Source organism: Emydura macquarii, unplaced genomic scaffold (genome assembly GCF_026122565.2).
Source record: "Emydura macquarii macquarii isolate MOO-44397 ecotype Brisbane River unplaced genomic scaffold, CSIRO-AGI_Emac_v2 contig_2768, whole genome shotgun sequence".
Classification (NCBI taxonomy): Eukaryota; Metazoa; Chordata; order Testudines; family Chelidae; genus Emydura; species Emydura macquarii.
In genome coordinates this window covers 1,308,974-1,885,689 of record NW_027132905.1, presented here as the reverse complement: position 1 = coordinate 1,885,689, position 576,716 = coordinate 1,308,974, and the positions used below count along the sequence as shown (strand labels likewise).

General features: G+C 42.8%; 1 protein-coding gene across 3 annotated transcripts; it reads left to right on the top strand.

The window, feature by feature from the left end:
* Window positions 1-146,527: 146,527 nt before the first annotated feature.
* On the top strand, window positions 146,528-572,000 carry SGCD (sarcoglycan delta). Of its 3 annotated transcripts, none has more exons than XM_067566452.1 (9): window positions 146,528-146,553; window positions 314,482-314,650; window positions 405,147-405,332; window positions 474,183-474,284; window positions 505,093-505,180; window positions 507,934-508,053; window positions 526,692-526,764; window positions 568,084-568,207; window positions 570,215-572,000. In XM_067566452.1, the coding sequence occupies exons 3-9, from the start codon at window positions 405,147-405,149 to the stop codon at window positions 570,386-570,388; spliced, it is 867 nt and encodes a 288-aa protein (XP_067422553.1). In that variant the 5' UTR covers window positions 146,528-146,553; window positions 314,482-314,650; the 3' UTR covers window positions 570,389-572,000. The 3 variants fall into 3 exon arrangements, with proteins under 3 accessions (XP_067422553.1, XP_067422551.1, XP_067422552.1); XM_067566450.1 differs by lacking the exon at window positions 146,528-146,553 and adding an exon at window positions 154,529-155,028; XM_067566451.1 differs by lacking the exon at window positions 146,528-146,553 and adding an exon at window positions 156,341-156,592.
* The last annotated feature ends 4,716 nt before the right edge of the window (window positions 572,001-576,716 follow it).

Genomic DNA, 576,716 nt, shown 5'->3' with positions numbered 1-576,716 from the left:
GATGCTTTCCTGCAGCTTGAATGATAAAGTAGCTGTGTCTGTAGCTGAGAGAGATGCTGGTTTGGGTCTCGGTTGGTGTGTTAGTCCTTCTGTTTTTCTAAGCAGTTATGCCACAGCAAATCCAGCGTGGTCGATGGAGAACTTCACTAGCCAGTTCACTCAAGTACACGTATCAATCACGGCCTAGCAAATGCAGCAAGGACAAGTTAGCCGTTAGTAACCTAGAGTTAATACTGGTGCAGCTCTATTCCCAAAACGAATGTCATTATTCATTCTCCCAATACTATTGCACACACAGAAGTGGGGAGTGTTTGCCAGTGTCATCCCGCAAGAAGCCGCTAGCCACGCACAGCCATAAGAATGATTTTTGATGCATTTCCTAATTTAAAAGGATGATTCCAAGACTTAAAAAATATGAAACCAAAAATATTTGCAAATCATTCTTTTAATTCAGTTTTTGATTTTAAATCATCGCTTGGAAGAGAGGATCTGCACGTCAATGTGGCACCGTGGAAAAGGCAGAAGTATGATTTGTAATTTGGATGCTGCATCGCTGGAGGGATATTGAAGAATAGAACAGCCCCTTCCTCTGCCCCAAGTGGTTGATAAAGATGATAAAGGCTAAGAAGTTACAGCTTTCTGGAAAAGTTAGAAAAATTAAGCTGCTTTAATTAGAACAGAGGAGATGCAGAGAGGCCTGAAATGCTCCGGGAAATTAGGTGTCACTCAAACTACCTCACAGAGCAACAGGCTCAAAAGCAATGAAGGAAGTGTACACTGTAGCTAAGAAAGCACTGGGCATGAAGGGAGTTTAAGACAAATATCTCTGCACAAACAGTATGGGATGTGTGGAGCAAACTCCCAAGGGCAAAGACCAAAAGTGATTGATTGCTGGCGTCTCTCTGTTGGCTACACAAGGATTGCAAGACAGCCCCCAGAAAGAGGGGGATCACGGGACTAGAAGCAGTAAGAAAATGTAATCCACCATTGTCACGCTGTCTGGAGTGGCTCACAACTGAGTGTGCCAACCTCAGGGCCGACTGTCAAGAAGCAGGGCAGGGACCCCAAACTGGCTGTATGTTCTGTCATTAGATTTCACCAACCCCGTAACAAGTGGTGAACTCTGAAAGCACTGTAACAGTTTTACCATGAAGTCACAGACAGTCCCCTTGGACATTCCAGTCTATCTTGCCACCCAGGCAAGCTGGACTGAGTGATGGATGGTTGCTATACACCAAAGATCACAAATATTCAGGTTACTCTCAGTCCCTAAAGGACCAGTCATTTATCCCAGGTCAACTTATACCTTCGATCTCACACCACAGACAATGCTTGTAGCCAGTCCTATCGTAAACTATCTAAGGATTTATTAGCTAAGAAAAGAAATGAGAGGTATTATAAGGTCATAGCAGGCAAGCATATATACAGAAATGAGTTACAGTCTATGGTTTTAAAAGATGAAAGAGTTTTAGCAATCTGTCAGCTCTGAATGTCTTTTAGGGCTAACCCAGGCTGAAATTGGGAATCTCTGCTTCTGTTTCATAACACCTGCCCTCTGAGAGTCCAAACAGCAAAAGAGATGACAAATTTTCTTGTCAGTTGTTTTTATTTCCATCTTCCAGAACTGATGGGACGATCCCTTTTGCACGGAGCCTGTGCAAGCGGGAATGGGGGCAATTAACAGTCTTTGTATTATGATGTCCCACAATGGCCCTTTTAGTTTTGACAGGCCGCCTTGATGGGACGATTGTCCCTCCTGTCTGGGTTCACAGTTTCAGAACAAAAATTTTTTAGTTACAAAGCAAAAACTTAAATATTACTTTATAGCTGGTGATAAAGAAATTACACGTGAGATTAATGCCGGCAACAATTTACAAGCATTTCGTAAAGTCTAAACACTCACCATGTTGTTCTAAGTCCAATACCCATCTTAGCCATACTAACAGACCGGTGAAACAGACTGGTTTCCAGCAATGAATTTGTCAGGGCTCAGCTAAGGCCTAAAGTTTTTGCAAGAGCTGGCACCTGGTCTGCCAGCGTCACGACCATCACCTCCACTAGCCCTGTAGCTAAAAGTTGGATGTACGAGATGGCGTCTCATGGCCTCCTTCCTTCCCAAACGTTAGTAACATCTACTGGGGAATCCATAATTGTATTCTGGCTAATATCTGGGGTTGAATCCTGAGATCCTTATTCAGAATTCCCATTGAAGTTGATGAGAGTTTTGCCTGAATAAGGACTGATTTAAAAACTCAGGACCTCAGGATTTGGCCCATAGCCTTCCTTCACCTAATTATGATCGAGCAATAAAGATGTACTAATCGAGAGGAATGAAAGGTCTGGCAAGATGGTCATGGTCTCTGTGACCAAAAGAGGATGAGAGAAAAAGTGAAGCCAAGGGACTCTTGGTTATAGATTCAAATGAGTGACACCCACTAGTGACAGCAAGACTAATACCAATGTACTGTGGCGTGGCTGCATTTTCACACTGCTGTTTTGCTTTTCCCTCATCCCAAAGGTCTCATAAAAGTCCCTGGTAAAATACAGCTACCTGTAAAACGCTGGTCAGTGGAGGCTGTTCTGTGTGTCCAGTATTAAGGTAATGAGCACCCAGTATTAAGATAGCCTTTGGCTTTTCACAGAGGGGAAATTTTCACAGAATTTCACAGAGCATATGTTTTTTGCTCCTTTCCAGTTCAGATTCCTTCAGAATCCATCTGCACAGTGACCTGGCTTGGAAACATGGAAATAAGTCTGCACCTTTCCCTGGTTTTTTGATATAGCTAGGAATGATAGCTTTCATTCTCAAATTCCCTTAGTTTTGTTGTGAGTTACTTGAGAGATCGATACAATTAGTTAGCAAAATACCTCTTAGATTTTTGCCCTCTCTTATTTATGCTCTAGGCATTATGCTCCAGGCAGTCACTAAAATAAGATCTAAAGCATTAAAAGTCCAGAGGCCCTGCCTGAGCAGTCTATTTTATGTTATAGAGGAAAGGTTGATGTATCAACACTTTATACTGATGCCTGCTCTGCAGGGATGATATGCTGATAATACTTGTGCTAGACCCCAAACCTCTTCCTTATCTAGAAAGAAAGCATGAGGATTAGAGCCCAATTTAAACTGAAAGAGTGATTTCCCAGAATACATAACAGATTGTACCTGGAGACTTTACAGGGCTTGATTTTCGAAAATTTCAAAAGCCCAGACTCATGGATAAAAAAATCTCTGTGTGCGCCTAATTTGTATGCACAGTTTTGGTGGCTTGCATGTGTGTGCATTGTGTATGTAGTCTTGGGCTTAGGCTACTTGTGCATACAAATTAAAATGGTAAAAAATGTAACCATTTCGTAGGACAAACTAACCTTCCTGCTTTTCAATGGCACATTGTCACTCTCCCTGATGCTACTATTTTAAACACAGACTCCTCCTTTTTACTTGTTTGCCTTGGCTGGCTTTACCGTCATGTGATTCAGGGTATACTCTTCCCATGCAGTCCAATTTGCATCACAGCTATTTTTTTTTATATCAGTCTGTTTCCAGCTATGCCCACTCACTACACTAGACTGTAAGACATCAGCAATGAGATCCTCACAAAGATTGCTTTTCTGGACATTAACTAGAAATAAAATGTTGCCAGTAAAATCTTTTGCTTCTCTGTCCTCACGCAATGGTGGGCCAGAATCTGCCACATGCTCATGGTGAGTAGTGCTTTCTGAGTACTCCGACTTGCAACTCTCGAAGTACTGCTCAACATTCCCATCGACAGCAAAATCTGAATTCCAGCATGTAACAGCCTTGTTACATTTCACTGTGGTAATAAATGGTTGTTACACTTGTTCTTTTCAATCAGCAGCAGCCACCTTCATTTGGAAGCGTGGTAGCAGAGAGCCTTAACTGCGAGGAAGTGTTTGAAAAATAATAAACGTCCTGGTTATATAATCAAACCTGCGACTCATCGATAGCCAGAGCATTGCAGTCTCATGTCTCCAGTGTGTGGGGCACTTCCAGTGCTGCTGTGCATACTAGATATTTGACCTTGGAAGGGTCATCTTGTGAATTGGACATCCACCAGAAGCATTGGAGGAATTAATTGTACAGGAAATAGACAGAGATAGTGTATGAGAGACATTATCCAATAAAAATAAATCCCATATGAATGTGAATAATTGGACACCTTGCCTTTTAATGGAGAACAGCTGCAATTAGATATAATACCAGCTAAATATTTACTGTACCCTAGCGTTTGTGTTGGATGCGGCAGTTAAAATCCTTCCCCTCATACAGTATCTTTCTCGAGCAAATTTCTTTGAGGCTGAGGTTTTTCCATGTTTAGACTAGCTAAAAGGTGATTCTCCTCTCTCAACAGCACAATCAAAGTTGGTTCAATTGTTTTGGGGAAATAATATTTTATTATTTCTATAACAGCGTAATTGAACGCAGCAGTCCATTAAGTGCTTAGAAAGACAAAGTCCGTGCATTGAAGACAAATATGAAGGGTAGGACAGAAACATTTAAAGATACAAGAAAACAAGGAGATTGGTTAGGATTTAGCCTTTGATTTCTAATTGTATTCCTTTTATAATATTTAAGACATAATCGTTTAGTGATTTACTCTGTTCTGTAATTAGATGGAGCAATTAGAATATCTTTTACACTACAATGCAGTTTTCCTTTAAGAAATTCAAAGATCAAATGTACGTCAGACTGGCTGCTGCTAGAGACATTTAAGTAATTACACCTTTAATGCTATTATTAATAATCCTATCACTGCTGCAGCCGAGCCCTCCTGAAGGCCTGGCATGGGCATTCAGCTGCATTGCTGTTAAGTTGATTTCCTTATCAGATATAATTTGGGGAGGGCTTCACTGTGCATGCTGAATCTGAATAAATGTCAACCCCGCTAATAGTTCCTATTGTACCACACAAGTAGACACAGTAGCATGAGACTAATCCTTTTGGGTCTGATCCAAAGCTCTCTGAAGTCAAGTGCAAGACTCCCATTGACTTTAATGGGCTTTAAAGACAGAAAAAGCTAGGAGAGTGCACTGTTGTTACTGGGCCATATCCTGAGGTCACTGTATCACATTCTAGATCCTGGAGTGCTGCACTGATGTAGGCACCATCATTTAGCTGAAGCACTAAAGACCTTCCATCTCTTATGGGTGCGCAAGTAGGATTTGAAGAGTAAGAGAGAGCATTCTGGCTCTCTCTAACACGTTCTTATATCTAAGGCTACGTAATGGCTGGTGCATTTATCTACACAGTGAACTTCCAGGATCTAAATCATGACTCTACAAAGCTTTGTTTTAGCTATCTCTGACTTGAGCATGAAACCAAAATCCATGGGACTCTAATACCTGTCTTACTAATCAACTCACTTCTAGCTGTTGTTTGTCAACTTCTAGCTGGAGGAAGTTTTCCGTAGTGCTCTAGATCTCTTTCTCATATCAAGTGGCTGACGTCTTTGAGTAAATAATGTATCAATGCGGTATGAGCATTCTCTGATGGTTGCTTTATGTCCTTAAAATAGTCCTCTTCCATCACAGCTTTCCTGCCACTCAACACATGGAAACCATCTCATTAACCACTTCAGAAATTCTACGCCTATTTGGCCTGAAGCATATCGTCAATGGAGCAAGGGAGTGAGAGTCAAGATTCCTCTCTTCTATTCCTAGCTCTGCCATTGGCTTGTCACTTAGGTCTACATTTCAGACGTGGTTGTCTAAATTTAGACTCTTTATATTCATAATTAGGCATCTTAGTCTTAGTGGCCTGATTGTCAGAAGCCATTCCATAGTTGTCCACTTAGGGGTTTCTTATACCTTCCTTGGACAATCTGGAGTTGGCCACTGTCAGAGACAAGGTACTAGCTTAAACGGCCCATTGTGACAATACCTATGTTCCTATATTGTGACATGAGGCATTGTAGTGAAGGTTCATTTTGCCTTTTTAAGTGGCAGCAGACTTGGTGGGGAGTTCTGTCAAGCTGTGAGTTCCTCATCCCCTTCCTCCTGGAGTCCCATACCAGAAAGTCTGGATCAGCTTCTAACTGGAATAATGCCAAGTAGGATCCCATAACAGTTTTGTCCTGTAGCAGGTGGATGCCAAGGCATCAGAAACGATACAGCCTAATATAATTAAAGGCAAAGTTGTTGTTTGTAACTCATCAACAATTAGCGCAGGTGCATTCACATAAAGGATGAGGTATCTAATTCTAAATGACTTTATTGAACCTATTCAAGTCATTGACAGTGAAATATGCGACCCTGAAAATCAGTGCTTGGCTACTAACAGGTTCCAACTCTCTGGCAATCTGAATACTGTGAAATTATTGATAACGTAAATGGGCACATCTCTAGAGTATGTTCTACAATGGCAAACACTGGGGACAATGGCCTCTAAAACCTAAGGCGAATTCTTGAAGCTTTGTGTTGTTATCATTTATAACAGGCAGAGTGCACAAGGCCCAGACTGGCCTCTAATGTAAATACTGTCCATAGTGTTTATCTATTTAGGGTATCCTTTTAGACCCTCAAATGATCACTTCTGCAGCTGCCACTACTTACCCATGTCATCACTTGCTCTCCCCACATGGTTCCTTTGTCATCTCCTCCTCTACATAAAAATGTCATAAAAGGAGCTGATTTTCCTTGTTTCCTGGGACTCCCCTACACTTCTAAGGGGCATTCCATTTCTATAGAAATTTTCCCATGTATGAATCCACTACTCAGAAGCCTCTGTTCAAGATGACCCCAGATTATCATAACATTGGGGTAAAGCTGTAGGTCAGATATGAGACCTTAACTGCTAATCTAGGAAGAAATAGCTTTGTAGTAGAAGATATTATTTGGCCAGATTTTCAAAAGTTCTCCATACCCAGCAGCCCTCATAGAAGCGTAGGACTGAAAGGGACCTCAAGAGGGCTTCTAGTCCAGTCCCCTACACTCAAGGCAAGACCAAGTATTATCTAGACCATCCCTGACAGGTATCTGTCCAACTTGCTCTTAAAAATTTCCAATGATGGAGATTCCACAACCTCCCTAGGCAATTTATTCCAGTGATTAACCACCCTGACAGTTAGGAAGATTTTCCTAATGTCCAACCTAAACCACCGTTGCTGCAGTTTAAGCCTATTGCCTCTTGTCCTATCCTCAGAGGTTAACGAGAACAATTTTTCTCCCTCCTCCTTGTAACAACCTTTTATGTACTTGAAAACTGTTATCATGTCCCCCCTCAGTCTTCTCTTCTCCAGACTAAACAAACCCAATTTTTTTCCATCTTCCCTCAGAGGTCATTTTTTCTAGACTATTTTTGTTGTCATGGTGACATTTACTTTGGAGCCTCCTTGGGAACTGAACTCTTGAAAATCTGCACGTAGCTGTGGATGTTGTTTGTTTTGAAAATCCACAGGGCTCATCCTTCAGCCCATGACGATCTCGTTGCAATTCCCAGCTGATCTTTCATGCAGACGTTCAGAACCTCCAGCTCCTAGGGTCTCTTTGTAGATCACCTCTGTAGTGTGATAGCATTTATCCACCATAGGGATAATGCAGTTTGCTTGGGGTCTAGACCTTGGCCATATTCCTGTCTCCTTTGTGAGCATGTCTCTGTCTCACCTGTCTGGTGCTGCTGATGAAGTGTGGTCTCCTTAGCCTAATGATTGCTTTGTTTTCAAGCAGCTTCTCAGTGAGGTTGCCACAGGGGACCCTCTCCTTCACTTTATTAGCATTTTCCTCTACAGTGGAGACAGCAGCGTTGCTCCTCTTTTTGTTCTAAAGTGGAAATCCCAGACCAACAATGCTGATTTTCTTCTCAGCTGCTTGGCTGTAGAAGATTTGTCTCTGCATCTCCCTTCTGCCCCTTTTCCTCTAACACCACTCTCTGGTTGCAGAGAATTTGGATTAAGTTGGGGGGGGGCACTTCTTTTTTCTGTGTGTACCTTTTGATTCTGCTATCTTTGCACTGTGCCTTCAACTGAAAGGAGTTCCTAACCACTGCGCTACAGGACTGAGAGGAGATTCAAAATTTAGCCTAACTTCCCTTTGATCTCCTCCTCCCCTGATTCCATTTTTATCCATTGTCTTTTCTTGTGGTTTGTCTCCTTTCCTCCTCCCCATTGAAGCTTCCATGTGGTAAATAAATGGATGCCCAGGCCCTGATTCTGATCTTTCTTACACCAGTGTAATCTGGAGTATTCCCACTGAACCCAGTGCAATTATACCTGTGAAAAAACAGTTTGATATCGGAATCAGGGCCCCCGAATCTGGCTTCCTCTTCTATTCCCTCTAATATAAATGTACTAGTTGCTTTGATTGCAGCTGCTGTGTTTTCAATGTACTAATTCAGCTTCTCTTCCTTGTCATGTGGTTTAGCAGAAGGGTGCTTATGGGCTATGGCCTGGGGTAGCCACAGAGAAAAGACAACCTCCACGGGTCGAAAGAAAGACCAAAGAGACACACAGATGCTTGTGTTTCATTTTGGTTGGTTTGTGAATTTTGTCATGGCTGAACTGGTTGACTCTGTAGTCACTTCCACACTGTGTCCAATCCATTTTCCCGTACACTCAAATTCTCTGTCTTCTTCATTTGGTGTCAGAATCCAAGGCAGTCTTCAGGGGTTGAGAACAAGAAGCTATTGGTCTGATTTTAGGTGGAGCAAGCTGGAAGTTGGGGATGATATTTTTACTCTTGAGTCAGCAATAATACTTTACACATGCAAACTATGCTGGGTTGTTCTCACAACATCCGTCTCAGCAGATAGATAAGTTCTAGTATCCTCATTTTACAGATGAGGGGAAAGGACTTCTCCAAAGCCATCTAGTGAGTCAGTAGGATTAGAACTCAAGAGTTTTGGACCCCCCTACACTTTGCTTATTCATCTAGCCAGGGTTTTCAACCTGTGGTCCACGGACCCCTGGGTTCCGCAGAGGATGTCTAAGATTTCCAAAGGGATCCACACCTCCTTTTGAAATTTTTTAGGAGTCTGCAAATGAAAAAAAGTTGAAAACCATGGGCTAGACAGAGCTGCCTTCAGCACTGCTACCTAGTGAGGAATGTTTGCTTTCCAAAATCACCCATAAATGCATGCACTGTCCCTGCCACCAAGCAAAAGAGGAACGATAGAATAGAATGAGCTAGCATGTCAACCACAGGGAGACTGGCAAAGTTAGTAGGACAGAGTTCTACAACACCAGGGAATGTAACCCAAAATACTTGCAATTCTTTACATGGGTCTCTTCTTCAGGATAAATGCTTTCCTGGTCTTTTCACATTAAAAGGAAAATAAATGGCAGTTCCCAAAGTCTCCTTCTCAAACTAGATGGTGTGGATGGCCCTGCATTCTTGGGCAACCCTACAATATAACCAGTGGGGTGTTTGGAAAGGTGGAAAATCAGTTTCAGTAAGGAAATAGATTTCAATTTTAAGATTGCAAGAGATTATTATAAATAACCTTGAGAGAGAATTTATGTATTTTGTTAAACTCCTTTGAGTATGTGCTTTTAATACCCCAAATCCCTCTGGCTTTCCTAGAATTTCTTGCGCTTCAGTTCTGGAATGTGAAGTTCAAATTGTCATGAAATTTCTGTGACTGGTACAAGAAACTGCCCCTTTTCCTACCTTTTGGTAAGCAGCAGAAGTTCACGTCCCATGTCCAATACTGATTTACGCCAAAAGCCTAGAAACTTCTAGTGGTTTGAAAACTTCCCTTTCCCACGTGGCCCAAGGAGCTATCTGTGGCTTCACAGCTGGTTTTTAATCCTTTCCTGAGCGTCACAGTCGATGCATATTTTCTTATTATAATATAATCCCTGCCACCCTCTGCACCACAACTCAACTCCCTTCCGTCCCCCAAGAGACAGGCATTTGGTACTAACCCACTGCGTTGAATTCTCCGGTCCTGTGGCATTTTCACCCGTTGCTTTCTCGTTCCCAGACGCATGTCTCTGATTGACAGAATTACTAATCCATTATAATCATATTTTTATAATTAGTCCCGCCGAGCCTCAGACGCTTGCGCTCGTCCATAGGTAAACTGCAGCCTGCCACAATATGTTTTTGCTTACTGACAGCTCAATGTGAAGGAAGTGTCTGTCTAGCACCTGCAGCAGCTCTGAGTTGCCTTTCTTTTTTCTTTCACTCTTTCTTTTTGTTGTTCATGGCCACTGCAAACTCTTTGTTGATTAAAGTTGCCGTTATCAATTCTCGAGCCTCAAGAATACCAGGAAATGCCTATTTTTATACCACTGCCATCGGGGGGAGGGAGGGATCCGAAACATCAAAGACACATTTGAAGGAAGGAACACAAGGAAGAGTATCAATTATTCACCAGGTAATGCTTGAGCACACAGAAGTGCCAACGCCTGCTTCTGTCTGATGGAGGATAGCTTGCCAGAGCTTTTGGATTTGACTTTCTACATATTGCAGATCAGCTCCTTTCAGTGGTGCCCTATCTACCGGGAGCTCCTGCGTCACCTTCATCAACCTCTCTCTGGCTTGGATGATGTTGCGGCTGGATGGGAGTCCTGTGATGTCACAGTGACATGAACCGTGACATGGGAATCCAAGGGAGCTCATTAAAAACAGTGCTGCACTCCTCGCTTCAGGCTGCTTGCTGCCTTCTCTGGCCTTGAGAGCCATGAAGGCTGGGCTCTGTCGCCAGCGTCTCCAGGAAGAGGTCTGGCTGAGTCAGACAAAATTCCTCCCAGGTGCTCCCAGCCAGTGAACATTAACTCACCTGCTGTACCTACCGTAGTGCCCCTTCCATGCTCAGTGCAAAAAGGGGCAGGCCTGTGTGTCAGGAACCACGGCCAGCAGCAGAGGTGATCTCCAGGCTGCCTGATCAGCACAGCTGGCCTGCCGGAGGCCGCCTGATCGGCCACCTGGCCTGACTGGCTGCACGGGTCAGCAGGCCGGCTCTTAAGCCAGCAACAGCAGCAGCAGCTCCTTGGCTTCTCAACACCCAGGTCCACCACCGTGCCTTACCTTGCTCCTGCCTTGCACTCAGCTTTGACTCTGTTCTGCCCTTGCCTTGCACCCCTCCTCGCCCCACGTTCCTGACCTCCAGCTTGACCCGTGGCTCCGGCTTCTGACTGTTGACTTCAGCTCTGACCCTAGTCCTTGGCGCCCGATGCCCGCTCCGACCACTAGGCTAGACGGCCCTGGTCCTGGTCGGCTGACACTCTGACCTTGCTTCTCTGTGAACCCTTTCAGGGACCTAGCGTGAGGAAGGAGAAGGAGCAACGTTCCCATCAGGATCCTGGACAGTCCCTGGACAAGAGGCACAAGAGCTGGAGTCAGTCCCTTGTATGCCCTAGAATCTCGGTTTTTCCTCCATTCGCTGGAGTCAGTGAGAGATGTGGCTGAATAAGTAAGGGCCTCGGCACTAGGCCCAACATGTTTTGCTTAATTTTCTCCAGTGGCCTCTCTCCACTCAAATGCCACTAATCACTTTAATCCTAAAGTCAGGGGCTTCTGATAGGTAAGTCTGAGGTGGCAAAGCTAAGCAAAGCCTGTCAGTGGACAGAACGCTTCGCACGACCGGCGTGGTTTGCACTCGGGATGGAAGCGGCTAAACGTTTAAATGGTAAGCAGCAGAGGGGGAGGCGCCAAGCCCAGCACAGCTCCCCACCGAGGCAGAGCTGCCCAGCTGCAGCTCAGTAAGTGCACATCTGGCGGGGAGCCGCGCTGGGCTCGGCGCCTCCCCGCGAGTAAAAGCCACAGCTGGGCAGCTCTCGCTTGGCGGGGAGGCGCCGAGCCCAGTGCCCTCCCCCCCCCGCGTGTGCGGAGCTAAACCATTTAACCGTTTAAATGTTCTATTTTTAGACATTTAAAGGCATTGTTCATTAAATGAATTTTTACATCCCTAGTTTGCACCAGGCTCTTACGGAAGGCAGAGGATTATTGTAAATTACCTCCTGTGTCTGTCTGCCTGTGTATATTACCACTCATCTCCATAGCCTCTGATTATTAATATGCGCAGAACTGGCCTAATCCCTACCCAGTCATAGATTGGGGCAGACGGGTGTGACTCCTAGATGATTCTGGGGATTAAAGCTGTGAAGAGAGGAGGAAAGAATTGGGGTTTCTGGGACTGGACTTGGCATCTTGAGAGATCGCCTTTCCCGCACAACCAGGAGCTGGCTGTGGAGAGACAGCAGGATCTCTGGGCCTCTCCTAGGAGGCTGGTAACAAGAGTTTCCTGAGGTACCCAGGGGAGAGGCAGAGTTTAATGCAGTCCTGCAAGGAGGGGAGGTGGGCACAGTTTGGGAACAGGCCAGACAAGTTCTCTGTTGTTTCGGTCCCCAGGGCTGGAGCTCACAGAAGAAGGAGGATGTAAGTTTCCCTGTGTCTCTTAGGGATCCCTGAGAGCTGTTACTGTGAGAACCTGGAAGAAGGCAATGGCCTGACAGACCGCTGAGAGAGGGAAATGGCCCTGAGAGCTTAGTGAAGAATGGCAACTGGGTCTGTTGTTACCCTGACAGTTTTGGTTTTGGCCAGAAGGTTAAAACTACCCAGGGAGCAAGGGAAACCGAGGCAACTGATGCACTTGATAATGGAAAGGTAAGCTACAGGCACCATAATAAGCGAGCTGAGTATCAGAGATGCTGAGGACCTCCGTGGGAGCTGCAGGGACTCAGCGCCTGTGAAAATCAGCCGTCTTATTCAGGTACCTTCTACTGTGAGGCATCTGTGTGTCAGTTTTGCTCACACAGTGAATCGGTGGCACAGGAGGGAATGTTATCCAGGAAGCCTGACGGTTGATACTGTGTCCAGCGAGCAGACACATTGCCTCTTGGTTGCAGACACACAGAGTTTTCTGCAGCACCTTTAAAGTGAACACATGCTGCAACGGGGTGAAAAGCAGAGTAATAAGTGCAATCTTCTGTTGAACTGAGGAAATCGAAGCCGTGAGTGCATGAGGGGAATCCTTGTTGACTCTTAAACTCAGCTCCAGTAAGACGCAGGGGACTTCAAGTGAGACAAATCCCTTCGTAAAAGACACGTCTTCCGCAGAATCTTCCCATGCTAATCCCCCAACCAGAGAACTGTGTTTTGTTTTTGTTGTTTATTTAAATCACACTGCTTTGAAATTGGCCTTTTGTCTAGTCATCCAGTGTCCTCTGTATCTAATGGGGAATAGAAGCTTCTTTGAGCAGTGGCCAAGGCTGCCTCTGTGTCTTGTAAAGTGGCTAACACTGCCAGCATTTACTAAAAACAAGCCATAATACCACCTCCCGCTGCGCATCACGGCTGGGGAGAGGGATTGCGTCCCTAGGGCCGGGTCCATCCCATGTGCTTATGGCTCCGGCGCTGTCCTCATGTGCTATTTCTGGACTCTTGGTATGTTGGCTATTGCATTCCTCACCCGCCTCCCTGTGGAGAGATCAGATGCAGGTTATTATCCTGCCTCCTCCTTGTAGTGCACAGCTCACCTCCTACCTTCCCCGGCCCTCTGTCTTCTTCCTACCTTCCAACTTCCCTGCCCCTCCAGGGAATCCCTCAGTCGTAATCCTGCCCCAGCTCCTCAGTTCCCTCCTCCCTGCCACCCCCACACCTTACACCGCTTGGGCTGGGGCTCCTTGCTCAGCAGCTTTGGGCTGCCCGGCCGGTGGCTCCCTGTTGGCTGGGGAGCCAGAGAACAGATCTGAACGCCAGAGCCATCACACCCACGCCAGGGGAAAGGCTGCGACGGTGCAGGGGGCATAAAACAGAACCCCCAGGAACATGAAAGGGAATCTCAGCCCTTTTGAACTTGGAAATCCCCAGACTGAGAGCCTCGCTACCCCTTCATTTTAATGGGAGTCGCGTGGCTAAGTTCCCATGTTTGCTTTGAGGAGCCTCCTTCCTTTCCCTTCCCCTTGTCTCCATCCCTTCTTTGCTTCCATGAGCTCACTTACAGTCTCCTCTCTGCCTTAGCCTCCTTTTCCAAACTCCTTCCTCAATCTCTTTCCTCTCGTGGACTGGTTCTGCGCGTTCGGACTCCTGGGTTCTGTTCCTGAGACTGGAAGGGAGTGTGTACAAGTGATTAGAGGCGGTAGGATTGGGCATCAGCAGCCATGGGGTTCAGCTCCAGCTTTGGCAGGGGAGCGTTGGTGAGTGGTTGTAGCCAGGAGTCAGATCTGAGCTCCAGATCTGCAGAGATGTACCCATCTCTCCTTTCTGCAGTGTGCCGGGGGGCAAGATTTCTTCCAGCTCCAGCGGCTTTTCTTATTTTTCCACTGCTTATGCATCTTTCTGCGGAGCATTCAGGAAGTCTCTTGTCCAGTGGCCGCTTCGATTCCTCAATGGCAACTGAGAGTCTGTCTTGGCAATTTCACCGGAAGAGATAGGGACGCCTGCACTGTGATCTCACCTGCAGAGGGTCAGCACTGCTGCACTGGCCCCAGGGGCAGGGGCAGGGGCTCTGAGTGGGATGAACTAGATGGGTTCTAGTTGGTAGAGCATGGGAATGATTTTCCCATCCCATGAACATTTTCAGGATTTCAAAAGCCTTCCCGTTCCACATTGGGATGAAGCCCAGACCTTTTTGAGTCTTTTTTCACAGAAAACGAGAGCAAAAGAGATGAACGCATCTCAGAATGCCCAGGTGGGTACAGCCCTCATGTGACCCTGTCTCACAAAAAGTTGCTGTTTCAACAAATTGGTATCTTCCATTGAAAAACCGTTTAAAAAAATTCCCGACCAGCTCTACTAATGGGCTTTCCCAGCTCTACTTTCCAGGATTCTGCAACCTCGAGGCCCAGCAGCCTGTTCTCATAGACGCCGTCTTTCTCTTACTGTCTCACCTTGTGAGTATGCCCCTCCCCAGGGGCCTAGTGCGGCTCTGACCTTACAGTCAAGTATTCCCCTAAGCTTTGCTGAGTCCCAGGATTCATTGTCCCCAGTTATGGGACTTGCACCTGTTCTCATGGGGAGATGGGTCCGCAGCCTAATTGATCTCACCCATCATTGTTATGTAAGTACCACCAAAATGCAAGGCACTGTACTACCAGCCAGTCGTTGGTGCTCACATAGAAATACAGGAATTGCCAGGTTGGATCAGGCCTTTGGTCCACCTCGTCCAGTATCCTGTCTCTGACAGAGGTCAGCAGGAGGTGTTTCAGAGGAGAGTGCAAGAAGCCTTTTCATCCCTAGTAGTTAGAGCCCTGGAGTCTGAGGTTTGATATCTCTTCCAAAACTTGTTAACATTCGCTTTTATAACTCGGGGTATTCTTGAATATTGAGATGAGCTGAAATGTTTTAGCTGTTATGCATACCACTTAACGTACAATGAAGCATCCATCTCGAAGGGAGAAAAGCCAGACTCTCCTGAAAGTCTGCTAGGGACTTAGCTATTGTTGATGTAATTAATGTGGAAGATCTGTTTGGATGCTATGGCTGGGTGCAGTACAGCACTCTAAGATAGACAGGAAGAAAGACAGTTAAGGAATAACAAAGTAGCATTTTGACTTTTCTAGTGTAAGTCACAGGTGAGTGTTGGTTAATGAAGCCTGTGCTGGTGTTTGATAGAAAACTCAGCCCTTTAAATGTTTTATGAATAATTCATTAGCAAACCCTTCTAAAAAATCTCGTTCAATTTTCCTTCCCATTTCCCCCAAAGTGGACTGTAGCAGTATCCTCGGTTAGCACAAAGCCAGTTATAAGGAGTAGGGAGGGCAGATTCTTTTGGCCAGAATCCGTCATTTGCTCTGGCTGAGACTCCAGGCTGCAGATGCAGATAAGTCTGTGCTAAAGGATCGTTGCTTCCATATCCGAGGCCCAGGAGAGGAGCGGTCCTTCCTGCACTGATGCTTTTTCTTTCCAGCTCACTGGTTGTGCTCGCTGGTTCTACATGAAGGCACAAGGCAACATCAGGATTCAAGGCTTGACTTTATAGAAGTCCTGCTTGTGCTCCCCCGCTTTCCTCACCGAGTGCTCTAATGCTGACAGCATGTTAATGTGGGCAGACGCCAACGGAGGCAGAAGTTCATCTGAAAGACATTGTAACACTACGGTAGGATGTCTCTGGGGCCCAGGAGCAGGAATTGTCAGATACAATGGGCTAACTTACTTTGTGTCTATGCTTATGGTCAAACCTCCATTGTCTACATGTCCAGGCAGTGAAAAACTATTAAGGACCATTACAGCTTACAAAAAGTACTGTACAAGACAACAAATCAGTACACACTTTGGTACCTAACTCATTTCTGTGGATTTGTCTGTATATTTAGTGATACCCACTCCTTTGTCCTACCACAGCAGTAAATCTCCCCATCCACAGTAGAAAACCCCACTGGTGTACGGGGATGCTCTCATCTGCTGTGGAGATTTCACTTCCATCTGCATATATGCTAGATGCTCAGTGATGTACCTGGCAGTAACACTTCAGCCAAGGACACAACTATGACATTTACATGCATTGTGTCTCTTCTCGTCCCCCTCCCGTAGACCAGGAAGGCTGACAATCCCTCTAGTGTTTCAGATGGTTGGTCATTGCTGAAATGGTGCCATTTGGAAGTCACATCAAAATGCCCTCAGAGAAACAAATTGATACGGAATAACAAATGTGTGACCCCCTATCCCTGGCACCTGGCATGTGACATGAAGCAATGGAAGGAGGCACGTTTGGATAATGCAATGTGGCAGGATGCACACTGATGCTTCACAGGGTTTTGAAGAACACCTGTCTGTCAGTGCAGGTAAGGTTCTATATGAAATAAGTTTGGGTAACTGCAGATGTAATAGGGTCACAGATGGGGTTCCAAATATAACAGAGAAAATAGTTTCTATGACTAGTCAATTCACACTGTGGGGATGGGGTTAGGGTCCAAAAGTAGCTGACAGCCTTCTTTGGAGGAATTGAGGTGAAGAATTTTATTCTGAAGGTGGAAAACTCACCTAACAGAGGGAAAATAGCAATAGTTGAAATATAGAAACCCCCCTGGTTCCCTCACACATGCAATCAGTGCTCATTCAGTCCTAGGGATATTTCCTAGTACTTTGCCTCAGTTATTTAAATTGAGAATGTACAGTGAGATTTCTGTGAGCTCGGTGATGAGTCTTGCTCTTGATTAAATAAATTCAGAGACCTGGATGTTATAAAAAGGGCAATTTGTTGACCAAAGCCAAACAAAAATCTTCTAACAACATAATAGTCCATAGATGAACTTCAAGGAATGCAGAAAATTTTCACAAAATTACCATGGCATTGAGGAGAAGAAACCTCTGGTCCAGAGTCTGTGCTTAGACCAAGTGACTCACCTCAGGACATGACACGCTACTTGTAGTTAGGGTTACCTCACCTTTGTGATGCCGTCCATCTCTGCAGTCGGGCCGCCAGACTTCGCTTCCCCAACGTGGGGATAGATTTCCATCAGAAGAGGCACCATCCAAATACTTCACATGTAGTGAGGAGAAATGGAGAGGGGAGCTGCTACCCATGCAATTAAGGTAACTCCGTTCTCAAGGATCCTTAAATTTCAGCGCTAAGACACATTCCCAGCTGCCTGCCTCCAATTGACCTCTGGGAACTTTTCTTTTCTTTCTTTCCATAGTTGTTTCTTTCATTCATCCCTTCAGGAAGGTCTCCAGGTGGGAGTAAGTAGTCCCCCAGCACAGTTTCCACTGCTTTCTGCAGAAGACTATTTCACTGTCTATTAGATCTCAATCCTAGGCAGCTCTTCCTGAAATTTTCCATTCTCAAGTTCATGCTGTTACTCTTTGTACTTCCAGGCACCCACTCCCCTCTTCCCTTCTACAAGTTGCTAGTGCCTGAACTTCCTCCAGATGATTTGACAGAAGTCTTTGGTTTGCCTTGGTCACCATTGCAAACACCATGAAGTTCCACTGATTCCTGATAATGGATGGATTTCATCCACCCGCTCTTTACAGCCCTGAATGGGAATCAGTTCAGCAAATTAGCTACTCTGGCCCACTGTCGCTGGCCAAATTCAAAACTGGCTCTGTGTTTCAGAAAGGATCATGCGTGCTGGGAGATTCAGTGCAGCTGTTTGGCAAACTCTACCGGCGAATGCTTTACGGGGCAGCAAGGGAGTTTTCTCAGCTATTGCAGAGAGGAGAATAGCACCAGACTATTGAGTCGCGTAAAGGTGGTTTTTATCAAATGAACAGCAGTGTAAATAGGCCTCTGGACCCTAAAGAAACCAACCAAGCCACAAGCTTTAAACAGCTGTCAAGCCATCGCTCGCCCTCCATTTGCAGGAGGTATAATGGTAACAGCAAAAGACATCAAATTACTTGCTTCAATTCACCCAAATTATCCCTTGGGGGAATCTTTCTGATGTGTACCTCTCTGCATTGACATGGGGCTGCTGACGGAAAGGAGCAGCCCAGTAGTCAACCTGAGGCAACTCCCACAGCCTGAGACTTCCAGGGAGGGGAGTAAAAGGGGCCGAACATTTGTGTGGCAGAGAGACAGGTCCCCGTGTCATGGATTCCACGGGACTGTGACTGTCTTGTCTGCTCTGTAGAACACAGGTCCTAGGACCTTCCCAAAATCATTCCTAGGGCAGGTCTTTTAGAGAAACCTCCCATCTTGATTTAAAAATTGTCAGTGATGGAGAACCCGCCACGACCGACTTCTGGATGCCATCTTTTAATAGTATATCCAGGTTTTGAGACTGTACTTTTCTGAGCGGGGGAGCCTCTTTGGTGCAGGCTGGTTATTCTATTCCAGCTGTTGCATCCGGGACACACATTAAAGCGAGTGTCCGGAACTGCTGCTGCCTGCACCAAGGGCTATGCTGGGTCTGGGAAGTCCCAGGATAAGAGAGGCGCCTGGCCTTCCCTCTTGGTCCCTGTCTCAGGCTGTACAGTGGTGCAGGGATGAATTTGGGCTGTGCAGTACATAATATGGGCAGGACTGTGTGTCTTTGTCTCAGATAGCACCTTACCTCAAAGTGTCTCCGAGCAGGAACTGCCAGTCATGCAGAACAGTGGGCATTTGGGATGTGTACAAAGGGACTATGGGATGAGGGCGCCAAACTTGTTTTCACTTGTGCCTCAAACTTCAGAGGTGACAGAGGTGTAGATCACATACCTCCTTTGGGAAAACCCTTTCCTCCCTTCAGAAGACAGAGGTGCTCCCCCAGAGAAATGGGAAAAGATGCAGAGCACCAAGTTCTAACTGGACAACTCTTCAGAGTGGGGGAAATTACCCACAATAGGAATTTACAAAATTCTTCTGCCATCTGGAATTTTCCAAAACTCTTTTAGTTGATATGAAATTGCCACCAGACAAAGGCCTCCATATATAAACAGTGTGAATTTTCCGTTACCGGGTATATTTACAATGAACTTCTTCTGGGTAGCTTTTAATTGCTTGAATGTTGCATTAGCATCTCCTCTTTAAACATCTGCATTTTATGGCTTTACTCATCTAAAGGAGCAACAAAAATTATTCTGTAATTAAATGGATTTAATGGTGTTGGTTACGCAATGTATTATCTCATAGCAAAACAAAACTCAGAGGTCTTTCTGGCCCTGGTATGCATAATTTATTTCACCCGTTCTCCAGGGGTTGTGGGTGTTAACTCGTCACCCACTAAAAGCATGGAAAAATTGTAACTCAGAGGCACTTATGCTGTTTGAGTGACAGGGAGTCCAAAAGAAGAGGAGATTGCAATCAGGTGCAGGCAGGTTCGGGTCATGGATGGCTATGTGGGGCACCATTTCTGAAAGGGGTTAGAGCATGGGAATGAAAAGCTTGTCACTATCCAAACACAAGACTGCAACATGAGAAAGTGGAGTAAACTTATCTTTAAGTAACAGGCTGACCTTATTCAGAACTCTAATTTAAATGTAAGGCTAACCTTTGAAAATAGATCAAGTGGTATAAATTATTAGGGAACAGGCATTTGTCAGATCGATAGATGGTCTCTTTCAGTAATTTTATGCATGAATAGTTACCTTCCGAGATAGAGTAGTTGTCTGCAGAGAAATAAAATGAAGAACTAGGCAACACTTTGCGGACTTAAGTCTGTCTTTTAATCTGTATTTTGCCTATCAAATCAAATGTGGAGACTGAATTTGGGTCTGCTGTCTCTCTATCCGATGTGGTGCCATAGCTGAAATTCTTACATAGCACAGAATCGCTTGGGAAGCTTCTGCTTTTTTTTTTTGTCAATGTGCCTGAAAAAATGCTCCAGCCATTTCAGAGCTTGGCTAGTTGGCCGTTTATCTTGTAATGTCAGCTGCTGCTCTTTGTGTACATTACTGGAGAGAACACCAGGTAAAGAACAGCTGACACCTCCTGGGTAAACTTGGGCAAAGGTCCCTGGCTCAGGGAGAGAGTCATCTCTTTATTATGCAGGCTCACGGCTTTGGAGTTCTGTTAAGTTCTAGGCTGCCTCTGGCGGGCTGCATAGCAGCTGTGGAGGGGAGCAAATTTTTCCCCAGAAGGATGTGAAAACAACTGGTCAGAAAAATGTGAAATTCAGAACTTTGATGGACTTTTTTGGTCAAATTTTTGCATTTGGATGAAAAAGGTCAACATGTTTGTTTGTGAAAATGTTATCCTGTTTTTTAACCAGTTCTAGTTATCTCCTTTTGGATGCAAGCCCCACATCCAGACCTGTGTACCGCTGAGATCACACCATTGCAAGAAGCTCCACATCAGGGGACCCTTGGGAAGCCAATGTCTGCGTAGATTGCAGCTGCCTGCCCATTGGCTCTGACTGTCCATTCCTCTGTGCTTGGCACAGGAATTGGGAGGAAGCAGAAGTGGATGTAAGCTTTGTATTTACAGCCTGGTCGCTAGTGTTGGCTGGAACAGCTTTGGTCCTCTGCAGTGTTCATCTCTGACCATTTTAAGGTATCGTGCATTCCTAAGCATGGACGCTGCTTTGTGCGAGATGGACAGTGGAGGAGGATCCTGGAGCCCTTTCCCCTCCTGCACCCACTTGTAGCCTGTAATATGCATGGAGATGTTCCACGTACAATTTAAATACACTTGGACTGCTTTCCTTCACTGCTGGTGCTAAATCCAGTGTCTAATGTAAAGTTTCCCATTACCTACACAGTACCATCACTTTTCTTTCTTCACCGTGACTCTTAGTTATTTCCCACAAGACAGTGGGAGAAAAATGTGCATGGTATGTCTAGCATAGCACACAGTAGCTGATCTCTTCTGACACTTTTATTCACTCGAGAGTCAAGAGGGGAATAACCTACAACTTTTAGTCTCTGCAAATTCTCTGAAACCCCAGCAGACTGCATAACCAATCATATCAGAGTGTGCAAGGATTTTATCTAAGCAATTCCACAAGCGAGAGTTGGCTTAAAACGTTGCCTGTTTGCGTGTGTGGGCTCTCAACAAGAACTCTCAATTTCTCCCTCTCCAGATGTCATTCCAGCCACTCTCCTATCTCTGGACTAATAGAGTAAGCTTCCCTATGGAATTCCTAATTGATGGCTCTGTGGAGGAAGTGCCGGCCGAGAGAAGATGTTTATTCTCCTGTACATCTCTACTCCTTTGTTTCGTGAAGCAATTGTCAGTGCAGCAGTTGGAAATGCATGCCTTACTCCAGCGCCTAGGAATATTACAAACCTCTGTCATTCTCCTCTCTTCTCTTCTTCATTCTTCACCTGGTTGATTTCATGCTAGGACAGGATGCATGGCTTCTTGCTAGGGCCCTGGAAATCTGAGTTTAATTTCCAGCTCTGTCACAGACTCCCTGTCCTTTGGCAAGTTATTTAATCTCTTAGTGCCTTTGTTCCCCATTTTGTAAACTGTCTACGTAGGGCTTGTCCACATTGAAAAATGACACTACATCAGAACAAAGTAACTACACGATACAAAACAGCTAGGGCCTGATTTTCATTTATATTGAGGCCCTGTTACACTGCTTTACATTGACAAAATGGTGTAAAGTGGCCTTAGTTTAAATAGGAATCAGTCCCTGAAATGTTGTGTTTAGCATTGTGTCAGCTGGCCATTGTTTACCTGAGATCCACCCTAAAGTTAACACAACCAATTGACATAACGTTAACTGTGACCATCATTGCCAGCACTGAGTGCTGAATCATATTTACCATAACGAGAGTCCTGTGGCACCTTAAAAGACTAACAAATTTATTTGGGCATAAGCTTTCGTAGGCAGAAACCCACTTCGTCAGATGAATTTACCATAGTTGTTAATATGTTCTAACTTGATGTAATTTTCCTGTGTAGATAAACACTTAGATTATCTTCAAGGTGGGAACTGTCTCTTAATGTGCATATGTACAAAATGCCTACCACATGGGGCCCTCAACTCGGTTGATATCTTCAAATGTTGCTTAGATACAAAGAATAAGCAACCAAAGCTGCTTCATTCAAAGTCTGATCTGGAATGATAAGTTTCCTGCTGATTAGAATTAGATCAAGACTGGAACATTTTAGATAGCAGCTTCCCATTCTGCTAATCTTTGCTGGTTCAGATAAAATGAAAATTGACCTTGAACTATGCTTGGCTTTGGTTTAGCAAAATCCAAACCCTGGCCTCCTTGACTCATCTCTAATAATACCAGCGTAGCCCTCTCACAGCTCTGCTGGCCAGACTTCTACCTTGTTCTAAACTTTGGGTTCTCTTCTCCCTTTGATCTGTAAATACCCCTTCCTGCCACTCCCCCATCCCCATGGATCAGTGGGAGAACAGTCCATGTTTCACACACATGTCCTCCTATGGTCGGCTTCTCTTACACAAAGGAATTGACTTTGCAAATCTTACTCTGACATCAAACCCCTAATTTTCAAAGCATTTCCCAGAGTTTTAGATACTATAATCCAATTGAACTTAATTGTAGTCACACATCTTCATAGAAGCTTTCAAGATAGTCTTATGGCCTTGCTGCGTCCTCTTACTTAGTTACATTTGTTAAGATACTATGGGCCAAAAGTTTTAAAGGAACCGCAATCTGTCCTCCAGTTTCTATGGATGCATATTTGTGCCTGCAACTAATTGTGGACGCAGACATTAGCACTGAGACATCGAGCTACCTTATTTGCATGCACAATCTAGTTGGTAGACATCAAATGGGTAGCAGGTGTATGGTCAGCTGTGGCTGGAAAAACAGAGCCCATTTAACCAAAAAAATCCGGCCCTGCAGTTTTAGGTCCCTTCTTTTATTGTTTGCAGTCCCAGCATCTTACGTTTCCTATGCTGCAGGAAGAGGTGGCATTTGTTATTCACTTGTTCGTGTTTACAGGAATGCAATGTTATTCTGTGTACCACACGTCAACTGTAACGAAATTCAAGGCTCCAGGTCTGCTCCCATTCCAGGTTTGTTCCATCCTCTTGCACTTGCGATGTAAGCTCTTTGAGGCAAGGACCACCTTTTTGTTACGTGTTTGTACTGCATAATGGGGCTGTGGCCTCTAGGTGCTACTTCAATACAGCTTAATATAGCTATGCACGGTGCTTTGCAGACATATAAGAAGATGGGAGAGTCTTGTCCTCTCTGGCCATTCACCCAGAGGATTATGGTCTGTTTCTCTGACTCAAATTTGTATCCCTGAAAAGTATTTTAAAGCGCCTCAGCTTCTGAAATTGGCTTATGTGGGCAGAAGATAGGACTCATAGATTCTCTTCTTCCTTCTACTGACTGGCTGGGTGGCCTTTGTCAGATTAACCTCTCTTTGTCTGTTTCCCTATCAGTAAAGTGGGCATAATAAGATTAAAAGTGCTTGCCACGCTGGGGTAACTTCTGCAGCAAATGCTGAATTTTTAATGTCAATCACTGTAATTGTCTTGCAGGGAGTTGTTAGGCTTCATGTTTTTTAAATGCTTTGAGATTCTCCGCGTGTGTCTACACAGCAGTTAAACACCCACATCTGTCCCGTGTCAGCTGACTCAGGCTGCAGGACTGTAAAATTACAAGAAGACATTAGGTCTTGGGCAAGGTGCTAGAAAAAGGTACTCATAGGCTGTGACTTGTTGGTGTTAGGCATTGTCTTTTCTACAGTGCTCTGTGAAGTCTCCAGTATGGATAGACTTCAGAAATACTGCTCCATCCTTCAGTCTGAGAAGGAAGACTTGCCTGATCAGCAAGGTGCAGCTTTTGTATCTTCCTGCCTCTTTCATTTAATTTAGTAAATAATATAATTGTCAACAGCAATGCTTAAAATCTTCCCAGCTTTGCCTTAGTTAACTTTACCCCAATGTTTGCCGAATTTCCTCTCTACAATATTGGGAATACCCAGGGAACAATGCAAATTCTAACAAAATTATTTACCTATCTAAGGCAATTGACAAAATCTAAGCACATTTGCCGTGTCTATCTCTGGTTGCTTCTGATCTCACTCCTTGCCATCTGTTTAGACTGGCAATTGTTTTGCATAGATAAAGCTGCAGTGTTAATATCCTGCTCTGTTGATACTATTTTTAAGAAATATTAATAAACAGCTTCTGGGTGTGACGTCTTTAAAAACTTCCATCAGTTGTGTGGGTTTTTTTTTTTTTTAATGGTAAAAGAACACTGTTGAAGGGCCCCTCGGGTAAATACAGCTTAAAGTAGTTCATGCATTTTAATTAGCAAAGAAATCCACAGATAAGGATGAAACATTTGTCTTCCTCAGGCAAACCAGAGGAACATCAGGCCCACAGGTAACATCATTTCACTCCAGAGAGATTCCATTTATATCTCCCAGTCTAAATCTTTAAAATGCCTTCCAGACACAGACAGCGCATTTCAAGGCGATGTGCAAGCAACTCCTCTGCAGGAGCTTTCAGGTTCTTTCCTGCTGCCCAGCATTATGGTTTCTTACACAATAAAAAACAGTGGAAAATTGCGGTACAATCTGTGTGTATATTTATTTGTGTGTCTCTTTCTCTCTGTATATGGTGTGTATGTTTGTGTGTGTGCATAAATAGAATGTGGGTGATTTATTCTATTGATTGGCTTGCTCCTATTTACTGTAAGCTACATACCAGAAGATAGACCAAGTATATTTACATGTTTTAGTGCCTAAAAACCGGTCCAGTTCTATGCTGTTTCAAATCTAAGGTTCAGTGAATTTTTAAATGTTGAGCATTAGCAGGATCAGCTCCTACTGATTTCACTGGGACCTGCATCTCCTTATGCCAGGGCTGGCTTCGGTCCCTTAAGCCATATTCAAACCATTAAAAATGGGCAGTTTTTAGTACAGTTGTTCCCTGAAGGGGCCCTGGTTTCTCTTCCACTGAGGAGCCTCTCTTCCTCCCTCCCCCTCACACAAACTTTACCACCCAGGAGTGCCATTTAGGGAGAGGGGGGCTCCTGTCCCCCCAGTTTTGTACAAGAGGTCTGATCACAGCCCACTTCCTAGCCCCAGGCGAAGCTCTTACCTGAGTGTGGACTGTGAGTTCTGCAGAGGAGAGGGGCTGCTCCCAGCTTATGCCCCTGGGGCAGGGAGTCAGTATTTTGTTTACAAACAGAGGCCGGGCGATTAAGATCAGACAAGGCTGGTGATTAAATTAAGGATCTGGAAGTCTTTAGATGAGCCTGTAAAACAGGGTGTTGAAGAGAGAACACAGGGGACTCAGAAGAAACACAGCCCAGCCTTCTGAGCCACAGTTACATTCCGAAAAGCGGGAGAAGTAAGGGGCCAAAATCAAGGGAAGGGATAGCAGTGGTGTAAATTTCCACTCTACCTGTGGTACTTATGTGGCCCCATCACTGTATAGTATCTGAGCGCCTCAATGTCTAACCTATTTCTCCTCACAGCCCCTCGGTGAGGGAGAGCTGTGCTGTTAACCCCATTGTACAGATGGAGCACTGAGGCACAGAGAGACCAAGGGCCAGATTTTCAAAAGCGCTTGGAAGGTTCGGTGCTTTGCAAACCCAACTAGATGCCTCGTTGCATCTTTGAGTGCCTAAAAACCTTTGAAACGTTGTCCCGAAGGCCAGACAGGAAGTTCATGGGGGGAGGAGAACCCAGGTCTCTCAGGGCTAGCTCCCTGTCCACGGGCCCAGCCTCTCTCTCTACTGCATGATGCAAAAAAAGAGGACTCAGATAGACGGGAGCAAAACCAAGAAGGCCAGTTCTCTGAGACTCCAGCAAATGGTCCCAGGCGATTGGGAAGGACGTCATGGTTGACAGCATGAAAAGCAGCACAGAGGTCAAGAAGGGTGAAGAAAGAAAGAGAGAGAATGAGAGTCAGATGAGAGGAGATCTCTTGACCCCCACGGGGTGGCAGGCTCTGGCCCAGGCTGGGTTGTAGAGCAATGGCTGCTGTGAAATTTTGACTCTCTGTTGGTGTGAACTGCTCTGGAACTAGATGAAAGACAGCGTGGTACAAAATTCTGTTGTGCAATGCCATCCTCGGAAACACACCTCTCCCGAACACGTTTATGAAAGTTGGGGACTTTGGGGGGCATGCTGGTCACGGGAAAGAAGCTGGACTGAGAGCCCATGTTCTACCATTGAGAGATTACCGAAGTTCTGCTCTCAGTCCATAGGCTTGCATCTCTGAAAGCAAGGACACCCGCTATCAGCAAGTTCAGTCGTTGTGGGGGAGAGACTGAAAATCCCAAAGGGAGTGCCGTGGGGAGACGAGAAGGGAAGATAATTGATAAACCCAAGAAAGCTCATCTCAGCTGCTGCAGCAGCTCATTTTCAGAAGGTCTAGCCAGTCTTCTAGCTGGGCTGTTGGCTACGGCAGGAGGAAGTCTGGGTGACTTGTCCAAGATCACAGAGAGAGAGTAAGCCCTGACTGGAAGAACGGAGGATCCTCCTGGCTACCGGTGAGAAGAGTGCATCATGAAGATACCATTTACTCTCCCTTCTATCCTTAGAAAACTGCCATGGAGGCTGTGAGATGGCTTGGTAAGTGAATGATATCAGGGCGGGGGGGCACAAACTGCCTGGCTGGGACCACACTCAAAAACACTTTAACAGGTCTCATATTAGTGCACCTGGAGCGCATGAAATAAAATAACTGGATTACGCCTCACCACCTTCACGTTGTAGGGGGGGAGGCAGAAAGATGTCTGATCCTGTGCTTTGACAGACAGCCGCTCAACTCGAGAGTCCCTTGTGTCGTGCGCCAAGGGGGGACTGAACACAGCGCCAAACCTGGACAGGATCCAGAGTGACACAGGGCACTAGAGCAGCCTTCTGCAGATTTGCACGGTGTTATATAATGCAGTAAAGCAAAGCATTTTCGAATGGCGCCGCATCTAAATGCATGCAAGATTTATTTGATTTACAGGCATCCACCGGTTCCTTGAGTCTGGCTGAGCTGTGCTCAGCACAGGACCTGGGGAGGGAGGGAAAGGCAAAGCTGACGGTGTGCCACCTCTGTCCTCCTCCAGTTCCTGGGCCCCCTAGGAGCTGAGTTGGCGCTGCTTTAACGTACGCCAACTGGTAACCGCCCCCAGAGGTCTGTTACGTTGGTTGGGGATTGCAAGAGCGCAGCTGCCTTCTAGGGGCACGTCTCCCTTGGCTGTGCCTCCTGTGTCAGGGTATGGGGAGGATCTTTGCCAGCAATGACATCTGGGGATTCCCCACACTGGGAGAATCTGCACCTGCCTCCTCAGAGCAGCTTTCCAGCCCTGGTGCTCTGGGCGGGTGGATTGGAGCTGAGGATCTGCCTTGTTGCCTAAGGCTCTCAGGAGTAACGCATCTTCAGGCAGCATCACAACAACCAGCATGCAGGATGTGTACTATTGCAAGTGGGTGCAGTAGGAAATGGATCAGGGATATGGACCCTTCCACCTCTTGAGCTCTTACCTAGAAATCTTTGCCATGTGGAAGCTCTTCGGTGTGGTCCTATGTGAGGTGAGTTGGTGCTGACTCCAGTCCAATTCTTACTATAGGAGACAGTTTTTCACTTCACCAAAGCCCCCAGCTACTCTGCCAGCCCTGGAACGGCCCCTTCAGTTTAAGACTGAGGTTTATCGTTGGGATGGAGCAGAAGAACGTGCACTGATTTTGCGCTTTCTTTAAGACCAAGATTTTCAAAAAGAGAAGCGTTAAATTAAGCACCTATGTCTATCTTTAAACACTTGCCCGGTCTTCAGAAGTGCTGAACATTCAACTGTTTCCATTTGAAAAGCAGGCAGGTGCTTAAAGAGAGGAGTAGTAGCCAAGCGTTGGGGTTCTCTCTTTGCTGGAAGAGAGAAGTTACAGTTTCCACTGGCCTGAAACTGGAACCTTTCAATAGGACAAAAAGATCATTTTAAAATTCAATCATTCATAAAAGAAACAGCCCTCCCCCAAACTAATAGTTATTGCAGTGAGGGGATAATTTTGTCATCCATTAAAAGTCAGAAAGTCTTGTCTCTACTCACTGACTCCCTTCTGTTATAGACTTTACTCTCCACTCACAAATAATCAACTCCATTTTATATCTTTGTAGATCCAATAACTCACAGGAAACAGGTGTTATTTGGTACTGACAGTATAAAAGAATATTTAGCCTGTTATATGTGTACTCACACTAATTCAGTATGGGGAACTAAATTTCTTTAAAGCAAATGACTTATTTCTAGTTCACAGTGTTTCTTATGTAATTAGGAAGTTGGTTATATTACCTCAGTTGACAGAAGATATTACTGATATCAATTTCCACATGTGTATACCGGGCTTCATTAGTTTCTTGCTTGCTTATGAATCTCTCTGTCAACAGTAAAACTGTGGAACATACGTGTCATGGTAATTCGTTGTTTGCTTCGCTTATCAGTAAGTAACATACTTGTTGCAAATAAATAAGAGCGACAAGAGACCAGACAAATCTTAGGGGTTTCTTTTGCCGCTGTCGGCATTTTGTCATGTTGCTAAGTTACAGCAGATTCAGGCTTCTACTTTAGGGAGCAGACGTTATTTTAAAATGTATAATGAACAGATTACCAGGGGCTCTCAAAGCCGTTCTGCATGTGGCTATAATGGGAGGGGATAGCAAGTGGGTTCAGAAGGCCATCAATGCAAAATGCCAGTGTACTATAAGAACAGTCCCCATTGTTGCTTCTAATGACAAAGAAAAATAAATCACCAAGAAAAGAAAAGAAAAGAAAAAATCAAGTATTAAGTGTCTTAAATGTAACAAAAAGCAATAATTAACAATCAGATACAATGCTACCTTTCCGATAGCCTGATAGAGATTAAGCACTGAGAATGTGTTTGTATGCATGAGACTGCGGGAACTTTTAAGAATTATGGGATGTGATTAAAATTAATCCTTTTCAAATTAGCATCCCTGAAACAAAACATGCAGACTAGCGAAAGAACAAGAACAGACTATGTCACAAGTTTAAAAGACCATCTTTTCCCATTTCTTAAGGGGTTTAGAATCCTCTTTTGCACCTTCAGACCAGCACCGCAATCATGGTATCACAGCTTGCACTGACATACGCATTCCAGTGATGGAGATAATGAAACAGCAACAGGTATTTCTTAAAACTGTTGTGAATGTAAATTCTTTGAACTAACAACTAGCTAACCAGCACCTCACTAGCTGCAAAGTCAGTGGGGTTTTTTGAAATCAGTGGGAAGCATCTCTATATATGATCATAAGAATGGCCATAGCGGGTCAGACCAACGGTCCATCTAGTCCAGTATCCGGTCTTCTGACTGTGGCCAGTGGCAGATGCTTCAGAGGGACTGAACAGACAGGACAATTATTGAGTGATCCACCCCATTATCCAGTCCCAGTTTCTTGCATTCCTGGCCATCTTGGCTAATAGCCATGGCTGGACCAATTACTGCTTCCTTTTAGAGATTGCAAAAGAAACTGGGAGCCAGATTCTGCATTCATGCACCCCAGTAGCATCAGGAGGGCTATATTTGTGTAACAGAAAACAGAGCTAGCCTGAAGTGTGAGGTGAAAAATAGGAGAGCACAGAGCAATGATTTTTGTGTTTATTTTTAGTTTGTAACAGAAGAACATTAGTCTCTTGTTAGCCAGAAGAACATGCATAATACCATCTGTCACAGGGTGAGCTGGCCCTTTGAGCAAACGGGAGCTCATCTGCACCTGTGCTAGGCTTAACCCATCTCCCCAGGTGAAGGAAATGAGTCTAAGGGTCACATGATGGGAGTAGGTGTCTCAGACCCAGGTCTGCTGGGACCCATAAAAGGCAGTCTGAGTGACTCAAAAGAGCAAGAGGTGTGTTTTAGGCAGAGGGACTCTCTTTAGCATCCAAGCAGGGGAGTTGGTGATCAAGAGAGACCTGCAAGGGATTCTGAGTGAATCAGGGAAGAAATTCTCTGCAGAAGCCAGAAAGAAAGGCCTGGCTGGATTTACCTGCAATGAGGGGCTGGAGCAAAACCCTTAAGAGGGGTGTGATGGACCGGTGAGCCTGCAAATTTCAAGTTTTGAACTGAAGTGTTGTTCTAGATTAATAATCCCCTTTCCAGAAGGGGTGAATAATGCCAAAGCCATGGTGGTTGTTTGCGTTCTGTTTGGCTGCAGAAGTGGGGGAAATGAGGCAGCATCTGCTTCCGATTCAGCAGGCTATGAGATTCTACTGCACTCTCTCTGGCTTGCAATTTATTTTTAAGCTATTTTTCAACACCTCCCCCCCCCTTTTTTTTTCTCAATTATATGCCTTTTAAATGAGTGTATTGAACAGAAGTACTTGGGGTTGGCTGAGTTCTGTTGTTGAGTTGAATTGGAGGCATACCCCCTTTAAAGAACTCTTTGTAATGAAGGAGGGAATACTTTATTCCATGTTGGAGACAGTGTGTTGCCTTCACCTGGCGTTTGAGCTCCTCACCTGCTTGGGAGGAACTTTGTTACCTCCAGGTACATGTCCGTCACAGTCACACACTGGATCCTACTTGATTGCCTACTGTTGTTAGTGTGAGAAGTATAGGTTGTGGGGCTCACAAGTAGCTATGTGAACTGAGGCCAGCTTGAGAGGTCTAGGGAGTCTCCGTGTGGGCGGGCGGGCACATCAGACTGTCTCCTGTAGAGATTCAGAAACTCCTAGAAGCCTTCAGTGTTTTTCTGGGGGGGAAGGTCCTCAGTTCTCCCTCAAGGTTTGCACCATCAGGGATTCCTGAATGCCAAAGAAGCAGAAGTGTGAAGCCTAAGACATGGGGCCAGGGAGAAGTGAAGAGCTGGGAGTCATCACAAGTGGACAGGCCCATCAGCACTCTTCCTTAGACAGAGCGGATAAACCAATTGTAAGAATGACACTAACATTAAATGCCTTTTTAAAGACGGGCCAGGGGTTTGGCCTCAGTGTGATTTGGCCTAGCTGTGAAGAGCCATCTGTAGGCTCTGTTCCCTCCCCTGTCCTTTCATCCGTCAGAGCAAGTCAGTTGTTGCTGTGATTGATTTGCCTCCTGCAGATTGAGTCAGAATCAATGGGCATCTCTTCCAAAGGCTTTTGACAGAGGCATCGCTTTACAGTGCTGAGATAAATATGACTGCTTTCTCTAGAAGAGCTACCCTTCTGAAAATCTTAAGAACTTCGGCAGGGATTTTTCAAATGAATCTGAGAGGTGCCCAACTCCCAGTGGGATTTAGGGGCCCAACTTCCTTAGATCTCTCTGAAAAGTCCAACCTTCATAGGGATATGAAGATGGTAGGGGGTCTATGGAAATGAAATAGCTTTTTTTTAAAAACCCTGTCAAATGTAAGATTATATACCTTCAACTTTAAAATTGTCATTTTAGAATACAAAATTATCTCCCTGCTCTAGAATTTGTATAGGTAGGTTCTCCTTCTGTGAGTTTTGTAGGCCTCTGTCCCATAAAGGAGCAGTCAGAAATCTGATTATTGAGGGAATTAAATGGGATTTCCTTAACTTCACCTAGGTGTTTGCATGGATGTGCCATAGGAAGGATCTAGTGGATAAGGCACTGACTTGAGACTCAAGAAACTGGGGTTAAATTCCTGGCTCAGGCTACAGACCTTGGGCAAATCACTTAATCTACCCGCTACCTCCATTTTTGATTGATAAAATGGGGATGGTGCTTTATCCCCACCATGTTCCTGTGAGATAAGAAAATCCATTAATTATGAGGTGCTCAGATGTTATGGTGATAAGGGCCATAATAGGTACAGTAACAGGGTGGTTTGCTTTTTAAGGGAAGTGGAGAGCCTGGGTCCAGCCAGACCTGTTCTGAGATAGTCTCCCCCCAAAAGTACCAGTCATTAAAGGAGAACATATCACCAGACCCAGCAGGTGATAGGGGCCAGGTGACTGATCATGTGACCGTCTGCTGGGTGCATGAAGAAGTGCTCCTACCTCAAGGAGGGGTCCACAGGGAGGCTCTTCTGTGGGAGAGCCTGAGTGTTGGTGAGCCAGGTGAAACGTTTCTGCAAAAATGGGCAGCTTTGGCAATGCCAAAACATCTTGTGAATTTGTGTCGGTTTCCCCTGAGTTGCCCAGGTAAAGGGAGCAGCCAAACCCCACCACCTGAAGTCTGTTTTGTATTGATGGCTTTTGAACCAGAACACTTCAATAATTTTTGTTTCAAAAATGACTGTCTTGAAATTTTCTCTTATTTTTATTTAAAGAAAATAAAAGTTTCATTTAAATTGAGTATATTTTTAAATTTTTTAGGTTGAACATTTTAGGTTGAACAAAATACATTTCTCGGGTCCAGGGTGGAATTGAGAGGGAGGGTGACCTTGCGTCTGGATCTCCCACATGTCAGGTGAGTGCGCTAAGCGTTGGGCTACTGGCTGTTCTAGGGTGAGGGTCTCTCTTTGGCTCTTGCAAAAGGTTTTGAAAGGGCTTGATTTTGTCCTGATGCAAAACAAGTAAGTTCATTTAAAAACAAACAAACAAACAAAAAAAAAACCCACCTTTTCACGGGATGTCGTTTTTTTTGGTTTGTTTTCCTCCCCATCCAACTCTACCTCCTTAAGGTGTCCTATATTTGGGCCTCCAAACTCCGTAATCACACTGAAAACCTTAACCATTGCCAATAGCGGTCTAGAACTATTAGATAGGGCCCTATGGATGTTATTTTTAAAAGCTTACAAAATTGCATAAGAGGGTTCATGGCTAGAAAGACTAGCAAAGTTGTTTGTGTTCTGCAGGACTCTTCCCACAAGGGATAATAGAAGGCCACATTTCAGAGCCCTTGGTCACGCTGGTGTGCACCTAACACAATTGAAGTCAATGGAAGTGTCCGTAGGTGTCAGAGGAACTGCTTCTCCGTGTGAAGGTTCTGCAGTCTAGTCTGTAGTATCTGGGCTATGGACTTCAGCATTGAATAAATCCTAGCATGCACCTGTGGGATGTCCCCTGACATCTGCTGTCTATTACACTGCTGTCTCTCTCTGCAGTAAAACTTGAAGCCAGCGGGATACCCCAGCTCCATATCCGTGCCAGCAAGGGCGGGAGAGAGCTCCGTTGTCTCGTACTTGCTAACAACCCCACATGCTCACAGAAATAGGAGCTGTCTTAGGAAATTTAGATTTTTGGCATCTGTGCTGTTCAAACGGAGCACATTATCACTGTCCTAAAGTACTGGCCCCGGAATACAAAAGAACTGGGGAATGTAACGTTTCTGTAGTTGCCTTAATCACTGAGAGCAGAACATCTTCATTTAAATTCCTGATTATACAATGTTGGGAGTAGTCAAATCATGTGCCATTCTGATGTCATTAGCGGGCGTGGTAATGTATAATAGCTTACTACTTTTCCACATGCATGCGCCTTCATCTGACAAAGTGCGTTTCTGCCCACAAAAACATATGCCCAAATAAACCTTAGTCTTTAAGGTGCCATAGAACTCTTTGTTTACTTCTCCACAGTCAGTCGAGTTCATTGATAACTTATGTGAATGAACCTCTTCACCACTGGTAGCATCCAGGTGAATCATGAACACATCAGAGGGGCAGGTCTGATGCAAGGCAAGTAACACTCAAACTGATGGCAGGTTTTAAAGGGGGGCACCCAGATACCTATTGGCTTCTACTCAGCTAGTACAAAAAGGGAGACATCCTTGTGGCATAAGGGCTATCGCTTTTAAACTGCATAGAAGTTTTAGAGACATCTTGTGTGAGCCCAGTTCTGCAGCCCTTATGCATGGTGTTCCCTTTCCCAGTAATGGGAGCTTTTGGGCAACAACTGTAGAGTTGGGTCTCCATGTGTTGTCTTGACCAGATACACAAGTTTGGAAAGGAAGTGGAATATGTAGTGTACTACTTGCATGTCAGTACCCAGAATGCTTTTCCAGCTCAGAGCTGGTTCGTAGGTGAACAGGTGGTTGAGTTCTATTATTCCCATTTTGCAGATCTGCAAACTGAGGCAGAAATGATAAATGACTTGCCCAAGGCCACAGAAGTTGGAAGCAGGACTGCTAGCTGGAGACGTCTCATACTGATAAACACAACTCTCTCTGAAGCAAAGCGAAAGGTAGGGTTGTGTGCTTGTGGTGGATGTTCTGGGCCAACACCTGCTCCCACTTATGCTGGTGTAAATCTGGAATAATTCCATTGGCTGTGAAAGATATAATGGAGAGCAGTATTGGGCCCCCGACTCGGTAGTCTTTGCGAAAAGGAGAAAACAGAAGCTTATAGTAATCGTTTATTAGCGCCACAGCAGAGAGCAACATTCACAGTTCAAAAACAACGAGAGTTCTGTAGCACTTTAAAGACTAACAAATTTAATTTAGCAGGCATAAGCTTTTGTGGGACTGCTGAAATTAAATTTGTCTTTAAAGTGCTACAGAACTTGTTGTTTTTGCTGTATACAGACTAACGCGGCTACCCCTCGAACTATTCACAGTTCAGATGCAAAACCTGTCTGAGTTCAGGGTCAGATGGTATTCTCGAAGGCTGTCATTCAGACTTTTTTTTCCCCCTGAAATGAATCTGTCTAAACCGCTCTAATTTACCTAATCCAACTAGCCACTTCCCTGATGTTTGAGCATCACACACTCAAACCCTTGTTTATATGAGCATCATCTTAAATTTGTGTTCTAGTGATACAGGAAGTAGAGCTGGCAGGTAGGTTTTTTGTTTTGTGTGTTTTTTTTTGTTTTGTTTTGTTTCTTCCTACTACAGACCAGCCAGGGTACACTGAATAGCTACACTTTGCATAAATGGCTTAGCTGAACATTTGAAGCTGGCTTTCACTGCCCCTATTGTAAGGGACTGTAAAATCCAATACAGCCTACATTGTCTAAAGCCACACTGTCTCCATCTACTATATTTATCTAGGGCTAGATTCTTCCACAATTATTCATGTTGGGTGAAATTCACCCTTCTGCAGAGGACCAGCAGTGCAGGGGCTTCACGCTGAAGACCTCAAAATGAGAATTAAGGAGGACTTGTGCTAGCCTTCTGCAGGATGACAATTTTCACCCTTTGAGTTGTACTTGGCTCCTAACACAGTTCCCAGTGCAATGAATGAAGCTGCTTAGTGAGTAAGGTACTACTCGCCATGAGCAAGGGGTGGCAGAATCTGTCACTTAGTTTTTTGGTGCATGTATTGCTGCAGGCTGTGATAAGCAATGGCAAGAAAACAGTGACCAGTGCCACCTTTCAGCCATATCCCTCCTTCTAAGGAACTGCTGTTGAGATCAACTGGAGTTCCACATGTGATGTTCCTGCAGGATTAAACCCTTTGTTAGTAAAGCACTCCAATTTTCTTTGACCCTTTTGGTAGTGTGAGAGGAGGTAGAATTTTCTGTGCAAGAGAATCTGCTTGGGTGAAAGTAGGAAAACAGGGTCAGGTTGGGCAGAGAAGACATATAGGAGATGGTCTGTGGAAGCTCTACTGGTTTCAGATGAAGAATCCAGACTCCTGGTACTTATCCAAAATAAAGTTCTGAAACTTTTAAGCTTGCTCTTCACTAGCAGTATCCATTAATGTATCATCCTTGTTCCTTTTCAAATCTGGTACTACAATGCCTTTGACATGTTGCATCACATTCAGCAGCACCATGCTGGGTATTATGTCATGTTACATCTCCCCACTTACCAGTAACATGACATAACACAAGTGAGATCATGTACTTAAAGTAGCTGAGACTCTGCAGGCTATCACCTTCTTCAAGTCAAACAGCTAAAGAAAATGCTAAGGAAAAATGTGACTGTTCTGCTGCATTCTTAAAAAATAGTATTAAGTTCACAGTGGTACACAAGATTTAGGATAGAAAGTGTAGAGCTGGTTGAATTATTCATTGTGAATTTAACCATTTTTCCTGTTAGTGGGCTTATTACAAACAAACCTGATTGCCCTGGGTTTAGTTTTCCTAAGTATTTGGCTTTTTGCAAATGAATTTCAGCCTATGAATGGCTCATTTTTGATTACTTGCTATTTGTGATAATTAATTTACTTGTCTAACGTGGTGGTTTTTCTGCACCTTGATTGGATGATTGAATCATTAAAGCAGGAGAATGACAAATAGTAAATAACACTTTTAAATGTGAATACGTAGACAAATAATCATGCATGCTAAAATTAGTGAAATATTCAGGATTTGTTTCATGAAGCCTCACAATCAAAAAGAAGGAAAAAAAAAATACAACCCCACAAAGAGCAGCAAACTGAACTTGATTCAGCTATTATCAGATATCAGTAACAGCAGATATTTCTGGTATTACTGATACAAATCACTCTGCACTACTCCAGCGGCTCTAAAGCACAACTGCCCCTTGAAAAGAGTGGGTATTTTATTACATTTGCATTGCATGTGAAGGTCAAGTGAGTCTCCTGACTGCCCTCTCAGATAAGAGGGTTCTTCAGAAATATGTCGCCATTTATTAGCGAAGTTTCAAGTGCAGCCCTAGGCAGGATCTGTCACACAGGTGTGCTGCTCCTCACTGTCTTGCCCTTTGTCTGGTCACTTACACCTGAAGGAAGTGTAAAATGCTGCCAGTGCAGAACGGTAGTATTTTACTCCTACTCTGTACATGTGTAAACACCTCCACAAGGGGTCCTGTATGGGAAAATCCAACCCTTCTGAGCAGCTTGTCCTGGGAAGGCTGGATAGGAGATGGCAAAAACAAACCAGCCTTTTCTAAGCACAAAAGTTGTGAAGATTTAAAATCTGTCTTTAATGAAGCTAAAATGGCTAGTTATTTGCATTACCATAGCACCTAGGAGTCCAAATCCTTGACCAGGGCCATATTGCACTAGGTGCTGTACAGACAGAACTAGAAGAGCTTACAATCTACAAATAAGGCAAGAGACAACAGATGGATACAGACCGATGGGGGAGTACAAGGAAACCATGAGTCAATATGGTCAGTGTGATAGGCTCTGGTCACCTTTGTCACAAAAACATTAACAGTTAGAAGAGTTTTAAGGTGGATAGTGAGGTAGTTGTGCAGCTGTTCAGAGTGGCTGTATGGGGGGGGGCGGGGAACACAAAGGTGCTTGTTTGAAAATTGAACAAGTGGAGATAGAGGCTGACATTACAGACTGATCAGAGGGCAGGAGTTGACCTTTCAATACTGACTGAGAGATGATGGCTAGGGTAGGAATAGGTCATGAAGGGCCTTGAAAGTGAAAGTTCATGTGTCCACACAGGGATTTGCCCCAGCTTAACGAAATCGAATGGAAAAACTGGCTTGTTTAAACTAGGGCAACTTTTGTGTGTGAACAAGGACCATAATGTGTAAGAACTCGAATCCCCATGACCCCAAATCCCCACAGCCACAGAAATTAGTTGGAGACCTGGGCTATCCTAGCTGCACTGCATGCCCTGCACCCATCTCAAACCGTCATTGCTGTATGTTCAGTGTGCACCGGTGGGGAAATGGTTAACTCATGTAGGAGTTAATTTCTAATGGTTATTTCATGGCTGAAGTGTCAGTGACTAAGACACTATTTATGCATAGCCCCTCAGGGTGAAGCAGTGAGGTGTGAGCAGATGAGTTATCTTTGCAGTAACTGGGGAAAGGATCCATCTGTGGGATCGCTGAACTGACCCTGATTTGTTCTTGGGCAGCCTCGCTGGAATGCATCTCATTTATGCTTCGCTAGCCCTCGTAAAGGGGTTGGAACCCAACTAGGTCTCTCCCCTGAGGAGTAACCCTGATGTGAGGGAGATTCCTCAGGGGTTGCCAACCTTGTGTGTTAGTTTTTACTGACATGAAGATCTGAAGTTTTTGCTTTTTTTAACTGATGCGGTAAACTTTTTATTGACCTCAGTAAAAATACCATAAACAAGACAATAATATCACAAATGTGTACTCCCTCACGATACTCTGTCCCTTGGAATTATGCAATTGTTTTAGCTGCAGTTAATTGATCGCTCGGGCATGTGCAATAATAGAAAACAGGAAATTGAAGTCATGGTCAGTGTAGTTTTATGATACAAGAAGTGCTTCTGAACAACGACCATGTCAAAATACAATGTGTTGTTTCTACCCAATTTCATGGACATTTTCATTTATTTACAGGTTTAGACAGTTTTAAAACTGTACTTTTTTTACTTGCGATCTGTAAACTTACAGCTGGCTGGCAACCCTGTTCCTCAGTGGCAAAAGCTGTGCAGATCTGTCTTTTATTGCTCCACCCTACAGTCCCTAGCAGGGAAAGGGAGATGTTGGCTGGAGTTGCTGATTGAGGTTTATAGGCTTGAACAGTGGCCAAGATCCCACAGAAACATCAATTCAAGATTTGTAGGAGGCGAACCGTGTCCCCTGTTCTTATTTTATGTCCCTGTCCAAGGTCCAGGCAGTTGGAATTTGGGGGGGATTTCAACTTTAGGGCCTGATCCAAAGCCAATCAAGTTTGACTTCATTGGGCTTTGGATGTGGCGTTTAGAGAGTTCAGACATGGGGCCTGCCATGAACTCACAGGGAAACTGATGCTCGCGCAAAATCTCTTCACACTTTAGTGTTTTTTGTTTCTTTCCAATGCAGGATGAGAGAATCTGTCCTAGTCTTGGCTGAAGATTTTAAAATCTCCTTGTCCTCGTCTTCCCAATGACCCTGTGCTTCAGAGTTGAGCGGAAATGTGGTGGGGAGGCTAAAAGACTTTCCTTTCCTCAGTATTTCAGAGAGAGCGGTCTTTGATTTCTAGTACTAATCAAAGGCTCTTGTGGGAAGCGATAGGGAGGCTGTTTCACTGGGACTTTTGACCATTCTCATCCCTCATGACAATGGTCCATCAAAGCTGTAGTAGCCTCATTTTACTCCTGGCACAGGTATGCATGCCAACTCTGCTTGCCTGCCCCCCAGTCCAGCTGCGCGCATAAACACAGCAGCAGACAGAGGGCAAGGAAATATGAGGGAACATATGTTAGAAAATGTAAAGTCCTGTTGATTTATCACTTGCAGGTAATTTTGTTTTAACTGGGAAGAAATGCATGTGTCTGGACGTAGAACACTCAGCCAGATAAGTTGCATTGGAGCAGGTGCAGAAGCATCTGTGCTTTTCTTAGTGTTTCAGGCAGTGTGGAAAAATATGCCTGTCCTTATCAAAGTAAGTAAGGAAGAGGGACAGCATTCATATTTTAGGCTTTCATGGCTTATCTCCAGATAAGGACCAGAGCACTGAACATCATGTTATTGAGTGACAGCATCACCTGTAAATTTGCCATTCCGGTGGCCAGTTTCAGTCTGAGTGATCTGTTTTCTAGAACAACCCTCTGTTCCATTAGGTGCATCAATAACCTTGGGGGTGGATAAACCTGGCGGTGACCTGGTGAAACACAGTTCTTCTAGTACCCTCGTAGTCATGAGTGACACGTCTTATCCCACAAACAACAATAAGAGGAAAACAATTATCCACCACCACCAGCCCTCAAGAACCAAGAAAGTGCAGTAACTCCTGTGAAAGGGTTGGCATGCATGTTCTGCAGAAGGACTAGCATCTTATTGAAGGGGTTGTATAAGGGCCGCACCTTGCCCAGCTGCTCCACTGGTGCAGATGTAGTTGTCCTTATGTCCCGATAGAATAGCTGTGCTCACTGTAGTTCTTGCTCTTTCCTGAGCACAGAGACTGCTCGCTTTGTTCCCATGAGGCAGCGAGACCACAAAAGGGGGCACGGAGGCAGGCCTCTGCTCCTCAGCACAGCAGTCTGGGAGAAGTGTACTGCAGCCCCAAAAGGGGGCATGGCATAGTCCACATGCTCCACTTGTATGCTGAGGTGCTTGCCACCTCCCCAGGACAAGGCTGTCCCAAAACGGCGTGTTAGCCATAGACACGAGCACTGTCTCACCACCCCTACTCAAAATCACTCCACTGCTGCCTGATTCTTTACCACTCTCCCCTACTGGCTACAGGGGTGGAGACTGTCTAATTCTTGTCATCTTGCTATCAGCAAGATATTAGCCAGGCAGGGTAGAGGGATCAGAGAAGGGCAAAAATGGTTGTGGGGCCAGAAGGAGTGATTTGTGAAGACAGATTAAAACCTTTCTCTGTAGCACGTTGACAATTGGCCAAATTGTTGCAAGAAGGCCATTTCCATCTTGGATTTGCCATCATGCTGATCGGGGAGCACCTGGGTAAAAAATGGCTGAGAGGCAGAGGAGAAATACGTCTAAAAATCTGAGTATAAACATCAAGAAGTGAGGAATTATTTAAGGTAGAGGTGGGAATAAAGCTGGGAGTAATGTGATGAAACTAAAGGAAAATTCAATTTGACTATTCGGCCAAGCCGCCTGACAGTGTGATGTATTATGTTATGAAACGGGCTCCCCAAGGAAAGTGGCAGAAGCCCTGGTGTTTGGCGCACTTAAAATGAATCTGGACAAAATACTAATAAATGTACAATAGGGAACAATCCAACGTTGGCAGGCCCATCTCCCTACGGGCAGGTCTTCATTGCAGCTGGGTCCATGCTTCCCAGCCTGAGTAGATACCTGTGCCAGCTCTGCCTGAGTTAGCGTGCTAAAAATAGCAGTGTAGCATGGGTGGCAACTTCGGCTCCATACACTGCAGCTGGGAGCGTGCTTCCCAGTGTGGGTAGACCGACACATGATAGCTGTGGGGCTAGCCACTTGCGTACGTAGGTGCCTGGAGCCGCTGGGTACATACTTGAGTCACTGGCCTACGACTCCGTTCCCAGCTCCAGGTACCGTGATACGATTCTGCTACAGTGAGAGTTCTGTGGCACCTTAAAGACGAACAAAAGTATTTTGATACAAGGTTCATAAAAGGAAGAACTTTTTCAGTGTCTGAAATGCTAAAGGTTTGATTATGTGCTCTCTTCAGTGACTGTATCCTGGCTTGAGAGGGGGTGAGGGAGTGAGAATTCCAGTAAAGACTCTTAACATTTTTATTATAGCATAAAAAGAGAACAGTCAACATTTTGGTCAGTTTTCCTGCCTCCAAAAAAAAATAAGAAAGGGGGTAGATGGTGTTGGGGAGGGTGGATTACTTCATATCCCTGTTTGTCTTAGAACTGAAAAGCTTGGATAAGCTGGGAAGAAATTGTGAAACAGACAGCATTGTCTGATAACAGCCAGTGCCTTGAGATGTTTGAGCTGTATATAAAGCAGAATAGAATTTACATCTATAAAGCAGCAAAACAGAAAAAGGCCAGGCAGTAGCCGAGTCTGGATTTCCAACCAAACATCAAGCTGTCAAAGATGTGAAATCTTGCCTTTCCCTGGATTAGGCCCTGATTCAGCAAAAGACAGGTTGTACCTGCTGTGGAACTGTTCACCCACTGAAAGTGAAGCAGGCGCTTAAATGCTTTTCTGGATTATTGGTAAACTAGCCTCCGCATGGATTTTGGTCTGTTCTCTGAGAGTCCAACGTGCTCTCGCTAGGACCAAAATCCCCAATTTGCCTGCTCTGAGGAAACAGCTGGTCTCAGTGGGTGACTGACAGCGGATCAGAACACCTGCTGGCCGTGGTGGACAAGGTGCCTATAGGAATGAAATAAGATTCTTTGGCATCCCACGTGTTGGCCAGAGCTCTGCACTGTGGCTGCCTGTGTGATTTCCTCCCCCGCCTCCCCTGGAAAACCCTGCTAGATGCAGCATCTGATTTCCAGTACGGTCCTGCTCCTATACTAATTTTACAGCTGGGTGATACAGGAAGCAGTCACATGACTTGCCCAAGGTCAGACTGACTCTGTATCCTAGGGTCATCTTGGCTCTTAGCCCTAACTGTTAGATCAGAGTCTTCCTTTAAGCTGGAAGTCGATAGAAAAGGTCTTTAATACCTTCCCAATGACACAAACTAGGTGCTTTATGTACTGGGGGGGCTGAAGCTATTATGAGGTGTGAGCGTTCTGGCCAGGGTTACTGCAGAACTGCCATTTCCAACCGTATTACCACAGCTGCAGCACATTTCTGGCTAAGCACCATGCAGCGTCTCCTGAGAATTGAGTGCATAACAAATCACTACAGCCAGTTGCAGGCTGCAGCTGAGGGCACAGATTATAAATGAGGTCATTCCAGCTTCCCTTGACCCACGGGGCCCTCGTCTATCCCCTGATGACAGCCTTGACTCAGTTCTGCAGCTTGGCCTCTGGATATTTTTTGCTTCTTTCTTCATTGAGTGTGTTGCTACTGGTGGGGTCTCCTTTATCCTGCTTGCTCTCGTCTCTCTGACCTGATGGCTGTCCAGCTTCTCTCTGCTGGCTACCGTATTCCCACCACTCCAAAACGCCGTCTCTCCAATACCTACCTCTCTTTGCCAAAGCGCCTCTCTTACCCCAGCAATCCCTTCTTTCCCCTGGCTTCTATCCCAAGTGCCCTGCCCAAACCCCCCGCCCCTGTGTGTTCTAAGTAAATGCTATGTAACCCAGGTGAGCATCCGTTACGCATCCCCTTGGTGCCGACCCCAGGAGAGCAATTTGTTACATTTCCACCGCGGCAGGGCTGTGGCTGGGTAGTTCAAGCTGTAGTAGGTTATGCTATTAGCTCTGGAGATCCCTAGTGCAATCCCCAGAGTGTCAGCCAAGAGCACGGCCCTCACTATAACACCATTCCCCAGCCCAGCAACAATAACCCATCCTGCAGTGCTAAGAGGACCAGTGCCAATCACCACCTACCCTCCCTTGGCTTGTAGGTTGTCACCTTCTTTCTCACCCGTCGTCTTGTTTGTTCAGGCTGTTAGCTCTGCAGGGCCCGTTGTTCCTGTGTGTGTGTTTGTAGAGAGGCTAGCAGGTGGTGGCTACGTGAAGAGCACTAGTTTGCACTGTAGCGTGTGACCCGTGTGCAAACAGGAACGAGGCTTGGGAATATCCCCAGTATTTCAGCCATTTGCCAGTATTTATTCCCCATTCTGCAGGTTAGGTGCCTGAGGCAGGGAGGGTGGCCGCACTGCGGCTTTTCTGAAATTCAGACGCTAGCGGAGGTTCCCTGCTGTTCACACGAGTATAGGTCAGGAGCAGATGTTTTACCATCGCGGTGCGAGCTGCACTGGTGCTAGGCGATTGAGGGAAGAACTGGAAAATTCTCAGCGTAGGCAAGACCAAATGAGTCATGGCAGAGCTTAGATTAGAAAGCGGAAGCAGGAGGGTCCCAGCCCACTGCTACACCCACTAGGCCAGGCTGCCACTCTTAACAGCCACACCTAATACTTTCAGGAAAAAGCATCTCGATCAACTTAGCGTTTATTTCATTTAGTATAAATGCTCTGATTTAACCTTTGCCTGACCGCACAAAGCTGCCCGCTTGGCGGGGACCCAGGGGGTCACTAAAACTGACTGCGCTGGAGAATTCATTTGATAAATATAAACTGTGTGGACAGTTCGTTGGGAAACGGCTTAAATTATTTAGCAATAAAAAGGTACTTACAGCCTTCAAAGTGCTGCAAATGGCTAAGAGGACTTCAGCGAGGTCTGCTGCAATGACTTAACGAATTAGTCAAGAGTCACACCAATGGTCTGCTAAAATAGCATGTGGACGCAATAAGTAGAGCCCTGCGCGGATATAAAAATGTGGGTGTGTGGCCACGAGAATCCATTTATATCTGACCTGCCATCCGCAGTTTAGCTTCTCTGTGGCACCTGCACCCACACGGCACCTGCAGCCCTTGGCCCCCCAATAGCTGTTTGGAGACCAGCCCCCACTGTAGCTGCTGATCAGTTGTCTGGGGGACAGCCTCTCCAGGCAGTTGCTGATTGGCGGCCCATGGGGAGCCGGCCCACCCCGGCTCTCAAAGGTGGAGCAGCAACCTCAAAGGCTATGTGCTGCAGACAGCTGCTTCCCTGCCTCTGAGAGCTGCATGTGATCCACCATCTGCAAAAAAGGGCCCTTGGATATGAAGCACAGATTTGCCGGGCTCTAGCTAAAAGTGCTTCTCCGTGAGCTGTTCTGTTAAAGCCAATGTGACTTATGAGCAGCAATAGGAATGCCTGAGAGACACAGGCATAGCAACCTGACCAGGAATTCATGTTATGCCTAGTTGTATGGGGCTGGATTAATCACACTTAGTCACCCCATAGGAGACTCAACAGTCTCACTCCACCCCACCTCCCGTCTATCTAGCATGTGTGCAGGCTGTGGTTGATTAAAACAAAAGAACTCACTATGCACCTCCCAGCTTCCTGCAGGGTCAATTGCTCAGTGGTCAAATGAACAAGTTCACTATTCTAGTGAACTCTATCCAGGAGTCATTGTTCCTGCCAAGAAAACTGAATCATGTAATAGCTTCCTTAAGCAGAACCAAAATGGTAAAGCAAAGTATCCACCAGAATGCAGAGCGTAATCTACGGCCAGATTTCAAGTGCCACTGCATAGCCCTGTCAAATCACTTCCTCTCCTCTTCTACAGAGGACTTGGTCTGTTCGTAAATGAAGATGAGTGCAGCCTTTGTCTCAAAGTTTAGCTGCCTCTCATGCTTTTCTTTGCAGCTGACGTCACATAAGCAAGCTAAGGTGCTGTTGTAATAATTGGGCCTACACATTTACCCTCATTGTGAGTTCAACTGTAAGATGTGAGTGAAAGTTCATAAAACGTCCCAATGACCAACAACGATAAATGCTGATGGGTAAAGGTGCAAAAGGAAGACAGAATTAACTGAAACATAAAAGGCCGCCTGGTACACCTCAAGGACGGTGTTAAGATCATGCCTGATAAACCAGAAACTTGGAAGACCAGAAATCAGTGAGCCAAAATCGGTGCGTTGAAAATCAGACCTGACTGATGGACAAGCTAAAGAGGGGAAAGGATAGAATTCTGCCTAGCACTCCTGTTATAGCTCCTTTTTTTTTTTTTTTTTTTTTTTTTTTTTTTTAAAAAAAAAAAAAAAAAAAAAGACTTTAGGAGGAAAAATGGCTTCTGCCACACTGACTGATTAAAGAAGGGGAAGAAGAAAGCTTCACCATATGGCTGCCACCCCTACCATCTCCTGAGACCCTGTAACTTCTTCGTCCCAATCCTGAGTTGTCCTGGGCAGACCAGGCTACCGATTGGGAGCCAGATGAGACTGCCTCCTCCAGTGGCTTTGGCTGAATCCTCAACACATCATGGGATGTGAGACTTCACCCCCACTCCCTCCATGTATTCTTTTCCTTTTCTACCTTATTCTTTCTTATCACTCTCCTTTTTCCTTCTGTCTAATAAAAGTCTGTCTGAGCCCCAAGTTCGCACATGAAGTCGGTGGAAGAACTGGGAATAGAACCCAGGTGTCCTGATTACGATGGATGATATGCCATTTTAGTGACTGTATCTTGGCTTTGGTGGAGGGGGGCGGGGAGTGAGAATTCCGGTAAAGACCCTTAACATTTTTATTATAGCATTAAAAAAAGAACAGGCGACAGTTTGGTCAAAGTTTTCCTGCCTCCGGAAAAAAAAAGAAAGGAGGGTGGATGGTGTTGGGGGAGGGTAGATTACTTCATATCCCTGTTTTTCTTAGAACTGAAAAGCTTGGATAAGCTGGGAGGAAAAATTGCAAAACAAACTGCATTGTCTGATGGATAATCACAGCCAGAGCCTTGAGATGTTTGAGCTGTATATAAAGCGGAATAGAATTTACATTTATAAAGCAGCAAAAAGAAGAATGCCAGGCAGTAGCTGTGTCTGGATTTCCATCCAAATATCAAGCTTTCAAAAATGTGAGATCTTCCTTAAATTAAAACACGTGACCTCCACTCCCCCTCGCCTCCAAACGTTTATATTTTTCTCTTCCCATGAAAAGTAAATATAATTATTCTTCAAAGCACAAATTAACACACCTCAACTTGAACTAATCGCAAATAATGGATTTTTTGGTTTGTCGGTACTTGCGGAAAGGAAAATTGTTTGGGGTTGAACAAAATGTCTCATTTTCAACTATTTTTAAGCTGCTTTTATTCTTTCAAATAAAATTAAAGGAGATTTTGAAATATTCCATTTTTTTTGGTTCAAAATGACGGTTTCAAAAATGTCAAAACAAAATATTTCAATTTTTTTCTTTAGAAAGTTGACAAAAACAAGCGGGTGAAACCAACACGAATTCATAAAATCTTTTGATGTCTGCAAATTTGCCTTTTTCTTCCCCGCCCCCCCACTTTCCTCCTGGAAAAATAGTTTTGCCTGAACTTGGACCCAGCTCTACCCTCTCCGCTCCTGGTTTTCAAGGGACGTCGCTCAGTTTAGTCCCAAAGTTACCCGCATTCCGCACAAAGTTATTGTCCCTCATTTTTATTGTTTGAAAATGACTTGGAGCCAAACACAAGCTTACAGAAAGTTGCAGTAGAACCGCAAAGCTACGAACAGCTCGGGAATGGAGGCGGTTCGTAACTCTGAAATGTCTCAGCCAGCTCCATCCACTGAGGTTCAGGGGGGCTTTTGGTGAGGAAGCTGCAACCTCTCTTTGGATGCGGCCCTTGCTACTATTATGTAAACCCATTTTATCTCCAGATTAGTGGTGAGAAAAGAAGTGGGTAAACTAATGTTGTTGTTCCAGACGAGGCTGGAGAACGGTAGGCATTAGGAGGGTAAATGCCATATTCCCCAAATGAGAAGTGGGTAAACTCCATTTACCCTCAACTATACTATTGCTCCAGATTACGGTAATCCAATGTGCTCTGTTTGGGGTGGGAAAAGAGCCCATTTACTCAGTCAACTTCTTGCATGGAACCAAGCACCTGAGCTCTGGAGAGCACAGCATGTTCAAATACATTTTTGGGGGCAGTTGGTTTTACCCTCCGTGTCTGGGATTTTTATACCTCTCTTTACTTTCAAATTGGTAGTGAACTTTCTTCACCCGACCGTAGACCGTGGTGGTCACTTGGGATCCAATCTAGTGCCTATTGATGTTAATGGGAGGCTTTGCGCTGATTTCAATGGAAGATGGATTGGGCTTTACATGATTTAATTTTCTTGGATTTTTAGACATTCTTAAAAAGCTCGATGATTAACCTTTCTCTGTAATTAATTACCTGAATATCAGAGAATTTACCATTCTCACTGAAGTTAATCTGACTTACACCTCTGAATATCAAGCCAATTATATCTTTAATATTACCCCAGACTTTTTCTTTTCTTTTCTTTTCTTTTCTTCCATTTTAAGAGCATAGGTGAAGAGGTAACTTCCAGTGCTGAAAAGTATTGAAGTGCACAAAGGATTTAGATGTCAGCCAAACCAAGTGTGTCATCCAATTATTTTCGATTACAATTACGATCCTTCCTTTAACGTTTTCTTATGCTGTTACCCTTGTTGCTAATGTAGCCAACTCTGGCTTTATGATCCCTATTGTTGCAACGTGCTGTGCTTAATTGCTTTGTGTCTGTAACACACAGACGTTCTGAACAATTAGACAATAATATGAAAGCAAGATAGGAGAATAGCTTGAGATTCCTTCATTTTAATTATGCTGATAGTGCACCCTGGGGTTTTGAATCTATGCTGGAACTAAATTATTTTGATAGTATTCAATAACTTTTAACGAGATAAAATAAAATTGTATTTTTATTTAAAGTTTTGCAGGAAAACTCCCACTCTGCTTTTCTCTTTTAAACTCAAGATCTGTGATTCACTCTCTCTGGCCCCAGTTCCGAAGTCCATCCTGTTCAACAATTTGCTTATTGCGCTGAATAGGGATTGACTTGAAGCGCATGTTTAATTCTTTGCTGAACTGGGGCCTTTCTTTAGCAATATTTATTTTATACTTTAGGAATTTTTAAAGATGGCAAAAGTGGCCTTAGATCTTTTTGGTGCAAATTACAATATGCGGCACCTAATTTTCAATTAACAAAGAAATTGCCTTCAGAGCGGGGAAAGACTGATGGTCCCATAGAATGAAACCGGAGTTAAGAAAAAGCGGCACTCAGGCTGTTTCAGCCTTTCAAATTAAATGAACACAACGTTGGAAGAGCTATTAACTGAACTATCCTGACAGATAAGTCTACTGTACTGTGCAACACAGCCACAGATGCATACTTGGCTTCTAAAATCTTCTTGACAATTGTCACAATAATAGCATAAGGAGTGCTCTTAACAGTACGACATGTGAGACAAACATGGCATCCCCACTACAATCCCCCGCCCCCATTAATACAGTTGCATAGAATTACCAGAATGCTTTACAATTTTATTTTAAAACTATTACTTTTGTCAGTCTCCCTAATGTCAACAAACATCTATGGCACATGGAACCATACCTTCAATGAGCAGCTCACTGCAACCTAATACAAATAATTTAAGAAGTAATTTTAAACTCAAAAGATTTGCTGAAAAATCAGTTTCCTTCATTAAAAAAGATATACTGGTTGTTTAAGTGGCCCTCTGATTGTGCTTTGTTTTTATTCAATGCTTTACAGCTCATGCTGGCATCGTGTTGAGCTTGGGCATAGTTTACACAGCTCCCTCTCTCACTTTTCAGTGGAAGTCTTTGGCATGACGGAGTGGGCTCCATAAGTTGAATGAGGCTCCATGGACCATTGCTCTGGTCCAAAATCTGCTCTGTAGAAATCAGGAGTAAATCTGACTTCCACAAGTGTAACTGAGAGCAAAGTTCATCTTCAGGGTGCTTTTAGTTTTGATGAACTCTCCTGAGGGTATTGGATTTTGTAACATTTTGGTGCTGGCAGATAGAACTGGTTCCTGGAGCTCTGATTGGACTTGTATATTGCAATGTAGGGAAAAATGCCTTTACAAACACCAGCTGCCTGAAAGGGAAGTCACATCATGAGCCAAGGTAGTGACTCCTGAATGGCGTTCTGGCCAAGAACTTTGGCTAAACCCTGGTAGATTGGGCTACAGACACATGCATGATTTATATGAACAAAGCATAAATTCATTGATTTTAAAATTAGGTTTAGACAAATTACTTTACAAAAGCTTATTCTTTTTTTCTTAAAATGATTATGAATTAGGTCAAAACCCAACAAAGTAGACAACACAGCAAATAATGATAATAGGTAACTGGAGCAGAGGATGGAGAAGGGAAAATGCAAAGATGAGGGGAAGCAAATATTCTGGGGAAAATGTAATAGTATTGGCTTGAGCTGAGCAGTATAGACAGGACCTGTTCAAGCTTCCCATATTCAGCACTGCCAATTCAGTTTGAACATAATGTGACATCCCCAGCTATCCCAGTTGAGTCCCTTTTTAAAGCAGTTGGATGACAGGAATGAGAATTAGTCTGAGACTAATGTACTTATTTTTACTTGTGTCCTAAGCTGAGGTGTGAACCCAGATCTCCAGAAGTGACTGTAGCAATAACAATATTCACAGTGTATTTCATCGGTGCTTTTCAAATACTTATTAATTAAGCCTCCCCTTTGCTCCACCCACCAGACAGCTGGAAATAGAAACCAGGAGTAGGGTGAATACCTGTGTTGGGTGGAAATAAGGGAAAACCACATGAAAAAGAAGGGACAACACTTCAAGGGACATTTTTTAAGGAAACACCATTTTCATTAGCATGTATATTTCCTTTCAAGTGCACATTTCTACCACCCTCAAGTATACAATGCAATTATCATAAGTTTCAATGTAATGTTTAAAATGGTACATATGATCAGTTGTAATACATCTTAAAATAAAAGACAGGTGGTCACCCTAAGTAACAAATCAATGAAATACTGGATGGGACCTGGGAATAAGGGACAGGTGGTCACCCTCTCCAGGAGTCCCTGACTACCAGCTCTAACCCACAGACATACTTCCTCTCAATAACCCTTTCTGCCTCTATTCAAACCTAAACAGTGCAATGATTCTTACAGTTTTAGATAAAGTGCGGGGTATTGTATATAAGCTGCTAAAAGTAATCAACAAAAAGTTTCTACAATATCCCACAGCTGAATAGCTTCAGAACATATAATATTAAAGCCAAGCATGTTTGTGAGATTTATTGGAAACATATTAGCTTACATTTATTGAAAAATATTGATTTTTTTGACATTCATGGGTTAATGATGTTTGCTCCTTCATTCAGCAGTTCTCCTCTTGGGAGAATAATGAAATTGCCTGAAGTTATAAACCAGTCAATTAAAACAAACAGATGACTCAAATACCAGTTGATTTCTGATGTTTTTACCATTTTTATTTTATACATTCTAACTTTCAAGCTTTTTGGTGTTTTAAAATTTGAACTGACTTGCGGTACAAAGTCAGCAGTTATTCTTAAATTCCATTAAGTACAGAAGCTAGAAAGGTATACAACATATATCAAGACATATTGTTTTCAGTATATTTAAAGATGTTTGTGTCTCATTGATATATTCAGAAGAAGACAAAATTACATACAGTAGACTGACAGATCTGGATTGATTAGATATCCACACTAGAGAGAGATGATGAATACAGTAGAGGATAAAACAGACAGATAGGTGGTAGAGATGGGAACCATTTATTGCACTTAAAACCTTTTGTTTATTAATTGCTTTTCTAGTACAGTGGACACTGATAAGAATCTGCTTTCCATATCATCTGGTCTGACTGTGTATCTTATCTGATCAATTTGTGAATATGTGCAAAAAAAACTGATTTTTTTTTTTTTTAAATGACCAGCCCTGCCTTTCCATTTTGTGCTGGATTGACTCAGATTCGTAGGCCTAGTCTACACTTACCCGGAAATTCGGCAGCAGTCGAAGGGAGTTACGCAAGCTAATCAGAGTACTCCCGTACTCCCATCAACTTTATAACTTCCCTTTAGAAAGCCATCTCCACTGCGCTGACGGGAAATGCGTTCCCACCAATGCAGCGCTATGCCTTTTGAGGAAGTGGTTTAATTGAATTGACTTTCAGATCTTCACTTCCGCTCAATCGATCCGGATAGATCGATCTGACGGCGGCGAATTTGCTGCCATAGATTCAAAGGCCAGAAGGGACCACTGTGATCCTCCAGCCTGACAACTTCCCCAAAATAATTCCTAGAGCTGATTTTTAAGAAAAACGTCCATTCTTGATTTAAAAATTGAGAATGATGGAGACTCCACGGCAACCTTTGGTAAATTGTTCCAGTGGTTAATTACCCTCGCTGTTAAAAATATACACCTTGTTTCTAGTCTGAATTTGTCTAGTTTCAACTTCCAGCCATTGGATCGTGTTAGACCTTTCTCTGCTAGACTGAAGAGCCATTATTACATATTTATCCCCCATGTAAATACTTAGATTGTAATCAAGTTCTCTCTTAACCTTCTCTTTCTTTAGAATCATAGATTATTAGAGTTGGAAGGCACCTCAGGAGGTATCTAGTCCAACCCCCTACTCAAAGCAGGACTAACGTCAGCTAAATCATCCCAGCCAGGGCTTTGTCAAGCCTCAGCTCAAAAACCTCTAAAGATGGAGATTCCACCACCTTCCTAGGTAACCCATTCCAGTGCTTCACCACCTTCCTAGTGAAAAACTTTTTCCTAATATTCAACCTAGACCTCCCATACTGCAACTTAAGACATTGTTTCTTGTTCTCTCATCTACTACTATTGAACAGCCTAGCTCTATCCTCCCTGGAACCCCCTTTCAGGTAGTTAAAGGCTGTTATCAAATCCCCCCTCATTCTTCTCTTCTGCAGACTAAACAAGCCTAGTTCCCACAGCCTCTCCTCATAAGTCTTGTGCTCCAGCCCCGTAATCATTTTTGTTGCCCTCCGCTGGAGAAAAGCTGGACTCTCTCCAACTTGTCCACATCCTTTTTGTAGTGGGGGGCCCAAAACTGGACACAATACTCCAAATGCGGCCTCACCAGTGCCGAATAGAGGGGAATAATCACTTCCCTCGATCTACTGGCAATGCTCCTGCTAATGTAGCCCAATATGCTATTAGCCTTCTTGGCAACCGGGGCATACTGCTGACTCATATCCAGCTTCTTATCCACTGTAACTCCCAGGTCCTTTTCTGCAGAACTGTTGCCTAGCTCGTCGGTCCCCAGTCTGTAGTTGTGCATGGGATTCTTCCGTCCTAAGTGGAGGACTCTGCACTTGTCCTTGTTGAACCTCATTAGATTTCTTTTGGCCCAATTATCCAATTTGTCTAGGTCACTAAATAGATAGAGCTCCTTGAGTCTGTCGCTACAAGGAATGTTTTCTAACCCTTTAACCATTCCCGTGACTCTTCTCTGAACCCTCTCCAATGTATCACCATCCTTCTTGAATTGTAGACACCAGAACTGGACACACTATTCCAGCAGCGGTCACACCAGTGCCAAGTACAAAGGTAAAACAGCCTCGTTATTCCTACTCAAGATCCCCCTGTTCATGCATCCCAGGATTGCATTAGTTCTTGTGGCCACAGCATTGAACTGGGAGCTCTTGTTCCACGGATTATCCACCATGACCTCCAAATCTTTTTCAGAGCCACTGCTTCCCATGATAGTCCTGTAAGTATGACCTACGTTCTTTGTTCCTAGATGTCTACATTCACATTTAGCCATATTTAAATGCATATTGTTTGCTTGCACCCAGTTTACCAAGTGATCCAGATTGCTCTAAATCCGTGACCTCTGTCCACGTCATTATTTACCATTCACCCACCAGTTTTTGTGTCCTCTGCAAATTGTTTTTCTGAGCACTGGCTAAGTGTTGGTAATAATGCTAAGGGGGTTGGAACACTAATGCCATCCATCACATGGGAAATATCTTCCCATCTTCATTATTTCCCCTTCAGATCAGAAATGATAGAATGGGACTGTGACGACTGTCCTTTTCTCTGGACCTCTGGAGCTAAAAGCACGAGCTGCAGTAGTTTAGCTAAAGAGCCATGGCTCAGTAGCTGTGGGCCATAAACACTCATGGATACAGCGTGGATAGGTATGCATACCAGTGAATTAAAAAAACAAACAGACATCGCACTAAATCCTGCCCTGGTGATTCTGCGGGTCCAGCCAAGCTGTGCTTGGCAGAGGAGCCAACATTGTGAGAGGTTCTCCCCTGATCCTGCCCCTTGTAACTGAGAACAGCCCTTTATGCCAGCAGAAACAGCCCCCTACGGATTGCTCCGCTGGCCCAGGATTACTAGAGCACTGCCTGCTCCAGCCATACTGCCTCTTGCCACCAGCCATAGTCTGGCTAATCTCATGCACTGAGGGTGGGGGAGCAGGTGGTATTACATTACCCCAGGATTCCCAAAAGGTGGGGAATCTATAGCCGCCTCTTCAGAGCAGCTTTCTGGCCACTTTCCTCTGCCTGATCAGATGGAATGGGGCTGATAATCTGGCCCAAGAAGCCTGACAGCCAAGAAACAGTCCTTGGGAAACTTTTGGGAGCCAGATTGTGCATCGTGTTTAGCTGGTCCTCTGTTCTCAGTGATAAATGTCTGTTCAAAACACATGTGGGCATTTTGAATCAAATCCTCCTGAGTTGCACCGGTGTAAATATGGAACGACTCTACTGACTTTAGTGTAGCTACACCCGGTGCAAATATGGAGTAGCTGAGAGAAGACAGTGTAATCCCAGAGTGTTTCAATGTGGCCTCCCAGACCATTCACCATATAATTAGGAAAGAGAAATTTAGTTCATTAGCATAAATCTATACAGAAAATGGAGCTCCTCTCCTGAAGCAGAGAGGTATATAACCCAGGTGCGATACAAATTACCCTCTTGCCTATTCCTGTTGTATTAACAGACCAAGAGGATTCCAACCATCTGTCCCTAGTGCCTAGCTTGCACTTTCCTCGTGTAATGTCCAAAGGAGTTTGGCTGGAACTTTGTGTCCATCTATGATGGTTTCTGGTCCTCTATTAAGTACCAGAAGAATTCCACTAAGGCCCTGACCCTGCAGTGATTTTTGTGCAGACCTGGGGATCTGCCCACATGTAGTTTATTGTAGGATTGACTACAAATAGGACAAAACCATTGCTGCAATTATGTTGCCCATTGTTCTTAAAATGATCCATCCGTTTCAACATAGCTTCACGTTTTCTGTTGAAGGACAAAGCAAAAAGGGCATTTTGCCCCCAAGGTTATCCTTCTCTTTTCATCAGCATTTTGATTAAGGCTGTTTATAGGCTTCTTTACTTGAGTGGAACAGATTGATGTCTTTTCCGACTGGATCTGATTCCTAAAATGTGACCATTTTCTGCTGGATTTTCTTATTTATTTTTTGGCCCTTTCAAAGGGCCAAATGCAGTTTGTTGCCTAAATTATGCCTGATTTCAATTCTATCAAACCACTGCTCCACATAATTTGTTCTCCTTCCTGCTCACACAGCTGTAGTCTTTCAGAAAGAAATGGTTAGCTGAGAGGGTGAGAAGGTGGTCAGGAAGTTTAACCTTGATGTGCACAAGATGCTATCGGGCAATTTTTCATTGATGCACTAAAGAGCTTGGGACAGCCCTGGAACCAACTGCTAACCAATTCTGATTGTTGATTTACTTGGGTATTCACTAAAAACGTTAGTAATTGTCTGTCCCCGTGTAGCATTTTGTCTGTGAAACACAGAACATGCTTGTGAGTTAATTTATAAATCTAAATGCTTGTGACTTATGAACTTTTTTGAGAGCCCATGGGGCCATTTTAACTGGCTTGGGAATGCTTTGAAGAGATCATAGAAGATGGATTACCCTAAGTAGCTCGTTAAACCCTAGAAATAGTCTGAGGAGTGGGGGAATGACTGTGTGAAGAGGGAATGTGATGAGCATATAGAAATCCCCTGTGAAAAGGAACAGGTGCTGGTTTGGACTTCAAGTAACTTTTATTCTTCCATTTTTAGAGCAGGTAACAGCATGTGCCGTTATAATGGATCATTTTTGACCATGGCACTTGAAAGACCCAGACCACCTCTGTACACTCAGCCCTGCCTTGTGGAGACTTACCTGAAGTAGTGTGAGCATTCGGCACTATTGAAAATCTGTCCCCATTGTGAGCACTGAGGAACAATGCCACCCTTTCATTGTTCCCTTCTATAGATACTATTGCGCGTCCGCACACGCACTGAAAAGACTGTGTTCAGTGCTTAGCATAATGGGACTCAGATCCTGATTGGCTCTTTGGGCACTACTGCAATACAAATAATAATAATGAGTTTACCTGTCTTGGTCCTGGAGTACAATATGGACCAGGCCCAGCGCAGCATTCTATCTCATCTGTAAAGCAATGACATTTTGTACTGTAATAACTCACTGCAAACTCAGGGCTTGACTGGCAGGTGCACTCATCTATACCTGTCAAAATTCACAAAGCTGGGAGCTGTTCTAGAATCGGGGTGTGGGGCTGTTATAGATCTGTCTCTGACTTCCCCTTTTACTCTTCATCCTCCAGTCCACGTGCAGCAGAACACTCATGGTTTTGAGTGTTGAGTGAACGAGAAGCATAGAATCACTGAAGCATAGAGCTGGAAGGGATCTCTAGAGATCACATAGTCCATTCTCCCTGCACTGAGGCAGGACCAAATGAACCTAGACCATCCCTGACAGGTGCTGGCCGGCCATTCTTAAAAACTTCCAATGATGGGGATTCCACAACCTCCCATGGGAACCTATTCCAGAGCTTAATTATCCTTATAATTAGAAAGCTTTTCCTGATATCTAACTTCAATCTCCCTTGCTGCTAATTAAGCCCATTAGGTCTTGTCCTGCCTTCAGTGGACATGGAGAACAATTGATCACCATCCTCTTTACAACTGTCAACATATATGAAGACTGTTATGAGGTCCCCCCTTAGTTTTCTTTTTTCAAGACTAAACATGCCCAATTTTTTAACCTTTCGTCATAGGTCGGGTTTTCTAAACTTTTGATCATTTTTGTTGCTCTCTTCTGGACTTTCTCCACTTTACTAAAGTGTGGCATCCAGAACTGGACACAGGACTCCAGCTGAGGCCTTACAGGTGCTAAGTAGAGCAGAACAATTACCTCCTGTGTCTTGTATATGACTTTCTTGTTAAGACACCCCACAACATGAGCCTTTCTCACAACTGCATTACATTGTTGACTCATATTCAGTTTATGATCCACCGTAACCCCCAGATCCTTTCAGAAGTACTACCAACAAGACAGTTATTCCTCATTTTATGGTTGTACATTTGGCTTTTTCCTTCCCAAGTGAAGTACTTTGCACTTGTCTTTATTGACTTTCAACATGTTGATTTTTCAGACCAATTCTCCAATTTGTCAAGGTCATTTTTAACTCTAATCCTGTCCTCCAAAGTGCTTATAACCCCACCCAGCTTCATGCCATCCATGAATTTTATAAGCATACTCTCCACTCTATTATCCAAGTCATTCATGAAAATATTGAATAGTACTGGACCCAGACTGACCCTTCCAGGACCCCACTAGATATATCATCTCAGTTTGACAGTGAACGTTTGATACTACTGAGTATTTTTTTCAACCAGCTGTGCACCTTCCTTATACTAATTTCATCTACACCACATTTCCCTAGTTTGTTTCATATGGAACTGTATCAAAACCCTTACTAAAATCAAGAGATATCACATCTACTACTTTTCCTCCACCCCTCATCCACTAGCCTAGTAATCCTGTCAAAGAAGAAAACACGGCTAATTTGGCATAATTTGTTCTTGACAAATCTATATTGTCTATTACTTATAATCCTATTATCCTCTAGGTGCTTACGAATTGATTGTTTAATAATTTATTCCACTATCTTTCCAGGTATCCAAGTTTAGGCTATAATTCCCTGGATCCTCAGCATTCCCTTTTTAAAATATAGGTTCTATATTTGTCCTTCTCCAGTCCTCTAGGACCTCACCCAGCCTCTGTGAATTCTTGAAGATAATTGCTAACCATTTTGAGATTGCTTCAGCTGGTTCCTTAAGTATCCTAGGGTGAATTTCATCAGGCCCTGATGACTTGAATACATCGAACTTATCAATATATTCTTTAGTCAGTGCTATCCATATTCTGGCTTGTGTTCCTTCCCCTTGTTAATATTGATGGTGTTAAGTATCTGGTCACAATCAATCTTTGTAGTGAAGACTGAAGCAAAATAGACAATAATCACCTCAGCCTTCTTGATATCGTTGGTTGTCAGCTTTCCTTTCCTGCTAAGTAGAGAACCTACACTTTCCTTTCTCTTTCTCTTGACCCTAATATATTTATAGAACCTCTTCTTATTGCCTTTTAAATCCCTTGCTAGTTACAACTCATTTGTGTCTTAGCCTTTCTGACTTTGTCCCTTCATTCTTGCGTTACCTTTTTGTGCTCTGCTTTAGCAATTCGTCCATGTTTCCACTTTTTGTAGGATTCCTTTTTGATTTTCAGGTAAGTAAAGAGCTCCTGATGGAGGCACATTGCTCCCTTCCTACTCTTCCTATATTTCCTTCTCATCGGGATAGTTCACTGTTGTGCCTTCAATACTGTCTCTTTGAGAAATTTATTTTTCCCTTAGGTTTTTCTTCCCCACGAACCTTACCTACCAGTTTCCTGCATTAGTTAGTCAACGTCGTCGTCTTTTTTTTTTGAAGCCCATTTGCCTTATTCTGCTGCTCTCACTGCTTCCTTTCCTTAGAATCATTACATCTATCATTTCACAATCAGTCACACAAATTGCCTTCAAATTTGCAACCACTTCCTCTTAGTCAGGATCAAGTCTGAAATGGCAGCCGCCCTGGCAATTTTTTTTTCCAACTTCTGAAACAAAAGGTCGTTCCCAATACATTCCAAAAACTTATTGGACATTTTGGGTTTTGCTGTGTTACTGTTCCAAGAGAGGTCTGGGTAATTAAAGTCCCCCATTACTACAAAATCTTGTGTTTTGGATATTTCTGTTTGTTCTGGAAATGCCTCATCCACCTCCTCTTACTGATTTGGCGGTCTGTAGTAGACCCCAATTTCCCTCCCTTTTGTCTTCACCCAGAGACTTTCAACTGGTCTGCTTCTCACCTCCTTCTGGACCTCAGAACAAGTGTATGTGTATATTCTTGATGTATAATGCAATGCCTCCTGGTTTTTTCCTGCCTGTCTTGGTCAGGTGGACCCCATCTCTTCCCAACAGTCCTCCTCTCTAGAACAACATCCCATAGTCAAGGAACCCAAAGCCCCCCTGTGCAGCCATGCATTCACCATCTGCATGCACATCTCCCTGTCCTATCTCTGTCTCTGTTCATTTTGTGAACAAGCAGCAGCTAAAAAAGAGTAAATGGGTGGCTGCACACTGTGGATAAGCTGCGGTATGTGTGAATGTTTCTTCTTCAATGTGCCTGAGGGCTGCATGGGGTCCCAGGGCTGCATTTTCGATAGTTGTGTTCTGGAAAGAGAGCAAAGCTGGAGTCTCACCCTCTGGCCGCATGCCAGTCAGCTTTGCTTGAAGAAGACTTTTTTATTTTTACATTCACAATCCATACTTTTATCTTGGAAAGAACAAACCTTTGAAGTAACCAACCAAGTGGGAGGGGGAAAGAATTATTTAGTGGTTAAAGCAAAGGGTGGCACTCAGGATTCCTGGGTTTGTTCCCTCTGCTCCCATGTTTTCATTCTGAGATCATGGCCAAGTCATTTCACCTCCCTTTCTTTGTTTCCCTAACTCTAAAATGGGAGTGACTTTACATCAGCTGCCGGGATGGCTGGGAGGCAGGCTCCCTCCACTGATTAATGTTTCTGCAGCATTTTTGACCTTTTACTGAAAGGAGCTAGGAAATTGTCAAGTATCTGTAAGTCGTAGCACAAGGCTTTGCGTCGTTCCCAGAACAAGCTGTCGTCTTTACAAAAAGCTGATGGAACCAAAAAATGGCACCAGAGGTTTAAAGGCTGAGGACTGGTGCAATAAGAGCACAGGAACCTGGCAAACAGCCCATGAAGAAACTGTCTTTAAAACAGGTTGAATTGGGCTAACTGGCACTTTCCCTTTTGTTTTTGAGGGGCGGCTGACTGGGGCTCCACAACCTAAGCTTTCATTTAAAGACATCAAGTCTCTAGCCCTCACACGGTGAGGAAAACCTTTGCTTGTGAACTGAACTGAAATCAGTACAGTGCTCTCTGCCTGAGTCTGCAGAGAGCCTGAAACAATATTTCTTCATTCTACTCAATTGTGTCCTGACTTTGAATCCTAATGATCTCATTGCCTGCAAAGCCTACAAGAAAGAGAGATTCCTTATGAAGAACTGCAGAAACCACTGTGTGTGGCATCTCAGTAGCTGGAGACTGGTTTCTAAGCAAAGCTTGGGAGAATTCCCCTATTTCCCCTCTCCCATCCCACCTACTCAATTTCTACCCTAACAGACAGGGAATTTTTAATTAGGGGGATAGGGTTAAACTGGAAGGCAACGTCTGGGGCTTCAAAATTCCAATTTCAAAATGGCCTTTGAGACTTGTTCTTATGAACATTTCTTTACGTATCTTCCGCAAAACCTTCTGTGATTAAAAGATCTTTGATCCTTCACTCACAACAGAGAGAATCTCAGGTTTTTCCAACAGATCCATGTTTGTGCCTTAGAACTGACTCTTGGCCCTCATGCATATAGTTCCTACCAACTGCCCTTTATTTAAGAGTGAGAGCCCTTCTATTTTGAGCATAATGTTTACCATTTTCCCTGCAGCAATCTCTTAATCCAAGTTAAAAGAAGTGTCCTGCTGCTCACAGCACACATCCCCGTTGCTGTCTTTCAGATGTTAGCAAACCTATGCCATGTTGCTTTCAAAAGCATCGCTTTTTTGTTTCAGGGGCACAGAGTTGTCTAATTCAATACACAAAATTGAAAAGAAAATAAGACACCAAGCAAAAAGCACAACAATGACTTTCTCTAGAGTGAGCACATTAAATATATATATTGGAAAAGCATTGTGCGTGTGCTACAAAAAGCTTTCAAAAGCACGGTACCTTGGGGACAACTCGTGGTTTTCTGACTCACTTTCAGGTCAGAAGTGGATTGTTGCTAAAGCAAACATTTTTTCAAACTCACCATTTGTGTGTCAATTTAATGTTGTTCTTTTAGCTATTGATTTTTTTTTTTTTAAATTTAACTTAAAAGTGGAAAGAGAGTAAATAACATACCTGTCATATTATTTCACTGAATTCCAGCCAGTGCCTTTATCCACATAATACAAAATCGCCCCTCACTACTGCACATGAAAGCGCACCAGGTATAAAAGGAACTAATTGAAAGGCTCTAAGAGAATCAAGACCCACACTTTCCTGTTCTGGAATCAGTATGGATTTATTGCTGTGTAAACATACAACATAGGCCTGATTGCCTGAGATGTTGAACACATGCAGCTCCCACTGACTTTATCTGAAGTCATAGAGGCTCAGCACTTCTGAAAAAGCAACCCTAAAGTGATTAGTGATTTGGGGTGTTTCAGTGGGATGCCCAAATTTGAGGCAGCTGGTAAATCGCCTGACTTTAGAAAGTGCTGAGCACCTGCATTGTGAAAGTCAAAACCCTGTAAGTAGTGAGGAATCCGAAATCATTTGCCATTTTAAAAAAACGAGGCCCATTTGTCTAGAAAACCAATACCCAAATGAACCTATAGAGACATGAGGCTGAATTCATCCTTGATGGAACTTGGTGCAAGTCAGTGCAGATACACCGAAGATAAGACTTGCCCAGTGGTACTGCATCTGGACAACCTATTGCCTTTCCCTGCTCCTCCTCGTCTCTCTGAGGCCTGGCCCATGGCACACTCGCATCTCAGTTTTTTTGTGACCAAGTGAACCTTTATGGCACATTGCTTCACCCTCCAGTGAAGAGCCGCCAGTTCACCGCTGAAACATGGCAACGTCTTGCTCTATTGCGGTTTCAGCTGAACTACTTAACCGCATGATTCCTCCGTCTGCACATCATGCTCGGGCGTCACACGATGCAAATCTGCAAGGTGCTCCTTCTGTCAAATTAGACGTGATTGGGATGGTGAAGAAACAGCCAGTTGGTCAGATTGGCTCATTCAAAGAATGACCCTGATGTCTCTGTGCAGAGCTGCGTGGTCGGAGGCTGTGTTTTGCTTATTTTGGGTCATCCATCTACTGACTGTATTCACCAGCAAACTCTCATCTCTGTGGTCTGTGAGCTCAGAACGGCAAGGACATTTTCACTGTTTCCCTGCTGATCGTTTTAGTAAAACTATACCTGGATGCTGGCGGTAGGAGGAATGTGGGGTGGGGTTAGGGGCAGCCATTCCCCTGGAACCCTGCAATGCTATCCCTTCTCTGTCTGCCTCTGCCCATTCCCATGGACGGAGGAAAGTGAGAAAGAAGGGAAACAAGCTGCTACAGCGATTCGTTGCCTTGTTTCCACCACTCGCAGTAGCTGGGAAGTTGTGCTGTGGATCAAGAGTAGTGAAGTATATGGCCCTAACTGCATAGCCCTGGTGCACAGAACCTAATTAGGAAACTTAATGTGAGAGTTGCATTAACACATCTCGCAGACCCTCCAATTATAATTCGGCCTCCTGGACAGAATTTAAGATTTATTAAGGCGTGACCTGTAATTAATTGTCCTTCATCCGAAGTTCAAGACTGCTCCTGCAGTACAACTAATCATTCACTGGAGTCCTTGATAATATAATTATTACAGTAGCTCCTAGAAGTCCCAGGTGAGGTCACAGCTCCATTGTCCTAGGTACTGTATAAACAACTAAGAGACAGTCCAAGCCCCAAAGAACTTACAGTCTAAATGGCTGAAGGGGAAACTGAAGCATGGAAAAGTGAAGTCCTGTGCTCAAGGTTACTTCGCAGTTCATTCTCAGATTCTGAAAGAGAACCCAGCTCTCCTGAGTCCTCGTGCAGTGCCCTACCCACTAGACAGCCTTCTGTGGTGTAAAAGTAGAGTTCTTTTTTTCCCATCTATGCTCTTAATGCCAGTAACTGCCTCTCATTTTCATGAATAAGTAAAATCTTGTATTCAGCGATGGAAGGAAAAACCCCATTGCTGCTGTAACACTGTGACTGATTGCAAACAATGAAAGAAAAATACTCGCTCCTCAATGAAAAATTCACCCCTGGGCTGAGAGCCAGTGGGGGGGGGGGGGGGTCTTTGTACCACTTAATTCCCACTTAAACCCTTGTTTGAGGACTTAAGTGGTTCCAGGCCCCCTGCTGGTCCTCTGTACTGGTGAGAATTTCATCCCACATGAGTATATATCGTCAGATGTTTTTGCAGCTAAACCATGTGCAGCTGAACCAATCTTGACACCCATTATCAACAACTAGCAATTTTTCTATGGTAGTCCAGGCATTACACAACTAACTGATGCCACAAATCTCTGTTCCTCTCAATGCTGGTTTTTTGCCCTTCTTCCCACAATAGCCTACAAGAACATTAGTTCAACACTCGCACAGTTGGAAAATAATTGGTAGGCTTTGCTTAACCTGATAGATTTAATAAACCTTGCCAGGAAAAAAATTATATTTTTGATTTTCCTCATGTTCATCGTTTCAGCAACTCCCATTGCAACAGAGCCCTGGCTCGGTACAAAGATAGCATAACATCCTTCTGCTAATGAAAAGAGTTTCCAGATTACAGTTATCCTGCGTAAAGGATGGTCCAGAGATAAAAAACACGACCAGCATTCCATCCCTGGAAAGATGTCAGCTAAACATGGTTTGATTTGTATAGTGCTGATGTGCATGTTCACATGCAACCTCCCCTGCCCATTACTAGCAGTGAGAAAACTGCACTTAATTCCTCCCTTAGAAACATCAAAAACCTGGGATAAGTTCCTTTATATGTGTCTTTTCTTTCTTTCCTAGGGTGTCTGCAGCAGCCGGGCATTCTAGGAATATCAGCATTCATTCTCCCGTCTTCAGTAGTTACCCAGTGTGAATATTATGAATGCCATTTAATAATCATGGAGATTAACCAAATGAAATAGAAAGGTCAAATACTAAAAAAACAATTAAATGAGCATTTCCATCTACTGAAAAAAAAATCAATCAAGAATGAAATGTGGTTTTCCACTTCCAGTAACCCTGAACATATTCGAATTTATCTCTCCGATCGGCCAAAAAGATAAAGTTGGGGTGGGGGGTTGGTTGTTGTTTTTAAGACATCAAGAGGAATGAAGGAACCTATGGATTTTTTTTCCGAAGTTCTAAGCACTTCTCCCATTGACTCGAAAATGGAGTTCCTGACACCTGGGAATATCAGACAACGAGCAGTCCAACTTTTCATGTTGTATTTTTAAAGCATTTTATTTTACTCCTCTTACAGAATTTTATCATTGTTAATGATATACCAGCAGATCTATGCAATTCTGCCACTAAGCTTCACTTGTTGGAAAAGAACTATGGAACTGAATAGAAAATACAAACCTTTCTATAGGTTTCTTTGGCTCATCCTATAACAGTATAGCATGGTTCAAAGAACCATAGACGGGATAGCATTTTGATTCTTTAGACTACCATTCCTACTATATTTCTCTAGAATCTTGTCTGTTAAATTCCCATACAATTTAATAGAGATTTTCAGTATGGATCAGAAATAATCAAACAGTGCCTTCTCCCGAGCAAGAATATTTTCATGGTTGGTTGTTTTTGGGGACTGTTTTTTGGGGTTGTTTTATGCAGTGTGGAAAGAAGGTGGTACCACATAGATAAGGTGGTGAAGAAAGATGGCTGCACATAAAAGCATAGAGAAATGCATCTTTTTCCTGGTGAGGAAAAATAGCAAAAGGCGGGAACCCCAAAATTTTCTGCCTATAAAGTTCATTTTATTAGGGTTTTTTGTTGTTGTTTTTTGCATTGTGTTGCACAGATTTAGGGGCTGAATTTCCTCTCTCAAATCAATTGAACTTTTGCCTTTCATTTCAGTGGGAGCAGACACTCACGTTTGACTGGATTATCAAGCTTTTAATAACATCTGTCATCAGAATCACCGTGCTGAACTCTGACTTCTCTCAGTTGTGTAGAGGTGAGTACGTTCATCCTGGTTCCTTGAGGTTACATTTAAGAGAGCATATTCCACCAGTAATAGCGCAGATTCATTTCCTGACATTCAGCGCCCCAGAAGTAACTATTTCAATTTCAGATTGGTTCTGTGGGGAACTTCAGTTAATTCAGTCAGTTGCTGTTTGTCAGGTATCCTTTCTATTTGCATAATTCTGAGTGCTTGAATGCTTGGAGCTGAGCTTTTGGCTCGGCCCGGTATGGACCAGTTGTGGAATTCTGACAGAAGCTCACACTGAGTCCCTCGTCCCAGCTTTACAGGGTTTGGCTACGCAGTTTTGCTCTGCACCTGCCAGTCTGGCCTGGTACCACACTGCAGGGACTGCGGTCTGTTGCAAATGGACTTGATAGCTGTCTCCCACGTGCTTCTAAGCCCTGAAGGTCTGGGTAGTGTCTAGTCACTCTTTAGAGCTCTGTGTCTCCAGGGCATCCGCCCAGGCTCAGACCTCTTGTCTGGGCCATTCATCAGGACATGACACGCTTTAGTTCTGCCACTCTAGACCCCCAAAACAGTACCTCAGATCACCAGAGCTGTCCCACTGTTTATATGTGTTCCCCTGGAGAGACAGACAAATCCCACTCTACCACAGCATCCAGCTCTTGTACTGAATTTTGTAATGTACAAACACGTATTTTTCAGTCTTCTGCACTAAAAATGGCACTTCAGTACTACAAGCCTGTGCAACACTCTGATTCAAGCATTAAGTTCACAATTACTCAAACATTGGCATATCTTTGTTAACACACAGCATTAGTTGTTATGCAGATCTTCCTCCTGGTTTGTTCCAAACGACGCAGTGGATGTACAAAGATTTTTTTTACCCTCCTGGGGCCTATTAGTGTGGTGCAGCTAAAGTGTGAGCTGGAGAAAATACCAGCTTCTCAGAATAACAGATAATTAAGTTATGGTGACTATGCAATAGTTACTCAGCCATAATCTTCAACTAGCAAAGAATTACAGGGAGTGCTGTTGAAGTCAATGGGAGTTTTGACATTGATTTCAGTGGAACCAGGATGTCATGCTAGAAATTTAACATTGTAGCTAATTAGTTGTATGATCCAACATCGTCAGAGTTTGGTAGGCCAGGAATAAGTCCATGGTGCAGTCAGACATTAACCCTTTCAAAGCCTCGGAACTGGTATCAATTGTATGACTGCCTCTAAGGAAGCAAGTTTCAGGGCTTCTCTGATTACTGTAGGTAAATATGTTCTTCTGTGGAGATAACAGTTGCAGTACAGCATAACATATGGGCCTGACTCTGATCGTGTTTACACTGGTGTAACTCCAATGGCTTCAACATGGTTAGCCCCGATTTTATTTGTTGTGAGATCACACTCATTTTCTATACCCCCGCTATTAACAAAACTTTGTTATTCATGATGGCACGGTTCAGCAATGGAAACTAAAGCAGTTTAGCTCGCTCTTGAAGCATTATACCTAGAAATTTGCAAAACAATGCTCGTATACTTTGTAGTCTCACCTGCAGAGCTATTTCTCATCCTACTTCAGTTAGAACCATACAGTACAGTCTTAGCTAGAATATTCATTGTTCATGTTGCAACAGGAACTGTCTTCCAGTGAATCACTTGATTATATTTTTACACACATGCCAACCTAATTATATACCATTGGCTTTAAAATACGGATGTCAGTAGCATCCAACCCCCCCCCCCCCATTAGTTGGGGAGTTTGGTGCCATATCACTTTAAATGAAGGTGACACTCCTGGCATTAGCTGTGACAGCTGACCTTTCTTTAGATCATTGCATTCCTAATGGATCTCTTAACATAAGTAGCACTGACACATGACAAAAATCCTTATGCGTTAGAAAACTTTACACAAGTCAACATGATGTTACAGTCTACTGTCAGCTGCAATCAACTCCCACAACTGTTACTGGGAACTCTGAGTATTTCTGCAGGTGATGGCAAGAATATGTCATCCAGCCAGTTGCCTGCGTGGTGGTCAAAGCTAGCAACACTGACAAGTGCACTCAGCTAAAAAATCTGCCTTTCTGGATAGGAAGGGACAACTGAATAAAAATGCAGCCTAGGCAAAATGTGAGTTATTCTTATTCTTTTCCCTTGACCCTGGAGTTACAGATAACTCATACAGTTATATTGCATTATTCCTCTGGTAGCCCCTGTATGGTTGCTAGTCTGGAAGATCGTAATTTAAGGGTTCAACCGTTCTAGTTCAGTGGCACCTGCAGGTGTATAACATAACAGATGATGATGGGGAATGGGCTCTCAGAAACAAGGTGAATAAAGGGGAGGTAAGAGGACTGGTATGGAAGACAATACATACCGTTGTAACCCCGCAGAAACCCACACTGAAATTATCCGTGCTGCTGAAATAAGGTTACTTTTAATTGAAGAAGAGTTGTCTTTTTTTTACACCCCCCTCTGCTCTGACAGTGGTGCCAGTCTTGAATGCACATTTCTCTGCTTTCCCCACAAACCCTTCCATGTTTTCTTCCATGGGGCCCTTGTGCATAGTACACGTGTTTCAGTACCTTGCCGATTCAAGGTTACGGTGACCCTATTTAACCCTGTGATCTTGTAACTGTTCTCCCCCCATCCCATCCCACACCCCTCCTATTGTTTGTTACACTGACTTATTAGATCTTGATTCAATTAGATTGCAAGCACTTTGTGACGGAGGGCGTTTATGTTCTGTTGGACCTAACGAGATTGCACACCCACAGGATGTTTTCATGTAAGTGGTCTCGGTCCTATGCTTACAGCTTTCAGGTACTGTAGGAATAGCAGTGCCTCTTCCAAAGAGATCTTTCTGGGGATTAGCAAATGAGTGACTGTTACTCTGGGATTGGTAACAAGATACAGGCTCTTTCGGTTCTGAGTCACTGGCTGAAATACAGTCCATGATGATAGGGACCAAAAATCATTGACATCTTTTCACTGGTCAATGTGAAGTACCTTGCTGGTCTTGGTACAGTTTCTCTTTGGCGGCTGTCCACATAACAAAATTGTCACCCTTGTTTACAAGAGATGTTTGTGTCACCGTTACTGGTAACATATCTGTCAATATGGGTCCCTACTGGCACTGCCATATTATTTGTTAGAACAGGTATATTTTTACTACAACCTTTATCACGGCTCCATCACAAACACGGGCGGGATTGTGAATGCAGTTGAGAAGTTCCTTTTAATACAAGATATGAGGGTTTCTAGAATATGATTCAATGCTGCCATTGCCCAATTCTAATAGGTGGTTGTCAATCTATTTCCATGCAGTGTAGGGGTTGATGTATACAGAAGAAGGGACTCGGGCATTTAAATAACTTTACCGCAAGCAGCATCCCAAAACAGGAGAAGAGCCAGAGACTCCATGGAGTCCACCAGGGACCTTGCTATTGTCGATCTGTTTTAAATGGAAGGTGCTGTCTGAGCAAGCAGAGCCATGGCGTTGGAGAAGAGGGTGGGGGTCGGATGGCCAGTCTCAAGGAGCTGCCAGGCCTTGCTGAGAGATGGGGGAAGGGCAGTTGTCTGAAGGACAAACCAGGTGTCGTAGTCCAGGGCACAAGCAAAACTCAGCAGTGGGGAAACCAGTCCGTGGGAGATGGTCAGTATGGGTAGCGGGCAGATCCCGGGGCAGGCCTGGCAGGATGGGGCACAGTAGGTCAGAAGACTGGCTTGGATAGCATGAGTTTGGTGTCAAGGCAGCAACAGGCCTAAGAGACTAGTTGCTCAGACAAAGGGTAGTGCAGGAGCAGGAAGCTTTAGACCACGCTGTGTCCAATCAACAGTCTGCTGCTGCTCCTCTGATCCCACGGAGGCAGCGGGTACAGCCTCTGGTGGTGATCTTAGCTGCAGTTCCCATATATAGTCTTGCAGTACAGTAGCACAGCAGCGCTGCAGCCCTGGGTTTGAGATCTGTGGCACCTGTTCTGATACTATCGGGTAATGGGTGTGGGGACAAACCCTTAAAACAGATGAGGCTGTGCATGAACAGGAGACTGGGAATATACCCTCTTGTGTTTTGCAGTATCCATGTGTGAAGTGCTTTTGCCAAAGTCCTTAATATAAAAAGAGCAGAGCTGCACAAATGCCCCAATATAACGTTAGTGGAAGGTGAACAGCAGACACTTCCCAAAACAGTTGGGAAACAACACAGGCTCTTTTTTTGCTCTAATGAATCTAGATCAGGTGCTAAGTCCCCCCTCCCTCCTCAACCTGTCTGCTTCTTAGGAGTCTAATGGCATTAGGAAGCTTATCTAAATTAAATATCTTTACATCATACCATGTTACAAAGCATCATGTTGTAAAACAACATGACTGTGTGTCAGGATGTGACAACAGTTGATGCGATGCATAAGCAATGTAAATGAAAATGAGTTTGGATCATGTTCATGCTATCAACTGGAAGGGCAAGAGCTTGATCTGACATAAGTGGATACGTTAAGTATCAGAGAGGAGATGCATAATTTATTTCTAATCACCAACAGGCTGTCTACCAAGGTGGGCACTTTATCACTGGACACAATGCACTTAATTTATTTTAATGACTGGGTTGTTTAATAATACAATATACAATTTTGGAAGGGAGGTTGGCAATATATAACTAACATTAACTGCTTTTAAGATGGACTTTAGTAGCTTAAAAAAAGAGATGTTCACACAAAAAGAAATCACTGTGCAAGTGTTCTGAGCTTTCTTTTCTATTATTAAATGTATTTGTGTTTTCATATGGAATCTAACTCTGTCAAGCTTCCCTTACTACCTAATTTATTTTTGACATTCTACAGCTAAATTTTGCTCTTGGTTGTGCTGTGAAATTTTAGAGTAACTCTGGGTAATTCAATGGACTGTCTGCCCATTCATTTGGTAAAACTGAAAGTAGAATTTGGCCCATAATCTCCTGCATTTTAGAGACAGCCTTGAACTAATCTTATTATGGAAACTTGGGGCGATTCACTGTTAACCTTTTGCTGTGGTGAAAATACACAATTGTTCTCTATTTGCCTTTTGTTCCTTAGCAAATTTCTAATCCACAACAGAACTTCACTTCTCAGATTGCTTAATTTCTTGTGAAATACTTTATCAGGGGCTCCTTGAAAGTTCAAATAAGTGACGTCATCTGGTTCTTATCTTTGCACTATTTTGCCAACTCTGTCAGGGAATTCTAGTAAATTAGAGAGGCATGTTTTTCCTTTACAGAAGCCATGCTGGCGTCTCCTGATTATGTCATTTTCATTTAGATGTTTTTAAAATTCCATTTTTAATGATCGTTTGAATCAATTATCCCTGGGTTGTTTGGTTCAAAATCACTTTTTGGTGAAACTTTTCGATCATCAGTAGATGGCAACCAATTTACCATCTCTTGCAAGAGAGAAACCTTCTTAAATGGTTTTAAATATTTTTAATGTCACATGTCGGGGAGGAGGAGGAGAAGAAACACTGTAAGTGGAAGGTTTCAAAATAATGGGTCAGCTAGTAGACTTTGTATTTCATATGTAAGATTTCAGATACTAGAGAATTTATTTTTACATCCTACGTATCAGAACAACCCCAAGTTATACTATTTCTTTTTACACACAGCACTGGGGTATTTAACGTTTAATGGGTTGTATTCACATCAATGAAAAATAATTTTATTTATTCATAATTTTTTTTATTGATTGATTGATTGATTGATGGCATTTGGATCTTAGAGCCAGAGAGAGAGAAAGAGAGAGCTACATCTGATGTCTTATATCTCTAGAGCAAAGAGATGAAAACTGACCAAAAATTACTTGTAGATCAGATCCTTCTGTTTGGTAAGAAGAAAAAGGATCTCCTCACCCCCTCAATGCTTGTAACTTGTAAAACGTTACCGTTAAGTCCTAAGGATGGATTTGCAAAGGAGCTTAAGGGAGTTAAGCGTGCAATTCCCAGTGAAACAGGTGCCTACTCCTACGGGCTCCTTAAAAAAATCTCGGCCTATATACAAACCTCAACACCACTCCATGATCATTGGTTCCATGCAGCAAACAAAAGGACCAACTCTGGATCTTACGAAACCAGTCGGAGTTTTACCACTGACTTAAGCACGATCACAAACGGGGCCTGAAGCACCTCGGACAGTCTGCTAAGTACAGTAGAAGCAGCATGGCCCGATCATGCAAACTGTGGGCCCAGTCCTGCAGAGCTCACTGAAGAAAATCTCCCCTGGAAATCAATGGGAGCCTTGCCCAAGTCATACAACCTCAGTGGATCTCCTCATTAAGATTGATTGGGGGGCCACTAGTCAGAAATGTAGAGGTAGAAAACAACTCCCCAGGAGTGAGAAAGGCGCTTATCAAAGAAAAGCACAGAACTCTCAGCCCATACTGTTCTTGGAAAGCGTGCATAGCTGAGATTATATTGGTGTTTCAGGCTGTTCTCAGAAGAGCGGCTCCTTTTTTGCAGATTCAAGTTTCATCTGAATTTTTGCACCTGTAGTTGAATTGTGGGGGGCACATCCAGGTGCTTGTATTTCTAGTTTCCTGTTCACAAATGTGCTGAGTTCTCCAAGACATGACCTCAACCACCTTGTCTTTCTCGTATCCTGGGACTAACACAGCCTAACAACAACACTGCAAACAAACTAAGAAGATGCAGTCACTTAATTAGCAGGATAGTCATTTTATTCATAGATTCCAAGGCCACCAGGGACCGTTCTGATTATCTAGTCTGACCTCCTGTATAACACAGGTCATAGAACTTCCCCAGAATAATTGCAAGAACAGATCATTTAGAAAAACAGCCAATTAATGGTCAGTGATGGAAAATCCACCACGACCTTTGGTAAATTGTTCCAGTGGTTAATTACTCTCACTGTATGCCTTATTTCCAGTCTGAATTTGTCTATCTTCACCTTCCAGCCCTTGGTTCATGCTATGCCTTTCTCTACTAGATTTGAAAAGCCCATTATTAAATATTTGTTCCCTATGTATCATAGAATTATAGAAGATGAGGGTTGGAAGGGACCTCAGGAGGTCATCTAGTCCAACCCTCTACTCAAAGCAGGACCAACCCCAACTAAATCATCCCAGCCAGGGCTTTGTCAAGCCGCACCTTAAAAACCTCGAAGGATGGAGATCCCACCCCCTCCCTAGGTAACCCATTCCAGTGCTTCACCACCCTCCTAGGGAAAAAGTTTTTCCTAATATCCAACCTAGACCTCCCCCACTGCAACTTGAGACCATTGCTCCTAGTTCTGCCATCTGCTACCACTGAGAACAGCCTAGCCCCATCCTCCCTGGAACCCCCTTTCAGGTAGTTAAAGGCTGCTATCAAATCCCCCTCATTCTTCTACTCTGCAGACTAAACAAGCCTAGTTCCCTTAGCCTCTCCTCATAAGTCATGTTCTCCAGCCCCCTAATCATTTTGTTGCCTTCCACTGGACTCTTTCCAATTTGTCCACACCCTTTCTGTAGTTGGGCCCAAAACTGGACACAATACTCCAAATGTGGCCTCACCAGTGCCAAATAGAGGGGAATAATCACTTCCCTTGATCTGCTGGCAATGCTCCTACTAACGTAGCCCAATACGCCGTTAGCCTTCTTAGCAATAAGGGCACACTGCTGACTCATATCTAGCTTCTTGTCCACTGTAACCCCCAGGTTCTTTTTTGCCGAACTGCTGCCTAGCCAGTTGGTCCCCAGCCTGTAACAGTACATGGGGTTCTTCCGTCCTAAGTGCAGGACTTTGCACTTGTCCTTGTTGAACCTCATCAGATTTCTTTTGGCCCAATCCTCTAATTTGTCTAGGTCACTCTGTATCATATCCCTATATAGATACTTTTAAACTATAATCAAGTCATGCCTTAATCAATGATGGTCCTTTAGAGCTTTCCAAACACCCTAAAATTTCTGCTCTGATGGACAGATTTTTTACGTTCACTTTTAAAGATTTATTTTTATTTTGTAATAGATTAAATGAAATTTTAACAAGACTTATGGTGCGATTTCTCATCATTAAAATAAAAAATGGCTAGAAAGCAGCCTTCGGTCTCATAGAAATCTAATCATGTTAGTGGACCATAATCCAGCTCACAACTGATTGCTGAACAACTGTGAAACCTGTCATACTTTGCATTGCTATCGGTACCCACAGTACATCTTTCATGAAGTTTACTGAGTTGCTTATTAAAGGTGGTTAAGGCACTGAAGCTTCACAGGTTCCATTTGGATAGGCATCGAAAAGCTCATATACTTATCTGAAGGTTTTTCAGATTTTTTCAAATTTAATTGGTTCTCTCACTGGGTTTGGATACATCTTGGTAATATTTTCTTTCAGACTTGCAGGGTTTCTTAGTTCCAGCCTGACTGCTTATTGCTAGAGACTGCACTGTTTTGCTGCTAACTATGTTCAGAGAAGGTGCAGATTTGTGTAACCACCAAGGAGGATTAATTTTCATTTGGTTCACTTTTTAGGCAAATGTCTGGGTCGTTTCCTATTTCAGCCAATGCACATTGCCCACCCCTCTTTATGACACTATAAGGGAGGAATTTTCAAAGGATGCTTCGCTCACCATCATGTTCTGCTGCTTTCAACAGCATTGAGAGACTTTCTGAGAGAGAAGAAATATCAAATGTTTCGTTGAATAAGCAAGCCTGAGAGCTTCTGCGGAGGCATGTGCTTTTTGCCAAGACCCTTGTGTGCACGAAAAGATAGGCAAGCGTGGGGTTTGGTTCTTATTTTCAAACTGCTATTAGGCATTCTTACCCTGGCTCAGACTAAAGGGCCGGTTTACCCCTTGAAAAGTTCAGTTGTCAGCTTTACAAAAAAACACCAAACAAACCCCATCCACCTCGTCACCGACCATGGAACGCTCGCTCCACTTGGACACTTTATAAAGGAATCTTCGCTAAGGCTGTAATTCTGCACAGGCTACAGTGTTACCTGGTAGGGTAGGGACAAAAAAGCATATGGGACCTGCACTCTTCTAAACTGTGTGTTTTTTGCATCAGAGGGGTTGACACTGGCACACCTTTAGTTTTTGTTTTTATTATTATCCCCCCAAATGTTGCATTCTCTCCCAGCTACTCTTTCACCTCCTCCCTTTCCACCCCTTAAAACAAGTTCACAGTCCCCAACAGACATGCTTTTCCACCCAGTCCACTTTCCCTGGAATGCGTTCCTTGTTACATCATTCCATCAATGCAAAGTTGCCATAAAACTGGCCCATCGGACCACCAGGGTCTCCTGATATCCTGGCCAGAAAAAAATCCCTGTGTGGTGCAGCGGCTCTGCACCATCACCTCTTGCATTGTCAACAGACGGGGTTTGTCCCAGGGTGACACTGGCACTTTTAGAGGGAGCATGGGTAGCACCTGTGACTCATTAGATGGGCTTAACAGAGGGAAGCTGAGCCCTAGAGGAAAAAGAGATCCAGTGAGTCAGAGCTGCCTGGTTCAGTGAGGAAAGGGCAGGTAAGAGCTGCCTGGGTACCAGGAGACTGGAGGAGGGCTCTGGGGAAAAGCTGCAGAAGGCCCTGGGCAGGCCCTCCCTGGAAAGAGGAAGGTATTATCAGGAAGTCAGCAAAAGGGTCTAGCCTGCTGACCTCTCTGAGCCAGAAAGCTGTGGCTAGAGAAGGCAGAAGAGAGCTGAAGGCTGAGAGCAGCAGAGGGAGACACCTTCTCCTGGCTTTCAGAGCCAGAGAACTGAAGCTGGAGAGGTAGAGAGGCCTGAAGGCTGGGGACAAGGTGTGTTGAGAGACACCAGGGATGGACTGTTCGGACTTCTTTATGGTTTATGGGCATGGAACATTGACAAGAAATGACTCCTACAAGGGCTATGTTTATATTTGGGAAGGTGGTTTGGACTATTTTTGGACACGCTGAAGGAGGGAAATGGGCAGATGGGCCTGTTGTGACACAGCCTGCTGTAGGACGGTGCTCCAGGGAGGAAAGCCCTATGACCGGGCACAGGGAGTGAGACCGGAGGGAATGCACTTGGCAAAGTTACTGGTGCACACCAGTTATTTTGGTTGTCATAATGGCATGCCGTAGGCAGCTGAGCACACGTTAGAACACCGCTGAGGCTCTGCTAGCTTGCCCCAGGAGCAAATCAGTGGTGGAATGCAAGGCGTGCAAAGGCAACATAGATCCTACTTGAACTTACCCTGCCTCTTCCTGTGACCGGCTTAGCTCAGTGGGAAGGGAATGCTTGGAAAATGAAGTTTTGCTTTCCCCTCTTTCCTACTGCCCACGCCTCTCCAGCAGGCAGTCAGTTTATGTCTGTTCACTCGGCTTTTTCCATTTAGGCCTTAGCCTGTTTTACAGGCCTTAAGCTCTCACTTCTTACTACACATAGTTTTCTCTTGTAATTTCAGTTCTCTTGTTTTCTCATATATCTGATTAATTAACATATGTCTGTTCACTCTGACAAAAGCACTCTTAATGTGCAGTTAGAGTGTACACATGGGGAATTAATGTAGAGTAGCGAGTCGTACAGGTTGGTGCAGGCTTTTTTCCTGTGTAGACAAGCCCTAAATCTCCAAAACTGTCCCTTTCCTTCCTGTAATCCACAGTCATTCATACTGTCTTCAGGTATCCTGTTTGCATGGTGAAATGTTCTCAAAAGATACAGAGGGGTGAAATCCTGGCCCCATTTGACATCAAAGGGAGTTTTGCCACTGACTTCAATGGAACCAGAGTTTTACCCATAATATTTTAGCATGGTCTAATCTTTAATCCATCCTCCCACATGCATATTATTGGGAATTCCACAGCATCACCTGTACAGGAATTTCCAAGGTTACTTCTCATCTTTGGTTTTTTGTATCAACACATCCTAGATCTATACATGAAGCTTCAAGATCTCTTCATTTTCTGAGGCTCTTTCATTGGATCCTGGTTCTTCGAAGAATTACAAGGCATCTGGCCAGCTGGAGTGGCATAATCCTGGGGGAATGCCCCTGAATCTCTTCTGAATTTGGTTTTCTTGCATCAAAGGTTTTGGGTTAATAAAGTATCTTGGAGTGATGGCAGGAAGTTAAGGTGGAAGAACTCAATTTGGGGGAAACTTTGAATCTAATCAATCTAAAGGCATTTCAGATTCTCCATCAGAAATAAAGAAATTCTCAATCAGAGGTTCATCTTCTGTTATAAATGGTTTACCAGTAATCTTGGCGGTAGTGGAGGGAAAGAGGGCATTCAGCCTGAGTAACACAGTCCAATCAAATGAGCCAACTGGCCTGTAATTAGTAGAGGACAATCACCAATCACTGTAAGCAAAAGGTTCAGAGGGAAGAGGAAGTGATTGGCAAGCAGATGCAGCATCAGTGAAGTGAGGTGAGATCAGCAAGCATAAAACAATGGGGCATACAGGAGCATTAAGAATGGCCTAGAGATGAGGGGAAGGAATCTGGGAGTAATGCTGGAGGAAGTGTGAGGTAGTGGGGAAGAAAGGAAAAAACCAGAAGACGAGAGAGGGAGAAAAACAGCATTATTTAGGAATTCAACCCAGGGAAGTGTTTCCATTTAAATGGACTCGACTTTATATTTATTCTTTAGCTCCATGGTGTGACGTGCTGCACCCCCTATAGTGTAATGGTGTGTTGTCTAATGCAAACTATGTCATATAAAACGTTTTTGGAATGCTTATGACATGCTGAGCATTATTGTTATAGTAATATGTTTGTTGCAATTTCATGTGTATGGCTATGAGGCTTCGCTCTGTAATATTCCCAAAGATGTGTCCTCATGGCTTAAAACATACTCAGGCAAAACCCTCTAGGAGCGGAAGGGCACGTTCAAGGCTTGTATAGAACCAACCCAGCTCAGCTTTTCAGGAACAAAGGACTGGCCTACCCATCAACAAAGAATCTGTTGGACTCTCCAGTGAGTCACCTTCCTTCCCTTGGCCTGCTTGGAAGGAACCACAATGAGGTAATGCTCACTGACTCAGGACAAGGATGAAACCTTACAAGGACATTGTTTGTCACCTAACCCCGGTGGCCTGAAATCCAGAGGGGAGAAGGAACATCTTAAAAAGGGAAGACATTGCCTTGCTCTCTCTCTTCCACCTCCATCTGCAAAACCACCAAGCAACTGAAGTGCTGACCAAAAGGAGAGAGCCTGGCTGAAGAGAAACCATCCAGCCTGTGGTAAGAGTCACCTAAGTTTGTAAGATTGCTGAAAATGCTAAACTTAGTTTAGAATGCATTTTGCTTTTGTTTTCTCTTGACCAAATCTGACTTGTTATCCTTTGACTTATAATCACCAAAAATCCCTCTATTGCTAATAAATTTGTTTGTTTGTTTTACCTAAAACAGTGCATTTGGTTTGAAGTGTGCTGGAGACACTGCTTGGGGTAGCAAGGCTGGTGCATATCAATTTCTCTGTTAAGCTGACGAACTTATATGAGCTTTACACTGGTCAATGGGCATCACTGAATATTGTAAAATGGAGGTTCCTAGGGTTGCATCTGCGATTGGGGGGTAATGGTTGGGGTCATTCCATTATACAATCCAAAGGGTGGCTGGTTAGAAGCACTCACTCACTCAATTAGGTGTAGCTTGCTTGCTGGAGGCTGTGTGTGAACATCCCAGGAGTGGGGGGTTCTCACAGCAGAGCAAAGTAAAACAGGCTCCAAGAGTGGGGGATTGGAGTGATACAGCGATTCACCAGTCCAGATTGCATGAGGGGAACGTCACACATGGTAATTTGTGAAGATGGGCAAACACATTTTGATTGCATCCTGGATAATGGTCCTAGAAAAGCAAATGCTGTGGCGTTCTTTAAATTCCAAGCATAAGTATTGCAAGCTATCTAGTGAGTTCTATTTAAGATACTATAAATGTCTTATTAAATCTTCATTAAATTCATGCTTGAAAGCCTTTTACTGTTAAGTGTTACACTGGGCTTCTTTTTTCACTCTGACAATAGGAGATCTCCGGCTGGTCTCCACTGTACAAACGATTAATTTCTCTTTTGGGGCATCTCAGGCACCTGCTTGAGAGAGCCCCTTGCATAAGCAAGCTCCAAGGTCATTGGGCTGCATTTCTGGAACTGATTAAAACACATGACTAGCAGGAGATCCACCAAAATAATGTGTGTAAACAGATTTTAAAAAATGACAGGACTGTCTATAGTAATTATTCACTTCTGCAGGATCATCATTCAGTACCAGAAGTTCCCTTTGAATTTCTGCTCTCTGTGCCTTTTACTCGGTCGGCCCTCAGGCAATCCTTAAAAGAGAAGAGTTCCTTTCAATCCCTCCTTTTGCTTCTTTTCTTTCCTATCTGCTCCCTGAAAGTAAACTTAACTTTGTCATCTCTTCTCCCCCAAGACTTGAAATGCCAAGAAGGACACGGTCTGAGAGAACAGAGGGATTTTCATCTCTGTTTGTCTCATGGGAGGCTCTGTATGTAGTGCAGGGTTGGTCAGAGGAATTCCCTTGAAGAGACTTGCACTGCTCACACATACAGATTTGGAGTTCTCTGTAGAATTCCATTTCTTTCCATTTAAGGTTGAATTTAGCACTCTTATGTCAGCCTAATTACTCCCCCTTTGCGGGAGGCGGAAGCTATGTCAGCAGCAGAGCATCTCCCACAGACGTTAGCGCCAGTGTGGGCAGTGCTTAGATCACTGTAACTTGCGATGTGCAGAGAGGGGTGTCTTTTTCACATCCCTAAGTGACATAAGTTAGATCAATTTAATCAGTAGGGTAGAGCTGCCCTAAGATACATGATCAGTGTGCCTAAACCCTAATATAAAGGGACCACCAATTGGCGGGGGGGAAGGAAAAACGGTCTTTCGGTTTCTGTAAGAACCTGGGGTCCATGCTTTTGCATGATACATAGATTTCAGGAGGCGTTACCTCTGTCCTGTAGTGGGGGGAGGAGACGACTGAGCTCTAGGAATTCCTTATTCCCCTCCCTAGCACATACTCCATCCACTACCCCACACCTTAGTGTGTTGTGGTTCTTACATCTCACACAAATTGCCCCACCCATGTCAACACAGTGTCATGACAGGATATGTCAGAGCCAGTTATGAGACTGATTTAATTGATCTGAAGTGTTCGGTCATTTGGGAATGAGAGAGTGTGATCACCCTGTGCATTCAATGTGAATTCTGAGTAGAGGACAGCAGCTGTGTCCAGAAAGAAACGTGAAAGTTCATTATGCCCATACATAATGCCCCACTGCATGTGATCTGGGTTGTGTTAGTCGTCTGTGATACACAGGTCAGGCTAGATGGCCTGGTGTCCATTCTAGCCTTATGCTATCCGACTCTATGACCATGCAAAGGGAAGCCGATACTAAAAGCCAGCAACACAAGTAAATATTCTGCCAGCCATGTTCTAAAAGGGGAAAATGGAAGGATAAATGAATGGGAGGTGAAGGGTGGGAAGTAAGGGAGGGATTTGTGTTAAGCATGAACCAAAGTGGCAGGCATTGCCCATGATCACTGCAAGCCTCACAGATACAGCTGATCCTGCTAGACTTAAAATGAGTGCAGTTAAGTCCTTGGCAGAAACTCTGGCTGACCTGCTTTAGGGAAAACAAACCACTCACACCTCACAGGCCTCCCCAAACTGCTCTGAAAATGTGATGAGGTTGTCGTCATGTGATAGCAACAAAAGCAAGGGAGCTGGTAGAATCCTGACAGCTGCCCTGCCCTGTCTGTAATTACTGGCCGAGGGCTTGGCTGGTGGCATGAGGAGGAAGAAAAGAAGCACTAACTAGCCAATTAAGCAGAAGTGTTCTTAAATTTAGATACTGCGCATGATGTTGTTGTAGAAATTGCTTTGGGGGAAAAGGACCACCAGCAGCACTGGCTGTCACCATCCCCCCCTACTTTCCTATCTCAACCAGACACAATTTTCTTGAGCTCTTAAGAGCCAATTAATTAAGACTATTCTGTGAATCTGCAACCTTTAAGAAATCCACTCTGACACGTGTGCCATGAAAACACAAAGATGCCATGCTCTGCTTTAAGCTGTTGTCCCAGTTAACGCCTCTCTGTGCACAAATAATTGCAGAGTTGTTTTGCATGAGGTTGACACACCCTTACTTCACAAGTTGCCAATGGTCCAGAGACTCTCAAGACAGCTGCAAATGTGTGGCTGGCTGTTAGGATGTCCCCCCCCCCTCTCTCTCTCCAGCTCCTGGTACAATCACAGCCCACTTACCTCACTCTTTGACACCCGGATATGCCTGGCTGGGTTGGACAAAGGAAAAGATCAGTCAGGCTGGAATGTTGGTTTGGTCTCTAAATGTTTTAGTGAATATCTGTGCTTAGGAAAATGAGGGGCGGATTGTGAATTAATTTCCAAAAGGGGGCGGAGTTGGGTATTTAAACGTGCCTGTGACCTCAACTGTGCGTCTTTGCAGCGCAGAAAGGCAAGTGTGGTGAAGATCAGACCGAGAATAAGACACTATGAGTCAGCTGGTGTAAGCTGACATACTTTTGTTGACCCTGCCATACATCTTTTGGCTTCTTTATTCCCTAATGCAGTATCCTGTCATTCCAGGGGCCCTGGGTCCACCTCTTGACTAGCATGACAAATAGAGAGAGGATACATTTCTTCCTAGACCTCAGTAGTGTCACCGGGAATCCACCAAATGTGACTCGGTCACAGTTTGGCAAAACTGGCAGCATCTGGTTGAGAGTCACAGGCTTGCAGTGTTATGAGCTGCTGTCACTCAGGACAGAGGTAATGTGCCACACAACCCCTCACTCTTAACAACATGGAATTGCATAAAAATGTTTTAAGATGTAAAAACATCTGTAATATGGTCCAGCTGGTATTATAGGAGAGTCAACAGAGGCAGAGGGTTTCATGTGGCATTGTCTGTCACAGTTCTTCCACCGTCTGTTTAACACTGTCTAATGAGAGCCAAGGAAGGATTATGATAGTCGTGAGATAATTCATGAGGGGTCTTTGTGCTGTGGGGAGCTGTAAGAGCCTGCATTATAACATGGGGACATTCTGGAACCCAGTTACCTATCAGCTTCCAAGTCAGAGTAGTGAGGGCTTAGAGTATAGAGATTCTTAATGGAATTAGTGACGCAAGAACATCATTTCAAGCCTATTTTTGGAGGCTGCTGCTGTACTTTAGTGTGCCTGTTATTTATAGGCATCGAAATTAAGCATTCATTTATTCTGTGTTTGGGATAAATGGCATCAACAACTTGCCCTGTGGTAAAGAAGCTGCAGATGCAAACAGAAGCCTTCACAGCTTTCAAGGCTTATGTTTGTTTACGTCAATGAGTGTGGACTGTTAAAACAACCCTCACCGCTGATTATTTTCAATTAAAGCTTTAGGGATTTTAAGAGGAAACAGTCAAAATACTGTCATCTATGAAATTATAGCCCTTGAATGCAAATCAGTTACCAAATTTAAAAACAGATTTACAGGATCTGTTTCAGATTAATTACCAGCTTCCAGTTTAAGATATCTGGGCTCTAGTCATGTAACTGCGGGTGAAATTAACACTGCATTTCCTCCAGCTGGCGGGGCTGTAGACTGAGAAAATGGTGCACTCGTTTGAGATGTAATTGAATGGGACTCTTTTTCATTTGACTGTTTCTCATCAGGTCCTACCAATATTTTATCCTCTTCCATCTTCTCCTCCTTACTAGTATATAAAGAATCTCCATTAGTAGATCCTCCCCTAAGGGATGTCTCTGTCCAAACCACGTGCTCCTCCACACCTGTTGGCTTTCCCCCAGCCCTTAGTTTAAAAACTGCTCTATGATTTTTTAATTTTTATTGTTCATCCCCCGCACATTTAGAAGTACTTAAATTTACTTACAAGTTTTACAGAAAAAAAGAGCGAGAAAAAGAACTGAAGCATTTTGCTTGGCTATCAGTAATACTTCCTGGTTTTGTGTTTAAACTAATGTGAAGCCAGAAGAGAAAATATTTTTCATTCTCCTTTACTGTTAATTTTTTAAAATTCCCATAAATCTCTCTTAGATCCCTACCACAGAAACTGCAGATGTTAAATGGTTTGTGCATTTGTTTTTAAGGCAATAAGACAGAGTAATTTATTCCACAAATGGGCCCTTGTAATTTTCAGCGAATAGCATTTTTGTTCCTTATGCACATTATTTATTATAGTTACTTAGGAGAATCAAAGTCATTTGCCTAAATAATGTTATCTTTAGTGAAACTAAATAGAAGAAGCTTTCAAGAGCATTTCCCATGGCTCGGGTAGATATATTCTTTATTGCTGTTGTGGTTATTAAATGCAGACATGGAGTTGGTATGGGATTTTTTCTACCTTCCTTTCGCCCCAAGATAAAACATGTACAGAATGGATAATGTTTGCTGATGCACTCCAGTGCTTAAACTCAATGTTGTTTAATAATATCACCAGGGAGTAGTCCATGGTAAATATAGACTATTCATGTATCTTCTCAGTCATCAATATATGAAATGGTAGAGAAGGGGTGAATAGTGACTCACTACGTACATACACTGAGAGTAGAATAGAATTGGAGTCCTGTATAGCACTGTGTGTACCTCAGAGCACTTTACAAAGGAATGATTTAGAGATCAGCAGTGCAATGACTGCAGACAGCTGATGTAGGCACAAGCTCAGTGATGCAGTGCTGTGAATGGAAAGGAGTGAAGCTTCCAGCCGAGTAACTGTGGGGACCCACCTGTTCCACCTCCATCTCCAAGGTTTCACTGGGAGTTTTACAAGTTGACTCGTTGGCTCAGAAAACTTCACTGAGCAAAAACAAGACCAGTCTGGGCAGATTCTCCGAGGTGCTAAGCACCTGCACTTCCAACTACAATCCATCGGATTTGCAGGTGTTCAGCACCTCTGACAAACCAAGCCGAAAGTGTCTCAATCAGCTGCAGAGATGACTTGCTGCACGGAGGGAATCCACGAATGCCGCCTTGTGGACTGGGTGGAGTCATCGCAAGCCCTTTTTGAAAAACTTGTTACGCTCTTGGACTGTTTGCGGTACCCAACGTCTGCTCGGTGGCTCACTTGAATTGAGTTGGTCATTTTAGGATAACTTCGGTAGAGTTGTTCCCACTTATGCCAGGACTAAATCTGGCTCTGAATGGGCAGTGGACAGGGAATTCCACTGTGATCCCTACAGGCTGTTGCTGAGGCAAATCGGGAGGAGAGTTTGAGGATGGTGGTGCTGCTGTTGGCCATGCTCCCTTTGCTTTGCATAGACATATTCCTTTTTGGAGCTGTCTCTCAGGAACTGTTGCCTAGTTCTATTGGTACTTTTTAAAAGTGTGTTTTATTAAAATTGAACCATGAAGACTCACCTAATATCATAGTGGTGTGTCGATGGCAACATTAACTTTGTGATACAGCTGGAGTGTTAGTTGTGTAGGTAAATGCACAAGTGAGGTTTTGTATATATATAGAGAGAGACGAAGTGAAGAATAATAAGCATGGTGTATTGTCTATTGTGGAACGGGTCAAGAATGAAAGCTAGCATAAGGTGGTTACACTGGAGTAGTGCCTAATGTAGATTTCAGTGCGTCCACGCAAGGTTTCTTACATTGTGTGGAGTCCACATCTGTGCAAATTCTCTAAGGCCATCTCTACACTGACAAGCTTACAGTGGCACAGCTGTACCAAGCTGTGTAAGCGCACTCATGTAGCCACTTTATGCCGACAGGGGAGAGCTCTCCCATCGACATCATAAAATCAGCTCACCGGGGGGGGGGGTGTTTTTTCACACCCCTGAGCGACAAAAGTTTTGCCAACAGAAGTGCTAGTGTAGACAGGGCCTAAGTTAAGCCATTTGTATCGGCTAGTCCCCTTCCTAATCCTGCTGTTGAAGAGCAGTGAATGATGTGTTTATCTGAAAAGAAGTTTAAATATTTGCTTACTCATCTCCCTCTCTTCCCTGCGAACTGTTGAATTATATTTTTAGGCCATTTTTTGGAATATTATCATGCAAGCATGTGTGGACTTGAGCCAGACAATTGTATGCTTGGCTTAGAGTTCTCTTTGAGCCTATCCAAAGCCCACTGAAGCCAATAGGAGTCTCCCATTGACTTAAAAGGGCTTTGGTTTAGACCCTTTAGACTTAATTAATTCTTTCCTAAATAGGACCCCGGTTCAGGAAAACTGCCTCTATTGGGGAAAGCACTTAAGCACACCGTTCACACTGAAGTCCACTTAAGCACTTGCTTGATGGTAAGTGTGTGCATATGTAATTTCCTGAATTGAGTTCTAAAGCAGGCAGCAGGAGAGTTACGTGGTAAACATGACCCATCATTTCCATTTGGTCAAACTGTGCCTGGTTGTAATGTTTGGAAGACTTGAATCACAATTTAGCTCTGTGCAGTGATTCTGCGTTTCTAGGCTGCTTTAGCCAGTGACTGCAGAAGAAGGGGGATTTTAGCAGAATGGCACCCTTTATAATTATGAGTCATACAGTGCAAGCTGACCAGCGTTTGAAGGGGCTTGGCAATCTTTGCTTTGGATTATTGGCACACTGAAAATATGGAGTGATCACATGTGACCAGAGCTAGTCACGTTGCTTAACACATCGTTGGGCTGTGCTTGGCTAGCATGATGCTGGGTGTGGCCTAAAGGCACCTAAAAAGATAATGCATGCCCTTTTGCATTCCCTACTAGGCAATATTAACTAAAAAGCTAGTCCTGCTGGTCTGTTTGTTCTATGTGGCTCTTTCTTGGGACAAAAAGAGAATGATAAATGGGTTATGCACCAATACATTAAAAAAAAAAAAACAGCAAGGAATCTAAATGCTGACCATTTGCATTGTTCATGATGAACTAACTTCACAGCTACGCTATAGCTATTGGTTTTCCTTCAACAGAAACAGAAACAGATTAATTTCTCCAGCTGTGTCGATCGTAGAGCAATACCAGTAGTTTTATGTCCAAAGTTTAATGCAGTAATCAGTCTTTTAAAGGATGCTCAGAAATAAACAGCATGCAGTATTTGACAGAAGGACACCCTACCATGACTACTGTAGTAGAATAGCCATGATAGGTTGGCTGTAACATTGCTGAAATGCTTAATATTTAGTCTGAAAGTTAACAAAGGTTTTATCCCATCTAGGGATTAATATCCCCACTGAGACCAGCTACTTCCATCAGATGGAATTTATTCCTCCAGAGTTTTTTAAATTAAAAAAAATTGCTGCCGGGGAGGGGAACCTTTACAGGTTTTGCACAGGTATAAATGACTATGCAAGGCATTGGCCAGTCAGGCTTTACCTAGTGTTTGTTTTTTCATCTCGGGTATAACTATAAGAAGGTGGTTAATGTTTGGAACTCCATGAGGCTGTCCATATCCACGGGACTCTCTTATCCAGATGCATGGCTCATGGAAACTACAGTAACATTTCTAACACTACTGCAGAATGCGACGCTTGGCTGCTTGAAACCAGGTGGAGCACTGAAGGCTGCAACCTATAGTCTACGCAGGAAGTGCCTCTATTTAAGGTGACTGAGGATGTGGTCTGTTCTGCTATAATCTAATTAGATGAGGCTACTGGCTTCCTGGCAAGTTGTCTATGCAGCCCTGAATGAAGCATAGTTTGGACAGTGCTGATCTATAACAATCTTACTTTACATTAATTTTCTGTTTGACTTCCATAAGGTGAGAAGGAATTAGGTGGTTTAGTGAGTCAGCGCAGCAGCCTTTTTTACTCCTGGCCTCATCTTAGTTTTAACTGTAAAAGTTTATTAGACTTATTAGTCTGCCACTAAAATGCAGCAGCAGCTGGGGTGGAGTGTAACAGCCCATACCACTATACGGCAGCTTTTAGAAGGGGGAAGAATGATTTCTCCAGCTGAAGCAATAATGGGATTGTTAAGTAGGCTGAGTGTACTTACCCAAGTTGGAAGGTTTGGACATCAATAATAATGGCTCTGCTTTTGCAAATGGTGCTGGGATGAATCTTTACCTGGTCACTGGTGGTCAGGACTTGTATTTTCAACTGGCATTGTGTAAAAGGCAGCAACTCTTATCTGCACAGTGACCCCTGACACCACATTGGGGCTGCTGTACCATGTAAATCTCTCACAGCGCCATCTGGTAAACTCCAGGGGTACCTCTAACAATACCAAGGGCTTTGGTTCATTACTAGAGCTGAGCAAATAAGAGGAAAAGAAGTTCTGTTAACATTTGTTTGAATCCCACAGTGAATTTGATTCAACTATATTCATGATCTTTTTGCATTTCCTTATTGCACACATTTCCTTGTTCAAGCCTTATTAGCATAAGTACTTGCAAAAAGTGAATATTTGTCTAAAATATTTGCCAAATTCTAAGTCTGAAATGTTTATTCACTTGGGACATTTCCAACTTGCACTGTTGTGAATATTACAATAAAATATACACGTCATAAGTTAGAGTAAATCATGCATTGCTTATGTAAATTAAAGCATGTTTGATTCTGATTTATTGCAACATTCATAATTCAAATAATCTTTCAACCAAGAATTATTTGCTGATGAAATATGTGAATAATTCTGAACAATGAATACATCGGAGCCTTTCACCATCTCGCCATAAACAATTTACGTCAAGGAAAAAAAGGCAAAATGTGTTGAATAAACTATCTGGTGCAAAGTATTCTCTTTGCTGTATTCAGCAGTCACTCAGTGAAAATGGCACGTAGCATAGTGAATCAACACCACCAATTCCTAAAGCAAGTGGTTTTTCTTGATGGTCTTCCACCCAGTGCAAATCTGGATTATGCCCACGTCAATTTGCTGATCAAGTCCATTGAAATCACAAACCAAGGTTGTAAGGGTATTTAGAAAATACTATTCTTGATTGTTTCCTAGATTTTGAAGGTCAGAAGGGATGCAAATGAGCATGTAGTCTGGTATACATCTAGCCATCTATAACACAGGTCATAGAACTTCTCCCAGTAATGCTTGAATCAACGTCTTGAATCAAACGTCTATTTGTGATGGAGTAAACGGGGACTCTTGAATTATGGTCTGAAGGGGGTAAGGAGCAGAGCAATGCAGCTCTGCTTCTTTGTGGCATATGGAAAACACACAATGTTGAGTTTTAAATCCAGCTGTATGAAAAATGGCAGCTCCCTGCTAAGGATGAAAATTAATCAGGAATTTATGGTAACCCATGGAACCTCCTATTCAGCCTGGTGTGAATCTTGTTTTTAGAATATCTCACTGAAAGAATGTGTTTTCCTTTTGATGGTGAACACTGACAGAAACGATACAGCACAATTCTCCAAGCCAGAGCTGACAGTCCGAAAACAGGAGAAACATAGCGGGAAGCATGGAAGCGGATAGTGAGGACAAGCAGCAAACTATGCTTTACAAATGACTTCATCTTAACTCTTTTATCCATAGGGTTTGAATGTTTGAATATCTGAAAACCAGGCCTGAAAATTCTAACCATGTGGCAGACAAAATTATCTTCAGTCATAAGGATTTCTTGATGTATTTTCTTCTTAAGCAGGAGGCCCCAGTTAATTCTGATTCTTGAAGGCAATAAACAGCAGTTTCAGAGGTTTCTGTGGAATAGATTTAGGACAGGGATATTTGATGCTTTATACTCCGTGGCCATTTTCATTAGAACAGCCAGAAGTCTGGTACATTCACATTTAGCTACGAAAGTTATTGGTGTTGCCTGTTTATATGATGCTTGTGCCTAAGGACTTCAAACAAGGATCAGAGCCCAAATGACAAAAAGGACCACCTGCCCCAGAAAACGTATAGTCTGCTTTCTAATTTAGTTCAGTGTTCGGGGATAAAAGACAGACTAATGTTTAAAAGTGTTTCTTAATTAACCAATCCTGAGTGAATAATTCATAGTGAATAACTAACTGATCAATTTAGTCTTTTTTTCTTTCTGCTCACACAATGTCCCTGAACAGATTAGAGGTTTTTAAACTTATTTTGTGACTGGAATGTACTAATTTTTTTTTTGGTTGGTTAGTTTTATGGGTTGACTACAAAGAATGTGAGTAATTGATACTGAAAAATTCAAGCTATGCTGGTTGGTTGCAATTAGTTTGTTCCCTGATTGGATGAATGTAACATAATCAGAAAGAGGAACTGAAGAATGGGAGCAGCTAAAGTTTGGATGCCTCAAAGAGGGGCTGTTTAAGGACCTGTGGCAGATAAGTCGATTTAGACAATTTTAAAAATTGTTAAACCTTTATTTTCGGGGGCCACAGACTGCGTTAAGAATGCACACTGGTTTTGTTTGTTTTGACACATTGTATTGGTAAAAGCTCTTTGGATTTAATCTTTGGTTTAAAGTATTTAGTTGCTGTGTCAGCATGCGCATGTGCACCCATGGTAATGCTTGTATTTTACAATTAAGTAAAACACCTGCCTTCTACAATTGGAATTTCTTCATCTAGATCCTGGCAGGTCCCTTTCTATCTTCAGTCTAGTGATGCCAAGCCTGGGGCTAAACAAGCAGACCCTGCCCTCTGTTTTAGTTGTGATGGAATATATGAGCCCAAAGAGTCAAAGGTGTTAACAAGACCCTGTCTCTGTTCAACATTAAACAAGGTTTGGGATTCGGTATAGAGGGACCTCAGCCGACTTAGTACCATGGCAAACACACCATTACAAATCTGTTCAACTTTTTATTAAAGAGATGAAAACGTTAACACATTTGAAAGGTAGAGTATTAAATAAGGCGTTCATTTTAACAACATCCCTCGTTCCCTCACCCCTGCGCTGGAGAGTTCTTTGAAGGAAAAAACCCCTTATTTGACAGTGTTTTAGAAGATGATATGAAAGATGGTAATAACTGTCCTTGCTGGGGAAAGGAAAAGTTAGTTGAGATGGGCTGCAGTGTTGCTGCTGCGGTGGTTAAAGTCCAATCCCATTTCCTAGAAAACAAAACAAGACAAACGTGCACAGAAGGGGAGAGAAAAGAGCAGCAAAGAGAGGACATGCAGCTTCAGTCTCTGGTGTTAGCTTTTGCTTGCAACTTCATTGCTGGAAAAACACAGGCCCAATACACAGCTTTATGAGCCACTCCAAGACCTGGGAAACTTGTACCGGCATCGGGCAGTCTAGGGAATGGCATTTAGTTGCCATCTCTGGTCACAGGTTCAGAGCAGTGTTGCGAAATATGCGGTCTTGGCCAGCTAGGCCAGACTTTTATTAGATATAAGGAAAAAGGAGAGGGATAGGTAAGAGAAGAAAGAAGGTAAGGAAGGAAAAGGACACATGGGGCCGTAGGGGGGGAGACGGAATCTCACAACTGTGGCAGGTGGCTGGCTTCACCCTAGTGGGTCTCGCACTTTTGCCTCTGTAGTGGGACAGGGCATCACCAGTCATCCCGTTTCCCCAGGGAGGAGGGTAGGGACCCGGGCCCACCCACTCCTCCAGGTCCCAGCCCAGGGACCCTATGAGTAGCAGCTATGAGCTGCTGGCACCGTGCTCACAGATGCAGTCTTTTCCCCAGGGCTAATTTCCCCCCTCAGTCCTTCTGGCTTCTCAGGTGCTGCTTCCTTGCTGCCCGGACTGGGCCTCCTTACCCAGGCCCCTGTGCCTGGGGTGAGTATTTCAGTCCTGCCAGGGGCAGGTTTCCCCTCCTTGGCCCGGTACCTTTCTTAGCACTCCTCTCTGCTCCTTCGCACAGAACAGCACACCTACTCCTCCAGCTCAGGTGCTGTCTGTCTGGAGCGGAGGGTTTTTATCAAGCACCTGGCTGGGCCTTAATTGGCCTCAGCTGCTCCTAATTGCCCTCTAATGACTTCTAGCTAGTCTGCAGGGAACAGAGCCCTGAGCATTCATACCTGCCTTCAAGCAGTCTCCTACTGCCCTCGCTATATCACACACCCCAGGTGCCGGTGTTTGGGATTAAGCTGGAGTTGGTGGCAATGTCATCTGGTTCCCTCTCTCCGGTCAGGACATCTTTCAGGACTGGGACGAAGAAGGACCAGGGTCCCAGAAGACAGTGGAGGTGGCAGCCATGATGGTGAAGCTCGCTCCTTCCTTTCTCTCGTCATTCACTCAGCCAGCGACTCAGTCCATTAGCATTTTCCCCAAAATCTCTTTTTCTGAGGACCCCAAAAGGGAGGGATGGACAGAATAGCCCACCCTCTCCTTCTTTGGTCCACCATTAGGCCTAGTTTCCGACACACCAGTTTTGATTGATTTTCAGTTCCACTCTTTTCTTGTTTGCCCGGCATGATCTTGACACCGTCCTCGAGTTCTATCAGGAGGCCTTTTTATGTGGACTGATTCAGCCTTTGTCTCACTCTTGCGCCGTTTCCCATCAACTTTTATCGTTGCTGGTTATTGTGACATCTTTTGACCTGTCCTTCACTTTTCACAGTTGAGCCCACAACTAGGGTACATTTATTGGCCCAATTATCACACCGCCTCTCCTCCCTTCAGCCCTCCATTTTGAGGGGCTTTTACTAGTCAGTTCAAAACTCCCCCTGTGGAACAATGTTATCTTAGAGGTAGTTCGCAGAGGGGACAGCTGGCCAGTGCTCTGCTGACGCACTAAGTGACACATTTCCTTACAGGGAGAGCTTTGTTCCTTTTTAAGAGGGATAACACAGCTGAGTTTAAAAAACAAATACCCTTGTTGGGATTAGGTGTGTGCTACTGGCTGAACCCATCTGCCTTTGCTAGTGTCACCTGTAGCATCAACCAAATACAGAAGCGTCTCTTGCAGCCAGACAGATCTGCCGCCTTAATTATCAGAGTGCTTTGCATGCATTATTTTGGTGTATAATTACAAACTGGGCCAGCATCATAACGCCAGTGGGGTACATGTACGAAACTGCCCGTTTGCTACAACTTCCCTTGTGGGCAGGGCCAGGTATCCCTGGCGCAGAGTTACACCTGCTCCTACATCATGGGTGAAATCCTGGCCCCATTAAAGGCAATGTTTGCTGTTTTGTTTTGTTTTTTACTTCAGTGGAGCCAGTATTTCACTGGTGTGGTTATATGAGAGGGCAAGAGATGGGGCTGGGAGGTCGCAGCTTGAGCAAAGAGCATTTCATGAGCTATTGTGGTGACCTTCCCAGAACTAACTGTCTGGGGTGAGGGGTTTGTAGAAGCAGTGCTGAAATACCAGTGCTCGATATGTGGTCAGTGACCACCTGGACGTGACAGGTAACAGCTCCTTTGCGCTCTGCACTGCAGCTGCTAAAGGCATTCGCGTTACTTCCCCGTGAGAGACGTTTTCATGTTTTGCCACCAGGCTGCAGGCTGCTGCTCAGATGGTGACGTGTGCTCTGGGGCGCTGGCCCCTTCCCAGAAGGCTGAACTTTGACAGCTGCAGCCTAGGAGAAAAATGGGAAAAAGAAAGAAAGACAGAGAGAGAGAGAGAGAGAGAGAGAGAGAGAGAGAGAGAATACCCAAACCTTTATGTCCCTCATCGAATTAGCATAACACGAGGACATGAAAAACCGGGACATTGGCAGGTTCTTTGTACATTCTAACTGGGCCAGCGCATTTTCACATGCTGCTGTTGGAAAGATTATCTTTGTAGACTCCTGTAGCTACTAAGGGGGAAAGGCTCAACGAGCTCGGTTAACGAATCCTGTTCCTCACGTAGGAAAACCGACAGAGAGACGCGTGTGGACTCCATGACGAGTGCCTGCAGGGTGCTGGAATGCACTGACTTGATAGTTTTCCTTACAAACTACTTAGCCATAAAATTCTAATCTGGAAGAAAGGGGCTGTTATTTTAATGACATTATGGGAATTGCTGCATCAATACTAGGACCCTTGGAGATTTTTACGATGACCAGAATAAATGCTCTTATAGTCTAATGACCATAAACGACCTCCCTCCAGCCCCAGTATTGATGAAATATCTTAAATGTTTCAGCATCAATACTCTAAACAGTGCTGACCAGTGACATTAATCAGATATTGCATAGTATAAGGGGAAGCAGAGCCAAAAAAATATGCTGGGACCCATAAAAGGTATGCAGCTTTACATCCTGACAGCACTTTCCATGCTCCTCTCTTCCCCCAAATGAAAGCAGGGGCCGGGATATTGGGATGACACCATCATTTTACCTTTATATAGTAAGGCAGGAAATCACAGATGGCTTGGAACGTGCTCCCAATTTCTAATGGTAAAATGTAAATAGAGAAGGTTTAAAAAAAAAAAAAGTTGGAGTGCAACCATCTTGCATTTGCTTTTGTCAGATCACAGTCTATTTTCTTTTCTAACAAATATTTTTTATTACCTAGCATCCCTTTTAACATGCAGACAGAGGCATGGATTCTTGCAGCATAAAAACTGAGGCTGTCTGATTGATGATTTTAATCAGGTCACTCTTTGCTGATATGCAGTGAGAAATAATTAGCTAGCTGTTTGTACACAGAATTGCATTGTAACCAGTCTGGAGGAGACTGCTTTTCCCAGCACTTCAATTTCCCTGCTGAGTTAGCTTTCCTAGCCTCCTCCTGGTCTTGGGGTAGGAGCGTGCATTTGTTTTCCACCTCAAAGATCATTGCCATACATTCCTAACTAGCCCTCCGAAGAATTTTCATCACTGCTGCGTTCCTAGAGCGAAGGGTATTGCTTATTAAGCGATCAGCTAAAATATTGAAATGGTAGATTTACAAGAAGTTATAGTGGATGAAAGGTCATTTTCCAGGCAACTCAGGTGAAGTAACACAACGGCTGGGGCGGATTTCTTGCTAATGGGGATTCAGTTTGACTGCACGTTTCAGACCGTTCCAGTTCATTCAGAGTGCATCCCCTTTGCATGAGCACACAGGCACTTCTGCCTACACCAGTCCGGTGTGGATCAGAACGCTTGCAATGAGCGTTAGTCACACGACTTGGATGGGGGTCCAAACTTCGGTGAAGTTCCAGGGTATGGATTTGGGGCTCATCTTTAAAGGAAATGTGCTGCAATCACAGAGAGAAAGACCGACCTTTTTCACTCTGTCCCCATTATGTGTGCAAACAGCATAGGACCATGTGCCAGTATGTCTGTTCTGCAATTCAGGGTTAGGTCACATAAGGGAAGCTTGTGCTGCTGTGGAAATAGAATGTCTTCTGTCTGCAAGGTCATCAGTCCAGTACATTGTTTGTCTTGTCCTTATATTGCTCCCAATGCCCACCTTACATTGGCCTTTCATAGCCCTGGTTATTCTGACGCAGGTAGGTTACATCCATTACCCATGCCTTAATGTATAAATTAGGGGTGGCCAAACTGTGGTTCATGAGCCACATGTGGCAATTTTACAGTTATAGTGCAGCTCATGAAGCCCCCCTGCCCTCTCATTCTCCACCTGTCAGATGGGTGGGGAGCTCGGAGCCTCTGTCCTGCAGCAGGGTGGTGGGGCTAGAGGATTCTGCCCAGCGGGGAAACATGGGAGGCCAGTAAGTTTGGCCAGCCCTGGTATAAAGCATTGATTTACAATAGGAGTTACACACCCAACTACCCTTTGAACTGCTGAAAAGCTCACCCAGTGTGATTAACATTAGAGACGGACCAAAATCACATACTTTTCTAATGTTGTTTTTCCATGTAAGCAATTGATGTATTTGTCACAGGACAATTAGACAGACGACAGGATGGGTGAACATCACTGGATGACAAATCACAGCCCATTGTGGATAAACCGGCATGGGTGTATCTAGTCTAGAGATTTTCCTCCTGTTTTAACTTGATTTAATTGACTGCCAGTTCACTCAAGTCAGCTAACACATTTGTAAATGTTCGTCTACAAACTCCATGCTCAGCCTACAATAAAGAAGTGGCTTGTATCGTAGCGCACATATTGGTAGCGTGTCCAGACCAGCCTTTACAAAAGCTATTGACTGAAGTTAAGTGGCAATCAACTAATGCGTTAAAATGAGCAAAAACGCTAGTCTAGATATACGCAGAGAAAAGGGTAAATTTGTTGGATGAATTATTTGCAACAGCTGTGTCTGCCCTGCATTTCCCTTTGAACGTGCATTTTATATGACGAGAGATGCGCCTGAACCAAACCGGAACATCCCTGGCCTTTGAAAGAAATCAGATTTAGATTTTGCAGCTCAGGTTCAACCCTGCACATCATTTTCTGCCCCCTCGTAATCCTTAATTACTGGTAACTGGGAGATTTTCCCACTGGTAGCAGCTCTGAACAGTAGTTCTGTCCAGTCTTATAAAATACTCAGCTGTGAGAAGTTTTAAGTTAACCTTGGATTCTGGGAGTTAGAACCATATCCTGAACCCCCAACAAAGAGGAATCGTTTGGCACGTTGATTTGACAAGGCCATGTTAATCTGAGTGTGAATCTGGTCACACTGCAGTCAGTGTTGATGTGTCCGCGTTAATCCAGGGCTCAGTCCGTAGATCTTAATTCATCCTACGAGCAGTGCTAAGATCCTTTGTTAATCGTTTCCTCTCTCTCCCCATGAAGCTAAGTTCACGCTGTGAGCAATGTTGATGAAACGAGGTTAATAACTATTGATGTAGCCATGTTAATAACCATCTCGTTGCTCATGAAGCTGAGTCATCCTCCTTGCAGAAACTCTGGACATGGCTCACTTAATCATTGTTTCTCTCTGTCCATGGGTCTCAATTTACCGTGTGCACTTTTAATCACTCTGAATAGCTAATCACAATAATTTCTCACTGTCCGACGCTGTAAATTCACCCTCCGAACAGCTCCGGTGTCCTTGTTAATCATTGTAACCTCTTACTGCTCATGAACGGTGAAACGCGATCATGCCTGCGTTGATCATATTAATGCCTCTTTCTCTGGGGCCTCAGGGCTGGAATATCTCCCCGCACATCACAGCAAGGCATGCCGAGGAGCACCCACCATGATCTATTCTGTGCTCCTGAAAATCATTTCCCACAGCACCACCAATAGCTGTATTTCAGCTTCTCTGGCTGCTCCCTTACAGCCTGCTCCTCTTTCAGGCTCTTGTGGTTCCTCATGCTCTCTTTTTCTCTCTCTCTGTTATATGTATGACTGTGGCATGTTGCTTAACAGACTGCAAAACAGTCCCCATCAGTTGACTGCATGGTACTTCAGAAAAGGTGAACTCAGAACACAGATACCGGCATTCATTTGTTTAAACGTTTCAGTTCATTCTGCTGAAAAACACCATTGTACAGCCCTGGGTTGGATATTGCTGTAAAACTAGATGCGTGCGGACATGGTTGTGCTGCACGCTGTTCTCTTCTGTTGATTCCAGCGTGGGGCACCGTGCTTTTAATGAGCACTTCACCACTGTTCATGCCTCATTCGATAACATGCCAGATCATCCCAGGAACCTGCTGGACACTGAGAATGTAGCTCAACCAGAACTTTAGGGCTGTAAAAACTCTTCCTCCCCCGTCCCTTTTCCCTTCCAGCTCTGGAGAATATGGTTCCAGTTGAAGCTTTAGAAAGGGACATAAGGATATCAATTTAAACCAAATATCTCTTGGATATTCTGTCAACTCATGTCCCTGCTCTTAGATGCAAATACACAATTCTCATTGAAGCCAGCAGGAGCAGCACATCCGCATCTGAGAAAATAATCTGGCCTGGTGTACGTCTGATTGTAACAAATGCTGAGCACCTGCAGCTCCCAGCAGTATCTACTGAAATTGTAGATGCTCAGTGCCTCTGCAAATCAACCCCCAGGTATACCTTCTACTGCAAGTACAATTGCACAAAAGCTTGAGATAATTCAGAAGGATGATGAAACAACAGCGCTGCTTAAAAGGGACTGGTGAGACACAAGATAAGAAATAATACTCTGGCATGAGATCTAAGAGGAACAACCTTCATCTTTAAAGAGCTGCTGTTTGTGCTCAGAAAGCCGTTATATCAATGTACAAATACAATATCTGACCCCTTGTTGATCAAGGTTCCAGTCTAACCAGTCAGCAGAAATCTCCACTATTAAAAATCCTCACCAATAATATTTTGGAGGCAATGGGTAAAGGTCAGCTTCCCAGCTGAGGCCTGATTGATTTCCCAGAGACCTTTGATTTAGTGCCTTTGCAATTTTATTAGACAAGTCGGTAAACTTGTTGTTTGGGTTTCCCCATCTGCCACCACCCTTAAATTGGTATGGAAGGTTAGATTAATAAAGAAGGAAGCAGTTTGATTAAAAATGGCATATGTTCTGCTGTGATGAAGAGAAACTCAGGGGTAATCTATGCCTGCATTTTGATAATAAAATAAACCACTTTCACTCTCAGGCACAATGGTAAATAATTTTCCAGCTAAATACCAAAAGTACTTTCATGCAGATGATTTTGTGCTTTACAAAAGTCCAAGGGAAGAGAAGACTGGTGTAGTGGAAAATTAAAAAAAAAGGGAGGATGGAAAGAGACTTTCCTCTTTAGAAAAACAATTTAGCATAAAAGAAGCCCACTCTGAAAAAGAGGAACCACCTGGTGCAGAAGTGCCAAATTCCAAGGGCAGAGGTCAAAAGATGACGTTGGCTGAGCCTGCTATATTTTTAGAAAGGTAGGATTTATTTGTACTTCTCCCCTGGAATTTGATGTGTAGGGCGTGGCTACACAAGTAGAACTGGATGGAAAAGCAGATCATCTCAGACTGAGAAACCAGGAAGTAGTAAGTGTTCTTCACCTCATTCGTTTCGCCATACTTGCCATTCATTCAGATTACCCGGTGTTCTCAAACGTTCTTTTTGCTGGGATCCCCTTTGAAAATATTTCAGGTTGTGATGACCCCCTAACAAGTGATGACCCCACCATGCCATGCCGTCCTTACTGGCATGCAGGGGGACTGACAGTTCACGATCCCCCCATAATAACCTCACGACCCCCTGAGGGGTCACGACCCCCAGTTTGAGAACCCCTGGATTAGGCAGTTTGGTCTATTGATTAAGCGCTGGGCTGAGAGTCTCAACTCCCAGGTTTTGTTGACTTGCAATGAGACTTAATAATCTAAGTGCCTATCACTTTTGAAAATTTCATCCCATGGCTCTAGGTTGCTGATTGTATTGATGTTGTATGTACTGTAAATATAAGCAATTCAAACCAACAACTCTGGCATCTGGTATTAACCCCAAGAAAAACACAAGTTGGAGACCAAGCTGTGAGAACTGGTATTGAAAGTGAAAGCTACTGCAACCAATTTCTTGAGAGACAGAAGTTTGACTCTGTAAAATATAAGGTGTGAGGTTTCTATGCAGTTCTGCTAGGTTATTCTGTGATACATCCTCAGTCTCAGTAAGATGCACTCTGAGAACTGATGTAAACATTAAAGACATCAATGTCTACTTGAAGAAAAGAGGCTAAATGATCCTAATCCATTTAGGATGTACTGTGCAGAGGGCAGTGTAATTGTTCATTGTTAAATAGCGTATGTTCTTTATCATGCCTGTTTTAGGGTGTATTTACTTCATCTCCGGTGATATTGAGAGACGGAAATCATCCACCAAATATAGTGAAGGCCATGAATGTAGGGGATGAGTTTAAGGTAAAGGTTAGTTTAGTTTGGGGGAAGGGGAATTATTCAGTTGTAATAGGTTTTGTGTATGTGTGTACATAAACGCACAAACTCACCTCCATCAGCGTTCTCCTTGGTGTTCAGCTGGATGGTTGCTGATGGCTGGTGAAGTTGAGTTTGATTCTCATGCTACTTTCTGCAGTGATTCACTCCTGCCACTGTTCCTGTTGTGTTTATATTGATTACAGCAGTTCCTCGCGTTCCCATCTGAAATCAGTGCTAGGTTCTATACAGGCACTTGTCAAGACAAGCTGCCCCAGAGAGCTTGCAATCCAAACAGAGAGGACAGAAAAAGTGGAAACAGAGCCCCAAAGAAGCAAAGTGACTTGCTTGAGGTCACATAGAAAGTCATCGGTAGAGCCAGGAGTAGAACCCCAGTTTCCTGACTCTCCGTCGAGTCCCCTATCTACCAAACAATGCTCTTTCTCTGACAGAGAAGCAGTTTCACCTTGCTGCATTGGAATTATTTAGTTCAGCAGGTAATGTCACTCACCCAAAACCTGCATGCAAAACACATAGAAATCAGTGCTGGTGCAACCTATGAATGGTTACAGGGCCAATATGAGGGAAGTGCACACACAATTATCCTTGGACTTTGCACTGATGGGTCTGAATTTAGCTTTTTACCTCTGTGGGTCAAATCCAGAGAGGTGCTGACATTAGCTGGAGCTGCAGGAGCTCAGCAGCTTTCAAGAATTGATCCTAAAGCTACAGTGCCCAGGATACCCCTGTAAAAAGCGATGACTACATGGGGGGTAATCTGTGTGCTGTACCTTCAATTAAATGTTTGCAGGTTCCCATCATATGCAGTATGTAGCTAATGGAAGAATGAGCAGGTATTGACGCTCAGCATATGCCATTTGTCACCTTCTGGTTCTGTGATAGTTCACAGATAGACCTTCTGATACAATGCTTTTAAGATGGTAATGCATAATACCATTTTCTTCTCACCAGATGGGGGATTATTTCTCAGTCTGTTTGACCCATATGTTTCTGGTCCTTTTGCTGGATTCCTCACTCTCCTTCAGGACACCCCCACCCCCCTTTTTTTAATGTGAATGCTTACTTCTTGTCAGCAGCTTAAACTTTATCAGCAGTTTAATAGCAAGTAGTTCTAACAGGAAAATCTTGGTATGCTGAGCAATTAATGCCCAAGCTTTAAGTATATATAACAGACAAGCTGTACTTAATCCATTCCCTATCACCAACCCTAACTGAAACTTGGAACACGCTCAAAGTCAGGGGATAACATAGAACAGTGGATTTTCTGACTTAAGAGCTTGAAGAGATTTTCTCCCTGTAAATCCAACCATTTCTTGAGCCTGCCTCAGGATTTGACACCAAAATACTGTGTTCCAATCCCTGCTTAATACAGAGACTTTTCAGGTATCAAAATTCAGTATCTTAGTTCATCTTCCCTTTCCCCAGCCTTCCCACATAAGAACTCTGCAAGTAAGCTGTCATTAACATGTATGTGCCATTCTCCAATTCCCTTTAGTGAGTTTCCCATGCAAATTTTGTTTTGTGACCCACCCTGGTATTCAGTAAGCAGTCCAGGTTACAGTTCTCAGGCAGGCTCTTACTCCATTAAAAATGTATTTCTCTGAATTCTACAACCTCCTGTAAACTAGGCTGGCGACACAGGTGGGGAGTGTGTAGTTCTTTCGTTTCTAAGCCTAAGACATCTCTATAAAAACAAAAAGATGTACAAAATGAAATAAAGGAAAAATGGCCGTCAAATAGATTATACATTATCCCGTTAACCTCTCCACTGCTATTTGGTTAATGTTTCGCTAACATATCCAGTTCCTGTAAAGCTGTTACAAGAATTACCACACAGAGCAAAAATTCCCCCACCCTGGTGATATGTTTTACCTCCAACCTCCCAGTGCTGTTCTAGATTTAATACAGCAAATAAACAAATTAGCAGTATTTTGTTCTTGAGGGCAGGTATTATTTTCCTTTTGAACAGTGGAAACCATATATCCAACTGCGAAAGAGTGCATTACATTTTTAAGGTCTCAACTGCCTTCTATCCTATTTGCAGCTAGTCCTGCAGACTGCAGGAATATTTTATAGGCTTTAAGAAGATGGTTTACGAGGTGGGTCATTTTCTGGAATGGGTCAATTTAAGAAGATTATTATTATTTTTACAATCCCGTAAAGTCCATGGTCTCTTTCAGATTCTGGTTGTTTTTGTGTCAGCCAACCATAGAGGCATAACTGCATTTTACAATACTAATGATAGACTTTAACATTTTTACAGCGCTTTAACAAATCGTTTATTATCGGGTCACAATAGTGTACATCAAATATGCATCCTCCTTCGTTTACTTTAAAACTTTTACAAGCACAGGGTCTGGTATGCTGTTCTAGACTAATTAATTTGTATAAATATATGACTGTTTTAAATAGTTAATATTTTATATGGAGGACATAAAAACCCAGATTGACTATAACGTTGTCTATCAATCAGCTAGCCCTGCAGACCAGGACAAAATATCTCTGATAGTTTATGAACAGAAGTTGCATTATATAGCCGTTTCTGTAATACTGGCTTAGGGGACAGGAATTGCCATTTGCGATAATGAATTGAATCTTGACGAGTGAGTTGAATTTAACCATTTATAGAGCAGAGTTAACATTCCCTGATGCTGTCACGCAGGCAAGTAGCTCCCCAATGTGTACGGTTACCTTTAGCATCTGGGAGTGTTGTCACAAGCTGGTCCTGTAAGGTTATGTGTGCTACCAAGGAATAGAAAGTTTCCAGAGAGTGAATGCCTGACAAGGATGCTGGGGGAGGGGGGAAGAGATGGGGAGAGAGAGAGAGAGAGAGAGTAGGGGTACAAAGAGCAGAGGAAAAGATTTGCAGGGCATGGGCTATTGGGAAGCAAAATATTTAGGCACTATAGTGCTTTGGCTGAATCGCTTAATAAAAGTGCCCGAGAGATAATTAAAAGGTATTTTTAACAGCTTTAGTATGTTATGTTAAATGATTCATGATAAAAGGGAACTTGAAGTGAGAACTGACATCTTAGCTAATCAACAGCAGCTGCCTTTTTTTTTTTCTTTTAAAACAAACAAAAAAAAGGATATAGAGACTGGAATTTTTCAACAGCCTAACGGAGTTAGGCATCCACCAGCTCTGCAAATGCCAGCCGTATTTTACACACTTTAATCTGAGAGTAGCATTATCCTTTCAGGATGGTCCAGCCGCTCCAGTGACGTGGGCCGCATGTGGCGTTGTGTGACACCTCCACGGGGCAACGTACAGAAACCAAATGTCACCCTCCGTGCAGCGTGGCCTCGCCATACGGTGCTGGTAAAGTCACACTTTGTGAAGGGTGCCATTTTGCTTTCAGCGTGCTTGGTCATGCCACATGGAGGATGCCATTTTATAGAGCAAATGGCCACAGGGCCAGACACATTCAGGGGCCAGACAAAATGGTCCCAAGGGCTGGATCCACTCCACAGGCCACCAGGTGGAACCTGCCACTTCCACAAGGTGATCCAGCAGGTCTGTGGTAAACCTTAGATCAGGATTGTGGTGATCTGGATCCCAGACGTGTTCATTAGCCACAAACCCATCCATTCTTCTCTCAAACCCTGTAAGTTTAGTGCAAAGACTCAGGTGCCTAAGCTATCTTGCTTTACATTTTAAGAATGATCTTTAAACCGTTTCTTAGTTTCTAAGCTGGAAAAATCCTGCTCAAATTCAGAAAAATATATCAATGCTGTGCACTGTAGTGATAGGAGTTATTTGTGTCCCTTTTACCCCTATGTTCTAAATCAGGATATTTAAAGCAATCCGTACGTGGGATCAGATCCTCAGTTAGCATAAACGGGTGTATGGACGTCAATGAAGCTACAGTGATTTACAACAGCTGAATAGGGATCAAGGCCTCTAATTTTTGAAAGAAAAGTATTGTATCTTACTCTGCTCGGACAGCTGCAATCTACAACAAGGTTCACGGGTGAATTGGACACTGTCAGCATTAACAAGCTGCGTGGTGGAATATCACACAGCATGGGAGTAGCAAATTGTGGTGGATCATATAATCAGCACAGGAAGTGTTTTGTCCTTTCAAAACCGAGATGGGGATGTTGTTGAATAGGTTTCCTCCCTCTTCCTGCATGTCATCTGAAAGATAACACTGCTTAGCACTTTTCATCCAAAGATCTTACATCATTTCCCAGAGCGGGCAGCTAGTGGTTCCATTTTACAGATGGGGAAACTGAAGCACAAGTAGATTAAGTGACGTGCCCGAGGGAACAAAGTGAGTTAGTGGAAGAGCAGGGAATAGGATCAACTTCCAGAGCAGTACTGTGCTGTGCAGAGATCAACTGCAAACCACCTTGGTTTCTCTTGGATGGTGTATAGCAGGCATAGCCAAGATCATCCAAAGGCTCTGTCTGCACAGCAAATGGAAGGTGTAATGGCAGTGCAGGTAGCTGGGCCCTTGCTGCCTTTAATCTAGCTAACACGGGTAATAGTAGTAGTGAAGAGATGCTGACATGGATTTCAGCGCAAACTAGCAACGTGAGTACATATCCAGGGTTCCTGGCGAGCATGTACTGGGGGTGGCTAGCCCACGCAGAAGCTTATGACACAGCGTCTTCGCTGCTATTCTTACCTGTGCTAGTTAGATTACACTAGAGTGGGCATGCCTACCTGCATTACAATCATTTGTTGTATAGACAGACCCTAAGCACTCACTTGGCTGCTGTGAGGCCGGCATGGAACAAGAGCATGGCGTGTGGTTTGACAGGTGGCAGAGCCACTACTCTGAGCTGTCAGAGCTCGGTTGGCAGGAGCGTGGTGGTACTGTGCTGGAATGACAAATCGACTCGATCCGGTGGAGGTGGGTGGAGGTGTTTGCAAGATTTGCTTAGAATTGGTGCAAACATTGCAACAATCGGAATGCCTATGGAATATTACGGGCACTTTTGTGTGTGGACATGAAGTGTTTTACAAGCATTACAGGCACTTGAATCCATGTCAGCAATCACTCTTGTAGAGGGACCTATAACATCCTATTGTTAAATACCATACTAACAACCCTACTCCCATTTACAGCTGACTGGCCACCCCTGAGGTTATAAACCTCTGAAGGAATAATTTTGCTAATCCGATACACATTCCTGGCTGCACCCTTCTACTTTTTACTGGGATTGTAAGTGAAAAAGCCTGTTTGACTTGAGAGATGACACAAATTGCTACTAAATTGCAACACATTGAAAAAATGGCAGGAAAAGCTCTGAAACAATAATGATTTCTGGGCTTTCAAACCGAAAGAAGGGATTCACTGAAGTAATTTCAGTTCATTACACATTTTCTAAACCTGCCTCGCCTAAGTGGGTTTAATTTTTTTTTTACCTGCCACTTATCCTCTTTGAGAAACTTAATTGCATCATTCGTGCATAATTATCAGGTGATGGAATGTTTGAGGGAATTTTTCTTTGCAGATTTAAAAGAAAAAAAAATCAGTTTTAGGGGAAAGGAAAGTCTGTTTTTGAGTCAGGATCTGCCCCCTACACTCATACACACACTTAGGTTTTTCCCCTCTTTATTGTAATACCTATTATTTAAAAAGATATCTCCAGGGGAAGCAAAGATTTTCAAAAAAGGTGTCCACGGGCTGTAGGGATAGTAGTTCAAACCACTGAAAGAAGGACACCGCTGTGCACATCTAAGAAATTCACAGCTGGGGAAATAGAAAGAATATTCCAACATCTATCCTTATAAATTATCTTTTACCTTTCAGATCCTTTGGTTTTCTGTTGTCTTGAATAACTCTACTCAGAGGGGAGAGTTGTATTTGCATTTTTCTCCTTCTGTTAACAGTATGTAGGTCTAGCTACATAGACAAGCACAAAAATGTGGTGTCAATTCTTTAGTATCTTGCTGTGCTGGTGTTTTTCTTATTCTTCAAAGCCAAGGATCCTCCAGCAGAAGAACAAGGGAGTCCTAATGGCTGGTGCCTAAACCAATATAGAGTGAAAGACAGGGAAACACAAGCTATGCTTCTAAAAGAAGAGTTGTCACAAGTGTTAAATGTCTGAAAGCAGCATGGGGGCTATTTAAAAAACACCATAACGGAGCTCAGACTAAATGTGTACCCCAGGTCAGAAAAGACAATAAGAGAACCAAAAAAATCCGATGCTGCAGAAGAAGGTGAAAACCCCCCAAAGGTCGCTGTTCATCTGAGCTGGGGGAAAATGCTGACAAAATTGGACATTTTTCAAGAAAACTTTCATTTTATGAAAAATCTGGTTTGGGGCAGAAGAAAATTTCTGCCTGAAAGTTTATGACCGGCTCTAAGCTTTGTAGATATAAATACCTTACATTTGGCAAATAACTTATAACAATAAACAGTGTTTGGTTTCTTAAAGTAGCAGCTGGGACAAAACACTCCTAGAGGTGTAAAGCAATATTTGCTAACAAATGAAACTCCCTATAGATGTAATCATCTTACAAATACGACTGGGAAGTAAAAATGGAAATAGTTTGAGCTTGCTTTAGTCCAGGGTTTGAAGTTAATTATTAGACAGGCTAAAACAAAGGGAAGCGTAGTCATTACCGCAGCCAGAATAACAATATATGTCAAAACGTTCGCATTCAGTGGTGGGTTAAAATACCATTTATTCTTATAAAGCAAACATTTACTTTTCTTTCTTGTAATATTTTTCTAATAACTTCCCAAAGAAAAAGCACACACAGGCCACATTGTCTAATCTACTCTGTAAAATGAAGCCCACAATTTTGTATGGGAAACTTTTTTGTATGTTCAGACTTTATTTTTGCACACATTTGCTACCCAGTTTACACACACACATTCAATTTTTTTTTTTTGCACACACTACTTGTGAAAGATTGTTTATGCAAGCTTTGGCATATGCAGTTTTACAAGGTGGGTTTTAAACAATGCTCAAGTTTTGCAGGGAGGTTTCAGAGGCCAGGTTGAATCCTCTTTGAACACTTAATCCAATGTATTCTTGGGCAGTGAAAGAAAAAGGGCAGAAATGGTTTTGGACATATTGTAGATATGCCTCTTGATAAATTCTAGGAATCTGCTGTCTCAATGTACAGCAAGAGCAATCCAGACAAGTTTCTTTTTCATTTCTGATCTCAGCAGGATTAGCCTAATTAAAATTCAGCATGGCTCAGAGCTCACCACCACCAGATAACTGAAGAGTCTGAAATGATTATTGGGGGTGTAAATGCTGGTGTTATACGCTTGGTTGGTCCTCTAAGGTTAGGAATGCCCAGAAAAGCTTTGGGTAAATATTCTATTGGAGATGCCTAGAAAAATATCTATGTACAGGCCAAATCCTGCTCTCTACATAAATACACTGGTTTGGTCAGTGGGGGTGACAGGTGTGAGGAGAGAGTTTTGCCCAGTATTTCTCGGATATACGGTTAGGTCAAAAGCCTGCTCTCAGTTGCACTCAGGTGAATGGAGATGCACTTGTCTCTGAGAGCAGAGTTTGACTGTGTTAATTGTGATCTGGTGGGATTGCACTTCACCGTATACAAGGCTAACTACTGAGTTACCTTATTCAATATCAGGTGACATCATGAAATGTCACACACTATAATCACTCTGCTCACTGTAATTAGTGGATGACTTTTATATCATGATATTTTCTGCCATGTCATGAGCTCAGAGCTGTGGTGGTGTTATGCCCCTTCCTGTAAAAGACAAAAGAACGTGAAAGATATATTAGGCAACTGAATGTACAACGACTGAACCTTGAGACGCACACTTGATATGGCTATAGACTTTATGGACCTGAACCCACTTCCACTGATGCCCATAGCAGAAGGCCTGAGCCTTCTTATAACTTTCCATGCTCAGTCAATCCATCATTTCCAACTTGTCAGTCACGGTCAGGTCACAGTGAACTCTGCTTTGCCCTCTGCCCAGTTATTGGAGATCATTGATATTTCTCCAATTATTTTTCTCAACCTGTGAAACTCTGTCTTATATTCATTTTCCTTTCCTGCCATCTTTCCCCACTCTATTCTCTTCCCAGTACTTTCCTAGTACAGTCTATAAGTCTTCGGTTCCCATATGACTCCCACGAATTACAGACTTATCTTGCTGTTTAATGCTACCACCTCCTTTCTAGCCAGTTGCTGAAAAAGTCCATTAGCTAAAAATACATCAGCCTTTAGCTTTGAACTTGAAGTCCACTCGCTAAGCATTTTATACCATTTTAATAAATGAAGAGAGAGGGGAAAACACAGCAGAGGAATGAAAATGGTCTCCTGGGACCAGGGTTGTCAGAAAGTTATATCTACATTCTAATTCTGGTGGTTACTGATTGTTCCTACCCATAGCATCCCAATGTCAACTGACTCTTTGAAAAGGGCTACTTACATTTCAGCAAAGATGTATAAAGCTGTAGGGATTAAATAGCACAAATTATAAACTCTGGTCCTCACATCATTACCTGAGTTAAGGCTCCTTATGCAAATATTGACTGTTTTTCATTAACTTTTTAATGTATGTTGGTGACCAGGGAAGCCTATTCTTTCCCCTTCATGGTGTGAAATCCCAACCCCATTAAAGTCATTGGGCATTTTGCTGTTGACGTCAGTGGGGCCAGGACTTTGCCTACATATTCAAAGTGCTTTTCAGACATCAGCTACTGTAAGAGCATATTGCTGGGAGACCTGCCCAAAGCCACCCTAGTGACCCAGGGAATCTGGCCTTTAAATTTCATGTGCCCCGCCACCAGAGCACTCCCAAAAATCTGTATCTCGCCCTCTCCAATATGTATTTAAAATATTCACATCGGCACACTATGCAATTACTGAAGCTCATTACAGCGAGATGGAAAAGACACATTTTTTCAAAAGTGAGTTCTTTGCAGTACTAATCTTATTTTAGAATGCATGTTGAGTAATTGAATCCATAGTAACTAACAAGAAAACATACTGACGCATAAATAGGCTGATATAGTACTGCATTTTATTATATACACTTCCAATATGACAGCGGCTTTTTCTCCTATTCAAAATAGGAAGGCTTACATTTTGTTCTTATTTATTTTACAATGAGAAATAAGGAAGCGTTTCATAATAAAATCCAGCAGTTCATTTGTATCCTGCTGCACGTACCAATACCTCTTGATCAATGGTCAAACCAAAATCTAATGAGTATGTCACTGACTATTTACTCATTCGGAGCAACTTTACTGTTAAGAGCAGCATTTGGACCTTAGTTCACGATGCAAAGAACCAAGTTGCACATTTCACAGAGTAGCAGTGCAGCCAGCCTAGAGTGGGACTCCATGATTTCTGCGTAGACAAGCATAACATACAGTCAAGTGATACACACTTGTGGATAGCACTTTAACCACAATATTCTTAGAACCTATATTGGTGAAATATACATGAGCTGACATCACTTTATAGCCAGATAGTTACTCTACAGTCACCTACATGCAATACATAACAGCAAACAAACCGCAAAATTTTATACTCTGCCCACTTGTGAAAACAAGCCAAAGTGGAAGGAGTATCGCAGAGTTTACAGATGGCTGTAATGCTTTTTCTCCCCCCCAAGCAGACACAGTGCTGTAGTTGCAGGCTGAAGTTAGGTTGCTTTGAAGACTATAATTCAGAGGCATTGAAAGAAAAGAAAAACAAAACCCTCTGAGTGGGCCAATTCCTCCCATTTTGTCACTCCCTGTTATGCAAAAGCACTTATGAGTTTAACAACCAGCCTTCGAAGCAGAGATTTAAGGCCCAATAACATGATGTGAATGAATTAGTTTAGTAACAGTAACACTAGAAACTGTCTTGATAAAAGTAGAAGGCTCATGGCAGTAATTACTATTTTTTAGAAACAGCTTAGTGTGGGGAAGTAGATTATGCCGACTGAAAAACTGCTGTTTCTATCACAAAACCAGGTTTGTGTGGGATATGGCAGAAAAAGTATCAAAGAGTAAGACCCAGGTGTAGGCATGAAGGGCAAAAGGGAAATAAATACGAAGGTATTTTCTTTGTGTTGGGTTCTAACCAGCTAGACTTTGTCTATACCTTGTGGATTGCATCGTTCCAACATGGGGCATGAGTGACCTGACCCTGGGGGAATTCAAGTGCATCTCAGATGGAAATATAATGCATATTTCACTCCCCTCCTGTCATGTCTCTGTCATGAAATAATTCTTTATGGCATCTCTGTCCTTAATTCCCTCTGCGTATCATGAGCCCGTCACCTCATTGGAACGTGGAGGTAGAGCAGCTGAAGCCTCTGAAATTTAAACCACAACTGGTTCTGTCCTCTGCTTTATTAAAGGCAGGGAAAGTCAGGTAGATAAAAATAAAAGCCACTGATGCCGTTTTTCATCTTTGTCTTCAAAGAAAAGAAAACAATTGATCTGCAGATGTAAGTATCTTCTGCTTTGAGGTGTCCTGAGGACACACGAGCTGTATAAACCCTTTTACTCAACTTTAATCACTTGTAATTATGTCATGTAACTTATGAAGATACATACTTGATGTGGGGGAAATGTTGGCCTTTTACACAAAGCCTGAGTTAAAGGGCATTGCACCCTTCCCTGCACGACCCACATCCAGACACAGCCAGCAGGCAGGGCACAGATTTCTGCTTTATTACAACACCATGTGGGGTCTCTGGCCAGTGGATCTGCGCAGGTCATGGACCCAATTCACCATGCCCCCCACCACAGTCCTCCGTGCTCCCAGAGAATTCACTGGAGACGTCTGGTTCTTTGACAGCAGAAACACATGGATTCCATCCTTCCATAGGCACAGGGAACTGGGTGCTGTTTGTGTGAAGAAGTGAAGGACCGCTAGCGTTTCCGCTTGTCTGCATCACCCATTTCATTCCATAGCCTCACCCCTTCCTCCACAGCTCTCGTGCTCTGGTACTTCCAGACAAAAGAACTAATTCGAGCACCCTAAAGCAGACACATTTCTGCCACTCACGGATGTCTCCTGCTGGCATGGCGTTGCCAGCATAGCGGCTCCCTCTAAACTAGTGTCAGACTAACACTAATGCAGCTAGAGGGCCATTTTGTTATATGTTGGAGTGACAATGAGATGCAATAGTCGGGGGAAATCCTGACGTCCTTAGCCATCCTTAGCCTCAGTTGGGCAAAACTCCCATAACAAGTCAATGGGCTGTTTTCCCCCAAATAAGGGATGCAGGATTTGTAGCTGCAATTCATAACCACCCGCTGTGTTAGCGTAAAGCAAGACGTTAAAGTAGAAAGTTTTCACTTTTCCTAGTTGCCTCTGACTAAAATGCTGTATGTCTTGGGCTACCCAATCAATCTAATGGACGGATTTGTTTTAAATTCCCACTTTTCCTTCAGGGCAGCAACATCTGAATGTTGTGTGATGCCTTACTCTATCTTTCTGTGACGAGAATCCAATAGAGAGGCGTGATGCTGGTAAGCTAGGTGCCAGCTCATGCCAGAACCCCAGACTAACTCACTTATATATTCGTATAGATCAAAGTGATGGTTAAATGTATGAGAGTGTAGTTGGTGTTTAAACTTCCTGAAAACTAATGGGATGTAATCTGCATTGTTTTCACTTATGTAAACTTCTGTATCCTGTTATAATGTAGTAGCAAACATTTACACAGTGTATACCCCTGTAATGAAATAACCCGTCAAACGTGAAAGAAGCTTTGTGGAACGCAAATAAAGAACTTGAACAGAAAAGTGCTAATTTCAAAGCAAGTGCCCATTGTGTGTGATAATCAGAGGTCAAAGACTCTAAGTGCATTCCTCACTCTCCTTCGCCAAAGGAAAAGCCCACGTGGGTAGTGACACTGTCAGTTTGTTTTCTGTAAGAAGATACTATAGGTATAGATTCAAGGAAAGATCCTTCATCTCAGGACTGCTTGGACTCTTACAGGGAAGTGTACCAGATGCAAAGCAGAGATCCCCAGTGTGACAGGGTCAGACTAGATGGCTACTGGAGAGGGCCTGGATATTTGCCTGACAATACCAGGCGAGGCCTAACTCTTATGAAGAGTTCCAGAGAATCTACAACATACACACAAAGCAGGCAGGGTTTCAGGTGTATCTTGATCCAAAGCCCATTGAAGTTAATAGAGGTCTCTGTCTGTTTGTTCGCTCCAGTGAACTTTGGATCAGGCCCTTGCTCAGATCTCACGTGAAAGGCTCCCACACAAAACTCAACCGATCGATCTTGCGTCCACGCGGCTTGGCTAGGAACTTGTGGTTTCAGATGGTCTGTGTATTTCGATGACCACAAAGCTGCCCTGACCCTTCTGCGCTTAGATGAATGCAACATGGACTTTACAGGGAGGTACAATTGAGAGGGCTGAAGAGTGCTGCAGCCTTGTCAGGACGCTGGCTATTTTTCATCCTCGCTAGTGGGACTTTTCTGGGGTAGCCTCCCATTGAGAGAGACCTGTGAAACCAGAACATGTCTGGGAGGAAGGAACGAGGCTCTGTGCTCCTGTAACTCAGAGCGAGGAAGTTGTAGGATCAGCCAAGGTGCAGCAAAAAGCCCCTTGCCGTCCTTTCTGCCCACTGTGCCACCACTGCTCCACTTCAGTATAGTGTGGGGCGCACACATCCCAGCCTTCCAAACAGCCGCCTTTTTTCAGACCTGGCGCCCTACAACACACCATCCTCCCATCCCGGTCAAAGATGCTGGCACAAGTGGTATGTTTCTCAGTCTGTTAATTTCTGAAACAAACTGCAATGGGGAATCCAAAAATGCTGTGAAAGGGCTTGAGTTCCCAGAAGGATGGCTACCTCCATTTCCCTGGAATGAGAGAGACCTCTGTGTTCAGACAAGGAACCCTCTCATAAAAACAAGAAAATAAAACATAACCGAAAAAAATCTTTTTAAATCCAGGGGAGGAAAAATGAACTTTTAAATGAAAAGCACTGAATTATGCATGTTTTTAGCTCTGCGCGTAGAAGGCCCAAGCAAGCTAACTGTTTAATCCTGCAGTTGAAGCGTGGAGAAGACAGAAACACAATTTTGCTTCTGTGTTTTTCCTTAGGTTGGATGAGTAAGCACATGGTGACTTTGCCTCTGTGTCTGAATGCATCCAGTGCTGCCATTCTGAACTGAAGTAGTACCTCTTAAGTCCTCACTAGCCAGGTGCAGGCCTTCAGAGGACAACTGTATTTTGCAGTTTATCAAGTATGCAAAAAAAAAGGGGGGGGAAGGTCAACAGAGCGGTGGTGGGAAAAAAATGAAAAGCCGGCCACCTTGAGGTCTGTCTCAAAATGCATGAACTTGGAATCCAGAACCCATATGGGTATAACTCTCAAGCAGAAAGAGGTAAGCATGTCTCAGCCAGAGGAAACTTAGGAGCAAAGCAATGAGTGTTCAGCAGAAACAGATTTATTATTGGCAGTTAGAGCTTTCCAGTAATCAGACGCACCAAATTATGAAAGGCCTCTTCTACCCCCTCTCAGCAGCATGAAGGTGAAAACAAAGTATGAAAACTCAGCCCCTCTCCCCATCTGCCCAGATAGTCTACCTCAGGTTTTTGGTTTCTCCCTGGCTCTGTCCTCTTAGTTTGACCTGGAAAGGGTCTGTCAGGTCTCTCATGAAGATGAGGAGATTTGCTGTCAGGTGAGATCTACAATGTTACCCTGTAAAGCCTGCACTACTTGAGTGAAATAAAAAGGCATTTGTTTTCCAGCCATGCACGCTTGCTACATTGCCGTTTCAGTAAATTAAACAGAATGCTGACGAAAAATGGAATGGGGTAGTAATCTGGCTATCTGAACAGTCAGCAAAGTCCACAACGACCCTTGAATATCCTTGTATGGCACTAAAATATGGTCACATCTGTTACACTGTATGTTCTGCACGACATGTCGATGATTACAATAAAAATGAAATGACTCTCAAATAATCACAACAAAGGAATTATTTTTCTCATGTGGAAATCGCCGTGCAAGAAAATGCACCCAGGGTAACACACTCCTTTTTTTTTTTTTTTTAATTAAATGAAGGCCTATATATTGATCTCCCATTAGCTCGTGAGGTTGTGACAAAATGAGCGGCGAGTAAGCCTGCCAATGCAATGCAAATTACATGCTACATAATCACATCACTAATAGGAGAGCCACAGCTCTCTAGCTATCATGTGCTATTTTATAATTAGAAGAGCATTAGTAATATAGGCTGAGATTTTCAAAGGTGAGATTTAGATGTCCCATTCCCATTACATTTAATGGGAATTACACATCCAGATTCTACCCATAATACATTTTTACATGTCATCCTTCGCGCAGAAAGAGTCAGTTGTATGAAGGATTCTTCTTTGGAGGCTAGCTAGACTCTGTAAGTGGTGGCATGGAGGTGGACCAGAAATAGACCACTGGATCCAGACTTCCTCAAACTCTGGGGCAGTTTAGATCTGGATTCTCTCTCTGTAAAATGGTAATTCTTCCACCCTTTGTCTGTCTTATCTACTTAGATCGTAACTGCCGTGGTGGGGTGTGAAGGGAATTCCATGCAGCCTGCTGCTTTGTGGAGGCTCAGGCTGGGAGGGATGCTCAGGAAGGAACTGTTCAAAATGACAGGAAGAGGAAGCCGTGAGATTTCCCCCTTTGTCTTATTCAGTAGCAGAACCTGTTGCTTGTTTGTGAAAAGTTATTTCGTTCCCCGGCCATACAAGGAGAAGTGTGCATTACACGGACAGATGAACTAGTGAGCTGAACTCTGTCTGGACCCTGTGAAGGGGGAAGTGAAAGATGAAGTTGCTATCCTTTCTGATCACCTACAAACATTTAAGGTTGAAGGAGCACAGAACTGGAACACTCTACTTTGCAGAACCAGGGCTAACCTCAGCTGGTATTTCTCCATTGTGTCACTTCAGGAGAGAAACAATGGACTTGCACTGAATTTTGATGGCAGTTTTTGCTGGAGCATAAGATTGTGGCACATAAGATCAGGGATAGATTTAAGAATAAGAGACCAGTGGGGAAATGAACTAGATGAGAAGAGTACTCTAATAGAAAGGCCCTGGTCCAAGGAAAATGTGGTCTTTTCAGCTGAGACTTTAAAAAAGCAAGGATATGTTTAAGATTGCATCCACTCGGAGAGAGAGGTTAGAGTGATGCATTTGTCCTTTTTGAGTCATGGCGTTAGATTACCTACAATAGTTCATCCACACCATAAATGGGTGCTGTGCTCTTTTTAATATCGATGGTGGGGGAATTGCTTGCAGCAGTTGACAATTTATGGTCTTAATTATGTGCAGTTGTTTCTTCTGCAAAATGTTATTTGCCCAGAATGGAAGCGTATTGAAGACACTGCTACAACCTGGGGGTAGATTACAATCCCATTGGTAATACCGTTTAATAGACTGAAATGGACACTCAGTAGTAAAAAGCCTTTTAGGTGATGGCGAAGACAATGCTTTATTCAGAAACAATTTGCTCAGTTTAATTACAAATCCCCTCCACATAGGCACAGCCATTGCTTTTTCCCCATTTCTGATTGTTACCCCAACTTTAAAGTCTCAAGAGTGAACGTCACAAACCCCTGATGGAAAATACTGACTCTGTGTGTGAATTACTCAGAGGACTGATCTCAGTTGAAACAGCTGCATCATCATTTAAACGGCACTGCAGCTGGGGGAAAGGCAAAGGAAGAGGCAATGGTACTGATCTATTGATTATAAGATGTGTATAATGCGAGCTTCCCTCCTCCGCCACATCACTGTGCAATTGACAACAAGTGCGTTATTGGAGGAGTTTATTATTGCAATTGTTGTAGCAAAGGGGAAAGTGGGACACTGTTGAAAATGAAAATAGCAGAAATGTCACCTTAGCTCCGAAGGGTCACATGAATATGGCATGGTTTGTGTGGGGTAGAAGATAATTCAGGTGTGATGGGGTTAAAAGCACTGAGTAGAGTCAACAGTTGTTTCATGCATGGATCCCTTCAGAATGTTTCCAGCATGAGTTTGTAGCAAGGAAATCATAGAATGCAGTTGTTGCTATGGGAATAATCCTCTTTTAGTGAATGAGTTAGGATAACTCACAAGAGACAGACAGACACACACCCACGAATGATCACGGTACACATTAGATTCTGACACACTATGCTTACCATACATACTTGTGTAGATACATCCTGATTTGGGGATCTAATGGATCCAACTGGATTTTTGTGTTTCAGAGAATCTTGGCCAGGGACCAGGCCTTACTGCTGTTTTGTGACCGCCCAGTCCCTGTCCGGGAAATCACAGAAACAGAATTTTCCAAAGGGATTATCTGCACTGACAAATCAGACATCCTGCATTCAAGCCTTTCTTCCTGGAGTATCCGGGTGAAAGATCTGGAAGGGATACTCAGCCACACATTGACTCTTGTGATCAGATGTTAATTTTATCTTGTGGACAAGCTACTAGTCTACTTTTTTTTTATTTGGCTCCTTACGATCCATAATGCACTCTTCCTTGGAGGTCAGCGGGAAGGGAAGGCAGGCATCGGTGAATCTGAAATTTGTAGGATATAATTGCTTGAATTAAACCAAAGGTGTCATGGTATTAAGCATATAAAATATGTTAATTATATATTAATTGGAGACTAAAAGGTGCGCAGTGTGTTGCTGTAGAGACTGAAACAACCAGGGCTGTAAAAACAGTGAGCACCACCTTTCTCTCCATTCTGTTAGAAAAGATTCAATAAAATACCTCAGAACACTTCGTCTGGAAGAGAAACCTGAACATCCAAGAAAGCGATAACAGCATTGGTGCTGTCCATGGATCAGTCTTTTTCAGGTGTCACTTCTGTCGATTAGTTCATGTCCAGCTTTTGCCACAGTCTTCAGGGAATGAACATTTTGTTTTTAAATAAATAATCTGTGGGCTGCATTCAGCAGATCCATGGGGGAGGATTCTGTTCTCAGTTACAACGATTCAAGGGCCCAATCCTTGTAGCACTTGCTCTATTAGACTGCTGGCAAGAATAAAGATGAGGGGTATGATCCAAAGCTCACTAGAGTCAATGGGAGTCTTAGAGACGTATAGTATAGAAGTGCCAGTATCAATCCCTAAATCCAGTGTCATTCACTGAAGCCAAAGGAGCAATTCTGAATTTACACTGGTGCAAGTGAAAGAAGAATTTGGCCCATTCTCTTGATTACAGCATGAAGTTGAGATTAACCATTAGAGCAGCAGCGTTGCCTTTCTTCCCATCAGTTCTCTTGCTCTTGCTATTCACGCACATCTGCTAGGTCTGAATTCTTTCACATGACTCTTACAGGTAGTCTGATTTATAGCAATGATGTGCTAGTGGTTGTAAGAGAGACCGAACAAAAGAGAAAACGGTTGTAAAATTGCTACTTTTAATGTATTATCCTGGATGGCAATCTAACAGGCTCTCCATGATGTGCTGCAGTACTAATAAAGGAATTCTGCAGTATTATTATAGCGATGTTAAATGGATTCACTCAGTGAATGCTGCAGCGGCGCTACAGAAGTCAATTATAGATATTACTTTAAAAAAAAAAACAGGCCTGAGTTCTGAGTGTCTTTTCATCACCATGAAGATGGTGAAATAAAACTGCAGCCAGCAGAATGCACATTAGGAAACTGGAGTTGTTGTGGAGACAGAAGAATAACATGAAGGGTGAAGTTTCCGCTGCAAGATTGTCTTCAGGCTTCGGAGCAAAATACACATTCTTCATCCTGTTTTGCTTTTCCTGTCAATGCCCAAGTGTTCTCCTGGCAGAAACATCAGATCTAATCATCATTTTGCTTTGTAGAACAGGTATTGCTAAGGATCATGCCACCATTATAGCATCCGGGAGCCAAGTATAGACTTTGGGTGAATTAAAAGACACTGCCCGGGGTTAATCATGAGTTCAGCCTTTAGGGCCAACAGAAGCCAAAGCCTGACATATGTACAGCCCATCTCACCATTAGTTAGAGGTCTGTTCCTTTTTAACACTGTGTTCCATTCCCCAGGCCCTAGAGGACCACATAATTTCCAATTCTTTCTATCACAATGTCCTCTCACTAAAGCAAGACTGCTCCCTGATGTTCATTCCCCTGAAGAGTGTTAAGGTATTTCTGTTATTGGAGCTCAGATCTTCCTGGCGGCTAGAAATTGAATGGCTAGTTTTTTAGTCTCAAATAGTCTCACATTTTCTTCCTCCCTGGCATAGATGAAGGGCTGGCAGGATTTCTGCCACCCAACGTGGGGTGATTGTCTGGAGTCCCCAGAAGTGGTGAGTCTTCAATAACTGAAAGATTTCACTGCTGAAACAGACATTTTCAGTGATAAAAAAATAATAGTTTCAAACTTTATGGAATTATAGCAAAAAGCAGGCTATGCTGATAACAGGGCAGTACAAAACAGGATAAATGAAATTAAAAAATCAGGAAAACAAAGGTCTGATTTTTGCCTGAAGGCAAATATTGTCTTTTGTTTTTTCCTGATCAAAAAGGGTCTTTTTCTTTTTAGTAAAAACCTAATTTGTTAGTCATCAGAGCTACATTTGTAAATGATCAGCTTACCTATTAAAATATACAGGGCAGGGAGTCTGATCTTACAAGGCAAACACTCCTGTGCCAACACAACGATGCTGAACTGCCAGGCAGCTTTGGTATACCTTTGAGACTAGGTCTGGGTATAGGGACAGGGAGAAGGAATGAGAACCGGCTAGTGTTGTTTGAATCAAGCCGGACAGCAAGTCAGCATGTTCTGCTATCACAAGCATGTTGATAGATAACAGCTACGGTAAAAGGTACATTTCAGGTCAACTCCGGCACCATCTTTTAATTACTCCCATGTATTCACCTCTAGCTAACTTATCCTTTCCTATTATTCTCCAGGAGGGCTCCAAGGGTGATGAAATAGATACAAATGCAGAGTCAACAGGCAGCCATGTGGAGGGGAGGGGGAGAACGTAAAATATGATTGCCTTCTGCTCTGGACTCCCCCTAGAGAGAACCTCCTGTGTGCTGTCAGAGAGCACGTGGCAGTTCCTTGACAGTCTCCGTTCATGGAACTGGGCAGCTGGCTTACAGGTGGGCTACATTTTACGTAGGTGGTGGGAGAAGAAACTAGTTTTGCACCAGAACAAGTAAGATCTTTCTGTTTCTCCCAAGGAGAACGAACACTTGGTGGGTCCAGGGCAGGAGTGACCAAAGTGAGATCGGATACAGGAGATGTGAATTTTAAAAATCAACTGTGATTATTTCTGTTACAGGCTAAAGGAAATGTCCATTTATGGATAGGGAGTAGCCAGGATAAAAAACTGAAGGACCAGATCTTTAGGTGGTGTAAATCAGCATAGCTCCACTGACTCCATGAGCCTTGCTCTGCGGCATAAGTATGTTTGTGACCCCGTAAAACATGCCCTGTTGTATCTCACTGGGGTAGTATTTGCTGCTCAGCATCTCTAACTACCTTCCTCTGCTTTCAATACCTTGCTTGGTTTGTTGGTTGCAACAGGCAGATGGGAAAGAGGTGGAGGTTCTCGCTGACAGAACTGCTAGCTGGAATTTATTCTGATCTCTTTCCCCTCGCCAGCAGGGCCTATATTTATAGATTAAAGACAGTGCATACGCTTTACTTTTCTAAAACATTTTGACAGCAAACATAAAACAAGAGGTAATTGATTTATAAGCCCCTAGTCAACATAAGCATTATCCCAAATGTATAATTACATTGTAGGCAGCACATCCTTTACCTGGGATATGACACACTTGGATAAAAAAAACCTAAGTATGCACAACCGGGTGCCCTGTCTAAATCTGGCTGGGAAGAACTGAATGTAAAATTAGCATTCCATTAGAAATGAAGGAAATACAGGTTGTGCATGTAAAGCAAGGCAATATCACTGTAGAACTAGGAATGTGACATTTGTCTGGCTGCATAAACAGCCTGCTTTCTACAGCAGAGATCTCTGAAAAGAGCTGCTATGGGAGCAGAATGGCATAGGGCCCCCGGGGCGGGATAATGGCCTATTGATGTTTTGCAGTGTGGGAGATCCTTGCTTGATTTTCTGTTCCCGTCCTCTTCCTGGGTCAGCAGGGGCCTGGGACTGTTGCAGACTTTCTCTCTCTCCTTTACCTGGCGATTCTGTCTGAGAGCACGCGGCACAAAATCCTGCAAAGGACAATGTTCTCCTTGCTCCCCCCCCCTCCTCCTGACAATTTTTCTGCCCTGAGCCAGTGGTCCCGTACCTTGTCATTCCATGGCCTCTAGCTGATGTTCTGTAGCTCCTCTAAACATCTGTCCAAGGTATTAAGAATAATAATACTTTGTGCTTATATAGCTCTCTTCATCCATAGCTTGCAAAGTGATAACGTGGGCGGGTAAGAATCATGATTCCCATTTGACCCGTGAGGTTAATAGAATCATATAGAAGTAAAGTGATTTGCCCAGGGGTCATGTAGTAAGTCAGTGGCAGTCAGGGGTAGAACCCAGCTTTCCAGCTCCCAGTGTTGTGTTCAGTCGACCACACCACAGCTTTGACACTTGATCACCAGATACTCCTGTTGCTTCTCCAAGACAGTGCAGGGGTGAGTGGAAGCTGCAGTAGCTCAGGTTCTTCCGTTCACTGCGCCCAGAGAGTCATCACAGACCTTTGCTTTTATCTCTGCCTCCTATTCAGTGCTCCAGATGCTGCTTCCATTTCAGCCAGGGTATCAACCACTAACATGGAGGAACTGGAGGATCTCTGGGATAGCAAATGGCCACTCGGACCCTGAGGTGGACCCCTTATTGGGCAGGAATTTGCACGAGAGATGGCACCATCCTAGAAAGAAAGCATGATGGAGCTCCAAAAGAAGTCCATTGCATAGGCAGCTGGTGCCAAGAGTGTATCTGGGACACCTATCCTGAATGCCCTCCTAAAAGCATGATTCAGCAGAGTGCTAGGTGTGGACAAAAAACAATTGTGATGGCAGAAAAGTTGATGACATTGAACCTAGTACTTGGTTAAGCTGACTGTGCCTCTAGAGCATTGTTCAATATCATCGACTTTCCTGCCATCACAGTTGTTTTGAGGAGTGTATTCTGAGCTGGCATCCCATATGCTCTTGGAACCAGCTGCCCGTACTATGGACTTGTATAATTATTACCGACATTTCAAGAAGAAGGAGGCACATGCAGTTTAAAGTGTGCCCAAAGTACAGTGCTGGTGAAAGCTAAATTAATACTGTTTATTTCCGATCTGTGTCTGAACTCACCCTGCAGTTAAATTGGTCTTGGATCCAAATGGAATGACTTTGCTCTTAGTAAATAAAGCAGATCTTTATTGTGTCCCAAAGCCGTCAGGAAAAGTTTGCACCTGAACCAGCGAACTTGCAATATAGTTGACCTTAAAACTGAGCATTTATGTGCTGTTTCCCAAAATAAGCATCAATCAAGTTTGGGAGAATGCCTCAAGGGCTGTGTGAGCCAAATTGTAGCAGTCAGGAGGATGCTGTTTTTTAAATCCGCTTTACGGGCAAATCTTCCCATCTCTATTAATGTTTAACATATCCCTCTAAGCCTGGATGCTCTTTGAAGCAAGTTACCAGTTTAATTGGGACTCTTTAATAAAATTTAATACTATTTTTTTAAAATGAAAAAGATGAAATGTTGCCTAGAGGGGAATCTGAGCACAAGGTATTTAAAGAAATTATTCTTTGAGAATGCCGATCTGTATCTCAGCCGCCACAATTCATTTAATGAAACATTAGCATTTTAATATCACACTTGCTCTTTTTCTCCCTCTCTTCTTCACTCATCTATTTTTTCTCTCCTACAAGGAAAATATAGACCTTAAACAGCAACCTCACGCTGTTGAATGAAGATTAATATTCTCTTATTCTTGTAAATGAGAGCTGCAGCTCTTCCCAGACAATTAGGTAGATCTAGCTTTCCCTTACGTGTGTTCACACTGAACTCACATTTTAACAGGCTCTAGGCTTGAACAGTTACACAATTCATGCAAACTTGGGTGTCTCCAACTAAGCGCCACATATAAAGCAGCCTTATTGCTGATCTGCTTAGACTACACCCTAAAGCATAAGCTGATTTTATGTTCAGACAATAAATAACGAACTCTCCGCCGCTAGAATAAAGAATGGTTTGAGTGCTGTTGCGAGTGCCTGTGTTTGTCAATGAAAGCTGTTAGCACCCGCTCGCAGAGTGAATGAGAAAATCAAGCCTTTATTTTTCACTATGGTGTGATTAAAATACATGGCTCTCTGTAGCATGGTAAGTGACAGTCATTAGAGAGAGACTTCCATATTCAACTGCAACAAAAGGAGAAAGTTGATATTCAAATACATTTCCTTGGCCAGTTGTTTTCTGTTTCCTTTGCTGTTACTTGTATCTGAACAGGAATTTTCTTCCTCCCAGTTCAGTTTCTTCTTCAGTGAAGTCATAATCCTGGGTTTGTGATGCAACTGTTGACATGGAAATGAATGATGTCAGAAGGTTAGTAAACATCACTGAAGGAAGGAGCAGGAGGAAGCCCTGGATTAAACACACATCTTGGAAAATCAGCAGATGTGGCAACAAAAACATAATGAAACACAAGTGACAGCTAAATGGATTGTGTTTCTCTTTGCAGAAACAAGTTTGCTCCCACACAGAATCCCCATGCGTTAGCCATAGCTTTACTATTGAAGCCAACAATGTCTTTCCTCTGAATCTGTGTATAAATAATGAAGATTGATCAAAGGAATAGGACAATTTCAAGTTTACTTATTTGCAGTGACAAATCTATTTTTCTGTACATATGTAGCAGTATTTTGTCCCTTTTTAAAAACCTTTCCGTACTCTCTAGGGCGCATGGCTCTGTCGCACTTTTCTCGGTGTTTTCCCCCACATGACCTTGAGGTTCTATTGTTTCCTGTAACACCATCGTGCATTCTTTATGGTTCTTGGAGGATTCAAGGCACAGACTGCTGTGATGTTAGAATTCCTGGTGTGATTTTCTTGGCGCTTCATCTTACATACTATAGTTTTACAGATGAATTATTGTACTGAGCCGTGGAACAACTAATAAAAGGTAAAGGGGCAAAAATATAGGCTCTAATTCTCCCTCTTCTACAATACTAGTGTAAGTTCCCTGAAGTCAATGGGGGTTGCTCTTATCCTGCTGCAGGGAGGAGAACAGGTTGCAGCCTGCAATCTGATCTGGTCTCACCTGGCACCCATCTGGAGCCCTTTTGACTTCTATAGCTGATTGCAATATTGCGGCCATAATATGCATTGATTGTACGCACGATAACTGCCCCAACAGTGCCCGTCTCAGGGCTGCTTTTTGACAGATGTCATTTTGCACCCGCCAAGGACAAAGGTCTGCCCAGTCGCCCATCTGAGACATGACCACACATTTATTTGCTCACATCTAAAAAGCCAAACCTCTAGGTCCCCTGCCTTCAATGACAAAGAGTCCCTAGCTGCGGCCTTTCCGACCAGTCACTCAGCAAACACGCATTCCCACCGAGGGCCCCCCCCCATCAACGCAAAGGAAGTGATTCACACCATTCTTTGCAGGAACGGCTCCTGAAAATTCCCACCCTGCCCGTCTCCAAAAGAACTCCCGCAACCCAGCCTCTTCAGCCCTCCCCACACACCTGCTCAAAAAAGGCCGGTGCAAGTCACCAGGAAACCTGTCAATTATTTAAATGACAGAACAAGCACCGTTCATCAAAGCCACTGTTCTGCTTCCTAATGAAGGCTCATCAGCACAGTGCTGGATTTCCCCCCCCGTAAATTCATCGAAGTCCGGTTTAGTTGTCATGGACACCCCTCTTCTTCCTGCTCCTCCCCTCAAAAAAATTAAAACCCAAACAAAAAACCAAAACCAACAAAAATCCCTCCAATTCAAATAGACAGCAAATGCTGGGGGTTTAGCTGCTCCATAGTAATGACTCATGCTTCTGCAGTAGGGATAATAATGGCCTAACACCTTGATCATATTACATTTTACATAATTTTACATAATTGTTCACAGGGGCTACAGTTAGTGAGACTGTGAAGTACAAAAGTACAGGAGGAAAAAAAAATCCCCCCAAACTGATACATTTAGCTGATTTTTTCTATAGTAATTACCATTGGGAAAATAGATATTTTCACCTCGCGATGTGTTCCCGAGTTTAGATTTATGAGCACCGGTGCACTGCCAGAAATAAAAAAACCCCAGAGCCCTGCTTGAATCCACATGGCAATTCGGCTGGGCATCATTCTAAGGTGTGTCTGGCGGCCATGGTTCAAGGGATGAAGGTGGCCACGTTGTGCTTTCTGAAGTATGCTGATTGCACCCGTCTTGAAATGACAAGGGAAAAGTGGTGGTTGTCGGGACTGCTGGAGTGATTACAGCCGGGCTGCTGGGATCACGGATAGATAGACACACAGATGCAGATGATTTCACCTGAATGGGCGCCCCTGGGCACCTGGCCTGTTAGTGTTTCTGCTGCCTGCCAGATTAGCACCATTTTGCTCCGCTGTTGTGCTGAATGTGCTTTTCTTGCCTCTCATAACACAGGGGTTATTCTATTGCTTAGCAGTAGGCCAGCTCTAAGGCGCCGGGAGGTGAAAGTGGTTCTAAAAGGAACGCATTATTTTCCCTCTTTCGATGTGTGGTGTTGTATCTAGAAAGTGTTTCGCTTCGAGGCTTTCTGGGGTTATATCACTGACAAGTTCTATGGCCCTTGTTCATGAATGGCTTTGGTTATGTTAAGACCTATACTGAGCCATCAATCACAGGCCACTGAGCAAAGAGGGACAGGGCATGGCTTCCACTGTTTGCTCTGGCAGCCCAACGCAAACTTAAAGCTGGCCGGCTAAGGATTCCCTTTGCACAGGAGAATCCTCCATTGAAGCATCGCTGGCCCCACACCATCCTCCTTGCAGCCCCGGTGTGGCATGAAGAAGGAGTGTAGCAGGAGTGCCATAGCACTCCAACAGTCCCTGGCTTCTAGGTGGCCCCTCTGGGCTGGGCACAAGTTAGATTAGCGTTGATGCTGCTCTAAGTTATACCTGGGTTCAGGTTGGCTCCCAGCCAGCCCTAGAATCAGGGTTTACAGAAAGTTAGCATAATACCACTTTTGCATCCCCTCTTTCCTTCCCCCCTTTCAGGTCCTGTGCAGAGCAGAAGTCAGCCACAGCTGAGGGCTGAGCACAGTGTCCCCTCCAGAGAAGCAGAATCCTCCTCCCTCCTATTAAAATACAATAATAAAAAGAGGAGTGAGGGACGCAAGAGATGACAATGAGCCCTGAGCTCAGCATGTTTGAAATGTCATGCAGAATTCCTCCTGGTCTGGACTGAGCTTTCCCACAATACATTTTACACACGCACACATAATTCAGCAACCTAGTCACAACTCTCTCTCCTAAAGGGGGAGAGTTTGTTATTGTTACTTGGGAGGCACGCAGATATGGCAGTGATTCTTTTTTTTATCTTCTCACTGCCTCAGGTGCATTGCATCTGCCAGTTTCCATCCTCTATTTCACTCTTGTGCTGGACTGTTCAGGCTTCTGAGTGACATCTTGACGGAGCTGGCTTCTGTCTTTATTGTTCTACATAACGTTTCTCTAAGTCGCCCTCTTCTTCTCTTTCCAAGTGGTGTCCACATTATCACTTGACATGGAAGTTGCGTTGGTTTGATCCTTAAAGCATGTCCTAAATATGTCCAGCATCTTCATTTTACCAGATTTGATGCTTTAGATTGGTTTGCTCCACTTAGAATGTCTGATGTTGCAAGAAATTCTTTCCTATGGACTCTGAAGATCTTCCGCAGACATTTACTTTAGAATGAGTTGATCTTCATATCAATTTCTGTTCACAGACTCAGAGACTGTAAAGTCAAAAGGGACCATTATGATCATCTAGTCTGACCTCCTGCATAACGCAGGCCACAAAACCTCACCCACCCAACTCCGGTAATAGACCCCCAACCTAAGACCGAGTTACTGAAATCCTCAAATAATGATTTAAAGACTCAACATACAGAAAATCCACCAGCAAGTGACCCATGCCCCATGCTACAAAGGAAAGCGAAAAACCCACAGGATCTCTGCAATCTGTCCTGGGGGAAAATGCCTTCCCGAGCCCAAATATGGTGATCAGCTAAACCCTGAGCATGTGGGCAAGACTCACCAGCCAGACACCCAGAAAGAATTCTCTGTAGTAACTCAGAAGCCCCCACATCTAACATCCCTTCACAAGCCATTGGGCATATTTACCGCTAGGAGTCAAAGATCAGTCAATTGCCAAATTAGGCTGTCCCATCATCCCGTCCTCTCCATCAATTTATCAAGCTCAGTCTTGAAGCCAGCTAGGTTTCTTGCCCCGACTGCTCCACTTGTTCCAGAACTTCACTCCTCTAAAGGTTAGAAACCTTTGTCTGATTTCAAGTCTGTTGTAGATTCCCCCTGCCTCTGCTCTGTAAAGAAGAACAGACACGATGTTGGTGTTAAAATATAGTTGCAATGGAGGCATGAAGGTGGGCAGATAGTTAGACAGAGAGCCTTGGATAAGAGTAGTGATGCAGCTCTGTTTACAGAAGGCGGCCAGCAGCCATTTATTTCATCTCGAGGAGTGAGAGTCAGTCTGGTCATCTGTGAAACTAGACGAGAATTAAAGATAGTGAGAGGGAAAGTGTGTGTGTGAATGGGGAAGAAAAAAGAACAGGGGAGTGCAAAGGGACGAGTCAGAGGTACCTGGAAAAGAGCAGCAGATTAGGAAAGAGGAGAGTGATGGAGTTTGGAATTAGCTGATGTGATCTGGAGCCCCAAGACCTAGTCACACATCAGCACTGAAGATCGTCCAACTTGTTCTCTTCCTTGTCACGCAGAAACGTCTCTCTCAGAACAGCAATATCGATACAGGTTGCCATAGCAATAAACACTGAGGGTGAAAGCCACACCCGTGCAGATGGGCCAGCATGAGATTTAGGCACCCTTTAAGCCCTCAGAATTGTGCTGCACCCTATTTTGAGGCATCCGGGGGACTTGAGTGGGGGCACGGACCTCGTGTGGGCCCTTTGCATGGGGTGAATTTCACACTGAGGGGGAAATGAAGTGCATTAAGCAAAAAGTGATTGCTCTTTAAACACTTGGACCCCTTGAAGAGAACAGCACAAGCAGGGAGATAGAGATGTTCTTATCTAGGTAGGAGATGTTAGAAGTTGGGCCTCCAGCAAACCTAGGTGAATCACTTTCTTGCAAAGCACTGTCATGCCTGGTATTCAGAGCGACCTTCAGTGGGCAAAGCCTTTAGTTCAGATCTACCTCCTCTTCTGATACATTAAAAAAGAATCTCCCACCCTTCCCCTGCCCCGCATTCAATTCTTGTAGTGGAGCCGGTAATTCCTGCACTGAGCCCAGTAACATGGGGTTGAATTAGAGCGTCTCTTTTAGAAAGACATCATTCTTGGTTTTTAAAACTCCTTTACTGTTTTTGAAAACAAGATCTGCCCTGCCCTGTATTTTCAGGAATCTGAAAATCCTCAAAGCAAAGAAGATGGGGGCAGGTCTCTGAATAATCTATTTTGTCTTGAAACTAACCAATTTCCTTTTCTTGTTTTTCCTTCTCTGGAAGTCAAATATTTATGTCTCCCTCAGCAGAGCAGTTGCCGTTTTCAGACATGTCTGTTCTGGCGTCTGGATCAGAAATAGATTTTTGTGCTGAGTCTTGATCTCTGCAAATTGATCTACACAGGTTTAAACTGCCTTTATCGGAATTTTTTTTTTTAATTTTGACAACTTCTTCATCCCTAATTGCTGAAATGGTCAGTGCTGCTCCCTGCAACATGCAGCAAGTTTCAGGAACAGCTGGTAGGGGAAATAGGTTTGATTTGTAGGCCACCCTTGCTGATATGTAGTAAGACATACAAGCTTCTTCTCAATGGCTTCTGTAGGTTTTAATGGCCATAATGAGTGAATCTCAGAGGAGACCGAGAACGCCTCAGCAAAACAGATTATGATCCCTTGGGACATTGCATTTTGCCTCCTTTTGCAGTTTCATCTGAGGAAGTTGTTCTACAACTATTCCCTTACAAACTATTGCTAGCACACAATGGCTCCTTTTTCACTTTAATGATGGCAGTATTTATTCTGAATCTGAATTCTTCCCTCACCGTTCGACATCACTTAGGGCATGAACCAGGCTCTACTGTCCCTGCCTAACTTGGGCTGCTCCTTGCACGTCCTCTGTGTTGTAAAGTTCCATAAGTTTTCCTTCTCTGAGTAGTGTCCAAGAGATTCTTTCAGTCTGTATTTGTTGCTTATGTCAGTGGAGGATGAATTAGCCTTATTTATACGGGGCTAGATCCTGCGCTGTGGACAAGGACTATACACCATAACTTGGGGTGTGTGAAGTGTACAACTTTGAGGTGAAGCCACCTTTCTGCTTCTGGCTGAACTGTGCAACTGGATGATCCCCTGGTGTAACACAGAGCAGCTTTAGGATTGCTGTAATTTACACTGGTGAGCAACCGTAAATTGCTGTGGCACGGGGAATCCCTGGCTGAATACAAGAAAATGGAGGTGGCACAGGAGGTGATAAGCCACCGAAGGACCCTTCTTCTATGCTGGCAAGTTCTTCTCATGGTCAGTTGTGCTGACTGAGTGATGAGAAGCAGCTACAATGCAGGAGAGAATCTGGCCCACCGTCTGTAAAATGCTTTATTTAATGTAATGTATTTATCTGAGTTGGTAATCTGTTTATAATAGTGTTGTCATCCGTCCTGTGCTCTGGGCTCCTCTCCCAAAGGTGAAAACACACCAAAGAATACAAAGGCACTGCCCATCAGTTTCCCCTCCCCAGTCCGAAACATTGCAGATAGTCCAAGATTTTTAGTATCTGTCATCAGTATTGACTGGTAAGGTGCATACAAGATAGATTAGTATGAATGCTAGATGCAGCTGTAAATTGCCTTTCTATTAGCTGAATGCATATCTTGTAATAAAATGCTATGTCTTTTGGTTACACGTAAGTTCTACCTACGCAGAAAGACCGCAAATCTCTTGTTTTAAGATAATGTTCTTTATCATCCTCAGTTATTTCAAAATTGCTATTCATGGCAAACTATCATCAGTCATTATGGAGTCACATACAGTAGTGCTATTTTCATTGTGCTGGCTCCAAGCTGCATAGCCAAGGACATCACAGTCACAATGAAACATAATCACTGTGCTGTTGCCAATTTCTGGACATTGTAATTTAGCAAAAAGTTCTTGCTTTCAGAATCCTCCATAGTTTGAGTGGCTGGAGTGAATTGCTCAGCATTCATCCCATCAGGTTCATTGCAGGTGGCGTAGCTTTAGAATTAAGGCAACCACACATTCCTTAACTTGTTGCCATTATCCCTATGACTCATATAGCACATATGCTGCATGAAACCAAGTGTGACTCTCATAAGTTCCCTGAAATTACCCAGGGACAGCAAGGGAGTGCTATGGACAGAACAAAAGCCTTCACCTTGAATGACCTTGATCTTTCTGGTTTATTATAAGTCACACCTTTTCCATTACCTTCAGGTCTATGATAAAACAGCACTACTAATAAATTCTATCGCATGGAATTTTTAGGATGAAGCCTCATATGACATGAATAGGAGATACTTTCCTTGCCATAAAATCAATGAGAAATGATCCAGTGGATAGGACGCAGGAGTGGGGATCAGGAGACCTGGGCTCTATTCCCGTCTCTGCTGATAAATTGCTCTGTGACCATGGGCAACTTGCCACTGCATGCCTCAGTTTCCCCCTGTCCTTTGTAAAGTATTTGGAGATCTACAGAGAAAAAATGCTATATAAATATAGATGATGATGTTGATATTATTTTTTTTAGTTTATTACGATTGTGACAATTTTTATAAAATGAAAATCATTTAAAGTTAAGTTTTAATCTTAAATACTTTTAGTAGCTACTTGTATTTGGGGCTCAGGAAATGCCATGTACTGGGTATGGAAAAATTTAAAACAGTTTGTAAAATGAAAAAAACCATTATAAGCTTTGCATTCTGTTCAGTGGAGAAAGGGTGCTCGTTTTGGATTCAGTTGGTTCTCATAAGAGCAAGCGATTTCTGAAGTTTATGTTGGGTCTTTATTGTTTTCATTTACCTGTACTCTGACTTAATTTACCCCATCAGATGTTTGTAAGAATTTGGCCATGCATTTAATGCACATAACAGTTCACTTCAGGATCCTTTGAATACTTGAACATGAAGGGGAAATAAACATAAATGCAGACAGATTTATCACAGTCTAATTTAGTAAAAATGTCAAGAAGTAAATGCACAGCCAGTTAGAAATAGAAGCAGTTCCCTTTAATAAAAGGAGGCAGAAGCACCTATGTAAAACTGTAATAAAGTAGCTTTCTCCTATCAGAAGAAGAGTGACACAGGAGTCTGTCTAATCAGTATTGCCAACCTCATGCATTCAAAAGCCATCAGTCGCGTCCCCAAAACGATGAGAAGACTGGATAAGATTTTGTTTAGAGTTGCGTCTTTTTACTTGCCTTTTGCTATTTGAGTCTTTAGGGGGTCATCTTTTCAAACTTTTCTCTGCAGCCACAGGGGTCAGCAATAGAGCTAGTCAGGAATTTTCAAAGAAACATTTTTTTTTTTTTGGCTGGAAAATGCCAGTTTGTCAGAACCGAAACTTTTGACAGGGAAGTGTCGATTACAATTAATTCTTCATTTAAAACAATTTTGGAAAAAATTTCAAAATTGTTGAAATGTCCCATATCCACATTTTCTAAAATAAACCTTGTTTCTATTCTGAAAGACATTTTGCTTCCCAATTTAAACCAATTATAGTAAAAAAATAAAACTAAAAAATGGTCACATGGTCAATGACACACAATATTTCGACTGACCTGAACTGAATTTTTCTGGGGATTTTTGGGTTGTGAAAATTTTCCAAATTTCAAAACTTTCTCCCAGGTTTGGACTAGAATCTACTTTTAAGTCTTGAAAATGTTTGAGGGATGGGGAAACCCTTTCCCAGTCAGCTCTAGTCTAGGTTTGCTCCTTATAGAATGGCTGCCAGGGGGAAGTTAACGTACCGTGGTCGCTGAAATACCACAAAGCTGCCCTGTACATAGACTAGAAATCACCAGCAGGATGGTAGATACCACTGTGTGGGGACCTTAAGTAAATGACGCCATGTAACGATAACTAGTTTTTGGGGGATTTTTTAATTCTGTGGTGTTTCATTTTAATGGGCCACTCCTTACTCAGTTAAACCCCCGTTAAAATACGGGGTGTTTTGCCTAAGTAAAGAATACTGCATGACATGGGATGCACATGCACATTTGCGTTGTTTCCCTGCTATCGAATAGCCTGGTTTTCAATCCTGCAGTGACCCAGCCCAGGTAGATTCCCACTGACTCCAGTGGGGCTCTGCATGGATACATCACACTGCAGGAGTGGGCTCCACGACTGCAAACTCCCTTGAGCAGTCTTTTTACTAGGTTTGTTCGACACCCAGCATAGGTGTTGCTGCGATTGGCCACACAAAGTGAGGCCCCACACTCAACTCAATGGCATTTCTCTGTTTGCCTACCTGCTAATGTTTGTGGGCCAGAGAACTCCATCTGAGTCTCAACGGGACAAAGAGAGACCGTGAGTTGAGCCATAGGGGAGGGACTCCACTATTTGGGTAAAGTTCCCTCTAGCATCTGGCCACTAGCTGGCAGATGTGATGTATGTGAAAGGATCTAGAAAGGAAAGGGTGGGGGGGGGGGATATCCGAATAGATTATAATAAGTTTAGGCTTAATATAGGTTATCAGTTTCAAATTTAATGTTAAATAGGTTTATTTTAAAAAAAACCCTCTATATTTAATTTAAATACAAAAATCCAATTAAAATATTTTTTTAAAATTGTTTTTAAATCATGGATTTTTTTTTTTAATCCTCCTTGCACTTAAAACACATTGGCTTCAACAAGCCGGGACTCCGATTCCTTTTTATAGAGGGGTGACTAACCGATAGAGTGCTGGAGTGGGAGTCAGGAGATGCGGTTTTTATTTCCAGCTCTGCTGGGTGACTTTGGGCAAGTCATTTCCCTGCTCTGTGCCTCAGTTCCCCCATCTGCAAAATGGAGATAATGATACAAAAGTGCTTGTAGATCTGCTGACGAAAAGTGCTAAGACCTAGAGATGATGATTATTATTACTTTACTGATTCATTTGTTGTTATATTATGTTATTTATTTTATTAAAGCAATAACAATATTATTTAATTGTTATTTTTACCACCTTTGGGTCCCAGTCAGGGCACTGTTCACATATGCAGTAAAAAGACCCAGAGAATTTACTGTCTTGGATTACAAACAGAAGCAACACATAGATGAAACAAACAAACAAGATGAGATGAAGTAGCAGAGCATGTTTTTGCACAGTAGGCAGCCTGCCACCTATCTAGCCAAGATGACTTATGTTTCCAGTGCTCTCAAACGAACTCCTTTTACAAACATTAAATTCATGTAGAAACAACCTTTTATCAAATACTCTAGCCCTGACTAAGCCTCTGGTGCACTCAGCTTGGAGGGATTATTGAGAGGTTGCCTGGTAAAAGATGGGGGAAGTTATCTTTCAGCAGCAGTTTGCCATCTGGTGCAGTGTGCCTTTAGGTTTTGCTGGAGCAAATATAACTCCTGAGACTCTGCTTTCTGCTTAATCTAGACGAACTATCACCGCACTCATCTATTTGACTGTAACATACAAAACCAACAGTGTATCGATGTCAAAATATTTAATGTAGAGGCTGTTTTGTGGATATAAGAGACCCAGTGGTTCCCCCCGTCCCGTCCCCCCCCCCCCCGTACCGTCAATTAGATAATAATAATCCTTCCTGCCCCAGGTTTCATGAGTTGGAGAATACACAGTGGGCTGCTCCAGCTGTGATTTGAGAGGTTAATGGAGACCATGGATGTGAATGGCTTTTGATGAAGACTTCACTTTTTTAAGATATGTAAATTGCATTGGAGGGAAAAAAACCTCATGTATGAGGGCTAATTCATTTTATTTCTGTCACAAACATGATAATACTCAGTCCTGCGCAGAGATTTACTGTAAAGGAACTTTGCCTGAAAGCACAGCAGAGTGCCCCAGAAATGAAGACGTGCTCTGCTGACTACACAGTTACAAGGAACTTATGGGTCATGTGTCATAGAGGAAACAAGCAAATCCCCTAGGACCAGGAGGCTTAGCCAGTCAACAGATGCTTAGTCCATTTGAACCTGCAATGCTTTAGAAGCTGTACAAAGAAGCTAATCAACGGCCTGGTCCATACTAGGAAAACTATTCACAGAATTATTATTACTATTATGTATTATTATTTGTATTTCCGTAGCACCTCTAAGGCCATAGTCACAGACCAGGACCGCATTGTGCTAGGCATTGTACAAACATAGAAAAAAAAGACGGTCCCTGCCCCTTAGTAAACAGGCTTCAGGCCAAAAGTCTTACAAATGCTGGGTGATGAAAATGATTAGGTGCCTGGAAAGATTTGTATATGAGGAAAGGCTGAAAAGATTGGGACTGTTTAATTTAGAGGGGAGATGAAAAAGAAGGAGATGTTACAGAAGTAGATAAAATAGATGAGTGTTACACAGAAGGTAAATTGTCTGCTCCCGTTTATCCTTTTTCAACAGGACAATTGAGAAGGTCATTGAAACTGGCAGGCAGCAAATGTAAAGCTGATCAAAGGAAGTACATTTTTACCCAACATACAGTTAATCTGTGGAACTCACTGCTACGTGATATCACTGAGGTCAAGACCTTAGCAGGATTCAAAAAGGGTTAAACATTTATACCAATCATGAGAACACCACAGTTACAGGTACCTTAGGCCCTGATCCTACTGATGCACATGCACATATGTAACTTTACACACAAAGTAGTCTCATCGACTCACGCAGAGTGAAGTACCAGTATACGTGTATGCAAGATTGGGACTTTAGACAGCAGAAAAGAATGTTTTTAACAAGTGAGATGAACCTTCCCATTTCAGGGCATAACCCAACCATTAATTGATGGGGCTGAGCATGTAACTTCTCCTTCGGCCAGATTATTCCATGATTGTCCACTATGGAATATCTTGCACCTTCCTAAAGTATCTGGTACATTCCTTAGCTGATCAGATTATAGGCTCCGTCATCCTTTCTGACCCCTCACAGTGGGTCTCTCTCATACATGTTTAAAACTCATCGCTGTTATTGAGAAATCAATACACAAAACAACAGCTGCTCTTTCTGCATGGCCTATGATATCTTTATTCTGCTGTTGTACAGGGAACACTGTATTGGCGTCCTAACTTACAGCAACTGAACTTGGAAGAAAACAAGCCACAGGGGCTCCATGGTCTGTCTACCATAAACAGAAGATGGGTGAAATATTGTTGTTTTCCTCACGGAAAGGGGCAAAACTAGGCGGGTAAACAAAATCTTCTGAAGCTTCTAAGAGTGTTACAAAGAACAAAGTAGATGAAACTCAAACTCCAGATCTATATAAAGGATGTGAGAGCGGCTTTTTGAAAATGTGGGAGGGGATGCACAATGTCAGGACACAATTAACTCCTGTGTTGTTGTTGTTGTTGTTGTTGTTGTTATTTTTTATTAATTAGTTTGTGTGGTAGGTTCTATAAACTGCAACACAGCTTTAGGCCCCACTGTACAAGGTGCTGTACAGACAAGTAACAAAGACGATGTTCAGAGTCTAGGTGTTAAGCAGGATGCAACAGGATGAGAGTTTGAGGCTAACTCCGGTTCAGTCCCTGCTGGTGTCCATTTTTGGCAGAACAAAAAAGCTATCAGAAAATGAGTCCCGAGGAAAATGTCACCTCTAATTTTTTGATCTCTTTAACATGCTGGATCCCAACCCCAGTTCCGACCCCCAACTGCTCTTTGGGGTGTTAGAAGTCTGGATCGAAGAATTGCTGCTTGGCCCCATCTTTTGTAAAAGGAAGTAAAATATCAGAGGTAAAAAAATGAGCATTATTCATGCAGTCAATGATTCACAACATCTTGTACTGATGCCTCTTGCCACCCTGCCTTCCTCTGAATACCATTGGCTCTGGATTCTATTAGGGAAAAGAGACAGAAGGAGATTTGTTTTATAGAGATGTACCAAGAAATGGTGAAACCCGTTTCTTTAGGGTTCCACTCCCTTGTCATTTCTGAATACTCTAAATACCATTCTTTCCTAATGATATATGCTAAGACAGACAGCACTGCATCAACTACCAGCTTCCTCACAGCTGCGACCTGTCAGTGACTGTTCCTTGCTTATTATATGCACTCAGCTTGACTTCTGCAAAATAGCCGTAAGGGCAACCACTCTCCCTGCTGCTAAAGATTGCGCGTCCCTCCACAATTCCCCCCCTCCCCGCCCTCCAGGAGGCCAGGCCCGTGGGCTGGCCCCAGAGCTGATGTTGAAAATGGTGACTGTTTCAAGCACATTTGTTTGTAGTTGTCATCATCGCTGTCTTTTCATTGTTTGTCAACTTGAGAAGCAAAAAAGATGTAGCCTGTTGCTGTAGTTCTCCTTTTCCCCGTCTTGAGTTTTTTGTTGTTGTTTTTTTTTTTTTAAAATGAGCACAGCAAAATAAATAGGTCTGCTTAGTTTAATGGAGAGAGACCTACATAGCCAACCCGCTTTGTGCACTAGCCTAATTGATGATAGAACGGCTCTGGGAACAGCATTTTTTAATTAACTGCTGCTGCAGAGACTGCAAGCGGCACAATTGTATAGGGTCTAACTAAATTAAGCCTATTGTGGATTTTTTTTTTTTTTTTTTTTTTTTTTGGTTAATCCTTAGCACCAGAGATGTAGATTTAAAATAAAATAATGTAGCACGAAATTATGGAAGCAGCAAAGTAACTTGAATCTCAGTGCTGGTTTGCACCCTCACAACACCTCCCACTGCAGAGGTCCCATCAATCCTTACCTCTAGATTTCTGCTGCGGAGGAGGCAGATTTAACATCTGCCAGAGCTCCTGAAACCTCTCCTCTGCTGAAAGATGCTCGATCCTTTTAACAGGGTATAATTACTGCGGACAAAAGCCTCCTCTCCAAAGTGCATTGTAGCGCTGGAGTGTCTGTTTCTCAAAGATCTCAGTGCAGGGAGGGACACTAGAAAGTCTGTGACCTCTAGAATCACAAGGTCAAACCCTGGCAGTGCTGACTCAGCATTTCATCCTTGCAAGGTAAATCAGCTGAGTCACCCTGCAGTTTACTGGTTGAGTAGAGGAGGAGTTCTTTTGTTTGAGACCTTAAAACCAAGGTCCAGTATGCTCTGCCATTTTGTAACAATATGCGGTTTGCCTTCCCATACTTGGCCAAAATTTCTCTCTTTCTCCTGCCCCATCTTTAGTGTTATGCTGTGTTCCAGATTGCTGCCTTCTCGCACCCCAGAAGTGGGTGCATTTCACTGGAGATGCAAACATTTTGGAGACCAAAGTCGAGGAATGACAGTGGTTATTTGGGAAGTCAGTCACCCAGAACTGGCGCAGAATATCCGATAGAGAGATGCACCCCATGGAGCAAATGGGGAATTGTTCCCATATTTGGAGTAATCAAAGGACATTAAAAAAGGGAATGTTTAAGCTGAAAATTAGGGAAAAGTTTCTCACAGGCCGATCGTTTGGCTTTGGAACGGTCTTTTGGAGAAAGAGGTGGATTAGCACATTCAAGGAGGACACTGCACGATATCCTAGTGTTGCACTTCATAGGCTGGGAGATGCACAGAGTAACTGTGCCTAACGGGTACTTTCCATCTCTAATTTTTAGACTTCTGTTCACAGAATTCTGAGGTAGGTCAAATTTGGAGCACAAGAAGCCTTTCTGCAAGTTGCTTCTTTCCAGAAATATCTATTTTAGCTCCCCAGACAGAGCTGCTTGTCCATTATTTTGCAGGCTTCCGTTTAGTGCGGTGTTGATAAATACTCCTAGCCCCAGGGGAAGCTATTTTATATGGAGGGTGGGCAAAATTATGATATTTTCCAGTTAGATTTATTGCAATTTCTTCCTTTTAGAAGGGCTGCTCCTTGCTCCATCTGTGGGATGGCAAATTGTCCCCTAATGACAGCACTGAATTCACTAGACACACAATGAAACCTTGACAATTACTGGCTTTTGCTATTTTTTTAAGCCTTGAATCACATAACTGAGGAAAAGCATCTGACCATTTTGTATCAGTCTTAGAAAGATCCCGCCTAAGAAGCTGTCTGCCGTCAGGTAGAACCATAAATGCCTGAGAACCATGAAAAGTTCAGACTGTAAAGACTGGAAATAGAATAAGGGTTTCGGACCGTGCCTCACCAGAGGCCCCAATTCAACCAAGTGCTAAATTTAAGCTGCTGACTTCAGTGGGATTGTTCGTAACCCATTTCTCCACACTATCTCCCAGGTCACCCTTTGCAAGAAGGAAAAGTTTCCCACAACGCACACAGGAAGTTGCAACCTGAGCGCCTAGCCAGGTGGTGAATGGTGAGCATGGCTCATGCCTGGCTGAGAGCTGCACACAAATTATTATTTTTGTTACCCTCTCACCTGCTATCCTGGCCCACTTGTTTGTCTCATCCAGCTGGTATGTTGCTGTCCAGACTGGAAGCTCTTTGGGGCAGGGACTGTCATTCTGTTATGTTTGTACAACACTTAGCACAACAGGGACCAATCTGGTTGACTGCTAGGTGCTACCACCGTATAAAAGTTTTGTTATAAACACATGCTTAACATTAGGCACGAGCTTAAATACCTGGCTGAATTTGGGCCAGAGAGCCAAACTAGAATCCATTTACACTAGGTAGGGGATTACTAGTGCCGGTTAAAATTTCGAATTTTTAATTTTTTGGAAATTTTCCCCTTGTTTTTTGATCATCTCTAGAAACTACGGTTCAGAGTTTACTGGTAGCTTTCAGCAAATCTAAAAGGGTAGAACCATTTTAAGAAGGAGACCCTTTTCTTCTGTCTTTCCTCAGTACATATGCCTGAAACCAACAGCTATGTTATAATGGGGTGATGGCAAGATATTCTCTCCTCCCGCCCCATTTCCCCTCAGGCTTTAAAGCCCTGATACAGCTGAAAAGTACTCATTGAACTAGACCAGGAAGAGTGGGGGGGAAGAGAATCCTGGCCCGATACGGCAATGCTTCAGATTTGTTAGTGAACCCTATTCACCTGAGTTAATCAATGATATAGCCAAGACTGATGTTTCTTGCCCCTTGTCAATAGATTTTATCTGACCATTCCTGCAGCATTAGGAGGTGTTCAGAAAGCTCCAAAATAACCCCACTAGGCGGTCCACTTAATTTCTGACAGCCATTTTGCATTAGGATACGCTAGAGGGGAATGTGAGATGAAGCAGAGACTGCTGGATGTAATGCTGAATGGCAATATATCATAACTGAATAGGAAGTGAAATGTGGGTAATCCAGATATGGACTTTACATCTTAGAAGCAGATTCTAGCTATATAACATGTACACTTACCCTCATTTTCCACTAAGCCAAGAGTCCCCTCTTTCCTGTCAATTTTAGGTTCCTCTTACATGAACTCAATGTACAGGAGTCTACGAAAGGCCATCTACCTAATATATTTGCTTCCCATTTCCTGTGCTGAGGTGTCTTCACACCAAGCACTGAAACGAAACGCAAGAACTTGGTGGACTGAAGTACCTCAAACACAAAAAGATGGCAGACCTTGGTTTAAACCAGACTGAGGGTTAGTTGAGGTAACCCTAGGTTAGTTGTGGTACAGAAAACTTATTTTATATATCTTGTGAGAGAGTTTCAATATATGTAGTTTTAATGGGTGCTATATTTTGTATTATTCCACCTGTCAAAACTCTGTGTTTTAGTTACCATAAATCCAGCTTCACAGGTCTCAGAGGGACCCATAAAACCCTTTAAAATAACCTAAGATAACATTTCTATGCTTAAAAATAGCTATATAACAGTAGCTATCTGATGGTGACTACTTGGGTCACTACCATTACTGCCTCTGTACCTGTCATAGCCTTTCCCCTTAGTTACTGTCAGTGAGAGACACAAACACAAAAAACCTACCAAAACAACCCCCCACGAGCACCTCAACAATACCAGAACACCGCACACGTACACTCAAACACCCTTGTTTTCAGCTCTGTTTGCTGGCTCCTGTGCCACTGCAGCTGCTGATTGAATGGCTGCCTTTATAGGGCCCCTAATTAGGGAAGCCCCGCCCCCTAATTAAGGTCAGATGATCTCAGTACACCACCCAGTACCACCTCCTGCAAACTTGAAGGGGGAAAAAAAAAACATCAACTCCGAAATAATGTGTAAAGCACCTAGCAGGCTCCTGGGCACTCTCTAAATAATAATCATAATAATAATAATTAATAACACACTCATTGCTTCTCTGTTAGTTTTATGCTTGTAATCCAGAACAGCTAATCCTAGATTGGGAGTAAACTGTACTTCTCGGTCTGATTTCCTTCGGGGTTATGGATTTTTCACACTCCTGTAATCTCAAAAACAAACAGTTGAAGAACAGCAGTCACGACCCAGGTCAAACAAACAGCACCACTAATGCTTTAATGTTTCATCCATCAGTTGTTTAACTACGAAATAATTCCCTTGACTCCCAAGAAAATCCTGAATGCTCTCAAAGACCCAATGACACAGCTGACCCATGAACCAGAAGTTGCTGGCTGCAGAAATCAGACTTGAAGAATGGCTGTCAAATTGCTAGATAATATCCATGGCAGTTCTTAATGGGTAAAGATAGTATTTTCAATGGACCCTGAGCACCTAACTCACTTAGGAGCTTTTGAATATGTTATTCATAAGCTTTTGTAGGGCATATTCCACCGAATATTGGAAGGAAGGTTGGTCTTTCAGCCTTCCTTTCAGTATTACCAGCACTTTATGGATGCCAGTAACCGTGCTTGAATGCTTCCGACATAGTGAAGTCAGTCTGTGGAATTCATTAACAAAGGTGGTTATCTGCTCCAGCTGCATTCTAACAAGGGAAGGATGTTATGACCATTATTATTTGTAGCTTTGCATGGTAAGATAATGGTAATCAAAGCTTATGCTTCAAAGCATAAAATTAGCTCTGCAGGAGTCAGAAAGGAAAATGTCCTTTATATGCAGCATTGTACTGTCATGGCTGGAGGATTCTTTTCCTTCCTCCAAAACATCAGGTATTGGCTGCCGCTGGAAAAAGGCCGCTGGACATGACAGACTAGTGGTGTGATCCGCTACGGCAAATCCACTGTTCCTCCCAGCTCCTATGCTGACACCATGTTCCAGCACAGAGTGTATCCTTAGACGGTGTGGTGGATTAGGTGCCTGGAGTGTGACAGCAGATCTGAAGTATAGCTAGAGGGAGGGAGACTGGTGAGCGGGGACAGAGAGTGCCATCTAAGGATGCTAGAGTGCTAGTGGGCCTCAAATTGCCTCTTCATGAAATGCAGTGTCACATCGCTCGCCTGAACTATCACCACCAACCAGAATGGAGCAGTGTATTTACCACACACACACACGTGACGATTTAACACAATTTATCCGGACAGGATTGTTTTTTAAAAAAGCTGTTTGGCATCCAATCAATAATGCAATGAAATGTGTAAAAGCCAATGCTCTTTTAAAGGGTATAATTCAGTATCTCAAGGTCAGCACATGTGCTGTGAGTGGCTGGTAGCAAATACTCCCTTTAAACTGAAAATCAAGCAGACAGCTTAACAGCATACTATGTAAATGACTAAAGCCCAACGATCTGCCCTGGTGGAAGGCTTCATGTATGAACTGGATTTAGTGGATTTTTGAAAATGCTTTATTGTACGGCTTATTTCTTTCTATGTCGCTAACTACAGGCAAGCAGAGCCTGAAAAAATCGAGAGCAGATGACCCAAATTACAACATCTAGTTTGCATGTGTACATTAAATATTTGCAAATGCCAACTGGAAATTTGTTTCTTTTGTTGGTTAGTTTGCATCCAGAGGCAGCTGGTCTTGGAAGCACAGGAATATCTCTAAATTGGCACTGCAATGTAGAATTAAACTCTGATCCAGACTACCCCATTGGTTTAGCTGGGATTGCACTGCGCCTCACAATAAATTCAACACAGAGATTTCTGCAAATCTCTCTTTGCAGCTTTGGGAAGGTCTTTATGGTCTCTTGGCAAAAAAGGTTGCATAATGTGTGCTCTTTACTACCCCTAGTGGCTGGATCCAGGGAAAGCGTACACCGTGTGGGAGAAGGCTGTGACATTACAGCTCCTTTGGCCAGTCTGTTAGGGACTAGAATGCAGCTGTTGATACACAACAAGAAAACAAGGTCCCAGAAGAGAAAACAATTGACAGCAATGAAATTCATGTAGAACAAGACTCAGCCTCAGATTATTTGGCCTCTCCCTGTGCCCGGTTTGCCAGCAGCAACTTCTTTTCAGCTCTGTTTGGAGAAGGGAATTGGACCTCCTGCTGCCTGCAACCCTGTACTCAAAGCATTATCCCACTTGTCAGTGAGCCTCTACTCCAGGGGTGTCAAACATCCGGCCTACGGGATGGATACGGCCCACCAACCCAGCGCACGCTGCCGCCAGGGAGTACAATGCCGCGAGATCTCGGGGCATCGCGCGCTGCCACGAGATGTGTGTGCTCTGGCGGCAGTGCGTGGAGCGCTGTGTACACAAGACACAGCACTCCAAAAGGTGGGAGCGGGACAGTGTGGTCTTGGGGCATTGCGCAGTACTATAGTTCTTAATCCTTGATCGATTCTTTTAATCGTAAAATAGTAGTTGTAAAAGTGAGTTTACTGCAGTTTTTATATCGCTGATACTAGCAAATAATATATAATGCTACATAAAAATGGTTGTGCCTCGTATTTCGGTTATGATATGTATGGCCCACTTGAAGTATATTTAATTCAAATCTGGCCTGCCATAGCAAATGAGTTTGACACCCCTGCTCTATTCAGTTCAGTCCAGTTCTTCCTCTCTGAGGCTTCTGTCATCAACTGACTCAATAAGCTGTGTCTAAGAGCCAAGTCCAGTTGTCTTAGGTAAAAGCCTATTTTATTAGCAAATTAGAGAAATCAATGGGGAGCAGGGAGAGGAACAGAAACATCACCAAATAAACTGTAGTGACACCCAAATGTGGAGCAACATGGAGAGCAATTTTAGCATATGTGGGCAATAAAATGAAGTTACAGAATGTTGAAATTGTAATAATTCAGTGTCTCTTCACTGTCGTACAGTTCAGTGTAAGCGAATAGGTTAAGGGCTAATTTTCACAGGGGTCTCTGAGCGGTCTGCAAATACACGTCCCTGATTTGCGAAGCTTTGTGTTTGTGCACTTTTTTATTTTATTTTTGGCACTTAGATATTTCTGAACACCAAAAAAAGAGGGGAGAAAGTATTTGCCTGAGCAAACCAGATAGGGAGGTGCTCAGCTGCCGTGTTTGTGTCTACAAAAGCAGCCAGCACACCCACATCGGCTTTTGTGCATGTGAAGAAACAAAGATGACGAAACACAACTGAGGAAAGAAAACCTTAGGTGTCAAAGCAAGTGTGCATCAGCTTCGGTGCCATGGGAGGTGCCCAAAGTTGGAGACCACCTCTCAATAGCTTGGTCCTTCGACATAAGGGTCACATGAAAAACCTTTTGGGTTTCAACATTTTGCTGGATGCAATGAAGACTTCACCACTTGCACAAGCATGAGTATGATGTCCAGTGGAGAAGATTAGCAAATTAATAAACATACAGTAGTCGCTCTGTCATTTCCTTACTCCAATGTAGCTACAGTAGGACTTCAGTTCTACTAGCTCTAACTAGAGTTTCTCTTACGGTATAACCTCCCTCCAGTGATCATACGTCACCTCTTTACTTAACAAGCAATTGAAATGTACCATTTATTGGGCTAGATCCTTCTCTGCAGCTGAGATACCCTTAGTGAAGAGGTTGGGGCAAATGTGACTTTATGCAACTTTTGCTCCTCCTTGTGACTCACCAGAGACCTTCTCCAAATTATGCCCAGCTGTCTAAAGCTGAAGCCGAGGATCACTCTTACACCGGAGGAATACCTGGGGGGAATGGATACGGGAAGGAATGGACTGCTTTGCGCGACCAAAGAAGCATAAAGCAACTGCACTAGGGCCGCGTGTCTGGGCCTACTAGACTGCCTGAGCTAGACACAGCAAAAACGGGATTTGAATAAAGCACTTATTTTTCTATGCTCCTAACGTTGCAGAAGTAACTTGTAAGAGAAGGTTCTCTGGGCCTCAGTTATATTTGTGCGACCCAGAGATGTACGTGAGATCCAGGCATAACTGAGGGCAGAGTTTGTCTTGTGTAAAGCTTGACGATGACCTCACATACACAAGAGTGAGCAAGGGCAGACACGGGCCCTTTGTGCTGAGTAATTTTGACAGCCTGATGTTACTCTGCTTTCAATTACCTAAGCAACACAATTATGCATCATTGTTCCTCGGCACATCTCAGCTGTGCATTCTTCACTGCAGACGATGAATGACCTCAGACAGTGAAATACACAGATAGACCATGTGTAGGGCACTTTCTTTCTCATCATCACCCTTCCATTTCCCTTTGTGATATACCTTCTGCTCGGGGGGCTCGCTTTGATTCCAGGCCTGGTGCTCAGCGACACATACTCATACAGTTGACCGCGCTCCCATCGAATATCTTTGATCCCACTGTTTATCCTCTTTCTTCACCTTGAAATGTCCTTTAATTTTTTTTTTGTGTGTAAAAAGTGGATTAGGGAGAAAGCTTTTTGGAAGGCTTAAAAGCCTGTGTACGCTGAAGATGATTTCTGAAAACCGATATGGATTACCATTGTTATTCTGCGAATGTGGCAGCTTTCCAACTCCTCTGCCAGGAGTGATCTAAAAGCTATTCTTTCATTGAGTCTTGTGGGTGGGAGGCTGGCTTAAAAAGCCTTTAGAATTCTAATTCTTATCTCTGGTCTGTTGGCATTGAGAGTCCGGTGCCGCTTCATCTCTAAACATCTGATGTCACTGAAAACCTACAAACAATGGAGCTGGGATCTCCAATTGCGCATGTCCAACCACTTACTTAATTGAAAACATGGAGAGCTGTGGCTCACCACGTCCCTATCATCTCTGTGCTCTCTTGCTCTTCAGGCTGTTTCCAAGCATATTGTTTAGGGTTTACCCTTTTTAGTGGAAGTTTTGCATCTGCTTTGCCAGATATGGACTTAGTCAGAGCAGCAGAATGTAAAGGGCAGGCTCTTGAGTCTTGTTATCTTCTTGTGCATGGGAATATCACAGTCTGCATGCCTTTCATGATTTTTTCAAATAGTTTCCTGGTGTGTATTTTAGGATTCGTTTAAAAATACTTCAGTGAAGAGCACAGCAGGAAGTTGAAGGTGAAGCAAAATCTCTCTCTAAAAACAGACCGATAACAGTCTTCACCCACCTGCTGCTAAATATTTGGGAGTGTTTTTATCACTTAAAATAATTTTAAATAATCACTTCCAAAAAAGGAGCCCATGGGAATGTTAGATGGGTTTATTTCCTGATGCCAAAGTGACTTGGCTGAAGAAACAAAGTCCTAAGCTATCGTTGAATTAACGATGATCAGTGGTTAGTGTTAGACGAGACTTGACAGAGAAGATTATACATGGGAAATGTTGGCTCCACTTACATTGCTATTGCTGAGTTCAGATATGATTAAAAGCCTGAGCTACTTAAACCATATGAATGTCTTCCCTGGGAATTTATTTATTTATAGCTTTTCAGTAGTGCTCATCACTGTAGTATCAGAGCACCTCGCAACACGTCTCTGAAGCAGGGAAGCATGATTCCAATTTGATAGATGGGGAACCAAGAGTTCATTTTTCTTGTTCAACGTCTCCAGGCAGCCTGAGCAGAGGAAGGAGAAGAACCCAGCTCTCTTGGGTACCAGTTCCATGCTCTAATAACAAGACCATCCTTCCACCTCGCTTTACCCCCAGGAGATAACTACATCAAGAACTGCACAAATCCATCCTCTTCCTCTGTGCACAGAACTTCTTCAACTTCCATAGTGAATCTTAAGGATGTGGAAAAAGACACAGGGCGCCATGGGGAAGTCAAAGAACACAAAACCAGGCTACAATGCCCATATCACTAATTTGGGTATGGGAGCACTAGACAGCAAAAAAGCAACATGCTGCACGTCTCCACTGAGATCAATGGAGTAATCAGCACCTTATAGGATGGGTCCATTGTAGCTCTTTCTCTGCAAGTTTTCTGCTCTGATTCTTTCTGGCCCTGCACTGTACTGTTGCTAAGCTCCTTGTTCCTGTATTAAGCGCCCTGCAGCCCAGTTTTTACCTGGCATTTCTCAGGTTTCTCAGCAAAGAGGGCCCAGGTGTTTATCTTCACATCCACCAACCCCAGCAAATTAAAGAAATCAAAAAATCCCCGAATGTCAAAATCCATGAATAGCTAAATAAAACAAACAACAACTGCGACTGCCCACGAATATCCCAGATGCCTGGACCCCCATGACCGACACGATGAAAAATGAAGATACGGCTATCGTATTTAATTAAAATTAGGCCTGCTTTTCCCCATTCCGTTCTTTTCTTCTTCCTCCAGCACCAGGTCCTAATCCCTCTGGCAAGATTCCACAGCAGGACACTGTTTGTTTTATGAGATTTGACAAAGATCATTCAGGAATCAACAGTGCGTCAAAAGCTAAATCATAAATCCAGTAGGTTGCATATCATTTTTTTAAAATGTTTTCCCCCCTTATGGGGATTTTGAGGGCAGAGGAAATGAGATATGCCTAAGGGTGCACACAGGAATTTAAATTCCAGCATTTTTGGAGGGGTATGTTCTGTGCCCCCGCTGGGGCCTGGGGGCCGAAGGAGCTCTGTGCCCCCCACCGATTATTGGGGAGAGGGGCCATGCCCCTGCTTGCAGCCCCATTTTGCATGCCCTTATGCCTGGTAAAGTATGAGGACTTCAGTCATGCACCTTGCTTTGGTCACTGACTCAGCTTAATCATGCATGACTTCTTGAATAGCAGCAGCAGAGCTGCAAAGCCGTTGTGTCTCACGTGCAAAATCTGCAGCTCTTTTTGCTCACTCGCTGAGTGCCATGTCGTTTGGGTATATTTTTGACTCAGTGAATTACTGAGATAAGCAGCAGCAATTCTAACTAGAGGACAAGCAATCAGACTGGGAGTAGCCAGAGGAAGTAAAATGTCCATATTCCACTGGGAGTTGGGTACCTAACTCCCATAGGCTCCTTTGAAACAAAAGGCTCCTGAAAAAGAGAGAGAGAGAGAGAGAGAGAGATTCCACAACAAGGAAGCTCTCATCTATGGAGATGAGTGCTACACAGAACCGGGGTTTAGTATCCTTTGGGCAGCCAGATCCATTTGCAAAGACCATTTGCAAAGCCAGGAATAACTCTGGCAATTGCTTCATACTTCATAATCCAAGTGCAGAAATATTTGAGAGCCTGCCTCAAAAGGTAAAAGTCTGATACCCAAACACACAGCTGTCTGCTTGCATCGCCAGGTGCATGTGGCAGCACACTGACAAATCAGACAGTAACATGCACCCTTTTCTCAGTCCAGTTAGGCGTATAGTTGAAGTTATTCTTCAGCCTTTGCAATTGTAAAGAAAATTGTAAGCTCCCTCTCTCTCTCTCTTTTAACAGAAGAAACATTTGCTAGACAAGGTAAAAGGATCGTCAGGGGAAGGAGAACAACATTTAAAAAAGAACCAGAGAGAACAAAAGGTTACTGTGCCCTCTCTTAGAAAAACATAATTTTATAGTAAGTAAATTTGTCAACTGAAGTTGATATAATTCTTTATGAGATTGCACATTTGGTTGATGATGATAACTGTGTTGACTTAATATACTTAGATGTGATTGAAAAATTAGCACTTTATAGTAAATGGATGTAGCACATATTTAATGGATTATAAACTACCTCAGTGATAGACGTAAAAAAATAATTGCAAATATGGAATCATTGCCTCGTGGGGGTTGTTCTAGTGAGCCCCTGTAGTGATCTGTTTTTGGGCCAATGTTATTCAATATTTGTATTAATAATGGGAAAGAAAATGTAAAATAACTGTTGGTACAGTAGACAAATGACACAAAAAGTGGTAGAGTGGTGAATAAAAAGACAGGCCAGTTTTACAGAGGGAAAAAAAAGGAAGCTGACAAACTGGAAATGGTTCAGAAAAGAGCTATAAGGATGATCTGAGTTCTGGAAACCTGCCTATCAATGAGGGACTAAACAATCTGTTTAATTTATCCAAGAGACGGTCAAGGGGTGACTTGATCATAGGGCATTAGACATAATATTTGAAAAGTGAGGCTAACTAGCCATTGGAACAACTTACCAAAGGAATCTGGTGGAAAAATATTGATTAAGCAAATTGATTGCAGTATGAAGTTTCTAAGATCCTCAGTAAAAAGAAACGATTACAATTATGTAAACACCACTAAGTATTCCCTTGTAAGAAACATGCAATGACATCTCCCCCGCCCCCGGGCCAAAAAAAAGGTCAGCCTCGGCTCCGTTGGTCATCTCTTATCTCCAGTTTCAGCCCTATTTTGGAAGCTTACACAGACCTCCTCAGCACAGGAGCAGATTTCACCCATGATGGAGTCACGATTGACTCTGAAAATGATTGTTTTCCTCACAAAATTCACAGTTTAGCCCACATTCTATGATTTTCCTGCTCAAATATCTGCCTGCTGAATTTCCTTCATGTTGCCTTCATGTGCTCACTGCACGGCCATGCCCAAGGATAAATCTTGCTTCACACGTCCTCTCAAACTTGTCCTCAGATAGCGCTTCCTCGACAGGTTTTTAATCAAGTATGTGTGGTTATTGTCATTACTTTCCACTTGCCATCTAACTAGGAGTCAGCCTCCCTATAAACTTGGGTCCATTTCTGGCAACTTACCCACAAAAACATTCGATTGTCACACATTTAGCAGTGGTATTACAGGAGCTCAATCATTGCAATTGTGGGTGGCAGTCAAAATGCACTCCAAGTCCTTTGTGTCTGAATGGGGAGGAGAGAGCTTTGCAGGGGAGCCCTTAAATGCCAAAGCAAGACTATAATTAGCTGTAATGGTACCCAGAGTAACTTCACTGCTATAATTCTCAGCAGGAAAACAATTATATTGCAGCAGACATGCTGTAAATACAAAACATCCTTTGGAAATATATGCTCCATATACTAAATCCATCTAGAATTAAGGCAAACAATTCTACTTTAATTGGGATTCAAGGCAGACTCACTTTTCTTTCTGTTTGTGTTTTTTTTTAAAGCAGAGAGCTGCCATCTTAGCTAATGCTTAGCGTCCGAAAGGAGACATGGAAATGCTGAATTGGCCCTTGCATTCTATGCATAACTCACCCTGTTGTGCATAGGTATTGCTGGAGTTTGAGATCAGTCCGGGTGTAAGGAGATGCTCCTGTGGGGGGTGGCTGAGTGGAGACTGAACCCAGGACCTCTGCATTTAAAAGCATGAGCCACTACTGCTTGAACTGAAAAGAAACTGCTTTGCTAGCTGAAAGGCTGCAGCTGATTCACAAAGCTCTGTGTGGCCCAGTCACTAGAGGGGAACAGAGTGCTGCAGTGTCCAGGTGGGTTACACAGGTACCGTCTTAGGTCCTAAACCAATAATGTCTGCCTGAGATGCTGTCTGTTGTGATAATGGCCATGGCTGGGACCAGCAGAGGGGCTCGTGCTGAAGCCCTGTTGGCATAAATGAGCGAGGGTTGCTGGCCAGGCCTTACTGCCCTGGAGTTCATTTCCCTCCTTGGTCCATAATAGCCCGAATCCGCTGCTATTTGGGGCACATGACGAGGTTCTTTTGTCCTACGCGTTCAAAGCGAGGGGGATGTCATCGTAGGGATGGGAAGGGAGATTTGTGGTGGGTTATTTTGAACTGCTGCACAGATTCCAAGACCAGAAGGGACTATTGTGATCATGTAGTGTGACCTGCTGTATAACAGAGGCCAGGGAATTGCACCAAAATAATTCCTAGAGCAGACCTTGGTAGAAAAACATCCCATCTAAGTGATGTCAAGGTTGGCTAGAGCATATGGAGGAGGATAGGCGCCCTTTTTAGCATCTTTAGAAATCTAAATAAATACATGTATGTGATCCTATGCAGGAATGGGGCCCTGAGCTGTGGTGAGGGGGAATTTGGCGAGGAGATACCCCCTTGCCCTGCCACTCATAGATGGGGAATTAGGAAGGATCTGGACTGACAAAGAGTTTCTTCTTCCTCTCCCCTCATTCCACAGTTGGAGAGGGTTAGTCCTTTACGGAACAGTCTTTTAGGAGTGAAAAGGGTGGAAACCCAAAGGGTTCTACAGATTTTCAGAGCTGTTTCTATGGAATGTAATGGGAAATGCATACCCTTTTATAGGTGTTTTTGAACCATCCTATAGAATTCTACAGAGATAGGGTTCTCTGTTAACTTCTGTAGCACGGCTCCAAAAGCCTACAGAAAGACTCGCATTTTCAGTTGAATTCTATAGGATTTTTCCATTGGGCATTGGAGTCAGGCCTATTCAGTGATGGGCCAGCCTATAAGTTCAGGGATCCAAGAGCTCAGATGTATCGCTTTGCCCTACGGCTGTCCCTGAATGTAAGATGCTACCCTACCTACCGTGAGCTGTTGGGAATAGTACCCTTAACTCTGAAATTCATGGCTTTGTGTGGGTTTTAAATAAGAACCTTCACACTAACACAGCCTTTTGCATTACATTAGTTATCCCTAATAATAGTGACTATTGTTTGTACGCACCAGGGAACCCAGCCCATCAGTACTGAGAACAACTGTGCAACTGCTAAATTATTTCTGCCTAGTACCTGGAGTGAGGCTTAGAAGTAAGTATGTCTTTTTATTGCATGTGTTTGTTTACATATAATCAGGCTTCTTTCCTTTTTTGCATTGATCTGATTCACTTTTTATTAGAAAATTGTTACATTAGAGGAAGAGCTAAACAATATGGGGGCTGTGGAGGGAAATAAGCAGTTGTCAAACCACTCTTTGGACCTATATATACACACTTCTTGCAGCACACAAAACATGATTCACTAGCAGCAGGTGTCCTGCTGTTATGTTAGTAACGGCAGGGAGGGGGCTGCTCACCATATATGGCATCCCTGAAAAGCTAAAAATAGTTGCAGACTTCCAGCAAAGTAAAAGTAGTTGAGGGTTTTAGAGGAAGTCTGCTTCTGAAGGTAAGAAACAGAGGATCTTTTTAATCTGATTTTTTTTTAAAAAAACAAAAAACATGTGAAGTTTGCCTGGGGAACTGGTGGGCAAATGTTAACTGGAACAAAACTGTCTTCATGAGAACAGCTTGTGGAATGATCAGTTAATGGCAATCAGCGTCGCTGCTGCCACAGAGATAAGAGAGGAATATGTGCCTCTGTTAGAAACAGGACCCGTTTTTTACTTGTTTCAGGGAGCATTTGAAAGCTACACAAGGAGCCACAGAATGCAAATAGGCTGTGTATAATGGACATGAAATCTCTGTCACTTACACCCACAGTGACATGGGGGCCAGCAAACAAAGATTCTAGAAGCTTATTGCAGCAGTGGACTATCAAAGATCTGAATTCTTTGTGTATCTGAGACTTGTGACCTTTGGGCTATTTTGCCTTCCTCTGTGGCGTGTGGTGTGGGTTGCCTGGATTATCCGGGTATCTCACTTAATCATTTATCTGCCATTGTGGGGGCCACAGGCATCAATGCACCTGGATCCCCTCCCCCCATTCTCTCCCGGTGGCACATAATCATTTAGTCTCTTGTGCACTGTAATACTGTAGTCTAGTTTTGGTTGTTTGGGTTTAGCATGCAGGTGCTGTTGGTGGCCTGTGATATACAGGAGATCAGACTACATGAGCTGGTGGTCCCTTGTTCTTCCTTAAACTCTGTGATCCTACGACTTGTACAAATACTGTGTGTGTTCTGTGGAAAAGCAGAGAAAGGTGAACACACAGCCTTCTTTGTAAAAGCCACTATCTATGCATTGATAACGATAGCTAGAGATAGACATAATGGAAAGAATGCTGTTATAGAAACGAAGCTAGGTTCTGTGTGTGTGCACCCATGTGCTCCTCCCAGCTCCCTATATAGAATTATACCTATATAAAGAAAAGGACAGTGAATCCTAGCAGAAATGAAGGCTGTGGAAGAGAAACAGCAAACCATGGAAACTAGAAGAATCACATGGATTTGTAGATCTGTACCCTTGTTTTGACACATCCCAAAGCCGGCTTCTGCTCAGGTGGAAGTTAATCGCAAAACTGTCATTGCCATGAATGGGAATAGCCATGAACTGCAACTAACATGGGGTTAAATTGTGCATTTTTCTTACTTGGTTGAGCAAGGAAATAAGACATCCCGTATTTCCCCCTTGCTTGGATCTTGGGTTCCGGTCTGGTACATAGTGCGACTCCTGATCTTTGGATACATCCTCCTGTGAGCAAGTGGGTGAAGTGGGGCAGAGAGGAGTGGAGAGTGGTTGGAACCTTGGCTGTGCCCCTGCCACACTCCCACCCACTTGCTGGCCAGAGTAGGGAAGTAAGCTGCACCCTTTCGAGGGTTGCAATAACTTACGGTAGCCCCGCAAGAAGAGGGAACCCAAGGAGGAAGTGTGATTGAATCTCACAGCCTTCCTTGGGCTGTTCCTAGGATGGAGCTGTTATTTACCACCCGTTACTCACTAAGGAAAGGTGGTTTTGTAGAAAGGATTGTCTTGTAGTTACGGTACTGAAGTGGGATTCAGGAGATCTGGATTGACTTCCTAGTTCTGCCACAAACTCCTTGTATAACTTTGGGCAAGTCACTTCATCTCTGTGCCTCAATTGTCTGTAAAATGGGGACAACATCCATCTTGTGTCTATCCTTTCTGTTTAGCTTGTAAGCTCTTTGGGGCAGGGACTGTCTTTTACTGTGTCTGTGCCCAGCACAACAGGGCCCTGATCTTGGCTGGGACCTCTAGGCACTCTCATAATACAAATATACAGAGGGCGGAGCCTAAAGACTATCTAGCGCATTGAAAGCAAGGGAAAATGGGGATGAAATTGAGGTTAGACAAATACTTGTCAGGGATGGTCTAGAATGATAATGCTTGTTCCTGCCATAAGTGCAGGGGACTGGGCTAGAAGACCTCTCAAAGTCCCTTCCCTTCTTACAATTCTATGATTCAAGATGAAAAATGTGATTTCTTTTCCCCCCACATTCTAACTGGAAATAGGCCCTTACTAGTGACAAAGTGGTTGGACAATTCTTTAAACAGAAACTAAACTCTAGGGTCACCCACAACGGACCCAATCCTGCTTATGTATGCTACATCTAGTCCCACTGACTTCAGTGGGATGACCCACAGGGCCAAGGAGGGGTAGGAATTAGCCCAGAGTGGCTGTAGAAATATTTTTTGTATTGACCCTAAAGTTTAGAGTGGCAGAATTTAAAATACAAAGCTGTGAAATTCCAGGGCACAATCAAGACCGGGGGGGAGGAGGGGAAAGGCTGTGTCACCCCTACCCTACAACCTTGAGTGCCACACAGTGCCTTGCTGTAGTAGTTTCTATCTTGGCTGCTGACAAACTGTCCTCCACCATGCAGGCCACATCTTGAGTGTCTCTGTGTAACTGCAGCCTGCCAACTGCACCCCGGCTCTCGCCAGCCTGGGTTATACTGCAGGGCGACCCCAACACCACCCCCGGTCCCAGATCGTTCTCCAGAAATGTATGTCCTGTACCGCCCAGCCCTTTCCTGCACACTATAACTATATTAAGTCCATTATTCCTTTATGGGAATAGTATGACAGTGTATTACTTTAAATAGTAACCCAGACACTTCAATTTAAAAACACTGGATTCGATAACACAGTAAAACAAATTTAACAACTACAAAGAGAGATTTTAAGTCAGTATAATAAGGAGGCATAAGAGTCAAAAATGGTTAAAAGAAAAATAAAGAAAAAATGCTTACTAGTATCTACTTAACAAACTAACCTAGTTGCAAAGCAAACTTTCTCACTACACACTGCAGCAGATTACTGGCCAAACTCTTCAAGTCAGGAACTCGTCCTCCAGAATTAATGGTTATTTCCTCTTGTGTTTTAGGGTGCAAAGAATGAAATGGCGGGGCAGTGCTTTGGGGTGTTTGTTCCTCCTTTTTATAGTTTCAGTACCCCTCTTGAAAAACATTTCCAGCAGAGACTCAGAACACAGTCAACCTGTGGAACTCCTTGCTGGAGGATGTTGTGAAGGCCAAAACTATAATGAGGTTCAGAAAAGAACTAAAGTTCATGGAGGATAGATCCATCAATGGCTGTTAGCGATATTGGGAGGGGATTGCTATTTGCCAGAAGTTGAGAATGGGCCTGCAAATTCTCAGATATCTGCTTTATATCCATGTCTGTGGATGTGGATAGACACAGATCATTTTTTGGCAGATCAGCTATGGCTCTCAAAGGTGGAGAAGCAGCTATCTGCAGCTTATAGCCTTTGAGGCTGCTTCCCTGCCTTTGAGATCCGGGGTGGGAGCTGGCTGCCAATCAGCTGCCAGCAGTGGAGCCCCACGGAAAAGTTCTTGGGGGGCTCCCCTGCAGGCTGCTAATCAATCAGCTCTTCCACAGAGCTCCCCTATTGGCTGCCAATCAGCTATTCCGCAAGGCTCCCCTGCACACCAATCAGCTGTTGGGCAGCTACCTGGAGGGACTGGCCCCTAAACAGCTGAGCAGCGGCAGAGGCTGCAGCGGGGATGGCCCCCAAACCGCTGATTGAGCTGCGGGTGCATGTGGATGGCAGTCGGAGGTAAGATGACTGGGGCAGATGCAGATGGGATGCAGATCCACAGTTGTATATCCATGCAGGGCTCTAGCTATGGGAGGGATCACTTGATTATCTGTTCTGGTCATACACTCTGAAGCTTCTGGCTTTGGCTACTGTCGGAAAACAGGATATTGGGCTAGATGGACCACTGGTCTGACCCAGTGTGGCCATTCTTATGTGGAAGGATCTTCCCTGCTGATTTTTTCCAGCAGTTCTAACTTTGTTTGTTTTCCCTTCCTGCTTGATGATTCTGTTTACTGCTTAAATGCAAATGAAGGCAAGTGCACATTCCTTCCTTTGTTTAAGGGAGACCTGTCTTCTGCCTGGGCAGGGTTGTGGAACATGTGTTATGAACATCTTACAGGGAAATCTGGTACAACATTGGCACATCTATTTTATCAGGACAATGCGAATCAGCAAATTATGGGTTTTCAAATTGTACCTTACAGAAGCGTACCTTGTGCAAAGATTAGTTCAGTAATGTGTAGGTTGTGAATACAGGGGTGTATTCTGTTACACAAAGACCCATGAAAATGGAAATCTACATGCTCTTCTCTACATTTGATCTTAAACACTGCATTAGTAGATATGGACAAGAAAGGGAATTGAAGGAGTGACTGTATGCTTAGAAGTCCGAAAGAGAAGAACAAGCCGGGCTGCCAGGGACTGATGTAAAACAAAGGGAACCCTCAGGTTGGCAGTGTAGAACTTCTGCTATGGTTGCCGATCTACATTTTGCTGTGTAATAATTGTTTTCTTCCACCATAAACCAAGGTATTGATCAGGAGAACTAGAAAGAATGAGGTCTGAAATGCATTATAACCACATTGCTTAATTCACATGGTCACAGTTGATGTACATGTATCTTTCTCTGCTGAGCAAGCTGGAAATGACAGAAGACAATTTAATTTGTTTTTTTCCCCTCTTTGTGGAAGTAAATTGCTACATACGCTCTCATATGCACACCCTGGCAGTTTTATGCTAGATCCCAAAAATCTAATTCAAAGCATTTCCAGGAAACCTGACCTGTTCCTGTTTAGCACATATTTTAATCTTGCAATTTCTGAATACAAGCTGTTTAATGGTGGCATGCTGAATAATCAATTCCACTTGAGTGCATAGATCAATACTATCTCTGAGATGTCTGAATAACCATTTAAAGCAAGCAACATAGGTCCAAGATGGGGAGGCTGATGTTCTCGACCATACTGTGGGGGGTTTAATGGCACCACTGACTATGAGTGGAAGCAGAAATAGTTTGGAATGGGGAGAAATTGTCTGACTTGATTTGCTGATCATGACAACTCACAGTGAGAACACTAAAACCAAATCTATACACAGTGAGTTGACATTTGCTTCTTTTAAGTAGTGTCCCTTTACGGGATGCAATAATTTACTGGGTTACTCTTATTTAAGCTGGACATCTGTTTCACAATCTCTGTATGGTACCTTGGTTCAGATTTTGGGATTGTTTATTTTTTCAGTCTCCTGGTTTTCTTTGCAGAAGCCAGGTCGCAGTGTTGCTAACTCTTGATTTTTCTCACAAATCTCACCACACTGGGTGTTTTTCTTAAAGCCTCAGCTCCTGGAGTCACAGCATTACATGAGATGCTCCGCTTTCATTTACCCCTCTTTGTTGTTGGGGCAAAAAGCTTAAAAACACGATCCCTAAGGGCCCAAAAATCAGACGGTGAATAAAAAGAACCCCATATTTATTATGAATTTTAAGTCAATCACACTATTTCTGTGGCCCTAACTCATGATTTCTCAGTGTTTAGGTTTGGCAGTGCTGAAATAGCAGTAGGGGAAGTTTTTCTAAAATGTTCACTTCCAAAGGCAGGGGAAAGAGGTAGGTAATCTCTTAACGGCAAAGTTAGCATCTTTGTCTTCGGAAAGCCTGCCCCAACATTTCTTCTGCTTCTGCCACAAAGCTCAGCTGTGGTCAGCTAGAAGCTTAGCAGCAGTAAAATGCAGGACAATTTAACATCCCAATAAATCATCTTACTAGGAAATCTCAGTACAACAGTTTGTGTTAACCAGGACATTGACTCACCTGGGGGTTGGTAGCACCAGCTGCTGTCACTAATTCAATAACTTTAAACAATGATTGTTACAACTGCATGGCATGTGTGATTATATGGCACAGTTAAAATGTGACTGGAACTCCCACTTCTGGGATGGAGGTTAAGTCCTGCAGCTTTTCTGAACTGGTATTACATTTGGGGGATGTGATTGTTGGATTTGAGAAATGTCTGTGGTTTGTATTTTAGCTTGCCTGGTGTATTCATTCATTCATTCTCCCCTTTATTTCTCATTGGAAAAATGGGTGACATTTAAGACTGAATTTTAACAAAACATGTTCAGAGGGTCAGGATTTTTCATCACTCGGGATTGAAATTTATTTGCTTTCATTCTGTTCAGTGATTGCATTTTCCAGTAACTAATCTCAATAAGAAAAAGCCCAAGCAAACCAACCTGCCAACTATAGAGTTCAGTGGCACAATCAGTGAGAGGCAGGGACAACTTATGAGTTTCTAGGAGAGAAGAACTCAAGAGCAACTAAGAGAGAAATCGAAAGCTTTAGGATTAAGTTATTTGCTGCCGTAACTTCATGGAGGTCAGTGAAATTGTCATCAGAAAAATACACTTTGTAGTGTTGCAGAAATGCTGATCGGGGGGTCCTCTAGGCAATTCCCCCTAAATCAAAGGAAAGACATGTATTGACTCTAAGGGGAGTTGGGTCAGGTCCTACCAGCAGTAGTATTTGCACCCAGGGATAGCACTATGGCTTCACATGGCATGTGTGTCTAGGGAGAGGAAAAGAGCAGGCCTTTTGTTAATCAGATAGATTCCCCCCCTTTAGTTTCCCTTCATCCTTTGTTCTCCATTTTGTGACAGTGAGGCGTAGTAGTGGCCGTGAAGGCAGTATTTCAATCAAAACCAAATGCCACAGTGCATGATACAACGAAGCTCCCCTAAGAATTCCTGATAAACTTTTGTAAGGTGCAATTTTCTATGCTTCAGAAGGATGTCTTCCTCCCAGTTGCAAGAGCACTTGTTTGCTGGATTAAATGGAAGGGAGAAGCAATCCTTTTATTTATGTATCCTTTGGCTTCAAGCTGCTTAACTCCCACTCCTCAAAACAAACAACCTTCTTATCTTGGGTGGGGGGAATGGGATGGGGGAAGCATAAAGATGATCTAAAAAGTGATGTCTTCAGCTGAGAGTTTTTCTTACATTTTCTTTGTAATAGCAGTGAAGTGCCTTCAGCTGGCGGTGTTTATCCCACAGTGCTGGGTAAGCCAAAACTTTCATTAGCTTGCACTGGAATGAGACCACTGGGTTATGGTGGGGCCTAGGAATTAATATTTCTCAGAGGAAAAAAAAGGAGAGTTCTAGTTTGACTGTGGCTGTAAGATTAAAATCTCTTGGCAAAGTAAGTAATTCTTGTTTTTTTGCACAGTATTTAAATGTTTAGTTCTGATCTTTAGTGCCAAAGTAATACACCCCTTTTATTGCTTTAGGAAATGCACCAACTTTTAGCTGGTGGAAAACAAGATTTTTGCCTGTAGTGGAAAAGTGATGACCTTTTCTGTAGTTGGAAATCAATGTTTTTACCTGTCCCAGTCCCCAGAATACTAAACTTTGTTATCAGTTTTGCTATTTATCTGTGCACTTAGATGGCTACCGTAGCGGAGCGCCTCTTAATCAGGAATAGATTTTTATCCTTACAACACTTCAGGCAAATATTACCCTCGTTTCACAGGAAAGGAGCTGAGGACTAGGAGAGGTTTAAGGAGTGTTCCCCAGTGACACAGGCGCTGGCTGAGCGGAGAACAAGTCTCCTGAGCCTCCGTCCCAGTGGCCCATCTGCTACAATACAATTCCTCCTGCGGTCTCTCGAGTGCCTCCGCATAGGAGGGACAGATGAAGCTTGATCCAACACCGACCCCCGGTGGGCTCCCGGCAGAGTTAGCGCCAGAACATGTCTAGGGGGCGAGGGAGAAGCGGCCTCTCGCCGCCTTTTGCAATCTCCTTCCTGCAGCCTGCTTCCCAGCCAGAGCCGCTGTGGTTAAACGCATCTCCCGGCGCCCGAGACAGGGAGCCCCACTCCCCTCCTCCGCCTCGCAGGGAGGCGGGTCCCTTCCCACCCGCCTTTTGCACGGCTGCGAGGAAAGGGGGGAGCGGGGACATGCACCCGCCTCTTCGCTAGAGGCGAGGAGGGAGCCGCCGCTGCGTGCTCCTGCAGGGGGACGCTGCCCGGCTCGTCTCCCCGGCTCGCAAAGAGCCGGGCGCCCCGGGATTCCTGGCGCTGCAGGGGGGGAGAAGCCTGGCAGCGCCCCGGGGCAGGGGGCTCGCGCGCACACGCGCACACACACGCGCGTGCACCACACCCACACCCACACGGGAGCCGGCACGTGGGCGCTGCTGCTGCTCGGTGCAGCCTGCCTCCCCTCACTCCGTCCCTTCCCTCCGGGTGCTTCCCAGCGCGCAGGGAGCGAGCGCCACAGAGCCCGGGCGGGGCGGGGGGGACCCCAGCAGCTGCCAGAGGGGGGCTCGGTGACCAGGAGAGAGCGGGCACCTCCCCCCCCCCCGCCTCTGCCCGGCCCCCCCAGAGCGAAAGCACGGCACGCCGCCCCCCAGCCCGGCCTGAGCGCGTGTAGGAGCCGGCTGCATGGAGGCTGCCGGAAGGATGCTCGGGCGGGGGTGGTAGGCAGCGGCGCCGGCTCGGAGCACCCCGAAGAGAGGAGGCGCCCCCCCCCGCCCGGCATGATCTCCTAAGGGGGCGGGCTGCGTCTCTCTCTGCCCCCCGCCCCCTGGAACTAGCTGCCCTCGCCGGCCGGAGCCGCTGGAGGGGTCCCTGGGGTGAGTACCACGCGGGGCGCCGGCCGCCTGGGCTCCAGTCCCCGCGGCGTGGGAAGCGGGCGTGGGAAGCGGGGGAGTCCCCGGGGGGGGGGCGCCCCTCCCCCCCTTTCCAGCAGCAGCCCCGCGCCCGCAGCGCGCCCGGGGCCACTTTGGGAAGTTTCTGCGGCCGCCCGGCCTGGGGCTGGCTGCAGCCGGGGGGTGCATCGGGCCAGGGGGGTGCATCCGGCCAAGCCTCCGCCGCGCCAGCCCGGGGCAGGAGCCGGGAGCCGCCGCACGTGCCGGTGTGTGTGTGTGTGTGTGTGTGAACGGAGCCTGGGCTGCACTTCGCTGGGGAGCCGGGGGAGACGGCGGAGTAAAGGGGGCTCGGTAAAGGCAGGGCACGCCCGCTGACCATGAAAAGTGTGTGTGTGTGTGTGTGTGAGTGAGCTGAACATTGTGTGTGTGTGTGTGTTAGTGTGTATGTGAGCTGAACACGAAAAGTGTGTGTGTGTGTGTGTGTGTGTGTCAGAGTTGGCGGTGGAGGAGCAGCAGGTGAAGTGAGGCAGGGAGGGGCTGCAGCCCCCGCCGACGGGCAAACTCTTGCACCCTGGCCCAGGGCAGGGGAAAGGCGGCTCCGGTTATCGCAGCCCCGGCACAGCTTGTGCGGATGGAGCCAGGGAGCCAGCTGGGCTGATTAGCAGGGTGGGTTGGCAATTGATCAGTCTGCCTTCCGGGGGGGTTCCTGATTGACTCCTGCCCCTGCTGTGATGCAGTGTTTTGAAGGGGCAGGGAGAGGTATGCTTCCCCTTCCCCTTGACCCGTGCTAGGATGCTGCTGTCTCCATGTCCTTGTCTTGATGGTATGCTGGGAAACCGCAAACTCCCTGTTGGGTCACTAATTGTTCTTGCAAGGATGACATGAACTTCAGGGCTGTGGAGACCCCATTTTGATGGAACCATGGAAGATTTGCCGATTTGTGTTTCATAAATGCAGTGTTTGTTTTTCCCCTCCGATCCCAAAAATGTATCCGCTGGGTCTAGGCAGAGTAGTGGAATTTGAATCATAAGATCCCTCTCCTATGAAGTACAAAACTTCAAGAGCTTGTTGGTTGTATTGACAATACACTTAATTTTCTGGTGACTTTTCTGAAAGTACAACTGCTATTCTAGTAGATACCCTTGAATCTGTAGCAGTAAGAATGACCATTGAAGCATCTTTATTTTAATGTAATTAATTTCATACAATAATGGGTGATTATGAAGCCCCCCCCCCAACTCAACTTTAGTCAGGTGTCTCTATTAAATCAGCTGTTGAAAACACACCCATTCACATGATAGCACCTCCTGTTTTTTGGCTGGAGAGGTAGGCAAAAGGGTTCAAACTGAATTGTCTAGATTAAATCAAAATGAATTACTTAGTATTGGGCAAGGTTGATAAATGAACCATTCAGTCAACGGTAGTGTCTCATTTTGGAAAGAGAGAAGAGCAATTCTGAGCGATATTTGAGAAGCCTAGGTCAGGCACCAATAGTTTACTGAATTAGATGCGCTGGCTAACAGATATGCTTGTTCTGTGATACCTACAGGTAAGCATAGAAATCTGCTTACCATGTCTTGCACTACACGGAGCAACGTGTTCTGTAAAGGATTCTAATCTTTCATTTTCCATTTCTTATAATCATGGACTATATATTCAGTTGGTGTAAACTGGTATAGTTTTATTAACGTCAATGGAGCTACCCTGATTTGCACCAAATGAGTATCTGGTCCCATATTTCTAGATGCTTTGCTTGGAAAGAACTTTGTTTTGAGTGCTAAGGGAGGTAAAATGATATTGACTGGAGAGAGATAAGATGTGTCATTTTGCCTCAGTATACGCACGTTTGGGTGTAGTGAAGGAGACCCGTCTGTGAGAAATGCATTATAAAAACAGCTTCATTTCTAATCTCTTTGATTAGTGTAGATCCAGATGTTACAATATTTTGTTTGCCACTAGAAAACGGGCTTTGTCTTAAGTTCTTAAAAATTCTTCCAGTGGAATATAAAGGAGAGTTTGACTTTATTCACACTTGTTTGTAGCTTCCAGCAATTCTTACTGTTAGGCTTAAGAATCATGGATTTTACAGTAATAGTGCATTTCATTTTCTGCTGTCATTAATTTCTCTGTTATCTACACAGACTTTCTTGGTAAACAAAAATAATTTTGTTTTGCGGAGAATAAAGTTATGACAACTTTCTTGTTTTGCCAGCACAAACTCAGTGTTACAAACACTGTACAGAGCTGATAATTTGAGGGGATATTTTTCAAAGCCCCTTTCAAAGAGGAGTTAGGCTGCCTGAGGTTTAAGGGGAGTATGACAGTGTGTTGGCACTGCCTGTGAGCCAGCCCTCTGATCACTGCAAGTCCAAATGGACTATGAGAATTCTGCCCAGTTGATAGATTGGGATGGGCTGATTAGCTCAGATGGTACAGGAGACACAGGAAGGAAATGCAGAGGAGAGAGGGGGCAGGCTTTTGGAGATGAGCTCTCCCTTCCTTGTCGCAGGAGTTGAGGGATTCATGTTACTAGAGGGATGAGGTTATGTGGTCGGTAAAGGCAGTGGAAAACAACACTGTAAACAAATTGTATGAGAGGTTTTACCAGAAGAAGATCTCCAAGCCATTTGGGGGGTTACAGAGGTGGTAGGAGCAACTCTGCCATGCTACAGGGAGGTGGATATGCAAGTTCCCTTTGTGATTTAGAAAATCTCTTCCTCAATAAATCAGGTTAGAGCAAGAGATACATCTTGCACAAGCTTTCAGGCAATCAGTGTCTCTGGTTCAGGTGTTTATAGTTACATGGAAAACAAACATCATATAACAGAGACTGTAGTGCCCTAATTACCATGCGGTAGAGTTGTATAATCCATGTGCATGGATCCTTTATAAGACAAGTTATAAAGGAGTGCATTGAAAGTTGCTTGCTAGAGAGAGATAAAGAGCATATTGTATGCAGTGGCACAGGTGATTGAGCCTTGCTCTCAGAAAGAGGAAGGTTCTGTATAGGGAGATGCCTTTATATATCTGTAGCATGTGGTGGGACCTTGGCCTCTGTTTGTGAGCCAGTACAGCTCCAAATGCGTTCTGTGCATCAACCAAACCTGATTATGACTAAATAAAAACTGGTCTAAGTACCCTTAAAAATCAGTATAGCACATACTTGATTGAAAGCTTGTCATGTGTTTCATAAGGTTATTTTTGGTTATTTTTCCTGTCATTCTTCCTTTAAAATCGTACTGCACTCTCTTGCCACTTTGACAGTGACTTTAACCCTGACTTACTGGTAAATGGTAACTGTACACTGGGCTGAGCTGAGAAGGTGCTGGTATTTTACTGAAATGTTTTTGATGACTATGGAAGAAGTCTATTTGGGACTAACGTGCATTGATGAAACCTCTGGGGTACATATCTTGCACTGAAGTTTCCTAGGAGGAAAAATTACTTTCCAAGTCATCTACTTCTGCCTTTATTTCATGAATGGGAAGTCCAGGCTCCTTCATCTGATTTCTTTAAGTCCAGTAGATACTTGAAATGGGAACTGTCTTTGCCTAATAGCTTGTGTATTATCACCACCATCTGAATTCATTTATCTTTGGCTGCCGGAGGAAGTGAATTTCTTCTGTTTCAGTCCTCTTCGGTTGTAGACTATCTGCAACTAGAACCTGAAAGAGCAAGAAGTCCAAGGAGGCCTAAGTTTTTAAATTGAAAAACGCTTAATGCGTGATTGTCAAAACAGTAATCGACAAACTATCTTCTTGTTGCTTGCACTAGAAGGCTCTGACAACGTATTACTTTAGGCATTGTTTGATGACAAACTTTGATTTACCAGATAATTGAAAAGGGTTGAATTTTTGTATTCAGAATGAATACACAGAAACTTTTGGTGTTTAACCCTTAGCTTTTCAAAACAATATGCAGCTAATAACCTGTCTCCCTGTCACTGATTCTGGTGGGAGGGGTGGTTCTGAAAATGTCTGGTCTTGTTTGAAAAATGTAATGGTAAATGTTTATACAGTAAGGGCTGTTTTAAGTTTGATATCTTTTACAGTTTTTTTGGGAAGGACTAAGTTTTAAACTATATGAAACTTTCAAAATGATTTAAAATTACTTGGATCTAAAGTTTGCGATTTGCTTAATTCGGGACTAAATGCTAAAGATCATAATAAATCCCAGGCATTAATAATGGCTTGATGTTTTAGGAACCAATGGGAATCTTTGCTTCCAAATGGGGTGAGTTATTTGGGCTAAAGTTTCTGCCTAGTGTAAACTGGTGTAACTATGCATTCAGGATGCACCAATTTACACCTGCAAAAGATCTGGCCCTCTGTTTCAAGCTCTGGGAGATCTTAAGATATGAAACCTTAATGATCTTGAGCCAGCCCCTGTGGTAATCAGTTGAAAGAATACAATTGGATCAGGCTCAAAATCACATAGTTCTGGTGTCAGTCCTGACTTTTCCCCTCTTGGTTTCTGACATGATTTCATTGAGTTTTCGTAGGGCTAACTGGAAACCAATAATTTTATATGCTTTGAAAGGTGAGAATTCTGCTTTTCACTGAATTTAAAGCATTGAAGGCCATTGTCTTTTCCCAAGCACTGATGCTAGACCAGAGATCTATGGTCTATCCCTGATCCCTGCATAATAAGAAAGCCTTGGAAAATCTCAGTGGCACATCCCATCTAATCAGCAAATCTAGAGTGAACATTGCAAGTTTCTTGTGTGTATTAGCGTGTTTGCGAATCTCATGTTGCAAGTATCACAGTTTCAGAGTAACTGCATCTGAATCCTCCCCTCCGTTCTCCACTCCAGGAGTTCCCAGTCGTGTTGGTGCCTCTCTCTCAGCCCCTTGAGGCAATGAGGTGTGTCAGATTGGGCAGTCTAAATGTTTCTACAAATATTGAAGCGTAGAGCAATGCACTGTACAGTGATGAGTTCTTAGCACCTGGTGTTGTCAGTCTAGAACAAACTTTAGGATGTGCAATTACGATGTGTTCTTTTGCCAGTCCATTTATAGAGGACACCTCATCAACACAATGTATTGTGGTTACTCCTTTGGAAATATGACCGTCAGTTGTTTTTTTTTAATTGTACTGTGGCCGTATGTACGCTGGGGATTTGCCTTCATTATGGCCCTTATTAACCAGCAACCGGTGTAGTCATTCTGGCACAAACACTTACTGCAGACTGGCGAAGCTGCTGTTTGCACTGGTGCAACTACTTTGGTGGTTGGCTGCTGATGGCTGGAATCTGGACAAAACCACTGGGAAGATACGGCCTTATATGATGACCAACCAATGCTTCTCTGTTGCCTTGCTTTCCTGGTAGCAGCCTGGGTAGCAGGGATCTCTCATGGTCGTCCAAGCGAGGCAATTATGCCCACCCATGAATGGCAGTTGCATTACTCCTCGTAATGCTTGTCTCACTGAGCAGAGGAGGTGCGGATTGCTCAGTAGGCAAAACCATGGCTGGGCACCAAAGACCTCCGGCAGTCGGTATCATTCCCCATAGCCTTTGTAAATACTAATTCAGATCATGGACACAATTCCTGTTTCTTCCTACAGCTACCCACTGTCCACCCCCCTTTTAAAAAAAAAAAAAAAGACAGGAATTTTGTTCTTAGGTGTGATTCCTGTCTGCAGATAAAACTAATTCTGTTGCATTGTTAGAAACCAGTCTGTGTCACTGCTTCTAGCCTGCCTGTGCCAGCTCTATCCCAATACACAGGCGCTTCCTATCTCACCTTCACATCTCAGATGTACTCTGCTAGAAGCAGGCAGTGGGAGCTATCCTATTGAACCGATGCTATTAGCGGCGGCAGAAACACCTCTCTCCTGAGGAGGGTTCATCTCTGCTGGATAATGAGCTGTGTTTCAGTCAGGAATGGAGCTATTGCTATTTGGATCACAACAAGGTACAAATGAGGAAGCACCATTGGGCTTTTCCTACAGCCTCGGTTACACTTGGCAAATGGCTAATTAAATGAGAGCTTTTTTCGCGCCACTGGACTGCTGCTCACCTCGCTTCCTGATAAAAGCATTTCATATAGTTTGTCCCACTCCAATAACTTCTTGAAGTCTTTCAAACCTGTGCATGGCAACAGCCCAGGATTTTTATTCCAGCTTTTAAAATGCAGTGTGCTCTGCTACAAATGTAAGATCTGAAGAATGACCTCAGTGCCCGAAGCTCTAAATGTCTCTGAGACTGTTCCACGTCTGTCAGACAAATCATCGGCAATGGGGACAGCTGTAGCGCTGGGTATGAAAGGCTTGACTTGATTGTTCTGGGTTATTTTCCAAGAGATTTTTTGAATTGACTCACCTATGAGTCTGTTTATGTATGCTAAGTGAGATACTTCTGGTGCAAAGGGTTAGCACGGAGGTCTACACATCTCTTCAGAGCTATTTTCTGGGTTTAAGTGGGATGTAAGTGGAAGAGAGAACTTGTGCTCTCAAGGGTGAATTTCATTCTCTTCTTACTATTCTTAGGACCAGGTAAAAATTGAACTATGATTTTAGTTATCCATTGTTATCTGGATTCCCCAAACCCCAGCTTCTAAACCAAGTTGCTGCTTATATTTTGCTTCCCAAAATCTAGATTCTGAAGCTAGATTAATATGGTGTTTAACTGGACTATACTTTCCATCACGTCATTGAGACCATACATGTTGTTGATCTTGTGTAGTGTGGCTTGATGCGCCGATTGGAAAATGGTCCTGAATAGCTTGATTGTTTTGCAGTTTCATTCGCAGAGTGTCTTTGCTAGCATTTTGTATAAAATCATTAGATATATTATTGTTTTGAGGCAGGCACTAGGAAATCTACTACTTGCCCTCTGTTTCTGTTTAATAGGATATGTTACAGCAGCTTTGTCTTGCATGAAACAAATGTGATTAATGTGGTGGGGGGAAGGGGTGATCAGACAGCAGTGTGATGCTTTGATGATAAATTGATTGTTTTATTCTATTTCATATGTTGCCAGAAATAGATGCTTGAGAGGATGTAGGAAACTTGAACCAGATATTCAAGAATGAGTCATGGATTTGAAGTAGCTAATAGTGAAGTGGCTGATCCTGCTGTGATTGATGTCAGTGGAAACGTTGGAGCAGAATCAGGCCTGGAGTCATTAATTACTAAGAGATGATAGTTTCTGAAAGTGTGAATACAAGATTCATCTGTGTTGGCTTGGTTGTCTAAGAAACAAATCTGTCATTTGATTTTTTTGTTTTGTTTTGTTTAAATCTTCACTTCTGAGCAAGGATAACTTCCAGATTCATCTGCCAAAATGGGTCTGTTTTTTCTTAATGAGAATCATGGCTCAGATCACTTATGTAGAATGGAGCCCAGCGTGTTGTTACATGCTTTAATTTCACACACAGAAAAATCACTTTGAGGTTTAGTCTTTCATTTAGTGTTACGGATAACAAGCTTTCCAAGTCTGTTGGGAGAAAAAATGTGTGCATCCAAAGTAAAACTACTGAAAACTAAGGTAATGATGTCATCTTAGTTGGATACATTTTCAGAATGTCTTTTGTGGAAGTTAGCAGAGTTAGAGAAGAGTGGTGCTGAGCATCATTACCAATTTCACTTCGTTGTTTCATTGTAATGCTCTTACTTCTGACAAGGGATTTAAAAAGAAAATCTATTTTTGTATTCGTATCAGAAAATATTCTAAGGTAAACATGTGGAGAATGTTACAGGCTGCTTGAGTTGGAAATGAGAGAATACCTTAATCAAAATCCATCATGGTACTTACTCCTGACGGCAGAGTATACTAAAGATTTACGTTCTATTTTCTGAGTAAGAACTCAGTGAAGGAAGGATGTGTGTTTAGGTCTCATGACCAGAATGCAATAAAGCAGGTATGAAATCTGTTGAGCTTTTCTTATGGCTAAATGGAAGAATTCCTCCAGAAGGTCTTTTCTCAGATGCTGTTGTACATATATTATTGGTCTGCCTGGGGCATACTGTAAAAGAGAATCATGTGTGATCATCTCTATAAAAGAGACTTCTGACTTGCTGTGATGCTGGCCTTCTAATAAGAACTTATCTTCATGATGATGTCTTTGTCTTTTTGCATTTTCTTGCTAATACAATGGTGAAAAAGACAGATAAATAACGTTGCTTTGTATTGTGATAGTCCCTAGAGATCCCAATTGTGGAGTTGGGCCCCATTGTGCAAGGCATACAATAATACAAATGTCGATTAATGATGAGGGTAATACTAGTCAAACATCACCCTTTTAATGAGGGTAGTTTTTTTTTTTCCCTTTTTTCCCAATAACTTTCCCTATATGTTTTTTTTTTTTTTTTTAATTGAAAATGTCTGCAATTCTCCTAGCTGGGGGCATAGTTCTGAAAGGGGATGACAGGCTGGCTGTGCAGTTGCTTGGGGGTGCATTTGGAGGTGGAAGGTGATAGGTTTGGGATGTGAAGCTGGCGGATGGGGGCAGAGTTGCTTCAAATGGTCAGATTAATGTTTTGATTCCTTCTTGCGCCCCCTCCTATCTTTCTCCTCTTGGTTTTCTTGGGATATCTCGTTTTTTTTTTTTTTTTTTTTTTTTGGCCATATAAGTGATTGAATGAAAACGGGGGAGGAAGGAAAGAATTGTTGGCTGCTATTTGGGTTCTCTCGTCCCAATAAACACCATGGAGTGGATTTTGGGACCTGCCTTTTGGTGGCTGGAAGAAGGGTTGTTTTTTCTCTGCTCATTACTCCAGAGAGATGCTGGCAATGAGGTTGTGTGGAAAGGCCGGTGGGTCGGGGGGGACACGTAGGTGAGTCCTAGGGGGTGTTGCTTATGTGCGTACTGGCGGTGGCTATTCCCTTTTCCTGGTGCTGGCTATGTCTCTTCAGCCTCTGCTTCTTCTCTGCTCTCCACCTCAGGCTGCTCTGTCTCTCTGGCTGGCATCTTTGCCAGCACCAGCTCTCTCTCGCAATGGCAGTTTAGGCTTCTCAGGAAACCAGATACTGGCTCTGTGCAGTACCCTGGGCCTCGCTCTCTTGAGCCTGGGCATTTGTGGGAACCCAGACACACAATGGCTGGTCTGTGGAAAGTGTTGGTTTACGTGAGACGTTCATGTTGGTGTCAGCTGTGCACGTCTCCACTAACGTAATTTCTTAAATGGGTGAGAAAGTTGATGGTGAAAGTTTGAAAGATATTTTACTTGCCCATAATCCCTTCCCCTGCAGAGTACAAAGTTGGGGCAAATAGGTTTTGCAAGGCTGAAATGATCAAATGCTAAAACTAGCCCATGTGCACACTAGTCTATTGACCTCTCTCCCTATCCTTCTCTCTCTCTTCCCAAGGAACCTTTTATTTTGGTTTCGAAGTGACAACATATTACAGAGAGTTTTTATATGCATGAGTTTGTTGCCAGCCTTGCATATTCTATTTTAAAACATACTTCTTCTGGACAGGGGAAGTATCTGCTTTGTATAAAGTACTGGCTTAAATATGAGACTGAGACCACTGTCAGGGGAGTGCCAGTAACTTTGGCAATATCCTTTTCATTGGCTACCGTGTAAATGTATGTGTTCCGACAAATACCTTGAAAAATAATCCTGTGTAGAAAAATTGTAAATAACAAGAGTTTTTTATGTGGTTTAGTGAATTAATAGTTTCTGTGCAGGAGGACTATTCTCAACATTGGAATGTACAGGACATTTGTCATTCCTTTATGTTTTGAGTTTGCTCAGAGAGAAGAAAATGCAGTTACAGAAGCCCAAGATATTCATCAGCAGAAAATGTCAGATTTTTTTTTACTGAACCTTATATCTTTAGCAACTGGCTATAATTTGGTAGCAGAGTATGCAGGGCCGGGTGAAAGTTGTGGGGGGAAAGGAGTTCACAGTGGTAGGACCAGTAACAGGGCCAAAGGAGGAACTTGCTCTTGTCAATGCTGTGGAGGAGGTGCCCTCAGTGACTGCTTCTGGACAAACTAGTCACCCTGCATTGCCAAATGCAGGACAAGAAAGTCTCTGGGTGAGATGAGGGGGAGCCTGTGCTTGCTATTGAGCGACCAGAATTCCTGTCGTCTGGGTCTCAGATCTCCATACCCTACTTCTGTGTGAGAGCATCTCCACCGGGATGGGAGACTGTCCTCTGGACCACTGCTGTATCCCACTCACTGGAAATATCTACCAGCTGCTGTCCTTGCTTGCAGCTTCTGTTGCCTCAGCTTGGCTCTCTGTCCCACATAATGAAGGATTCGCCATCACTGACCATTTTTAAATCAAGATTGGATGGCTTTTTCTAAAAAATCTGCCCTAGGAATTATTCTGGGGAAGTTCTCTGGTCTGCGTTGTACAGAGGTCAGACGGTGATCATAATGGTCCTTTCTGGTCTTTAGACTATATAAAGCTTCTGGTAATGGAATGAGAGTGCTTGTGTCCCTTATTGTTTCTGACCCTGCCTAACCGTGTGAGTGTGAGAGAGAGAGAGAATATTATAAATGTCTGATTCTCTGTGTCATTTTAACTCATCCTGTCTTTTCTTTATATATCAAAACTGTCTAAGGTGGCTTCCAGTAAATTCTGAATGCAAATAAAAGTTTAAAATTGGAGTGTTTCAAGTAAATGTGGATTTTGTAGCCATTCAGTGGAATATATTGTGCGGCCTTCAAAATGTCGCAAAAAGCAAAACTCTGGAGACTCAAGAATTGTGAGGAAAGAAGCTGTGAAAATTTTCACGCAAATGTTCTTGTGTTTTTTTTACTTCAGCCCCATATGTGAGCAACATTCTGTCCTCTGGAGTCTGCATTTCTGCAGAGCAGATAGGCTCCCTGCCCCCCGCTCGCATCAAGTCAGTCTCAGAATGCATGGTAGAACAATCCTGCTGTGCCAGGGAGATGGAGTAGATGACCCTGTAGGACTTTTCCATTTCTAACTTCTATGAAGTGACTTCAGAAGAGTTCTAGTCTATTCCATCATGCCCTATTTCCCATTCTGTTACCTTGATAAGATCAAAGGTGGTTTTTGATTACGTACATTGTTAGCCAAAAGATTAACTATTCATTTAATGTTCTTTGATTCCATGCCAGCTAGAAATTAGAGAAATGTCCTTCACGTTGTTATAATTGGACTGTAATTTCCATCTCACATAAGGTGATTCAGCCTCATGGTACTTCTCAAACTTTTAAAAAGTTGTTCCTTGTCATGTCCTTTACCAGGATATCTCCATTTTCAGCAGTGAAACTGATCAAGAGCATTCAGAATCTCCATGGCTAAAGATAATAGCTTGGTAGGTGTTTCAGGGTTTAAAAGTTCCGGAAAAGAAGAATTCTTACTGGATGGGGAGAAAGCAAACTAAAGAGAGGTTCCCTACATCTTTGTTTATTTCTCTTTTTAACTTTAACAAAATACTTACACTGCGGTGTTCGGATGCCAGTCTCTGTCAGTAGCCTGGTATCGTAACTCTATTTTATGGAAAATTTAATGTTAGAAGCTTATCTGTGTTCTCAGTGCAAGAATCTGAGGGCATATAAAAAGTCTGGTAATGAAAAGCAGTGGAAGAAAATCACCCAACACTTGTAAATATCCATCTTGTAACAGACCTGCTGACATTCTCAAACCTTTCCTTTTTATTTCATTGTACATCCCTCCCTGAGTAACAGGTCTTCTTTGTTTTTAAACGCCTCATGACTTTATGCTGTGAGACTAATAAAGCTATCAAACCTTTCTGCTATGGCAACACAAAACAATTACTCACTGAATCGTATCCTTGCTGCGGGGGGGAAAGTCCTATGCTGGTGACACAAGTCTATCAATGTAAAATCAGTGCTGCATCCAAAGTATTGTTCTATCAAGCACACAGCGACAGTGCTGAATTAAAAAGGGCCATTCATTTGTTATGAAAGGATGCACTGCTTTTTTAATGGTACAGCCTGCATTTTTATTGTACCTCTGGGATATTATTAAAAAGGCTTGCATAGCAATTTTTAACTCACATGATTAAATAGAGGCAGCGGGACAGTGGACTCCTATCACATAAAATAGGTTATTTCCACTTTGTTCCTTGTTCTAACTCTCTTCTTGTTTCTGCCATTTACTGTGCCACTGCTGCACAGGGGCAGCTAGAAGAGAAAACTGTATCCTTCACAGACCAGCTGTGATCTCAAAGGCATGAGCCATCTTGGTATAGTTAGTGCCGCAGAGAATAACGTTTCTGTAACTCTAGTTATTAGGGCCATAGAAAATAGAGCTTGAAAGTATGACACTAACGGGACATGGCCTTTGAAGTTGCTGCTGCTGACAGGAATAGAATTTCGAAGTGGAAACCCTATGGCGCTGTCTCTTGGACATAGACACCAAAATCATTCCATATAGGGCTTGATTCTCCTCTCACTGCATCAGTTCAACACTGGCATAATATGAATGGTTCATTGAGTTACTCCTGATTTATATCAGCGCACAGGTGAGAACGCAGTCAGGTCTGCAGGTTCTCTCAAAGCTCCATTTTCAGTCCTTAACCTAACGCATGCCTTTACTTACTGCCCTCCCCCATCTTTAGCTTTGTTTTGGTATCCTCCTTGACTTTCATCATCATCTCCCACGTTTGGGTTTCATTCTGAGACACCCAATGCCTTCCTGGATCACGCCTCCATGCACTCACTCACACCTTTGTATGTGTAGGGTCCTCAGCCCATGCCCCGGAATCTTGAAGGAAGCCCATATATATAAAAAAAAAAAAATTCAACAGCAGCCTTGTGGCAAAATTTAATAGATATCCATCATGGGTCATAACAAGTTCAGTCAAGCTTCAAGGATCCGATGAACTCACAATCATTGCTGAGCTTTTTTTGTGCCCCGGGCCGATGAATGTGTCTCTGCTCCATTTGATTGTAGTGGTAATTGCTTATCCTTCTGTTTATAGTTCATGATCTTCCATATAGCTGCCAGCCTATTTGATGGGCCCGGTTTAGGGAAGGGTGGGATTAAAACATGCAGATGAAAAAATATATTTTAAATCTGAGTCTGGAGTAGAAATTGTTTATGGATCACAGATTAGCTAGAGTGTGTGGGCGCGCATTTGTGGCTGGGAGGGAAATGACCACGTGTAGTTTTGGTTCTGAATCTTAATAGGTTGCCAGTGACAGGATGTAGCCAAAAGCAAAGAGGAATGCTCCATCCTCCATTAATAGGAATTCAAAGAACCCATTTATAATGGTGGCACATTCATTTGTCCACTCAACTTGACCTTCATTACCATTGCTGCTAAAGTGATCCAGCCCCTGGTCTACACTTACCTGGCGATTTGGTGGCAGTCGATGGGAGTTATGCAAGCTACACAGAGTAGCTTGCGTAATTCCTATCGACTGCTGTGCTTCCCTTCTGCGCGGCGTCTTCGGTGCACTGCGCCGATGGGAACCGCATTCCTGTCGACGCAGCGCTATGCCACTTGAGGGGGTGGATTTACTGCGTTGACTTCCTGATTGGTTGAGTGGCTCTACACTGACCACTCGATTGATCCAGAAAGATCGATCGGACGGCGGCGACTTTGCCGTGACATACCCAGAGAGCGGCTGACTGCCGTGTGTTGGCACTCTGTGTCTGAGGAAGCTGTTCTTTCTTCACTGCATACATCTTGTTTTTGTTGTTCCCCTTTGACTGCTGAAGAAGTGGTGGGAGCAGAGGTAGACGTTAACAGAGATTTGGGTGTGTGTAAAGCAATCAATTCATCGCCCCTGTTGTTGAACAAGCTATAGTACAGACTCCCCATTGCTCTGAAATAAATTGCTTCAAATGGATTTGAACATAGGTGTTTCACAGTTGCTATGTAAATGCGACTCTTTTATAAGGCTTCATTAACTAATTGTTGGCAGTTCTGTGGAAGTAGGTCAATGGATGCCTTGATACATCACACACAGGATCTAATCTGCTGCTATAATTTTTTACTAAGATGCTGCATGAGTACATACGTGCCAGCTGGTGGAAAGTATCATCAATTGCCTCGGGTCTCCCTGGGTTTCATTTCACTTGTATACATAAAGAAATCATTGCATTGGCTTCTCACGCAGCAGGGCTGATATTGGCAGTGGCACCTTGTTAAAATGAAGGACTGTCTATCTTATTACAGATAATGCGAGACAAACTACATTTTCTGCTTTGTGACAATACACTCTGCACCAGATAAGGTCCAGAGAGAGTTGTATGTGAGTTTACAGTCACTATAATTCTGTTTTTCAAGAACTGCTATATTTTTAAGATGGTTTCTTTTAACAGGGGTGGGAGATGGGGTGGCTTTTCTTAAGATGTACAATAAAGGGGGAGTTATTTCAAAGGATAAATATGCCAAGTACAGAAAAATGCACTTATGAAAGCTGTTTGCAAGAAACAGTGTCATCAAAGTGATTTATATTGATATTATCCGTAAAACCATTTCTTTATTTTGGCTCGAATACAGCCATGTATTGTAGACAGCCCTGTTGGCATAATTTCTGCTGTGTAAATGTCTATTACAAAGACCTGTTTCTCTTTCTATAACTCTCTCAATTATATTTCAGGTGGGAGGATATTTACTGTAAGTTTGGGATGTAAAAATTCTGATCATATGAATCGGTGACATGTTAAATTGTGTATTTTGGTTGTGAGAATTTGGATATCAAAGTCTGCTACATTGTAGGTTTTCAGAGGAGATGTTGCAGAGATGAGAGGAGGATCTTGGACTATAGAGACCTGGAGTAGTAGGTTTTTTTTAAAGGACAGAAGTGACGATTATGATGTCTAGTCTGGCCTCCTGCATGGTACAGGATATAGAATGTACTTAACGATTCGTGCACTGAGCCCAGTACATTTCTGTTGAACTAGACTCTGGGGGAGACATTGAAAGCCACAGAAGGGTGTTGGGTGCCTAACTCCCATTGACTTGAAATGAAATGTAGATGCCTAGTTGCCATTTGTGCCTTTGAAATCCCCCTCCTCCATTTTTTAGGAAGACATCCAATATTGATTTAAAGATTCCAAATGATGGAGAATCTACCACATCCCTGAAAAGCTTTTCCCATGGTTAATTTCCCTCACTGTTAAAAATGTGCACCTTGTTTCCAATTTGAACTTTGCTGACTTTGACTTCCAGCCATTGGATCTGAGTTTTTCATTAGAACCCTCCAGTCTCTGCTATCTTCTCTCAGCATAGGTATGCATCCTAGATTCATAGGTTCTAAGACCAGGAGAGACTATGGTGGTCATCTAGTTTGATCTCCTCTGAGACACAGGCCCTAAAACTTTCCCAAAATAATTCCTAGACCATCGATTTGTAATCAAATTACTTTCTCTTTGATAAAGTAGATAGACTTGCGTTCATAGAATCAGAAGATTAAGATTGAAAGGGACCTCAGGAGGTCATCTAGTCCAACCCCCTGCTCGAAGCTTTCCTTTAGTCTCTCATTTTCAAGTCTGTTTTTCAAATCATTCCTGTAGTTCTTTTCTGAACCTTTTCAAGTTTTTCAATATCCCTTTAACGTACATATGATCACATGTAGCAGTGTGTTCCTGGGCCCTGTTCCTGCATGATGTGGAGTGCCTCCCGAGGTGCAATGAGATCCGTCCGCTCCTACCTAGGACAAGTTCATTGGGAGCGGAGGGACCTGTACTGTGCTGTATTGGGCTTGTAGTCCCAGGTGAGGGTTGGCAGGACAACCAATACCTTTATTTGAACTGTGGCAGTGACCGTGCAAAGGAGTCTGGAATATAGTCATTGCCGTTGGATGCTAGCTGCCATAGCTCAGAAGAAAAGAGAATTCCCACTGCAACAATATAGGTAGGCAAGTGGGGGCAGAGTGGTAGGCAAGTTATGATCCATCATCTCCCATCTTTTCCCACCTGCTCTACTCCCCTCACCCCCAAATCCTAGACACAGAGAGGGAGGAGAAGGTTGGTGAAGGAGTGGGAGGAGTGTCTCACGTGGGAGAAATTCCTCTCCCTTCCCTCTTTTTTCCCTTTGATTTATAAAGAGAGCAATAAAGTATACAGTTACTGATGTCTTAGTTTACACTAAAGGCAAGTGCCCCCCTGTGTTTGGAAAAAACGACCTCTCTTTGGCAATGTTTCCATCAGTCACTCATCCAATCTGAAAGTAATTCGTTTTCCACTGTAATATTCTGTTCTCATGACATCTAAAAGTTCGTTCAGCATGCTATGCAATGTAATGCAGACAATTCTTGCAACCTCCATGCACTTGCCGATCCAGCTGGGATTCTCTCTGATTGTGAACCGTGAACCTGAACGCTGTTTTTGTATTGTCCTAAGCAAGTTATGCATTAAAGTAGAGACATGCTATTGAATAATAGCAGCTGGCAACATTTTTCCTTTCTTACAGATGACTACGTATGTTTTGTCTCTGTAACATTTGCCATAATAATAAAAATGACTTCTGCGCAGCTTCTTAACTTTATAGTTGGACCATTAGCATGGGCCAGATCCTGAGATTGTGACCTAATTTACTCTTTTCTTCCTCAGGCAAACTCCTTTACAAAGCCCAGAAAGTCAGTTATAATTTCTAGATCACTTAAATGTACTCTAAAAATGTGCATTATAGATCTTATTAGAAAAATAATTTCTTATTTAGTATTCTACAAGCATTGCTTAGTGCAGGGCAGTTTTATTTAAATTCAGTTTATTACATCACCACTCATACCTGGAGGGTCAAATTTTCAAAGCTGCTTCAACTTGACCTCTAAATTTAGCCCCATAAGCTGTGCATAAGTCAGACGTGCATTTGATTTCACAGATAGACGCTTGTGCACTGAAATGAAGAAATCAGATGGCTAAATACCAGGTTTATGTATGCAGATAATTGCATTCAGAAAAAAATATGAAAATGTAAATGTTGTTGCTAACAGTTTGTCCCATTATGTACTAGCAGCTACAGAGATGCACCATGACCTGGACTGGATGGAATGTTAGACTTGTCTACCACCTGACTTATAGTGGATATATTTCCTAATGCCACTCAACTTTTAGAGTCTTCTTTCAGTACAAATGATAGAGGCATATTGTTGAAACCACAAAGGTTCTTAATTCTTCCTATCTCTGATGCTGAACACATGCAGTCTGTGATGACTGTGTGTGGCCAATCATAATTAGGTACTCACAGGAGAAAAACACAGCAGCAGTGTTAGCAATGAAGTTTACTATTCCCTCGTTCTCAAAAACATACTCCCTACAGAACAACTCATGTAAACTCCTTCTGGCAAATTGGCTTGCTCCATTTCAGAAGGGCCTTGGTTGCCAGAATAATGGTCTGATGTACGGGAGATGCTATTGCCTTATTTAGTTTCAGTGGGGTTTTTTATTTGTCTACTTTTGGTGCATCTTCATCGTTCTGAGATGTTAGCAGAGCAGATGTCATCTTTAATTATATTTTATTGAAACTTCAATTAATTAGGTATGGAAGAAAAAAAAAATAAGTCACTCCCATAGCGGCACTTCAAAAAGTGTAGTGGTCTTTCAGATAGCTCTATGCTAGGCTTGGGTTGTAACCAGAAAGCCTGTGGTTTGCCTCACTAGATCATATGATGGCATAATTGCAATATGCTCAACTGCAAGCACTCAAATAATTTGAGTCAGGACTTCCAAAATCATGAGTGCCTGACTTAAAAACACTTTTAAAATTCTTTTTGCTCTCTGCTTTTTGAGTCTTTAGGGTTCACCTTTACAAGATTTTCTTCCGTTACCCACGTTTGGTAGAAACGTTTTAGTTTTAGTGAAAGGTTAATGTGAGAATCTCATCTAACTCCTGGAATTGGGGCTTTAAGATAAATACCATCTATTGTGAGATTTGGCAGCACGTTGACATAATTGCATGCAGTCTGGAGAGCTCGTGCAGTAGACTGCCTGCTACCCTTCCATACAGGGGTCTATTCTCATGGTGAGAATACCTCTACCTACCATCCCATTTCCATTAAGTACCAGAGGGGCCGTGTTGCTGTTCCGGGCAAGCCAAGGAGAAGGGGTCCCAACCTGACGTAATCCTTCCCTTTAGTTCTTCATGGGGGGACAGAGAGCTCCCTTCTTGCCCTTGGGCCATGAACTATGGTGACATGTCTGTTTAGGGAAATAGGGTCCAGCCATGGAGGTTGTGTGTTGCTCTCTGTCTTCAAGTGGGCTGGGAAAAGGGGACAAAGAAGTGCCATTGACCATTTACAAACACAAGCTGGGCACCATTTTTCCTTTTATTTTCAGGGATCTAATAACTTACCAGGTGAAATTCTGGGCAAACTTGGGAACTCTGTGAATGTCCTGAAAGTTGAAATTAGCCATTTTCACAGAGAAACGTCTGTTTCCCAGTTTTTGGGCGGAGAGGTGGTAGTGGAATGACCCAGTTCCACTGGCAAAAACTGCCTTTTGTTTCTGCTTTTAAAAAAAAGAAAACAAAACACTGAGGAGAAAAGTAAGAGTTTTAGCGTGTGTGTGTGTGTGTGTGTGTGTGTGAGCGAGCGAGCGAGCGAGCGAACTCGAGACCAAAGATATCATCATGGTATCAGCTCAGAGGCTCATTGACAGACAAATATTGATGGGCCAGTTCCATGGAAATGATGTAGGATGTAATTGTCCACAATCTGTGGGGAGAGGAAGGTTTATGCTTCTACCTATATCCATGTCTGATTCATGACTGCTTTCCTAGTGTTTTGTGCTCTGGATGGTAGTAAAACCAAAAACGTTTGCTCATGCCTTTTGGATAGTTTATTATTCAGTAAAGACCAGGCACTCAGAAAATAATCATTGTCTAGAAACAAATTCAGGAGCTCTCCCTTCCTTACCTAATTAACACTGAAAACTAACGTATCGAATACAGCTAATTTACTCTAAATCGGTAACTCCCTGTATACCAGCTTTCTGACATAGGGTAGCTGCCAAGCAAATAGTGGAGATCCCAGCATGGCAGAAGTAGCTTATGAAATTTCTTCCTGGCCTTTTAATGGCTTGGGTAGTTAATGCTTTTTGTCAGTGTCAAATCTGTAAAAAAAAAATGTGCTATTTTGAGGAGCCAATTAAAATAATGACTTGGCTGGTGAGTTCCTCTTGTTTTCCTCTGTGCTGTAGTTCCCTTCCTGTCAGAGATGCAGCATCTTAATTGGCTTTTTTCCCCCCCTCTCTCCTCCCCTCCCCCTGAATCCTTCACTGATAGGCGCACACCTTAATTAAAAGGGAGTTTGTGTTTATCTCTGGAATTTCACTTGAGCTTTTGTAGATGTTTCAGAGGCAGGTGAGCTTAGAGAGAGAGCTAGCTGTTTATTATTAGTATCGTTTAATGACTTAAACTGAATTCGTTGTACATGGGCCAAAGGCACAAAGTTCAGATCAGGATATGTTGTCAGACTGTGTGTGTGTGTGTGTGTGTGTGTGTGTGTGTGTGTTTAGAATCTGGACTATCCATCTATAGGATTTTGTCCTTATTAAGGGTGCTGGTTTGACCATTGTGGAGGCTGATGCCCTTTATCCAGAAGAGGCTACGGAACTGGTAGTTCTCTACCCAACCCCATTGGTGTACCTCAACCCTGTCTTGGAGAAACCATCTTGGGGTTGCAGGGTTGTGCTGTGTCCATAACTGTTCAGTCCCTGGCCATTATGCTCAGTCTTTTCATAGGGGAGCATCTTATAGTCACAGTTAAGGAAAAGGCTGACCACGATAATTCATTTCTCATAGCCCCAGGGTTTTACTCATGATAAACCACCGCCCAGGACCCTAATTTCTCTCCGATCTGGTTCTCAAAATTTTTGTTTCCCCGGGCCACCAAGAAGGGGCCAATGTGCCAATGAGCCACAGACGACCATTTGAAAACTGCTGACAGTGAGCCACTGAACAGCTGGCAAATATTTTTGGTCACCAGTAACCCTAGCCTTGCTGAAAATAGTGGCTGAGAGTCCCCCCCCAAAAAAGCAGCCCATTTAGTAATCCTCTGAGCCATCCAATCTCCCTTTGAAGACCGAGTCCTGCTGAGGTGCTTAGCACCTCCCATGTGGGGTCTAGGATAGCCTCAACTCCCATTGAAATCTGGGAGTTGAGGGTGCTCGATGCCTCACAGGAATCGCCTTTAAGGAACTCTTGAAAACACACATCAAGTGATGCAGTGTCCAGCCATTCCGAGTTGACTTTCTGTTCCACATGTCAGTTGTTAAGCCAGCAGGGCTTTGAGCGTAGTGTGTATTTTTGCTGAGGCTAAGATAGGTATGTGACATCACAAGCAGGAGCTGTAACTGGTATGATATCTCATACATCTTTCATATACCTGTAAGGGAAAAAATGTTCTTGCATGTTTTATCTTAATTATTTTTGCAAATGTTAATGTTTCGTAATTAGAACAATATTAGAGAAATAGTTATAGAGTGGGATTGCATAATTACTGCTGCTATGACATGGTTCTAAACATGTACGATGGAGGAAATCTTTTTTTTTTAAATGCTGTGGGGTATGTGGGACTAACTCACTGGTGCTCTGTCACATCCTGCTTCCAAGAGCCTCAGCACTAAGTGGAATATTTTAACACACAGCAGACTTTTACAATTTACAGAGTTCTGGCCGTGATAAGCAATGTGTATGTGTCTGTGACTTGGCACCCAAGGGGGAAAAGAATAAATTGACTCCAGTTAGGTTGGTAGTGGGCCCAGGGAAAGAAGCTGTTGACTTCTGGCAGTCGTATCTCTGCTTGCTTGTCAAATCTTATGAATTTAGATTAAGAAGCTTGTTTTTTCCTCCACTTTATAGTGCTCTGTGATTAAGGTGTTCCTGTAACTGTTGGTTATATGCCCAGGTGCACCTGAGCTGTGCTTGGCCCAGAAAGGAGTAAAGGAGAAAGGTGACTCTAAGGAAATTGTGCTCTCAACCACCTTTATGTTTCCCTGATCTTGGGGCTGACTAGGAATGGCTCCAGCGTCATTTTAGAGCGCCTTAAATTTCATATATTGGTATAGAATTGAAAAAAATGAGTGGTGAATCAGGCCTTTGGCCTGTAATTTTCCCCTGAAACAAGCAAAGGGCAGGAGCCCACTGGAAGGACTAATTGTCTGCAAACATACTTGTAAAATAAACCCTCAGCTATTCTTGAATGATAAAAGCACAAAAATGCATTTGACGTTACTGATCAAATGGATTTTCCGTGCGCTCATTGCCACCTTGGCAGTCCTTGTTGAACAAGGGCACGTTGGAATCTCGAAGATGACCAGCAATACCATTTTGAGAAAGGGTCTCTGCAAAAAGATGAGAATAAAACTCAGAGAAGGGAAGTGCAGAGTGACTGGAAAGACCTAGTAATTTCACTCCCCCATAATCTGCACCTGAGCTGAGAGGGGAGGAAAAGGAATACACCTTCATGAGAGAGCAAGTTGATTGCTATTAAAAGCTCAATAATGACTCGTATTAGTTTTATGCAGATTTGCACTGCTGGGTTATGCTGTGTCTGGCACTTGGCAAAGCACCAATAACATTTAAATCAGGGAGTAAGTGTAATTAAGTACTACCCTTCAGCGTATCTCTTCTTTTAAGACATTTTTATACACCGTGATTTAGAAGGTGACAATTGGGTGAGATTAAGGCAGCAAATTGTGCCTATAAAACAAGCACTGAGAATAGCAAGGTACTGTAAAATTTTATAGAGGGGAATACAGCACATGCTTCCAATCCGGCAAAACTTTTGTGAGTTGGGAGATGAACTGTGAAACACAAACAGGGTGATACAGTATGTGTAAAGTTCTGATGGTAAATTGCTTGCTGTTATAACAACTTCTTTCCTCTACCCAAAAGGCTCCTTATTTCACATTTAAAAAAAAAAATCCCACAAAGTGAGTGATTCATTAACCACTAGAGGTGTAGAGATAAAGTTACAGCTAGGATGATTGCCACATTGAACAACGTATTAAGCATAATGAGAAAGATCCTCTGTGCCGAAATGTATGCAGTCAGGCTTGTGACTATCTGGTTTCTCATTTTTCTGTGTTTCATGTGACTTATTTTAAAGATGAAAAAAATCCCTGCTCTATTTCAAATCCCCAAGAAGATCCGCAAACATTTTTCAGGTAAAAAGGACCATTTTATGTGAAAAGTTAGAACAACACAGGAAGCAATATGTTGTTAGGCATTTGCTGGTTTTGGCCACTTGTTTCAACCAGCGTTGTAGAGCAGCTGGATTTCTTCTCATTTACAGTTTGCATTTTTTTTTTGCTGATGAAACTTCTGGCCTTTCAAACACATGATTTTAGACGTTGCAGACAAGTGAACACTTTGTGTTGGGAGTTGGTGTCGCTCCATTGACACCAGCGTGTGTTACCCCAGCTGAGAACTTGGCCCTGTCTGCATTTCATAAATGGTTATGATTTCCATGCTCTTGGGCTGTTTGCCTGCTTCTGTACATCCTGGAAGGTATGCTTTCTTGGTGCTGCCAAATTCTGTCCTTCTCTACCTCCATTCTCTTTAATCCTGCCTCCCAGAATCCTGCAGTGCGTTTCAGCCGTGCTAATGTCTGGGTGTGGGTGGAGGAGAATTGCTTGGCTACTTTGCTGCCAAACTTGTGCTGCCTCCACTGTCAGTCACCGGTTTCTCCTTACTGTCTGAAGTTTTCCTGCAATGCCACCAGCCTATCCTAGTGCTGCTCATCCGCTTTCCACACAGGTGGCTTCCCTGTGCCTCTGGTTCTCCTTACAATAGCTAGAACCTTAACTTCAGAAGGGTTTGGAAACCTGCAGACAAGAGGCTTGTCAGAGATTCCCATTCATGTTGCCTTAGAAAGAAGGCAGAAGGGAGAACTTTTTTTCCCTTCAAACAGGAGGCTCCAGCAAGATTTCTGCGAGTGGTTGATGCACATCGTGGTGTGTGTGGGTGTTTGATGGAATGGAATGTGTTCCTGTCTAGAATACTTGACATGGAGAGAAACTGAGTGGCCCTTACAAGACTTGGTCGTGTTTTTACCGCTCAGTTGAAGGGAAGGAGAAAAAAAATATTTTTCTCTTCCTCATGTTCGGTCAAAAACATCTCCTAGCAAAGTCAGAATCGAGGTAGTAATAATGATAGCACTGTTCGAAGCACTTTACCAAATTTAACTAATTAGATTTGTACACCCCCATTGTAATATTTACTCTGTGTAGGTATAACAAGAGAAGCAGGGTTTTAAAAATTTACCAGCTACCTGCTACAAAGAGGACCTCACTGTAGACAGATACAAAACGGGAAGGGATGGGAAAAGGACAAATGAAGCCTGCTGGTTATGCCTAGTGAGAAATCTAGCTCCCCACCTACCTAGCTTCTGGGAAGCGAGAGGATGCTGCATAGAGCTAGCTGAAAAATCTTAGGTGGAACAGTTTTCTTGTAAGAAAATACAGTTTCATTGAAATCTAAACGTTCTGTGGAAACGTGTTGACCTCAACTCAATTTTTGCCAGGACAATGTCAAAATGAATTGTTCCGGGTTTTTTATTTTGATGTCGAAAGGCGTAGGTGAAGTAAAATGTTTCGTTTCTAACTTAATTCTTCTGTTTAATTTTATTTTGTTGAGACCTTTGAATATACACCCATAATAAATTTAATACTTTTTTACATTTTAATGATTTATAACCTTTTGACATTGTTGAAATATGGCGATGTTTCAGAATTGAAATTCTTCGGAATTTTCATTTTCTGAGAAATTTTGACTTTCTGATTTGGAATGAAAAGAAAATTCTGAAATTTCAGTATTTCCTGTGGGATGGAAATTCCCTTTTCTGGCTATCTCTAATGCTGGAATTTCTCTGATATTGTTGTCCCTGGACCTTGCTTGGCATCTCCACCTAGTAGGGGGGTGATAAATTTGTGGCCGTGTCCCTATAGCTGCTGGAAGAGAACACCGACTCAGTTCTACCCTCAACCACACCCATCTGTCCTATTGGTATCGCGAGGGAGTAACTGGTGGCAGAACTTGATGCCAGCGTGGTTTCCGTTCTGTAACTTCTGTTGGATTTATATAAAAAGTTACGTGATGATTGGTTCCTTGAATCAAACCAGAAGAGTTAAAATAATTCAAAACATCAGTAGGAAGCAATTAGTGTCTATAAGGTGTTTTTTAACTGAAGTCCTGGAAAATCGGCACAATATTATGACAAACTGTCAGTGAATAATGTATTACATATGATCGAAATGTGAGACAGGCTGCCTCGCACGCCCATTGTGCTACTTCAGACATGGTTATCCCCCTGTAAACTTTCAGATATCATTTCGAAGTACAGTATGTTGGGTACTCCTTGGGCTCAGACTTTACAGCTATAAATGTATACAATTGGGGACATATCCTGCCACTTTGTGACCCATCCAGTCCAAGGTGCTGTGTGGAGGGAGGCCAGGATATAGAGGTGTGCCCATAGTGTGTGTTAGGGTGCTCCTCCTGTGTTGTCAGAGTAAGACCTTGGGCGTGGGATGGAGGTCTGTCTGGTGGCTCTTCAAGGATGGTGAACCATAGGCCAGCACACCCCCACCCAACCCGCATACAGGAGCAGCCTGTAGCCCGGGAGCGGTAGCAGCCATGGAGTAGCTCCTTTAGTGATACTTTGCAACCTGACAAAAGGGCGACAGATGTTCCTCCAGCTGTGGTGACACCCCTCTTTGCAAAGCTTCTTTGCTTAGGCTTTATGCATGGACAGATATTTGGCTCATGGTGTTTTGGTAGGAATGTTTTGCCCGTATGTTTTTTTGCAGGAAGAAATTATTTAATAAATGCTGGTTTTACAAATCACATGAAATATTTTCTTAATTAGCTTCAAAAGAAGTCAGTAAGGAGGATATCGCCCAGCCAACAAAAAGTACACGCCTATGCTGTATGGTTGGGAAGGAAAACTGTGCTCCATTACCTGAGAAGAAGGGGTGTAAGAAATTATGGAAAAATATCATTGTGTGGAGGAACTCCACTTTTTGGGCAATCATTAATAAATTGCCAGAAATTGTCAATTTATAGTTGTGTTTATGGGATCATTATCCACATTGGTGAGAAAGCAAAACAAAAATGTAAAAGCCCACAAGCATTCTTCTTTAAAAAAATTAAAGTATAATTAAAGAATAGAAGTGGAAAGTGGACAGATATTAAAATAGAGTAACAGAAATTTCTCTGATTATCACTGCAACCAAGGGCTACAATATTCCATCATGTGTGTAAAACGTTATAAGACTAACTCCATTAGTGTTAATGGGAGCAACACAAGCAAATCCCCTATCCATCTATTAATTGAAACTGCTGTTTAGTAATTCAAACAGTCCTTTTCAGCTTCTTCCAGCAAACACATGCGCATTTTGAGTCTAAAATAATGCACTTTAATATTAGTAGGATATTGTTGATGGTTAGCGCTCTGGGTGTGTGGAGAGCATAGGATGGAAGAGACGAATGAGCTAGGGCATGGGTTCTCAACCTTGGGGTCGCAACCACCCTGGTGTTTCCCAGGGGTTAGGAAGTCATATCCAGGCTGCCCTCTGTTGTGACAATTGGACCCATAACTCTTTACCTGCTTGGGAATTAACCGTGGAAAGTAGGTCATGTTTTTTTTTTTTTTTTTTTTTAAATAAAACGTCTTATAAACAGGTGGAAGAAAAGCAGAATTAGTCCAAACAAAAAAGCCTACTGATATAACTCAAGGACTATGTTGAGATCATGCTGGGTGAACAAGAAAATGTGGATTTGGAAAATGATGAAACAAAATGAGGGTATTGGAAATTAGATCTAATTGGTGAAAAAAATAATGAGGCTGGGCTATTCCACTTGTCACTCCCTTTTCGGGTCCTTAAAGAAAGAGACTTTGGTGGGGGAAATAAGAACTGGTGGAGGCTACTAGAGCGAGCTTCACCATCATAGCTGCTGCCCCCACCATCTTCTGGGACCCCTGGCTTTCATCCTAATGCGGAGAGGGGGTCCTGACCAGACCGGCCCAGAGACGGGGGAACCAGATGACATTGCTACCTCTGCCGACTGCAGCTGAATCTCAAACACCACCTGGGATGAAACGGGATTGGACTTTAACAGCAGCAGCAGTGAGCTCCTGTCCCATTTTGAGTAACTTCTTCTGTTTCCCGCCCCCCTCCCCAAAAGGACAGTTATTACCATCTAAGAGACTGTCAAACGAGGGGCTTTTTCCTCTTAAAAACTCTCTCTAGCTAAAGGGAAAGGGACCAAGGGATGTTGTTAAAATGAAAGCCTTATTTAACACTTTACATTTCAAATACTGTAACTGTATTTCCTTCTTTTCTTTATCTTGATAAAAGGTTAAAAGGATTTTTGATGGTGAGTTTGCCATGGTACTAAGCCAGGCTGAGGTCTCCATATACCAAATCCCGAACCTTGTTTAACATTAATGCTGAACGGTGATTGGCTTATAGTAACATCTTTTGGCCCATATATTTCAGCTAACTTAACACAACACTGCTCCATCTTGCTAAATAGGAAGGGGTTCAGGTATGGAGATGTGGGAGAACCACTGTCCTAGGGTGATCAAACCCTGGGAATTTTATCATGCCCACATTTGTGATTTTACTCCAAACAACCACTCCTCATATTCCTGCTAAAAGAAATCACTCCGTTAGTTTCACATGCTAGGGACCCTCTTGAAACAGCTTATCTTGCCTTGAGAATGGGCTTCAGGGCATAAAAGAGCAGCTATGGCCTTAAATAATGCTAGTGTCACCTTAGCTAACAAACTAGCCATTTATTGTGTGTAGCAATGATTTGTTAAAACTTCTTGCTTAATTAAAGACTTATGTGAGAGCAAACATGACTTTGTTTTTATTTTGGGGTATTTTTTGTGCCCAGATCAAGAAGGATGATGACTCAGTCACTGACTACAATTGTCCTTGAACAGTCATTGTGAATTTTAAAGTTGTTTTGGGCTCTTCTCATAATCAGAGCTCATTGTCTGTCTCATTTCACCCCTTTGTTGAAATTGCACATTTAAGGCAGCATTTTGTCTTTGGAAGTAAAACCATTGTTATATTAAATACATGGTATTAAAAGCTGAATTGTTTGCGTAACCGTTGCTTGACTAATATTTGACTTGTGGGGTAGGTAAATATGCACAGAAGGTATATGTGAAGCATGATGTAGAGTAAATCTACTCCCCTCATAAGGTGCATATTTGAAAGCTTCTGTATTTAAAAATAAATAAAAACATTTGGTCTAAAAAATATCCATCATGTGACTTGTGGGAAAGGAGGATTTTTCTGAGTAATTCCTCTTTACTGTCTGCATTTCTGTGATAAACTCTGTTCAATGTTAGGCTGAGAGTCCCTAGGAATTGCCAACAAATCATTTTACTTAAAGATGCACTTTCCTACTTAACAGCCTAACTCAGACTGGATTCTTAAATGGCATGAAAACACATTATCTGTTTCTGGGAAGAACAATTGGCAGCAGATTCTGCTGACAGTTTCTCTATACTGGATTAAATATTACTGTGACATGTGACTGGTTATAGGGGAAGATGTTTCTGCAACAGAGGCCATTTGCGTTCTGAAAATACTTGTTTTTCTTTATTCTTTAATAGCCAGCTCTGATGTGTAATGCTCCTCACAGGTGCAGATAAAAGTGATACAGCTGTTTGGGATCCTGTTCTTGGAGCCATAGCTTAGGAAATATAGGTCATTTACACCTCTCCCCCTCCAAAAAAGCCTACCACATCTGGATATTTTTGGTCTCTCTTCTCACCAGATGTTACACATCCCCACAGAAGACAGAGCTGTCTGGAATTTGTTGGCTTTGAATCTGGTCATCCACATGTACAAATGATGCACATCTATGGTTGTGATTTTGTTTTTGTTGTTTGTTTTTTAAAATATAGCTAGCCTCATGTCTGCCTGTTCAAATGGCATGGTGCCTCCTTTAAATTGGTAGGACATTTCCCTATGGCACGTGTGCCGCACAACAATGGGTTTAGATAGCTAGCCCTACACCACAAATGCCATCTCTTCTGCAGAAATCCCTTCCCTGGTGCCAGCAGTTAGACATCGGCATCTTTTCACATTTGCACAGTCATGAATAATTGCAAAATTGGAGTAAAAAGAGGTGCTAAGTTCCTAGGACTCTTTTCTGTTTTGGGAAACCATGGAGAGGTGTTGGGAGACAGGAGAGGTGAAAGGTGGTGGGGGGGAGAGAGCGAGAGAGACCCTGTGTCCTGAACGTAAAGCCTGCATGCAGCCTTTTGGCAAAGTCGCTGTGGAACTGAAACTAACTGAAGAAATGCGAGTCCTTTATGAGGACAAGGGCACAATATGTGTCTAGCTATCTGAAGAGGCATACGGATGGTTGTCATCTGGGTATTGAACTCTGCTTCCTGTGTGGGACCAGAGATTTTGCTCATGGGCCTGGGACACAGCTGTTAGCTACTGCAGACCTTAAATACTACAGCGATATAGATGCCGTAAATACATTTATTGCCTAGACCCTGATAGGGAGGAAAGTACAGCAGATTATCTGTTTTTGTCTTCAGATCGTAATCACATCCTGGATAAAAGCAGATTTTGTAAACCTAGGTCAGAATGTTAAGAATAGCTCTTCACCCACAGCTGGGTCCAAGTAAGAGACTAGATTGCTGGTGTGTTTGTGTGTTCGTTTTGTTTTTATTTTAAGCTCAGCATATTGGGTACTGAGCACTTCTGAAAAATCTGTCCCCTCTTAAGTGCCTAAATGGGAGCTGAGTTCTCTTGGAAATCCTGTTCCAATGGAAGGTGTTGAGCACTTGAAAATATGTCCCTGAGCATTCTTTAAAATTGGGCCCATTGAGGCGCGTAAAGCTCCAAAGCCTCTTGATGGCAGACAGTAAGAGGAAACCCTGACTATTAGGTGGGACATGATTCATAGACATTAAAGCCACAAGGTACCATTATGATCAGCGACTCTGATCTGTGACACAGGCCATGGAACCTTGCCCTGTAATTCCCGCATCAAGCCAAGAACATCTGGTTGAGCTAGAGTACTTTTTTCCAAAAGACATCCAATCTTTCTAATGGCATCTGGCATCCCCAGAATGAGCGCTTTTTTTTTTTTTTTTTTAACAGCATGATGAGCTCTGCAGTGGTGTCATTCATCTTCTGAGTGGCCCCCATCAACACTGTTGTCCTCTCTGCTTTATATCTTGAATCTGCCTTATATCCTCTGTATTGGTTCACTTTCCACATGAGGGGAGATACGATTTCTCACTCAGCTGCTAAATGGACATGTGGAGTGAGGAGGTGGTTGCTCAAGACTGGAGTTCCGTTCATGCCAGTGGTGAATATCACCCAGGTTTTTAAGGAAATGGTAGATTAGGTGAACTTGGAATGTAAAACCCTTGAAATGCAGCTGTAGGTATGGCTATCCCTTATAGTATGAGAGGAAACATCAGTTTTTTTCCAATGTAAAACGATGTGTTCAGGTTCAGCACATTTGGTGAGTGGTGTACGATAAGTAGAACCTCTGTTACAAACACCTCGGGAATGGAGATTATTCGGAACTCTGAACAAAATGTTGTGGTTGTTCTTTCAGAAGTTTTCAGCGGAGCATTGACTTAATACAGCTTTGAAATTTTATAATTCAGGGGAAAATGCTGCTTTTAACCATCTTAATTTATACAAAACAAGCAGGAAAACAGTTTCCTTATTTTGTCAAATCTTTCCCTTTGTATTTTTTAGTAGTTTACATTTAACACGGCACTGTACTGCCTTTGTTTTTTATCTCTGCTGCTGCATGATGGCGTACTTCCAGTTCCAAATGAGGTGTGTGACTGATCGGTCTATTCCAGTGGTTCTCAAATGGTGTTCCGTGGAACCCTGGTGTTCCGTGGGCTGAGCGGAAGGGTTCCGCGAAGAAGACGTACCGCGCCGCCAAATGTTAAAAAAGTCTGGTGCCGCTGATCAGCGGCTCGCGCGCCTCCGATCAGCTGCCCTGAAAGTGCGCCGCTGAATCAAGCAAATACCACACCGCCGAAAAGAGGAAGATTTCCTTGACTTTTTGGCGGACGGTATGTCATGTGTGGGCAAGGGTTCCGAGGGCATGGCATGGGCACGCAAGGGTTCCGTGGGTGGAAAGAAATTGAGAACCACTGGTCTATTCATTACTCTGAGGTTCTACTGTAATAGGATTACAGGTAAAATGAGGTGCGGTTACTGTGTCTGTATAGCCCAGAAGGGAGGGGCGTGGATAATGTGGATTGATAGCTGAGCATAATGCAGTGCTATGGGAGAGAGTGCATCTGAACAGGAAGGAAGTAGATAGGCTGGCTGATACTGATTCATTTCAACATTATTTTAAACTAGCGGTGGAATCAGAAGTGTGTGTGTGTGTGTGTGTGTGTGTGTGTGTGTAAATAACATGTACTGTACAAAGATATGCATCACTGAATCCAGACAGGAATACTTCAAAATAAGGCACTGTACAGAGCATAAAAATTAATTTTTCTAAAGTAAAGGACAAAGTATTGAATACCCTGCATTTCTTAATATACTTTCTTAATGTAAAGGCCGTAGGAACCAGCTCAGTGCTAATTATATATTTCCCACGAGAGCCATAATTTAGAACAGCAGGCAGTGTTTTAGAGACTAGATCAATGGCAAGTTAAATAGAAGCGGACAGTTTTTAACCACAAATATACAACTGCAAGGATTATGATGCCAGTTGACATCCAAAACTTTGGCTAAATAGGGGACTGGAGTTGGCATGATAAAACATAAGGGTACAGAGTTTATTGAAAAAGCAACAGGACAGGGAGTGGGATTCTGGCGTAGGGAAGCAAATGTAGTTTGGCATTTTATCACCATAGTCTTCATTTGAGCTATAGAAGTAAAATCTAGTTTTTTCAGTTAAGAATAGCCTCACTGGATTCATACCCAGACTGACCACAGGTACATTGAATTTTTCATTCGTACAATTTAAATAAATACATGAACTCCTTATTTAGGGAAGCCAAATTTTAACAAGTTGTACTAGTATTTAAGGTACCAGTCAATTTTCGGTGTTCTGTATAAAATTTTACCCTCGTAAATAACTCCTTGTGATCCTTTCTGCTTCTGTGTTTTTCTTTATAAATAAAAAACATGTTTTCAGAACTAGTGATGAAAAGTTCAAAGTAGAAACATAAAAAATAGGAGTGGCATTTTTCATAACAATTCTTTAAATTTAAAATATACATCTACTGTCCTTTCTTGAATCCCGAACATCAGTTCCATGCTGAGGGGGAAAATGACACGTTACCATCAGAGAGAACTTGAATAAAAGTGAAAAACACAAGTGGTTAAAAAAAATACTGTAGGAGTCTGTTATGAATTACCAGGACATGATGAAAAGGCAGATTAGGAAAAGTTTATACTGTTTTAATGCTAGTAAAAGGACTAGAAGATTCATCTTGAGTATTCCCATTAAACTGACACTAAATGGAATAGCTGTAACAATCACTAGGAATAGGTAGATATTCTGTGAGGCAGTGCATGGTTTCTCCTTACATACAATGAGCAGGATAGAATGGAAGGTACACTAATGCTAGGTGAATAATGGATAGCAGTTGGTGGATAAAGGGTCTCGTGAGCATAATATTTTCCAGTCAGAAGTATTCCAGGAAAGGTATTGGCCTCTAAAAGGTGGATATTGAATGAACCGACTTTGGTCTGTACACTGGGAAATTTGAAACATGAGTTAAAATCATGATAAAATTAGGAATGTTTGGCCTTATTCTCCTCTTGCATTGGCATAAATCAGGAGTTGACGTCCATGAGCTTACATATGTAAAGTGAGAGGACAATTAGGTCCAGAGGCTGTCCAGTTACTCGTCATTTTGGAAGGAAGGAATTAGGAACAGCTGTAGAACCTGGGAGGGCTATAAAAGCTCCCAGGAAGAGGATGCTGGAAGGAAGGGAGGGAGAAGCAGCCATAGAGGGAGCAGCTACGCCAAGGGAAGGTTGTCACCCTTTGACTAGAGGCTGAATCTGTAAGACCCCTGCGACTGGTTAGAACTGGCTATATAGAAGGTGGTGGGCAACTCGTAAATAAAGCGCACTGGTGGAACAAGAAGCCATTGTCTGGAAGTGGTTAGTGGGGGCTGAGAGCCTAGGCAGCAAGGGGGCCAGGTGCAAACCGCTACACTGCCTTAGAACTGGAGTGTGATATTCCTTTTACACTGAGTAGCATCTTACTCTACAAATAGCACCGTTGACTTCACCAGGACTATTCATGGAGTAAGGTACTATTCAGTGTAAGGGTATATCACTCTTATCCATTACGGAACATTATTTCTGAAAGAAGATGCTATGGGGGGAGTATTTAAATAAAAGAGAGAGAAAACTGGGATCTGAATTTTTGTGGTTCAGGACTACCATTCCGGACTAGTAGTTTTTTCCCTGAGCCAATCCATGAGACAGAATGCTCGTGGCCAGAGAACGTGTGTGAACATAGTCCATTGTGATTGCACAAGCCTCTCCTCCACCAGTCTTCATTGTGCACAGTTTACTGTGTTTTAACTCTCTCCACTTTCATCATGAATAATTGATGCCAGCGTTGCTCAGTCAGCTCTGCTTCAACACTAGCTAAAGAGAAAGGTGAGCGTCGTGATGCCAGAGGTACATCCACCATGTCTTTTGGTTGTCATCATGTTGGAACTTGTATTTCGTGGGGTGGGAGGAGTGATTAAACAGTTTTTAATACCAAATTTTGTTCCTAGAGTGTTTTGGAACAGGAATTTTCTATTTCTAAGGTGGAAAAAGAGAATCTTTGGTATTCCTGTTTGTTCTGTGAAGGAATCTTAGAACATTGTTTTCCAGAAGTGCTTTCTAATTTTGTTGCCTCAATTTTTGGACACCGAACTCAAGACATATTGGGCTGCAATTTCACAGGTGCTGACACTCCAGGTGTAGTCAATAGCACCTCTGAGAATCAATCCTAGGATGTCTAATGTTGGGCCCCCAAAATTAGTGGCCACTTCAAAAATCTGAGAAGTTTTCTTTTGATGGCAGCTATTATTCTGGCTTTTCAGCTAGTGTGGATGCTGCATTTCTCAGTAGAGTCCTAAGGAATAGTGACAAACTAAAACTTGTATTGCACTCTTAAGTTTATCTGCTTTTTTTATTTTCCTCCCTAATGTTTTACTACTTCTCGGAACCTATTAGTTTGGACTGGCGACCTTCTGCATCATTGAAATAACGTTTTATCTGGTAACCGAGTTTATGGGATTTGGAATTACCGGTCTAGAACCCTCCCAGCTGAAAGGATTTATTGATTTACTGTTGACTTACATTGTTGGCTTGTATTGCAATAAAAATTTCAGTGCATTCAAGTGTCATTAAGCCTCTTGCTTTTTGTTGCACTGATGTTTTTCAGCATTAATATTATTCTAATTGTTGTTGGATGAGCTGTGAAAGCTCCTGACTGGGAAGGAGAAGGCTGTGATATAACAGAAGGGGAGGCGTCCCTGCCAAAATTCTGTGGTTATTGATGGATTTATCTGTGTAGTTGGCCCAGGAGGAAAATTCTTTAGTTTGGACTAATGGTTTAGAATTTCACAACCTGAATTCCCAGGTAATGGTTTTTTCTTTACATAAACTGATGTTTTACAATAAGCTTTAAACTGCTTGGTTTAATTGACTAGCAACTGAGTAACAGAAGGGAATAATTCCTGCTTTATCGTCAGTTATGCTCACTAGCCTGGGTAACGAAGATAAACATTCCAGTGATTTGAAAACGGGGGGAGAGGAGGGAAAGAAAGAGGGTGTGTGTGTGTGTGTGTGTGTGTGTGTGTGTGTGTGTGTGAGAGAGAGTGTGTGTTGGGGAGCACATACAGCCATACCACTCAGCTCGTGTCTCCTCATTTATTTGGATTATCATTTTGATTGCAATCTCTTGGCTGGACGACAACCCGAAGAATTAAAATTCATGCATTGAAAATGTTTCTTTAAGATTGCTCATGCAGCTAATGGAAAGTCGTGACAGCAAGGTGGTCCGGACATGTCACATTGACCGGGTGCAGGTTTATTCCTAATTGCTTTGTGATGGCGTCATACCGCTCTCTTTTAGCACTCCACATGTGATCAGTGCTGATGTCTGCTGGAGTGTCATAGGTGGTAAACTTTCGAATGAGAGGTGACAAGGGTGTGCTTGGTGAGGCACGATTCAGAAAACCGAGTCCCGTTTCTGTGGCGAAGTTATGACTACCTAGCGCATAAACAATGGCATTTAAAGTACAGCAGTCATGTGCATTGACGGGAGATTACAGGCCTGTTTGTTAACAGGTACAATACACTGTAAATGCAAAGCATCATTAATGGGCCAAATCCTGAGCACCTGACAATACTCTGTTGCTTAAACTGGTGTCAAAATTCTAACCGACTTCACTGAGGCTGATCTCCCACTGACTTCAGTAAGGGCTCGGCCATGCAAAGGCACGTTGAAGGCACCCAACATCTCACCTGAATCCTGGGCACCTGGTGGGATTGATCCCTCAGTAATGACCAAGGGCCCAATCAGGGCAAAATTCCGTTCAGCTTCAACGGGAAGAGGGTTGGGTACTGAATGAGAATGTCATTATTTGACTGGGGCAGTCCGTAAGCTGGTTGGCATCACAGTGAACAAGGCGAGGAGTCCAAATGTCCAAAGGCACCAAGAACTGCACAGCACCAAAGTCAAGGCAGGAAGCTGTGAGAAAGGTATGCCGCTTTCATTGGTTAGCCACTTTGTGGCCCATGAAACAGCAGTTCTGTGCGGTTCACCGCCACTCCAGCCAGCCTATGTTGTATCGATTGTGGCCGAGTTGGTGAAAACGTTAAAGTTCTAAAGCTTTAGACTATGGGCACAGCTCACACTCGCAGCTCTAAAGAGGTGTTATTCTGCCATGTCAATCTGGCTCCGTCCGTCCGTCAGTATCACACCTCCTGTTCTTAGTCTCTTAAAGGCGTCAAATTCCTACTCCTGTGAGGAGGAGATTTATTTCAACCAACTGTTCTAAAATGTTTGTGAGCATCACTTTCCAAGAGGCATGCTACTGTTTAGCATTGTGCTCAGTGCTTGACGGTGGTGAAAAAGTTATTAGTAACAAAGTCACGTCCAGTCTTTTTGCTTCCCCCCCGCCTCTGCCGTTCAGCTGATGGTCAGTGTCACTCGGCATTTCAGGCAAAAGACATTGTCCATAGTGTGGGGTGGAGAAGTTGAGAAGCATGTTGTAGGAGCCTCTTCCTGCCATTTTATAATGAATAATGGCCTCACTGGTATTTTATTGATAACACAGTGAATACACTGAAGAGTACATTGTGGATAGCATGGCCAAACAGTCTTGAATATTGTTAGCGAGGTCAATTCTTTCCAATGTCAGACTCCTGTATGCTTAACTTCCTTTCAGCTAGACAGAATCACCATAAATATTTTGTTTTCTACTCTAAGAAGGTGTAATGGCAGTGTCTGTCAATGTGTCTGCTATTGGTCAGGGAAGGAGTGTACTGCGAGCTAGTGAGTGCAGGGATTTGACAATACAGCGGGAGGGAAATCTGGCACATAAATCTATTCCGGTATAGTACCTCGCCTAAGGGAATACCTAATACACTATGTTCCACTGAAGACTTTCTGTTATTGCTGCACTTTCATTTCCTGGCTTATGGTGTCCTTAAATCAAATTTAAGGTAAGAGCTGAGTTCCAGCTGACTTTTGGTTTAAATCTGGTCCTTCATCATTTAAAGTCTAAAATGCCCTGTAGGGAGCTAATGCGTTATGTAGACCAACTGCAGTCCTTTTTTGCTACCCAGATGATAATAAACCCTCTCTGGGATTAATGAAGGTTCCTTTCTGAATTAAAATATCACTTTGGGGGAAAGTTGTCTCTACTTGCTGTTCTTGCATACTCAGAACTCTGCCAGATTTCTTGGATTTCTGCAAGAACTCTGACTTGTTCTTTGCCTGAGCCTTGCTGGTTTTTATAAAGGTTGCTTGGGTTGCATGTGGCTGAAGTCATTGTAGCACTCCTTCGGAGAAAGATTAATAAACTGCAGCAGAAGAGAGATTTGTAGAGATTTGGTTTACCGAAATGATAGTATTGAAAAATTGAACAGAGCTGCTTCTGCTTCCACTGTTGTGCTTATTTTTAAACGTAGCTTTAGAAATTCATAACTTTTAAAAATAGTTGTCATCCTCCCCCATCCCCCGGAATAAAAAATGAAGGTTGAAACTTTGTTCTTTACTGAATTTGTTCTCACTGGCCAGATGATACGTCTTAGCTTTTCCCTTTCCTCTAGTTCCCCTTTCCTTCTCAGCGCCAAGAGACAGTGAGCCCAGTTTTCAAACTTGAGAGCTTATGTTGTTCTACATACAGGTCTTTAAAGCAGCATTCTGGAGAGGTACCCAAAGACGAGGGTGAAAAAATCTGTTGGACTATTTGTTAGGGCTATTAATCTAGGTCAGGCCCTGCCTCTATAATTTAAGCCTGCATTCTTGTTTTTCCCAGGATAATTCCATGTTTTTTTGAGCTAAAAGGAAGCCTATTCAGGAACGGGAGAACCATCCCCTCAATAAATAAGCTAGGTTAGCACCAGTGTATGGTGTAGACTGCATATACAGTGTATTCACCTGGGCGTTAGATTTATTTTCCTCTTTTCACAGTCTCTGCCTTAGTCCCACCCTGTACACGCTTCTCTGCTCCATTTTCACCCCGTTGTTTCATTTAGATAATTTTTCTACCATGCTTCTTTTTGGAGTCTCTCTTAAGAAGCATGTGAAGTCCGTAATCTTCAGTTTTCGGTGGGACTCTCAAGCCCAGTGCTTGGGTGAGCTTTGAACGTGGCATAAACAAGTTTCAGCTGTCTACCCTGCACCCTTTGTGCAGCTCAGTGGCACAAGAAGAGCAGAAAGTTGCTCGTCTCCCCTGGTGGAGACTTCAAGCACAGGGTGTGTTGTGGAACTGGAGGACGACAGCCAGCCAAAGGAAATTAGAGAAGTTCCTAGTTAGAGCCGTGCAAATCTGAGGATAGCCATCTTATATCTGTGGATCTTCGTGGGCTGTTTTTGTGGATCGTGGATTGGCTGTGGATAAAAATTTTGTATCCACGCAGGGCTCTGCTCATAGTTGCTCTAATGGACATAAGGGTTGGGGCAAAACTGCCCCAAGGATCAGGGAGCTAGAACTAGCTTCCTTTCTCAACAGTGCTTAGCAGAAGCTGGGTGCAGCGGAGAATCTGGCAAATTAACTTCCCTGGAGTTATACCAATGTAATGAAGTGAAGAATCAGGCCCCTTGAATTGGTTTCATATTTTAACTTCCATATCAGTGACTAGAAATTGTGATTGCAGAGCAAGTGGTTCAGTAGAGAAGCACATTTTTAGTTTGTGGAGTTTTTTATTTTGGTATATTACATGAGATAAGCTGAAAGCACGAGAACACATTCCAAGCTTCCATTTCTTCTCGTGCACATCCTATGAGCATGATGAATGCTCTTTCATTCAGTTGTCACAGTCCCCTAATGAATGCTTTTCCTCCATAAGATTTAAACGATGAGGAACCCTGCCTACAATCATACCATGTTGCCTTACTTGATACAGGGTTTTAAAAATAAAATTCAAGCTATACTTTCTAATGGTGGCAATTTCAAAATCTATAGAGATGGTAATGGAAGAAGCTCCTAATCTGATAAATCAGTGAATGCAGCACATAAAAAGGGAAGACTAGTTAAGAATCAGCTCCTCTTTCCTGTATCTTGCATCTTCAGATATTTCTAGTATCCTCTTAATTGAAGGGCAGATCTGAGAAATATGGAATTACAGTTGTCATAAAGTCTATTACCATAATCTTAACTTCTTCTGTTGCAGAATTCCACTGTAATCATTGCACCCCTATTTCTGAAATGAAAAGTAGAGCCTACCTGGAGTGCAACTGCTGTTAAGTACTTAAGCTGGTCTCTTCCCAGTGCTTATTCAGAACACATTTTCTGTTCAGTTAGAAATACTATTACTAACTGATGAATGGGTCTGAATACTGAACATGGTGAATAATTGACATTTTTAAAGTTTAATCGTAGGAACTTTTTATCCAGAAGATGCTGAGGTTGTTCTGGATTCTCATATGGCGTCTGACACCAACAATGAGAGCTGCTGAACAGTGTCCGCTCAAGATGAGTGGCTGTAAAATACAGGATAAAACCTTGGTTTCCATGACATTATGGCATCACTTGAAGTCACCCAGACCTTCCTGACTAGGAAACTACTAGCTAATGACCCAGTCTCACCAACATCTATACTTTTTTCTTACTATGGTAGGTACGTTTCTGGTAGGAGACGTAAGGTTGAAAACAATCATAGCAATGATAGTGGAGTAATGACACTTTGTACCTACGCTGCAGAGCACTTTTTCCATTTGAGTCTCAGAGCATTTTACAATATTGGAGGAGATTTTTCAAAAGCACCTAGGGATTTAGGAGTATGTGTGTTTTCAATGGGGCTTGTGCTCCTAAATCTCTTAGGGACTTCTGAAGAGCTCCCTCTTGATTGCTAAATCTCACAGCACTTTGAGACGGGCACTATGGACCTATGAACATTGACGTGTACCCATTTTACTATTAGCTACACTGAACCAGTGAGAGGTTGTGCTGGATTCTGCCATCCTTACTCACACTGAGTAGTTGCCTTACTGCTTTAGTAGTTCCATTGATTTCAGTGGGACTGCTTGAGGAATAAGGTACAGTGCAAGGTGACAGAATCTGATCACCTCAAGTTCTCGGTGCATCAGAGGCAAGATCAATCTACTAGAATTCTTTGAGGACGTCAACAAGCATGTGGACAAGGGTGATCTAGTGGATATAGTGTATTTATGTTTTCAGAAAGCCCTGAGGCCTTGTAGTTGAGCAAAGCAGCTTGTGTAATTCCTGTCGACTTTGTGACTTCCTTTAGCACGCTGTCTCCACTGCGCTGCGCCGAGAGGAAATGTGTTCCCGTCGACGCAGCGCTATGCCTTTTGAGGAGGTGGTTTAATTGAATCGACTTCCAGATTGATTGAGTGGGTCTTCACTTCTGCTCAATCGATCCAGATAGATCGATCTGACGGCGGCGAATTCGCCACTGTCAGTGTGTACATATCCTTAGACAAGGTCTCTCACCAAAGGCACTTAAGCAAAGTAAGCTGTCATGGGATAAGAGGGAAGGTCCTTTCCTGGATCAATAACTGGTTAAAAGATAGGAAACAAAGGGCAGGAATAATGGTCCATTTTCAGAATGGAGGAACATAAATAGTGGTGTCCCCCTGTGGTCTGTACTGGCACCAGTTCTGTTCAACATATTCATAAATGATTTGGAAAAAGGGATCAACAGGGAGGTAGCAAAATTTGCAGACAATACAAAACTGCTCAAGATAAGTCCAAAGCAGACTGTGAAGAGTTGCAAAAGAATCTTACGAAATGGTGATTGGACAACAAAATAGCAGATGAAATTCAATGTTGATAAATGCAAAGTACTGCACATTGGATAACATAATCCCACCTATACATATATATATAAAATGATGGGGTCTAAGTTAGCTCTTACCACCCTTCCATCAAATTCTTTAGAACACTTCCACAACAACATCCACTTCTTGGACACCATGATCAGCTTGGAGCTCCAGGGACAACTATATATAAGAAACGCATGGATCACCACACCTATCTTCACAGATCCAGTACACTCCAAACATACCAAGAAATCTGTTACCTTAGTGCCTGGCTGTAGATAACACAGAACATGCTTTGAGGAGAGTCTGGGATACACAGCCTTAACATGCTTAAACCGCCTTCACCAAACAAAGGTCCTCCGCAAGAGAAGTAGATTGCATCATGGCAAGGGTCACCAAAATACCCCAAGGGGAGCTGCTTGAATATAGAGAAGAAAAGTCCCATTGACAACACACCTCAAGTTGTAACCTATCACCTCACTGAAACCATATGGGGTGTACCATTAAACAATCTCAATTGATGGGGGACCACATTCTGAAAGAAATCTTTCCCAAACCCTCTCTTCTGGCCTTCAAACACCTCCCAACCTCTCCAAGTTCATCACTGGAGCAAACTCTCCGCAGACCAGGACACACCAATACAAAGCAGCACCAGACCCTGCCATAACAGATGGAAAACCTTCATACATATCTCTACTGCTGCGATGAGCTATACTCCCCCCAACACACCTTTCAAGATCCATAGGCCCTGCACGTGGCTATCACAACATGTGGTATATCACATCCACTGCATCAAATGCTGCAGCAACAACTATGTGGGTGAAATCACTATGCTTTTGAATGAACTTTCACAGGAGAGAGATTAAAATACAAAAACACTTTACCGCCTATGGGCAAACACTTTTCACAGAGCGATCACTCCATCTCTGACCTCCCCAGGTCTCATCTTCAAAGAAAACCGGCTCAGTACCTTCAAAAGACGAGCCTGGGAGGTAAATTCATAACTCTGCTAGACACTAAAAATGATGGACTCAGCAGGAACACTGATTTTGTGGCTCATTGCAACAATTTGTAACCTCTGACCCTCCTTTGTCCTATTACTGCAGAGGTGTTAATCGCCCACCTCATTTGAAGTGGTCTCTGGCGCCGTGTGTTAACCTCTTATGCTTAACAATCTTTCCCACCTTGTGTTTAGCCATGACTTTTTGATTACTCTCTCTAGACCTGAAGAAGAGCTCTTTGAAGCTCAAAGTTTGTTTTTTGTCTTCCATCAACAGAAGCTGGTCCAATGAAAGATATTACCTCACCCACCTTGTCTCTCTGGTATCCTGGAATCAACATGGCTACAACAACACTGCAAATTCCTCCAATAATTGACATTCTCTACGATGCACTATCCCTTTCCTCAGATATCAGGCAACTGAGCCCTCTGATTTTGACTGGAGTGGTCTCAAGGCCTAGTGTGCTTTTATTAATACAGGCTAACGGAGTCTCTGGCCCCTGTTTTCGTCTTTGAGTTAGGCAGATTTACTGAATGGCTTTTTTGCTTACCAAAAGGCCCTTGCCAAAGCGCTCACTTAGCTACTAAAATCAGTGTTAGCCATTGGATTAAATGCATCTCTGGGATTGTGTAGTGTTGCTTTACATGCAGGTTTTGGCTCCACTGGTCCTGGAGCGTAGAGAAGGCATGGAGGTGGCTGAAAGGAAGGGGTTATATTTATGCTTGGATAATTTCATAGTTAGTGAAGAGAAACTACTTCTGACACAGGAACCATTTGGAAACAAAATTGTGATGGATTCCAGTTACCTTCCAGCGAAACTTTTTTCTTTAATTTCCATTTTGGGGAAACTGAACTATGATGATGAATGATTTTAATAATACCCCTTCTCCAACATGGTGTAATCTCTCTACCCAGATTTAACCTTCAACTTACAGAGATGCTTGACAAATATTTCATTGTGGTGACTGTTGTGGTGATAAGGCAGGAGGCTTTTAGGCAACGTTCCAAATGGCTTTTCACATTTCATGCAACATTCCTTGATGTGGAAGGCTAAGGGTCTCTGCAGAAGCTAATACATTATCCGCTGTCCCATTTTTCATGCAGAACTAGTGTTCCCAGAGGATTAGGAAAGGTTACTATCTGAATTATACTGTCTCTTTGGGGAATTGTTGCTTCTCTTTTATCCTTGACATTCTTCCACATTCAGAGCTGACTTGACTTGGCTGCTTGCCCATGCTTCTCGGCTTATATAGGCTCCTCATCCCACTGAACATACAAGCACAAGAAGAATAGCTCTGTGTTTCTTGTGGGTTAAAATGTTTCTCTCAATGAAACAAGACGCTTTAATCTATTAATACAAGAGTGTGTCCTGCATATTAAGCAGAAGTTCTCCCTACTGTTACTTCAGATATAAGTGATGGATCAAATTTTGTTGTGCGTTACTGTTCTGTCAGCGAACTTAGGCTGAGACAACTTAATTTCTAGCAGTACCGTGAAAGGCATTAGACATTTAATTACATCGTGGGATTTCTGGTGGTCAAGTGAGTTTGAGGTTATTAATGTTTTATTAAAATTGATGAGAAGTTATAGTGCAGTATTCTGTTGCATTGCATGTTACTAGAGAATCTACTGATTGCATATCCACAGTGTCAATCACAAAATTGTAGTGTGGAAACAGTCAGTTGTACAACCCTGAATAAATTTAGTTGTAGTCTCGAAACCACATTCTGACTTCAAATTTTCTATGCAAATCTTATTCTCCTTCACTTAATTCCCCCGCACCCATAAAGATTTTGTGCAGTCAGAGACAACAATTAACTGCTTGCTACGTTAATTTATGTAAAGAATGTCTAGAACCACAACATGTGCCTAGTGCCTAGATCATTACCTAGAGTGTGCATGAATTCTCTGTGGTAGGAATAACACTAGTCCTTGAGTTAAATTAATCCTGAGTGCAGCTTCGCTGGGAGCAGGGGAGCAGACACCAGGACGGTAGTACTGTATGTGCAGGGTATGCAGAGAGGGGAATGGGCCCACGAGGAAACAGAACTACAACTCCCAAGAGGCGCCCAGGCGAGATAACGGTATCAAAATATTTTGTTTTTTCTGTATTAGGTATTTTGATTTAAAAAAAAAAAAAATCAAAACTTTCTGCAGAAAATGGCACTCTCCACCAAAAATAAAAACAAAACAAACAAAAAAAAAAAACTGACCAGCCAACCTACAACAACAAAACATTTAGCTGAAAACAGTTTTTTCCATTTACAACAAAAATCAAAAAAAGGTCAAAAAAAATTTGATCAGCCCCAGTGAAAAGTTCACCTACACTTCAGATTTGGAGGCAGGAATTAATCACTTTTTTGGCAGCCATGAATGCAGGGGGCGGGGGCAGAAACAAAAGCTTGAAAAGATAGATTCCAATGTACCATGTTTGTGATTATCAAGCACAAGTCTTGAATGACATAAAGGAACCTCCCACCCCCCGCTCATCCCCCTGAAAAAAAAAAAATCTTATAGTGAGTTATGGAGAGTTCTCTTGTGTGTTTGATTCCCACTAAAATCTCTAATAATCTCTCTCTTATATGTAGAATTCATTTGTAGAATTTAATCAGATTGCAGAATTGCTCATTAGGGCTGTTACTGGGTCAAAGAAAGCCAGAGACATAAGTGGAACAGAATCTAAAGACGGTAAATAGATGCAACTGGAATTCAAGCTTTTGAATGGAAAACCTTCCGTCGATCTTTTCACCCGAAATCCAGTTCACCTGTCAGAATGAGCACCACTAGTCATGTTCTTCCAGTGGAATCTCTACAGCACTGAGTGTTTTTACTGAGCCCCTGATGGTAGTGGTGCTACAATTGTGTATCCATCTCTTTGTAGGAGACCTATTGGAAAGGACGTTATTCAGAAGTCTATCATAAAAGGCAACAAAGGGGGATGTTATCTCTAGAGAGACACAGCTTCATTGTCAAAGAGAAGAAAAGCCATCTGATTCCCTCCCAGATTAAAAGGCACTGGGGAATAGAAAATAAGTTCTCCCCTAGGAAGAGTGCTTTTCTCAGAGGAATCTTAAAAATGCAGACAGTTCTACTGAAGTTACCGGAGTTAGGTATGAGTGTCTCTCATCTCCCAGGCACTGTGGTTTCTTGCAAAGAGACAATTCCCTGGGCCAGATTATACATTATTTACAAAATGCCTCCTGAAGACCTGGGATAGCTGTCCACACAGCATGGTCAGAATCCTGGTGCTATCTCCACAGGTAGCGCGCACACTCCTACAAATGTGTGTGTGTGTGTGTTTTTGTTTGTTTTGGGGTTTTTTTGTAAGGAGAATTCTGCAAGGGATTTCTTCAGGGGAATTGATAATGGATGCCAGTATGGCTGGCTTATGCTGCATGACAGCACAAGGCAAATGACTGGAGGAGAAGAAATGCAGCATAAATTTTTTTTCTTCACTCAAAGCTGTCAAGTTAGTTTTTCTAGCTGTCCAGGAATTCTTTACAAGACATCACATCTTAATAATGCCAGACAACATCATGGCCAGAGCTCTATATAAACAGGCGGATGAGGGAGGGGGGACAAGCCACTCAAGGCTCCGCCAGGAGGCTATCAGATGGATGAAGAACAAATACATTCTCACAAAGCTCGTGCATGTATGAGGCTTGCTAAACACAGAAGCAGCCTGGGTCTGTAAGCAATCCGTCCAGTCACTAGAATGGAGTCTAAATTGGAAAGTGGTGTATTTCACTAAATATCAGGAAGGTGAGGCCCTGCCTAAGGGATGACCTCTGTACCAGGGGGCCCATCAGCTGATTCCAAAGTTTGCTGCTCAGAGGATGGGGTCAGCAGAGCAATTGGCACAGATGTCCTTTCACCGGAGTGGCCGAACCAATTAGTGTGCCCGCTCCCTCCTATTGTACTGATCAATTGGACAATAAAGTAATGAAGTAAGGTGCACAAACGATGCTAATAACATCTAAATCGCTAAGGCGGTCTTGGCTCTCTGACCTAATAGAGATGCCCTTATGTTCTCCATTCATTCTTCCCTCTAGACATTACGCAAGTCAAGAGTATTGACCGCTTTAAAAATTATTTGTGGGTGTTAGTATTTAATATTTTCCTTACTGTTCTGCCCAAATACTCTTCTAGCCAAATACTCGTTATGCAGGGCTGGACTCTTTTTGGAATCGAAAGCCTGAACATGGAGGCCGTGTGGCTTAAGGACAAGGTTCCGGACTGGGGTCAGGAGACTTGGGGTGTATTCCTGGTTCTGCCAATAACCTGCTGCATGATCTTGGGCAAGTCTTTTTTCCCCCTCTCCCCCCATCCTTTGTGTCTCTTTGAATGGTAAGCTCTTCAGCTTGTTTTGTACAGCTTCCACACAGTAGGGCCCAGTTTCAGCTGAGGCCTCGACGTGCTATGGCAATACAAATAAACAACAGCTGTTGAGGGGGTCAGCTTCTGGAAGAGAGGATAGTCCATCACAGTCTATTAATTGGGCATAAGAGAAGGAACAGGATAAAAGGGCATGTCTGAGGATGCAGGAGAGGGGTGAGGGTAAGAGTAGAAGTGAGGGAAATCATGAATCAGGGTAGAGATGGGCTGGGGGCACAGGAGGGTAGTGATCAAAAAAGATGGAGAGACGTTGTTTTATTAGAACCTGGGATAAAGCAGGGGAGGAGAATGCAAAGGATGTGGAGGGTAGAGTGAGGCTTAGATCCCAGCAGCCGGCATGTGGTTTTCTCTTTGAAGAAGCTGATGAGATCCCGGGCAGAGAGGAGGATTGCTCTGAAGGGTGAATTAAGGGTGGAGAAGAGGCAGTCGATTATAGGACCAGGAATTGGTCAGCGAGAAGAAGGTGACTTCTTAGCAAGGTGGATGGCAAAGCTGGAGGCGGAAATAACCAAGCTGTAGTGCAAGAAGCACATGAACTTCCGGTACCATGGGAACGCCTTTCATAGAAGGTGAGTAATAATCGGTCCTGCTTTCCGCAAGGTTCCAGTGCATGGGAAAGAAGGTGGGAGTGGGACAAGAGAGGCACTTGATGCCTTTAAGGATTTAACCATCAAAAAGGGAAAAAATGAGATCCGCAATTCTATTAATGACTTTTCATCGCAAATGTCAAGTGTTAAAGCTCTGGAAATACCCTGTGGCAGGTGTATACTATGTGCACAACAGAAGCTGGTGGAGAATTAAGCAAGCCTGTATTTTCTGACCTTTTATTTAGAAAAAAATATGAAAAGAACAGTGTGTGTCACAGAGCAGTGCTGCACAGTCAGCTAAAATGCAGTAAACTTTAAATTCCTTTGAGCAGAAGCAATGGCTTTTTGAGGAAGGAATGGGGAGATTCCACACGAACCATTTTCTTAGATGCTGGGGGGACAGATTTTGATGGAAATGGCTCTTTCTCGTCATCATTGTCATCTTCTGAGCTCCTCGCTTTTGAGCTTACACAGAGAGCCTTTTCTTGTCTCTTTCACCAACAGAAGTTGGTCCAATAAAAGATATTGCCTCACCCACTCTGTCTGTCTGAGTTTATTTGGCATACATAAAGATGGAGAAGATAGTTAGTTAGTTATTTTTATATCTACCTGTGTGTAGGATTTATTAATATGAATTCAGGGTCAGTGAAAGGGCTGGGATCTACATTTACACTTAGAAGAGATGCTTAGACAGTGGCAGTTCACGCTTCCTCATGTTGCCTTGCCCACATGCTTCGGGTTTGAGTTGGAGGGGATCACCCCAATGGATGAGAGGGGGAAGGACTTCTCTTCTGTTCCTTTCTGGGACAAGGTATGGTAGGACCCTCGGGCCTCCAGCAGGGAGCCTCTGGGCCTAGTCCACCCCATCACATGAGCTCTGCTGGTTTTGAACTGGTGACTTAATGGTGAATGGATCTGTACCTTACTCTTACTCCCTTGATCCTTCCAGTCCCCCTAGAAATACATTAGCGTTTCTGTACAGTAGGTTGCATCTGTGCAAGAACTCAGTCTGGTGGAAATTATTTGCGGGCAGTCTTTTTCTTCCAAGACTGAACTGCTCTGTATGCTCCTGCTGTATGAGGGACATGAAAACCCAAAAATTTCTGGGTATTGTCCTCAATAATATCAGTTGAAAGAAAGATGTGGAAAAGGAAGACATGCATGCTTGATGTTGGAGAAAAGCCTGTGTGTGTCTAATACTTTAGAAATATTGTTCAAGAGCAGTTCATCCATGTGAAAATCTGCCCCCATAACACTGTTCAGAGTTATATGCTATGTAAGTTGCCATGGGCTGTTTCGTGCACCCAATTTTTTGAGATGCTAGAGGTCAGAGAAGAGAATATGCATAATTTGCTTGTCTGGACCAGTTCCTCTCTGCTTTGTGTAGCTAGTGAGTTTCCTCACTATTCACCAAACATTCAAAGACAAAATATTGATACTGCATAATTTAAGCAACTGAGCAGAGCTTTCCCACTCTGTAATTTGCGTTATGCAAAAATCTGAGCGAAAAAAGGGTGAAAGCATGTGTTTCAGACTTTTATAAGTTTGGCAGCATGACGAATCACCAGGCATACAGCACAATCTGTCATAAGCACTGCTGGTTGTGTAACCTTATATAATACACTGACTGGAAATATTTGTTTTTTTAGAAACAATTTTGTATGATTGCTTTGTTTAAATTCTAGCTTATCAAAACTTGTTTTCACATACTAAATGATAGATTCTAATATGCTGTATTTGGCTTGCAAATATTATTCTTTTTGCCTGAGGTCCCGTATGCTCAGGAATCATCAAAGAGAAGAGAGTTTTCTGTTGGTAGAATTGTACTTTTTCTAGTGGTATAAACTTATCATCTAAGGACCATCTTAAAGGTGCATTTAAAATTTTTAAATGCATGAACTTATTCCTTTAATCACATTAAAAAACGAACAAAGTTAAATATTCTTATCAATTTGTTAGTTATTTTTTCTAATAAATATGCTGGCACATTCTTTTAAAAGAAAGATGCATATTTTCTATCGGTGGTTTCTCATGATCTTAAGAGCACCTAAGTGGTATACGTGGAGTAGCTTGTTGGAGAACTATGACAAATTGTTTTACATCGTTTTAAAATCACATATCTGGTGAAATATTTAGTAGTTTCAAATTCATTTTTTCTTTGGTTTTTGTGTCTATGAACTAACTCAACTGCCCAGAAAAAAATTATGTGGATGAAAATACACCACCATCCTCTTTCTCCAGCAGTGTCCCAAAATAAAACACTTCTTTTAGTGGCTCTGCCCCACCTTCCTTGAGCTAACTTTTGTCCTGTAGGTCTGGTCTGATGTTTTTGCAAAACTTTTAATCTGGCAATCTTCCTAGGATTTTAAATCATATAAAATTCCTGGCATTCCTTTGAATTATGCTTAAACCACTTCATGTACCCTCGGATCCAGCAAGCCGGACTGAAATTATAAGAGTATTGTACACTACCATCACCCCTTCCCTCAGAGCTCTAAAACAGTTTACTAACACTACGAAGTATGTAAGTAAGTGGATATAATTATCCACATTTTACAGGTCAGGCCATCAGGAAAGAGTAAGTGAAGGTCATGTGAGAAGTCTTTGGCCGAGTTAGGATTAGAAATCGGATCTCCTGACATGGAATCCTCTTGTTTAACCACAAGAGCATCCGTCCTGTCTGGATGGCATCCATATACTACTACTATGGTGAATGATAGGTTGCAGTACCAGTTTGCTGTTGCTGGTCCATTGTGTCCTGACTGAACCAGAGGTTCAGTCAGGTGAATGATGGTGGTCCTTGGAAAAGTCAGTGAGAGTAGGCTGCCCTGAGCTAGAGGACTTAGAGGCTGTGACCAGGTGCCAGCTCTTGCCAAGGTTTTAGGCCTCAGCTGAGCAGTGACAAATTCATTGCTGGAAACCTGTCTGTTTCACCGGTGTGTTTAGTATGGTTAAGATGGTCTTGGTTTTATAAGAATGTGGTTAGTGTTTAGACTTTATTAAATGCTTGTAAGTTGCTACATGCATTAATTTAACTTAGAGTATCTTTATCCCATGCTATATGGTAATACTTAAGTATTTGCCACATAGAAATGTTTTGTTCTGAACTATGAAATTCACCAGACAAGAAAAAACTTTACCTACTGCTAAATTCCTATGAAAGGTCTGACCTCTTGCCGATCAGGAAGGACTGTCAAAACTAAATGGGCAGCTGTGGAAAACCACAATACAAAGACTTTGCTAATTGTCTATGCACAGGCTATGTGCAACAGGACTTGTCCCATCAGCCTGAGTTCTGGAAGAAGGAAATAAAGATAGCTGACATGAAAATTTTTCATCTCTTTCCGGTTTGGACTCGCACAGGGCTGGAGCTAGGAAACAGAAGCAGAGGTTCCCAGGATTGACCTGGGTTATACCTAAAAAGATGTTCAGTGCTGGCAGATTGCTACAACTCTGTCACCTTTTAAAGACACAGATTGTAACTCGTCTGTATGTATGTTTGCCTGCTTTAACCTGTAAATAACTCTCCCATTTCTGTTTCCTAGTTAGTAAATCCTTAGTTAGTTTACTATAGGATTGGCTACAAGCGTTGTCTATGGAAGTTCAAATTGGCCTAAGTTTAGTGAGAGATCTTGTGACTGGAAGCAACCTGAAATCTTCTGTGGTCTTTGGTGTATGGCAACCAATGATTGCTAAGTCCAGCTTGCCTGTGTGGTAAGATAGACTGGAGTGCCCAAGGGGACTATCTGTGACTCCACGGTAAGACTGTTTATAGAGCTTTAGGAGTTCACACTTGTTACTGAGTTGGTGAAATCTAATTATAGGACGTACCATCAGTTTGGGGTGCCTGCCCTGCTTTTTGACCGTCTGCCCTGAGATTGACACTCGGTCGTGAACCAATCCAGACAGAGTGAGAGAGGCCTACCTGGAATGCCTAGCATGGGTGGTGACCAGATGATAGCAAAGAATGCTGCAAAAAGATGAACTTCATTGAGTACACCAGAGTTCCTCTGTACACATTTTTTAACACATGTTGCGTATCCTCCCAAAATGGAAAAGTCTTTTTTAATTTTTATTGTGAGATTACTGTGACGTTAACCATCATTTGGTGCTTCCACAGTGGTTGTGTTCCTAATAAAGTGTAAAAAGAGAGCTGACTACGAGAAATTTGATGGCTAGATTAATATACACTGTAGCAAAGTCACTGTAAAATAATCCAAGCAAAACGAGTAGATTTATATAAAAATACATTTTCATTACATGTGCCTCCAGCATACTAATTTCTTACTCACAGAATTTTTTTTATTGGTAACAGCTGTATATTTTAATACTGCTTCCCTATGTGGATTTTTGAAAGAGTATTGACTAATTTAAGATAAATTAATGACTTAATATTCTGATTTTTGCACAGGGAGCCGTTCAGAGAATGTAGTATGAATACTGTGATATTTATTTTTTTTAAAAAGCTTCAGAATAATTTTTTTTGTTAACATTATGTTGAAAATTGATTGTATCCTATCATGGAATGGAGAATGCTTTAGTGAAGTTCTGACATGTTTTGATAGCAATTTCAGATTTCATCTTTTCTATTCCAGGGTACTTGGAAAAAGTGAAAAATGTAACTGAATACTGTGCAAAACTGACTTTTGTTGTAGTGAAAGAAAACTGACTTTGAATGGGGGAACAAAGGTTATATTTCAAAAGAGCTCGGAGTCAGATTTTTAAGTACTCAGCACTCACAATCAAGGCCACACTTTCCAAAATGCTCATCACTTAGCAGCTTCTGTGTGACACGTCCAGATTTTCATAAGAATTCTGTACCAACGTGCGCACAGGGTGCTGAGTTTTTCAGAAAATTGGGCCATTTACTTTGGTGTCTAAAAGGAAAGTGAGCTCTTCTGCAAATCTGTCCTGTTGGGCTGCAAAATTTGGCCATTACTCATTCCATATTCCCATTCGCTTGAATGGGAGTTTTGCCTGACTTGTGAGTTCAGTGTTTGGCCCCTGGTCGGGTCAGGTTCAACATCCATCCCAGTTCCATTGATTTCAGTCCCAGCAAATTGAGTCCATAATGGTTCACATTCAGTGTATATGAAAAGTGATGGCGGCAGAGATCTGATACAGCACTGGAATATCCAATATTGTCTGCATTTACACTGTGTCTATGGGAATAAACGGGTACCTGATCTTAGATGTAAATTTTCAGGTTGATAAAATGACTATATTTCCAGTTTTTAAAGGAAAATATTTACTATGTTCTGATTAATCAGGGTGTTTTGTTTTGCATATTTTTTAATTCTGAATTTGTGGCTTGTGTGTGTGTGTGATTTAGTTGATGGTTTTATTTTCTTTCTTCTTCTACTCAATTTTGCTGACTGCACCCAATTACTCTTTCATGTTTGTAGGCTCTGATAAATTGAAGTGCTTATGCGGATAGTTCGCTTTATCCAAGTGCTCTCCCTGGGTTGGTAATATTGTTGAGACCTGCCTGGACTATAAAAGGTTCAGAAAAGAGAGAACTATTTCTGTTGGTAGGAAGAAATGAGAAGTTTTGGTGGTGACCTCAAAGGGGGAAATTGATTGAAATGCTACTGTATGGTAAGGAAAGATTGCACTTTGGTGCGTCTTCTACTGGACATGAGAAAAAGCAGCATTTCTAAATCATGCAGGGTCATATCAAATCTAGTGTTGCCAACTATTGCAATTTCATCACGCCTCTCACAATAGTCAATATTTTAATACATCCCCAGCTGCTGAAGTCAGGTGACTATGTGAGAAATCTCAACTTTCATTTTGTTTTTTGTTTTTTAAGGTAAGTTTCTAGCCAACATGGTTGAGGAGAAAAACTTGAAGATATGAACTCCAAAGGCTCAAAAACCAGAAGGCAAATAAAAAAAGAACCCCAAAATATACTATTTTAAAAAAATCTGATTTTTTTTTTTAAACCATTCTTATGGCTTTTTGGGGCCTGATTATTAGGTTCGGTTTCTTGGGTGCTTGCATTGGCAATTCTACCGGATACGTGGATGAGTCCTGGAATGGGATCTGAATATTCAAAAGACTATCTCAGCCTGAGATTTCAACCGTACGTTATTTTGTAAATTGTTTTTCCATGGTTCTATCTGTTTGAAAGCAACATAACAATAATTGTATCTGTTCCATGTTCTGTGTTTATTAATTACACTGCATGCATTACACTTACTGCTTTCAGCCAACGGGCTGGGCTGCCTTTCAGATGAGGTTTCTGTGTTTAATTAAAATCACTGCTGATTACAATCAGCTTCTTCTGTTACATCCTTTCCTTAGCTTTTATGGTATTTTTAAACATATAGCGTCTCCGGTAACACCATGGATTGTTTGTTTGCTGCTCCTCAAAGTGATACCCACCTCAGATATGTGAGTTAGGGCATCAGAATAAAAGAAAGTAAAGAAGGAGAAAAATGTGTTTAGCGAGGGAACTCTGCTTCTGGTTCTGCCACGGGTCCTCCTGTCTGATCTTGGAAACATCACTAAACTTCCATATGCCTCAGTTTCCCTATCTGAAAAAAAATTCCATTATGTTTGATGGGATTTTAAGGAGGAAATTTTCAAAGGCACAGAAGTAGTTATGCCCTCAGCTCCCACTGAAGTGCCTTGTCCCCTGCTAAGCACCTAGCTTGCATTTTTTACTTCGGAAAATCTCCTCAATGAGAGTAGAACTTGCCTCAAAATATGGAGCACCTTATCTATCTATTATTTAGCTTTTATACCGACTCCGTTCCGTGTAGTATGAGTTTTGTCTGTAAAGCTACTGTCCCTCTGTGTTTCACTGCAGAGCTTCTGCCTAGAGCCTCCCTCAGGCCTCCTATGCTTAATTTTCTGCTACTGTTTTAAAGAAGCAGAACTCCTATTCTGACTGAGGCCAGCTCTACACTACATACGTAGGTCTGTATAACTTCGTTGCTCAGGGGTGTGAAAAATCCACACCCTTGAGCAAAGAAATTATACTGGCAAAGAAATTATACTGGCACGGTGTAGACGGCGCTATGTTGATGGAAGAAACTCTCCCCTTGGTGTAGTATCGTCTATTGGCTGCAGCGCTGTGAATGAAGACATCCTCACACAGTACATGTATCCTGAACTCCATGTTGTCATATCACATCTGGCTGTCCCGGTGACTGGCACAGGCCATAGAACTGCACCCAGCATTTCTTGGATCAAGCCTATATTTTGTGCGTGAGCTAGGGTATCTAGCTCTGCTTCTGGCTTTGAACAGTTCCCTTCAGACCTGCCACTTTAAATCAGGGTGGATAAAAGGAATTTTTTCCCTCTCTCTCTTGCTCGCTCTCGCTCTCTCACATGCATATTTGTTGGAATTGCAAAGACAAAACCACATCACTAAATTGCAGACCCTGATTAGAAGTCTGCAGACAGCAGTTCTAAATGAGCACACTGTGATGCTAGCTCTTTGACAATGTTTTGTTAAATGAGTCATCAGGGTTGGCTTGGAGATTTGATAGCAGGGGGATTTGATAGCAGCCTTTAACTACCTGAAAGGGGGTTCCAGGAAGGATGGGGCTAGGCTGTTCTCGGTGGTAGCAGATGCCAGAACTAGGAGCAATGGTCTCCATTGCAGTTGGGGAGGTCTAGGTTGGATATTAGGAAAAACTTCTTCACTAGGAGGGTGGTGAAGCACTGGAATGGGTTACCTAGGGAGGGGGTGGAATCTCCATCCTTCGAGGTTTTTAAACTGCAGCTTGACAAAGTCCTGGCTGGGATGGTTTAGTTGGGGTTGGTCCTGCTTTGAGCAGGGGGTTTGACTAGATAACCTCCTGAGGTCCCTTCCAACCCCCATCTGCTATATAGTTGTGGCAAGAGCCTATGGTTTGCAAAGAAAAAGGTCCAAGAGTTGAACAATAATCCTAATATTCTGCCTAAATCACTTTAAGAAATAATAGCGGAGGATATGCAATACAAACATGGGGAAAGGGGTGGGGATAATTCCACCACCTTTGCTTGAAAGCATTTGACCTCTTACTTTTTCCAGGATTTCAGTCATTCTCAGACAGGACTAATTAGCTAAGGTTTTGTGTGGTTACTGTGATGCTAGTTGATCAGCCATTCATGCAATCTGTTTACTACAAGCTAATGGGAACAATGCTGAGAATCAAAATAGGATGGTGAAGAACAGAGTTTGGGAGACTGCTGCATTATTTTATACTAGTTCTAAGCCAACTCTTACCTCCCACTGGCACTCTTTGGATTTGACCACACACAGTCCCTTCACTGGACACCTTTCATTGAAGTAAGTGCCAAAAATGCAGTTAAAGCCATACCTCTCATTTCTACATTTCTCCGACTGTATTTTTTTTCACACTGTCCCTCTATGCTGTCTCGTCCTGTTTTTTAGTCAGATTCTTCTCTTCTCGATTTACAGTCTCTTCTCAATGCAGAATTCAAGATTGAGATGAAATTTCAAACCCACAAAATTTGGATATAGGCAAACCAAGTTTGAGGAAATATTAAGTGCTGATGATATACTCAGTGCTGAACAAGATGCAGAATAAAGGAGTCCCTGCCCCTGGCATTTAGAGTCTAAATAAGATAGAGATTAGCAAGAGGGGGTGCCTGGATTGTGAGCTCTCTGGGGTAGAGAGGTCATATTTTTGTTACTTGTTTATACAGCACCTAGCACAGTGGGACCCTGATCCCTGATCGGGCACTGCTGTAATACAACAATAATAATGGATGCAGTTGGAATCCCAGAGGAGGCAAAACATGGGCTTGCTTGCTTATTTTGGGTCAAATTCTGTGGCCATTACTTGCGCAAAATTCCCTCTCGGCACAGCTGGAGTTTTGCTTTAAAAAGGGCCATGGAATTTGATCCTTATATATTTTTAATGATTCATTTTTCATGAGCATCACAGAAGTCATGAATCTTTGGGAGTAGCCTGGATGAAGAGAGTAAATGTCTGGGGCTTGATTCAGTAATGAATTTAAGCACATGCCTAACTTCTAAGCACATAACTAATCCCATTAAAATCAATGGAGATGACTTGTGTCTTTAAAGTTCGGCACGTGCTTAATTGCCTTACAGAATTAGGGACAACTCCATTTTATCAACATCCTATTAATGCGGCTGGTAGGTAACTGATATATACACATGTGCGTGTACTGTGCTGAAGGTCAGTCTGCAAAAGAACAGTGTTGTCAGGTTATAAGAACGAAGGTACAGGTTGTAATGATGCTAAAATAGGGGAGAATGGAGGCTAATAAGAAAATGGAAAAATAATTTTAAAAATGACTCAGCAGCAAGATCTCCAGTGTGGTGGGATTTTTACCCAGAGGTGCCCGTTACAGCAATTCAGTTCTGCCTGCCTTTCTTTGCCTGTCACAGCTGGATGTTCCTCAAGCTAGCATGAAGCAATAGGCTCCCGTTCTATTTGCCCCTTTTCATCTGTTTCTGAAATGGAGTTAAATCAGTTCGGTTAGTGTTGTGTGGTGGGTTTCAAGTGGTTTGGTTTGTTTCCCTTCAGGTTAGCCTGGGGGCTTCCCCCCATTCCTGACTTTGGTTTGTAAAGCAGAAGACGGCACAATAAAAGCAATGTCAGACCCAGATGGGGTAAACAAATATAGTTTTTATTGCACAGTAGTTTTCCGGTTCAGCTCTGAGATAGCCTGGTCTGTGAAATAATTGCATTCATTCCTGTAAGCATCTGCATGTAACTCTGCTCATCAGTTATGGCGGTGAAGGCACCTTGCACCAACCCCTCTTAACCTCTTCCAGCCTTCTGCTCTCTACACATGTAGAGCATTAAAGTCTTGCTTATACCAGAGAGGGGCACCTTGGAAATTCCTCCATGCTTGAAAGTTATTTGGGCTTTTCCTAGATACTCCTGTTTGTCTTGATGATACATAGACAAGAGGAATACAGCCGTTAGTGCTAGCTGCAGAGAGGCCCGGTGGCTTTGGGTGTGCACTGTTAGGCCTTCCTTTCCGTTCAAAGATTGTCCTACTTGGATTTATTTACTTACATGTTTTCTATTCGGTTAAAGAATGCAAATCTATAACAGTGAAATATTAACAGAGTGTAATACAGAGGGGTAAAAGGAGTTACAGCAGTATGGCAAGAAAACCTGTGTTGTCAAAACTGCAGTAAAAAAAAACAAGGGGCTTTTTATTTTTATTTTTTTGTATAAAAGAGAGTGTGCTGCTGTATTACAAGAGGTGAGAAAATTACCATATCTCAAGTCTAACTAGATAAGACAAACTTCGTGCAACAGTAAAATAAAGTGAGATTGTTATCTCAGGATTTACTAACATGGCCATATATCTTCCCCATTGTGTAATCTTTTTTTATCTTTTGAGCGCTGCCTTTTTTTAACTAATCAATGTACATTAGGGCCCAAAGTCAGTCTGTTGAACTGTACCCACATACCCAGGACTGAATTTAACCCACTGTATTTAGTTATGCAGGAAAATAATGTTTGGAGAACCTCATTCTGGTTGTTCCTGATAACTGAAGTAGCCATCACTATGAATCCATCCACTTTACATCCTAGGATCTGGTCGGTAGAAACAATCTTGTCAGATTTACCAAAGGAGAACTGGAAAAGCATGTCTTTATGTGAGTTTTGATTGATGTCTCCCCTTTGCGACCAGAATTGCTCTTTTATGGAGCAGTTAAATACTGTATGTGCAGGAGTCTGTGCATCTGAATTTCAAGACCTACCACAATCAAATTTTATGAGATTTGCCCTTTTCATTCTTCCTGCTGTTTTTAATAGATCTGTGGTCCCCCACTCCTTTGCCCCACACAGTGGTGCCCCACCCCCACATACATCTTCACAATTACACAATAATACAAGGTTCACAATATCACAGGTGGGCTCTCACTTCGCTTCTCTTGGTTCTTATATTTCACTGACTGACTGGTGATCCTTGTATACCCGCGAGGGCATGGGTGACACCGTTCTAGGAAGTTCGAGAAAAATGTAGTTTTCAGGAAGTCTGGAAGGTTCCACAAGATTCTACAAAGGTCCAGAATATTCCAGGAGGTAGGTGAAAAAGGAATCCACATGTAGAATACCGGAAACATTTTGCTTCAAACATTCTATTTTCCCTTTTTGTCGCTAACAACAAAAACAGCATCCTGAGCCTAGCGCCCTCCCAAACGGAGCAGCCTAGGCGGTCACCTGCCTCTAAATCCGGCCCTGGCTAGAGAGCTTCACCAAAATAATTCCTAGAGCAGATTTTCTAGGAAAAAAACATTTAATCTTGATTTTAAAAATGGTCAATAATGGAGAATCCACCCATGACCCTTGGTAAGTTGTTCTCGTGGTTAACTACTCTCACTGCTAACAACGTGCACCTTTATTTCCAGACTGAATTTGTCTAACTTTAGATTTCAGCCTTTGGATTCTTACATCTTTCTGTGCTAGATTGAAGAGCTCATTGTCAAATATTTGTTCCCCATGCAGGTACTTATAGACTGTAATCAAGTCACCCCTTAACCTTCTCTTTGTTAAGATAAATAGATAGACTCAAGGAACTCAATCACTATAAGGCAGGTTTTCTAAATCCTCTAATCATTCTTGTGACTCTTCTCTGAACCCTCTCCAATTTATCATCCTTCTCGAATTGTGTGCGCCAGAACTGTATGCAGTATTCCAGCAGCAGTTGCACCAGTGCCAGAGGAAAGATTTCTTATAATGGTAAACAAACCCATTATTTCCCCAGAAACACTGAGACCTACCTGATCTACAAGGAAAAAATTGTCCACGGACTTTCTTGTTCAGTAATCTGGGTTGATTTAATTGGAATTTGATTGATACAAAGTGCAGTGTTGGCTTTGTTTTCTGCTGGTATTTTGTAATGAAATTTTGTGATCTGGAAAATACAATGTTTATATTTACATATAATCCTATCAATAGGAGGTTTAATTTTGGTTTGCATTTTGCAGTTCTGAACGTACTGAAATATTATTTAATCACTCCTATTAAGCATTTAAAAATAAAACCAAAACATTTTAAAATAACCTCTCTGCTCCTACTTGAGATTCCTCTGTTGTATGTCCCCCAAGATTGCATTAACCCTTTTGGCCACAGTGTTGAACTGGGAGCTCATGTTCCATTGATTATCCACCATAACTCCCAAATCTTTTTCAGAGTCGCTGTTTCCCAGGATAGAAGTCACCATCATGTTCAGATTGGTTCGTGGGCATGTGTCCATGCGGTAACAGCCTGCATGGTTGCATGAGGGAAGCACTACATAACGTTTCTGGGGGATGAGTTATAATCTATTTCAGGCCTTTGAAAAGGTCAGCCGGTCTTCCAGCCAGAGCAGCCTGTGTATAATTCCACATTATTCGATTCCGAGACAAATACAAGTTCTAATCTTGGCTGGAGGTGGGGGGAGTAGAAATAGTAGAAGGTTCTTTAAAAACAGCAGGATATACCGCCATTGCAAATGTTCCTGCAGTCCGATGCATTCAGGCAGGCCCTCTGTGCCCCACTGAAATCAGTGGGACCCCATGTAGTCTCTCAGATCTCACAAATCTGATAGCAGGATTGGGACCTAAGGAAGCTGCTTCTGTTTGTCCATGTTTTGTTGCGGGAGGTAAACACAAATGGCAATTCCATCTTAATTTGAAGGCTGCACAGAATTTTTCCAAGGTGGATGGAAAGGAGTTACCTAAATTATTCTTTGTATTCTGTATGTAGCTAAATATTTAATCACTCCTATTAAACATTTAGAAATCTCTCTGGATTCCTGATAGAATTCTAGCAGTGGCATTTTTACTGGAGTCTAATTCTTTGACTCAAAGTTATTGTAATTTAATCTGTGGATCCTTCCTCAATGAGGGGCGATTGAGGTCAGTAGTTGTGCCGTCTAAAGAAAAGATTTCTTATAATGGTTAACAAACCAATTATTTCCCCAGAAACAGTAAGACTTACCTGATCTAGAAGGGAAAAAGTGTCTGTGTAGGCTTTCTTGTTCAGTAATCTGGTCTGATTTAATTGGAATTTGACTGATACAAAAATGCAGTTTTGGCTTTGTTTTCTGCTGGTATTTTGCAATGAAATTTTGTGATCTGGAAAATAGAATGTTTGTTTACATATCACATCAATAGGGGTCTAATTTTGTTGGCTTCTGTACAGAATATCTTTGAATGTAAAAAGCAGCTTTACCCTATTGATATTTTTTTATTAAAGCTCTATGATCTGAAGGGTAATATGTTTGTATTCACTTGCTGTCTTATTAATGGGTCTCCATTTTAATCTTGTGAGTTTTTCAAATTGAATCAGCAGAAATTTATGTAACTGGGATTTGATTTAAAAAAACCCCAAAACCGTTTCAGCTTAGTTCTTTATTACTGCGGTAAATTCTTATTCTGGAATGAAAGGCTTTAGCAAATAGCCTTTTTTATCTAATAGATCCTCATTACTCGGTGATCTGAGTGTTTTGTGAAGAATTTATATATATTTTATACTTCATTGTTGCCTTGATAGTTAGTGGAACGCACTTGTCAATTCTTTTTTCATGAATTGTTTTATTGATCACAAATTTTGAAATTGCAAATAAAATAAAAATGCAAAACTGCAGTGAAACATCCCAGCATCCTTCTACAAATAGTTTCCCATAAGGATGCAAGCTGCTAATAGCCTCATTTGTGCCTCATTTATGCCTTTCACCTGTACTTATTGGATCAAATCCAGCCCAGGTTGAAACACATTGGTGGACAAATGTCTGCATCCAAAACTACCACAGATATCAATAGTTAGCCTTTGTCTTGTGAAGACAGAGAATAGACTATCTCACTCTCTAGGTCAGGGGGCATGACTGATGGCTGGAGAGGTATTGACTCATGCAGCACTGAATCTAGGGGAAGCTTAGGCACAAGGCTGTGACCCCTGTGCGTGGGACACAGGTAGGGCAGGAGGGGACGGGGTCAGGACAGATCTGTGCCCTTACACCCCTGCAGAGGCCAAAAGTGGCCATTACAGTAGGGGCAGAATTTAGGGCAATCTTTAGGCTCCCTCAGCCCCCTCGACTGGAGAGGCCACAAACTGCTTCCCGTCCATCCATGCGCTGGTACCAGACGCGAACCTGCTTCGTGCTCAGGGAGTCTGCGCCGCTGGCTCTCCCGGAAGTAGTGCAGCTGCTTGCTCTGTAGGGCAACCACCTTTTGTTGGATGGAAATAAGGGAAAACCCCAAATAAGGAACAATTGTAGGGAAACGTCACTTCCCGCAGGACATCATCTCTTTTTCTCTCAAGTGGACCTTTCTACTGCCCTCAAGCATGCGATGCAATTGTCGTACACCTCAATTTAATGTTTAAAATGGGTCAAGGGACAACCCTTAAAATGGGGGTCGGGTGGAAGGAACAAATCAATGAAATAGGGACGGAGCCTTAGAATAAGGGATGGGGGTGGTCACCCTATTGCTCTGTTGGGGAGGGGAGCAGAGCTAGGGTCCCTCCCTGAGGAGTGCTCAAGAACTTGTACGCAGGGGATGCTACCTGCATGTCCCTCCAACCCCTCTGCACCCATATAAGTGCCAGTCACAGCCCAGGATCACTCTGCATTTGTGTTTTAGAAACCAAAGAACATTTTGAGGAGAAATTCTTGTTGCACGTCTGTTAAAGAGCCACTTCGGAGCCAAGTTCCTTTGAAGAGGTGCCTTTGCTTTATATGCAAGGCAGACAAGTAGATACACCTTTAGGAAGAGAAAATAGGACCATGAGTTCGATGTTCCTTGTCATGTTAATCTCTTTTACACCAGAGCATTTATAAATAGTCTCTGAGCTGCTTGATCGGGGGTGATATTTATTTTCCCCGCAATGTTGCAAAATCCAGTGCTGAAGGATCTGTTCTGGCTGTAGGATGCTGAACTATTTTGGGTGGGAACTGTGCATTACCTAACCCGTGATAGCTGCAGCCATCTTGCTGAATACCTAGTTGCCTGCCCATAATACAGCCAGCAGCCGGGGGGGGAGGAGCGACCACAACCATATGTCAATTGTAGTTCGTGCTGTCTCCTGGAGCAGGGAGACATGGCCACACCCATCACCTCTTTGGGGTGTTCAATCCCAGTCCTATTATGAGCTGCGGGAGCCCAAGCTGACGCATTGCAGCTGCATAAGATGCATCCTTGCGCTTCAGAGAACTTCTATGCCTTACGGGTATTTCAAAAGCCAACATTTTCTGCTGCCCAAGGTGGTGGTAGTGGAGGGGGGGGTTTCGTTAAACTAGGAACTTTTAAAGCTGCACTAATTGCAAAGGGCCAGGTGAGATTTTCACGGAGCATTGGATACGCTGCTTGTCTCTGGAAAGAAGTGTCACAAGCCGGTTTCATGGGTGCTTCTGACTCTTTCATACTTGGTGTTTAGCCGCGTTCATTATATCCAACTAACGGAAATACACACCTCGGATATGTTAAATCTCTGTAGAAGGGGTCCAGGTTTGGGATCTCTTCCTGGATTTGGGGGGAGATTTTTCAAAGACACACAGGTTGGGCCCCTAGGCTGGGAAAATCAAAGGCCCACAAGGGAGCAGGGCTCTCCGTGTCAATGCATTTGAATGGGATCCAGGCACCTAGCTACCCTTTGTGCCTCTGAAAACCTCCCCGTTAAACCATTATTACGACTAGGCTGTGATTATTTGAGTTGATAAAATGTAAATCCATTTGGCAGAGACAGGATGCGTCTAAAGACAACGCGCTCATATCCTGAGCAGTGCAGTGTAATAATGCACATGGGGCTTGAAACTTACAAATACGCCATGCGGAGGAGCATGCCTGGTGCTTAAACTTATTGTTGCCTTTCCTCACGCTTGCACAAAAGCCCAAGGACTCGCAGGATCAATGCCTGCAGGTCAGATTCCTACCATTGTTCGGGGCTCAGCTTCAGCAGCCTCTGGGGTTGTTGTGTAACTAAAGATTTGCATTCCTCATCGGCCTGAGCCGACTCTCCAATAACAACATGAATTAAAGAGGAAAGAATAAAGTTGGAGAAGGTATTTCTGATTGGGATTCATGTTCTAGACACCCAGCAGAAAGGTCAGCAGAGAGAATAAGTAGCAATGCAAGGGAAAGGAATGACCCCGTGGGCGGAAGGTCACGGTAGAACACTATTTAAAATGTGGAGTACAAAGCGAATTGTCATCTTATAGGGAGCGCTTCTCTCCGGACTGAAAGGCATCAAGTTAATTTTAGTAGTCAGTAACAGGATTCTAACAGTCTGGCAAAACACCACCGCTTACTGTAGCATGATGGTTAAACATCAGTAAGTGGTCGCTAGCTAGGTATGTGCAGTAAATATTAATGAAGTGAGATTGCAGACTTTTTAAAAGCTTTCCCTTCTTGAGGGCTACCTTCAAAAAAGGCAAACTTGAAATGTGTGGGTTTTTTTTAATAGTGTGTAGTGTAGCTTTGTAAATAGCCTCTCTCCTGACATATATGCAGGATTTACCACTTCCTCTGGGGCCAGTCAGAAAATTGAGTGTTCGAGTTCCTTGGCTTTATTTAAAAAAAATCCACAGTGCAGAAAGTTTGTGAATAGCTTAAAGAAAAAAAGAAGGGGCTAGGAGGGAAGAGAGAGGTGGTAGCCTTGTGGCATAGAATTTAATTTGATACAGAAGACCCCCTAAAGCCATGAGCATCAGAGGGGCAAGACTGTTCATGAAATTGCAATTTTATGAAGATTTTTCTAAAACGAAGCAGTTTGCTGTGCTGCTGAGTTTAATTTAATAAAAGATCAGTGTCCTTTCTGTTAAGCAGAAATAATGTTTAAGTAGAACATCCATTATATCATGATAACGGAGATCCTCTAAAAGCTAAATAACTGATGACAGTTGCTGAAAAACAGTGCACGCTTCATACAGTTTCAATGACTGTATCTGCTGAAAGCCACCAAATTGCTTTCTGCGGCAATTAATAATCACTTTAATGGCTTTGCATATTTATGCATATATAAAAATAAATAAGACCTAATGCGCAGAGTAAGGATAAATGTTGGTTCATAAACTTTTATTGCAGAACAGTAATTAAGTGCTGTTACAATTACAACGCTGTGATTCATTGTGAGTTGGGATAGATGGAACGTGACCGAAAAATTCCAAGCTTGTCAACATGAATGTCAAGGGCTTTGTCTTGCACGAACTGAGGTACATGGTTGTCTGTTTTGTCCTAGTACTATTTGGTGCATGTCTTGTTGATAAAGAGGTGTAACTCTTAATGGCAGAGTGGGGGGGGCGGGGGGGGGGCAGGTTCAAATCCCCTGAAAGTCTAGGAGGTGGCTAGTAGAATTATCCTTAAAATCTGTCAGAAATTATTGGGTGACATTCTCTGGCCTGGATTATGTAGGAATTGTCCTTTCTGGCCTTAAAAATCTGGAAACAGGATAGGTTTCTGGGCCAAAACCAGCTCTGTCACATGGGTGTAAATCTGAAGTAATGCCATTTCAGTCAATGGCGCAGATTTACACCAGCTGAAGATCTGGCTCATCGTGGATTTACCTTCCACTTGCATCAGTGTAATGGGGAGCTGAATTTGGCGCTTTGGGGTTTTTTGGGGGTTTTTTTTTTTTTTTTTACTTCTGTGGAAAAAAATTGCCGACTCATGTTTTTTCTTATAACCATCGTGCATTGCAAAATGTTCTTTGTTTTTACTTGACCTTTCCTATTCACTAAAAATCAATCGGCTTTAATGCAGTTATTAAATAACAAGAATGCTTGAGGATTGGTGTGTGGTGCTTAGTGCTGTTATCGAGGGAGGGAGGGGAAAAGAGACAAAAGGAATATTCTGCCAGAGCGGGGACTGGGGCAGCGTGGCTGCAAAAAATACCATGCTACCTTCACAGGCGCGCCTTATGGCTGTGTCTGCTGATCAGGCATTCTGAGACTCTGCTGCTTCCTTTTGCTTCTCTGCTTCAAAAGAGGAAACTAGCTCATATCTCCACTTATAGGGGAAAAAATGCCTTTTGTAGTGCTTTGGTTGGATTTCTGCTGTACTTGACATCCGACAGATGGGAACTGGTGGGACTTCGAACACAGCTGGATAGCATTTGAGGATCAAAGAAATCCAAATGCTTAGTATGAGCCATAGTAGGGGATGCCCATGGACCGCCGCACCAGACCTTCGCATTTGGGTTCCGGCAGTTACAGAGAATAAGATTTTGGCTGGTAGCAAAGAGGATGCTGGAGATTCTGAAGATGGTAGCTCCCTTAAAATGGGGGCTGTCATTTAAAAGTATTGCTGCAATAACAGGCAATTCAAATAATAAAAGAACAAAATCCTGCTCTTTTAGATATGGTTTACCCATTCTGCGGAGAGAGATGGTGTTCTGTGACCCGGATGAACATTTATTAGTTAAGCAAAATTTTTCCTCCCCACCCCTAAATGTTCCAAATGGCCATATTAGCAAATTCTGCATCTTAAATTTAGCGTTTCTTCATCCTTAGTGTCTTGTGCCATCTGTGATCAGCTGAATTTGTATGCAGATCCCTTCACCATCATGGTGCTTAGCTTCCTAAATTCATTCATTATGTTATACCGACATTGGATTGATTGGTTTGGTCTAGTGCAAAACAAACCAATTGACTCATCAAGACTGTCAGGTCTTGTAAAGCAGTGGTTCTCAAACTTATTTGATTGCACTCCCCCTTCTTTGTGTCTGTAGTAGTTTATGCCCCCTCCCCGCCACACAAGAACATATACCAGTTAAAAAAGCATCAACATGCAACTCTCACTAAATATTAAAAACAGTAAGGCATTGATTCAAACAGCGCCAACGATCCATTGTAATAAGAGCAAAAGCAAAACTGATTGTGGTCGGTGCCTGAAATTAAATGTGCACGCCATGTCTTAGCAAACTGATTAACCCACAGAAGGCAACAACTTCGTATAAGGTTAAAAGAAATCCGTCAAAATGCACAGCGCCATCTAGAATCAAATGAATAGCATCATCTGAGGACCTGATATATCAGGAGGAATCAGCTTTGCTAGTTAGTCTGTGGATAAAATGTGCACAGTAAGTTTCCCCTTCCCCCCAAAGTCTCCTCCCCTCCTCCCGAATACATTCCATGCCCCCGCCCAGGGGACCCATGCCCCAGTTTGAGAACCTCTGTTGTAAAGAACTGTGCAGGATTAGTACAGTACTTCCCTCCAGTGTCTAGCTTGGATCCTGTGGTGGGCGTCCTTCTCGAATGATAGCTTCTGGACCACAGGAAAGAGTGAATCTAGTAAAAGTTCAAGGTGCACTGGCTGGATAATCTGAGTGGAGTGGTGCTAGATCGTGATTACCTATATTCACTGCTTTCCTAATATACAGATTAAACTTCCCAACTTTATAAACCAGGGTTTTGGGGTAATTTTGTTCACAGTTAGCTTGTAAATGGTCCTGGTTCCCATCAGGTTGTTTGGCTCTCCCATTGTCTGTATTGACCTGTGCTAGTATCCTTATAGAATCATAAAAGATTAGGGTTGGAGGGGACCTCAGGAGGTCATCTAGTCCACCCCCCTGCTCAAAGCAGGACCAACCCCAATTTAAATCATCCCAGCCAGGGCTTTGTTAAGCCGGACCTTAAAATAGCATGATCAGGGTATGGATGTCAAAATCTGTCATGCTGGAGACTGTGTTTAAATGGCTTGTCTGCTTCTCTCTTTTCCCTCCCCAAGATGAAATGTCAGCTTCTCTCTGAAATATTCTCCAGCCGTCATACCCAGCAGACTGTCTCCAAGATCCAATTCCAGTTTTCTTAAACCAATTATAATGCACATAATGGAAATAAAGGGGGAAAAAAAGGTTGGGTGGTATTATTCACACTAGCCTAGGCTGATAAGAAAAGCTCTAAAGAAGGCTAGGCGCTTCAGCTGGGTGGTGCAGGTAAGGATTCTTTCAGATTCCTGAAAATCTTAAGTTGTAGAAAAGACTTTGGTTTGGCCAGGAAAGGTCTGTCGCTTTCATCGCTGAGTGTCACCTGCTCAAAGGAGTGAGTGTAAGCAGAGCTTTTTTTTTCTCCTCCTCTTTCATATCTCTGCTTCACTTATCAGCTTATGCTAAGCAATGTTTCTTTGGTTCCAAACCTGCATAGACTTTTATAGCCTGTTTTTTCATTTTTGGTTTTTGCATACCCGTGTGCAATGTGTGTGTTCAACACAGCCCGGCCATGCACGGTGGGGAGATACATCCTTGGATAGATTGCTGACTATCCCTGATTTGCATGCACACGCAAGGTGCACATTCTTGCCATCCGACTGCATGTGCACGGACAGATCTGATTGGTTGTGAAGCCTATTTTCCATAGCCTCTGAAACCCGTGTTAGAGCATTCTCATTAGGTTCTTCCTCCTTCGCCACAGGATACAAATATTAGCCAATATCCTCCATCCAAAACCCACTGAGTTCATCAGAAGCTCAATTGAGCCCTGAGTGCCTGCCATTGCTTACATACCTTTCAGCGCATAATGATTCCAAATAACAATTTAAGATCGGCCTTTTGTTAACATGTTATCGAATCATCCATTATGCACTAACTGCCAGGCAAATGTGCATTCCTCTGTAACTTTGCATCCAGACGCCATTATCCATCACAAGTTTATTTTACTACTTTTTTATTTTTATGTGTGTGTTAATGAGAGACATACTGCCCTGCATGTTTCAAGTCAGTGGGTTTTATTATGCCCCTGATGTTGGGTAATGTGCTTTTGGGAAGGTTGTAGATCAGAAAAAGATAAAGACAAGCTCTGCTACAACATATTAAAGCCAGAACGCAATATGCACGGCCTTTTTCTGCATATGAGTGCTCTAACATACAATACCATCTTGATGTGTCAAATGCATTTTGAATTTTTACATATTATAAATGATTTGTAAAAGAAGAATGTGAAACCCATACTGATCAGCTTCAGTGTGTTTTAATGTTAAATTATTTGATTTGCGGTTGCCATGTAGGAACAGTACTTTGAGTAGTTTAAAAATAAGGATATGTCATCGAAAAACAAGTGTTTATATGATTTTGTATGACAAGCAGCATTTAAAAGGAAATTAACATCATTTTTACCTTTTCAGGACACAGTCAGTTGTCTGGCCTACAATAAGAGATGAGAGATTCATAGGAAGCTGAATTAATTCATTATTTTCCGTTTAAACAGCAAAATTTTGTATGCCAAAATGTGTGAATTTATTCCTTTTTGGGGGTACATGGCTTTCTTTTTATCCCCAAGTTGTTTTGTTGTTTTTACTTGTGCAATTATAAAGACAAAAATGATCTACCATTTTTAACGTCAATTATTAAAAAATGATAGATCAATGTAAAATATGGTGAGGCAGTTACAAGGTGGCCTATTATAGTTTAGCAAAGTGAAAACGAAGAGGGCTGGCTAAGAGTCTATAGACATCCAGGAGGAAGAGGAATGTTAGCACAGTAACTAGGGGTATAACTGGTGTGTTGGGATTTAGGGGTCATCCACACAAAGCTTGTACATTGATTTAACTAAACTGGCTTCTAGACCTATTTAATCATTGCAGTCTTGCTAGCGTGGACACTCTTAAATCAGTTTGAGCGTTCATGCACATAGTTGTACTGATTCAATTAAATCCGTTTAAAATAACACCTTTAGTTAAACCAGTTCAGCTTTGTGTGTGGACCATGGTAATTAACAGGGAGAATATAGGCTACATATGAGGAAAACTTTCCTGTTGTTGGCATCCATGAAGATATGAAATAGTCTTTAAAGGGCAGTAGTGGAGGCGTCATGGCTAGAGAGGAAAAAATACCAGGGAAACTGTAATAGGGAATATTCCAGGTAATGTGGCTTTGTCTGTGCTGACACTGCGTTCCTCTGTGCTCTCGGTCTGGCAAGAAGTCAATCCAGATGTGAGACTCTTTTTGGTACCTGGTTCTTGTCTGTCCTGCTACTCTGCTTCCTAGTTGTTTGGTTTTTTTTTTTTGCCTCATTGCATGACCGCAAGATGAGGCTGCTGACTGAAGGCTCCTTTCCTTGTTCCTGCCCACCCTGGGTGGCCACAGGCATCAGGGAGCAGAAACAGAAGCAGCTGGGCAGATGAGCACAAAGTGGTATTCTCCTTTCTACTCACTCTGGATAGTTCCCTGTAGCTGAAGGGGTCTTAGGGCATTTGCTGGATCTCTGCAGAACTTTTAAAGACTTTTCCCTTCTTTGCTCACACTCTTTCTGGAAACGCCCTTTTTTTTATTCCTCCTCCTTAAGGGTCTCTGTAAAGGGGAGAAACTTCCAGTCATGTCCTATCATAAGTCTTGCATTCAGATGATTGTTTGTTCATTCTTGCAGTATCCTGCCCCCTTCTCGACTCCCTCCTTTCTCCCATTGTATTTTTTTGACCAGGTATGGCATCGTATGTTAGCTTCTTGGGGAAATTACAGCATTGTTTCTCTTCTGAGACAGAGTGAATGTTAATAGGATAAGTGGCCCAAAACCCCTCTACGATATTATAACCAGCATGAGATCTCTGTATAAGCAGTTTGCCCAGCTATGACTTTATTCCACCCATCCCTGTTTTTGTTGCTCATATGTTTCTTGGTTTCCTTTGTTGGTATTCAGGTAGCTTTCGTTCAGCATCAAGTGACAGCCGAAGGAGATTGATTCCTTCTCATGGTGATTTGCAGTGCTCTCTTGGTGTGTAGATGCAGATACATAAGGGTACAACCTCTCTTTAAAGAGAAGCGACTGCTTTGTCTTAGTGTGAATCCTGTAAAGTCTAGACTGACCAGTGTTGATGCATCAGCTGGCTTGTGGGGCTGGAAATCTTGTTCTGGTCCTAAATAACTATATATTCTTGTTATGAATCACTCATTAATGATGGGGAAATCCCTTACGTTTCTAACCTAACCTAAATATTTTACTCTTTGTGTAGGCCTCAGAAAAGCTCCCTATAAAGTCACTAATGCGGTCACTAACCTCACAAAATATTTCTTTTGAATGTTAATCTTCAGTGATATGTTTTCTATGTGCAAACATGTGTCCCCATCAAGGTTAAAGCATGGCTAATGTAGGAAATGTAACTGCAGACTGAACTGCCCTAGCGTGCGCCATTAAACATCCAGGCGACCTCAAGAGGCAGCATACTCCCGATAAATGAGGTTATTCAGTGTGTGTAATGACTTATCTGTGATGGGTTTTTTCCATCAGTAGAGGTTGCCTTTTGAACCAGATCTTTCTGACCTGATATGGTGGGCGTTTTTCCTATATGGATTTATTGCCAGCTGTTAATTGAGCTAGTAGGCATCTGAGTACACCAGGTTAATTTCATTGAGGGTTTTGGGCTGGAGTGATCATTCTTGTATTCTAAGAGGGAAACCACGGGTAGAGTTGTATGAGTGAGCAACTTTTACAATACCACCTCAGGGAGGTGTACTGTACCCTGCTTGCTTAGAACGTGCACACACAGCACATTGCAAATAGTGCTTGACGTACAATAACATGAGTGAAAATACAGCAAATGTATCTCAGCGCTGTAGAAAGGCATGTTAGAATTTTAGGTTGAAATGGGAGGGATGGACATTTGACACATCGTAAATGGAGGTGGTATTGAACCAAAACTTCTACATGTGAACACATCTCGATTTTGAGTTTATTTGGAGCTACGTCTGAGCTTTGCGATTGGCCTCATCACTGCTTAAAACATAAATGTAAAACAAATGGAACAAGGCAACAGGCTTTCAGGCACTAGTTGGTCTACCATCCATTTATCCCGGGTAAGGAAGCAGTCATTAAAATAAGACTTTATAGAACAGGCTGTCTAAAGTCAGCAGTGATTGTGTTTGAAGTCTGTACTTCACAGATAAAGGGACTGTTAATTTGAACAAACAATAATTAAAACAAAATCTTTTGGGGTCCAGCAATGCTGCTATTGGCTCCTGTTAGCTTGTTTGAAGTGAGAGCCTGTACCATACACATAGCATTGTTTCTTTTGAACAGCAAAATGCTAGAGGAAAATTCAGTTTAAATAAGGTATTTTTGTTTTGATTTTTTCTCCCTTGTCAGCAAATATTTAGTGATAAACCCTGGAGCCCGTTCGTATCATCGTTTTATCTGACACACGAGGGGTGGTTCAAGTAAGTGTCCAAAGCGAAGCCTCTGGTCCGGGCACAATTTTTTCAGGCCCAGTACAAACTTGTGACATGGGTCCGCTCCCACACACATACCCATGGGGGTTGCAGCCTGGGCTGGTCCCCCCCAGGGCCTCTGAGCCCCGGTAAAGTGTACCCTTCCCCCCGCCCCCTTGTGGGGGCCCTGCCTCTGGTGCTTGACTAATCCAGGTGTTCTCTGGCGGGTATATAAAAGGATGTTAAAGTGTCGGTGGACCATATTTCTTAATTCACGGGCAAAAGCTACACTCCAGCGTTATGCAAATGGAGGTTAATGCAACTTGATAAATGCTTGAGAATTCAAAATGAAGGCTGCTGCTGTGGTGGTTTCCGTACAGAAACCAAATAAAACAAATGGAATCAAGTTATAAATCCGGGAAGGCGGGAGCTTTACCCGGAAAAAGCAGGTGGGGTCCGAGCTGTGCAGCGCAGCACCAACATCTCCGCCAGAAAATGTTGACTTCCTCTAATTTAGAACAGGTCATCCTGACTCCCTCCCTCCCTTCTTCCTCTTCCCCCATTCTTGACGTGTGTATTGTGGGATCAATATGGTTCACGTGGCAGCTTGCTGAAATGTACACAGCCATATAGCGCATGTTCAAAAGGCTGCACCTTTGGCTGGTCTCCACATGCCATTATTTTGGCAGCTTGCCGTGTTAGTACCAATTACTGAAACAAGGTCATTGAAAATGGGTTGAAAGCAGCGACAGTGAAAGTAACACGAAGTGCTGTGGTACCTTTCTCTTTAAAAGTAAAGGAGGTGTTCCCAGGGATTGTGTTCTCCCTCTCTCTCTGATGCTGGAATTAGAATAAAAATGTAGAAAGGGTGTAGGCCCCAGTCCTGCAGCAAGTTTCATGCAGATGCAGGAGTCAGCCATAAAGCCTCAGTTGAGGCATAAGCCATCCTGTGACTAAGGGGGATTAGGAAGCAGCTTCTTCAATGGCCAGAATAGTCCGTTATGTGGTTTCTTATACTTTTTAAAGCATTTGGTGCTGGCTTCTGCCAGAGAGGGTATGGACTTGGCTGCCCACAGGTCTGATTTTGTACAGCAATTGCTATTTTCCGTGCCAAATGAACCCAAACTCCAGAGCCATGTATCAGATTATTCTACGCTTCACTGACTTGCATCCAGCTCTGGGTGAAATTCTGCAAGAGTTTAACAAAGCGCAATGCCAGGATGCAGAAGAAACGCAGACTAAGCCACCTGCAGTATCTGTTACAAGAGGGGAATGTAGGGAGATGGAATAGAGCTGTATAGACTGGAATTTCACCTAGACACAGGGATTAACTCCCCACTTGTGAAAAAGGTGACGGGTTCTTCAACAGTTGGAATAGGAAAGGGACGAGAGCTGTTACACTTATGACATAAACATCAGGATCTTATTCAGGGGACAAGGCAGTATACCGCATTTATTATGAATATAGAAAATATTTGAAAAAGCAATTGCCTAAAACACACTTTCACACACACACATTCACACTGTTCTGCAGGAGGGATATAATTACCAGCCTCTGTGTTGCTCGAGCTGAATCACTGGCCAGGTGACTCAGACACGAGGATGGAGCCAGGCTCTGTCGGTCGCGACACAATGCTCCTTGGGATTTGCAGAAGGAGCCCAAAGTCCAGGTTTCTTCACCCCATTTTTATACTTATCCATCCCCATTTGGGTCTATGGATTTTGTCACGTCAGATCGTCTCCTTGTTTGATGTAATCGTCAATGACGTTTGATATCGCACGTGTGACAGCTTTCCCATTCTTCTTTCATTCCTGTTTCACACTTTGTCTTGTTCCTGTCCTGGGATGTTAACTCCCTGTTTTCCGGGGTTATCCTGATCTTCGGCCATCTGGGTTATAAAAGTTCTTTAAACAAAAGCATCTTCTCTCCCTCCTGCCCTTGGAGGCTGAGAACCATTACCTCTGCAATTACTTCCTCACCGTCTTATCTCAGCAGACTCAAACTGCATTCACTCCTCATTCATACTTACCAAAAATTATTGCATTTTTATCCCATTACATTGGAACATTATCTTATACTTACTAACATAATAAAATCCTTTTACCAACACCAATTTTATTAATACCAATTTTACAAAAAAAATATAAAAGGAATCTTATTTGCCCTCTCATTGCCTCATGATTTACACATCAACCACATTCCTGATACGCATCGGGCACGTTACTTCACTTGTAAATTATCACAATTAGATTTCAGGATGTTCCTAAACATTCATACGTAGATTTTCACGAACAGGGCCCCAATGTGTCAAAAATGTTAAATTACAAAATGTTTAGGCAGGATGTTCCCACTCATATGTTCAAGCAGTCAATTATCATAGTGGAGCCCGGGGTATCATGAACAAACAATCAATGTGTCCGGAACATCCCTATCTATAATGCCTAGTTTTATTCCTTCTCAGTGTGAGGATTAACCCTTACGCTTCAAATACCCATGGTCCGGGCCTGCTCTGGTTCAGGCCTACATCGCAGTGCTGGGGCCTACAGAGCTTCCTATTAAATCATTAGTGGCACTGCACGCATTACATATGGGATCCTATAGGACTCTTCCTCTGAAATCGCTTGCCCAGAGCAATCACCCTGCTTGGTTTGTGAAATCTGGGACATTATCCCATCTTAATATCAGCTCTGAGTTTTCTTTCAATTGCAGGTGAAGGTCACTTGAATATGTAATTGCTGTTGCTTGTTGCAGGCAAAGTGCATGCATTTCATTTTCAGTATTTGAGATTTGGAGGGGGAGGAGGTGGATCTTGTGGCCAAACCATCAGGTAGAGTAAATCAGAAGAGCTTCTTGGACTTCATGCCAATTGACCCAACTGGAAAAACTGGCCCTGAAGTCTGGTAACTTACTAAACTGGTGGTAGCATCATGACTTTTTTTTTTTTTTAAGTGGTCTCAAATTGTGACATCAGTATAGAATGTTTAATTAAAAAGAAATCCATATTAGCTTTGGCTTGTTATGGGCTTGTATAGAATTTAACAAAAATCACAGCCTTCTGAGTGGAAACATTGAAATCCATTAACCTGTTGGTGCTGGGTAACTTGGAATTCAGATGAAACCTCAAGAATCCATAGATGAAAACTGATAGCTCAGGTTTCTTCTAGGGAATTTTAATTTTACGATTAGTGTGTTACAGGCTTTGGCCGGTAAGGCACTGTTGGTTTAGGATTAGACTTCTTTCACTGCTGTCAAGGTACCCCAGTGCGTTATTTGGCTCTGAGTAACGCAGATATAAGTAACATCTGATCCTGAATTATGAACGACTGGTTATCTACTGGGAAAAATCTCCTCCGTAATCTACCATCATAAAAGGGAATAAATCTCACTTCTGGCTTCCCTACAAGAATCACTCTGGGAGGGTTTTTCTTGCAAAAATATAAGGTAAAAATCAATCCTCACCACAAATTAAAAGATTAGATGTGTTTGAAAATAAAGATTTTAATGACACACTTCATTTCTGAGCCTGCTGCTGCTAACGGCCATCTTGCTGAGCAGGGATGTTGGACTGGTAAAGCCTGGGGGATCAGCAGTGAGCCACAATCGACCCTTTGGGGTATATGTACCCCTCGTCTTCTCTCCAGCATTTGGCTCAGCTGGCCATGTGAGCTGTGACATCCTCTGGCTATGGCTGCTCAAGGGACCTCCTTAAAAGCGAGCCCTGGTGTGGAGAGCAAGGACAATATGAGCTCAGTCTGTCGTTTTTTCCTTGTGAACTCTGCTGGGTGTGGGTCATCTTCTTGGCTGACCCACTTCTTCCTCCTCACACCTCCCATCTCTGCATGGGCCCAGCAGAGTGGCCTCTGTGGCAGGGGGAAATGATACTTTGAAGACAGCTGAGCCCCCTTCCAAGTGGGTGGGGTGGTGGTTTTGGGGAATTACCCATGCGCAGAGGGTCTCCAGATCCATATGTGTTGGGCAGAATCCCTCTGCCATTGTCTGTAACATGGAGTGTGCAGGGACCAGCAAGGAGTGACCCTGCATAGTCCTCTCCAACTTGCTGTAATGGTGGTTTGTAACGAAAATCTTCAGCATCTCAAACAGAAATGGTACGGTTCGTTATCAAAATCAGAGTGTTTTAGTCTCAGTTTTTCAGCTATTCTATTTACATCTGGAACTTTTAGTATGAGATACTTGGTGAGAAATACTTCCTACTTTTTGACTTAGTACGTTACGTGCACCTTTCAGCTTGGGTTTCCTTTAACAAGTGGAAGTATAGGTCCTGACTGAAGTTCATTTTCAATAGCTTCTGATTAGAACAGAGAGATTTGATCATAAGGAGGTACCTTCAGGTTCCCTGAAATAACAAGACGACAATAGGGTGGTGCAGTCAGATATCACAGGTTACTGTCATCTCTGTAACTGTCACAAATCTAGTGGTACATGAAACCTGGCATTTGAATAAATACATTTTTACTTAATTTTTGGTTTTCATGCTGAAAAATAGCTGTCAAGTTTGAGTATAATAACTGATTTATCTTTTTGCAGCGGTAAGAAAATTTTCAGAATAGCTAAATGACATTTTAAGCCACATCCCTGTGGGACATGGAGCCACTTAGATATTGTTTTCCATTTGACTTTTATATAACAGTAGGAGCAAGAGGCAGGACAGCGAAGTGTAAAGTGGCCTTTCGGGGCATAATAATATGGCATGCTTGTAGAGAGAAGCGGGAGAGGAGAAGTGTTGAAATCATTGCAGTCAGGCTATCATGGCTGAGTAAGAGGAGGACTGCTCTGCATGTGGTTTTCTGTGTTTTACAGCACAACTGTTCGAGTTTACCTGGCCAGCATTCTCTAAATAAGCTATTTACTGTCTTGGATACTAGATATTGGAGGTCAGAAGTGATTAGTTAATACTCTCAGAGAACTCCCGAGCGGTACTATTTGAGCTCCAGGGTGTAGGCGGGCACAAGCCTGCCCACAACTGAAAGCTCCTCCCCCAGCCTGAGGGGAGGAGCTACTGAACCTGGACTCCATTAATTACGGGGGACAACGAATAAAAAAACAGGGACGGGCATGAAGGTCAAAGGGCGAAATGGAGGGAACCTGATGGGGACGCCGAGGAAAGGACCCTGGACAGCGCCCACTGCCTCTCGCTGTGCCAGGAAGGAAGAGGCCCGCTCATGGTTCAAGCTTGCTATTCAGGTCTGTAGGGAAATAAACATGTCGGACAGTCACAGTCTTGTCAGCATATTTTAGCTGGGCTGGAACAACTTACGCTCCACTTGTTTGGATCATTCTCCCCTCCCTTCCTAAGAGAAATGCAGCACATTCCCAGATGATGGCGGGATCCAGTTCCATAGTGATCTAACTAATGCATGGAGACTATTCTTAGGGGAGGCACCTCCAATAGTCTAGTCTCAGTAGATTTCTTTTAATGTGAAATATCTCGAGTCCTCATCTTCTAGTACACATAACATCTCATCAAGAGGGTGCTATTCTAAAGATTGAAACTACTTAATGATGCAAGCATTCAAGTTTTTGCAATAGTTTATCCCAGCTCCTGCCTGAATATGGATAGTAAAGCAGGGAAAGCAATTCTTTCCTGCCTGCCTGTGGAGCAATTGGTAGCATCCTGCTGGGCACTTATCCAGTCTGAAGGCTTGTCTTCGCTTCCAACCAAAGTGAATTAATCTAAACTGAATAAAGGCCACTTTAATTCTGAATGAGGGTGTTCACACACAGGTTTAATACAGTTTAACTAATCCAGTTCAAATTCACACATTTAGTTAATTCAGATTAATTTTCCTGAGTGTCCCCAGATAGGGTGTGTCTATGTTTTCCTTTTAAAATTAGTTTATAAAAATGTATGTGTCTCAAAGTAAAACAAGAGCTGTGGGCTACTTCCCCTCTGAATTCAACTTGTGCTGATTTCTTTAGCATGAGAAGGCAATTAAAATTCCAAGACTTACTGTGTACAAACAAAAGGTGTGTATGGGTGTGGGTGTGAAATCATATAGTAAAGTTTTCGAGTTGGCACCTTCTCAGTTGGGGAAAGCCATTTATTCCACACCGCTCTTAAAATAGCTTTTGAATAAAGTCTCCAGATATAAATCATGGCTTGTTTTCCAAAAAGCTATTTGGAAAGTTCTCTCACATCTGTCAGTCAGCACTGCTGCTTTAGTGGGTTGGCTCTGAGGTGTCTGTACAATTAGAGCTTCTTACGTACTCTCTGAGCTTTGTGCTTTTGTCAGGGAAATGCAGCTTTTGTCTGTAAAGTGTTAGATCATTAGCCCTGGGTCTTTGAAGGCCTTAGACCACGGGTTCCCAAACAGGGGTACATGTACCACCAGTGGTACACGGGCCCCTCCCAATGGTATGCGTCTAAGCTGCCCAACGCTCCGGTTGCCAAGGTAGCTTAAGTGGAGCGTCGGCAGCAGCTGCCAAGCTCCACTTAAACTACCTTGGCAACTGGAGAACCGGGCAGCTTAGTGATTCTCAGCCAGTCTCTTCTTCTTGGTGGTGATACTTCAGGTGGTGGTGTTTTATGCTGGTGGTATGCAATGTGGTAGAGTTTGGGCACTGCTGCCTTAGGCAAAGCCCTTGACCAAGTCTCTAAGCAGGCAGAAGATAATACAACTTTCCCTCCCCCTCCCTGAATCTCTTTAATCAGGCCCTTTTTCTGTCCTGTCCCAAGAACATAGATTTTGTTTAACTGAGAAGATAGTTTTAAGACCGTGACTAGTAAATTTGCTCTGCCCCAGAGAGGGTTTTTTTCCCCTCCCCTTGAAATTCCTACTGCCCAATGTCCCAGGGTATAATAAATCTGTTGGAGCCGCTTTCATCTACCTAATGACTCATCTACCTCATCAGCTGGTGCAGATGGAAGAATAGCCCTGTGGGTGTTGAGGCACAAGAGTGGGAGTTAGGACACCGGCTCTCCTCAGTCTTCCTCTGTGACCATGGGAAGCTATTAAAGGGGGACTGTACTCCCCTATCTCACAAGGATGATGTGTGGCTTGATTCATGACCGTTTGTGAAGCGTGATGAATGGAAGGTGCCGCAGAATGTGATGTTACGGTTGCTATTCTAATTGAGCGCAGGATGTGGTCTGTCTTTGATTAGAAATGAGCAAGTCTTAAAATTAACAAACGGGTCCTTTGAATATCAACTTCCTCTTTCCCTCCCCTCCCGGATTGTGTTTTCTGATATGTTAAAGTAACACTTTCAAAGGCAATTAGGTGTCATTGACTTTCAAAGATGCATCCACAGGCCTTCAATGAGACTTCGATATTGACTTTTCCTGCCAGTTACGCTACTAAGTGCTTAAGTCTCTTTTTGAAAATGGTTATTTAAGCAATTTTGAACATTTTACTCTGAGGCTCTTTAAGTCGTTGGGGTGTTTTTGAAAGAAGTTACTGCATCTTTCAAGAAAAGGCAGTGCTGCAAACTCTGATTTATCTGCCATCCACAAGTGCTAGTCCAATAGTCCTCTCCTTACTGTGAAATATTTGATTCGCTTGTTTTACACTGTATGTTAGATGTCTGATTTAATGTATAATCATCTAAATCCTGCCAGGTTCCACTAGTGCATCTTCTTTTCCTCTTGTGCCACATTAAAATCAGCGAAACATTTTCAGTTTAAAAGGGGCCAGCTCTGCCTGTCAACAATTTAGGTGGTGCTAGCACAGATAAATGTTTAGTGTCTGCTCTTTGTAGGTGAAATTCATTACTGTGCAGAGGGCCAGCATAAAGCCTATTTAACATAGATTCATAGAAATGTCAGGCTGGAAGAGACCTCGAGAAATCAAGTCCTGCTCTCTGTGCTGAGGCAGGACCAAGTAAACTGAGACTATCCCTGACAGGTGTTTGTCAAACCTCTTCTTAGAAACATCTAGTGATGGGGATTCCACAACCTTCCTTGGAAGTCTATTCCAGATCTTAACTACCCTGATAATTAGAAAGTTTTTTCCAATATCTAACTAAATCTCCCTTGTTGCAATTAAGCCCATTATTTCTTTTCCTATCTTCAGTGGACACAGAGAACAACTGATCCACATCCTCCTTATAACAGGTCTTATGATATTTGAAGAGTGTTATCAGATCCCCTCGGTTTTCTTTTTTCAAGACTTAGGCTAAAAAACTTGGCAAGGTTTCTTCAAAGGTCAGGTTTTCTAAATCTATCATTTTTGTTGCTCTCCTTTGGACCATCTCCTATTTGTCTGCATCCTTCATTTTAGAATTGAGCACAGGACTCCAGCTGAGGCTCCCACGTCTTACATACGATACTCCTGTTAATACACTCCAGAATGGTATTAGCCTTTTTCACAACTGCATCACATTGTTGACTCGTATTCAGTTTATGATCCACTGTAACCCCCAGATCCTTTTCAGCAGTACTACCACTTAGCTAGTTATTCCCATTTTGTGGTGGTTGTGCATTTGATTTTTTCTGAAGTGAAGTACTTTGCACTTGTCTTTATTGACTTTAACTTGTTGATTTCAGACCAATTCTCCAATTTGTCAAGGTTGTTTTGAATTATAATCCAGTCGTCAAAGTGCTTGCAAACCTCTCCCAGCTTGATGTCATCTGCACATTTGGTAAGCATACTCTCCACTCCATTATCCAAGTCATTAATGAAAATATTGAACAGTACTGGACCCAGGATTGACCCCCTGCAAAACTTATTGAGATACACCCTCCCTGTTTAACAGCGAACCATTTGATAACTGCTCTTTGAATATGGTCTTTCAACCACTTGCACTCCCATCTCATAGTAATTTCATGTAGACCCCATTTCCCTAGTTTGTTTATGAGACTGTCGTGTGGGACTCTAACAGAAGCCTCACTAAAATCAAAATATATCATGTCTACGGCTTTCTCTCATCCACTAGGCCAGTAACCCTGTCGAAGGAAATTAGATTGGTTTGGTATGGCTTGTTTTTGACAAATCCATGCTGGCTATTCCTTATAACTCTTATTATCCTGTAGGTGCTCACAAATTGATGGTTTAATAATTTGTTCCAGTATCTTTCCAGGTATCAAAGTTAGGCTGAATGGTCTATAATTCCCTGGGTCCTCATTGTTCCCCTTTCTAAAGATAGGTACTATGTTTGCCCTTCTCCAGTCCTCTTCACCCTCATCTGTTCTCTGAGTTCTCAAAGATAATTGCTAATGATTCAAAGATTGCTTTAGCTAATTCCTTAAGTACCCTAGGGTGAATTTCATGAGGCCCTATCTACTTGAATACATCTGACTTATCTAAATATTTTTAACCTATTCTTTCCCTATTATGGCTTGTGTTCCTTCCGCCTATTTGTTAATATTGATTGTGTTTAAGTATCTGGTCACCATCAATCTTTGTAGTGAAGACTAAAGCAAAATAGGCATTAAACACCACAATCATCTTTATGTCAACAATTATTAGCTCTCTTTCCCTGCTAAGTAGAGAACTTAGACTTTTCTTTGTCTTTCTATTGCTCCTAATGTATTTAAAGAACCTCTTCTTGCCTTTTATATCCCTTGCTAGGTGAAAGTCATTGTGTGCCTTAGCTTTTTTGGTTTTGTCCCTGTGTTCTTCAGCTATTCTTTTGTACTCCTCCTTAGCAGTTTGTCCTTGTTTCTACTTTTTATAGGATTGGTTTTTGATTTTTCAGGTAATTAAAGAGCTCCTGATGGAGCCATATTGGCCTCTTTCTATTCTTCCTTTCTTTCCTTCGCATTGGACTAGTTTGTAGATCTGCCTTTAGTATAGTCTCCTTGAGAAACTTCCAGCTCTCCTGAACTTCTTGTTCCTGTAGTTTTTCTTCCCCGAGGACTTTACCTACCAGTTCCCTGAGTCTGTTTAAGTCTGCTTCTTTGAAGTCCATTGTCATTATTCTGCTGCTCCTTTCCTTAAACATATAATTTCATGGTCACTTTCACCCAAATTGCCTTCCATCTTCAAATTCACTACCAATTCTTCCTTGTTGGTCAGAATCAAGTCTAAAATGGCTGCCTCCTGGTTACTTCCTTCACTGTCTGAAACAAAAAGTAGTCACCTACCATGATGTCACCCCTGTTTTGTTTTGTTTTTTTAAACCCGTTTTATGTTTACACAGGCACTTTCAACTGGTCTGCTTCATATCCCCTGGATCTCAGAACAAATGAGTGTATATTGTTGATGTATAATGCAACACCATCTCACTTTTTATCCTGCCTGTCCTTCCTGAACAAGCTATTACCCCTCTACCAATATTCCAGTCATGAGACTTATCCCAAGTCTCTGTGACTCTGGTTAAGTCATAATTTAGTTTTATACACTAATACTTCCAGTTCTTCCTATTTATTCCCCATGCTTTTAGAACTTGTATATAAACATCTAAGATGTGGGGCAGATTCCCCCACTTTTATACCTTCTGTTGCTCCTGTGACCTGATTGGAATTTTCCATGTCCCACCCGCAACATCTAGCCCTCTGTTAAGTTGTCTTTTTAATGCTTTCCTGCAGGCTTTGGTCGCCTATCCCCTTTGAAGCTTGCTTTAAAGCTCTTCTCACTAGGTTGGCAAGTTGGTGTGTGAAGAAGCTGTTCTCCATATTGGTCAGGTGGACCCCACCTCTTGTCACCAGACCTTTTCCCCAGAACAGTATTCCATGGTTGAAAAAGTCGAAGCCCTCCCGTCGACACCATCTGCAAAGCCATGCATTCATCTCCAGGATGCATGTGAGCCTGCCTGGACCTTTCACCATCAACCAGGAGGATGGCCTGTGTCCCTCGACTCCTCCATGCTCACTCCAGAGCCCTGTAGTCACTGCTACTCTACTCATAGTCATACCTGGCAGTAACATTAATGCCCACATGGATGAGCAGCATGGGATAGTCCCATTAAAGGTCTCGAAACTGTCCCTATACGTAGAAGAGTCCCTATACGTTTTCTTCCTTATGTGGCTTTAAATCAAAACGCCAATATTTTAATTTTAAACTCAATTTTTTAATATTTAATTTTAAAAACGTTTTACCAGCTTGGTAAATGGATCGTGCATGAGTAAAACAAATTGCTTGTGCTGCAATATCATAAGTGAACCAACTGAACTTCTCCTAAGTGAGTTAAAAGGAATCCATGTGGAAATCACTTACATACAAGTGAGTAAACGCGTTATTAGAGTCAATAATTCACAGTTACTATCTACTTGTCTGTAGATGAGGTTATTTTCCCTTCAGGAAAAAAGGGTAAATGCATCTAATTTGTGACTCAGATATGAATGCAAAGAAGAAATTTTATAAAATGGACAACAAGGAATTCTTAATTCTAGCTCTTGTCAAATTATTTTTGGGCTCATCTGCATTCTGCTTCTTCGCCTGTTTTCCATCTGCTGCACAAGTGCTTGAGCTTCGTACCTCAGGAATGGGCTTAAAATGTCTTCCACATAAAAAAAAAAGCATCAGACTGATTTTGGTGTCTTTGACAGCAGATTTTGAGACAGTTCCAAATTTAAATGAACTCCAGTTGAAAACAATCCATTGCTTGAGATGGCTCAATTTGAGATCATCCCAAGTTGGGACAGTCCTATGTTCTGACTTTGAACTGATCTGGAAAACAAAAAGTTTCAGCTTTAAACTATTGTGGTATTTGCTTCTCAAAAGGAGATCATCTGGTGGCTAGTATAGTGATATTTTTGGTGGTTACACTAGTTGACGGGCTTATGAGTCCACTATATTTTCTAGATGATGGTACCATATACAGGGATAATAATACATACACACACAGAATACATAAGGGTGGAACCCAAAATTACTAGTCGCTTGTGATAATCTTGGGCCATCTTTAAACACAGGCACACAGTTTTTCTGTTTTTTGTTTTTCTAGTTTTTTTCCCCCGAAAACTAGATTTGCTAATATTTGGGGGAAACATTTAACCGAATAACGATTTCACAGACATCTGAAAAAAGGATTTGACAGAATTCTTTATCTTCAATTGAACAGCACCTCCTACATGTCTGTAAGCTCCATATGTGCTCAGTCCATAGTTTATCTTCCCAAGTGTAAAGGGAAAAAATGAAGTCATTAAAGAAGAAAGCTCTGTTCACTGTTTGGTAACAGAATCCTGCCACTACCCACGGAGCTGGCTTGGGAGCATTTTGCATTAAAATAGCTTTAAAGAAGAGAGAAACTAATGACTTATACCAGGAAAAAGACATGCAGTGAAAGGAAATAGAGTAAATGCTATCAATTTTATTCTATTTTTAATCTTTACGTATGTTTGTGGAAGCAGGTCTCTTTAAAAGTGTGGGGCTGATAAAATCAGCCATATCCAGAGATGGGACACATACCACTCACAGCTCTTGTTAATGCCTCTTTTTCTTTACCTGCTGCACCTGATATTATTTAGATTTCTCGGAGACTATGGCGGGAGGAGAGGTCACCACTGTTTTCTGACTTAGCTATATTTTATACAGGATGCACTGCATAATCGGCAGTGAAATGGGATTTAGAAGTTGGTCAACAAGGATACACAACATGCCAAGATCAAATGTGAATTAAATCTGGTCTTGATGAAGCAGGTTTTCCTCCTTACCAGCGTGTACTCAGTCTCAGCAGCCGTTGAGTAGCAAATAGTTGAGCGTTAAATTGTTCCTAGACATTTGGAACATGCTGGTCGTTGTTACGGAGAATGGGTGATCTAGAAGAGACTGCTTGTACTGGGAAACCCATGAGTCATAGTAACAGAACTGGCAATAAATGCCACACAACACCACCATAACTCTCGGTCATACTGTTGAGCTAGCGTGAGCCAATGCCCTTGCTTGTTCTTCAGTGAAGAAGTCTAAAAGATAGTCACTTTGAGGAAAGAGCAAGCACATTGATTTAGCTATATTATTTTATCAATTTTGATCAGATTTTTTTTGTAAATGAATCCGTTTCAGATGAGACAGACATAAATGTTGCACAAGGGGCTGTCATAGGCCAGAAGTGCTTAAAAAAAAAATGTAGAGGAAAACAATATAATTTACTCTTGAACTCTAAATGAGGGTCTGCAGCACTAAGACCTGTGGGGAGGACGTACCTATAAATAAATAAATATATTAAAATTTAAACAGTGCAGTGGATGAAATGTTAACTATGTATTTAAGGGGAGTACTGTACCGAAAAGGGATACTGTGTCACTAATTTATGAGCAGATATAAAATGCCACTTCAGTGATCTATATTGTCAGTGGGGCTATTCATATGATTAGGGTTCAGAGTTTAACTCTCTTCCCTTTTAGAGGAGGAGAATTAACTACTGTAAAATCTGAGATGAGTTGCTTAAAATGGTGTGTGAGGACACTTCCCCCATTTACTACGGATCTATGACAGAAGTGTTGTAAAATATCCAGGAAGGCACTGGGCACTGTGTGTCTATTTATTAGGCATGTGGGACCCATCACAGGCTCAATTTCTTTCTTCCTCCAGGGGAACAGCATTTGGCAGAACAAACATATAGCTGTCAATAGTGGGAAGGCTTCTATTTCCAATACTATCAATCTGTCACAGCCTCCTCTTTTATGAGCATCTACGTTATGAAAACAGGGCTTGCTCTGAGTTTTGAGCTTTGCACAGGAGCTTTTTTTTTTTTTTTTTTTTTTTAAAAGAATATTAGAAGGCGCCAAGGGCTGACAGATTCCATTTGTTGCCCCTTTGCTCCTCCCCTTCCGTATGCCTGTTTGGTAAATAATCATGTGTCTGGGGTTTTTCCCCCCCTTGCTTTAAGAGGCGGACAGATTAGGATTCAAGCTGTGCAAACACTAAGTTTCTGCACCATTTGAGTCCCCAGTTGAGATCGTTCTTCTTTGTTCTGAAAAATGTGTCCTCCTGGGTAGGGCCTGACTACTAAGTGTTTTCACAGGGTCTAGCACAATGTGGTCCAATCCTTAGTTGGTCCTTAAGCACTACTGTAATAAAGATGAATAATAATTATAGCACTTTTTTTTTTTTTTTAAAGAAAAAGGAATTTTCTTGTTGCAAAAGGCATTGAGTTGGCCACCCTAGAGACTTTCCGCTATCCACAAAAGCAAATCTACAGCAAACACAGTGACTTGCAAGATTTCTCTCACTACCTGTGACCCGGTGCATGCAACTGAATGTATCCGGGCAGAACTTCAGCTGGTGTCAATCAGCCCAACTCCATGGATTTCTAACAGCGGAGAATCTGGTCCACCTTCTCAAGTGGTGGGGAATGCTTAGTTTGTTTTCCAGCCATAGTCAGTCCGTGGCCTGTACTGGTTTCCCACAGGCGCCAGTTAGAGAAGTGGGTTTTGTGCTGTGTCCACCTGACTTGTTGGATTTGGATTGAGCCACCATCTTGTTGGATGATAGCAATTTGTGGTCACTGCTGAGTTGGATTTGAGCTGATAAGAGAGAGGTTTGTTTTCTCACTACCTACCAGTGCAATCATCCATATGATATATTAGTATTTCAGCTACTCCCCGGGATTCCCTGGTTGCAGCTTTATTTGGTTTCTTTCTAAATAATTCTATCCTGTGAGAACATCTGATGCTTTTATGGTTTTTGCATACAAGGCCTGTTCCCCTTCCTTCAGGGCTAGTAACAGAATTCACATTCTAATTCTCTCTTGTGACTGGGGAGCAGTTGAATTGAATTTCCTGTCCATCTTCTAACATTCACGGCTGTTGCTTGTGCTAATTGCAGCTCTCAGAACATTATGCTGTAGAGGGATGCGTCTTGACCTTTTGGGGATTTAGCCTGCACTGTTTTGAAAGAGAAACTCGCAGCACCCCACGGGGAGTGAATTGAGAAATGACAGCACCAGCACTAGGTACACCTTCCTTTCCTTAGCCCGTTGCAGAGAGAGTGTTCTACGTTGAGTTTCACCACTTACAGTACCAGTGGGTGACAGATGGATAGCAGATTTTGGAGTGTGCATTTGGTATAGAACCACTCTCTCTGTAAATCACTGACTCCACACCCCTTTATGCTTAGAAAGGAACTGATAACACTACAATATTTTATCAGCGTTTATCAATGTAGAAAGTCAAATGCAGCAAAACCTAGATTGGAATTCCTGATGATTGATGCCATGTTCACCAGAGACTGCGAAGGTTCAACAATTCATAATGTTCACCGGAGCCAGCTAAGATTAGGGTTAAGAATGGTGCAGCTGATTTTGGATTGTAGCAGCTCATCATAAACATGAGCATGAGTGCAAGGTGGCTGGTTAGTGCAGCCCCCTTTGCATGGGGGGCGTATAAAGCTACCCTGCGTCCCTGTTCATCTTGACCAATGGCATCTCTCCAAGATGAACAGGTGGACGTTTTGGTCCTTCTGGGCGGAATTCATTAAACAGCTTAGAAAAGGGGAGGAGGCTGTCCCTAGGAACAACCTACTGCCAGTGGAGAACAGACTGTGAAGGGGCCAGTGTAGGATTAACAGGTCTCCCTGAAAACTCGTGCTTGAATTCAAAGTTGGCTCTGGCCAGCTGCATAGCCTGTGCCTGCAGGATTTGTCTGACCTGAAGGGCTCAGTCACATTACCGGATCAATATGAGTTCCGATCTTACCCAAGATACCACGCTGCCAGCCAATCCTTTAGTAACTAAAAGTAAAGGTTTACTATAAAAAAGAAAGAAACAAACCAAGGTGAGCGGTGTTGTGTGATTAAAGTGATCTGATACATGCAAATGATTTGAAAATCCATAGATATCCGGTTTCCAGTAGAATTGTGAAGTTTGCAGGCTTGTATTGTCCCTGTGGTGTACATCCAGGCTCTGGATGGGTCTCAGTCCTTTGTTTCACAGCTTCAGTTGCAGATGAGTTGGTCCAGAGGTATTAGGAAGCAGGACAGAAGACCATATGGATGTGGTGCAGCTGCCCTTTATAGTGGATTGCCATGTGGCTTGTTTCAAACACAAGGCCTCAGCACATGGTCTGGAAAGCCTGAGAGAGAATCCCCTGTCCATAGGGCATGTTCTTACATGTCCTGGTGGCTCATCAGTAGCCCTGGCTTTTTTCCCTGGGCCCATTGTAACCTGTGAGTTTTCTTGATGGGTCATTAAGCAGGCTAGTGCTGCAGCCATCCTGTCTGGGGTCTCGCCCAGAAACACAGCACAAGTTGAACTACAGATACATCAAACATCATATCCCTAACTTCCTACAAATATGACACATACACGTAAACCATATCATCATACTTAGCAAATTATACCCTTTCTAATGACATCTGACATGGCATAGCTCGTATGAATTGTCATTTTGAAATATTGATGTTAAATAATATCATAAGTGGTCCCCCTAACAGCGTCACAGAGGGAAATGTGATTCAGTAGTGAGAACTGGGATGTGTTTCTTTAGGACTCAGATCTGAGCGCTAGATTCCATAGTTGTACCGACTGGATCATCACCTCCAGTGTCCCAGGAGACAAGATTCCCTCCAGCTCCTGCAGTTTGTCTTGGGTTTTCGCGTCACACTTGTCATGTGGTGGAGAGACTTCCTGGCAGGTCCAGCCCTATTGGCACTCGAATGCCTGCAGCTGACCGTGTGGACTGGCAATTTCACCTGAAGAGATGGGGACACTTGCTCTGAGGTTTCACTGGCAATGCTGTGCTGGCCCCTGGCCTAGGAGTTGTGAGGTGGATGGGCTAGGTGGGACCCGGTAGAGTTTCCCTGTCTCTGCTTTCTAGGATTCTTTAGCCTGTAGGCCCAGCAACCTGTTCTCACAGAAGCTCTTTTCTCTTATTGTCAGGTGTGGTGCCTTTGCCCCTCCCAGTTCACACTCCCCAAGGGCCCAGAGCTGCACTACCTTGCCGTCAAGTAAGCTTTGCTGAGTCCCAGATTTCAATGTCTTCAAGTGTTGGGATCCCACCTGGGGAGACTCTTCTGCAGCCTAACTGATCACATGTGTAGTAGACCATCATCAGCGTGCTGGGTGCTGTAGAACACAAAAATAACTAAACACAGGCCCTGCCTCACAGAGCTGACCGTCTGAGCAGCCAGCACATAGGAGGTAGCACACACCAGAGGATGGTGAGACATTGATTGGGAAATTTCCATCCCATCTCTTTAGATAAACTGCTTTCTGGTGGGTTTTTCAAAAAGGGGCTTGTATGAAGAGGTGGTGGGTCTGGGACGGGGAGGGAGCTTTCTGCCTAGGGGAAGGCCAAAGGGTCTTTGTTTAATCTTCAAGTACTGTAGATTGTTTAGGCAAGCCCCATGCTCTTGCTCTGACCTTCAGTATCGCTTCCACAGCTAAAATAAATGCCACACAAACCCTGACACAATTTCCCATGGCCGCTTTAGGCACTGTAGGCAAAGTTCTTATTAATGGAGGGAACCGCAGGGGATTCTGATTGAGCTGTTACCTCTGATTGTCACACTGGCTTAAAGATAAGTTTCAGTGTAGGATGTACTATCCATTTCTCCCCATGCATTTCACTCAGGTATAAAATGCTCCTCATGTAGGGACTTTTCCATTACCGAACAGCTTTACATGAGCTTTGGAATTAAAAAACTGACGGTGTAAGATTGACCACCTAGAGGAACGGTGCCTGCAGCAACAACCACATTGGGTATTCGAGAGGGTGGTATTTCAAAATGGAACTTCGGAATGAGCTGCACGGAAGTTAGTCCCATTCCGTGGGCCCAGCAGCAAGGTACTTTGCTCCTTTTTGGGAAGTTAAGATGCTTTTGCCAGCAATAGATGTAGACATTGGATCCTTCTATTGTTTTAGGGAAGATGTGGGGGGTTTAGCAGACAGGTGACACTAAATAGTTCTTTTGATATGAACATTCCTTGATTTTAGCACCATCCGAGTGATTGCAACTTTCAAAGAACACTTTCCCCAGGACAAACTTTTAGATGGCATAAAAGCCCACTTTTGACCTCTGTTTCTTCTGATAATATTGACAACAGAATGCCTCTATTGGCTTGCTCTGTAAAACAACCTTAACACGGAACATCATTCCCTTAACTCCAGCTGATTTTCAGAGTCAGCGCAAAACTCCCATTGGAATTTAAGCTCGTCGGCACAAAAAGAAAAAAAAAGAACAATATCATTTGACAGTACTTCATGCAGCTTGAAAATTCAAAAGCGTGATGGATGGCCCTTCACAAATGGTTCATTTCTACTGCAGTGGCTAACATTAGTATCTCAACATTCACTGCCCTGCGGTATTTACCTTCTGAGCCATATACTTGACATTTTCCTATCCAGCACGAGAAGTATCAAGGAAGTTTCAGTGGAAGCACTCCAGTCCAATTTGTCTCCAATTTATATTCTAAAACATCGAGTTTTTACAAATTCTGTGTCATTAGGTATTTCTCCATTATTATTTAAATTTCACTATAAACAGTAGCGTTTTAAACAGATAATCCCAACCCCTCAACCTCAATCATCACAACACTGGAAATTGACCTGATTGATTTTCGTTGTCCTGCTGAAAGGAACACTGAAAGGAAACGGACTCCATGAAGAGTGAAAAGTGACACAGATTCCTCAGCCTCTTCCCCTGCTGCTTGGGGAGATGGATCTTGACTGGGATTGCAGAGTGGAAGAAGGGAATGAAGCCTCCAGGGAATGCTCCCTTGGCCCTGGACATGGCTCCATGGTGTTCCATCTCTCTTGATGAGGTGGGAGAACAGGTCTCGCTCTTCTGGATTTTTCCCACCTCTCCCAAAACACCTGGCGGAATGACATAAGTTACTTGAAATGGTTGTGCTATTGCAGGACAGCAGGGAGACGGGTGTGTGTGATTTGTTGTTTTTTGCAGGGCAGACCCCCTTGACCCTGCTTCTCTGGGAGTCAAACTGTGCCCCCTGCCCGTAGTGAAAGAATTAGGGAGAACTCCCTGGGTGCCTTTTGCTCCCTTATTCCCAGGGAGGGAATTTTCGGGTCCTTGGTTACTTTGCTCATCGTTAATGATTCTCTCCGTTGCAGTTAATCTGAAATATTATTAGTTACAAAGGCAGAGAAACTGGTTTGCAGAAATTATAGTTACAATGTATGGCTTTTAAGCTGACAGGTCTTTTTAACTGCCATGAACATTAGATGTCAAGATTTTAATGGCGCTCACTGTACATACAAGAAATGCAATTACAATTCCTTGCAAAGCATTTGAAAGACACGTGGTAGAATCTAGATTTATATTCAGGAAGTGGAGAATGCCATTTCATTTCAATTAGGGCTAAAGTAGCAAAGGAGAATTATTTGGGGACGATCAGACAGAAGTCTTGGCTGACGTGAGAAACATTTCAACAGCCTTTAAATTTTGGGTGCTTGGGGGAGGTGCACTTTGAGGATTTTCAGATCTACTCTGATATATATGATTTGAAATTTCCTAGCAGTAACTAACCTTTGGGAGAACTTTATTGACAAGGTCTGGAAACAGAGAAGAGAGAGGCTCCTGTGGGGGGAAATACCAAAGCCAAGATCCATCACCAAGAAAAAGAGCCAGTAAACTGGCAAATCCTAGCGTTTCATTGGGTTTGTAAAAGGTCAGTCATCCCCTGCCAGCCCCTCTCCGGAATGTCTCCTGCCAAGGCAGTTTTACACATTTCTGCCACAAAGCAAGCTGCACTGGAAACAAAATGGAAAATTGGCAATTTCTCTGTAATTTTATATGAAAGTGATGTCAAATTTCCAGTGTGCTCAGTTTGGTTCCAGTCTCGCTGGGGTATTGGAAAGAGTCAGAGTTGCCTTCGAAATAATTTCCACTAGGTTCAAAAAATTCCATGCCAGATCTCCAGCTGGTGTGAATTGGCACTGCTTTTCTGGCTTCCAGTGGAGCAAGGCTGATTTTTCGCCACTTGGACCAACGTATTTCTTTAGAAGTTGCATAATGTTTCACGCATTATCTCCTAGGTGTTTCTAAACAACCACAAAGCACAGGCCTCCTGGGGGTGCTCCCATCCCTGCTGACGGTTGTGTTCGGTGTGTATGCGTGCTTAGAATTTCAGTGCTGTGGGCCCAGTTTGTTAACCCTGCATCTTCCTATAATGCCACAGCTCCTCTTGGGGCTGTAAAGTGGCAGCTGTGCTCAAAAATACTCATTTGAGCAGCTTAATGGGGGGCAGGGGGTTGGTGGTCTTGTTAAAGGTACCCAGGTTTGGAGAATTGGGCTTTGTGCTGTGCAAATGAAATAACTCTTGTGTTTTCCCTGTTCTTCAAAAGGCGAGTGGGAGGGGGAGAGAGAATATATGGAGAAAGGAGCAAATCTATCATTGAAACTAATTGTTACTGATGCCACTGGTGCAGACTGTGGCATATTCTGACTCAAATCCCCTAATATTAAAGAAGAATTGCAATATGAGATGCCTTTCTTGCCTACAAGTCATAATAAGGTCTAAGGGGAAAAACTGCTTGGAGAATTGAATTTTTGAGCACTGCAAATATGGAAAGGTAAAGCATTATGGTTTTTATTTAACCCCAGACCAGTATGTTTTTGATGCTAGAAAGATGTTTCAAAATAGCTAAACTAAAGCTCTGAAGGATGCTTCAAGCGACTGAAACCGAGCTCTGGGATCTGGACGATAAAGACAGTGAAACATGAACAGATGTTTTGGAATATAACTTCGAAACTACAGAACACTATTTCCCCCCCCCTCCCTCACCGCCCCCGGCCTTTCTGTGTGAGGAGACTTAAGAACTACTGAATAAGTTTCATGATCTGTTCCGCAAAAGCAATACACGTGCGGGAAGCTGGCTTCCTTGATCGCGGGTTCCGAAGCAAATCAGCATAGCACATCACAGCCCCAACTGAACCAAAATTGAGTTGCAATGGGAGAGACGAGTGTTCGCCTCTTTAGAACCCAGAGGGATGAGTGTTTCTAGATGCTTAAATAGCTTCTTCATGAAGATGTGGAATGCAGCTAAATAAACATAAGGGAGCCAAATTGGCTTCAGTTCCATTACATTAGGTACTGGGAGAAAGCGTGCGGCACTAACGTTGAGGAAGCACATCTGAGGTTACAGATGCTAGTCATATCACTTAGTGCACTACTGCAGGCGCTCAGACATTATGGTGATCAGGGCATTGTAACACCTCTATTGACTGGGACAGAATTGGTAAGAACTTACGTTACATGTCATTTATTTTGTGTTTTTTCACCCCCTACTTGGTGGATGCTCTACCATGCTCATATATTTTCCCTTCTACCTTGTGGCAGAGTGACCCCACCATGCTTTCTTATCTCTGATTTAGTTCCTTTGGGTTTGTGTGTTTAGGTAATAAATTTGGATGCAGGGGTGAGAAAATAGCTCTTAGGACCAACCTGTTGTTACTCTATTTATTAGTATTGGTGCCCCACTGTGCTAGGTGCTGTACATCCTTGCCCCAAAGGGTTTCACAAACTGAATAGACAAGACAGCATGGAAGCATTATTATTATTCCTATTTACAACTAGGGCACTGAGGTCCAAGGGATGAAATCCTGGCCCCACTGAATTAAAATAAAATGTTGCCTTTGACGTCACAGGGGCTAGGATTTCATCCAAGGATATTAAGCGACTTCACTGAGGTCACGCTGAGCACCTAAGGCAGGATTGTGATTAAATCCTAGTCCCGTGTCTTAATGCCAAGGCCATTTTTCTTCTCAATCTAGAAACCTGGGGTAAGTTGAAGCAGTCCTTAAGCCCCATTAATAAGAAATGCAAATTGATAATTCTGTTTAAAAGTAGTCCCTGAAAATGGGGGAGTAGAAGCTCTTCTCTTTCCTGTCCCAGGAAACTGCTGGTGATAGAGAAGAGCATAACACAGACCTTTCTCATTAGGAATTCTTACCCTTGGCCATAAGGATTCTGGTCTCAGCTTATCACTGGGATAAAATATTTAAATACAAAATATCTATAATGGCTCCATTTCGTCTCTTCATTTTGTGCCTGCTTAACAAATATGGCAAGTGGGATTCATTAGCACAGAGTCATTAACAACTCACCATTTGTTTTTAATCCCCCCAGAAAAACCATCAGGCAGAAATTCATTTATTTTTTCAAAAAGATTTGGATGGTGTTTTATAGTCCTATAGCTTTTTTAAAATTATTTGTATCAAGCTTTCAGAATACACATGCACGGTAATAAAGCAAGCGACTTTTAATTGCCTAATATTTTCCCTATTGCCTTTAATTTTGCTTGCCAGCGAATCAGTCTCAATAAATTTGGAGAACATAGGGAGGGAAAAGCAAGCCTAATAACTATGCATGCTTTCTAGCTCCATTTGGTGGTCTCATAAAGCTGTTTCTTCCTCCAGCCATAAGTATTTAATAATGTAGTTAGTGATTATCACAAACAATGAGACTTATCTAAGAGCTACGGTCATGCTTGTGCAATTAAATACGTGCAATCTGACCCAATTGACTTCAGTGGGTTTCTGTGCAAGGGTCTGCCTATGTCTACCCTGTTGCAGGGTCAGACTCTTAATTCTCCTCCATTTGGGGTTTTCTTTGCTTAATGCCATTGGGGAAACATTTAAAAGATACAGGGTGGAATTTTTAAAAGCACCTATGGGTACGACAACACTGCAAAAAAAGAACTGACTCTGGCTCACGGAGCTTGTGCTACAGGGCTAAATATTGCAGTGTAGATGTTCAGGCTCGCGTTCTGAAATCTGGGGATGGTCTTGGAGCCTGGGGTCCAGCCCGAACCCGAATGTCTATTCTGCTATTTTTAGCCCTGCAATGTGAGCCTGGATCAGTCAGAGACTCGCTGCCCTGGGTTGGTTTGGGTTTTTTTGCTGTGTAGACGTACCTGTAGTGATTTAGGGGGCCCCCATGGAGTGGTGCTCCTGAAAATTTCACCCTCTTTTTAACAATAAAGGGGCAGGATGGGGTATATTGAGATGGTGAGATTCACTTACCAAGGTTTAGTCCTTCCCATGAAAAAGTAATCATTATAATATTTATTATTCGGCAATGTATTTGGGGCTATATGAGACTCCAAAATAAAGCGTTTTAGTGTGAAGAACTTGCAGTCTAGAAGATATGACACAGGTAAGACTGTGAGGGGAGAAACTATTTATTATTAATTTATTGCTAGCTCACTTCTCGTGGACAGCTACAGTTTTCATTAAAAGCCAGGCAATTCTGAATCAAAAGGAAGTTATCTCAGTGGGTTAAAAAAACACATGCTTTAAAAAAAAAAAAAAAAAAAAGGCTAGGATATTCTTTACCTTGGAAACATGACAGCAGAAGTTCCCGCTTCCAGAAAACTAAGGAAGATGCCAAGTGTGACCCGTTTGTGCCTAGGGCAGCCACCTGAAAATGCCAAGGTCAGGGCAGGCTGCGAAAGAAGAGCAGATTCTCCCAGCACTGGTGGGTGACACTGAAGTCAGGCTTCCCAACCAACCACAAACAGTGCTTCTGATTCCCCACACTGGTTATCAAGAAGCCAAAATAAAATACACACAGCCCCCTTTACTGCGTTTCAGTCTCTGGCTCCCAGTCGGCCACTAGGTCCAGTAAAGAGATCAGTTATTTAAAACTCTATGCTCTTTACCAAAAAGGTTTCTCCTGACCCCAAAGGGTCAGCCACAGTACCAGATCAATATAAGTTTGGATCTTACCCAAAATACCACGCTGCCAGCCAGCCCTTTAGTAACTAAAACTAAAGGTTTATTGTAAAAAGAAAGAAACTATAGGAGAAATGTTAAATAATTAAAGCATTAAGACACACACAATTGATTTGAAAGTCCATATATATCAGGTTTCTAATAGAATTGTGGAGTTTGCAGGCTTGTATAGTTCCTCTGGTGTACATCCGGTACCTGGATGGGTCTCAGTCCTTTTGTTTCACAGCTTCAGTTTAGTTGTAGATGAGTTGATCCAGAGGTAGACTGAAGACCAAATGGATGTGGTGCAGCTGCCTTTTATGTCCTTTGGCCTTTGTCATGCTGCTTGTGGAAATTTACAGGAATAAGATGGAGTCCAGGGTCACATGAGTGACTGGTGATTCATTAGATATATCCTTGGCTTCTCCCCCTGGCCCATTGTACCTGTGAGTTTCCTTAATGGGCCATTAAACAGGTGCTTGTGCTGTAGCCATCCTGTCTGGGGTGTCACCCAGAAACACAGCACAATATGAAATATAGATACAAACATATCCATAACTTCCATTACACATAACCCATGAACATAAACATTATCATCTTACTTAGCACATTACAGCCTTTCTAACAGTACCTGACATGGCATATTTCACATGAATTATTATGATTCTGACGTATTGATGTTAAATAACAATAAATGCTTCCCCCCCCAATCTATCCAGCATCATAGCAAGATTGCCAGTCTGCTTAACGATCTTCATCTGCTAACATTTATCTTACCAAGACGGGTAATTCTGTTAATGGCCTAATGTATTTGCTGTGACGCTAGTTGATGAGTTAAGTAACCCACCTAGCTTATCCAAAGTTACTGCAAACAAAAAAACCCAAGCAGGATGGTGGTCTCTGCTTTAGTTCTCCCAGTATTTCCTCTCTCTTGTGCATTTCCTTGCCCATTCCTAAAAAAAACAGTGACACTCTGAAAACTAAGAAATCAACATGTATGGACAGTGTTCTCAGAACTGCCAGTCCTCTTCCAATTGCCTGTGTTGTGCTGAGCTGGCTTGCATGCCTCTCTGCCCAGAGGAAGTGTTAAATGTTAATGACAGTCTATAAGCCTGTGACACTTAGATCACTTTATCAATCCAATGTGGCACATTGTGCCAACCCAGCCACCTGTCCTCTTCCATCAGTGTCAGAAAGTGTTTCACCGAAGGCCATGGGTGCCAGCTGTCATCCTAAAATAAGCACTGGGTCTGCCGTAGAATAAGTGTATTTAGGAAATATCTTTAGATCAAATTTTCTGTCTTGACAGCTGCTTTTGAGTTTCAGTTTAGAAAAGAAAAACCAGCCCACCAATAACAAAGAACCAGATCTGAGGTTTGTAGCATTAACCAGTTTAGGCCACTCTTGAAAAATTACCATAAATCCTGCTGATAGTAGGCATGTTGCACCAACTATGCATTTGGCCCTCTGTCTGGTTTTACTGAGGTCGGTAACATTGCAACCCAGTTTGCGCATCATGGAACCATTTAACATTGAAATCTGATGTCCTTATCCCAGCAGCTGAGGCGTGACAGAGCAGTTTTGTGTATTCTATATTTTGTTTGTTTCCAGGACTCCTACAGAAACTGTCCCTTTGTTTTAATCAGGAAAGCCTCACGAATCGGGAGAGCTGGTGTTTCCCTGCTTCTGTCTAATGAAGGTGTTACTTGGCCCAAAACACGTCTGAGTATTATTCAGGGAAATCAGCCTTGCCTCATGTCTTTGTTACACAGGGGTAAATTTTCAGGATGGTAGAAGCCCAAACTCTGTGTTTTCAGGTATAATGTGGGGCTGTTCTGGTCAGTGGAGGTTGTGGTTAGACTTGCTGTGAATTCAGGCAGGCCTTTTGCTATCTGTGACTGTGTCCCAAGTTCCACAGGCATGAGCTAGTAATATCCAAGAGGTAAGTCTGACCCCAGGCAGTGTAGCCCCTGCTGAACTAATTAGCCAATGAATACATTATCAGCTCCACCAAATACATCTCTAAACGGGGCTGACTGAGACTCTTATACCCTCATTGCTGGATCGTGAAAGTCGATCTTTGATGCGCACTCTCTGGAAGACTTACTTTCAAGAGAAATCTATTGCAAACATGGCCGTTAGCCTGTTCCACAAACAGGCTTGGTTTCTTTCCGTAATTTCCATGGTGAAAGAGGAATCTCTCCTCTCCTCTTCACTGTATAAGCAACTGAGTGTTAATTTTAGGGGTGAATTTTCAAACATTTTCAAACACATTGCTTCATTTGTGCCGTTTAATAGAAGTTTTGTAAAGATCTAGTTCTGATTTTTCCTTAAAGATAAGGCAATTGTCAGAATGGTTCTACAAATCAAGAACCTTCCTTCTATATCAATAGAAAAGTCATGGAAGGACAATTTTTTGGTTTTCTCAATCCCCATAAGGGAGATTTGGGTGTAATTTGGACTAAAACTCTCAAATGTTATTTGCATAGAACCTGTCTATTCAGAGTCCTTATTTATATCCTGTGCGGAAATCTGATTTCCGGGAAGAGTGTCTCCTTTTTTTCAGCAGATGCCTCCCTCCCCCAGATTATATACAACCAAACCAATATACAGAGGGGCTGTTACCTTCTGGCTCTGGGATGTAATGCTTCTGGATACAGCAAATTATCCTGTAAGATCATGATGAGTATTTTTCCACTATCCTCATACCTAGGTCTTTCTCCTTATTGCTGCTATGCAAGCGTCTCATTCTCATGTTCCAGCACGTCTGTTTTCTCTATTATTTACCCGCTGAATACAATCACTTGCATTTTTTCCCAACTTGAAAAGATGAAGCTCCTTCAAAAAGTGCACTGGAATGGGCCCTGGGCATGGCTGATGGCATAGGGCCTTTAATTTACTAAATGTCACTGGTTTGATGATGATTCAACATGAGTGGTGATTGCATTGCATCATGTTATGGCCATGTCTGAAAAGGCTCTTTACCTTTTGGAACACTGAAAACTCAGCGGAGCACCATGCAGAACAGACGCCTTGTCTTCAGTGAGCCACTCCTAGTTTTTCAAAACCTCCCCGCTAGCTGAGGAGAATACGCAGCTGAAAATAAAAACCCTTATGGATTCGTTTGGACACCTAATAGGGGCATGTCGGTGCTGCACACTAAGCCCTGGTCTGAGATCTGGGCATGGGGACTTGGGCGTTTCCAACCCATGCTTGCGCAGCCAGATGGCATTGTAAACTTGGATTTATGATCCCTGGGCCCAGGGCTCATAGCCAGACTGCACCATGCGGACCATCTGACTCAGGTCTGTGGCTTGACCTGCATCCATCCTGCAAAATGACAGGGCTTGGACCCGAGTCACAGCAGGACTTGGGCTCTGATCGATTTGCTAGCAGGGTCCTAGGACCTAGCTCCTGAGTGCTTGCGGACCTGAGTCAGCTTGAATTGTGTGTGGACAGAAGAGGGGCTTGGGCTCAAGTCAGAGCCTGGCTTAGTATACAGTGTAGACTTACCCTCGGTGATCCCCAGAGCAGAGCTGCAGTGTCGGGTCTAACTTTAAAAAAGAGAACTTTCTGACACAGGCTGTGCTCTGAAGTGACTCCCGTGGTGGCGATGGGGGAGCATTTGTCTCCGATTTAAAATCTGTCTTTCAGGAATGTTTTTCTCTCATAACCTTCTGCTCTGTTTGAAGCAGTTCTGAAGTCATCACCCTGAACCTACAGTCCGGGGCTGTGGAAATCACTCTGATGGTGTCAAAACTGAGCACTGGAACTTAATCGTGAAACTGACTAGAAGCGGGAGTACGCCCCTGTGAGGGGGAGAACTGGTGTTAAAGCCCTCCAGCTCGTCTTAATAGTTTAGCCAAAATGATAACACGGGTCATGCTGAGTGCAGTAAATGAATCTGACACACTAGATATTGGAGGGTGAATGTGTAGCTGGGCTGGGAGGTAACATCTGTTTTGCGGGGGCTCAACATGCTCCTGTAAAATGAACTGGAGCCAAAAATATGAGTACTTGCTCCTTGAACTTCCTGCGTTGGGGGCAGCAGTTGTGCAGTTAGATGTGTTCTCAGGTTTGGGCCCACAGCTTAAAATGTACTGTGTGTCTGTCCAGAGAAGGAGCCAGATTGACAGTCCTGGAAACCAAAGTCCTTTATCCATGGTATGTAGTGGCCAGCGACTGGTTTATCCCGTCCAAAGTGCCACAATTCTGAGATGGGAGGAACCATCTTTTTGTGGCAAAAAGGAAGTTGACGCTCCATGAGCCTTTGGTTCTGGCGTGTTTGTGAGACAAGAGGGTGAAAAAAATCTTGGTGTTTTTCGTTGTTGTTTTTGTTTGTTTTTTTGTGATTGGTAGACACGTTCACCAACACCATATTGGGCTTCATTAGTAGGAGCATTGCCAGCAGAGTGAGGGAAGTGATTATTCCTCTCTATTTGGCACTGGTGAGGACTCATCTGCAGTATTGTGTCCAGTTTTGGGCCACCCCACTACAGAAAGGATGTGGACAAATTGGAAAGAGTCCAGCGGAGGGCAACAAAAATGCTGAGGGGGCTGGAGCACAAGACTTATGAGGAGAGGCTGAGGAAACTAGGCTTGTTTAGTCTGCAGAAGAGAAGAGTGAAGGGGGATTTGATAGCAGCCTTTAACTACCTGAAAGGGGGTTCCAGGGAGGTTGGAGCTAGGCTGTTCTCAGTGGTGGTAGATGACAGAACTAGGAGCAATGGTCTCAAGTTGTAGTGGGGGAGGTCTAGGTTGGATAATAGGAAAAGCTTTTTCCCTACGAGGGAGGTGGAGCCCTGGAATGGGTTACCTAGGGAGGTGGTGGAATCTCCATCTTTAGAGATTTTTAAGGTGTGTCTTGACAAAGCCCTGGCTGGGATCGTTTAGTTGGGGTTGGTCCTGCTTTGAGCAGGGGTTGGACTAGATGACCTCCTGAGGTCTCATCCAACTCTATGATTCTGTGATTCTATGAACCCAGCTTAGACAGACATACTCATTTAGCAAAGGCTAAGAAAGAGCTGCCCCAGATTAATAAGTTTCTGATCACTACCAAACTGGTGAACTGGAGAAGGAAAGCTCTATACCCTACTACTAATAGATCTTGTCAAGTTTGCACTCTTCCCTTTGAAAGTTGGACTTCAGACCTTACCTTGCAAACCTCATGTAGTTGAACACATAATTTGTTGAAATACACCACAGCTAGTCCTTGTTAACTTGTGCTGCTGCCAGTCAGCTGCAATCCTACATGGACCATCTGTTGCTGATGTGCCAGGATACTAAATATTAATGCACATGACTCACATCGTACACTCTGCTTCTGGTAAATCTATCAAAGAGATTACTAGCTTGCTAAAGATGATTTTATAGACTCTGCAGCTGGCTTATTTAAAACTAGATTACTGTCAGAGTTAGAAACGTTTATCACCAATGGATGATGATGATAAAAAAAAAAAAAAAAAAAAGCCTGACTGAATTTAATCAGCTTTTGATGATGAGACTTAAAAATAAAACCGAGATTGAGAAACGCTCATTAGCTATGTGAGCGAACTTGGATGTTTAACCATGTGATATGAGTCATAAAGGTCCTTCATGTACCGTAGCATGTTTTGCCAGGTCAGTGAAGGCAAATGTTTTGGTAAAACTTCACAAGAGAAAAAGAAAATGTACGTCAAACTATTTTATTCAGTGTAACTCAGCCTTCAGCCATACGGAAAATAAGAAATTGCTCTGAGCAGGAGCTTGAAATACTAAATGTCTGCGAGAGCTGTCTTTTTTTTTTTTTTTAAATCAGAGTTTGAAAAATTAATGGTCAGGCCATTTGAAAAGTGTAGAGGAAAAGTCAGAGCTCCCCCGAGCCATTGGCTCATTGGGCTGATGGGATTAAGGCATGTCAGTTTCATAGCCAGCAGTGGGCATAAAGGAGTGATGTGGCCACAAAAAAAAAAAAAAAAAATTAAAGTAGAGGTGAAAGATAGTCTTATGGGTAAGGCAGTGGTCTGGGACTTAGGAGATATGGGTTCGGTGCTTGGCTCTGCCACTGTCTTACTGGGTGATCTTGAGCAAATCACTTAATCTCTCGGGCTCCCAGTCTCCATCTATAAAAATGGATATAATAATAATCTTTTCCCACCCTTTGTCTATCATGGTAAACTCTTTGGGTGAGGGCTGTCTCTTACGGTGTGTTTGCACAACACCAGCGCAATGGGCCTCTCTCTTGGTTGCATTCTGTAGACACGACTGTAATGCAGATAATGAATACTAACACAGTGCTCTCAGATACTTGGACTTGCTTTCATTTCCCCCAAAACAAATGTACCCTTTAAAGTGGGAGAAGCAGGCTGAGTGAGTGGGGAAGTGGGAATCTTGTAAATCACCTCAATGCTCTCATATTTGTGACAGACGTTTTTCAGATAATCTCATTTACAAGTAAGTGATTCCTTTGTCGTTTATATGACCCTGATGATCTATTTATTTGGATTTTTTTAAAAAGTGCACCAAATCATCATTTGAGAGTCGCATTCATTTGGTGTGAGCCTGTCCCTGCACTTGTTCGCTTCAGTGGGAACAAGATTCTTGTATGTTCCCTATAGCAAAGGCATTATTTGTAGAAATGCTTTGTTTCTGCTTGCTTAACTGCTGTGTATTTAACTCAGGGGATCACGTTTTCAGAGCCCTTTGTGCTCACATCTGCGGCACTGATCCTGCAATCTGAGCTGTGTTGTCAGGCCTCTGCATCTGAGTGTAACCCCGTTGTGTCTCTGTCCCTCTGTAAGAGTGCACCTGTGCAGATCAGCTTGCAGGATGGGGCCCTAGGTTTGGATCCACAATTTTGTGTACGCTGTTGTTGTTCCTGGAAAAAGCCTTCAGTTGTGAACGCAAACGGGAGTCATAAGCACAAATGCCATTATTTTGGAGAGTGGGGGTGTTGGATGGTGTGTTGAGGTGTGTACCCCAAACAGGCTCTGAAGACTGAGAGGCCAGTTGTGCTACTTGGCAACATCTAGAGGAAAGAGCCAGGCTTACTTAGAGATGAAGCCCAGCAGGGTAGGGCCTGGGTAAAGGCAGAAAGGGGCTAGCACTTCTACAGTTCTTTCAGAATACTGGGAAAGGCGTGAGACTCTCGGGGTGTGTACACAGCAAAGTCAGCCCAGGGTTAGTGGGACTCAAGTCAGCTGGCCTGTATTCCATAACCCTGGGCTTGAGTGTCCACATTGTATTTTAATCCTACGTTAAGACTTTTCTAACCCGTGTTCGAATCTCGGACTCTGGGTCCACACTGCAATGCGTGGACCCAAGCCAAAGGAACTGAGTTCCTAGCATTCCCCTGAAATGTGACAGTGGGAAAACTTCACTGCCCTCCCTGCACGTTCCTTAAACATGTATGTATGTTTATGTATGTAATGATAAGGGAGTCAGAGTTACACACGTGTGTGTTTGCTGTATCAGAGCCTAGACCAGGAGGGGCTCTGAGTCTAGGCAGAGGATGAGAGTGCAAATTGTGCTTGAGAATCCTCCCCCCACCCCAATCCCCTGCCCCCAAAAAGTTCTGGGTGCCCCTAATTTAAATTAAAATGAAATGATTCCATCAGAAAATCAAGTGTGCTTTTTTTTTTCCAGCCAGAGGTCGTCTCTCTCTCTTTCTCCACCTCTCCTCCATCCGAGGCAGCTGGTAACTCCTGTCTCGTGCAGGAGCCCTGTTGTTATCCCCCTACCTCTGTAAAATAGGTGAGCCTTTCTTCTCGTAGGTTGAGACATCAAACCCGGTAGAGCCAGTGTCATACAAGCCAGCTCCGTCCCTGTGTTAGACAGATGGAATCACCTCTGTTGACTGCTGGTGCCAAGTTCCGCTATGAAAAGTAAACACGGAGTAGGAGCCAGATGGGGGTAAACTGGGTCAGGATAAGCATTTTTAACCAGCATTTGGCCGAGAAGTGAAATAACACTGTAATCATCTGGAAAGATTGAGAGCTCTTGAAAGGTTTTAAATGATCAGTAAACACCAGACGTTGTGTCACTCAGCGTCCCTTGTTGAAATAGTGACTGAGCTCCCCTTTCTCACCGAAGCGCACATCAGAAATGTGTTGTAACACCCTCTTCTGCAGCACATCTGTTTTGGTCTCTTTGTGCTGTAATGATGGGGCTGACAGGTGGCTCAGAAAGACTCTCTTTAAAGCAGTGGCTTTTACCGCATGGATTCTGAGCCCCAACAAGTAAGCCAGGAATTACGGTTTTTGTATTATGATAGTATTTAGAGGCCCCAACGGATACTGGTCACTATTATGTCGAATTGAGATACAGATACATTAGGGTGAAATCCTAGCTCCAAAGAAGTCCAGTCATTGACTTGAATAGGGACAGGATTCCATTTGAAGGCCTTGCCTACACTGACCGTGGCATGTAAGGTACGTGTAGCTACACGCCGCAGCAAAAAGGAGGCTACATCCACTTTGCAGTATGTAGCTACCCAGGACGGTGAAAGGCTCTGTCAGGGGAGGAGGCAGTGGATAAAAGGCTCTGGCCGCATCTTGGTGCCGGAGCCTTTCCCTGCTGTTGGAGTCTTTCCTTGTGGTGGGGAAAGTCTCTAGCAGCAGGGAGGAAGCAGGACGCTACGCCGTTAAAAATCAGCGTAGCTGGGGTGGCACTGCTTGGGCATGTAGAGAATCGGGTAGGGTACGTACCTTAAGGTGTTCTGGCCTTTCTGTACTCTGTCTGCCTACTCTTGCTGTCTACACTGCTGTTTATACGTACACTAGCTGAGCATACAGTGTATGTATTCCACTTGTTGCCATAAGTGTGCGCCTAGCTTACATGGCTTGTCCAAGGTCTCACAGTGAGTCTGTGCAAGATCTGGGAGGTGAACCCAGAACCCCTGAGTTTCAGTTGCGTGCCTTCTCCACGGGACCATTCTCCCTTTCTTTGCTATAGGAAAGCCCCAGACAATGGGAAGTAATGGTACATGTTTTTTATGTGTAGGTGGCTCAGCCACTGAGGGTTCACATGGAGGATCAAGTTTATAAACTTTGTGTTTCAAAAAAGTTTTTTTTAAAAACTTGTTTTCATAGAGTCAAAAGAATGGACAAAGTGGGTCAGACCAATAGTCTGTCTAGCCCAGTATCCTGTCTTCCAGCAATGGCCAATGCCAGGTGCTTCAAAGGGAATGAATAGAACAGGTGATCGTCAAGTGATCCATCCTGTTGGCCATTTCTAGCCTCTGGCAAATGGGAAATCTTGCCTATCCTGGTTAATAGCTATTGATGGACCTATCCTCCAGGAACTTATCTAGTTCTTTTTTGAACCCTGTTATAGTCTTGGCCTTCACAACATCCTCTGGCAAGGAGTTCCACAGGTTGATTGTGCGTTGTGTGGAGAAATACTTCCCTTTGTTCATTTTAAACCTGATGCCTATTAATTTCATCTGCTGACCCCTAGTTTTTGTGTTATGAAAAGGAATATTTAACATTCCCTTATTTACTTTCTTCACTCCAGTAATGGTTTTATAGATCTCTAACTTGTCCCCCCTTAGTCATCTCTTTTCCAAGTTGAAAAGTCCTAGTCTCATTAATCTCTCTGCATATGGAAGCTTTTCCATATTCCTAATCATTTTAGTTGTCCTTTTCTGTACCTTTTCCAATTCCAATATGTCTTTTTTTAGGTGGGGCAACCAGATCTGCACACAGTATTTAAGATACAGGATACCATGGATTTATATAGAGGCAATATGATATTTTCTGTCTTATTATCTCTCCCTTTCCTAATGATTCTGAACATTGTTAGCTTTTTTGACTGCTGCTGCATGGTGAGTGGATGTTTTCAGAGAACTGTCTACAATGACTCCAAGATCTTTCTTGAGTGGTAACAGCTAAGTTAGACCCCATCATTTTATATATATAGTTGGGATTGTTTTCCTATGTGCATTACTTCGCATTTATCAACAATGAATTTCATCTGCCATTCTGTTGTCCAATCACCGAGTTCTGAGAGATCCCTTTGTAACTCTTCGCTGCTTTGAACTTAACTATCTTGGGTAGTATTGTATCATCTGCAAATGTTGCCACCTCATTATTTATCCCTTTTTCCAGATCATTTATAAGTATGTTGAATAGCATTTGTCCCAGTACAGACCCTTGGGGGACACCACTATTTACCTCTGTCCATTTTCAAAACTGACCATTTTTCCTGCCCTTTGTTTCCTATCTTTTAACCAGTTACTGATCCAGAAGAGGACCGTCCCTCTTCTCCCATGACAGCTTACTTTGCTTAAGAGCCTTTGGTGAGGGACCTTGTCGAAGGCTTTTTGAAAATCTAAGTACACTATATCAGCCTTATCCACATGCTTGTTGACCTCCTCAAAGAATTCTAGTAGACTGGTGAGGCATGATTTTCCTTTAGAAAAACCATGCCGACTCTTTCCCAACAAAACATGTTCATATATGTGTCTGATAATTCTGTTCTTTACTATGGCTTCAGCCAATTTGCCTGGTACTGAAGTTAGACTTACCAGCCTGTAATTGCTGGGATTGCTTCTGGAGCCTTTATTAAAAATTGGCATTACAATAGCTATCTGGTACGGAAGCTGATTGAAATGATAGGTTACATATCACAGTTAGTAATTCTGCAGTTTCACATTTGAGTTCCTTCTGAACTCTTGGGTGGATACCATCTGTTCCTGGTGTCTTATTACTGATTGATTTATCAGTTTGTTCCAAAACCTCCTCTAATGCCACCTCAGTCAGGGACAGTTCCTCAGATTTGTCACCTAAAAAGAATGGCTCAGATTTGAGAATCTTCCTCACCACCTCAGCTGTGAAGACCGATGCAATGAATTCAGGTAGTTTCTCCCCAGTAGCCTGATCTTCCTTGAGTGCTCCTTTGGCATCTCGGTCATTCAGTGGCCCCCCTGGTTGTTTAGCAGGCTTCCTCCTTCTGATGTACTTAAAACATTTTTTTGGCTAGCTGTTCTTCAAATTCTTTTTTTGCCTTCCTAATTATATTTTTACACTTCACTTGCCAGAATTTATGCTCCTTTCTATTTTCCTCAATAGGATTTAACTTCCCCTTTTTAAAGGATGCCTTTTTGCCTCCAACTGATTTTTACTTTTAGTCACGGTGGCACTTTTTTTGTCCTCTTACTATATTTTTTAATTTGGGGCATATATTTAAATTGAGCCTCTATAATGGTGTTTTTAAAAGGTTTCCACGCAGCTTGGAGGAATTTCACTTTTGGCACTGTACCTTTTTAATATTTGTTTAACTAACTTCCTCATTTTTGTGTAGTTCCCCTTTCTGAAATTAAATGCTAGTGTGGTGGGCTGCTTTGGAGTTCCCCCTCCACAGGGATGTTAAATTTTATTATGTTACGGTCGCTATTACAAAGCAATTCAGCAATATTCATCTTTGAACCAGATCCTGTGCTCCAACTAGGACTAAATCAAGAATTAACTCTCCTCTTGTGGGTTCCAGGATTAGCTGCTCCAAGAACCAGTCATTTACGGTGTCCAGCAACTTTACGCCTGCATTTCATCCTGAGGTGACATGCATCTAGTCAGTATGGAGGATAGTTGAAATCCTCCATTATTACTGAGTTTTTTATTTGTATAGCTTCTCTAATCTCCCGGAGCATTTCTCAGTCACTATCACTATCCTGGTCAGATGGTCAGTAGTACATCCCTACTGCTATTTTCTTCTTACTATCCATAGAGATTCTATGGCACAGTTTGGTTCATTTACGATTTTTACTTCATGTGACTCTACGCTTTCTTTCACATATAGTGCCACTTCCCCACCAGTGTGACCTGGTCTGTCCTTCGATATATTTTGCTCGCTGGTATTACCATGCACCATTGATTCTCCTCATTCCACCAACTTTCTGTGATACCTAGTGTATCAATAAGCTCATTAATACGAGGCGCTCAAGTTCACCCATCTTCGTATTTAGACTTCTAACGTTTGTATATAAGCACTTTGTCACTTTGTAGCTGTCTGCCATTATGTGATGTAATTGAATTCATTTGACTGTTGAATGAATTGAATTCATTTGACTGTTTCTCATCAGGTCCTACCCATATTTTATCCTCTTCCTCCTCCATACGAGTATATAGAGAATCTCCATTAATAGATTCCCCCGCAAGGGATGTCTCTGTCCGCACCTGTCGGCTTTCCCCCAGCCCTTAGTTTAAAAATTGCTTTACCCTTTCCCAACCCTGTTGTGCTGGGTGCTCTACACACGTACACAGCGAGAGACAGGCCCTGTCCCAATTAATTTACAAAAGAAGATGCAACAGCAAGGTGTAGGAAATGGAAGGAATGTGGGATGGCGAGTTAAAGTAACAGTGATAAGAATATGGGGACATATGTCCTGATTTTATAGGGACAGTCCCAATATTTGGAGCTTTTATTTATATAAGAGCCTATAACCCCCCATCTCCTGTCCTGATTTTTCACACTTGCTATCTAGTCACGCTAGAAGAGAACCCCTGGTTACATAGATTGGCTATGGGCACAGTTAGCAGGTTCTGAATCATTCAAGGTTTTGTTGAATTTTTTTTATACTATAAGATTAGAAATACACCACCAAAAAACCCTTCACATAGACCATAGCCTGGGCTTATTCATTCTTGCTTTGACATGGCTTAAAAGCTGCAGATCAGACGTTTGCAGTCCTAAGTGTGAAACCTGTCTAACCTGATCTGTCTTCCCTGTGTCCTGCCTTGGGATAAGAGAACATGCTCCTGCTAATCAGTACATTACTCTAGATCTGTGCAAATTAATATGCCATTACTCATCAGCCTTCTGCATAAACCTTCTTTTATATTTAAGAAGATGAATACAAAATGGCTATTTTATCATCTATGGATTTTGGAGCCATTCAGAGACCTCTAATGTTCATTTGGAGTCTCTCACACGTTTCTAATCGACGGCAGCACACAGAGTTAATTAATAGGTTATGGGAAGAAATCACTGATGGGTATAGACTGAGGATCTTCAGTTTAAATTGCCGTTAGTTTCCTATTGCATTTAAAGAACAGTCTCTGCTCAAGCCTGAATGGCCCCTGTGACATTTGATCAGGTTACTGTATGGGATTTGGAATTAACTCAACCAAGGGTTTTGGGATGAAACTAGTCCAATTGACTTTAACCTCCTTCGCATATATTTATCTTCAGAAATGGTTTTAATTACAGCACGCTGGTAACTGAGCTAAATATTAAGGAGTTGGATTTTTGTGAGGTAATTATCCAAATGGGTACATCTACATGTGCTATTAACTCTTGGCTAACTGCCTAACTTTTCTTGGGAGTTCTGAGACTTTGAGTATATAAGATCATGATGGTCTGTTGGCTCAGGTCTGAGTAAGAAGGAAGAGTGTCTCCTACATGTTTACAAATGCCAATTTTTGCATCATCTAAAGTGGGCTTTCCTAAAATGTCTCCACCCAAATGCTAATCTGGCCCGGTTGCTTAATGTATAGGACCTGAAAAAAATCGCACATGTATGTTTTATGGCTGCAGGTTTTTAATGGAAGAATTAACATCCGAATCCTCCTGTTGGAAAAATACTTTTGCTTTCTTGTTACTCCCTATCTCCCTTCCGCAGCCCAGCAGCCTTGGCTGCTGTTATTGTTTTCTTTCTTCTGCCTTTTTTGTGGCTGGGAGCTGGGGTTCTCCAGACTATCATCTTCCTTCCCATGGGCTTTTTACCTTGGTGCAAGTGTTGACCATGTTAATAGTGGGGATTTTCCCCAGCCCATAATTTCTCTTCAGGTTGGAGATTTAAGATGTGTCTGGTTCTGAGCACTTTCTACAATAGCCTGTTAATATAAAAATAAACTGAAATATAAACAGTTGTGGGGTAGGCAACTAACTATAGCTTGAGCAGCTGAAAGGACTGGAACTGAGATACAAATTGCTCATTGTGTTCAGGTTTTGTCCGTTTAAAGCTGACTTGTCTCTTGTGAGGCTGGCTTTCTAAAAGAAGAATTGTTATACTTGGTGAGACGTTTCCTTTATCATAAGAGTGCTATAGACACGTGGTGAAACCAGCTGCCATGAAATGGAATTACAGGTGTTGTATTCTTCACTGCTTAACTTACTCTATTATATCCTGGACCTTTTTTGTTTTGTTTTGAACAAATAACTGCAATTTACTCGGATCCTAATAGCTGATGGTATAAGTAGTCGGGTTGTTTGAGGCTTCCATAACGATGGAAAATTACCCTTCTTTGTCAACAGTGCGGCTTCCTTTTCCATCCACTGCACATGAAGTTGGACAGCGAAAACATTTTCAAGGCTATATTTTTTTTAAAGTTTGCCTTTACTCTTTTTAGTTTTTAAAACACTCATGCAAATTTTCGGCGTACTCATAATGTTGTAGCCGTTCAGATTTATTTATTCCATGGAGATAGTCACATGAATGAATGGACAGTTTGTTTTGTTCACTTTTAATTTGCTGGAGGAGGTTAGGAGGTCAGAAACAGAATTCAGAAGCAAATTTACAAGAGGCATTGTTGAGAAGGATGTCTTAAGGAGTACTGAAACTATTGTAAGGAGATTTTTGCAAGTTGAATTAATTGTTTTAGGCCAAAATTTGAAACCTAGATGCTTTAAGGTTAGGCTCCTAAATTCATATCAAGGCATCAAAAAAAGTGGCCTCATTTCCATAGGTTCTGAGGAGCCACAGTTTGGAATGGACGCTTCCCATCATTGCACCCATTTTGGGGCAGTGTTCCCCTAGAAGATTGCAGTTTGCAAGTGTCGTGGGCTATTGCAAAATTTTTCCCCCCCCCCCCCCCCCCCCCCCCCCCACCCTCCCACACACCTTCTCCAAATGAATTTTCTGCTACCAAGAGCTCTGAAATACACCAGAAGAAGCCAGCATATCCTAGGCCTGGATCAAGCCTTACATGTGTCCTATCACAATCCCGTCACCCAGAGGCCACTGTTAGGACAATTATTCAGCTTCGCCAAGCTCCCAAAGAAACATCAAAGGAAAGTCCCAACTTGCATCACCGCAGACATTTCAGGTCCTTACAAGGCAAGGAAAACACTCGGGTTTACTGATGTGGTTTGTTGATTCATCTTTATATGTTTATGCGTCTGTCATTTATTTAAGCTAATGTTCATACAATAACTAGTTTTTTTTCAAGTTATCGATCTCTTTCGCTGTGTGGTAGCTGTGGGTGAATTGTGATTTGTTAATGGCAATCAGCGTAAAACGTATGCGTCTTTTGGTCTGATAGGCATTTCATTGCTAGTTTCAGCTTTCCCCCATCTGTCTTTATTTCTCCTGTGCATTATGACATTCTCTGCCGATGCCGGGGTGTTTGGAGTAACGCGTGCTGTCTGTATTTTTTGTTTCTCAATTTAGCAAGAATGTTTCATCCCCCCAAAATGATGGTTGATATAACTACTCTGGGATAGGCTTCCTGTTGGTGAAAGATTAGCTCGTGTTTGATGCTGTAGAATAGGGTTTTCAAAGGCAGCCAACACTCATTGTCAGTCAGTGTGATTTGGGCACCTCTCACCCCTTGGAAAATACCATCCCTAATTTACTGTTGAGACTGTGCTAGTGTACAAACCTCACAGCGTTCTCTGCTTTTCATATTGTGTGACCTTGTTTCTTTTTATCCTTTGAGGAATCTGAGCTGGCCCTCTGATTTCTAAATCCCTTCGAAACACCGAAGGTAGATAATTTGATGGATCGGTAGATGAATCAATGAAGTGCAACTGAATTTTTCAACCTCTACATGCTGAAGAACTTGAGTGATGCTGCTGCTATGTATTTTCTGTTTGTTGCCACAGTGTATTCTCCAACTTGCTTCTGACTTCATTTGTGGGAACCTTATTTTGCCTGTATTCCAGTCGCAATTAGGATCAGCTTGCATGATGGTTTGATTTTTGTGTCTCAGCTTTTGCCTATGGTACTTTGGATTAGCAGCAGTTATGTTTTGTTTCTCTCTCTGTCTCTGTCTCTCTCTCTCTCTCTCTAATTTTGAAGTGTGAGTTTGCACCACACATTAGGCCAATTAGTGTGTGAAACCTCTGATGCTCTGCCCAGTTTGATCAGATGTGGCAACCAGGTTCCCCTTTATTCCAAAGACAAAATTCCTATTTCATGATAGCCTTTAAAAATCCATTGCATTACGAAGTGTATTATAGAGGAAAACACATTTTTTGAATGCAGATTTTCCTAGGCGCTGAGGTTGTGCCCATTGCTGACGTGTTTGCCAAGCCCTTTTAGTTCTTCTTTTAAAGTGTGGTGTGAAAAGCTGGAAGAAGCTTTCAAGGGTCCCCTTGAAAATTTAATGTATTAAGTAATACAGCAAAAATACTGCAGGAATGAATTTATAGTGCGTATACATTTTTGTGTGAACTTGGTTTTAAGGGAAACTGCAGCTACAGTAATTACTATTGATTTGCTGAAAGCCAGCCCTGCTACTACCAACAGAACTGAGGAAGGAAGAATAAGTGGATGGGTTTGGTTGGCTCAGTACGTGATCCAAGGAGCTGCAAGTGAAACTGAATATGGTGGCCCCTATTTGTGCAAATTACAAAACCCTTCACAGAATTTCCGATCTGCTCAGCTGGCTCCACTCAGGCAACCCCTGTAGCAGATCAGGCCTATGGTTCACTGGCAAAGATAAGTGGAGCAGCCTTTTGCAGTTCTTCAACACACAGGAATTAAGCCCCATCTTGTGTGTTTAGTATATTCTTCCTTGTGTGCTATTTCACAGCTTTCTCACTCGCTGTCTTCCTCCTCTGCTTCTCTTCACCTGCTCAGTGCTCGCGTCATCTTTTCTCAGAAGTGCCAGGCTTCGCATACGCTCCAGCCATTCGTTACGAACATGTTGTGCGAAGGCGAGATGTGTTTGTCTATCCACCATGGCATAGGGCCTGAATCTGCCACGCTGAAGTTAAGAACCACCTTACTGGTCAGTAGACGCATTGATCCCACTCCTGGAGCGGAGTAGTACTCAGTGTGAGACGTGTGGGATTTTGACTCCAAACTATTTAAGGATAACTAAGGGCTTAGATCATGCCTGTGAGTCACAGCCCTGCATTGGAGGCAAGTGCCGCACCAATGGAGGAGGACCAGGCAGCAATCATCCTCTGGGAAGCAAAATCCCCCATTGATCTGCCTGGTGCACGCCTGGTATTGTGCAGCTACACACTTAATGGGGTGCAGCAACCTGCTGGGAATGCGGCGGGAGCAAGCTGGGTGGAAGTAGGGGAGTGTGCAGGGGGAGCCCACTGGGCTACGGGCACAGGGCTAGGGAGGCTGAGCTGTAATTGAAGCAACATGGCAAATAATCCTTTAACAAAGAGCCAGTGGAGTTTAACAAGACCTGGGTCCTCGCCTGCTGTTCCACGGCACGTGAAATGGGGGAGAAGCATGTAGAAGCTGCTGTGCTTCCCAGAGTGAATCTGGCCCAGACAGTGCGGCTAGTGGTGTGTTTGTCCAGTGCCTTGTATAAAAGGGAGCCCAGTCAGGGTGGGACTTCTGGGTGCCAGCACGAGATATGGATAATCAGGCCATATTCTGCCACCTTTGGTCCTGCAGGATAGTGCCTTACGCTTCGAGTAGGCCTGTTGAAATCAATGGGATGCTTGTGGAGTAAGCGGCTTCTCAGCTGGAATAAGGGTGGCAGAATTGTGCCCCTAATAAATCAATAAATGGGCAACCTAAATAGGGGTCTGAAGGTAAGGCCAGACCAAACCCAGGCAGTGGTTAGAAAGAGCCTCTCTCTGCTTCAGCTCGTGTTACTGAAATGGCAGAATCTCATTCACGTGGATAAGGTGGCTGTTCAAAATCAATACGTTGTTGGATGCATTAAAAAAAGAAAAAATACAACTCTGTGCAATGTCGCTGGCAAGTGTGTTTGTGTGTGTGTCGGTGTGCTGGTGAAGTTGTCCAAGAACAGTTTATCCAAATGAAAATGTTGCCATTGTAACAATCTCAGTGTCACTGTCAGTTTGGGTTATTTGACGCATAAGTTTTGGTTGCGCAAGTCAGACCTTCTCTGAGGCTAGTCTGGCAAAGACTTCTGAAAACCTGGTCTGTTTCCTCAGAAATCTGTGTTTCTGGACAATTTTTGTCACCTTCTGCCCTTTACCTTTTTCCGACGCCTCAGCTGCATGGGTTAGGGATGGACTGATAGCCCAGATTTTCAAGCTTTGCAGAGAAAAATCAACGCTTTTATAACTGTATTTTTTGGAGTTTGTATTTTATATATTATAGGCTCTATAGAAGGCACTTGAATTCAGGATAGGGGGTGCCAGGGGCAGAAAAGTGAAACAGGCTGAGTTTTTAAAAAGTTTGTTTTGGAATCTGCTTCAAGTTTCTCTGCTCACTCCTTGAGCATTCAGGACCGAGCAGGGGAGACATAAATAAAAGTAGCAGGAGACCTATAACTTGGTCATTTTGTTGATGCTAATGGTGTTTTTGCTGTTTAGACTGTTATTACAGTAGCATGTAATTATGGTCCGGCATTCAAATCAGAATGCAACTGACATGGTAAGTGCAACTGGAGCTGCAAACCAGAAAGACAAATCCTGCACCGTGTTGTGTGGATATTCTGGGAATGCGAATTTGCAACCAGTAGCCCTGCATGGGGAGTAAATACGGATCTACCACTTCCCCGACATTTCCTAGCATTCAGAATGTATCCAGATACAACACCGCCGCTCTTCCCAATCCCTGAGAAGAGGACAATAACATTTCAGTAGTCAAAGACTCGCCATGGTCTGCCTAATATGCATCTGCTGTTTTTGTCCTGGTGCTCTCTTGAGTGGAGATCAGCAATGGCGTTTCAGTGGGGAATATGAGCCATTTCCCACTAAACCATACTACTACACAAGACCACAGAGTCATTCTCGCTTGGGACTGAAGCCAATATTTGAAACAGGAGGGAGGGTGAGTGTGGATGAAGTCCTGGCTCCTCTGAAGGGAATGGCAAAACTCCCATTGACACTGGTGCATTCGGGATTTCACCCTCGGGTCTCAGGGATGTGAAAGGACCACCCAGGGAATTTGATGCAGCTGGGATGCCTCTGAGATGTTCTCACAAAATATTGATTGTATCGATGGTTACTTAGCTATCTTAACGCACCGGAGCAAGGTGTGTTGCTTTGGGGGAAAGGGCAAAATGTTTCATGCTGAACTCAAGTTCATTCTCTGCAGCGCATGGAGGCAGTGTGGCCTAATGGACAGAGTCCAGGAGTGGGCATTGGAAGGCCTGGGTTCCACTCCTAGAAATGAGCTAAAACAAATAGAATTTTTGCAACATATTCATGAAGTTTAAAGGCCGGATTCTCAGCCAGCGTAAATCTACCTAGCTCCGTTGAGGCCAATAAAGCTGTGCTCATGTAACACCAGCTGAGGATCTGTTCTTGTGACTTTAGTTACTGTTGCAGGATCTGGTGTAAATTAGTATGATTATGAAGTAAATATTTACATTGTGGTAGCACCCAGAGTTTGCTGGATGCTGTGCAAATAGAAGAGGAACGTTCCCTGCCCTAAAGGGCTTATAGTATAAAGTGTATACTCTATCCATGCCACGTGGGGGCTATCTGTGTAATCTGTTGTTGTTCTGTATCTGTGTTAATCTGAAATGCTGTCCATACTGGGCCTGATGAATAAGTAGCCATCCAAAGGGGTTTGAATCCGTATTCTTGTTGCACTGAAAATGTTATCTAGCATTTTGAGTCCAGAAATGGTCCTGAAAAACATAAATATGGTCTGAGAAGTCCCACGCTTGATGCCAGGAGAGGTCCACGTTAGATAGTTCCTCACAATCTAATTGGTCGTCTGGGATCCCAGTCCCATGAGTGCATTGTTGTAGTAATGCTCCAAACAGGATTCATACAAGACAGGTCTGCTACTCAGGCAGCCCTTTTTGAGACTGACAGTTTTTTTTCTTTCACTGCAGGCCCTTTTTTTTTCAGGGTCAAAAGGAGTGTTAAAATTATCTCTTCGCCCAAGGGAACATAGTTCTCTACGGCAAAGGCCTTTGAGTAGCATGTAAGGGGGAAGTTGTGCTTCCACGTTTGTTGCAAACTACTTTAGATGGTTGAGATCAGCTGCTGCATGGAGCAGTTTGGTGGGGCTGCCCTGGTGGAAGATGCTCCTCTTGTCCACGTCAGGAAAGAGGATGGCTTGACCTGTCCTTATGTGGCTCCTCTCATGGACAAATATTGACCAGAGAATAGGAAGCATTCCCCATGGCTGTGTTAAATGGGGAAAGCGTGGGAAGTTGTGTGCTGAATTAAGGTCTGATTCTGTAAGGTGCAGAGCAACGTCCATTGAGTGGGACCTGAGGGTGCTCTGTGCCTTACAGGATAAGGTCCCCGAAGTCCGATGGTGGATAGTTCTTGAAGGTGAATAATCCCTTTGACTGCTCTAATCTCCAGCAAGTTGACGAGGAAGAGAGTATCTGGTGGACTGGCGCTCCTTTTATCCATTGAGGTCGGCTGTTTCTAGTAATACCTGCTATTGGTTGGTTCGTCTCCTAACCTCGAAAGCCTACCCCTGCTGGGGATGGAAAAAGAGCTCTGAGCTGCTAAGAAAGCCCTGAATAGGGAGTACCCAAGGTCAAGCAACAATAAGGACATAAAAAAAAAGAATAATGAGTAGGCAGTGAATATTGTACTCCAAAGACTTCTCCTTTCCCTCTTTAAATTTATGGGGTCAGTGTCCGTCCTTCCCCCCTCTCCTTCTCATTGCTATCACTGCATCTTCGGTTGATGTGGTGGGTCTACTTTTTTGTGCTCATTTTGCTGTCTACTAGGCGATATGGTACTATAACCCTTCCTTGGCTTGCCTTTTTTTTTTTTATTTAAATTCTTCAGAAATGGCTTATCTTTCACTTCTGCCATTCTCCCTGTAGGTTACAAGCTAGGTCACAATGGCTGCACCATTTCAAGCTGCTAGGCTTCAGGGGGACAGGATGATCCCATGGTCAGGGTGGGTTGGGGCTCGAGAGAGCTGGGTTCAATCCCTGCTCTGCCCCAGACCTCCTGAGTGATCTTGAGCAAATCATTTAGTCTCTGTGCCTCGGTTCCTCATCTGCACAATGGGGATAATATCACAGGGCTGTTGTGAGGATAAATACGTTAAAGATTGTGAAGCACTCAGATAGTATGGTAATGGGGACTGTATAAGTAGCTATCTAGATAAATAGGCTTGGCAGTTTCTTTTTGTTCAGTGATAGAAAATTACAAAGTCGCAGATCTTCCCTGACCTAGAATTCATTCTAGCAGAGGTAAACATAGTTTCAGAGCTGTTTTCCCTTTCTGGGGAGGGTAATGGTCTGTGTACATTAAATGTCTTGGTTGTGAAGCTGACTTGTATTTAGAATTCAAAAAATAATGAGCGAAAATCTCAGCTGGTGTAAATCAGCGTTGCCCCATTGACTTCAATGGAACTACACTGATTTACATCTGCGGAGGATCTGGCCATTTGTATCTATGCTTGCTTCGGGATAGCTAAGCCTTTTCCCTGGTGGTAACTTCTCGGTAGAGAGAAAATATTAAAACCGACTGCTGTGACTGTGGCTACCCGAGTAGGTAGTTCTTCAAGGTCCAGGCGTCTAAGCACAATCCAAGACATGGCACTTCATGGCTCTGAAAGCAAAGGTATCTGTGCTTCCTTTCTCAAGATTAGGAGCCGTGTGGTCCAAGTTGTAAAGTCTGACAGAGCATCCGTTGCACACCTAACGACTCTGCACTGGTGCTGTATTAATCCTGAGTCTGCTAGACCGTCGTGGCCAGTTTACCCGTGTTAACCATGTGCAGGCGGTGCAGGGAATAAAGAAAATTAGTTCAACAAAACTGTTCTCCGAGTGGGTGCACAACAGAGGTGTCTTGTTGCTCTCTGCCTGTATATCTCAAATAGGTTTGGGACCTAACATTCATTCACATAGCAGCAACCAGTCCCTTCTCACACCCCATGTCTGGATAAAAATCTGCTCTGTTTTTTTTTTTGTTTTTTTTTGGATCAAACAAATCTCTGTATTCCTTTGTAGGTAACGGAAAATGTTTTAATTCTCCATGTTGAAAATCATAAGTAGCAACTGTGTAAGTGAAAAATCTGTTCTCTAAGGGAGGGAAAAAAATACCAGTAGGTGACAAGAACTCACAGCATCTGTTGTTTAATTGTATCCATACTGCAATTTACAGCAAACAAAACAAAAATATCAGAATCTCACTTCATTAATTTTATTCCGTTTTCCTATAATAGTATTTTATTATTCTTATGACAACAAAAATACAAACCACGTAACACGCACGCGATTGTATTTCATAAATATACATCCAACTTAACACATCTCTATAATTCCTGTTAAATTGTCTGGAGAGTTTTACATGTTGCCTATACAGCTTTATCTCTTTTTAATAAAATTAGGTAAACAAAGAAAATAATTGATATAAAATTTTAGTCCCATCTGCAGCATTTTCTTTTTATCCCATTATAAGATTCTTTAGCCTAGTGTACAGCAGTTTAAAATGTAATTGTTCTAGATTTGCATAAAAAAGTAAGACTGTCGTGCTGGTCTATTTGGAGTGGTACTCTTTTTCCAGTTTCTTGTCCCTATGTCGTCTTTAGAGAGATTCAGTGGCATAGCACGGCTATGTGTATATGCAAGTTTACCCTGGTATTAATTTGCAAACCCCGTATGGAATGACACATATCCGTGTAGGAATAATTTCTTCAGTTTATCTTAAGCCTGTTCCAAATTGACTTAAGCTAAAACAGAATAAACCTGGTTTAAACCAAAATGAGGGCATCCACACAGACTTTTGCATTGGTTTAACTAACTTGGTTTAAAATCACAACTTAAACTTGTGCAAATAGTAGCAAATCTTTGTGTCTCCCAGTCATTAAATCTCAGTCCTTCGTTGATATCTGCGAGCACGGACCCGTACAAAGTCACATTGTTTTTCTATTTAGTAGAAGCTATCAAAGAATTGCACATCACAGGAGGAAAAATTGTGAATGTCAGTCAATCAGTTAAAAATGCCGGATGGGGTTTGTACATGAAGAACTCTTTTTTTCCTCCCCTACCCCTAGTTTAACTTGACACATTTTACCTTGCACATCAGCTCCTGCCGTGTTCTTTTTTTGCTGCGAGGGGGAGATGGCATGTACCATTTAGGCACCTCTGAATTCCACAGCATTAAGTGCAAGGTCTGTATATAAATGCAGCTAATGAAATTGGGGACTGCGTGGCCTCCAACCATTTAAAGTAATGACATGAGCAATCTCACTCCATTACTTTTGAGTGGTAGCAGTTCATACTAAAACACTAGTTCCCCGTGGAGCCAAGGAGCTCTGATTGAATCTTAGTCACAAAATAGACAGAGAAGATAAGTGCATTGCATGGCAGATGACAAGCCTGATTCAGCAGTGAATTGCAGGTTCATCTGAGTTTTTGGTTTGCTTCTGTGAATCTTTCTTTTTTTCTTTCCGCACAGTCTCACTCACTAGCCCGTTGTCAAAGGCGTTGTCAGGAGACTCTTGTTACCCGAGACTCAAGATGCTCATGTTCATCTGTTGTCACCAGTGGATGGCACTTGAGAAGATATTGGCCCGTGGTGTGGGTTTGGTTTTTTGGTTTTGTTTTTTGTAGCAGGGTCCTTACGGTTTCATACTTCGGGGATATTCATTGTTAAAGCTGAGCAATCTGTGAGTGGCAAACAGTTTATCCGGTGGACTCTGCCCTGGATTGTGTGGCTGTGAATCATTCCTGGGGCTTAATCCTGGGCCCCTTCTCCAGTGCAAACAAGCCAGAAAACTGGCTTAGCCATCTGGCTGGGGATTCCCCAGCCACTCCAGTTGCTGGTCTAGGATTCATGCTGAGCCATGGCCAGGAGGAAAAGGGTGTGACCTGAACTCCACCACTGTGCTCTGGAGATTTCTATCCAGTGTACCGGCACCGGAGGCTGCTCTAAAGTATGTTAGGGACCAGGCTGGCATAGAAACAGCTTCACAGACAAGGAGCTGCTGATGGCGCCTTCATGGGGGTCTCTTTCCTTACGCTATGTCTATTGCTATATGCAGGCCTGTGCCATAGCGGTACAGCCTGGTCATTGATTCCCGAAGGAGCATGGAGGTGAGATTCTCAGGTCTCTGCCAGACTCTGCAAGGATTACTCCAATAAATGCCGTCACTTACTGGGTGAAGCTCAGTGAAAGAAAATGTCATTATTGCCCAGCCTGGGCTGCACATCCGAGAGATTCAAGAGAAACTCTCCTCTTACTCATCCTGGCTAATGGACATTGCAAACTGAAGGAAGGTGCGGGAAATGGTGTTCATACACCAACAGAAAAGCTCCTTCTGGCAGTGTGGGCTATATCTACCATAGTGCAAACAGACCTGCTGTCATTCCTCCTTCCTCTCATGTTCCCTTCATCTGTTTGTTACGCCCAAGTGTTGCCTCTTGTCTTAAACAGGGTCCATGCTGTGCCACCCTTCCTCCCGCTCCTGGAGCATCTCTATGCTGGGGGTAGCAGAGGGTTCCCAGTGCTAGCCCTGTCCCACTCCTGTCTGACCCCTGTGCTGGGGACCACAGCGGGAGTAGAATCGGGTCCCATACCTTCACTTCTCGAGCAGAACTTCTTCAGTGCAGCAAGGAGGCAAGGATTCCTTCTGACCCATCGGCAGCTTCTCTCCTCCTCCTTTCAACTGGAGCAGAGGGTTACAGAAAGGAGATGATCCCTTTGGACTGCAGCATCCAACACTTGCGTGCCTGATTATGATTTCTGCAGCGATTAGCCCAGGGTCACTCTAAGGCAGTGTTTCTTAACCTAGGGTTTTAGAGGGGTCGCAAGTGCAGAGCTGGTATTGGGGGTGGCAAGAAAGGCAATTGCCTGGAGCCACAGGGGTGCCATGAAACTAAGTTACATGCCTCAGCCCCGTGGGGGTGGGACTCAGGCTTCAGGGGTACAGTAGTTTGGAAAGGTTAAGAACCACTGCTCTAAGGGGACTGAAACAACATTGCAATCCACTTAAGCAACAGAAGATGGTCACTTCATTCTTCTTCACTATCACCAGCGCTCGATGTAAGAGAGCTCCAACTATTCATTGCCAATTACTGTGGGGTTTTTTTTAACTTTCTGGGAGTGATTTTAAAATAAATGTATATAGGAGCCAGGTTTCCAGAAGTGCTGAGCACCAGCAGCTCCAGCTGCAGTCACTCCCGGATATCAGACATACATAACAGTCGCGTGCTCCGTGATTGTGCAATATGCAGCTAAATCCAACCTTTGCCACAGAGCTGTGCTGCAGAATCTAAAGTTTAGACTTAGAAAGCAGCCAGCCGAGTGTGTTCGCCTTATGGCTGTAAGAAAACTTTCTGCATTAGTCTACGGAGAGCCAGAAACAACAGCTATAGGGGAGATGTCCTGCCCGCTTCATCTCAATGGGATGTTGAATTGAGACCTTTATTGCCACCGTTAAGGTCAGCATTGTTGTCAATTTCACTGCTAAAACATCCAGCTAAGGTTTTTATCGTGCAATCCTAAATCACCTTTCTCTTGCCTGAAACTTGAGTTTGCCCCTCCCAACTCCTCCGACACTCTCTGGCATCTTCAAAACAAAATTTTACATGTTGAAAGCTAAAAATCAAGTGTAATTACTGTAAATATCACTGTAGAGAGAACCAGGAGTGACTGTATTGTTCATTGTCATCTTCCATAAGGGCGTCCACCAAAGCTTGCTGAAAGCGATTGGAAGATCTCCTTGTTCCAAAGCCCACTAAAATCAAGCTCTAAAATCCTTCCATTTTTTACTTTATCTGAGCCTAGCACAACATTTCCATTCTGCTACGCTGGCGCACCAGGCCCTTTGCCCCAGAATTAAGTCAGGCTTGCTGCAGAGTACATGGGGTCTTGTACTGAAGTGTGTATACATGCACTGCCAGCAGCTCACTAATAGTCTTGATTTGGTGAAGTTCTGGGGACTAGAGGTAGCTTTACTATGAGTAGAGAACAGGCTGGCTGGTGCATCATGATTTATTATATGTGACCAGGTGGCGGGTAAGAATACCCCTCTGAGCTCATGAGTTATATAGAATAGATTGGTATTTTCATCCAGGGCCTAGGGGTTGCTCAGAACTATTCACATTAGCTTTACAAATTGTGAACCCTTCCAGTGATGTGGCAGAGGATCCATCTACACAGGGATAAAAGACCTGCAGCATGGCCGGGGCTGGCCTGCGTCAGCTAACTCGGGCTTGCGGGGCTCAAGACTGAAGGGCTGAAATTCACTGTGTGGACATTTGCACTTGGGCTGGAGTCCAAGCCCCAGGACTCTCCATCCTTGCACAGTCCCAGAGCTCAGGCTTCAGTCTACACAGTGATTTTTTTTCCCCCAGCCCTGGAGCTCAAGTCTGCGAGCCCAAACCCAGTCCAGCTGCGGGTTTCCTATCCCTATGTAGACGTAGCCTCTGAGGAATTCTTTCTGCCTGTGTCAGGTGTTAAAGGGGCAAACAGTTTGGTGCAATTTGCAGATGATACAAAACTACTCAAGATAGTTAAGTCCAAAGCAGACGGCGAAGAGTAACAAAGGGATCTCACGAAACAGGGTGACGGGGGCAGCAAAATGGCAGATGAAATTCAAAACGTTGATAAGTGCAAAGAAACTGGGAATGGGCGACAGCAGATGGATCCTTGATGATTACCTGTTCTGTTCGTTCCTTCTGTAATACCTGGCATTGGCCACTGTCAGAAAACCGGATGCTGGGCTAGATGGACTATTGGTCTGACCCAGTATGGCTGTTCTTATGTTCTTATACAGATGGATTTATGCACATGCTTAAATGCTTACCTGAATTGGGGCCCAAGTGCCTTTAATTCAGATGCTTGTATGCTGGGTTTGGTTTTTTAATATTTTTTTTTTAAATGGGCAAAAACAAAATGTATCCCAAGAAGAGTTTGAAGTATCAAAAACGGCATTTGACTGTGATACCACACAGCATGCTGAAAAAGATGCATAAAATTAGATACAACCGTCACATTTTCTTTCTTTTTTCAAATGTATTAGAAAGAAGTGACTGTTTAGTTATTTTCTCTATGCTGCCTTGTGCCTGAACCCTTCAAAGCAGAGAACTTCCCTTTCTTTTCTCTTTTCCTCCCTCCAAATTGACGTATGCCTTTGAATTGTAATTTCCTCGCTCTCTGTGTGAAATATAGAATTTTCTTTTAAAAAAGCATTTGAATAGTAAAATGGTATTTTCAAATGTAAAATAGTTCTGTCTTTATGGAATTAATTGCATGAAGTAAGAACAGAGTCAGGTATAAACAGATCTTCCAAAATGTTGTTTCTTCTCTTCTTCCTGTTGTGTTTAAAAAAAAAAAAAAAAAACACACAGCCTCTGGAAACAACTCTGGTATTTGATTCAGCAAGGGATACACACTGGAATCTGTAATACAAATGAGTAAGACTTTTTTACTTTCAACACAATAAGGTCATTATGAATCCTCTGTGCTTGTGTTGCCTTAGGTGATGCATATTTTGAAATAGTAGCATGGTTCCAGACTTTTTAATAAGGAGACAATTGTCTGAGAACATTGACAAATTACCATCACTAATCTTCCAGTGACCTACCTACTGGCACAAAAAAAATCATGAAAGTATAATGATTGATTGACTGACTAAAACATTACAGCATGAAAAAAAAATGGAGTCCAGTCATAGACCTGTCTCAATTGGTGCAGTCCCTTTCTTTAGTTTATAGTGATAAGTAGTGTAACGAACTATCCACAGGCTAAACAATCATTAGGTCAATTCTATTTCTGTTCTACGAATTCTGTCCTTATTATGGAAAGTATTGAATATTAAAGGTTGGCCGTAAGGAAGTAAATTAACGTTGGTATTTGCTTTCACTGCATGCAAAGGATCTAATCAGACTTGACAAACCTTTCTCTTTCCTACTTGAGGAATTCTAGATTGTACACTGTTTCCATGGCACTTGGCATTTAACCAGGATAACGTTCTCTGGCCCACACCTATTAGACTCTGTATACAGTGTGCACAGCTGGCTAGAAGAAGTGCATTCTGGTGGGTTTTAACCCGTACATTGAAGCATCAAGAAGTTTGGGCAACTGGGTTCAAATCCTTCATTTCTATTTCTTGGCATAGTGTATGTAAACCTCTTTTTTGGGGCTGATGGACAATGAAGTTTTTTCAGTCTTTTATGCTTCATTTTCCCCTTAATATTATTATTTGTAGTAACATCCAAACGCCCCACTCAGGATTGGGGCTTCTGGTAAGCAGCAACCCTTGCATGGAATGGTTTAGAAGCTAAACATAAGACTGGAAGGAAGAGGGAGTTGGATACAACATGCAAGCAAAATGATTAGAGTGATGATTAACATGTGTGTCTTGTTAGGTTACTCTCTTTTTACCTGTGAGATGAAATGGGTTGGCGTTGCACAGTATTTATCCATTAAGTATGTCTAAAAGTTCACTCTACCAAGCACACATGCATAGCCGACTTCTGCTTAACCATTCTGGGTAATGTACGTTTCCTGTGAGAAGAAAAGCCACAGTTAGAACTGCACTAGAGGGGACTCAAAATATTACGAGCCGAATTCTACCCTGACTTAGACTTTTGAGTCACGTACATATGTCAGGTCAGAGCACACCTTTTTATTGAAATCAAAGTCTGTTTCTAGCTCTTCCCTTGCATAGATGGATAACCTAAAATAAAACTGCAAAACTGAACAGAAAGGTTGGCAGTTTCTCACTGATCTGATGTTAGGTTTCGCACAGGGTATGAACTGAGGCAGGATTTGACCTTGAGTTCCCACATGATTTCATTATACCTGTGATTTGTGTGATTGCTGTGCACATTACACTGGGGGGGGGGGGGAATCTTTATTTTAAAGAGCTAACTCAACTAACAGGTGAAACAATATTATCTCTAATATTTCGCTAGAAAACGGCTTCTTTTGGTTGCCACTGGACAATAGCAGTATTGTGGCCTGATCGGGAACTGTGCTTTTCGGCAATTATTTTCAAAGCGAGCCATGGGAATATTTTCTATGTTTACATGACCTGGTTCTAAGGCAGCCCTTGAGCTGTGACTTCACAATTCAGCATTCACATGCCAGTGGGAAACCGACTGGGCGGTTGGGATATCTAGAATGACTAAGGTGTGTGAGTGGCTCAGAAACGTTGGGGAAAATGCTAAGGACTTTTCAGCCTACACTTAGCACTTACCTGGACTGATGAAACTTCATATAGCTAGGTTTTTATTGGTAAATAGCAGTTGCATCCCCAGATAAGAAGGTTAGTACGAGAGCTGGTTTATAAATTAGGAAATAGATGAAAAATAGAGGGGAATCTTTGACAAATGTCATGAATAACTTGTTTTTATCAACGTTTAGAAAAAGAACAATAGATCTGCACAAAAATTGCCTTTTGTTGTTTGCAAATATTTTGTTCTTGTTTTTCAGCCAACCCTTAAGCATGTCTTTCTAGTGAGGAGTCCCCATCTACTTTGAGGTGCCTACTTACGGACTCGGTGAAGCACATTGTTGAGTGCTTTGCTGTATCAGGGCCTTATATATATGTTTTTTACTTTTTCAGTCCCAGATTTTTCCAGTGAACTTGAAAGCTCCTCTTCTGTTTGCTTCTTTTCTTCAGTTCTTTAACCAATTAGAATTTGAAGAAAGAAATAATCCATTTGCATTAGCACCATAGAAGTAATATGTTCCTAGACTGGTCTTGTTTATGCTAAGAGAAAAGAAAAAAGTAGAGCAGACAGAATGATTTAAATCACCAATTTTAATCATGATCTAAATCAGCAAGCAGAAAACTTTGACTTAAATCATTTAATCTTGTTTTGCATTTGTACTTTTCAGTTATTTTCCTAAAGAAAGGCTGATTCTCATTGGTTAGCTGTAGGGTTGGCGTCGATTACTCCCTCCCCACCCCGCTCCGAGCAATAGGGGCAGCAAGTCTCAGAGCCTGGGTCAGCTGACTTGGGGTCTCAGGGCTTGTGTTGCGGGGCTAAAAATAGCGGTATAGACATTCCAGCGTGGGCTGGAGCCTGGGCTCTGAGACTCGCTGCCGTGGGTCTGTTTTTGCAGTGTTGCCATACTCTCGGAGTCACCATCTTGGTCCTGTTCTGCTCTTGTGGCACCATTACTACATCCTGTCACTTGATAGGGCTTGTGGGTAAGTTACAGCTGAGCATGAAATAACCTGATCCTCGCTAGTGTAAGCTAGCATATCTCAATTCATTGCATTTATGTCAGCTGAGGCCAATTTACATCACCTGAAGATCTGGCTTATTTTTATTGCACAACATCTAAAACAGCTTTAGTTCACCGTATAATTTTTTAAAAATCTGTGGCTATTTATGCTGCTGATCCTGATCGCATTCCTGTTGAAATTAGAAATTGATGGAGTCTCTAGTGTCTGCTGTTTGGTTTGCAAATTGTGCTCCCAGACGTTTAATGATGTGTGTGCAGATTGCATTGTTTGGTGCCTTTGGATAATACATGGCTATTCTGAAAAGATGCAGAATAAATTAAGATAAAACAGATTATTCTTGACAGAAGAATATACATAGCTCCTGGCAGCTAATTAGATCAAAAAGCAACTGTTCAGCCAAATTCTGAATTTTAGGAAAAAAACTTAGAAATAACCAAACTTGTCAAAAAAAAGTTTCCTTTCCCTACTTCTGATTTTTCGTATTAAGATTTTTTTTGCTTGTTTGTGGAGAAAATTGGCCAGATTTCAAAATAATCTGTATAAGGGGGTAGTAGCACTGCTGTACTTCACAGGCGTTGTGAGGGAAAATCTATTAAAGATTGCAAGGCTCATAGATGCTATGGTGATAAAGGCCATACAAGTACTTAAAATAGACAAAGTTAAGTACATACAAGGAACACAGGAGATGCACTGGATATATTTTCAGCAAGCTGGAGTTCAGCTTCCTTTTTATAGGTGGAAAATTTGCACCCTCAGAGTGAAATCTGAATAGTTGTACCTCTGAATTGCACCGACATCTGAGCAACAGGCACTAAAATGGAAGCATAAAAGCAGGGTATACTTCTACAAATGTACCCCAGTTTCTCAATGTCAGTAATAAAAAAATAAGGCCTAAAGCCTGCCTTATACAGTAGCTCATTTCCAGATGTCAGTGACCTTAGCAGTACTACAGAGGATGTAATGTTTTCACAGGAACAACCTGAGCGTGAATAATTTCTCTCAAGTGTTATGCCTCTGCAGACTCTTCTGTAAATACCAGGCTTGCATGCCTTGCCCCAAACGGCAAGTTGTATTGGGAAATGCTGGCAAAGCACTGCACTCAAGTTTGAGTTCCTCTCTTTCCCTCCTACAGTACTCTCAGGCAATGATTTGATTCGCAACAGATGTGTTGAACACACTTGCTTTTTTTGTGAAGGTGTCTCTCTCCAAATTCTATTACGCTACAACAACTGATAGCGTCTATTACTGTGTGCCTTCCTCTCAGAGTTGTTTTTCTTTCTTTATCTTTATCATTCTATCTAAAGATCAGTATCTGGCTGCATAATTTCACTAGCTGTGTGAGAATTGTAGGGACAGCTGTATCTGAACTAGGTGCTATAAATAAATTGGAAGGGCCCTTTTAGAACACGATGAATAGTGCATCAGAGGGCAATCAAGTGTCTGGCTAACAGAAGTGCACGCTTGCCACCACCACAAAGTAAGCAACTTGATCCTCTTGCAAAGAGGAGGAATAAGCCATGTTCTGGAGCATGCTGTCTTGCTCTGACATGGGGAATTGGTTTTGTAGAACTGGTAGTAAATAATAATTTAATTTAAAAATTTCAAAGTTGTTTCCATTTTGCAGGCATCAAAATTGGGACCATTTTTTATTTTTGTTGTGCGTGTCGTTAATCAAAAAAATTTATCCAAGATATTCTCAGAATTGTTCTCTACATTTTATAGAAAAACTAGGTTTACTGAAAACTTGCGTTTTGGTAAATGAAAAAAAAAAAAAAAAAGTCAAGTAACAATTTTGACATTTTTGATTAAAAAATCTCAATGAAAAATGTAATTAAAATGATAGTCTGGAAAAGTCAAGTTTTTTGCAAACTCTTTTCATTTCACAAAAAAGATCATTTTTCAAATTAAAAACAAAAACAAAAAAAATCCCTCTTCAATTGCATAATGTTGACCAACCCCAGTGAGATTTCTCGTGCAATGGCAATGCAATGCAATGCTTACTACTGCCCAGACCCCCCACACGGGCTTTTGGATACATTGACCAGATTCATCCCTGACTGACTTACATGAGATCACTGAACAAATCAGTAGCAGTGTCATGAAAACAGCATATATAAATATCTGCATGGATGAAGAGATAATAGAACCAAATAAAGATTCCTTTAGACTTTACATTCCCCTGGGAAAAGATACTTTGTAATATATTTTCCTGTAAACCATTCAAATCAGTAAAGTGTTTTTTTCTTTTTAATTGTCATTTCTTTCATGCAGCAAGAGATCAGCTTTCTCTTACTGTGTAAATATTGTTTTATAAATAAAATAGCCCTTCTAAAGAATTAGCTTTTCGGAGAGTTGATTTTTCCGCACGTCAAGATGGGGCATGCAGCTGTTTCCGCAGTACTACTCTGATAATACAGTCACATAATAATTTTATTTGCATGGCACTGTATTCATATAATGTAACTATGTTAGAAGAAGCATTCAGAACACTTCGCTGTGTGAAAACAACATCTGAAACACTTGTAAAGGACCCTCTTTGGCATGGAAAACTTTCCTGTTCTTACATCCCCCTTCTTTTAACGGAACTGCGATTGATCACATTCTTCAACCTGTTTGCCAGTTTCCGTTTCACTAAAAGGTTTCTAACAAAGTTAGAAATGCTGCAGAGTGATGAGATCAAATCCCACTAAGAAAGTGAATATGCTTTCACAGTTTACTTCACTGTTTTAAATAACGTGTCTAGATGTAGCGTTCTGTTGTATTAATTTAGATGGAATGAATAGTCCCAAAGAATTAAAGGTGTTAACATGACTTTGTTACTGTCCAATGTTAAATAGTTTAAAACAAGGTTTGGAGACCTAAGCCTGCTTAATACCATGGCGTGCACACTCTAAAATTCATGCCAAAGGTTAAAAATGGATTGAAACATGCAAAAGGAAAATAACTAAAACTAGGTAAAGAGTACTAAAATTAAGTGATTATGCAAAGCAAATGGAATTCAAACATTTTAAAGTCCTTTTCAAAGACAGTGAATATTGGTTAATGTTTTTTTATTTGGTTAAAAAGCCCTTCTTGGTAGGGAAGACAGGGATTAGTCTTGTTCAGTTCTGAGTTGAGTGATTGGCACTTTTCTGCTTTAAACGGAACAGAAAGACACAGAAGGGAGAGAAGCGGTAGGACAGTAAGGATGAAGGAAACCCAGCTTTTGTTGTTGTTATCAGGATACAGGGCGGCTGGTCACTCATGGACAGATGCTTTGGACTGACAGGTTGACCACAACAGCTGTTGCTCCAGACCCTAGCTGATCTCTCCACTCAGGGATATTGTCTGGCTGATTTGGTGAGATGTGTGTCCTTCTCGGGCTGAGCAGAGCTGGATGGGGCCATCTCATCTCACTGTGGTGGTGCTGTGCATTGCATTTGATTTCAAAACTGAGAGAAAAGCTGAGAAGAGGGGACAGGAAGAAGATGGTGGGGGCAGGAAGGAGCACATGAGGGAGGGGGAGACTGAGCAGAATCTCACATGTATCATACTGGGGAGTTGCTAGTGTAGTGATGATAGTCAAGTGTTCCCCATGATCTGGTGTCATGGCAACAATCCTTTGGACACAGTTGTGGTGACTGTAAAAGTTTTATTCCTCCCGCGAAGTCTTTTTTTTTTATTATTTTTTTTTTATTTAAAGGCCCACAGAAAGACGATGGGTGAAATAATCTGTCCTCTCAATATTTTGTCCATTCATCTGGCCTAATATTTTACACCAATTTGGTTAATTGATTTCCAATCCTCTACTTCTCTTGTTCACCAGCCATGATCAAAACACAGTCCTTGAGTGGAATTAGTAGACTCTTTCTGTTTTAAATTCATTCAGTCGTTCTGTCTCCTTCTCATACCTTTTCTTAAATAGTTTTATACAACAGATCATTGTAACAATTCATGAACTTTTACTCACTTTTTACCAGTTAGGCTAACAACAAAAGTAGGCCTGCTATGCCCTATGCCTCAGTTATTACAACAATCCTTCAAAGTGGATGCTCTTCAGAAATTCAAAGTTAATAGCTTTTAATTTCTATTGCCTTATTTTTTATTAGGAACAAAAGAAAGTGACACGTTGCTGTAAGTTTTGCAGCTCATTGCATTACTGTTATTAACTAGCCAGTTTAACGGGGTGAGGTTGTTCATATTTCCTCCCAAGAGTTCTATATACCCATTGTTAATTGCTTTTGTTGAGAGTCTTTTTTTTAAGCTCTACAAATGAGTTTGTGGAATAGACACTCTCTTGGTGTCTGTGTTTTTTTTTTTTTTTTTTTCCTGTGTGAAATTTCTCAAAGGACGACACAAGCCCTATGCATCCCGTAGATCTTAAATAAAGCTTACTCCCTTCCTCTTCCTATGTGACTTTCCTGTTTCTTCAGCGTTATGTCACGCGAGGTTTTGCTACAGTAGTATTCCTAGCATCTAAATGCTAGACATTCTACCAGTGGCTGCACTTAGTTCTTCCAGTGCTTGGTGTGTAATGCCGATAGCTTTTCATGCATCCAACATGAAGACAACTTCTAACAATGCCTGGCAGGAAAGCACTGAATATTGCCCAAGAGAGGGGTTGGACTGCAACATCAGTTTGGGTTTTCATAGATATTGCTGTCTTTCTCCCTCATCTTATTTTTGTTGGTATTCCAGAAAATTTGTTAATACTGAAATAGAATCATACGTATAAAATAAATGTTATGAGCCAAATTCTTGGCTGTTGTAACTGGGACTGACAATTTGCATGCTTAAAATTAAGCATGTGCTTAAGTGTATTGCTGTACTGGTGACAGCGTCCTCAGCATCTTGCAAGATCAAGCCCATAATTTCTGAGCTCGTAACTAACTTTTATGACAGTCCTTGTGAAAGCCACTAACTGATCTACCAATCTATGGCTGGTATAGTGTGAGCATTGATCCAGCAGTTGCAAGCAGATGTATTGATATATCAATGTTATTTTAATAACTCAGATGAACGTGGCAGTTTTTACAAAATTCCAGTGTGGACAGCATGTGGCCCCCAGTCAGAGATATTAAAGCAGTTCAGGTTGTTGTCCAAACAAAAACAACAATCCAAAGAAAGTTTACATCCAAAATGAAGAGGAGCATATAAATTTAAGACATGATGTAAAGAGCACATCAGTGGCCTTATTTTTTTTGTTTTCCGTGACGAAAAAATAATTCAGAATGTCAACAAATGTTCCCAGTTCATTCTTTTAATTTGCTAGCGTTCAAAGGTCTCACTCTTTGAGACAATTATTAGCCTGATTAGTTAGATTATTAGACCCAGGTATATTATTGTACACCAAGTGATTTAATTAAAATGCTCTACTGTGCAAAATCATGTGTGCATCATTGGTTGCTTAATTCTCACCAGCCATGAATGGAGAGTGCTAATTGGATGTGTAACTTTAATGCTGCTCTGCTGAGGCTTCCCCTTTGGTTGTGGATCTGGCTTTTATTCATTGATCTGTTTATCTTTAAGGACTAAATTCTGCCTTCAGATATGCACACACAATTCCTATTGAAGTTCCTAATCCTTCAGTCCTCACCTGGCATAAATCAGTATAGCTCCATTCTTTTCACTGGAGCGATGCTGTTTTACACCAGCTGAGATCTGGATGAGGATAATACAGATAAAAACAATAATCATAGCCTTGTTTGATTGAAACTTCTGCATGGGGAGTGGGGTTGGGGAGGCTAATTTCAACCTCAGTTGTCCCAAAGACGATCACAGCTGAAAGGTCACTTTATCTTAAAAATGCAATTCTTTCCTATCACTCACCTGCACTGTTGCTCAACTGGAAGGCTCTTTGGTATAATTATGCTCGCACATACAATTCAGGAAACTGGATGGTAAAAATAGCTTCCCTAAATTTTATTTCCCCACATGGCAGGAGCCTAGGTAAGGCTTGCCAGTGCGATGGCAATCATTATACATGTTTAATAAAAGCGATTGTTTGGTTAAATGTCAGTGGAATATTAAGATCGTATTATTAAAGATGAATCAGCATGTAATCTCAGGCAGCTGCTAAATATGTTTTTAATCAGTTTTCTATAAACACCCAGTGCATCGTTTGGTTCTATTAAATATAAATTAATTTAATCATTCAAGTTTAGCGTAATTAAAATTGCAGCTTTGGCAACCCCCCTTTCAATGATTGTTGTAGACGATGCAAACTAGTCAATCTAGTTACCTGAGATTTTCAGTGCTGACTTGTCACTTTTAGTCTCCCTTTTCCTCTCCTCTCTGGTAGTTGTGGTGGGAGTGGAATAGGGGCATACTGAGTTAGGAAAGCTGCTACCTCCTTTGGTACTGATATTCCATGGTTCAACTGGTATCAGCTGCTGTTCCTGTTTGTTGAAGTGTTGTGTGGACGTTCCAGTCCCTGATCAGTGCTAGGCACTGTACATTCATATAACAAAAAGGCAGGGAAGGTTTTTGGCCATTTTCCGGCAGTAGTGCGGAAGGGTTATGATATGATGTCACGTTTTTAACCCTGATGGAAGACCTGCATGTGAGTTCCACCAATATGCACTTTTAGACCCATATTTTTCCTCTTCTCATTTGTATTACAGGGCAGTGTGTCCTCTGCTGCTTAGAGCACAGGACTGGGAGCTAGGAAATCTGATTGCTTTAATCCAAGCACTGACAATACCATGTAGGACCATTGGCTAGTCCTTCAAACTCTGCTGCAGTTTTCCCATTTATAAAACAGTGGCTAATACAGGGGATTATAATACTTACCTCAGTGTGTTATCTAGATTCATTAGTTAATATTTTAAAATACTGTCCAGATGAAAAGCTCTGAGTGCTAGTGTCATGCTATTATATACATATCCCACCAATTTTGAGGGAATATGATTGAGAAACTTCCTGATTCATAAAAGCCAAACAGATACTGCTTCCCGTGTGCGTAGTGGAAACGTAGGTGTTAATGTGTGCTTTTCAAAGTCGTGCCTGGAGTTCCAGATACACAGGCGCTTTTCATTGTACTCCTCAAAGCATAACAAAAGTTGCCCGGCAAACCTGTAAATTCATAATGCCCGGAGACAAGGAGAGAGAGAAACAAAGGTAGGGCTACAAAGGAGAGAGAACTCTTTTAATTCCATGTACTGTTTATCCCGTCCCTTGACTCAATCTCCTTTTCACACATCTACTGGAAAAATCACTGGATTCTTCCCATATGGACATGCTCTTCTCTAAAGCAATTCAAAAAGCACTTAAAATGCAAGCCAATTCCTTGGTGAGCGACTAAGGTTGTAATTCCATGGGAAGGGTTCAGTGAGCATTAGAGCAACAGTAGTTTAAATTATGGAGATGGGGCAATACATCACTGCTATATATTAGTCCTGACCTTTGTCTCAGAGACCTTTTTGTGTTGACAGAATTAAAATATTAATTTGGTTTTCTCTGAATCTCTTTCAGCTTCACTTTATATTTCTGCCTGAGGTTTTTATGGATTTTGTCACTTTAATAAATGTATTACTCTGAGCAGAGTTTTAATTATCTGATTTCTTTTGGAATCATAAATGGAAAACTGAGTTTCAACTAAAGATAATATCTATAAAGTATTTGATCTACATCCAGTAGTCAGTCGTCTGAAGATATCTGCAGCATCTATCCTATACATTGGAGGAGGAACTTCAATGAATTGCTGCCCCCGTTCATTTTGATGTATTCTGTTTGTATGCAGCAAGTCAGGCAAGCAGATAATATCTGGACGCACAACTGAAGCTGTGTCAGCAAGTGATCACAAAAGGGAGATGTGGGAGAGTTGTGCGATTGAGGGAGGAAGGAAAAGGGGCAGGATTCAGAAACTAAATTTATGAAACAAGGAGATCGTTTCCAATTTCCAGATCTTTTTATAGCCATGTAGAGAATTAAAATCCAACTCTGCTTAGCCACTAATTTCCCCTACAACCTACAGAGGGGGTTAGGGCTACATGGCAAGTTACTGTGCTACAAACTAGGGTGTGAATCTACATTGCACCAGCTTGCCACGTAGTAACGTCCTGTGTGGACATTGCTCCAGAGCATTGTACGTCCTGGAGTGCAGCTTGGCTTATTATTGGTGCAAGGAATCATTGGTGTCATGAAAGGGTAGGCAGTATAGCCTTTCCAATTGTGCATGGTCTGAGGATCCACGGAGGACGCTTGCTAAAATCCCACATATCTCAGGACATCTTCCTTGAATGCCTGCCCCTCTAAGTGCCATTCTGTCTCCCCAAAAACCCAACACTGGCAGCACGACTATGTCAGTGGCTATCCATTTGTTGGCTCCTTAACTACTGCTCTGTTTTACTTCTCCCTATGGCAGTTGTTCCCTAGAAAATGTCCATAAGAATCTTCCTGTATTCCTTCTTTCCCAGCCTGCATGAGGATCTTGATTAGCTTATAGGGGTCTGGACATGTCATGTGCACATGCACGTGTGAAGAACTTATTGAGGAGAAGCTGTATGGAGGAGATGAGTTTTTTTGCATTTAGTTCTGAAACCAGCAAGACCTGTGGTCGCTCTTCTTTCTTGTAGTAGTGGGTTCCCTAGCCCAAGTCCAACTCTTGTGACAATTCTGTCTCCCCCATTTGTGCATTTCCCCCTACTGGTCACAAGGAATGTAGTGGAACGTAGCTGTTGTGTGAGGTCATGGTTATGAAGAGAGAAGTGATCTCCTCTGGTAATGAGGGCCAATCCTATTGAGGGCAAGGACCTTGGCCTGGGCTCTGCATTCATTGGAGAGCCAATGTAGAACGCGGGACACGGGGGTTATGTAATCGTGATCACCTGTGCTGCTATAGAAGTGGCTGCTGCATTTTGTATCTGTTGGAGCTTTTCAGGCTGTCTGGTTTCGTTCCTTGATGTGAGTTGCCCAGAAGTCACAGATGTGTGCGCCACCATAGCCGGGTCATAGCATGGGTGTTGTGATCTAGCTGGTCACAGATGGAAATTATGTTTGCTGTCCTGGCTGTTAGAACATCCATTATGGAGTAGTCCAAAAGGTTGAGGGATGACCATCTGAGCACAGATGTCTTTGCCAGAGGAGGCGACGTGATAGAACCGCAGAGGTTTTTAGAAGTACTTGACAGAATGATCACTCAGATAGTGTAATGGATCCTCATTTGCTGCAAACGCTACCCCATCAGACAGCCGGGCCCACTCACAGCAAGAGGAAAACGATCTGTGAGGCAAAGGGGCTGCTACAGGACTGGTTCTGCTGCGAAATTCCTGCACGTCTTCGGTCAAGATCTGTGGCATTCTAGAGACCGGGCCTCCATTCCGTCAATATTAGATTCATTAAAAAGAAGCTCCCACCAGTAGCCCAAGACACAACTGTCTGATGCAGGCCTCAAGCAGCTGTGCAGTGTGGCGTGGTAAGCAAGTCCCGTGCCTGGGAAGGCCATCGACCAAAACCCTCAGTGGTATCAGTTAGTGTCTGCTGCTGGGGAGAAACTCTGCAAGTGTTAACTGTCTGTCTTGGCGTTCGCACGAGTTGGAAATCTCTCCTTTGCTTTTCTCACGACTGTTGTCAGTGCCATTTATCCAACTCATTGCAACAGTGGAATTATTTCTTAAACATTTATTATTATGGAAATTGTTGGGGTTGTTCTTTGGTTTTATTTTTGTTTTTTTAAACACCACAATAGAGAGACTGATCCCCATGTTAGACAAATACACCACCGCCTTACAGTAAAAACACCTATGGAATGCTGTGAAAATGATTTCAGAATGACAGTAAAAGAATTGCTTTTTAGGTCTAGGCTTGTTCATGCTATTTTAATAGACCATAAGGCTTTTATTTCACAATATATGGAAAATGAAAATATTACCACTCGTGTGTGAAATAACATTTGTCAGTGATCTTCTCCTAGCTGCTGTACGTGATGTCGGAGAGTGGCGCAGCCTGTGAAAATGGGGAAAAGAATTTAAAAAATAGGGAGAGAAAAACAACGAAGGGAAATGAGATGAGATGCAAATGCAATGAAACCATTTTAAAGTTAATACAACTGCACTGGCTGTGAATGCTTCAGTTACCACCCTGCTACAGTGCTGTTGAGGATGCTGGTTTTTATAGTTCAAGAAAGAGGATCCATTTAGTTAAAAAAATAAATACATACTTGAAAATATGCTTCTGTACGTGCAGCATTCACTAACAAAGGAGAGCATCTTCCCCTTTTGCCCACAAGATAGCAAGACAGGCATGGAGCTGAAACACTTCTCTGCTGCATATTCAAATTCCTTGTCATTAGGTAAAATTTTCAGAAGTGCAATGAGATTTAGGCTCTGAAGTGCTTAGTCCACTTATGTGTCTCTGGAATTTGTATCCCTTGTCTGCAAGGGTCCCCATAGGAATGAAGAAATCCCCAGACTGGATCAGATGCAAAGTTCATCTAGCCCAGTATCCTGTGTGTGACAGTAACTAGCACCAGATACTGAAGGAGGAGGGTCTAAGAACCACCACAGTAAATAGACGTGGAATAATCTGCTCCCCAACGAAAATCCTAAACCTTAATAATTAGAGATTGTTTTAAAATCTGAAGCATTAGGCTTTACCTCCTTTCTTCCACAATTATTTTTTTAATTAGCATTAGCTAATAAGTTCCTGAATGCTGTGTGTTATTTTATTATCCGGCTACTAGTCTGGTCCATTCTTGGCTTAGATGATCACAACCTTGGCATCAGCTCAGCTCCTGTTGGTGGGAACATGGGGAGGGATCAGTCATTGTTCAACCCAATCCCTGCCTCCACACCCCTTCCACGTGCTTGTATTGGGAAAGAAGCAGCCCTGAATAGTCTGTTGTCCTGCCCTGCCCCTCTACTCACGATCTGCCCGTGAGTTGATGGCTTATGCCCCTTTGCTCCCTTGTGTGGCCATGTTGGGCTGAGGTACAAATGCGCCTTCAGGCAAAACTCTCTGAATATGAACTGTGGAATGTCCTCCATATGGGAGGGTGTGCTGCACTTTAACAGCTCCTGCACTGTGCACATCCATCATGTGGATGCAGTGGTTGGGGTAGCTGTGTTGGTCCCAGGATAGAAAAAGAGCTCTGTGTAAGCTCAAAAGCTTCTCTTTCACTGACAGAAGCTGGTTCAATAAAAGATATTCCCTCACCCACCTTGTCTTTTTCCATCATAAGGAGCCATTCCTGTATGTCTACAGCACAGCATGAGAATAAAATGTTATGGCTCGAAGGCCTTAAGACTTAAAAGAGTCAGTGTCAGTAGTGATTCTGCTATTTTACTATGCAGTGGTTAAAAACAACAGAAGGTAACAATGCAAAGGAAGAAGTTAATGCAATTTTTTTCCTTCGAAAAAGGCCAGATGCTAATTAGATCCCCACTATAAAAACATCTAAAGATGGCCAAAACACTCTTCTGTTTCTCTAACCCAAAAATATAAAAGCGAAAAAGGAGCAGCAGCCACCCGAACAGAACAGTGCTTTCAAATATTTCAGCTCGGATTCACGGACCTGAAGCACAGGGTTTAACGTGCAGATGCTGATGGGGGGCCCTTCCCCTGAAAACCGCAGCTCTGTGTGAGAGTGTGCTGCATAGTAATGCAGGATCCAACCACGCTGTGTGGCATTTACACAAAGCTTTCCTTTTCTTCGCTTCTAAAAGCCTGACCATAGATAAGCGGAGTGAATGCAGCACGCCAAACATTCCACTTTCAAAATCCTAGTAAGTATAAATGGGAAGGGGGGGTTATTCTTCCATCCCAGTGCCCTTTTCTCCATTTACATTCATGTTCATCGCGGGAACCTCATAAAGGCACCTGCTGGAATGATGTCTTGTCATGTTTGGGGCAGAGGCAATCAGTGAATATCTGCAGTGGCTGGTACAACATGGCCCTGATTTTGTGGAGGCTTCTTTTTACTGCCTTAGTGTAAATACTTCTGAATTTATCCTTAGGCTCTCAGTTTGATTCCACTTTTAAGGAATAAAAACAAAAGAAAATAGGAGAAGACCTCTACATTCGTGTGCAGTACAAATTCCACTTTAGGAATGCTGGAGTGTGATCCATGGTCAATGAGAGTCCATCGACTACCGTGAGCTTTGGAATAGGCCTCTGGTGTCTGAGTCTCTTTGATTCTGACTCCATGTGGTTCTACTTATCTAATTAGGCAGGAGGACGTATTCTCCGCAGTAGTTAAGACATTATTCATGTAATCAACTTTTTCTAAGTGGAAGTTTAATAAAATAATTGGGATGACATGATGGGGATATGTAGATTAACCCTCCTATTATATTAGGAAGTGAGATTCTTCAAAGGAAACTTATTGCAAGGTGTTCCTTAAACTTTTTCTTTTGCATTACCCTCTGGATTACTCTCATATTTCCATTCTTTGATATGTTAATGCAGTCTTTTCCCCTATCAGGACTCACTACTCCTGCACTTAAAAAAAAATTAAATTGAAAAAAATTTTTTTGCTGTTAATGCCTATCAACCCAGATTTACCTGAGAACTGGAATCCCCTTTCGCTAACTGTATTTCTACCCTAGAATGGAAGCCTCGCGTTTTTATAGATTTTTGTTGTTGTTCTGGTGTGTAGTGTACTTGCTGCTTGGATCCACCTTTTTTGTTCGTTTTTTGTTACAGCTGTGAAACAGAAACAGTAATGTACTTTTTTGAGGAATTCACTGAAACCCCCAAGACACAGATCTCCTTCCTCAGCTACAGCTGCTATGATTGAAGCCCAGTTTACTATATCTTCATGTAATGAAACTGAGACCCTTATGCTGGCGTGCTTTATGGGGTCTGCTGCCATTTCTACTCCTTCTCTGCAGTAGCCACAAACATGTACAGGAACTACTTGTAGCAGAATTCTTCCCACCTTGAGTCTGTTTTCCCATTTCCATGTTCAGTTGCTGCTCCTTTGCTCTCTTCCCTACTCAGAAGGAGGAATTTTTTGAGATTGAAAGGAAGCAGCTGTCCCTCAGGGGACTTGCACATAGAAGGATTACAACTCAGACAATAATTTAGGTCAATTTAAATGCCACGTGGGTTTGGTTTAAATAAACAGCTTTAGCCTTTAGCTTACTCATGGAACTGAAACTCGATACAGCATTTGGCACATTGGCAGAGCTATGTGTGTGAAATTTGTATTGTTGCTGCCAGTGTTGCTATGGATAAATAGATCTCTTCATTCTTCAGGGCTGTCAAGACACCATCTTTCACAAGGACTAAAAAGAAATAAGTTTTATTTTCTACGGCAGCAGCCAGGTCTTTAAGAAAGGGTTTCCTGTTTTTGCAGATGGCCTTGAATTTGCCAGCCAGTACCTTGTGCCTTGCAGTCTGCTTCTACCAACTAGACTTTTGATCTTACTCACAGGACTTCATGGTTATGTAGTTGCCCAGCTAAATCTGCAGGGCGGCTTCACCTAACCAATGATCTCCTAAAAGGAAGAATTAAAATGTATTTGAGCATCACTTCATGTGTTGTTACCTTACATCTTGTTTCAGCCAGAGGCAGTAGTCATGTATTCTTTGGTGAGTCTGTTCTTCCAGTATTTCTGGTTTAGGAAAGAGAGGAAAATGTAATGAAATTATCAACCCAGTTTACCGGCCAAAGAAGGTTAGATATGTTTTAGTAAGCAGCCAAGGCGTAAGTGTGGCCCAGTGGGCAGGGAAGTGGACTGTGAGTTGCTGAGTTCTATCCCCAGCTTTTTTAATGACAAGGTGCAAGACCTTAGGCAAGTCACTTCACCTCTCTGCAGCTCTGTTTTCTCAGCTGTAAAATAAAGATAATGATTCTTACCTTCCTTTGTGAAGTGCTTTGAGACTTGCAGTGGAAGAACACTGTATGAGAGCTAGTATTCTTTAAACCTATGACCACGTATCTGAATAGAAGTGTGAAAATCACCATCACTTAGGTCTGACCTCAATGCGGAAATGGTTCCTTTGTCTTTTCTGAACCACATGCACAATCAGAAGACCAGTCTGCTGCAAATTGTGTAACGCAGCAAACAGCGAGACAGTCAGTAAATCCATGATGTTTAAACCCGAAGGTAAGCTCCTTGCAGGGGACACATTCTGAACCATGTCCTTTCTCTGGGAAATCTTTCTGGATGTATTATTTAATTTTTTGTGTCAGGAGGATTGCAGAGAGAGATCCATTCCATTTCCTTTTTCTAAAAACATATTGTCCCAATCCCTGGCGTTCTACTAAAATTAATTTCAGTTTTTCTATCTACAAGACAGATGATGCTGCCATTTCTCTGCCGAAGGAAGGAAGGAAAGGAAACATTTTGCGATATTTGGTACTTCAAATGTGGGGTTTGTTGACTAACAACATGATTATTAGGTGACTAACTCCTAAGTAGTAAAGTAACCTCTCTAAGGACAGCAAATTTCTTACCCCCTGTTTATAGTGATATATTCCCTAATGCAGATTGAGTCTGATTCAAAGCCGCCTGAAGTCACAGGAAAGATTCTTAATGATTTCATTGACTTTTGGATCAGACTCCATGACTGCCCTAATCCTGTACTAGCAAAGTCAATTGGAGTTTTGCCATTGACTTCAATAGGAACATGATCAGGGCTTTATATACTGGTGATTTTTCTAAAAAAACCTTTCCTACTTATTACTCTGGTGGTTTCCATTACCTCTTCCTATTTCTCTCTCGACACCACATACAGTAATTGGGGAAGCACAGGAATGAACCATGTTGACTGTGATTCCCCCCCCCCCCCCCCCCAAGTGCTCAGCATTTGTTCCCCTTGACATCAGTGGTGGAAAAACTCCCATTGGCGTCATGGGAGCAGCACCAGGGCAAAATTTGTCCTTTAGTTTGGAGTTAAGCGTACCAAATGAGCATCCCCTACTGGAGAAAGACCTCTCATTCTGCAAATGAAATGAATGATTGATTTAGCAAACCGTGATGTATGTGTGACCGTAGGCCAGTCACGTAGGACAAATGTTTGAGTGGCCACTGGTTTGTGGTGGCTTAGGTTTTGAATCTCCTCCCTGCTCTCCCGTTGCAGTACCTTGGGCCTCCTAGTGAAGTTGATGGGAGCTGCAGGTGCTTGGCACTAGTGGAAATCAAGCCCAAGCAGACTCAGATGGGGTGGGGGGGGCAAAAACTAGCGGTGATTAGTGACACTTCTTTGAATATTCGGGCTTCAAACGCTGTGCTTCAATTTCTCCGTCTGCGAGATGTGGCCACCTAGCTCATGGGTATGTGGTGATCTGAGTTATCATTGGAGTTCCTAGATGGTGCTAGAGCATGCTCAGTATTGCTGAACTAATACCAGTGCATGGAGTCCATCCTTGCTGTTGGCTAGAAGTACCTGGAATGCAGGAAGCGTTCCAGCTTTGTGCCTGCTGATGTTTTGGCTTTTGGTCCCTCCTCCAGTGAGGCTGAGGATAAAAAAGCATCACTTATGCCCCTCTCTGTAGGGGTAATATGTGCAACAAGAGGAAACACTGTACCGGTGCTTTTCTTTTCCCTTGCTCACTGCAGAGATGCATGGCCAGTAGAGTATGGCCACGATGCGCAACCTGGGGAGAGAATAAACCAGACTTGGGCATTTAGCTGACGTTAGTCCTGCTTTGAGCAGGGGGTTGGACTAGATGACCTCCTGAGGTCCCTTCCAACTCTATGATTCTATGGCAGGGTGCTTGGGGAGATGTGGAAAACCAGTCCCTGATTCACATTCTCTCCCTTCACCCTGGTATCTGGGGGAGAATCAAAGGGCCCACATGTGAGAAAAGGCAAGTGCAGGCATGGCCAATCCTACGTAGATAGTAGATGTAATTGCAGTATGTTACAGAGCATTGTGAGAACGGATTATTAGTTAGTTTGTATAGTGCAGTGAAAATGTAACTCAGCAGATATTTTTAGTCTTCCAAACCAAAGTTGCAGAGACCAACTTTGTCGAGGCCAAGTGTGGTATTAACACAACCATGGCTAGACGACTTCTCTCTTCGTAATAATGAAGCTCTCAGCAGCACAGGAATTACCTAGGTGAATAATAAGCTGTTGTTAATAAAGAACTACTAAGTTAAGAGCTCGAAGAAATTGTGAAGATTTCTTACAAGGGTACAGGGATTCATTATCATCCGATCTGTGCCTGTGACATGCATCTAAGTAGAATAACATGCGGATATTACCTCATAGTAATCACTTTCCGATAGGCTATAATGGCAGAGAATACAAGTATAATAAGTCTGGCAAAGGCTGCAGTTTATTTTTAATGTCCTCTCCTTCTTCAGGTTATTATGACTGGCTACATCTGCCGTGTGGCAGGTATGTAATTAAAAAGTATGTTAAGGATGAATGTTCTCGCTTTCAGTATTTATGCTCGTATAGATCCACTACATTATTTTCAACAGGTCACAGCATTGTGTTCCTGAGGATTTAAAGTAAGCGTTCCCCTGCATAACTGTGCCACGCTAGGAAAACAGAATGCCTCATAGGAAGGTTTTTTGCAGCATTGTAGCTGTGTTGGTCCTAGGACATAAGGTGGGGGAGGTAATATCTTTTATTGGACCAATTTCTGCTGGTGAAAGACAAGCTATTGATTTACACAGAGCTCTTCTCCGTACATGTTCTTAATGGAAACTTAATTTTTATATTAAATGGAGTAAAAGCTGGAGCTGGACCTTAAAAAGGTGATTTACTAAGATGTGAGCAAGATTGTGAGGAGTCTCTTACATGAACAGATCATTAGATACGAGTCTGTGAAGACTCTGGGAGTTGCAATGTGAAAATGGAAATAAACATGGCACAGTTTCTAGCTCTGGAAAGGAATTCTGAGATTTATTGGGTCTTTTAAGTCTTATTAGACTGGGGAACTCATTGCTACAAGGTATCGTCGAGGCCAAAGGACTCTCAATAATATCTTTCACAATATTGTCACCAAGACTGCTAAGTTGTCTTAGCTGTTCTTCGGAGGATGGTCTTATCGGCTAAGAGGACTCTACACCTGTCTATATGTATGTGTATATAAAGAGTATGCAGCTGTCAACCGGAGAGGAACTTGTAGAAAAATGACACACCATGAAACCCTGAGTTTTCTGTCCAGTTAAATAATTTGATAGACAGAAGTCAGCCAGGTGGCGTGCAGATCAGGCTTTGGGAATTCAGACTGACCCCTTTAAGTCCTGTAGTATGTGGGGTTTAGTCAGATACCAATTTGTATTAAGTAGCTACTTTCTTGTACATTTCTTTTGATCTTTCAATACAGCCAAATTATGGATGCAGCCTTAACAAGTGTGATAAAATGTCTTGGGAAGAGGTTAGGAAAATGACGTTTATATTCATTAGAAAGAGAGAGATTAAGAGCCGTTATGGCTAAGGTGTGTAAAAATCTGAATGGTACAGAGAAAATTGATGCCACTGGAATATTCAGGAAGGCAAAGACTCAAGAAGAGGCTTGTAGAGAAAACAAGATGGCGGATTGACTGGCAGTTCAGGCATCTGAAGAAGTTCCCAGTGAGGAATGTGGGTTATGCTGATTTTGGGTGTGCAGGGGGACCGATAATGAAATAGAGATGTCGTAAGCAAGTGAAAGTAGCATATTGCAAATGGACAGTGCATCACTGAAAAGTCTCTGAGGAACTTGGACTGGAGCATTTGTCGCTGCCACAGATGGAGATCAGAGGCTAGTGAAATTAATCAGAGGAGGGGAGGTATCCTGTCTTAAACTGAAACTAAGCATGCGATATAAGATGTTGTTTTAAAAAAGCACCGATGTTGTAAGTGCCTTTGTATCATTATGATTGTAATTGTTACAGTGGAACCTAAAGGCCCCGACGGAGATCAGGGCACTAGGACTTCACTTTAGCAACAGAGGCTGCTCTGCTGGGGATCTAGAAGGAAAGTGAACTGAGAGCCGATGGGGCCTGGTTAGTCACATCACATTGAGGGGACCGTTGAAAATCAGCATGATTCTGATTTATGCGCATCTGCTCTCTGGGGATTGTGTTTTGACCTACAGAGAGAGCCAGAGAGCCACAAAATAGCATCTCTCTGTCTCAGCCTGAACTCAATAACCCTAACCGCACCATCCTCACAGCGTTATGCTCCTACATAAAACTACACCCGTTACTCTACATAACCCAGGGCTGGTAACTTGCTTCACTTTCTCTGGAGGCATAAAGCTCGGTGATTTCTCTCTAAACAGTAAGGGCCAGGTTTTTAAAGGTATTTAGGTGTCTTAAGCTGCAGATAGACACTTAGGCTGAAAATCCCACTAACTCCTTTTAAAATCTGGCCGTAGGAGCCTGATGATCCATTGCCATGTATAGTGTGCAGTCATTTCCAGCAATGCAGAGAGAGCGCAGAATGCACCAGAGTGGAATGGTATTCCTGTAAATACGCTACTTATTTCTTCCATGCATTGTCTGGAAAATGAAAATAAATCAAGCAAACAAACAAATGCCAGCCCTTCAACCAATGGCATCGCACTAATGTGTGTGTTCATTTTTGGTCATCGTCTACTTCCCTGGTTTCTTTTAATAAACATCCGACAAATGTTCACCCAGAATTCATTCAAGATTTAAAGCTGACGTTTTGCTACTCCGCAGAATGATGTTTAGCATTTCAGTCACATTAGCTGAACACAAAATACGTCACTCGTTCCTGGCTCCATTAAGGATTCCAAGTGAGAGCCGGTAAACTTAGAGTAGGACGCTTTTATTTTTAGACAGTATGTATCAAACTGGAAGATCTGCCATGAAGGAAGCAGCAGTGATCATTTAAGAAAATGTATTCAGCTAAAGAGTGGGAAGTTGGCAAACTCCTGGTAAAGTTTCACCGTACATCAGTGTTTGTGTAAAATTATCCAAGGGAAAGATCACCGTAGGATGCTCTTTTCAAAAAGACTTGGCCTGGATTGAGGCCCATCCTGTACACCCGTGTGGGTGAGTAAGGGAGCCTACGGCACCCCTTCTTATCCAGTGCAGATTGCCCATACCTTGGATAATTACCTGGGCATGAATTAGCCTCCATAATCTGCGATGCCCCTTCCACACAGTGCACCTGGGTGGAAATGGGAAGTGAGCGGTGGAGAAAAGGAAAGCCATAACTCCGTCCCCACAATGTGCTAGCCAGCACAACTGCATTGACGTGAGGGCAGCCTACGCTGCTTCAGGGTATAATGCTGGCAGATGGTACGTCCTCCCTAGAGCTCTGGGGGACTGGGAGGCACATTGTGACTTTCTGAGCTGCCCCATACTTAGCGTTCAGGGCAAAGCCACTGTTGAGCCCAGTATGATTATGCCCCAATATTAATGCATCATTGAGGAGTATTAGCGGCATGGCAGTGGAGTGCCTCATTTCACTACACTGCGTCTTGAGGTTCTGCCAGACTGTGCTTTATAAAACCCTGTTTTTAAGTGATTTCTGACCAAGCTGAAGAAAAAAGCAAAGCCTTGCGGAGTGGCGATGCTTAGCGAAGGGGCTCTCGGCCAGGGAGCAAATTCACTTTTCATAGTGGCATGGACTAAAGCAAGAGTGTCAAAACCCTCCAGACAGATTTCTTTTGAATGACTGCACCTTTTGCCTCTACATGGAAAAACAACACCTGATTTGATTTCAAGTTGTTTTTTCAGTATAGCGAGGATTTGGGAACACATTGTGGTTGAGGTGAGATCCTAACTGTGCTGTGTGAATGGGTGAAATTCATCCCAGTGCCGACAGCCCTTATTTTGTGGGAGTAGAGTGGGACTTAAGTTATGCATCAGCCATGTGCCGGCTCTCTGTACCACGGTCAATTTCAACTAACGAGTTCTGGATCATTTAAAGCAGACAGCATGCAAAGTGGGTGGCGTGGAACTGTAAACTGCCCCAGTACTGGCTAGTTAACTGGCCTACACACGTGTTTTGTGTTCTGCTGGAAGATGTGGTAAGTTCAGAAAAACTTTGGGGTTTGGATGGTTACTGAATGAGAACTCTGGGGGAATGCTATGAAGACTGAGTATTTCAGCGTATCTGCACTGAGTGCATTCTTCCACCTAGGAATTTATGGACGGTATACAGGGAAAGTGAACTTCAGGGCCACCCAAGAAATTGATAAAATACACTTAGTTAATTGAGGGGGGTCGACTAATAGACAGTGCGGAATTGTTCTTGGTACATTTGGGGATAATGTGGGGCAGTCCCTCAAATGGGATGTTGCCTACCATGTGTGGCTTCCTCTAGTGTTTACAGAGCATGTAAAATCCAGGGCCGCCTAGACAGTGGGGCCAATATTTTATAAAAGTGTATGCGCCCGTGCTCATGAAATGCAAGGATTTACACAGGCCAATAATTATACATAGCCCTGATTTCAGGAAGACACTGACGCATATGCTTAATGTTTACTCCAGTGGAACTTAAACAGCTGGATAAGTGCTTTCCTCCAGTGTGCCCATGTGCACCCTCCCCACACACACACACAACTAGTGTGTGCATACACTTCAATTTGCACACTTTAAAAAAAAATTGGGCCTGTTTGTAGAGATTTTTTTATTCACAATATGCCAATTTTTTATAAATGTCTTTTTTTATTTTAAACTTCAATTGCTAAGTTCAGCAGCACATTCCTCTGGCTCCTTTATCTCTCTCTATCTCCAGTATATTTACCATGAAAGATCTTAGCCTCTGGCAGTAGCTTACATTTCAGTGGAGTATCACATGCGGGAAACTTATCTAACATCATACACAAGTGTAATAGGTGGGTGGAGGGAAATCTGAGGGTAAGTCTTTAAAAAGTTCTCTTAAAGATACCATCTTTTAACATTTATCAAGCTTTTGGATCAACACTGCAGACTAAACACTCCGGCATTGTGTTATGTGAGCACAAAATTTGTGTTCTGTAATAAACACATCGGTAGGGCATGCAGAGTTGTTGCAATGATCCTGAATTATGGTAAAATTAAGAGAGTTGTAATAACCCAGCTGGAATAATTTGGCACTTGATAGTGAAATTCTTCCAAATACTCAGTGCATACACACAACGACTTATAAAGAACATTAAATATAAGTGACTTTTGTGAATCTTGCTGTAGAAAGACAGTGCAACCCTACTCATAAGCAAAAGTGTAAGTGGCTGGGTGACAAATTTAAAGGCATTGTGATGTGCTGTTGCTAAAAATAACACTCGCTAAACAATTATCTTCTGTTTGCTTCCCACTTTTGTTAGTTGTTTGCCATATAGCATCAGGCTTCTTTAATAGACATTATCCACCTCCAGTTCTTTTTGGGATGTTAGTTGCTTAATCATATGTCATTATTGTAACCCAGCACAGTGATATACATTGGTGTTCACTATAATTGTGTACATTTTGAATGTATGTGGTGCTATAATTAGCTTACCTGCCAAACCCATATGTGGACATACAGGGGCATAAACCCAGGCAAAACACTAGACAGATAATACCGAAAGCAAAAGACGTGCTTGTGCCTTCTCAACACACAGCCACACTTACTGTGGCCACGAGTCAAACAGAATGCAAAGTAAATTGCTGAATATGCACCTGATCCAAATCCCATTCAAGTCAAAGGAAAGATTCCCAATGACTTTAGTGAGCTATGGATCAGGTCTACCAGCAAAAGATACGAAATGCACATTTGGTGTGTGTGAACCAGTTGCCTTAATTTCTGTTCCTTTTAACAGGATCATCATTCTACCGCCCGCATTTGTAGGTTGCGTTTTCTTGGGCACTCCATTGAACTGTCAAGACTGTGAAACCTTAACATCACAAGTTAGTGTTTGTTGCTAAAACATGCCTTCTGGCTCTGAATAATTTAGCAAAACAAATGTGCCTTGCGCATAAAGTAATGCACTGATACTGTCTCTTCCCATAGCACGTAGGCACTGCAATGTTTACTTGTGAGCATGTGCTGTGCTTTTTATTACTGAATTATTTGGTGCTGAGTGGTATAAATATAAATATGGTGACCCATCTGGTGCCAGGAACAGTTTATGATTTGCAATTTATAAAGAGACGTCAAACTTTGGACCAGGATCACTTGTGCTGTCCATTGTATTTAGAGAGGGACTTTCATCAAAACATCAGGTCAAAGAACCCCTATGTTTGATTGTTTGTTTTTTTAAGTTTGATTCCACTGCTGGATGGAAACTTAGGGCTTGATTCGGATCTCCTACTGGTGAAAATCAGCAGTAACTCACCTGAAGTCAATGAAGTTACACCTGTGTAAAGCGGGTGTAAGTTCAGAATCAGGACCTTACTCCTTTTAATGTTGTTATAAATTTAAAGCATAAATAAACACATTGGGAGCTTTTTAAAAGGGCCATCCAGAGTGTGAAGTAATAGATTTTGGCTCAGTTTGAGTCCCATGTTTATTTTCAGTTTTCAACAAGTTTGCAGCAATAATACAATTGTTAGTAACTCATGACTTAGGTGTGTTAGAAGTAAACCATATCATTATGTCCACTATTTTCTTATCTCCAAGGGTATGTAAGGTCATAAGGAATTTGATTCCATTAGAAACACTTCAGACTAGATTCTGCTGTGTTGTGGCGCTCTTGGGACAAGAGGATGTAGGCAATTGATCCTTCCTCCGACAAGCAGCAGGGCGGTTTCTTCACCTAACCTTTGAGAAGTTGCTAGGAGGGGAGGCCTGTCTGGAACACCGTGGCCCTAGGGGCATGCAGTCTGCCACTATTGACTTGGTGTCCTGCCCCAGCCTGCTAAATGCAAATAGGGCGTGCACACAGCTCTTTGCGAAAGGCAAAGCATCTGGCAGCTGCCCACTCTGAGCCATCCCATACAGGTTGGCTCTTATACCAGGTACACAGCAGTTACTGCCCCAATCCTGCTCATTCATCTCCCTATGTATCATTCAAAATATAAAACATGGCATGTGAAACACTGTAACGCCCCTAGTTTGGGGCCTGAAGTGTGTTTCTCCCACTCCTCTGCGATCACCGTCCTACTGTACTGGACCCGTTCATTATTTCATTCACTTTATCCTGTGTGCTAACATGGTTAGCACCTCTCAGTATAATGAGAGGCTTGCAGGGAAACATTAAGGACTTGTCCACACTTCTGACGCTGCACTGGTGCAGCTGCGCCATTGTAGAGCTTAGTGAAGATGCTACCTACACCAACAGGAGCACTTCTCCTAGCGGTATAAGAACTCCACCTCCTTGAGAGGTGGTAGGTATGTCAACGGAAGTCCTCCCATCAACATAGCACTGTCTACACAGGGCGCTAGGTTGGTTTAACTGCATCGCTCCGGGGTGTGGAAAATTCACATCCCTGAGTGACGTAGTTCCACTGACATAAATTAGTAGTGTAGACCAAGCCTAGATTAAAAGCAGATAGCAGCGTTCTGTTCAGTTTCATTATGATGGCTGTGGCACTACGTCTTTTTAATTGTTCATTCACACCAGAAGATGCATCACACACATGCAAAGTATTGTAAGTAGAAAAGGAACGTGTCTACCATGCGCCAGACGTAGACATGTACAAGTGGAATTTAAATTCTCTTTTAGACAAAGTGCAAATGAGCTTTTCTTCACGCATTAATGTAACACTAATTGTTCTGTAACCATTAGTAACCTAGTTTTATTATTTGCAGGATGCATACATAAATAAATGTTGACTATTTTAGTTCTCTAGCATATGAAGAATGAAGTTAAAATATTAATGAAGACATTACCTCAATCACAGAGACTTTAATATGAGTTTCTGAAATTATATTAAGAGTTAATTAAAAAGCTTTTCCTAACTGTCTCTTGTTATGGTCAGATGTTGATGCTAATCTTGTGCAGAATGTATTGAATTCATTACATAGCCAGAGCGTACAGCTATGTGGTCTCAAGCGTCCCAGTAGAGGAACATGTTTCCATATGGCAAAACTCCGCATGACATGGGAGCACAACTTCATTTTGTTTTGGTTTTTTTTTGCTTTGCCATGTCAGACTCAGAGCCTGTAGTTCCATTTTAGGCGCTCACAGCTGAAAAGACAGAATATCGTGTTAGTTGTAGAGAGGGAATCGCTTTGGATGCCCATCTTTTAGTGTTTAGGAGCACCATGGCCACAGGCCAGCAAAAATAATGTGAGAGGCGGATACTTTGTGGATCTGGGCCGGATCCCCAATTGGTGTAAATTCTATTTACATTCGCCAATTGGATATGGTTGCCGTGTGTCATGGCAGCAGGGCTAGCTGTTCCTCTGGCTCCTTCCTGGTCTTGCCGAGTGAAATTCCAAGTCTCTGACCAGTGATATACAGTGACCGCATCTTAAACAAGTGTATTCTTTGTTTTAACTATAGGAACAAAGCATTTAGAGGAAAGGATTTTAAACAACAAACAGTCCATACATAGGCCTGTCTTACTTACAGGCTAACCATCTCTTGATGATGGCTTCAGCCATCCTAACTTCTTTAGACACCTCAGCAGGTGCCTGTGTCAGCCTGGACAGGTCCCCAGCAACTCCCACTTCTCTGAAAAGAGACTTTTATTGTTTATAGTCCAGTTGATCTTCTGGTTCCCAGTATAGCCTCTGTATGGCAGGATGTAGAATCTTCTCAGCTAATAGCTTGGGCATTATCTCTTAACAATCCTGAAGTGTTTATTGTGGAGTGGCTTATCTTGAGCCACTGTTTTCCCCCTTCCTGCTTGTTTTTCCAACAGACTGGTTGATTTAAACATCCCAATAACCCGGTCAACATACAGTATTCATAATTTATTACAAAACAGCTCAAATCTGTCACACCCTGTATGGAGTTGTGCGTCCATATCTTCCCTGGACTCAATGGCGCAGGAAACTTGCCATCTGTCATGTACGGTACCTTCTTCAAGGAGAATCTAAAAAGGAAAAAACGGAGACTATGCGGAACACCCTGTAAATGAAAGAAGTGTTTTATGCAGATATCGGTGTAATCCATTGAATTCAAGTACCCTGCTGAGAGAGACCATATAAATTAGTTTATAAACTTGTTTTTAATTTTTTTGGCAGACTTAGGAAGCCAATTAGTTCAGTAATATATATTCAACTTTAATGGGCAAGTAAATAATTAATGTTATTGCCTTTGTAAATTTAGCTTTTCAGTTATAAATTAACATAATTAAAAGAGTAATGTTTCCGTATGCATTTTACCAGCCAAATTTAAACCAAGCAATTAAACTGTAGGTTTTCCACATCAAATGAGTTGAGCTCATAATGATGCAAACTGTAGACATAAATTTGTTTTTCTTGGTCAGGTTCATTACAAAGACACACAGAAAAATGTTCTGCCATACGTGTAATCAAGTAATACTCAAAGAACCATAAATATATATTTTAACTACCTTGTTATTCATTAAAAAAAGAAAACCAAATGGGTCTGAGACACTCGGTACGTCAGCCTCTTGCATGGAGATAATTGCTAGTGTCTTACTGTAGCAGTCACTGTAAAAGGAACTGGATAAAAGTTATCAGCACGCCCTGTTGGTTTGATTGTGAGGACACAAAGTGGTGCACGTCTTTAGCAGATGTAAATTGCCATAGCTCCATGTACTTAAATGGAGTTGTGCTGATTTGTACCAGCTGAGGATTTGACTCACTATTTTTCTTCATGCTGCCTTATTGCTGCTTGCTTGCTTTCTTGGACGTACATGGGCCGTCCTCCCAAGCCAGTCAGGCTTAGTCAGCAAACACAGCAATCAGGGTTGACTGCAGAAGAAAAGATAGGTAATACGAGTATATCACTTGCTTTCTCTGTAGCTTGAACGTGAGCTAGAAATGGCAACATTTTAGAAGCCACATAGACATCTTCTATAATATTTCTTTATTAAAGCCGGGCATGAGTCTCTAAGTTCAGATCCCGTCTGACCTGGTCCAAAACTCAAGAGAGTTCACATTAGGGGTTTTAGATCCATTTGCTACCGAGGTGAGGGGCCATCTGCAATGTTCAGATCCAGACGTGACATTTTCCCAGATTCAGGAGTATTAGGATTTGGGGTTGTGCTTTGGACCTGTCTAGTTTTTATCTGTGAATTGGGAAACAAAATGGGTGAGATGACTTTAAAAAAAAAATATACCCAAGGACTCCAAATGTGAAAAATAATCTCAGGTCAATCAAAACTTGGGAGCCCACATTGGAACAACAGAGCTACAGACATTTTTAATCTTGCAGACTTTACAGTAATTCATGGTAGACTGAATAGTCTATTTTAACTGCTCCAAATGTTACTAAGAGAGGTATTTGCAAGCTGTTCAAGATTTGCAGAGTTGTAATGAAAAGAGTTTCCTGATGCACAGACACACGTGCATCCACACAAACACGTTAATTGGCATTTCTGCAAGCTGTGATTTCATTGTAATTTTAAAGTACCAGATCCCAGCGGGCAAATTTATCATGGGTGAAAGTTCACTGCAATCAATGGAATTGTACCAGAGGTGAATTTGGGTCAGTTAATTTTATTTTAGTGCTGTTCAGGATGTTTGCAATGTGATGCAAAAATATAGATATTGTCTCCTTCAGTTTTGCAGTATCCATTTGTTTAGTGGTGAATGGATTGAAAAAAGTTCTACCCTGGGAGGAATTTGTGCTAGTTGATTTAAATACACGCAGGGCCATCGTACAGTTTTGACTGTAGAATTGATTTATTTTTCACAATGTCATTTCTAATGTTTAAAAGTATCATTTACAAAAGGCAAAGCTAAATAAGCTCCCTTGAATATTAGCTAATGGGTCATATTTTTAAGGCATTTCCAATTGTGCAAACACCATAAATTGCAGGCACAGTGAACCGCGAGTACAAGTGGGAGAATTTGCCATCTAGTACCTGATTACAGGCACAGTTGGCTTCTGAGTTCTGTTAACTGTGCTTGCAAACGTTCAGGAGAAGAGGTTGTTGTAATGTATTTGCCCCACTGGTTGCAAATTTTTCAGCACTGACTAGGAAGATTTTCTTTTCTGCCTCCCAACACCACCTCTGGAAATGAGTGATTTACATTAATTTTTCATGTAACATCTGCCACACTTAGCTTTGAATGAGAGCTCAGGCGAGTTCTACAAACCGGCCGCAAAGTTCTCATTTCACCAAGCACACAGCTGGATGAGTGGACTTTGTCCTCTCTCAGGTCAAGTTCTGCTGGAATCTAGGGATGTTTTCTAGGTGCTGTCCAACTTAACTCAGATTTCATACAGAGGCCTGGGTCTTGAGACGTGACCAAAGAATACTCTGCATTGTGTGTGTGTGTGTATGTGAGTGTCTGTGTACATGTACTAACAGCCTCAAGAGATTGATGCTAGCAGCTGAGGGTTGCCATGCGCAGGGCAGCCCAGCCATACAGCCTGAGGATGCTGCTTCTCTTGTTCTCTTCCACTAGGGCAATTCCTGTGGCTGGCAAAGCCAGCCTTGCCCCACTGAAGATTGCCCTATTGTGTGGGAGAATTGGGCAGAGAGTATTTCCAATTGCTACCAGCATGTGTTAGCAGAAGAGGCACTGCAGATTTACTGCTTAGGCAGTGACCAGACTGCCTTGCCTTCTGCAAAAATGCTGCTTTATTCCTTTACTATTCACTGAAGCTTTTCATTAGTTAATGCATTAAAAGTAGATATTCTGGGCTGGAAAGCATAGCATGGAACAGAGAGTATGGGGGACAGCAATTATGGAAATCCTAATTCTCATGTTCCACCTTTATTCAGCAATTGCACTTGGTGCCCATCAGCTGTGAAAAGTGCATTGAGAAGGGTTTCCGCCTGCAGAAGTTCTGAAAGCACTGGCTGATCTGGCTCACAAATACTCTATTTCTTTCGTGATGATTCCTTTGGTTCACGTCAACATTCTCCAAATCCTTCAATATTTCCCTAAGACTTCTCTGATGCCCCCCTAGAATTCCTGGTCCTCTCTGGTCCTCTTCCTTGTTCCCCAGCCCTCAGCGGTTCTCACTTCCTCATCTTTCTGATGCTTTGTCGGTTTCCTCTCTCCTGCTCCCCTGTCTCTCTCCTTTTATACTGGTGACTGAAATTAATTCGCTTAAAGTTCCAAAGGGATATGGGGCTTTGACATTGGACTTTAACTGCAACTAGGCTGGTTTTTGTACAAACATTTAAAACAGGACATAGACTGCGGAACTACGTTACAAAAACCTGGTGCGGTATTTTTCAAATTGAAATTATTAATCTCTTTCAGCACATTTTTCAACATCACAGATCAGATTTGTTTATTGTCTGAGACTCTCTTCGCTGTTCTCAGTTCCCCGTTTATGGGTTTGGTTTGTGATTGCTTAATCCCAGTGTTGCACCAGTGTAAAACTGGAGGAATGCACTGGTGAGTCATGGTCTGTGTTTTAGAGTAACCCCAAATGGTTGAAAACTGTAGTTTATCGAATAAAACTTTTGGAAGCTAGGAAAATAATATTTTTTGCCACTCTAGAACTAAAAATTGCGTAAGATGACCTCCTGAGGTCCCTTCCAACTCTAATATTCTATGATTCTATGATTCTATAAGGGAGTGAAACCCTGTTTTGAAAACAAAATCAGAATTCAGGCGTCCAGTTAATGGAGCAGAAGTTTATGCTACGTGTGATTTGAAGTGGTTCGAGATATTAAAAATATTAATCTGAGTTTATAATGGAAAAACCTGCTCAGAGAACGTGGTTCTGAAATAATGGCAATCTGACTACAGTCCATGGGACATTCCATTAAGTCCAGTACATTTTTACCTTCTGTAGCATTTATTCCCATAATTTTCCCAGAGATAAAGATTAAAATTACAGAGTTAAAAAAAGAAGTAACTGGAGAGAGAAATTAAGAGGCATAAACAAGATTTGTTTTCAGGTGACATTTGAAAATCAATGGGGATGCATGTTTTTCATTTATTTATGTATTTATTTTATCAAAAGGCAGGAAAGGGTTCACCTATAACACTGGGACAAAAACCAGGGGGCAGCTAGAGATTTGCTGTGTGGCAGTTTTCTTATTGACAGTATGAGGGGGCCCTCTGGTAACGCTCCCCTTAGTTTCAGTGGGAGGAAAGTTAGATCCCTGGTGACCGGTTTTGAAACTCTCACCTGGAATATGCCAAAAGGAATGTCCGGGAACTACAGAGGAAAAAGTCAAAAGTACAAAAACGGGACAGTGTAGCTGAGGCCGAAATAGAAATCATTGTACCAGCATAGCTAATGAAACATAAATGCTCTGAGGGTAAGTACAACTACAGTGCAGAGTGGGCAGGATAGTAATGCGAAGCTGTGAGGGAGAAGCCGCCTATGGTTATGTGAAGGTTACACGTTAAGCCCCTGATTCTATAATATGAACCACCTGCATGGAATCTAATGCAGGACCTAAGTGTGTTTGAAGGAAAACTGTGACTCATATAGCTATAGAATGGGAAACGTGCCCCTGCATTTATCTTTTAAGGCAGGAGAAAGCTTTAAGTAGCAGGGACAAAACATATCCTATGAAGCCAGTCCAGCTCTCTTTGTGATGCCTGATCTTGTATCCATTTTAGCTAATGGCAAAGCTGTCATTCACTTTGTGGTGCAGGATCCAGCCTTCGATGATGAACTTCTTTTCCATGAATGACTGATGACTGTTTTAGCCGCCAGAATGAATAGTCTTGCTGACGTCTTAGTGGATTACTGTGGTGGTAGTGACCGAAAATGAAGGAGGTGGTTTAGAAGTGGAGAATAAGACCAGGTATCATGAAAAATGGTGTTCCTGGCCAAATAGTAATAAAAAATGAGTGCCGAGTTCTTCTGCAAACCAGCCAATAGGGGCAGATCCATCAGAAATGTAAAAAGTGGATGCCTTTCAAGAACAACTTTTACAACAAGCTGGAGAGAGGGTAATATTTATTTAGTTTAGTTTATGGGGGTTTAAGGTCTGAAAGTTTTTTCTGTTTGAATCTCTTGGCTTGTAAGAGACGTGAGCATGCATCATCTAACACTGCTACAATCACAGGCTGAAAAGTTTAGCTGAAAATTCCTTCCCAATATTCAAAATAATTGTTTCTTTTAAAAAATTATTTCTCAAAGATCTGTATCCGTCTGATAAAACACATTTTATAGGAATATTTTTCTATTATTTGGTGAGGGGGAGGGGGAACAGACAATGGATCAAAGGTTTGTTCTTTGCTTTGTGAATTTCCCAGTATCTCCTTTGGAGGTACTGGAATGAAGAGCCGAGAATGTTCTGTGGATTGTACCTTGTTTTGAACAGATCTAAAGGAGCCAGTTAGTGACACATGTGACGTAGAAAATAAACCTCTGAATTGAACTTCACCGATAGGATTAAGGACCGTTACTTTTATTTTCACTTTCAGTTGGAATGAAGAGAGCCGTCTACACGGGGAGAATACACATATGATCATCATTGTATCTGTGAACATTATCTCACAAAGCATGTTCAAATATGAATCTGTTAGGCCTAGTTGAGATAACTGGAATTATTTTGAAGATCTGGCTGGCTGAGTGCATGTGTTTGGGACTCACCCATGCCCCAGTTCAAGAAAGCACATAAGCACATGTTCTTAAGTCCCCAGGCAGTCAGTGTGTAATACGTGAATCTGCTTTCCCGTAATTCCCCTCTTTATTCCCTTTACTTTCAACTGAACTAATAAAACAAACAATAATGGAACTAGATGCTCAAAGTGCTTAAGTGCTTTTCTCAATAGGGATGGATGTAGACCATGTACTTAAATGCTTTGCTGCACTGGGGCACCAGAGGCCTGTATTGTAAAAGTACTAACAGGACTGTAATAATAATACTTGCTAGTACTGGTTAGTGTTAGAAGTTGGAATAAGGGGAACCTCATTTTGTCTTTGAATCTAGACATGTAGTGCTGTTAATACAGACTCTCTTCTTTCGGAGACACGTTTTTATTTTACATTGCAAATATTTTCAGACTTTTTTTCCCCCTTTTTTGCGGAAGTTTTATTTATTCTTTTGAAACCGTAACAAGCATGTCCGCTGTACCTGAGCAAGGTCTAGACTTGGAAAGTATATGCAGTGAAGTGATTAGAAGAAATCAAATAACAAGCACGGTTAACCAGTGTTCTGATTTCATTTTACCCAGACGCCCTTGGGCTGCACTAAAAAGAGAGCACAGCAGAATCAGAATATCTCATTAGATTCATATCTCTAGATCCTTGTACCATTCCGTTGTTACCTTGCAGCCACATCCTTAATTTAATTAATTTGCAGAATAAGTCAGACTCTGTCCTATCAGACCACGGCACCCCACCAAACATTCCAATTACTTGCTTCCCATTGTAAGGAGACTTCAATTATCTGCACATCTCTCGGATTACAGTGCTGCTGTTCCACCTGCTTTTCTGCTGCAGGGGAAGAGAAAACGCCACAAAACAGTCAAGTATCAGTATTGCTGGAGACGTGTTTTATTTATGTTTTGCACCGAGCTATTATGAATGACACAGTATGGCTGGAAAACGTTGTCTTTGGCGTTCTAAGTGTTATAGTTGGAGAGCTTCCAAAGTTGCAATGCTACCAATTTTTTAACATTAGCCTTCTGGAAGGAGGGATTCAGAAGTTTCATTATATTCTCTTCTTCAGCAGTGCCAACTTTATATTAAATTAAAGGGAGATTGCAATCAGAGATGGAGATGACAGGATTAATTGTTGATATCGAGGCCTTCCTCGAAATAACTGAAGTAGAGGCAGAAGATATGGTGAAATTAAAATTTGGGCTCATTTAGTGTTTGATCCTGCAGGGTCCTGAAGACCCCTGTGAGGTGCTGAGCACCTGCCACTTCTATTAAAATCAGCGGGTGTTGAAGGTGCTTGAGCCAAGTGCCTCTTTGAGTCAAGAAATCCCAAAGCACTTTACAAAACGACGAGTGTAGGTACTGGCTGCATTCGGCTATATCTCACACGCAGCCTTAATCATTAGACCCTGGTTCAGTGAGAAGGAATATTTGCTGATATGCTGGGGTAATCCCGATCTACTTTCAGAAAGTGCTCTGGGATCCTGTTTCCATGTAGACAGGTAGAAGTGACCCTACAAAATGTCTCCTGGTGAGAACGGTGTCTCTACCTGTTCTGCACCCCTGCTGCCCCTTGCCCCACCAGTACTGCTCTGCCATATCAGCCATAGGTGCTGATAAATCCAGCTGTGGTTAAAGAGGAAAATTGAGACTGTGTGTGCCGTCCCTCCTCCCTTCAGTTGCTTAATGTCCAGACTTGCAGTAGAGAGAGAGATCTTGAGTAGTTAGCCAGAGGACACATGGTTCCAGTTATTTTCGAGTCTCCAGATCCCCTCAGTATTTAATCTTTTCCTTGCCCAACATAACTTCTTCAGCTGCAGTTGAGTAGATTGTAATGAATGTTTTAAGAGAAGAGACCAACGGGTACAGATGTGGCTACTTGTCGCAATGGTATATTTGCTTGCAGCATGTTACTCAGCTCCTAGACGCCTCTGCATGCTGTAGAGAGTTCCAGGCAAGGTGTGGTGACTGGTAGCCAAGGGAAGGGGTGGAACCAAGATGGATCTTGAGCTGTATGGATGCAGGGTTGTTTAGTTTTGTATTATAAACGCCTCCTTTTTAGGGATGACGAGGATTCCATGAGCCAGGCAGTCGAAACGTGATCCCGGCGCAGAAAGCGTTCACTTCGGAGAAATGTGCACTGAACAAGTGACTCGTGTTTCTGGACTAAATCCCAGCTGTGAATACTGCGAAACTTTGGGGAAATTCAGGCTTGACTCTAGTTAATCAGTGTGCAGGCTCCAGTAGTGAAGTATTCTGCTGCTTCTGAGCGGAGAAGAACATGCATGTGCTTCTTTATTTTTTGTGTTTATAACTTGAAGACTGAACAAAGACTCCTCCAGATTCCTTTTGTTTGGGGCCCTTGCATAACATTTAATCCAGTGTTTCAGACACTGAATACCGAAGTGTGAACGGGTGGGACAGAAAGTGGTGGATAGTACAGTACATTTGGTGATGCATGTTGTTTTTGGAGGTTGGACAAGGTGGAGTGAGATTTCTGCATGGCATGTTGTACCTGATCAGTTGTACCTGTTGTACCTCATTGGCCACTAGAAGTTATAGTTTATGGATTATTTTCCAGTAACCATAACATGAAAATGTAATCCCAACTATATTGTTGGACAACAATTGTTTCCTTGCCTGCATCCCTATACATCTGTGTAAGAGAAATTCTTCAGATGCAGCCACAGTATGCTGCGTTTGGATCGATGCACTAGCTTACTGCTGCTTGCACCGACCCTGATCGCAGTTTGCATTTAATTAGGCTGTGTGTGGCTGTTCCACGGACGCGTGAAACAGGAGCTGGAGAGATGGGAATTGTAAGCAGTCATTACTTTTTATTTTGACTGGAGTCATTTTTCCCATTGTGTCCTCACCTCCTAGTTCTGAAGTGCAGTGACACTGGAGGATGGAAAACGTGATTATACCCTCCCAGCAGCTGGCTCAGGTGAATACTTGGATGAAATCAGCAGCAGCATTTTCCAGCTCCCTGCTGCTGTGCTCTTATTCCCGGAACAGTAGCGATTAGGCCGAAGGGAAGGTTTCTTCTCTTTGCCAAGAGCTGAAAGCGCACTCCCCTTCTTGCACTGTAATTTATGATCCACCCAGCAGTGCAGGAATTCAGACACAACAGAAACTCTGAGTGCATGCATAGCAGTGCATTAAGGTGCTGTGCCAACTCCTCTTCACCCAGGAATTTTGCTTCAGATGAGCATTGGCAGGCTACAGGAAGGGGCTATCAAAAACCCATCATTCCCAGTCAGAGGCAGGGCTCTCAGACTCCGCTCCCAATGACAATCTAGCCTTGTTGTCGTCTGTTCTTTTGCCTTTCAGCTCCATTGAAAGTAAGGGGAATACATTAAAGAGGGGAATTAGAGTCTTTTTTCCTTTCCTTTGCATTGCAACTTTTAGAAGACAAATGGAAATAATTGTATCTCTGGTCCCAAAGATAAACATCCCTTAAAAGTAGAGGAACTAGGTCTCTCTACTACAGACAGACCCATCTGCAGCGTCAGCCGTTCCTACACCCACGGCATCCACTTCGGCCGCGCATTGCCAGGCTGGTTCTACAAATGCTGTTGGAGGCATCGGCAAGGAATTTAAGATTGGAAGGTGATCAATTTTTCTTCCTCCCCACCTGAGCCTGAGGGATGACAGAAGGGAAGCAGACTGCCTCCCCCTCCCTCCAAAATGCTACCACCTAAAGCCTGTCTCGACGCAGAAATTCACCTATACCAGCAAAGAGAGTCCGACTCTGCCAGCCCGGCTCACGCCGCGCGCAGCCCTGTTGAAATGGAAGGGATTGCTCAGAGCGCAGAGAAGGCTGCACGCTCCTGGGTGTTGGTTCCACAGTAGCTCTGGTTATCATGTGGGATTTTCTCTCGCTGCCGGGATTGACAAAACTGCTTCACCTCCAAGCTGTGTGGGGACACTTTCATCCCTTCACTCCTCTGCCCCCCATCTTCACACACCCCTGGGTTTGCTTTTCCATTGTGGGTTGATGTGAGTTTTCCACATATTTTTAGCCTACCCCGGGGGGAAAAGGGGAAGAGGGACGGATTCTGTGAGTGGATGTTATGGGCACTGTATTTGGGGATTGCTGCTTCAGACATGACCCCTTTGGAGCTGTCTGTACATAGGATTTTTTTGTTGTTTTCTGTTGTTGTTCCTCTTTTTCTTACCATTCCTAGCATAAAACTAGCATCTGCCCATCTTTATGGCAGCCATGTTCAAACTGTGACAGATGTGACCCACAATGTGTTGTCTCAGAAGTCTGGTACAACGGGGTGGCCTGCCCCTTTCAAAGGCCGGGGGGTTGGGGCTAGGGAGCAGTTAACCCTGGTCTGGAGACTAGCCCAGCAGAGAGGTGCTGGGAACCATCCAACCCAGCTGGACAGAATCAAGTGACGGGGGCTGAGGATTCCTAGCCAGGGGATATAACTGAAGGCCCCAGCTCCGTGACGGAGCCTGGGTCCAGGAGAGGGCTGTGGGCACGGAAGGCTGCAAGAGGGCAGACAAGCCCTACAGATGCTCCCTGGGCTGGGGAAGGTCCTGAGCATTAAGCTGCCAGAGGCCAGAGCGCCCCACGATCTATGTGGGGAACAGGGCCTGTTGCTTGATGTTATTGTCCCACGTTCCCTTTTTTGGTGCTGTTTTGAAGAATAAACGGGGCCCTGAGGTCAGGGCAACAAACTGACCTGGGTGTGGCCAATTGTCTGTCCCATGCTGGTGACCGCGTCCACCCAGCTTATACGTGACTTCAGGACGTATTCCTATTGTGCATTTTCTGTCTCCGTTTTCCGCTTTGAGCATTGGCGCCGTTGAGGCGAGGGCACTCCTAAGCTCAAAGCAGGGCAGAGGCCGCGAGGTCCATCGGAAAAAACACCAGGCTGGGATTCAGGAGACCTAGATTCTGATCCTAGCCCTGCCACTGCTTTGCTTTGTGACCTCCTACCCCTTGTATATCTTGTCTATTTAGACCGTTATTTGTGAGGGCAGGGACTGTCTCTTACAGTGTGGATGTAGGGCATCTGTAGCACAGTGCAGCGCTGATATAGGTTTGGGCCTCTAACTGCTGCTCTGACACAAATAACTAATGATAATAATGGGTGGTAGCATTGCTGACTCATTCTTCTACCTGCCTGAGGTGTGATTTCCAGCAAATCACTCAGGCCAAATATTTCAAACCCTGCTGCCTGTAGTTAGGCACCGAAATCTACACATCAGCAGCTGAATCCAAGAGGCCTGATTTTTCGAAGGCGTTGAAAACTCAGTTATGTCACTGGGAGCTGCTGGGCACGGAGCCTTTTTGACAATCAAATCAATTGAGGTGTCTAAATATGGATGTAGACACCTAACTCAGGCAGCCATTTTTGAACATTTTGGCCAACAGTAATTTTTTAGAGATGCCAAAACGTTTCCTTAAGAGCTCTGAGATTTGTGAACGAGCTGCCCTGTAAAAGTGTACTGAAGTGTTGTTTGCTTGAGCTTTTGCCAGTGTTTTTAACTTCAAAACCCTGTAGTTTGAATGATCTGTTCTCTCGGTGAATGACTGTAGTGAATAAGAATCTCCTCTAAAGGTATGCAGAAGTGTCACTGTACTTCTGTGAGCTCAGACACCCAGGCTGGCATTCGTTTCCTGGTTCAGGGGTGCAATTAAAACACCATAAAGCAAGAATAGTTCTGTACCACAGTTCGTGAATTCAAAGATTTCCCTGAAAAGGTGCCACCACACATGATGGATTGTCACAGGCTCTTTGTCCTGGCTTGACATTTCATTGCTATCTCTGATGTCTTATGTTCTGTTCTGAATCTGCCAAACAACTGACCCTAGAATTTAATGCCACACCTTCTTCTCTTTTCTCTTTCTTTTCTGCTGCGGCTCTAAAGAACTGGAGGACACTGCATCATCTTCAGGGACATACAGAAGGCTGAGCTGGAGCCTCTGAGGGACTTAAAAAGGACTTTCAGTTGGTGGTAGCCCGAGGAACTTCCTTTCACTCCAATGTTGCTCTGAAACAAATTGTCTCCAAAATTCGGACCTATCAGGTTTGCTAAGGTATGTGATTTTTTTTTTTTACCTTCGTTTGTTTGCATTCATATATGTTTTCTGAACATCTGTCTGACACTTGTAATGATGGTTCTGCATATTTATCTGTTGGTAAATGCAGCTTACAAACTGTCTCAGTGAATGCCCTGTACTCCGTGATTCAGAGAATACTTTTAAAGGTGAAAGTGCTTTTAAAGTCACTGTCTGTATGAAGTACATTTATATCTCAAGTGCCTTTATTGAATAACGTATTCGTTTATGCCTGTATACAATGACTTCTAATGTAGACTTGTTGATAGGCACATGCATTTTGAAAGCCACTTTGATGTGTTTCACTAATATCTGAAGTTTAGAGGGTCAGAGACAGACACACGCAAGCCGTACAGACATAAAAACCAAAGAAAATAGAGATCATTTGCAATACAGTCAAAAGCCGTGCTCCTCTTTGTCACTTGTATTTCAACATTGTTGGCCTAGGATGGAATTTACTATACTGGTTTGTTACATGATAGTCCGTTGGATACCAGGCACTTTTATATTTGTTGTGTGCAGGTTCTGATGTTACACAGAAATATACCTTTGACTTAGCTGGACAGGAGGTGATAAGAAAAAGCACAATGCATAGATAAGTTGGGAGCAGAGACTGCCATGGCATATTATAGCAAACAGCCCAGAATAACAGGTACAGGGAAATGCTTAGAATAACAACAATCTATGACAACCCTTCTCCTTTTGTTTAAGTCAAGTTATTTCCAGGAAAGAAATTAGATTTATTTATTTATTTTGGATCATCAATTTGAAATATATTTAAAAACCTTCTGAAGTGTGAATGTAAAGCCTTAGTTTCTAGGTCTCTGTGGATTTGTATCAAATGATAAACTGATGATACAATTTACACAGGTGTTTTATTCTCATTAACATCTGAACAAGAGGTACAGACTTCCCACACACTGTGCAGTAGCAATACAATGTTCAAGCTTAACGTAGGCGTGTGGAAAAATCCAAACAGAAATTAAGATTTTCATATATCTTAAAAGTGTCCAAGACAACGTGGCGTGTTCTTACATTAATTCTTTTGGTGTGATCAGACTAATAACGCTTGTTCTGTAAATAGTGACATTTAATTCAGATACCGCACTGGAGCGCCATTTGTAACATTTGCATACCGATTACACTCCGTTTTGGAATGGCTGCAGCACAGAAATATGCAAAGGCTGTGGCCCGTGAAGACCAGCATGATTTCAAACCGTCCATGCCAACACGGTAGTCTATAGATCTGTATAGATCCTGGATCTGACTGTTTGCCTAGCAATAGAGGTACTGATCACAAGAGTGGGTTCCACATAAGACACTGACTGGTTCAAAGCTGCTGGTAGTCTACCTTCAGTGCAGCGAGAAAGAGGAAGGATTGCAGAGGGAAAGGAAAGGCAGTCCCTTCACTCCCAGGGCCTGGAGTAGGGAGAAAGGAATGAGAGAGAAATGATGGGGTGGAATGGAATTGCCCAGTCCCCGTATGACATTGTTTGTGATGCTGTTGCTGTGACGTTGCACCAAGACATGGCAAGGCCGAGTTATAACAACAGTGCTAAGTCCCAAGGGCAGTATCAAGGCCAGGGCATGGCTACACATTTCTCCTGGAGCTCTCTGCACTGTCATTCATTGATGCATTGTTCTCTGGCTCCTCAAGCACCTGTACTGATACAGTCGAACGCAGTGTTCCCCCCTACTGTGCAGGAGTCTACACTGTTTAAAAATAGCATCCGATGGAAATGCCAGGTTCCCGCCATTAACTAGTAAGCATCGCAAGCTTTTTAATCTGACTAACTAGTGCCTGGTTGCAAGGGCAAGAGTTGCTGTTCACCTTGTTGAGTACATTGTCCGGCTAAAGATGGAGTATTTTGCAATCAAGGGAACTCTTTCAAACCTAAAGGAAAATATTTTACACCTGGAAATCAAATTAGTTTATTTTATTCAGCATTTCTCTTTTATATTTGTAAGAGTAAGCGTGTAACTGAGGATATGCAGTGATCTCTTGTCCGGCTTTGAGAGGACCATGATCTGACTTTTCACGCAGCTACAGCAAATCAGAATTGAGGAAAGAAAACAGACAAAACCCCACAACCCTAGAGAAGTGTTATAACACACTGGCTGCTGCCTTTCTAGCTTTGATCCAGGATATGTGCAATAACATGAAATGGCCTTCTGATATGTTATGGAAATATACCAGCTGATGTACGAGAGCTATCCACTTGCCCATTATCATGTCCAAAAAACTTATTCACCCCAACCCATGTGCGCAAGTAAAATTTTGCATGGCCAACCAGTGGTGGTCAGGAGTGAATCATTTTGTAGGCTATGGCTTGAGTGTGACGCTGATGCAAAATTGGTGGAACTTCACAGAGTCCTCAGGAGGTCATTTAGTCCAACCCCCTGTTTTGTTCAATATCTTCATTAATGATTTGAAGGATGGGGTGGATTGCACCGTCAACAAGCTTGCAGATGACACTAAGCTGGGGGGAGTGGTAGATACCCTGGAGGGTAGGGATAGGATACAGAGTGACCTAGACAAGTCGGAGGATTGGGCCAAAAAAAATCTGATGAGGTTCAACAAGGACAAGCGCAGAGTCCTGCACTTAGGACGGAAGAATCCCATGCACAGCTATAGACTGGGGACCGACTGGCTAGGCAGCAGTTCTACAGAAAGGGACCTGGGGTTACAGTGGACAAGAAGCTAGATATGAGTCAGTCTGCCCTTGTTGCCAAGAAGGCTAACGGCATATTGGGCTGCATTAGTAGATCAAGGGAACTGATTATTCCCATCTATTCGACATTGGTGAGGCCACATCTGGAGTCTTGTGTCCAGTTTTGGGCCTCCCCGCTACAGAAAGGATGTGGACGTTAGGAAAAACTTTTTCACTAGGAGGGTAGTGAAGCACTGGAATGGGTTGCCTGGGGAGGTGGTGGAATCTCCATCCTTAGAGGTTTTTAAGGCCCCTGTCAACCCTGGCTGGGATGATTTAGTTGAGGTTGATCTTGCTTTGAGCAGGGGGTTGGACTAGATACCTCCTGAGGTCCTTTCCAACCCTCATCTTTTATGATTCTATGAAGTGCTATTGCTGGCCTTTTAGAGATGTGAAACTAAGGCCCAGAAACTTGCCTGAGGTCACACCAGACAGTTATGACAGAGGAGGAAATTGAACTTGGGTCTCCTTAGGCCCAGGTTCCCACTCTAACCACTGGACCATCTTTCCTTTCCTTTCTCTACCTTGTACCATTGTCCAAGTTCCCTGAGCAGCAGTGAAAGGCTCATCGGTTAGGAGATGACAATACCTCTGTGAGACTTCTGTAGAAGGAAAGTAATGAAAAGGTGAGAAACGTGGCTACAAGGCCCTCACCTCTGGTTCCTTCCATAACCCAAAGCAGCTGCTGGCTGCATTTGTGCATTTCTGGAATAACAACTCCTGGAGATTGAGGGAACTGTCCTTCTCATAGCTCAGGTCACCATGGAAGTGAAGCTGTAGCAGTCATGTTACAAATGCAGCCAGGCCCAAACCCCATATATGGCACCACTGGCTCTGTAACTCTAGTGGAAATGACACCATATGTCTAAATAATGCTTAGCTGATGACATTCATCTCCGCAACATGCTGTTGTTTGCTCATGTGTGACAGACTGACTTCATTTTAACAACACTTGTGTAATTGTGCTGATGGTGATCTTATTGTGTACAGAATTTTTTAAAACTGATCTACAGATAACGCACACACTAATATTTTGTCTCTAAATTGCTTGTTCTTAGATTAGTAGGGATTATAACCCCTTAAAAAACTCTCTTCTGCTGAAGAAATGCATTTAATTAATATATAGGAAATTGTTTTTTTTAAAGTACCCATTAAATGTGGTTATTAAATTTTATCTTGCAAGTATAAGTGAAATAATCTGCGTTTATTGGATGTGTTTTATAGCTCGTATGGCAGTTCATTGTCTTTGGAACATTGATTCTTGCACATGTTCCCCTTATTCAGGTGAAGTCATTATGTGAGTTTAACCTTAGCTTTCAGGGTGGATAAAAATCGATGACTTTTCAATTTTTTAATCAGATTTTTTTCAATTTAAATCAAATACAGGTTTGTTTTTAAAAATACACCTGTTGAAAAATTAAATTTGAAATCGTGACAATCTACATTAAGATTTAAATAATTGCAAGTCAATATGTTTGAACAGTTGCCAGTTGATGAGAATTGACCTTTCTTTAGGAAAATAACTAAAAAGTACAAATGTAAACGTGATTTAAATCAAAGTTTCCTGCTTGGTGATTTAAACTACTTTGATTTAAATCAGTCCACCCCACCCTATTAGCTTTTTGTAGGCTTTTATTTTATGTATACTTTTGAAAACCTATATCCCAGTGTCTCAGTCCCTAACATCACCTGATCTGTATCGAATCTGTGCTTGTTAAAATTCCTCTGGTCGATTGTATTTACTCAAGTCCAACTTTTCCTTTCCGTGCATCGGATTTTGGGTGCTAAAGATGAGATATCTAATGTGTCATCCAAATCTGAGTGTACACAATCAGTGGCTGTCAGTAGATTACTTCCCCCTACAATATAAACCAGGGCAGTACCAATTTAAACCTCCTCAGATTTCCACAATGATTTGCAGAACATTTGCAAAGGCAAATTAAATATCCTGCTTTGAGTAAATGCTTTCCTACTGATGCTGATCAAATTTTAGCACTTCAAAGGCTTTGTCCTAGGGAAGTAGGCCTGTACAATATCCATTCCTATGCGTGTATCTCCTCAATGAAGGCATGCAGCAATTTTATACAAGTAATAATATTCACGTGAATCTTTTCAAGCACTTGTCTGGACTTCAGTTTTCTAGAATGTGGAAATAGGATGGCTTTTATATTCGTTGTGTCTTGCTGGAAGATCAGCAGCCTTGCTGCTAACATATCAAGTCTTCTGATGGCACCACTGTATTCTGCCCTATTCACCCAACCTGCCCTGACAGGGCTTCCTCTGATTCTATTCCACTGATGTATACTGAAGCACATTCTCCAATAAAAAAAAAATCTCAGTTGCGGGGGAGGAGGGAATATCATCCGTGGAACTAAGTTGAATTTATAAGAAATTCTAAATCTTACATGGACCTCAAAAGAAATCTATCAAGAAACAAATGATATCTTGATGACAGTCGTATACTCCTCTGACCTATACTTAAAAATACCATAAAGTATTCTCTGTTCTTGGTATTTGTGGTTGTTTTATATGATTTGTATTACAGTGTAACCAAGATCAGAGGCCTGTTATATATTTAATAAGAGAGAGTCCCTGCCCCAGAGAGCTTACTTACTAAGTAGACAGGCCAGAGAAGGAATGGAAGGGGAGACAGAGGTTAATTGACTCGCCCCAGGCCAAGTGAGTAGGAGGATTGCAGTTCTGTCTGGCTTCTGCTCCTTGCACCCTTCCCTGAATTTCAGGGATCAGGTCCAGTCTGGTCCTTAATAGACATGATCCCAAGATGCAAAGATAGAGAGTGTTTGGAACTGGGCTATTGGCATGGGTCCATCTCGCTCTTTTTTTTCCTCTTTTTTTTTTTTTTAATACAATGCCCAGGTTCTTTGCATTCCTTAGTGATTTAAAAAAAAAAAAAAAAAAAAAATGGTTACACAGTGGGGAGGATACAAGCTCTCAAAATCCCTCCCTTTTTTCCATCTTCTTTCCTCTGTGGCCTCCCTTTTTTGTCCAGTCTTTCTTTATTGACCTATTGACTATAACAGGGCAAAATTTCCCTTTGGGCATCTCCATGGTGAAGTCTAAACAAAATGGGACGATTGATGGTCCGTTGGGCCGCCTTCATAGTTCAAGGTCCTTCCTATTAAAAGAGCGAGAACCCACTGCCATTTGAAACCTGGAAGCCTGAATTAAATTACATGCTTTCCACTTGCGCTCTGCACTCAGACTGAATGTCCTTCTTCAGGCTTTCTGCCTCCAGCAAGCACAGGCTGCATCCAGTATCCTAACCCCCTACATTTACAGCCTGGAAACCCCTCCGTCACACAGCTTAACACCAGCCTGCCTCAGGCAGTAACTACCCAGCTGTTTTTAGCTATGCAAAGGGGCGCGATTGCTCCGTCTGTTGAGGAGAGTGCCTGGATCAGTCATTGGTTTTAATCAGGTCTGTGGTTGCCTTTGGATCTAAGACTCACCTGCTGGCACCCATGAGCATCTTTCAGCATAACACCACCACCAGTATGACACACACACACACCCGCAGTGATACGATCTCTGCCATACTGAAAAGGAAAGCATCCCAAGAAGGCAGCAGCCCTTAAAGAGTGTGATCTGAAAGTTAAATTTCACAACAAAGGCGGGGTCCATCACATATGAGTCTGTGTAAACATTGGCCTCCATGAGCGTGACCGTGTGTGTGGCTTTGCTTTGTGGGGCTGTCTTTATTATTAGCTGGCGCCTCAGGAGCAAATGAGTTACGGGGGTCTTCTGAAGTTGTTCACCTCTGAGAGTGAACGAGAAGGCTCCCATTAGGATGACACATCATTTGTTTCATAATGAGCCACAAAAGCTGACCAGTGACGGGGGAAAAAATAATTAAAACACTTGACAGACACCATATAGACAGAAATTTAATTACATAAATGAACAGTTGTCCCAGAATGAACTCACTGTTTTAAGGATAACAAAAATAATTGCTGGAAGCTTTAACTCTTCTTACAGTCTAGGTTCCAGCCGAACTCTCTAATTACCTGTCCTTGTCTTGTTGTATTAGTTGAGCTTTGGGGAATTGACACAGGGCATGCCTTATTTGAATGCCAAGAATATTCTTTCTTTGCTAGTTCTGTATTACGTGTGGGAGAGCTTAGAGAAGTCTGGGTTTTGGAAAATCCTTGTAGCTGTTTAAAACAGACACCAAAGAAGGTTGCACTGAATGTTAATTTCTCTGACCCAGTGGATTCTGAGGCCCCGTCCAGAGAAACAGATGTGCATGTGCTTACCTTTCCACACGTGAGTAATTCCATCGACTCCAACCAAGCCGAAAAGGTGTCTGAAATGTCTAATAGAAACAGCTCTTGTGCAGTTTTGGTGTGGGCTGTTCTGAAGAGGCATGGAACCTCGCTTGCTATGTTGAGCGTCTCCTCCGAGTAGAACGGCACTTTATGCCGTTCAGACAGCAGAGCTACAAACCCCCTGAACTTTTTTACAAAGGACACAATTACTGACTCTGAACTAACACATCCTAAATGAAACCCTACAACACCCGCTGAAGATATTGCTAAATGTTCGTGCTACAACCCCGGCCGCGGTAAGCCAGCACAGCTCCGTTGACACCAGTCACTGGGACTAGTCATATGTGTAAAGTTGGAGCTACACTGATTGGTGTAGGTGAGGTGAGGATCTCGGCCACAACTTGAGCTTCCTTCCTAAGCTCATCGGCTGCCCCCCAAACTGCTGTTTCCTTATGTGGACTTCTTCCTAATGCTTTGGCCCTGATCCTAGTAATCCCCTGTGTTGGGAAGCTCAGACCTGCTGTGCAGATTGTTAAGATGTCTAATAAATTATTGTGAAGACATTTTACTCTTATGGGGAAAAAGCTCAAATCTATTTCAAAGAAATGGGAATGGTAGGGGATCATGTATAGCCACATGAAAAGCAAAATGACATGTAAATAGTGAGCTGTTTTCCTTGTTGGTAGAATTTTAATCGGAATGCTTACTTTCAAGTCTGTGGTTTGAGAGGATTGTACCGAAAATAGCACAATCAAAAAGGCAGGATACCTGGTGATGAGTGGGAAGTGAAATGACCTATAATGTCTTTCATATTTGGGAGAAACAAAGGGTTTTGAAGCCAACAGCCCACTGCTGTTCCTTTTGCGTAATGCGCACAGCAAAGCTTCCCTCGGAGTGCTGGGAAGGAAGCCAGTGGAAATCCCATTGGCCGATTCTCTATAATGGATGACATTGGAGTGCATAGACAACAAAGCTTGGTAATCTTTTGTTCATTCCCCATTGGAGGTTCAGTCTGACTGAATTCACGGTCAGCTTTGTGTGGCTGGAGTACTGGAATTTTAGGCGTTTCTTCTTGCCCTTTAAGCTGATTATAAAGGGCTGTCTTCAGTTTTCTTTTTCCTCTCTCCACTTTTGTGCTGGGGTAGAGCAACATTTACTTCAAGCTAAGCAATTACAGTGGCTGTTAGCTTCAGGGACCCGTGTCACTGTACCTCAGCTGAGGATTTGGCCCATGATTTCTTTGCAGCTTCCTTACCCCTTTTCTTTATTCCCAGCATTACCTTTCCTCTCAGTTTTAGTGTAGTAGTATAAAGAATTATAGTCTTGCATCTACTGTAATATAATAGGCTTGGACTGAGGGAGCAATCTCATTTGTTTCTGTGCACTCAAGCTGTGTAATGATGAGACCGTAACCCACATGGATGGAAAAGCCACTAGCCCAAACATTAAGGATAAAGATTGTAAGGCAATTAATACAAGACTTTAAAGCATGCCATTATGTTGGCAGACTTTATGCCTCTGTCAGGTCCTGAAGGCACTCAGCTTTCGGACCCAGGCCTGACAAGGCCCCTGAGGGTTTGTACACGCTGTTAACATACTGGAATGAAGTAAATAGAAATCAAACACGTGACTTTGGCAATGCTCATGAACACTACAATATGCATTTTTTATCAGGTTGAATATGAAAAATAGTGCTGGCTGTACAGCTCCATAACAAACCTCTGAGGATGGTACGTCACTGAGAACTGGTTTTTGAGGGCCATTTTATTGATGACTGAAGCAGAGCGATAATAGCCCCTCTCAATACAGCTCTGGGCTTTGGTTCTGGTTACTGCAGGCCTGATCCAAAGTTAAGGCACTCTTTCCTTTGGCTTCAGTGGGTTTCAATGAGATCCTGTTACCAGAAAGACACTGGCATGTTAGACGGAGTCTAGAGAGAAGCAACAAAACTGGTCAAGCAGCTGGATAGATTGATTCATGAGGAAAGAGTAACAGGGATGTTTGTAGAGCAAATGACCAAGCAGTTACCATTGCTTGGCAGATGCTGAGCTGTGACTATTGCTTTCTGTACAAACCATGTTGGTTTCACTATTATCTCATCTCTCTCCCTCTGTTTGTTTGTTTTTGAAACTCTGGGCTCTTGTCATGAGCCAAGTTTGTAAGCTCTTCGGAGCAGGGACTGTCTTGTGACTTCATGTCTGTATAACGCTTAGCCTAGAAGGGCAGATCTTATTCCAGGAGTGGAATTAGTTAGTGTGATGCACAGATGTATAACTAAGAATAGGACAAAGTCAAGAAAGGGGAAACCCGTCACTGAGTTCTGCTGGACAGTGAAATAATCCAAGAGAAGCAATGGAAGCCCAGTCATTCGGTACAATGCTGCAGAACCAGGACGCAAATTGGAATGAATCGGTACATCTTTCAGTCTCTGTCCAAGAGACCAGCCAGAATAGAAAGATAGCAGGTGCTTCGTGTCAGGGTGAATTGGCAGAAGTGACTGGGCTAGCACGAGAACCACAGGTCAAAGAAGATGCATTGGCTCAGTTGGAGAGGGGGATGCTAGAACAGGCTTGGTCTTGCCAACTGAGACTGAAGTACGTTGTATTGGTGCCAATGTTGGAATAATGAGGAATGCTGCAAATTCGAATTAGGGGAGACGGGCAGAGCTGTGTATCAGGAACCTTGGCAATGAACTTGGCTGCAATAAAGCTGACTCAGACTAGTGCTTCTGTACTCTGACTCCCAAGAATCCCAAACATTTCCCTCTCAAACGTTTCTTAAAGAAAAGGCTTTTTTAAAAAAGGTTGCTCATCATTCAAGCGAATATGCTTCTCTCCTAGGTCTCAGACAAAGTTAAAGGGGCGCTGGTTAGTCATGCACTTTTATTGCTTTCTGTCTGGGAAGAATTTCTACTTGTTAATGATTAATTCCAACATTCCTTGTCATGGGTACAGTGTGCATGGAGTGATAAATCTGTGACGGGTTAGAGGTTGAGGTTGCGCAGTGCCGACAATTAGTTTGAGCCACAGGTTTTGCTTTCGTTGGCATTTTCACAGCATTAACCCAGACCTTGTCAATTAAAACCCAGACACATTTTGATGAGGGACATCTCTCTCTAATGATAATTGTAATAATATCACTTTTATTCATTTAAGACCTGTCAAGGCTGGCCATGCTTCCTGGAAGATAACTGCCATGGTTGCACGTTGCCTAAGCAGCTGGTAGGTTGCTTCGAGTTTCTAAGGTGACATTTTGCCAAGCTTCAGAAGTACTGAAAAGCAAGTCAGAGACTGTAGCTACTGTTCACCAACTTCAATGAATGCCGTTTGCCTGTAGCTCGCGGCTACTTGGTTCTTTTTTCAAGTTCTGGAACTAATAAGCACTTGATAGTTGGCCAGAGATCATGATGTGGGTTTACTGGATCTATTATTTGGCTTTCTGTGGTGCTCACCATTGTAGCATTTCAGCGCCTCAGAAACAATTTATGCTCGCTACCCCTTTGAGGGAGAGACTGAGGCGCAGATTGGTGAAGGAGCTTGCCCAATGTCGCACAGGACAAAACCCAGCTCTTCTGACTCATTCTAGTGCATGAACCACAAGACTGTTCTTCATCTATATGTATGGATCTGAATGTTATATCTGGACTCTCTCCTGGAGACCAAATTCAGTTAGTGTAGTTGAGGTAGAAATTAGATTATTTGGTCTCATTTGAAAACCCTTTGATTCGCTAACATGACATGCAAAATAAAAAAAGGAGCAGTCACGTGTACAGTTTATGTTGGGAAAATACCTCTCAGTTCTCTACGGTAGAATGTTAATGAGCAAAGGCAATGAGTAAACACCAGAACAGGGGAAGCTAACTTTCAGGCAAAGATTTTTGGATAAGTAAAATCCTAGGCATGGATTTCAGAGAAGGAGGAAACGTAGAGGAAAAAGCAGAGCTGAGCTGATTGAGGGTCAAAAATAGTCCACTGGTCCAGCACTTGGCTTAAAAATAGAGGAATAGTCACATAGTTAGATTGTAAGCCTCTTGGGGCAGGGACCATCTTTTGTTTTGTGTTTAATACAATAGAGCCCGGACCTTACCGGGGGGGGGGGGGGATCTCTAGGTGCTATTGTTATAATAATAATAACAATGTTGCATTATTCCTATAGCAACGAGAATAATGCCAGCACCGTCAGTGCTTCAGAAGCAAGGCCACAAAATGCACTATGAGAAGGAATGCCAGACACAATTTGTTGCCGAATGAAAGGGATCAGGAATAATAATTGAGAAGTAAATGGACTTGTGCCTCTCTTGACTGTATTTTGAAAGTTCATGGTTATACTTTTATGAAGACAAATAATCCTGTTTCTCACTACCTATGCTTTTTTCCCCCTTTCCCATCAGTGAATTACCAAACAGATAATCTGAATTTCAGTGGATACAGAAATCACATCGTAACAGCTTGAAAGTTGTAAATATTACCCTTTTTTTTCCAGCAAGACTTTTAGCAATTGAGCTATGTATTTACATCTCTTTTTGCTTTTATTATAGGAGAACATTTATCATCATTAGGAGTGATTAACAGAACCTGACCTACTCTGGCCAGTTAAATATACTTGGTCTGAGACTTGCATATTTAAAGGTATTTGAATGGCAAGAGGTGATTTAAGGGCAAACAGGAGCCATTTCCATGTCACTATATTTTTTCATCTTTTGGAACTGGAAAATCTGGGATACAGCACATTTGAACATGAAGTTGCATTTTGCAATTTCTTGTGCATTCTGTGTAGGAGCTGACTTTTTTTAACCTAGCAATTTTATTGTTTTATATTGAAAATGAACCACAATTATTTAGACATAACACAAACCTAAAACAGTGTAACAGCTGAAGGCAAAGATGCTGTAAAAGCAATCTGCAGGATAGGCTTTCCGTAAACCTGAATCCAAACAGCACTGTCTTTTGGTCTTTGCAAGGAAATACAACTAAGGAAGGCACCAGGGTAAAATTGCATGAACGATTTTAAAACAATAGAAACCATCAAAAATTGAGGACTTGCGGGAGAATTGAATTCCAGCTAGAGATGCACATATTCATGGCAGCCCTAGCACTCAAATGTAAAGAGCTCAACGACATTTTTTGTTACGCAGACAAAGTCATTTTGAACAGATTTCCATAAAGGCCTCAGTGAAGAGAACTGGGGGTTTCAATATGTTAGACAGATGATATACGGTATAAAAACCCTCTGTTCCTGTAGGACCCAGTACAAAGCCCGTAGGAGTCAATAGAAAGGGTGCCTGCGACATCAACAGTCATGGCAGGGCACGTAAACTAGAGCCTCATCAGTGACTGAGAAAGAGCCCCACTGCTGCCTTCTCCTTCAGTCAGGAAACGCTGCACATAGGTGGGGGTGGGGGTGAATGCGGAGCTAGGCAGTCCACTGGATCCACGTCCATTTCCAAGGATTGCACATGCCTCTGTTCAGCTTTCTGTTGCTTACTCCTGCCGACTCCTGGGCCATGGTGCTGTTGGTTCCTTGGCAGCAGAGGCAGTCATGTAATCCTCTCTGCCAGAGAATGCAGAACATGAAGACGGAGGGTTCAAATGGTGCTGTGCGTCATTAACTTTCACCCCTGCCTGTACAGGAGCGAATCAGGCCATGTATCAAAAGCATGTGAGCAAGGGGGCAGAATTAGCATAGCAAGTTCAGTCTTTGCTTTATTTCATTTCCCTTGGCTTTTGAGTATTTAAATTAGTAACGAATATTTGGTAATGAAATGTAAATGTTGTTGTATAGACAAGGCCATACGGAAGTATGTGGCAGAATCAGGAATTGAACCCAAGACCCCTGAATCATAACTCATTGCCTTGAGGTCCAGAGAGGACCATTCTTCCTCATCTACGTATTCTAGCAGAAGGCAATAAAAGCAATGAGTGGATGCTCTGAAAATTACTGTCGGTCACTATTAGATGCCCAGATATTAATGTAGGTGCCTAATGTTAGGCATCCAGGTTTGAAAACATTGGCCTTAGATTACACATACAACAATACATTGTCGGGCATGTTATTAACAACAGTTTCTATTGCAGTAGCACCTAAGGGCCACAATCTCACTGAACATCATTGTGCTAGGAGGTGTACAAACATACATGTCAGTCTTTGCCCCAAGGAGTCTACAGTCTAAAAGATAAGACGTAGTAGGTGAATGAGAGACACAAGGGAGCTCAAGTGACTGGCGGGGGAGACGGGAAGAAATACTGGATGTACAGAATCCAGTGTATAATAAGATGTAGGCAACTATTTATTTATTCAAGTAGTGGCAATAATGACTTACATGCATTTATTCCTCGGCATAGGAGATTGGTAGAACGATGATTTCCAGTGAAAGCTTTTCCACATTCTCATGTATATGCCAAATCCTTAAAACTGCAAAATATTAACCAATTATAATAAGGATTTTTGGTGTGGCAGATTGAGACCCTGCAAACACCAACTTTGTACAGAGGCAACACAGTTTTAAGCAGGCAGGACTTCCAGTGAATGTTGGTAAGGTTGAGGGAGGAGGACTCGCCACAAAGGTTATTGCAAGCGCAGAGTTTGGAAGAGTGAAAAAAATTAAATCCCTAGGGTGAGTGGTTACTGACAGTATGCCCTCTGCGTGATTCCGGGCATCATACCAAGGCTGCTAGGTGCAAATGGCAGGATCTGACTCCAGTTTTCTATGATAAGAAGATGCCAATGAAGTTAAAAGGCAGAAAGAATAGAACTGTAACTAAACGCATCCTAGTGTATGGAACAGAGACTTGGCCGGCCGCAGAGAAGGAGGTCAGTAGGCTCTCCACCACGGAAATGAAGCTGTTGAGATGGCAAATGATTGGACGCTCCGTGATGGGAAATGAAAAAAGGGTTAAGAGGGGCCTAATGCATGTTGCCCTAATTGAAGACCAGGCAAGGCTACGCTGGAATGGGCATACCCAGCAGAGACCCGACCCTTAGATTGGTAGGATGGCCCTGCCCATGCTTATGGATGGAAGACAACCAAAGGGGGAGGCCAGAAATTTGGCACGTGGACAGGATATCAGCGAACCTTAGAGAGACCAATTTGTACAACAGCCAGGCATACAATTATCGGTTTTGGAAGAAGGTTACAAAAGTCACCAGCCCTGAATAGGGAAGTGGTAAGAAAGGAGAAGAAGATAGGGTGGGACTTGATGGCCTCTTGAGATCCCTTCCAACCCTACAATTTTATGATTCTATGATAAGGATTCTAGATCAAGAATGTTCTTGCCCATATACAACCTTATCCTTGAGATGCTGCTGTTTGTATGTTATATGTACTATGTGTATCTCTTTACATATGTTTGTCTGCTGAATAGATTTTATCCTACTAATGTGTGCAGGATATTGGGCACAGACTTCTCTTTGGTGGGTATACATAGCTAATATACTTTAGTTCCATCAAATATTCCCCTCTATAAATATGCACAGTATGTTTTTAAAACTTGTTGCCTTCTTTTCATTATATATTGACCCTGCGGCCACTGATTTTAAGGTTTGTGTGAACTCTCATTGTGCAACAACAGATACCTGTATGTGTTCATCTTCTTTCCCCAAGACCTGAGACTGTTTTCCACTGACCTGCCAGCTGAAATTTACCCTTCCTGGCATGAAGCCATAGTCAAGTGCCTTTCAGCAAACTCTCAGCATTAATTCTGAGCTGATTTCTGGGATGCAATTCACTGGTCCTGTTATCATATCAAAAGGGTTGATTTGCATTTCTTGCACGTCTCAGCATCGCCTGCCTCTGAGAATGCTGGAGGGGGAAAGTTAATGTAATTTGATAAAATAACTAAAATGAGTCTATTTACAGTCTTGCAGCTTTTAGTGTGAGGGAATTTAAATGCAGACCCACAGCCACCAGTAAATGTAAACACATATGTACTGTATTTAGGCTGGGCATGGAGATACATTTTTGTCCCAGGAATAAATATTAATATTTTATCTAAAGGCTGAATATTTTGCGGGGTGTCCTTTCATTTGTATTTCTCTCCTTTATTTTGATTTCTCCTTCTGTAATCCTGTTCTCTGTATTTCTGTCCACATTACTGCATGTGGATCTGTTTTATTTTCATTTTCATCTGATCCTGTCAGACACATGGCTCTCTGCAGCTTCCTCTGTAAGATGGCATTGAGCAATCATGCCAGCATCATTTGTACAATCTGAAACATTTTTCTCATGATATTTTGAGCACATTCAAGGCTGGAAATGCCATATGAATGGCAGTGTTGCAGGATTCTTTGCTAATTCGTATTCAGCTGCTGGTATTTGTATGCAAAACCAAATGTGAATGAGACCTCGTTCATTTCCAATATAATATAGTATAAGATGATCTATACATACTATCATTTGGGCCAAGTGAATTGAGAACTGACTTTGATAGAAATCCCCAAAGGTGCACAGCACTCAAATGCTGATAAGGAACCTTTCAATTTGTGTGAGTAACTCATGTGTAGCACACGTTTGACTATAAAGGTTGTAGGGATTTCTTTGTTTGGTTTAGGTGATTTGACAGATGATGTTAGGTATCTGTAAGCCAATTTTCTGCTTCTTGTCTAACTTGTGTTTTATTTACTATTTTTACAAGGACCTTTCTTCTACTTATTCATTGTACTGCAATGAGTACAGGAATAAAATGATCATCCTATGAAAACATATTGGGCAGAGCTCTCAAATATATTACGATTCATCATTCTCATTTGAGCTTTTGGTCCCGCACGTTTGCAGCTAGCAAATTTGCAAACATCTATCAATTTTGCAGGCTCCTCACTGCCTGATGACAGCTCTCTGCAGACTTTTATATAATCCCATTTCAGATTTCTTATATATTTGTGACTGCAGACCATGTAACTCCGAAATTTACTTTCAAAGTCAAAGTGCAGGATTTGTAGAACAGTTGTTGCTTTTCCTTTCAATTTTCCCCCTCTTTCTGTTGGATTTTTTTTTTATCAGAAAGGTTTTGATTTCTTTAGTTCAACATAGGAAACAAATATGTGGGTGTTTGTTTTTACACAGAGGTGTGTGTGTGTGTGCTTTGAAAACTTGATTTGGTGACATTTAAATTTAGCAAAGTCAATAATGGGAATTGTATAATGAACAGTGTTTAAAGGGAGATCATAGCTACTTCTGTCTCACCTTGACTGGTTTGCATTTCTCTTCCTTCTGACCTTGGCCATTTCATGTTGTCATCTTTGATTCTAGCTTCTCTTTATTTATTTTTTTTCTTCCCTTACTGTATACTAAGATTTACACTGCCTGTTAGGATCATCACATTGCAGTGTTTGATGCACTGCACTTAATAGAAGCACTCTGGTAAGAGACTGCATTACCTCTTCAAATTGATGTGTCTCTCTTAATGTATGATTTCCAAAAGAGGAGAACATTTTAAATTTTGGATCCTGGAAATTAGAAGCCAGCGTTCTTAATGCTACTTTACCCAGACAAAATGAAAACCTCAGTTAGAAGCTAAAGGATCAGTGGTTGCCTAGTACCTTAGTTGAAGTATAGTTATTATGCAGGCTATGTTAAAGGGCACTTTCTTGCATTAACTCATCTCTGATAACATGGAGAGTGCTCTGCGTGTCTTGTTTTTTTTTAAAGCCGATTTCCTTACAGAGTTGTTAATGTTCAGGGCTTTTTTCCTTGACATTTTGGACAATTTAGTGACAGCACAAGCGCACCTATTAGTCTTCTACTAGAAACTGACTTCAGCAGAGAGCTGATGGATAATGGCCACACCTTCCAGCACTGGCTGGTGTTAAATGTCAAAAGAATGCCTGAGTGCCGTATGTGTAAAATAAAATGCTGGTGTGCATAGAAATTGGTGTGCAAACACAGGTGAGGAAATGAAGGCTAGACGTCCCTGTTTCATAAACTCCTTGTTACCTTCCCTTTAAGGCTGTTCTTGGAAGCCCAGCGTTTTATGTTTTACTGCTAGTGCCAGCTGTGATGTGGGAATCTATAATGTATTTCAGTGGAATGGGAGCCAAAGGGCATGAGCCTTGACTCTCAGAGGAAGCTTTATAAAAAGGGACCAACACAGCCGAAGACAGAGCATCATTTCACCTTTGCCTGCTCCAGAAACCTGGCTCTCCCCTGGATTGTGCCTTGGGTAGTCATTTACACCTGTGCCACGTATGTGTAAAACAGGACAGGCGAGCCCCTCAGCTGCGCAGAGCTTATGTTCAGGACGGTAGAAATGTGGCTCCGAGTCAACTTTCCGCTCCCTTGATCATGGAGCCTCAGAGGTAGTGATATAGGGATTGTTTAGATGAGGGATGGCTGTATGTGCCCCTCCCCCTGCCCCAACACACCCCTTACGTCCCACTGTGGCAGGCAATTTACAGAAACATAGTAAGATACAATCCTTGATCCAAAGAGCTTTCATTCTGAATAGGCAAGACCAAGTATAGATGAGGCAGAATGATTACCCCATTTCACAGAGGGGGAACTGAGGCTCTGGGAGATCAATGCCAGTTTCTCACCCCTATATTCTCACTGAGCAGTTACCTTATTTCGTGAAAGGGTGGCAAAATCTGGCTCTGTGAGACTTGCCAAAGGCTACCGAGGAAATTCGTGGCAGAGCCTGGAATTTAACTCGGCTCTCCTGAATTTTCATCTGGTTTAACTGTTTCAGGATGCCGTGCTTGGGAGAACACCATGCAAATCATGAACTTTGATGACTAGCTATTGTGCAGCTGGGAGGGAAGGGAGACGTTCATGTATTGGGATTTTGGCTATGTTAGTAATCATCATTTTATACGTGAAAGCCTAAAAAGTCTCAATGCTACAGTCATTGCTCAAGGAGAAAAACACTCCAATCACACCGGCCCAGATCCTCAAAGGTATGTGGGATCCTTCCCCTGATCTGAGTCTCAGTGTCCAAGTTACATGCAGAGCATAATTCACAAGTATCTCTAACCACTCATGGAAGTTGAAATTGCACCAAAGCCACAGTAAGAAAGAGGAGCGATGGTTCAGTGAGGAGGGTGCTGGTCTGGGACACAGAGACCCGGGTTCAGCTCCGTGCTCTGCCGCAGACTTCGTGTGACCTTGGGCAAGTCACTTCGTCTCTCTCTCTGCCTCTGTTCCCTACCCGTGCAATGGGAAGATAGCCCTGCCCCTGCAGGCCTGGGTGAGAATCGGTATGTTACAGATGATGAGGTGCAGTAATGGGGGCCAGACCTAAGATAGGTGGGTCATACAGCACACTCCCGATTGTATGGTTAGCAGGGGGCATGGATTTTATTCGGCTAGTCAAGAGGGCAGGAGCCATTCGGCCATTCCGCAGCAGGGTGAGCTCCCCTGCGTCTGCAGCCCTTCCTCACAGCACTGGCTGGGGTCTTTGTTCTGTCCCGCTCACTCACTCCCATGAACGTGGGTGGTGGGGGAGGCTTTGGTGTTGGTGGGGCAGAGCCTTCCAGGGCTCTGCTCTGCCTCGCCCCACTAGGACAGCAGTCTGCCTTGCACCTGCAGGGATTGGAGGGGTCAGGCCTGTGGCAGCGTGGGGTGTCCTCTGCAGCCCCGCCATCACTGCCCCACTTCCTCCCTCCTGTGATAGCGGTGCTGCCTGTGCGGCTCGTCATCCTCATCCCAGTCCTGGCCAGGGGGTCTCTGCTCTGTTATCCGAATCCTTTGCTCACCCGCCAGCATCAGGGACGTGCTGCAGAGGGCGCGTCTCTCCTGCTGGGGGACAAGGAAAGGACCTGGATAATGCGGAGGTTCGGATGAACAGGACTATGCTGTAATAATCACCACTGCTGCTGATTAGACTAATGAACGTGAGATTCGAAGCCACACATTTTGTGAGCATTTTCTCCTGCCGTCACAAAAACAGCCTCCCAAAGAAACGGCTCTGAGCCTCCTGTCTAATAATTGAACTTTTATCTAAGGTGTTAGTGGCTGTAGCCAGAGGGCTTATGCGCTTTCCTGCTGACAGGTATTCAACCTAATTGCCCCCAGGTTTTCTGATTATCTCTAACACAGCTGTCATGTTCCCCCCTTCAATAATGAGCCGTCATCACATGCCTGAACTTCAAGAGCTTTGTTTTCTGGAAATAAGCAAAATTATTGCTAAGCAGCTCTGTCTGGCTTCCTGAACTTGTCTGAGGATGGTACTGAAGGGGGCCCCTGTTGCTTTTATGTGGCACAATACGCTGTTAGTCACGGTCTCCATTGCACTGCTTCCAGTGTTTTCTGGGCGCTGGGACCCTGCTAGGTGGGAGGGTCCCAGAGCTCGGTTCTGCAGCCGAAGCCCAGAAGTCTACATTGCAATAAAACAGCCCCACAGCCTGAGCCAGCTGGCATGGGCCAGCTGCAGGTTTTTATTTGCAGTACAGACATACCCGATGATAGCTACGTGACAGCCTGAGATTGCTTCTTTTATATAATGTCAGCAAAATGCTTGAGACTGGGTCACGTTCGGCTCAAAATGCGCACGCTTTTCAGCAGCAAAAAATTCACAAAACCTGGCAAAATGGCTTTTTTTCCCCCCCCCAAGTTAAAAACAAAGGGGAACCCTCCTCCCCACCCCCCTCCAATCCTGAGTGAGCTCTTCCTTTTAATTGGAACATTTCTACCTGAGATAGATTGTTGGATGAACCGCACTAGGGGGGAGATTCTCAAAAGAGGGTGAGGGAATTAGGTGCCCAACTCCCACTGGCTTTCAGTGGGAGTTGGGCACCTTTGTAAATCTCCACTATGGCCTGATCCTACAATTGGATTCAAATGGGGCATGACTCCAGCAGACGTGCACAGAGGTTCCGATGGGGTTTCTATAGGAGCCAAAATATCCTCCCCCAAAGCTCTGATTACAGGTTTCAGGCCCTAGATACGTACAAAGAATTATGATCGTTTTATTAATACTATGGGGGGAGGGGCGTTGTTTGGTTTAAGCATTTTGTGATATGAGTGAAGGAAAAGTCATTCCCTGTTAGAGGACAGTTTTTGTTCACGGCCACAGGCAAGAAATTATTTGTGAAAGGAAAAAAAACCCTTCAAAATGCTGGGACACCTCCCAAAAGCAGCATGTTTTGGTCAGATGTTCCCCAGGCTAGTTCTGCTCTATATCATCTGGGAGACATTGCTGTCTGTGTTGAACTGGGCTGCAAGTTCAGCTGTAGTCCAGTTAGTGCAGCAATGCGGGGGCCTAAAAGGGTGGCCTTGGGTCTACCCCATGCTGGATACATACCCAGAGCAGTTGACACTTCCTGGAGAGCAATGGGAGACTATCTCAGAGAGACCTACTTCTCCTTTACTCCAGGCAGATCGTTATCTCGCAGTCTCGACCTTCGTTTGGGGTGGGGACATATCTTTTTGTTTAGTTTCGTTTTTTATGAAGAAGGAAAAAGCAAACCCAAAATAACAAAAACCAAAATTGATAAAGAAATTAATTCCGAGTGATCACTGTGCACAGGAGTAAATTTAAAAAAAATAAAAGTTGTGCCTTCCACACTCTTTTCAGAGCCCTGCTGATATTGACAGTAACCAAGGAGAAAAAGGAACAAAGCCACGGAGTATTAATCTAATCTTTCTTCAAAAGACAGTAAAGGGAATGGTTGTTGATTGTCAAGGCAAGAAGCATATAGACAGGTATTGCGAACACTCCAAAGGAGGAGTGAAGAAGCGAATTATAAAATATAGATGTACGCACAATATGATACTAGAGTGAGTCGTTTTAATCATATAGGAAACAAGTGATTTTCTATAGGTAAGGCTCTGCGTTTCATAGCGGTTGCTGGTTTGAGTTGACCAGCTGTCACCCCTATTTTCAAAACCACCTGGGGAATCCTTGTCACTAGAAAACTTCAAAAATGGCTAGAGAAGGACCAGTGATGTGCAAATAACCACAAAGGCGTTATTTCCTCTGAGGAAAGGTGGAAAAACTGGACATGTTTAGTCTTGAGAAAAGAACAGCGTAGTAGGGGACCTATTAATAGTCTTCAGGTATGTTAAGGGCTATTATAAAGAGGATGGTGATCGAGTGTTCTCCATGTCCACTGGATGTAGGGTTGGTGCCAGAGCCAGGATGAATGGATGCACAAAGGGTTCATAAGAAAGGTAACAGAACCTCAGCCCCAGAGGAGCCACCTCTGCAGTGGAGATTCCCCTTTAAGGGGATAGTCGCTTCCAGATGGGAGAAGGTTCAGACTGGTGCTGAGTACGCAAGAGGCTCTGTATTCCATCATTAACTCCCTTAGCATGCCATTCAGGTGTATCTGAAAGGCGAGAGGGAAGACATGGCTGAAGCGTTAAAATGCAACAATATGACAAAGGAAAGACATTCATTAGCATGATGAAAATCCTATAAATGCAAATGATTCTAAGTGAGAAAAGATGAGTACATGCATTTATAGGTATCTTGTTATCGTGTTCTCTTGGATCTTTAGGGACAAAACAGCCACTCATGCATGAAGAGTAAGCAGACTTACAGTATGTATAAATAATGTTTGAAAGGGTTTCTCATGAATGCAATTTCCATCTGTATTTAAAAAACGGCTACTTAGGCAAATTATAATTTGGATGACACCAACTAATCCTCTGTTAATTAGGATGGGAAATGGGAATATATTCAATGAAAATGGACTTGATATTTTGCTAGTCCAATTGTACTTTGCTCATCTCAAAGAATAAACTCGTTTTGCCCAGAGTTTTTGGAAGGCTATAATTTAGCTGATTAAAAAAATGAAGAAGAATTTCTTGGAGTTAAGCCCTATGTATTTGGTTGACAGCATTGCCACTAAGAACACTGTGAACTAAGTTTAGAATAATAAATGAGTAATACTTTCAGTGTTGCTTTACGTGTCTTAGCATTGCTGATTATGTAAATAGTTCTATTAATCGCATCTTGTGTCAGTATCACTGCTTGGTGGCCTTCTGTTAACTCAGCCGTTCTCAAGTCAATCAAGTCATGTGGTCTGAATATTAATATGCATCATTTGTTGTTCACTTTTGAGAGTCCTTTACAGCTAGGCAGAACAATGTACTTTGCAGGTTGAAAAAACGTATCTAGGAGATAATTGGGACTGTGAAAACTAAGGACATATTTCTGTATAACTCTGGATATTGCTATTTGAATATCAATACACTGCAGGTTTGAATTAGGAGAAAAAATGAATGCAGACTAATTCCACTTAATTTTTAAAGGGATACCATGTTGTAAAACATGTTTTCAGTTCAAACTATTGTAGCTGCTATTGTTACAAGTAATTCTTAAGATGCATTCTGACGATCCCCAGGCAAAGTGGTCTTTTGGGGCAGCAGGTAGCTGGACACAATGTAGAGTAGTCCCAGAGAATGCTCTCAATTACAGCTGGGAAAGATTTGGAAGTTGCAGATGTAGTGTGAAGTCCCTTGTGCAGGTGTAGTGTGAAGCCCCTTCCTCTGATCCTTCCCCTGCCCACATCTCAGCTAGACCAGAGATCTCGCCCCAAATATGGGTAGCCTGGTGGAATGACGAGTGCTAAAACCTGCTATGGATATTTGAAGGGGATCTAGACTAGCAGGAAGAAGGATTATGTAAAATGGTTCAGAGAGGTAGAATTGGTATGATCAAACTGAGCAGGTGTAAAGTATCCTAGAAATCAGGCCAGTTAGACTGTGCAGTGGTCTTGACAAGAAGTGGAATTCCAGATCCTCTGGATATTTAGTCCACATCCATCTATCCTATGCCTACATCTGGTTACCTACTCACAAACATGTTGTAGGGAGTTATCCTTCCTTGGCAAGGGCACCTACTTTGATGCCTGCCCTAGTCTTGGGAGCAGAATTTGGCAATCAGGCCAGATTGTGCAGTGGTTTTGTGATGTAGGCAAACGACCATTTGAGAGAGGTTGAGACCCCCAACATAATTCTCTTGTGACCTTAGCCAGATTTGAATTTGGGATTCCAAGGAGAAAGTCAGTGCATTACTCACATTACATCACGTTCCCCTCCTAGAAGAAGGTCATTGCCAATGACAAATTCTCTCACTAACCTTTTACAAATGGTTTTTCTGTAATTCTACCTCTGCTGAAGGGTAAAACTGTATCCAGTAAACTGAATCAGTGGTGCATGCGGACTGAAATTTTGCAGAATGAAATTGTGGGGCCGTAACAGATTGTCTGTCTGTATTTTCCACGCTTCCTTTTCATCTCCATCTTCCTTCCCCTTCCTTCTCTTTCTTTCATTGGTTTTTGGTGTTAGAACGGGCATGCAAAAAAAGTTGTGAGTGATCTAGTAATTAAAGCAAAGATTGGGATTAAAGAGGAGCCTGACTTTTAATCCATGTTGAGCAGTTGACACATTGTGTCTCTTGATCTCTTAGTGCCCCCAGTCAACCCAGCTGGCTAAATTGGCAAAAGCAGGAATGTCACTGAATACCAGAGACCAAATTCTCCCATTATGGTGTGGTCAAATTACAGGAGCTATATGGCTGTTTTAACTCAGTGCAGGCAGACATCACCTGTACAGAGCCGTACCAGACCATTGGAGTGTAAAGAGAAGCTCTAAGACACCTTGACACAACACCCCTGAGCTACACTTTGTGTAAACCAGCCACTTTCCAGTATCTGGTCTAATTTACAAAATGTATTGCAAGTCAACATATCCTCAGTTATGTGAAGGTGTTCATTTTAGTGGTGCCTTCATCAAGGGCAAATTCGTCTATAAGCGAACTAGGAATGAGATGATGCACATCTTCTGTGAGATGCCAATTCTCTAGTCCCACCAGAATTCCACAAATCAAACTGGTTTTGATATCTAAAGTGGTCTGGATGCAGTTTAGTTTGTCGTTTTAAGGTGCAATCATTTCTAATCCAACTTCAGAATACTGCATCCGGCGCTGCAGCTGTTCTACCTTGCCTGATGAGTTTTAGTTTCGTTTCAGAGAGATTTGCTTGGGGCATCCAAGTTGGGTCAGGAGCAAATATTCTCAGCCAGATTTTTGTAACTACTGAGCAAGAAATATCTTAAATCTTATCAGTTTTATCATGAAACCTTTCCAGTGTGCCACTCAGAGGTCCCTTGATGAGACTTCAAGTAACATGCCCTGGAACTATGAGGCCTAAGCTGTTGGTGTTCTTATTTTAAGATAAAGTGTCTTTGCTTTACATTCTCTTTGACTCTGGTCATCCTCACAAACTCAATCAAAGCATCTCAGAATTCAGGCAGACACTGAATGGAATCAAAAACCTAGGAGTGCTTAAAAATAAAACAGATTTATATATAAAGTTATGCTGTGAGGGTTGGGGGGCTTCCAGCAAGTGTGTCTGATCTATGGGCAATCACAAACGTGACTGAAGCTGATGGGGCTGCGGGCCACCCTCCAGGCTAAATGAGGGAACAGTTAAATAGTCCTTTGTTTAGTGATGATTGAAACAATGGAAGCCACTGCCCAAAGATTGGACTTGAATGCAAATTTAGAGACTGGGGATTAATTTAATTGCAGCTGTCTGTGTGCATGATTAAAAAAATAAACAGTGAGCAGACAGACAGAGCAGCAAATAGCCAAGAAAAAGCAGTGTGAAAGCAGGAGACAGCAAGAGAAATACTGGTAACACGGCCCTGAGAGAAAGCAAAAGAGAGTTCTTTTAGGGCAGAGTGCTGGCTGGAAAGGCAGGCTTGGAATTGTGAACAAGGAAATTGTGTCCTGTTGTTTGAGCCTACTATATACAGGGAAACAGGACGTTGTGCACATTCTGTGTAAATAAACAGGATTGTCTCAAATACATCATTCCAGGTAAATTGCTTCTCTTAATGAAAACAGCCCTGAATATTGGCTAACTGCTCGGGCCAAAATGGGCAACAATAAAATTTGCCTCTTTGACCTGCAGCAGAACTCAGTGAAAATGCATCTTCTTTTCTTCATCTGGCTTCACAGCACCTGTGCCCCATGTCTCTCTTTAAATCTTTATTTTCACGCTTTGAAATGTGTTCTACACCTGGCTTTTGGCCAGTAGTCCACCTGCATTCTGCTAAATGGAGCCAGCCAATGTAGAGCCATTGCTTTCCTGACACTAATAATATGACCAGATGATTTGGCAGGACGTGCTGCTGCTTGCACAAAGCACTTAATCTGCTCCTATTAAAAAGCAAAGCTAACCAAGATTCTCTATCTTTTCTGCAAGGCTTTGAGCCCCATGGGGCAGCCCTCTGGTCTCCAGTATATGCCAGTATATAATCACAAATTATATGGAAAGTTGAAAGCTTTGGATCCAGATGGGTCTCTCAATGTGGGTGTTCTGAAAGGCAGAGAGCAGTATATTCAAGGGCTGAAAGGCCAAGGAGCTATCCAGGAGTATATATCCTTTTGTCAGCCAGATTCCTTTATTTTCACAAATATGCTTGGTTTTAAAACATCTGCATCATATGCATATGCCATAGCCTTTTTTTCTTAATAATTAATCAATCTGTATCTCTCAGGCAGCTCTGCTTATCAGAAGGGATTAAAGCCTGGTAGTATTTAATCATCTTGTGTTCCACAGAACAGTAACAGCCTCCATTTCCTTTCTCTTCCCTCTTCTCCTTGTCTTTCCCTTGTCTTTTCTGAGCACATAGCACAGCTTATCCTGTGGCTGTATGGTCTTTATATACAGAGCGACAGGTCTTTTTGACTTTGTATTCATTACATCAGCAAGTAGTCCTTCAAATGGACTTACTGATTGTGAGAAGGTCAAAGGCTGGGGAAGTTGAGAGCCAACATTTGAAAAGTTCAGACTCTTGTAGAACAGTGGTACTGTAAATACTTCCAGGAGAGGGAACTATAGCAGCATATCAGGAGGCTTGGTCAGCGGATAGTTGGCAAATTGTCTGTTCCAGTGAGTTCTGACTTCATCTCCCGTAGCTGACCAGCCTCCTCGATCCTGCACATTTATTAGAGTGGCAAACATCATTTTCCATGAAAAAAGACTCTCTACTCCTTTGCTGCCCTACCAGCATCTGAATAGAGCCATTCACATGGACAGCGCGTGGACTATGAGCATGTACATTTTCTCATTCTGTTGAAATCAGTGTAATGCAGGGAAACCTTCTGGATCCTGAGCTTGTGTCCTAGGGGGCTCTCCAGGGGCGTAAGAGGGGCTATATAGATGTATTCCCATTTTCACAGAGAACACAGGTTGCTAATCCTTCAAATTAGATTAAAATAACGGTCACCATCTTAATCTAATTTGGCACCCTCATTAACACAGAGGATGCAAAATGCAGAGCTTGAGTTGACAACCTCTTCTTCGTTCTTAAGTCGTGTTTCTGTCGGCAGGGGAGCACGGCATGCAATGGTCAACATGGCTGCAGTGATGTACCAGAGGGTCAGATGTGATCTGTAAATGAATTACTTCATTCAAATGCCACTGGGACCTACATTTTGTCCCTGATCATTCAAGAGGACACAAACTCCACCAGTTCTTACTTTATGATACAGTTATTTTAATGTTGCCAGCCTCTTTAAAAAAAAAAATCAGACAGTGGGTGAAATTTGTGGTTTAGAAAGCTGGTTACAAAATAAGAACATGTTTTGTTAAAATATTTGCAAAATATTTGTCCCTCGTTTTTTGTGTAACAATTGTGAGGATTAACATTTTTGGCCACCCCTCGTAGCTTCTTTCAGTTCCCTTATGGAAAAGCCCAAGTGAGCCCTAAAATCGTAAGGCCATATTCAGCCCTCATTGTAAGCAAGTGGCCATTCCATTGACGTTAACACATGCAGGAAACACCGGGTGAAACATTTGTCCTGTGCTATGCCGAACGTCAAGCCAAATGAGCCTAACGGTGACTTCTGCCCTTAAAAATCGATGTATCAATAGAATGCCCCTCATTTTCGTCAAGAGCTGAATTCCATCCCTATATTTTATTTTCTGAGAGGTAGCGAATGCAACTGTTAGCCCCGTTGGCAATTTGCCAGCTCCTGGAGCTCTGGGCTGAGCCTCCAAAGGGTCCTACCCTATGTACTACAAGAATAATGGCTACCAGAACCCTCTGACACCTTTTCCCACCATGCTGGTGTCTGGGGTGTGGGGGCAGAATGGACTAGAAACGCTTGCTGACACCAGTAGGGTGGCTTCTGCATGGGGTGCCCTGGACAAGCAGATTGCTGTGAAAATGATGAGCCAGGGCTCATCAGCCCCTCAGGAGAGGGGACAGCCTGACTGAGAGACAAAGAGATGATAGGTTTAGTTTCAGTTTGGGATTCGGGGAGACGAGAGAGAAGTAGAACAGCCCAGGGAGTCTCTGATTAACTCCCCTCCCCACAAAGGGAGTCTTTGAACTGCTGTAGGATCTAGTGCATGGGTCAGGCAGTCACAACTCGGCAGAGACCTGGATTCCAAGTGGCAGAGACCCAACCTGGTGCTGGCTGCTGAGAAGTAGCGGAGCCCCCCAAAGGGCTCCAGACCAGGGAGCCAGGAGCGGACTCTGCCCCACCCAGGTGCAAAGACACAGTAAGGGGACCCTGTTTTGTTTAAGCCGGCCAGCATTCACAGTGCTGCAGCACTTATCTCTGGACTCATCCTCAACGTGCCTGGAAGGGAGCCAGGGGTTGAGCTGTGGTTGTTGGGAGGTGGGGAATTGGCTGATTTGTTAATACTTATTAGTTATCCCTAAATCTGACCCTAATCCTTTCTTCCCCAGTTCCTATTTTCCTGTTCCCAATAAAGTCCCCTTTGTTACATTGTTATTGTGGGGTGCGTCATTTCTCTGATGGAGTTTGTACTTTATCATCTACTGGTTTTATACTTACGAGCAACGGCAGCATTATTCAGTTTCCCAAGGGATAGAACCCTTTGTGTCTCTGACACTGTGAGGAGTCACCTTGGGTGAAGGCATGAGGTGTCTCACACAAAAACAGAACCCTGGAGGACCCAGCCCATGCGAGAAGAGGAGAGAAGCCACGCCTAGTAGCAAGCATCAGGAAGGAGGCTTGAGCTACACCCCAGGGCAGGGGCCATTCAAGCTACATAATGGCAGGAGAAGTTCTGAGTTAATTGTGGAAGCAAAATGGGGATGAAAAGCTGAGCAAAAGGTGATTTATTGCATTTTAAACAGAATTTGTAATAATTCAGAGCAAAGCCATGGGTCCCGAGCAAATTTATCACGAAAACACTCTCGGAAGATATGAAATAAAAATTAGGAAATGAGTGCAAAGATCACTTGGTTAAGGAAATGTATTCTACAAGCAGAATGATGAAGGAGGGAAACATCCCTTACCCCAAGAAAGGAGTATGGAGGCAAAGGGTGTCTATCGGAGCAAGTGACAATTAGATGAGTTTCCAAACAGAGCAGGGCAAAATGAAGTAAAAACCTGAGGAAAGAAAAGGAGTCAAGAAGAAATGAAAGAATAAAGAGCAGTCCTTTGTAATCCTGTTGGCCTGATTTAGCCCTTGTGCTCTTATTAGCATACAAACATCCTTGAAATTAAGTGGCTGTTTGTTCTCGTTATAATACAATCCTCTGAGCACCACATTAGGGAGAAGGTGACACCAGCGAGGGGCCAGACAGAAGGTGGCTTGATGGTCTCAATGGTGAACCTTAGACACATGGAGAAAAGTCCCTTGTTTTTTCAGAAGAAGACCCGGCTGCAGGGGAAAGGTGGAGGAAATGCAGAATGGAGTGTGTGTTTTCTCAGCTTTATGGCTCCACGCATTTTCCTCTGAAATCTGTAAAATAGGGCTGTTCAGCAAGTGCCAAGGAGTCTCGCGGATTCGTTCCCTTCTGCACTTCCTGTTGAGCTGTTCACCAATCTTTTTGTTAAAGATCTAGACTGAGTGTGCTGTAAATAAGGAGACCTGTATTGAAGTGAGAAACACCCCATCCCCCCCCACACACATTAATGAAACCTCTATTGTTCTTACATTTTTTTTTTTTACAGTCAAATTGTGGAAGCTGTAATGGGCGCAATGGGGGATATGGTGCACACGGAGTCCTTTTTTCCTCCACCCTGCAGGAGGTAGTCATCATTTGTAAGCACAGATGGGGCTGGCTAGTACAACTAAAAATTGTAGCAGCCCAAAAAGGGGGGCATTTGGGCAGGCAGTCATGGCCCTGCTCCAACCCCTGTGCTCTACAGACAGCTGGCAGGACACATCTCTGTAGAAGAGTATGGGGCACAGCAGACTGGTGTCTTGAGATTGCTCGCTCTTGGCTTCTTTGACCAAGGGGGTGAAACTGTCACTAAGTGCTGCAGACCACGGGCATCGTTTTTCCATGCACCCACTTGTTGTCCTATGGAAGCAAAGACTCCGAGAGGAGTGGGTGTGTGGTTGAGAGAGACGTAGAGACTGTTGGGAAACAAGAACTATTTGTGGGTTTGTTATGGTGGTTGGGTTTTTTTAACTTTGTCAACTTGGCAACTCCCTTTCCCCTATTCAGTACAAATGATTGCGTTTACATATAGCCTTCCATTTGAGAGATTTTTTTCTTCTCCAGAAACAAGCTGGTATTTTTCAGCTATACAAAACCTTCTCCAAAGTCTCACATCTTTTCTCTTTTCAGATCGTGCTGTCACTGCTCACTGATGCTCAGCACAGAGCCATAGGCATGACACAGACATGATAACAAATCTCATGCCTGCTGTCGTGAAAACAGATTAACAAAACACTAACAGTTACTCCAGGTTAGTTTTGTCTAGTTTGGATGAAATCTAAGCAAGCTTACATGAGAGACACATTTGGGTAACATCTAACCTGCTTCATCGTAACTTTGCTGGCTGTGATTTTTCACAAGAGCTTAAGGGAATTAGATGCTTAAGTCCCATTGGGTTGCAGGGGGATTCAGGCAACTGCCTTTGAAAATCCCAAGCACTGTTTTGTTTTTAAATCTGTTATTTAGTGTCTCGCCGGATTTTCTTACTGGGACTAACATGGGGTGGGGACTTGAGAAGGCTAATTTGTCTTGTACAAAATTGCTTTAGTGAGTTAGCTGCTCCAGGTGGCCTTCAGAGATGGGACCTACACGTCAGTAGTTTTACAGTGGCACGAGTATTGAGCCCACTCTATTTCTGTCTTCAGTAACTTGTCACCTCCTTGCCATAAAGGAATGGTGTGAGGAATTGATTGATTAATCCCTGGTGCGGAGCTTTGAAAAGACTAGATGCCATATCGTGCACGTAAGAGCCAAGGATTGTATTATCACCAGCCTCTCCCTCTTCTGCCTACCCTAGAGGGCTGATGAAATCCAGACAGCTACATGACGTCTTCTCTATCCATGTGTCCCTCCCGAACCTTTACTTCCCTCTTGCTTTGAATCTGATATGCTGCAGTGCTTCTCCTGACACTGGAGTGGAAGAAAATGTTAATGAGAATTAGCCATGTGGGACTTCTTGGCCGTTTCCTGTGGGTGACAGGATCTGACAGTCTGGTGTCATCAACAAGTTCAGTTCATTTCCAAAGTCACTTTGGGCCCAGATTTGTGGTGGGGCCAAAAACAGAAAGACCAAGAAATAAAAAGCCACTGTGAGAATTTGCCAGCAGTTGTTTTGCATACTCTGGTCCCCTAGAGATCTTCTGAGTACATTGTTAAAGAGGAGTAATTACAAACCGCGCTCAAGGAGGAGGATTGAAGTTGCCAATCAGGCTCCCAGCTCGGCTGGAAGAGCGCCTGACTGGGAGAGAGAAATCTACAGTAGGCACCAAAACATCTGAGCAAAGTTCCATCTGTCGTGCACCAAAAAACAACGAGCCTTTCATGATAAATGAAAATAAATAATTTGTTGTTGTACATTGAATTTCAGTGTTGAGGAAAAGCGTTTTGATTAACAGCAGTCAGAACTAGGGTACCTGAGAATAAGAGAGGGAGTGGCAAAAAGCTTTACTCTGACTGATGCCTCAACCCCAGCCTGGAAGGGTCACCTCTAAGGATGAGAGAGGAATAAAGTTTCCATAACATACTCACTCAGTCCTGTGTGTGTCTGCTGAGATTGCCACCAGAAGCGCCACCTGTGTTCTTTGTGGTTCAGGCAGCTCTTCACTCCCGGTGACTTCAGTGGGCTTAGGATCAGGCCCTTAATGTTGCTCTTAACACTCAAATTCCCTTTTTGGGCAGATACTGTCCATACTAATATAACATTAAGAATCTCAACTCAAAGGCATGCGTGGTTGGTTGTGTGTTTGTTTTTTAAATTGGTCAAAATTCAGTGAACCATTTTTGAGTTATTCAAAATGTGAAGAAGAAAAAAAAAAGACGGTTCCCCTGTGATCTGATAAGGTAGCATGAAGTCCATTTGTATCTAGAAAACTTGGCTTGTTTTGCAGATTTTAGTGAGGCTGAAAAGCAAGAGAAAGTGAGTCAGTAATTATAATTAAGAAACTTCCACATCAGCAGTTGTGACCATGTATGTTAGAACTTATCAATACGTTTGGTTTTTTTAAAATGTATTTTAAGGCTGCATTTGTTAATGGCACCTTTCCTCAGAATGCTCTACTCAGCTAGAACTAGTGTGTACTGCACGCCAAATATCTGCTGCAGGCTGAGGAGCTAAGCCAACTTTTAAGCTCCAGTGGCTGAATAGCTCTGTATCGAGAACCCTGGTGTGACCCTGATCGAGTTCACTTATTCTAGTCTCACACCAGTGGTTTCTTTGGAAATACTTTTGATTTACAGCGGTGTAAGTGCATGGAGATTCAGACCCTATATTTTAGTAAGTTAGTTGAAGAGGATTCTGGTAGCCACCAGGACTGGAAGTCTGCAGACCCTATCAATTTTTCAGGAGCCTCTGGGCCGGAGACTGAGTAGCATAGTCCCAGAATCAAGAAACTTCGTAAGTTCTTCTGATGAAACCGCTAGCAATTGTAAGCTTTTTTCAATCCAAATATTTGTAGTCTTTTTCTTTTCTTCCCAGCATATTATGTCTGTGGCACCCAAAAGTACAGTAGTTGGGACACGGTCTGTAGTGTGTAGTCAACACTCCATCCTGTGGTTGCTTTGTCTTGGCCAGGTCTTACGGAGACCCTATGTGGTAACATCAGGCCGCACAGGATGTGTTTGTTTAGTACTGGAGCTAGAGAATCTGGTAGAACCTGCTTCATTAACCTTAATAAGAAATCTCCTTTTTGTATTAATTACAACCGAGTCTTGTGTTTTCTCTGCGATGAAATACACGATAGGACCTGCCTCAAAGCTCTGTTAGTCTAGGACCCAGATCCTACAATCAAGTCCATGTAAAGCCCCACTGAAGTCAATGAGATGTCACATGGGCATAAGCATCCATGCATGTGGATCAAATTCCAGGATTGGGGCCAAAATAGAAGAAATGCAGCACAAGGATAGGAGACGCAGAAAAGGCAGGAAGTTCCAGGTGATGTAGTTGTTTCTACGACGTTAATTTGGCAACAAAGCACATAGGTCATGCTGTTAACTCCTCTTTTATTTGTCAAATAAATGTAAGCCTTACTAATCTGTATCAGGTACAGGGTATGCAATGAGGTTGAGTTAATGTGGAAACCGTCTTAACGTCTAGGGGGCAAATCCTCAGCTGTTGTAAATTGTCATTGTTCATTCATATTTCCACTTTCACATTGCACTGCATTCTGTTTTTCCATGCAGTTACCACTAAGACCAATACTCTCGCTAAACTTTATAACCATTCTGGAAAATTAACCAGCCAAAATATTGTTAAAATTCCTTACGCTGGGGGAAAAAGAAACCGCATAAACCCCATTCTCCCCCTCCCTCCCCCCAATGCCCTCCAAAAAATCCTAGCTATCCAATGCATCTATAAAAAAAATGCTACCAAAATGCTGTTTCCTCATTGGAAAGATTATTTTTTAGCCTTATGTACCCTAATCATTGATGTTGCTATTTTAGTGTTGCTAGCCACTCGGTTAATGTTCTGTTTTGATCTTTTATCCTGTTCCCTAACAAGTGCCAGGTTGTCTGTTTTACAAACCCATTATCTATTTCCATACAGAGAGGACTATTCATTACTGCTAGCACACGCTTCCATATGGTGCACATTAATCACGATTTAGCTGTGTAAACAAAACTCACATTTTAGTCTTGATATAGTTACCCAGATTATGGTGAATGAAGGAGCCGATTTTAATAAGTCACACAAACACACCTGAGGCTCTGACTACAAAGTGGCGAGAAGCTCTGTTCTTTAGAATACATCAATCTGCTAATTAGATGTCTCCTTTCCTGCTTAATGATTGTCAGCGGTTTTTTTTTTTTTTTTTTTTTTGTAATGCCATGGAATGCTTTTCAGCAGATCTGGAGCGTTACTTTTAAAAAAAAATAATTCCTTCTGATAGTTCATTGTGTTGAAGAGTTGAAGAGTTAGTATGTGCTTCCGAGCTATGGTTTCCACATATTAAATCTCCAAAGTGTTTTCAATTGTAGATTTCTTTAACAGCTTGAATTGAGTTGCTGAGCTGTGGTTGAAATAAAAAATAAACAAGTAAAATTAAAGGGCCACTGAATCAATAAGAGGAAGAAAAAAATCATCTTCAGAGAAAGAAGTGGCACCAAATATATGTTAAGTCCCAATCAGGAAGCCTCAGATCTGTGCTTGTGTCTAGAGCTGGATGAATAATTGATTTTTCAGTTTGCTGACCAAACTGAAAAATGTGTGTGTGGGGGGGGGGGGATTGTTTTGGGTCAACTGGACACTTTTTGTTTTCTTAGTTTGAAACAAAAAAAAAAGGGAAAAAAATGTTTCAAGTCAACCAAAATACTTTGGTTGACCCAAAACTGAACATTTAGTTTAGATTCTGGGCATTTTAAACTACTTTTTAATTAAAAGTGAGGAAAAATTGGAAACGCCATTTACAAAACTGGAGGAGGAGAAGCAGGGACTGGAATCCAGGTGCCCCCTTCTCAAGAAACCATCCTAACCACCAGGCTCCAGGGTTATTCTCTCCCCCATCTCTGGCCCAACGAATATGTAATCGTTCTTTAAAGTGGAACAACTTGAGTAGGAGAGATTGAGAGGGATCCAACCTACCATACCTTATGAGTCAATGTGTAGGGCACTCACCTGCACCATGGAAGACCCAAGTTCAAATCCTGTGTCTGAGTCAGGAAGTGTGGGAACATGAAACAGGGTCTCCCATCTCCCAGGTGAATACTCTAAGCAGAACTCTATAGTTTATAGGGGGACCTCCTCCTCTTGTTTTATAAAAGGGCAACTAAGTCCCCTTGTGAATTTAGCCCCCAAAACATTTTTTTGGATGAAACTATTAGGCAAATTAGTGACAATGGTTTTGGTTGACTGGACGCTGCATTTTTCAGGGAATAAACTATTTATCCAAAAAATGTCATTCAGCTTTCCTTTTGTCCGTGTCCACATTCTCACCAAGCCAATTCCTTTTGTTTTGCTTTGATTGTGTTCATCAGTCTACGCGCAGGACCGGACCATGCAAAACCTTAATCTAGCAAGTTATCCCATTGACTTCAGTAGAGCTATTCACGTAAGAGTTGGCACCAGGTGAAACATCAGGGACAAGGAATTCATGTATTGTACCATACTTTTTCACACAATCAGGCTGCTCATGAATGGAAGGAATGGAACTCATTGCTGTAGGATGTTATTGAGGCCAAGAATTTAACAGGATTCAAAAAGGAATGGGGCACTGGTGTGGTTTAAAAGATTACAGCAGTAAAGATTAAGCAAAACAAAATAAGAGTTTGGAAGAAATTTAAGCCCTCTTGGCTCCAGGACATAAGACACCATAACTAATGGGGGGCTAGGAAGTGGTTTTCCCTGTGAGCAGATTGCTCTGTAGCTGCCTGCTTCCGTTTCTTGCGCCTTCTTTTGAAGCATATGGTGCTGGCCAGTATTGGAGATAGGATACTGAAGTAGGTGAACCCCTGGTCTGATCCATGTGGCAATTTTTATATTAATGTGCAGTGTATTTCTGGCGAGGAGTGTTTGAAGATATGCAGGAAAATACTGAGCCGAACTCATGTCTGTTACATCAATGTCAACCTGGAGTAAGATCAGTACAGTTACTTCAGATTTATAATGGTGTGAGAGCAGAATGTGTCCTACTGAATTATTTGTTTGTACTGCAGTAGTGCCTACGGGCCCCCAACCCCATTGTGCTTGGCTCTGTACAAACATACAGCAAAAGAGATGGTCTCTGCCCCAAAGCAGAAGACAGTAGACGTTAATGGGCTAGAACATTGATGATGATGGCGGAAAGGGGGAAGCACACGTAACAATGAGACATAATGTATGGATATATATATATTAATGTACAGTAGCTAAGGGATCCTCCTGTGTATATTAATGTATAATAAAAAAAGGATATGTCTCTATAGCTATATTTTCTGTATAATGTAAAGTAAGTAAAGGATTCTTCTTTCTTCTCTATTCTCAACTTCCTAAATGCAGCCCCATTTTTTCAGGGCATTTTATGGTTGTTTAGAGTTATATGAGCACCAAAAGAAAGCATTGCTGTATGGAAAGATGTATCAAAGAAGAAAGTTTCCTTTATTGTGCGTTTTAGCTCAGAGCAAGGCATTTAGAATGGAAATGCTGACGCAACTTCCTTTGGGGCACAGCTAGAGCGTTCTGCTCTAATATGCAGAGTGAAGTTGTCTCACGTTGACATTTAAGTATAACCAGAAGAGCCTTTTGTTTGGAAGCCCCAAAGCCACAAGTGGGGTGACCAGATGTCCTGATGTTATAGGGACAGTCCCAATATTCAGGGCTTTCTCTTATATAAGTGCTTATTATCTCGCCCCCCGTCCTGATTTTTCACACTCGCTATCTGGTCACCCTAGCCGCAAGCGGTAGAAAAAGTGGCCAGCAGCAGAGATGGGAAGGGCTGGACTCATTGCAAATGACTCTTGTCGAGGAGGAAATGTGATTAACGTTCTCTAAGAGTGAAATGTGTTGCAGAAATCAGATGAATGCCTCGTGCTGGGAGTGGTGGCAGGGGAAAGAATCCCATGGTTCGCCAGGTTTTATTTAATAAGAGTTTTATCATTTTCCATTTTCTCAGCCTGAGCTGGGGGTGTTTGGGAGTTGTTATGAGATTTGAAAGAATGCTGAGTTTTTGATCCTGTCAGGACTGAAAGTGCTTTATAAATGTCAGAGTTGGTATGTGAAAATCTGGGACACTGCTCTGCTTCTTAGCTTGTGAGAGAGATCGGCTAATGAGGCCACTGGAGAACAGCTTGCTGAGCAGCCTAGTGCAGTCGCCCTGCCTTGGAGAACAGCACACTTTCCAGCTCCTTGCAGAAAATGGACTTTGTGTGTGTATATATAAATAATTACAAACAAATCACCAGCCTTAGATAACACTGTTCTGTGCTCCATTCTGATTAGTAAGCTTTTGAGTGTTTACTGTACAAACTGACTTTTGTAGGTGACATTTTTTGAGTGGGAGGTCATAAGGTTTCCTCCTTTTGTTCTGATTCTTAAAACACAATTGGCAGCCTGGTGATCTAAGGCAAATGTATTGGTGAAGAGGCCCATCTACGGTAGCTGAATCTCGTTAAAGAAAGGAGGATTGTCTATAAATAATAGTTGCTGTGACAGAAGTTTTAGCGAAGGGTCCAAAAAAACGTGTCCAAAAAAAATAACAAGGTGACATCAGATCAAAAACATCTCACAACAGCCGTCAACCCACCGTCAACAATGTATAAAGTTAAATGAGAGACCATTCGTTTCCTTGACACACAGTTCCAAATTTTCGTAAAGTTGCATGTGAGCGAAGCCAAACAGTAAAAATTAAGATGCTTGTATAACAGTGCGAAGAGCTTGGGTAACAAAATGGAGGAGCTAGAGCTACTGGTAGAGGAAGTGAAACCAGATATTATAGGGATAACAGAAACATGGTGAATAGCAGTCACGACTGGTGTACAAGTATTGAAGGCTGTGTGCTGTTTAGGAAAGACAGATATAAAGGCAAAGGTGAAGGAGTAGCATTGTATATCAATGATGAGGTAGACTGTAAAAAAATTAGAAGTGATGGAATTAAGAAAGTGTCTGTCTGGGTAAAAATCACATTGGGGAAGAAAACTATGAGAGTTTCCCTTTGGATAGTGCTTGGGGGTGTGCTACAGACCACCAGGATCTAATTTCGACATGGATAGAAATCTCTTTAAGGCTTTTAATGAAGTAAATATTTCTGGGAACTGTGTGATTATGGGAGACTTTAACTTTCCAGATATAGACTGGAGGACAAGTGCTAGTAGTAATAACAGGGCCCAGTTTTTCCTGGATGTGACAGTTGACTGATTCCTTCACCAAATAATTACTGAACCAAGAAGAGGGGATGCCATTTTAGATTTGGTATTGATGAGTATTGAGGACCTCATAGAAAAACTGGTTGTAGAGGGCAACCTTGGTTCGAGTGACCATGAGCTAATTTAGTTCAAACTAAATGGAAGGATAAACAAAAATAGATCTGTGACTAGGGTCTTTGATTTCAAAAGGGCTAACTTTGAAAAATTAAGGGAATTAGTTGGGGAAGTGGACTGGACTGAAGAACTCATGGATCTAAAGATGAAGGAGGCTTGGAATTACTTCAAGTCTAAGTTGCAGGAACTGTCTGAAGCCTGCATCCCAAGGAAGGGGAAAAAATTCATAGGCAAGAGTTGTAGACCAAGCTGGATGAGTATGCATCTCACATAGGTGATTAAGAGAAAGCAGAAAGCCTACAAGGAGTGGAAGATGGGAGGGATCAGCAAGGAAAGCTACCTCTTGGAGGTCAGAACATGTAGAGATAAAGTGAGAAAGGCCAAAAGCCAAGTAGAGTTGGACCTTGCAAATGGAATTAAAACCGATAGTAAAAGGTTCTATAGCCATATAAATAAGAAGAAAACAAAGAAAGAAGAAGTGGGACTGCTAAACACTGAGGATGGGGTGGAGGTTAAGGATAATCTAGGCATGGCTGAATATGAAAACAAATACTTTGCCTCCGTTTTTAATGAGGCTAATGATAAGCTTGGGGATAGTAGTAGGATGGCTAATGGGAATGAGATTATGGAGGTAGAAATTACCACATCTGAGGTAGAAGCCAAACTGGAACACTTTAATGGGACTAAATCGGGTAACTGGATACTCTCCATCCAAGAATATTAAAGGAACTAGCACTTGAAATTGCAAACCCATTAGCAAGGATTTTTAATTAATCTGTAAACTCAGGGGCTGCACCGTATGACTGGAGAATTGCTAACATAAAAACCATAATAACTCAGTCATAGGTTAGAGGTTTATTACAGGAGTGAGTGGGTGATGTTCTGTGGCCTGCGTTGTTCAGGAGGTCAGACTAGATGATCGTATTGGTCCCTTCTGACCTTAGAGTCTCTGAGTTCTCACTACACACTGTCCATTTTTCTAAAAAAACAGCCATTGCAAATTTTCACAATTTAAACAGACCAAAAATCTTGTCGTTGCAGATTCATCAACTGTCACTTGTTGGAATGACTGATTTACTATGGATTCTGGCAATAGCCGTGCTCTGAATGTGCTTTGCAAGTGTGGTGACTTTCACTGTTCTGGCTAGTGGATCCATAGATTTAATGACTGATCTTGACATTCTGGGTTGGAGGGAAGCAGTAGCTCACAAAAACCCAGATTCAGCAGGAAGCATGATGCTTCAGCAAATCCTGATTTTAAGCATTATAAGTACACTGAGTTTAAGGGAAGTACTCACATGCTTCATGTTAGCCAGGGTCAATGATAACACAGCAGAGCCTTGGCAAGAGATTACACAAAATCAGGCCATTACTATGTTACATCTCCGTGTCAGCATTTGTTTGTTGGTCTTAAACTCGGGAGGTAAAAATGAGTGCTTGAAGGAACTAACATAGGATAAAGTTACAAGGCTGTACAGAAGTTTCCATTTCATGTATATCATACGTGATTGGACACAGAGAAAGTTTGTGATCAGAGACCCCTGTTTTAAAAAGTGAATGAAACGCGAGGTAACCTCCAGATCTGCTAATATTGACACAATATACATGACATAATTGCCTTTTTTAAGACCTGCAATTAGGCTGAGATTTTCAAATGTGCCAAGAAACTCTTGACACTCCGTTCTCATTCCTTTTAAAGTAAACTGGGTGGTCTGTATCCTAGCAACAGTTTTGGAAAGGGCAGCCCTATAGTACAGGGTTTATTAGTATTGTTGTAGAAAGGCCTGTTACGAAACCCTCTTCTATCTTGATATCGTTCCATCCCTGAAAAGATATAGGTCCCTTGGGTCTTTCCAGGTCTCTCGTGTGTAACTTATTAACTCAGGACAGTTTAGCTGATCTGCAGCATATGGTGAGGTCCTTCCTGAATTTAGTTTTTAAAACTTAATTACCGACTGGTTTGATTGAGGCAGACTGTTGCCAAGTGACTTGACTGAAGTCATTGTTTGATGATTCAGCAGATTCTAGGGCCAGATCCTAAGCATAAGCGAGAATTTGGCCCCAAAGATCATCTTGACGTCTGTCCTTTGCTCTACCTACTGGACTTCACCGCTGTATTTAGAGAGAGCTTCTGGGTTCATTGGCTGCTTGGAAGGCAGCTGTGTTGAACTAACCATTCTGTCGCAGCACCAATACAATTTCATCGTGTTGTTTTTGCTCTAGAGTCAGTTGGAAGTAGTTCAGTGAGCTGGTTTCAGTTGAAAGGAAGTCAGTCATCTTATCACAGTCACTCATGTTTCTCATGGCAAAATAGCATGCAAAGCCAGGATTTGGCATTTGTTCTGACAATAAAATGGATCTTTGACCCATAAGCAGTAGAGGTTACACAGGCACACACAAATTCAATCATCATAGTAACCTGTGTTAGAAACAGACCTTCAGACTTCTATCGGGAATTTTGCATATCCATGTGCAATTTTGTATATCTAAGGGACTTTTGTTAGGAATGACTGCACCAAGTTTAATTTAATTTACTGAGCCTTATAGTAGTTAGATTTTTTTTAACCTTGCAATGCCAATGGAAAACATTTTATATGCATAGGTTTTGCTCAAAGTCGAATCACACTTTTCAGAAAGAATTATTCTGCAGCATCTTTGAAGATTTGGATGATTAGCAAACAATCCCAAGCCTAATTATTTTAATATTGATAGATTATGCCAACAGTAATAACCTTTCTTTGAGATGGTAGCACGTCCTGTGGAATAAGTTAATGGAAAATGCATTTATGATGCCGTTTTGTTAGATTTAAGGGCACTAAGTCTCAAAACATTGCACTGCTTTTAGAAATAAACCCGAATCAGACCCATTTGTTTTATACCTGTCTATTTGGATAAAGCCCTTTCTGCAGTCCTTACACACTTCAATTCCTTTGTCTTTACTGGAAGCTTTGAGTATATAAAGAATGAATTACTGGTTTCTAGTTAAGCACCTGCTGAAGTGCTTTGCTGAACAGGAGCTTTCGTTTTAAGGAACGATTTCATCTTTGAATCCTCAAACCATCTCTGGATTGACTCTCATAAATATTAAAATGCTCTTGAATTAGCAGCGCCATAAAAATAAATTCATTGCGTAATATTGCTAATACCTCCACTTGGGACTGACTGCAAGCACTGCCATTGACAAATGAAGCAAGTGTCTGTATCTTACTCCTGTCTTCTAGCCTGTGTGTGATTTTTAGAGCTGGGCTTACAAGCAACGCTTGTTTTTAATTTGTCCCCCCCTCAAACCTTCATGCATGGCTTCAGAATATTATTTATTTTATTTTAGCTTTTGTATGTGAAACTTGCCGGAGGTGAATCTTAGTTTGATAAATAATCGCATGTTGAAAGCCAGCATACATTTTGTCTAGATGACTTCATTTCAAATGCAGTTTAACATGCACGGATAGTGAGACATGTAGTCTGTTGCCTCCCTTGAGGTTGATGAACCAGTGCTGCCCCTACCTGTAGGGAGGTGAGTATACAATACATATTGGGCTCAAATTGCGTACTTTGGTCTTTGTGAAAATTCTTCTTGTAAGTAGCTACTCCAAAGAGCTTTGTAAGGAAAAAATAAGTAATAAGAGTGTATTGTCTGTGTGGTTTGAGGGAATAAGCTACAGCAATAAGCCTTGGTTATGTTTGTTGGAACCTATGTTAACAGGAAATATAATTTAATAGATTCTATTGGCTCTTCCTATTCCAAGACTCAGTAAAAATCTGGTTCATTTTATTGTATGCTGTGCTTTTTGGACCAGACCAAAACTCTGGTGCAACCCTTTAGTATCTCATAAACACACTTCTCCCATCCAAGAATGCCTGTAGCCTAAGAAAAGAAAGCTATGACTAGGTTTAAAATAATTAAGTGTAGGGTTTAGAAACAACAGGATTTGCATTTGTTCTTCACACCTACCTCGGGTCCTTGTCTATTTTGTCCTTGCCCAGGTGGATCAATATTTCCATTCTCAAATGTTTTTCCAGTGATGTCACTGTGTGTCCAGATCCCTCCTGTGACTGACGTGCATGGCAGATTGTGTCAATGCCCAGCATATGTTTGTTAGACCATTGTGAAGGAAAACCAGCTAGTTTGCTGACTTTCTTGGTATTGCGCCTTGCAGTCAGTCAAGAGAGGGACAATTCGTTAAAGACATCAAAATTTAAATAGTCTCAATTTGGGGGCAAATTTACAATGTAGTTTACCCATCCTGCCCTCACTTACACTGGTGAATGCCAGGTAGGTTACATGCATGTAAGACAGGGTAAACTTTGCCCCATTTGTGCTTTTTTTATTTGTTTGCTTTTTTATTCTTGGCATCAGAATGGTGTCCACAGATATGTAATAATTGGAGGCCAAGAGCACAAACAGCTACGTCATAGAAATGGACTGTATTCCACTCAAATCATTGCCTCCACATGGGGTATTTTTATTCTCTGGCTATAAATGAACAAGTTTTTGCAGATTAAAGGGAAAATGTGAATGTTGAGCCTTTCCCCCAAGGGCTTGACATCCAGTGATATTAATTGCACTCACTTTGATAATGATGTCACAGTGGACTATATGTTACCGGAAGAATTGCCTGGATTTATTTGGTATGAACTTCTACTTTAGTACTTACTTAGCCTTGAGTGTCACTTTTCTAATACTATGTTAGATAGCCAACCTTTAGTTCCTGGAATGCCATCTCTGCATATAAAAGTGTCTAAGAAAAGCTCATTGTGTTTGTGTGTATTTCTGTGCAAATTGGAATCAGTCTGCAGGAGGAAATACAAGCCAGTGCATTGCTACCTTCTGAAGGATGGTAAATACTTTAATTTCATACACATTGTAGCTGTCACTGTGAATCAAGGCTTTTGGAAAGAGAGCTTCCAGTTTTATTTGTTGTTTGCTTAGCAAAGCTTTGCCCTTATGGGTATCTATTTCAGACTTTATGTCACAGAATCATTTCTCTTCAGGGTTCTGATTTATATTTCAGAGTTATGGTAAGACACCTTGGTGTTTGCTACTGGCTTGATTGTTTTTTAACCTTAACCCAGTGTGATATTAACTCTAAAGGATATTCTCAACATAATCCTGCAGAGAGGAATAAAGATAACACAATTGTCTGGCACTAATACTGTAACTCTAAAGCATGTAATGAAAAGTCTGGCAAACATACTGAAATAATCACGAGACAGGATTGTTTCTGAACAATAAATGCCGTTCAGCTTCACTTCTGAGTCTGACATCCATCTGCATTCTACACCAACTGCATTCCGTTTACTTTGTTTCTGGTTTTTTTTCCCTTGAGAGAAGTAATTTAACTTTAATTGTGAGTTGTGTTCCAACCTAAATAAAGGGCTCCCAGATGTCTTCTGTGCTTCTCCCTGGTAAACGAGATAAGAAATTAGCAGGATCCTCTCAACGCCCAAAACTGAGCCAATCTGCGTAATTCTTCCAGTGATGCCCTCAATGTACCCAGGGTTCAAGGATGGCCAGCATCCATTCATATCAATAGATGTTCATAGGTTAAGGGCAAAAGGTGCCCATTTCATATGGCTGTAAGCAAGGAAGGTGACCTTCACCCTTGTAATACAAAGCTGATGCACTGCTTAACACAGGGCTCTAGTTTTTCATAGAATCATAGATTAGAGTTGGAGGGGACCTCGGGAGGCTATCTAGTCCAACCCCCTGCTCAACGCAGGACTAACCTCAGCTAAGTCATCATACATTGTTCATAGGACTTGAGCTGGCCCTCTTCACAGGGATAAGTTTAACTAGGAGTCATTATGGTTATGATTTTAGAACTGAATTTATCATGGAAACAGCTATACAACATTCTCCTGGTATGATTAGCAAAGAGGAAAATGCATTCTTGATGTATGCTGAGAAAGTGGTACAGCATCAGCATGGCTAGATTGAAAGGGGGAAAAAGTCTAATTAATGCAGTCTGTTGTCAGTTTAGAGAGGAAAACATTTCCCTTTTAACTCCAAAGAGATGCTGTTAAAAGATTATTTAAAGTTATCTAGGAAGCGTGGCAGAAGCTGCAGAGAGAAGAAGGGTTAATCATACATAAAATTGTGCTATAATTGCCTTAATGCCAAGTGGAGATTCAACTCAAGGAACTGTAGCTTTCTTCTAGTAACTCTGCTGTGCAATATAAAACCAGCCTTGAGCAATGTCTTAAACTGCAAGCCTAACAAAGGCTGCGCATGGACCTGCTGTACCGCAGTGGCCCCAAGGAAATGTGATGCACAAACAGATTCAGAACCTAGGATGGGCATCAGATGGCGGTTGCCTCAGGGGTTCTGGCTATAGAGGAACAGACAACATTTGCTTCACAAACCAGGAGTTAGTATAACAGCCATGGACTAAGCCACGTCGGGTAAGCAGAACCTGGAGGGGGGTCAGTCTAGATAGAAAACAGCCTGGGAAAATAGCCTAAGTGTTATCATTTGATGCAGCCCAATAGTCATAATGGCTGAGGAAGTTAGGCACATAAATAAATGATCTTACCCTTTCTGTCATTGACACGCCAAGACTATTGAAGTGTTGTAAGTCTGTGACTCTTCCCAGACAAAGGAGGGACAAGCGGATGATTTAGTCTTGTGCTGGAAATGATAATTGATGTAGCATTGTCCTTTGAAATAAAATAGTAAATGTGCAACGATAAGCCGCAGCCTGCTGTAATAAATTGCCGCATTACGACTCAAAGGCAGGCTAACTAATCTGACCATACTCCAGATCAACTGGCTCCTCTGCGTGACCATTCCAGAAATGACAGCATAAAAATGCACATATTTATTTATTTAAACAGTTGGCTTCCCAATCCCTGGACTAAACCTTGAGCCTCGATTGATGCACTGTTGTTAGCAGCTATGACTGGTGAGTCAGGGCTGTGGGCTAAGGGTCCTGGAACTCTAAGGACAAAACAGGAGTAGTTGCTGTCACTGTTAGAAGGAAAGGCAGGGATTTGTCCGGTTGTGAAAATTGGGCCTGCACATTTACCCTAATTGTGTGCCCGACTGTAAAAAGTACGTGAAACTTTGAAAGATGTCACGATGACCTATGACTTTTTGCCTGCTTGGGAATTGGCCATGAAAGTAGGTCAAGTTATCTTCCGTAAAGAATGTTGTAAACAGGTGCAAGAAAACCAGACAGAGAAACAAAAAAGTCCTACAGAAATAACTGAAGGGACTGTGTAACGATCATGCTTGGTAAACAAGAAGATGTGAGTCTGGAAATTAATGGACCAGAATCGGTGTGGTGGATATTAGGCCTAATTGATGGACAAAATGATGGAGATCAACTATGCCACCCATTCCTCTGCCCCCGCCATTTTGGGGTTCTTAAAAGGAGACTTTGGAAAACTGTTGATTTGTCTGGTGTCCTCTCCTCCCAGCCTAAAGCATCTCAGCTCAGCACATCTCATCCCAGTGAAACTCATCTCTCCCCAGCTCATCTCATCTTCCCCAATCCCAAGACAGAAGGAACAGACCAGACTAAAGGGTTTTTTTTCCTGGAGAAGAGGCCGTCAGGAGAAGGAGAACATCCTCTTGTTCAAGGAACTTTGTTTTTCATCTGGGAAGCCTGAAAGTCTTCACACCATCACGACAGCCAGCCCTCTGCCCATCAGGGAGGATACCTGATTGTCAGCCCTGCAGTGGCATATAAAATCCAGTTCTGTCTCCCTTCCCTTTTGTGTTACTTTCTGCCCCGTTATTTTTCATTCTCTCCTCTCTCTCACTCTCTCAGCTTTTCACCAGATCCCGAAATCAAATGTACTACTCACCTTATCAGCCCTCCCCTGTCTGAGGAGAAAGGACCCAACCAATTGATGTCCCTGACTGGAATGAGAGTAAAGATCCATACAACAGTTGACCTGCCAGCCAAAGCATCTGTTCATGACTGGCCAGCTGCCCAGTGTTCAAAGAACCTCAACAAAAGCCGTATTTTCTCCCACTTTTTCTATCCTGTCTCTTCTCCCCCCATCTGTTACAAAGAGGGGGAGTGAATACCCTTCACAGATCAGGTCGGAGAGTAAAATTAACCCTTTCCTTTTCATCAAAGAAAGATTGTTGGTGAAAATAAGAGACTGAGATTTTGCCACCAAAAGGAGAAATACTTCAAAAGGTTTTGATTGTTTTGCATAATTAAAGAATTGCAGTTTGTTTTAAATGCATGCTTTGATTTCTTGTGTTTGATCAAATAAATGCCCAACTTTAGAATGAACGCTTTTGGGTGTTTGGCAAGAAACCGAGTAAACCAGGTTCTCTGTGGGACTCTCCCCTCCCCACCCCGATCCTTTGTAATACACTTTCAGTGTTGGACAGTGGAAGAGTTTATAACATCTTGAACTTTTTTTCCCCTTGAGATCAACACAACAGTCCCTTACCTCTGATTTGTGTTGTTTTCTTTTCATTCAGGCTCATTTGAAATAGAACATGAGGGGTTAATTGTGCTAGTCTACCTGGGAAAGATGACAGAAAGTGCCAAATGCTAAACAGCTTCCATACACATACCTGCACTTGGAAAGGCTCCGTGACAAAACTCTTCAAGGGGTGCAAGGAAGAGACTGGCTTTAATGACCATCTCCTGCTGATGACTCATGGACTTCCTTCTCCACTCTATATCCTCTTCTGGCCACACAGAAAATGTGGGTGGGGTCTGGGATGGAGGAAGGGCCTGTATAAATTGTATGCTCCCCTTTCCCATGACCTGCAAGAGATCTGCAGTTCAGCCAGTGGAAAACAAGTAGTGCTTGAAACAACGCTGGCTCTGAATGGATGCTCAGTGATTAGTCTTCAGAGCTGTCCCTCAGGGCAGCAACGAGCCTCCAGTTATGGCAGTGCTGTTGCTGTCCTGAAGTGGAACATGGGGAGAGGGGGATTTTCCTCTGGATGGCTAGCATCTGAAGGTGTGGAGACCCAGATCCTCTCAGATCCCCTGTCTGTGCTTCATTTTCTACCCTGGCCTGGAATGGCTCTCTCTTGACTCGGGTTGGAGAGTGAATGTATACGCTAAATGCCAGTAAATTTCCATTTTCCTCTCAGCAGGCTTTTTTGCCCTGAAAGGAATCTACAAATAGAAAGTGATCAGCTGCATGTTTTGCAAAAGGCGTGCATTCTCGGTTGTTCACTTCTTCCTCTGTATTTGTCTGACAGTTCAACAGTACCTTTCCCAGTATAGTGCGTAGGAGAAATTACAGATCAGTGCATAGAACCATGCCAACTGTGAGAGGATTGCCAATGGCCATGAGGGAATACACCTTTCTGGGGCATTAGAATAAGGCAGGGCCATCTGACATAGATTGACGTTTCCTCTCATCGATTATGAACTGACTTCATGCTTTAATTAAAGTGTCTTTTGCCTTGCACCCTTCCCTTGCCCCCCTTCAAAATTATTCTGGTTAAAGCTTTAAATCGAAAGAGTTTTGCCTCTATGTGGAAGCCTCTTTGAAAAATATCCTGATGCGTTTAAAGTATTCCCTAACCTAATGTGAGATTTTGATTAATTAATACGATCATTCCACTGTAAAATGTAGTAAGGTCCAAACACTGTGTCTAGCGTGGCCAGAGAGCAGTAAATGGCTGCGTTGTGTGTATGTTATGACACCACGGCCGCCTCCAAAGATGCACCTTTCTCAGGTGAACTAGAATAATTGGCAACTTGAAAGAAGCTTCCCTTCTGCATGGATTGTCGATGATCTATTAAGCGTGCTTTTGCGATGATACAGACATCAAATGATTTACATTTCTTTGGCGGGGATGACCCTTTTCTCAAACAAAGTAAACATTGATTGCACATTTAATGATGTGCACCATAGTGGAAATATCGTTGATGGAACAACACAAACACCGTATAGGAGGGGTATCATTCTTTCCACATGAAAAATGACGGGCTCAATCACCTTCCCCTGGGCACACCTCTCACACGGCTCAATTGCAGTGTTATCCATCACAGCCGAGGCCCAGAGCGGGCTGTATGTGGGCAGAGCACAGATGCGAGGGACAAAGTTGACCCTCTTCCAAGTTGTGCCCACATGCCAAGCGTTGCCTGCTCCTCCTGGCATGAAATCGACATGCCATTCACAGCCGATCGTGCAGATCGCTGTAATACGATTGGCGTCCCCTTTCTTGCATGAGGAAATAGTCGACAACGTTGATGTTGAAATTAGCATTGCTGGTCTTCGGAGTTAGCACCCGAGCTCTCTGGGAATGGGTTTTGTTCCCATGTTAGTTTTCCTTTGAAAGTTTTTGTTGTGGAAATGGGCTGCCTCCTGCAAACATTTCTAGTTTGTTTAAAAAAAAAAAAAAATGAAATGTCAACGAGCTCTAGTCAGAGCCACACTCAGGCTTGTGGGGTTGCTCATGCCTTAGACCCATCTGAACTATTGTTGCAGATGCCACTGTGGCAGATGTGCTTAGGATCTATTGAAGGATCTACACAGGGGATTGGACCGGCTGGGCTAGGTCAGTCATCCTTGAAGGGGGTCCCCCAAGGGGTTCACTGGCTGGAAAATCCCTCACAGAAAGGAGCTGCACTGCTATATGGTAAAGTAGAGAGGAAGACGGATGATCCGCAGAGTGCCACAACATTTCTGGGCGGGCTCTGCAACCTTTTCTACAGGGAGACAAACCCTTTTTCCCCAGCACAGATGTCACGGATACACGTCTGAGTTGTGCTTCGGGAGGGATGAGTAATTGGTCCTAGTTTGAGCTAGCACGTGCTGGAAAACTCAGCAGAAATAGCTGCCGTAGGAAGAACACAACACAATGAAAGCTGCCCAGTGGTCACCCTCCAATACTTTCCAGTTGCTTTAGGTACTGTAACTAAGGGAAGTCGTGTGATATTTGCAGTATTCTCAAGGCATTGCCTGTAGTGGGTGTAGGAAAAAATAGGACATGCTATAGATATAAGTTAACTGGGAAGTTTTATGAAGGCCGCCACTGTAAGTGACATTAAGCTGATCAAGTTTTATTTGCTATGCCCCTCTGTAGGACTTAATGTCAGGAGTATAATTTAATCTTTAGGGATTTGGTCAAGTGCAAAACATGCTGATTATTTTCTAGATTAAGAACAAAACTCACTCTTTTGGCCATTTACCCTTCTTTTAAAATAAAAGTGCAGTTCAGGAATTCATTGTGCAAATTCACAGCTTTCTTGATGAGATGAGTTGTGCTGAATTAAAAAAGCTACAATAACAGGCCAGCTCTTCAGTGCCTATGAATCAGGATAGCTCCATTCACTTCAATCTTCACCAGTGAGGATCTGGTCTAGCATCTGAACTTGTCCGTCACCCTTTCCTCTCCCATGTGCTTTAGCTTATGGCAATGGTGACCAGCCCTTTTAGGTCTGAAAGCCATAGGTATCGTTTCAGAAAAGTCAAGCAGCAACAATCAGTACTTTAACTAAAGCAGGTCAAAAAAAATTTTTCCCCTGTTGGACGCTTCAGCTTTATGACCAAAAATTAACTAAAATCTTTCAGACGAAAACTTTTGATTCAAAACTGCCATCCCAGTACCTCATGGGAACTGTAGTGCAGTTGCCTTCATGCTTCTGTTTTCGTCAATGGGTTGGGCTCCAGGGCCAGAGAACATTTCCCATGATGCACCAACATTTCCCCTCTCGCTCAGCCTTTGTGAGGCATCATGGAAGTCACATGCCCCATAAGGGAGATGTTGTCCAACAGACGAGCCTGGCCCATAGCGGAGAATGGGGACATGAGGCATCTGAACAACAAATCTCAGAAAGCACAACCGCAGCATTTCCCAAATGGACGTTTTTGGTGGGAACCTTCTGGTTTTCAGATGTTAGGAAAAGTCATAATTTTCTACAGAAAACAGATACTCTCTTCCCCCCCCCCCCCACCCCAAAATCAGTTTGTCAAAAACCCGTTTTCCATCACAAAACCAGTTTAGATGGAAAATGTTGAACCATCCCTTGCTTTACCTATTGCCCTGAGGTCAGGCAGAGCCAGTCAAGCTTCTATCCAGCTCTCTCTGGAGCACCCGCAGGTGAGCAGGTAATAGTGCAGACAAAATCTGCTCCTCCTTGCCTCTGTGATGCAGCTGGGAAAGGATAGCAGCTACTCAGAGACCGCCCTGGTTCACATCCGAGCTGCTCCTGAGGCCATAGGGATGGGGGGGGGCCCCAGGATTGATTGATTGGCTCCTGGCACTCCTCATGTGGGGAGGGGAAAAGGTGTGTGGTGGCCATAATCAACCATGGCAGCATCTTGATCCTCAGGCCCCCTGGAGTGAGCCAAGATCAAGGGGGAAGGGTCTGCCCCTCCTTCTGCAGGGCATGTGTTCTCTGCACCCTGATGCACAGACTCCGCTGTCCTCAGTTTGCCCTAGGTTTGCAAAACAGCCTCATCAAAGCAACTTTTTTCCCCCCTAACTTGTTAAAACAAACACTGCAAAATCTGAGAGCTTCGAGCAAATCCCCTCCAAGCTGCACTGTGGTGACGGAGCGGAGAATCCTGCTTCAGCATCTTCCAAGGGAAATCCAACAAACTCTGATATCTGTAAGAATCAGGCATTTGTGTTGCAGGGACTAAATCAATGCCATGCAGTTCTAACAAGGCGTCTCACCAGGAAACCCAAACCCACATGGTGCCATTGGCTGTTCAAGAAGTTGCTTAGCACTTTTACCATGGGAACAACTTTTTCACACACCATCCATGCATCAAATATAGCTGAAAGTTTTTACTTAGCTGAAATTATATTAGGAAAAAAATCACCTGCAAGCAGAGATGAGTTATCACTACACTAGGAGAGTTGTGGGTCTTTCCCCTTTGCTAATGGCTGATTCCTCCAAACAGAAGAAGAGCCTGCTACATCTGTCTGCCAAAGGGTCTGCTCCTTTAGATCACGCAATAGAGGCTTATGATTTTAGGCCCTCAATTCAACAAAGGATTAAAGCACCCAGTTGAATTCATCCCTGTTCAGCACAGCACTTAAGCATGTTCTTAACTTTAGGTACATCATTGGACTGTCAGGGAGGAGTCAATAGGGCTTACGCATGTCCTAACATTAAGTACATGCTTAAGTGCTCTGCTGAATTGTGGCCTTAGTGGTGTCTGTCCTGGGTTCAAATCTTCCAGTTGGGGGACACAGAGGCATGGATAACATCTGCTACCATGATAGAGTTTATTGGATACAATAGTTGTGGCTTATGTGTTTTTCATTTACTGAATTTGCTCCTGTTTTCCAAATAGCCACAAATATGAGGGGTCTGCGCACAGTTTTGGAAGATGTAGGAGCTCGCCGACTCCTTGTACTACAACCCACTGTATTCAGTTGGTGAAAGTCCCTTTTGTTTAGGCTCCTTTATTTCATGCGCCATCCCAGGTAATATTAGCATCCATTTTTGCCTGTAGACCATGTCGCAGTATAAATGCTGTGCTCTGATTGTATTGGTCGTTTTCCATCGCAATTGTTAATTTTTAGCAGAATAGTTTGGAAATTTCCAGTGAATTGCTGGCACAAGAGTTGCCAGCTGCCTGCATACACTGCAAGTCCCCTTCTGTTGTGTATCAATACTACTCCCTTGTTAGAGGCGAAATAGCTCAGCAGCAGAACCAAACCTCCATTTTTAGGTGCTTAAAAAAATCGTTATTATTTTTATCCATTTCTGTAACGTATTTTAATTGGGACAACCTCAGAGAACTTTGTCCCAGGGGGAGGGGGAGAGAGATTCTGCTTTTCAATTTTTCCCCAGACTTCTCCTATTTTACTTATAATAATTTCACTGCAAATCTTATTTTTCAACAAAGTCATTTGAAACATGCATCCAGCATAGAGTAAATGAAACATGAGCTGTGCAAGCCACCAGCTGATATTGTGCATTCATTTCTCATATCAGATGTGGCTGGGGTTTCATTAAAAGGATGATTTACATTGAAACGAGCTTCTACCATTAAATTTGGGGCACAAATTACTCTGTAATGAGACTTGTCCTCAACTGACTGAGTCAAAGGCCACACGTCAGAGCATTAGATGTCAGACTTTCAGTTCGGATGTAACCATAAATCATTTATATGAATGTGATAACTGCTTCCACCAGTATTTCAATCTGCCTTAAAAATCTGTGACGCATTAGCAGCAGCTTGAAGTTAGGAAGAGGAGCTACTAAACATAATTTACATATATAATATATACAGTACAAGCCACACAAATATCTCCTGATGTTTTCCCTTGGTATAAATATTTGATGTTGTTTATATTTCTTCGCTGTTCTTTTATGGAGTGTGCTCTCTAGTCAGAGTTGCATGAGCAAAGCACATGTTCCCTTTAGCGTTATGGCAGGATCAGAGAAACAGATCAAATAGCTGAGGAAGAACAGATTTTAAAAATATATGTATATGTAACTGAATATGGCTGTGGAAACATTTTGTGTTTGGGGGAAAAATATTGTTTTATATATTTAAAAAAAAATTAGAAAATGACTGATGTGGGCCATTTAACAACTGTGAGAAGGCAAATGGGATTCTTAAGGGGTTTGTTATTCTGCCACTGCATAGGGGACTGATTCAGCGAACTCTCCGTCATGCTAAATTGGCTAGCATGAAAAGCGCCTGCGCAGTGATGGGAGAAGTGACCTCTCAATCGTTTACAGCAGTGTCATAGCTTGTACGAAGTGTCCTCTGAGAAAAACCTTTCCAAGGCGGAGCAAAGTCTTCAGCTGGATCCTGAGCGACTGTAAACAGGCATTGCTTAGTTGAAATCAGTGGCGCAGCGCTGACCTGTGCCGGTAGAGGATCTGGCTGGAGCATAGCCACTGACGCAGACAAATCGGTCATGCTCAGGTAAACCACCCGGTGGGCCTGATTCTGAATTCACTCATGCTGGTGTAAAGCAGGAGAAAATCAACAGAAGTCAAATGCATTAAATGGCAGAGTGAATCGAATCAGACCCACTGTGAGTGAGGCCCTGGGGTCCAAATCCTAATGGCCTTGCTCGTGAGAGTAATCCTACTCTGCAGATGGAACTACTCATAGGAGTAAAGCAGGCAGGATCTGGCCTCTTTGCTCTCAGTACCGTCTGCCAATGGCTTGGGGAAATATATTTTGCATCATTTAATACAGGAGGAATGGAGCTGTGCATTGTCTGCTGGTAACCCCGACATCCTCTGGTCACATGCGTAATTGAATTAGGTCTTTGACCGTGTAGCAGGAATGGCTGGCACTTGGAAGAGACGTGCTTGTAGATGCCTTGATGCAGTAGAAAATCAGCTGTACAACACAATGCAATTCAAGTTAGCAGAAGTTTCTACATGGTCTGGCAATTTTCCAGTTCCAGACTCCGGATAAAACGGCTGTGAAAAAGAAGGTGCCCAAACCATGAATATCTACCACTTATGTCTTAATAATGACCATTCTAGACATGAAACATATAATTAATCTTCCAGCACTGAGCATTTCCGCTAAGGAATATTACTAAGTGCCATTTCAACAGCATTCTTAATTAGCAGCCACAACAGAGAATCACCAATCAGAGCCACTGTTCAGTTGCTGTATAACATGATTTTTTTCATTTACAGCTTTTCATAATTAATTTGCGAAAGTAGATCTGATGATGATAATAATAATAATTACACCACTGATGTATTGCACTTAAAAACTGTTTCAGAATAAAAATTAGCCTGTTAGCAAATGATCCCTTAGAACTTTCCATGTATAGCCACCTACACTAATAATAATACTTGATGTGTACATAGCAGTTTTCATCCAAGCAACTAAAAGCACTTTCGCTTTAATTATTTAATTAATTAAGCCTCAGAATGCTCCTGTGAGGTAGTTGAGGATTATTATACCTTCTTTGAGATGTGGAAGCTGAAGGACACAGAGGTTGAGTGACTTGCGCAAGGTCTAAGGAGATGGTACATTCAGCATGCAACCATCAGTTGGTAAAATTGCCTCTCTGGAACGCAGAGCACCTAGCACCTTTCTAGCAAGTAGAGGATTCAGCTCTCCGTATGGGTTAGCCCTCTGCACAGCGAGGGCTTTGGAGACTTGGGAATATTACCATTCCCTGTAGAATGCCCGAAGCCTCTTGGAAGTCCTTTGGAGGAGCGGGAGGGTGTATTGTAACATTCCAGGATTTTGCCCACAGATGTTAAATAAAAAGCAACTTTTTAAAAAAACGTTTCCTTTTATTCTGTTTACAAGAGCTAAAGTGTCTAAATTTCCAGCCTTCATCTTCAGGAGTTTGACAGAGCATACACCACGTTATGCCGCTTCCACCTTTTTCTAGACTACAGCGGGCGGAGCCAGGGGAAGGTCTCTCACCCTGTTTGCTTTTCACACTGTGAACGTTGGATGGTTGGATTAAATGGAACCTGAATCTCTGCCACCCCTTGGTTTGGTTTTTGCCAAGCTGAGATCTGGCAGACCAAGTTTTGCAAAACCAGCCCCTGCCTGTTCAGACCCCCTACTTGGGAAGTCCTGAGCTGTGCTTTCTCCAGGGATATGTTCTCTCTCTCATCCTCTCCATGTATTGCATTGTGCTGTGTGTTGGGAAAGTTACCTGTGTCAGAGAACCTGCACTCCCTGTTCTCATGTGATAAAGGCCGACCTACAGGAACACACTGGTCCCAGTTCTGATGCCCTTGCTGACGTTGACTGGTACCTTGCTTCATGAGTTCTGTTGAATCCAGTAGGATGATTCACAGAGTAAAGTGCTTCTAAATTGGAGTTCAGGTATGTGATGTGGCCCAAAGCTCTGTCTGTTCTGCAGCAGGAAGAGGAGAGGAAGAGGCAGTGTTAAGCATACTGTCTGTGACGTATCTTAAATAACTGCCCTCACTTGGTTAATCTGTATGTGGTTTTAGTAGCACTGGGACCATCAGTGGCCAAAGAACTGGTCTGTTCATAGATTTTTGGGACCATTCTGACCATCTAGTGACTGATCTCCTTTATAACACAGGCCTGGGAATTTTACCCAGCGATTCCTGCCTGAAGTCCAATAACTTGTGGCTGAGTTAGAGCAGTTTTTTTAGAAAGACCGCCAGTCTTGATTGAGAGACAGCAAATGATGGAAAATCTACCACATCTCTTAGCAAATTTTGCCTGTGGTTAATTACCCTCACTGTTAAAAATGTGTACCTTATCTCTAGCCTTTCAGCTTTCAACCACTGGTTCTTATCTCCCTTTCTGTCTATGATCAGAAATCTTCTCCCCATGTTGATACTTACAGATCATGACCCAGTCACCTCTTAACTATCTAATGTGGCTGTGACAGCTTTATACCATTGCAACCCTCATTCCCAGTGCACATTCTGCCTCTGAGGTTATGTAGCTGGGTCTGTGCCATCAAAAAACCCATAAATCTCAGCTGAAACTGGCCCGTAAATATTTTAAAATTGTAGCAAAGTGGTACAGATGTGTATTTTGTTTGGTATGTTAAATGGATTAAACTCATTTTATCAAATTATTCCTGGCAAAAGAATGATGTTTTAAAAATGTGTTAAGATGGGGCCATATTACGCAATGAATTTTTGAAAGAAACCTCTCTGTCGGTTTCAGAGGGGCGTTCCGCTGTAGTACTTGATATAATATTAAGGCACATGGAAAGTAACACGTTTATGTGTTATCAGAGTTTTAAGAGAAAATAAAGTGAACAAAAACCATTTTAAAGGTTTTGTAGGGTTTTTTTGTTTGAGTGAGGGGAGGAGGGGTTAAAGTGGCAGCTGGCCATGGGGGATTCTGCTGCTTAGTTTGTAGTTACACTCCAGAGCTTGGGAATTTCATGATTTTCACTCATTTTCAGCTTGAATGTGAAAATTGGCATCTTGCTTGCCATCCTCTACCAGCTAGAGAAAGTAAGATTTCAGGAATGCTTGGGCTCGAACATTTAGACGTGTTAAGTGTGTGTAAAGCCTAGTGTCGCCGACTTTCATGATCTGATTGCAGCTCTTGCAATTTTTGTTGTTTTTCCTTAAAGTCTCAGTGGCTGGCCTGAAAAGATTGCATGGGAATCTCCGCCTTCCTTTAAAGAAAGATAATTCTCTAGCCCTCATGGTTGTGGAGAAAAGCTTGAAAAAGGTGACGTGAGTGCACCCCAAAGGGCAAGAAACCTGGAGGCAAGTAAAAAGAACCCCACATTTATTTATTTATTTTAAATCTCATGATTTTTACTTCAGTCTCATGATTTTGGAGGGGTCTTGACTCCTAGTTTTTGAATGCTTGGGATAGGCAGCACTGGTAAACTTCTCAAAAAGTAAGACACTGAAGTTTCAGCTAGTGCAGAGCAGAGCCACCTGAACTGATTAGTGGAGCAAGCTGAGCTAAACTGTCTATCCAGGAACCTTGTGAACTGCAATGGTTTCACATTTGCTTCTGGGTGCAATTCAAGTTGTTAATTTTAGTCTTTACTAAAGCAATGGATGTTTGGCACTTGGCTGTGTAGCCAGATTGGCTCACGCCTATTCACCACCATGACTGCTGAGATCAGCTGGGATGCTTCTGTTGCCCATCTCTAGATCTACACCATAATTAAGCACCAGACAAAGTGGGTTTCTGCCCACGAAAGCTTATGCCCAAATACATTTGTTAATCTTTAAGGTGCCACAGAACTCTCGTTGTTTTGCTGAAAACAGACTAACACAGCTACCCCTCTGAAACCATCATTATGGGATTTGCTCCTGCCGATGGTTGCAAGAGCCACGACTGGGTGGTTTTAAGAGCATGGAACAAGGTGCATCTTGTTGGCCAACCATTTGTTTGACCTTAAGACTGTGAAATCTGGAGTGGAAAGATGATCCAGTGGTCAGAGCACTAGCCGAGGCTGTGGGAAACCTCGGGTCAGTTCCTGCTTTGCCACAATTCCCTTAGTCTCTCTGTGCCTCGGTTCTTCATCTGTAAAATGGGGGTACTATTACTTACCTACCTCATAGAGGTGTTGTGAAAATCAGTACATTAACATTTTGTGAGATGTTCAGGTACCACGGTGATGCGGACCAGATAAGTAAAATTAAAAATTCTGTCTGGTGGGTGGGGTTGGCTGCTAAGGGAATGTCCTTCCTGTATTGCCCAGAAGACAGTGCTGACGTCTTGTTTTTAATGGGTATATGAGAGGCCTTGGCAATGGGCACACAAACATGTTATTAAATAATAATGCTCTATGTAAAACGAAATGTGACCACCGTTTTGTCTGCTGCCAGTTTAAACTCTTCAGGCTTCAGGAATGCATGAGCAAAATGTGCCATTGTCGCCCACGTTGCTTACCGTGGTGATTCTGTGATTGTGTACACGAGACAAGCACAGGATCAACTGTGCTCTGATGTAGTTCAATTCTCTCCTATTATTACACAGTCACCTTTCTTTAACTAGCAGCTTTCACACATCAAGCCATGTCAAGCCGATCAGCCATGACCAATGACCTTCTAACCATGTGCTCTTTAACAGACTATTTTCCTTTGCCTAGAGCTCAGATTTTTTTTTAAGAGGCAGGGGGGTGGGGGGAATCAACCTTCAACGTTATTCCATGTATCTAGCTTGACAGTATTTGCACAGTCAGTGAAATGGTGTGTTACAGTCATTGCAGATTAAAAACCTCTCATGGAGGTTTTTAACTAGATTGTGACTGGTGCTTCTGAGAGAGTCTGGGGGAGGGGGAGAGTGCAAGCAGTCCTTGCTCCATCTCACAACACACACTTGTGGCTCTGAAAGAGGCCGCCACCCATCATTCCTGCCTCCACGTTCCCCCAGACATGCACGTTGCCAGGAGTGTGTGTGGAGGAGAAGCGGTTGTCACGATTTTATTGTGAGCCTGGGAGTAGCTGGTGTTTTACTTAAAGCCCCAGCTGCTCAAAAAGAAAAAAAAAACGGTTTCTAGCATCCATTGTTGCAGAGAAAAGCTTGTGAATTCAACCCAAAAATCAGAAGATACGCACAAATAACTACAGTTTGGTTATTTTTTATTTTTAAAATCTCATGATTTTTTAAGCCAATCTCATGGTTGTCTTGTGACTTCACTCATGATTTTTGAATGCTTGAGAATAGCACCCCTGGAATTCTGGCCAAGATTTTCCAATGTGACTAGTGATTTTATGCTCTCACCTTGAGACATCTTCAAGGGTCCTGATTTTCAAAGGTTTGTTCCTCAGGCTCCTTTAAGGTGTCTTACATTGGGGCACACACAATCACATCTGAAAATCTTGGCCTGTATTTGTGCTGATGATGTTTATTACTGTTTAGTTTTAACTTACTGCGGGATTTCTACCTTAAAGGAATGGGCCACTTCACCTGGAATGGTCCCTTTAGAATATGTGCTAACAGTTTAAGCCAAACAATCTATTCGATCTTGTATTTAGCTGACATCCCGAATACATTTCCCAGACCTGAAGAAGAGCTCTGTGTAAGTCGGAAGCTTGTCTCGTCACCAACAGAAGTTGGCCCAACAAAAGATATTACATCACCCACCTTGTCTACCTTAAAGTAATGCTGTTTGGTCAAATTCAGCCCAAAATTCAGGTTTTGTAATAACAAGCTTTTGGAAATCTAAGGTCACTGGATATATTTCCAGTAAAGAAAGAAAAATTCCCATAGGAACCTTTCTCCTCCCTGCCCCCCGCACACACAGAAAGGTTCCTCTACCATTTTGAAAGTGCCTGCTAATCTGAAAATGAAATTGACTAGAATCAGACTATAAAAATGGGGACCCGTTTTATCTGCATTCATTTCCCAAGCTGTCAGATGAATCCAAGAAACCCACAAAAACCAAAGAGCATAGAGCAAATAGTGAAATGTACATTTTACTTTTGAAAATCAAACCCTGTCAGTTTTAATAATCTAAAGTGTTTAGCATAGGTAAGAAAATTCATTTTTGATGTGACTAACCTGATAGTATCTCTTTAATTTCCTCTTGCATTGCTGTGAAAATTCAACCATTGAATAATCTGTGGCCAGTAGATGTTTTTTCTTCTTTTGTAATTAGAATGATTCAGCCATAACCTCTACTTTCCTCTATGCTTTAATATATAGTTGCTGAGCCATTTTATTTTGTGCAATGACTGCAGTAGCAGCTGGAGGGCTGAGTTTTAGGGAATGGAAGTTTTAGGAGTAGTTTATAACACACTAAATCAGGCAAACTCTGAAGAACATTGAACGATAGCTGGAAATCGATGGAAGTCTGTGGAGATCTGTGGAGAAGGTCTATGGAAGTCTGGAGAGGGTTTGAATGCTCTTATGACTTATCCGCTAGTACATTTTCCTGTGTCTGTGGGAGAGAGAAAAAACATGAGTGTTACCCTTTTAGCTGGAAAACCCCTTTATTTGTCATGCAAGTATTTGTGTCCGACATCTGTATTTGTCGATCAAGTACTAATTCTATGGCTTCTGTGTGCAGAAGGTGGAAGGTTACAAACAAATTCTGCAGCACAATAAAGAGAATGTTCTACCTTTCTTTTTTTGTTCCCCTGCTATTTTCCATGTGCTGCCTAAGTGGATCTCAGTTGTGCTTTGCAAGTTGTAGTAAAGCACTTTCTTTTAGTAACCAGCTGAGGTTACAGAAATGTGTAAGAGAACAAAGTAACAGTCACAATTTTACTTAGGTTACATTTATAAATAATTAATAAACAGGTTAACGGATTAACAGATGTTTTGAATACAGGGTTAATTGATCTTTGTAGAGTCCAATAGGTCAATAGGTTGTTTATAACCACCTTCAATATCTTCTGTTGATGTGCTTATAACTACTGCACGCTATTCATGTCTTTAATACGCTTGTAACATCTATTAACCCTTTATAAATGTTTCATAAATAGAACCTTAATATAAAGTGTATCCAAAATAATTGTAGGCAGACACGCTTTACAATCTTACTTCATGTCACACACAACAGGATTTCCTCCCAGTCTAAAGCTAGGGGGTAAATGTTTTTTATGCGTATCTGTTCTTAAATATATGGGTTACGTGCTACACGATGTTATAAATCTAGTTAGGGGAAAAAATGAATCCTTGTTCCTGGAACCCCAGCTCCTTTTTTAAATTTCCCCTGTCCGATTTCTTTTCCCCTCCTCCTCTCTCTCTTCTCTGTTGTCATCTTGAATCTCTTCCTTCTGTACTTTTGTATTCCCTCTCTCCACCATCCTCACTTTGTCTCCCAGTGGTTCCTCCTACTTCTCTGTCTTTCTCTGTATTTTCTGTCTCCTTTTCTATCCCCTTCCCCAACTCTCATTCTTGGTTGGTCTGTTGAGGTCCTACTGAAATGCAAATAATATTAGTAATTAAGGTTGTCATGGGAGCCTTTTGTATTGTCTCACTTTTACATGTTTAAAAACACCACACTGAGTATTGCCTGGATGTACTTTTTTGCATTCGTGTTTTGAAAACATGAATAACATTGAACAAAGATCAGAAGCTCTGGGGCAAATTCATCTTAGTTACTGGTGCGTCCCAGTTAACGGCAATGTACCAGTGTAACCAAGTGGAGAATTTCACCCTATGTGATGATGCAATCCGGCTGTTGAGACTGTGAATGGCTATAGGAAGTGGGCCTGAGCCAGCAAAGCATCTATTTTCCAGCCTGAGCTACTGCCCGCAGAGAGAAATAATAATATTGTGCTGTTATTGTCACAAAAAAGGCAAGTATTGAAGGATGGACTAGCTGCGATAGTATTTTTCTTTGTCATCCTCCTTAAGCCTTCAAGGGAAAACTGCCCAGAATTTAAAATATAATGTAGCATTTCTATTTCCTTCAAGGTGCTTGCTGCAGGGGAAATCCCATGGACTTTCTTCTTCTGTTTGCTGCCATAGATGGAAGTACTGTATGTTTGAGGATCCTGGTCTAAGTGACTATGGAGCAGTTATTTGAATTTGATAGGACGTGGTCAGTGAACATTTGAGAGATTTGAAAAGGGGCTGGCATAGTTACTTTGACGGAGGACCAGTTTTACTTCCTGTGTAAGCATTGTGCAGCCTGAAGTATAACGAGAGAGACTGCCCCAGTTGCAATTATCCATTATTAGTGTTTGCAAACGTTGCAGCATGCCTTTCTCAACATTTCAGCTACTGAGTGTTTCATTGTTACGCACTATGATTTGTTACAAGATGCAGCCCCAATATGTTAAAAGTTCAAATTTCTCCCTGCTCCTAACTTCATTGGAACCTTTTCTAGAGTCTTAAGGGTTTCGCTGTCATTATTTCCCCACAGACTGAAGTTTCCACTGAGTTGGCACACTGATATTTTAAATGTTTTCCTGGGAAGTGGCTGCTATGTTTCAACAGAGAGGGATGTTTCTGAGGCTCCCATTAGAGGTTTGTTTAACCTACGTTAATGTTTTTCAGCGCCATGAGTTTTCCTTATTATAGATTCATAGATTCTAAAGCTAGACGGGACCATTGTGATCATCTAGTATGACTTCCTTTATAGTACAGGCTGTACAACATTGCCGTTGATTTAATTGGGGAAAAGAGTTCCCCCATAATCTGGCTCATTAATCCTTTACATTTCTATCATCCGTCCATTCTAGGATCTGCAAGTGTTTTGCAAATATTAATTAAATAATCTCGAAAAAGCCCTTTGAAGTTGGTCAAACGGTATTTCTCCATATTATGATTTTGGAGCAACTGGCACAGAAAGGTTAAGTAGCTTGCCTAGAGTCACACAGGCAGTCTGTGGTAGAGCTGGGAATGGAATTGACCGAGCTGTCTGGTTATTTGAAGTGTACTCATTACTACCTAGATATGTGAGAGCATTAACCAGATCTGCCGACTCCCAGTCCTGTGCTTTAATTAGAACTGGTATTAAATTGGGATGAGCACTGCTATTGACTGGCTAAGAGTTGTCCACATGTGGAGTCAATCAGGAGCAATTAATCAAGAACAACTCCATGTGTTGACAGTCCCTTGGACCTCAAGCTCTTAGGGGCCCTGATATTTGTACAGCACCTGACACGGTGGGGTCCTGTCTGCTTTAGGTGTCTAGGTGCTACCACAGTATAAATATGAAATAATAATAATACATTAAAAAAACAGTGATTCCTGAGGCGATTATGGTTTCGAAACAGGTTTGTCTTTTCCAGCAAATTTAGCTGTAGGTTGCTTAGTCTCATTTGCTGTGCCAACAGTTTTGCCAGCCTCAAATTTTCAAAGCAGCAAAAGCAAGAGACAAATTACCGGAAAGCAGAGAACTCTGTGTGTTTTGGACATGTCCCAGGTCCACATACTCTTGTGATATGAAGCCATGATTTTCCCACATGAGGCAAGCAGTGAAAAATGTGAGATTCTTTAACGTGTTCATGCTGTTATTTTAACGCTGGGCATTTAATGCAGTTGTTAGCATGATTCTATTTAGTTAAAGCAATTAAGGTGTATTACAACCTCTGCTTTCATGCCTATTGTAGTCAACTGGCATCTCACTGCACAGTACTTAATCCCAGCTCAGGCGTGCCTGTATGTCAGACTTTTTGGAGAGAATGAAGAATAACATCTCTGTTATACTACTAAGCTTCTTTTGTTGTATGGTGAAAACCAGAAAAGGTTGGGTTTATTAATCATGTGATTCTAATCCCACATGCAATCATAAACATAATAGCAGCCTTATGTATTTTATGTTCTTCGGGCTTCACCTTCATCAGCATTCTTATTGGTGCTTGGCTGGTAGTTTTGTGACATCAAATGGAATCCCAGTCAGTTGGGGAAAAGAGCCCTGAAACTATGGTTTATTCAGTTTAAAAGCATCTTTACTGTGGCGTGCACCTTCCATATCCATGCAGCTCTGCATGACCGACTTGCTTTGGATATGCTATCTGCAAGGTGATCTTTTTCAGGCAGAAACAATGGTTAAATGTAGAATTAATTGTTACTTTTGTTTTAATTAATACTGATTTTTAGCTGTCTCTACACTTGTAATTATTCTAGCATGGACTGCTGCAGAAACTGAACATGAAAATGAAAAATCTATTGATTAAATTTAATATTGCAAAAATATATATATATAAAATACCCTATACGTCATTACATTTAAGTAATTAAAGTTCAAAGATGTGAAATAATGATACCATATAAACTATGATGATGTCAGCTGAGGTCTGAGAATGATGCAATTGAAAGGAGCTGCTTTATAATGATTGGGAATGATTAAGAAGTTATAGGCCTGGATATTTGAAAGTGCCCATCATTCCAGCTAGATTTTCAAATGTGGTGTTCAGGTTACAGGGCTACCTTTACTTCTGTCCCTTTTCTGCTCTCTGAATGCCCCCATCCCCATCAGGAGTCAGGCCTCAGGCGTTATCTATCCCAGGGTAGACGTCTGCAATTCTTCCGCTCTTCGAGCAGGACTTGGCTGCCGTACCCAAATCACTGGGAGGTCAGATTTGTTAAGGTATTTAGATGTCCCGAAGTGAAGATAGGCCCCTCATGGAATTTTCAGACATGCCTCAGCACCTGATTTCCATGGAAGTCAATGGGAGTTAGGTACCTAGGTGCTTTTGAAAAACCCCACAAGATACCGATCTGTATCTTTAGGCACCTAAATACCTTTAACAAATCCAGCCCCTAAACTGTTTGTGCCTCAATCCCTCATCTGTGAATTGGGGATATTTCCTTTCTCCTACTCTCTTGGCCTTGTCTATGCTTGCAGCAGCAGGTAGGTATGTGCAGCTACATGCCACAGAGAAACGCAGGCTGCATCTGTGCTCACTGAGGTGGGTAGTTCCCTGTGACCGTGAAAGGCTCCAGCAGCGGGGAAAGGCTCTGCCGGGAGAGAGGCAGCGGGAAGCTACACTGCTTAAAAATAGTTCTGTAGATGTGGAAGGCACTGCTTGGCTGTGTAGAGAAGTGTGTAGGGTATATACCCTAGGGTTCAGCCACGGGCCGCGTACTCGACTGTACTTGGGTAATCCAGGTCTGCTGTTTATACCCATGCTAACTGGGTGTGCGGTGTCTGTACCCTACATGCCTCCCCAAGTGTCGACCTACCCTTTCGTCTGTCTCGTCTGTTTATCTCTGCAAGACAGGGGATTGTCTCTCACTTTGTGATATTAGAGCACTCAGAACAATGGGGCCCCAGTCTTAGCTGGGTCCTCTAGATGCTACTGAAAACCAAATAATGAATAGTTACAGTGCTACGTTAATAAGGTAATAACGTAAATAGCTACGTTGCAGTGTTGCTTGGGACGCTGGGCAGAATACAGAGTTGCTATTAAGTGAGGAATTTGGAATTTAAGTATATTGGATATTAAGTGAGGAATTAGGGAGTTCACCATGACACATTCAGTGGCCGTGAGTAAGAAGGGTGGTGTAAGATCCACAGTCAGTGGAAGATAGAGAACGGGTGTGAATTGTGAAGTCGTGTAACTTGATGTGATATCCAGTGGGTGTGCAAAATGAGCATAACAAATCCTGGCTTTTCAGGGATGATTCCAGCATGAAGAAATCCCTGGATGTCAGGGCTGGTCTAAGGGATTTATCAGGGTTGTGGCCAGGAGAAAGGGCTGCTTCACTCCAGTGATTCCCCAGATGTTGGATCTTGCCTTTGCACTAGTGTAGTTTAGACCATTTAGCATGGGGAACCCTTCCACCGCTGTGTCCTGGACATGATGGTGCAGCTGAGAGCGCGGACCTGTAAGAGGGTGGTACTGGGTGGTGTAAGTAAGGGAACCAATAGCTTCTTAATGTGCATCTTCTTGTGCCTTGTTGATAGCAAAAGGTAAAGGGGGGAAAAAATGAAAACTCATTGCTGTAAGGGAGGCTTTGCTGTAACAAACCTGCTTCGAGCTCCCGTTACCAACCCTTACCTACCTGCAGTCCTTTTTTTGAAATAGACAGAAAATAAATTGCTGCTGTCAAATGTTTTATATGCACTTGCAGAATATTCATCTAAGAAGCAACGAAAGCGTCAGAGGAACGTGATCAGAGCGCGTTTTTCTTAACAAGCCGAGAGAAAGTAATGCCAAGATCAGTGATAGTGAAGGTTTTTTGACATCATGGAAATTCTTCTCTCAGCACATTGCCAGCTAACTCCAACTCGGTGCGATTTCTCTCGCTTGGAATCAACAGCAACTTCTTGCGTTGCTACAATTTCTTTGCTCATGACTGTTCAGAACAGCTTCATCATCTGAACCTTTGCACTGAAGAGACCAACAAAGAATGCTAGCGAAATTTATTTCATGTCTGTCCAGCTGAAGCATCAGCTAAGAAGGCAGAAAAGTAGTTTGCCAATCCATTCCTGTCTAGATTCTTTGCTAATACATTTGGTGTGTGTGAGTACTTTGGGGAGTTTCTTAACAGGTATTTAAAAAACTGATCATCTGTTTTAAAACTGAACTGTTCACCTGGATGAAATCTCACTGGATCATAGGAAACAAATGGAGTTGGTAAAAAAGCATTAAATCTTCTTCCTCACAGTTAAAATTAATCAGAGACGGTCTCTCAGTAGTTTCAATGTTAGTGCTAGAGACCTCAACCTGAACTTTACAGCCAAACACCTCCAACATGCTGATCGGGATCTGAATTTCATGATTAGTTCCATCTTTTCGTGGGCTGAACCGAAACCATGGATCCAGCCACGTCCCGAAACCTAGGGAATGTTTGCCTGTGAATCCGGATCTGAACTTTATCGCTTGGGCCCATCTCTAATTGCAGCTGAGGGTGGGCACTTAAAGCTTTGTTGGGATAGCTTGTCAATTGAGAGTGTGAAAGAAATCACAACCCCGTCGGACATAGCTATGCCATCGAACGCTCTAGTGCAGACACAGTCATACCAGAAAAACAGTTCCCGTGTAGCTTATTTATTAGGGGAACTGGTATAACCCATACCCCCAAAAGAACTCCTTTGCAGTAGAAGCTGCATCTCCACGAGGAGTATTTGCCAGTTCCGCTATGCTGGTATAACTGTCCCAGCATACTCTTTCTAGTGTAGATAAGATCTCAGTTGCACTATCTGCCCCTAGTTGTTTATGGCTTTGACGAGACATGACACTCAGTGGGCTAAATTCACCCTTGAAGTGACACTAGTTACTACGTGGAATTTTTTCCAGTGAACCTAGTTTTCAAACGTGTAACCAGAGGAGCTCAGCTAATTCTTGCATCTGGAGGCTCAAATTAGCCCACAGGCTTTTAAAAATTCTGAAGTGGTTATTCCAGACTTCATGCTGGAACGGTGAGGAAACGAGTCTTAAAAATGTCAGCTTCATAGCGTTACCTTGCAGTGGCCGTATTCTCTGTGCTGTAGAAGTGGTTCGAATTCACCTCTGCTGTGTCATCTTTGGTTTCAAATATCCATCAATCCAGCCATCCTTCGACCATAGCTTTATCTGCTTATCTGGCTCGTTCTGTTTTCACCACTGGAAGCATGGTCAAGTGGCTAGGGCCCTAGCCTACGATGTGGGAGACACAGGTTCAGTTTCCTCTTCTGTCCAGATTGCCTCGGTGTGCTTCAGTTCCCCATCTGTGAAAATATGGATAACAGCCCTGCCATACCTTGCCGAGTGTTGTGAGCGTAAATAGATTGTGAAGTGCTTTGAGATCTACTGATGACAAGCACTGTGGAAGAGTCATGGATTATTATTATCAGTCTAAGTACTTATATGGCCTTCATCACTATAGTATTTGAACATCTCTACAACCTTAGAAGCTGCACACTGTGACATTTTTTTTTGGCTCTCTCTATTTCTTGTTATACCACTGCTAAGGGATTAAACAGGCATCTGCTATCTGTTTCTGGTGGCTGTCCAGATAGAAATTAATGATCTGATTATACTTTTTTAAAAAAACAGGAGTTAAATACCATGTTCTCATTGAAATTCCCTCTCTGACGAAGGCAGGTTCCAATGTCCAATGCTGTGTATGGACTATTACTTAATGCCCCGTGGCTGCTATATTTTTCTACATATTTTGGCCCTGATCCTCCACCGAATTAAGCTGATGTGTAATTGCACGAAGGAGCTGTCCGATTGACTTACTCTTCCTCCTCTGCATCATTGTCAAGGATGAGAACTCAGCAAAAATCAGAGCATCTTTTACCATTGAATTATCCTGAAATTACAATCTTGTGTCACAAATACTATGGATGTGTGGGTTGTCGTGATCAAGTTTCAGATAGATATGTGATCATGCAAAACCCAGGCGTAAATATAAAGCTTGATATTGTTTTGGAAACAGTCGACCCTTTTTTATGTTACACAAGGAGACTATCATTACGTTCTAATTAGTTTATTTTGAAATTAATGACATTTATTTAATGACATTTTGTGTTTGATCATAAACACTATTTGTAGTTAAAAGGAACAGGTGTGGGTGGTTTGTTTGTTTATTTTGCAGCTAATCATGCAAATTTGCGTGTCGGAAGATGGGAGGATTTATGCATTTATTTTTTCAAGTGTTAATAAATTCAAACAGGACGGTTTTTGAAAATGGATCACTTAAGCCTTTATCTTTAGGGTATGAAATAGAACGATTAGAAGTTGTTCAACCAGCTAAGAAAGTTCAAAGGCCAGATTCTCAGCGGGAGTAAATCACTCTTGCCCCACTGAGGTCAACCAAGCTATGCTGAGTCACACCAGCTGGAGGATCTGGCCTGGTGATTTAGTTTAGTAGACTGGAGATTGATGGGTAGTTTTGGCAGCAGCACGGCCTGGCGGATAAGAGCACTGGACTGGGAATCAGGCGGCCTGGGTTTTAATCCTGATTCTACTGTTGTGTCTTTGGGCAAGTAACTTCCCATCTCCTGCCCTTTCCACCCTTTCTCTGTCTTGTCTGTTTAGACTGTAAGATCCTCAGGACAGGGATTCTCTTTCACTTTGGCTATTTCTTCACTGCATAGTTAACCTGGGCTCTTACAGGGGTTTTAAAACTCCCTGCCATTCATACAATCCTCTGACCTGAGGCTAGAGGTTCTTTAAGCCTGGATTAGCTGACCCGGCTGGGAGTATAGGTCAGAGCCCTAGTGCTGCTTTCACTCGGACTGGAACCGGCCCATTTTGAAGTGAGGTTGCAGCTAAAATTGCTTGAATGCTGATAATCTTCCAGTGTCTTTCCCCAGTCCACCCTCCCACCCCCAGAAGGACAGACAGATTCTCTCACAACATACACAATTGACTGGGGAAGAATCCTGGTGTGTCTCAGCACAGAGAACCATGGGATATGCCCCCAGACATACACGAGTGAGTGCAGAAACAGTGAGGATACAGTAACATGGGTAGGGCTTTGCTGTTCACTCACACCCGGGCTAGACTAACCCCCGGTGCTCAGATTTGAGTTCCCTGTGCAGTGAAGACATGCTCTGTGTACAGCACCTAGCATGCTGCGGCTTTGATCTTGACTGGAGCCTAGCCTGTACCGTTATGTAAATAATAATCATAAGAATGAACAGATTTCAAATCAAGATTATGCCAAGGTTATTTTTGGACAAGGACACGTGATTCTAAATCTTCCTGACAAGGAATCTATCTGTTTATGGAAGATTTTTTTCCCCCAGATTAGAAAGTACTTGATAGACAGGTGGTAAATTTGACAGATATTTGAGGTTAATTGCATAGCAGGAGTTTACAGATGCCAAACATGTTAAGCATCAGGTTTTATTGCATCTATCTAATTACGAAGAGCAGGATCAACATAATGTTCTCTGATTTCCAACCGCATTTTCATGAGAGAGTGAAGTAGTTAAGCTAATGATAAAGAAACGCTCGTACGTAATTGACACATCCTGTATTTAAGGGCTTACTGGGTTCATTTTCATATGGAAGGGCAACTAATTTGGAAGACAGAGAACAGGAGTCTCTCTGGGAGCTGCTTACACAGGGCAAGGCTGGGGCGCAGATGTGCTGACAGAGAGTTCTCTTACACTAGGGGAATGCTCTGGTAGGCATCTGCAGCTCAGTTGGTGCCTTTGCACGACCGTTTAAATGGCACAAAGCCAGCTAGAGATCCTGGCCTTTACTTCCCCATAGGTTTATCAGTGTAGGCAAAAAGAGAAAACAAATAAATATTCTAATGGAGCTGGGTTAGCTTACAAGAGAGCTGATTGAAAATGTGGGAGGTCTGGACATTAGAGTTCGCTTACTCATCGAATAAATCATGGAAGCACTCTTCCACTCAAGATATTATTGCCACTGCATTTGTTTGGGAATAGCAATAGGTATAATTGGAGCTCTGCAAACTACTTAGCTAGGCTCCCAACCAGCAAAGTACTTGAAGCACACGAGTGACCGATTGACTACTCACATGCCTAAAGTGCTTTGCTGGATTGGGGCCCTCGAATCTTGTACACATCCAGTATCACAATGGCTTCAGCTGCTAGGGCTACCTGCAAAGAGCCACACACGGTTGCACACCTAAGTTGATGATGTCATGTGAATTGATGTCACTCTCCTCTCCTTGAGAAAAGTCATTGCGTCTGAGGGTGGAAGGATCTGCCCCTGTGTTCGCAGCAGGTTCCTTAGCCAGCTTTAGGATGAGTTTCACCACTGTGGAACTGGCGTGAGATCAGAATCAGGCCCAGTGATGGTACCTCTTTGCAAAGTGCTCAGGAGTCTAGAGATGTCGGGCCCAGGAGGGTGAAATATTCGTTTTGCTATTTGCTCTGATGCTATGAATAAAAAGAGGCAGCACAAGTTTCTTCTTAATTGCCTGTTCAGATTATTGCTTTGAAGCCAGTCTCCTGCTCTTTCTGGAACATGTCATGACATATTCAATAACCTTTGCGCACACGGGCATAGAATCATAGAATCATAGAATCATAGAATATTAGAGTTGGAAGGGACCTCAGGAGGTCATCTAGTCCAACCCCCTGCTCAAAGCAGGACTAACCTCTGCTATATCATCCCAACCAGGGCTTTGTCAAGCCGCAGCTTAAAAACCTCTAAGGATGGAGATTCCACCACCTCCCTAGGTAACCCATTCCAGTGCTTCACCACCCTCCTAGTAAAAAACTTTTTCCTAATGTCCAACCTAGACCTCCCTCCCTGCAACTTGAGACCGTTGCTCCTTGTTCTGTCATCTGCCACCACCGAGAACAGCCTAGCCCCATCCTCCCTGGAACCCCCTTTCAGGTAGTTAAAGGCCGCTATCAAATCCCCCCTCACTCTTCTCTTTTGCAGACTAAACAAGCCCAGTTCCCTCAGCCTCTCCTCATAAGTCCTGTGCTCCAGCCCCCTAATCATTTTTGTTGCCCTCCGCTGGACTCTCTCCAACTTGTCCACATCCTTTTTGTATTGGGGGGCCCAAAACTGGACACAATATTCTAAATGCGGCCTCACCAATGCCGAATAGAGGGGAATAATCACTTCCCGTGACCTGCTAGCAATGCCCCTCCTAATGCAGCCCAATATGCCATTGGCCTTCTTGACAACCAGGGCACACTGCTGACTCATATCCAGCTTTTTATCCACTGTTACCCCCAGGTCCTTTTCTGCAGAGCTGCTGCCCAGCTCGTCGGTCCCCAGTCTATAGCTGTGCATGGGATTCTTTCTTCCTAAGTGGAGGACTCTGCACTTTTCTTTGTTGAACCTCATTAGATTTCTTTTGGCCCAATCCTCCAGTTTGTTTAGGTCACTCTGTATCCTATCCCTACCTTGCAGGGTATCTACCACTCCCCCAGCTTAGTGTCGTCCGCAAACTTGCTGAGGGTGCAATCTACCCCATCCTCCAGATCATTAATAAAGATGTTGAACAAAACCGGCCCCAGGACCGACCCCTGGGGAACTCCGCTTGTGACCGGTTGCCAGCTAGACATGGAGCCATTGATCACTACTCGTTGAGCCCTATGCTCTAGCCAGTTCACTATCCATTTTATAGTCCATTCATCCAACCCATACTTCTTTAACTTGCTGATAAGAATACTGTGAGAAACCGTATCAAAAGCTTTGCTAAAGTCAAGGTATATCACATCCACCGCCTTCCCCACATCCACAGAGCCAGTCACCTCATCATAGAAAGCAATCAGGTTGGTCAGGCATGACTTTCCCTTGGTGAATCCGTGTTGACTGTTCCTGATCACCTTCCTCTCTTCCAAGTGCCTTAAAATGGATTCCTTAAGGACTTGCTCCATGATCTTTCCAGGGATTGAGGTGAGGCTGACCGGTCTGTAGTTCCCCGGATCCTCTTTCCTCCCTTTTTTGAAGATGTCTAATGTTATGTGTGTGTTTCCATTGTTCTGCTTTTTGAGTCTTCGGCATCTATAACTTTCAATGTAAAGGAACCATTTCTTTTCAGAAGATATGAGCAAGACCTCCTCAAACCCACCCAGCAAACATTGGGGTTAATTTCACCTTGGAGACCGCCATCCACCTGAAACACTCTCAGACAGTATATGTGAGGCTGTACAGTGCTGGAGTGTGGCATCACAACAAGATTCAGTTGGTTTGTAAAATTAGCAGTTGGCGGTGTCCTTGTACAAGTTTCTCTGGATCCCACTTTCCCCCCACCATGTTATTTCCTCTATCTCTTCCCCTCCCACCTTTCCTGTAGTCTTCTGTTATTACTGTCAGTTCTGGCACCTCTACATCTGTGGTTATTGTTCCTGTCTTATCTTATACAGTTACTGAGATGCTGTTGATTGCGGGCTGCTAACAATTATAAAAATAGCACACTTGTGATAATATAGGGCATTAAAATTCTAACTGTAGCAAGACTGGTTCTTGTGCTTTCTGGACTGGACTGGCCTGTTAACCTTTGAAAGATTTGCAGTGGAGTTTCTGCAGTAGAATAATAAAAACAGATAAGTAAAGGGGGGCATGAGACTAAGAGATGGTTTGTGACAGATGAAAAACCAGCAAAACTCCGGCCGTGTTCCAGAAAATACTCAAAGTCGCGTTCCCTGTACCCTCCTCCCCCACTTCCTTTCTTTTAAAGGCCTAAAAGCCTGCGTGATTTCTGTGAAAGCAATGGAACTCTCTGCTGTTTTGTTACAGTGACACTGGTTTAACCTCTCCGTGGCTGTACGGCTAGAGAGTTCTGCAGTCAATGTAGCACTGTGCTGCACTGTTTTGGTTTGGTTTTTTATTTCTGTGATGATGAATAGCCAGCGTGATAGTTAAGTGAGACTGCTCGGTGATGCTGATGTGAGACCAGGCCAGTGCTGTTTCAGACGAGTAGTTCAGATACTCATTTAATACTCTATTGAAAAACTCTCAACCTCTGGCCTTCTCAGGCAGTCGGCTGCTGCTGCTGCAGCCTTTACATGACATCATGACCTCACAATACGTTACCTATTACTTAAATTTCAGCATCTTTAAAAAAATGTTTCTTAAGCAAGAGTGAATAAATGTCCCACGTTGATTTCTCCTATGCATATCTTCTGGAAGGCGGAATGATACAAAATCATTAAGCCATTTATTCGATTAACTTTGTATTTGGCAAGTGGTTTTGTGGGAAAGGTATTTAGTTTAAAACTTCAGCATATAATTGCATCTTATTTCCTTATTTCTAAGTGCAAGGGAAGTTTACTTCCGCTCCGTCATGCCATTTAAGCAATGGTATTTAAGAATATTGTAAGAGATGGACAGTCATTTCTGAATGATTAGAGGATGCCAGGCATAACTTCTAACTACCAGGAAAAAAATGCAATATCTCTTAGGGCTAGACTGTGATTTTAGGTACAGCCCTGCACCAAAGAGTGGTATGTAAGTGGCACCAGCCCAAGAGATGCCCTAGGAGACATTTCTTCCTGCTACACTCTGGGGCAAAGAGTGGGAGGTAAATTACTGCAGCCCTTGACAAGGAGCCGTTTGCTCGTCCTTCCGTCGGCTACTCTGCCCCACAAGAGTGCTTGGCTGGAGGATCCAATGCTTCAGTGACCCCATAGCCCTTCTTGCCCTCCTCACCTGTTTTTCCCATAGGAGAGCGTCTGGAGCGCATGGGGGTGATTTTTAGCATTAAGGGGCGGGGTCTGACGTGCAGAGCTGCTGTTTGCGTTAATCACATTCAGATGCTTTGGTTGGCAGTGATGAAAATTCCAAAGCACCCAACCCTGAAGAGGTTTCATTCTGCATTGTGCGTTTGGTTACAGTAGGATAAAGCCCCGCCGTGGAGATGAACTTTTCATTTATCCACAGTAGTTTAAGGAATTAAAGGTCATCTGTTCTTCCAGAGTCACAGTAAAGATTTCTGCAGTATCGTACAGGAGATGGTTGCTGGAGTGTGAACCACTGTGCCCTTCGGCAATCCATGATTATAATTAGAGGCTCTCCTGTGAGACAGAAGCTTAGAAGAGAAATAAAATAGCAAGGACTGAACAGTGAATTGAGTCTTAAATCTTTAGAGGAAGAGAAGGGAATACACATGCCCCCTTTACCTATTAGCTTGAAACCATATTCTTCATATTCAGATCCATTGATCCTTAGTTAACACACAGATTTTGTGGCAGAACCAGACGTTTCTGTCACCAGAGTGAAGACTAAGGGCCACGTTTTTAAAGGTATTTAGGTGCCCAACTCACATTGGTTTTAATGGGAGTTAAGTGCTGAAATTCTTTTTTAAAATCTTGCTCTAAGCCCCGGCAGCTGATGAGCTAGACAGTTTATTTTCCTGCCCCCACCTCTGCATGGGAAAGGTCCGGAGCTCATCGCCAGAACTCTGCACCTGCACGGCCCTGTAGCATGTGTGACACATGGCACCTACATTCTGCAGAAGTCTGCTGCCGTGGGCTGTAAGAGCTGTGGCAGCTTTACTTATAACTTTTTAAAAAGAAAGATACCGCCCTCTTAACAAAAAGATTTGGATAACTGAGGATAGGTCTCTTTGAACCCCCAAGTCATTCACAGGATACCTATCTTCTCTGCCCATCTCAAGGGTCTTTGATCAGAAGTTTTCTATTCCTAGCAGACCCCAGACTGTCTCAATGCCAGAACTTTGCAAAAGATCAGGAGGGACCAGGTGCAAACTTTTTCGTTGTCCTATTCTGGACAACGAAGCCACTGTTGCTGGACTTGATAGACTTGTCCTAATTGGTAGAACTGCTGAGGTTCTACCACACAGAAAACATCCCCTAACTCAGGGTCCAGTAGGTCATCCAGAACCTGAAAGGCAAAATTTATCTGCCTGAAATTTGAGAAGCAACAGTTACAGTGGAAGAGAAAAGGACTCTCCATCCAAGTGATTTCTATGGTAGAGGACATTCTGCCAGTAGAAAACACTCCTCTGTTTGGCTGGAATTTAAACACAGATTCAGGGATCAACAGACCTTGTGCAGACCTGCAAGGATTAGTCAGATGTTGGAGTTTTTGCCCAGTGGTGCCTCCATGAACTTCAAGGTAAACACCCTGAAAATATATCCCTCACCCCTATTGAGTTCTGGAGTCATCCAGACCAGGCAAGATTTACTCTTATCTAGTCATCAAAAAGTTCCTTAGAGTAATACCTCTGTCCTCTGCTGGTCCCCATGGGACACTGGTCCAGTTTGATGATCCTGTCAACCACCCTTTTAAGCCTTTCCTCTCCGTCTCTTTTTACTGAGACTTGATATGTTATCTTGACAGGCACAACAATATTTCCCCTTCCCCTATCCCTGTATAGACACATGAGATGTGCTATATACTAGTGTAAGTGTCTAGTCTCCTCTTAATGATGATTTGCAGGATGGAGGCAGAGAAGAAGAATCTGCAACATTTGGCCAAAGGGTGCGTATAATGTAATTAGTTACATTGTTGTCTCCTTGCCGCAGATTGGGATTACAAACCCCACACTTGGCGGGGTATTGATCTGCCGGCCAGTGGCTGATACTGCAGTGGGAAGAGGGCTTGGGGGAGGTGGATGCTCATTTAGGAGTTGACACACTGCACCAAGGTCAGTTCTGCTCATCTTAAGTAGCTGTCAAGAAGGCAATGAAAGATTCCATGGTATTGTCTGAAAGTCCTGGCATCCAAGATTACTGCTCTCAGCTCATTAAACCAGATGGCAATGTCCAAGGCGGTTTGCGGGCTGACAGACTGTCTGCCTAGTTACTGTTTTACCAATATCTCACGAATTGCTTTGTAAAAATGCTGTTTATGGAGGATGCTTTGTAGAGTCAAATTCTGTTGCATCAGATGGTCTCATATCCCGTGACTGTAATAAAAGTATATTTGAGTAACAAAAGCAAACTGAGCTTTTTTTCCCCCAACAGAATAAAAATAATGAGGAGTGGAAGGGAAATGGCTGGGCTACACATAGATTGCTAGTTTGACCAGCGACTGTACCTGCATTACATTTAGGTAGCACAACAGATCTGTACTCAGAAAAAGGAGCATGATGGAACCAGCAGGGAAACTGAACCTTTCACCCCTGAAAGATGATTATTCCAGGCCGAGGTGGAGATTTTTCTTCTTCAGGGCAGTACATCAGAATGAAGCTTGTAGAACAGCTGTGTGCATTGAACCTGATTTCTGAATGAACAGAGGCCAGGGCTGCTCAGATAAGGCTAATAAATATGGGTAACATTAAGACTTTAATGGAAGAATAATTATTGGCCTTGCTAATGGAATATTTGCTCTTAAGCCCGTATAATATTAATCCTGAAGGTTTCTTTTCTGCATTTCTTATGACAGCCCTGCTAAGAGTAGGGGGTGGCTGGGTAGGGTTATGTGTCTGTGTATGGGGACAGGCATTTTGTTTAAAAATGTAAATGAAGACATTCCATACTATCGATGAATAATTATTCTTCCATTAAAGTCTTAATGTTACCCATATTTATTATCCCTATCTGAGCAGCCTCTGGCCTCTGTTCCTTCAGAAATCAGGTTAAATGCAAAAATCATCTGGAATGGAAGAATGTCCATGCCATCTCACGGAACAGGGCTCTCTAATGGTAATATTGCCTTGAAAATTACAGCCCACATAGTCTGAGAATGATTCAGAGTAATTACATTAGTGTTGCCAGAGAAATGAAAAGGAACGCTTTCCATATTACCTAATAACAAGCTCTGCTGGTCTGTGCGCCTTAAATTATTTTCAAGAAGATCCTGTAAATGAGAGAAACCATCAGACTAATTTCCAGGTGTGGGTTGGTGGGGGTGGAGTGTATTGCCTGACAATTGGTGTTTGGCTGAAGGGGCTGTCATCACTGTTGCTGCAGGGGAAATAGCCTGGCTGAGACATGCTGTAGAGTTTTTCTGATTAGTGAAGCCATGATCTATAAATGCGTTCAGGGAATTCACAGGTCCTGAACCTGGAAAAGCACCTAACACATGGGAACGTGTAGCCCTACGGCACAAGTACTTTAGGTCAGCGTGTGTAACACCGAGCATTGTCCCCGATGTTGTCAGGTTACACACGGCAAGCCAAGTCTGGAATCTCCCCTGCCTCCAGCCCTGCTTAGTGCAGGGAATGAAAACTGTGCGGGCACATCTATGATGCACTAAAACATCTGGGGCTGGCTCCTGTCGGCTGGCTCAGGTCGCGGGGCTATTAAATTGTGGTGTAGACATTTGGGTTCAGGCTGGAGCCTGGTGTCTGGGACCCTCCCCCACTTAGGGTCCCAGAGCCCAGGTTCCAGCCTGAGCCCAAACATCTACACTGCAATTTTACAGCTCTGCGAGCCCGAATCTGCTGACACGGGCCAGCCGTGGCTTTTCCTTGCAGCGTAGACCTACCCATAGAGTGGATTGACATATCCACTGCCTCTTCTTGTGGCTTCTAGCCCATCTCGGATGTTTGTTTGACCGTGGGAGCAGGAATGTAGAAGGGTCTTCTCTCAGACCCAGGCATTTAGCCGCAAGCGTGTAGTAATAGCAAGGAGCCGACAATTCTCCCAAGCCTGAGTGCCAACGCGCTACATCTCTTTCAGCCTCACACCTGGGATTGTGATGCCTGTTTTGTGTCAGCAAGGCTGGCCCCGTATGAGACAAATGTGGTGCTTTGTTACAGATCAGAGAGGGGGAGATTTGTCTTTCAGATCCACTTTCACTTTGTTGTCCCCGGTCCTTCGGCCCAACCAGACCCTTCAGAGCCTCAGCTCTCCACATACTGGGCCAGCGTCTATCTAAAGCTGGGCTCAATCCATTGGCTCCAGTAACAAATATGCGGTCATTGGAGTTATTCTGGATTTACTGAGGTGTAACTGAGGGCAGAATCTGCCCCGCTATTCTCTTAAAAGTCTCAGTTTTTCTTCCTTGCTGAATGGCTCCACTGGAGTGTCTATTGTTTTCACAGTATTATAGATGCCACTCAGATTCCAGCACTACCGCCGCGTTCTCAGCTCTGTCCATGTTGCTTTTAGGGTGCCTAATTCTGTGGGCCCATTTTTATCTTGTCCTACTTGAGCTGTCAGCCTGCGGCGTGACCACTACAGACGGGCACCGATGGCAACCTTCAGACCCCGGTTCAGAACACGCTGAGGCTGAGATCTGTAAGGCTGGGGTCGTCACGTATGCCTCCCACACAGGGCAGTCGCAGGGCTTGCTCCTCGCCGGTCAGGCTTCTTTACCATATACGGACTGGTCACAGAGCTTCCTTCCAGGAAAGAGGCACACTGGCAGGCAGGGAGGGTCTCAGAGCCCTCACTCCAGCCTGAGCCCAGACGTCTGCACTGCAGATGTTAGTCACCTCACCCAAGCCAGCTGACCCGGGCTCTGGGACTCAGTGCCGGGATATTTTTAATCTGTGTAGACGTGCCCTAAGACGCGTTAACGTTCTGCCAGGTATGGCTCGGGCTAGCTCAACTCAGGCATGTTACATACAGAGTCTGCACAGCATAACACAGGTCAGCATGCCATTAGAATAGATCCTTGGCTCTCAACCCGCGCGCCGCGTGCGGCCCAGTCAGCGCACAGCTGTGGCCCATGTGACATCCTCAGGGCCATACAGGTAGTACATGTAAGTGTATGGACGCGGCCCACATAACGCGTGGCGGGCTGCATGTGTGAACCACTGCAGCACACGGTTGTTTGCAGCAACGCCTTGTAAGAGCAGCCGCGGCTTACGAGCAACCTTTCTCCTGGGAACGCTGTCCCTACGGTGAATTGTCAACGCACCCCGTAACACCAATAGCCGCTTAGGAGGAAAGGAGCGCAAGGGCACCGGTATGTTGCTGCTAATGAACGTCGGCTGTACTAGGATCGTATGTCAGGTGCATATCCAGTTTCAATGGGACTACCCATGTGCTTAAAGTGAAGCACATACTTAAATGCTTTGCTGGCTACGACAGAGCCAGAGAGCTCCGTATCTCCCAGATCAAGCCCCTGTGTATCTTCACCTGGGGTTTAGTTACAGGGAATAAACAATACCTTGTATTTCTCGAGAGTGCTTTCTCCTTTTCTTTCCTCTGACCCTTTTGGCCGCCCCGCCAGGCAGAGTCAAATCCCCATTTTTGGTTCCCTGGTGACCTGTGACCTCCCTCAATTATAGCGTGGGATCCCTTGGATCTCAAAGGAGTCACTGTGCTCATTATAAAATCAGGCATCCTTCCCTCCCTTCTTCCTCCTTCTAGCCCCATCACGCACAGAGGTTTTTCTCCGATGAGGTTATCGCTATCTCATATGAAATAATCCTTGGATATTTTACAGACCCCTGTCCATTGTGCTGACCAATATTGTCTCATTGCATTCCCCTGTTGGTCTGTGTGTTGTCTCTTGTCTTGTATTTAGATTGGAAGCTCTTTGTGGCAGGGACTGCCATCTCTTTTTTTTCCTGTGTTTGTACAGCCCCTAGCACAGTGGAATCCCAGCGTATGACTAGGCCTCTTAGGTGCTACAGTAATATAAATAATAAATAATACTAAGTCATTCCTACTATTATAATAACTGTCATTGGTTAAACAAGGATACGGACCCTGGTTATTTATTTATTTTTCTGATTGCATCCCACCCCCATGCACTGAATGACAGTTTATTGCTGGAAGAAGTCCTTTCACAGTGCCAATATAGCTTCCTTTATTTCGTTTACTGTCCCTAACTGAAAGAGTTAACTTATCAGACAGCTCAATTATCTACATTACCTCTGAATATAAAAAGACAGGGCTCCCCTCAACCCGAAACGTCTATCCTACATGAATTCGTATATCAAGGACGAATTATTGTCACCCCGTCTGTAACTAAAGTTCAAGCCTGCAGCTGATTATGAACAGATTAAACCTGAGATAAAATGTGTGAGAAATTACATTTTTCCCCATTCTCACATTTTGAAATAGTTAATGGGTTAATACTTATGAATATTCAGAGGATGGAAAAAAAATGAGAGATTGCTGAATTATCTCATTCAGAATTTCAAAATGCTGCACTGATTTCTTTGTCCACCCCAGGTGTACGCACACTGTAGCTCACAAGCGGGTGTTTTCTTTGTGTCTGTTTTGTTGTGGTTCTCATATGAAGGCTTTTGGAATGTCTCAGTGGTGGTGATTTGCAACTAGGTATTAAGCTGCATTAATTTAGGTGTATTTATATATCTGTGACAAGTACTGAAGAACATGGTTTCAGCTACTACCGGATAACACTGTGAGCTTAAATGCAAGAAACTTTTCCTTAAAGTTTCCTACTTCCTTTCTCCTTTGAGTTTATGAGTTCCTGTTGAGTTCTGGCTCCAGACAATTTTGTACCTGATTTTGGCTTTACACGGAGTAACATTGTAATATGCAAATAGTCCCATTGAAGCCACAGGTGCCGCTTGTGGAGCAAGGTGCTCCCCAACATGAAATAAGGGTGGCACGATCTTTCCCCCCCGTCAGTAGCACACAATGTTGTGAACTTTACTTTGATAACTTTAGTGCAGCAGCCTGAGCTTCCGTGAATTGCCTGGTGGAGAAGTTTTGCCATACAAAATGGAAATCCTAACACAGTTTGATCTCCGGTTTCAAGGACACTGGAGTTTTTATATTTATTTATTTCTGATATTGCAAAGAGCTCCAGTGTTCGTTGAGTCCTCAAAGCCCTGTCAGCACAGAGAGAGAACGCTGGGTACGCTGATCACTTTGTCCGTGTAATCTCAAATTTATGCTTGCGCAGTTCGTATAGTTTAGGGAGCATTGGAGGCAACACAACGGATAGCTCAATAATTATAAACCTAAGTGCCTTTACGCCGCAGTACGGATGCTTGAAAACATCTAAAAATAATGTGTACAAATGAGAAGGGATGAAAACAGCTCAGGCGAAATGGCTTAGCTCCAAGACTCTTTTTATGTGTTGTTTCTTGATGACAAAAATAGTTAGACAGCAACGCAATTCGCATTCAGACACCCTTAAGTACCAGTGAGGTTTGTATGGTGCCTCCCAGCATTAATGTAAATATTTATACACTTGGCCTGCTGATTATACCATTGCAAAAAATAACCCTTGAAAATGTCAGTGTTGTCAACCCTCCGTAACTACACTTACCATCGTGCCATTAGCTCAGAAAACATGCCATAATTAGCAATTATGGTGTGGCATACTGACCATGTCATGCAATGTCCCAGACTAACCTTAGAAAATGCAGATAAACTTTATGGAATTAAGTTAAACCTTATTGAATTTAGTTTAATACCTTTAGTGTCCATTGTATTAAACATGCAATTGCTTATGTGTTGTTGCAGAGTTGTATGTAACTTCCCTATGGATTTGATTAATGTAAATGTGAGGAACTTCCAAGCACTGTTTGGAAGAATATGTGGGAAGTCGATTTCCTAGGAAGGACTTTTGAATGTATGCCCTGGGAAGAGACCCCTGATAATTACCTACTCTTGGAAACTCCAGATCAGAGACCTCTGAACTGTATACTGGACTAAACTTTTCATGTGTGTGCTAGTTCTAAACTGTGGCTGTTATGAACTTGTGACCACAAAAGGGACTTGTCTGCCAGAGCCCATGTTGAAGATGGTTTGGGGGGAACTTCCAGTTAGCTTAGTAGCATGCATGTCGGTTCTTTTATTGTTTTTAATACGTTTTCTCCGTCATGCTTATCCCTAAGAATAAATGTGCTGGCATATGAAATGGTATGTGGTAACTTATAATCACTGGCAATCATTCTGTTGTTAGTCTCTGAAGAGAAGGGAAGAGAAGCCTGCTTAGGAAGCCTGTCTTTTCCTGGGAAAATCACTGTATGGTCAGGGAACTGTGCAGCCTGGAAATATGCTCATCAGGAAGAAGTGCAAAGCGTATTTCCACCCAAAAGCAGTAACGCCTAGGGAGCTGGAAGCGAGTGCCCTTGCTGATATTTCCCCTGACTGGTTCGGTATAGTTGCCCTGAGCTGTGACATACGGAAATATGAGGGGAGGAGGAATTATTTTCATTTTTAGTAGGTGATGGAGCCATCTTCATTATTGGAAGTAAAGCACCATGAGTAACATGCTAAGTACTGAATCAACATACAGCAAATGGACAAAATGGTAGAGTTAGAGCCTTGCTACTCACTGAGACCATGATCCAGCAAAACACTCAAGGGCTTGCTTAACTTTAAGCACTCAAGAAGTTCCACTGAAAATTAGTCACCATATTTACGTATGTTGTTTGATGGAGGCCCAGGTGAGATAGGATAGAAGGCAAAGGAGTGGTTTAGTCTTGCAATCACTTTTTCAAGTGTCTGATATTCTGATACAACAAAAGATCTCCATTATCTGAATCTACAGTTCATTTTATTCTGTTTTAGTTTAACGCTAAGAGGCACCTGGGGTTTTCCAGCCATGGTGGTTTTGTTTGCTATTGGCTGGAGGCTCTGAGAGAGTATATGCAGTTATAGGAGACTCCCCTTCAGCTGGGGTGATAGTGCTCCTGAGTTTGGTTCCAAGAGACTGGTTCACATTCTATCAGGAGTGAAATCCTTACAAACTGTGCAAATAAGAACGAAATGCTATCGCCATTGGTCACAGTAAGGACAGTTGTCTCCCTTTTGCTCAGCTGGGTGTTTGGCAAGATCATTCAGATCGAGTCTTTTTTTCACTTTTTCACTTTGGGCCAAAATCTGCGGTTCTTACCCGTGCTCAGAGGTGCCATTGAAATCAGAGGGAGTAAGGTGCTGATTGACCAGGCTGAGGTTGCAGAATCTGACCTATGTATGTAGGCTGAACAATGCATTCGAAAAGACAATGTCTGGTTTATACTGATATGTTTGGAGACGTTACTGAATTGGGATTTTGGAGCCCAAAGCTGCTATCCTGCAGAAAGTGACATTATGGGTCCAGTCCCGCTTCCACTAAAGACACTGGGAACAGCCCGGTTATTGTAACATCAGCTGTCTTGGATGGATGTGATCGCGCAGGTAACTCCCAGTGAGGTTTTGCAAGATCCTGCTCACAGTGTGAATGGCAGATCTCCTTCTTCCTGAATGAGAAACAAGTCTTCACTGTGGACCTGATCCAAAGTCCATTAAAGTCAATGGGCTTTCCATTGACTGCAGTGGGCATTGGATCAGACCATATATAAACGTCTCAGTTACAAGGTTTTTATACTTTTGACTCTTGACTGTTGAAGTCTCATGTAAACACTCTAACTGGACTACACGCCTCAGTAACTCACAGAACAGAATAAACTGATGTACGTGATTTTGAAAGAGAACGTGAAGGGAAAAAAATATTGCTCTCTCTCTTTAAACTGTGTCTTTTTTGTATTGTTACCTTGACAACTCTGCTGCTATTTTTCATCTTTGGTGGGCCTTAACTGTGGTGGAAGAGGGGGACAGCCATGTATGTTTCCACATGTACTCCAGCTTCCTTCACAGGCACGTGTCAGTTGCAGGGCATCTAACGCAACAGAACCCCCTGTTCATTAGGTTGGCTAATGGTGTCATCTGGAAATTATTACAGACATTAAGAACTGGGACCCATTCTGATTAAAGGTACTACCTTATGTCTTTTTGCCTCAGTCAGGACCACAACGATGTTAATTTCCTGGAAGAAGAAATGCAAAGTGCTTTAGAGATTTTGCAGGGGTTAGCCCAGCTCAAGAGCAGAGTGGAATGAAAGTGCTTGAAAAATAATTGTGTTATTTTTGGTATAAGCAGCTATAGGAGTGTATGTCAAGATTAGGATACTGCTCTGATGTGCTGAGCTGAGTCTAGAGAGGATAAAAATACCCTTCTTTTCTTGCAATTGAAATCTCACTAGAAGCAGAGGCAAAGGTAAGGGGAAGGTGGTGGTGAACTGAAATTTGAATTCCTTATCTTTCTTTGCTTTTCTTAAGGCTGGCTAAGCTGACTGCTAACTCAAGTCAGCCCGAGACCTTGATACTGGCAAAATGTTAAGAAACAGTAGAGATATTAGCAGCCATACCCACCACTCCCTCAAGAAAAGTTGGTGAAGAAAATGACTGTAACCTTCAAATTTGTTGCCAGAATGCAACAAACATTACAGTTGCAAACACAAGACATGCAGACCCCACCGGCTCCGTGCAGGGTGTGTCGGCGGGGAAGAGGTTCTTGACTGCAAAACACATGTGTTTTCAATTGATATCTGGAGCCAGACCAGTAGCTGTAACTTGGCCTGACAAAGCCTTATTGAAGTACAGACAGAGTGTAGTTTCAAAGCAGTTAGGAAAAGAACGGGAATGCTGTTCAGGAAATTCTTCGGGCATGGGCAGGGACTTGGCTGCAATTCTGCTGTTGGAAAATCTGACAGGGGCAGCTTCTGAACACAGACTAGGCCTCGTGCTGTTCTGAAAGCAACACTGCCTCTTCTTGCATGCCCCTGCACACTCCATGATTGTGTATTTTGCATCTGGCCACTGAAAGAGAGGTAAGAAGGGTATTATTCTTTCTCTGTATGACTGGTTTGATTTGCTGTTCTTTTGTTCTGGTGCAGGAGAGGCTGTTTGCTTTGAGCAAATTGTTCAGAGGAAGAATTTGGGAATCTGTCGTTGTGGTATGTTTGCTAAAGAATCCTGCTAGTTTTGGGCTGGGTGTCGGTTTCTTTCTAACTTTTCTTCCATGCTAAACCTGCAGGCAAATCAACTCTTGCTGCTGAGTGTGCAGATATTTGCAGGCGACACTGATCAAATGATTCCCAACTGTTTGTTTTTCTAAGGAAATCTGAGTGCAGGCACAGAGCATTTTAAGGGCAACAGCATGTGTCTGTGTAACAAAGAGACAAGACAAAAGTACTGTGGTCCAAATTCAGTCAGTAGATATTATGTACAGCACATTGTCCGCAGTGGTAATAAATGCATATGCAAACTAGCATTTTTGATGAGCTTGGGGGGCAGGGCTCGGCTATTGCTAAATGTTCCTGTTATGGATTTGCCAGATAATACCTCTAGATTGATAAAAGGGGAAGTAAGCCTGTGGCAATCATCACTTTATGATTTTTCAGCAATTTTTTCTCTCTTCAACATTTGCTTCTATATTTGGTAGCATACCAGCCAAATGTAAGATAAGCACATTAGAAAATACAAAACCCAGTCGAGACGATTAGAACTGAAGACTTAAATTTAACTTGTGTTTCTGTTCTAGCTGCAAATTTTCTTGGGATTAAGCTTCTTTCCAAGAATAACTGAAACAGATTAATGACTAATAATTTCCCTGTTTAGGAGACTGCCAGATTTGTGATTTACTCCCTCATCCTCTCAGTTGCAGCATTAAAGCTGAACACTTTCCTTAGCCTTGGTAGCATCACCTTATCTGTAGTGTTTGTATCTGGAAGTTCGAGTAGGAGCAAGTTTGCCAGGGCTGATGAACATGTCAGAAGGGCACACTCTTTTATCGCTCCAGACAGTTTCTTGTCTCCTTCAGCTTGCTGGCCTCAAATACTCACAAAGCCGATGCCTGAAGATGCTTTTGAGCCGTGGTGTGTGTGGGTGGGTGGGGAGAAAAGGGGGTTAAAAAGAGAGGGTAATACAGGGCTGCATTGCCAAAAAGGGACAGGGCAAACATGGGGCTCACTGACTCATCCGCAGTTCAGGAAAACAGACCTAGGACCTGCTTTTCCAGTTGGCCAACAGGATCTAACATACGATAGCTAAATGGGCCTCTCCCTTTGGTAACCCACGACACTGTCAGTGACAAAATGAGGTCGATAACCACAGTCGATCAAGCCCAGTATGGGATGGGGACGGAGCCTCACTCCTCTGGGTCGCCAGTGAAGGATGCTTTGTAGGCTGGGGTGTAACGAGGCTGAACAGTCTGGGACCCGTGGGTAGACACAATGGTATGACGTAGATAGTAGATTTGTTCTTCGAATGAATTAGCTACTGGCCAAATTTTGGGCAGCTTCGGGGCGGAGCCCTGGGATGCATCACACCATGAGAGAGCCAATCTCACAGAGCCAGAGAGGCAACCAAGACACCAACCCTCAAAACAGCGGGGTCAGGTTTACTACAGCTTCCTCCTTGGCCCGAACGGCTGCTGTTCCTTTCTTTGCGGGCGCTGTCTGCAGACTCAGGCAGATGTCCCTGCATCAGTTATCTCCAGGTCACATTACCATGTTACACCGCAGCAATGGCAGAGTTACATGCAGAGACCAATGGTGCCTCTCCCAACCCCATGGAGTTCCCAGATCAGGAGCCCCTCCTGCAAATGAGTCATGGAAATGCACTTCTAGGGCAGGGCTTCGGGGTCTAAGCAAGGTCAGCTTAGGATAGAATTTGGCTTTAATGCTTCCTCCCTCCAAATAAAGCCTTTGGGGACAAGTGAAAACAGCGACATTATGCATGCAAGGTCAGCACCTTTCAGCACGTACTCCTCTAGCTCATCTGCCCGTGTGGATAATGTAAGCACTCATTACAGACAGCTGCGTGGAGGTTGTACAGTCTCTCCCGGATCCATCCCAAATATGGGCACAAAATAACATTGCTTTGGCAGTGTTTAACTTATGCCCATTTTGGGCTTAAACTCCAAGCAGTAGGGTTTGGCCCATGTTGCATAATGATGTCAGGATAGTAGATTAAAGCTTCAGCCGAGACCTGATTGCATTGGGAGAGGGGAGAAGCCGCGTCTGCCACGGTTCTTCACTTCAGCAAGCAGCTCTTTGCAGCACCAGTCTGACGAGCGGGTCAGGATTGGAACGGGTCGTTTCCAGGAATGCTGGTGAGACTGCAGTAACAAAAGACGCAGGTCTCACGACGGAGGCCGGGCTCCCCTGCCCCCAAAGTATTTCCTTTCACTGTTAAATCATTTTGTTGCAAAACATTAATCACTTAGGCACTGATAAATGAAAGCCCCTCTGGCACAGGAATTGCATTGATTCCTTCTCTTGGGACCCACTCTGTTCTTATCCCTGATGTAGTCCACACACAGCATTGCCTGCCTGTAAATCGGCAGGAAATCTGATGACACTTGGTGTTTCCAAGGGAAACATGTGCTTATTAGATTTTTTTTTTTAATCCTTCTGTGTAAATATAAAACAACTCCTGTTCAATAAATTGATAAAGCAGATACTGCAGCCTGAGCAAGAATATCTCCGGCTGAACGAAACAGGCAATCAACAATCTGTTATTTCCACGCAAGCCGGGCTTGATAGAAGCAAGAGGGCGCGTGTGAGATAGGGATTTACTGTAACTAATGAGACATGGTGTGATTTATGGAAAATGGTTCCTGTTTGTTTTTTTATTTGTGATACCTTTCAGCCACGTCTGCCTGCAGCAATCCTCTCAGACCAGAGCAACTGTTCTAAGGGCATTTGCAGATACCAAGGCCTGGCTGCAGGTAAAAGAGAGTCTGTGTGGAGCGAAGAGCTCAGTGGTATCATTCTTCCAGTGACCTTTAAAGCTGTGTCTACACTGTGGATGTGATTCCCCTGCTCTGGTATGCGTACTTGCACTAGCTCTCAGGGAGCCAAAATGAGTATAAATACCCACACCAAGAGCTGCCGGGAGCACGCGCATGTGAACTGAGGGATCACGCCCCTCGCTCACCGTGTAGACATAGCCTGAGAAGTAAATAAAACTGTCTCCTTCTCAGTCTGGTCTTCAGCCCGTTGAAGTCAGCGGAAAGGCTTTGGATCAGGCCCGGTTGAGGTGCCTGGTATACGGAGTCTCTAGATTATGTTGCTAATATTGGAGATAACGCTGTCCAAGGCAAAACTGGAGAGTTGTAAGGGCAACCACTGCAGCTCTGTTTTTTGAGCAGGGTCATAAACGTGAGCAATGATTGTCTAATGCGCCACACAAGTCTCTTTAAGCTCAACACATGGAAAGGCGGGGCACTTTAAATCTGACTTATTGTGAGTATGGTACGTCTTTGTTTTTACCACTTCTGTTGGAATATTAATTTTCACTCACTAACGTACAGTCAGATATTTTTGCTGGAAACAAAAAAAACTAAGAACTCAACAAATAACTTCTCCGAATTTTCCTTTACAAATCAATGTTATGTATTTAAAAAGGAAGAATCCTTGCAAAACAAAACACTCTTTCCAGCTAATACTGTCTCCTGTGGTGCTTAGCTTGCTGCTGAATGTTTAAGTTGGGAGAAATTGCCGAGATGTAAACTATAACTAGCATGTTTTTCTCTCCCACATCGAGTAGAATATTGATAGCAGATGCAAAGCTTTCCATTCTACTCATTTGTTTGACACCCCTCAGCACTGTGTAAGTCCATCGTTACTACTCCTCCCCTAGAGAATCGGCAATCTGAACATTTTCGTTGGTTGTCAATGCAGCACATTCCATCTCTGAGTCCTGTTTTCTGTTCTTGTTATAAATGTAGTCCCCGTGCATGCTGCAGGACTGTACACGATACGTCACTGTTTAGAACTGAGCGGCGCAAAATGTTTGACGTGAACCACAGACATACCCCAAATCAGCCTTTTGTCTGGGATCAGGCTGTTTCTGTCGTTATGTGCCGTTCCCATAGAAATCTTTTGGTGTTTATCTAAGCTGGGCATGACATTTTCCCCATTCTTTCGATCACAGCATTAAAAAAAAAAAAAAAAGAAGAAAAAGAAACAACTTTTTTGTGATGCACATAAGAGTTTTGAGCTGGGTTGAAGTCACATGTTCAAGTCATATGGTACTCGTATTTGGTTCACTGATTGGCTGAGACTGCAGCATGGTTCAATAGGTTAGAGAGTCCATTATCATTCAGTCTCTGTCAAGGGGAGAGATTGTATTTAGTGTGTGCTCTCTGGGATACCCTGTTAAAATATTATACAATAAACCCCCCAGTTCTCTAATATCTTAGTACATATTATGTTGTTATAATTGGTGAGAACTCTGTAATTTATTACTACTTAATAATCATCCTCATGCTACATCTAAGTATATTATCACAGGCCCATTGTCTCTGGGTTTATCTACCTGCTAGAGACATAGATTCCACCTTTTGGATTGACATTTCTAAGCCTCACTTGATTCTAGGCTTAGTTTTGCAAGGAAATATAGTTCGTCTTCTCTGAAGGATAGTAAACTTAGTCTCACCGCTGAGCAGGGCCGAGAGATTGGCAGAGGAGATTATACTGGTTACCTGGTTGAGTCTTGTGATAGTTGGTGTTTTATGTAAAGCCTCCGCCTCCTGGAGTCACGTTATTACTTGAGACTCTCGGCTCTCTTTGGTCTGTTTTATTTTTGGTTGGCTGGTTCTTTTTAAAGCAAATGTCTCGCCCTCAAGTTTGTGGAGAAAAGTTTGAAAATGTGACCCGAGTGCCCTCCAACGGCTCGGAAACGAGAAGGCAAATAACTCCCCTGCCAACACTTACTATTGTCAAAACCTTGTGCTTTTTAAGCCATTCTCACATATTTCAGGGCCCAGACTTCTGAATTTTGAATGCTTGAGTTGGCAGTGAAGACGCTTAGCCACCTTCCACACTTTCCCAGAGGCAAGGGCTGAACTTGTCATTGGCATGAGTTAGAGGGGCCACAAAACGGAGGAGTATAATGAGTCAGATCCCAGGAGTGAGGTGCAGTGAAAGAGGAGGCAAAGCCTGCTGACCCCTCACTCTGTGAATGAAAAGTTCCTATTTAACAGCCGTTTCCCATTCCAGCACACACACTGTATCAAAAGTTGGAAAAAGTGAGTTGCACGGAGGCCAGAGAGTGTATTATAGAGTGGCAGTGATTCCTAAACTAGACCCTTTCAGACTCCCTCCTGGAATCTGCATCACCTGGGTCCTGTGCCGTGGTAGACAGCACAAAATGGCCACATCGCTCCAGTGTTAGAGCAAGGAGTTGTTCTGTTGCCAAAGACGCAACGCCAACTTCAGCCTTGAAGCAAGTGGAGTTACGCCAAGGAGTAATTTGCCCCACAGTGACTCATGATGCACTAGTACTTCCCTCAGGCGGATGCCTTAATGGCACAATCTGGCCCTGGGAATACAAAAGCCCTGAGCAAAGCTCCTCCTAAAAGCAAGTAAATACCGTAGATTAATGGTAGTAAAGACGCTGCTACCAAATGATTTCTCATTTCCACTAGGTTTTTGTTCTCACCAACTTGTACAGAGGGGGACTTACATCACTTCATCCTTCGTTGCAACTTTTGTAATGCGTGTTAAACAAAGCTGGATGGAAGATATAGCAGGCAAGGAGGCAGTGGCCTTGAATCTGTAGCTCAAGTGGGCTTCCAGCAACCTCTTAATCTGTCTCTAGAAGGCTAATTGCAAACATTCAGCAAACTACTTGGTGTTAGGAATTTTTAGTTACCTTCAGTTTGTGCCTGCAGGCCTGAGAACACGAGAGGCAGTTCCCTGGGGGAAATCCTGTGAAATTGTTGCAAAAGAAGTCAGGAAGCTTTTGGACAGCAGTAATTTAGTTCGGTTGGTAGCGCTCAATCCATGATTAGGACGTTAGGGGCCAGATTGTGAGAGCTGTAACATTGGGTGCACAGGGGAAAAGGAGGTGCACAAATAATGTGCATGCATGCGCACACACATACTCACACGCTCTCTCTTACATGTGAATGGCTGTGCTAGCAATCACTGCAATCCCTGTGACTTGGAGGTGCAGAGGTTGCTCCTTCTTCCCTTGGGAGCAAGATGCCAGGGAGAAGGCGCAAAGGCACACAGGAAGGCAGCACGTGGGAGGGGGACATGGCTAATGCAACATGCCCATGCCCTGTGTGCCCGGGAGAGCCTCGAGAGATCATGCCTCAGTCAAACATAAACCCTTTGATGTTCCTCCTGAAGCGATGCAGCTCTGCACGGCTCCTTAATCAGGACTGTTCCAGAGGGGTAGCCGTGTTAGTCTGTATACAGCAAAAACAACGAGAGTTCTGTGGCACTTTAAAGACTAACCAATTTAATTTTTGTAGGCATAAGCTTTCGTGAGACTCAGCTCACTTCATCAGATGCAGAGGTAGAATGCTACAGTAAATAGGAAACATAGATATACAAGTGCATAGAGAACAGTGGGGGAGGTGATCTGTTTTAAAGATTTGTTCGTCTTTAAAGTGCCACAGAACTCTCGTTTTTAATCAGGACTGTGGCCTATATGCTACAATCTAACCCTAGGACCAAAATTGTGCGCCCCTTACAAAAGGGAGCCCATTACTCATGCTAGCAGTCCTATAGAAGTCCATGGGAAAGTTTGCATGAGTAAGAAGCAAAAGGTTGTACAGACAAGCTCTTGTTGGGGGGAATAAAAAAACCTGTGCGTTTTGCAGGAACGAGACAGAGCTGGTCTTCTGAGATTCCTTAGTAAGCATACCTACTTCCTGTCCTCTCTCCTCTCTTTTACCTGCAAGACCCTGGCGTGACTTCCCCATTGCACTGCCATAAACGCGCAGTGCATCCCTGTTCAGCAAAGCAAGTGTAAGTGGCAGAGCCAGCAATAACAGAAACCTCTCTTCGGTGTAAATCTTTCAGTGGTAATTTGATTCAGGATGTGCAGCTGGAGAACTTCACATTTTAAGTTTCCCTGGGGCAGAGGATGTGGGTGGGAAGGGAGAAATAAAGAAGCCAAATGCCTCCCCCTTCCCCTTTTTCTTGGCCACAAAGAATAATTCTATTTGAGGTTTTTGTTTTTTTTTAATGAAAGCTTCTGAGAAGTAATATTGCATCTTCAAACCAAACTGCTGAACTCAACTTCTTTTACCAAGCTCATGCAAAAATTCTACTGTCAGGTTTTTTAGAGGGCCCGGAGTGCCTGCCTTGCAAAAACCAGATCTGCTAAGAGAGTCGCTGGAGAGTGGTCTCTCTGGGAAGCCCTTCCACAGTGCGTGTGCATCTATAAAAACTGCATTATGATTTATTGATATATAAAATGAGTCGTAAGAAGAACAACGCCGAAACAAGCCACAAGGAGAGGCACTGTCCGGCTGGTAATTTCTGATCTTAACAATGCTCTAAGAAGCACAGAGTCATGTCCCAGGACATGTCATTCTCACAAGACATTTCTCGCCATCTGATTCGTCCTGCAGCGTAACGTACCTGCTTCTTTTTATGTGCTTGTTTCAGATGCCTCAGGAACAGTACGCGCACAGGAGCGCCATGCAGAGCATGGAAGGCCCGCAGGTATACAAAGTGGGGATTTACGGATGGAGGAAGAGATGCCTCTATTTCTTTGTGCTTCTCCTAATGATTTTAATCCTGGTGAACCTTGCCATGACCATCTGGATTCTCAAGGTTATGAACTTCACAATTGTAAGTAGGGGTTCCCAAAATGGGGGGGAGAGTACTGAGGGAGGGTAATGGAATTTTTTTCAGTAATCATTTAGGATACAGCTTCAGTAGCATGGTGTTTGGATTCCCAAGGATGCACATTATGGGACAAGCATGAAGATCTCCAACAATCTATGTCATCTCCTGGAGCAGGATTCTCAAGGCTGTAGGCGGTTTTCCCAAGCATTCAAAAATCATGAGTTAGGTGCCCCAAAATAATGAAATTGATTTAAAAACATAGGTCTGGGATTTTTATTTTTATTTTTTAACTTTCTCTGATTTGGGGCCTTTTTGCTTCACATTTTCCAGCCATTCCCCATGAGGGCTAGAAATTCTTTTTTTTTTTTTTTTTTAAATGAAAGATGAGATTCTCACATAATTACATCTCCAGTAACTGAGGCTTTTTGAGAAACACCAAAAATTACGTAACTTTTGATAAAATCATAAGAGCTGGCCACATTGCGTGTGTTACTTAGATGAAAACTGGAAGAATATGGTTTGTTCTTCAGTGTGGATGGGTTTCCACCCGTTTCTCCTGTTAATACTTTAAACAGGAGTTAACTGCTGACTGGGACGCAGATACAGGGCCCAATCCAGCTCCCACCAAAGTTCAGTGGATAAACTCCTTTCAACTCCTTAATAGGAGATAGATGTCACAGGCATGAATTTAACCTTTTGGAGCCAGTTCTATTTACACTTTTTTGTGGGAACTTAAATGGTGCATAGACCTTCAGCTGGCCGTCTGCACTAGAGTGAGTTTCGCTCATAGTGCACATGGAAATAGATTAAAAGTCCGTATAGACTGAACCATTGCACCATGACACACTAAAGCCACTTGTCAGAAAATTATTTTATAAAGCCGCTCACCGTTCTCCAGCTGATAAGTCAGCTGAGCAAAGTAATGATAGGATGACTTCTTCTTGAGGAGGGGGGAACTTTGTCAAGCTGGTCAGGTGGAAATAGCTTAGAAGCATCAGAGTCTTAAGGAGGAGCCAACTTTGAAAATGTAACCACAGGGCTGTCTCATGAGAGAACTGTAAAATCAGATTCCACTTGGTCAGTTTCTTTGATCTCTTGGTCCTGATGTGAGTAGCACGTCTCATCTTTTTTTCTTTTTTTTTTTTTCCCTTCCCCTCCCTTTCTTCACTTCGTTCTATCCAAGCTCTGATCAGGCCTAAGCTATGTTATCTTACTGACAGTCAATGAGAGGTTGAGTAAATTTATTGTATCCAGCAGATAAACTATTATGCCATTCTCATTTGTAGCGCTCATATTCTCTAACAGTTGTACTGTCAAGACGTACAGTAAATGGCAATGCATATGTACTGTATGTGTACTTTGGGAGCAAAAAATTGTAAAGCAATAATCTGGAAGAAATTAGCTATTACCAGTAGTTAACTAAGGGGTGAGCCAAAATTAAGAGCGATTAAAGATTTACCAAACCAGTTATTCACTTCGATGGGATCAGTGCCATCATTAAGTAACACTTGTGGCTTCTTATAGTAATACATTTTAGAAAATAGCTGCTGGAACATGAATATTGCTGCAGTGTTAAAAAAACTGCTCTTATCCCATCTATTAATACCTGGTTGTAAACCAGTGGTCTGGCTCACCAGCCTGGGCACCAAAGAACACTGTCCAGCCAGGGGATTTCAGTCTGTTTTCTTCACAGACTCAGCTTTATTTCTACAAAATAACATACATTCAGCACATCAATTGTATCTGTTTTCACTGACCAGAGTCTTCAGCAGGGGCCTATCAATGCCCTGCAGAATTATATTCCACAGCAGGCCATCTGCCTTTGAGTCCGGGCGAGTCTTGATTGTACTCTGCAGGATATCTGCTTAAGTCATATGTAAGCTGGGTTCTTCCTCTTGACCCAGGGACTCTGGCAGGAGCCTGTCTGCAGCTCTGCAACTTGTATGAAGACCAGGAGATCTTGAATTATCATCTGATCCCTGGTTTTACAACATCAGCTGATTGGTCACATATAGCGCTAAGCCCAACTCCCCTTAAAGGACCAGCCACTCTGTGACACTGGTTTTGTACCCGTCCTGGGGTAGAAAAAAGATTCCAATTGGTATTTAATGAATTCATTTTCATAACTTGTAAATGTAATAGGCAGTGAACAGTGTGTGGTGATAAGAACACAGGCTATAAATCCTGAAGCCTGGCTGGGGAACTATTTTGTAGGGGTTTGTAAAACTGATGCCCAGGTACAAGGAGATCATTTTGAATCATGCTGTGAAGCGAAATGCACACGCACACCATTCTCCAAACTGTGTCACGGGAATAGATAGGGTAAGACACCAAGCCACAAAACCCAGGGGAGCTCTGTGTTTCAGTGGGCACAGTGCTTTCAATTTTTATCTTTGCTTCCAAGAATTGCAGCCCTTGATCGGTGTGTGTGACCCACAGTGAATGAATCAGTCCCCGAGGAAAGAGTTCAGTGCTATTCGGTGTCCGTGTAGAATCAGTTCTGTTACCCAACTGTCCAAGGTGGGTCTGGTCCAAAGATACACGCATTTTTAGAGACCTCCCACCCCTCTTTTCTCCGGATCTATGAATGGGGGGGACCAGGGAGTCAAGTTTCATGTGCTGAATGCTGGCTAATGACACAAGAGGATTCCATTCTTACTAAATTAAACTGGCTCGTTATTAAATCAACTACGTATAGAACTGCTCAAACTGCACTTTAGCTCCCCTCCCGCCTTGTCATATGCGTAGGTCATTTGGTGCCTTTTCCAAACATTTCCCTCCTGCAACCCATGATTCTCCCTCCAAGTTCGATGAAGGGTCGCTACAAGTCCAGAAGTGTCTTTTAGGGAAGAGAGAGGCTTGAAGTCCAGCCTGGATCTTTCTCCTCTGGTGTATCTGTTCCGTTTGTCTCTGCTCAATGCAGAACGGTAGTGGCCTGCCTGGAATCCCCAGAAGGACTGTGTGTTGTAAGGACAAAATTCCCATTGAAGGGAGAGATTTGTCCTCTGCAGCTAAGGAAGAAGCAAGAACTGAGTGGGTAGGAGGTTTTTTGGCCTTTGGCTGGTAGGCAGTGAATGAGGATATCAATCTGAGCAAGGCTGGCCCTTGAGAAAAAACAAGGAACAAACAGACAGGGCAGGACCAGGTTCTTTCCTCCACGGCACCTCCCAGGGCTTTGCATCGCTGCCGTTGGGAGCGTTAGAAGCAGTGTGTGTCGGAGGGTGGCGCTATGCCCGAGCTGCCCCTGCAGAGGAAGTTCTCCTTTTCAGAAAACCCCTGCAGTCAGGAAATTTGGGGGAAAGGGAGTAAAATTCTCCACCTAGTGCCGGCAGATATACAAAAGCCTTACCTTCCCCCTGCTCTGGTACCAGGAGGTGATGGCCCATTTTAGGGAGGCAAAAACGGACTTTAGCCACGGCGACTGACAGGTCCGAGCTGCCTCTGCTACCTGCGGAAAGGAGGGACGAGCCCTTGGCAGGCTGCCAGCCCTTCCAGAAGTGGGAGAAGGTTGATAGTTCCAGCTGCTTTAAAAGTGCAGTTGCTCCAGCATCCACTTCCCCTTCCCCAGCTCTCCCCATGGAGATCGAATGAGTTTCGCTCCACTGGGCGGTCCTTGCAATACGCTGAGTGCTCATTATATCCAGTAGGTGCTCATTGCCTTTTAGTTAAGCACAGCAAACCTGCTACTGGGAGAAGCTCAGGGGTGTAGCGAATGCTGATAATGGGGAGTGGGGAAAAGAGGAGGAAAGGGCAGTGTGGAAAAAAATCTCTTCCCAAAGCAGAGCTGTTCCTACAGCCTCTTATGGAGATGACAATCTACTTCATTTGCCCCAAGTCAAGTGAGATACCTTTTGTCCCCCCCTTCATCTCACCTGATTCCTTTTCCACCATTCATGCCTTTTCCAACGCAGCCCTTTATAAAATCAAAGTCTTAGCTGCTGCAGATCTGAGCACCAGTGCTGTTTAACGAGCAGTGCCCAACTCGTGTCATTTAGTCTTTTGCAAAGTGAAATCTTTGAAGGTTTGAAAGAGAAACTAAAGTATCTGCGCTTCTCTTTTTGCAGACTGGTTTAAGCAGCAATACCATATTCACACGGGGCCTATCCTCCATTGCATCTGGGGAAGTCATTCACGCCTGTGCGTAGGTTTTGACACCCCGTTTGCACAGGAACGAATGGCCACACCAGACACAAAACAGAGGATAATCAGGCCCATGGTGTGCAGTGTGCACGGATTCCTATGCCGGTGCACAGCCACATATGTCAGTGGGCTCAGCAAAGGCCCATACATGTAGATCCAATTGCAGGACGGTAGCTCGAGTTCCCAATTGTCTTCCTATTTGAGTTCCGCCTTGTGTAGTGTCTAATAAAGTAGTATTTGTGTTTAGATGCTAAGGACCTATAGTTTGACAGTTACTGCAATGAATTTAAATAGTGCGCTGTCGTATACATTTCCAAATATAAGATGTACTTATTTAAGCATGCAGGAAAACAGGTTCCTAATTTCAGTAAACATGAGGCCCTACAATGAGGAATGACAAACCATTGGCCACCTTCCACAAGGCTAGAATCGGATGCCTTTTATTGCAAGTAATGTAACACTTTAAAGCATTCCCCATTGGGGGCCATTTGTGCGGGCTCTTGGAAAACAGCAAGGCAGCTAAATAGAGGTGATAAGAGAGTAAGGGCCAATAAGCTGTGTAAATGACAAATGCCAAACTGCACTTCTGTTCATAAAGCTAATCAGGATTGTCTCACTGCTTGCTTAATCTCCCTCTATCCTCCTGCCTATTTGTCATATCCGCAGTCGGTTACTTCGTCCTATTTGCAGATTGTAAGCTCTGTGGGTAGGGGCTGTCTTGTTATATTTGTACACTGTGTCTAGTGGTCCTGATTCCTGCTTGAGGCCTCTCGGCACTACCACGATAGAAATAATACGTCATAATATTTGTTCCTAAGTCTTCTTGCAAGATCACAATTCCTGCAAAGCGCAGACCCCATGAAATCATTTACAGGAAACTATGTTGTAACTTCCAACTTCCGCTGGTCCTTCAAATCAGCGCCACAGGGTAAAGCTGGTGCCTCTTATATAAAAGGAGGAGGAGAACCCAAAATGTAGGGAGATTCAGTTCCCTGGTCACATTAACTGTCCATCCACACCCTGCCTCCATTTCCTCCTTGTGCAGGAGGGTGTGACAGGGCCGCATGCAAAGGGCCGAGAGGGCACGCGAGTGCTGCATGGAGATTTCTGGAAGTCTCCATGCTTTCTGCAAGACCATTTCAAGACTCATTTCTGCAAGACCATACCTGTCACATCTCAGTCTGTGTTCACCTTCTGGCAACTGCAGCATAGGAATTGTGGACTGCATCAGACCAGTGCTCCATCTAGTCCCATATCCTGTCTCCAAAAGCGACTAGAGCCCTGCAGTAGGAATTATGAGATAATCTGCCCATATGCAAAGACTCTTCCTAACCCCCCGTAGTCCGAGTTTGGGTCATACACTAATCACAGCTCACAGAAATTCCCCATTCTCCTTCCTGTGCCACTCAAGGATTTAATACCAGCTTCTGGTATCTCTTAAAATTAAAAATTGCAGAGGAACAAACCAATGCACCTGGGTTTTTGTTGTTGTTTTCTTTTCTGTTTCTCTCATTTAAAGCTGAAAATGTATATTTCAACATTGCAAGTGAATTGTTAGCACCTTAAAGAGGCTAATGCTGCTGTATGCGTTATAAAGGCGAAGTAGGAGTGCTGTCTTGATTTCTTTATTAAAAGACCATAAGAAAAAATGAGCTTTGTAAAATTAGTTAAGAAGAGTTATTTTAATACAATTACTCCCGCTTGTGTGTAAACTACCTGCCACATTTTAATTACACAAAAACAGTAGAGTAATAACGCAGCAGTGAGGATGGATTAGAGTTAGAAAAACTCATCTCAGCTAATAGGCAGGCTTCTCTTTCTAATGGTTTCAAGTAATAGGTTTTGTTTTAATTATTTTTTTCATTAAAAATTTCTTCAGGATAAAATGTGATCATACAGTCTGGGCTCCCATGTCACTGGTTTCTCTAGGGTCTCCTTAGAGGTAGCTATTTTGCTCTGCCAGCATTAGAAGCAAAAATACTCAGCCCTGCAGCTTAAAGTTCTCCCTCTGTATTTTATAGCTACTGTAATCAATCAGCTAAAAGTGGTTAGGTTTGGAATTAGATTTAAAGTTGCATCAGCTTTATTGCTGCAGGAGCCAAATTTCTCCCTCTCTTACAAAAATTGTACTTTTTCCCCCCTCTCTTAATTCATTTTGTTCTTCTTATAAGTCGAGTAATACATTTTTTTTTGAGATTTTCTACTTGACTCAGGCACTTTGGACGCTTCACCTTGTTCCAAGATCAGCTCTCTCCAAGTTCTCCAGAACTGCTTCTCTAGATATGAAGGCCCTGCAATGCATGATTCTCTATCCGCTGAAGTCAATGAGTGTTTTGTCAGGTTTTCACCCCATGGATTTTTCTTTGGAACTCTGCACACCAGGTTTTCATTTACTCCCTGGTAGAATGAGAAATGATTTTTCTTCCTGTTATCAGAGATCCAACCTCCTTTTTTTACCCTGTATGGAAAAGATCATCCCTGTTGTCATTTTAAAGGCAAATACAGTACTTGTTAGCCTCTAGTCCTTTGGTACCTGGTATAGTCGGTGATTTTAATGAGAGATTGCACATTTTTGTTAGAAGCGCAACCTTTTCATTACTAAGTTTCTGCTATCCCCTTGGCTGTATACCATCTGTCCTGGTGAACCGCTGCTCTTTAATTCATCTGCTTCTTCCAGCACTTCCTCTTTTGGCACCTTAGGCTCTGACATTGCTTCATCTTCATTACCTGAAAAAGCCTGTCTTCTGGGGTTCGTATCTGCCGAATTTCCTCTTTAGCGAAGGTCATGGCAAAGAAATCATTTTGTTTGTCAGCAGTGTCCTTATCCTCCTCAATTGCTCCCTTTATTCCTCACAGTCCGGTGAACCTATTGATTCTCTCCCATCCTTCTTGCTTACAATATACTTAGAGAATTGCTTTTTGTTTGTTTTCATGCCTTTGGCTATTTGCTCTTCAAATCTTCTGTCAGGACTCCTTATTTCCTTCTTACAGTTCACCTGCCATAGTGTATTCTCTTTTTATAGTCTTGGTTTGGCTGGATTGCCATCCTCTGAAGAGTACCGCATTGACTTGAATAGTTCCTTGTGCCTTGCTACTAGACTGAATTAGGTTTTATCTTTACGTTTAGATGGGGGCAGGAGTTTGAATGATTGTAGTTTGTGTTTGTTAATTTAAGAGGATTTCTTTATTTTACCCTCACTAATGACTACATCAAAAGCCAAGTTCTCTTCAGTCCATACTTCTCTGTGCCGTCTGTCAGTGCCTCTTTCTCATTCTGTCTAGAGCGGCTCTGGACTTGACTAGCTGGTTAGTACACCGATTTAATTACATAGGTACAACTCCACGAGTGGATAGTCAGAAATCAGTGTAAGAGCTTCTTGAATCAGTTCTGTTTAAATCCGTCACAGGCTTAAACTAAACTGATTTCAGACACTCCTAAAGCCATTAAGGATTGTCCACGCGCAGACTTCCTCTGACATAACTAAATTGGTTTAAAATGATTCCTTCTAGTTAAAGTGGTGCAGCTTTGTATGTAGACCAGGCCTCTGAGAACAAGGTTAGGGACCCCTCTAGCCAACTGTGTGTTGATACATTACCAGCACAACACACAAGGACTTTGCTCCTTCCATTCACTGAATTATAATCTTGGTAGAGCTGGTGTAAATAACAAGGCAAAGTGTAAGGCCAGGGAGAATCAGGCCCACAGACTTCGGAGAGTTCTGTTCAAAGAGTTGAATTTTATGAATCCCAAAATTAACTCCCCAAAATACATGTAAAAGCTTCAAACTCAAAGAAAAATTTCTCATTCACCAGAATTCCCACATAGTCCAAACACCTCTGCAATCACTCCAGAGGAGGGTGGTGTACATAAAAGAATATTGTGTGATGGGAGCTACCCTGTGATCCGCCTAATGAATGAAAATGGTCAGTTTATGAATATAGTAGGTTACGTCAGTGCTGTGATGTAAAGGGTATGGAAGTTGATACAAAGGAGATCTGTTAATTTAACATGAAGAACTTTTTTCTGTGCTCTAAAGGAGATTACAGGGGCAGATATACCATCCCCCCACTCAATAGATTTTCATAAGGGAGACTGCTCTGTATCATAAGCCTGCAACACCTGGGGCTTTCAATTTACAGTTCAATGCGTGCGGACAGAGTTAACGTCTTCTGGCAGATCTGGTGGCCAGGCCCAACTGTTGAGGTTCCTGCACATCTACATAGCAAGGAAATACATCACCACATTAAAAATACATTACTGCTTTGTTTAGTCTGTCCAAGAACTAGACAAATATAGAGTGGGAAGGGAAGTGAGGAGCAGGAGATTTGTAATGCAGAAGGTTAAGATTTTCTCAGGTATTTTTAGTAAAAATCAGAGACCGGTCGCGGGCAATAAACAAAAATTCACAGGCTGGCCGGCTGATCAGCTGCTCCAGCAGTGCTGGATTTGGGGCTGGCCGGATCTGCTGTTCTGCAGCAGCTCCAGGGCTGACAGCTGCTCCAGCCCTGCCCCTAACGTCACGGAGGTCCTGGAAAGTCGCAGAATCCGTGGCCAAATCATATCCTTAATAATGCAATTGAAGCCAGTTCATTTCCAGCCAGGTCAGCAGTGACCAAAAGTAGCTGGTCTCTGGTAACTGTTCTGTGGCCTGTAGTAGATGAAGGGGACTGATGAGCTAGGACAGTTCCATCCAGTTCTGCTGCCCCATTCAGTCTGGGTACGGTGAACTCAGTGTTAAGTGAGTGATACGGAATAAAAGGAAGTCCACTTAACATTGACTGTGCTTTGGAGATCACAAAGACAGATGAGAGAGAGAATGAGAGGTGGAACCAGATTCTGATCTCAGAATGATGTAAAAGGAGACTAACTCCATTTAATGACACTTGTATAAAAGAGAGAAGATTGAGGTCTTAGACATTTGCCCCCTATTCCTTGCTTGCAGTATAGTCGTATACTCCTGGCCGAGGGGTGAAAGACACTGCCATTCTATAGATATAAATTGCTACACGAGATGCAAGGAGCTAGGCAGTGGAGAACCAGGCCATCTGTCTCAAAACACCAATTTGTGCCTTGCTGCTACAGACTGGCTGTTGTTCGATTTCAGTTGGCTAAATAAAAGGAGTGAGAGGCCAGAGAAGAGCTGCTATTAATATCTTAAGTAGACTTTGACTCTCATAGCACAGTAAAAGATCATCTCTGTTTAGTTATGTACCTGGCTTGAAACTCTGGCATCAAAATATTAATTAAAAATAATCTGATCTGTCCTCTTCTAAAGACAGGCGAGTTCCTACCCCCGCTCGAGTTTCTTTTTTCAGAGCTGTGAGACCACACTCCATTGCAGTGGCAAGAAGGGACAAGCGGTTAGGTTAACAGCAAAATGAGGTGAGCACAGACAGATTTATGAAGGAGGAATAGATTCAAGTACGCTCACCCTAACAGTGATTTCAGCCTTTCCTTTTGGATTCCCGCCATCTTCTCACTCACCCAACAGTGCCGTCCCCTTCTTTTCCTTTTTAAATGAGATGGTAACTACTTGTGAAATTACAGCAACCTGCTGTATGAAATTTGTGATTATTTGCATTTAATTAAAGGCTGCTCCTGAGAAAATGAAGGGCAGCTTAACCTCAAAGTAAGCCTCTACATCTCCAGTAATTACTTTTAATTGAAGTCTTTGCAGTTCCCCAAAAAACCTGTTTACTCTGTCAGAAGTAGCCCTGAAAACTCTTTTATCCTCTTGTATAAGAAGTGACCAGGGGATTTTGATAAAAGATTCTTGAGTATAGGTTTAACCAGTTAATATAAAGTTTAATTAGTCAAAAGCCAGGGCAGTGGTGTGTTTATGAAATATGAATGAGCATATTTAATCTTCTTTAATTGCCCAAATAGTTATTCCATGTACACAGTAGCCCATTCAGAGAAGACCTCCTGTTGCAAATGTATTTGTTTCCCCAGCTCTGTAAAGGGTTTCATTTCCTTTATAAATTTACACCATTTTGTGCGGTTCTCGCTGTCTCTTTGCCGGCTGATTTTTTTATTTCTCTCCTACGAGTAATTGCAGAAACAACCAGAGCTAAATTCTGTAAGAACAACAAATGAACAATATCTCTGCAGCTGAAAATCCATCTGGCTCCACTGAATCCCGTGGATGCAAATTTACACCAGCTGAGGAATGCTGTATTAAGTGTGATAGAAAATATGGGTCCAAAGAGTCACCATTGTTGATGTGACTCTATAACTCTGCAACATTAGACCATTTTAAACAAGGTTCAGGGTTCGGTATCCAGAGACCTCAGCCTGCTTAGTCCCATGGAAAACACATAATTAAAAATCCTTTAACCTTTATTAAAGATACAGAAAATAATGAAAATCAGTTAAAGTTTTTGAAATGTAAAGAATTAAGTCAGCCTTTCATTTTAACAACATCCCTTGGTCTTTTTCCCTTTCACTGGAGAAAACCTTTAGAAGGGGGGAAAAAATCCTTGTTTGACAGCTCTTAGTTGGTATTAAACATGGTAATAGCTGCTTTTTTGAGGAAAAGTAAAGAGGCTAGTTGAGATGGGCTGGAGCTGTTGTTGTCGAAGTCTGATCCTGCTTCATTTAAGACAAAAAAAATAAACAAACACATACAAAAGTGGGGGAGAGAGAGAAAAGAACAGCAAAGAGGGAAAATGCGGGTTCTTTCTCTGGAGTTGACTCCAACTTGTAGCCTAACTGCTGGAAAAGCAGAAGCCCAGCACCCAGCCCGATCAGTCACTCTGAGACCTGGCAAACTTGTATCGGTGTCAGGCTGTTTTGCGCATTGCTTTTAGTTGCCTTTCTGGTTATAGGCTTATAGCAATCTTGCAAAATATGCAGCCTGGGCTAGCTAAGCCAGACTTGTGTTAGGCAGAAGGCAAGGACTGAGGGATAGGGAGGAGAAGTTGGGAAGAGAAGGAGAGAAAGAGCGAGACATCCCATGGATCGGCTAGGATTTAGTCTGTAGAGGTGGAGATGGCATTATCATCGGGATCTCTCTCTGGCCCAGTCTGGTCAGGACATCTTTCAGGATTAGGATGAAGAAGGTCCGAGGTCCCAGGAGATGATGGGGGGTGACAGCTGTGACGAGGAAGCTCACTCCTTCCTTTGTCTTTTAGTCAGTCTACGTTTGCTTTCGTCAGTCCATATTTATCCACAGTCCCTTTTTGAGGACCTCAATAGGGAGCAATGGGCAGAATAGCTCCCCCTCTGTCACAGTTCAGGGATGCTGCACCTGTATTCTGCCTCTGGGGTCCAGCAAGGGCTCCCCAGCTCTTGCCTCTCTTGGGTGCAGACACTTTTGTCTCTCCCTTCTGACTGGGGTATTTGGATTCTAAGGCCAGAAGGAGCCATTGTGATCATCTAGTCTGACCTCTTGTATAGCCCACACCAGAGAACACCCCCAGCATGATTCCTACAGCAGATCTATTTCCAGGCAGCACACTTCCCTGCCTATACTGCCATCTAAGCAGGCTTCTTTTGCCTTCTCTTCAGAGACCGTACACCGTGTAGTTGCCACAATTATAAGTTACCACAGAGCTCTTTCTAAGCAAGCCCATTTTATTCTTAAGGTAAAAGCGTTACAGAGACTGCATATTGAAAACAATCAGACAAACCTACCTACGTGCTAATAAGCTTATCGGACCTCACTGCAACTCCAGCATGGGCTATGGCAGATAAGCGGTCCATCAGAACCCCACACAGAGGTTTTCCTGTGGTTTCAGGCTTGCAGCATGCTGTGCCCAGAAGAACACACGTGAAGAATTTAGGTCATCCTTTATATAGTTTGGGGCCTTTGAGGTGAAGTTTTGAGAAACAAGTAACCAGTACACAATGTGTCACTTCAAAAGACCTCCCAAGAACCTCCTGGGAAACCTGCTTCTCATGGATTGTCCCAAACAGATCTCAGACATTCATAACGCTTCATAGAGATAGCATTAGTCATGTCTTCCTCCTCCTAAAGAAATTCCATACAACTCCACAATAATACATAAACATTTGCATTTTTAATACAATGAACTCCTAAACTACGTAGACTTAATTCAGTAAAACTTCATTTAATTCAATAAGGTTGATTCAGGATATTATCATGTCTGTCACACCCTCATTTTTTTGTCCACCAATCAAGCCTAACTTCCAACTTGCCAAGTTTTCGTTCCACACTTCTCAGACACAAACTAAACGAGTCTTTGAGTTACATCAGTAGGCCTCTTTGTTTGGACTAATTCAGTCTTTTTTACTCCTCTTTGCACCTTTTCCCATCAATATTTATTGTTGGTTCTTGTAGCACTTTTTATAAACTTCCATTCACTTTCCCACAGTTAGGCTCACAAGTGGGTAGATGTGTAGGCCCAATTCTTACACCGCCACCGGTCCTGGATGTGCAGGTGTTTTTTTTCCAGGATGCACTGTGTTCCCCACTCTGTCTCCTGCTCTTGTCCATCTCAACTCCCAATCCAATGGATCCTTAACAGACAAGGTGGAGATAGAGAAGCTGCTGCAGTGGAGGAGTGTGCCGGGCTGGACCCATTGCTTCCTTCCGTGGTCCTGTGGTGGGGGGCTCTCCACACCCGTTTATTCAGTTTTGCCCCCTCTCTGCACTCTACAGCAAAAGAGGGAGAATATGGCCATAAATTTCTTTCTTTCATCAGAATCTGAACCTGCAGCCAACTTTCATCCCAAGTCATTTGCTGCAAAAGGCTGTGGCGAAGCATCCTGCAAAATACTCACATTATGCACTATGTTTGGGAAAGACACTCAGATTATTGATGGGAACCATATTCCTGCCTATATTCGACTAGATAGCTATAGCCATGGAAACCCTACAGAACACACACCCGATACAGACCCCATCCATGCTTTTCTACAGTATGCCGCTATCTCACCGTACTGCCAGAGATTGTCCGCCGGTGGGCATGTGGTTAGGACACCCACCCGAGGCGTGCTTCTGATAGGTAGGCACAGAATATTGTTCCTAGTCAATGCTCACAGCCGGTCCCCATCACATATCATGTGCTTAATTTGGAAGTCTGTTTTAGCAAGGGTCACATGGACGTGGATGACCAACCTCTCCCAGTCTACTCATTTTTTTGATACTTCCTAATGTGCAGTGCTCCTACATCCCACGGCGTTCCTTCCATAGGGAGTGTGACATGTCACCAAGCATTACGTATGCTAAGTCACTGTCAACAGTTCCCATCTGTGGCATGTAAAAGAGGGGAGCGCATAGTTCATTTGTCTCTGAGATTATTTATCATCCATCTTAGTTACAGGCGTGTCTTTCTTGAATTACAGCCGTCACCTGATTATATCTACCGTCACTTTCATATGGCCATTGGCTGCTTCCATTGGAGGCACAGTGGTGGTAAATGTGGCCTTTGACCGTATTAGACTCCTTGCCTGTATTAGGCAGCTGAAGACAGGTGCTATACAAATAAAGATGAATAAAATCCATAAATGAAAGTGGTATAAATGGCTTTGTCCCATTGTTTATTCTCTCTGAAATATATATGAATATTGAAAAGCATTCTGCATTACTGTATTCTTGCAAGGTTCATTAACATACAATATAATATAATTCAGCAGGAACATGCTTCCTGCGCCTGTCTTATTATTTGCTTGAGGTATACAATTCTGTTAAATTTATAATGAAATACATGAAATATTTAGCAGGAATGAGTTCTCCTTTCAGAATCAGCTTAGTGAGCCACAGTTGACTCGGACATAGAAGTTTCATTGCTTGCCAATTGCATTCATAGAAAATCCTAGGTATCTCTCAATCCTGCTGTTATGGTTAAGCACTTGAAAAAGGGATGTGACCTTCCAGTGTTCTTGCTTAAGAAGCAGACATGCTTCCTGGTAAAAAGGCTGCCTTTCTTTTCAGGACCTTTTAAAAATACCTTTAGTTCCATATAGTTCCATTAAATAGGACTTTTTTAGGTTGTTTTTTTTTCCTCATGTGGGTGAAGTCATTTTTGCTAATCCTAATTCAGATGATTTAGCAGGAAGGTATAGTGTCTGGCAACAAATAGATAGTCTTTCAAAACAGAATATTAAAGCAATTTGTTTTGGGAAACCTAAAAGAGTCAGTGACTTTTATATTCTGCATCTCTTCCATGAGCTACAGAGGGAGTTCTTCCTTTATGTATTTGTTGAATTAAGGGGTATTTATGTGCAGGTTTCACCAAATGAGATAATGACCCAACAAGTTTGTGCAATATAACCTAACTTCTTGTAAAAAATCAAAAACTTAACTTGAGCAGCTAGCAGCTGGGATATAGAAAGGGTGGGAATGAAAGGCCTGTGTTTCATATGTGCTGTTTGTTTCCCTAATAGAGTGAATAAGGCATGGTCAGGAAAGCAAAACCATATAATGGGATTGGCAAATTTCATCTTCATTTGAAGGCCGATGTCAACGAGCATTGACCGCAGATATTTGTCTTAGTCAGTCAGTGACCTCAAGGTCACTCAGTCTTGTGCGTTGACCAAGGAAAATATAGATGCTAGAAGTTAACTGAAATTGAAGACAGAGAGAGATAATTCATCTCTTATTTACAGGAAGGTTGCATTCATTGTTAAATTCCCTATTCCAGTAGGAAACTCTTAAGGGAAAGAGACGCTGGTTTACCATTTCCTTTATTTAAACAAGAGCAGCATGTGAGTCTTAAACATTTAGGGCTAGATAGTGGGCCTGCCTAGCACTGCCACACATGGGTAATGGGTGGGGTTGCCAATTTTGGTTGGACGTATTCCTGGAGGTTTTATCACGTGACATAATCGGTAATTAGAGATTAATCTTTCATCTTAATTTAATCTAATTCCTGGAGACTCCAGGACAGTCTTGGAGGGTTGGTAGCCCTGGTAATAAAGAGTAAAAAGCCGACTACCACCCGTGCTGCTGCATTAACTCTTCCCACATTGCAGCTGGAGCAGCGGGCAGAGGGAAGGAGCGGTGCACCTAGTACTGTCTTCCCCCAAGCAGATAGGTGGGGAGGGGTTAGAAGCTCGGATCCCGTCTCTGCCCCCAGAGCACCATCCAGCATAGCTGACTGTGCAACCGGGCAGAAGGCATTTGCACCCACTAAAAAGGGCAGCAGTAAGTTACCTGCCCCTGGAGCAAAGGAGGAGAGAGAGAAGCACAGGCATAGTTTGACTTCTATATTTGGAGGGGGTGGGAGCTCCAGTCAGGTCAGGGGACCACGTGTGAGGGTTCGGGGGGGGAGAGGAGGGACGATTCCGCACATGCCCAAAGCTTGCAGTTTGGGGGGGGCAACGCCCACCCCCCAAACTACACCCTGGTGAGGAGAGGTTTCATTTTTCGGAAAAATGCGTACAGCATACCTAAGTGTCAGTGTGTGAAACACACACTTTTTGCCTGGATAGCCTGCTAAATGGATATTTAACAACCATTCCTCTGATGCATGACTCCGTTTTCCCCTCAGGCTGATGTAAATCAATGGAGTTGCTCCTGATTTACATCAGTTTAAGTGAGATGAGACTCAAGCCGATCAAGTGAGATAATGAACAGCTTCCAGAAGCCGAGGCAGATTCCAGAGGAGAGGGTGTTAAGCTTTGAAAGGTAGACAGTAGCTATGCCATTGAAAAGAAAAACCTCGGCTGGTTTTCCATAAGGAACAGCAGTTATTGGTGCTTTGGGTTAGCAATAAATAATGTAGCTGCACGTTAAACACCTATTAACTTTGCCAGTCTAAAACAAATACAGATGTGTTGTGGGAATCTCTGCAGCACGTAGCACATCCCAAGGTTCACCATGAAGTCCTCTGTGCACGGAACTGCTGATGAAATCAACCACAGCTATATGGAGAACATATGTCATGGGAATGTGTAGTCGACGGGGCAATAACATACAAATTCTGGTAAATGGAAGTTAATAATTGTCATCTTTTTTCTTTTTTTTTTTAACCTATATCATTTCCTCTCCTTTTTTAAAATGAATCCTTCCAATAAGAAATGTGAAGTTAAAAGTGAATTCACTGCTCGGTTTTACAGTTACCACTGCTGTTTGTATACAGGATAATCTGGCTAAAAATCTTATTGAAAACAAATTTGTATAGATGATGAAATGCATCGTGGGTAGAACTCTACCATTCATCCAAACTTTCTTTTCAACAGAGATTTATACTGTGGCAAAACCTGCAGGGTGCTCTGGTTAAATCTTTAGATCTTTATATTGTTTTAAGGGTCTGTAATGAGGCATGTGGACAATCCGTTTCACACATGGAGAATCCCACTGAAACCTGCCAGTTTGATTTCACTTCTTGTGTTACTATATATATAGCAGAAAGCAGATCTCCCCGTGTGACTCATTCTGACTCCCGGAAGCTGTGTGAAATGTCTCGGTAATACACACGAAGCCATTTACTGAAGCTGCCAGCCTCCTGTGCCAATTTCTAAAATAATCCACTAAAATTTAAACAGTCAGTAGTGCAACTTTTGTCTTACACTAGATTTCAGGGCCATGGTGCTACCTTGGATACTCCCATCCATAGATCTGAGAGGGCTCACCAATGACCCTAGTCAATGACAAGTGTGTCCTAATTGTGTCCCTGTGTCCTAATTGTCGAAGCAGGGTGTCTTGAACCTCCCTTTTTTACTTCTGGATCTCATGAAGAATTACAAGCATCCATTCATAGATGTCTATGTCTTTGCAATGACTCAGCAAAGTAAAGGTTTAAGGGACCTTTAATTGGCTCTAGAATCAGAGCACTCCTCTAATCTCTTCTTCTTTGTAATCCAACTGTTTGCGTGAGTGTAAGATAATAGGTCTTCCAATGTTTATATTTTTAATAAGATCCCTTCTTTACGGAGTTTCCCCTCATTACAGACACAGACGTCAGGTGAGGTGCTGAAACACTGTCTTGTTATAATCAAATAAATTAACTTATTGCTCCTTAAATACAATTTTTCCCCCATTGGCATCCATCAACTTAATTGTACTGGAGTCTTCTGAAATCAAAGTGCAGTGATGATCCATATACTATATTCAAGAAACATTGTGTCAAGCATGTTTGTAAGGTTTTGGGGGATTATTTTTTTTTTTAATATACTCCTCAGTGTTTGCAATATTGCATTAGAATACTTGGAATGTATAATTCAGAAACTTTATTCCCTTCCAGTTTTGACCATATGGAAAAGTCTTATGAGAAACACTAGTCTTATAAGAAGTAACGCTACAAAATCTGAAGAATTTAATAACCATATCTCTAGTATAGGCTTTTAAAAAAAAAATCCTATACAATTCTATGAGAGAGAGAGAATTTTCCATGATTGTACAAGAAGGCCACTAGAATAGAGGGTACCATTCTCTAGTCAAGTCTATAGGACTTTTCCCCCGGGTAGTTTTTTTTGGCAAACACTGACCCCAATCATGTGGACACTCATGCACAAACTTACCTTGCTCAATGGATCTTTATCAAACCATTAAAGTAGAGTTGGTCGAAAAATTTTTGACCGAACAGTTTTCCATCAGAATATGTTGTTTAGTCAAAATCAAAACACTCGCAAGAGCATGTCGATTTTGACAAAACTTTTGACAGAAATTTTTTTTAAACAATTTGAAGTTGAAATGGAGAATTTCATTTTTACTTACTCGTTATTGAAACAAATGATTTCAGTAAAATAATTTAGCTGTTTCTGCCTCAAAGCATTTCAGAATTTACGTTCCCCTACATCTTGTGAGAATAGGACTTTTTAAAAAAAAAATTGTACCAGTTCAGGACAGAAACACATTTTGAAATTTCCTTCAGGATTCTGATTTTTGACTAACTAGCTTAAAGTTTAAAAGGTGTATAAGTGTTTTCAGGATCGGGGCCATAGTGGGTGTCTTTATAGAGTGGAAGTGTGCACAGCTGGTTTCTGTTTAAGAGTAGTTTCTTCTTGAGTTGATACCAGACCAACAAGATCATTCATAGATGCCAAAAGGACTCATTATGTAGCTGCATGTGTAACTTTTTAATCATATACATGAATGATAAGATTCTCTCTTCACGTGCTAAGATTACTTGGAGATGCCATTCCAGACATTCTGGTTCAGAACCTTAGAACCTCTTGTAAATTCACAAAGCTCCTTTGAAATTAGTGGAGCTGTGCAGCGGCTGAAGATGTGGCCCCAGTTACTTTAATTAATTGTAGAGTTAAAAATGGAAAGGGAAGATGCCTACATTAATTTAACCTGATTTCAGCATGTTTTACCTACCAAGGATTGAAATATAAAATGACTGCTTTTGCTCTCTACCCTGTATTTATCCTTAGGAGGTTTCTGATGGGTTTCAGCTATTTAAGGCAGCAGTAAATGTTAACTGGAAGCTATCGGGCATTCATAACCTCAAGCTATTTAGAAATCTGAAAGTCTGAATAGATATTTTAAAAAATAAATGGAGAAAAGAGCAGAAGCAGCTGCCTACTTTTCAGGTGAATTCCACTCAGGATGAAAAATTATATCTGAATTGAAGCAAAATGTTCCTAATGGCCCTAGTCAAAAGGCCTATTACAAGATGTCTAACTCAGTTAAATTCCTTTCTGCTTTAAATCGTTAATGATTACGTATTTTATGGCTGAAGTGATATGTACTTAAAGGGCATTTTTCTTAAAGGTTAATCGAACTTAAAAATGAGTGTTTGAACTGAGCAGTACGGACTCTTCAGTCACCTTCTGCTGTCAAGCTGGTAAAATCAGGGCATTGATTCTACTGGAGACTAAGGACTGGTCTGCACTACAAACTTTTGTTGACCAAAGTCAGCTTTTTGCGCCAAAACAGTGGTGGTGTGTACAATGCAATTCTCCTCCACTCTCCCCCCTCCCCCCCTGCCCCAGATGACCCAACTCCCTATATTTTGCAACAAAATAAAACTACCTCAACCAGAGGTGTAGAGATTTTTGCACCAAACATTTAGCAACAAAGCATCAGTGTAGACACTGCACTTGGTTATGTTGTGATAAATGGCCTCCAGGAAGTGTCCCACAATGCCCATCAATGGCACTCTGGCCATAGTTTGAACTCCGCTATCTTGCAGCCATCTGCCCCTCCGCCTTTAAAGTCCTGGGGATTTTTGAAATTCCATTTCCTGGCTGGTTGGCGTAGAGAGCTCACATCACGTCTTCCTAGCTGACCATGGCAGCTCCACGCACCAAACACTTTCCTGCTTGGAGCACACCGGAGCTTCTGGATCTGATCGGCCTTTGGAGAAAGGAGGCTGTGCAGTCCCAGCTCCGCTCTGGCTGAAGAAACTTCAATACATATGGTCAAATTTCTCATTTAATGGTGAGAAGGGCTATGAAGGGGACACGCTGCAGTGCCGTGCGAAAATCAAGGAGCTGCAGCAGGGGTACCAAAAGGCTACGGAGTCAAACCATTGCTTTTATAAGAACCTGGAAGCCATCCTCAGCGGTGACCTCCACCTTCAATGCCAAGAGACCTGTAGATACCTCCGTTGGCCCAGAGGCAGGGGACACCAGATTCAATCCCGATGAAGAAGTCGTGGACGAAGAGGTCGAGGTGGAGGGCGATGTGGAGTAGGGGATTGGGTCGTTTGGTGACATCGGGAGCCAGGACCTCCTCTTGACCCCAGAGGGCTCAAGCCAGTCCCTGCCCTCCAGTCTGGCATGCAAGATGCAGGAGAGGAGAACTCGGATAAGTGATTTTTTTGAGCTGATGCTGCTCGGTTATATGAGGTACGGCTGTTCTTTGCTTGGTTGCATTATACAGCTGGTTGAGGGGATAGACATGCACCCGACTCCAAAGTGATAGCGACCGACCGGTAGCAGTCTGGAGTTGCCGGCTTTCATACTGAGATCGCCGCATGCTTCTTCACCAAGAGGGCGGCTCTCATTCTGGTGTCCTTGGGCCACAGGGCAGGGGCGAGCGCCGCACAGAGTTCTATGAAGGTGGCACCTTCCAAAGTTCTGCAGCCACTGCTCATCATCCCAGACCTGCATAACGATTCAATCTCATCACTCAGTGCTTGTTTCATGTGCCCAAAAGCACATTGTGTGCAGATGCTCCGTGAATGTAAACAGTAATCCGGCGTTGTTTCTTTGCATGACGCACAGCAGGTCAGGCGCCTCGGATTCCAGTTCTGATTGGGAGCTCATGATATACTGCATGACCAGCCGCAATGTGTTCAGAACACCAATAGCAACAGTGGAGACCCGTGCAGGATCCATTCTTTCAGATAGAGATGGCGGGCGCACAGGAAACTGGGCTGTTGAAAAATGCAGCGAAACGCAGTCAGAAACCCAAGAAATAATGGGACAGAAATCACTGCATAATGGGATGTTGAGACCCCACCCATGATGCACTGTGATCCTCACCGCCTTCCCACAACGCCTAGTGGCACAAGGTGGTGAATTGAATAGTGGGATAGCTACCCCCGGTGCACTGCTCTCCCTGTTGATGCTAGAGTACCAGCTCTGGATGCGCTTTGGTGACACAAGTGCTGTGTGGACAGGGAAAAGTGAAATGATAGCACTTTTTGATCATCGCTGTAACTTGCGTCGACAACACTTTCTTAGTGTAGACCAGGCCTAAATCATCTGGCAAGATTTAAGAGCGAGGCGGTGCTGCTATAAAGTGGTGGAGCTGAGAGAGGAGAGAATTAGCCTGGTATTGTAGTTTATGAAGCACGGGCCGTGTGATTTACAAAAAAAGTGACATAAATCATTTGTTATGCAGTTTAGAGAAATAGACCTGTTTAGTATACATAAGGTGACATGGGGACTTCTTCACCCAAGAGATGGCATGTTACAGCGCAAGGTCCCAGTCCTGCAGAGACGTCTGCATGTGCTTGATTTTAAACACTTGCATAAATCTTTGCAGGAACAGAGCCCAACAGGTGTTTGATAAGCCAAATGCAGACAAGTTAAAGTCATTTTACAGTCGTGCTGGGATGTACAACTAAAAACAAGATGGTATTACTGGAGCCAAAGCTGTGCAATTATCAAAGTAAAATTAACCCATAAGCAGATGTAATTGGAAGCTGAGGTAATAGAATTTTATTTTGGCACTAAAGCAACATGTGGTAGGAGGTCAGCTGTGGTGTAGTGAGTGAATCTTGGAACTGGGAGGCCTGTTCTCTGCTAGACTGCTGACTGGTGTGTGAACTTGTCTCTGTACTTCAGTTTCCTCGTTGGTTTAAAAACAGACAGAGGATGACACTTGCCCATCTCTGTAGCTATTGGACTCGAAGCAGGAATTAATTCAGGGAAGCCCTTTGCCCTGTGTTATGCAGGCAGTCAGACTAGATGGTCACAACGGTCCCTTCTAGTCTTAAAAATCTAAGAATTTGTGTACAGTATCATAAGGACCCAGAGTAACTTTGCCTCCAGTTCAGAGGAGTTTGTTGGAGACACGTGTTTTTTGTCTTTTTTCCCCACCCACAAATTCCATAGAGCAGAGGATTCATGAACTAGGAGGAAAGTAACTTTGTGCAGTTTATGCAGTAGATTTTGCCCCAGTAACTAGCCACTACTATTATAACACAAGGACCCATATTTTCAATGTCAGCCTCTCAATTTGTGTGTCTTAAATTACATGTAAATGTTTTTGAAAGGGCACTTTTTCATGCACACGCAGCATTTGCAGATGAGTGTTTATTCACTCAACTGCCTGCTTTGCACATGCAGATTCAGATTTTGGACAACTAATTTTGGAACATAGCTTGAATTTAGAGGTAGATCAGAGGCCAGTTTAATTACAAAATATGGGCCTGACCCAAAGCCCCCTGAAATTAATGGAAAACACCCATTGACTCCAACTGGCTTTGGACCAATCCCTGTATTGGTAGGTTCTTTGATGTTGCTTACCTCTTTTTACCTTTTGATAAAGAATAGACTATTTCTCATATTTCAGTGTTAATGAATCCTTTGGAGGAGGATAGACAATAATGACTCATAATAAATTGGTACAATTGTATGATGTGCAAATGAACAGTCTCAGCTTGGATTTGGATGTAAATATTTAAGTCATCTACTATTGCATTTTATGAAATGCAATTCAGGAAATTTCAGTCCAACAGTGCTATGAGATCCAACCTGATGCAAAGTTACAGAGTTTTGCTTTGTTCTCCTTTTCCCTGTCTTACCAGAAAGTAACCAACTACTATAAGGTCATGAAGCCACTAGTCTCCCAAATCTGCACCTGCAAGATTAGGTTTGGATTGTCAAAGGGTCAGAAGGGGGTTAGTGAGAGTAAACGTCTTTGGAAATCTCACACTTAGTCCGTATGAGTGTTCATGTACCAATCTAATCTAATCATATCACATTCATCACCATGGCAGCTGAGCAATTACAAACACTATCTTTTGCTCAGGCAGGATCATTGTTATGCCCATAAAATCCATTATCTGTGACCAAAACACACACATCCCCCTTCAGCTACTGAGTACAGAACGATGGCTAACAAGCAGTGCAAAGAGAGAGACCACTCCTACAGCCCTACCCAGAATTTCTTCCTGCAGGCATTGAAGAGTTTGGCTGGAGTAGAAACGTATCAGGGTCAGTCCCATAATGAACTAAGGTAACTGAAATGCTTGTCTGATGCATTGCTTTTACTAAGGATGCCAGAGAGCTACATGCCATGCTTTATTTGCAGTTTCTCTGTAGTTGAGACCACCAGACTTCTGACATAAATGCTCCTTCCCTCACCCTTTATAAAAAACCTTCTCTCCTTTTCTGACTGCATAGGCTGCTGTCCTGGCAATGGAAGTTCTCAGTGGGTATTTTACACATGCATCATTCCACATTTGTTTGGAATGACATTAATGTGCATTCCTGGCATAGCGTATTGCAGATGTCTGGCTCCTTCAGAATGCTCATATTCTCTACTGTGCTTTACTCCCCTTTGGTGTCTGATTAGTCAGAAGGCCTTTAATTGCATATTCCTCTGAGCTGGGTGTGTTCACTGTCAATGTGTTAAATATTTGGTTTTCCCGACTTTCCAGATACAGCAGGGCCCAGTGTTGGATGAATTACAGGCCTGATCCAAAGTCCACTGAAGTCAGCGGAAAGCGGAACGTGGATTTCAGTGTGGTTTCTATCAGGTGCTAAAAGATTCAATATCAGGGAGCTGAAATAAGTCATCAGTTTGTATAGCCGTTTACCTCTCCGAAATAATTGCGCTGATTTAGGTTCAGTCTTTCTCTGGGTCAAGAAGGCAACTATGTAACTTTTCCACCATCCGCCAACTCTTGTGTTGTGCTTATAATGTATCCCACATAGGAACTCGGGTTTCTTCATTGAGCTACCGTTTTCTGAGCAGCAGCCTCAGGACCTAAGCAGGTAATCTGAATTGACTAGAATCTTTGTGGAGGAACACTCGAGGAGGAAGAGTCCAGTTCCAGATTAATGGTCATGTGGTACCTGCATGCCCGGACATAGTATTCACACCAGGAGTTTTGGCTTTAGAACCCTCCCCACCTGGGGATCCTTCCCAATTATCATACATTATAACAGCTCCTAGGCGATTCTGTCCCATGCCAAGAACAGCACATATAGACTGTGAGAATCTGGGAGTTTTTCAGCAGGTTCTCTGACAGCCCCCTTGTCCTTGACTGAGCAGTTCTAAGCCACAGTGGAGAATTTGGGCTACAACTTACTTATAGATTTTGTTACGTGACCTGTGTCCATGTATCCACAGTATTTAGTGGTTTAGTATACCTTCATATTTACTATTTTGTCTCAACATAGCTTAGAAATTATTTCTACTTATCATTTATATATTCCTCTTTTTCATAAGACACAACATCTGTTTGCTCAATAGTTGATTTGAATTTTAACGTTTCCTGAATTGATAGCAGAAAAGGAGTTAAATAGCCAAAGTCATATAACTTTTAATTATCTACACATACTAAAATATTCACATCTTTCTTGTAGCAAGCTGAATTTGGACTGTTGCCACTTAATGTTTTAGTTTTAATAAGGTTTGGCTCTAGAAACATGTCTATGAAGGCCGAGTCTGTCAAACTGTGTGGAAGGAGAGAGCTCTGTGATCTCATCTGACGAAAACAAGACAGTTTGGAATTAACGGGGCACAAATACCAAACATCCGTTGTTGCTGATCGTCATGGTCCTGCCTCCTACAATTGCTGCTGAAAATAAATGTCTTTCTTTCTTCACCACTCCTCATTGGAAATTCAGAGAAATTAAAATTGTTTAGTTATGCTCAAGGAGCATTTTTTAGAGAGACAAAGGGCAATTAGGTGTCCAGCAACCATTGCCTGGAAGCCTAACCTTGTTGTGCCTTTAAACATCTCCCTCTAGTCATGTTAAGGAGTAGTGCAGGCCTTGATATCTTTGGGGAATACCAACATATACATCCTGCTGCCCTGAGGCTCTTCAGCAGGGCAGGATTGTGACAACAGCGAGACTGTATTCTGTGGAGAAGACTGTCTAAAAGAGGGGTTCTCAAACTGGGGGTTGTGACCCCTCAGGGGGTCATGAGGAGGTTAGGTGGGGATTGCGAGCTGTCAGTCCTATGCATGGTTGACAATCCAAGCCCTGCCATGTGTGGGACTGACAGCCTCAGCCATCCAGGGGGTGTCATGCTCAGAGCCTTGCCGTGTGAAAGGCGTCGCCAATACAAAAAGCTTGGGACCCACTGGTCCAAAATATTCTGTGTATCAGCCCGTGGGCATCATTTGAATCTGTATTTCTAATAAGAGGATGGGTTCCTTTTTATTAAGTACAGCATATGAAAGAAGAGCGGGAGCCATACTGAGCAAAGCATATTTTATAACTTTTTACTGTTCGATCACCAAGAGCAGCCTTCACCTGGGGGTAGTGCTGGGACAAAAGGTGCTTGATTAGATTAATGGGAAAGGGTGATAAAGCAGCCACACAGCTTTGCCCCCATAATGTTACAAATCTCGCCACTTCTAGTGCACGAGAAGCCATTTCCCATGTGCGCTTTTAGACAATGGTGTGAGACCATCCAGAAGGTGCCCTCCCACAGAGACGAAGATAAGCAATCTCACTCCTATCCAAAGAATAAAATAAATGGAGCTGCTGCTGAATCAGAGCTGTGCACACCAGTATTACCAGTCTGGTGGAACTGGAGAGTCATAGAAGATGGGGGTTGGAAGGGAGCTCAGGAGGTCATCTAGTTCAACCCCCTGCTCAAAGCAGGACCAACCCCAACTAAACTGTCCCAGCCAGGGCTTTGTCAAGCTGCACCTTAAAAACCTCTAAAGATGGAGACTCCTCCACCTCCCTAGGTAACCCATTCCAGTGCTTCACCATCCTCCTAGTGAAGAAGTTTTTCCCTAATATCCAACCTAGACCTCCCCCACTGCAACTTAAAACTGTTGCTCCTTGTTCTGTCATCTGCCACCACTGAGAACAGCCTAGCCCCATCCTCCCTGGAACCCCCTTTCAGGTAATTAAAGGCTGCTATCAAATCCCCCCTCATTCTTCTCTTCTGCAGACTAAACAAGTTTAATTCCCTCAGCCTCTCCTCATAAGTTTTGTGCTCCAGCCCCTCATCATTTTTGTTGCCCTCTGCTGGACTCTCTCCAATTTCTCCACACCCTTTCTGTAGTGCGGCCCAAAACTGGACACAAGACTCCAAATGTGGCCTCCCCTGTGCTGAATAGAGGGGAATAATCACTTCCCTTGATCTGCCGGCAAATGCTCTGACTAATGCAGCCCAATATGCCGTTCAAAGTGGCTGCACAGCCTATAAATGCAGTGTAAACTTCCTTTTCCTGCTCTAGAAGTTTTTAATAACATTCCGCAGAGCATATATAGTCTGGATTGTAGGGTAACTGGTATGGAAACCACACTGGTTGTCTCTCATTTGTGGGGTGAGACCAGGGCCAGATTAATTCTAATAGCCCTGGGCCCACAGGAGATTTTGTGGGGCCCCCAAGTCGGGACTGAAGGGAAAACTGGCGTAGAGAGGAGGGGGAAAGGGAGAACTGGAAGGAGATGGGAGTTGGGGTTTTTTTTAGGGAAATGAGATCTGATGGGGGCGGGTTTAGGGGGGGAGCTCAGCCCCTCCAGCCCGCCGCAGCTCAGGCGCAGCCCTGGTGGGAACCGGACCAACCAGGGCGCCTGGCAATGCTTTGCAGCATGACTCCCCAATAAGATGGTACCCTCCCTTCAGCATCCCTGCGGCGGCCGGCTCTGGAGCTCTCTGCGCCGCACTTTGGAACCATTGCCTGGGACGAGGGCTGGGATCGGGGCAGCCCCTGGGCTACCTGTCGGCCGGATGGGCTTGCCTCAGGGCAGGCTACAGCCTGGAAAATAACAACCCCCTGCCCACGCCTGCGGCCCCGGCCCCTGCTGTCTGCGAACCGAGTTCCCGAGAAGCCAATGAAACTTCTGAGGCACGGGGGCCCTCGGGGTAGCCACTCTCCCCGCTTGTGCAGGCCCTGGGGGGAAATTCCTGGGATCCAGCCGTGGCACGGCGCAGCCTGTGACCTGCCTAGCAAGGCCCCCGGCTGGGGTGGGCACCACCTGGCCCCCCGTCACTGGTCCAGTGAGGACCTCCCAGCAGCTGGTGCTGCAGCTGATCTGTGGCCACCTTTTCAGTGGCAGGTTTCTATAGGGCAACAGCTGGTGGGTTCTCAGCCCTGCCGTGGTGAGCTGGTCTCTGACCGCGAGGCCCTGGAGAGCGCCCTGCAATGGTCCAGCCCCATGCGGCTCCCTACAGCCGAGCCCAGAGAAAAGGGCAGCCACAGGCTGCAAGGAATGGGAGCAGCGCCCCTCAGCCTCCTGAGCCCCCCGCCCGCCATGAAGGGCTGGCCCAGAATCTTGCACTCACCTGCCGCCCCATCCCCCCAGATCGGTGCTGGCTCAGATGGATGGCCTCACCCGCTCTGGCTTGGGGGGGAGGGGCTAGCGCCCTGTCCTCTATGCATCATGAAGGGCCATCCCGGTGCCGCCCGCAGACAAGGTTCTGCAACCAGCTCACTGCCCCGCATGTGGGACCGGCGGCGGCTGGTGCCAGGCTCCCCTCTTCACCCGTGGGTCCTGCCGGGGCCCCCCTTAGCCCGAGACCCTGGGCCGCAGCCCCTAAAGCCCCTGCATTAATCCGGCCCTGGGTGAGGCAGTATTTCACAAATAAACAAATACTCAGTTCTAGATTAGCTGATAAGGGGGTCTGTCGCTGTATGCAAGCATCTTCACTCCAGAGAATGGTTTTGTAATGAAAGTGGCTTCTAGTTACCAAAGCGCAGTGTCCATGTCAGTGCAGATTTTTACAGAGCCAACTTACCTGTCTCCTGTTGATAACAATAATTGGAATTATTGGACCTTCAAAGCCGTGGAGAAAGTAATGGATGACCAGCTGCACTGCAAATGAAAAAGTAATCTATAGAGTAATTACTGCCAGTCAACCTGAGCCCAGCTGTGAAATATTAATGAGTTGCTTGATCAGTCCATACAGAGTTCTCCGTCATTCTCCTAGAGAGCAACACAAATCCCGGAAAGTATTCAGGATGCCCTAGTCAGCCTACTTATTGACAGAAGCAGAATAAGATGTGGCACAATATTCAGTATATAAAAAAATAAATGGTATTGACTTCTACCCAGAGCTGTTTTTCATGTTTAGAGGTTTGAGCTGGTCTATCTGAACACATTCCGCTGATCTTTATTTAAACAAACCAGATAATGCGTTTTGCCACAAATGAGGAATGGCAGCTCTACTCAATATATGACACTATACGACACTTAGAAAACTTAGCGAGATGTGACTTGGTTGTGTTACCAGTTAAAAATGCAAAGTTCTGTACTTAAAACCAAGCCCTGGGCTTTAGGAAATGTTTACACTGAAATTTTTAGAGCCAGGAAAGGCCAACAAGATGCGTTTTAGAGCTTGGATCCAACCAATCAATGAAACTCGTGCTTTACTTTGGCCAAGTGAGTATTTCCGTTTGCTTCAGTGAGGCTATGCCTATGCTTGACCACTTTGCTGGATTGACACCTATTAGAGTAGAAGTCCACCTGCTCCATAGGATATACACAAGAGACAGATCTATACCAGATTCAGCCTCCCCAGCCCGCAAATTCCAGGGGAGTTCAACTCCAGATCCAAACATTGCAATTCATCCCTACCCCTCTAAGAGGGCTCACTTGCTTTTGGTAAACTGAGCACCGGCAAGCGTTAGGGAACTTCACATTCAGTTCTGATGGCTGTCCATACGTTGTGACGCGGGTACATCTCCAGTGTATAATGTAGATGAATAAATGAGACAAATGAATCTGAGCAACAAGCTGGGTCTTCAGGGAATCCAGGTACCATGAGGGAGAGGTCTCTGATTGCTTCTCTATCTAAGTGCTTTAGTGTGTTAGAGAATCAGGATAAAAGACACTATGTGCTCTCCTTATGCTCTGCACCCCACTAAAACCAGGGACATGCTGTCCTTAGAGATTGTTTTCTTAAAAGGTTAATGGTAAAGATACTGTTACAAAATTTGCAAGGTGTGGCTTTGTTACTCATGCACCCAGAGTGAGATTCTTTTACTCTTAATGTTTTTTTTCTTAGTTAGTGGTTTTCCACATCTGGTCAGTTCAAAAAACAGCCACATATATGCGTCAGATATGGAAGAATGAAAATTGAGCAACAGGTGGTGAGGGGCCAGGCAGGAAGAAACCTAAAACTGTCTCTGAGATGTTCAAGAACCCAGCAGTAAGGGCTCAAAACCTGGACCTGCAGAAATCCAATGAACAAGAAAAAAATAAATTTTATGCCAAACATTGGGGGCAGAGGGGAGTGGGTCCTAATGCAAGAAGTCAGGGAAGCTGTCTCTCCTTACTAAGGTATCGCACCAAAGTCATCCCTGCTGCATTTCCACTCCTTTCAATGGGATGAAATTAGCCCACAATTATTTGTTGACTAGTGGAAAGGTAGCATGGTCCCGCTGCCAGGATGTTGGTCTAGTGCTCAGGAGGCCTGGGTTATATTCCCGGCTCTGTGACTGACGTGCTGTGAGATCTTGGCCAAATCTCTTCATCTTTCTGTGCCTGTGTCTTCCCTCTAAATCTTTCTTTGTTTTGATTAGAGTATTTTGGACCTGGATGGTTTGTCACTGTGTGTTTGTACAGCACCCAATATATTGGGGCCTAGATCTCAGTTGTGGCATCTAATTGTTACCCTAATATAAATAGTAGCTAATAATAATAGTAGAGTTAGAGCAAAATATTCTAAATTGGAATGGAGAATTGGAATGGAGAACTTCACACTGACTTACACCAGTTGGGAATCTAGCCCCTAGTCAGCAGACCAGTCTAAATCTGATAAAATTAAATTTAGATATAAGCTTCCGCCTGGAAGAGAACGCTAAAGCCTATCTGCTTTGCCAGACTTTTGCCAGGTCTTAGACTTTGTTGCTGCTAGAGTTTTAAGATCTTGTAAAAATTCATCAATGTTGTTACTGGATATTTTGTTCTTCTCTCTCTTCTATTTAGTTCAATTATTTAAATCCTAACTCCTCAAAAAGACAAGTTTGCAAACTCATCCAGTTTGGTGGATCGCTCTGCGTCTGTAGTTAGCATTTGCAAGTTGTTGGCAGAAATTTTAAAGCCATAGAGAATCTTGAGTCATGCCCTTTTATTTCCGTTCAAAATGCAAACGGACATTAAAAACATCTGTTCAGCATCCTCATTTGAGTGGTCTGTGACCTCAACGTTTGTGTTCTATTACCGCAGTAAAATACTGTAGTTTTCATTAAGTTAATGTGTAATGTGGCTGCTTCTAATCCAGAAGTCTAAAAACTCTTCGGGAAACCAATCAAAGTCAAGATCCAAGCATCACATTAGTTGTTGTCAGGTCTCTTTTCGGTCCCCTGCAACTCAGCAGTTCGTACAGAATTGTATTTCAGCAATCCCCCAACATAAGGGGTCACGGAGGACCTAGAGCAATATCGCTACCTAGCTCACCAAGAGGATTATTTGAGATAAATTTATTCAGTTAATTCTCAGTTTGCTTTTTTTGAAAATGTGTCGACCTAACACAATACTATCCAATTCAATACTGTCTCCAGCTACCAATAACTCCAAACCAGGGCAAGGTGACTTGAAATACAAAAGCAGCAATGCAAAACCATCCCAAGAAGTAGGAAGCAGCATAGGGCAGAATCCTCAAAGAAGTTAGTGTCCTTTCAGCCAGACGCAAGAATGCTGACATCTCTGAAAGTCTCTGGTCACTTAAAGCCATGCTATCAAATGTTCGTGTGGTGTAAAACTGTGGAGATGCTCTTGAGAACAGAAGTAAAGCTCCAACGGTAGAGTCTTTTTTTTTTTTTTGCAATATATGTCTTGCCAAGACTTCACTAAACTAGAAACTAAATGAGATAATGAAGACAGAGCAAATCACAATACCCTAAGATGGGCCAGTCTTTCTTAAAAGGTAGAAGGCTGTGATACGATGCGATACGCTCAAAACATTCTTCCCACAATTGATGTAGAAAGAGTCCACCACAAGGCTTGTCAATGTGATTCAGAGTGCACCCATCCAAGAGTCTTTATTTTTAACTTACTCTGGTTCATTGGCTGTGATGATTTGGGGGAACCTATGTATGTATGGCTTGTGATTTCTGGTTGATGTGGTGAAATGATTATGAAGTTGTGACTATGAAAGTTGCTGCCTCACTGAATGCCCCTATGGAAATGTGGTCTCTACCCTGAGGGGGCTGGGTTATGTCTCTGCCAGACCAGGGACAATGGTGGGTCGTTAGCATTCAACCACCATCTATTGAGAATAAAGCACATTGGGACACTGAGTTTGCTCAGGCTTGGAGAAGCTACTTTCTCCTCTTGTCGGTGGGGAGGAGGGAAGTGGAAAGAGTAAAAACTTCCCAACTAGGACCAAGCAGGAGGTTGTAAAAGGACTGACCGGAGGAAGACAGAGAGGAGCTACACAGGACGTTTGGGCAGGAGGGAGAGGACTGGCTAAGGTCAAAGGAGGCAAGCTTGTGATAAGGCTCCATGTTTCAGAACCCAAGCTGTGCACTGCAGCAGGATACCGCATGGCCCCAGGCGACCCTGACCCTAATCCAAAGAACTCCCTGGAGTGCTGTAGAAACCGAGATAGGGAAATGCATGTAGGGTTGATTATTTTTTGTATGGATCTGTGTATTTCTCATGCTATTAAAGAAAGAGCAACTGGTGGGTTAAGAGCTCATGCAAAATCTGGATGTGCGGCACCTTATGTGCCCTTAAGACACTACCTATAGCCAGAACGCCCACACAGCTGGACATCTGGGAGAGGGTATGTTTAAGCAACAGGGGGAATTTGAAGGGGTCAGTCCTGGCAATAGGGACTGGGCAGTGGGCTGTCTGGTCTAAATCAGTAGCTCTCAACCTTTCCAGACTACTGTACCCCTTTCAGGAGTCTGATTTGTCTTGAGTACCCAAGTTTCACCTCACTTAAAAACCACTTGCTTACAAAATGAGACGTAAAAAATACAAAAGTGTCACAGCACACTGTTACTCAAAAATTGCTTACTTTCTCATTTTTTACCATACAATACAATTGGAATATAAATATTGCACTTACATTTCAGTGTATAGTGTATAGAGCAGTGTGCATTTTAGTTTGTGCTGACTTTGCTAGCGCTTTTTATGTAGCCTTTCTAAAACTAGGCAAATATCTAGATGAGTTGATGTACCTCCTGGAAGACCTCTGTGTGCCCCCAGGGGTATGTGCACCCCTGGTTGAGAACCACAGGTCTAAACACTCAGGAGGCTGCTCTAGAGAGATCTGCATTCCAAGAGTGCACCTAGGGACGCTATGCCATGGGGCCATGCCTGGACTCTATGCAGACTCTGAAGGCTTAAAACACACAGGATCCAGCAACTGGATCCCCTCACAGCTGTCTGATGAGTGTCCAAGAGGGGGCACTCGGCTGGGACCTGTGACACTGATAAAATAGCAATCCTCCCGTGTTGTTATGAAAAGAGAAAATACAGTCTGACTCCTACAGAAACCTTTTCCTCATTTTGGCACAGAGCTCATAAAGATCTAATTTAAACAGCTGAAATAGTGTTCAAGGAATACAGGCTCTCCTATGACTTAAAACTAACCTGCCACCTTCAGCTCAGATTGCCAAAGATCTAAAACATCTTCCCTCTCCTGGAACGGATATCCTAACGTGGAGCAGATTGCTCATATTCGTGTGCAAAGAGCAAGTACCTTTCGCAGAGATACAGTCTTTCTGATGCACCCTCCTGGGGTTGTACAGTTCCATGTCACCGCCTGTGCACAGCTGTGGCTAAAATCTAGCCCAAAATTTGCTGCAGTTTACCCTTTGCTTTAATTTCAAAGCACCATATTTTTACCAAAGCCCATATGGTGAAAATTGTGTTCTGTAGTATAAGAGGCTCAAGTAAATCAATAGTATACAACACTAAAATCTTTGTTTAGAAGAGCAGAAGACATGTACAGGTCCAGTGAAGATTAGCTGTGCAGGTATCCTTGGAAATTTTAAAGTACTTAGGGCCTTTTCCCCCACAAACAGTCCTGTTTAGTAAAATAGACTGGCTCTTGGCCCTGAAGCCCATTGACTTACTTTGCATGAGTAAAAGCAGGTGGATTTGGATGGTACTGTAAGAGATGAAGGGAAATAATTTACTTGGTAGGCTGCCTAAACATTTCAGACAATTCTGTGAGGCTTCAGATAAAATGATGAGTGCTGTTCAGTGAACAGAATGTTACCAGTCTGCAAGTAAACTCCAGCTCTAAACTCCACTTATCATTTAATCTGTCCTGAGGAATAAGACAGATAAAAGGACACTCTAGTCCCATTATGTAGAGAACTGATGTGCACAGTGAATCATCATCATCATCAAACTAGGGATTCATTTTTGCCTTCCCCCGCCCTCATTTCTCAGGCAAGAAAAGCAATCAGCCTTAAAACGGAATCACGAATGCTTTTTCTTTGAGAAAAAAATGTCTTTAAATAAATCATTTGGACTTTGTTTTAAATGTTTAGGACTTTATTTTTTGTATGTATTATTTTCTGTTTAACCACGCTATAGGACAGGTATTAACTAGACAAGATGCAGTGCCATGACACTGACTTCATACCTAATAGGACAAACGTGGCAATCCTACTACTGTCAGAGGAAAAAAAAATCTGTGTAGTTAAGCGAATATGAAGAAGGGACTCAGAACTTCTGATGCTTTCCTGAAAAAAGGAGGTAAATAGAAGATCTGGACAAACATTTTCAAATGAAACTTTTTTTTTTCTTTTTGCCCAAAAATGCAGATTCAGGACAGCCAAACGTTTTGCAAATTTGTGTTAAATTTCCCTAATTATTCTGGATGGAAAAAACTAAAAAACCCTTTCTCTCTTTCTCACACACTATACATGCGCACACAATTTCTGGAGGAAAAAAATCAAAATGCTTCATTTCAAAAGTTTCAAAATGAAACACTTGGATTTTTTGACATAAAAACTTTTTGTTTTGAGTTTTATTTTAGTTTTATTTTTTTACAGGCGGGAAAAAAAAATCTCAAAAATGGAACAAAATCTTTTGTTTTGGTGTGAAACAATGTTTTGGACTTTTAAGGCTAGCTAAAAAACTCAGAAAATTTTCAGTTCAGGTCAACCCAAAATGATTTTTTTTTCCTGGTTGTGTCACCAAACTCACATATACAGACATAGAGCACTCCTGTAACCGAAGGACTGATTTGCTGCCTTGTACAGTAGCTGGAGTTTAACCAGAATATGGCATTTACTGCTATACTGACAGGTTCACTTTTCTCCACATACTGCTTTAGCTAGTATCCAAGTGGAAAGTCTGGTGAGAATGAATATATCAGCTTTCTCCCAATGTCAGACGCCCTCTGTCAGTTAAGGCAATGATGTGCCTTGCCCCCCCCCCCCCCCCCCCCCCCCCCCCCCCAATATTCCTCGTGAAAGGGAAGAAAGGAGTGAAAAATAGGTTCCTTTTGGCAAATATTTGTTAAAGGAATGAGGATTGAGGCCATTCAGATATTATGGCGGTGGGAACAGTATAAGCTAGACAGGATAGATAGGTAACAGTCTTTACTGGGACTTTTTTTGCAAACTCCTTGTGGTTGGGCTTTTGCATATTTTACAGGACTGTTGCTGAGGGGTGGGGGAAGTGGAGCCAGGGCACAGTTATTTACCGGAAACTCTTCATTGTGAAATGTGATATTGCCGAAGTCATAATACATATACAAAAAGATGCATTTTTTCCATGTGACAGCTTTTTCAAGGTGCTGTTTAAAAGAGCATGGCGTGTTAACGCACAAGTATAATCAGTGTGTGATGACATTCAGATTCAGTTCGTACACTCGGAATTGAAATGTTAGATGCAGGAACAACTGTTGTCTTTCTTGTGCTACACTATGGCAGAAGATTACTGCACCTTTAGCTAAAATAATTGGGGTGGTGCCTAAGGAAATTGTAAAGGTATTTTTAATTGCAATATGAATGTCGTTCCTGTTTCATTCCAGTTATACATGGAAGGTTACATAATGCCAAAGGGCCTGTAGTCATGATATAGTGCACCTGCGAGCAGAGCCAAAACATAGAAACAACTCCGCTGAAGCTAAAATATTCTTTGCTAACACTGTCTTGGGTGAAGATTTAGATGTAGATGCGTGACATCCCCTTATAAAATCAGAAATATTATTTGCATAAATGACTTGCTGAGTAGCACAAAGGAAATACATCACCACAAGGATCTTTTTAAAAGAGGCAAAATATCTCAAGAAATATGTAGTTGAGGAATTTTGATATTTGGGTTTTGCACTGTTCCCAGTACGGGGGTACTCACTAGAAGCTGACGTTTTCTGTTTAACTGCTCTCAAGTACGGGGAAGACATTTACATACTTCATTTGCGATAGCATCAACTCTAAACAATCTTCCGACTGGAATAACAGTCTGGGGGAATGCTGCAGGGCCACAGTCCCATGGACTGGTTTGAATTCTGTTGAGGTGTTTAGTTCATGATCAACCCATTGGCCGAAGCATGTTTGCATAAAGTGTGCGTTAAACAATTTCAAATGGCAATTACATTACTAAAAAAATGAATTGTGCTGCTTCATGGTGTGTAAACAGGAAAAAAATGGCTACATTTGCCAATTAAATCATTTGCTGTGTGCACTTCACCCAGTTCTCCTTGGTTAGAAGTTGGGTCTCCGTTCTCACACAGTGCAGGAATACGTTTTTCACCATTTGAAATTATGCCACCTATTGTGTTGTGACAGTTACATTTTCTGTTGGTGATGTGGATTATTCCCCACCAACAACACAGCTGCACTGCTAAACTTTTGTGTCACAAGCCCTGTTTGGACTCAACTCTGAATTGTAAAGGTTAAGCGTGATTGCTGAATTCATTATACCAACTTGCCTGAAATCTCTGAAATGCATTTGTACTTGTATTTGTTTTCTTTCTAAAGAGAGTGAGTGAAGAATCAGGAGTTAAAAACCAGATCCTTGACTATTGTAAATCAATTAAGCTGCCCTGATTTATGCCAGCTGAGGATCTGCTTTATAATAGGTCAGTTACACTTAACATAATTACAAAAAGTGTTCTTGAATGAGGACAGATGCAGTACTTTTTGGGGGGTGGGGAGGGAAGTAATTTAGCCAGCATTAATATGCTGGGAAAGAGAGTGAAATTCCTTCTATGCAGAGTGCTAGTGTGTGGCCTCTGTACTACTTAAGTCCCACTGACGCCATAAAAAGTGGTGGTGTGTAAGTTTTGGTCTGGCCCTCTGTGAAGGGGTGAATATCGCCCACAGCGCACAACTGAATACATAGTCACGCCCATTCGATTTGTATGTGTCACTGTAGTATTATCATGGGGAAATTCAGCACACTGTTGTGTGTATCTGTCCTCGAAACACAAACCTCTTACTCCCCTGAAAAAGTTGGTGTACAGAATTTATTGGCTTCTTTTAGGTTGGTGTCATGTTGTGTCTGGCTGGTTCCATCGCATGTGAACTAAGGAATGAGCATTTTTCCTTGAAATGTTTTTGTACTGGAGGATGGAAGAGACGGAGGAAACTATGAAGTGCATCTGATAGGCAATTGTTGTATTATATGAGAACACCTAAAGGATATTAATTTGATTCAGTGGGGAAAATGGAATCAAAAATCAATTAATGACTGATGACTGTTTCTTTTGTAAATTGGTTTCAGATTTTGGCAGCCTCGAGAAAAAAGGTCTGCCAGAATCAATGAGCTTACGATGTTAAAATAAAGACAAGAACATGTGTCAGTTAATTACTCCTGATCTCTTAATTTATCCTGAAATGCTCAAGGAGTGAACAAGAGGAAAAACAAACAAACAAGAAACCCTGGCGACCTTGTGTGTGCTTTCATTTTTATTTATGTATTGTTCAATTTATTTTCATTCTTCACTTTGCTCTTTTCTATATAATTGTTAAAAGTGGTGGTTTTGGCCTGGGGTTAGAATGCTCTCCTCATGCATATCATGTGTCCGGTCAATATGTTTAATTGTTCATTCCACTGTGAAAGCTAAAAAGGATTATTTACAAGTGTCCACAAATATACGGTGCCTAATTATGAAACCCACAGTCATGTTGACGAGCACTTACGTGAGTAGCTGAATTGAATCCAATTGGACTTAAATATATGATCGAGCACTTTACTCAGAAGAATGGATTTACTCATATGCTTAAATTTAAGCATAAGCTTAAGTGTTGTGCTGAATTGTGGCTTAGAGTTGCACCAATGTTGGTAACTTTTCCTAGTAGCTGTAACACAAAGAAGCCCTACTGGAGGGTACCTGGGAATGGGCTATTGAAAGGAAACAGAAGTTCCAATGCTCTTTTGTTTTTCATGAAGAGCAGCTCTGTAGTCTAAGGGTCAGATCCTGATAAGTGCTGAGTGTGTCTTTTGTAAGGGGTTGAGCACTTTCAACTTGTCTTGACTTCAGTGTCAAGGTGAAGATGCTCAGCACTTTGCAGGATCAGGCCTTGAAAAGTAAGTACATTCCTTGCTATTGAATTCAATGTACTGATGACAAAGAAAGTAACAATATTTACTCTTGGAACTTGAAAGCAACATCAAAAGGAAAGGAAAGTTCAGCGGAGGATAAACAGCTTAGTGAGAGCTGAGAATGTGTAACTATTATCTGGCATTTTATATAAACTAAGGAAGATAAAGGATTCCTTTGGCAGTTTGAAATTGCAAAGTACTCTGCATTGCTTAATGAGAACTACTGACGAAAAGAGATGTTTTTCTTCGGAGTGAAGGGGCCCTCATATGTCTGGCGGTATATACAGCACAGAAAAGGAGGGAGGAAAACTTCCAACAATTGCCTAAAAGCAAGGACTGTAGATGCAAGATTTTATCTCATACCATGTAAAATGTTGATGTTTTCTTTCTCATGACATGCAATACAAGATTTACCATGTCCAAAACATTGTTCTAAATGAAAATATTTAGGGCCACATTTAATGCACTTGCAAAATTTTCAGGAGCAAACCACTGCTTTTTCATTTTGCAGAGGCATTTATGCATGGGAATACAGCCATCTAATTTGCTTGTGTTTATGTATGTAAATAGGGAGTTTTGCTTGCACCCTCAATTTTTGTGAGTCCATTAATATCAGTTGTGAAATTGATGAGAGTTAGGAGCCAGGCCTACAAGGCACCTATCTGCACATTTTAATGCCTAAATAATTTTAGAAATCTTGTCTTCATGTCCTACTTATTGGTATATGCAGTAATAATATTCTGCAGTATTGGTTGCTACTGCAACTCCGAATACTTGTGGGTGTGCTGCCTGGATGCAAAATTAGACTTACTGCTGTGGGGTGTGTTGGTTTTTTTAGCTTTTTCCATCAGTGTGAATGAAACAATAAATATTCAGGTGACATATTTAAGACGTCATGAAAGCAGATGAGGAGATATGAGCTTGAATAAACATAGTTACACAATGTAAGTCACATGATCACCATCAGAGCTATAGGAATGGATGAAACTTAGGTATCCCTCCAATATTTGTAGGGTTTGACAGGCCATTAGGGGTGAAAAGGTGTTTCTTTCTTTCAACGCCTAAATATGAGTCAGATGGTAGGTAGGCATTAGCTGGGCACCTTCGATTAAACAAGATACAGCTTTCTTTTTTCCTGCGTAAACTGGAAACTGAAATATTTGGTTCTATGTTGTGGAGACCCCATTAGTGGAGTGAGCATCCCTACCTGTCACTCTCTCGTTTTTATTTTCAACGTGGTATTCACCTGAGCAGCCCACGAGTAGGTGACAAAAGAATAGACTCTGGGAAAGCAGAATCTAATTTAAAAATAACAAAACCTGAACTAGATTGCTGCCTTGACCTCAAGATTTTATTGCACCTCAAAGGCCTCACTCCTCTTATTTCATAAATTCTGAAGGGAAAGTCTCATTTACACCATATTAAGACAAAGTTGGAATATTAATTTTACGGGTATTCGCCTCCAGAAGCTCATTTTTCACTAACGTTTTGTCATAAAGCAATGTACATTATACTGATGTGTAATGAAAGTCTTTACCCTACAGCAATGGGTTATTACTCTTCATAGGGTCTTCAGATGTCATACACTGATACTACAGTGCAGGGGGAAATGAATCTCAGTGTGATGGAAAAGCCAAAATAATATTGAATTTCTTCTTTAGCGTTAGAGTTCTGATAGGTGTTATGACACAGTGACACAACTGCCTTGGCAGACCATACAAGGTTTGCCATTGTTGATCTCCTGCCCTATTGTTTATCATGTATAAATAGCTGTACTTCAGGCTGTGAGAAGAGTATTTCTGGGAATCTGGGGCCAGATTGTGAAAGGTCAGTAGGAGTTATGGTTGCTTGCAATCTGTCAGTGTTTGACTCTTGGGCCCGGCTCTGGCAAAGCACCGAAGTCATGATCAAGTTTAAGCATGTGCTTAATTTAAGCATATGTGTTGTCTCACTGAAATCAGCGGGACAAACTTGAAGTGAAGCATATGCTGAAGTGCTTCCTTGTATCAGAGACTTAAGGAATATTGCTGTTGGCAGCTCAAATGGAAGAAGAATGTTATATCCTTGTGTTCTTGCTGAATTTACAATGGTTTTGTGTGTCATATTTCAACTACACATTTGCTTTTCATACCATAGGAGGCATTTCAGGATCTCCATCTTCCCTTCTATTCCTTCAGTAAATTTTAGAAGAAAGATGATACAATTTCTTTTTTGTCACCTGCCATTGGATATGTTAGCTTTGCCTGCCTCTAATAGGGTTGCCTGAAAGGTGAGCTAAGGAAATTCCTTGGCCTGAGTTGTGCAGTTGAGCTATCTGTGTAGTATCTATGTAGTATCTGTGTAGAATTTAAATAGCTTTTATTCCTTGGATGCATCTTCTTGTGATGAATGTCAGTGGCAGGTTTGGCATTTGTAAGGGTGTGACTGAGGAGAAGACGTCCGTGTGCAGAGTTTCGGAAATCCATCAGCAACTTGACTTGAACACAGGCAGTGGCACACAACCTGAGAGAACCTAATCTGACCCTTATCTGTTAAATCCCTCAGTAGAAATAGGACTGTTCAGTCACCATAGCTGACAAGGTCACGATGAGCGGTAGACAACAGGTTTCTTCTCTCCGTGTTGAAATGTAAGACCCCAGGCTTCTTCTCCGCGTTCGGAAAGCCACGCTGTCAAGTTACTGTGCTTTGATAAGAGTACCGAACAGTATTTGCTGCCAGATAATCTTGGTGCTCTGTGCGGCACATCTCTGGTGGGGATAAATAGGTTTTGGCTATCTTTCCACCTCTCCTGCGTGATCCTTGGACCTGCTCTAACTGGATGTAATGCCTCTCTTGTCTCCAGCACATCACTGCCTAGCAGATAGTGTAGACTCACTTTATATCATCTAGTGGATCCTCCCTTTAGGACAGCTTTAAGTCCTCATTGTGTTTCTAGTAGTAAAACTAATAGAAACAAAGGGGGGACTGTGGAGGGAAAAGAAGATGGAGTCTCTGTTTCTTACGAGAACTGATCTATAGGAATGGCTGCAAAAGCCTGAAATGGAATGTGCATTTCTAGCAGCTGTTTAGTCTAAGAAACTTTAGCAGTAATAAAATAGTTATGAGGCCTGGGTGCCGGCAGGGACGGAATGTGGAGGAAGACCTTGCAACTTAGATAGGGACAGTGAAAAAGTACTAGGCCAAAAATTTCTAAATAAGTAGTTTTTGGTATGTATTGCCATGGAAACTGTGACGTAAACAGACTTGTTTGTGTAAGGCTATAAAAGCTTTTAGAAATGTGTGTTTAAGGTCGCCCCTTGCATAAAGGGACCACCTTCTTTATGTAAAGAATAAACTCTTGACTTTGCTAAACTGCTTTCTGGTTAATTTGGACCATCCGCTGGGCAACGGACGTGTAAATAAGAACCCCTGAGTTTGGGTTCTTCAACAATACAGGTGCAAGTATATTCGGTCAGTAGCCCATCGATTACCCAATGATAACGAAGGTGCTATAAAGAGCAGGAGATGCTACTGTGCTGCCTGACCTGACCTGACCTGACCTGATTCTTATTTCTTAGCTGAGATGTTGCAGTTGTCATGAAAAATCAGCAGCTGTCCATGTGCCCACATTTTTGTGCATGCATAGCTGATCCATGGAGGTACAGGCTTTCATTACAGATGGACCTGAGCCATGATGTTCAGATCTAAATCTTAGCCAGATCTCTCCAAGTGTTAGTGGTGTTTGGATCCTTGGTTTTATACCATAGTTATGGCCACATAGAGGTTTTTAGCGGCCAGGGCAAAATCTGGAACTGAGGCCTCCCTTCCAAAAAAAATAACCACTGAAGGGTTAGCCAGGAGGTGCAGGGGATGTTGGCGAGCAAGTTCGCATTGCAGCAGCAGCTTGGCACCTGTCCCGTAGATCCAAACTTCTCTGCGGTTTCGGGGTGTTTGGGTCTATGGTTTTAGTTGAGCCCACAGAGAGAAGAAGGCTGGCGTTTTCGAAGGACACTGAGAGTTAGGGCCTAACTTCCATAAACTGTTTTGGAAATCCCAGCCAAGATCACCAAGGGCCGGATCCATCTCCCATTAAATGCAATGGAAATACTGCCCTTGACTTTAACGGGTATTAGATCGGACCTTATGTTGTGCACTGATATTATACAGCTATTGTACAGATATCATTGTTCACTGGTATCATTGTACAGATATTGCCAGTATGCGACTGGCAAAACAATTAGCTGTTGGCCATAAATTAGCGACACCGAGAAGTGAAATACAGTATTGCCAGAATTGTTTGAGACGCTAGGAGAAGAGCCATTTGAATATTTTGAGCCAGGAACTATTGATGTATCATTGTTTATAAGTGGGTATTATTCTGTTCTAGCTGGCTGATGTTTATGGCTTTTAGGATTTAGGTTGGGGGTTTCAGTTCAGTTAAATCAGATGTCGGTGAATAAGCATCTGTTACGCTTACGTTTCCCAGTGCCTTTCTTTCAAACCTGTTATTTTCTCTAAATCAAATGCTTAGTTCAGCAGAGCTTGAAAATGAAAACAAACTCTAAATGGTCTCATTGGGACATTTTGGAGACAGCTATGTGAAAAAGATATGAACAAACAAATGGGATGAAATGGAGATACCCGTATTTATCTAGGACATTGTAAGAGTTCATTAATAAGGAGAGGTGATGAACGTTTGCTTGCTTATGACATGAGGGGCTTAAATACAGGTGCAAATTCTTCCGAAGACGAGCGGGGGAGTGGAGATTTAAGACCATGGTATTGAGCTCAGGAGGAGACATCACATTTTAATTTTGCTGGTGCTGGGTTGTGAAAGCCCCTCTTTTGAAATGGGCGACATACAGACAGACCACTGCAAGCTCATGGCGCAGGAGTCCCACAGCATAGAGCAGCATGCAGGGGCTGGGGCCTATGTCTGTGGCTATTTTCAGAACTCGGTACATCTCCATCATGGGAGGGACTTTCAAAAACACATAGGGGAGTTAGGTGCTCTGCTCCCACTGAAGAACAATAGAGGTTGAACATCTAACTCATGTATGCATTTTGAAAATCTCACTGTGTATTATTCAGCATCTGGTTCCACTGCAATAGTTTTTTGAGCATCAATAGTTATACAGCCCAGGAAAACTCTTCCATTCATGGGGACATTTTAAAAAAAAGTTATACTAAAAAAAAGAAAAGAAAAGAAAAGAAAAAATGTGTGGTGCTGGCCAGTCAGATACCAGCTCTTGCCCAAACTGCAGGCATAAGCTAAGAATTAACAAACTCATAGTTGGAGACCAAACCAGTTCACCTGTAGTATTAGTCTTATAAGAACCTATTTAGACCCAGGGGTTCGGCAAACGTTTTGGCCTGAGGGCCACGTCGGGGTATAGACATTGTATGGCAGGCCATTAATGCTCCGGTCAGGACGCTGCTGGGCCTACATGATGGGGAAAAGGGCGGGGGGGGGGGGGGGGGGAAGGGGAGTGGCTGCTGGCACGCCACACAGCTTGTTCCGCAACCTTTCCGCGGACCACTGGTTGAGTTGGGGGGCCTGATGAAAAGCTCAGCCAGGCCGTATGCAACCCACGGACCATAGTTTGCCCACCCCTGATTTAGACTTTATGCAATGTTTGTACTTTGCTGCCTGCATTAATCTCAGTTGCAATGTTGGTATTCCAGGCTATAAGAACATATGTAAGTTTTGCTATATAACTTTCAGAATGTTTGCTCTGAACTTGTGAACCCAGGCACAGGAAATGTCCCTGTGCCCTCCCCCGCTCACCCCCATCCAGAAAGACTGAGTAAATCAGAAGAGATCATCTAGTCTGACCTCCTGCACCTTGCAGGCCACAGAACCTCACCCATCCAGTCCTGTACTAGACCCTTAACCTGTGGCTGACTTACTGAAGTCCTCAAATCATGGCTTAAAGACTTCAAGTGACAGAGAATCCACCATTTACACTAGTTTAAACCTGCAAGTGACTCGTGCCCCATACTGCAAAGGAAGGCAACCCCCTCCCCCCCCAGGGTCTCTGCCAATCTGACAAAGGGGAAAATTCCTTCCCAACCCCAAATATGGCAATCAGTTAGACCCTGAGCAAGTGGGCAACGCCCACCAGCCAACTCAGCCCATTCTTCTTCATTGCAAAATAATATTTAATGATTCAGGATCTCAGGTTTTAGCAGAGCAAACCAAACCACAAAACCGAAACAGCCAGAGTCTTGCAATGGATATAATCACTCAACAACCTCATTGAGACAATGTGTTCCATGCCTATCATACCAAATTTGTAACAAAAGCTTTCTTTATCCCCGTGTGCACATGCAGCTCTCTTTAACACAAATAGCGTTTCTGTGAAATAAAGGGGAGTCGGTGTCACTGCATATTTGGTGCACTCCCAGCAGATTTACACAGACTTAAAGGGGTAGCTAGATAGTAAACTGCTCAGGGCAATGCAACTAGCACACTGAAGGCACCATGCAAATTATTTACATAATATTCATAATAAGCAGCTGAGTATGTTTAGTTGTCATAAAGAGCCTTCTCTAATTGTCGCTACAAAAAGAATGAGTAGGGTGGTTCTAGTAACGTTTTTGTAAGCGGCAGCTGTCTGCCCAGTTGCACATATTCATTAGCTCTGGTATAATTTCATTAACCAATATAAAGAATTGCATATTAAGCAACTCATGCTTATGTTCCTAGACAAGCAATGATGCAGCTTCTTGTGACTGTACTTATTAACTCATCAGTCTGGATAAATGGTTCTTTATTTATATTTTCAATTTCTCATTACCTGTGAACTGTACCAATCGAAGGATGACTGTAAAAAGGTAATTAGGAAGGTTACGTTTAATTAGTTTTTGTTTCAAATTATACTCTGTGCCACAAACCTGGTGAACCAGACTGATGAGTGCTAATGAATGAAACCACATGATTAAACCATCTGTCACTGTCCTAAAGGGTCGATTCAGTGCTTGGATTGGCTGCTCAATCAGAGTATGATGACTGCCATGGAAAGGCAAACTGGCTAGACTTAATGTTCTCCTCCTCATTAGCCCATTGAGTTGACAATGATGGGTGGAAACATGTACCAATGAACAGTGAGGAAGTCGCTTCTAGATCAGTTCAGCATAAGTTTAACAGGCTAATTAGGTAGTCAGAATGTTAATTTAATCAAAGGAACACGTATTCATTAGAGAAGGTGTGAAAGAGAGCTGAAGTAGAAAATTAACTCAGTCGAGGTAACATATAGCTGCAGATTAAATTGTCCAGATTAAAAAAGCAATCACATTTGTGTGCCATATTTCCTAAAAAACACAAAAATGTAGCGCATATATATCCCTAGTGTAAGTCTGTGGAGGTGACTTGGGCTATACCAGGGATGAATTTGAACCATCTAATCATATTTGTACTTAGATAATGGGAAAGCAAAGAGTAAACTAGATGTTCAGTCTACATCCCAGATATTGTAAACCACTGTACTGCATTATTTTTCATCTAGGTTCATTAAATTCTTACTTCATGGAACTTTAGTTAGCACAGGTATAATGTGGTTGTGCTTGCGTGATTTCATACAGTGTCCCAGGAAAATGATTGATATGTGAATTGCAACTGGAACAGTTTTGCTAGTGGTGTTGTTATAATAGAAATATAAAGATGGTTCTTCTGGGATGGATTTGGAAAAAGAAATAAACAGATTTTCAGCCAGTAAGAGAACAAAAAATGTAGTGCAGCGGAGGAGTATCTCATCAAAATCTGTTGGGGGGAAAAAAGTGAGATGGTTTTCCAAGAATTCCACGGTAATCATAGACTCCTAGGTGCTCCTGCTACACAATTAATAAATAGTAACTAATTGCAATAGAGGACCCTTTTCTGATCTTTTATCCCGTTTTCACACATGCTGTATCTGTTCTGGAGAGACTGGGCTGCTGATTCAAGGGGCTGACTTTCTGGAAACATTCACAAGTACTGATCTTACTTTGAATACGAAACTTCATCCTTAACAAGAAAATACTTCTCCAACCACTTTCAAAAACAAGAATACTTCCTGACACGTGTTAAGGCCATTTGCAAATGTAGAATCATGGTGGGTCTTTGTGCATGTTTCGAAGAAGCACCAACAGCAAAATAGGTATTCTAACCTTTTGTTTGTTTGTTTGTTTTGATTGTGCAGGTTTCCATTCATTGAGTAGCTTCATGTCGCTTCTTGTTGGAAATTGTTTGGTGTTCTGAACCAGGGCTTTGCTTTCCTACAGTTTTCTACAAGACGTTTTTCTTCCTTGATTTACTATTCCTAGGAATATAGGAATTACCATATTGGTCCATCTAGACAATCCTGAGCTATTTTACAAAAACGTAAGACAGACATGTAGTCTTGGTAGTGGCTAGAACCTGATGCTTCAGAAGAAAACAAAATAAAAACAATACATGTAGCAAACTGTGCAGATCTCTACGTGGGAGAACAAATATACGCCTCTCCAAAAAGTCCCCCCATAATATTGGCTTTTTAATGACCACCTGTGGCGCTAAGGCTTAGATCCTCAAAGATATTTAGGTGCCTAATATCCATAGATTTTAATGGGAGTTAGGCTTCTAAAGAGTTTTGAGGATCTGGGTGTCAGTCTTATGTTAGGAAGAGAGCATGTTCCATTAGGTATCATTTGTTCAGGCCAACAAGAAGTGTTACTTAAGTGTTTGATTCTTTATTTGGAACGTGGTTGGAGAGGAGGAATATTGGCATCTGTTATCATATGTGGATTAGTTGGCTTGATAACATAATTTTCAGTGTAAAGGTTAATGGACTCATTTTAATTCTTTTAACGTTAGCTGGGTTGTGAAGGGAAGTTGACATTTATCCTGTTTATTGTTTGTTTGTTTGTTTTTACATTCATGATTTCTTGTGTGTCTTGCATGGTGGCAGATGGTGGAAGGGAGATTGAGGAAGAAATTAAGGCTTCTTATTATAACTAGCAGTTCTCATGGTTTGAAATAGAGGCCTCATTTCTGTGGTTAAACTGTGTAGACAGTTTTCATTAACAACTAAATTTAACATAATTTTCAGGAAGATAAGAGTTCTGATAAGTGAAGGAGGTGATTGATATTTATCTAACAATGAAGGAAGAAACAATTAAAATGCTGAATGTTAAATTTAGGAGAGAGAGATGAAGATGGAGTCTTTTAATCTGCGCTAAATGAATAGATGGCATGCGTGACTTTGCTTGGAAATGTATGATCTTTTTTTTTTTTTTAAAAAGTTTATGAATAAATTACCATGCAGCTGTGTCAAGAAATTCAATATAATTGCAACACATGGGCAGAACAGTTATGGAGAAGGGTCTGAAGCAATATCTCAAGGGGATTCAATATCTCAATATCCCGAATGATTTTTAAAACTGATTAGTGGTTTGGGGTGCCTTAATTTTTGCATGCGCAACCTTGATGCATCTTAAAAGGACCTAATTTTCTGGGAGTGGCTGCTCAGCTCTTTCTGAAAATCAGACCCCTTTAAAGATTCTCAAAATGGGCACCCAAGAACTGGAACGTGCACCTTTGAAAATCTTGGCATGCTATCTGAGACACAGAAAACTTGCCATTTGGAGGAAAGGAGAATTAAAGGGAGAGTGAAGATATCTAAGAGTATCATGTTCAGCATCTGATTCTGCATTATTTGGGCAAACCTTCCATTGAAGATACCAAACAGCTCCATGGTTCATTTGTACTGAGGGAAAACTACTTGTCCTGTGTGGCTTTTGTATAAAAAGGAGAAGGATTTTTCTTCTTCCTCTGGAAATAATAGATCTGTATGGATGGAGATTTTCAAAAACACAAATATTAGGTAAGTATCTAACACTCCATTGTAACTCATTGGGTGTTAGATTCCTTCCGGCTATTTGTGCCTTTAAAAATCTTCCCCGCTGTTTAGATTGGCTGCGAATTGATGCTGGCAGGAGGCTTAGATAAATTTCATTGTAAATTGCTGTTGCCTTTTTGGTTGCTTGAATAGTGCTAACAATATGTTAGGCAGCCAGTCTTAGCTATGATGTGGACTCTCTAGGAATGTGCTTGCCTGAAGAAGAGGAGGAGGGGGAAGAAAGTATTTCAGTGTAAGCAGAATGCTGGGCTGGGATGATTGAATGCTGAGATGCAAAATGGTACGTGTGGGCCAACCACATAAACAGCTAGATCCCTTGCTCCAATTTGGCCCCTGGCAGCTCAAAGGGATTGCAGACCTGCCCTAATTGTACAGCGGAGAAATCCCATGCAGCATGGAACCCCCCTGGGAGGTGAAGAACCAAAGCAGCTAAAGCCAGCTCTATTCTTCCTCATTGTAGTCTCCAGTAATGTGACTGGGGGGAGGCCAAGGCACTGCTGTGCTCTGGTGATTTCTGGCCTGTGACAGCTGATTCCAGTTAGCATCATTGCAAAGGATGACAATGGCGCTGCACTGATTTACAGGAGCTGAGAATTCAGGCCTTCATTCATCTACGTTTTTTGTTTCGTATAGAGCTAGCTGAACTAGACAGTCCATTTTTGATGCTGAGGAGTCCACACCTTCATTTGAGTCCCTTCTTATTGCTTACATTCCTGCTGTCTGGCAGGCAATCATTATTACCCGGCTATTCATTCATAACTGAGATTGCCTATGTCTTTTTACAACACACAGCAGCCCAAAAACAGGATAGCTTTCCTTTTTGATGGACAAGTAGTATACCTGGGAACTTTGAAGGTTGCTCTGGCAGAAGTTAGATAGGCTTCCAGACAGATGGACCCAAAAGCAAGTTTCCTAGTGGGTCCATTAACAAGTTTGCAAAGAAGTTCAGCTGTCTTAGCGGGGATGGAATAAAAATGTTAGTGAATGGCTGTTTTCAGAGTCTTTACTGTGTTCATAGAAGGATGAAATTCACCCCCCTGCAGAGGACCAGAACAAAGCCCCTCTGAGTTGTTGTTTGGGAAAATAGCATCTATATTTGCATTAAAGGATATCACATCCCTAACCCCATCCATGCTCTAAAGAGTGCTAGTTCGACACAATAACATTGAAAGTCCTTAGGTTTTAAATATTTATAAGTTACCCATCTAGTATCAATAACCAAGGAGGGTTCCATGTATTTCACAGAAACATATTCTATGTGAAATAGAAATAATGAATTAACTAGTCTTTTTACCAGCTTTATATGAAGCTGCTGTTACTGCTTTGTCTTAATTTGTAGTGAAAGACATTACCATATTAATTTTTATTACAGATATTTTTGTGAACTGTATTAAATTGAAAGCAATCTTTTCTGTTCTTTTATTTTTTAGCAGTTGTATTCTAAAGAGTTACTGCAGTAGCTCTGTGTGCCTTTTTATACTGTTAACTTACTGACCCCTTTTATTCAGAGATCAGAAGGGTTTAAATGAGATTTGAACGTTCCAGAGGGAGGCAGTGAATTACCAGTTCTCCGGTGTGCTTCTCTGTTAAAATACTTTCACTCCTTGCTGTGATAACTGTCTCAGATCTTTGGCAATTGTTCCTAGCTATTGTTTAACGAAATGGATGTATTTTGCAAAAATTTAGGCTTTGTCCAAGCTACTTTTTTAGTCAAGTGGGAATAATAAAATCAAAGCAAATATGAAATGGGAAAGGTACTCTCTTTGCTCCTTAGATAAGAATAGCTGTAGATAAACATTAGAAAACATAAAATATTACCCTTTTGAGAGGAGGAGAAAAGAAGTCTTAAGTTTACAGAGTGTCTGCAGGAATGTGCGCTTCTGGCTCTCCTAATCTGAAGCACACAAATTGAAAATATGCTGGTTTTACCAGGTTAACGAAACGAGCTGTGTGAAAACAGCCTGGCAGGAAAAGTCGTGGGCTGAACTATGCAAGAGTAATAACAAAAACTACAAAGGTGCTCTGCAAAGGGCATTCAAATTGCCTCTCAAGCAGAATTTTTAAAAATCCCTAGTATGAAGAAACTTAAACATAAGTGAAGTTCTTATTTGACATCTGGAAACCATCAGTTACTAGCAATAGGCTGCATGGTTTAATTAACTGGTTGAAGTAAACTTAATCTCTAGGGGTCTGTCTACACTAGAGTGTTTGGTCTATTCTATTCTATTTAGGTTCTTATTCTATGCTAGTGTCTGAGTGCCTTCCAATAGTGTGTTAAACAACAGGGCTAACACCTGTCACATGTTGTTTGTTCTCTCAATCTCTCCTCGGGGCAGTAGCATATGCAGTGGAGTGTCTTGGTTGTGCTATCACTCAAGCCAATTGAATACCAATTAACTTGTGTTAATGAACACGACTAAATTCTTGTGTAGACGCTCTGCAGACATTTGTTAATGGCCCAACCTAGGGTGAACCATGACCAGGAACACACATTTGTTTCCTGGAACAAACATTTGTAGAGTGCCCACACTAAAATATTCAGTCATACTGGTTAACTCAAGCTAACGAACAAGCGATTAGCTTGAGTTACAGCAGAACTAGAAACTATAATGTAGATAAGCTCTCGGACAGCTAATTTGCTGTTGTGTTGTATGACTAGCATATTCACAGACACTACTGGTATTAACTAAGGGTATGTCTAGACTACAAGTGCCTGTAGACACTTACTACATCCACAGAAGGAGTTATTCCATCACTGTAGTAAATCTACTCCCTCGGGAGGCAGTAGCTAGTTTGACACAGATATTCTTCTGTTGACCGAGCTTCATCTAGCATGGGCATTAAGTCGACCTAACTATGTTGCACAGCTTGCAAATTTTTTCACAGCCCTGAGTGATGTAGCTAGATTGACCTAAGTTTAGCTGTAAACCAGGCGTTAGAGACAAGCTTTTGTCACCTATAGACCCAAGAGACTTTTAGAACCATGTAAGCAAAAGAGTGAACAGGAACTTGATCTGAACTAGAACTTACTATTACATAGTGGAAACCAGTCTTGAATAATATTTCAGAAAATCCAGTTTCTTCTGGTACGTAGATGGAGGTTCCCCTATTACCAGGTCCCAGCATGCTACACGGGGAAAGACTTTAATATATGCTATAACTAAACTGTGAGTTGAAGTCTAGATTTTTAAGCTGGAGAAGAGCATGTCAAGTAACTTCTGTGGAATTGTTCCAAAACAATTCAGATTGATTCAGAATACACAAGGCAGTTTGGTGTCAAAACTCCTACTTGATTGATTCTAGCTAGGGACAGATAAAATGGTTCTTGGCGCTTGAATAACAAGGACAGTTGAATATGCCCCAAACATTGTTAGGAGCCAGAATGTGGAGAGCTTAAAGTTTAAAATAACTGGTTTTGAAAATCAATAGCAAACTTTACAAATAGTTAATAATGTAGGAAAATAGGCTTCTCCAAATGTACCCCTGGAGATGAGCAACAGGGAATTTAAAAAACTTACTGTATTACATTGCAGTTCAGGCTGATTAAGAAATTAAAATAATTTAAAAAGTTTTTTTTTTTTAGTGGTTTGAAAATGTTCTTCTTTATTCCAGCAAAAAACCAATGTGACTGGCAGAATTTTTTAACACTTTGGGGAAAATATGGTTTTGATTCAGCAGAAATATCAGTCATTTAAAAGTAGCTGCTGTGCATGGATAGCAATTACTTTTAATGGTATAACAATCAGCTCACTCCCTGTAAATGAGGGACTGTTGCAAGATTTCCTGTAAACTTCACTGATGTACCAGAAGCTCCTAGCATATGCTGAATTTGGGCGGTGTTTGTTCTTTTTACGATTTTTTTTTAAATGTTCAGTTTCCTAGGATAATAATAATAAACCCATAATAAAAGCATGGTGATAAGACAACCATAGGGGAAGAAACAGCTGAAGGGTCACAAAACCGTCAGAAGAGAATATGCAGTCAATGGAATCTAATACAGGTGCATTCATGTTGAGGAGAAAATAGGTATACTTGGGGCCCAACTTGGAAATGCTTACATCCATGAGAATGGTTATTCTCACAAGTAGTTCTGTTCAGTGCGATTACTCATGGGAGCAACCGCCCAAGAGGAGAAGTAAGGGGTTTGCATGACTTTTTAAGGAGCAAAACTTTCTTTGCTGGCAGTTGTGGGCCCTACCCACACACACTAATTAGTAATTATGTTGTCATTATCCTTCTGTAATTCCGCCTTCGGAAGGAAAAGTCCTAGCCGTGCAATAATAAACACCACTGTGTGGCTAAGGCTCCACTGTAAATCATTCTCAGAACTGCAGTTAAAGGATCACGGCCATGCAGAGACCTATTTTTGACAGTCCCTTGAGTGATTTCACATGAGTGGATTAACACTCCTGTCAAAGTAGAGCAAGACTTTCTTCTGCCACATGGGAATTTTCAGGAGTTTTAGCTCAGAAGAAAGTCAGAATAGTCCAGCGGTGAGCAAGGAAAACACTCATCATGGGCTGTTCTTTCCGAAGGGCCCAAACTTTTCCGGACAAGGCTGGCCAGTCTCCACCACCTCCTCACATTTGATTTTGTAACTGAGAAATCAATCTGCCTCCTTCTTTCAAGCTATTAACACTCTTTCATCTCTCCATTGGGTCATGTCTGACTGTTAAAGCATCTGTGGAGCTTTGTCTAAAATGTCAGTCTTGCTGAGAACACAGAGGATGCTCACATACATATTTTGTCCAGTTTGACAAGATCTCACCTCCTGTGTATACTAGCCCACATAAATCCAGCAGCTGAGATTTCCTTCACTTTCATGTGCTGTGTGCTGTGGAGTTAAAACAAGATCATTCTGAGCCTTCAACCTACCGCTTTTAGTTCTGATCTCTGACCTTCACTGTTCATGAAAGGCTATTCACAGTTTCTTGGCCCTCTTTTAACTCACACAGCTAATCTTTCTTTAGCTACCGGCAATCTTGCACTAAGTTTCAGATCTGCTGTGAATACTCAAGTTCTGAAGAAGCTGAATTTGCCACGGGACATTATTGCTATTATCATTGCAAACCTTCCTTACCTGCCTGAGATCGCTAGAAAGAGCATGACCATTCAACCTGAAGAACATCTAAAGTACCATGGCTTTAATAACTCATCTCAATGAGAATTTCAGCTCTTCTGTAGAGTAGGCGCTGCTCGAAGCTGGTAATGATTTGCTCAGCTTTAGGGAACACTCTTTTCTGCTGTCGGTTTCGTTTATATACCACTCCAGTCAATACTCTGGATCACAACTTTTTATTAAGGAAACCCACATAGGGACTAAATCCTTCTGTTTATTTTTTTGTTTGGTTCTTGTATGTTTCATATAACAGTCTGATTTTCACACATGTAATATTGTACTCCTGCCTGTTAGGCATGTATCTTGACTTCCTATGACTCAGTAAGCACCCTTGCTGTAAATAATCTGAAATGAAAAAAAGCATAGGGATGGCTTGCTGGTATGAAAAGATGTGATTTGCTGCCTTCCTTTTTCTCAGAAAATAAATAGTAGGAAAAATTCCTTATCTCATGATTTACATTTGCTTCACAGTTCTAAGAAATGTAAACTACATAATAATATTGGAAATTTATGTTAGGAGGCAGTTCGGAGGCACTGTGGTTCTCGACGCAGGTTTTTGATGGCCATTAATGCACATGGTTCCTTGCTTGTAATTATCCCTGTTTATCACTCTGACCGAATACTTTTTAGAGCTCACTTTAGAATTGCTATAAAGGCACTGAAAACTAAGCACTACACGCATTTTGAAGAGGCAAACCAACAGGTAAGAAAATAATAATAATACCTCACTCTGTTCATTCACAATCTCAAAGCGCCCTACAAAAGCAGTCAGGATCATTATTCCCGTTTTACAGGTGGGGGAAACTGGGGCCTGTGTAATTGAAGGGACTTGCCCAAGGTCACTCAGTATCAGGGCTAGGAATAGAATCCAAGTTTCCTGAGTGCCAATCCAGTGCGCTGTCTACCCGGTGACGTGTTTGAAAGTTATTGATTGCTTCCTTTATTTCTCGCAAAGGAGAATCCCAGCGTTTCCCAATTGTAGCGCTGTAAGAGAAGAAGGATGGTTCAGTGATTATGGCACTAGTCTAGGGCATGGGAGACCTGGTTTCAAGTCCCTGTTCCGCCACAGATTTCCTGCATGACCTGAGGGAAGTCACTTAGCCTCTGTATACTCCAGTTCCCGCCCTGAAACATGGAAATGCTAGGACTGCTCTCCCTCACAGCGGTATTGTGAGGATAAATACATGAAAGATGGTATTAGATACTCCAGTAATGGGGGTCATCCAGGTACCTTAGATAGATACAACACTAAGTACTGTTGTGAGACTCGGTCACTGAAGTTTCCACATCTAACATGTCAGTGCTCAATCAAGGGTCTCGTCTCATTTCATTTAACTCCCACTAACTGTGCTCCTTAGTTTGGATCCTTGCTGAACTGGGTGCCAGTTCCTTGACCTGGCATAAATCGCTGTAGCTCCATTGAAATCAGTGAAGCTACAACAACTTATGCCAGCTGAGGATCTGGTCTGTTGCTCTGCCTGTCACAGATAGGAATAGTGGACTCCAAATACATATAATATACTTTTCGTGTTCTAGTACGTCTTTCTTGGCCTTTGTACATAAAGAAATAGAAATCAGTGTACTCTTTGGGACAGTCTCTTACAGCTCCCTCATTTCTATACTCTCCCCAGAGCCTCCCTGCTAACGTCACATACACACCGTAGATAACTGGGAGACAGTTTAAATTATTTTTCAGTATACTCCGATAGTGAAAAAGCCAAATGGTTTTTGTTTTTTTTTTTGTGACGAACGCAGCTATAAAAATTCTGTGGTGGTTCCTGAACCATGAAGGCAGCTTCTTCATCAGGGGACTAAGGTTGCTTCTTCACACAGGGAATCTGATTTTAAAGCAAGTTTCTTTCTACCCAACACCGACAAGTAAATTGTGTTAACTCTTCCCATTAAGGCTTATTGAATAGGGTGGTGCCTATTAAATAATCAGTTAAATAAATTAATCCCTGAAATGATCTTACCCCAGTTCATTTAGCATCACAACTTTAAAAGTCTTTTTTTATTTCATTTCATTTCATTTCTGCAGTGTATCGATCCACATACCCATTTTTGAATTTGGTTGTACGTTAACAAATACTTATAAGCAGTTAATTGAGCAGCCCTGAAACTATTCTTCCTGCCGTCAGAAAATCTAGCGAGTTCAGGCAGCAAAAAAAAAATGGAGTGTGGATTCTAACATGGTTAAAACTCAGGTTCCTGAAGATCACAGCCTGTTCAAATGAAATGATTTTCCACAGGACCAGGAACGTATCCTGATACCTGCATTCAGGTCTCCTGTAGTGTCATCGAGCATTGCTGCATAGAAGAGACTAAATAAGAGTGGACCAATTTTGCAGCCCTTGCTCAATACTATTTGCAATAGGAAATGGGTCAGACGGAACACTATCTACGCAGACAAGTCTGAACACTCCATGATGAAATGGCCTCAGCAACTTGTTGAATTTTTCTGGACAACCAAGCTTATGTAATAATTGTCAAAGCCTACGTCTGCTGACAGTGTCAAATGCATTAGCCAGGTCAGTAAAGACCATGTAGAGGTCCTGTTGCTGTTCTCTACATTGCTTTGGAATCTGACGGGCTACAAATATCATGGCTGGAGTTCCTCGTGTTGGCCTAAAACCACGTTTTGACTCCGGTAGGATATGATGAGTGATGTTGTGTAGCAGACGATCAAAGAGTACTCTTTGGTCAGAACCTTTCCGGTGACAGAGAGTAACAAGATACCACAATAGTTACCACGGTTGGACTTTTCACCTCTCCTCTTGTATATGGTATACTCTTGTATACTCTTCTCTTTACTCCATGGTTGACAGATGGTTGCAATTCAAGATTATAAAAAAGAACATAATGTATAAAATCTGTCTTTCAGGCACCTTGCGCAGTAGGGGCAAATGTGTGTAGTTTTATTATTAAACTGCTGCACAAAAAGCAAGGTGTACGTTCGTGCTAGTAATAGAATCTTTTTTCCCTCAGAGAGAGCGAATTTCTGTAGGGTGGGAATTTCTTCCTTCTAATTAGCATGAGCATGGTGGTAAATCAGACTAAAAAGTTGGAGAATTTAAGGGACACGTTTGAAATTAATGTTGAATTTAAGGTATGAAACCTTAGTATCACCTCTTGGAGCAAAAAAAGCGCTTAAGAGAAAATGGGTCATTTTATAATGCTTTGGTGGCAAAATGTTCCATAACAGGGAATTGGGACGCATGTATGGCTAATTTTTGAACTATTTGCTACAGTATCAGTGGAAAGGAAGTTATTACCCTAGAGAGGAATTCTACATAGACTTTCTGTTATAGTAACAATGTTGGGATTTGTAATCAGTTTTCCAGTATGTCAGCTAATCCTTTTTACTGTAAAAATTTACCCTCAAATTGGGTGGCATATTTAATGGAAATCATGGTTTTACTATGCAATACATCATAGTCCTGTGATCTCACTAGGGATCCGTTTCTAAAAGAAACACATTATGCCTGGAATAGCTCTAGTATGCCGCAGTATATTTCTGAACTGATTGTTCTTCAAGCACTGGGAGAAGAGTGATTTGTTTCAAAATGATTCTGGTGTTAATTTGGGAAATTTTTAATTGCTTTAGTCAATGGTAAGTTAATTGAAAAAGTAACTTGAAAGCACATTTGAAATTTTTCTTCTCTTTGCTTAAGGAATTTTTTCAAAGTCATTGAAGGGCCCATTCCAACTCCCACTAAAGTCAGTGCAGCTATTCCTGTTGACTTGAGTGGGAATTGGATAAGGATCAAAACTGACCATCCAAAACAGTGGGATTGTTTCCATTGACTTCAATGAGAACACAATCAGCTCCTAAACCAGTACACAGGGGACAGGCACCAAGGAAACATGGGTTTGACCAAAATCCATTGGGTGTTCACCTTGTTCTTTGGAGGAAGATGACTTGGGCCTAGTCAAGATGGGGATCAGAGTCTGATTCAAAGCAGTCTGTGTCATCCCAAATTATTGAGGAGCTAATGAGCTTTGTTTTAAATGACTAACCCAGAATTATATAGGAAGCCTATGGGAAAGCCATGAATAGAATCCATTTCTTCTGTATTGTAATCCCCTGCCTTAAACCACAAGGCCGTCCTTTCTCTTTCTACAGTCCGTTGCCGTATTTTCTACACACTTTCCAACTTCTCCAACAAATGGGGTCAGAGTCTTACAGACAGTAAGAGTCCACCACTGTAAAAATGATCGTGAGCTTTTTGGAAATGTAGTTTTAATTGCATGTACAGTATCACAGGGTGGATTGATTTAAATCAAAGTGAATTAAATCGCCAATGTTAATCATGACTTAAATCAGCAGGCAGGACAACTTGATTTAAATAATTGATTTTAATCTCGTTTTGCATTTGTTCTTTTTAGTTATTTTCCTAAAGAAGGGTTAATTCCCAGTGGTTGGTATAACCATTAAAACATGTTAATTTGCAATCAAATATAGCTTTTTGCTAAGGATACACTACATCTCTACATATTTATTTAGCAATTATGTAGCTTAGCATACATTTATTCTGATTCTTAATGATCAATTTTTGTACTGTGTTAGAGAATGGTGAGTAACACATTTCTTATTGACGAGATGATGATATTATATGCAGGATTTGTGTCAAGTTGCATTTGGACAGAAACTGGCATTCAATTAAATGTTCAAAACAGCATTTTTAAATGGATTTTTAGTAGTTAAATAAAACTAACTTAAATGTGCTGGATATATCAAAAAATGGAAGCAAGTTTATCAAAATTTAAGCAATTAGGTGCCAAAATCCCACTGACAGCTAGTGGGATTTAGACTCCTAAGTGTCGAAGTTGGAGAGAGTCCAGCGGAGGGCAACAAAAATGATTAAGGGGCTGGAGCACAAGACTTATGAGGAGAGGCTGAGGGAACTAGCCTTGTTTAGCCTGCAGAAGAGAAGAATGAGGGGGGATTTGATAGCAGCCTTTAACTACCTGAAACGGGGTTCCAGGAAGGATGGAGCTAGGCTGTTCTCGGTGGTGGCAGATGACAGAACAAGGAGCAACGGTCTCAAGTTGCAGGCGGGGAGGTCTAGGTTGGACATTAGGAAAACGTTTTTCACTAGGAGGGAGGTGAAGCACTGGAATGGGTTACCTAGGGAGGTGGTGGAATCTCCATCTTTAGAGATTTTTAAGGTGTGGCTTGACAAAACCCTCGCTGGGATTATTTAACTGAGGTTAGCCCTGCTTTGAGCAGGGGGTTGGACTAGATGGCCTCCTGAGGTCCCTTCCAATTCTATGATTCTATGAACTTCTGAAAATGAGATATGCTCCTAAATACCTTTGAAAATCTGACTTCATGTCCTTCAAGTTTTTAGAAGTAGTGGGTCTCATCCTGTCCCACATGGTTTTTTAATCTTCCAGTCGGTTTTCTACTTTGAATAAAGTAGTCAATGGGTTGCCATAAAACCTGCCCAAAACAAGCATGACTGGTCCCTGCAAAACCCAGAAGAAATAAGCAGAGGTGTGGTTTGCATCAGCTAAACTAAAACCAAAAGTAATTAAGGCAAAAGCTTTTCTGCACAAAAGAAACTGAAAGTGAAGAAACTGGCAGAGACTGAAAACAATATTGGTACTTGTGAAATGTAGTACATGACACTGTGACAGATTCCTAACGTTTGAGTAGATTTGATAAGTTAAATGTGTTTTCCTCCTGATTCTGCATAGAATTTAAAAAGCCTTTCTCTTTAAATCATTATGATTTGTAGAGGGCTCATTTGTGCTGCATTCTTTTATTTATTTGAGTCATTTTAATAAATCATAGTATGTTTAGGCCTTAACATAGGCTGTTATAATTTCAAATTTAATTTTAAACACTTTTTCTTTTAAAAAGAAAAATGTATTTAAATTTTAAAAATGTAATTTAAATTTAAAAATAGATATATACTTTTTCTTTAATCATCAATTTTTATCTATCTTGCAGTATCAGCAAAACATTTCTCTTTCACGCAATACTCTTTGGTTAACTAACAGCCATCCTGATTCCATTGCATCAGCCCAATGACTTCTTAGCACATACAGCTTCAACAGGAGCCTGTATGGGTCATTTTCAGGTGGTAAGTGGGTAACAGCACAGCTGGTCCTCGCTCATTAATTCAGTTCCGAGCCTTCCTAGGACTGTTTACTGCAGCTGTAGAGGTTATTCAGAGGCTGTCAACATCTGATGGAGAAAGCCTTCTGTGAGTCAGTTTCTCCCATTTTCTTGTTGGCTTTGTCGTTATGATCTTGTTTTACTCTGTCGATTTAGTGCTCGGATTGTGGATGTGTCATGTCTGAATCTCCCTCTTCCCTCAAACATGGGGATATGTACCTTCTCACTGTCAGGTTAGGTATTCTGGAAACCCTTCTCCTGCTTTCACCCACAGAGTATCACCCTATCTTCCACCACCTTAATCGCCATTAATTAGAAGAACTACTTTTTATCTGTGATACATCCGAACAGGATATCCCAGGGCAGTGAGCAGAGGGAGAAGGGATATCTCGTTTTTTCTCAGTGTTCAGTCTCTCCTGGCATTTAGAACCACTGTGCGTGCCCTGACTTTTATGGGCTCAACCATTATTATTCTTTGTTTGTGGGACCTTCTGACTAAGCCAGAATATAACCGACACAATAGGCAGCACCCCTTAATCTAACATGCACCGAGCTATTCAACTGCACCACCCTTGTTTTAAGATCATCACATAATGTTTCCTGTTACTTCAAAGGTGCTTTATGTGATGTAGTCAGTTAAGATGGCACCTGCCATAGTATTTAGCTACTATATTGCACTCACTTGACTTGCATTTGCAATGCCCAATGCACACGTGTGCAACTTGAGGATTTGCACACGCTCATATATATAAACACACACTTCTGCTGCGTGATTGTACATATTCAAGAACAGAGGATGCTTTTGAAGATTTGGGTCCGAACCGTAGGTCTCTTATCTGCTTATGGAATTACTTGAGGGTAATGGGGAGCAGGTAGTTAGAGAAGAAGAGGATTAGATACCATGTAGAGCAGCTAAATTAGTTGGAAGGCTTTAAAGCTCAAATCTAAGGTACAGGGGGAGCACAGGAATCCTCCAGTGGAAAAACTGCTGTGCATTAACTTATTTGTAAACTTTGGGTTTTTTGAGCTGTATAATAATTGTACATATCCATGCAGAACACAGCGATCGATAATACAAGCAATGAAAATCAGATGTTACAGCATCTGACATCAGCACAGCTCCCCAAAGATAATTCTGTCCCATAAGGCTTTACCTAGCTTAACTTCAGCTCATATCCAAGAAAAAATAAAGCCGCTTTCCTATGTAGAGGAAAACTTTGTAGACAGGTTTGCTCCCAAAAGCCAGCCGAGAAGAACAGATAATGGTGAAAGGCAGCCCACCCCCTTTTCAGGAAGGGCTTGTAGAAGGTCAGCACTGTCTGAAAAATGAATCAGGCTGGCTGGGGAGGGGCATGGGCAAGGTAGACACGATTCAGCGCATTCTTCTGTGACAGTATCCACTTTTTAGAGTCCCTGTAGAGCACCATGCAAAAAGCAAAGGTGCCCCCTGTGTGGAAACCCCAGGACATCAGTGGAAACACAGAGGAGGCTTAATTAATTAATTGTTTACAAAGTGCTTTTGGATCCTTGCATGAAAATGTCCATATAATAATACTACTTAGTTCTTCTATACCACTTTTCATTCATAGATTTCAAAGTACTTTACAAAGAGCTATGTATCGTTATCCCCATACTACAGAGGGGGAAACTGAGGCACAAAGAAATGAAGTGACTTGCCCAGGTTACCCAGCAGGCCAGTGGCAGAGAATAGAACCTGGATCTCCCGAGTCCCAGCCCAGTGCTCTATCCAGGGCAAATTGCTGATTAGATTTCATATTTGGGAAATATAAATATTTGGAGAAATAATCAGTAACATTCCCAGGTTTAAAGTCAATATAAAGCTATGGGAGCGGACGGATGGTCGCCCTGTGGTTGAGTCAGAACTCTAATAATAATACATCCCTGCTTGACAGGGGTTGTGAGGACTGTTGCACTCATAAGTGCAACCACAAAGGGAACCACAAACGGAAGGTACGATAGAAGGAGAAAGTTCTTTATTTTCTTAAGGGGAGATTTTACAAAGGCATCCATCTCCCACTGCTAGTCAATATTCACTGGGCACCCAGATCCTGTTAGCACCTTTGAAAAGCTCCCTCTTAAAATGTGAAAATCGCTGTCCAGGTGACAGCAGTTAAAGCAATTCCTAGATGTCTACTGCAGAGAGGCATCTGTCTTTGAGGATTGTCTGGGGGATAGAGACGTTCCGCTGACTAAACCTCTCAGCTACAAAAGATAAAATTAAAAACAAAGTATAAAAAAATGCATAGCCTAAAAAAAAATTAAAAAAACAACCCCAAACCTGAGACTTTCTAGTTAAAGTCAGCCACAACGGTCCCCACACTTTCCATAGAAAGCACACACGAAACGTAGCTTTCAGATAGCAGCAATATTGAGCCGTTCCCCTACGCTAACACCATCATTTTGTAATTGGTTGTTAAACTGAGCTCCTTTCAAGCTAATAAAAATCCTTTCTTATTCAGCAACATTGAATTGACATTTTTGTAATTCAAGTTTTTACCATAACAGTCCCATTTTACTACCTAGCAGTCATCAGCAGCACATCATTTTTTATGCCTGCCTATTAGAAGACATCGTATAAAAAGAAAGGTGACTGGGATGATAAAATTAATGCGAAAATTTTCACTGTACCCTACTGAAGAACTGAACAATTTAAAGCAGGTGATGTTGAAAACTTCCCATTTACTATACCTACTATTTTCCAAGGGTCAGCATGATTAAATTAGATTTTATTACAAAATCATTGTTCTAGGCAACCCTTACCTCAGTGCCAGGCAATCTAGCACCTGTCATGTCACCACCAGTGATGCACCATCACTCAGTGTTGCATTATTGTATCTCTGGGGACAGGAAGGCAGGCTGTCTCATGGAGGGCAATTAATAAGGATATATATTTGTTACAGACGTAACTTTTCATGGAGAAGTCAAGGTCTTTTTCACCCTGGCCACCTTGCTACTAAGCAAGGGTCCATGAACTCTCATAGGTTTGGTTCTATATATGTTCAGTGTAGGGGAGTTTGGATTTTAGGTGTCTTTTAAACCGTGATTAACTTGCTTATTCAAAACAAAACACACGAGCCAGTCTTTCACAAAAAACATTTCATTATATTTTATAGGCATTTTGGTATCTCTATGTGATTGTCACAGTTGTTTAATTTTTTTCTAATGGAACATTAACTTGATTTTATGTGAATTAAACTAATGCATGCCAGGACTGACCTTTTTTATTTGAAACTGAAATGATGACATTTGCATTTTTAGTCATAACCCTGGACTTCACCATGAGAAAGGGCCAGCTTTAATCAGGAGTGATTGTTAGCATCAGATGGTTAATGATGGTAACACTGTTTGAGTTAAACACTAGGGGCTGGATCCAAAGGCCAATGAAATTAACAGCCATATTTCCATTGTCTTCAGTGGGCTTTGGATCAGATCCTAGAACATGTGGGGTATGTCTACACAGAAGTATAAACCCAGGATTCAAATTCAGCCAGAAGCCTAACCCCCCTTCTGTCTACACACAAATCGCACTAACCCAAGGTTTGGACCCATGGGGACCTCATGGAGATGGAAGTTCCTAGCCTGTGTCAAACCAGGACCCAAAGTGTCTACTTGCAGCCCCACTGGGTTTGTGCTCTGGGAGTCTGCCCAAAATATCCCACAATCCCACGGGCCAACTTCCTTGACGGTCAGGTTTGGTGGACAGTCAGGTTTTTCCACACTGCACCACAAACAAAGGGCTAAAGCAAACACATTTGGGGATGGTGCCAGGAAGTCTGGGATATGGGTGGTTGGCCTGGGGGCCACATAACGCAGTGTAGACACTAGAGCCCTGGGTTGGGACTCGGTCCAACAATTCCTAACCCAGAGTTACAAATGAGTGTAGATGCTCTAGCCCAGGGGAGGCCAAACCGTGGCTCGTGAGCCGCATACGGCTCTTTTACAGTTAAAATGCGGTTCGCGGCGCCTCCTATATCCCCCATTCTCCACCTACCTTACTGGGGTGGGGTGTTGGGGCTAGAGGATTCTGACCAACAGGCGGGGGGGTCAGTAAGTTTGGCCAGCCCTGATCTAGCCCTAGGTGAACAAACCCGTGGTCTGCTAACTAGAGTTTTACTAACTCTGGGTTTACACAATGGTGTAGATATACCCAGGGTATCTGATGTGCAGGTTCTTTGAATTGGGCAGTACCGGGGGTAAGGAGAGGAGAGGGGGAGATGCAGAAGGGAAGACTAGTGAATCGGGGTTGGGGTGAGAGTATCAAAGGATGGGAGCTTAGTGTAGCATGATGGAAGCTAGGGCGAAAAGGGGCAAAATGGAGATACATAGTAGGGAGAGAGAAACAGAGATAAGGGGGCAGAGAGACAAGAAAATAAAAGGTCTCCCATGGGAGTCGGCGTCACTGTCAATGCTGGCAGAATAACCATGGAAGACACTAGACAGTGGAGTTCAGGATCTAAATTAGATGATGGAAGACAAGACAATAATTAGAGGCAATTGAAGTTATTGGGCAGTTTGCCGCTGGCTTCTGTGAGATCAGGGCAGGTCTCTAATACTTCGAACCCTGTGTTCTGTCTTTATGGGTGAGATGTTGCCCCACTTCATCTGTGAAACGGGCCCTGGAAATCCCAGTGAGAGGTAGGATTGTGTATCGCTGGAGATGGCCGAGTTTACGGTGCTAAGCTAGAAAGCTCATGGAAGATACCAGCTTGCCTGACTGACAGCTTTTCCACATGAAAACAGAGCAGGCTGCACCGTGAAACCCCTGACAGCATGCAACCTCACTCAAATACCTATTTCAGGAAAGTTTTTGTAGAGCTTTTTTAGTTTGTTACAAAGGGCAGTTCTCTCTCCAGGCTAGGTCCATAGATCCTCCGAGTGGGTCATCGTCTCGAAGGACGGGGGGGAAATGAAGAGGGCTCTTCAGCTGCTGGAGGCAGTTACATCAATGGGCAGCGGCCCAGCACGTAGAAACCGTAACCGTGACTGACTGAATCTGCTACAGGCAAAGCAAGGAGCAGCTGGTTAGATCCAAGCACATGTCTTCCTGCAGCCACATTTCATGATCAGGCAGTTAGTTCTCCTTCCCTCAGCCCCAAGGGAATTCAGGAATTCTGCATGGAGGATAGAAACGAATCTTCTCCTCAGGAAGAAATTCCCTCTTGGGCTAAGGAGCTTTTGGTTTTGGTGCAAAAAGGGGCTTTATTTTAGAGTCTGCCATCTTGTGAACCCCAGGCATATCAAGGTCACCAGCAAGGCAAAGGCTGACAGGCTGAGCAGAAGAAAAATTAATCAGATGGAGTGGAGTCTTCACAATGAATCCTTCCAAAGACTGTCAAAATGTTGGTGTTCTGATTCTGGATCTTTTTGCATCCAAGAGAACCAGAAGGTTCACCAATACTTTGCAAGAAAAAGGGACCCAGGAGCATAAGCATAAATGCCAGGTCACTCAAGTGAGCAAAGAGCTTACTTTATGCTTTCCCCACAATGCCCGTCATTCCCAGGATAATACAGACGATCAGAAAGGAGGAAGTGGAAATGACTTTAGCGACTCCTCATTGGCCTCTGAGGCCTTGGTTTCCCAACCTCAAGAACATGCCAGTGGAGCCACCATTGTTTCTGAATCCAAGGCCAGATTTGTTATCCCGGGGTCCAGGTCTAAACCAGGATCCAAACAAATTAAGTTTAGCAGCTTGGCATTTGAAAGGAAGTTTCTAGAATGCAGGGTTTACTCTGCTGGTCTCACTGAAACTCGGTTAGCACCTAGGAGAAAATCAACAACCAGGGCTTACTCTAGGAGCTGGTCTAAGTTCAAAGCTTGATGTAGAGAGGGACACATTCAGTATCATGTAGACAAAGAGCCTCATGCTCTGGAGTTTTTACAAGATGGATTAGAAATCGGGTTGCAGGCTAACATCTTGAAAGTACAGGTTTCTTCGCTGTCTGCAATTTTGAGTGCATCCAGAAAAACATGCGATTCCCACCATAAGGACATATGTCGCTTCCTTAGAGCGAATCCACTGTTGTGTCATCCTAAGGTGCATGGAGCTCCCTCTTGGGATAGGAACGTTGTGTTCCATGACTTAATGAATTTTGTCACTGCTGAGAAAGTTTTACTCGGTGGATCTAGCCCCGTGAGAGAATGGGAGAATTTGTGGTTGCTTACCTGAAAAATTTCCCTTCTTTGAAGAGAGAGGTCCACAGACACAGGCCTCTCTGAAAAAGGGAGATCTAATTAACTTATGGGTAAAGTTCTCTACAGTATTTACATTTTCCTTATTGTTCATAATGTTCTCTGGTAAAGTATTATTTTTGCACACTGTGAATGCAGGATGAGAGATTGGTGTTTTTGTTTTATGGTCCAGAGGGGCTAGCTTTGGAAGCAATTTGAAACTGGGGGGGGTTGTCTGTGGAAGGTCGGGGTAGTCTCTTGTCAGAGGTCCGGTCAGCTTTCATTCTGCCCCGTAAAGCTACAGGCAGGTGACCACCCTCGCTGAGGATCTGTGGACCTATCCCTTTGAAGAAGGGAAGATTTTCTGATGAGAAACCACAAATTCTCCCAGTCTTGAAGACACCCGGTTCTGCAGACAGCGGTCATAATTCCTGCTCACTCAAAATAGCAGCGCATGCCACTATCGAAATTTAATCTGAATTCTTCAGTGCAAACCTAATCATATTTCACTCATTTTCCTTTATACTTCTGCTTAAGATAAATGAGCCCCCTTCTGCATCAACAACAGCTCAGAATTCATAAGCCAGCATTTTTCACCTGGGACAAGGAATGTAGCAACTTGCACTTTATTGCCCATCTCTCATTTCCCCGCCCTTCAAACAATCAATACAGCTCTCGACATAGGCTCTTTTTAAAGGTTGCTTACAGTTTCCATTTCAAAATGATATGCCAGTATTAATTTTCACAGCCCTGAGCCTGGCTTTATTCTGAAGAAATGTGAGCCTGGTAGAGAGTCTCTTTCCCCATTCCACTGCAAAATCCAGCAGCAGAGTGAAGCCCTCTCACTGCCACCTCGGTGAAATATAGCAACCCCTGGCAAATGGCAAGTTTGGTTTGTACTGATCCAAACAGCATTGCTGGGACGTTTGCATCCCGCTAAAATCATGTCTCCTTCTGCACCTTTCACTAATAATTCATGCTAATCTGTTTGGGTTTTGCATTAGCCCTTCCTCTTTAGTAGCAACGCCTCCTCTTAGACTGCCAGGTGAATGCACGATGCATAGATGAAGAGGAGGATGTTTGGGAGATGGGGGCGAAGCGGGAAATGGACAGCAGTGTTTTATTTTATCCAGCTCACCTGAAGGCCGTTATTCAGCTCAGGGTGGATGTCACTTGCTTGGATTGTCCAAGTCTCCTCTAAACAGTGCTGGAGGATGTGCTCAGCAGGGCTCAGAGAGGAGCACCCCATCCTCATCCCGAGAGATCCAAAGTTGCCATGGGGGACTCCAGGGGAACCCGGAACAATATACATATTTAAAGACCAGTGTAGTTCTTTCACCCTTCCCGATCCCCTCCTGTTGCCAGCCTCACTCGTAATCCCCAGGACCCTCCGCTTCAATGTCTGTTATCGCCTGTCTCCCCGCAGCTCAAATCCCACCTCCTCCTCTTCTTGTCCCTGGCTGTTCACTCCCTCCCCTGCATTCACACCGAGCAGTAGATGACATCCCTGCCAGACTCTGTTTCATTCTGCCCCTAGCCTGAACGCCCAGTGTTATGCCACCATCCCTTTGCTGTTCCTGGTTCTGGGAGTGAATCATAGAAGATGAGAGTTGGACGGGACTTCAGGAGGTATCTAGTCCATCCCCCTGCTCAAAGCAGGACTAACCTCAGCTAAATCATCCCAGCCAGGGATGGAGATGGAGATGAGATCAATTGGAAATTCATTCCCAACGAGAGCCCTCACCTGGACACGTTTCCCAACAGAAAGGAACCTTTCCTTACGTTGGAGTTCCCCCTTCCCCCAACACACACACACTCATAACCTCTTAGTAACTGGTTAGACACCAAGATCTTAAATTAAGCCTTGGGAGGCAGATCCTCTGCTGGTGTAAACTGTCATGGCCTGTTGAGTTCAATGGAGCTAGAACAGTTTATACCAGCTGAGGATCTGGGGAATAGTTATTAAGGGACTGTATATCTGTCAGAACTTCGAAACTTTGCCCCAGCAAGATAAACCTGCTTCCCTTGCTCTTTGCACACTTGAGAATCGTTCTGAATGTTCAAAATGGCATTTTGCCTTTCAATGTGGTATTTGATTATACATTTATATTTGCAATTCCCCTCCCCCCCCCCGCACCTTTTCCCCTTCAAATAATTACAGCGCAAATGAGCCTAAAATACCTGTCTTAATAAAAGATGGGACTTTCTCTCCTAAGCTAAGATGAAATATTTTTAACTTGGGCCCGTTCTGTTGTGTTCTGATGCATCTGTACACCTGTCTCATTGTATAAAAACCATAAGAAAAACTCGTACAGAATTTTGACATATATTTTGTTTGCTATTATAGTTTGTCAGACATTTCATTACATCTTGGAAGCGCACAACTAAACAATTTCTAAAGGAAATAGACTATTGCAGTCATCTGCTGGAGGCCTGCAGCCAATAATTCATACCATTTGTCAAAAAGATTTTTCACTTCTAACCTCAAGAAGCTTTGGGGACGCTGTGCAGACATCATGTGAGTAGGCCCAGAGCCTGGGCGCGCATTACAATGTTATGCTGGAGAGAAGATGAGGACTGATCGCTATGAAGATCAAATCAGAAAGGGAAGAGGGTGGAATGTGCATTACTTCAGTAATGCCTGATCAGTGGGATTTTGTAACGTGTAGTGGAAAAGGCAAGAGTCTCCCACAAGTCAAACAACAAATCTGAATATATTGAAACAGAGGTGCAAATGATATGCATTTCTTCCCTCTGGAAGGAATCTGATTTGTCTGTTATCCCTTGCACTGCCTCAGGGCCAGGTTTGCAAAAACAGGTGAGATCCACATGCAAAAAAAGTGCCTCTCCCAGCTTGGTGCCACTCTGGGCTGCATGTCACCCTGCTGGTCCCAGCCATGTGGAAGGAACCGAAAGAATGCCACCATCCCTCTGCTGTACCTTGTCTGAGGAGGGGGTCAGAACCAGCACCAGAAAGAGGTGGGATCAATGGAGAATTGTGGACCAGGGCCTCAAACCATGGAACACACATACTCCTCCTGCCCTAAACGTTTGTTTAAGGGTCGCCTCACTGACATTCACCGACTTACACCTGATGCAAGGAACTGGATTTCAAACCTGGACATTGACCTATAAACTGATCGTTGCAAACCAAGCCAATGCCATATGAAGAAAAAGAATGGAGAACACATGCCAGGCAAGAATCTTCCCCTGGCAACACCTCCCAGCAGCCAGAAACCCTCCTGTCTAGCATTAGAGCAAGCCCTAGCAATTCCCCACCATCACCACCTTTTATCTACCCCAGGAAACTGTCCGTTTCCTCAAGGGCTTAAACCTCTGGAGACTAGCCAATGTTAAAATGCTATAAACTTTCTACATCTCCTAAGTTAAGATTTTCAAAGCCACCTAGGAGATTTGGACAGCAATATCCATTGCTTTTAAAAGATATTAATCATTCAAATCTCTTAGGCAACTTTGCAAATCTCCGCCATACACTTTATCTCAGCAAGCAAAGCAGCTGCTTGCTAAGTTGAGTACTGTTCTGAATATTGAAAATGACATTCAGCATTTGTATATTTTCACAGCTGATACACTTATCTTTGCAATTCAAACTCCCGCACCCACACATACTTTTTTCCCGTAATTACATCTTAAACTAAACTAAAACACCTCTGTGAATAAATGACATGACTTTTAAGAGGTAAAGGAGAAATATTTTTAATGTAAGCCTATTATGCTTTATTTTGATGCATCTGTATTCTTGTCATAGGATATAAAAGGCATGAGAAAAATTCATACAAAATTGGACACTGATAAAGTACTTCCCATAACTTTTTAAAAAGGCTGTTTTTCTCACTGTTTATAATCTCGGGAAGAACTGAAGATTCTGCCTTTGCAAAACACTATAAATATAAGAGAGAGGTCAAGTTACACAGTGCATGTACTTACAATGCTGCTACAGATGTAATATGAGCACATAACTGCAAATACTACAATTTGAAATTTTTAAAAAATAAAGTTAAGCCTCATTTTTACTAGTCTGCTCACTGAAGAATTAATATCCTTTTGTTCTATGTGTGGACTCATCATGAGTGAAAAGATAATATCAATATACAGACACATTACAATGAACAGTTTCATGTTAACATAGAATGTCACCTTATCCTCTCTGTCTCTGACCAGAGATGACTAGTCTAAAAAGGCATCTTTCATCTGTGTAAATGGCTTACCGGGGGGCATTGCAGATTGCTTGGAATAGAATTTTCTCACAGAAATGGAGCTAAGAGTATAATACAAATAATAGCATTGTGCAGTGCCTTCCAGTGTTTTACATGTTCTTTTGTGCAGGATAAAACAACAATAATAACTTTCTTTCAGTTTTTGACAGCCTCGGGTATTTAGAAATCATAGCTAATAGGGTTTTTTTTGTGTGTGTGTGTCTGTGTATTTCAGGATGGAATGGGGAACCTGAGAATCACAGAGAAAGGTCTGAAGCTAGAAGGAGATTCAGAATTCTTGAAACCTCTCTACGCCAAAGAAATCCGATCCAGACCAGTAAGTTATGCAGAAAGGAGAAAGAATGATCATATTTCTGTTTTCTAAACCCTAGCAAATATATCGGTAGTGGCACCCAGCCACTTCATGACTGTAAATCAGCCTGGCTGCACTGTGCAAGGGTAATTTGGGGAATGAGCCAGTAACGTGTCTGTTGTGTAGTTGCATGTGTTTTTGTGGGAGGAGAAGGCAGTGTTGTTTGAAGAGCAGATAAAATGCTTCCAGGACATCTGGGATTTCACACAGTCTTTTCTCCTCCTTTTGATGTAGGACACGTATTAATAAGAAATGCTTATTTTAGAATTCCTCATTTTTTTATGGGTAGAGTGATGGCAGAGTTGTGAAATCCACCTTCCCCTTTATTAGTTATCACTACTACCTGAAAATGTAGAGGTGTGATCAATACATCTGGGCCTGATTCAGCCTCGATTAATCTTTTAAAGTCTTTTTTACCATGGGCTCAATTCTGCAAGGTGCTGAGAACTCTGCAATTTTTGTAATTACATATCACTAAAACTAACAGCAAACGTGGGAAAATAACTGAAAGTATAAATTAGAAGAAGCCCAAATGTGACTAAAATAGAAGGACTGATTAGGTTATATGCAGCTTCTGTTTCCTACTGATACTTCATGGAAGGCATCATACATTCTGTTTCCTGTTCAGAAGTGTTCATTTTAATTGGATAGCAACTTCACACTTTGATAGTGGCAGATAGCTAATTAGATATTGCTAACATCACTTTAGCTCTGCATTTCGGTGGTCATGTAGAATTTGGAACTTCTAGAGTAATCAATGCAACATCCAATACAATATTCAATTTAATTACTTAAGATTGTAATCCCCTGTAAAATGGCAGTTGATTGATTTATGCAATCATTATAGTTTAGGAAGAGAAGCAAATGAAACAATATTCATATTTATTAATGTTTCCATGTGGGAATTAAAGGAGAGCCTTAGACCACCATATGTGTAATTTCATTCACTTAGCATAGAGTACATGAAAAAATGCATTGTAGAGTTGATAAATATATCAAAAGAGTAGCTAAATACATTTTTTTCTGTTAGATTTTGGAAATAACATTTGATTTTAAGAGAATGAAGAGGAAGTTGCATTTATTGCTGCTGGGAAGTTTATCCTTTAGTCTGCATCATGTTAATCTACACCTCAGTCTGATGGAGGGATAAAAGATATCTTCTCATGCTACTTGCGGCTCTGACACCAGACTGCACGCTGTGGTGGGTGGTTTTATGAAGGCCAAGCAGCAGGTAAAATAAATCCTATGTGAATGTTACTGCGTTAGAGGACTTTTCCCTTTTTCCAATATATCGCTGTTGTTCAGAGAAGACTCCAGCTGTGAATTCAAGGGCCTGATCAAAAACCCAGTGGCATCCATGAGCATTTTTCCACTGGCTTCAGTGGGCTGGGGATTGTGTCTCACAATCTCTATGGAACTGAACTATGCACAATTCCACTGACCCCCAGTGGAGTTGCGTGAGGTGAATTTATCCCGATCTTTCCAACTGTCAGACCACATTCAGACCTCGTGGTCAGCAGGTCCAACTCTGTTGCTTTCAGTGAAGTTGTGCTTTCTTATGCCAGGTCTGAATTTGACTCACCATGTCTAAGTGAGACTCTGCTACATAAGGTGATCCTTTTGGAATATATGCAAGTACCTTTCAATTACCAGAACAATAATCTTCCATATACGGGCAGCATTTTGTTTCTGATCTAACCAGAGCATTCTTGTGAAATGAAATGTATTGCCAGTTACAGAGCTTGAAAAATATCATAAAAACTAAGTGCCAAACTCAGCTCTCGGTTGCATCTATGGAAATCAGCCATTACTATTAAGTTACTTAGGATTTTCGCCAATGCAGAATGTGGTGTTAAAAATGCATCGTGTAAGAGACAAGAAATTTAAATAATGGTAAATAATAAAACATTCCAGGAATACGTTAATATATAATATTTTCATGTGTTTTAGTAAACAACCTAAGACTGGCGTGCAGTCTGCTAGCTTAGCTAATGGTTTTATTTATTGCTCAGCAGACTTGCAGATGACAGTTATTTATAGTAGGTGTAGTAAGCAAAAGACAGCGAATTACATTTCAGTGTAATTTCCTCTAGTAGAAGAGTTACACAGTAAATGCAGTGTTATCTGTATGCAGTAGAGATCATGGGGCCAGATTCATGGCAAGAGTAGTTGCAGTCTCATGATCTCAATGAAGCTGTTCCAGTTTTACATTTGACCACATGGGCGTATCAGAGGACTCCCTATCTTGTGAATCTCTCTCTCTCTGGACGGAGCGGTGTAATCCCTGTGGAAATGTCTTAGGAATGCATCTCAATAAGTGGTGGTAGCCTCAATTCATTAGCCACTCCTTTCCTTCTCAGATGTCTCTTTAATGCCATCTTGGTTCATGATTAAAAGCATCTACAGATTTTTACCTTAGGAATCAGAGCCTCAGACCTAAAGATAGCAGAAGTTTTCCATTTAAAAGGTACATTTAATGGTCACTGTGGGTCCAGATTGCCCCCTCTTGGGAAAGAACCCATGGGTTAGGAAGAAGGAAAAGCCCACAAGATGTAAGTAACCTCTTGGCTGCTCTGATTTACACTGAAGCTGGAGCAGCTCTGGAAGTTTCAGAATAAGAGAACTATAACTGGCTGGTGCTCCTCACCCTTTCTGTAGAGTGGTTGGGTTCAATCTGACTGCCTCTTGTAAGGTGTCCCACAATAGAGGTCCTGCCACTGAAATTGCACAGTCCATAGTCTAGACATAGCACTGTTGCATGTGATTTATCATGACCAAAGGGAGACGTGTTTGTGGGATCGCCTTCATGAAATACTGGCAGTATATTACTGGGCATCAGAGCATTATGGGCAGTTTCATGAACACGGGGGTTGTTCTAGCACTCACAGTAATTCTGAGAAATGCGTGCTAATTTACCACAGTGATGAGTGCATCCTTTCGCCTTGTTTTCAAGGAAAATGATAAATGCACCGGGTTTTCCAGAAATGAGCAGAGCATCTTAAACTCTCAGCTGAACATTCTGCACACTAAACGTTATTTTCCATGCCACTTGCATGGAACACGAGCATCTTGCTGCATTTAATTAAGAAGTTAACTGGACCATGAAGTGTTGCCTGAGTAAATAAAAGTGATTTGTACTTAGCCAAGAAGGCACATTAGGCATCTTTTTATTTCTTTACTTGCACATAAATTATGGAGATTATTAAAAATTGGAAGGGTCACCTATAAACTCATCTGCAGCTCAGATTCATTGTTGCTCTCAAAATGTAACTGTCTTGCTAACTGTTGTAATTTATTGTGGACAATTGTGCGAACCATCTGTTTACTTTTTAAAATCAGACAAACTTCTACTGAAAGTTGCACATCAGAGCACACCTGTTAATTTTATGTGCTGGAAACAGGGCCCCAACATTGGGGGGGGGGGGGAGGATACTCTTTACCAGGGCCCAGAGGCCCTGGGGAGCCTGGCCCAGGCTGCAACCTCCATCACCCTCATTACAGGAGGGTGCCCATGTTAAAAGTTTGTACTGGGCCTGAAAAAATTATGCTTGGGTCCTGGCTGGAGAGGGTGATAAGTTTTTTGTGGTCTCAATCTGCCATTATTTTGATTTTCACTTTTTTAAAATTCTAGTCAAATGTCATGCCTCTTTTGAGAAGAGTTATTAACAGGCAGGTTCCTTGACACGTCCTTCAAGCAAAGCTTTAGCCTTCTTTAATGCAAATGATTTGTTTTGTTTTGAGGTTTGCTATGTCCAGGTCTATAGGCAATTTATAATGGAGTTTGGTGTGTAATGTGCTGTATTTTCTGCCCTGATAATAACAGAAATAAATAGTGTGATGCGATTACACAGTAATAGTATAGACTTGGTGAGTAACCATAGGGCAGCTAGAGAGATGATAATCTCACATTAGGAAACAGGAAGAGTTCTTCTCATGTCCCAAATTTAGCATTCACAAATCCTCATTCAAGAGGTAACGGCAATTCATCTTATGTTATTTAAAGCAAGTGATGATTTTGTCTTTTACAGTAATAATTTCTAGCTAGTATGTAGAAAATTAGATCACACTCCTGCAGATAGTTATGTACATGCATAACTTTTCTTACATGAGCAATACCATTGAATGCAACAGGAGTACTCAGATGAGTAAAGTGTGTGTTTGCAGGATCAGGACCTTCTGCATTATAAAGGTGCTGAGCTTGACCCTGCAATCATTTTCATATGGGCCAACTCACATACCCACCCGGAGCCCCATTGGCTTGGCTCGGGCTCTGTGCAAGTGGATTGGACTAGGCAAGAGATTGGATTACCGGATTGAGCCCTCACACAGATAAAAATGTGTCCATTAGTTACACCCATTCAACCTTAAGACACAAAGATGTTGTGCAGATGTAAATGATGTATTACAAAGCATTTTACGGATTTTATTTGATCAGGTTCATCGTTGCACTGGAATACAGAGTTCTTTCCTTTAGGGAAAAAACCCCCCCAACAAAATCCAGTCTTTAAAACAGTTTTAAACTATTCCTGAAAAATTAATGACAAATTTTGAAAGCAAAAGGTTGGATGCAAAAAAAAGACAGTGCTTCCATCTTGATTTTTATTTTCAGATGATGCTATGGGCCCTAATGCTGTAAACTCCTTCTGGGGGGTGACTTCCTCTGTGATGCGTAGTCCTGCTCACTTCTGCGGGAGTCTGCCCATTCTGAGTAGCTTGCATGGTCAAGGCCGTAGAACATAACGTTGTCAGAACTCCCACTGACTTCAGTGGCAACAGGATGCCACCCGGTATTTACCCATGGGGCCCGATCCTGCAGTAGGAATCTGCATGGTGTGTGAGCCCACAGTCGCAGATCCAATCGTGGGATTGGGGTCGACAAATATTATCTTTTTTGCTCATGTTTAATTAGTTGTTGCCAATGCAATAGCTTTAAATAGCAGCTTCATCCACTATGATTTCATGCATTTTCTATTTCTGTTAATGATTCAGTTTTCATTAGTAAAAACTCTTCCCTAGGCCAATATTTAAATGATACAAACCGTAAAGGAAGCTTTTAAGGCTGATAAATCATTATTTCGCACCTGACTTGTCTCCTAGTGTACATATTTGGAAAGAGAAGGTGGCTTACGTGCCATAATCCAGGTGTTGACTAGTAGTATTGTTCTGCAGTTGTACCTGTCACAAAGCTAAAATTGCACATTCATAAACAGTGAAATATACAGGTGGAACTAAACAGAGACATGCACCCATAAAGGGGCATGCCTGCCTCAGAGCCAAAAATACATATTGATAAACAATAAAATACAAATTTGGATTAAAAAGCAACATCCACCCACAAAGAGAGACAAGTGCAGAGGGGAAGATAATTGCAACATTCTGCAGTCAAGCTGTGTAGTTAGAATTTAGCTTTCAGTGAAGTCTCAGACAGCTCACACAAAAGGAACACGTTGGGGGGGAAAACATTTCGTCTTCCTTTGTCAGTGTTTACAGGACAAGAAAAAGATACTGAGTTAGTTTCTTAATGATGAAGGCCCTGCTCCAGCCTTTAAACACATGAATAGTCCAATGAAGTCAATGCAAGGAAAAAAAAAAGTTCATTTCTGCTTCTTAAATCGTCAGTTCAGTGGACTCGGGAAGCAAACTCTGAAGAGAACAAATGGGACTTGCATTGTGCTCTGTCAGCCCAGTGGGCATAGCAGTGGTTCTTAACCTATTTACCATTGTGGGTGGCATAGGCATCTCTCTGTGTTATGGGGGCTGCACCCACACACTCTATATACTACCTGTGCAGCCCTGAGGATATCTGTGTGCTGACTGGGTTCAGAACCATTGGTCTATAGCGTAAGAGCTGAGGGCCCTCGGTGGATAATGCTTTCATGTCAGATGCCTGATCTTTAATTCTAGGGGCCATCAGCTGGAGCGCCCCATTCGCCATTGTGCAGAGTAATGCATTCTCTCAGGTAGCCAGGACTCTCACGATGAACGGCAAAGCCATGGAACTGTGCAGGAACCCCTGTAATGACACAGTCCACCGACTGCTCCCCGTCTCGGTAGAATCCAGGTAACAGATGTTGCCAAAATATTATTTAGAAATCCTATTAACTTGACAAATGAAAAGGCTAATTACCAACTATCTAACAAAGGGAGCCTTTCTCACAGCTACCCCTTCTCCCCCTCCCATCCCCCAGGGCTATCAAACATAGACAGCACTGTCCTTTCAGCCAATTTGTCGTGTGTGTGTTTCCGTCGAGACCGCACTCCAACTGTCTCTTTCTGTTCAATCGCCTGAGAGTCCTGCCTCCCCACTAGCTGTCAGTGAGGAGGACCAGACATGACAGACCGAGGCATTTAACGTAGCAGCATTGTGGATGGCAAGAAGTGTCAACCAGCACTAGCAGTTGATGCTGACTCCTCACTGCTCTGATGTGTGGAGCAGGTGTAGCTGGGCCGAAGGCAGTTCAGCATCCGGCGGGATTTGGAAGAATATGCTTCCCTCCCGCCCGCTTCAGATTTCCATGCTCAAGTAGTGAAGTCCACAGATCCCACCATGGAACTTCAGTCTCTTTGCTCTTTTGGGGCCCAGACTCAGTGGCACAGGCATGTCCTGCCTGCTGACGAACTGGACGATGAAGATGACTTTCACAGCGACTGTGAAAACTGTCTCCTAGCTGGATACCAGTGCTGGTCAAAACTTTCCAACATTTCATTTTTTTAAAGGAAGTTTTGGGTGTTGGCTGTCAGAATACTGACCCTTGCATCGGAATTAAGCATTGTTTTGTGGATTCCCCCAAAAGGACAGACAGAGGAAGCTCTTCAATAAAAAAAAACTCTTTTGAAATAACTCCACAAGTTACGTTTTGAAGTAAAATCTCATTGAAGCATTTTGAAAAGAATTTCATTAAATGTTGCTAACATGTCATAAGCTCCCTTAAATGGAAGGTTAATGGCTCATAACATTTGTAAGCTTTTTAATTTCATGCAATATGAGCAGCATAATCAGCATCTATTAAAGGCAATCAAGTGTGCCAAGTTGGGCTACCTACCTTGGCTTTTGTCTATATTTTTATAGGGGGCACACCTCTAAACAAACTCTGGAAACAATGTGTTTGTACTTGTGTTGTACTAACAATTTTGTGGTGTACAGCAAAGAAACAGCTGACATGATCACTGTAGAAGTATCCGAATTCATAAATTGAATAAACACTTTCAGTTACTGCCTTTCTCTTTCCAGTAAAGAGAATTGATTAAAGACCTGTAGATTTATGTAGGGTTCATTAACAGCCACAAAAGTCAAACATCAGGAAGGAGAGGAGACAGAAAGAAAACTTCTTAAATAACCCCCACAATTTTGCTGATTCATTTCCTTCCAGTATAGTGAAACACAACAACCTTAGTTTTTGGTTTTGTTTCCCCTTGGGCTGAACTTTGTGGTTATAAAAGTAAGGCCTCGCATCACGTCCCAAGGGTCAGATGCTGAGTTAGGACTAAATGCTGAATGCTTCATGGACTTCTGCATTGCATCTCAACCTTGACCCCATAAACTTCTCAGCAGTTCTGCTACTGAGGCTCTACCACGGAGAAGACCTTAGGTGTGTGATGATATTATGTTTCCTACCAAGTTGAAAACAGGATGGTATTGTGTTCCCATCTGAGTCGTGTGTCCTGGGACACAATAGGGCACATCTTAGGATCTTAAAAAGTAAATAAATATTTGATTTAATTTATGCTTACGAAAAAGGGCATGAAATATTTCTTTGTAAGACAAATGAGAGAGTAGCTGAACAGAATGAATCTTACTTCAGTGCCTGCTTTGGACTTGGATTGGACTTCATTTTAATGCCTGATGTATTAGTTCATGTCTAGCATCTGGCATTCACAGGTTAACCGCTTTGTAAATTAATAGGCATCTCGCCTCTCTCTGCTGTCTTTTCATTCCTTTTCTTTAGCAAATTTGTAGGGGCGATATATCGTTCATAGCTCTGGCTAACTATTTTCTCTCTTCAGTCTCCTATCACAAGCTATCTCTTGTGCTATCACAGCCTACAGTGTGAGTTCTCTGTAGATAGGAGAGGTGAGGATTTGGATTACCTGTTGCTTAGTTAGCAGCATAAGACAGAATGACTGTTAAGAGAGAAATCGGATTGGCTGTTGGGTAGAGACAGGCCTGGACTAGACCCTTGGATCTTATACTTTGGGGATGAAGTCTTGAATTCTGAATCCAGAACCAGATCCAGATTTTGTTGCTAGGGTCCCTCTCACCAAACTGTAGATTCGCAGAGAAGCAAGCCTTACAAAGAGTTGAGTCAGACTCAACGGAGACTCTCAGAGCTGCTCAGAGAACAGCCTGTGCTACTGCAATCTGCTGCATTTCTTTCTGTCAAGGACAAAAACCCTGAGTTTAAGGATTTATTAAGTCTAGACATCTACGCTGACAAACAGGACTCTGCTTGCTTTGCATACACTTGAATTTAAAAATAGCCACTGTAATACTTAACATTACAGAGCGGTGGAGCTTAGTGGAATGTGAATAGATAGAGGATCGACACATAGACAGATGGAGAATTGGACAAATAGAAATAGGGACAGAGATTAGATAGAAATATAATCATTTTCTCTACGGATATTCCTTAGGTTATGATATTTTTTGAAAGTCTTGCTAGCAAAGCCTCATGCTCTCCTTTCAGAGGACACAGACCGCTCCTTCAGTTGTTGTTTTTTATCAAAACTGTCTCAATAGCAGAGTTGCACATTTTACAGATCAGAGCTGTCCGATTCATCAAACTGCACTGTCATTACTCGGCTCGGGTAGATGTGGCCAGACTCACAGACAGTGCAGACTATGTGTACTTTACTTTGTAACAGGAATACAGAATCAGACTTTTTCTGGCGCTCATCAACTGCTTTGCCAGTAATAAAAATTACACAGCCCTCACTGGTCCCTGCGGGATAGAAATCAGAGTTCAGAAATGAGGGACACGATTAGGTTAAAATAAGAACCATCCTGAACTCTCACAACTTTGAACAGAACCTTTTGTGATGCTTGGAAAAGTTTGACTAGCTGTACTGGAAAGAAAAAGCACCTTCTGTGTTCCTTTGTGCTTCCTAGTCTGGCTGGACAGTGTTATTTTCAGTGTCAGCCAACGGTCTGAATTTCAGTGTCTCTGGAAATCTTACTGAATACACCTGGCCTTTCTGCCCTTGTATATGGAAACGCGTGAGAAGAAGCAACATTGTTCTGTGCTGTTTTTGGAGGAACCGTGCTGTAATGCAATACGCTGCAGAATCTGCATGGTGTTTATAAGATATATAATACTGTGGTGAAAAGACAAGACTGTGGGTCCGGGTGGAACAGGAGAGCGGCATACTCTGGCCTGCAAGTGAATCAGGGATTTAGGCCTCACTCCAGTCACACATGTATGCATAATTGAAGGATAGGAGTAGCTCCACTGACGTCAAGGAGATCCTCACATGCATAGCTAGGCACAGGTGTGAGTGCTTTGTTGGTCAGGTAATATTATCAGTACTTCCGTTACAGCTGCACCCAGCAGCAGGACTGAGATTGAAGCCCCATTCTGTGGGGCTGGGTACAAACACACAGGAGGAGATTCCTGCCCCAAAGAGCTTACGATTTAAGCAGATAAGACTGACAAAGGGTGGAAGGGGAAGAGGAGGCACAGATAGGTGAGGTGGCTTGCCCCAGGTCACCTGGCAGGTCACCGGCAAAGCTGGAAGCACCACACACACACCTGACATCTCATTTCAGTGCTTTGTCTGCTAGACCACGCTGCCTCACGTGGAAAGCAGCATCAGTGCGAAGCTGGTCAAAAAAGACATTAAAAAAGTGTTGAGTCAAAAAACGTTTCCCTTTCGGAAAACGCCAGCGTTCATTCCGCCGGTTTTCGGTTTTCGTTCTCGGTTTTTGAATTGTTATGTGCTAACTCTTGAGGCAGAGTGGGGTAGCCTGTTAATTTGTTCAGACTAGTTACAATCCTCTTGCTGGTTCCATTTGATTTTGCTTGTAACCTTTATGGTTAAATGGCTGATTTTCCGTGGCTGTTGCACATAACTATACTTAGCAGTGAGCTAGGGCCCCGTTTCTCCTCTCTGTGGGCACGACTTACATAGGGAAGAGAAACGTCTGTGTGTTTCAACTCAGAGTTTCTTCCTCATTCTTCCATCAGGACAGGGACACTGTTTGCCTTGCATGAAAAGGATGGAGGCGCCACCCTTTGAATCCATGGCTTCCCAAGCACCTCCAAGGGAAACCGGCATCTCTGTGAGTGGTCTTTGTATTTGGGCTGCCACCAGCCCCCTCTCCCGGACTCCCTTAGCTACCATGGCATGTGCAGACTGCCTCTACCACTGTCCCCAAAAGTAACCCTTCAAAGAGACCAGAAAGGAAGGATCAGAAGGGGAAGGATGGTGCAATGGTTAGAGTGCGTGCCAGAACCTAGGGATCAATTCCCTGCTCAGCCATAGACTCCGAGTGAATTTGGGGCAAGTAACATAATCCCTCAGGATGTCAATTCCCATCTGTGAAATAGAGATGACAGCTCTTCTCTACCTCACTGGGTGTTATGATGACAGAGAGAGAGAGAGAGCTTGTGAGACCCGCAGATACTACAGTAATGGACACCGTAGATCCCTTGGGGGCCATAGCGCAGAGAGAAAGGCAGCCTTGACCTGGATTCATTTGCATTTCTTTCCGCTTTGGGTTTGGGGACAAGAATCCAGAGAAGCCACCCCAGGCCTCCATGGAGGGGTTTGGTGCCTTCTCTAGGCACAGGCTTCCCCTACTGACACCCTTTCCAAACGTTGCGTTTCTTTGTATGTCTAGAACTTTGCTGTGCTAGAAACCCCCCCCCCCACACACACACCATAATTTAATTATTGACAGATTAGAGATGATGAGACAAGAGACCCACAAATTGTGTCTGCACCCCAACCGGACTACATGGGAATAATTCAACAGTAGAGAGGGAGAAAGGGACTCAAACCAACAGGCCAGGGCATTAAGAGCTAAACCTGTGAGGTTGTGTACAGAAAAGCCGAAAAGGATAGGAGTTGAAAAGTAACAGAGAAGATCAGAGGTCGAACACGCCTGTTTCTGAATTATAAAGAGCTGCTCGTTTAGGCACTTAGGGAGAGAAGTACAACTGGGAGATGTTAACCCTGTTCATTTGGGAGGGCAAAAAACTGGATGCAGAAAAGAAGGCAAAGCAAATAGAATAATAAAGAGCGCAGCTGAATAATAATGAAAGAGAATCCAGGGGTAGAGATTCTTCCCACAGATTTCAAAACAGGCCTGTCTCCTGAGACATTAGTGCTAGCTGACAAAAGTTATCTTCCCTTTTGTATCATTGAAAGTCTCCTAAATACTATTGCAAATCTTAAAGTCAGTCTGTGGAAACCTTCCTTCGGAATGTCCCATCAACAGGTTTTATTTCATGCTTTTATTTCAAACACTGACTTTTTAAAATTGGCTTTTAAAATAACGTCCTGTTTTTTAAATGATTGATAAACCCCTGTGCGGGATTTGCAATCGTGTGGCGTGCAAGAAATTTAGTAAGAGAGTCTTCAGGGCTGAAGAGTAAAGCTGTGAGAGTGAAAATGACTTTCCATTTAGAAGGATCCCAGGAAGCTTGCTTTTCTTTTCTTTTTCTTTGCTTTGCTTTGCTTTCACAAGGCACCTACAACTTTGATGTTGTGCCTGCAATTCTTTCTCTCCCTGGGTGAGAATAGAGCATCCCACTGGATCTCCCTGATTTAAATGACAGCGGGTGTGTCATCCAACATTTAATAAGCACAAGCTGTTAGGATCTCAGGTCTGTAGGTCCAGTGAAAGACGGGAGCACCAACAGAACAGTGCCCCCTAGCATCGAAAAGGAGAATTGGTTAGCAACTGATTCAGAGGGGAAAGTGCCACTCTGAATCGCCCACATGTCTCTTTGCAGCATTTGGCTTTTCCTTGAAAGTCTCCTACCCGGATACTAAAAGCAGGCTGAGTCCTTTCTAGCTGATGAGATCTGAAAAGATCACAGCCTGTGGTGGAACACCTTGAAATTGAGATGTGTTTTTTTGCAAAGAGGAGCCTTGTAAAACATCAATACCTTAAAGGAGAGAAATAAATAAAATTACTGACAATCAAGTTGATCGGAGAATAAGATAGAGTCATTTGTCTGATGGAACAGGAATAACTCCCCAGCGGGGGCTCCCAGTTCTTTTTCCCTTCCCTTTGATCAGGAGACCGTTGACTGTTTATTACTGTTTTTGTGAACGTTAATATTTCAGGTTTTGGGGGGTTTGTGGTGTTTTAGAAGCACGAAGCGGGCACATGTGGGTAACCAAATAATACGCTTACAAAAAAGAATTGCTTTAAAGACCAAGATATCCATTCTGACTCCAAAAAGGGCAAAGCGGTCACCATTTAGCACGACAGAACTATGACAGCCACTGGTGTCCAGGCAACCTTTTTCAGTAGACAGTTTGAGAGAGGCCCTGTCATCATGCTGCAAATACCGGCAAGAAAAGTGAAATTCTTCCTATGTTAGATTAATATAGTGGCTCGCTCGAACTGTTTTGTTGCTGATATGTCCTGAATTGAAACCTGTGTTGATTTCATCCTTGGCAGTTTGTAAGATGAAGTGATCTTGGTCTTCATAAAACTTAGCTAGTTTGTAATAACATGGCATTTCATCAACCCTTTGAGTTGTCTCTTGTATACAATCTCCGGGAATTGCTGCAACGTAGTATGGGTGTTATAACACAGAAATGAAATAGATTCTAATCTTGGTGGCTATTGAGATTGTTTACTAACGCTTCTGAAGGCCATTGAGCATAGAGCTTGCATGTATTTATTCTGAGATCCTAGTGTCCTGAGAGTGAACACTGTGTTCCTGGTATAGATGTATTCACAGTACAGCTCCTTTGATCATTCTGTCAGACTATCCATTGTAGTTTTGTATAGAAGCCAGCAGGAATCTAACCTCCAGGTATTTTGGGCTGATGGTTACTCTGTGAATCCAGGTTTGGACAGAGAATCTGTCTTTGCTGTTTTCCAGCTGTACCTTCTTGTAGGTCAAAATTCAATCCTCAGCTCATTAGGAGATTTTATAATAATTCTTCCTAGCTTACAAGGAGTATAGTTAAACAGGCTACCATCCATTTAGTACATTTTGCTTCTTGTCTTTGAGAGCATCCTGTGCTGTGACACTGAAGTAAACTCCGATGGGACATCATATGGTGCAAGGGCACTTACATTGTCAGTGCTCTTTGCTAGGAAAGCACCTTTCATTTCATAGAATCAGAGAAGATGAGGGTTGGAAGGGACCTTGGGAGGTCATCTAGTCCAACCCCTGCTCAGAGCAGGACCAGCCCCAACTCAACCATCCCAGCCAGGGCTTTGTCAAGCCGCACTTTAAAAATCTCCGCCACCTCCCTAGGTAACCCATTCCAGTGCTTCACCCTCCCAATGTAAAGGTTTTTCCTAATATCCAACCTAGACCTCCCCCACTGCAACTTGAGACCATTGCTGCTTGTTCTGTCATCTACCACCACCGAGAACAGCCTAGCTCCATCCTCCCTGGAACCCCCCTTCAGGTAGTTAAAGGCTGCTATCAAATCCCCCTTCACTCTTCTCCTCTGCAGGCTGAACAAGCCTTGTTCTCTCAGCCACTCCTCATAAGTCTTGTGCTCCAGCCCCCTCATCATTTCATGTTGACTTTCGTTTAAAACCAGGATACTGCATCTGCTCTTCTAATTCAGATCTTGTTCCATGCCGCAAACCTAAAATGCTTAGCTCTCCTTTACCGACATGCTCCCACTTGCTGACTGTAAAATGACCGTTTCCACCCGTTTCCTTAAGACCTTTACCATTTTTTAATCTCCCTGGAGTTCCTCCTGTACTGCTTGCCTGCTTGTTTCTCTGCACATGCATCATGCCATTTGCTCTCAGAATATTTCTGCAGGTAACTTCAGGAGTTCTGTGTCAGAATGCCCGGCATGATTTCACCACTTCACCTGGGATTAATCCACTGGTCAGAGAGGTGCAGACAGCTGTCAAGGCTACAGGGATGTATCTCTGTCCCCTTTCTGGGCTTTCTGAGTATGTCCCTTTAAGTGTTAGGGGTGGAATTTTGCAAGTCTTCCACTCTTAGATGGGGCTCTGGGCTACAGTCCTCCGTGTATCAATCATTATTACCCTGCAAGTCTGACTGAGTGCGGACGCCTTTGTTTCTTCCTTCCCAGAGCTGTGACTAATGGTAAAAATAGTGACCAAACAGCCTTCTTAAGGCAAAGTAGTGTTTATTATGACAGGAGCAACGGAGCATTTAGAGAAAAATGGTTTTAAAGCAGCAATCTATATGCATGTTTATCTTATCTAATGGCTTTCCATTCCCTGCTAGTAATCTAGGCAGGCCTTCCTTCTTCAGACACCCTGTGCCAGGGATAGTCAATAGACAGGCCAAATCCGGACCGCCAGATGCCTTTGAATGGACCCCGAAATCTTTTTATTTGCTTATTTTCATCATTATTATTTTTTTTATTATTATTCTTTTCTCTGGAGTCTGAATCTTGACTAGACCTTGGCCAAGAAATTTGGACCTTGACAAAAAAATAATGGACTACCCCTGCCCTAAGCAGGGTCCTGTGTCTGTCTGGTTCCCCAAAACATATACTGCCTCTCCCTTGATAGAAGGTTCCTATTAATCCTCCCAGAATTCTTTTGTTCTTCTGTGTTTGTCGGCCCTTTCCTCTCTTGTTCAAAAACATTTTTGTAGGTTCTCTGGAGAAGAGGCAAAATCATCAAAGCTAGTAGTTTTCATATTGTTCCTTAATTCTGGAATTTTTTCTGGGAGGTGACTTGCCTTGACTTGCTCTTTTCTTTCCAGCCTGCTTTCCCAGCTAGCCGGCTATTGAGTTAACCCAAAATATGAATACAGTAAATATCCCTATAATCAGGTCAACGTACGGTATTTGTAAATTATTTGTGAGCAGTTCCAACTCTGTCAAACCAGTATATATCACGGCTACTGATCCTCAGAGCCGCTATTGAAAGTTAGAAGTTGAGTGAAGACCAGAGTTTTAGATCATGGGGAGAGCTCAGAGCAGGGACCTGATGGAAAAAATAGAAAAGGAAAGTACTTTCAAACCTGTTTCCCAGTTAGAGGCCCATACTTTGCTCATTGTCTGCTGAATTTAAGAACGCAGAGTCATGTAGAGGTGTGTTGTCTTTATGAGGGGAATTGTAACTGGGTTTAATGTCAATGGACATTCAGAAGCAATTGCAGTTTTTGCAAGAGCATGTCATAATGGCGCCATCACGTTTTGCAGGTAACCGTAGGAGTTCTGTGTCTCAGAAATAGGTATTGGTGAGAATTCCAGTAGATAATCATAAACGTGAAGATAGCCAAACTTACCTCTGTGTCTCCCTGATCTCCAGGCTTAATATAGTTGCTTGTGCGATGTAATTGCTTTCTCTGCAGGGCTTCTTTTTATTGATTCTACTTGTGGATTTAAACCAGTTGGGGATTGGAACAAGATTGCAAGCTGGATCTGCATCTTAGTCTTTTCTGGTTTAGATTGTGCACACAACAGTTCAATCCTAGAGACTTTAAAGTTCTATCGAGACCATCCCTTCACATCTAATGTGTCTATTTGATTTAAGCATGCAGGTTGGATCATATAAATTCAAAATATAAAGACATTTTTTTTTCTTTAGCAACACCTATTTAATTTCCCTCCCAGAAAGCAGGTTGCATGCTGTCCATCTTCAGCATGCTTCATAAATGCTGTACATCTGCAACTGTTGAGGATGATACAATGCCATAACAACACCATCTGCTTGTTAAGAGAAAACTTCTCAGAGTTGAAAAATGCGAGGTGTTAGTCATAATTAGGCAAGTTGCACGCTGTGATCTGTGATTGATTTGATTTCTGTTGCCAGCTCTGCCACATATGTCTGTGTGTCCATAAGCATTGTATAGATAGCAGCATACGGATGCAGATGAATCAGACACTCATGAATTCCCTTGCCCAATCTAACCATATGGGAATGTTTTCTGTTGGTAGTAGTAATAGTAGTAGTAGTTGTATTTCAGCAGCATCCAAAAGGGATGGTGCAGGGATAGTCTTGTTTTGTGTGTGAACAATGCCTGGCACAATGGGGTCCCGATCCATCATAACAGTGAAGTGTTACTAGTTCTGTGTAGTCTTAATATGGTCTTGAAGGAGAGATGGGTGTGTTTTATTAGCAGCTTTAGAGATGTTTAAGAAGGGCAATAATTGTACCTAAAAGACCATAAAATGACAACAAATGAACACACAGGTCTGCACACACACCTTGAGTAAACGTTATGGGCACTGTAGAAGCTATATAAATAGATGATTTAGAATACTTAAAGAGCTTAGAACTCACGCGTTCTCTCTCTCTGATGCACGTTGATAGTGCATTCATTTCATTGGGAGATCTGTCCCAATTAGATTCGAAAGGTAGCCAGCATTGTACCAGGTACTGAATAGGTTATATCTAAGTAGCACAAATCCCTGGTCCTCGTCCTATAAGCTCCATATACGTGGTGGGATGAAAACCATGTCTGAGAGTAGCCATTGCTGTTTGTTGTTCCAGAGGGAGAATTCAGTTTAATCAGTGTTTAGGGAATTCTTGGTTGGTTTCTACTGCACAGCGCGGGTTACCTAAAAGTGTTGCCACTCTCTTGAGAATGTGGAAGCGCTGCTTTTCTGTTTGGGAACGACCTTGGGTTTGTTTCATTCAATTGGTGTCAGAAAGAAAAAACCCTCATTGATGCAGTCATACGTTTAGTTAATCATCAGAGTATATTTGCTTCGTTTCCTTGTAATGTCTGCAGCTGCAGTTTGAAAGCTGTGTGTGTCTGAAGCACATTCGGAATGACTTGGTCATTCTACAAATCCCAGAGCAGTCTGGGTCAGTTTCAGAGGCACTGCTGTCTCCAGAGCAGATATTGTCTATAAGGGCCTGGCCTATGGAACCCTGGCTTCAAACATGCTTACGTTCCTTCAGCTTTGGGTTCCAGTCCAGGAAACCCACCATGCCACAGTTTAGTTTTTACTGATAAAGGAAATTTCATGAACTGTGCAGCAGTCTTGAAGGTTAAAAATGCAGATTCCCAACACCATGGTTACTGAACTAGAACTCTAACATGAGCAGTTATGTTCTAGTTTTATTTATATTTCTGTCAATTTCATCTTGTCATCTGTGGTTTTCTTCAGATAACAGACTAATTAAGTAAAGAATTTGGCAAAGAAATTGAGCCAGATGTAACGGGGTTTTTTTTAGTTTTGTTTTTAACGTCAGCAGACACAACATAATTAATTTTCAGCAAATGTCAGCTATAAAGCAGCGGATCACGCTTCTTGAAGAAGAAGCGGACCCTTTCTCTAAGCAGTGTGTTCAAGATGTAGCAATATGATAGCTACCTTTGTAAACAGAGATGCCCCAAGACTGCAGAAATGAATCTATTCTAAGGATACAAAGCCTCTCCGGTTGCCACCCAAAAGCACGGCCCCATCATTTAGATCTCACATCACAGATTTGCCTTCTTTGAGTTTTAAAAAGAACAGTCATAGATTGTAATTGCTTTAATGTGTCTTTTATTTCTGTCATTATTAAAAGAAACCTCAAGAAATGTAATAAAAGAGAGAGCTGATTTTTAGCAGACATAAAATTCCAGTGCCTGTAGTATCTAGGAAGCTATAATACATGTCTATGTCATGACTGAACTCAGCTTTAACTAATTCCTGGAACCCACCCCTCTCTCTCTCTCCACCAGCACTTACAGGTGAAGGATTTAGTACAACTATTTCTGAGAATAGAAATTCCATTCCCTTGTAGGCGTGTCATTCTGGCTAAAAGGAACCAGTCGTTTTTGCATAGTAGGCATTGCGTTCATTTCCCCAGTCATTAGTACAGCTGATCAGAAACGTGGGTGAAACACAAGTATCAGCTAAGCTGTAGGTGTGCCAGTGTAGACCTCCATCCTCCATCCGCTATATGCAGATCCGGCAGCCCCTCCCTCCCTTTGTATTCCATTCAATGCCTCTGGCCCAGTTAACCCAGCTTGCTTTCTCTTCCGGTCTAGAGGGATGAGATTGTCCCATAGGTATGTGCCAGCGATGGCCTTCATCACACTTTATAGCCATCACCCACACCCTGCTCCCGGGGGCACGAGGTGAGCATGCTTGCGGTGTTATGACCTCTCCTCCACAGTCACCCCGACCTGCTGGCTAGTGCAGAGTGCAGGCCGGGCCCAGGGCCCATTTTGGGTTGGCTAGCGCTCCGCCTGGTGCTATTCTCACACAAGGACTGTCCTTGTGACTGTCCCCTGCTTGAAGGATTTGCGGCGGGGCTCTTTGCCCCCATGCCCTTCCCAGCACAGCTGCTCAAGGGTTGGGCAGAGCCTGGCCCAAAGGTAGCGATTCAATCAGTTGCTGTTTATGTAAGAACTCGAGAGAAGACACCCGTAAAATCAAAGAAACGCATTAAACTAACTCTCCTTTAGTCATGGGCTGCCAACAGCCATGCTCGCACAGGTCGTGAGATCAGTCACAAGGGCCAAAGACTGGTAGCTGGACCCTACGTATTAGTAGCACGCTCCTGTTCTTCCAGCCCACAGAGCTCACTGATCCCATTAATTCTCTCCTCCGGCGCTAACAGCCTGTCACATCCACTTAGCTCAAGGCAGGATGTCAGTGACACCCCGCCCCTTCCCTCTGTATAGGTCTTGCTTTGGATGATAGAAGTTAAACGGACTCATTGGTATGCTTAGATACTAGCTTCTTCAGTTCAGATAGAATACACACCTACAATTCCACCCCCCGCCTCCCTCATTTACAAAGTATTTGGCTAAGTCTGCTGTCTCTAGATAGGCTTGATTTTCCCTTTCCTTCCTAGTTGTATGTTTATTGCAGAAGCATACGGGTTTGTTTCAAGGAACTCTTTGGACCCTATGCGTGGTTAGCGCTTTTGTTACCGTCTCTGAGGTAGACCCTGTATTTCCCTGCAGGTTATGGTAAAGATATTTGCCAGATCCATAAGTTTTTTGTCCTATGAAAATGTTATGCTGATGTGTCTCTGAAGAGCTCCATTTCAAAATCTGCAATTTATTCACAAAAAGACCTTTACGTTGAGATTTCAGAGGAACCTCAGAGCATTAGGTACCTAACTCCTATTCCATTGAAATCTCAGCCTTCAAAATACTGCTTGTTTCTAAGTTATCTGTCAGTGTCTAATCACAATACTATGTAGGAGTAAGAGAAAGCAACAGAGAAGTGACTGAAAGGCAGCTGAAGTATTAGATAATTGTATTATTTTTCCAGACAAAAATCATCCCATTCTTTTTGCTAACATTTAAATCATCATCATAAAGCTGCAAGAATATTCAGTCTCCCTCGTCTTCAGTCCTTTTCGGGTAGCCAGTTCTGTTGCTCTGGTGAAGTATGCATCGTCTCCATTGTGCAGTAGATGTTGGGCTCTCTTTTAACCCAGGTAAAGCATGTCTGGTTACCTCAGCGATGGGGACATTGGTACAAATCATCAATATTATCAGCTCAACATTACAAAAAATATAGACATAATAATGACCTCGTCCCCCCTTGCGTTAGCAGCGTAGACAAGGCCATGATGATTTCCCTCCAAAATGCTGAAATATAATTCAGGTATAATATACGGTTATTAGACAAAGCCATAAGGAAGATTTGTCTTATACCTCAAGACTGCAATTAAATGCTTTCAGGATTATCGCTGCTGTACTCCAGGAAATTTACTGAAAACTTAGAGTGCTCTGAAAAGTGACTGTAAATATGGCATCCGGTGACTGCATGTTTATGGGCCTTTTCTTGACTTTCAGATCAAATTTGTTCAATTTGTACGTAAAAATAATGTTTTATTTTCTATCTGACAACCCTGCAAACTCTCCTTAGGACAGGGAGTCTCAAACTTTTTTTTGCTGGGACCCCCTTTGAAAATATTTCAGGCTGTGATGGCCCTTCATGCCAGGCCACCCTCCCTCATGTCATGGCCATCCTTACTTCTACACTACTGCTGGCGGTGTCACTGCCTTCAGAGCACCTGGCCAGAGCCGCTATTCTCTGACCACCTAGGGTTTGAAGGGCTCTGGCACGTGCGGGGTCTGACAGCTCGCGACCCCCTCCCCCCCCCCCATAATAACCTCAAGGGGTCCTGACCCCCAGTTTGAAAACCCCTGCCTTAGGAGATGACAGTCAAGCTGTATTCTTCCTGGATCTAGTATCAGCAACAGTAGTAAAGACTATAGAAGCCAAATTCTGCCTGTGTAATCTCTTTGGGGTTTCACAGATGTAACTGAAGGCAGAATCTTTCTCTGCTTTTGAAACTAAGGATCAGCACCTACATGGATAGGCTGGGATGATGGTGATTTGTTGTATTGCAATAGAGTCCAAAGGTTCCAATCCAGATTGAGGTACCATGGTGCTAGATGCTGCTCAAACATATGGGAAGCCCCAAAGAGTGATCGGGACAAATGAGCATTGTTTATGTAAGGGCAAAGTCTTCCTCTGTAATCTACTAGGATTCCTTAAGCATGTCCGCAAGGTATGAATAAGGAACTGGTTTATATAATTTGTTTGGTTTTGCATGAAGCCTTTGACCAGCAAGAAGCTGTCAAGGTAACTAAGTAGTCGTGGGTTGAGAGGTAAAGTGTTGCCATGGATCAGAAAACTGGCTAAAACAGTAGAGGGATATAGGAGTAACAAGTAGTATATATTTGCTTTTATCAGTAAAATAAAGTAAGCAGCTATACACAAAGGAGTCAGTTCTGTTGTCTAATACGATGGTATTTTTACATCATAATTTTTCTGATCATCATTATACTTGAATACGTATCTTCCTGTAAAAATGACTGTAGTTTCCTTGTCTGGGGAAGAGGGAATTGTGGTGGTGGTTTGTTTGTTTGTTTTTTTAACATTTAAAGACCTGATGTTCAAAGAAAGAAAGAAAATGATGAAGCTATTATACTGCAATTGAGTCAGCTTATGATAGACACTGCACATAGAAAAGGTCCACAGTTACCTAGGCATCACAGTGGCAATTGCAGGTCAAAATTTATATCAGCTCCACACTGATCCCGGCTACCTGGCATGGATGTGTTTCACTTCTGAAAAAGTTTGTTGGGAAAACTGGTAGCGAATACATTTATTACCTCTGTGTGAAACTTATTGCTTCCTTCCTAAGAGCAACCATCTTCAGACATAAATATAGCATGTACCAGAGCATTGTATGCCGTTTGTTTTAATCTGGCTGCATTATCAATTCAGTTCACAGATCATGTTCATTCTTCTTTGAAAAGCTTACATTGTCAAGTCAGAAGTTTGGCTAAGAAAAGGCATTTATTTACATGAACATCATGTTCGACTTTTTGAAGGACAAAATCAAGAACAGAAGAGGCCCAGTGTGATTAAACAACAAAAATGCGTTCAAGTAACATTTTGGGATGGATTTTCAGTGTAACTTCTGCAGATTTAGCAACATGATGAATTTGTTCACCCAGGGTATTATGGGCAAACTCCCACCTTTCTGTTTGGAGTCACAGCTGGGGTGAGGTGACAAATTGACCACACAATAGGTCCCACAGCTGGCCTTCCAGTGTAGGTCAGAATGGCTATGGGGGGAAGGGGATTCCAAAAAGAAGCAATGTGCACCTTTCTACGTTCCCTGCTGCACTCACTGGTGGACTTGGTTGCAGTCGGAGTGGTGAACAGAGGTGACGCTTTTGTGAGATTTCAGTAGAAAAGGTTCCCTTCTTGTTGCAGGTGATTTTGTGTCCCTAGCAATGCTGCTTTTCCTCTCCGTGTAGAGGCAGTGGTTATTTGCCACTTCAAAGTAGGCAAAAATGTGAATCATCACCTCTCGCTCAGAACCACACATACTCATGAAATTTTGCCTGGAATTGGAACAGTGGCCATCGAGGGCATTGTGTTTTTGTCTGTGTCCAAGGCAAGGAGAGAAGTTGGTAGGCAGAAATACAGTAATATACCGTAATATGAATACAGAAATATATTGTACATGAGAGTATGGTATATACTACTTATTTGCCTGTGTTTCTTCCACCCAGAACTGACTTAGTAGATGCTCACACATGTCATTGGTCCGACCATTGGTTCATCCTAATGTTATGAGCTGTGGTGTGCTTCCAAAATATCAACATAGGGCTCCTTCAAAAATGTTCTTTCTCTGTCAGTGATGTGTGCAATATTTCCTGAGTAAAACGCTCTTCTCCTGTAAAATGCAATGAGATCTATGGATGAGAAGCTTTAATAATGGTCTTTTCATTCTCTCTCTCTCTCTCTCTTTCTCTCTGACAGACACTAAGCAGTGCTACATTCTACCCTGTCCACACATCCAAAACCATCAGTCCTTCCATTCCCCCCCCACCGTTAGCTACATTCCTCTTTATCCGTCATGCTCCCTGCTCCCCTATTTGTCAGCTGTTCCTCATGACAGTAGCAGTGGGACAGGCAGGTTGCTGGCTGTAAGGTTGTTGGGTCAAATGCGGAACCAGTCCACTCTGGTGGTGGGCTGGATAGTCAGTTTGTGAATAGGTTCCCCATTTGGTTATACATCAGGACAGGTCTTCCTGACTTCTAGAGATCTCCCTTAACAGGTGGGCGAGTGGGTCGTCCCAGGCTGGTGGGAGGGCTGTTGAAATGAGCTTTCCCTATCCGGTAATCCTGATCTGATTTCACATAGCAGAGCATTTCCACTCTCTACTTTAGTGAGAGATGTGGTAGGGACACAGGCAGTACAACAACTGGTCTGCCCCAGTGGATTGTGACCTAGATGTGGTGGGGTGGCTGGAGTATCCCCATGCTGCTGGGAGTCTTGGACTCCTGGCAGGGTCACCCAAGCCAGCAAGCAGGTCAGGTTCTCACAACTGAACCATGACCAACGGTCAAGGAGCAGGCAAAAAAAGCACTTCAAAAACACCCTCAAAGCCAATTAGAAGACACGCAGCATTGACATAAACTCATGGAAAATCCAAGACCTCAATCCAGCAAAATGGAAAAGGACTTTGTGTCAAGGATGCCAGGATTTTGAGATCTGTTGGAGACAACAGGGAACAGAGAAACAGGAAAGGAGGACAAAATGTGTCGCAGCTCGATTTCACAATCTAGATCCTTCCCTTCCATTGGGAAATGTCTGCCCCAACTGTGACAAGATCTATGGATCCTGGATAAGCCTAACTAGTCACCTGTGACTCTACCAATTATAACTGGCTATCATTTTATTGGAAGACAATCATCCTCGAACTCCGAGGGATCGACGATGACAACAACTGGCCTGCTCACAGGCTGCCAGTTGCTACTATATGGTTCATGGTGTTTGTGTTTTGATTTTTCTCCTTACTTCTACAGGACTGCAGGGGAAACATAGCTCCTAGTCTTCACATTGACTTGTTCCAGCCCTTCTTGTTTAGATTCGTGGAGTCCACGAGATCCAGTTTAAACTGCTCCTATTTGACCTTCCTGACTGTGAAAAAATATTGACTTTGATGTATTACTTTTAAATTACCTCTTAAAATTTAACAAGATTTCCTGCTTATTTTTATAATCCCCAAAACTAATCCAAGGAAATCTGTATAAAATATCTGACTCCCTTAAAGACAGCACAGATTTGAATTGCTTGGGCTGTGTGTCAAGGCTGTCAGACAAGTGGCATAATCTTTGATCTAGGAGCTTTTAGCATCTGTTCTGAAGTGAGCCAGCGAAAGGCACCTGGCAAAGTGTTATGATTCATTTTGCCACGTATTCAGCCTTCTGAACACTCAGTCGATATCTTTGCAAAATCTCATCTATTCTACTGGAGTGCTCACTGATTAGTTAGGAAACAAACTATATTGTATTGACATATTGGCTGCACCTTTCAAATACGATATCCTATAGCATATGTCCCCACATTTTAATACATTGAGTATCTCTGGCATCTACTAGTACATGTCCATGAACACTGTATTAGTGCTAGGCCATTGGGGTGTTGTTAACACAGATCAGGAGTCAGAGAAAGTTCTTGTGTTTGAGTGGGCGTCTCAAAGGATGTAAGGAATTAGGTGCCCAGATTCCATTAAAATGGGAGATGTTCCTTTTAGTCTGCTTTGAAAATCCCATCTAAGACTTACCCCCTGAAATGGAATTGAAACATCCTGTCATGGAACCTTCATTAACTGTTTTACGAGGCGAATACTTGAAATCAGTCAGGAGCAGACATGAAAACGTGCATACTGGAAAGGATTGCACCCTGCTCCCAGATATGTGTGTGCAAGCCTCTGCCTTCTGTGCTCCAGCAGTCTGATCAAATTAATCACTTAAAGGAAACAAAAATGTAAAATAGTGCTGTTGGGGAGATGAATGCTGATTTAATGGGCAAAAAACGTTCTGTAGAGAGTTAAATCAAAGGCTATTGTTCAATCAAGTGAGTGCCCGGGATAATTAAGATATGGAAGATTTGCAGCTTTTGGCAACATCTTCACAATAACCAAAGTTAGCTGACAATAGTTGGAAGGAGACAAAAATTATAGTACCCATGTCTTGGCATACAGATGAAACCAACGCTGGCAAATGGACGGAAGGTAAAGCCGTAGTGTTGTTTTGGGGCCTGGGCGATAACTTTCATCATAGGTTTGATTGTGAGTAGGAAGAACAAATGGGGTGAAATTATGGAGATTTCATCATCTCTCAGACATCATACAGGTAGCTAAAATGGAAAGCCATAGACTGAAAACTTTTAGATCATAATGTTACGTGAATGATAACACCAGGTGTATTTTACCTCTAATTTGACTACTGTAAAAAAAAACAAAAAACCCTAGATGAAGCATCTTGGAGATACAGAGAGACATTTTTTCACTTGTTTTTTCCAGCACACTAGAGAGAGTTGAGCCCTTTGAAGTCAATGCGAACCTTTCTATTTACTTCCATTTTCTTTGGCTCAAGCCCTCATCTCTTTATTTGTTTTCATCTGGAAAGAACAGAACTGGGCTGTGACATGAAATACACATTTCCAGAGTTATCGCATGTTGTATATTAGAGATTCGGACATGTCTTGTACTTACATTGTTATGATTATAGTCAGACCTGTTCATTTATCTTGCCCCCCCTGTATTCTAAATTTAGGTTTAGTAGGTTAAGAACCACATATGAGAGTATTATTGTGGTGTGAACTGACGCTCTGAATCCCGAACTGTGGATAATTATTTTTATTGAAGTGATGATTCTGTATCGATCTATATTTCTGTGCTCCAGTGCATTGAAGCAATTAATGTTGGACCATGTTAACGTGAACTAGTAATAAAAATGTAAGATTTTTTCCCCCCAGTCCCATTTCCTGATTAATTACTTGTTTTAAGAATGGGGGAGGGGGGAAAGTGAGCCATTAACATTTGATTTCACTTTGGTTGATGAAAGGGCAGGGATCATATCTGAATTTCTATAAGGGCTTTGTGAGAAATGGTTGAGTTACTGTGTGTGTAAGTAAAAGACACAGGATGTAAAGTGTGCACAATTTCCAGCAGCAGGGAATATTTTTCTTAGCCTTTTATTCTTTTCCAAATGGAAAGAGAGTTATGGAAATGTGAGTGGGCATTACATTAAGTGCTTGAAATATTCCTTCCCTACAGACTAATAAAAGCATGCTTCTTCCATCAAGCAAATTTAGTTTTCTGAAAGCCACATGAAGACACATCTGAATCCGTGAACTACACAGCTGCAGTAGGATCAGCCTTTGTGTTCTCTAATGTACCCTGGGGGTAACTTCTTAGCTTATCTACTAGTATTCTCTACAGCATCTTCTTATTATGCAAATCAATAATGGAGTTTGAAACCAAACCTGTCATGTAATTTGGACTATTTTTCTACCTTAATGGAGACTGAAAAGCATGTTAACCTTTTCAAAATGCTTCATCTATTTGCATCCCTCAAGTAATAACAGTCAGGTGGGACAGGTCAAAAATGTGACCTGCCTTGTTTATAATGCAGTTATAATGGTAACAGTGTCATGCATGGCTATAATTTTATTTGGATTCTAGATATCTGTCTTTTTAAAAAAATCCACCCGTCAGTCAGTGTGAAATTCAGCTTTGCAATAGTAACAGACCTGATTTCCAGAGCTGTTTGGATCAGGTCCCTGCTGAGGACACTGAGGATGCTAATAAATAACAAGGAAATAATAAAGTGGAGCTGTGTTTATTTCTTTTCCATTAAAAATACAGGCGAAATAATCAGCATTTCTTTCTAGGCTCCTGAGAGTGGAACACAAATAATTCAGGGTAAAACTGGAAAAAAAGAATAAAAAGGAATTGGCAGTGCCTTTTAATTATTTTCCTTTCTGTGGGAGTTTAGATGTAGATGCTCCGTTTTTTAAACGTTCAAGCGTTTCCTGATTGTCATGCAGTTTCTCCTTTTCGTATTGGCTCCACGTTTCAGACATAGTATCTTCAAAATAAAATATAATACTTGGTACTTACATACTTTGCACGTTTCATCTAAGGATCTGCAAGCACATCTCAAAGGTGGATGAGAATGATTTGTCCTCATCTGACAGATGAGGAAACTGAGACGCAGTGAACTTAAATACTTTGTCCAAGGTCAGACAGTGAAGACTGGAATCAGCTCAAGTCTACAGATTCTTATTATACTTCATTTGTTTTCCATAATACTTCTTATCGTGTTTGCTAATGTACACAGTTATGGTTCAACCCAGAAGTCATTTACTTTGGTAAAATCACTTAATTGTGAGTTATGCCTGAGAAAAAATTTCAAGATCTGGTCCATTGAATTTTAGTAAGGGCTTGATCCCTCATAACCCTTATTTCTACTTGAGCCAGCAGGAAAGCTATCATGCTGAATTTGTGACATCACATTTACTTCTGTGACTAGTGCTACATCATTTATATAGAATTATGACCACTATGTGGTCAAGCAGAACGAAATTCTGGGTTAGAACAAAGTGAATATTCACAATTTATTCAACAAAGCTAACCTCTTTTAATACTTTTGGAATATCCATGAGCAGATCAGAAGTTCCTGCAGTTCATGCCTTACTCAAGTTTATTTCATTAATACCTTTGAATTATTTTCTACTCTATCGCTTAATTGAGAATTTTCAAAATGTAACCTATGTTACTTAATTAGTATCTGTCAGATAAATCCTGTGATATTTTTTCTGTTTGCTCATTGGTTGATGACATGGGTACAACTCGTGCAAGTATTTGTGTCCGTGAATTTATCTTTGGGGTTCCGTGCACATTTGTTCATGTGATTTTGACATTTGCTTTCTGCATTGTCGTCAGGAAAAGTTGACCCTTCCAGCATTCGCAAAAAGTGCACATTAATGCCAGAATCCTACACAAAGCTCCCTAGGCAGATCCTTGCACCCAGACAGAGACCTGCTCTCCACACATGCACTGCCCATAGGGGACGTTCTTTGAAGGATGGGAATGGAAAGCAATGCAAAGATGGAAATATTTGTTGCACTGCCAGTTCAACGCTAGCCTGGGTGGCAAAGGAGAAAGCTCTTATCCAGCACAAATATATGCAATAAGAGCAAAAGAAATACAGATGGTGTCTTGTCAAATAAATTACTTTTCTTGTAACTATATGCTTCTTTTACCCAAGTTTCCTCCAGTCTGAAAGTCACTCTGTGACATCTCTTACGCTCCTAAACAAAACACTTAATGTATAAAAGATGTACAACCCATCTCTATGCAGGATTATTTTGTGGAGCAGAACCACCATCACGTATCTCTCTCATGCACAGTGATACACAATTGTGTTCATGTCCCCTCCTTCTGAATCCTTTCATGAGCTTCCCAGTTTTCCATTGCCCCAAATAAAAGGGGAAGCAGTATGGCCTAGTGCCTAGATGCTGGACTGGTAATAAGGAGTTCTGGGTTCTATCCCCGACTCTGCCACTGATCTGCTGTGTAACCATGGGCAAGTCACTTCCTGTCCCTGTTTTTCCTCCCACCCCTTTCCTGTTTAAATTATGCGCTTTTGGGGATCAGGGACAGTCTCTTACTACGTGTCTGTACAACAGCTGGCATAGCACCAGTCTTGGCTGGGGGCTGTAGACACTAGCAGAATATAAATAGTAACCATAGCTTCTTGTTCTCGTCTTTAAGGCCCCTGATAAATCTGTCTTTCCCTGCTTACGCTGTCTTCTCTCTTACCATGTTCTCCCCACCCTCAACTGCCTCCATTCTGAGATCAGCCCTGATTGGCCCTTGGTCCAGTTCCCCAAGAAATATGACCATGCTCTCAGACACCCCCCATGAACGAGGCCATAAAATTCTCCTTCAAAACTTCCCTGAAATTCACCTGCTTCTACCATGATACCTGTGAGAAATACCAACTAATAGTGGTGAGGTAGAGGGCCAGTGGGGAGATCTGGTATTTAAAATTGTTGCTAACTATTGTATGTTTCATCCTTCTCCCTCACCCTTCATATCTTGCTTATCTTCCCGATTGTGTCTTCCTTGGAACAAGGACTGTCTCTTACCCTACGTTGGAAAGCCCTTTGCACACTGTGGTGGCAATAATAATAATAAGTAATATCCAGTAAATCAGGGGCTTGTTAGCAAGTGTGGGGGAGTCCCAGGGTCAGTGCGGGCTTTGTGAAGAGTGGGAAAATGAAGTTTTACGTATGCTGGCTGGGATAGCTTAATGGTGTAAGCATCAGATCTGATATCGATGCCCTAGGGCCATAGTTTTTAGTCTGATCGGGGCCAAAGAGAGCCCTTCTTCATCCTGAACTAGGCACATTGGGCCAGAACTCAGCTGGTGTATATCAGTGTAGCTTTAGTGAAGTCAGGAGAGCTATGCTGGTTGAGTTCCATGCCAAGTCGGTATTTCCAGATATGACCTTAATAACCGATTTGCTATCTGTTCCATGTAGCCATTAGAAGTCCTATGGCACTATTCTTAAGGAAGGGGACTGGCCCCAGAGTCCTCATTCACATTAGTAACATCATCGCCCGCTGCTGTGCAGTGTCCTGTATGCCAGTAATGCAGATGGCTGCAGCCTGCCACCCCAGAGGTGGCTGCATTTCAGTGGCAGATTAAGTGATCCCTGTGGGTGGGATTTTCATGAGCTGTCTGAAATGGTCTTACTCCCTACTTGTCAAAGTCACTGCCAAAACTCCCTTTGACTTCAGAGGGAGCAGAGATGGAGCGCTGTTGAAAATTCCATCCTGTGTGTACATTGTAACATGCTTTGGGAGCTTTGTGGATAAAAGGTGTGCTATAAATGTCAGATATGATACAGACTGCCAAGCTGGGGACCAGGAAATGTATGCTGATCAGCAAGGTCCCTGTCCTCCTCCAGCTGAAGTCAAGAAAACCTTTGAAACAGTCTTCAATGGGAGAAGGTTTGGGCATCTAAGGAACTGCATTAGCTAGAAGGAACCAGAGACTTGTTTTTATTGTTATAGTTCTTGTACAACTTTGACTGTTAGGGTGGGTTTAGGCAGTTGATGAATTTCCCCCTTAAACTCTCCTGGAAATAATAGCCCTGCACAGATGCCTGGCTTAGACACTGCACTTGAATACTGATTGCTCATCTGGAGAGATCATTTCCACCACGCGCATTAAGTTTAGATGTGGTCACCCCGTCGGTGCCTTTGGTATCAGCAACCGCTGAGCAACCCGTACTGTGTGATCTGTGGCTGCTGTTAGTGAGAGGCTGTTGGAGATCTCTGGCTAGTAGGTACCCTGCATGTGCTTTTAGACAGACAGAGCCAGCTCGTTTCCTTTGGCTTCCTTGTGTGGGTAAGACACCTGAAAAGGCCAGTGCTAAGGAGCCGTAAGGGTCTCATGTTGCAACAGCTGCTCTTATTTATTTCTTTTTTCCCCCCACTGATTAATTGAAAAATGGAATAGTCAAGAGCAGACAAAAGGCTGTGGGCTAAAGCGGTAGGGCCAAATCCAGCTGTGCAACTCTTTTGAAATCAATGGGTTGAATCTGGCTCTGCTCTGTGGGCTGTATTTCAACGTCATATAACGGTATGCACGGTACGCTTCGTAAGTGGATTGAGAACAAAAGCGGTTTTAAATTGTTATCAAGAATCTCTCTCATTCATGTCCCCCCCCGCACACACACACTTACACACCACATATGCACCCCCCACACACGCCACGCTCACAAAATGACACTTGCTCGCTTAATCTGGAATTTTATGCAGACGTTAAAGGTTTGATTACCAACTGCACTGCGGTAACTAATGAGAGGCCCGACCCAAACCCCAGATCCAAACCCCTAAAGCTTCAGGCAGTTCAAATCAGACTCCCCGCACGGATTGATCAGATTATACCGGGAGTAAAAGTGGCAGTTTCTAAAGGAAGATTAGTTTGAGTGCACGACCCAGGGCAAAGAGGGAAGTGGGATTAGTCATTTAAGCCTGTGCAAAGTGAATGCAATGTGTGAGTGAAACACCATCAGATCAGAATTCTCCTGCCCCCGGACACTGGTGGGGACATGTAACACCCACCGCGTGGTCACTCTCAGGTGTATGTTCTGATGCAGTGTGCAATCCAAACACAAACACACTCGCACATCTTACCTGCACTTCAGACAGGCTCCTAACTTTGTGACCGTTTTTCAGAATCTAGGAGCATTGTGGCCGAACGTACACATCCCACACAGGCTTTCTCAAGAGTGTTGTTCTTTAAGCATCCTTCTCATTTGCTTTCTCTTGTGCTCTTATTATAGGGCAATCCATTGTACTTCCAATCTGCCAGAAATGTTACAGTGAACATTCTCAATGAGAAGAATCAAGTCCTTACTCGTCTTGTAACAGGTAAGGAAGAGAAAACACCAGGAGAAAGCATTATGAAGACAGAAAGGACCCTGTGCTGTGGGATAACTTACTATCATTAAACAGCACAGAGGAGGGGTAGCTAAGTCTTTTAGTAAAGTACAAGATGAAAGTTAGCTCTGCTTTGGAGGAACAAAAGAGAAGAATGTTAGAGCTGTGCGGGAGAAGAAGTGGGCTGCATATTTCTAATAAGAAAGCAGAAAATCATTTTCATTTGAAAGTCAGTCCAGAGACAAAAGGTTAATTGTATGACTTCAGGGTCAGGAAGAAAATACTCAGTCTGACATTTCATTTGTAATAGGCACAAGATGGTCCCAAGATACTTTTAACTTGCCTAAGATCTCTAGAACTTTGCAGCAGCTGTGCACAGACACTTGGCAGTTTAGTGCTTTCCAAACCCAAAGTCTCTCTTACTGCCAAAGAACCCTTGTTTTCACGGGCGTGAGCTCTTCATGTTGGATGGGGAAACTGTTGTTTCAGAAATCCACAGCACGTGTGTGTCTTTGAGAGCATGTGTGATTTGTGTCGAGAGCCGGCATGTAAAATGCTAAATATGTAAATAGAGCAGTCCATGGCCAGGGAGAAATATTGCTGTGTGGCACAGCCAGTAATCCATAAACATGTTGTTTCTACATGAGTTTGAATTGTCTGACTTGCTTATGAAACACCTGACCTCCAGTCACAGTGCTAAATAATTAAACAAACAGCGTCAGTAACCAATGTCTTAAGGTGCACATGTGAAAACTGCCTTGAGGTGAGACATAAATTCAACGCCAAGCTCCCAGCTTGTGCCATTTGAAAGGAACTTGTTTACTTCGTTGATCATTTGCCACAGCATCTTTGCGTCACTTGCGTGACTCTGCTTTGACAGAGCTTGGAAAGGTCTGGATGGCTGTTAGTAGAAGTTATAGCAGCTCTGTCAGGCAGGCGTACGCACAGAGCACACACCGGGTGAGGCACACCCCATGCCAACACTGAAAGGAGACCCAGCACAGCCAACTGGTTAATACAGATGCAAGCTCTAGTGATGGCCTTTCAGGTTAACTTTTGGAAAACCTCAGCCTGTTTGGCTTGGAATGTCAGGCGCTCCGTCACCACGGGGATCCATGCAGTATAAATATTTTTTGTAGAAAGGCTGCAAGAAACACCCTTCACTTGCCTGGGGTATCGTTGCATACACTTAGAAGTCATGGTAAAGGATATGATACCATAGAATATAACTGAACCTAAATATAACTACCCTAAAAATCTCCGCTCCAGAGGTTAAACGCCAGCTCCTGATGACAGCAGTAACGGTATTCTAATGTAGGGGCGCCCTCTGGGTCCCCCAGCCCACCTCCCCCTTGCATGCCTCAGAAAAAGGCTGGGATCACACCGTGTGTCTCCAACACAAGTTCTTTAGTGAGGAGTGGGAAAGAGACACCTACAGCTGAGAGACCTGCATTGAGAACACTCTGCCTGCTGCTCCCATCGCTTTAAATTGAAAGATCTCCAGTTTAAGCAACTCTGCTGACCTCAGCTGAGGAGGAAAGGCATGCAGAGCGAGGCTGTCCTCTCAGGTAACCTGTTTCCATGTTAGGCTTTAGCAGTTAAACAAACACCTGGCACTCCACACAGAGAATTCACAGGTCTGCCAGCACAGCTCATGGGAAGCTGATGTTGTGAGATCTCAGTGTGACACTCTGATTAGTAAGCAGGTTGCAGCATTCTGCACCAGAGTCAGTTTCTGAGTGGTCTGAAGACGTAGGCCCGTGTTGAACACGTTGCAGTAGAGGGTAGGTAGAAGGAGAGAAATTCAAGTCTAAAAGCTGCCAAAATGTGTGAGATTTTTCTCAGAATGGTTTACAGGATCCTTCAGTGTGTCTACAGAATTAAACAGCTTCTACCTTCCGCTCCCACCAGTGTTAATGTACACAATCAATGATGTGTGTACTCAGGCAGCATTGGCATGCACAAATGCTAGTGCACACAAGCGGGTTAGCAAACAATTGTGAGCACACAATGTTAGACCCCGCATTTAAAAACTTTGGCCCTTCAAGAGTCATTTCTTTTCTCCTCTGAGAAGTGAGACCAGTCAGGGAGACAGTGAGAGAAATATTTGAGTCTGATCATCTACCATGAGCACTGGCAAATCCCAGTGAGATTTTGGTGTGCATGGATTAGGATAGGTAAGAGAGGAATGTTAAATGGTGATTTTTACAAAGCTGAGCCCAGGTCAAGTTGCAGAAGGGTCAGCTGTTTTCACAAGGGCAGGTAATGTTTGTCAGATGTAGAACAAAACGCATTGCCAGAGAGTTTTCAGCATTAGATTGCAAAGCATGGGCAGATGTTCGACTTCTTTCTTTCCACCTTTTCATATACTCAGGCCTTGCAAAAATCTTGATTCCTTGTACAACTCTGCCAATGCACTTAAATCAGGGCTGGTAACATTTCATGCCTGGATCTTTCTTTAGCAAAAACTCCCAGGTGTTCATGAAGGCATGGGCAGAAATCATGGTAATTTTTATAGGGCAGTTTGCAATCTTAGCAGAAAGTATCGTTATTATCCTTTTCTAAAGACAAGTCACGCTCTCAAGAGGAGACATATCACTCAGTGGTCCATCAAACTGTAGATTGCATATGCAGAGTTACTGGGATCATTCCAACACTCAGGCTTATTACATTCGCCAAATACCTTATGATTTTCTTCATAAGATCAGCAGAAAACCTGGACTAAATCTTTTCTCCCATTTTAGGTCCTCAAGCAGTGGAAGCGCACGGCCAAAAATTCGAGGTGAAAACCCTCTCTGGGAAATTGCTGTTTTCTGCAGATGACAGCGAAGTGGTCGTTGGAGCAGAGAGACTGAGAGTTTTAGGTAACAGATCTTTGACAAATCAGCTGTTTTAAAACTGATCTAAACTTCTCTGAAAGTTTTCTAAGGGTTTAGTCCAGCTCCCTTTGAACACAACACAACGCAAAGACTCCTCTTGGCATCCGTGGGGGTTGGATCAGGTCTTGGGAGACTAGACTGCTCATGGGATTAGTAATGGGACTCCCTGCCTTGCACCTACATCATTGCTTTGAATGTGTCTCAAGCTGATCGCAACCAACAGTTGCTGGCATCTGATGGCTGTTTGCTAGCCTTTATAGTAAGTTACGTGTGGCCATAGTCCAGTTCTCACTGGAGAAGTGACCATACCATCAATAGTTTTGGCAGTCTTAGCAGAGTGGCCAAATCCTGGGTGGTTTTGGAGGCTGAGTTTACCCGCTCAATCCTTTGGGTCCATGGTCAAGGACAATGATGGAGCAGCTTGGGGGAGCTTTCACGGCCACAGTCACTGTCCTGGGGATAAGTCCTGTTGATCTGGTGTCTTTCACCAACACTAGATTTGTTCTAAAGCAATAAGATTTTTAGAAGAACTGCTGTCCACATCTTTTTTAGGCTCCATACTAATTTCCTTGATATTTTATGAGCCTTGATCTTATGTTACCTAATTTTTCTTTACTATCCATCTGAGAGTTTGGTGTGTCTTTGAGCCCAGCAGACTCTTTTGCTGGCATCGCTTAATCCGCTAGACCCAATAAAGGATTCACCCCATTGACAGGCAGCCAGGCTCGCCACTGTTATCCTCCACTGGAACTTTTGAGTAATTCAAAATAGGCTGGAGTAATTTGAACTCCTGCCGGGACTCCATAGGAATCCTACTGGCAAGATTCTCTGTCAGAAGCCACAGAATTGGTGCAACCCCTGCTGCTCCTCCTCTTTGACCAGCTTCATTTACTTGAAGGGCTGTGCTTGCCCTGAAAAGCCGCTACTCTATAAATCCGAGGCTTGTCTCTTATGCCACTGCAGCTTTTATCAGCTAGCTCCCCAGCGTTTCCTGCACCAGGTCCTTCTGTCAAAGTTTATGCTGGCGTTCGCTTGTGTAAACTGGGTCTGAGTTTAGCTCTTTGTGTTTATTTCAGTTAGGTGGAAAAGAGACTGTTAAGGTGCGTTTAATCATCTTTAAACGTTTTTTCTCATTGTTCTGTATCGTGACCCCTTAGGGACTTGAAGTGTTTTCACCTTCCTCTGCAGCATGGGGCACTTGCAGGTTTAAACTAGTGTCAGTGGTGGATTCTCTGTCACTTGAAGTCTTTAAACCATGATTTGAGGACTTCAGTAACTCAGCCAGAGGCTAGGGGTCTAGTACAGGAGTGGGCGGGTGAGGTGCTGTGGCCTGCAATGTGCAGAAGTCAGACTAGATGATCATGATGGTCTCTTCTGGCCTTAGAGTCTCTGAGTTTACTAAATCTGTTGCCTTCCAGTACAGTGCTGGCTCTTTGCTTATAATAGGTTTGCAAAGAAGTGTTGGTGGAGGATGTTTTTATGTGAGAAAAAAGAGCATTTAAGTGTTTGTTTAAAAAATAAAACAACCTACACAGCTCGGTAATATACCTATCTATAGGTATCACTTTCTATATAGAATACTTATACGTTTATATGGATTTCATAATTTTGGGCTTCCCAGACTTTATAGTGTCTTTTTTATTAGAAAATGAAAAAAATTGACCGTTAAAGCCAAATGTGCAGGGTTTTAGAGCCATTGAATCTATACCACAACATTAGGCTCTCAGCACAATCTCCTATCCCACTGTACTTTTCAGGGATATTCAATCAAATCAATTACTGTGAATTCGGGAGATGATCAGTCTAAGTATTCTTCTGGAGATCTCAGAGCAGAAGATATTTTAGACCATTTTTCTTGGTCAAACAAAATGATAATTAACAGATAAAAAGCTGGAGTATTCCACAGGTTGCAAATATTCCTTTTCAGATTATATAGCTTGAAAAATATTTGTCTATTATGTATTTGAATTGCTCCGGTGGAACCAACAGTAGTTTTAGATATATCAGTTTGAGTTTATGCCTCATTTTAGTCACTGGAACAGAAGGAGCGGGGATCTGGCTAATGCTAGAGTGCATTTTTATTTATGTTTGCAGCAGAATCTCTCTCAAGGTTTTATCAGGCTTAAGCAGAGACATGAAAGAAGAAAATATATGACAGGAGAATTGAGGTTACACTGCACAGTATTTTAGTAACCTTGAGCTCCAACATTTTCAGAGTTTGTTTGGCTTTGATTTTTTTTCACCCGCATTTCTTGTAACCTAACTGTGTCTCCAAAAGTTTTTGCCACAGCTGCTTACCGTGCCAGGAGATGTTATACCATATGTTTGTTTTCCTTCCAGTGTTCTTGTCTGGGTGTTTCACCTGTGTGAAAGCAGGCAGGAGTAGTGCAGGAGCTTGGGAACAGGAACCAAAGCCAGGGGTCCGAGCTGGTGTCAGAGTCAAGTTGAGGATCAAAGCCGGAGTCTGAGTCGGGAGTCAAGCTGAGGGACAGAACCGGAGATGGGATCAAGAATTGGCCGAAGGTCAATACCAGGTATCAGAGTCTAGGTGCTGAGGTTCCAGGGGTCGCCTGGGAGTCAGGATGCAAGTCAGAGCCGAGGTCGGTATCAGGAGTTCAAAGACAGAGACGCAGGACAGTCAAGGCAGCTAAGTAGGAATCCATGTTATTGCCTGGACACTTCAAGGAGCCAGTCAGAGATCACTAAGAGCACCGTCAGCCAGCTTACTTGAGGCAGAACTTACTGTGGTGTGCAACCTCTGAGGACTGTGGGTCACGGTGGTGACAGTGTGAGGATATTGGTTACCTAGCAGGTTCAAGTCTCAGTGATCCGGACTTCATCCTTGGAGCTGCACCTTCTGTCCCACAGCAAATGCCAGGCCTTCCTGATGTTGACGATCAGCATGCCACTTATTCCTCCACACTGGAACTAGAGCCAGGATAAGGATTGGAAGCGGCTATACAGAATGTGGTCGAACAATTCCAGAATGAATGCGAGAGGGCACCAATTTCTAATGGTTACCTGGTTAAGGATCTGGTAGTCCATGTGTAAGCGCAGGGTCCCACCTTTCTTTTTAACTGTAGCAGGCGGTGTTTTTGTTGTGTATCCAGGTGAGCTGCGCCCAGGGGGCCTCAGATGACAGCTGCACCATTTGTGTTTCAAATGTGTGAAGCTTCTCCTGGGAGGATTGTCAACTTGTCCAGGCATGACTAATACATTTTGTGACATGCCAGGTGGGGGGCAGCCCCCTGCCTCCACGTCCCCACAGGGCCAGCCTTCTCCACAGGTTATGGGGGAGGTCCAGGCACATTGTCGGGACCCTGGGCATAGGTAGGCAGGACTACTGGCAGGGTCTTGGGAGCCAGGAACTGAAGCTGGGGTCAGAGCTGGTGTTGTGGTCAAGAGTCAAGCCCAGGGTCAGAGCCAGAGACGGGGTCAGGAACTGGGCCGAGGGTTCCGGGTGTTGAGTGGGCGTCAGGATCCAAGTTGGAGCTGAGGTCAACACCAGATGTTCAGAAGCAGAGAAGCAGGACGGTCATGGCACCTAGCTAGGAGTCCACAGGGTTGGCTGGACACGTCCTGGCATGCCCCGTGGGCTTACATAGAATCGAGGAGCCAATCAGGGATCACTAAGACAACTGTCAGTGGATCACTTGAGGCGGGACTTCCCATGGTGTGTGGAACCTCCGAATTGTGAGTTGCAGGGCGTGGCCAGGTGACAGAAGCCGCTGGCTGACAGCGTGAGGATGTTGGTTCCTGGTCTCGTTGCAGGCGTAGGTTCAAGTGCTGCCAATCCTTACATGAGGCTAGTCCAACTAGTGCAGAGGCAACGTCCACTAATCACTTTGAGATATCAGGTGCTCTTGGTGTGTCTCTGCTGACACTTATCTGCACTATGTAAATAATATCGACTTGTTCTTGTTATTGCTATCCATGTCCTTGTTACAGCAGGATGCGTAGGACTGAAATCCGGCATGAAAGTCATCTCAGAGAGGTTAGAGCAGCAGTTGTTGGACACGTAATCTTATTATTTGTAATTAGTGTCTTCATTTGTACTTTTTTCAAAGTTGGTTCTGCCACATAGTTCTAAAGCCTTAAAATGACAAAAGCGATGTTTTCTTTTGAGACTGACTTTCTGCTTTGAATTTTAAAGACTTTTTCAGTATTAGCAAGGCATTAAAAATCCGATAGAAAGTCTGAAATACAGACCTTTATAACAGGTACTAGGAGGGCATATGTTATATTTGATGTGGCATTTAAACTTTTTATGGGCTTTTTTAACCCTTCAGAGCACAAAGGATCAGATTTACACCCTTCCCCCCGCTCAATTCCTCACACTTAATAGTATTTTCTTTGGCGTAGTCCTGGTTTTTTTTTTTTTTTTTTAAATACTCCCAATCGTTTTTAAAAACCTCTCTACATAAGAGAGAGTTTGACCACTTTGAAAATGCCCCAGGAGGAGAACTGTCTGCCTGGGGTCCGGGCACTTTGACCACTTTGTTTAGTTGCCTAAATGGTAGCAAAGCTCATTTGAAAATCTGGCCCATATTTTTTTAAAAGCCATCATCTTTCAGTGGAGCATCTGCAATGGACCAACCACCTTTTTCCATTCACAAGATATTATGTCTGAACTGTACGTCACTGAAGGCTTGATTGCGGATTGAAGTGCATGCCTACAAAGAGGTGGGAGGGAAATAAGAAACCATCCCACGTAAGTTACCCAGACCTTGTGTCCAAGTATGCAGAGCTAAGAGATGCTGTTGCCCACCTATTGCTGTCTATGCCCAGAACAGGTGGGCAGGGAGGATTAGGGAATCGGCAGAGCTTTGGTTCTGGTCCATCAGCACACCAGCCAGTTTAGCTGTGCAGGATGGGGAGCAGTCTTACTAGTTTCTGGTGCAATGAAAGAACTGTCTCCCCTTGACCCACTATTCCTTTCCCTGGGATGGGCAGCCATAAATCCCTCTTGCCTTTCTCTGCCTTAGGTATTTATATGACCCTCGTTACCATAATATTTGACCACCTCAGATCTTTAATGCATTTACCTTCATGCACCCCTGTGAGGTTGTGCAGTGCTATTACGCCCTTCTACACACGGCGAACTGAGGCACAGCGAGACTAAGTGACTTGCCGAAGGACACACAGGGAGTCTGTGGCAGAGTGGAGAATGTAACCTGGTTACCAGGCAAGTGTCCTAACTATTGGGTCATCCTCCATACTACGGGGTATGTCTTTGTTTCACAGTCAAGCCCTAAGAGGCAGAATCTGCCACCATTACTCCCATTGAGTAGTACTTCATTTCTCATTGAGTCCCTTGTGGCAGAAATTCACTGAGGAGAACAGCTTAAGGTTCCCTGTATCGTCCCTCAGACAGAACAGCTTGGCACACACACACAAAAAAGACACAATCTAGTGCTGATCTGGGTGTCTCCCAAAGGCTCATAAATTCACACATTCTGAATAGTGGAAGGAGAAACAAAGTGGCCCTAACTAAATTCACTTGTTGTACTGTATAAAACAGTTCCCCTCTCAAATAAAATACATTCTGATCATCTGAGAAACATTGTATGTGAGAGACGCTTCAATAAAAGAACATTGAAAAAGAACTTTGATACACATTAATTACCAATTTCGTTTAACAACACATTGAACATTATGGCATTTATAAACAAAGGATAATCATAAAGCATTATTCTAACTGTTAATTAGCTCTATTTATTCTCCAGATTAGTTTTTAAATATGCCCTCTAGATGCCACTTGATACTAATTACCAGAGTTACATTATTATCTCCATACAAAAGCATTTTTAATTAAATCTAATGCAATTTAAATTAGTGTGAGTTTTTACAGAAATTAAACTGTGGTCAGATGCTTAATTTAGCCTTTTAAGACAACATCAGATGACATGCTGGAATCAGTTCTCCCAAAGGCCTTGACATCTTTTTGGAGGTTAGATTTCAAAGTTTGTTTTCGAGAAAGCTTGCCAGCGAACTCTGGTGATTAATATTTATGGTGGAATGTGAACTGATGTTTTCCTTTTACTGAATATTGGTGGAAATCCAGATGAATTATGATCAGCTTAAAACGAGACAATATGGAGAGTGTCGATGCAGTATCCTGTCCATTTTGGTCTCTAGTTTTGAATTGTCGAGGAAGTGCCAATATATACGTGTGGGAGTTGCGTTGAGACACCGTGGGATGTTGTCAGTGTACAAATGTACCGTATTTGGTGGTTCTCGTGGTACGACAAAGATTACTAATAAGGCATCTAAGAGTTCCTTTGATTTCAGTGGGTTTTGGATCTGGCCCCTATTGTATAAAATGTAAAAATTCCAGGGCAGAGATTGTCTCAAGAGCAATGAAGTCTCAGACTTAACTACCATAATATAGTTACTACTGCCACCACCACTAAATCCTGGATCACATCCGCTCCCAATGGCATAGCCCAGCTAAAGGGGATGTGCTTTCCTGAGGTCATGGTGGGATGGAATCCTGCACCCTCAACACACAGGTTCATGACTGCAATAGCTCTTCTGCAAGGGAGTTTGACCCAACCCCCATTCTGCCCACAATACACCCCTGCACACTAGAATGCCAGAGCCCACTTGGAGGTATGCTGGCCCCTTTCATTTCCTTCTCTCCTATAGCCATGCCTGTGTAGCAAAACTGCCCTGATTCCACTGTGCTCACATCCTTCTGTGGCCCTAAGTGGGAGCCCATGGTAAATTCCATGTGGACCGTGAAATGCAGCATCAGTATACAGAAGTTGGGTGTATTGCTTACTACACTTGCTTTCTGGACCATTCTCTGCTTTGGGATCATTATTCTTTGGAACAGTTTTTCCTATTGGTATGATTTCACTAATGTCTCTAGTAACTCAAGCTGAGTCTCAGGTGCTGAAATGTAATTGCTAATTTATTAATAGGTCTGTAGTCATTTGTTCCAAAGGCACATTTCTATTTCATTATTTACAGGAGAAATCTATTAACACCATAAAGGTTTTAGTTAATAAGCAATTCCCATTGAAAGCAACATAACCTGGCACGCCTATGGTTAAAGAACTCTCTGTATAATGACCTCACAGAACTATCACTTTAAACCAATGGTTTGGTTTTGGTTTAATCTGTTTTGGCTTTGCCACCTTGTGTTCACAAATATCGGACTGCTGCTACCCAAGGGATGAGGAAAAAGGAATTTGCATTGTCCTCAGCGCTTTTCAATTTCGTCAGGAAGAGGACACGATTTAATATGAATGTGATGAACTAATATCTCCGTGCAAACCATCCCATCTGTCTCCACAGCTTTGCATCCACAAAGGAGGCACAAAAGAGGTGCTACAGTACTGTGCAAGCCGCATAGATAGCTAATAAGCCTCCCGATTTTTTAACATTGCACTTTTAGTAAATTCTTGGCATTTCCTTTACATATTGGGTTAGCTGAGATTTCTACAGCGGAGTAAGTATAACGGTCCAACTGAGCTCTTATGAATACTAGCCACAAAGTTATTTGCTTGTCCGTTACTTGTATAGCAGAGGTAAATGATGAACTCAGGACCTTTCAGGAGTTATAGTAATTTTCATCATATTCACTTCTGTGAGGGCTGTTTCTATCTGAAATGTTCAGGTCAAGACCTCAGCCCACTCTTTACAGTGGAAATCGTGCTTTCACAATGGCATTTGGCTGGATTCTGCATGGCGCCATGAATAGTAGCACTAGTTTCCCTCCTTTGGAGGCAAAGCTGCACGTCTGATACAAGTCAAAAGGAAACAGACCTTGTGACCTCACCATTAGGTCCACTGAAACGTCGTGTGTGTGGACAAATCGCAATCTTGAATCCCAGTGCTGAAATAGAGGGGGACGTTGTGTGTGTATTCCTGAGGGGAAACATCCTGACTGCCATTTCAGTAGCTAGCTCTTCCAAAAACGGGAAGACGTCACTGGAGTGGGTTGTGGTAAAATTAATATATCTTGCCCGTGGTGACAATTGTCCTGTGCAAAAACCTCTAGAAGATGATTATGTCTGATGAAAGCGAGGCACTGTGCTGTAGATGGTGGAACACCACTTCTTTAGGAGGCAGCTGTGAGCCTCCACCACTCATTCTGTTTTTGCCCAATTCTGAGCGTGCTCTTCAGGACATTACGTAATTCTAATAACGTAATCTTGGAGTGAGAGCCACCTTCTGCCATCACTGCAGTGAAGACTGGACAAAAAGAAAAATTGGGATTCTGATGAAACATTATGACAAGTGTAGAGAACAGATTTTAGCCTAGACAGCAGTAGGCCTGGAAATAGTCTCCGTTTCCCTTATTCGCCAGACAAAGCTGTGTTACTGGAGTCTTAGCAAAGTTCTCATGTGTTTTCTTTGCATCACTAGGGTGTAAAAAAAAAAAATCACATTTAACCAAGCAAAAAGGGATGCGATGAGAAATCAATACGCTGTAACTAGAGAAAAGGTAATCCATTTGCACTGTTTGGCTCTGAATTGCAGTTGAGCGGAGGGAGGAAATGAGGTTTCTTTCTCACCTTCAAATCCTTCTAGCTGTTTGTTGGGGAGGAGGCGGTTGTTTTGTTTCTTGTTAGCCGGCATTCCAAGAGTGTTGGCATTTTGATCATTCGTTTAAAAGCAGCTAACACAGACTTGAGTAAGAGAGTTCTCCTGCATTATACTTCCTTCTGTGTCTTCGTTCTTGCAAGTGGGCATTCCTTTTTTGGAGATTACATCCTCATACTGCCATGTAGGAATGATCCAGCCTCCCTCAGCAAGCATAATGAGTTGATGTTTCAGAGCATTTGAAAATGGCCAGTGTGTAGGCTAAGGGACAACACTTACACACAGGAGTATTCCTTATTCACGCAGGTACTCCTGTTGGCTTCAGTGAGACTGCACACTTAACATCTCTATCCATTGACTTCAGTGGGCTTTGGATCTGGCCCAGAAGGGGCACCCATGTGAGTAAGGGTATCGCAGACCTGGCCTTAATTTGCAATTAAGGCAAAATTGCACGTCGTCCTATAAATGGTGCTGGTGGAATAGTCTGGGTCTCTCACTACAATGGTAGGCAGATGTAAGACAGTTGGGAGAAACTCCATATGTAGATGGAAGAGGTGGTTAAGGAACAAGTTGGAATGCCCACTCCAATGGGTTTTGCTCTAGATCCATGACCTAACAATTCTGCTTTCAATGGTGGGTGAATTAAGATCCTCTGCTAAATATCTGCTTAACTGATGAGTGTAAACTCAAAGCAACAAAAGGCATGGCTGTCTGAACATTTTAGACTAAGGCAAGACAAGTAGGAGATGCTGTAGGTTTTCATCTTTTCCTTGGCCCTTTCTCAGATATTTTCATATACAGATATGCCAGCACAAATTACACTAATAAGCATAAGTATATAAGTGTAGGTGGTGGTTTAGAGAACATATGAAAGACACAGTGGTCCCTGTCCTGAATAGCTTTGCTGCTATTAGCTTTCTGACAAATGTGTCTCAGCTAAAATAGGGCAGTCAATGTCCTTTATGTTAATGACCTGGTTGTATTCAACAGGGAATAGTCAGAACTTCAGATGTCGGAATGTCAGGGTTTAACATCCAGGCGGAAACACTAATTCTAGGTCTTTTTTATTTCAATGTTACCAAAACTAACTTCCACCCATCCCCCCTGTCAGTCACTCACTTAGATTCTTCTATTTGTTCTTCTGAGTCGGACCAGCACACACACACACTCCCCCTCCACCCTCCTTCCCCCCACAAATTCACACAGCACAACTTCCTGAGCTTGTGTTCTGCAGAAGTGCCATTATGCCTAAGTGGACCTTCATGTAGGTATTAAAGACACAGTGGTTGATTCTTGTCACACTATAACACTGAAATCAAGAAGCTCAGTGCTCAGTCCCCAGTGTTACAGAAAATGTTTTTGTGGCTTAAGACTTCTTATAGTGATACTTTGAGTGAATGCAGCTCATTTTTCCGTGGATCCCAGCGTTGGAGGTAATGCTCTGTATATTTTAGTGTCTCTTTTCTGCTTCCACTATTGTGTAGAAACAATATAGTTATAATCACTTGCATTATTTAGATTCACACCACTTTTGTTCTGTAGAGGTAAAAACCAAGACATTTGGCTTTAACTGTCTACTAGACAAGCTACAACGAGTTAGGAACTAGCAAACCGAATATTGTTCTACTCCTTCATAGATTAAAATGGGCCAGATCCCCAAGTGGTGTAAATTATCATAGCTCACTTACATCAGCTGAAGATTTGGCCCATGATATCAAAAAGACTTTTCCTGTGTTCCCTTTGGCCATCTCTACGGGCTTGATCCTATGCTTATTGAAATAAATGACAAAGCTCCCATTGACTTTAATGGTACCGCTTTCAGCTTCCCACATTTGCAAAAGAAAAATCAGGTAAACATGTGAGCAGGAGGGTTCCCAGTGCTTGAGAAGAAGTTAGAACAGGTTCAAAGGAATCAAGTAAAGTTTTTAAAGTTTATTAATGACAAGGAAAATATATCTTTTCATATACGTTGATCGAACTAAACTCCTGTTTCAAGCAACTAAAAATTATGTATACACTGTTTGGGTCCATTCAGTTTAAATTATTATATAAAGGTTTTAATATTCTCAACATCATAAATCCTCGAAGACATGTGTATCAAAATAAAAGTCAGGTATGAAAAATCCGTAAATCTGGGATCAGTAAGAGTCCATACAAAAATCAAACACTGAAAGGAACAAGTTTTTGGCTTTTATCCAAATTCAGACTATATCCAGTTTCATTAGGCAGGAAATTCAAATGATCAATGATGAACAGCTTAAGCTGTCTTTTTGTTCTTGAAGAAATGCTTTTCAACTTCTTCATCTGTTTGGAGGATATGTATTAAGTCAGTGGAGACTATTTTCAGTGCATTTGAACAGAGAGTTGGCCACCTTCTCCAAAAACCAATCATAACTATTTATAATGTCCAAGGGGAGAACGTTAAACTTTCTCTTGCATTTGCTTTCACATTTCAGACAAAAAGGGTAACATTTAGATAAAGTATATAGGTTTACTGTCCAAGCTGAAATACGTTACCTTAATCATGTTCAAAGAAAAAGAAGGCTCAACCAACATTAGATTAGTATTGATTAAAAGTCATAGGGATTAACAAAGAAACACTGTACATTTACCAAATATTGGAAACAAGATTAAAAGCATTGCAGATGCATATTACATTTCTTGAGCTCTCCTCAGCCTTTATAACATAATTTGTTCCATGACAGAACATTCTCTTTGATAAAATTTGCACTGAATATTCCTGCTGTGTAAGCACGTGCCTTAGTTTCTCTCTGAAATTGGCACTTTAGACAAGAACACCAAGAATAGCTTCAAAAGAACTCCATGAGAGCGAGCATTGCTATTTTTGAACTGCAGAGCAGTTGTCGAAGGAGCCCAAGTGTACCCTTGGTGGAAATAACCAGAGGTCACGATAAGTTGAAGTCTTTTCTCGGTTTTGTTACAACTGTTCTTTTCAGTTCCATTGTTCCTCTTACGTTTCATAGAAGACTTCTAACCATGAAGCAAGGCTGTTGAAACTGAATAAACACACACACACTTGATGATGGTCCATGTGGACTTCCTTTAGTTCATACGTTTTCAAGCCTTTCAGAGTCTCAATTTATTTCTTAAAGGAGTAAACTAGGTAACTGTGACCTCCCCATTCCCTCATTCGCAAAGTCAACGAAGTTGAAATCTGTGGAAGTTCCACTACTCAGCTGGCCTTGCTCAAGCCGTACCGAGATGAACTAAAATTTAACTCCCCCATACGGGCTGTGCACTTGTAGTGGCAGATTAAGGACCAAATCCTGAAGTCTTAAAGTTTGCTCAGGCAAACTCTGAATGACATTCACTGGGAATTTTGCCTTAGTAAGCACTGAGTACAAACTGAGGGCCCAGTCGTGCTGTGAGATCCATGCATGGAGGGGACACTTTTCCAAGAGTCCCTGATGGGACTCTTCACAGGAAGGGGTGAGCTGTGGGTGGCCGCAGAAAGAAGGCACATCCTCTCCCCTGTACCCAGAGGTAATGTAGTCAGGCCAGCTTACGGTTCATTGTCACCTCTTGCTGCAGTGAGGATCCTCCTTTAGCAGTGTATCCTAGGGGCTGCTTTTGGCTGCATCAGTCCTGAGGCAGTGCACTGAGACTGGGACTACTGATAACACCGATCCCTTGGCCTCCTGCTTCTGCTACCTTGACATCCATGGGGAGCTTGAGGCTTCATTGGCTTTGTAATTGGGGAAAAGGGTTAGGAGGCAAATCCTGCCCTCTGATCCAATGGGTGGAATGCCTCACAGAGATGTCCCCTTTATCTCCTTCCCAAAGGTTTTACAGGGAGGTGCAATCTGGCCATGGCTAGGGACTTTAGGATCTGACCTTAAGTAATTTGAACACAACTAGTAAGAAATATATTCAAAGTTTTTGTCCCTATGTGGCCATCTTTGTCCTTCACTTCTAAAACTGGAGCTGACAACAGCAAGAAAACAGGTGTCTTAAGCCAGCATGTTAAACAAAATCCAGGGGCCCAAGAAACTTTCCCGAGGAGGGAGGCAGTCTGGTCTTCCTTCCTGATATGTAAATTGCATTGGTTTTATGTATACTATCTGTTTTATTGGCGCCAGATATAAGAAAATTGGTTTGTCTATAAAATTCTATATTATCAGGCCCATGAGGTTGATGGCATTTTTTTCCTTTCAAGGGAATTAATACAGATAATAATTGTTCGGTACCAAGGTAATCATCCTGAATTTTGGCTTGTTTAAGGATTTTGTGGGTTTTCCAAATATTTCATTTTATGTTTTGATTAAAAATGAACACAATTGTCAACAGTACAATTGATTTTCTTACATAAGTCTTAAAAGGCATAAGCAAAGAGAACACAGCAGAGCTGACGCAATATTGGTTATGACAAAACAGTGACTAGTCTTTATACTGCAAAAGAAAGAAAGAAAGGAAGATTTATGACTTTTTTCCACTACCTTGGCTGAACCTAGCCATTTTAATATTGGTGAGCCCCAGAATGGAACGTCTATTGATTTCAGATTTGATGGAATTACAAGGGGAGCTATCGCTATTACTTCGTTCACTCATTTAAGAACATTAATGAAGGATGAATAAGGCTTTTAAAGTATCTCTGAATTAAAAGAAGTAGGCGCAGATCATTATTGACTATATTGTATTGGATTTATTTCCCTGGAATCTGTTGGCACTGCTGTTAACTTTCTAAAGAATGTCACAATTTGACCTGATGGGATTCAGAGAGGGGATCCTAGTTACATGTATGTTAATGAGTGAGTTGCTGAATACATTCTGATCAATAATAATGACTGCAGAGGCTTTTTGGAAATCCGGACAGTGTACATTGTCCTCTGACTAGCTGAAAAAGATTAATTTCAGATGACAGGAAACTACATTGAGTTTTTTAAAAAGACGTTCAAACACATTTAAAATAATTAAGAATCTCTTTATAGAACAATTTGACTCCTGTTTTATTGTAAAGCAATGATGCACAATACTAAAAATGTTCCAGGGATTTAGGATTATTAATAAAAGAGCAAATGGAACAAGAAAGAAATTTGATCATGAAAAAGGAAGGGGTGGGAAATAACTTAAAGATAACCAGGGTGCATTTTCATCTGTGCCATTACCTTGTTTCTCTTTAGACAAGTGCAGTTTGTCCCTACCTATTGAATTGTAGTCACAACTTTGAGTTCTCATGGCCAAGATTTTCAAAACCGGCCTAATGTTAGGCTCTTAAGTCTGTATTTAGCCTCACTGCAAATAATTGGCCTCATTTTCAAAAGTACTGACCATCCAGCAGCTCCCACTGGCTTTTCAAAACTAGGCTACTTTTTAAGATGTTTTAGTCTCGATTTAGAGGTCCATATTTAGTCATCCAGTTTTGAAAATCTTTGGCCTGTCTGCTTATGAGTTGATTGCCAGTTAGTGCTGCCAGCAAAATAATCCACCGGTTGTTTACCAGTGCAACATCTTCAGTTCTATTTTAATTGTCCATCTCTGCACATGCAAATTAATAAAGATGGAAATCTGGCTTCACCATTTTGTACGGAGGAAGAAATGCATGATCATGGACACTCACCTGATAAATATGCCAGCAGCCAACTCTGAAATGAAGGATCAGGGATGGACTCTTCTTTTATAGTCTGCAAGGGAACAGTACAAGATGTCACGTGGCATGGTACTGAATAACAAAGCAGGCTCATTGTGTGCGAGAGCCAGGATTCACATCATGGGACAGGTCAACTGCCAGAATTTTGGGTCTTTTGCTGCTTCCACTTCTGGAGTGGAAGAGCAACTGCTGTGTCCACAGCCTACCTCCAGCCGCAGGACAAAGGGCGTGCTCTTTGCCTCCACGTACAACAGGTGAAGCTATTCAGAAAAGCTGGAAACTGGCAGTGGCACAGAATTCTCAAGGGATCTGTAAGCCCGATTTAAACTCAAGCAGCTGCCTCTTTAAAGTGTGCTGTTGAGTTTGTTGTCACCCCAGCTTTTCCCGTCTCTGTGATGGGGTAAAGGGTATAAAGAAAACCAGTGTTACAGCAGATGTAACAAGGTAGCCAACAGAGCTGGGGTCAGGAAGTCTTCCCTTGATACAGAGTGGGAGTAAGGACGATCACACCATAGAACACAGTCTCAAATGAAAGAAAAATACCTGAAATTGAACAACAATTATTCCCTTAACATAAAAGTCTTGCTTCCTGCTACTGCAGTAACTCAACACATGCACATGTATGTACACATGCACAACACATGCACATGCACAACTCAACACATGCACAGTAACTCAACACATATTTGCCAAGTTTTACACCACTGCCTTCTGCCAATTCAGAGGAAAAAAAACCAACTGTTGAGTGGATCTTCACGGTAATTCAAAACACTATAGATAGAGCCTGTCGCATACTGTATAAGCGCCTGATTGATTGTGTGGAATTAAGTTATTGGGCAGGGAACCAGCTGATGGAAACACATTGATTAAATCATGTTTTGTGGGACATTAAATGGAACTTAAAATAAAGCTGAAATGGGTTGATTGATTTTTTCACTCAAATTGTTTATGAACATTTATCGCTGGTAAACTACACAGTGTCCGAAGAGAGAATTGGTAGGTATGGATTTTAAAAGATGATGTTCTGAAATAATAATAATCATGGAATCATAAGACTGGAAGGGACCTCCCATGGTCATCTAGTCCACTTGCCTGCACTTATGGCAGGATCAGAGATTATCTAGACCATCACTGACAGGTATCTGTCCAAGCTGCTCTTAAAAATCTCCAATGATGGAGATTCCGCAACCTCCCTAGGCAATTTATTCCAGTGATTAACTATCCTGACAGGTTGGAAATTAGGAAAAACTTCCTAACTAATTGCCCTTGCTGCAATTTACGCCCATTGCTTCTTGTCCTATCCTCAGAGGTTAAGGAGAACTATTTTTCTCCCTACTCCTTGCAACAACCGTTTATGTACTTGGAAACTATTATGTCCCCTGCCCCACTCTCCCCCCAACTTACCCGGTCTTCTCTTCAGACTAAACAAACCCAATTTTTTCCAATCTTCCCTCATGCATCATGCTTTCTAGGCCTTCAACCATTTTGTTGCTATTCTCTGGACTTTCTCCCATTTGTCCACATCTTTCCTGAAATGTGGTGCCCAGAACTAGACACAATACTCCAGCTGAAGCCTAATCAGCACAAAGTAGAGCGGAAGAATTACTTCTTGCTTACAACACTCCTGCTAATACATCCCAGAATGATATTTGCTTTTTTTTTTATACTGTTGACTCATATTTAGCTTGTGATCCACTGTGACCCCCCAGATCCCTTCCCGCAGCACTCCTTCCTAGGAAGTCATTTCCCATTTTGTATATGTGCAACTGATTGTTTCTTCCCAAGTGGAGCACTTTGCATTTATCCTTATTGAATTTCATCCTATTTGCGTCAGACCATTTCTCCAGTTTGTCCAGATCATATTGAATTTTAATCCTATCCTCCGAAGCATTTGCAACACTCTGAGTTTGGTATCATCTGCAAACTTTATAAGTGTTCTCTCTAGGCCATTATCTAAATCACTGATGAAGATATTGAACAGAGCTGAATAGAACAGAATAATTTATTATCTAGGGGAGGTACAGTACGTGTAGATACAAATTATATGATTTTTGTCTGGCTCTTCCTAGACAAATGAGGCTGTGTTATGTTAAATAGTCTTACAAGGTGAAAGAAGATACTTCCAATATTGTAAAATGAAACAGCATTTAATATTATAAATCTTTCATAGTGGATATGAACTGTTTTAATAACAGCAGTCAGGAGATGAAAAATATTTAGTAGTAAATTTCACTTAACCTTGCTTTTTGCTTTATGTTCAATAAAGGTGGAGGAGGGGTGAGATACCTCTGATTGGGGATGGATGCATCTGAAAAATTTCAGATTGTACATTTACCATATTTGCCAAAAATCTGCTTTCCTCAAGTTAAGCAAAATGAAAACAAGAACCAAGAGGTTTGCAAATCGGATGTTATTGATTCTAGCAACAGAATTCCAAGGTAGCTAACAGGCCAGAGTTTTACAGGAATCCCAGTCTGGTTAAATGTATCCAAAGTTGCATATTATTAGGTTACATTGCAGGAAGCAATAATGGGGAAGGATTCACAATAGGAAGACACCAAATGTATGGAACAGAAGTATGTACAATAAGTGTTTTGTTTTGTTTTTTTCTTTTCAATTTGTAACCAAATGCCAATCAAATATTCATGCCTGACATTGTTAAGGAACAGAAGCAAGGGGAAACAAGCTGGTTGTGGCTAGGCGTGAACTTCTGAATACTACTAGATTTGAAAGTGCCCACATTTTGGCCACCTGTTTTGGGCCGTCTCTATTCACAGGTTATTCACTTTCCAACACAGCCTGTCTATGGCTCAGTCTAGAGTAGCAGAAACTGCCAGAGTTCTAGGGAGAGTGGATGTCTCGTTGGACTGGTTATGAGATACAGGATTTTCCACTTCTACTGTAAATCATCTATTCCCAACTAGCTCAGGTCAGGAACTAACCCCAATTTGTAACTGTGAGCGATCTGGCTAGTGGCAGGTGGTGAAGTGGGTTGGTGTGCTCATTCCCGTTCCCCCCACGGATCACTATTCAGGGAAAGTAGGGCTTGAGGTATCACAGCAGTGAGAATCAGAGAAGGAAGACAAGGAGATGACTGATTTTCTAAAAGAAAGTCTGGCTTAAGTATTATAGATGTTCTTAATTAGAACCTTTCCAAAATCTGCATAGATTAACTAGCTATACATAAGCAATGCTAAGGGATAAGGGGGGCAGTGTGATTTTTGGGTGCACGAGCAGCAGAATATTGACTAGGAGACAGGACATGGTATTACCTTTATACAGCATTGATGACACCTTTACAGAAATGTGTGTCTTGTTCTGGTGTTTGCACTTCAGAAGGATGTTGAAAAGCTGGAAAGGGCTCAGAAAAGAGCATGAATAATTTGAAGTCTGGAAAACTGACCTCAGTGAAAGATTTAGGAAGCTCAATCTATTTATCAAAGAGAAAATTAAGAGGTGACTTGATCCCAGTCTATAACTGCCTACAAAGGGAGAAGATTTCTGATAGTAGAAGGGTTCTTTAATCGAGCACACAAAGATATAAGATGGAAATTGAAGCTAGATCAATTCAGTCTTGAAATAAAGTGTAAATTTTTAACAGTGAAGGTAACTATTCATCACTTCAAGTACTTAAATCAAGACTGTATGTCTTCCTAAAAGATATGCGATAACTCACCCACCAGATATGGACTTGATGCAGGAATTACTGGGTGACATTCTATGGCCTATATTATACAGGAGGTCATACTAAATTATCCTAAGGATCCCTTCTGGCCTTAACATTTATAAATCTGTGACTCATAGTTGGTACTTTGCATCTGGAGATCTGAAGAAGGTAAGTAAACCATTATCATCCCTATTGCACAGATGGGAAATGTGAAACAGAGAAAGCAAAGGACTTCTTCAAGGTCACGTAACAAAATCTGTGCAGAGCTAGAACTAGGCCCCAGGTCTCCTGCCTTCTTGTCCTGTAGTTTATCCACTGGACAGCACCACATCCCTATTCAGCTTGCAAAGTCACCATGAACCTTTTGAGGGGGCTGCATTAGTCCAGGATTTTGTTCTCTCCTTTAAGTTCATCTCAGCAAGAAAACCTTCCAATATAAATCATTTTCATGATCTGCATCTGTATGAGCTAATAAAGAAGCATCTGTAGTAGAGACGGTTATGCATAATGAGGGGTCATATTTTCCAAGCTGGCCTCCTGAATCTTTTTCATCCTCAGAACAGAAGCAGTTGCGCTGTGCAGAGTGCATCCAAGTTCTGGATGCAACGGAGACAGCCAGTTTGGAAAATTCGGCTCAGCATTCCAAATGTGGCTATTTGTGAAGATTGAGTGGGGGGCATGTAGGGGAACAAGAGGGTCAGATGACCTGTAAATTGTGCCAAGTGTGATTTGAGAGTCACTCCCCTGCTAACAGTTTGTAACATCTACAACTTGTGTTCTGTTTTGTTATTTCAGGAGCAGAAGGCACAGTGTTCCCTAAATCTATAGAAACTCCCAGTGTCAGGGCAGACCCCTTCAAGGAACTAAGGTAAACTTTGGAATATGGTTTAAACATAACTCAGTGGCACCCTGTTGGAATTCTGCATACTGAGTGGCGACATTTCTATCCCTACACAAGCAGTTGAGGAATTCCCTTTGGAGTGCACTGAGCGGAGGTTACAGGTGTTCACATCACAGAGGGAATGCCATGGAATAGAAGAAAGGCAATAACACTTTAAAGCAAATCTCTATGACTGAGTCAAAGGAAAACATGGGTCATGAGAGCTTCGTTTCTCCTTTGTAACACCCTCTGCCTAGCCAGGGCTCGGTCTTTAAAAAGAAAAATAGCAATGTTTTCCTGGCTGTAACAACTGAAGGTACTGGAGGCCACGTTCAATCAGAGAGGGTGACAGTACGCAAAAGGATGATGCACTAGTAGAATTATCTGCCTTCTAGAGATATGAACCCTTCCCTGACCTGGTAACTGCGTCTAGCTGTGCTCTCATGTCCCTGTCGCTGACATTCACAGACATAGCACCCCCAGAAAGTAACACTTTGGGGAATAAATAGCACAGCGTTAGAGACTCAGCTTTGCCCTCACTCTAATTCAAGGCTTTATTTATTCCATCATCGTAACTCCCAACTGTTATGTAGAGCTTTTCTTCAGTGATCTCAAAGCACCTCACGCTTTTTAATGTGTTTATCCTCACAACACCCTGACAGGGCAAGGCAAATTATCCCCACTTTACAGATGGGGAAGTAAGGCACCAAGAGCAAGAGGCCAAGTGACTTGCCCAAGGTGTAGTCTGTGGCAGAGAAGGCACTTGAACCAAGCTCGAGGCTTGTGTCCTACCCACTGGGCCATCCTTCCTACATACTCTAACACTGGGCAAACCTCAAGGTTTGGAGTGCAGGTTCTGTCTGGATGAGCAGCCTGTGGAAGGGAGAGATTTTGGGTGCGGGGGCTGGTTCTTGGACCAAACTAACTCTCCCAACAGTATTTGATTATTTTGATGAAAAGGGGGGTGCAGCTGGAAAGGGGTTCGTGGCCAACACCGAGCGTGCAGAAGGCAACACACGCATCTCTTACCAGTCTGGATTTCATTCAGTTTTGGTCGCTGAGGTTTAGGTCAGCTGGGAGAGCTTTACCCCACCACTTGTCACCTAGATCCCTGCCCTTTCTCATGACCGGTGAAAACCTCCAGGACTGTTATTGACTAGATATTGTTAATGCCTCAACCCAGAGGGTACAAAGTCAGCCACAGTATAATTAGTCCCTGCTCAGAAGGAAAGTCTCTACATAGAGACATCCTTGTCACTTGATCTTTGGTCTCTAACCTTTCTTTCTCAGGAACAGTTACTGAGGCTATGGCTACACTGACGGCGGCAAATTCACCGCCCTCAAATCGATTCATCTGGTTCGATTGAGCGGCCGTGAAGACACGCTCAATCGATCCGGATGTTCATCTAATAAAACCACTTCCCCAAAAAGCGTAGCGCTGCGTCGATGGGTACGCGTGTCCCGTCGGCCCAGTGGAGACAGAGCACTAAACAGAAGTTACGGAGTCGACGGGAGTTACGCAAGCTACTCTGCCTAGTTTGTGTGACTCCTGTCGACCGCCGCCAGATTTGGCCAGCTGTTTGGAGGGGGCCTGAGGAAGCAGTGTTAGAACAGCTGCAGCGTGGTTTCATGGGGCGGTATAGCACCAAGGTGGGATTGGTGTCTATTGGTAATGCTCTCCACCCTGGTGCTGGAGGTGGTGATAGTCTGGCTAGATCACAGTGGAAGATAAAGAACGTCTTTGCTTCCTTCCCTTTGGTCTCTTACTGCCCTTTACGTTCTCTCTAGTTGTTCCGTTAAACACACCGGGGCCCGGTTCTTAGATCAAAAATACAAAAGGGTTTAGTTCCGTTCATTATGAATGTTCACCATGTTGCCATCTGCTCTGACATTAAACCCGCTTTCCTCCCTCTTGATACATTACTGTTTTTCTTAAATGCTGTGCGTTGCATTCAGCCCAGAGCGTGGTGGCTTCTGCCAGTGTAAATCCAGGTGCAGGACCTCCAAGGGCAGAAAGGGAGTGCAGAGCAGATGCAGGCTCCCTTCTAGTGAGTGCTGCAGGCAGCCAGAATGGAGGAGAAGTGGGTGGCATGAGAAGGAGAAGAGTTGGGTGGACGGAAGATGCACTGATACAGCACATCCCTGCCTCAGCCTTCGTAGAAAGGATGGAGAGCTTGAATACATTTTTCAAAAGCACCTAAGTGACTTAGGAGCCCACATCCCGCACTTCGGAGCCTAGATTTCATTGAAAATCAATGGGACTTAGACTCTTTGTAAATGGGATTTAGGCTCCTAAATCACTTATGTGCTTTAGAAAATTGTATCCGTTGGCAGAAATGAAAGCTGCTCTACACCATCGTAAACTCCCAGGGAAGAAAGATGATGGCACCACTTGTGCACAAAGCTCCACACAGGCTAAGGTCAGCGTCACTTACACCTCCTTAGCCAGCAATGGTGACTCGGTCTCCACATGTACATGCGTCTCATGAGGCGTAATTAACTCAAGCTTCTTATGTGACATGTTTTCTGCTGATGGCAGTATATAGGTCTAAGAGAAAATAACCTTAGCCTGGGGGGCACTTTCGAGTGCCTCCTCTTGTTGATAGCCACGCTGTACGCCACAAAATTATATAACCTGCCCCTTTAGCTTATCCAAAAAAGCTTGGTCTTTGGCTGCTGTGAAGTGGGAACGAACGAGTTGTTAATCCTGATTTATGATCTATTTCTGGGAGATCAGCATATTAAACATTGATGTGAGGTAGCTGACTTAGATCACTTGAAAAAGCAGTTGTTGCTGCTGCAAAATGACTCTGAAAACCCTGTCATGTTATACAGAGAGAAAAGAGCAAACGTTTTTTTTTTTGCTTTAAATTTCAAGGAAAAAAACCAGCCCAATTTTCTATGAGCTATTCTGGGGTCCACAGTTCCAACCGGATGTTGATAAATTAGAGAGGGTTCGGAGAAGAGCCACGAGAATGATTAAATAGTTCAAAAACCTGCCTTAGCGAGAGAGACTCAAGGAGCTGAGTCCCTTTCGTTTAACAAAGAGAAGTTAGTGACTTGATGACAATCTGTGACTACCTACATGGGAAACAAATATTTGATAATTGTCTCTTCAATCTAGCGGAGAAGGGCATAACACGGTCCAGTGGCTGGAAATTAAAGCTAGACAAATTCAAACTGGAAATAAGGCATACATTTTTAACGGTGAAAGTAATTAACCATTGGAACAACTTACCAAGGGCTGTGGTGGTTGATTCTCCATCACTGACCATTTTCAAATCAAGATCGTGTGTTTTTCTGCAAGATCTGCCCTAGGAATTAATTTGGGAACTTTCTCTGGCATATGTTATAGAGGAGGTCCGATTAGACAGTGGTCCCTTCTGGCCTAGGAATCTATGTATCTTTTGTTGGCCTGTCTTTTGTATCCAGGTGCCAGGCACTTTATTCACCCCTCATAGACAAAATGACTAAAACTCACATTTCTTTGCTATTTTCAGTTTTTTATCGATTTCACTACTTTTCCTGTAGGAGGCTTCAAAATAAGGTGACAGCTACTGACATTACCAAGAGAGAGGAGATCAACTTCTGTTGTCACACTGGGGAGTCAGACCATCTGTGTTTCTTCCTCCTCTTTTTCCTCTGCTTCAAAGACAAAGTGATTTCTCCCCTCAAAATAGACAACACCCCATCATGTCAGTCTCCCTCATTCTCTCTCCTTCCTTCTTTTTCCCTGCTCTGCCCCCACGCCATCTTTATTAGTGTCTGTGTGTCACACAGAATAATATGTCTCCGGTGATTACATAAGCATCATTTTCAGCAGACTTTCTGCCTTCTTGCTGCTGAAAAGTCTTCGTTCATACAAGTTTGTTCACTTATTAGTCACTGGCAGCTTTACAAGTGTGTGGTCCCCTTTCCAGAGATCAGCTGTTCTTTGCTGATCAGCATTAGCTTCTGCTTGGTCATCTTCTTTTAATCTCATCTCCAGATGTCTTTGTCCTGGGATAACTGAAACGGTGCAGCTGTACCGGTGGAGCTGTGCCACTATAGCGCTTAGTGAAGACACTATCTACACTGACGGGAGAGCTTGTCTTGTCAGCATAGGTACTCCACCTCTCTGAGGGGTGGTAGCTATGTCACGGGAGTAGTCGACATAGCAATGTCTACACTGGGGGTTAAGTCAGTATAACTACCTCGCTCAGGGGTGTGGATTTTCCTCATCCCTGAGTGACATATTTATACTGACATAAGTTGGTAATGTAGACCAAGCCTTAGGAGCATAGGAATGAGGAAAAATCTAACTGGTGAGAGAGGAACAGGGAGAAAACTTTTGGAAGAAATGAGGGGGAAAGGAGAGAACAGGAAATGGAGAAGTGCAAATAGGAAGAGAATTGGTAGGGCTTTGTTTATCTCACGGTCATGAAATAAGTAGTCCTGTTGCCATTTCATAGCATACGTGTACCACCCGCCCCAATAGAAAAAAAATGTTTTGGGACACTTCACACCTCCAAAAACACCTCTTGTGGCAACCTACCACCTGTGTCTGTGCCTCACCCCTCAGAAATGCTATTTACCACATCCTTGCATTGCAGCATGAGTTCCTCAGATACTGTATTGAATTACGTTACTGGCCATTGATGATCATAAGAGCAAAGTGAGTCCTCCTGGAACAAAATACCATAGTATAACTAGCCGTGTTGATGCTACGCACATTTTTGTGTTGCAGAACATGAAAAAAAAATCATTTTTCTCAATCCCTAGAGTGTGAAACTTTCAGCTAGGCAAAGACACATGAGTTTAAAGGTAGTTCAACGCCAAGAGCAAAGTAAGAAAAAATCATACAGAGTGAAATTCTCTCCATCCAGTGGCCAGGGCAAGGTTTTAAATGGGACTGAACGGTTGCATAGGCCTTGTGTTGGTTCCCTGCACAGGGCTGAATTTCACCTGCTATTGGTATAGCATAAAAAGATCCAGCACAAGCCAACCAAACCTAGGTGACTGTTCTTTCTTTAATATGCAAACACAGTTAAGGGAAAATTAATCCCTTGGTGTCTGAAGAGGTAATTTTAATCAAAGTTAATTATGAACCCCTAAAAATACCAAACGGCAGAGGAAATGCACTTACAGTATGATTTTATTAGTACAATTCTCCTGTATTAAGCTATCTTAATAGTCCAAGTGAGACCTATTGTACAAAAGAGCAATTTAAATACATTGTTCAGCTAATGTGGCAATATTCATTTTGTAAAATAATCATTCTCAATGAATGAAGGTTTCTTTTTATCTATTTCACTAGGCAGCATAGGCCTTTTCAATGAATGAGAACACAAATAATATCTCAGTCTAAAATCCATTACATTCATAAAGATGAACAGGTCAAAAACGAGAGGAAATGTGAATAACAAATGGTACTAAAAGTGTAAGTAATTGGTTGGAAATGGAAGCATTTGATTAGTGTGTAATACCAACCTGTATTTTAGAAGTATTTAGTAAACACAGGAGGCTAGAAACTTCAGCTGGTGTCAGTGGCGGTAGGGTGATTTACACCAGCTATGAATCTGGCCCATGTTGATGTTAAGACCAGTTTCTGCTCTCCATTATACTAGGCAACCCTGATGATGATAGCGGAGGTGCAGCAAAATTAACTGAGAGCAGACTTTGGACGTACGAGAGAGTTTTCCTTCTGTCGTCATAACATATATTGGAGCCTTATTCCCCTGTCCCTTACACTGCTATAAATCAGCAGTTAACTCCACTGAAGTTAGTGAAGATCCTCTGGTGTCAAACTGGTCTAAAGGGAGAGGAAAATCAAGCCCCTGGTTTATCAAGTGCAAGATCACTCAAATGATGAGTTTCTTTGGAAACCTCCCCGTTAGCTGATCATTTCATAGAATCATAGAAGATGAGGGTTGGAAGGGACCTCAGGAGATATCTAGTCCAACCCCCTGCTCAAAGAGGACCAACCCCAACTAAATCATCCCAGCCAGGGCTTTGTATTTATATTAATACAGCCGTTTAGTGTATAGTTCTTAAGTTTCCTACCCCTTCCAATGCACTCTCCAGGCTCAGGGGCCAAGGGGAACAAGGCGCTCTGAACTGCATGCAATGCAAGCTGTTTTCTCAGTTACATACAGTATTGCAGTAAGTCCTTGTTAACAACTGGGCCTCCTTCGGCCTCTCAACACATTAGCCTAATATAAGGCTAGGGTGAGAAAGGTATCCCCTCCAGCTCCACCAAAGGCGTTTTACCTTGTAGGCCATTTAGTTTTAAACAATCTAGAAAGTGGCGTTATATTTGTTGAGGTGAGGAAAGATGTGGCATTATACTTTGGTTTAAAACGATCGCATCAGAGGATCACCGTATGTTGCTGTGCCAGCGCCAGCGAGTGCAGTACCTAGCCACTCACCGGAGGGGGGCAAGCTTTTCTGAGCGCATTGTACCTTTCCTCAAACCCCTGCCTTGGCTAGCCATTTTCTTTGGAATTTGTTGGTTATAGCCGTAAACGCTGTTGTGCCATTTGTCCCTTGCACAACAGTCACAACAGGAAGAAACCACTCGGGCACAGCTGGGCTCCAGATACTCCTGTTTACTAAAATACATAAGCACCTCAGGCCTCGTTACACACCCAGTGCTTCTCTGACTGGTTTCTGGCAATTTCTAGAACATAGAACACAGTGAGCACCACAGGACACTCAAACCTTTTAAAGGGAGGCTAACCTATTCCTACACACTACAGAAGTCCTGAGTCGCCTGGGGCCCAATTATCTAGGAGACCACATCTCACCTAATCGTCCCCTCACGACAGCTTAGATTCGCTGAGACACTCTTGCGGTTGGACTGCAGTGCCCAGGGCCAGCAGGCAGAGAGGTCTCTTAGTGGAAGCTCCTTGCCTTAGAACTGCAGTGCACTTCTTCAGTCAGGCTTTTGAGTCTGAAGGCGACCTAGCTGCGGAAGCATTCCTGTCTCTCCATTGCATGGAGGAGCATTCAGCAGGTAGCCATAGGGAATCCTGCCCTGGTTGGCAGTCACCTACATCCCCATTCCCCCTCTCAAGCCTGGATTTAGCCCATGCATGAGTCTTCTCTATTTTTAGCAGGGGAAGCACATAACTGGGTCAGATTCTCCAATGATGTAAACCAGTCAAGCGCTATGGAAGCCGATGGAGCTTTGCTGGTTTACACCCTCTAAGGAATTGGCCCCACCGTGTTTAAATTGGAGCACTGGCCTCGTTTGTACGGATATTAATAAAGTCTACACATAAGAGGTCAGATCCTCCTGTAAGAACTTTCAAGAGCATCTATAAATAGTGAAAACAGGCACTGCAGGAAGAGGCGTTCGGAGTGAATGTGTCTCAAGTACGTTTCTGAGATAAAAATGTGATAAGCTCTAACGAGAAAAATAAAATGACCCGACCTTACAAGAGCTTGAGTGAGTCATTCTAGATGGATGACTAGCAGGATAGCCCCGGCCCCTCCAAGCCTAATCACTCAATGGGATTGTGCAGATGAAATTGCTCAGTTGAGCAGCCTCTACACAAAAGACATGGGTCAGAAATGCTAAGCGGAATCTCAGCGTCTATCTGGGATGCTGGCTTCCGTCACATAACTAGGGTATTAACACTTTGTAGTGCTGACTCAGGTCACATGACTGCTGCCAGGAAATAATACATAGCTGTTTCTTGCCAGCACTCCTGTGACTCACATTTTTATGCCACTTTCTATGTGATGCAGCCCTTTTGGGCTACATCACTAGAATGACCCGGCATTACATTTTCTTTAAATGTTTTAGTTAAACAAAGTTACTGGGCTCAAAGCCAGGGTGAAAGGCCGTAGCCTGTGTTAGACAAGAAGTCAAATAAGATGATCTGATGGTTCCTTCCGCCCTTAAAATCTATGAACCCCTTGTTACGCTATGGCTGTCCGTCGTACTCAACGATGACTGTGGAGGAGGGAAATTTAGCACTTGTTAACTCGGCGATGAGAAGCGAGTCCAGCATTTGAAATAAAGCCTGTGTGACAGTTTGGGCAGGAGAAACTGGAGAGCTGCTTGTCATGCCATTGAAGATGGTGCGGTTGATACGCTGCCTCTCTGTGCACGTCAACTGCCTGGATGGAATCATACACTATGGATCTCTGTCCACATCTTTCTCTGGCAACTTCTTCCCAGTTCTTTAGGTTAGTATTCGCTTTCTTCACATTCCTTTTTTCAAAACATCCTTAGAGCTCAACTTTTGCCCTCTTCTGTCGCGTTTCCCTTTCTTGAGTTCACCATAGAGGAGAATCTTTGGGAGCCGATGATCCGGCATACGGACAACATGACCTGTCCATCTCAGCTGCGCAGCTGCTATAAGTGCCTAAACGCTGGGCATGCCAGCTCTTCTCAATACCTCGGTGTTCGGAACTCGAGTTTGCCATTTAATTCCTAGAAGCTGCCACAGATGTCTCAGTTGCTGGCTTGTCAGCTTTTTTGATGTGTCGCCTATATAGGGTTATTGATGCGATATGCAACTTCTGCATCAGGGTATTATCGCTAGCAACTGTGCTTCCTAGATATATAAAGGTATGACAACCCTTGTTAACTAGCCCCCGGAATATCAGTCCAGTGCAAGGGTGACCCTTCCATTGTCATAGCGCCACTTGGAGACTCTTACCCCACACTCCCTTCTTGACACTGGGTAGCAGAAGAAAAGCAGACATGAGCAGGATGCTCTTAGGCTGTGCGACCCTGGGCTGTGTTTTAGCCAAACCTGAGGGTCTGGCCCAAATTAAGGGCCCTATAATCTTGATTTAGTGTAAAGTTAAAGATATTTACTCAGTAGCCAAAGATTTTGACCCATTACAGATGACGTCCCTCATATTTCAGTACTTCTCTACTTAGATGTTTGCTCTTTCACTTTGTTTGTTTTGTTTTGTTTAAGCCTGAAACCTAATAGACATGACATGAATCCTTACCTGTGTCATTCATATGAGACCAATTTAACTAGGTTAGAGATTAGTGACCTGACGTTTCCTCAGTCAAGAATTGTGTTTATTCCCTTATGAGGGCTCAAGTTTAAAAGATTTCTGATGCTTTTTGCTGCTGTGATTTTACTTCACTGCTCATCACTTCAGCTGTATTCATGCAAGCGCAGCCGTGAGTTTTTAATGGTAATCCGTCCTAGAGCAGAGACGAACACTTGCTGAAACCGTTTGAGTCTCTAATTAATCCAGTACGTACGATGTAAAAGTAGATGGCTTTTGGAGATATATGATGATGGTTTTACCTGGAGATGTGCGTAACTTTGAGCCGTAAAATTCCTCACTGAAAATTGGGAGAGAGGTTGTATCCGTAAGGGGTATTAGACCATTGAATGAGCTGTATGTGGTGTGCAAAGTTGCCATTTGTTACCGCCATCCCTGTGTGGACTAAACTTGGTGGTAACATGTCTTTGTCAAGGAGGAAAACGAAACCTCAGGGTGTTATAAGTAAATGATGAAGCACTGGTGCTAATTTGAACCCAGTTAAGCATATTAAACAAAGACACAACTGCCACCATGTGAATGTAGTGGGCATTTGCAATTAAAAAGCTCCTGTCAGACGGGCATCAACAGCTGCCTTTAGATCCGCTTGTTCCCTCAACATAATAGTGTGTGTATGTGTGACAGGAAGGGAGAGAGAAACAGGCCTGCTACGTCATAGCTATAGGACCTTGCTATTGAATGGAGTGTGGAGTGAGAATAAGGAATAAAAGAAGAGGCAATTCTGTTTAACGAGGGGCTTTCCATATCGAACAGGTGCCAAATGACAAGGCAGATACGATGCAGTGCGAAGGAAATCTGTGGCTGGTTTTGCAATTGATCATGAAATGCACCAGCCACTGTCCTTACATGTACAGTCATGCAGCATAATCACAGTAAAGTTATACTTAACCTATGGCCTTGCCCGAGAGATGCTGCAACATAAAAAAAGATACTTTATTGCTCTGTCTCTGCAATCATTGTATAGTGAAGACATGTTTCCAGTAAGCCGAAAAGGCCGGTTTCATTGGAGATATTAATCTTCATTCCTGCTCTCTATCTGAGATTGAGCATTTGTTTAGATTCACAAGATTGAGCAGTGGATCCTTTGGGATTTGAGAGAGACTTATCCGTATGCACCGATAGAATCTAATGCAGCTCTTCCTTCTCTCAGTCCCCAGATCCATACAGGCAGATGTGCGCACACACCCCTACAGAAGTAGGCTTGATGTTTTTAAAAGCTATCAGGGCTGCACGCCACTAACCTTGAGTAGAAAGTAGATGCTAATAAATGCAGGCCTTAAAAATGTGAATTATAGCTGTTTCACACTTCATGGCAGATTCATCCTGGTGAAATGGCTTAATACTTCATTACAATGCTTGTCCTTCCCTCAAGTGCAGATGACATTCCTCAGATAGATTTTGCAATGATAACTGGGGAAGTAAATCGAGAAACTAATTAGTTATTCATATAATCCAGAATATTGACGATGCACTGATTAAAAGGATGTGGTGACTTCCATTCTAACATGCTGTATATGTCTATAGTCTGTTCACTGAGAGAGTGTTTTTCAGAAGGTCCTGTGGAAAATGCCCTCCAGCTTATGGAATGCAGATGTTTATAGAAAGCGTTTCTTTTCATTTACATTTTGTTAATCGTTAAGCGTGGCAGCAGAATATTTTATGATTCGCGCTCCAGAGGGAATATCTGATCTGTGGTGTCTTAGGACCATTTTTGTGGCATCAAGCTGTAATGGGATCTTCGGTTACTGACTAATAACCATAAGCATCCTAAGAGCATGTAAGGATCCAGAGGACTAGAACAGGGCACTGTGTGACCGATGTGTCCACACTATCAACCAGTAGCCATTGCAGAACCGCCAACCATACACTAGAAACCCTCGGGGACTAAACCTCACAGGATGTGCTGCCCATGGCAGACCTGACTGGCAGCACCACAGTGACCTCTGGTTCGTCCAGGTGCACTGTTTAAACATGGAGGGAGTTCCAGGAAGCCATCAGTGCAACTTGGCAGTACCTGGCCTGTTGCTACAAGACCCCTCTCTTGTTCCTTGCTTTGGACTCCAGCTCTGTTCTCTGGCTGTGATTTCTGGCTTGACTCCTGCTCTCATATCTGGATAGACTCCTGCTTCCTGACATTGGCAATGACCTCAGGCCTGACTCCTGGTTTCTGACTCCTGGTTTGACTCCCGTCTCCAACTACTTTTCTGACCACTAGGCCTGACTCCTGATCCTGGTAGGCCAGAGAGCCCACCTCCCGGTAGTGACAAAGCAATCATTAAACAAATGCCTAGAATGGAGGGCAGGCGAGCCAGCCTGTTTTGTTTCAGTACCAGTTGAGCAGTGTGCTCCTTCTTCCCCTATTGCATAGTTTCTCAACCTGTGGTAGGCGTACCCCTGGGGGTACATGAGACACAGGCAGGGGGTACGCGGCGAAAAACCCAGTGAAGGGAGGCGAGTGGCAGCCGCCGACTTCTGGGGAAGCCAGGTGGCAGCCACCTGCTTCCTGCCTGGTCAGAGCTCCCAGGTGGGTGGCAAGCGGCCCACACAGTGCGATTTGCCCCAAGACCGCACCCCCCTAGGGACAGCCATGGGGAGCACTGCCGTCCACTCTGGTGGGCCACTTGTGCCTGCTCATACTTCACAAATTCCCACCTGTGTGAGGAGAACACCACATGACCCCGCCATCAGGCCATAGTGATTGGCTGGCGTTGGCCTTTGCTCTTATATAGAGGAAGGGGAGAAACAGCAGGGGTTTTGTGATCTGCCACAGCCACACAACACTGCAGAACTCAGAACTCTCCTGCTACATGAGAAATACAGTCATCCAGCAGTAAAGGGGGGAAAGATTGTATTTCTCGGAGTGGAAAATTGAGTGTTGGGTACTTATTAAAATGTTCAGAAGTTAGGGGATACTTGCTACTTGAAAGGTTGAGAAACACTGCTCTATTGCAATGGAGCATTTGTAGTGAAGTATTTACATAGGTTAGCCCAAAGGTAATGCACTGTAAATCAGTTCTTGTACCAGTATGAGATGTGACATTTTTAATAAACTGTGAGATTCCCAATCACTATCATTATCATCACAGCATTTATGTTTAAATTATAGCTGTCTGCACAAAGACTATTATTGTTCATAGAATAAACCAGTAAATGAAGGGTGGGGGTAGAAAATAGCATGCACACATCTCAGTGGCATGATGATAATCCTAGCACATCCTTTCATTTCTTTGTATTATTATTTCTTTTTTTTTGGACCCAATTATTCCAAGAGGCGTATCAGGGCATCTGTGCAAAAGAGGACATTTTACTTTTAGTTGCACCTTTCAGCTAGAAATTAAACCTGAGGAATGGAAACCACCAAGCATTTTGTGTTGAAAAACACACTCATTTGTACCTGTTGGCGAGAATTGAAGAGAGACTGGCAGACCTGTTTTTAGTAACTGAATCTTTGGTCCCTGGAGGAGCATGTCATACACACTCATATGCTCAGGCTAATATATTTGAGAGGAAACTCCAGGGGTCAAAGGCTCAGACCTGCTCACTTCCCTTTGCACTGGGGATTCTACTTGCGTGGAGGAATTGTTGAGTGGCATAAATGGCTCTGCATCAGCTGCTCCTGACCATATAGGGGGAGGGATAAAAATGGACCTGGCCAGACTGCCTGGCTGTCCAGCAATCCTGGGTTGGAGGGGAGGAATTGTTCCATCCAGGTCGGGGGCTTCTCTAACTTTTGTGGGGAATGAATTGGGTGTTTTCCCCAACCATCAGAGGTGCTCAGTGCAGCTCAGGTGCGTCTGAGGATCCGGTCTGATGTGTCCTTCTCTCATCTGGAAGAATTCTGTTATGGACGGTTTCAGAAAGGAGAGGAAACCAGGCACAGTAAAAGTCTTGGGCTTCCCTGACACCGTTCCTGGGGTTTTAAGAAAAACATGTTTGGAAGCGTCTGCGAATATAGGGCCCAAGCTTCAATCCAACAAAATCCATTAACTTCACCACACAGTTCAGCACCATCCACATTTGCTTGAAAAGGGCAGCAGCTGTGAGCCAAGCTCGTTAAAATTAACTCTTTAAAAGTGACTTCTGAGTAACCTGACACAGAACTGCAAAAGGCAACTCAAGTTATGTCGCCGTGCAAGCCAGCAGTTGCTCACACTTTCATCTCTTAATTTTTTCCCATTCATAAGTAGTTTTAGACTCTTATCAAAGCAAAAATACTTACTCTTTAGTTTGAACAAGTTTCTTTGCATTGGACCCGTTCCGCTCTTATTACGTAAATGAGAACTATTTTACAGAGATTTTATTTGAACTGTAGACTGTACTCAGGAATCAATAGCCATTTCAAACATGTGATATCTAGAAGAAAAATTTATACATTAAGCTATAATGGGATTTTTTTATTTTATTTTATTTTCAAATGGTGGATTTTGTATACTCATGTCAAGGGATCATAAATATGTGCTGAAAGTCTTCATCCTCGGTTAAAGAGTGCGTAGAAGGAATTCTTGTTGTTTTCCTCCCAGATCAAGCAGGAATGACAACATATTTTTCACATGGTTTGAATTGATTTTGTCTTTTACGAACAGGCTGCTTCCCCAGAACTGTTCTGCACCGATATATTGCGATGCCGATTTAACCCACAGGACATTGGGGCAGCCCTGGCTTTTTTAATCATGTTAATTTTCTAGCATCCGTATTAGGTCCAATGTGGTCCTATAAGAGCAATCCCATTCTGTATTTTTCAAATCATTTTTGGTTGCTGGTCTCCATAGCAGAGCTAATGAGGACCCATTCTAAATCTGCTCCGACTTAAAAGTTATGTCCAGCAGGTTCTGGGCCAGTATTCTGAACTAACAGCGCGCTTGTTTATTTTTCCACCCTGCGCTGCATGTTCCCAGTGTCAGAAATGACGGGCTTATCCGTGTGGTGTTTCAGTACACGCAAGCGAAGCATATTAAACAGCAAGCTGTCATTTCCGAATGTGGGCTGTTTACACACACCACAACATATCCCGTGGGCATGGATTATAAGCAGATATGAGTAGGGAAGATGGATTCTTTCGCTTTCCACATGTAGATTTGAAAGGTGGGACTAAACCAGAAACCCTGGACCCAAACACACTTCCCCCTCGGGAACCTTCTGACCCAAAGCCAAATGTTATAGCCATTGGCCCATCCCGAAGCAGGGGGTTGTTGTCCCATCACCGGTAGTGAGGCAAAACTCCAGCCTTAAAAAATAATAAGGTTCAGATCTGAGGTTTCACCATTTCCAGTTTGAATGTGCGTGGGGTTCCTGGAGTATAGGAAGGATGGTTTGTTAAGGACTGGATTGTGCTTTTAGGTACAGACCTGAGCCAAGGGCATCAGTGGCTCACCTGAGTAGTGAACCTTGGAGGCATTTCTGTTAAGAAGCTGACAGCTCCTTGAACGGAGCGACAAAGTCCTCTCTAGTCAGACAAGTGTAAGCAACAGCTAAACACGGAACTTCGTTAGTTTCAAATGGAAAGTGGCAGCAGCTGCTTCTCCCATTAGCCAAAGTGGCCGTTATAAATACATATCTAAGTACATACACACGACCTCGTTGGCAATGCCTTTTGTTTCAGCTACGCAAGGACACCGTCTCCTTGGACAGAAGAAGCCAAATGCCTATTATAGCTACGTATTTCATACAGCGTCGTGTCAGGGCCACGCAGAAACGATGAAAGCAGAAATTCAATTATGACCCAATCATAGGCAGAAAGCAGATGAGTGGCTCCAAGAAAGTCTGAAAAACGTGCTCTGAAATACAGAGAGATTCACTATGGAGGCGGGCAAATTTCACAGGGTGTGGACTGCGGCATCAGAAGGGGAGAGGGCGCGGTTACAGTCACTGAGAGCGTGAGCGAACCCATGAAATGGTGTCAGGCTCATAGGAACTGACAGCCGGTTTACTAGCTAAAATTCCCTCATATGGTTCCTTATTTATTTATTGATGCATGTGAGACCAATTCGTCAAAGCGAGTCAGACAACGGCATAGACCATCAAATGCAAGAGGTTGGGCCAGGCTCACTCCTGGGTCCGTGCCAGCATCTGCCAGCGTGAGCCCAGTGGCAGAAGAATCGTAGTAGCTTCTGTGTCGCTGGCAATTCTTAAATCGAGATTGGTTGCTTTTTTTCCTAAAAGATCTGCTCTCTGCGTCATTTTGGGGGAGTTCTGTGGCCTGTGTGATACAGGAAGTCAGCCAAGGTAATTACAGGCGTCCCTTTTCTGGCCTTGGGTTCTATGGCAATCTGCCATAGAGCGGGGAGGCTGTGGAGGCATAAAGCGTCTGCAGCGGTCCAGCTGGTGATTGGGCTGGTAGAGGCCAGCAGCTCACACACACTAGTGGGTGCGAGGTGGGAAGGGAGGAGCACGGTTCAGCACCTCTCCCCTCCCCCCTTGGCAGGCTCCTCTTGCAGGACTTTTATGGAGCCCTGGCCAGGAACCAAAGCTGCAGCATGGACGGAGGGAGGGAGGAAGCGGGGTGATAGTAAGGAAACAATCTGTCCTCCCTCCCAGGATGAACCCTGGCTATTCTGTACTGTAGTCAGGTTCGTCTCTAGCACCCACTGTTGTAGTAACTGAGTGTCCGGGTGCAGGGGCCCCAGGCGAGTGCGGGGCGGTGTAATTTACATCTCTCTCTATGGCAGGCTCAGTAAATCTGGGCCATCGAGTTGGCTTGTCTGGACAGGCTTCTTCATGTACCATGATGTTGTTAAGGTCCAGTTGGGGACGCAGCGCTAGCCTCCTGTATTCAGCAACACACAGAGGGAAGATTTGGAAAGTGTTAAAGGAAACGGGAAAGAAAAAGGACTGGCTGCTCGGTCTTGAAAGAGAGGGCTCTGTCCTGCGGGGGACAGCTGGCAGTAGCGGGAGAGCAGGGCCGAGCCAGCGGCACGGCGGCTGAGCATGCACACTGTCCATCGAAGGGAACAGGCGCTGCAGTCAGTGGGGTGGCATGGCAAGGGCGCTGCGTCTGGCAGAAGGTTGCTGCTCTCTGCGAGCCCGTGGCACATTTCTGGGGCTGGCTGCCATGTCCATCCACTTTCTTTTAAGGGCAGCTCTTCCACACCCAAACAGGGTATTGCTGAGATGAGGAGAAGGGCTGTCACAGGCATCACCGTGATGCCTAGCATTGCATGTAAGTAACTGGGCCCTGTATTCACCCCGTCAAGAAGAATCCAAGATGAGGGTTGGACGGGACCTCAGGAGGTGTCTAGTCCAACCCCTGCTTAAAACAGGACTAACCTCAGCTAAATCATCCCAGCCAGGGCTTTGCCAAGCCAGGCCTTAAAAACCTCTAATTCCACCACCTCCTTAGGTAATCCCATTGCAGTGCTTCACCCTCCCAGTGTAAAAGTCTTTCCTAATTTCCAGCCTAGCTCTCCCCCACTGCAACTTGAGACCATTGCTCCTAGTTCTGTCACCTGCCACCACTGAGAACAGCCTAGCTCCATCCTCCCTGGAACCCCCTTTCAGGTAGTTAAAGGCTGCTATCAGGATGTCAGGCCCATGTCCCACCCTCCTCAGCCATGCTCATTCCATTGTAGGCGCACTGCCGAGCCCTGAGCTTTTCTCTGTGCAATGCTAAGCCTCTGAGCGAACGCTGACTACTCAGCGCCTGTGCTTTGTTCCTCCGTACCTTTCTGCATCAGCACCCAGCAGCTTGCAGGATCCAACCTCGCAGTCAGCTGGACCTGACTGTTCCCCCCTCACCACGCTCCCACCAGAGCACCCAAACAGCAGCGAGCTCTGAACTGTAATGTTTCATTATTAGTTTTTTCAGCCAGTTGAAAGGAGAAGGGGAAAAATACATAAGGAAGAAATGATGGTTTGTGCAGAGGTAAATAACAGACTGCAGTCCAAGCAACAAAGGGAAATACAGCATGGCAGATAATTGGCATGCCTATTTTACTATAAACCTGAATTATGTGGGTATTGCCTGTGCCGTACATGGGATATTTTATGAAGATAGTCCCTCAAATCTAGTCCCAGCCCCTTGGATAGCTGCAGTTTCCTTTCTGCTCACTGTACATTGAACCCTCTGCAGTGACACACATCTGTTTTCATGACCTACAGCTCATTCGAAACCTTTTCAAGTGAATGAGCAATTCACAGTATTTTTTCCAAGATGCTTCACTCTGCACTTGTCTCTACTGATTTTTACCCTCCACAGTGTCGTGATGGTGGTGATTATTATGTTGCCCAACACTTTCCGTTACGAGACCCATTTTAATTGCTCATAATTTTCAATAACTATTTGGATTTTAATTTTCCAGTTCAAAAGTCTGCCTCAGGCTGATTTTTTTTTTTAATCTTCTTTGATTTTTAAAATTTCAACCACAACGATTTGGCATTTTCCAACAAGAAGATTACAGTAAGATGCATTGTTTTGCCCAAGTTAAAAAATTCTGGGGAGCTTTCCTCGGAGAAGCTCGAATGCCCCAGGCTTTGGAGGAAGGAATTGACATTTGGCAAAAGGGTGGTCTTTTTGCAAGGTTTGTGCCTTTTGACAGCCACATGACAATCTGCACAAATGTAGCCAAGGTATAAACCATTGAAAAAATACACTTCATACATGCTCAGCAGATACTAGAATAGACCTTTGCAGCTAAAAGCTCCAAAGATTCCAGCCTCACTGAGCATTTTTCAGCCCGAGGCTAAGGAGGACTTTGCCCACAATTGGAACTCTGAGATGCTGCGCCAGAATTGAGAGCAAGGCATCAGCTCTTCTGTGCTCTCAATAACCTCTGCGCCTCAGTTTCCTCGCTGTAAAAGAGGGCGAATGCCATCCCTCACCTACAGGGTTGCGGAGAAGATTAATCGATGTTTGTGACACACTCAGATACTACAGTGACGAGCCCCATAGAAAAACCCATGATGAAATTAATTATTCTGTCTTCGGAGCAGTCTTTGAATAGCGTGCAGTGAAGAGGGCCGGGGCCACCCATTGAACGATGAGGAGAAAACAAAATATTGAATAACTGCTTAGCTTCTGAGCAGCATCCATCCTAGGCACTGAATGAGGCAGGGGTCCTCTGGCAAAGCATGTCATTAAAAACAACAGCATAATGCATACGCACAAGGGGACTGAATGAAGGTTGCCTAATTCCAGAATTTTCTAACGTTTGTGTGTGACTTTACAACCTTACCAGTGTTCTTTTCATGTAGCGTTTTGCATGCATTTATTTAAATTGCCATATCCCATAGTTGCCCTATTGTGCTGGGCATTGTACAATCACGGGGGGCTTGATCATGACAGCTTTACTTGACCATGCCGAGGAGTGGCTCCGATTGTGACTCTAGCCACAATGGGGAGCACAGAGGCAACTCACCTTATACTCCGCATTCTCAGCAAACAGAGGAGCTCTGAATGTGGCCCTTGCCCATCACACAGGGACTGGGTGGGAGTGGACTGCTCCCTGGAAAGAGAGACAGTAACTCAGCCCTCCCTCAGTGCAGGAGGGGAGCCGGGGCAGGATTGTGACGCTGAAGGGATGTCAGCACTGCAGTCAGAGGGGTGACAGCAGCACATATAACCGGGTTAGCTCTGGTCTAGCTTGCTCAACCAACAATAGCAGAGATGCTGTGACAGTGTGGGTGACGGGCAGCTCACATACATATCATGGACTGCACTGATGTCCATGGGGCCCCAGGGTCACTGCTGTTGTTATGGGAGCTAGTTAGATCACAGCTCACTCGGGGATGGCTGCAGGTGCCACAGTCACATCTCTGATGGCAGTGTAGACGTAACACAGCTCATCCTCTGTGGAGCTGCTGGGGTGGAGCAGCAAGATGTTGCCCTTTATTCAGAGCAGAGGGTAATTAGGGTCCAGCCCCGAGTAAAGTTTCCAACCTCAGGTTCAAAGTCTGCCCCCATTACTCTTGCATTGAGTCGACTTTAATTCATGAATAGTCTTCTCCCCTCCACCGAAAAAGTTATTATTAATGCAAGTTGCAGGAAAAACTCGTTCTAATGCGTCCCAAAATGAGTAAGTAAACAAAGTCGTCTGGTTGTCAAGCAAAGTATTGAATTAGGTCATAAAGCAGAGGAGGCATGGCCCAGCCTGGTTTAGTACAGCGAAGGGGCTGGGGAAATGGAGATACTGCAGCTAAGATTAAATGTTCTCTGCCTGTGAATTTAGTGAAAATATGCTTAGATTTGATATAAGAGGGCCAAAAAGTAAGAGGCAACATTTTATGCCAGTAGCACTGGACTTTACTTGGAAAGGATAAAAATGTGACATGTCCTGCATGATTCCTTAAGTATGAACATTTTAAGAGACAGAGAAAGAAATAAAATAAAATGTCAATTTTTGTTGTTATGAAGGATTTGGTGTCCTCGCTTTAATGAAGGACTAATAAATATAAATGGATATTAATTGTATGTTATTAGAACTGTTCATTTTGATAGTTGAAATGGAGTATCTTCTTACAAGATGTCAGAGGTTAAAGATTATTACTGCATCATAAGGCTTCTGAAGTGAAATTCTCCGTGTTATGACTCACAAGCCATTAGAAGGAGCGAGAGAGAGGAAAAGCTTGTAATATATTAAAATTGCAGTAAAAGTCTCTTTATAAAAACAGGATCTCTTACCAGAATCACTTTACATGATATAAAGGCAGCAGTTCATCCAGAACAAGACACAAATACAAATTTTGTCCTGGAATTCAGGTCTGCTGTTCCCGCACCCATCCCAGGGCAGGATTTGGGCCCATGTGTGCGATGCACACTTCCACACTCAACCTCCATTATCACAGGAACCAGATGGATTCTTGGCAATAGAGAGTTGACACTGATCTTCATCTGTCTCCATCGCCTCGCTTCCTCACAAAACAGGAAAGAAAGACTGTGCGTGCCTAATGCATTGCAAGTAGTGTTCCTTGTGAAGATACCAACAGAGGAGCTGCTAATGGCAGCTACCTGGATAACGTTTGATTTCTATTCCCCTCGCCTGGTCTTTCACACTACATCATACCTGCCAACTTTTGTAAAACACTCACAGATATGCTGACTTTATAGGCACTCAGATATTACAGTGACGGGAACTAGCACAAGAACCTGGATGGATGGATTTATATGAGGGAGTTGGCTGTAACCACGATTTCATTAGCACCTTCTGCAAAACCGTGCGATGCCGGCTCAAGTGACATCAAGAAAAAAAATCTAAATCTACAGGAGTCAAGAGATTAGTTACAACTAGAAAGAATAAATCAAGAACTGAAGGACACCTATAAGAAGTGATGCTGTCTTTGAAATGAAGGCACTTTAGAGTTCATCAGAAACCTCTGACACACATTCAGTCACTCTGCCTGCCACTCGCCTGAAGTATATTTCCAAGATGCTCCCATATTTTATCCTGTAGCCTCTAATAGATATGTGTGTGCAATAATAGTACATCATACGCCGTGAACTGATGTGACATGACAGGACCTGTGATGACAACACGAAGGGGGTTTTCCATGCTGGAGTGAAGACCTACCCAGGTGCACATTATAACTTCATCTGTGATTCATGCCATATGTTACAGCATTAATGTGATACCAGAGAACATTATTCTCTCTCTCTCTCTCTCAATCAGCTCTGTAAGGAGCCTTTCTCTCCGATGGATGACTGATCTCCAGCTATGAGCGAAGAGTCAAGTCAACGCAATACCATTTTGTGAGCGTTTGGCCTTTCTTGAAGAAACCTTGTAGACTCTGTTATGGGTTTCAGCACTTACTGATATGCAGGCGTTCATACAGTCGTGCGGCAAATCAATGTAACTCTGTCTTTGACATTTTCAAAGGATACTCAATTTAAAAAAAAGTCCTTTTTGTCACATCTTTTACTTCGGGCAATAAGTAGCAGAATGGAGGCCCCAGGAACTGGAATGAAACAGCAACTAATTTCACAGAGGCCCCAGAACAGCTGTCAGCTATAATGACTTTCGCTCACTAGCCTCCTGGTCTGGCTGCAGAACTCGTGACCTAGAAATGAAAGGCTCCCACAGCCAGTTCTCCTGTCCCCATTGTTAGAGGTGTGCTGTATATGGAGCGGATGGCTCTGGGATACAGAATCTTTCATTTCCAGCTCCCCGCTTTGAATCTAAACCAAGTGGGTAATGACGAAATGTCCTTCCCACCCAGCAGCGGTTCAGTGGTCTCTCTGAGATGGCTGGATGGTTTCCGTGCACTTCACAGTGGGCGTGTCCACATACAGAGAAAATCACCATTGCAATTACCACTGATTCCTACCCCGGCCTGGCAATCTCAGCAGGTAAGCCAAGGACTAAAGAGGGATGGAGAATGAGTTGTTCTTTCACACTCCGAGATCATCCTTCCTAAGCCGAACTGATGCACACAGGTATGAACGTTCCGCCCATTTATCTGTTTGATGAATAAATTGATGGTTTTAGCTTTTGGTGCTGTCAGATTTGTACCTTTCATGAACATAAAATTAACTTTAAAATGCACAACTCTTTAAACTAGATTGGGTGGGAGGGGAGGCACAGGGGGTGTTTGTAACCTTTGAATAGTTAGAGCAACCAACTTGAATTTATCCTCAAGTCTTGCAGGAGGGAAATTTCTGTAGCTGGAGTTTATGCCACTTGAGAAAGTTTGATTGTGAGGTGTGTGCAGGGCTGGTCTTTAAAACTGACCCTTTCCTCTCTTGACTGGAAGTAGCTGTCATGAATTAACAACTGTGCCAGTGATTTATTAATGTAGCCAAACCACTCCTGCTGTGTTTTCTGGTTTTCAGAGATAAATGTCCTGAGCAGCTTCTAGCACATAGGCTATCCATCAGAGCCACTTGCTATAACAATCATCCACTCTAGCTGTGTTTCACTGCCATCAGAAAATGCAAAATTTCCATGAAAACTGACATTTGCTGAAATAATGGATTTAAAAAGGTGCACCGTGACAAAGTATGAAGACAGATTACGAGCAAAGCAGAACAGGCAAAAAGCAGTGAAGCCTAGAGTCACATCAGTAAATTAGTCTCCTCTAGATTTATTATTATTTATTATTAGTCAGGATTTTCACTTGAATAGTGATTTTTGGGTGTCTAATTCAGGACACCTTAAAGAGGCCTGATTTGCAGGGGCCGAGGTCTCTTCTATGATGCTACGATTGTATACTTACAAACACTGAAAGGAGCCACGGGAGTCTAGAAGAGGCTCTGGAAGGGACATGGTTTTAGTCAGCTGGCAGTCTAGAAGCTTGCAAAACTGTGACGTATTCGTTACCAAAAGACAATCTTCAGTCAAGTACCTTTGCGTGTGGGGGTTTTAAACAAGTCCAGGCCTTGTGATCGTCACTCAGTGAGGAGAGAAACGATGACATCTTTCTGAGTGAAGGGATGGAGATGGTTTTGATCAAGGAAGAGAGAGGAGGTGAGCTACATTAGGATCAGCGATGGCTTTAGCCGGAGGTCCACGAAAGCGACTGCACCCACAGAAATCAGGCCTAGCTTAACCAATGCGCAGTGGGGGCACTTTCACAAAGGCCCCCATCTCAACTTTGGCCCAGCTGCCCCTCTCTCATGACAGAAAGGCAGCCGGGCCAAACCTGAATGGCGCTGCAACCCCATATGCCAAGAGCGGGCAGCCGGGCCCAGCCTCTTGGGACAGGAGTGGCTGCTGCAGGAGGAGTGGAGGGTGGGCTCGCTTCCCCGCTCTCCGGGGCCACCCCACACCAGGTTGAGATTAGAGTCGCGGTGCTGCTGCGGGTGGTGGGTGGCCCGTCAGCTGGGCAGTTGCTAATTAACTTGGCTAGAAATACCAACATCTGATGAGTTTGATGTCTGTGAATGGGAGACTTTGAGCAGCGTGAGAGTCAAGTGAAATAGTCGGTACACTTAAAGCTGGTGACTATTCCAGCATCACTGATTGTCTGAGTGGTCACCGTTTCATTCTGGTGGAGGAAATGAGAGCAACCCCTGTGACATGCCATCTTTTCAATTTCAGACTCTGATACTCCCGGGGAGACAGTGACAGCATAGTATGTAGCGAGGTAGCTTTGAGTGATCTACAAGAATTGATAGATTGGACAATGGAAAAGTTACATTCCATGGTCTATGGGTATTGATAGCCATATAGGCAGTGAAGCTATAGAATGCAAATAAGCATCATGGGTACACACAGCCCACTAGCATGCCACCCTCTGCTACAAGGGAAATCACTCAGAGACATACCGGTAGCTATTAGCACTGTTGAGTCATTCCTATTTCTCAGAGATAAATATTCTGAGCTACTCTAACATGCACTCAGCCTACCAGCATGCAAATTTAACTCAACCGCTTTTTCGGTTTTTTTGCATTTGTTATTTTAGAGCCACTGACTCTTACTCCCATAACCACAACCCAATAGGTGGTAAGAACAACACAAACTGGACATCAAAATCACAGGGCTAACTGCACCTCCATCCTCCCTCTGAGCATCCCCTCAGTGGTCAGGCCTCATACCTTTCCCTTTCTCCTGGTGGAATCCTATGATTCCCACTCTCAGGCCAGGGCCTGGGCTACAGTACCCTGTATCTCAGCCAGCAAGTCCAACTGAGTCCAGGCACTTACGGTTCTTCCCTTCAGGAGTCTGTGACAGTAAGTGTACAATCAGCCTTCTTAAATGTTTAATTTTAACAGTAAATACAAAGCCTTTAAAGAGAAAGGATTGTAAAACAAACAACGGTCTACATGCATATCTATCTTGCCATCCCCGATAGTAACCTAGGCCCACCTAAATTCTTCAGACACCCCCGGCTGGGTGTCATGTGCCTCACTCCGGTTCTCCCACTAACAACTCTCTCCCTTCTTGAGAAAGTGTTCCTTTTTAAACCTGCCAGTTCTTTTGACAACCTGTCTTTAGCAGCTTCTTCCTGCTCGGTTCAAACCATTCTTGTACGTTGGCTGGAGAGATTGCAAAATCTTTAAAGTTCATACATTTAAATTACATTTTAAATTACATGCTTACATACATTTTGCAATTATGGTGAAGACCAGCGGGCAATGAGCTCTCAATAGAGACCTTACATGCCACCCTTTGGCTAACTATTATGTAGATATCAGACCCAGGGGATCCTGTAAATCCCTAGGCCCCCCTTATGTCCTCTGTCCGTTGGCACCAGTGGGTTCTGGGTCACAGGAGGGTAGAAACGAAGGCTACACAACAATATCCAGTGGGCTGGAGTAATAATTCCAACCAGGGATTTCTCATTCTCAAAGTCTGTAGATAAAAGAGCTTCCTTCTCTTGTGCAGTTAAATCTTGTTTCTTACATGAGAACTAAATTCATTAGGACAAAACAACAGACCGAAGATATGCTAAAACCAGACATTGGGGTTATCTCAGATGTTTCAGAATATGGTTCTAAACTGTATGACAAACACAGCTGTGTCTCTGACCACCATCAGAAAATACAGCATGTGGACATTGCATTGACAGGAGAACTTCAGAGTGGCAGCCAAGTTTTCACAACAAAAAATATTTCAGTTCTGAAGCCCTCACAGTTCGCAAGGGGAAAGAATGCCAGGTCGTCACTCGAGCATCTTACGAGAGCCTCTGATGTTATTCCAAATCTCTACCCAGCAGATGCTGGAATGCTGTCTTCTGGTTATGATGCTCAGGATTGGATTATGAGATGCCTCAGGGAATTGCTGCCGCCCAGCCAGCCTGTTTGCAAAGCTGCCTGCTAAACTCTTCTGCCATCTCGCAGTGGAGTGCTTCTTTCCCTTTAATTAAAGGGGACGCCATGCAAACTACTACCCTCAGCTGAAATAGCACCATCCAGAATACATCTATGTATGGAAAAACTGTGGGGTAAGAACTTTGCATAAAGGGAGAAATTCCCCCCCTTTGTAGAGCACAAGGAATAGGCACCTCATGGGAATCACCTACTCCCTGTTTTGAGGCTTTGTACTGGCCCTCTGCACAGTGGTGAATTTCTCCCTGAGAGAACATTCAAAACGTTCATTTAGCTGGGGGTGGGAACTGGTACTGATAAGCCTGAACAGTTTAGGGTGTGAGAAAGCCCTGTTGCTCATCACATAACCAGTTAGGGACAGAAATCCATAGGGGCTTAGGCAACTACAGATACAGATAGCCCACCTAGCATTTTCAGAAGCACCGAGCAAATTAGAATTGGAATCAGTGAAAGCGGGGCTCCTAACTCACGTAGGTACTTTTGAAAATCCACTATGCGCCTACCTCTGTCTTTAGTTTCCTAAATACCTTTGAAAATCTGGCCCTTAGTCCAATGTAAAACTGTTCTACTGTCTTCATGACAGGCGTTGCATTCTGACTGCAGCTTCAGTTTTAGTTTTTTAGTGAAGTTTGTGATTATCTAAGGCAATCTCTTCCATGTAATGCAGTAACATGATGGTCCTTCTATGACGGGTCATGGAAAAGAACTGTTAACACAGATGAAAGATTTTTAGACCTGCTGTTACATTGTAATCATGAAAAATGCCAAGTGTAGGTCAAGCGAGTGACCTAGACCGACGGCTTGCATTTAGCTAGCAAAGAAATGCGTAAAATTAGCACTCTACCTACAAGAGTCCTGACCCTGTGACTTTTCAAGCTCTTACACTAAGAAATCAATGTGAGTGCCTCTGCAATGCTCAGTCAAGACAGGCTGCTGAGTAGAGAAAAATGTACTTTGAAAATATGATATGCTATTTAAAGGAAATCGAAGGCTTTTACCTGTTTCCTTCATGATCCATAATTCAGTACTCAGAACATATGCTGAAGTGGCTTCTAGAACTTTTGCTAACACCTGTTTGCATGGCTAAATGTCAAAGTCAGGAACTAGACCCCTTCCAAGAAAATAATGTGTGGGCAGACTGGAAAGACAGCAACAAACAGCAGTTTTGGGAATAGAGCTCTAAACACTCCCTGATATAATATGTATATTTTTTAACTTTGTAAACAGCAGCCAAATCTAGGCCCATAAAGTGATGCTGGTAGCACTTTAAAAGTTTTGTTTAGGCATTTGGAAACATTGGAGCCTAATCCCAAAAAATGAAAGGAAACACTGAGAAAATTTGTGATTCAGCCGTGTTGGAGAAGTTCATTATCCATTGTAGAGTGGTTCAGAGAACGAAGACAGGATTGGAGTTAATTGGTTTCTAGCACTGCACTGTTCCTAGAGAAACCTTCTGCAGAAAGACTTAGCATAATAGAATTTGTATAAGATCTATATGGGTTCCTTTGTAGACGATCAGTAGCCAGTACTGTTTGCTTGTGGTCAGACTCATTCCACCTCTGAATGTTTTTGTGAAATCCTGCGAATCTGGACATTTTGTTAAGAAAAAAGTTGGAAAAGGGTTTTGAAAATGTCCCCTGTCAACATTTTCTGAATGAAAAGTTTCAGCTTTTCATTTCAACACAAAGTTTATTTTATTTAAACCAAATTAAAGAGGGTTGAAAACAAAATGAAATGTTTTGAATTTGTTGAAATAAAACATTTCAACTGACCCCAGATGAATTATTTTGGAATTTTGCTTTGTGGGGGGAAAAAAAATTAAATGTTGTCTTTTCTTCCTGATTCGGAACAGTTTCCCTCCCTTCCTTTCCTTTCCTTCCTCCCCCTTCCCCCCCCCAAAAAAACAAAAACAAACCAACAACAACAACAACAAACCTCTCAGTTTTTCACCAGATGGAAAATCTGTTTTCTGACTGGTTCTAACTACAACGCTAGTTAAGTTTTCTTGTGGCATATTGCAGCTGTGACCAGCAACCATCTACAAGGTGGTTCCCACCCCACGGTGCACCCCTCCAGACCCCATGTAAAATTCGGCCTGAGTGGGGTAGAATGCCTCTTGGGACTCAGAGCACTACAGCATTTCCTGCCTCCCTCAACACAGAGTATAAATCACAAACTGGCTCTTACTGACTCTTCTTAGAATCTGATTGGATTCTACTGTCCCAGTATGCATCCGTGCCGTTGAAGGATGTAGGTGGTGAGCAATGTCCACTGCAGAGGAAGGTCATGAGCGCTGTGGAAAGTATATTGGGCTGTGACTAAACCAGCACCCCACCTCTGTGCCCAACTGGCACCTAGCAGGCTTTAGATGATTTATTTTTTTTTCTTTTGGGTCACGTCTCTCTGCTCATGAAAATGAGTCGTTGACAGCGCTAGGGCTTGAAGCCAGGATGGAAGCATCACAAAAGTAGTCTGCCTCCCCCCTGACCAACATCTTCCCCGTCTTCTAGCAAGCAGAGACTGGTGCCAAATCATTCGGTTGTATTGTGACATGGGTAAATATATAATAGATACACACCACGTCATTCAAGACAAGACAAAGGGTAGGAGAAAGGAAGCCTTTTTGTCCCCATTTTACAGACTGGGCAGCAAGACAGAGAGAGCTTAATCAATGTGCCCACAGTCACGCAGGGAATCTGTGGTGGGACTGGAAATTAAATTCAGATTGCCGGTCCCTTAACTACATGAACATCCTTCTTTATGTGGTTTGTTTTTTAAATACAAATAAAATGAAAAGCCAGCTAAATCCCCATTCTGGCAATTGTGCTTCTCTTACTGAGAGATGTTGGAACTTACTGAAACCAGTTCCATTTTTTTAATTCATTTTATGTCACCTCCGTGTGACCCCCACCCCCTCCATTAGCTGCTCTAATTGCATTGCTCCACTACCCACTGAGAAATCACTCAATGGAGTTCTTTAGAAACAAAAAAGAGCTGTGTTTGAGTAGGGAGGGATGGGGGAACCACACGGAGCGAGAGGAATTGTTGAACATTACACAATGTTTTTTACATTATCAGAAGTGATTGGAACTGGAGAATAGATTTTCTTATACTTTAAAAAACACAAGGTATACTCGAGTGATTGCATGTAAAAATAAAAACGAGCACAACAGGGTTTCTAGCTACAGAGAAGCTACAACTATGAACTAGGAAGTCAAAAGCCCTAAAAAGCTAGGCTAGTCTTATTGGGGTGCCCTGAATACCTGTTTTTTCCTACCTTCTGCTGGTTCAATTTATCCTCACAATCCCTCTGTTTTCTTCTCTGCTGCATTTTCCACCTCATTTTGCCACTTGATTTTTCTCTGTGTCTGTCCCTATTTCCACAGTAACTCCCTGTGTGAAAGACAAACACAATAATGTTACTGTCTGAGAAGAACTGGCAATGTTTAACTCAGTTGATGATTAGAAAAAACCATTTGTGATTTCCCTAGCTATGAGCTACTATTTTCAACATTGAATTGTTTTACATTTTATCAGATTCTCTGTTTGAATATGCCTTCATAAAACCTGCATGTGTAATTGGAAGATACTTAACAATGACACTGCTAAGCAATTTAATGGACTAATTCACTTGGCCAGTCAAATAGATCTCAATCTTCTTATATCATTTAAAAAAAATCCATTTCTTTAGCACGTTTGTTTTATAAAATGGATTTTTAGCTTAATTCTAACTACAATTACACCCATGTAACCCCTTTGTGAAGTATAGTATGGATAGCAAATGGCATTTTCTTCCATATAAAAATGAAAACTGTGTCCTTTAAGTTATAGAACTGATTGCATATTTACCCTTTGTGCAGTTTAGTGAGGGTTAGAATTTTATCAGTAAATGTTGGTAAACGATGGTTTAATCAAACACATGCAAACCGACAAGAAAAGATTTCTATCTATAATAATCAAAATGTACATATGGGCAAAGTAAGAAACATGCTGCTTGAGAACTTATTTGAGTTTGATTTAAGCATATTTAATTTGTATATTTTGACGTGATGGTGACAATTTGTGTTTTAACAGTTACAAAACTTGAACTTTTTTGAGACTCAACATCTGCTGTTATTAAATAATTGTCTGACCCCTCTCCCCGATAATTTCCTGCCACTGAAAATTTACGTAGATAAAAATTGAAAAAATGCTTAAAAATAGACATCTATATTATCTGTCAAAACAAGGAAAAAAGAGAAATAGAATTCTGCCAAGCGCAAGTCTAGTGTGGATAGCAAATGGCGTTTTCATCTGAATAAAAATGAAAAGTAACTGAAAAGATATTATGGTCTCGATACACTTCTGATCAGAGGTAAAAATGTGACTTCACTCCTACAGTTTTACTGTTGACAAGCTTCAGAAAAGGTCCAGTGAAGTGTAAAAATTGACATTTAGCAAATCACGAAAATGAAGGTTAAATTGTTAAGTTGCATGAAATAAACTACAGGACTCAACCAAAACGCCTGGTCGTTTGTGATATCAGATGATGCTTGTCTCATTAATGAAGTTAATTAAAGGCGGAGAGGGGGCAAAAATCTAAGGACAAAATCAGTAAGATCGTTCAGACAGATTGAATTCAATGTATTTATTATAAATTGACTATGCAATGAATGGATATACCACAGGTGTATCCTCGTGTTGTAAGGTCTGAAAGTGCATTTTCAGAAATAGCCGTCAGATTGTAGGCATTTTTTCATGATAAATAAGCTCTTCAAATCAAGTTAACCAATTGACAATATGGATATCACCACCAAACATACAAACCACACACACCCTTTTCTGTAATGGTTTTGCATCCTAAAATTCTTGAACTTTCAGAAGTATATTTTCTCTTTTCTGGTTTGGGTATCTCTTTGCTTTTTGTTAGTGATTTCTTATTAATTGCCATCTCCTTAAAAGGAACACTAACAGAAGAAAATGAAAAGTGCAACACTGTCCAGAAATTATATTATACCATACTTTGAAATTCTATATCACTGGTTTTCAACTTGTGGTCCCTGGGCCCATGGGGGTCCGCAGACTATGTCTAAGATTTCCAAAGTGGTCCACGCCTCCAGTCGAAATTTGTTCAGGGTCCACAAATGTAAAAAGGTTGAAAACCACTGTTCTGTATCATCCACATGAAATTTTAACCTAAATGACCCTCCTCTGTCAGACAAGGTGGGTGAGGTAGTATAAAAGATACAGCTACCTCCTCCTTTGTGTCTGTCCAAATGGCAGTTAAAAATCCATGGTTGGTTTCAAAAAGAATGAAAGAGAACCTGGTTATTTGGGTCACCATTCCCTCTCCTGATAAAACAGTTCTGATGCTGAAGTCTGCGTGTAAACTGTTTTTGATAATGGCTGCTGGGTTTGCAAAGCAGTACACACCTAATATTTAATTCAATACTTTGAACGGCTTGGATAATTTGGGTTAGAGCTGTGCGAATAACTGATTTTTCTATCTAGTGGCCAAACCAAAAAATCGGGGGGGGAAATAATTTGTGTGTGATCTGAAACAAAAAATGTTTCAATTTTTTGTCAAAACGAAATGTCAACAAAGTTTTGATTTTGAGAAGGTTTTTTTTTTTTGTTTTTTTTTTTCCAGTGTTTTATAAACAACACTGATGGAAGTTCCGAAACCAAATGTATTTCCAAAATGAAAAGTGGAAACATTTCATGTGGATCTTTTCCCCCCACCCAAAACTATGTCCCCAACTCGACCTGAATTTCCTGATTGTTTCATTTGACCCAAAGCTGCACCTTTTTGGCAAACACAAATTCTGCCTGGAAAAATTTCTCCCAGCTCTACTGTGTTACCTTGAGCACAAACAACGCTATGAATAACAAAATTCTAGTCTGTTTGGCAAGATTACTTGGCTCATTCAACCAGGGAGCAGTAAAACAAACAGGGAAGATGTATCATGTCGTGTTCTACTACGGAGAGGGGGAGAGAGGAGAGAGACTAGAAAGTAGTAAAGCAGTTGTAGGTTGGCCCAGTAGGCCAGTCCTTAGCTATAATGTGGAGGTGCTTTCAAAGTTAAAACCACGATATTCTGCATGATATACCCAGGACCATCCTGACACAGATGGCTCTGTCACCGCAATTCACCTATAATGAGGGGTAAGGAGTGCAGTTCACCCCTACACAACACTCACACAAACTCACATGGGTCCCATTTTAAGCACTCCAATGAGGCTTTTCCAAGGAGCCCAAGGGAATTAGATACTAGAACTGGTTTAAAGTCAATGGGTTTTGGGCAACCATCTCCCTGAAGCCCATTTGAAAAGACCCAGTCTCAAAATAGGACTTCAGTCGCACATAATCTTTGTGTTGTGCCTCTACACAAGGGTGAATTTCACCCAGTTTCTATAAGGACGAGCCCACGTCCATGGCGGCTGCTATTTAGTGCTATCCTCCTCACCCCCATTATCATTTCTCATAGCTAGTATGAAATGGGCTGCCACCCCATTGAGTCTGCAGTAACCCTTGTGATGTGCTCATCTCTCCTGCATCCATCGGGATACAGCTTGTTGTGAATGACACAGCAAGAGGGGTCAGTGGGGACATAACAGAGCTAGAATGTATCCTCTCTTTCCTTCCTCGCTTGACAACTTCCCAGCAAAATAATACCTAGTCACAGCAGTGTCTTCCCGAATTCAGGCTGAAATGGTCTCTTCCCATGTGTGCTTTTCAGTGAAAAGCTTTCCGAGTTTGATTAGCAACTGACACAAGCCCAGTCTTTGTTTCGAAGATGATATTTCGGATTGGGCTATTGGGTCGATGTAACATTCAATACAAGGATTTTCTTATTGTGAGAAATCAACGCACTCACCCCTCAGAAAGAGGAAAATATATATATTTTTAAATTGTACTAACAGATTAAGGTAACAAGGTGCAGTAGATAAGCTGAACAGGAAGTAGTCACTGACCCTTAACCAAAATAAGTCCTTGGTAAGCTAATATAGCAGGTACAGTGTGTGATTCTAAGGGCATATGGGAAAATACCGACTCCATTATTTTGCTACTGTAAGACCACAAATAACTGAAGTCAGTGGGAGCTGAGGGTGCAGAGCAGTTCAGAGTATCAAGCCTTCTGATTAGCACACGCACAAGAGACCCTTACATGACAAATTTTGGCCTGGAGTACAATGTTAGGCCAAGTTAGAGACATTTGACGATAAGGAATTATAATCAAAACACCTGCAGGCTCTGAACGTCTTTGCAGCGGTGTCAGCGACACTGCTGCGCTTTAGTTGGCAGCTCTTACTGTACTCGCTACGTGTCAGTGTCAGTTAGCGCCGTCAACTCTACGTGTGCCAAAAGTCCACACTTCCATTCCCAGCTGTTAGGCATTCCTCTTACAGTGCTTTAACCTTCAGCCGGGCAGTACCTTCTGTGACTTACAACCTGGTACAGGTTCTACTCGCTAAGCCTTCCCCTCAGTCCTGTGTGGGATTGCTATGGTATTTTTAATCATCTATCTCTGTCCTCAAAACTGCTATGTTAGCAGCCGATAAAGACTTGGGGCCGGATCCTTAGCTGGTGTAAAGTGGCATAGCTGAATTAAAGTCAACACCCGCTGAGGTTTTGGGCCTTGCGCGTCAGCCGCCTCTCACTGCTCCAGTTGGAGCCTGTTCAATAAAGGCTTCCCAATATTTCTGATGAAAATGCAGTGCAACATATGGAGGTGAGAGCTTTATCAATTAAGGCTGAAAGATTCAGCACCACAGGATAGAACTAATCTTTGAAACAACTCTCTGCTTAGGTCCATCAGGCGCAGGACAGATTCTGAACAGGAGCAACGTGCAAACATTGCACTGGGCAGAGAAGGTGTGGAATTGTCGTCATCCTTACATTAAAAAAAAAAAATCAGTCACTCTGTAATCCCTGCCCATCCATTTAAACAGGCCATCTTTTCAAGCCACATCTGTATGTATCGCACAGCACTTTAAACTATTTACTTACTTTCTTGATTTACAAGCGACAACATTTTTAATTATCCAAATTATTTTAATTTCCCACCCAAGCAGGCCCCCAATTCTCAAAGCACCTCAGCACATGTGTAATTTTCAGCACATGAACAGATTCATGTGACTTGATCAGTTCCTGGTCCCTTTCTGTTGGCTCAATTTGGTACAAAATTTCTTTAGTTTCTGCACTGTCCAAGGACAGAAGAAGCAGAGTTTTTGCAGCCTCCCCAGTCTGAGCTGAACTTATCCTTGGTTTAAATAGGCACCACAATATTGATGCTTCCAAGCAAATATAATTAAACATGTAGCCTTTGGCATGTACTGAGAGGTAAACTAGCAACATTCACTGGGTTTGTCCTAGAAATTAGCCAAGGATGGCAGATTACAGCTGAAAGAATTTTCATGTGCAGTCTCCTCTACAAATTATCCTAAGAATTGCATATAGCTTTCGTCAACAGTACATAATAACCTGCTTCAGAATGCAGCTGCATCTGAGTTGTCACTTGCATAACGGATTTGCAGCACAACCCTTGGAAATTGAATGGTGATTAATGCCTTCAAACAGGAAGAGTATGTTACAATAATATGGATGAAAGCAAAGATATATTATCTTTGTTTACGTCAGTAATTAATGTAGTTGCACATATAAGATTTATCTCCACTGAATGAAATTACAGTCGGACGTCCCCATTCATAAAGTAATTGATGCTGCTTCTTTCAGTGCTTGTTCATGTCCATTCCATTATAGATGTGTGCACGCCTCCATGCACGGTTACCGGAACTTTTTTCCCCTTAGCAGACCCCGTAGGGCCAGCTTCGGTGCCCCCTGGAGCCCCGCTCACATGCCGCAGTATATGAGGCACTGCCGGCCCTAAGTTCCTTCTTTCACTACACCCAGAGGTGGCGTCTATGATCTTCCGGAGGTGGGGCTCTCCCAGGTAGACTTATTCGTGTCAGCACGGAACAAAAAGTGCCCACATTTCTGCTCTCTCCGTGGCCGAGAGGCTGGGTCAATCTCCGATGCTTTCCTCCTGCAGTGGTCAGGGAGTTTCATGTTTTTCCCCAAACGGCACGGTTCAGAGGAGGAGAGAAAGTGGCACACGCTAGACGTAAGACGGGCCCTGGCCTTCTACATCGAGTGCAAGAAACCGTTCCGGAGATCGACACAGCTCTTTGTTGCAGTGGCTGACCGGGTGAAAGGCTCACCCATCGCCGCCCAGCGCATCTCCTCGTGGATAACTTCCTGCATCAAGTTCTGCTACGAGCAGGCGAAGGTGCCACTTCCGGGAACCATCACAGCGCACTCAACCAGAGCTCAAGCTTTGTCTGCGGCCTTCCTAGCAAGAGTGCCCGTGCAGGACTTCTGCAGAGCCGCCACCTGGTCATCAGACTACGTCTTTGTCCGGCAGGCGCAGGAAGATGCAGGCTTTGGCAGAGCGGTGCGGCAGGCAGCTCATCGGTAACTCCGGCCCACCTCTGAGGTTTTGCTTGTTAGTCACCTGTAATGGAATGGACGTGAGCAAGCACTCGAAGAAGAAAAGAGACTTACTTACCAGTAACTGCTGTTCTTCGAGATGTGTTGCTCATGTCCATTCCATAACCCACCCCCCTCGTCCCCGCCGCCAGAGTTGGCGGAAAGAAGAGACTGAGGGGGCGTAGGGCCGGCAGCGCCTCATATACCGCGGCATGTGCGTGGGGCTCCAGGGGGTGCCGAAGCCGACCCTACAGGGTCTGCTAAGGGGAAAAACGTTCCGATAGCCGTGCACACACCTGTAATGGAATGGAATGGACATGAGCAACACATCTCGAAGAACAGCAGTTACTGGTAAGTAACCCTCTTATTTCTTTAGTAATTGAAAACAAGATTTATATCAATGCCATGCAAAAAGCAACATTGATAAATACTTTTATTAGCAGCCATGGTGTCTGCTGTGAGCTTGTAAAATACTTACTGCATTTGTGTTGTGCTGAGTACTGTAAATCACATGAACTGGAAGTCACAATATCATGATTAGGGATAAGATGTTGCTAGCATTTCTTCCCTTCTACAGACCCTCTGATAGCATTAAAACCTCCCTTTCCAGTCCCAAGATCCCCTACTCTCCCCACTCTCTGTCCCCACACACGTTGTTTGGGATCTCTTCTCTCTCCCCATCACAAATATTTGTTGTATTTTCAGTTTGTTTCATTTTTACCAATCACCAGTGCAGATGCACTACTAGACAGCCAGAGGGGGAAGCCAAGGAAGTGACGCGGTTAGGGTCCGTTGACATGAGGTTTTTTGATTGAACCGGCTGCTTTTTCCGTGCTCGCAAGAAGTGTGGAGCGAGGTGTGTAAAATGTGCGCCTCGCCTCGCTTCTGCTGCAAAAATAAAGTGCAAACTCCATCAAAAAGAGTCTGTGACATCTTCCTCACAGGCAGTCATAGGTTGTCCCCTAGAAGAGATGCAGCCTTGACCTCCCCACCCCCATTCCTCAGCAGGGATACTTTTACCAGTGCTGTGCCGCTACCCAGCAGAGCTGAAACATGAACACAATTTTTTTTTAAAATAGATGGGGCCTTCTGGAAGCTGAAATTAAACAGAGGTTTCTTGGTAATTCAGTCAAAGCTAATGACCTTCTAATTAATGGGAAAAATCTTATTGTGTTTTCTTTTAGGGGAAAAATATCGGGCCTTTGGAAGATAGCTCATAAATAATGGCATCACAGATACAAGTCACTATGCGTGGGCAAGCCCATTGATTTTAGTAGAACAAAGGAATCAAAACCAGAGAAATTCTCATCCTAAACTACTGCTTCCTTGCTGGCAAATTGATGCAGCTCTGCATTTATCTGCCAGCACAATTTACCAATTGTATGAGACACAAGCAAGTACAACATTAACAGTGGCTAATTTTATGCCCACCATGAAATCTTAGAGCAGGTCAGAAGGCTACTGTAAAAAGTAATTAGTGCCATTAGAAATAATGGCCCACTGCTTCAGTAATGCCTGGTCTAGTCTCAATCCACAGGTTTCTCAATGAAATTAAATTAACTCATGTAGCTATGCCATATGCCGATGATCTATTAAGAGTAAATTAATCCTCCTTCCATATAGAGAGCTGGGATTGTTCCCTGTGCAGAAAATCCCACGTGGAGAACAGAAAACCGAGTCCCTACCCATGCTGCCTCTGCTGGTTCATTTCTTGTGGGGAGAGGGCTCACAGAATGAGCCGGGGGTTGCCCCTTAACCACCATGTATTCCCTAAAATTCATTCCAATTTCATGCCAAGTCCTCCCAATGCTTCCTGGATCCCCCCCATCCACTATGACAGCTCTGTTTCTACAGGAGCTAGGCTCTCCCCACTGCCGAGTACCCCAGAAGCTCCCTCAGAAGATGAAGGGAGAGGCCTAGTAAAATGAAGCTCCCATTATCTCCATTATCTTTCTGGACGATTTCCTGCTCTGCCCCCTCTGCACATCTGTGGGGGGCTTCTGTGGCACTGGGGGGGGGGGAATGGGGCTGTAGGTGCGGCGTTGCACTCCTGAGATTCATGTTGGCCTGGGACATGCCAGACCAGAGTGTCCTCATCTCCGCAGGAACGGGGAGTCCGTGTCTCCGAGTGCTCATCAGTACCTTTCCCTAGCCCTGTCAGCGACTCACGGGCGCTGTTTTCATCCAGCGTCCCCTGCCCCTGTCCCAGGACATTTTCTCATGCGCTATTTACATCCACCATTCTTTTAGGGAGTAGCACCCAGTGCATTAGAAGCTTTAGCATCAGCAACAAATCCTTCCTGCTGACCGAATTCAGAAGGTCACTCTTAACAGTAAGGACAGCAACACTTCATTCTGTAGGCGATGAGGGAGGAGGAGCGGGGGCATATAGGGAGAAAATAAGATCTAAACTGCTGAAGTGATTAATGTGGCTGCTTATGATGAAGGAAATTAAAACAAGACATCGGGATAAGCCATGATCACTCCAGGAGAATGGATTTCATTGGAACTACAGAACAAACTGATATGCCAATCTCCAGTCAATTACGGCTAGAGTTTTAAAGCAAGCCGTGGGGTAGTGTTTAAAGCTTTGTTCTCTCACTGATTCCTGGCTGCACAGAGTTTCCAGAGCCCACGTACGACGGCTTTGCTGAGAGATGCACAGCTGTCACCACCTGCTCATTGTTAATGCCGGGACATCTCAGAGATAAATTTGAATGAAGGGGTTTAAGTAGCACATTTAGCGCTGCCTATTAAGCGTGAGTGAGACAGAGAAGGATGGAGTTCACCTACATACGGGCTAGCGTGCATAGCTATCCAGGCAGAGTATACTCAGTTTCTGCATAACAAGACCTCGGCAGTATTTCTCATTAGGGTAACAGCTGTTTGCAGAAAGATCAGTGTGTCCACACACCCATCTTCTGTCCATGGCACTTTCCTGGCCCTTCTGTAGCGTCCGAGCGCATCACGTTGTTACTATATTTATCCTCGCCACATCCCTATGAGGCAGGGACGTGCTGTAAGTGAGGAACCAAGGCACTGAGACTACGGGCCGGACTGTTTGAAGTATTTAGGCACAATACAGATGCAAACGGTCCTTTGTGGGATTTACAGAGACCCCTTGGCGCGAGGGCTTATGGAATGGGCACGGGGTTGCGCCTTAGGCACGTATGCTTTAGGGCCGAAGCAGCTCCAGTGAGTGGTGTCTGGGGAAAGAAGAGTCTCCAGGCCTGCTTCTGATCTGGCTTCTACACCAGGATATGGGCATTAACATCCATGAAGTTACTCCTACTTCACACTGGTGTAAGTAGGCTCAGAATCAGGCCCTCACGAGTCCTAATCACAAAAACAAAAAAAGGGGGGGGGGGGGAAATACAGGGCTTAACTGCCAGCCACGGGGATGGAAATCTTAAGAGCAAGAGAAAACAACGAAACGATCTGGGCTGTCTACACTACAGCGTATGTCGACATAACTTATGTCACTCAGGGGTGTGAATAAGCCACCCCTCTGAGTGACATAAGTTACACCAACATGAGCACTGGTGTGCACAGTACACAGCGGGAGGGCTTCTCCTGCCAACATAGCTACTGCCTCTTGTGGGGTCTGGAGGAGTGAAGCCAACGGGAGAGCGGCATTGGTGCGCCACTGTGAACTCTCTAGGGTAGCCGTGCCCCTAGTGCAGTGGTTCTCAACCTGTGGCCCAGGTGACATCCTCAGGGCCATGCAGGTAGTGCTGGCTGCGGTCCATAGTGGGAAATTGGTTGAGAACCACTGTCTCTCTCAGTGTCACCCTGCTACTGCTATCAGTGCAGGACTTACCCACAGACAGGCAGGTGTGCGTCTTACTGAAAACTCCACAGGGCCACATTGGAAAACTAACGGTGATTTCTGAATGAATGATCCGCTCATCGCTAAATCATTCCCTTTCATTATTAGCCGCCAAATTGGTTCTGCTCAGGAAGACTGACGAAGGTTTTAACTCAGAGAAAAGCAGTATGTCTTAAACACTTGCTTCAAATGAAAGTATTCTGTAAATACTACTCAGACCCCTCTCCTTGGGCGTAAATCTTCAACTGCATTGCTCAGCTTTGCATAGATTTTCAGCTGCTGGTTTAAAGAGAGGTGTCTGCGGGATTCATGTAGGAGATCTAAAATAAATAATACCATAAACCTCCTGCAATCCTGAGCGTCTCAAATGCCAAGGAAGTTTTATTAGGCTGATTCTTTTCCCGCTTCCATCAGCGTACAGCAGGAGAAAGTCCTCTGAAGATAGAGTGACCAGATAGCAACTGTGAAAAATCAGGACACTTTTTGGGGGGGAGGGGATGTAAGACATATAAAACAAAGCCCCTAATATTGGGTCGTCCACTCACCCTATCTGAGGGCAGTGGAGTCACACCTGCGTCAAATGGGTGTGCAGACAAGTCGGACCCCGAGACCAGAATATAAATACAAATGTGTATTCGTTAAACACAGTCTTTGTTTCACTGAAAGAGCTACAGTTTGTAAGTACATCACTCGCATTCATTTACATAGAGTGAAGCTTCTCAAAAATCTTCGGCTTAAGTATGATTTTAAAAAAAAAAGTCAAATGGATGTATCAGTTAACACCACAGCTGGAACAAAATGATCGCTGTTGCTACTTAGGATTAAGAGGACACAGGGTTGTCCACACTGCAATTAAATACCCATGGCTGGGCCAGGACGGCTGTTTAATTGAATGGTAGACGTTCAGGTTCGGGCTGCAGCCTGGGCTCTGGGAACCTCCCCCCACCTGGGAGCCCAGAGCCCAACTCCACACTGAGCCTGAATGTCTGCAAGCCTGAGTCAGCTGAGCCGGGCCAGCCACAGGGGTTTAATTGTAGTATAAACATACCCATAGCAACTGTCTTAGTGCAGCAGAGTGGGGAGCATGAGTAGAAATACCCCTGGAAAAGCAGCCCAGCCTGATGGGAGGAAGTAGCAGCTGTTTTTCCGCATCCCATCCCATGCAAGCTTCTTCTAGTTAACAGCAATGCTTCTTGGGGGGCGCCACAGAGTTTTGGGGTGAAGCATAGCCAGGGAACAGCCTAGTGGTGTTGCTTTCTCCTGGTATTAACGTCTGTGCCTTCACACCCTCTTGGGGATGCAGGTGAAATGAAGAGCAATAAGATGTCTTAAGCTATGGCGTGTCTGACAAAACAGGTGTATTTCTACTGTAGCTAGCCCAGTGTAGACACCGTTCAGACAAAACGCGTTTGTTCTACTGCGAGAAACTAGGCACAGGTCTAGGTTGGCCAGGGATAGTGCTGACCTCACCTAGATATCCAACAGTAAGCATTAGGCTTTTATAGTGAAAAATACACCTTGGCATCAGTGGCGACAGAGCCTTAGTGAATCCATACTGCCAGGGGAAACCTGGCAGACCAAGGCGTAGCAGAGGGGCCCCACCCACATTTCTCCAGAGAGCCTGGAGCACGGTGCAAGACTGACGTGTATTCCCTGGACCCACTGTGCAAGGGAGCTAAACCCTCCACCCCCTTTTGAGATGAGAACGCATCTGAACCTGCAGGAGTTTTCATCGATTGCCCCATCCCTGTGGGGTTTTGACAAACAACCTTTAATCTCTTCCTAGCTCTGAACAGCTGAACTTTCCCTACGGGTTTTCATTCCCAGGCACACTTTCTGTTAGTTGTTTGCCATCTCAATGGGTATGTTTAACTAGCTTTTGTGGCGGTGGGGCCTGCCTGTGTGCATTGAAAGGAGAATGTGGCTTGTCACCTGGCAGGTTTCCTTGGGAAGTTATTCTGCACCTTCCCTTGTTTGGTTCTGTCCAGGATTGTTTTTTGGTTTCATGAGCTGGGAGGTGGTTAGTCTGGAGGGCAGGCATTGACTGTTGCTGCTACAACCATGCTCTGTGTAGTCTCTGCGTTCTATTTTGCATGCGTATGATTTATTTCTCCGTGGGCGGAACAGCCACGAGATTAGCAGATGGACAAATATATTGAGACAGCCAAGACAGCCAAGAAAATTACGATAGGAGGAGGAAGTTGACTAGCCACGTGGCTGGAGCTTACTGGAATGATTTCATCCCCACATTAGCTCAGCTCTCTAAGGCCAGTTTAATTTATTTTTACCACAAGGAAGTTACCGTCGTCGTTTGCTTGGAAAAGCCACCACTAAAGTCTTCAACATTCATTTTCATCTAATGGTTTTGCATGGAAGAAAAAAAAAATCAGGTCCCAAACAGCTCTAGATAATACCAACAGCTCTTCTCCTATGCAAAGTGTAATTCAGTGGCAAAAAGAGAATGATTAGCAGTGGCCTCAGCTTGAATTCATGGCCATGTTGATCAGTCTGTCGGTGCTAAGCACAGGTGAGTCATGAGAGGAGACCAGGTTAGGTTTGCACCTCAGAGGTTGAGAACAAACAAACAAAAATTCAGAAAAATTCTATAGATACTAAGACCCACTCAGAGCAGAGAAGTAAACCCCTTTTCCCCTCCTCCTGCTGTCTCTGCTTCCTGACGGGGGAATTTTGTTGGGTCCCAGCTAGAAACTCCAGGTGAATTAAATGGATTCTCCACAAACACTACAGATTTGGCGTCCTGGGTGAAGGAAAGTTGAGAACCGCTGATGAAAAGGAAGAAATAAATAGGTAGACTCATAACTTGGGCTGTGTCACACAGAGGAACACACAGAGGTGTCATGAGGATTAGCTTGTTCATGCTTGTACAGTGATTTGAAGATGCAAAGCGCTATGTAAGTGATAAGTCTTACTATCATAATATTTCGCTAATCTGCCCAAGTTATGGTATTGATTGCTTAACAGACACCTGAATTTGCACATGAGAAGAGTGAGCAGACTGATCATCCTGTGGGGCTGAGTTTCCAGTGCCTTGCACCTTGTTCCTTCATCTATATCTGGGCAAAGTAGGTGTGAAATGCTACCAGATTAGAGTGGTAAAGTTTTATACCCACTTTGTACATAGAGTCTTACCACTAACCCGAGTGGATTTTGGATTCGGCCCTCAATGAGTACCTAAAGTGCAAGGCATTGGGGAATCAGGCTGTCTGAGAAGAAACCTCAGATTTACCATCAGTGGCCAGCTGGTGATACAATCCAATCTTGACTGTGTTACAGACTTGAGTCACCTACACGCTCTTTAGTGATGGAGGCTCCGAAGGGAATCGAAATCAACGCAGAGGCTGGCAACATGGAAGCCACATGCAGGACGGAGCTGAGATTGGAATCAAAAGATGGAGAGGTAGGAAATGGAAAACAAACCCTAAAGCAAAACCAAACACCACCTGCAGATTTATAACTGCCTGATCCACTTAGCAACCAACCACCTTTGACACAGTGGTTTAAAAACAAGGGGGAGGCTGGGCCAGATGTGATAGCAGTGATTGAACACATTGTATGCAAGCTAGAGTCCATCCATGGAGAATGCACAGATGATTCATTATTTTTAAAGTGCTTGGATAATAGCATCTGTTGTACGAGGAGATTTATGCAGCTGTAAAATTGGACAATACTCCTAAATTCTCTGTTTGGTCATCACTTGAAAATGAGATTTACTTGGCTAACATCATAAAATCTTAGATCATGAATTTTGCAATGAGAAGAGCTTAATTCGCCTGTATAGATGTGCAAAGCTTTTCTAAGTGGCTGTTTTGATTTTTGAGGGAAGAGTGTCAGCGAAAGTTACAGGACAGCTACATCAGTTAACTACCAAAAGGAAGAAAAAAGTTGAAAAATGGGTAAAAACCTAGAGTTGGGTGAAATTTTTCAGTTTAATAATTTATTTTCCAAAAAAACACAGTTTTGGATAAATTGAAACTGCAAATTCAGGTCAAACTTGGCGAATAGTTTTGGCCCAAGGACATTTTTGTTTAAAGCTGGACCATTTAGTTTAAACATTTTCTAAATGAAACATTTCAACTTTTCATTTTGAAATAAAAAAAAAGGTAAAAAAAAAATCACCTGAAAATTTTGCATTTTTTTCAGTTATTCATGTCTGTAAACCCCAAAAATATTCCATTTCGAGTCAACCCAAAAGGATTTTTTTTTCTTCAAATTTTTTGGTTCCACCTCCAAACTGAAAAAAATAATTTGCTCACCTCTAGTAAAAACCGTGCCACAGACCCACAAAAAGCAAGATGGGTCCTGAGTTAAACCTATCACACAGACTGTGAACTAATTGTGCTGGGGCTAGCAATATCCATGCACAATCCTCTTCATTCCCCAACAATCAAGCAAAACACAAATGGATAATTGTAGAAACCATTGGGGACCAGTTCCAAAGCCCATTTAAATCAGTGGAAAGACCCAGCTGAATGGGTTCTAGTGTTCCATGGCTAAAACATCATTTTAATAGGGATTTTTGGCATGATGTGCCCAGTTCTTGCTAAAGAAGGCGGTATTTTTACAAAGGTGCAAACCCAGAATTCTTAAAGCAACCAGTCCCGAATCTTGTCTCGCACTGGTGTAACACCCTTGAACTCCATCCATGGAGTTACACAGGTGTAATTAGGCCTAACAACTTGTTGGCTCAATGCATGTAACATCTGTTTGCTTTTAAAATTTATACATCAGCACATCTTGTCCACTGCATTGAAAGTCTCAATTCTGGAATCAGACCCTCCTGGAGGGGACCCCGTCCTCACGGTGGTCCGACTGCAGGATGGGCCCTGACATGGTCAGACATCACTCAGTACCCTGCTCCGTTCTGTATAGGTTCTTCTACTGTGCTCGCCGCTGCAGCATCTGAGCACCTTCCAGCTGAGCGTTAAGCAAAGTGACTCACATCTGTCACGTGTTTGTTCTCTCATCCTCTCCACAGGGGGGAAAGCGTGTGCAGGGGAGTGTGGTGTTTTGGATTTTTTTTGTAATACACACACACACACAGATACTGTACACCTGTCTCTGTTAGCAATCATTCTTATTTATTTATACTGCAGTAGTAGCTATCAGGGCCACACAGCACGAGACACTGTACAAGCGAGTAACCCATAGACAGGCCTGTCCCAGAGAATTACAAGACATGGCCAATGGATAAACACACAAAGAGTGCTGGGAAACAAACTGTGAAGACAGGTCCATTTAGAAAAATGCATAACCACACCTGCTTCCACCCTGAACCCATTTTCATGAAAAGTTCTATTGTGAGCATCTTAGTTTTCCAGTAAAAGTTTTTAATATAGCAATTAATGATTACAGCTCGTCACTAATTCTCTCTCTCTTTCCCCCCGCGTCTCCAACCTCCCTTCAGATTACGCTGAATGCTGCAAATATCAAACTACCTAGATTGCCTCTAGCATCCCACTCCTCTGCAGGATCCAGGCAAAAAATCTACGAGCTGTGCGTCTGTTCCAACGGGAAGTTATTCCTGTCTCAGGCAGGAGCCAGCTCCACCTGCCAGATAAACGCAAGCATCTGCTCTTGAGGGACGGTCGCACCAGGCATTGTGGGCAGCTCAAAGGCCCTGTTCTGGCCTCAAAGATAGCAGCTGCCAACTATTTTTACTAGAACACAGAAAGCCTATCAAAGACTTTTTTGTGTGTGTGCGCGTGTGTGAATATATAAATATATATATAAAAATATATATATATCCTCGGTGTAAAACAATGTTTCAGTACAATGAATTCCCGGGTGACCCTGTTACATTCTGTTCAATTGGACCCACTACGCCATGGACCCTACTGTATTAATATATTCGAATGGTCCCACCCTTGTTACTCACCATCTCCTCATAGCAATGGGAAAACGACGTCTAATTAAGCAAACAGACTGACGCACTCCTAGCATCATGCAAAAGGAGAGAAACATCTCTGATCATTTTTGCACCATTAAAATCAGTGGCAGCAGAATGACCCAGCAAGGCAGAGCAAAAGGCCTAGGGAACGCCAAGACACCTGGCCAAGCTGACCGAGGCCTAGCTGGGAGACTCTACACTGCCCTCCAGGAAAACTCAGTTTGATTCCCAGGGCAGGTCTCCCACTTAGCCTTTGAAAGCAGGAAATAGAAGCCCCGATCCTGCTCTTAGCAGAGTAAATGGCAAAACTCCCATTGACATAAGTGGTCCTGGATCTGGCACAGAGAAGGTGGAGAATGGCTTGCATCATTCAACTGTGACACACACAGCCAGTAAAGGCACGACATTTGATGGGCTCTGAAGGGAGCCCCTTCCAGTCCTCCTTGGCAGATAGGGGTATAAAGGGTGAGGGGAATTTGACAGCTATGTGCAGATCGCTGCGACTGGAAGCAAAATCAAATTAAAGCTAATTCTGTTTGTTTTCCTGGGATATACATTAGCAATCCCTGCTTGCAGAATTGACATTGTATTACATTACTTTGCATCAACAGGAAAACTAACTGTGTGAATGCCACATCCCCTAATAACAAAAAAATGCTTTAATTAATAAAAAAAAAAGAAAAAGAAAAATGGCTGCAAACACAAAAATACTGGATCTATACAGCCATCAGGTGTTCTGGTTCACCCTAGAGTGTTCCATTATACACTCTCCGAGTCTGGGATAATTCTGCTTTTAAAATCAACCACCCCCCTCACACACATGCACATCTGGCAAAGCTGAGAACGTGTAAGATTTGGCCAGGAGCCTGGCTGAGAGACAGTGAAACTCACACACAAAAGAGAAGCGTTTCCAAATTCTCTGCAGGATTTTTTTTTAACAGGGAGGGCAGTCTGAGGCCACTCACATTTTATGGAGATTGCAACTATCAGAGATGCCGATTATGAAACAGAAATTTTGTAAATGTTTTATAAAGATTATGATGAAGTGAGATGATGGAAAAGTAAGGCTTTGGGTTATGGGTCGTCTTGAACATGACCCCAAATAACTCAGTAGTTGAGTCTGGTTTTCATGGGTGGGTTTTTTTCCTCAAGTCATTTATGGGGAAGGAATAATGTGGGATCTGGTCTTGTCACACTATTTCCATTATCCAAAAATGGAAATACCATGAGAAGTGTGTAAATCTCATAGTTACTCAGTTTCGACTCTGTCAATGGCTCCCCCAGGCATTTAAGAAGCCTGTGCAAAACATACAGGGTACATTTTTCAAAAGTGCCCAAGTCCCATGAACTTTCATTGAGACCTGGGTTGCTAAGTCACTTAAGTGCTTTTGAAAATGTTACCCATATACAAATACTCAAACCTGGGCATACCTCTAGTGACATTGAAGGTAAGTTGCTCTCACCCAAACAATTTTCAAGATTAAATATAACAACTCAAAATGTTAGGAGACAGTTTGGCCAATTTCTATATGAGTCACTTTCTTGTATTTTCTTGGGGGGCTTGAGAGTGCCAGGTTTCAAGGATTTTTAAATGTGTCTCGAGGGCGGCATCCGAGACCGGTTGAAGTCCATAAAAAGACTCCTGTTGACTTCAATGGGATTTGGATCCGGCTCTTAAAAAAAAACCCACACAACTACCCTGTGTAGTCCTTCTGGTTGTTTTGCTCACTAACAAAGCAAGTTTGAGGACACCAATCAAATTTTACCCTTGACCGAGGTTAGTTCTACAGTTTTCGTAGCGATACTGTTAAGTATTGAATACAAATGATTTGTTAATTAATAATTAATGCAAAGGGTCACCCAGGAGAACAATTGTATTGGGACACAGGACTGTACCATCTCTGTTCAAAGAGGGGAACTTGTGCCTATGCCTTACGTCAATGCACTCAGCAAGGAGAAGCACATCGTATTTATCTTGTTATTAAAACTAGTTTATTTTGGGGGGGGCAGTTGGACGGGAGGGGTGGGGACTGTCAACGTATGTCATGGGAGCTGGCAGTGAAACACGAAGCAGATTTAAGTGAAATCACTGAAGGACAAGCGGGCCGCTGGAGTGAGTACAGACTTTCACAATATTGAGTTTAATGAAAGGCTGTGGATGTTACCTCTGGGACGATAGTCCATGTATAGTGCCAAGTGGAATGCTTTTACTGTAGTGTTTTTTTCCTCATTTCATTGTATATTGGAAAGTGATTTCACATCATACGCAAGGGCCGATTCATAAAAAAATTACTCGTCCAGGGCACACAAGGTTGTAAAGGAGTTTGCGCTGCAGAAAGAGTGGATTGCGCAATGGTCTGGTTTTATTTCAGCGATTGATTCTAGTGCTAGTGAAAGGTGCTAACTAGATCACCAGAACTGGCAGGGTAAGGGCTGGGGTAGCATCTAGTTTCCTGTACTGCCCTGCCAATGATCCTCAACCTGGGATTGGAAAATAGTTCAGTCTTCATCCTCATTCAGTCTTTCCCTTTCCCACTGAATGCTTTAGTGCCAGTTAGAGCCATTTGTAGTGGCAGTTGTCGTCTACCAAAAAACTGAACCGAGAGCCTCATTCTCATTTCAAGAGCGCCTTGAGGACATTCCGTCATTTACCAGTGTGAGCTGGATTTGAACTGCTGACTGAAGCACCTGTCTCTACCACCAGAATAGGTCATGGTTAGCGCAAGTCCTCTTTGCTAGGTCTGACGGGGCATCTTAGCAATGCAGACAAGAGGAGAGCCCAACCTTTTAGGAGTACGTTGAAAAGGGTTTGGTTCTAGCATTAAAAGTGTTAAAGTACATGCTCTTAAAGAGAGAAAATCTCTTTGCTATAAACAGGCGAAACTCACCCCTGTGCAGACTTACACCCCCCTTAACTTCCACTTAAATCCTCACATTAGGGCTAACGGGGCTTCATAGCCCTTGTGTTGTCCCTCTGCATAGCGATGAATTTCACCCACTTAGAGAAAAGTTCTTCACTAAGAAGAGTTTCCGTGTTCCTGCATCTTCTGAAGAACAATAGCTTTGATGGCAAAAAAATGAGACAGCGTTATCACTCTCAAGTTCAATGAAAGTGACGTACTGAACGAAAAAACTCTGCCCCAGGAGGACAGTATGTCTGGGAGATAAAGCCTCTTCGTGCAGGTACATTTTTGGAGGGTCATTTTTAGCACTGCCATGGAGCCAAACATGTATTAATGGAGTTACATGGCTATAAGAACCCCAGAGCAGCAACTTAAATGTTACCATTTCACTGTTGATGGAAAGACAGGTCATGCAAAATTACCTATTTAATTTCTTCTCTCTAGTCAACTCCCAGAAAAGGTTCCCTTCCCACTCCCTTGGGGGATCATTTTTTACTTAAAAAGGGAAGGAATTTACATGCCACAACTCTGACAGTGCACTTGGGTTATCGTTAGGAGACTACAGTCCAGCGTGACCACGAGAACCTTAGGAAATGGAGACCTAGTCAGTGTTGCAGTTGTTGACCATACAATATGGTCTGCCCTTTAGTAGGTTTAGTTTCCATATTTCTTTGCATGATTATTTTCAGTGTATAAGATCGTTTCTGTCCATCACACACTCAGGTCCTAATCGATTACCACTCAAGACTTGCTAAGTTGAAATTTCCTACACAAAAACTGACCACGCAAGTTACAAGAAAATTGCCAGCCAACAAACGGTGATATATTTCTGTATGAATCGGACCCACAGTTTGCATCATCTGTCATCATTTGCCAACAAGGGGCTGGTGTTTATCTCCAGTAAGGGTTACTTTTATCTCTCACGACTAAGGACAGGCTGGCAGGGATGGGACCCAGCTTCTACTGAAGTCATTGGGATATACACCATTGACTTCAGTGCCTGCAGGATCCAGCCCAGGGTCTTTCTGGACTAAAATTTAGGCCCTGAAGTCAATAGAAACACTGCCATGGGCGACAGTTGTTGCAGGATTGAGCCCTGACTCAGCATTGTGTGCAATGCTGCACTGAAACTATTCGCATTCAAAATACTTGCTAATAAAGGGACCGTGTTATTGTCAATATACCTTAGGCAACCATGAATATTAAAGCTAAAGATAAATGCTTTTATATATTGTAACTCTTGACTTTATAGAGCTTCAGTGACATGCTCCATTTGCTTTAAATGCCACAGTTACTAAGTAGTAGAGAAAATGACTATTAGTGCTTGTCTTTACACAATACATTATCCATATTTGCTGTACGATCTCCCTGCCATAACAGCTATGTCAGGATGGTCTTTAAAGGCAAGAATACTTGCCATTAGCAAAAACAGAGTACCTAAACCTGATTATATCTCTGCATCCACTCTCCAAATTTCTTTTTTTAAGTATGTATTATCCAGCAGTCAGCGTTATAACTGGAGTGAGTTCAAATGAGATGTTAGTACTAAAGGGATTGTCATGCAAAGGGAAAGCCAGTAAGTACTAGACTACGTATTGGAAGTCTCCTAACATTTTTTAGAAAGGTTAAAGTAGCGCAAATGTGGTTTAAAATTGTTTCCTTCAATCACGTGTTTTCAATTTGTGGGGTTTTCTGTTGTTGTTTTTTTAACTTTTCAATACAAACATCATGATACAAAAAATAAAAATTATGAACTTAAAAGTTACCACCTGCGACATTCGGCCAAGCAAAAGGACGTCAAAATCATGCTAATCCTCCATTCAGCACCGTTGTTCAAGAGGGAGATGCCTGTGACGCTTGTGAAGACGTCAGGTTAGTTTGAGCATCATAGGCAGGCTAAAGCTGAAGGAGCCAGTCTGTAAATGTTGCACTCCTTGATTGCGGAGGGCTCTTAAGCAGAATTGGCTGTTTGAATAGGGGGTTGTTTGCTCTTTTAGTATTTGTTGTTATGGCTTTGTTTCAGATCATAAAGGGGAGTGAGTCTCGGACCAAAGACTGTTAGAAGTTCAGCTCCCCCTCCCTCCCACCTGCGTTAACGTAATGGTGCTTATTGGAACTGGGCAAGAAAATCTGACTTCATTGCATAGCATTAGCATGCTAGACTAGAACAATGAGGGAAACTGAAACTCAGTTAATAGGGGAAAGAAAATAAGTGTCATTCTGTACTGGGTACAAAAGGCAAAGAGTGATCTAAACCCTGACAGAAGAAGAAATTCAGTATTGAAGTGAGCTATTGTATCAGAACATTTCTGGTGTGGAGAGATAAATAAGATCAATGTTATTAGCTGTCCACGTGCGTTCTCACCTTGATGTGTGTGGAACTCTGACAGGTCAGCGAGACTTTCATGTGTATATCAAGGCGAGGCGTAGAGCACTAAAGACATGCTTCAGTGACGGCGCTGTTTCAATTGTTAGGCTTCCCGCCAAAAGGCCATCTGAACATTGGACCCAAGAATACCTCATTCCACCTGCAGCGCAGAAGAGTAACTGCACCGGGACTGATCAGGCTTTAAGACACGTACAGCTAAACCGAATTACTTGAGCTGCACAACTTGTTTGTAGTGTGTTGACTTTAAGTTTGAAATGTTATCATTCAAAAAAACAAAAGGGAAAACTGTTGGCAATACGTTGCGAAGCATTTTCAACCAGCTGGCTGGAAATGTTCAAAGCTGGACATTTCAAAATATTTTTAATTTTGAAAAACAGAATATTTTTAAGTTCTAATTTCCCTCCCTCATTTTTCTCCTGACCATCTCTATACAATTACCATTGAATAGTTAAGCAGGCAAAAAGCACTATTGATGCGTGATACAAACTCAGCCCTTCCTTCCTCTCTGCACTCAATGCTTTTATAGATACCCATCTACACAAGACTCACTGTTTTCACAGCTGACCTAACAAAGCTTAGGGTTGAGATTTGGGGAAGGTTAGAAGTTGACATGGCCCTGATACCATAGATTGACCTACCAAGAAAGCGATGAACTAAGCAGGGGGAAAGCATGTTAATAGATATCTCCCTAGTGATACTGATAAAATGAACATCTTTGTCCTTTTAC

Excerpts from the sequence above, each read along its gene's own strand:
- SGCD (XM_067566452.1), top strand. The coding sequence starts at position 405,147 with ATGCCTCAGGAACAGTACGCGCACAGGAGCGCCATGCAGAGCATGGAA. Across the intron at positions 505,181-507,933 it reads CCTTACTCGTCTTGTAACAG|GTCCTCAAGCAGTGGAAGCG; the intron begins GTAAGGAAGAGA and ends CTCCCATTTTAG. Across the intron at positions 526,765-568,083 it reads GACCCCTTCAAGGAACTAAG|ACTTGAGTCACCTACACGCT; the intron begins GTAAACTTTGGA and ends ACTGTGTTACAG.